This window comes from Bos taurus, chromosome 10 (assembly GCF_002263795.3).
Source record: "Bos taurus isolate L1 Dominette 01449 registration number 42190680 breed Hereford chromosome 10, ARS-UCD2.0, whole genome shotgun sequence".
Classification (NCBI taxonomy): domain Eukaryota; kingdom Metazoa; phylum Chordata; class Mammalia; order Artiodactyla; family Bovidae; genus Bos; species Bos taurus.
The window spans coordinates 102693342-103270057 of NC_037337.1; the positions used below are offsets into that span (position 1 = coordinate 102693342).

The 576716-nt window shown below is 42.0% G+C and overlaps 9 protein-coding genes, 2 long non-coding RNA genes, 2 other non-coding genes and 4 pseudogenes across 25 annotated transcripts; 8 read left to right on the forward strand and 9 right to left on the reverse strand.

Annotated features, from left to right (window-relative positions):
* Positions 1–16460: 16460 nt before the first annotated feature.
* LOC132346435 (uncharacterized) lies at positions 16461–19162 on the forward strand. Its single transcript, XR_009496272.1, has 2 exons — positions 16461–17133; positions 18926–19162. It is a non-coding gene; the product is annotated as an uncharacterized lncRNA (long non-coding RNA).
* Positions 19163–56539: 37377 nt separating this feature from the next.
* On the reverse strand, positions 56540–79087 carry LOC101901960 (uncharacterized). Of its 3 annotated transcripts, XR_009496273.1 has the most exons (4): positions 78674–79087; positions 77284–77390; positions 66291–73646; positions 56540–61189 (listed from the first exon to the last, which is right to left on the reverse strand). It is a non-coding gene; the product is annotated as an uncharacterized lncRNA (long non-coding RNA). The 3 variants fall into 3 exon arrangements; XR_236276.5 differs by having other exon boundaries at positions 56540–73646; XR_809567.4 differs by lacking the exons at positions 56540–61189; positions 66291–73646 and adding an exon at positions 74775–77126.
* LOC112448594 (U6 spliceosomal RNA) lies at positions 75195–75296 on the reverse strand. Its single transcript, XR_003036978.1, has one exon. It is a non-coding gene; the product is annotated as a U6 spliceosomal RNA (small nuclear RNA).
* A 321-nt stretch (positions 79088–79408) lies between the features above and the next one.
* On the forward strand, positions 79409–167913 carry GOLM2 (golgi membrane protein 2). Of its 2 annotated transcripts, XM_005212214.5 has the most exons (10): positions 79409–79878; positions 112847–112901; positions 118115–118217; positions 119690–119780; positions 124354–124498; positions 124793–124873; positions 145852–145950; positions 146890–147060; positions 158754–158921; positions 165820–167913. In XM_005212214.5, the coding sequence occupies exons 1-10, from the start codon at positions 79552–79554 to the stop codon at positions 165888–165890; spliced, it is 1311 nt and encodes a 436-aa protein (XP_005212271.1). In that variant the 5' UTR covers positions 79409–79551; the 3' UTR covers positions 165891–167913. The 2 variants fall into 2 exon arrangements, with proteins under 2 accessions (XP_005212271.1, NP_001075206.1); NM_001081737.2 differs by lacking the exon at positions 158754–158921 and having other exon boundaries at positions 79483–79878.
* Positions 108334–108401, reverse strand: LOC112448642 (uncharacterized; annotated as a pseudogene).
* Positions 167914–176230: 8317 nt separating the features above from the next.
* Positions 176231–252049, forward strand: CTDSPL2 (CTD small phosphatase like 2). 5 transcript variants are annotated; one of them, XR_236236.5, is made up of 14 exons: positions 176231–176404; positions 201067–201276; positions 219170–219308; positions 220880–221029; positions 224944–225159; positions 228425–228503; positions 228790–228901; positions 231007–231093; positions 241263–241325; positions 241428–241507; positions 244715–244841; positions 246503–246598; positions 247194–248123; positions 250491–252049. XR_236236.5 is itself a non-coding variant. In XM_024997759.2 (13 exons), exons 2-13 carry the CDS (start codon positions 201091–201093, stop codon positions 247257–247259), a joined length of 1398 nt encoding a protein of 465 aa, XP_024853527.1. In that variant the 5' UTR covers positions 176231–176404; positions 201067–201090; the 3' UTR covers positions 247260–252049. The 5 variants fall into 5 exon arrangements, 4 of the variants coding, with proteins under 4 accessions (XP_024853527.1, XP_005212268.1, NP_001178334.1 ...); XM_024997759.2 differs by having other exon boundaries at positions 220883–221029; positions 247194–252049; XM_005212211.5 differs by having other exon boundaries at positions 176231–176399; positions 247194–252049.
* LOC112448632 (uncharacterized) lies at positions 210478–210618 on the reverse strand (annotated as a pseudogene).
* A 9518-nt stretch (positions 252050–261567) lies between the features above and the next one.
* Positions 261568–280578, forward strand: EIF3J (eukaryotic translation initiation factor 3 subunit J). 2 transcript variants are annotated; one of them, XM_024997726.2, is made up of 8 exons: positions 261568–261692; positions 261773–261876; positions 272169–272223; positions 272676–272767; positions 275745–275859; positions 277683–277844; positions 279096–279169; positions 279513–280578. In XM_024997726.2, the coding sequence occupies exons 1-8, from the start codon at positions 261656–261658 to the stop codon at positions 279639–279641; spliced, it is 768 nt and encodes a 255-aa protein (XP_024853494.1). In that variant the 5' UTR covers positions 261568–261655; the 3' UTR covers positions 279642–280578.
* A 599-nt stretch (positions 280579–281177) lies between these two features.
* Positions 281178–357947, reverse strand: SPG11 (SPG11 vesicle trafficking associated, spatacsin). Of its 3 annotated transcripts, XM_002691092.6 has the most exons (40): positions 357517–357947; positions 354967–355151; positions 353884–354108; positions 351993–352194; positions 348253–348390; positions 347612–348060; positions 346081–346226; positions 339448–339580; positions 337572–337727; positions 336994–337169; positions 334971–335147; positions 334034–334105; positions 333615–333742; positions 333126–333301; positions 332204–332417; positions 330121–330324; positions 327471–327577; positions 326509–326654; positions 325037–325198; positions 322553–322619; positions 318716–318881; positions 317302–317507; positions 316800–316908; positions 315719–315878; positions 315058–315330; positions 314226–314426; positions 313359–313466; positions 300447–300609; positions 297729–297943; positions 296539–297292; positions 291502–291641; positions 290596–290794; positions 289746–289883; positions 286622–286755; positions 285813–285920; positions 283936–284104; positions 283383–283471; positions 283106–283261; positions 282298–282449; positions 281178–281820 (listed from the first exon to the last, which is right to left on the reverse strand). In XM_002691092.6, the coding sequence occupies exons 1-40, from the start codon at positions 357930–357932 to the stop codon at positions 281640–281642; spliced, it is 7500 nt and encodes a 2499-aa protein (XP_002691138.3). In that variant the 5' UTR covers positions 357933–357947; the 3' UTR covers positions 281178–281639. The 3 variants fall into 3 exon arrangements, with proteins under 3 accessions (XP_002691138.3, XP_059746961.1, XP_059746960.1); XM_059890978.1 differs by lacking the exons at positions 281178–281820; positions 282298–282449; positions 283106–283261; positions 283383–283471 and having other exon boundaries at positions 284003–284104; positions 285895–285920; XM_059890977.1 differs by lacking the exons at positions 281178–281820; positions 282298–282449; positions 283106–283261; ... (1 more) ...; positions 283936–284104; positions 285813–285920 and adding an exon at positions 285945–286464.
* On the reverse strand, positions 284729–284831 carry LOC112448593 (U6 spliceosomal RNA). Its single transcript, XR_003036977.1, has one exon. It is a non-coding gene; the product is annotated as a U6 spliceosomal RNA (small nuclear RNA).
* On the reverse strand, positions 306011–306076 carry LOC112448641 (uncharacterized; annotated as a pseudogene).
* Positions 357948–366114: 8167 nt separating the features above from the next.
* On the reverse strand, positions 366115–374870 carry PATL2 (PAT1 homolog 2). The gene is made up of 13 exons (XM_024998174.2): positions 374326–374870; positions 373631–373717; positions 372810–372952; positions 372239–372319; positions 371877–372015; positions 370322–370442; positions 370127–370224; positions 369863–369916; positions 369629–369762; positions 369347–369506; positions 368715–368855; positions 367944–368041; positions 366115–367077 (listed from the first exon to the last, which is right to left on the reverse strand). The coding sequence occupies exons 1-13, from the start codon at positions 374626–374628 to the stop codon at positions 366900–366902; spliced, it is 1737 nt and encodes a 578-aa protein (XP_024853942.2). The 5' UTR covers positions 374629–374870; the 3' UTR covers positions 366115–366899.
* A 27294-nt stretch (positions 374871–402164) lies between these two features.
* On the forward strand, positions 402165–410450 carry B2M (beta-2-microglobulin). The gene is given in 4 exon segments (NM_173893.3): positions 402165–402267; positions 408003–408278; positions 408804–408831; positions 409798–410450. Coding segments are annotated over 3 exon segments (357 nt in total). The 5' UTR covers positions 402165–402200; the 3' UTR covers positions 408818–408831; positions 409798–410450.
* Positions 410451–423133: 12683 nt separating this feature from the next.
* On the forward strand, positions 423134–429357 carry LOC783680 (beta-2-microglobulin). The gene is made up of 4 exons (XM_002691119.5): positions 423134–423228; positions 427014–427289; positions 427815–427842; positions 428848–429357. The coding sequence occupies exons 1-3, from the start codon at positions 423162–423164 to the stop codon at positions 427826–427828; spliced, it is 357 nt and encodes a 118-aa protein (XP_002691165.1). The 5' UTR covers positions 423134–423161; the 3' UTR covers positions 427829–427842; positions 428848–429357.
* A 29657-nt stretch (positions 429358–459014) lies between these two features.
* LOC508285 (methionine adenosyltransferase 2B pseudogene) lies at positions 459015–460899 on the reverse strand (annotated as a pseudogene).
* Positions 460900–466167: 5268 nt separating this feature from the next.
* On the forward strand, positions 466168–502098 carry TRIM69 (tripartite motif containing 69). Of its 3 annotated transcripts, XM_059890979.1 has the most exons (8): positions 466168–466493; positions 469230–469376; positions 486879–487361; positions 488198–488293; positions 490906–491139; positions 491916–491938; positions 492021–492145; positions 501502–502098. In XM_059890979.1, the coding sequence occupies exons 2-8, from the start codon at positions 469311–469313 to the stop codon at positions 502041–502043; spliced, it is 1569 nt and encodes a 522-aa protein (XP_059746962.1). In that variant the 5' UTR covers positions 466168–466493; positions 469230–469310; the 3' UTR covers positions 502044–502098. The 3 variants fall into 3 exon arrangements, with proteins under 3 accessions (XP_059746962.1, XP_024853944.1, XP_059746963.1); XM_024998176.2 differs by lacking the exon at positions 469230–469376 and having other exon boundaries at positions 466172–466493; XM_059890980.1 differs by lacking the exons at positions 466168–466493; positions 469230–469376 and having other exon boundaries at positions 487007–487119.
* Positions 502099–508200: 6102 nt separating this feature from the next.
* On the forward strand, positions 508201–552180 carry TERB2 (telomere repeat binding bouquet formation protein 2). Its single transcript, NM_001077078.2, has 7 exons — positions 508201–508286; positions 508401–508482; positions 509248–509387; positions 511478–511539; positions 514313–514398; positions 540114–540202; positions 552032–552180. Exons 1-7 carry the CDS (start codon positions 508223–508225, stop codon positions 552172–552174), a joined length of 666 nt encoding a protein of 221 aa, NP_001070546.1. The 5' UTR covers positions 508201–508222; the 3' UTR covers positions 552175–552180.
* Positions 552181–576716: the final 24536 nt, after the last annotated feature.

The window sequence follows — 576716 nt, forward strand, 5'->3', positions numbered from 1 at the left end:
GAGGCAAGGGATGGAGGAGGCATTCCAGGGAAAGGCAGCATTGAGGGAAAAGCAGAGAAGCAACAGAGCAGCCTGAGGCTTTTGCAAACACCCAGAGCCAGCAAGGCTGCAGGCAGGGAGGAAGTCACGCGCTGGGCCACAGGACCAGTGTGACCCCCCCGGAGCTGGGAAATTACAGATGGCAGAGTAAAATAAATTTCTTTTTCGTAACATCCTGCCAAACAGCGCCTGTTTCTAGTGTCTTTCTGGTTACAGTAAACATTGGCGAGCCTTGAAACACTAAGCTATTTTGTTTAAACTAATTTTAAAGGTAATATCAATGTCAATAAAAGCTACTTTAAGGATATGCTAATGAGCAATTAAATTCAGTTCCCCTTGAAAACTGAATTTAATAACGCTGACCTACATTTACTTTCAAGGGACTTGGTTGTCTGCTTTTATCCTGAACATGAAAACAAGCATTTTAGAACCTAATTTTTTATGGTGAGGCCGCAGTGGGGAGAATGAAACAGCTTGCCCTGTCTCCCACCAACCCCCGCCAGCCCTGTGGGTCTCTTCCTCTGAGTCCTTTTCTCTGACAATCCTTTTCATCCATTCATTCCCTGAACTGGTCAGTCTGCCTTTCTGCCAAGAAACAGATGCCTCTTTTTGAAAACACTAGATTGACCTCAACGGCTAGGATTCGAGTAGCAGTTGTTAGGAAAGGAGGTCAGCTACACCCTGGAGGGTGTGACAGCCCCAAATAAGCAAGAACTGGGCCACACTGAAGTTCTGGGGCTTTCAACATTTGGGGGTTTTGGGTTTTGGTCTTCAAAGTAAAGCATGTTCTCTGAAGAACACTGGCTAGTACAGAGAAGTAATAAAGAAATGGGGGGAAATAACCTTGTATCCAGCCATCCAAGGGCAGCCTCTGCTACTATTTTGGAATAATTTCTCCTAGTGTTTTTCTCCTATGTTTTTTATTTCTGACATACTTGGGGGAGCCCAGGGAAGTTCGTGTTCAGTATAGGCTTCTTCGTCCCCAGCACAGGCCTTCAGTGGGTCGGTTAGAGGGACGGGTTGTGCTTATTTGAAAAGATCAGCAGACCTTGCCCGCCCTGTCCCCGCTTTCGACCAAACCTCCGTGTGGGGAGCAGAACAGGGCAGAGGGCCTTCTTCGGGGGCCACCCCGAGCACATTCACACCTTCACCACACGCAGGCTTGTGGTCTGCCTCACACGTACAGAGCGAAAAGAGAAGGACCGGGAAACCGTGAGCGTCCAGGCCCCACCCGATACCCTATGCGGGCAAGCAAGAGTGGAAGGAGCCGTGCTACGTACACACGTTCCTGGACGTTCCTTCCCGAGGAACGGAAATACCTCCTTGCTTTTATGTCGTCAAAAGCACGGGAATGCCAGCCATGTTTGTGTGTGTGTGTTCCGCTTTAATATGTGAGAAATATGTGTTCCTACCTGCGTGTCTCCAGGTCTTCCCCTGGCTTGCTCCCACTCGGGGTGCAGCTCAGCTGTCACTTCTTGGAATCACTGCCACGACCCCGAGCCCTCCTCCACCCGCCCCAGCGCCTCACTCTGCACCTCCTCACCTCTCTGTCGTCTCCCTCGCCTGAGCCACTGTCTGACGTGATCGTGTTCATACACTTGCTTGCTTGCTTGCGGCCCGTCTCCCCCTCTGGAGTGCACACTCCACGAAGCAGGGCGCTCCCCTCCGCTTCCTGCGTGTGTCCCCGCTGCTCAGCGCAGTCTGCGGGCGCACAGGGAGCTGATGCCACATGCTGGACGAGCGCCGAGCCCTGTGCCCCTCACCCCTCAGGGTCGAGCCCACCGCCCTCCGTTTTTCCCCTGGCTGTAACCCCCTCTGCCTCTCTGCCCTCCCTCGCTGCCCCAACGTTCAGCTCCTGAGACAACTGCAGGATCCCCGTGGCTGGCTGCTGCCGAGGGTCCCTCCCGCGCCGCACCCTGCTGCTCCCCAGTTTATAACCCACCTTCATTCCCCTCCCTGCAAATCTACGGGCTGATTTCCGGTGTGGTGGAAGAGAAGGGGCACCCCTGGAGTTACCTTGGAATTGGGGGCGAGAGTGGGGAAGCTCAGACTGAAAGCAAAGCAATGGTTTTCCCACCAGCTTTGCTCTGTTCCATACTTAAAATACTTCATTTTTCCTATCAAGTACTAGGTAGGGAGGGCCTGAGGTTCTGTGTTTATCGAGGAGGTGCGGGTGCAGCCTTTAAAAGTTGAGAGAGGCGTGAGTTGATCTTTCTCCCAGATGGGCCATGGATCGCCCTCCTCTGTGTCTCCCCGGGTGGACGCGCCTTCCTGACCTCCCAGTCCTCTCCACAGGCCAGGTCAAAGGCCACTCCTGTGACCCCTGCCCACCTTTCTCCTCTTCCGCACAGAGCGAACTGCCCACCCCTGAAGCCCCATAGAGCGTGTCCACAGCTCTGATGGGTCATTACTTTGTACTGGTTCAGATTCCCATCAGACTGTGGGGCGCATGAGGGCAAGGCACTCAGAATCCTAGTCAACCCAGGCTGTCGTAACAGAGCGCCACAGTAGATGGCTTAAACAATAGACATTTCTTTTCTGGGGTTCCCCTGGCAGTCCCGGGGGTGGCTCTGAGCCCCCGCTTCCTTCCAGAGCAGGGGCCACTGGCTCAGTCCTCGGTTGGGGAACTGAGAGCCCATCTGCCATGCGGTACGGCCAAAAACCCAGACACTTATTTTCTCGCCTTTCTGAAACTGGAAGTCTGAAACCAGGGTGCCAGCAGGTCTGGGATCGGGTGGGGGCTCCGCTCCTGGCTTGCAGTGGCTGCTTTCTGCTGTGTCCCACATGCTGGAAAGAGAGGCAGAAAGCTCTCTTCTTGTGAGGCCACTGATCACATCAGACCAGGGGCCCAACCTCCTGGTTATTTCCCCGCAGCACAGTCTCCAACTTATGAATCCGGGGATGAGGTAGGGCACAAACATTCAGTTTGTAAAACTCAGTGAGCGTCTTGCAGCATCTACTTGGCTGCGCTGGGTGTCAGCTGCCATGTGCGGGGTCTTCCGTGCGCCGTGTGGACGCCCCAGCGGTGCAGTGCAGGCTCAGGGACTGCAGCACCTGGGCTCAGTTCTCCGTGGCCTGTGAGAGCTTATTTCCCCAACCAGGGACTGAACCCATGTCCCCTGCGTTGCAAAGTGGGTTTTTAACCACTGGGTCACCAGGGAAGTCCCCCTCAGTAAATATGTTTTAAACAAATCATAAACCTAGGCTTCCTTCAATTCCCCATGACCAGGGGCAGGATTGGCCCCAGGGTCCAGGGCAGGGCCATACCAAGAGGGGGCTGCAGTTCCTGGGAGCCACCTTTGAAAGTCAGAGGCGCTGAGGGGCTCCAGCAATTTGCGACAGTGTTAACGCAAGCCGGTCTTGTTACCTGAGTCCTTTTCACGGGTCAAGAAGGTTACGCCCCAAAGAAGTTCAAGGGACTTGGTCGGTGTCTCATTCATCTGATCTGCGCCTAGAACATTGCTTACAAAATCATCTTCATCCATTCAGAAAGTGTTTATTGATCTGCACTGGCCTGCAGATGCCTCCTACCCAGTATGGGGGGACCTGTACCCGCAATGAGGCCTGTGCCTCCTGCCAGCTCAGGCAGAGCCTCTGACCCAGCCTGGTGGTCCAAGGGGGCGACCTGGGTAGAGGGGACTGCTGAGTGGCTTCCAAGGACGAGGAGGAGGTGGCCAAACGAGGGGCCTGGGAGGAGACGGCGAGCGGGAAGCCAGGGAGGCCAGGCCCCGCTGGGAGCTGCTAGTAATGATCCAGAGATGTGCGTGTGTGCCAAGTGCTGCTCCCAGCTCCAGGGTTCCAGCAAAGTAGAAAACAGGGACTCTGCCCACGAGGAATTCACAGCAAAAGATCCGAGAAAAGTGCAGAAACACAATCTGGGCGTTGTGTTCCGACTGACTTGGGTGGGGTTCAGTTCAGTTCAGTTGCTCAGTCATGTCCGACTCTTTGCGACCCCGTGGAGTGGGCAGGCACTTCATAAAACGACAGTCTGGTCTCCTTCTGAGCCTCAGCCCACTGCTTTTAGGGTGCATTTCTTCCCTGTGGGGGGTCTCCTTACACAACAAGCCCACAACCCCAGTGCCTTGCGGGTCCCTGGGAGCTGTGGTGACTCTGCCGCTCCAGAGAAAACCAGGGGAGCTGGAGCCCCAGGGGCTTGTGTCCCCGCTGTGGCCAGTAGGCAGCACCTCGGGCACGTGGGCACTTGGGGCAGGGCCCCTCCGAGGCAGACTGCACCTCCGGCGCACAGGAGAGGGTCGCCAGGGATGGGGGGCAGGCCTACTCCACAGGGTCACCGTGGTCACAGTGGACCTCAGCCCCCAGAGCTCAGCCCCGTGAATACAGACACACGCATGTGGGCGCACACCCAGGCAGGGGCTCCTCATCCAAGGTCACATGCACTCTGTGACCCCCGCCCTCCGAACCCCTCATCTCCAGGGCCGCCCCCACCCCTGGTGAATGACACCCCATCATGGGAACTGAGGGGAATGACAGGTGTATCCCGGGGACTCTGCTCATCCTGCTCATGCCCACCGATCGGTGAAGCCGGAGTCCCCCCAGGGGTGCAGGGGGGCCGTGGAGATGGGGGCCCCCAGAGGCTCTTCCTCCCTCCCCGCTGCAGACAGCGCTCACTCAGCTTGGAGAGGGAAGCTCTAAGTCCAGCGCCTTCTGAAATCACTTGTGGGGGTAGGGAACCTCTCAGATCAGGAACTAGACTGGTTCTGCCCGAGCTGTGGGTCCTGGGAAAGACCACAAACTCCCTCTGGACCCCAGTTCCTGTGACCGCAGATGCTGAGGGGCAGGAGCCGGCGGGAGACCACGCAGTCCTCCCCAAGCCTCGGCCCTCCGTTTCAGAGGCTGCCGTCTCCTGACCCACCACCTGCCTTGCCTTTCTGAAACCTTGCCTCCCAGGTTCCTTGGACCATCAGCTCTGACTTCTCGTCCGAGCTGAGGGTGGCGAGGAGGTCCTGAAGGTCAGGCGGCGGCTCCTGCCTGGGCTCTGGGGGAGGTCTGTCCTAATTAGGAGACAGGGAGCCACTGGCAGGGCTGTTGACTGCAGAGAGTCTGCGGGTACTGGGTGCATGACTCAGCCCTGGGACCACATCTGCTGTCACTGGGGAATTGCCTAGGTCAGCCCTCGGGGACAGAGGGCATGAGGGAGATCCCGGGAGGTGCCCATGCCCTCCTGATGGAGCCAGGCTGTCCTTACCAGAATCCCAGGAAGTGTACGCGCTGGGGCTGTGCACCCATCCTCCAGGGTCACGGAGGGTGAGCTGTCAGGGACTGGTCCAGGTGAGCCCGGGCAGCTGCACCCTCTGGTGTAATTACAACAATGACTCTGGCTTCGCTAAGCAACCCAGCATCTTAGTCTTCTACCCTTTGCCCTCAACAGGCCTGGGAGGAAGGTGGGGCCAGTGTGGACTTTACCACACAAAGGGCTTTTGCTTTAAGGAGTATTGAGCGTGGGAAGACATCTGTTAAACCGGCTTGGTAAATTTCCAGTCCGCTTGTCCATTTCCAGAGGGCAGAGGCCTTTTCCTGAACCTGGAAATCGTGCAAAAAGTTCTGACAACTTGGCAAAGGTCCACAGCCTGCCTGGACAACTCAGATTTGCATTTCCAGGGCAGAAGATAAAGAGCCAGCTTCGTCGTGAGAGGCCACTCTCAGTGTAGACCTCTGGTCCACCCTTGGTGGGGTCCCTGCAGTGACTGCAGTGTGGAATAAATGCCCCTGGGTCCCCGGGCTCCAGGCTCTCCGGCCTCAGCCAGGCTGAGTTTCCTTGGACACAGCTTTCATTCAACGCTCTTCTGCTCTGAAGCTTGAGTGGCTTTTGCCCCATCAGGCATCCTTGCAACTCTAGTGCCCTGTCCTCTGACCGACTACCATGTCTCCCAAGTTAAGGGCTTCCCCTGTGGCTCAGCTGGTAAAGAATCCACCTGCAATGCAGGGGACCTGCACCCTGGCTGCCAGGCAGGTTGATAGCCGTCATCCTGCCCTCCTCATTCATTCCTGCCTCTACCTGCCCGGAGTCCCCTGCCCCTTTCTAACTTGCTATCCTTCAAGACAGACTCTTCCTTGAAGCTTTCCTGAGGACTTCTGTCCACATTGATTTCATTTATTATCCATGCGACTAATTTAATGATCAATTTCATGTGGACACATTTTTTAAAATAATTTTATTTAAGTATTTAGCCAATTTTGGCTTCAGTGGGGTCTTGTTGCTGCCCGAGGGCTTTCTCTGGCTGTGGCCAGTGGGAGCTACCCTGGCTGCAGCGCGAGGCCTTCTCCCTGCGGCGGCTCCTCTTGCTGCGGCGCCCAGGCTCAGGGGTCCTGGCACACATGCTCAGTTGCTCCATTGCGTGTGGGGTCTTCCAGGACCAGGGATTGAACCAATGTCCCCTACACTGCAAAGCAGGCTCCACCACTGGACTGCCAGGGAAGCCCTGGTGTGGACACACTCTTTACGGCTACACTGGCCCACAGGTCTAATCTTCCCAGATCCAGTAGTTTCTCAGCTACAGAAACTGCCTTCTGTGCGTTCATATCCCTACTCCCCCATCGTGGTGCTTAGGATAGTACCAAACTCACTGTATGAATTCAATAAACTCTTGTTAATGGTTTGATTTCCATACTGAGATGAAACGCTTTGGCTTCTGTTAGCTTTGCTGTCAGTGGTTTCTAATCTTCTCCACTATGAACGCTGCCACATGAAGTGAGTGATGTGCCAAGTATTGTTAGGTCAGGAGGACACAGGATGAGGAAAGGCTTTTGCATGACCTACCTTTTGTTCCGCCTCTTGATGAAAGTGAAAGAGGAGACTGAAAAAGTTGGCTTAAAACTCAACATTCAGAAAACTAAGATCAAGGCATCAGTCCCATCACTTCATGGCAAATAGATGAGGAAGCAATGGAAACAGTGACAGACTTTATTTTGGGGGGGCTCCAAAATCACTGCAGATGGTGACTGTAGCCATGAAATTAAAAGATACTTGCTCCTTGGAAGAAAAGCTAAGACCAACCTAGACAGCTTATTAAAAAGCAGAGACATTACTTTCCCAACAAATGTTTGTCTAGTCAAAGCGATGGTTTTTCCAGTGGTCATGTATGGATGTGACAGTTGGACTATAAAGAAAGCTGAGTGCCAAAGAATTGATGCCTTTGAACTGTGGTGTTGGAGAAGACTCTTGAGAATCCCCTGGACTGCAAGGAGATCCAACCAGTCCATCCCAAAGGAAATCAGTCCTGAATATCCATTGGAAAGACTGATGCTGAAGCTCAAACTCTAATACTTTGGCCACCTGATGCGAAGAGCTGACTCATTTGAAAAGACTCTGATGCTGGGAAAGATTGAAGGCGGGAGGAAAAGGGGACGACAGAGGATGAGATGGTTGGATGGCATCACCAACTCAATGGACGTGGGTTTGAGTAAACTCCGGGATCTGGTGATGGACAGGGAAGTCTGGCGTGCTGCGGTCCATGGGGTTGCAAAGAGTCAAACATGACGGAGAACTGAACTGAACTGAACTGAACCTTTTGTTCATTCCAACAACTACACACATTTGAGAAACAGCCATGCCTACCTGTTCGGGAGAGTGAGTGGCCACTGAGTGCTGGAGAATGCTTGCAGCAGATACAGCTCAGGAACTCCTGGCTGTGACTCTGGCCTCATGGCACCCAGGTTGGGAGCCACGGGGGCATGCGTTCTACACAGTCCTTGCAAGTACCCAACCCAGGCATCTTCTCTGTGCTGCCGTGAAGCCCTGATTGCATTTAAGGTATTTTGTAAAACAAATGGCTGGATACAACAGAAAAGAGGTTAGAGGAATTCATATGGTCATGATGATAATATTAATAACATGCTATTGAGCACTAATTGCTGGGTGCCTTTGGTCACTTTATCTACTGTGCATGATTTAACCTTCACAGAATGCTGTGAACCGGCTTTAGTCCCACGAGGAGACTGTGAGTGGGGTTGTTTGGAAATGCGGAAAGAGGCCGAGCTTTGCATTTGGGCAGATGAAATTTAAAGCAGCAACTGCCCATAAACAAAATGTGCTCTCTCTGTGCAGTGAAAGATTACTCAGCCATAAAAAGGAAGGGAGGCCATGCTACAACAGGAGGGACCTCGCGGTAAGACACTAAGTGGAAGAAGCCAGGCACGGAAGGCCGCAGCGTGCGTTTCTACTCACGTGAAACAGCCAGCAGAGGCGCATCTGTGGAGACAGAGCGCAGACCGGCGTTGGCCAGGTGCCACGAGGAGGGGAATGAAGTGCTTTTCTTGCTGCTATTGAAGTACAGCTGATTCACAATGCTGTTAGTTTCAACTGTACAGCAAAGCGATTTGGTTATACATACACATCTATTCTTTCTCAGATTCTTTTCCAGGAGAGGTTACTCAAGACGTTGAGTAGCGTTCCCTACGCTATACATTAGGTCCTTATTGCTCACTTACTTTATATTTAGTAGTGTGTGGAGTGCTTCTTAATAACTAAAGTTTTCATTTGGAGTGATGGCAAGCTCTGCATACACTTAAGGCCACTGAGGTTATAAACTCTAAGAACGGTAAAGTTTATGTTATGAATGTTTCGTTGTTGTTGTTTAGTCACTGAGTCATTTCTGACTCTTTGCGACCCTAGGGACTGTAGCCAGGCTCCTCTGTCCATGGAATTTCCCAGGGATGAACACTGGAGTGGGCTGCCATTTCCTTCTCGAGGGCATCTTCCCAACCCAGGGATTAAACCCATGTCTCCTGCACGGGCAGGTGGATTCTTTACTGCTGAGCCACCTTTACTACAATTTAAAAAAGTAGCAACAACAGCCCACGACCAGGATCCCAGACACGGGAGCGACCATTTGGAAAGAGCCGTTTGGAAGCTTACAGACACAGTTGAGAGTGCTTTGGAATTTCTTCAGGCTGGTAGTGAGAGCTCAAGCCGTGATCTCAGGAGACTGGGCTGTCATCTGGGCGTGATATAAAGGATGTGTAATTTTGTAAAAGCACCCACCACAAGTTGTAGTGAATGAAACCCACTCACTCTGAGCCTCCATCGCTGGTCACGTCTCGTCTCACAAAACTGAAGTCACCTTCTCCCCTCCCCACCCCTCCCTCCCCCACTCTCCCCTCCTCTCCCCGATGGCCCCACGAGATCCCCTCCAGTCCTTTCAGGATGGCCTTGGCCCTGTGGCACCCAGTACATGTGCTCACTGGGCAGCCAAGAGCAGATGTCATTCCTTGGTGGGCCTGCCTTCCTAAGCAATCCATCTACCGCTGCAGGAGGAGCCTCCAAGAAACACGGGTGGGAAATGCTGTTTCTTGCGGGGAGAGGAGGAGGTGGGCTGCTTCTCGGGTCCTGTGGGCTGAGCTCACCAGAGCATGCCTAGCCTCCCCTCCCTGGACAAGGCAAGAGTGGGCTCGCGGCCCCTCTCTCCGCATGAAGGAAACGGACTGTTAGACACACTCCACACTCTTTCTTTCTCCAGGGAGTTATCTTTTTTTTCCTAATGAAATCAAGCCTCTCATCAAAAATACACAGGGTTCAATCAATTTCTTTTGTGGATTTCAAAAGAGAGGCTTTATTCAGTTCAGAAATACGGCAACAGCTGGAGAATAAAGGCAAAGAACAAAGCCTGGCAATTATTCGTAGAGTGGGAAGGGTGGATGTGGAGATGGCAGAAACTGGGGGCTGAAGGGACCAGGGCTGGGTGGGGGAGCAAATGCACCCCGATATTTCCTCACATGCTGGGCCCTTTCCTTTCTGGATCTCATCAGTGGGACCCCCCCATTGATTCACACTGCCCTCCCCAGCTTCTCATCTGGGCCCATGTTTCCCCCAAACATATCCTCTTCTCTTTTTTTCTTAATATTTACTTTTTCATTTTCCATTTGTCTGCACTAGGTCTTCAGTATGTCGTGCAGGACCCAGTTCCCTGACCAGGGATCAAACCTGGGCCCCCTGAGTTGGGGTGCAGACTCTTAGCCAGTGGACCACCAGGCAAGTCCCACGCCCTCTTATCTTCGTAACCTAGAACTGTCACTGCCTCTGCAACCCAAACCTCAGGTCCCAGTGGCCCATGGATGCAGGATCCGGCTCTGCCTCCCAAACTAGAATCTTGCTGGCCTGAGACCCTGACCTTGGCCACTTGACAGGCATGGCTGTCCTGCTCCGCTCAGGCCCTCCCCACAAGAGCCTCACCTGTGCCATCCGGAGACAATGTCATAACTCAGAGAAATGATGGGGATTTCAGATGCTTGATATGCTGGTGCGTGCTAAGGTGCTTCAGTCGTGTCCAACTCTTTGCGACGCTAGAGACTATAGCCGCCAGGCTCCTCTGTCCATGGGATTCTCCAGGCAAGAACACTGGAGTGGGTTGCCTTTTCCTCTTCCAGGGCATCTTCCTGATCCAGGGATCGAACTCACGTCTCTTATGTCTCCTGCATTGGCAGGTGGGTTCTTTACCACTAGTGCTGCCGGGGAGGCCTGTGTTCTTTCTACACACCTATAAATACAATCCATTACAGCTTGGTGATAGGCGGGTGGCGAGCACACTGTGAGACAGTGAGGTCTTCGCCATGCCTTCCAGCTAAACTGCACGAGGAGCTCGCGGAAGCAGTGGAGCAGCGCACTGTTGAAACCTGAAGAGCGAGCCCCTCACTCCCTTCCCCTGGGACCCCCAGTCAGCGTCCAGGCTGTGCTCCCTCGGTGGTCTGGGCTTTCTCAGAAGTGCCTGGGGACCGAGCACAGCCCCGCTAAGAATCCTGTCTGCCCTCGGAAAACTCTGGGTCTCCATCCTGAGGGCTCTGCTGGGGTGGGCACTCCCTCTGGCTCATGTCTCTGAATTCTTCAGCCACCAGGATCACAGCTTACAGCTTCAGCCTGGGGCTGGCTCTGATGACAGCTCCGCTTACGGGGGAATTTGCCTCCTTACTCCTTCCAGGAAACCAGCTGGCCCACTGGGAAGGGAAGGGTTAGCAATGGTCAAGTGACTGTTTTACTGAGCTCATCCTCTGAAAATCGGATACATTTCTGGACTGGCACAGAGCATGCTACCCGGGAAACACTCTGAGATTAACTCACAATTTCTGGTTTCATGAGTTAACCTAAAAAAGAAACAGCCTCAAACCTGTAGATGTTTTCATCATAAAACGATTAGGAAGTGACGAACTTTGACTCTGTACCACCTTTGTCCTTGACGTAATTTGTTTAATCGTAAGTATATGTAATTTTATTTTTTAAAGATTATAACTGTACAATATTTAGACGTATAGAACAAAATACAATTACTGGAGGACAATTGCTCTACCGGAGTGTGTCAGCCTCTGCCGCACATCAACACAAATCAGCCACAGGTATACATACATCCCCTCCCTCCTGAATCCCCCTCCCAGTGTTCACTGCAGCACTCTTTACAATAGCTAGGACATGGAAGCAACCTAGATGTCCACCAACAGATGAATGGATGCAGAAATAGTGGTACATGTATATAATTTAATTTTAATAGTGGCGGTGTTTAACCACTGGCACACAAGATCCCTGAAAACTCATCAATCAGTTCCTGTAAGCTTGAACAAGCCAACTCCAGCTGTCTTACCCTGACTATGCCTGTCCTCTTGCTAAAAAGACATAATTACTTAGAAGGCAGCTTGGACATTCTCCAGGGCAGGGAGAGCACCCAGCTTGTGGTCATTAAACGGCCCATGTGGCCCGGTGGCCCCGGGCACTAGCTGTGCTCAGTACGAGCTCGTTGACGAACAGCAGAGAGCCATGTCTGTAACCACAGCAGCAATTCAAGAATGCTTGGCAAATAACAGGTTTCTGAAAACACTGGCTGTTTGGGATCAGAGAAAATGGAATAAGACAAAATTTAATGCAAACAGGTTTTTGGCTTATCATCTTTATAAGTTCAATAAAAGTAAAAGTCGTCTGTTCTATCGTGGGTCCCAAGCAAGTGCCTTCTGCTTGTGGGGTGTAATGTGAGAGGCGAATGAAGGACAACGGGGAGTAGGGGGCGGCCCTGGTGGTCCAGTGGCTAAGAATCCACCTTCCAATGCAGGGGACACGGGTTCGATCCCTGGTTGGGGAACTAAGAGCCCACATGCCACAGAAAACCACATCTAGAGAGCCCACACACAGCAACAAGGATGAACACAGCCCCAAACACGGAATTAAGGCAAAGGAACCAATCTACCTTCTGACTTAGGAAAGAGAAAAAGTGAACTGAGGAGGGAGGCGATGGGGTGTGGCCTCAGCGTTTCCAAATGTACTTTAACACACATCCTTCCCTGATAAGCGTAAGACTCTCCCGGCGTTTGGGCTGTGTGAGCCGGGGTCTTAATGCTGCTTTCTGCCCTCTTCTCCCGGGGCAAAGGCTGCGGAGACGAGCCCAGGGCGCCGCGCAGCCCACCGGCTTCTTCGGCACCCACGACTTGCACTCCTCTCTGAAGGGGCTCGGGTTCCTCACCTTCACCTGGAAAGGAGACGGTCTGGAAGTCTCTTATCAGCTCTAGCATTCTATCAACCCGAGTTCATTCCCCACCTGACCTAGATTTTAAAGATAATGTACTTAAAATATTACAGAATGTGAAAGTGATCAGTTATCTCCTCCACTTGGAAATGTCATCCCTGGGAGTCATTGGTGGGTGTTTGGGGTTATTTTGGTGCCTGGATTTTCAGAAGAGGAGGAAGAGAGGGTGGAGAGATTACCGAGTCAGTCACCTTCTCCGACTCCTGAGGCCCAGTCTCTGCTTGTCTTGGGTGTCTGATGTGCTGCGGAGGTGTGTCAGAAAGCTGATAAAAAATAGCTGCCGCTTGCTCTTCCCGAGGGCCTCCTTGGAGCCTTGGACTTGACGTGATTTCTCTCCAGTTTTCAAAACAAGCTCTCAGTGTGTACAGCACGGTTCCCATTTTACACGTGAGCAGTGACGTAACCTGCCCAGGCTTCCACAGCCTGATGGGGCCAGGATTTAACTCACAGGTTTAACACCAACGCCTGTCTTCTTCCTCTAGTGCGCGTGCGCAGTCCTGTCCGACTCTGCGACCCTAGGGACTGGAGGCTCCCCGTCCCTGGGATTCTCCAGGCAAGAACACTGGAGTGGGTTGCCATTTCCTTCTCCAGGCGAATCTTCCCAACCCAGGGTTTGAACCCACGTCTCTTGAGTCTCCTGCATTGGCAGGTGGCTTCTTTACCGCTGAGCCACGGGGAAGCCCAGTGGGCACAAAGTGTGCGCTGGCGCCAGCAGTCTCCGCATCCGCTGGACGCTCAGAAATGCAAGCTCCCTGGGCCTAGGAATCGGAAGCTCTGGAGGTGGGCCCAGTAATCTGTGGGTTTTTAAAGTATCTGTTTAACTGTTTATTTGGCTGCCCCAGTCTTAGCTGCAGGACACAGGGTCTTCAATTGCAGCATGTGGGAACTGGTTCTCTGACCAGAGATGGAACCCGGGTCCCCTGCGCAGGGAACGTGGAGTCCTAACCACTGGACCACCAGGGAAGTCCCCAGCCGTCTAATTTAAAGCCCTCGCAGAGATTCTGACGCACCCTCACGTTTGAGAACCTCGTTAGATGTCAGGCTGCTTCTTGGCAGTAGCTTGGTCAGCTGTCACCATGGGATCCCCCGAAAGTCAATGTTTCTGATGTTCATATCACATGTCACAATGATACAACATTTCCACCAGCATGTTGAAAACCACCCACCCTCTGGCAAGGCAGTAACATCCTAAGAACTTAGGGAGGTTCCAAATGCCACGCGAATCGTAAAGTTGGCTCACTGAAGCATTCTTGAGTCAAGTCAAAATAAACCACTTCTCTGCGGCCGGGCAAGAGAAGCTGCTCCGCGCCTGAGCTCTTGGTCTGAAGGTGCACAGACACCCCCAGCCTTCCCTGCAGTGGAGGAAGAACCACCCCGTTCCTGCACCCACCCGCTCCGTGCTGTCCCCCACAGACGACTTCTGCAGAAAATCCTGACACCACGCAGCCTGGCTTCATCTCAGATTTCTGGCCTCAGACTGCAGACGCGCTCACACCGCGCCCAGCACGCTCCCTGCCTCCCTTGAGCTGCTTCCCCTCATCCTCTGCCCACCCAAATGCACACACCTTCCTACGGCTGCTTGGGCAGCAGGCCTCTGTCTGCTCCGAACACTGGAGTGTCTCTACTCCTTTCCAAGGCAAACCCTGCAACTTGTGATCTGGATCCTATTCCTTTTATGCTTGTCCCAGAAAATCACATCTACTATTTCTCTCTGTCTCTCTCCTTCATCCACGAGATTTTCACTATCTTGGATCCATGCCATCAACCTATATATATATATATATATGCATATGTATATACAGAAATACATATATACACACATACATACATAATGAGTTTAAACTTTCTTATATATATATATATATGTGTGTGTGTGTGTGTGTGTGTGTGTGTGTATGAATGTATATTTATACATACGTTAATATGGGACTTCCCAGGTGGCGCTAGTGGTAAGGAATCCACCTGCCAGTGCAGGAGACTAAGAGATGCGAGTTCGATCCCTGGGTCGGGAAGATCCCTGGAGGAGGGCATGGCAGTGCACTCCAGGATTCCTGCCTAGAGAGTTCCGTGGACAGAGAAGACTGGTGGGCTTTGGTCCATAGGGTCACGCAGATTTGGACACGACCGAAGTGACTTAGCGTTCACGAACGCATACATTGATATAGATACAGCTATATCCCATATACATACAGATATGAGTTTTAAAGCAGCAAGCGTCTCCCTGGCCCTGCCCACCACCTGCAGCCCCGACCCCACTCTGGCTCTCTCCCCCCTCCCCTCCCATTATCTCCTCTAATTACTTCAGTGCCTTCTGCCCCCACCATTCTCAAAGGAGGAGTTCCCAACCAGGAGCAGTTTTTTCCCCAGGAGACACGTGTCAGTGTCTGGAAACATTTTTGGTTGTCACTACCCAGGGGAGGGGGCGTCTAGCAGACGGGAGCTGTGGCTGCTACAGAACATTCTGCAGGGCCTGGGACAGCCCCCTGCAACACAGAATTGTGTAGTGTGCAGCAGTTGAGAAACCTGCCTGAGGGCCTCTTCTTGTCAAAGCCACCAGGGGCTCCCGTGATGCCACGTGTGAGAGACTGTCTTACGGGCCGATCGCACGGGGTCCCCTGGGCTCCCAGACTCCTCTCGCTCTTGCTCTGCCCCTGTGCTGTGGGCCACTTGTGCCCCATCCTCGCTATCTGACTCAGTCCTGGCCTTTCTTCACCCAGCAGCTCAGATCGTTGCCAAGCTGACTCTGGAATCTGTCTAACGGGAGTACCAGCTCTCAGCCTTCCAACTAGGGTCCACAGTAACCATTTCTTTTCTATTCCTTGGCAGCCTCAGTTTCTTCTTCAGTCACATGGGGCTGATAAAAATAGCACTTTCCTGCTCAGAGTTGTAATAGCTAAATGAGGAAATCCAAATACATGCACGACAGAGAGTTTAATTCATGTTAGCTATTACTATTTTTACTTATGACTCTAAGTCATAAAAATTGCATTTTCTTTAAACTTTTTATCAGAGAGCTTAAAAACAGATACTGAAGACTTACCAGATCAAATTGAGACTGGTGTTCAGTTCAGTCAAATTAAAGCAAAACAAATAAATAAAAGAACACAATCTGAGGATGAACTGTGTGCCAGGCACCATACTAAGACGTGGGATTTATGGCGCAAGAAAGGATTCCTTTTTAAAAAATTTAGATATAACTGGCATATAAGATTATATTAGTTTCAAGTGTACAGTGTAATGTTTCAATATTCAAATTTCTATTTTGAAGTGTATTTTAAATTATAATTAAAAATTTTAAATGGTAATATCAATATGTAAAGCTTTCATTCAGGTTGATAGATTTTTTTGTCCAGGCTGTGATGAAGCTTCGCCAGATTTTTTGTCCAGGCTGTGATGAAGCTTCGCCTTCCATTTCTTTTAACAAAGGAAAGCTCCGTTTATCTAAATAAGACTTGCAAGAAGAACTATTTTGTTTCAGTTTGTTTAACAGCCTATTGGACATATAATTCACTCATGTAATGGCTGGGTGTCTTTTTTATATAGTTACAGATAGCAACTGCTTATCTTAATGAATCTAGATTCTCTTGAGTTTGTGGAATCACAGAAAATGCAAATATAAAGTGAAATAAAGATACTGCAAGGTGCTATCTGATTCCCACAAGTATCCATAATACCAGTTTTCAAATTTTTATGTTGAAGCCAAACAAATATTTCCTCTGACTGCCTTTCTCAGTAATTATATAAATTTGAATGTATATAATTGTTTCATCCTAAATAAAAAACTTCATTTACCTGCTTTATATAGTGAGGATGTACATAAGAGTTAGACTGAAGTGATTCAATTGTACCAATGTGAGTTGAGTCTGTGCCACATACCAGGCTCTGGAACTCGGCCATGAACAAACAGACATCAGGCCCTGCTCTTATGAAGCTTAGATTCTAGTGCAATAACTGGAGAGAAATAAACTGAATGGAACATCAGATGGTGATGAAAGTGAAAGCGTTAGTCACTTAGTCGTGTCCAACTCTTTGTGACCCCATGGACTGTAGGCCGCCAGGTTCCTCTGTCCATGGGATTCTCTAGGCAAGAATACTCCAGTGGGTTGCCATTTCCTCCTTCAGGGGATCTTCCTGACCCAGGGATCAAACCCAGGTCTTCCGCATTGCAGGCAGAAGCTTTATCATCTGAACCACCTGCTATGAAAAAGCCCAGCAGACTGAGAGAGGAGCTGGAGGAGGGGAGCGGAGGGAGACACGGAGCAGGCCGTGAGGCGTGAGGCGAGCGCGGAAAGTGCAGGTGAAATTTGACATTTTCATCTTTATGTGAAGTTTTGGTATTTTGCTCATCGTGGACTTTTTGCATCATTTTTTTATTTTTGAAAAAATCAGTACTTAGTTCCCCAGTCACCTGGCGCCCTTTAACATCTTGCGTTGGTCCCACCCTGGTTTCAGCCCCGGAAGCGGAGTCCGAGTAAATGGGGTCACGGTCACTGAGGAGGGCTCTGGGTGCTGGCCAGGTCTTCAGAATGTCCTCCGTGGTCTGTGGAGCGGCCACTGCAGGGTCTGGAGCAAACAGGTGATGTGACCCACTACCACCTGGGGACTGTGGGCGCGGAAGCGGGTGCAGAGCGCGGGGAGAGAGCGGGGCCTCGGGACCCGCCGGGGAAGTGCAGTGCGGCTGGGGGCCGCGGTGGAGGCCGCGGGGAGAGGCGGGCGGGCCCTTCCTGGGCCGGCCTGAGAGCGCCCCGGGGCCGGCGTTTCCCGAACAGCTGCGGGCATCGTGGGTGCCCGCCTCTTGCCTCTTTCTGGTTTTAATACGGGTGATTTGTGCAAAACAGGAAGTGCTCCCGTGACAATGGCGTTACTTGTGGCTGAGAAATGTGCTTCTCAACACTCGGAAAGCCACTGGCCCCTCGCGCCGTAGCTCAGCCGAGCTGGCAGAGGCCCCCGGCCGGCCCGTCCCCACAGCGCCGTGATTTCCGCGGCTCCGCCCGCAGTGGGGCCTCAAGAGCCGCTCTGCTTCCCGAGCCTTCCAGGAGCTTCCAGCGGCGCGGCCCGGGCACCGCGGGGGGAGGCTGGCCGAGCCGCGGGAAGGCGGGAGATCGGTGACGGGCCGTCACAGGACAGCCTCCCCTGCCGAGGCTTCGGTCCTAGACGTTTCAGTCTGAGGTCGCGGCTGCAGGACAGGGGAGCTCAGAGGAGAGCTGGTTTCCTGAGACAGGCAGACGGGGCAGCGGCCACGTGCGGTGGACACCGCGCTGGAGTGCGGCGCCCGCCCGCTCAGCAGGAAGTTCTAGCTTTGGTTCCGAGGAATCGGATTTCTCATTTTGATTCACCCTGCTGGCTCAGTCATCTGAACTCCATTTAATCACTTTCCAAAAATCAAATTGTCGTCAAGCCTTGAAGAGAGCGGTCTTTTGGAATCAGAGCCTGATTTGGAGCCTGCCTCTGTGACTTCCTAGCTGTGTCACTTCATGCGGGGTTCTTAACCTCTCTGAGCCTCAGTCCCCCCTGGAGTTTCCATGAGGATGAAATGCAGTTTTAGGTATAAAGCACCCAGCAACAGTCAAATCCCTGCTCCGGCACTTGCTGTCTGTATGGCCACAGGCAAAACACTTAGCCAACCCCTCAGAGTTTCAGTTTCTCCTCCTTGGTATGGGAATAATAATAGTGTCTACATCAGGCGCAGCTGTCTGCATCGAAGGAGACGAACCCCTGAATTACATAAACCGAGTACATGGCACACAGTAGGAACTCAGTAAATGGTTACTGTAATTACTGGTATGGTTGGAAATGGTATCTATTATTAACATAACTGTGGGATAACGTGGAATAAACACTGGAGCAAGTTTAATTCTCAGGAGCTCAATGAAATATTTCAGAAGCCCCTTCCCAACCCCTCTGGTTCCCTCGATTCATTCATTCAACGAGTGTTTCCTGAGCATCTGCGATTCAGTGTGCCAGTCACTTTGTTTGGCACAGGGCGCACGGCAGCAGGCAGAACGGGCATGTCTGCTGCTCTCATGCAGCCTAAGGTCCGGTGGAAGAGTCAGACGATCAAATAATTCTGTGGACTTAGAATTCCCTAAAGTAACGTGTGCTCTGAAGGAAAAGCTTGGCAGCTCTGAGAATTTATAACCAGGGTGCTGGCTTGGTCTGGGGGGTCAGGGGATGTCTGGAGCAAACAAAGCTTGATCTGAGGTCTGAAGATGAGGGAGAGGATGAAGGCTGTCGCTCGGTGCCTCCCAGGACCCTCGGGGGCTCTAAGGCCTGGCTGCCTTCATGTGGCTCGCTCTGGACGCTTCACCCCCAGGTGTCGGGTCAGGTTGTAATGCTCAGTAATCTGCCTCCCTCCTTTCCTTTGGCAGACGGGAGCAGACTGGAGAAGGTCAGCGGTGCAAGCACACTTTGCCGAAAGGGGAAGATGTGTGACCCCTGAAAAGGCGGAGGACTGGATGGACACCCTGTCTGAACAGGAAGCCGGAATCCAGGTCCTTCCCAGCTACCTTTATGGACCCAGCACACAAACCCCTGCATTTTTCCTGCCCTGACTTAAACTTTCTTGTGCTGGTGTGAAAACAAGCAAAATGATGCTGAGGATGAAAGTGAAAGTTGCTCAATCATGTAGGGCTCTTTGTGACCCCATGGACTACACAATCCATGAAATTCTCCAGGCCAGAATACTGGAGTGGGTACCCTATCCCTTCTCCAGGGGATCTTCCCAACCCAGGGATTGAACCCAGGTCTCTCACATTGCAGGCAGATTCTTTACCAGCTGAGCCACCAGGGAAGCTCCTGATGCTGAGGAGGCTGGCTGCTAGTTTCTCCTTCCAGGCAGGGCCTGGAGACTCCAGATCGATGGAACTAAAACAGAAAATGCCTTTGATCTTTCTTCAATGATTTGCAGAAATCTTGATTCCAACCAGAGGCCTAATCCCTCAGCCTTGCCTCTCTCAGAGCCAACCATTTCTGGAAGCTTCACATCACATTCAGGTTGAGGTGTCTCTTTAGGAAAAGCATCTTAGATTCCAATTTTGATCACCCACTGAACCCCTTCAGTTGCCTTCCCTTTTCTTAACTTTTTTTTTTTTTTTGCCATTAACTTTTAAATAGCTACAATTACCTGGCATACAATAGTTACCTAGGTTTAAAAAAAATTTTTTTTTGAGAGGGCCTCATTTTAGCTAAGCAGTTGCAAACAATAGCTGATTATACTTCTAAATTCTTTTGACACAAGCAATTGCTTCTTTTCCAAAGCATGCTCTGAATGCTGTAATATTTCTCTCCTTTAGCAGTTTTGCCTGGATCTCACCCACTGAAAATATCCAGCTGCAAATATCTGGCATTCCTTGCCCCTCTGGTCAGCCACACAGTTTAACCTTCTGGGGCTCTGTATGTCAGCCTAAAGCCTCCAGGAAAATGAAAAGGCCAGCATGTGTTTCTGGCCCTGAATCTCTGCTTCTTTATGAACATCATCCCCTTTGGGGTGTAGGTTGGGGTGTTGCCGTGGATAAAGTCTCCAGTAGTTTGTGTGTGCCTGTGATAAAAAAGACATAATCTAAAATTTACCGTGTCAGCCAATGGCACCCCACTCCAGTGTTCTTGCCTGGAGAATCCCAGGGACGGGGGAGCCTGGTGGGCTGCAGTCCATGGGGTCACACAAAGTCGGACACGACTGAAGCGACTTAGCAGCAGCAGCAGCAGCAGCAGCCATTTCTCAGTGTGAAACGCATCGGCGTCAAGCTTATTCATAATGTTGTTCAACCTCCACCCCTTTTGTTGTTCAGTCGCTAAGTTGTGTCTGACTCTTTGTGACCCCATGGACGTTAGCACTCCAGGCTTCCCTGTCCTTCCCATCTCCCAGAATTTGTCCAGATTCATGTCCACTGAGTCAGTGATGCGGTCTAACCATCTCATCCTCTACCGTCCCCTCCTCCTCCCGCCTTCAGTCTTTCCCAGCATCAGGGTCTTTTCCAAGGAGTCAGCTCTTCGCAAAGTATTGACGCTTCAGCTTCAGCATCAGTCCTTCCAATGAATATTCAGGGTTGATCTTGCAGTCCAAGGGACTCTCAAGAGTCTTCTCCAGCACCACAATCCAAAAGCCTCAATTCTTAGGTGCTCAGCTTTCTTTATAGTCTAACTCTCACGTCCATACATGACCACTGGGAAAACTATTATGGAACTCTGTCACTTCTTCGCCACTATCCCTTTCCAGAACATGTTTGTTACGTGTTTATTTCATTTGTCTGTGCAGGCTCTTTGTTGTTGCATGTGGAGTCTGGTTTCTGCACTGGAAATTCAGAGCCTTAGCCACTGGACCACCAAGAAAGTCCCCATAATGTTTTCTTTTTTGTTGTTGGGGACCATTTTTAAAGTCTATATTGAATTTTTTTCAATATTGCTTGCTTTATTTTTGGATTTTTCACCGTGAGCCATGTGGGATGCTTCGAAAGCAAAGCCTTAACTACTGGTCCATCGGGGACGTCCCCCTAGATGTTCTCATCGTCCTGAACAGAAGCTCCGTATACTGGGCAGTATCTCCCCGTTCTTCTCTGCCGCAGCCCCTGGTATCTGCTATTCTACTGTCTCTACGAATTCGCCAATTCTAGGTGTCTCATACAAGCAGTGGAGAAGGCGATGGCACTCCACTCCAGCACTCTTGCCTGGAAAATCCCATGGCTGGAGGAGCCTGGTGGGCTGCAGTCCATGGGGTCGCTAAGAGTCGGACACGACTGAGCGACTTCATTTTCACTTTTCACTTTCCTACATTGGAGAAGGAAATGGCAGCCCACTCCAGTGTTCTCGCCTGGAGAATCCCAGGGACGGGGGAGCCTGGTGGGCTGCCGTCTGTGGGGTCGCACAGAGTCGGACACGGAAGCAACTTAGCAGCAGCAGCAGCATACAAGCAGCATTAGGCAAGAGCTGTCCTTTTACGATCGGCTTGTTTCGCGTGGCACAGTGCACTCAGGCTTCGTCCACACTGTGGCCCGTGTCAGAATGTCATCTCCTTTTATGGCGGAATAGGATTCTGTTGACGCTGATGCCGCCTGTTCTGTGCCCGTTTGTCTGTTTTTGGACACAGGTTGTTTCCATTGACTTTTGTCTAATAACCTTTAACATCATAGATGGGATCTCCTCTGTGACTTACGACCAATTGAACAACACCTTTGATTTCCTTTATTTTGTTCTCTGGAACTAGGATATCAAACAGGGCAACCTGGACCAGGACTGGGATAAGCTAGGGGCTGGCGCAGGGGAAACGTGGGTAGCTGGTTATGTACGGACCTTTGCAGAGCTGGTCGGAGATCGCACCCTGGATGGATGGGGCTGCACGACACAGGGTTTCTGACTCTATAGTAAAAGAGACTTTTCCTTTAAACTCATTCACTTATTCACTCACTCATTCATACTCATTCCAATATTACTGAACACCGCAGTGAGCTCAGCCCTCCCTGAACTTTCAACCGCTAGAAGTGAGAGACGTGTTTAAATCACCACTGGGACTTCTCTGGTGGTCCAGAAGTTAAGACTTTAGCTTCCAATGTAGGAGATGTGGGCTTGATTCCTGATCCAGGAACTAAGATCCCACATGCCTCATGGCCAAAAAAAAAAAAAAAACATAAAACAGAAATGGTATTGTAACAAATTCAATAATGACTTTAAAAATGGTCCACTTCAAAAAAAAAAAAATATATTTAAAAAACTTTGCTGCTGACAGTACCTAAGGGTTGGGGTTTGGTGAGGAAAAGCATGGTGGTCTGGGGACACAGAGGGGGCCCCCCACCTGTACTCGGGAGCCAGGAAAGTCTGCGGAGTAAGTCACACCTGTGCCAAGGAGAGGGCGGCAGAGGGGCCAGGCTTGCATCTGGAAGAGAAGCACTGCAGTGGGCTTAGCTGGGTGACCTGTGGTTGGAGGTGGGGGTGCTGAAACTCCTGAAAGGCAGGAAAAGTGAAGCCACAGGTGTGGGCCAGGGCCTTTTGGGGAGGGTCCTTGTATGGTGCTTGGGCTTCATCCTGGGGCAAAAGAGAAGTCCTGATGGCTTTGAAGTAGGAAACGAGCAGATCGGAAGAAAGAGATCCTATCCTTCCCTTGCAGAAGGCCTCTACTGGAAAACCACGGGAGCTGACGTCTGCAGGACACTTTCTGAGTGCAAGGTGCAGCTCCGTGCCTCAGGCTTCCTCTCTCATTAGTCCTCACAGCAGCTGACCAAGATAAGTGACAGCGAGACAGAGGCCTGGAGAGAAACTCACCAAGGCCTCCAAGCGGGGGTGGCAGGATGCAGACCCAACCGCCACGCAGGCTATTCCGCGAGGTCCAGGCTATTCTGCGTGGTCCAGGCTGTTCCACGTGGTCCAGGCTATTCCACGTGGTCCAGGCTATTCCGTGTGGTCTAGGCTATTTCGTGTGGTCCAGGCTATTCCGCGTGGTCCAGGCTATTCCATGTGATCCAGGCTATTCCGTGTGGTCTAGGCTATTCCACGAGGTCCAGGCTATTCCGCGAGGTCCAGGCTCTTCCGCGTGGTCCAGGCTATTCCATGTGATCCAGGCTATTCCGTGTGGTCTGGGCTATTCCACAAGGTCCAAGCTTTTCCACGAGGTCCAGGCTATTCCGCGTGGTCCAGGCTATTCCATGTGATCCAGGCTATTCCGTGTGGTCTAGGCTATTCCACAAGGTCCAGGCTATTCCGTGTGGTCTAGGCTATTCCGTGTGATCCAGGCTATTCCGTGTGGTCTAGGCTATTCCACGAGGTCCAGGCTATTCCGTGTGGTCCAGGCTATTCCATGTGATCCAGGCTATTCCGTGTGGTCTAGGCTATTCCACAAGGTCCAGGCTATTCCGCGTGGTCCAGGCTATTCCATGTGATCCAGGCTATTCCGTGTGGTCTAGGCTATTCCACGAGGTCCAGGCTATTCCGTGTGGTCCAGGCTATTCCATGTGATCCAGGCTATTCCGTGTGGTCTAGGCTATTCCATGAGGTCCAGGCTATTCCGCGAGGTCCAGGCTCTTCCGCGTGGTCCAGGCTATTCCATGTGATCCAGGCTATTCCGTGTGGTCTGGGCTATTCCACAAGGTCCAAGCTTTTCCACGAGGTCCAGGCTATTCCGCGTGGTCCAGGCTGTTCCGCATGGTCCAGGCTATTTCGTGTGGTCCAGGCTATTCCACAAGGTCCAGGCTATTCCATGTGATCCAGGCTATTCCGTGTGGTCTGGGCTATTCCACAAGGTCCAAGCTTTTCCACGAGGTCCAGGCTATTCCGCGTGGTCCAGGCTATTCCACAAGGTCCAGGCTATTTCGTGTGGTCCAGGCTATTCCACGAGGTCCATGCTGTTCCATGAGGTCCATGGAGCAGAAGCAACCACATCTCCTGGGAGCTTGATAGAAATGTGGACCCTTAGCCCAAATCCAGACTTCTGGATCAAAGCCTGTAGTTTCACAGGGTCCCCAGGTGATTCTCACTGACATCTCAGAAGCATGGATGGTGATTCCCCAAGCCGGCCGCACGTTAGATTCTCCTGGGCGGTTTTGAAAATCCTTGGTGCCCATCTTGCGCTCCCAGATCAATTACATCAGAATCTCTGGGGCAATCAGCAGACAATTGGTTTAAGAAAATAGGGCACATGTATACAATGGAATATCACTCAGCCATGAAAGGACTGAAATATTACCATTTTCAGCAATGTGGATGGACCTAGAGATTATCAGACTAAGTGAAGTAAGTCAGACAGTGAAGTAAATAAGACCATGAAGTAAGTGAGGAAGACAAATACTATGATATCACTTGTATGTGGAATCCAAAAACATAATACAAATGAATCTATATACAAAAAGAAACAGACTCACAGACATAGAAAGCAAAATTTTGGTTACCAAAGGGGAAAGGAAGAGACAGTGAATGAGGAGCATGGGGTTAACAGACACAAACTCCCATACGTGGAGGAGGTGAGCGCCAAGGGTTTACCGTATGCACGGGGACTATGGTCAATATCTCGTAACAACTGTAATGGGAAATAATCTGAAAAAAAAAAATATATATATGTAACTGAATCACTCTGCAGTATACCTAAAACTAACACAATATGGTAATATCAATTATATTCAATTAAAGAAAAGGATTTCTGGGGCATCAGAATTTGTCGAAGCTCCCTGGAGCTCCTGCACTGTGAGTCCCTGTTTCCAGGGAGGGCAGGCTAACTCCTCCAGGGAAACTGGATCCAAGCCTGCAGCACCCACCCAGCAACTGCGGGCTCTGAGACTTCAAGACCCGGGGCTGGCTGCTGGCCTGGGGGGCCACCGGGGGCGCCCAGCCCCGAGCAGAGGCTGCTCATGGGCGGTCTGTGCTGGGGCTGACCTGGGCTTCTGACCCCAGCCCTGCAGAGCAGCCCGTGGCACGGGCAAGCAGAAGAAAGGGGGCCTTTGTGCCTTTTCTGAGGGAAGCATACAGTTTGCAAGTCGGTGGAAACAAAGAGAGGAACTGTTGGTAGCCCTCGTCCTGCCGTGCCAAGCAAACAGGAGGTCAGGAGGGCGCAGGACATGGCACAGCCCTGCTGCCCCAGGCGATGTCCGCACGCCCACTGCCGCCACCGGGAGCTGAGGGTCTCCAGGGGCTGCCCTGGGCAAAGCCAATCAGCAGGGCGCAGAATTCCCTGAAAGTCCCCCAGGGGGACCCCAATCTGTTCTTCTCTGGAAAGCTGGGCTCTGCCGCCCTCGGCAGGTTGCTCCTGATGCCTGACGGACCTGGGGGTGAGCCTGGGCCCCCGTCCCCCTGGTCAGGTCAGGGCTGAGAGGACCCCCAGTCCCGTGAGAGCACAGACTGAAGCCTGTTGGGGTCACTGCTGGCCTTCGGGCCACAGGCTGGTGATGAGGCGTGAAGTTAACAGTCACAGTCCCAGGTCGGGGCCAGGGGGTGGCAGGGGGTACAGTAGACGGGGCAGTCAGCCTGCCGGTTTCCTGGGCACCCGTGGAACGCGGGTGAGGCCCTTTGGGAAAGCAAGCAGACGGGCGGGAGCCGGGCTGCCCCTCTGCTCGGCTGGAGCCGGAGCCCTATCCCGGCCGCGCCCCTTGGCGGGGTCCCCACGGGGCCAGGAGCACGCGGTGCAGGTGACCCCGTGCTGGGCTTCGGACCGAACACCAGAGACAGAGCCTGCGACTGGAGCGTCCCCCCACAGCACCACCTGTGCCCCGCTTCTCTGGACAATCAAGAGCCTGATGTAGCCCACCTTACATGGCAGGCCAAAACGGTCACGTGTTGGGGGCAGGTAGCAGGTTGAGATAATGTTGGCAGAAAGAAGAATGTCAGCATTGATTGGCAAGCAGAGGAGGGAAGCTATTTTCAAGATAACCGGGTGCAAGGGAAAAAGAAGGGACGGCGCGCTCCAAGAGCAGAGAGCAGAGGGAAGGCGGGCTCCCCGAGGGTGGGGTGAACAAGGGCAGAAGGAGGCGGCAGGGGTCCCAGGCAGGGGGTTGGCTAAGGGCAGACAGAGTGAAACATCTCAACCTGTCAGATGTGACTTCCCGCCGCAGGGCTTGATCCCAGGACATCAGTGGCTGGCCCATGGCGTGTTTTATTGTAAACCTGAGCATCTTTAGAAAATGGAAGAATGTCACACGTGACCCTGAGAGTTCTGAGATGCCAGCTCCGCTGCAGCTGGGCTGCCGGAACTGGAGCTGCCTGCTCACCGCAGTCCCCGCTCACGCTGCCGGCGTTCTGCCTTCCCCACCCCACGCCCCAGCTTCTGCGCCCTCTCCCCATGGACACTGCAGATCGCTGCTGCTCCTGCTCTTGATAATGGTGGTTCTCTTCTATCGAGAGTCTGTGAGTGTGTGTGTGTGTCTGTGTGTACGTGTGTCTGTTCATGCACGCACATGCCAGGCACACGGGTATGCCAGCTTTCTCTTAACTTCAGTTAATCTCCCCGTCTTTCATCTGAGGATGACAGCTGCACAAAACCAAACGTACCTTTCTCCTGAACAGATTTTGCAGACTTTCCAGGCGATGTGCCAAATTGCTAGATGGTATTTGCATTAAATAATTTTTTTCAGTGCATTTTCTTATTTTGGTTTTAAGGATTTCCCAGCCTGCCTTAAGGCGATATTTCCTTTATGCCACGGTTTATAGCTTGCACAGCGTTTCTTGAACCCACGTGAATTCATTTTATTCTTCCAGCAGCTGCGTGAGGTCAGGTAGCTGGGGTCTCCTTCCTGTGCTCCTTTGGAGAAATCAACTAGCCAAGAAGCGAAATGACTTCCCTTGGTCCTGCAGTGATTTTGAAGAAATTTGGGCACAGTTCTCTGGAACCCTAAGCTGAGTTCTTTGTGTGGACTCATGAAAAGCATAGCTATGAGGCTCTGATCTCCATCCAGAGTACGTGTGTGACTGCTGTTTTAGCCGCTCAATAGCCATGAGGCTTTGGACAAAGTGCTCAGTTTACCTGTGCTTTCTTCTCTGTGAGATGATGATGACCCACATCCAGGGAGTGTTGTGTGCATTAAGTGTGGTGATGCATGGGAAGCATTTAGACCAACGCCTGGCATACAGTGAACTTTCAATAAGCGTGTGTGCCGCGTGCTGTTGTGTCTGACTCTGTGACCCCACGGACTGTAGCCCGCCAGGCTCCTCTGTCCACGGGATTCTCCAGGCAAGAATACTGAAGTGGGCTGTATTCCCTTCTCCAGGGGATCTTCCCAGCCCAGGGATTGAACCTGCGTCTCCTGAGGCTCCTATATTGCAGGTAGATTCTTTACCTGCTAAGCCATCAGGGAAACCCCCAATAAATATTACTATCGGTACAAAATGATTGCTATCTGTTCCTTTGGGAAATGCTCCATATTATTTGGGGTACAGGCTAAGTTGTAACAAAAAGACCCCATAAAGGATAGAAATGTATTTCTCCTTCACCTCATAGCTAAGAGGAGCCTAGTCAGTCCAGGACAGGTGAACAGCTCTGCTCCGCAGGGTCATTCAGGAGCCCAGGCTCCCTCCATCGTGTTGTTCCCCATCCCCCACGAAGCCCTCTTCTGCACCCCCAAAGCTGGCTCAGCTTCACGTCCCCCTCGTGCTCCCACCTAGAGAAAGAGGAGGAAAGGGTGATGGACAGCCAACAGCCCCTTCTCTTTTTAATAATTACTTAGGTTATTTATTTAATTTGTTTATTTATTTTGGCCATGCTGCTGGCATGTGGGATCTCAGTTCCCTAACCAGGGGTTGAACCTGCACCCACAGCAGTGAAGTTGGGGAGTCCCACCCACTTGACCACCAGGAAACTCCCAACCCCCTTCTAAAGGCCATTGCTCAGAGGTTGTTTGCGTCCTCCAATTGACCAGAGCTTGGGCCCTGAAGTTGCAGGTGAGTTCTGGGAAACATATCCTGTGACTGGGCCAACTAAATATGCTCAACTAAAACTTATTCTCCTGTTAAAAGGAAGAAAGGGAGAGTGGAAATTGAGACTAGTTCACCATCTCTATGCCGTGTTGCCAGAGATGCATGCTCTGAATTTGAAGTCATTGACATCGTCTCTGCCTGCCGGTTTCTCAGCCTATTGGTGCTCTGTATCTTATCTACTGGATGCCTGCTTTACTCTTGAGTTTCTTTAGCAAAATTCACGGGTGGCTCTTGGCTCCATATTTCAGATAAATATCTCTGTTGACAGTGAGATGCTGTCCAGCAGGCTGGTCAGACTGACTGGGCCCTGAATTGGACAACAACTTGTTCCTTCACTGCCCGAATCTCCCAGCAAGAGTGGCACTGGGCTCTGTTTTACATGTTTTTCCTTCTGGATTTTTTGATAACTTTCTCAATATGCTAAGCAAATTTCACACTCCCTTGTCTCTAGAGAGGCACTATCCCTGGGACCTCGGGTCTCTGGCGGCTGGTTGAGGAAGGGCACCTGTACGCCGTCCAGTCCCCATGAGGAAGGGCGCCTGTACGCCGTCCAGTCCCCAGGACTCTATCTTTGCATGTGCTGAGGAGGGAACCATATTCCCACCACATCAGGAATTATCTGTGAGCCCACAAAGCTGTGATAAAGAAGCCAGGCCACTTGTTGGGTGGACGGATGGGCAGCCACGTGTCCTGAACCTCTGTGATCTTAGAGTTCAACCGTCATGACGCATACGTCCCTGAAGTCAAAGTTAAGGGACAGCGTGGCTTGGTGAAAGGAGTGTGGGTCAACGTCCCTTTCTCATTACCGCAAGTAGCTGAGATGGGACAGGTCAAGGCAGGGACGGCCGCTTGTTTCAGGGGAGCTTACTCCAGGGCCGGAGAAGGTGCAGTGATGAGTTCTGCCTAAGAGATGAAGAAGGAAATTTGTATTTGTTGAGGGCCTACTATGTGCCAGGCACCTAAGAGAAGCAGAAGTTGGAACAGTAAACAACAAGGCAGCTATTGGAGTTCACAACCTAAGAATTACTCAGGGCTTCCCGGTGGCTCAGCTGGTAAAGAATCCACCCGTGATGCCAGAGACCTGGGTGGGGAAGATCCCCTAGAGAAGGGAAAGGCTGCCCACTCCAGTGTTCTGGCCTGGAGAATCCCATGGGGTCACGAAGAGTTGGACACGACTGAGCCACTCTCACTAACCATTGTGTTTAATCCTTCTAATCTCTGCAAAGGATTAATATAAAGGATTTCATGCTTCATAGACAAAAATGTTGAGCTGAGAGAGAGAAATAGTAAAGACCCACATCTGTCTGAGTCTAAACATCCTGCTTTTCCATCATTACTCTGTCTGCCCCCAGGCCCTTTCTTGTTGAAGAGCATCTGGTCTACACGGAAGAGACTGTGATCCCTCTGCCAAACGCCTGAGCCGGTGACTGTTGCTACCTCAGGGGTCAGCTTGTTTGACTGTGGTGGTTATCATCTGTCTCTAGCCGGCATCACTCTCTGACCACTCTTGTGCACTTGTCCTTCCGCCCGGCCGAACTTCACTCCTAGGATGTTTCTGCCGTGCTCCTCCCTGGGGTGCTGACTGAGGTGCTGCCTGCTGCTGCTGGGACGGCTCGACCATGACTTTCTGGGCCGTCGCCTCCCTGGGGCTCAAGGAAACCCTTCCAGGTATCCCTAGGTCCTGCCCTGTCCGTTGCCACTGGCATCTCCTCCTGACTGTTCTCTTTCATTAACCCTCTCCTTTTTAGGACTTGTTTATTCTTTGTTTATCTGGCTGGTGCCAGGCAGGTGTTAGCTGCGGTGCTCAGGACCCTTGTGCTCTGTGGTCGTTGCAGTGTGGTAGCTCGGTTGCCGGATGCAGGCTCTAGTTCCCCAGCCAGGGATCCAACCCAGGCCCCTGCACTGGGAGCTTTGAGTCTTAGCCACTGGACCACCAGGGAAGCCCCCCATCAATGCTGCTTCTTTTTTAAAATAATCTTTTAAATTTACTTATTTATTCGTTTTTGTTGTTCTGAGTCTTTGTTGCTGCTCAGGCTTTTCTCTAGTTTCGCAAGGGGGACTACGCTGCACTTGCGGTGTGAGGGCTTTTCACTGCAGCGGCTGCTCTGATTGTGGGGCACAGGCTCTGGGGCGCTCAGGCTTCAGTAGTCGTGGCTCCCGGCCACAGAGCACAGGCTCAGTAGTCATGACCCGTGGATGGACTCGGCTGCTCCGAGCGCGTGGGCGCCTCCCAACCCAGGGATCAGTCCTGAGTCTCCTGCACTGGTAGGCAGATTCTTCACCACTGAGTCCCAGGGCAGCCCCCAACCCTTCTGAACTTGCATTTCACTGTCATTGCCATTGACGGAGAACCCACCTTGTCCATTGATAAAACTGAACAGGATTAAGGTCTCAGGAACCTCTCTCGAAGTCCTCCTGCTCAACCACCAACGCATCCCCTGCTCTTCCTCTCCTCCCCCATGCCAAGTGAGGGCTGTGCCCCAGCCCACGGCCGCTTCCCCTTGTACCCCTGGAGCCTCCAGTCGTTTCTCTCCCACCCTCAGCCTCTTCTCCACCAAGACTTCTCATAGGTACGTGTTCAGTCTCTCCAGCCTGAAAAATAAATACCCTGTTCTTGATCCCAGACTTCTAACCTCTCTCCTCAGTTTCCCTTTCTCTCGCCCGTCGTGGCGAACCTTCTTGAAAGAATCATCTGCACTGCCTGGCTGGCTGGGCCGCCCTCCATCACCCGTTGCAATCTGCCTTCTGTTCTCAGGATCAGTGCCCAGACTGAAGTCACTAGAGAGAGCCATACTCCAGGTCCGGACAGTGCTTTTCCTCCCTGCTCTGACTCCCTCTTTCTGGGAGCAGAGGTGTGTCGGAGGCGTGACAGCAGCAGCCCGAGTGGCTGGCACCCGGGGAGTGAACGTGGAGAGGAGCTGGGAAGGTAGACAAGAAGTGGATCGGGAAGGGTGCGTGATGCCTGAAGGAGTGCGAACTTCATCCAGGGTCCGAGCAGGGCTCCCTGGGCCGTCCTGCCGGGGCTGTCTGCTCAGAGCCCCCTCCCGCTCCTCAGTGCTCCCCAAACGCTTGGACAGGGAGTTGCTTTGGTGACTCCTCCTCCCTCCCGCCTGGGGCTAACTCCCAGCTGTCAAGTCAGCTCGTGCGGACCTCCAGACCATAACTGCCTGGTCCTGTCATCACAGTGTCACGAACCTCTCTCCACACTGGCAGTTCTGAGGCTTAAGTGTGTTGCCAGCACACAGAAGGTGCTCTATAAATGGCCAAAGAAGCCCATCTTTTTTTTTTTTTAATTCAGTCCAGTTCAGTCACTCAGTCGTGTCCGACTCTCCGCGACCCCATGAATCACAGCACGCCAGGCCTCCCTGTCCATCACCAACTCCCGGAGTTCACTCAGACTCACGTCCATCGAGTTGGTGATGCCATCCAGCCATCTCATCCTCTGTCGTCCCTTTCTCCTCCTGCCCCAAACCCCTCCCAGCATCAGTTTTTTAAATTAATGAATTCGTTTACGGCTGCACCCTGCCCTAGTTGTGGCTCTCTGGGTCTTCTGCGGCAGTGGGTGGGCTTCTCTCTCAGTGAGGCACCTGGACTCAGCCTCTGTGAATTGTTACCCTGTGGCACGTGGACTCACTTCCCCACCCAGGGATCAAACCCACACCCTCTGCCCTGGAGGCAGCTTCCCAACCGCTGGACCCTCAGGGAAGTCCCAACCCACCATTTTTTTCAGAAACCTTTAACTCTTATAAAGCCCAGCACACTAAGTGAAGGTGCCTTGTAACAACTCTTCTGGGTGTCTTTGATTTTTAAATAGAGGCATCATTTGGCTTTAATAACCAGACGTTCAGGAACGGCACATCCAGCTGACCCAGGACGCAACAGCAGCCCTGACTAGCGCACTCCCCGGGGTCAAGCACAGGGACGCGCCCGGGCCCTTCTCACAGCTGCTTCCTCTGGACTCCGGGGTCCTGCACTCGCGCGTGATTGCATTTGACTCAGGGTTCACATACAGCGGGACTTAAGGCCCAAGGTTGGAACTGGGGTCCCGGTGCGGGTAGCTGAGTATTGATTTGAGGCGGATTCGACTTTCTGCCAACAGCCTGGCTTTCCTCAGCCGGGAGTACCCTGAGGCTGGACAAAGTGCTGCCGGAAGGGAACCCGCGGTATCCCAGAAGGGCTGGTTGCAACTCACTCTGATGCTGTGGTCAAGCAGAAGCAAAGCTTTGTGTTTGGCAGAAGACGGCCTTGTGTGTTATTAATACGACGCAGTGTTACTTACTGTACTTGAAATGCGCTTGCTTCCCAATACAGTCTGCAGTGCTGAGTCCTGTCCAATAAGGCAACTGGCTGTCTGTCCAGCTCGGTGGACCGAGGCAGGTCTAGTGGCCCAGACCCCGAGAAGCCTTACCCCATCACCCCCGGGACCTCTGCTTCTCCTCCGAGCCCGGGCTCCGCCGTGGCTGAGAACGTGTGCTGGGACCTGACACCTGACAGTGTGCGCGTCGGGACCCGGGAGCTTTGCAGGTGACAACTCGGCCTCAGACTGACTTCTGCAGAAGAGACGGATGTACTGACTCGGACGTCTAGAGGGAGATCTGTGTTTAAACGTGGTTCTTTGTGGGTCCAGAGCGGACATCCTTGAGGCCCGGCTCTCCCTTACATCCCTGCGTCTGCTTCCTTCTCTGTTGGCTCTTTAACGAGCCAGCTCTCTCCTGGGACTGTCTTAGTCTGTTGGCTCCACTAAAACAAAAATAGCACAGACGAGGTGGCTTAAACAGTAAACATTTACTTCTTACAGCTCTGGAGATGGGCAAGTCCAAGATCAAGGCGCCGGCAGACTTGGTGTCTGATGAAAGCCCAGCTCCCAGCTTGTAAATGGCTGTCTTATTGCTATGTCCTCACATGAGAGAAGGGGAAGGAGAGTTCTCTAGGGTCTTATCAGGGTGCTGATTGATTCATGAGGGCTCCACTCTCATGCCCAAATAAGCTCCCCGAGGCCCTGCCTTCTAACAGCAACATATTAGGGTTAAGATTTCAATACATGAATTTTGGGGACATAGAAGTATTCAGTCCATTGCAGTGACCGTCTCAAACCAAACACTCCAATCATGGTGTTGGGGTATATTGGTTGGTCACCTAGGTCTGAGATGGTGATTGACAGCCCCACCAAGTCGCAGACAGTCTCCAACTGTCTGGGCTCGTGTTAGTCTCTTCCAGCTGCTGCAACAATTCATCACAAAAGGGGCGGCTAAAAACAGCAGAAATGCGTCCTCTCACAGTCCTGAAGGGCAGAAGTTCTAAATAAAGGCATCAGCAGGGCCACACTCCTCCTGAAGCCTAAGGACGTAATTCCTCCTCACCTCTTCCAGCTCCTTTGTTGCTGTTCTTTACTCGCTGCTGCTGCTGCTGCTAAGTCGCTTCAGTCGAGTCCGACTCTGTGCGACCCCATAGACGGCAGCCCACCAGGCTCCCCCATCCCTGGGATTCTCCAGGCAAGAACACTGGAGTGGGTTGCCATTTCCTCCTCCAATGCATGAAAGTGAAAAGTGAAAGTGAAGACGCTCAGTCGAGTCCGACTCTTCAAGACCCCATGGACTGCAGCCCACCAGGGTCCCCCGCCCATAGGATTTTCCAGGCGAGAGTACTGGAGCGGGTTACCATTTCCTTCTCCATCTTTACATGCTAGGTCATGTCTGACTCTTTGTGACCCATGGATTGTACAACCCGCCCCCTGCCCCCAGGCTCCTCTGTCCATAGGATTTCCCAGGAAAGAATGCTGAAGTGGGTTGCCATGCCCTCCTCCAGGGGACCTCCTGACCCAGGGGCGGACTGGCATCTCCTGCCCTGGCAGGAGGATTCTTTACCACTGAGCCGCCTGGGGAGCCCTCCAGCGTCTTTGGCCCCAGGCCATCCTTGGCTTCCAGCTGCACCACTCCAATCCCTGCCTCCATCTCCACACGACCATCCCTTCTGTGATTCTCCTGTTCTGTCTCTTTTGTCTCCTCTTATAAGGACACCTGTCACTGGATTCAGGACCCAGTGGATTAATCCGTAATGATCTCATCTTGAGATCCTTTGCTTAATTACATCTGTAAAGATCCTTTTTCCAAATAGGATCACGTTTGCAAGTACTGGTTGTTAGGACTTGAGCAAATCTTTGGAGAGGAGTCGAGGCATAATTTCCTGGAGGAGGAAGTGCAACCCACTCCAGCATTCTTGCCTGGAGGATTCCATGGACAGAGGAGCCTGGTGGGCTACAGTCCATGGGGCCGCACAGAGTCGGGCATGACTGAGCGACCAGGCACACACACAGAGGCACAGCTCAGCCCTTTACAGGGCAGAAGGGGTAGTAGATGTCCACTCGGCTCCGCTCCTTGACTTGCCAGGATCCATCCACACCCTTTTCCCATACGAACAATTTCAGAAATGCACCCGACCCCCATCCCCATGCTGGAGCAGGTTGCTCACATAAAAGGCAAGCCAGCGGATATACAATCTTCTGGATCAGGTCTGAGTGCTGCTCTTCATAGTCTGTTAACTGACAGCTAAATGATCATTTTAAACACCCCCAGCATTTAATAGCGGAGGAAAGTAAGATACCTGGAATAAAACCACCTGCTTTTAGTAAAGGGGAGAAGGGGACCCGGCACCCTGCAGGCAGTCCCCAGCGTCCTGCAGAAGAGCACCGGCAGGGAGCCACAGCGGATATCCTGAAGCACGTGCGCTCCTCCATCCGCCAGGGCCGCCTGGGGCTCTGTCGCTGGGAGACTCTCCCGCGTCCATGGCCCTCCTAGGTGGATCAGAGAGAACGTCCTTTCTGGAAACTGTAGACTCTAGCAGACCACTCACTGTCTGAGGACGTCAGTCCAGAAGTCTGGGTCTGACCCCACCGATTGAGCAGTCTTGTGCCGTGGTTGCAAGACTGAGATGTCTCTGGCAGTTTGACTCTCTAAGCTCTTAGACAATCGCTGGGAAGTTAGTGTCCTAATGATTTCACGAGCTGCACCCAGAGCCAGAACCCAGACGGGCCACGCTCTAGAATGGGGAGCCTGACCTCACCACGTCTGTCTCCTGACAGACGCCTCTGTGCCCTGCCCTTGCCCAGCTCTCCTTCGGACTTCGTCCGATCGGCCTCTGCCCTGGACACGCTTGGCTGAGCTGGGGGAGGCCCCGTGCCCTAAGGCTGGGCCGCCAGGGCACAAGATGCTTCCCATGGGCAGGGAGTGCCCGCAGGGCAGCTGGAGGGAGAAGCCCCCCAGGGCTCCTCTCCCAGCCCCCTCTGCGTTTTCCTTCTCCAGCCTGTGCTTGCACCAGCGTCAGCCTAGGGCAGGAGCCTGACTGTTGCAATCCTAAAAAAAATTATTTTCTCACCCTCAGCTCAGTTGAATTTCTGGCCCCAAGCAGAAAGAGGCTTTGGTTTTCCCTTTCCCCACTTTCAGAAAGGCCCAGCTGAGACTCAGTGTATCTTTTCCTATAGAACCTCACTAAAGATTGGAGAAATTGCCAACATGCTCCAGAAACCTGACTTTAAGAAAAGAAAGAAAACAGGTCCTCTAAATTTCCAACCTCACCAGATTCAACTGGAGAGTTTACTGACTTGGCTTCACTTTACAGATGCAGCTGACGTCCTGGTCAGAGGGGAGGCTTCACACTGCCCTGCTCTCCACCCCAGTACAGCCAATTTCCAAAATCCTGCTCCTGGTACAAAATTCTGTGCTGCTTAGGACCCGTTTGATTGTGCTTGGATCTGCAACTCTCTACTCAGTGGGAGTCAGGAATGTCTAGTTCCAGACACTCAGTGAGGACTTTGTCTCTCGCTTTGTCCTTCTGTGATTCTCTAGTCCTCTTTTTGGGCTTCCCTGGTATCTCAGATGGTGAAGAATTTGCCTGAAATTTACCTTGCTTCGATTCCTGGGACTGGAAGATCCCCTGGAGAAGGGAATGGCAACCCACTCCAGTATTCTTGTCTGGAGAATCCCACGGACTGAGGAGCCTGGTGGGGCTCAGTCCAGGGGGTCGCAAAGAGTCGGATGGGACTGAGCAACTGAGCACAGTCCTCCTTTCTGCTTTGCTCTCGATTCGGCTCTGTTTTCAAGCTCATTTTCACAGGGCCTAGAAGGACCGGGCGTCCATTCACATGTAGTAGAACCACTTCTTTCTTGGTTGTTCCAACAGAAGGGCAGGAATGGCTCTGACTGGGGCTGGCTTGCGACCTCTGCTAATGCCTGTAATTAGCTGCTGAGGCCAGAGAAGTAGAAATACTCTAATTAGCTGGCCTGAGTCACAGTTAATTGTGTGCGCCTGAGGCCCACAGTTGATGTGACTGGTGATGCCACAGGAATGACAGCCCCTCCAAGATGGGGGAAAGGTAGTTTCTGAAAGGCAGAAAGTTCTGGGGAGACAAAAATCAGTGTTGAGGGGCAGGTCTCTGCACAGGCTCTTGATTTGCATTTCCCTGTTAGTCAGGACCTCGAAGCCTGCCTCGCCTCTGCCTTCAGCCTCAGGGGATTCAGCCCTGTTCTCATTTTGACCCGTTCTCAGCCATCATGGAGAAGCTTTTTATTCTTTCTTTTGCTTTTTTAAAAATTGTGCAATATATCACACATACACATAACCCGTAAGGTCGGCTTAAGAACAGAAAAAGAAACACCTGCGTCCCCACCACGGAAGGTAAGCCGTAGAACGGTGTCAGTTTCTTAGAAACCTCTAAACGCGCCTCCCCGGTCACGTGTCCTTCTATCAGAGGGAAACTACAGAGTTCTGTGTTCATCATCCCAAGCTTTTCTTTAGAGTTTTTCTGCAAACACACACACACACGTGTGCACTTGTGCACACAAACACGCTTAAATCTCTAAGCAGTGTAGTGTTTGATTTGGCAGAATACAGATACCTATTTTTAATGCTATATTTAAGAATATAATATATATTCTTCTGTGACTTCTTCTATTCAACATTGTGCTTTTGAGAGTCACTTCTGTTGATGTGAGCAGCTGCAGTTCTCTCTTCACTGCTGTATAACCGTCCAGTATATCATTAGCCCATGTTGCATGCATTAACTCTCCTCTTCAGAGTACACACCTGACTGGAACCTACGTTCAGACGTGCTCGCGTCTACTCTACTCCAGCAGTATTATACTGGACACTCTAATCACCTTCGAAAGCCACTGTAACCGTCCACACTCCCACCCGCAGCTGATGATAGTGTTTTGGTTGATCTCGTTCTTGTCAGCTTTAATTTTTGTCATTCCAGTAGGTATGGTCTGTGTCTCATTACAGTTATAATTTGCATTTGTTTGATAACTATTGAAGAATCTCCTCATGTTTACAGACCTGTTTTTTTACCTCTACTATGAAATACCTGTGTAGGTCTTTCCCTCTATTTTCTAATGAGCTGTTGGTATTTTCCTGTTGATTCATAAGAACTACTTATATAGTCTGGATTATAACCCTGTATTAGTTTTTTTTTTTAATAAGGATCATCTGCTTTTTCAAAAATTGATTTATTTTTACCTGTGCTAGGTCTTCATTGGTGCACCCAGGCTTTCTCTAGTTGCGGTGAGCAGGCTTCTCGTTGCGGGAGCTTCTCTCATTGCAGAGAACGGGCTCTAGGCGTGCAGGCTTCAGAAGTCGCATCTCACGGGCTCAGTCGGTGTGGCCCACAGGCTTAGTCGCTCCTCGGCAGGTGTGATCTTCCCAAACCAGGGATCAGACCCGTGTCCCCGGCATTGGCTGTGGGATTCTCACCTACTGTACCACCAGGGAAGTCCCATAACGTAGTTTTCATATGTTCAGATATTTATTTGCAATTTGGGATTGTCTTTGCATTTACGGTGACTTTTCAATAGAAGTTCTTAATTCATGTCAAATGTACCTCGTCAAAGAAAATTTTCCCAACTTGAGGTCACAAAAATAATTATTTTTCATGTGTTCTAAAAATTTTCTCATTTTATTCTTTATATATACTATTTAATTTTTCATGTTTAAGCATTTAATCTACCTCGATTGGATTCGTATGAATGATTGACCTCCATTTTTATCCTCCCCTCACTTCCTGCAGCGTCCTCTGTCAGATAGCGAGCTCTAATATGAGTGTTTCCTTGCTGAACTGAACTCGTGTTTCCTCTAATCCATTGCAGATCAGTATTTTTGTAGATATAGTAAAAATTACTTACTTAAAGATAAAATTGAAAATATGCATAAAATGACGGCCTCAGTTATTTATTATTAGATTCAATAGGCATAAACTCACGTTGCAAAATTGTTACGAAAGTTTCTAAATGCTTGCTGTCCACTTCTGTACTGATCGTGGGCCCAAGACAAGGAATTCAGAAATGGTAACCGGTGTACAGATCACATGTGAGTCCTGCTAATCTGAGGGCTTCCCCCGTGGCTCATCGGTAAAGAATTCACCTGCGATTCAGGAGACACAGGAGACGTAGATTCGTTAGGAAGATCCCCTAGAGAAGGAAATGGCAACCCAGTCCAGCATTCTTGCCTGGAGAATCCCATGGATAGAGGAGCCTGGCAGGTACAGTCCACGGGGTTACAAAGAGTCAGACGTGACTGAGCGCGCACGCACATGCACACGCACACGCACACACACATACTGTCTGTACTACCCCACTGATAAGTTTGCTTATTCCTGCTCACTATCACTCAATCTTTTTTATTGTGGGAAAATATACATAAAATTTACCATCTTAACTATGTTTAAGAGTACACTTCAGTGGCATTAAGTACATTCACACTGTTGCATAACCATCGCCACCATCCATCTCCAGAACTTTTTCAGCATCCCAAATTGAAACCCTGTCCTTTAAGATAATAACACCTCATTCTTCTCTCCCTCTAGACCCTGCTGACAACCATTCTACTTTATTTTTTAAGTGTCTATCATGTATTTAGCTATGTCGGGTCTCAGTTGTGCTATGTGGCATCTTTCATCTCCATTGCAGCATGCAGGTTTATTTTTTAGTCGCGGCGTGTGGCTTCTTTTTAGTCAGCATGCAGAATCTGTAGCTGTGGCATGTGGTGTCTAGTTCCCTGACCCAGGGGTTCAACCTGGGCCCTCTTCATTGGGAGCACAGATTCTTAGCCACCTGACCATCAGGGAAATCCCCCCAGCATTCTACTTCTGCCTTTACAGATTGGACTGTGCCAGGTACTTCATTTAAGTGGCATCACATCGTATTTGTCCTTTTGTGTCTGGCTTATTGCACTTAGCATAATGTCTTCAAGGTTCATTTATGTTGCACACCTTTATGTGATCACTGACCTAGAGCCAGACATCCTGGAATGTGAAGTCAAGTGGGCCTTAGAAAGCATCACTACGAACAAAGCTAGTGGAGGTGATGGAATTCCAGTTGAGCTATTCCAAATCCTGAAAGATGATGCTGTGAAAGTGCTGCACTCAATATGCCAGCAAATTTGGAAAACTCAGCAGTGGCCACAGGACTGGAAAAGGTCAGTTTTCATTCCAATCCCAAAGAAAGGCAATGCCAAAGAATGCTCAAACTACCACACAATTGCACTCATCTCACACGCTAGGAAAGTAATGCTCAAAATTCTCCAAGCCAGGCTTCAGCAGTATGTGAACCGTGAACTTCCTGATGTTCAAGCTGGCTTTAGAAAAGGCAGAGGAACCAGAGATCAAATTGCCAACATGCACTGGATCATGGAAAAAGCAAGAGAGTTCCAGAAAAACATCTATTTCTGCTTTATTGACTATGCCAAAGCCTTTGACTGTGTGGATCACAATAAACTGTGGAAAATTCTTCAAGAGATGGGAATACCAGACCACCTGATCTGCCTCTTGAGAAATTTGTATGCAGGTCAGGAAGCAACAGTTAGAACTGGACATGGAACAACAGACTGGTTCCAAATAGGAGAAGGAGTACGTCAAGGCTGTATATTGTCACCCTGTTTATTTAACTTCTATGCAGAGTACATCATGAGAAACGCTGGACTGGAAGAAACTCAAGCTGGAATCAAGATTGCCGGGAGAAATATCAATAACCTCAGATATGCAGATGACACCACCCTTATGGCAGAAAGTGAAGAGGAACTAAAAAGCCTCTTGATGAAAGTGAAAGTGGAGAATGAAAAAGTTGGCTTAAAGCTCAACATTTAGAAAACGAAGATCATGGCATCTGGTCCCATCACTTCATGGGAAATACATGGGGAAATAGTGTCAGACTTTATTTTTCTGGGCTCCAAAATCACTACAGATGGTGACTGCAGCCATGAAATTAAAAGACGCTTACTCCTTGGAAGGAAAGTTATGACCAACCTAGATAGCATATTCAAAAGCAGAGATGTGACTTTGCCAACAAAGGTCCGTCTAGTCAAGGCTATGGTTTTTCCAGTGGTCATGTATGGATGTGAGAGTTGGACTGTGAAGAAGGCTGAGTGCCGAAGAATTGATGCTTTTGAACTGTAGTGTTGGAGAAGACTCTTGAGAGTCCCTTGGACTGCAAGGAGATCGAACCAGTCCATTCTGAAGATCAGTCCTGGGATTTCTTTGGAAGGAGTGATGCTAAAGCTGAAACTCCAGTAGTTTGGCCACCTCATGCGAAGAGTTGACTCATTGGCAAAGACTCTGATGCTGGGAGGGATTGGGGGCAAGAGGAGAAGGGGACGACAGAGGATGAGATGGCTGGGTGGCATCACTGACTCGATGGACGTGAGTCTGAGTGAACTCCAGGAGATGGTGATGGACAGAGAGGCCTGGCGTGCTGCGGTTCATGGGGTCGCAAAGAGTCGGACATGACTGAGCGACTGATCTGATCTGATGGATGTGAGAGGTGGATCATAAAGAAGGCTGAGCACCGAAGAATTGATGCTTTCAAATTGTGCTGGAGAAGACTCTTGGGAGTCCCTTGGACTGCAAGATCAAGTCAATCAATCCTAAAATAAGTCAATCCTGAATATTCTTTGGAAGGACTGATGCTGAAGCTGAAGCTCCAATACTTTGGCCACCTGATGAGACGAGCTGACTCTTAGAAAAAGACCCTGATGCTGGGAAAGATTGAAGGCAGGAGGAGAAGGGGACGACAGAGGATGAGATGGTTGGATGGCATCACTGACTCAGTGGACATGAGTTTGAGTGAGCTGTGGGAGATGGTGAAGGACAGGCAAGCCTGGGGTGCTGCAGACCAAGGGGTTGCAGAGTTGGACACCACTTAGGGACTGAACATCAATATCAATTGACAGACGTTTGGTTTGCTTCCACCTTTTGGCTATTGTGGATAAAGCTGCTGTAAACATGCATCCACAAGTATCTGTTTGAGTTTCTGCTTTTCATTCTTTTGGGGTATATGTTCAGTAGTTCAATGTCTGATTTTTTGAGAAACTTTTATACTATTTTAACAGAAGTTACACCATTTTACATTCCCACCAGCAAGGAACATAGGTTCCAGTTTCTCCATGTCTTTGTCGATGCTTGTTATATGTCTGGTGTTTTATTTTTCCTTTAAAAAAAAAATAGCCATCCTACTAGGTATGAAGTGTTGTCTCACTGTGGTTTTATTTGCATTGCTGTAGTGATCAGTGATATTGGGTATCTTTTCATGTACTTACCGACCATTTGTGTATCTTCTTTGAGGAAATGTCCATTCAAGTCATTTGCCCATTTTCTAATTGGACTTTTTGTTTTTTGTTGTTGTTGGGTTTGGGGAGTTTGTCCAATCTTAGTTACTATGGTAATAGAATATGTTTTGATATCTGGGAAAGGAAATGTCCCCTGACACACACACACACACACACACACACACATGTGCGTGTGTCTGTTGTTCTTCTTTAAATGTGACTTGGCGTTTCTTGGATCTTTGCTCTTCCAAATAATCAGCTTGTTGAGTTCCTTTTAAAAAATCTTGTTAGGAGTCTGATTGGAATTGCCTAGAATATATACTTCAGTTTGGAGAGAAATGATGTATTCACAGGATCAAATCTTCCTGTCATGAACATTTGTTTATCTTTTTTTAAAAACCTGCAGTAAAGTTTTTCTCTAGAAAAGGCTTTCACACGTTTGGTTGGATTACTGCTGGATATCTGATATTTGTTCATGCTATTATGGGCTTCCCTGGTAGCTCAGCTGGTAAAGAATCTGCCTACAATGCAGGGGACCCCAGTTTGATCCCTGGGTAAGAAAGTTCCCTTGGAGAAGGGATGGGCTATCCACTCCAGTATTCTTGGGCTTCCTTGGTGGCTCAGACGGTAAAGAATCTGTCTCCAATGCGGGGAGACCTGGGGTCAATCCCTGGGTAAGGAAGAATCCGCCTGAGATTCAGGAGACACAAGTTCATTAGGAAGATCTTCTGGAGGAGGGGATGGCAACCCACTCCAGTATTCTTGCCTGGAGAATCCCCATAGACAGAGAAGCCTGGCGGGCTACAGTCCATGGGTCACACAGAGGTGGACACGACTGAGCAACTAAGCACAGCACAAGCATGCTATTATAGGGGTTATCTTTTAAAATTATGTTTTTAGCAGTTATTGGTGAATAGAAATACAATTTACTTTTCACAGTGGTTTTTGTATTAATACCTAGAAAATTTCTTGAATTCTCTAATTTTAATAATTTTATTTCCAAATAATGTTGGGTTTTCCATGCTGACAATCACAAGATCTGCAAGTTTTTTCCCTTCCTGTCCAATCCTTACACATTTTCATTTGCTTGCTTTTTCTTGTTTTGCTACACAGGCTGGTATAATGTAGTGTTAATGGGACCTCTAGAGTCTTGTCTCAGCTCTTAAAGGGAGTGCTTTCAACATTTCACCATTAGGTATGATGTAAGTTTTTTGTCCTTCTTGTCTTTTCTTGCTAGATGTTCTTTATCAAGTTCTAGTTTAAAGTAACTGAGTTCTTAAAATTTTTAATGGATGATAAATACTATTTTTTCCTAATTTTATTGAGGTATTAAGTGTTTTGCCTTCAATCTGGTAATATGATGAATTCTATTAACCACTTTTCTAATACTAAACCAGCCTTACGCTCCTGGCATAACCCTAACTCGGTCATGACATATTAACTACTTAGGCACACTGCTGGATTCAGTTTGCTGATGCTCTGTTTGGGGTTCTGGCATCTGTATTCGTAAGTCAGACTAGCCTGTCACTTTCCTGGGCTGTGTTGTCCTTGTTTTGTTTTGGTCCTGAGGGTTTCTTTGACCCTGATAAGCTTAGTCTCCTGACTAAGTAAGTAGTAGATCGGTGACTTCTGCTAACTTGGGAACACGTCAGCAACATGTGAGGACTTGCATTTTGATGGACCATGGTTTTGAATTATGTTCAGACCAGGTGCTGAGGAGCCAGCTCCTGAGTAGGCTGGATGAGGGCTCAGCAGACTTTTATGTACAGGATGACAGTGAATACCGTGGGCTTTGGGCACCACATACGTCTCTGTATTTGTCGTGGTTCTCCAGAGAAACACAGCCAACGGGATATCTGTACACGTGCATGTGGTGGTTTAGTCGCTCAGCAGTGTCCGACTCTTGCGACCCCATGGACTGGAGCCTGCCCGACTTCTCTGTCCATGGGATTCTCCAGGCAAGAACACTGGAGCAGGCTGCCATTTCCTTCTCCACGGGGGAAAAGCACACGCTTTGACACGTGGAATTGCCTTGTGGGATTATGGGGGCCACACGTGGAATTGCCTTGTGGGATTATGGGGGCGACACGTGGAATTGCCTTGTGGGATTATGGGGGCCACACGTGGAATTGCCTTGTGGGATTATGGGGCGGAGCAGCACCAGTCTGCTATCAGTTAGCCGGAGGGCCAGCAAAGCTGGTGGTGTGGTTCCAGCCCGTCTGCAGGCTTGAGAACCAGGAACACTAATGGGTGGGTCCTCGCCAGAGGCCAGGAGAAGGCCGCAGCCCCAGCTCAGGCAGCCGGGCAGAGAGCAGAGCCTGCCTGCCTCTGCCTGTCTGCTCTGTTCAGGCCGTCAAGGGATTGGGCGATGCTCTTTCACACTGGGGAAGGCAGCCTGCTTCACTCTGTCAGTTCAAACACTAATCTCATCTGGAAACGCCCTCACAGGCACACCCAGAAATAATGTCTAACCCACTGTCTCGGTACTGTGCGCCAAGTTGATGCATAAAATTAACTATCACTTTGTTATTATTTCCCCTCCCCCTCCTTCTTTTTAACAACGTTTAAAAATATTAACGTTGGGAGATGTTGGGAAAGACTGAAGGCAACAGGAGAAGGGGGTGACACAGGATGAGATGGTTGGATGGCATCACCGAGTCAAAGGACATGAGTTTGAGTGGACTCCGGGAGTTGGTGATGGACAGGGAGGCCTGGCGAGCTGCAGTCCATGGGGTTGCAAAGAGTCATGGGACATGACTGAGTGACTGAACTGAACTGAACCGAAAACTACGAAAACCGTTCTTAACTCACGGGCTATACCAAAATATTTGCCAGCCCTTGGTTTATACTATCTCCTAATATCTACATTGCAATTAAGTTTGTTGTTTTCTACAATAAAGCCATGCTTGTGTGACTGCCTAAAGTAAATAATCTATGAAAACCAGGAGTCAGATAGACAGCCAGCACCCGCAGGGCTAATATACACTCACTCAGCATGTGATCAATATGCTGATTGCAATTGCTGATGCTATCAGATGCTAGACTGCATCTACCGGACTTAGTATCTTTCGAAATTAGTACCAGCCTGGACATGCCAAGTAAATGCCTCTGACTTGTAAACACCGAGATTCTAATGGCTACAGAGTTCGTCTCTGGCTCTCTTTTGCTGCCCCCTCCTGGCTGTCCCGTTGTCGAGGCTCAGAGGAGAGTCCTGGTGGCAACCTCACGGCTCATAATAAACACCGTCAGGTCTGGTTGCTGATCTGTAGACTTTTCAAAACTTGTATCGATAGAAAACACAAGCAGAGACCCTCACACTGGTTGTGATGTAAGTTTATCATTTTTCACAGGGTCCTAAGACTTTTTGAAGAGTTATCACAGTGAATATTTCCTATCCTATATGCCAATTATTGCTAAATATGTGTTATTTCATTTCACCCTTATAACAACCACATGAGCTCCATGTCCTCTGACTGTCGTGCACTCCCTTTGTACAGGCGAGGGAACTAAGACCCAGCGAGGCTGACGACTCTGCCCAAGGTGCACAGTCAGTAGGCGGTAGAGCTGGAGCTCAGAGTTAGTCCGTATATCTGAGTCCAAAACCCATGTTCTTAACTGCTACCTAAGGTTCTCAGTAGTCACGTATAGATGTGAGAGTTGGACCATAAAGAAGGCTGAGCTCTGAAGAATTGTTTTTGAACTGGGGTGCTGGGGAAGACTCTTGAGCATCCCTTGGGTAGCAAGGAGATTAAACCAGTCAATCCTAAAGGAAAGCAACCCTGAATATTCTTTGGAAGAGCTGATTGACACTAAAGCTCCAATACTTTGGCCACCTGATGCAAGGAACCGACTCACTGGAAAAGACCCTGATTTGGGGGAAAGATTGAAGGTGGGAGGAGAAGGGAGCAACAGAGGAAGAGATGGCTGGATGGCATCACTGACTCGATGGATACGAGTTTGAGTGAACTCCAGGAGTTGGTGATGGGCAGGGAGGCCTGGCGTGCTGCAGCTCATGGGTCACAAAGAGTCAGACACGACCTAGCGACTGAACGACAGCAAGGGTTCTCGGTCTTTCATAGTGAGCCTAATTCAGAGGAAAACTATGGAGCCAGACATTTGCATGCACTCCAGGGTACTGATACTGGTGTCCCAAACATCTGCACTTTGAGAGCACTGCCTCCCATAAATAGGAACTGAACTGCTTCCAGTGGAGGATCTAACTATTCAACACGAGAAGTGGCATTCTTGGGTAAATAGAAATGCTGGCCTACCCGTATTCTTTGGGTAAAAGAGCAGATGAGAAGAGGGGATAAAATGGAAAGGAATCTCTTCCTGTCCCTCAGCTAAGCCCCAGAGAAATGCTGCTCCCTCAGGTTTACCTAGAGAGGTGTAAGTTACCTGTGCTGAGTGGACACTGGCTATGTGGTGACATGCCACATCGAAGGGGAGCTTGGCTGCTCTGAAGAATGACTGCACGTCTTCATTGAAAATGTGTACCGAGCCTCCCAGCAAACCCCCTTTCCTTTCTTTAATGAGGCAGATCTGGAACTGTTTGTGGCTCACTAGGCAGAAACAAAAGGAAAACGCCTTTGTTATCATCTAACCACAATGAATTCGCAGTGGAACCAAGCAGCCTGGGCTACAACCATTCCTGGGCGTGCTCTGGCTTTCTAGCAGCAAATCTATGTTTGGCAAAGAATGGGATGGAAACTTCCCCCCCACACCCCTGGAGGCCAGTGTTCTCTTGAATTTCTTTATCTCTTTGGCTCCTGGGTGGGGTTGGCCACCGTCCTCAGAGCTGGGGTGGGGGTGGGGGTGGGGTGGGGCAGGTGGCTGAAAGTGCTCAGCGGGAAGAAACATAATAGGGAAAAAGCAAAACTATGCCAACCATTGTGCTGGGTGTGTGATGTGATTTAATCTTCCAGCAACTCAGAGAGATGTTGGGGTTATATCTTCATTTGACAAGTGACAAAACAGAACCCAAAAACTCAAAGTAACTTGCCTAACACCACTCAGATCACACGAAGTAGAACCAGGGGTCGACGCCAGAGTCCTTGGCCTTCCCGCCTTGCTCTCTGCCCCAGTCGGGGACCTGCCCTCTGTGTCTGTCCCTCGGAATAGAGACTCTATTCCAATTCTAACAGGCTGCACTCACAGGCCTTGGCCAAAGGCCACTTGCCTGTGAGTCCAAGAATAACGTAAATACAATGAACCATTTTTTTAAAATGCGATTACATATGTCAAGCCCTTAGCTCGGTGCCCGGTGCTTTTTAAAGTACTCAGCAGACCTCCGGGTATTGTCAGGCCCCTGGGCCCAGTGTGTTCCGGGCTGCAGGAGGCTCCCTGACCGTTTGGTAACAAACACGTTGCAAGTGTTACAACGGAAGGAAAAATAGCCTTGGACTTAAGAGATTTTTAATCCAACTGGGGTACTGAAGAATTGACTGTTTAGAAAAAGAACCCAGAACTTATTAATACTTTATAGACCATACAGAGTTGAATCATTTCTGGTCCTGATCTTATTATCCATTACTGAATGTGTTGCCTCGGAGAAAATGATTTCACACCTTTTTGGACCTAAGTGGAAACACTACCAGTCTCAAAGGATTTTATAGTTAGGGGCATAGACATGATCACTACTTCATGAACAGTGCACAGGGGCTGGGGACAAAGGATGAACTAGAATTAGGTGAACTTCCTCCAAGACCTAACTTTGGAATTGAGCTCTAATGAGGTGAAGGGTCTGAAACTAGTAGAGAGGAAGTAATGTTCCAGGAATTTGTTTTTTAATCCTCATGTTATAGGAAATCCAACTGAAACTGGTTTAAACACAAATGAAATCGATTGACTCAGGAAACTAAGACGCTGGGAGGCAGGGCCGACGGGGGAGGCTCCCGGCGCCTCGGCAGCAGAGCGCCTGGCCTGCTTTCCGTAGCTACTCTCGGTGTCAGCTGCACCCACAGGCTGGCTCCCACCCCACTTACTTAAAATGCACAGTTGAATACTTGATCTGCTGTACCTTTTCCTCCTCACTAGGGTATGGCTGACAAATAAAAACTGTTCATCTGTAGGCTGTACCTATGGGCTTCCCTAAGGGCTCAGATGGTAGAGGGAGATTTGGGTTCAATCCCTGTTTGGGAAGATCCCCTGGAGGAGGGCATGGCTACCCACTCCAGTCTTCTTGCCTGGAGAATCCCATGGACAGAAGAGCCTGACGGGCTACAGTCCATGAGATCACAAAGAGTCGGACACGACTGAGTGACTAAGCACGTAGGCTGTCCTCTCAGGCCAGCTTTGCTTATGACAGTCAGGTGACCGGAGGCGCAGTCCGTGTCGCATCCATAGCCCTGAGGACCTTCTCTTCCTCAGGAAGTGCCCCAGGAGCCGTTCTGATTGGACCAAGCTGGGTCACATGAACATGGAAGATGGGATTATGAGACTGGCTTAGCTTAGGTCACATGTGCCCTCCACCTTTGAGGAGGGACCCTTCCTTGGAAGCACATGACTCCCCAGTGGGAGCTCCTGGGTGCTCTTGACGGGAGTTTGTCAGGGAGACGCCACAGTGCTGGGAAACTGCTTTTGGGTGGAGGAAGCTGTGGATGAGAGCGAGGCCCCAGGCCTGTCGGAGGAAACAGGGTTGTCCAGGGGGAGCTGCGAGGACTGGAGCCTTTGGAGGCAAAGCGCCCCGGGGGACTGCGGGGGGCTGTGCCAGCCTGTGGGGCCGGCCTAACTGCAGCGCACACCAGCAAGTTCAGGGAGTGGGCCCTTCCTTCCGTGATAAAGGCTAATCCCTTTCTCATTAACCAGTAGTGACTCCTGAAAACGTTCAGTGTGGAGATTAGACAAGCAGGGAGCCCCCTGTGTGTGACTCTGGGTAGGAGGCCCATTCTCCTTCAGTGCCTCCGAATCCTCGGGGACAGGAGGCTGCACCCCACTGGCAGGCGGGGGCGGGAGCGAAGCGGAGGCCGGACCTGAGTCGCTCCGTTGGGGGTGGCAGTGGGGAGCCTGGAGGGCCCCAGCCCTACAAACAGCGCACCTCACTGGAATTTTCTCCAGCTCCGGAGAAGTCCGCTGTCCGGGGTCAGCAGTCCCCAGGGTGACGACCTTTCCGCGTGGGGACGCCTGTTTCGGAGCAGGAGCCTGCTCTCAGCTACACTGGCTGTGCCCGCGGACACCGCGGGAGTCAGGAGGCTGGGCGGCTGGTGAACGGGGCTCCGCTTGCGCCCCCCTACCCCCCGACCCCGGACCGAGAGCGGGGGCGGGGCTGAGCATCCCTGTCCCGAGGCCGGTGTGGCCCCCCTCGTCACACCCCGCCCTCCGGCAGCTAGGAGGGCTCTGCTCTGCCCTCGGCAATTCCTCGATGGGTCAAGCCAGAGCCAGAGTGAGAGCCGAGGGCAGAGCTTGCCCCCGGCGCCTTCTCACCCCACGCTACAGACGAGGACATTGACCTCTGGGAGGGTGCCCATGGATCTCACCTGGCTGGCAGGTGACTGAGTTGGAATCTAAACTCAGGTTCTGTCTGAATCCAGAGACTGGAATAAATGCTGGGCTGTGAAGGGGCTTCTCAGGTGGCGCTAGTGGTGAAGAGCTGGCCGGCGGATGCAGGAGACATAATAGATATGGTCGATCCCTGGGCGGGGGAGATCCCCTGGAGGAGGGCCCAGCAACACACTCCAGGGTTCTCGCCTGGAGAATCCCATGGACAGAGGAGCCTGGCGGGCTACAGTCCACCGGGTGGTAAAGCGCTGGGCACGACTGAAGCGACTTAGACGAGGGGTAACCTTGAATTAGGGAAGATCTTCCGCGGAGCTCTGCGGCCTTGTGGGTCCCTCCCCAAAGAGAATGCCAGGAGAGTGCCCGACCCCTGTTGTGGGAGTGAACACAGTCCTTTCCTGGCTCACCCGTGTGAACTGGCGCGCCTCCCCGCTCCCCTTCCCCCCCGCCCCCCAAGACCTGAACAAGCCCCAGAGGACTCGTTTCCTGGGTGGGCTCCCTCCTCCCCAGGGATTTCACATCTGCAGCGAGTAGAGAGCAAACTTCCTGGAGCCTCGGGACACATTACCCCCAAGACGATGCAGAAGCCGACAGCAAGCCTTTTATCTTTTAAAGGCCACATCCAGCGCGGAAACTGGGAAGCGAAAGATCCACTTAGGTACCACAGCAGCTGTGGGAGAAGGGGACTGCAGGGAGGTGACTCCCTGCTTTCCTGTATGTTCTGTTTTTAGCCTGTTTTTCAGATCGAGTAGGTGCCATGGTGACAGGTTCCATAGCACACCCCACAGCGTTCCCATGGAAATACCGCCGTCGCCCTCTCTGTGTTCTTGTGGCAGCTCAGGGCAGGACCCTGAAGGACAGCTTCTTCCCGCCACCCTTGTGGCCAGGGGCAGACTCTGCGTTAGGGTGGCCCTGGGAGGCTTCCAGCATTCTCCCCATGATTGTCTGGGCTCTGGCTGCACGCCGCCCTTCAGGGGTGCCCAGGGGCCTCCCTCTGAGTCGACCCAGGGACTTCTAATGGAGCCCTGGCTTTCATCTGGGCCAGCTGCGTGCACTCAGTTACTCAGTTGTGTCCGACTCTTTGCAAACCCATGGATTGTAGCCCACCAGACTCCTCTGTCCAAGGGATTCTCTGGGCAAGAGTACTGGAGTGGGTTGCCATTTCCTGCTCCAGGGGATCTTCCTGACACAGGGATGGAACCCATGCGTCCTGCATTGGCAGGCAGATTCTTTACCAACTCTGCCACCTGGGAAGCACTCTGGGCTGATCAGTCAGTTCGGTCCAGTCCCTCAGTCGTGTGGGGCTCTTTGGGACCCCATGGACTGCAGCACACCAGGCTTCCCTGTCCACCAACTCCTGGAGCCAGTCGTGGCTTCTAAACTATACTCTGGGCCAATAGTGATCTCTAAAGTAACACCGCCAAGGCTCCAGTGCCCACTGACGGGACGGGGAACAGTGCCTGGTTTTATGCAATGGTAATAAAGAGCTTTTACAACTGGGATCGAATCCCAGACATTTGGTGGCCGGGGATACCCAGAAAATGAAACCTCAGAGGATCTCAACAGGAAAGCAGAGCCGGTAGGGAGTACTGCCGTCACAGGTCGTGCCTTCAGCCCGTGAACCCTCCCCCGGGCAGCTCAGACGTAGGCCCAGGCTCGGCTTCTCTGGATGCGCTGAAACGCCCTTTGAAACATCTGGTTGAGCCATCCCATAGCGTCCTCTGACCACCTCGGCATCGCTGTCTGTGAAGCACTTGCCAGTTTGCTTCAGTCATGTCCAACTCTTTGCAACCCCATGGACTGTAACCCACCAGGTTCCTCTGTCCATGGGGTTCTCCAGGCGAGAGTACTGGGGAAGGTTGCATCCCCTTCTTCAGGGGATCTTCCCGATCCAAGGGTCTAACTCCAGTCTCTGGCTTCTGCATTGCAGACGCTTCTTCACCACCGAGCCACAGGGGAAGCCCATCGCTGTCTACAGATGCATGTAAATGATCCTTTGGAACCCAGCTTGTTCTTGTTTGGAGTTAGATCAGTTATGTGTCTTCTGAAATATAGCCCATATGTACACATGCCCTTTAAACCAAACTGTCTTATATTAGACCTGGCATAAGAGGATTGAGTTTAAAGGACAAATGTTGTATTTGTCGCGGCGTGTTTACTTTGCAGTAGGGCTCTTTTATATGTTTGTTCCCATGCATTTACACTGTCAGATGGCATACATCCTTCAGGGCAGCATGAGTATAATTCTGGACTAAAGTATACTTCTGAGACGTGTCATTCTAAGTAATGACCAATTCAAGTTAATTTTACTCTCAATTAAAGAAACACACACATACTCTTAACAAAGGAATTTAGAAAAATTGATAGTCATACCACCATCAACTCACGAATTACTGCCTAGGTAGTTACAGATTATGAAAATCATCACACTGGGGGACTTCCTGGTTGTCCAGCGATTGAGACTCTGTGCTCGCAAAGCAGGGAGCACAGGTTCGATCTCTGGTCAGGGAACTAAGATCCCACATGCCATGTGGGGTGGCCAAACAAAACGAGGAGAAAATCATAGCATCGGAAGGCTCTAAAGCAGTGTCTGTCCTGGCACATCTGGGGCTTGACGTGAAGAGGCTGAGCCCCAGTGAATCAAAAAGCTTGGCTGTTTAGCTCAGCATATCTTCTACGGATGCAGGCAGAGGGTCAGGTCATTATCACTCGGCCAGTCCTTTCCTAAGCAGTGGACATGCATGGAGCCTTCTGCTCTTCCAGCAAGTGGTGACCTTGAAAGAGGCTTGTAGGTCATGCATCGGTGGAGCTGTGAGGTGAAAGTGTAGCCAGACATTAAAGCAACTTCCTGGTTTATCCCTAGGACTCACCTGTGAAATCGTGTGACTCCACACTCGCTGTTCGTAGCATCACGTGTGTGAACTGCCTCTGGACCCCTGTGTCGTGTTTCGTGGCTACAGGAATTTGGTGTGACCGTGCACTGCAGAATCTTTGAACTAAATCAGCAAACATGCTCGTTCTAGTTTTTCAGGCCAAGCAAACTAGGAAACAGACGGGCTTGCCTTTCTCACCCACAGCACTGCCATTCCTTGGAGTTCTGCCCCTGGGTTGGATTGCTGTATTTGGCTTAGTAACTACAAGAAGGTTTGCTTTGGAGAACAAGGCTTCAAATCTTCTAAAAATCTCTAAGGATGGACATTCACAGTCAGGTTTGGCAGAAGAGTTCTCCCAGATTCTCACAGAGTCATAAAGTTAATGTTTGGCCGTGTGAAACGAACACAGAAACCCTCCTTTCCGAGACAAGATTCCTCCTCTGGTGTTGGAGCAGGAAGCCTGAGCTCGAGACTATTTGATATTTAATTCAAGACATGCTAAATGCTCGTGCCACTTTTCCCACCGGCAGTTTGAAACTAAACATTTAAAGTGAATGTAACTTAACAATTGGTTTCCTTTTTTAATTTAGAATTTTTATTGTGGGAAAATATATGTATAACACAAAACTTCCCATCTTATCCGCTGTAAGTGTGCAGTTCAGTGGCAGTGCGCACACATCCACATTGCACAACCATCCCCAGCACCCCCTCCAGGTCTTCTTCTTCATCCCTGTCTTAAAATCCGTCCCCATTAAGCACTAATTCCCCATTCCCCCGTACCCCTACCTCTGTGTTACCAGCCAGAGCTCTTGGCCTTCCTCAGTCAATAGAAATTGGCTATGTGGAAAAAGTGGAAACAATAGCAGATTTTATATTCGAGAGCTGCAGAATCACTGCCGATGGTGACTGAAGTCATGAAATAAAAAGACGCTTCTTGGGAGAAAAGCTATGATAAATCTAGATAGCATGTTAAAAAGCAGAGATATCACTTCGCCAATAAAGCTCTGTCTAGTCAAGGCTATGGTTTTTCCAGTTGTCATGTATGGATGTGAGAGTTGGACTATAAAGAAAGCTGAGCACTGAAGAATTGATGCTTTTGAGCTGTGGTGTTGGAGAAGACTCTTGAGAGTTCCTTGGACTGCAAGGATATCCAACCAGTCCATCCTAAAGGAGATCAGTCCTGGATCTTCATTGGAAGAACTGATGCTGAAGCTGAAACTCCAATCCTTTGGTCACCTGATGCGAAGAGCTGACTCACTGGAAAAGACCCTGATGCTAGGAGAGATTGAAGGCAGAAGAGAAGGGGACAACAGAGGATGAGATGGCTGGATGGCATCACCGACTCAATGGGCATGAGTTTGCATAAACTCCAGGAGTTGGTGATGGACAGGGAGGCCTGGTGTGCGGACAGGACTGAGCGACTGAGCTGACTGAACTGAAAAGGTGAAGGTAACGGAGAAAACGGCAACCTCCTTCTAAAGGCCCCGTTCTGACCTGTGCACATTGCTGTGTTTGTTTATTTTGGCCGTGTCGGGTCTTCATTGCGGCGTGTGGCCTTTCTCTAGTTGTGGAGAGCAGGGGCTCCTCTCTGGCTGTACGGGCTTCTCACTGCAGTGGCTTCTCTGGTTGCAGAGCACAGGCCCTGGGCACATGGGCTTCAGTAACTGCGACTGGTGACTGTAGGGTGTGTGGGTTTCAGCAGTCGTGTGAAGGGGCTTAGTTGCTCCATAGCATGTGTAATCTTCCCAGACAGGGGATAGAACCCGTGTCCCCAGGATTGGCAGGCGGATTCTTAGCTACTGAGCCACAAGGGAAGTCCCACATTTTAATGGAAATTGGTATTTAGAATCCAAGATCTGGACAGTAGATGTGCTCATTCCTATGGAGATGTTCTAACCCTCCGATGCCACGTGCCAGGCTACCATTCCTCAGCCCTCTGAGGAGTCCGCCCCTTATCCTGGTCAGCTGGTGACAGCACGGGTCAGGCCACCCTCCCTGTGTAAGTCCTCCTTGTCCCTGGGGCTCTGACCCCGCTTTGGGCCTCCATGGCCTCCTGCCCTCCAGCCCCACCGTGAACGCCCACCTCTCTGCTCCACCTGATGCCTTTGGCACTGAATCGTTTAGGAGGAAGAAGTAAAAGGGAACACTACAGACTTTGGGTCAAAGTATCGATACTTGTTATTAACAGCCCTTTGCATGTTGGGCGTACTCGCATCTGCCCTATCAGGCAGCACTAATCGCGACTGCGTGTTGGGCGTACTCGCGTCTGCCCTATCAGGCAGCACTAATCGCGACTGCGTGTTGGGCGTACTCGCGTCTGCCCTATCAGGCAGCACTAATCGCGACTGCGTGTTGGGCGTACTCGCGTCTGCCCTATCAGGCAGCACTAATCGCGACTGCGTGTTGGGCGTACTCGCGTCTGCCCTATCAGGCAGCACTAATCGCGACTGCGTGTTGGGCGTACTCGCGTCTGCCCTATCAGGCAGCACTAATCGCGACTGCGTGTTGGGCGTACTCGCGTCCGCCCTATCAGGCAGCACTAATCGCGACTGCCGGCATTTCCCCAATCTTTTGTCTCTGCTATTGTAATGAAAAATTTTATGAAATATTTATACAGCTAGGATGCTTCTTCCTTACGGCAACATCTATTTTGCAAATTTGCAGTTGTATTTAAGCAACTCTCTTGGCAAACACTGAGCAATTCCCACCTCAGGAATTAATGAGTGAAGACAAGGCCTATTTGTCCCATGCCTTCGTTATCAAGATATAGGACTCGAGGGAAGTCCCTCAGGGGAGAGCTCCCGAAACCAGAAATGTAGTTTTGTAATACTGTGAAGTGCCTATGCGGTGAATAACGAGGTCTTCCTGACTAGCCTGTGGACATCAAGGAAATGGGGTGTCTTCCACTGTGTCTGTACCCCTCAAGGTCAGGCCCTAAATACAATCTGTGTGTATGTGATGCTCCCTGAGCTTGTTGGCTGACAGAGCTGTGACAACATCGTCATGGTAGCAGTTACAAAATCTGATGGATGCCTTTTGGGTGTATCCTCCCTGTCTTCTCTTTGGCTGTGCTGGGACTCTGTTATGGCAAGCAGGCCTCTAGTTTCAGCAAGAGCCTTCTCCAGCTGGGGTGCACCGGCTCCAGAGCGCAGGCTCAGTAACTGCAGCGTTTGGGCTTAGGTGCCCCGCGGCATGTGGGATCTTAGTTCCCTGACCAGGGATCGAACTGGTGTCCCCTGCATTGGAAGGCAGATTCTTAACGACTGGACCGCGCAGGAAGGGTTTATCCTCCTTGAACTTCGTGGCCGCAAATCGCTCCTTGAAGTGCTCGCCTGTCCGGCTGCTGAGCTGCGTGGTTTGTCTCCTGCCTCCCTGGCTGCGCTGTCTCGGTGGCCCTGTGTGTCCTGTGCGCTCTGCCGGCGCCGCCTCCACGACAGTGATCCCCTACTGGGTGCAGACGGCGTGCCAGGCCCTGCTGCTGGCACTGGAGACACAGCGAGGAGAGAAGCAGACCCAGAGGCCTGGCCTGGCAGAACTGAAGGGACAGAGAAAGCCTCTCCTGTGTGCGCGATCCCTCGCCCTTCACAGGAGCAGCCTCCTCGGAGCACGGGAGGCACACGGAGTGTTAAGCATTCTCTCTCCTGCAAGGTTCTCTTCTGGGAGGGAGACTTTCTCGATGCTCCTCTCTGACCTGGCGGCCTCTGTCCTCTGCCTGCTTCCAACTTTGCCGCCCTGTAGGTCATGTGCTGCCTGCAGTCAGCACCGTCTTCGTAAAGGGCCTTTGTGGGTTCCTGTTGCTCTGGGGATGAACCCAGATCCCTTCCCGAGCCGGCCTCTGCTTGCCCTCCCCACTCCCAGCTCCCCCTCCCTTGCATCACACACTCTGACCCGGAAGCTCGTTCCCTCCGCAGGCCTGCCTGCCTTTGCTCAGCTGTGCCCTGGCCTGGGGCACCCTTCTCCCCACCTTCTGCTACTGAGACCCGACTCTGCCTTTAGACTCAGCGTTTTTCCTCCTCCACCTGCAGTCCTATGGCCCAGGAGTCCTCAGCACGTGGGGCGATAGTTACCTATTTATTTTTCTGTCTCTCCCTGGGAGACAGACACAATGATAATTATGTGTTTAATATCTGCCTCCAGGGATGGTAAACCCTCTGTGCGCGTGGGCTGGGGCTATCTCATTGCCACCGTATCTGTAGCATGCTGGGCTGGGCAGGGAGTAATAAACACACAGGATGCGGGCACGGTGAGCCCAGCCAGGAATTGTTCTAAGAACCTCACAAGTGTCAGCTAATTTCATCCTCACCACAACTCAGAGAGGAACAAACTGTTATTAGTCCCTGTTTACAGATGAGAAAATAGGCACAGAGGGTTAGTGATCCCCCTTAAGAGTAGAGGCGGGCTCAGCATCCAGACGGTCAACCCCGAACTGTGCTCTGGGCCACAGTGCCTGTTGCTGGGCCCTGGGCTCCCAGCAGGCGCTCAGTGAGTGACAGCTGATGGTGTGCACACTCCCAGGCATACATGCCTTTCACGTAGGAGTAAGATCTCTTTTACTCACCTCTGTGTACTCAGCATACCCCACTGGTTGGGACTAAATCAGTATTTCCTGAATGAATGAAAAAAATAAATGACCCAAACACTCAGAAGTATAAGGAATAACATATTTTATCATAATGACCTCATTCTACCTTCCTAACATATGTTTAAATTTAAATTTCATTTTCTATTACATAATACGTGTTGTGCTAGTCAAGGTTGCAGAGGACCAGGACCACCTCATGGCACAACTCCAGAGGGCGCCATTCACAAACATTTTTGTGGCAGCCACTGATCCTGCTCAGGCCCCCATGCACCCAATTTCCCTCTCTGCAGCCACCGCTGATACCAAAGGTCTCCATCCTTCCAGAGCTGGTCTCCATCCTTCCAGAGCTGGTCTCCGTGCATTTGAACTGACCCATTGTATGGGTGTTATTCAACATGGAATTCTTCATCTTGCCTTGTTCATTTTACAGCTTTGGGAGATTGTTTCATTGTGTATAGAGTTCAGTTCAGTCGCTCAGTTGTGTCCGACTCTTTGCGACCCCATGAACCGCAGTACGCCAGACCTCCCTGTCCATCACCAACTCCCGGAGTCCACCCGGACCCATGTCCATTATATCGGTGATGCCATCCAACCATCTCATCCTCTGTTGTCCCCTTCTCCTCCTGCCCTCAATCTTTCCTAGCATCAGGGTCTTTTCACATGAGTTAGCTCTCCACATCAGGTGGCCAAAGTATTGGAGTTTCAGCTTCAACATCAGTAGGCTCATTCTTTTTCTTGTTGCGTATTATCTATGCTTGGTATGGATGTATCCCTCTGTTTAACCAGTCCTCCATGTATTTAATCATCCTCTCTTGTGTCTAAATTGTTTTATTACAAACAGTGCTGCCACATGCCGTTATTATCCCATCCACTTTTTAAACACATCTGAAGGTTATATTGCAGAATTGGATTGCTTGGGTAAAGCAGAGAAATGATTTTCTAACAGTAGAATTTCAGTCATCTGTGATAGGCATGGATGAGACATATTTGTACTGGGGCTTTGAGTATGTCAGATTCTGCTAGGAATTGATTGTCCATCTTCCTGCCCAATGTATTCCATGCTGGGGAATGATATTTGTGGATTTGATGGTTTGTTATTCATTAAAGAGAAACGAGAGCTCTCACAGAAAGTCACAAAAAGATGGCTTCTTGGAGCCTGACCATGGCTCACTGGTTGGGTCCCATCCTGCCTCATTTCTAGAGTAAGACCTTGCTAGGCAGCAGAGCGCCTGGACCACTCAGCAGTGAGTTCACCGCAGGTCCCAAGAAGCCTGAGTTCAGGGACAAGTCCACAAAGAAACATGCTTAAACTCTGACCCCAGAGTCACCTTGTGGGGAAGAGGGAGAAGGTCATTGCTGTTCCTGAGTCTCTGAGGATGTGACTCCTATAAACACCACGGGATAGATGACGGACAGGTATATGAGTGGATGGATGGGAGGTGGACATAGATGCATAGATACAGATAGCAGATATTGATCAGGTAGGCATGCACTTAGACTTGCTTTTGAATTCGTGCACTGCCGCTTCCTATTTATGGGGCTTTAGGTAACTTCTTTGATTGCTCTGAGCCCGTTTCCTTGTTTGTAGTGGGACTGTCTTCTCTGTGAGGCAGCACCAACGGTCATAAACCCGTGAGGGTGGCTGGCCTGGCACAGAGCCCGGCCCACAGTGGTCTCCTCTGTGCGATTGTAGCTGCTATTATTTATTTTATGACTGGACGGTCTCTGGATGGTATTTGAGGGCATCTCTTTGGCAGCAGTTGATGGGCATGTACTTCATGCTCTGTTTGGCCCCTGCTTCTGAAGGAATGAACCTGCAGGGTGTGGTTCTTGGCCTCCTCTCCCTCCCAGCGTGCTTGGCCCGTGGCATTCACGTGCTCGGCACGCTCCCAGCATGCATTGCACAGGGCAGGATTTCTAACTGCACTCATCTGTCTCCAGGCTAGGAAAGTAATGTTATTATAGGAATTACCCAGATCCACTGAAATCTATGTTAAAACAATAAATTTTAAAAAAAGGAAAGGCAGTGACCCTCAGATTTGGGTCTCCTGGCTACAATTTATTTGCAAAACAATATTGAGCTTGCACCTGCTGCCTTATAGACCAATGATGGGGGTGAAGGCTAACAGACACTTGTGGGGTGTCTCATTCCATTGGGTTTGGGTAAACACCATTCGCTCTCCAGATGTGAAGTGAGGTCGGTTATCACAGGGATCCGGCCACTGTTCCCACATGATTACTGAATGGTTCTCTCTTGTAAGAGGACACTTTGCTGAGTGCCTGGCTGAGGTGCTAACCAACCCCCTGACAGGGACCTCAGGGAACCACAGACGTCAGGGCCTTAGCTGGTACGTTGGCTGCTTGGCTGAGAGGTCAGGCCTGCCAGGTCCAGGCGGGCTCTCTCAGTCCAGCAGGCAAATACAGGCTTGACCTGCCAAAGCAGCTGCATTAAGCCCCTGTGTCTTTAACCAGGGTGTGAAGATCAACCTCACCTGACCCTCCCAGCACCCAACCCCAGCCCACAGGGACCGACTGTTCTCTCCTCTGTGTGCTCACAGCATGTTGTTCCTGCAGCTGTTAAAGCACCTGCTGTAAGCTTAAATACATCTCTACATCACTTTGCCAACAAAGGTCCATCCAGTCAAGGCTATGGTTTTCCCAGTAGTCGTGGACGGATGTGAGAGCTGGACCATGAAGACGGGTGCTGCTGCTGCTGCTGCGGAGTCGCGTCAGTCGTGTGCGACTCTGTGCGACCCCACAGACGGCCGCCACCAGGCTCCCCCGTCCCTGGGATTCTCCAGGCAAGAACACTGGAGTGGGGTGCCATTTCCTTCTCCAGTGCATGAAAGTGGAAAGTGAAAGTGAAAGTCATGCCTGACTCTTAGCGACCCCATGGACTGCAGCCCACCAGGCTCCCCCGTCCCTGGGATTCTCCAGACAAGAGTACTGGAGTGGGGTGCCATTGCCTTCTCCAAAGAAGGGTGAGCACTGAACAATTGATGCTTTTGAACTGTGGTGCTGGAGACTCTTGAGAGTCCCTTGGACTGCAAGGAGATCCAACCAGCCAATTCTAAAGGAAATCAACCCTGAATATTCTTTGGAAGGACTGGTGCTGAAGCTGAAGCTCCAATACTTTGGCCACATGATGCAAAGAGCCAACTCATTTGAAAAGACCTGGATGCTGGGAAAGATTGAAGGCAGGAGGAGAAGGGGATGACAGAGGATGAGATGGTTGGATGGCATCACCGACTCAATGAACATGAGTTTGAGTAAACTCTGGGAGTTAGTGACGGACAGGAAGGCCTGGCATACTGCAGTCCATGGGGTCGCAAAGAGTTGGACACGACTGAGCGACTGAACAGCAACACCTTCCAAGGCAGTGTTTTTTATATTTTGTTTGTTAGAGATTTTATAAAATCTTGAAATCTTCATGAAAATGGCAATGGAGTTTACATGATCTTCTATCTGGGAGGTTAGAGTTGAAAACAACTCTGGTGATTTGGAATTCCATTGGGTTCTTCTTTATACATAAAAAGAATTGTGGGAAATCAAGCTTATACAAAACCTTCACTACGGACACTGCTCTTGAATTCTACTTTCATCCATTCTGCAGTCAGTCATTGAGCAAACACCTATCAACTCACTTTTGTGCCAGATGCTGTGCTAGGCATACGGTATAATTACATGAGGAAGACATGGGCTGTGCCTTGGAGGCCGACACAGTGTAGCTATCTAGCCCTAAACTTTGCTGACACATTGACACCTCTTTCCAGGGTATAAGAAGTCAATTTGTAGAATTACTTTTGGAGCACAATTTCCTGGAGCTTTGAGACTATCTATTTTTAAATTTACAGTATGTATTCATTCACCAAAAAATCTGTGTAAAACACTATGTCTATAGCAGTGGTGAGAAGGGGATATAAAGAAGAAAATGTAAAATCTCTGCTTTCTAGGACCCAGATCTAAATAACAGAAGTCACGTGTAGACAGGAAATCCAGCCTGTTAATTTCAGTTCCTCATAAGTACGTTTGGTGTGTGCTGTGTGCTCAGGCTGTGATAAGCACTTCGGGCCCAGAGGAAGAGTCCTAAAGTGTAGTTTTGTCCTCTCGGCACTTGGGGGTCTCCCTGGGAGAGAAAAGCAGGATTCAGAGGCAAGTAGAACATCTGGCCAATTGCACCTGCAGACCGGAACTGGTGGCTTGCAGAATGCTTCGGCGGCAAGACAGCCCAGCAGGAGGTAGTGAGAGCCTGTGGATGCTTCCTGGAGGCAGGAGATTCCAAACCCATTCTGAGGAACAGAAAGGCCTTCTGGAGAGAGGCAGGGAGGACATTCCAGTTCAGGCCAGGGGCACAAGCAAAGCTCTCGAAGTGTCAGGAGTTTCTCCTGAGATATGAGGGGATAGCGTGGGGGGGACTTGCTGCAGACTCAGGTGTGAAGTCTCGCTCTTGAAGTGTCAGGAGTTCCTCCTGAGATATGAGGGGATAGCGCAGGGGGACTTGCTGCAGACAGCTGCCATCCCAGAGCAGCGCCAGGGGCAGCCCTGGGCGGGCTGCACAGTGCTCCTGATGCTGGCTCTGCCCCTTCCGGGGAGCGGTGGGCTCTCCTCTGTTCCTCTCTGTCCGTGCCTTGGGTCCTCCATGGCCCATTCAGGGACGGCATAACAACCTTCACAGTCCACCTGAAATCCTGCCTTCCCTCTGCCATAGTTTGATTCTACAAAAGAAACTAAACATCAGAAATATGCCCATCATGAGTAGGGGTTAGTGGTGCTAAGTGTTAAAAAAAATTCCCTGGAAACACCAGCCATGTCCGTTCCCAGGAACCGTCAAGACTCCCAGCTTCCAACCGGGAGACAGAAAGTCAAAGCAGAAGGAGATTCTCCTTGGTCACTGCTTAACTTTCTAGAAGGAGCTGATACCTTGGACCAGACTCAGGTGTGAAGTCTCGTACCACCCAGCTCTGCTCGGGGCCCACAGATCCACGGGGAGAAAGAACCCCCATGGCTTCTGATGATAAGGTTTTCCCTCCTGGGAGAAGTTTCCCCAGATTAGGCTACATTTTAGTTTAGTTTTGACTGAGACCACATCTCCCCATGTGGACTGGTCTTCCCTATGCCAGGAGTGACACTTGAGGCTCCAAAAGTTCCAGCAACAGCTGGAAAACAGATGTTTTCTCCAACCTAAGTCCCAGCAAAGTTTCACAATAAGAAAGACGTTTCTGGTTAGGGTGGAACCGCGAGCAATACAGATTAAAATACTAAAGTGGGACAATGTTCATTGTTTATGGACATATCTGTCCTCTGTTGCTATTTTTGGGCCAACAGAACCTATTGTTGCCTATCAAAGCACCCCCAAACCTGGTGGCTTCAGCCGTAATTCTCATAATCTACAGAGGCTGGGCTCAGCAGCGTGGTTCCTCTGCTGCACATGGTGTCTCCTGGGCTAGCCCACCAAGCTGGTATCTCCCGTCTGGAGTGTCCACTGACATGGCTGGGACCAGCCTCACATTCCTCTCTCTAGGAAGCCTCTCCAGCAGTGGAGGCCAGAATTCTTTTAAGAGTAGCTCAGGCCTCCATGGGAGACATTCCAGGAGAACAAACCCTAATGCATAAGCACGTGTCCAGCCTCTGCTTGCATCACACCTCCTAACGTCCCACTAGCAACAGGAGTCACGTGGCCCAGACCCGCCTCACGGTGGAGGGGCTCGGGGTGAGCACTGGGAAGCTTGCTTTAGAGTCGGCACGTAGCAGTGGACCCCAGCCCTCCTCGGACACGACGGACCAACAAACAGCAGCTGCACCAGGTCGACCTCCACCCACTGGAGCCCGGAGGAGGGGGGCCAAGCGAACAGCGTTGCTCCTTACTGGCCGCCTCTGGGGGCAGATCGTCCGACCTCTCTAAGCCTCCCCTGCTAGAAAGTAACCACAGAACCTTGCCCATGGATCTGATGTGGTGCTGGACCCACTTACCGCCACCTAGGCAGATTCTCCATGAGGAAAGTGGCTGTTTCTGTGGGCCAGCGAGAGCTCTCCAGCTTGGGACTATGTCTCCCAAGGGTTTAAATCAAATTAGGAATGTTTAAAGGCTTTTGCTTCTTCCATTTTTCTCTCTCTCATTATTAAATTAAAAAAAAAAGGAAAACATTGCTCTTTGGGTAAAAGGACCCAGAGGACTCATTTCATTCCTCTCTGCAAAGAAAAGGCTGTCATGACCTTAGATGGAGCCCGAGAGGGCAGACCTGAGCACCCCTGCCTCGCGTGTCCACGGCTCCTCCAAAAGGGCATCGCGGAGACCTCTGTTCCATGTCCTGTTACTGACGGGGACGACGCAGGGACTCGCTGTGACTGGCAGTCGAGGTGAACAGAACCAAAACACCAAGCCTTCAGAAATTCACTTAATTAAAAAGGAAACAGAGAAGCTTTGTGTGCATTTATTTACCTCATGATTTATGGTAGTCATCCAGTTTGCTCTGGAAACAGGCTTCAGAGGTAAGAAAGGGGTGGCTAGGGGCTGGGAGGCCTCCAGGCTGGCTGAATTCCCTTCCACTCACTCTAGATTATTTTTGGAACACGCTGGGCTTGCTCGAGCCATGCAGCCAGCTTCCTTGGGCTTTCAGCAGCAGGGGGTGTCCTTGTCCTCCTTTGGAAAGTCTAGCATTGGCAGGCACTGCAGGCTTTGAAGTAATGAGTTCCAGGCAGTCAGTGGGAGCCGGTCCCAGACTCTCCCTGCAGAGGACTGCATCTGCCTCATGACTCCATCCCCGAGGAGGAAGGTGCCCGAGGTGGTGGTGGACCCGTGTGTGTGTGTGTGTGGCGGGGGGGGGGGGGGGGGGTGGGCGGCGCGTGCCCACAGCCCAGCGGTGACCTGCGAGGGACTCAGGGGTCACCTGTCTGAGGCATGACCCTCCACACACCAGCTGTGTGACCCTGGGAGAGTCCCTCCATCTCTCTGAGCCTTACTCGCTTCTTGTATAAAGTACAGATGAGTCCACACATAAATTTCTTAACACAGAGAGTCTGGCATATACTAAGCATTCAGAAAATAGTAACTGATAGATTCTACTGCAAAAAGAAATGTCCACACGTTGATAGAGCAAGTCGGGCATTTAGGAGATTTGTCACCAAGATTATCTCTCCAAGAGTACAATTATGTTTTTCTTTGGGGTGATCTTTTTAAACGAAATAGCCTTTTTTGAGAAACGTAACTTTTCTTGTTTGTTTTTCCTCCAGTTACAGATTGATACTTGTTTATTGCATAATTTTTAGCATATTAAGGAAAGCACAAAAAAGAAAATTAAAATCACCCACAATCTTGTCAGTGGAGATAACCGTGATGAACATGAAGATGTATTTCCTTCCAGTTCTTTCTCTTATCTTTAAAAAGGAGAATATGCTGAGACTACTATTTTCTTAGCTAGTAATATTCCTTTAATGATACATCCCAAACTTCTTTTAATATCATTAAATATTTCTACTGTACCTTGAAAATGTGCGAGTTGCTCAGTCGTGTCTGACTCTGTGCAACCCTATGGGCTGTAGCCTGCCAGGCTTCTCTGTCCATGGGATTCTCCAGGCAAGAATACTGGAGTGGATAGCCATTTTGTTCTTCAGGGGATCTTCCCAACCCAGGGATCAAACCCAGGTCTCCCGCATTGCAGGCGGTTCTTTACCGCCTTAGCCACCAGGGACGCTGCTTCTGTGCCCTATTTTATTGTATTGGCCATGCCATGTGGCAGGTGGGATCTTAGTTCCCTGAGTAGGGATTGAACCTGCACCCCCTGCACTGGACCCACTGGACCCCCAGGGAAATCCCTATATACTAATTTTAAATGTCTTCACAAGATTTGCTGAATGAATCTAACTCCAACCCCTACTTTCTGAAGCCCTGTGTGTTGGGTAATTTATGTATAGGAAAGGACTCACGGAGTTCTCTTTGAGGTAGGTATGATTACTGCCATCTAATCCATGGCAAAACCAAGCCCAGGGTCATTATACTGGTCAGAGGCAGAACTGGGATTCAAACCCAGTTTGTTTGCCTCCAGAACCAAAGGACTTCCCATTCCAGAGATGGGCTGGTTGTCCCCAGAGGAGAATGTGGCCTGCACGTGGTAGGCATGGCGGGGCGATCTTCCCCTAAGACTGTCTCTTTGGAGGGAGTCAAGGCTTCACGAGCCTGCTCAGTTAAGAACCTGCCTAGACAAAAAATGTGAAATATCTCTTTCCCAGAAAGGATACCCAAATGGGCAAAAAAAAAAAAACATACAAAAAGGCACTCATTTGCATTACTCATCAGGGCAATGCAAATTAAAATCACCATTTGATGCCACCGGGAAGGCTGGAATGAAAAAGGCAGGCAATACTAAGTGTTGAAGAGGATACGGAGCAACCAGGAACTCACACGCCCCTGGTGGGAATGTCAATCAGTAAAACCGAGACAGGCTGGGACCTGGGACCCTGTGCTGGAGTGCTGGACTGCTTCAGATCAGATCAGATCAGATCAGTCACTCAGTCGTGTCCGACTCTTTGCGACCCCATGAATCGCAGCACGCCAGGCCTCCCTGTCCATCATCAACTCCTGGAGTTCACTCAGACTCACATCCATAGAGTCAGTGATGCCATCCAGCCATCTCATCCTCTCTCGTCCCCTTCTCCTCTTGCCCCCAATCCCTCCCAGCATCAGTCTTTTCCAATGAGTCAACTGTTCGCATGAGGTGGCCGAAGTACTGGAGTTTCAGCTTTAGCATCATTCCTTCCAAAGAAATCCCAGGGCTGATCTCCTTCAGAATGGACTGGTTGGATCTCCTTGCAGTCCAAGGGACTCTCAAGAGTCTTCTCCAACACCACAGTTCAAAAGCATCAGTTCTTCAGCGCTCAGCCTTCTTCACAGTCCAACTCTCACATCCATACATGACCACAGGAAAAACCATAGCCTTGACTAGACGGACCTTTGTGGGCAAAGTAATGTCTCTGCTTCTGAATATGCTGTCTAGGTTGGTCATAACTTTTCTTCCAAGGAGTAAGCATCTTTTAATTTCATGGCTGCAATCACCATCTGTAGTGATTTTGGAGCCCCGAAAAATAAAGTCTGACACTGTTTCCCCATCTATTTCCCATGAAGTGATGGGACCGGATGCCATGATCTTCGTCTTCCGAATGTTGAGCTTTAAGCCAACCTTTGGACTCTCCAATTTCACTTTCATCAAGAGGCTTTTTAGTTCCTCTTCGCTTTCTGCCATAAGGGTGGTGTCATCTGCATATCCGAGGTTATTGATATTTCTCCTAGCAATCTTGATTCCAGCTTGTGTTTCTTCCAGTCCAGCGCTTCTCATGATGTACTCTGCATATAAGTTAACTAAAGAGGGTGACAATATACAGCCTTGATGTACTCATTTTCCTATTTGGAACCAGTTTGTTGTTCCATGTCCAGTTCTAACTGTTGCTTTCTGACCTGCATAGAAATTTCTCAAGAGGCAGGTCAGGTGGTCTGATATTCCCATATCTTTCAGAATTTTCCACAGTTGATTGTGATCCACACAGTCAAAGGCTTTGGCATAGTCAATAAAGCAGAAATACATGCTTTTCTGGAACTCTCTTGCTTTTTCCATGATCCAGCGGATGTTGGCAATTTGATCTCTGGTTCCTCTGCCTTTTCTAAAACCAGCTTGAACATCAGGAAGTTCACGGTTCACGTATTGCTGAAGCCTGGCTTGGAGAATTTTGAGCATTACTTTACTAGCGTATGAGATGAGTGCAATTGTGTGGTAGTTTGAGCATTCTTTGGCATTGCCTTTCTTTGGGATTGGAATGAAAACTGACCTTTTCCAGTCCTGTGGCCACTGCTGAGTTTTCCAAATTTGCTGGCATATTGAGTGCAGCACTTTCACAGCATCATCTTTCAGGATTTGGAATAGCTCAGCTGGAATTCCATCACCTCCACTAGCTTTGTTCATAGTGCTGCTTTCTAAGGCCCACTGGACTTCACATTCCAGGATGTCTGGCTCTAGGTCAGTGATCACACCATTGTGATTATCTGGGTCGTGAAGATCTTTTTTGTACAGTTCTCCTGTGTATTCTTGCCATCTCTTCTTAATATTTTCTGCTTCTGTTAGGTCCATACCATTTCTGTCCTTTATCGAGCCCATCTTTGCATGAAATGTTCCTTTGGTATCTCTGATTTTCTTGAAGAGATCCCTAGTCTTTCCCATTCTGTTGTTTTCCTCTATTTCTTTGCATTGATCGTTGAGGAAGGCTTTCTTATCTCTTCTTGCTATTCTTTGGAACTCTGCATTCAGATGTTTATATCTTTCCTTTTCTCCTTTGCTTTTCACTTCTCTTCTTTTCACAGCTATTTATAAGGCCTCCCCAGCCATTTTGCTTTTTTGCATTTTCCATGGGGATGTTCCTGATCCCTATCTCCTGTACAGTGTCAGGTCTTGATCCCTGTCTCCTGTACAAAGTGCAGGTGGCTGCGACGGGCGCGCTAAGCACGGCCAAGAGGAGCCACCCCACGTCCGAGTCAGGGGCAGAAGCCGGGAGGACCCCATGCCTGAAGGGCGGCGGCCAAGAGGAGTTACCCCACATCCAAGGTCAGGGGCAGCGGCCGAGAGTACCAGCCTGCGACGGCGCAGAACAGCGGAGAGGAGCTACCCTGCCTCTGAGGTCAGGGGTGGCGACGAGAGGAGTTACCTCACATCTGAGGACAGGGGCAACGGCCGGGAGGCGCTACCCCATGCCCCTACACCCGAGGCCAAGGGCGGCGGGCGGGAGGAGCAACCCCACGTCCAAGGAGCCGTGGCTGTGCGGGTGCAGGAGGGCCTAGAGGAGCTATCCCACATTGAAGGTCAGGAAGGGCGGTGGTGAGGGGATACCCCTCGTCCAAGGTAAGGAGCAATGGCTGCGTTTTGCTGGAGCAGCCATGAAGAGATACCCCACGCCCAAGGTAAGAGAAACCCAAGGAAGACGGTAGGTGTTGCAAGAGGGCATCAGAGGGCAAACACACTGAAACTATACTCACAGAAAACTAGTCAATCTATTCACACTAGGACCACAGCCTTGTCTAACTCAATGAGACTAAGCCATGCCCGTGGGGCAACCCAGGATGGGCGGGTCATGGTGGAGAGATCTGACAGAATGTGGTCCACTGGAGAAGGGAATGGCAAATCACTTCAGTATTCTGGCCTTGAGAACCCCATGAACAGTATGAAAAGGCAAAATGATAGGATACTGAAAGAGGAACTCCCCAGGTCAGTAGGTGCCCAATATGCTACTGGAGATCAGTGGAGAAATAACTCCAGAAAGAATGAAGGGATGGAGCCAAAGCAAAAACAATACCCAGCTGTGGATGTGACTGGTGATAGAAGCAAGGTCCGATGCTGTAAAGAGCAATATTTCATAGGAACCTGGCATGTCAGGTCCATGAATCAAGGCAAATTGGAAGTGGTCAAACAAGAGATGGCAAGAGTGAATGTCGACATTCTAGGAATCAGCGAACTGAAATGGACTGGAATGGGTGAATTTTTAACTCAGATGACCATTATATCTACTACTGCGGGCAGGAATCCCTCAGAAGAAATGGAGTGGCCATCATGGTCAACAAAAGAGTCCGAAATGCAGTACTTGGATGCAATCTCAAAAACGACAGAATGATCTCTGTTCGTTTCCAAGGCAAACCATTCAATATCACAGTAATCCAAGTCTATGCCCCAACCAGTAATGCTGAAGAAGCTGAAGTTGAACGGTTCTATGAAGACCTACAAGACCTTGTAGAACACCCAAAAAAGATGTCCTTTTCATTATAGGGGACTGGAATGCAAAAGTAGGAAGTCAAGAAACACCTGGAGTAACAGGCAAATTTGGCCTTGGAATACGGAATGAAGCAGGGCAAAGGCTAATAGAGTTCTGCCAAGAGAACGCACTGGTCATAGCAAGCACCCTCTTCCAACAACACAAGAGAAGACTCTACACTTGGACATCACCAGATGGTCAACACCGAAATCAAATTGATTATAGTCAGACAAAGATGGAGAAGCTCTCTACAGTCAGCAAAAGCAAGACAGGAGCTGACTGTGGCTCAGACCATATACTCCTTGTCGCCAAATTCAGACTTTAACTGAAGAAAGTAGCAAAAACCACTAGACCATTCAGGTATGACCTAAATCAAACCCCTTATGACGATACAGTGGAAGTGAGAAATAGATTTAAGGGGCTAGATCTAACAGATAGAGTGCCTGATGCTGGACTGCTTGCACCTGGACAAACGTCTCCTCAAGCAGCCAGATGCAAAGAAACTACATGGGACTAAAAATAACTGTGTGCATGCGCAGCTGGGGCAAATTCTGGGCAAAAAATAGAAGACGAAAAACCCAACTGCCACTTCTAAAAAGCTGGGAGCAAAAATTTTGTGTCGGGAGCAAAAGCAGGGTACTTCACATGCCCCCTGCACTCAACACCATAAAGAGGTGGGCAAAACAATGAAGCCACCGTACTGCTGACCCCTGGACACACCCCCACCCTCACCCCATACAAGGAACCAGCTCACCCGGCCTCAGGGAGCAAGCAAAGGGACCTGTTACTTGTCTTTGCTCCCTCCTGCAACCACAGGAACCCCAATACAGCTTTGCCTGAATGTCTTGGCCTGACCTCATCAATTTCTGTTGACTGGGGAAGGCCAAGAACCCTGGTCAGATCACTGCTGCTTAGCAGTATCTACTAAAGCTGAGCAAGTATATTTCCTACAACTGTAGGTGTGTGCCACACAGCACCAGGATGTGTGTGCCCAAAACTCACGTATTAAGTGTTCTCCATGGCACCATTTGTAAAAACCCTATGCTGGAAACGATTCTGACATCCGTCAGCAATAGTTTGAGATAAAAGCAGTGAGATAAGGAGAGTGAAAAGTTGGCTTAAAGCTCAACATTCAGAAAACTAAGATCATGGCATCTGTCCCATCACTTCATGGGAAATAGGGAAGCAGTGGAAATAGTGTCAGACTTAATTTTTTGGGGGCTTCAAAATCACTGTAGATGGTGATTGCAGCCATCTTGTAAGCCAAGATGCTTACTCCTTGGAAGGAAAGTTATGACCAACCTAGATAGCATAATCAAAAGCAGAGACATTACTTTGCCCACAAAGGTCCGTCTAGTCAAGGCTATGGTTTTTCCAGTGGTCATGTATGGATATGAGAGTTGGACTGTGAAGAAAGCTGAGTGCCGAAGAATTGATGCTTTTGAACTGTGGTGTTGGAAAAGACTCGAGAGTCCCTTGGACTGCAAGGAGATCCAACCAGTCCATCCTAAAGTAGACCAGTCCTGGTGTTCATTGGAAGGACTGATACTGAGGCTGAAACTCCAGTACTTTGGCCACCTGATGCGAAGAGTTGACTCATTGGAAAAGACCCTGATGCTGGGAAAGATTGAAGCTAACAAGAGAAGGGGACGACAGAGGATGAGAAGGTTAGATGGCATCATGGACTCGATGGACATGAGTCTGAGTAAACCCCGGGAGTTGGTGATGGACAGGGAGGCCTGGCGTGCTGCAGTCCATGGGGTTACAAACAGTTGAACACAACTGAGCAACTGAACAAGGAGTATACCACATATCAGTGGTGAACAAAGAAACGTAGCCTTAAAAGACACATACTGTATGATTCACAGGATGAAAACGCATGAAGAACAGGCAAATGTAATCTGTGGTTTTAGAAGTTATGGTAGTGGTGACTCTCATGGGGGGTGTGGAGGGTATAACTGGAAGGGACATGGCAGGGGAGGCTCTGGGATGCTGGTAATACTCTGTGTCTTGACCAGGATGCTGCTTCCACGGGTCTGTTCATCTTATGAAAGTTCATTAAGCTGTACACGTAGGTGCATTTTTCTGTGTGTATTATGCTTCAATTAAAAGTTGAATTATAAAGGCTCTACAAAAAGGAATAGACTGCATTCTTCCCTTTTCTCAGCAAACCCAAGGATCCAGCCAGCTAGTGTGGTGCTTCTGCCCAGGTCCCTTGCTCCGGGCTTTGAAAAGTTCTGCCGGGCCTCCCAGATGGCGCTAGTGGTAAAGAACCCACCTGCCATTGGAGGAGACACAGGAGACACGGGTTCAATCCCTGGGTCAGGAAGATTCCCTGGAGGGGAGCATGGTGACCCTCTCCAGTATTCTTTCCTGGAGAATCCCATGGACAGAGGAGCCTAGAGGGCTACAGTCCATGGGGTCGCAAAGAGTCAGACGTGACTTAGCATGTATGCCAGGCCAACAGTGGCCCCCTGCCGCTGCGGGGCCAAAGCTAGCGAGACAAGTGGACACTGCGCACCCTGGCTACTGTTCCAGGCACCAGGTAAATCGTGTCTGATTCTTTGCAACCCCATGGACTGGAGCCCGCCAGGCTCCTCTGTCCATGATATTCTCCAGGCGAGAATACTGGAAGGGGTTTCCATGACCTCTTCCAGGGGATCTTCCAAATCTGGGGATCAAACCCGTGTCTCTTATGTCTCCTGCATCGGCAAGCAAGTTCTTTACTATTAGCGCTACCTGGGAAGCCCCTGGTATGTATATATGTGCATATATACAATGGAATATTACTCAGCATAAAAAATGAAATATTGCCATTTGCAGAAACATGGATGGACTTAGGGAATATTATAGTGAAGTAAGTCAGACACCACCCTTATGGCATAAAGTGAAGAGGAACTAAAAATCCTCTTGATGAAAGTGAAAGTGGAGAGTGAAAAAGTTGGCTTAAAGCTTAGCATTCAGAAAACGAAGATCATGGCATCTGGTCCCATCACTTCATGGGAAATACATGGGGAAACAGTGGAAACAGTGTCAGACTTTATTTTTCTGGGCTCCAAAATCACTGCAGATGGTGATTGCAGCCATGAAATTAAAAGACGCTTACTCCTTGGAAGGAAAGTTATGACCAACCTAGACAGCATATTCAAAAGCAGAGACATTACTTTGCCCACAAAGGTCCATCTAGTCAAGGCTATGGTTTTTCCAGTGGTCATGTATGGATGTGAGAGTTGGACTGTGAAGAAAGCTGAACACTGAAGAATTGATGCTTTTGAACTGTAGTGTTGGAGAAGACTCTTGAGAGTCCCTTGGACTGCAAGGAGATCCAACCAGTCCATTCTGAAGGAGATCAGCCCTGGGATTTCTTTGGAAGGAATGATGCTAAAGCTGAAGCTCCAGTATTTTGGCCACCTCATGCGAAGAGTTGACTCATTGGCAAAGACTCTGATGCTGGGAGGGATTGGGGGCAGGAGGAGAAGGGGACGCCAGAGGATGAGATGGCTGGATGGCATCACTGACTCTATGGACGTGAGTCTGAGTGAACTCCAGGAGTTGGTGATGGACAGGGAGGCCTGGCGTGCTGCGATTCATGGGGTCAAAAAGAGTCAGACACGACTGAGTGACTGAACTGAACTGAAGTCAGACAAAGACAAATACTATGTGATATCATTTATACATGGAATCTAAAAAATAATACAAATGAATCTATATACAAAACAGACAGACTCATAGACACAGAAAGCAAACTTAGGGTTACCAAAGGGAAAGGGAAGGAGAAACAAATTAGGAGCATGGGATTAATAGATACAAACTTCTATACATCAAATAGATAAGCAACAAGGATTTACTGTATAACACAGGGAATTACATTCAATATCTTGTAATAACCTGTAACATAATATAATCTGAAAAATACATATAACTGAATCACGTTGCTGTATACCTTCAGTTCAATTCAGTTCAGTGGCTCAGTCATGTCCGACTCTTTGTGACCCCATGAATTGCAGCACGCCAGGCCTCCCTGTCCATCACCAACTCCCGGAGTTCACTCAAACTCATGTCCATTGAGTCAGTGATGCCATCCAGCCATCTCATCTCTGTTGTCCCCTTCTCTTCCTGCCCCAATCCCTCCCAGCATCAGGGTCTTTTCCAGTGAGTCAACTCTTCGCATGAGTTGGCCAAAGTATTAGAGTTTCAGTTTCAGTATCAGTCCTCCCAATGAATATCCAGGACTGATCTCCTTTAGAATGGACTGGTTGGATCTCCTTGCAGTCCAAGGGACTCTCAAGAGCCTTCTCCAACACCACAGTTCAAAAGCATCAATCCTTCGGCACTCAGCTTTCTTCACAGTCCAACTCTCACATCCATACATGACCACTGGAAAAACCATAGCCTTGACTAGACAGACCTTTGTGGGCAAAGTAATGTCTCCGCTTTCGAATATGCTGTCTAGGTTGGTCATAACTTTCCTTCCAAGGAGTACGCGTCTTTTAATTTCATGGCGGCAGTCACCATCTGCAGTGATTTTGGAGCCCAAAGAAATAAAGTCTGACACTATTTCTACTGTTTCCCCATCTATTTTCCATGAAGTGATGGGACTGATGCCATGATCTTAGCTTTCTGAATGTTGAGCTTTAAGCCAACTTTTTCACTCTCCTATTTCACTTTCATCAAGAGGCTTTTTAGTTCCTCTTTCCTTTCTGCCATAAGGGTAGTGTCATCTGCATATCTGAGGTTAGTGATATTTCTCCCAGCAATCTTGATTCCAGCTTGTGCTTCTTCCAGCCCAGCATGTCTCATGATGTACTCTGCATATAAGTTAAATAAGCAGGGTGACAATATACAGCCTTGATGTACTCCTTTTCCTATTTGGAACCAGTCTGTTGTTCCATGTCCAGTTCTAACTGTTGCTTCCTGACCTGCATACAGGTTTCTTAAGAGGCAGGTCAGGTGGTCTGGTATTCCTATCTCTTTCAGAATTTTCCACAGTTTATTGTGATCCACACAGTCAAAGGCTTTAGCATAGTCAATAAAGCAGAAATAGATATTTTTCTGGAACTCTCTTGCTTTTTCGATGATCCAGCGGATGTTGGCAATTTGATCTCTAGTTTCTCTACCTTTTCTAAAACCAGCTTGAACATGTGGAATTTCACAGTTCATGTACTGCTGAAGCCTGGCTTGCAGAATTTTAAGCATTAGTTTACTAGTATGTGAGATGAGTGCAATTGTGCGGTAGTTTGAGCATTCTTTGGCATTACCTTTCTTTGGGATTGAAATGAACACTGACCTTTTCCAGTCCTGTGGCCACTGCTGAGTTTTCCAAATTTGCTGGCATATTGAGTGCAGCACTTTCACAGCATCATCTTTCAGGATTTGGAATACCTTAAACTAATGCAATGTTACGAATCAACTACACTTCAGTAAAAAAATTATTTTCATTTAGATTACTCACTTCCTATTAAAATTTTCAAATGAGCATTTTCTCATCAACAATTATAGTAATAATATAATTGTGATCATATGGGTGTCTGAGAGATTTGTATTACTATTATTAATAATGGAGAAATTTATTAATAAATGTTAATGAAAAAAGAAAGTAAGATGGGGAAGCGTTCCAATATGTAATAGTCAAACAAAGGGTTAGAGACATGATATAGCTTGAAAAACAGGATATCCTTAGAGCTAGGGCATATGATCAGAGAAGGCAATGGCACCCCACTCCAGTACTCTTGCCTGGAAAATCCTATGGATGGAGGAGCCTGGTGGGCTGAAGTCCATGGGGTCGCTAAGAGTCGGACACGACTGAGCGACTTCACTTTCACTTTTCACTTTCACTCATTGAAGAAGGAAATGGCAACCCACTCCAGTGTTCTTGCCTGGAGAATCCCAGGGACAGGGGAGCCTGCTGGGCTGCCGTCTATGGGGTTGCATAGAGTCGGACACGACTGAAGTGACTTATCAACAAGGGCATAGGATACAGGGAAAAAATGAGGATGGAAAGGGTGGTAGATGCTGGGTTGCAGTCTTACTAAAACCAGTGCCCTTTAGGTTTAAATTTACCAATATTTTGACTCTAAGAACATCTTTTATGATGTCAGAATCTGTACAGATAGTTTATACTCATGTGATAGTAATTGTATGTTTAGTGTTCACTGATTAAGAAAATATATAATGGAAAAGGTTATGCTGCTAAGTCACTTCAGTCGTGTCCGACTCTCACCAGTAATTTTAAATAAGTTTTTTTAAAATTCTAATTGGAAGCTAAGTACTTTACAATATTGTGATGGTTTTTGCCATACATTCACATGAATCAGCCATGGGTGTACATGTGTTCCCCATCCTGACCATAAATAAGTTTTTATTTTATTCAGCACCATAGCACCTCAGAAGTGGTGAGATTATACAGAAATTATTTATTCAATATATAGACAAACATTAGCGAACAAATAGATTCATTCCTGCCCCCACCACAAACTGAAAACCACTGCTACAGTAATAGCAACAGTAGTGGCAACATTATTTTTATTAATTTTTATTGGGTTATAGTTGCTTTACAAGGTTGTTAGTTTCTACTGTACAGCAGTTAACTAGCTATACATATGCATATATCCCCTTTTTTGACTTCCCTTGCATTTAAGTCACCAGAGTATCAAGTAGAGTTCCCTGTGCTCTACTGTACATTCTCATTAGTTATCTATTTTATACATACTGTCAATAATGTATGTATGTCAATCCCAATCTCCTGATTGCTCCCACCCCTCCTTTCCCTTGTGATATCCATACATTTGTTCTCTACATCTGTGTTTCTACTTCTGCTTTGCAAATAAGATCATCTATATCATTTTTCTAGATTCCTCATATATGCATTAATGTATGGTATTTGTTTTTCTCTTTCTTACTTCACTCTGTCTCTAGGTCCATCCATGTCTCTACAAAAAAATTATGGAACGGTTCACGAATTTACGTGTCATTCTTGCAGAGGCCAGGCTAATCTCTGCATTGTTCCAATTTTAGTATGTGTGTTGCCAAAGTGGGCACAGTAGTGGCTACATTTACTGAATATGTGCTAAGTGCCTGTTCTAAGCACTGCTGTATTAACTCATTTAATTCACACAATGACCATATGAGATAAACCTTATGATTACCCTATTTATAAGCTTGTTTTTGCTTCCTTATACTTTTTCTTCTTTTCTTTTACTAAAAGAGTCAGAACTACTAACCTAAACTGTCAGATCATAGACTTTCAAGAGACTTGTGATCTGTGCTGTTACTGTGTACTGTTACTTAGGTCCCAAACTTGGATTGATAGTCAGGAAGTGCAGAGCCTTGCTAGGAGTCGGAAGCTAGATGGAGCTCTAGCTCCAAGAGAATCTCTCAGGTTAAAGCTTACTCAGGAAGTACAGCAGGCTTCTTCCTTTGGTAACGCTAGCTCTCAGTGGACCAGAGAAGGCTCTCCAATGGCTTTTGTCCCAACTCCTTAGATAGTCTTTCTGTGGAATCTGTGGGAGTGAACTGGAAGAACTGGCCCTAATAACTTCAGGACAAAATCGCTGTTTTCCTCACTGGCCAGCCCCTCACCATCTCTTTTGCTATCGCTTATACTGGCGTGGTGACACTCAGAAGGGACATCTTAGTTGCTGCTCATCCCTTTATGACTCACCACTTCTCCTGTGTTCAGGACTGTACTCAGGAATGTGCACAGGCACATGTAAGATGGACACTTCCCCTAGAAGTCCTAGCTTGGGACGGGAAAGCTACTCTGCTCCGCCCCGGGTGGCATCAGAGAAAAGGACAAATCAAACAAAGTTCTCTGTGCTAAGAAACTAGAAATCAACCTGGGATGCCATCAGGTCTACCCCGGTGCATCTCCACCCCGCCTCGGTGGTAGAACCGGGAGGGACGATTACAGTACCTGCGCCGGTAAGGTACAGACTAAGTCCGACCAGGGAAGGAAAGCTTCAGTGGAGAGTCTATCTACATCCCCATTTAGAGCAGGGAGGGATGCCTGCAGTGGACAAAAGCCATGGCTGTGGATGCCACTTTTTTCTTCTTACAGATGGGAGCTAACAGTTCTAGAACCACTCCTTTAAAATGCATTTTAAAACACTGGGACAACTCTGATCTGCAGAATTTAAAAAGACACGCCTGATCTTCTTCTGTGACACTGAATGGCCACAGTATCCTTTGGAAGATGGGGGACACTGGCCGGTTGAAGGGTCTTAATTATGACACTGTTTTACAACTAGAGTTGTTCTACAACTACAGTTTTGTAGAAAACAAGAGAAATGGGCAGAAGTGCCCTATGTGGTGCTCTGTGAGACATGCCAGACTTGTGTCCTAAGGGTGCAGATTTGGATGTAAAAACTTCAGCTGCCTCCTGTGCTCTTACTTTGCCCCTGTATCTGGGGCTCCCAACTGAACAGGCTGAAAATCAGGGCACCCTTCTAGGAGTGGTTGCCTCAGTCTCGGTAGAATTTCAAATAGTCCCAATTGTGGTCAAGACTATCTAGAGGATCCAAAAAGTACATAGAAGCCTTTACAGGACTAACTTTATGAGTTTATTTGGAGAAATGTAATGACTCCTGACTTGAGAGCTCTAGTTTTAGGGAAGCTCCTACTTTTGAAGATGAATGGCTTGACCGTGAGACAAGGGAAAAGAGAGGACATGAAATAGCCTTCCTTCCTCCTGGGAGCCAATCGATTCCCATAACAAGAGCCACTTTGTCAGATGTATTCTTTTGCAACCCCCATGGACTGTAGCCTGCCAGGCTCCTCTGTCCATGTAATTCTCCAGGCAAGAATATTAGCCTGGGTGGCCATTTTCTTCTTCAGGGCATCTGCTTGACCCAGGGATCCAACCTTCATCTCCTGCAATGCACAAGGATTTCTATCACTGAGCCACCTGGAAAGCACTCAATACAGCACTTATACACTGTCTTGATGACATCTGGTTTGGGCTCTTTAATAGGGAGAAGAGCTTGAAGAGGTAACCATCAAAGCAGATTATTAAAAAAGTTTTTTTTACCTGAAGGATGGGTGGAAAGAGGATTGGTTTTCCAGCTTCAGCCCTGCCACTTACTAGATGTATGACTCTGGGCAAGTTACTTCCACATCTAGCAAAGAGTTAAGCACCTGATGAAAAAAGGTATGTGAATGTGAAAGTAATAACATACTTTTACATGCCAGAATCTCATATAAAAATGAAAACACTTTCTATAAAGAAAGAGTAACATCTTAAGCAGTTAACACCACTTTACAGATTAATTTTCAATTGCTAGGCTAAGGAAAGCAAGGCCAATATGCAATTGAGGAAAGGATAGGTGAATCCATTATAATCAAGGATTTCCCATTTTTGTCTTGTTTTTTTTTTTGCCAAAGTACGGTTGTCCTTAGAGGTTGTCCTTTCTTGGATCTTATGAAACCAGAGCAAAGGACTCAAGCTTGATGTGAAGTAAATATTAATAATTTTGGTGTTTTTAGTTTTTGTATCTGTGGGAGAGAAATCATCACTCTTTGACGGTTCAATAGTTTTTCCAGTCTACTCTAGAACTATTAGGCAGGTAACTTTATTTTTTAAATGGATAGGAAGCACAGAATAATTATTCTATGACACGTCTTCCTGCATCAGAATCATACCACTCTGATCTCAATGAAAATACCAAAGTTTTTGCATTTGGGCGGTTTTATGCTCATGTATGTTCTTGATCCTGAGGTCTGAAAAAAATAAATCAGCACCACCTTCTCCTTAAACAGGATAGAGCCAATAACTTTCATGCAAGGGCAAAGTAAATATGCAGAAAAAAACAAAAAATAGGGGCTTGTTCTGCATCCCTTTAATTAAAGCTGAACATATAGCAACAGTTAGCCTGGAAGCCTATTATAACGTAAAAAACAATGATATTAGACACCAATGATCCGAATTCAAGCCTAATTCTGGCTCAAGATACAGGACTTTGAGAAAGTTTCTAGGACACCTTTGTGTTTTCTATTCCTCATCCCTAAAACTGTGCTGCTGAGAGAATAACACGGAAAAGGGTTTCCCTTGGGACTCAAAAGATAAAGCATCTGTCTGCCAATGCAGGGGATACTGGTTCAGTCCCTGGGTCAGGAAGGTTCCCTGCAGAAGGAGATGGCAACCCACTCCCAATATTCTTGCCTGGAAAATTCCATGGACAGAGGAGCCTGGAGGGCTACAGTCCATGGGGTCCCAAAGAATGGGACATGAATTGGCGACTAAACAACAAAGCATGCAGAACCAACCTGTAAGAGAGCTATTATTTCTCTCCTAGAATGTGCTTGCTATCAGTAACAGCAAGAGTTATTATTCATTGCGACCAGCTTCTGGACTTTCTACTTGGAAGCCTAGCTCGAGGCAAAAGCAGCGGCGAGTTTAGGGACAGTTTCTAAAAGCTCACCCTTTCTGAAGTTCTTTCCCTCAGTGTGAAAGCAGTAACCTTGGAAACCAGGCTGGCAGCACCTCTTTCAGTCAAAAAGCTTAGTTCTAGTTCTTCTTGCTTATCTCCGTAATACTTGGGACACTGCTATTTCATGGTCGTTTTCTTTTGGTGGTGGTTTTCTCTTCACAATGTCGGCACAAGAGAGAAAATCTACTGAAGCAGTACAAGAGCCTTCTTGTCGCCCCTTCTGCCCGCAGCTCACCTAAGTTTTCCCTACACAGCGGTCGCAGCCTCAAACGTCCTCAAAACCGAAAACTCAGAGGGCCTTGACCATGGGTCAAGGGTACTGACCAGGTAAAAGCCGAAGGGATTCCGGTTCAACTACAAGAGCTCACCCAGACAGCCAAAACAACCACACACTTCCACAGAGATAACCCTCGCGAGACAAGACTGCGGGCAGCGAGAGAAGTCCAGTTTCTCGCGAGAAGAGGAGGCGTCGACGGAAACTAGGAAATGGCTCCCTTGGCGACCCGGACAAGCCGATGGGCGGGACCAGAATTAAGCCCACCCTCTTCCGGCTTCTTTCCCCGCCTCCTAACCCTGAGGTGTCCGGCCTGCGGTGCGGGCGCCGGGTTCTCCGGGTTCCGCCCCGCTGGTGCAGGGTCTGGAGGAAAGCCTAGGGAACGCGCCTCGGCCGGCTTTGAAGGGGGGGGCGGGGAGGGGCCTGCGGCTGGCGGCCCCGCCCCCTTCTCCGGCTCGCGGGCGGGCGCGTCGGCCGGCCTCCCGCGTCCGCCGGCCCTGGGGCCGCGTCCCCCGGGCGACTCCTCAGCTGCGGCCTGAGCTTCTGCCCGCAGGTGTCGGCGCCGAGGCTCCCGGGCGCGGCCTGCTTCGGCCCCATGGTGGGCTTTGGGGCGAACCGGCGGGCCGGCCGCCTGCCCTCCCTGGTTCTGGCGGTCCTGCTGGTGGTGATCGCGGTGCTCGCCTTCAATTACTGGAGCATCTCCTCACGCCACGTCCTGCTGCAGGAGGAGGTGGCGGAGCTGCAGGGCCAGGTCCAGCGCACCGAGGTGGCCCGCGGGCGCCTGGAGAAGCGCAATTCGGACCTCCTGCTCTTGGTGGACTCGCACAAGAAACAGATTGACCAGAAGGAGGCCGATTACGGCCGCCTTAGCAGCCGGCTGCAGGCCCGGGAGGGCCTGGGGAAGAGATGCGAAGATGACAAGGTAAGCACGAAGCCGCCTCCGCCAGCCCCCATAGTTTCCTTCAGCTCCGTGGCGGGGGTGTTTGCGCGGCCGTGGCTGCCTCTGCCTTCCAGAGTCGCAGCCTTGGAGGCTCCCTTTGCCGCTAACAACCCTGTTTCTGTCAGACTTTAACTGGTTCGCCACGGCCACGTTTTCTGGTCCCTGCCAGACGAAACTGTAAGTGTTTGGTTCTCAAGGGTGGCCTCTCCGTGGATGCCGCCTTTTCCCCAAGCCGGGCTGCTGAGCTGGCAGTCGTGATGATCTGGCCGGTCTATGTGGCCGGCCGCCTTACGTCTACGGATACACAGGGCTGGAGACTGCCGGATTTGGTGTGAGCATTGTTGCCCTATCCTTTATTCCATGCTCACTGATCATTATTAATTTCTTTATTTAAACAATGTGGCCTCCTCTAACCCATCTACTTACGGCGATCACTATATATTTTTTAAGCAGTCTAACTTCTCTTAAATCTCTATAGGGCTGTGTATTAAGCAGTTAAAGAATCCGAATTACTGCCTTTTTTTGTGATCAAAATATTTTTATAGGTGGGCTGTGGAGCCATATATGAACCACACTTGTGACTTGGACATAGGTAATCCAAAATTATGTACTCAGTTTGAATTGTTAGTGAAATTAACCCAAAAGATAGACTCTAAAAATAACATTCTAAGCAACAGAATCTCATGTCATTGTCCTAATTGATCTTGAAAGGAAATAAAAGTACAATTTTGTATGCTTAACTTTTAGGGTTAGTTGTTGGAAAGCCATACTAAGTTTAAATTGTGAAAGTTTAAAGCTAGACTGTAACTAGACTGGTGCTGAGTAGTCTTTGTTCTCACCAGTATACTGGGAACTATATTATTAATTTATACCTATGCAGTTTTTGTTGATATACCAGACCTATGGAAATTTCTGGATGGGATAAGCATAATAGATACCTTTCTTTTGGACCCTCTTTTGGTAATCTTCACAGTGTTTTTGTGTGTCAGTGTGTGTTCCCATTATAAGTTTTTATTTTGTATGTCAATTATTTATAGATAATCATTATAAATTAAAATCTCCTGAGCTCCCAATTTCCTTATTGTCACCAGCCACTACTTTGTTTCTTATTTCATGAGGATTGAGGCCCACAGAAGCACTTGAGGTGAGTGCTTCTCAGTAGCCTACCCTTCACCACAGCATAGCTTCTGAGAGGAGCAACAGATCAGCAAACTTACACTACATACTCAACTCTATAGACTGAAAAGTTCTCTGGGGTGGAATAAACAGATATCCATGAAATTTTGGAGTGTTAAAAGGAGATTGTCAGACTTGAATGGTGAGGCATTACTATTCAAGTTCTCTACCATCTGGAAAGAAAGATAAGTCTTTTCTAGTGATTTATACTCTGGATTCCATTTCTTACGTCTACTGGACTGTGATTATCAGTTTCTTTCCGTAGGTTTTCGCTTTTACTTTCAACCACATGTAGGTGTTCGCTGTTCTAAAATTTTTGGTATTCTTCCATATACTCCATTCTCCCAGTCAACCAATGTCTTTGTTTTTACTTTCACTGCTAAACTCTAGTTATTGGTGGTCTGTAAATGTTTCATGCATTTCTTTTTTCATCCCCATTCTAATTTTTTTTCATTCTGTATACCATCCTTCTTTCCTCCTCTTTTCTGAAGCTATTGTCTTGAAGGTCACAAATGGCAGTCTTCCTGGTCAAATCAAAAAGCATTTTTATTCTTATTCTGTTCAATTTCTCAATAATTGATGGTCTCTAACATTTTGGGAACTGTATCCTTTCTCACTTCTTTATCATTGAATTCTCTGGATTTGCTTCCTACCTTCTTCAGCATACTTATTTTTCGCTGATTCCCCCCCCCCAAATGTCTAATAATAATAAACTATATTCTTGAGTCTTTGCTTTCCTCTTACAGCAGTATTTCTCAAGGTGGTGGTAAACAGAATACTGTCTTAGAAATTGCTCATAGATGGTCAGGACAAAAAAGGAAAACCTTCTTTTTTGGAGGAAAATGTTAAACAGTGTAAGTAGTATATCCTCCTCTTCAAATATATAATCTTGCTAGCATATAAAGGCTCTGAGAGATGTGTTAGTAAAGAAGCCTGTTTAATTTTGTTTAACTTAGTCTCTATCAGTTAATTTGATCACAGATTACTATTTTCATGGCCTACTTGTTACCATGGTACAGAAGAATGTAGGAAAGCACACTAGTTTGGAAAATGTTGCCGTAGGTATCTAGATGAGCTGAAGATGAAATTTGTCTTTTAGAGGTGTTTCCTTTATTCCTGCTACTCCCTCAAGAGCTGAGAAGAGAGATTTATCATGTGTAAATGATCTAAAATCCTTCTGGATGGTGATAATGTTGGAGAAACAAATAAATTGACAATTAAAAGTGTCTTCCTTTTAAAACTAGACCTGTTTTGATGTTTATTCATGTTAGTGCAGTCTCTTTAAGGGCACTCTGCCTTTCAGGACTTTTGCCCATAGTGCACACTGGTGCTGACCCTGCAGCAGTCATTTGTACCCCTTGGTTTGGTATACATCCTTCCTGATGACTCAGGGCTGTGTCCTGATTGGTCTGAACTGATTCCGGTAATTTCATTATTTTCAGTGCTTAGTTTAGGAAGGGGCTGGCTAGTGAATTGCGAGGGGAAGCTTCCTTGCTCCTTAAAAGAGTAGTACTTGCACCTCAGTGATATTCTTCCCCCAAATCAAAAATCTCCAGTCTAATCATAAAAAAGCATCGGACGAGCTCACATTCAGGGACATTCTACAAAGTACCTGAGCAGTACTCTTCAGAGGGTCACACTTGAAGAAGCGGTCGGTCTCTTCTGCCAGCTGTCATTGCTTCACTACGTGATACCTGAAATCAGGGTAACCAGAGTGCCAGAAAAGTTAGCTAAGAAATGGCTGAGGCACTGAAGTTGGTAGAATGGAGTGTTACAATAGTTTATTGGACTTGTTATGTGAAATAAAGAAACATTCCTGGGGCTTCCCTGCTTCCCTGGTGCCTCAGTGGTAGACAGTCTGCCTGCCAATGCAGGAGACAGGGGTTCTGTCTCCTGGGAAGACATGACCTGGGAACATCCCACATGCTTCGGGGAAACTCAGCCCGTGCAACCACAACCACTGAGCCTGTCTTCTGGAGCCCAGGAGGGGCGACTACCGAGACCACGTACTGCAGCTGCTGAGACCTCTAGGTGCGCCCAGAGCCTGCGCTCTGCAGCGGGAGAAGCCGGCACAGTGAGAGGCCCGAGCACTGCAACGGGAAGGTGGCCCCGCCACTGGGGAAAAGCCAGAGCAGCACTGAAGACCCAGCACAGCCAAAAATAAATAGACAAAGTTTTAAAAATTCCTATTGTGTAAGCCAGTCACGTTGAGAGTTCCTTAGTTACAGCCTGTCTAAGGTATCCTGACTATTAAGATTCTCATTGTCACAGTCATGTCTGAGATGTAAGTTAAATCTTCTATGTCCCCAGGGCAATGTGGACAGTCACCCCACTCCAGAACTCTTGCCTGGAAAATCGCCTGGAAAATCCCATGGACGGAGGAGCCTGGTAGGCTACAGTCCATGGGGTCACTAAGAGTTGCACACGACTGAGCGACTTCACTTTCACTTTTCATTTTCACGCATTGGAGAAGGAAATGGCAATCCACTCCGGTGTTCTTGCTTTGAGAATCCCAGGGACGGGGGAGCCTGCTGGGCTGCCGTCTATGGGGTCACACACAGTCGGACATGACTGAAGTGACTTAGCAGCAGCAGCAAGGACTTTGTCTTAAGATCAATAGTGGTGTTTGGATGCCTGACTCAGTCGGTACTTGCTTCACAGTCTTTTGGAGATCAGGATCCTTAGGTGGCATCACCTCCCTATATACATTTGCCCACTCTATGGATGTTCCCAGCCAAAACTCCCTTTGCCCTGATGAAATAGCTGCCTTAGGTATGATGTGTGTGAAGGGAATTTTGGTAAGGCAGCCTTTTTTCAAGTTCAGTTCATTTCAGTCGCTCGGTCGTGTTTGACTCCCTGCGACCCCATGCACTGCAGCACACCAGGCCTCCCTGTCCATCACCAACTCCTGGAGCCTACTCAAACTCATGTCCATTGAGTCAGTGATGCCATCCAACCATCTTACCCTCTGTCGTCCCCTTCTCCTCCTGCCTTCAATCTTTCCTAGCATCAAGGTCTTTTCCAAATGAGTTGGTTCTTCAAATCAGGTGTTGGGATGGGACTGGATGCCATGATCTTAGTTTTGTGAATGTTGAGCTTTAAGCCAACTTCTTCACTCTCCTCTTTCACTTTCATCAAGAAGCTCTTTAGTTCTTCTTTGCTTTCTGCCATAAGGGTGGTGTCATCTGCGTATCTGAGGTTATTGATTGTTCAAGTTACCCTTTTTTTAAAAAAAAAGTTATTTTAGAACATTTAAGATCTATGGGATTATTGCAAAGATAGTACGGACAGTTTCTTCATATGCCACACCTAGTTTTTCCTGTTATTAAATGGCACATTTGTCATAATTAATCAACCCCTACTGATGCATTAAAAAATCATGGCATCGGGTCCCATCACTTCATGGCAAATAGATGGAGAAACAATGGAAACAGTGACAGATTTTATTTTCTTGGGCTCCAAAATCACTGCAGACAGAGACTGCAGCCATGAAATTAAAAGACGCTTGTTCCTTGGAAGAAAAGCTATGAGAAACCTAAACAGCATATTAAAAAGCAGAGGCATCACTTTGCTGACAAAGGTCCATCTAGTCAAAGCTATGGTTTTTCCAGTAGTCATGTATGGATGTGAGAGTTGGACCATAAAGAAGGCTGACCGCCGAAGAATTGATGCTTTTGAACTGTGGTGCTAAAGAAGACTCTTGAGAGTCCCTTGGACTGCAAGGAGATCCAACCAGTCCATTCTGAAGGAGATCAGTCCTGAATATTTATTTGAGGGACTGATGCTGAGGCTGAAGCTCTAATACTTTGACCACCTGATTTGAAGAGCTGACTCACTGCAGAAGACCCTGGTGCTGGGAAGTACTGAAGGCAGGAGGAGAAGGGGACGACAGAGGATGAGATGGTTGGATGGCATCGCCTATTCAATGGACATGGGTTTGAGTAAACTCTAGGAGATGGTGAAGGACAGGGGAGCCTGGTGTGCTGCAGTCCATGGGGCGGCAAAGAGTTGGACACAACCGAGTGACTGAGCAACCACAATTGATGCATTAATAATAACTGAAGTCCATAGTTTATATTTTCTCAGTTTTTCCCTAATGCCCTTTTTCTGTTCCAGGATCCCCTCTAAGATTCCACATTACATTTAGTTGTCATGTCTCTATAGGCTTCTTGTAGTCGTGACAGTTTTTTCAGACTTTGTTTTTTATGATCTCGACAGTTTTTGCTTTTTTCCATAATTTTTATTACTTTTGGCTGTGCTGGGTCTTCGTTGTTCCATGAGCTTTTCTCCAGTCGCAGCGAATGGGGGCTTCTCTCTAACTGCAGCGCTCAGACTTCTCGTTGCAGTGGCTTCTCTTATTGTGGAGCCTGGGCTCCAGGGTGTGTGGGCTCAGCAGGTGTGGCTCCCAGGCTCTAGAGCTCAGGCTTAGTTGCTCCGTGGCATGTGGGATCTTCCCGGATCAGGGATCAGACCTATGTCTCCTGCATGGGCAGGCGGCTTCTTTACCACTGAGCCACTAGGGAAGCCCTGATCTTGGCAGTTTTGAGGATTACTGGTCAGGGTTTTGTAGAATGCCACTCTGTTGGCATTTGTTTGATGCGTTTCTCAGGATTAGACTCAGGTTATGGTTTGTGGGAGGAAGGCTGCCGAGGAAAGCGCCTTTCTCATCATATCAGGGCGTCTCTCAAAGTGACTTCCCGCTCAGTGCTGACCTTGATCGCCTGGCTTGAGGTAGTGTTTGTCAGGTCTGTTCACTGTAAAGTTACCGTAAAGGAAAAGAATGCATTTTTTTCTTCCTTTTCTGTGCTGTACTCTTTTGAAAGGAGGTTGCTATGTACAGCCAATGCTTAATGACTTGGGAGTTGTGTTCTGTCTCTTTAAGGGCAGAGTGTCTATGTAAATTACTTGCAGTTTTTCTGCATGGACCTTAGTCTTTTCTCCCTTATTTATCATTCAGTTATTTATTTATATCATATGAACTCATGGATATTTATTTTATACGTTAATTTATAATCCACTGCCACTCTATTTATGTTGCTGCTCAGATTGTTTCAGCTTTGGCTGTTGGGAGCTGTTTCATTTACCTCGGGGCATAATACCCCATCATTGTCACAGACCCCTTCCTTAGCTTCTGTCACTACAAGATGCTCTGACTTTACTGTGTACTTCCTGCCCCAGGCCTAGAATCCTTCTCCACAGAGCCGTAGGTCCTTTTATTGGAAAATGGTGTTGGAGACCAAAGTCTAGGTGAGAGGTATACTCATTGCTACGTCAGACTAACTTTGGAAATCTTGAAATCCCTGCTCTACAGGTATCAGGAGGCTGACGTTGGATATCTTCCAATTTATCATTCTGTCCTCCCATTTTCAGTTTGTTACCGGGGCTGTTAGAACACAGAAATTCTTTTTTTTTTCCTACACTTCGAACTTTTCATTTTGTATCGAGGTATAGCCGATTAGCCGTGTTGTGACAGTTTCGGGTGAGCCGTGAAGGGACTCAGCCCTACGTACGTGTGTATCCATTCTTCCTCAAACCTCTCCTGTCCAGGCTGCCACAGAACACTGAGCAGAGTTTCCTGTACTCTACAGCAGGTCCTTGTTGGTTATCCGTTTCAAATATGGCAGTGTGTACATGTCCTTCCCAAACTCCCTCACTGTCCCTTCCCTCCAGCAAGCATAAGAACACAGAAATTCTTTAAGGGAGCCTGAAATTGTCTTTGGAAGTGAGAAACAGGCTCCACTTCTCTGGGATTCCCCCCACATTTACCTTGTTTTTTTTTTTTTTAAACCTTCCTCCCTAACGGGTTTCAGTCTAGAGGGGTGCGTTAGTTGTCTACAGCTGCCGTACAAAATCCCACACACTGGCTGGGTAAAAACAGCAGAAATTTGTGTCCCGATGGTCCTGGAGTCTAGAAGTCCAAGGCTGACGTACCGGCAGGCTATTTCTTTGGAGCCTCTCTCCTTGGCTGGCGGAGGGCCACCTTCTTGCTGCCTTGTCGTCACATGCTTTCCTTCTGTGTTCCTGCCTCTCTGGGTTCTTTCTCTTATAAGGGCACCAGTAGTGTTGGGTTAGGGTGCCACCCCAATGGCCTCATTTTAACTTACTTACCTCTTTAAAGACCTTGGTTCCAAATGGGTCACATTCTGAGGTACTGGGTGTTGAGACTTCAGTGTGTGGGTTTGTGGGAACACAGTTCAGCCCATGCCAAGAGGGAATCTGACACACACGCTGCCTTTTCTTTCCCCTTTCTGTGAGAAAGACCCTTTCCCCCATTTCCTGGGTGGGGTTATTTCTCCTATCCTAACTTGAATTCTTCCTGCCTGTACCTTGTACCAGTTATGGTGGGCCAAGGCAAGCGCTTGATAAATCAGAGCTGTTTGAATATAGAAAAAGCCCTTCCCAAAACCGTTGTTTTGTTACAAATGGATTAAAAAAAAGAATCAGTTTTGAGGTTTGAAGCTGAAAATGACTGCCCTCTTTTCCCTTTACCATCCTCCTTGAGGCGGTACGTACGTCTGCTTGAACAGAGAAAAGGTCATGTACCAGAAAGGAGGGTGGGAAACATCCTGCTTTTTTCCCCAAAAATAACCTCATTGTGTGTGTATGTACACAGCGCTCATACACATACCAAATGCATATATGTAAAACCGTGGCACGGAATAAGGGTTCACTACCATGATCTCAGAGCTTCCCTGCTGGCTCAGTTGGTAAAGAATCCGCCTGCAATGCTGAGACCCTGGTTCGATTCCTGGGTGGAGAAGATCCCCTGGAGAAGGGAAAGGCTGCCCACGCCAGTATTCTGGCCTGGAGAATTCTACGGACTGTATAGTCCCTGGGGTTGAAAGAGTCGGACACGGCTGAGCGACTTGCACTCACCGTGATCTCAAGTCCTGGCTCTGCCATTTAATGTGTGTGGAACCTTGGGCAAGCCTTCGTTCCACATCTGTAAAATGAGGACAGTAATGGTCACCTCTCTCATTCTTGTGAAGTTTCAATGGATAAAGTCATTTATATGCTTTGAACATACCATATTGTTAAAAAAAAAACGTTTAGTGTTACGTTAGCTATTATTCCACAACTGCTTCCTTATTTCTGACCGGCCTTCTTTCCAGGATGGGATTCCGTCCGTGTTCCTGCTTAAGGCCCGGTCCCAGCTCCAGCCGGCCTGCCTTGCCCTTTGCCCCGCTGTCTGACTCCACCCTTGCCACCTTTCCTGGTCCTTTTCTGAACAGGCCTAGTTGACTCCTCTCATGCCTGTCTCAGCTGACTCGCCAACACCTGCCTTTTTTTTGGTGTTTAGTCACAAAGGGTCCGACTCTTTGTGACCCCATGGACTGTGGTCCACCAGGCTCCTCCATCCATAGGATTTCCCAGACAAGAATACTGGAGTGGGTTGCCATTTCCTCCTCCACTGATGCCTGCCTCTGGAATTTGAAGAGCAGCCTTGTGCAGTTTTTCTAACACTCTACACATGAATATTCCTGCCTTTGCCTTCCCCATCATAACCTGGCCAAATTCTAGCTGTCGTTTAATTGCTACCTCAAATTATTCATAAACCATACAGAGCTAATGCCTCCTTTCCAGACTGCATCCCTTTCCTGCCTTCCTGGTCCCTGTAACGCTCATGCAGCCATTATTGAGACTGGGGTTAGACATTTTGGTATCATCTTTGATTCCTTGAGCATCTCAGACTCAGTGATTCAACATGCAGAGGAGATACTTGGTCAAATTGAATTTTTAAAAAAAATCACCCTGGTTGCAGAATAGAGAACTGATTGGAAAGGAAGCAGGAGCTCCCTCACCAGCCTCCTTGCTCCGAGCTCTGTTTTTTCAGTGCGTCCTGCCCTCTTGAGCAAACCAGCTCTGCCTCCTGCCTGACTTCTGGGGTAGTGGTGTCCCTCCCTGTGGCAAATCAGACCTCTGCTGTCCAGCCTTCACGGCCTCCATGGAGGCCTCTGTCGACTTTGTCCCGCTGTCTCCTGACCTGGACTGTTGCAGATGTGCTGCTTTGCTCACCTTTTTATGTCAGTCCCTGCTTCTGCACTTCTGTTCCTGTTTCCAAACTCTTAGCCTCTTGCCTCTTTTCTGTTACACCAGCCTTTCGGTACGTCGACCATGAAGCCCTCTGACTTCTGACCTGGCGCGTGCTTTTTTTATACACAGTTAACATTTATTGTTTGAAGCACTCTAAGTTATAATTTTGTTTTTCATTTTTCACTGATAGCTTCCTAAATGTTAACTTTGTCTTCTCAACAAAATTTTTAAGTTACTTGAGGAAGGACCATATTTAAAATTTTTTTCCAATGAGTTCTTGATAGTCATTAGTGCTGATACAAAGTGTTACGGGTTATAGGATTAGAGTGGACTCTAATCCAGTTTCTTATGTCCTTATAAGAAGAGGAAATTTGGATACATAGAGAGACACAGGGAAGAAGGCCCCATGTAGATGGAGGCCTTGACTAGAGTGATGCATTTATAAGCCAAGGAATGCCGAGGATTGTCAGCAGCCACGAGAAGCTAAGAAAAGGGCAAAGAAGAATCCTCCTTTAGGGCCTTCAAATAGAGAACACGGTCCTATAGACAACTCAGTTTTGGACTTCTAGACTGCAGAACTGCGAGAATATTTTTGGTTGTTTCAGTCATTGGGCCTGTGGTTTATTTTGTTGGTGTTTAGTTGCTAAGGCGTGTCCAACTCTTTTTCGACCCCAGGACTATGGACTATAGGACTGTAGTCCCCCAGGCTCCTCTGACCTTTGGTTTTCCCAGGCAAGAATACTGGTACTTTGCTATAATGGCTCTAGGAAACTGATATTGGATTCACTAAAAACTCTGGCAGACTTTTGAAGGTTATTTTATTTTTTTTTTTGTAGAAACTGACAAGCTGATACCGAAATGTATGGAAATACAAATAACCTAGAATAGCCAAAACAATTTTTCAAAGAACAAAGTAGGAGAGTTTATACTCCCTGATTTCAAGGCTTGTATATAGTAATGTAATACTATATAGATACAGTAATCAAGACTGTGGAGTTATTGAAAAGAATGGGCATATAAATCACTGGGATGGAGCAGAGTCACAAATGGACCCACAGATATATGGTCGATTAATTTTTGGCAAAAGTGCCAAGGCAGTTTAATGAGGAAAGGGAAGTCTTCTCAACAAAAGATATTAAAGCAACTGGATATCTTTATGGTGGTGGGGTGGGTGGTGGTGTTATATAACTTGTGCTACTTCAGAACATAAACAAATAAAATTAACTTGGCTCATGGACCTAAACGTAAAAGGTAAAGCTATAAATTTTTTAGACGACAACACAGGAGAAAATATTTGTGACTTTGGATTTGTGTGGGTTTTTGAGGACATAAAAAGCATGAACCATAAAGAGAAAAATAGATAAATTTGACTATCGAAATTAAAAGCTTTGTTCTTCAAAAGGCACTATTTTTTTTAAAAAATGAAAGAAAAAGCAAGTCATGGGTTGGAAGACATATTTAGAAGAGATGTATCAGATAGAGAATTGTATCAGTGCAGCCCCCTGTACCAGGACCCAGCCCACCTACCAACAGGCCAGCACCAGTCCCGGAGCCCCAGCCCTGCCGAGCATCAGGCCACCACCAGCCCTAAGACCCCCAGGGCCCTACAGTCAGAGCCCCGGGAACCCTGCTCAGCCTACCAGCAGGTTATCACTAGCCCCAGGGACCTCTTGGGCCCCAGACTTACCTCCCAGCAGGCCAGCACCACCTTCAGCCCCTTAGCTAGCTACCCCGGTGTCCAGCCCCACCCAGTAGCGGGCCAGCACCAGCCCTTGGGTCCCAGGGCCCTCAGCCTCACCAACCAGGGGCCAGCAGCCTCCACACAAGGAACAGCCTGGCAACCGATGGAACTGGGGCCAGCCGCACCTGTCAGACGGCCCCCGGTAGACCACCGCCACGACCCGCATGGCCCGGACAGGGGGCTCCCCTCGAGCACATGGCTCTGATGACCAGAGGGCAGTGTCCTGCTGGGATGCAGAGGACATCTCCAGAAGCCCACTTTTCCAAGGTTGGGAAATGAAACCAACCTACCAGATACTTAGAAATAAAAACAGTAAATTAGGCAAAATGAGGCAACAGACGAGTATCTTCCAAATGAAGGAGCAAGATAAAACCCGAAAAGAGCTCAGTGAAGTGGAGATGGGCAACCTGCCCAGTACAGGGTTCAAGGTAACGAGCATAAAGACATTCAGAGAACTCGGGAGAAGATTGAACGAGCATAGTGAGAAGCTAGAAGTTCTTAACAAAGAGTGAGAAAATATAAAAAAAGAACCAGATGAAGAATACAATAACTGAAATGAAAAACACACTAGAAGGAATCAGCAGTAGATTCGATGATACAGAGGAACGGATCTGTGAGCGGAAGGCAGAGTAGTGGGAATCACTGAAGTTGAACAGAAAAAGGGAAACACTTTAGAGAAACTTAAAGCATCATGAGAAACTAAAATTACTGCCTGCCTTGCCTGTGCCAAGAGGAGCACAAACTTCAGTCAAACGGAACGTTAATTCTCTTTCAAGGAAGCCAAAATGCGGAAACCTGTGGTCTTCATTCACAAACATCGTTCCTTGCGTAATGAAGTTACAGTTCAAGTATTTCCTGTTGTATTAGAGGACATATACCGCATCACCACATATTATGAATTGTTTCTTTCCTCTCTGGGGTGGGTGGAAGGAATCTCCTTGAATGTTCTTTTAGGTTTTTCTCTGTTTAAATTGTAACCAACATTCTTCAAGAATCAGTTTTATGATCTTCATGGAACCTCCTGAGATTACTCTGACCCTTATCGTGTGAGCAAGAAGCAGCAGAGAAATAAGGAAATAAGAAAGGAAGATGAAAGAAATGCGGGGACATGTGTCTAAGATCTTTGTAGTACAAAGTACATTGTGTGATCAATATATTTTTGTCAATTAAAATGTTCCGGTTTTACTGTAAGATCAGAGACTTCCCCGTTGTTAGGACTCCACGCTTCCGCTGAAGGGAACACAGATTCCATCCCTGGATGGGGAGCTAAGACCCCACAAGCCACGTGGCACGGCAAAAGAAAAAAAAAACTCTTCAAGGTTAACTCTTCCAGTACAGGAAATAAAGGAACTAACATTATTAAATGTCAGTCTGTAGTAGACAGGCTTTTATGTATTTCCATTAATTCTTCTCATTTTATGGTTGAAGAAACAGGGTTAGGTGAGAAAATGGCAGAATCCTAAACTCAGATCTGCTTGATTCCATAAATCCTTTCCACTAAACTGCATTGCCACACATTGTGTACCTATATATAGTTTTAAAAGATATAAAATTATATAGAGAGAGCAAAATTATGTATGATTATATAAGAACAGTTATCTTGCCAACAAATCAAATAACTTTTGAGTAGTCACTGTGTGTATTAGTTTCTTAGGGCTACTGTAACAAAGAACCACAAACCGGATAGCTTAAAAACAGAACTTGATTGTCTTGCGGTTTTGGAGAGTAGACGTCCAGAATTAAGGTTTTGGCAAGACTGCTTCCACTGGAGCCTCTAGGGGAAGATTCTTCTAGCTTCTGATAACCTCACTGTTCTTTGGCTTAAGGCAGCGTAACTTCAGTCTCTGTCACCGTCATGCATGGTTGTCTTCCCAACATGCCTGTGTGTCTCCGTCTCTTCATGTGGAGTTCTCTTCCTAGCTCTGTTTTATTTTCTTACAAGGACTAGTAATTTCGCATTGATCGAGGATTGCACGTGTGTGCTCTGTGCTGAGCCACGTTGGTTGTTTGTGTTCGACTCTGAGACTCCATGGACTGTGGCCGCCAGGCTCCTCTGTCCATGGGATTCTCCAGGCAAGAGTACTGGAGTGGGCTGCCATGCCCTCCTCTGGGGATCTTCATGACCCAGGAAATGAACCCATGTTTCTTATGTCTGCCGCATTAGCAGGCAGATTCTTTATCATTAGCACCACCTGGGAAGCCCACGTTGGATTAAGGCCTACCCTGATTCAGTATGACTGCATCTTGATTACATCTGCAATGACACGATCTCCAAGTAAGGTCACAGTCACAGTACTGGGGGCGGCGGCTGTTAGGACTTCAACATAACCTTTTAGGGAATACAACTCAACCCATAATCAGTCTCTGTAAATCAATTTGGAGTGAACTGAATCTTCACCGTATTGATTATTGCAGTCCACGAACACGGAGTATCTCTGTGTTGTAGATCTTCTCTGTGTTCCTGCAGCACATTTGACACTTTTCACGTGTTCAAGACTCACATATTTTATTACATTTATTTCATGTATTTGATGCTATAAAAATGGAATTGTGATTATTCCATTTTCCACTTCTTCTTTGCAGGTGTATAAATAGTGCTATTAATTTTTGTATATTGATCGTTTCCCTGCTCTAGGACTTAGTTCTAGCACTAATGGCATCTCGGGAATTCTAAGGATTCTACAAAAAGCCATTAGAACTCAGTAGTAGTGGTTTTTCCAGTAGATTCTTTAAAATTATTTCGGGACAAGGTCATGTCATCTGCAAATAAAAACAGTTTTCCCCCCTTTCCAGTTGGTTGCTTTTTATTTTTCTTCCCCATACTGTTCTGGCTAGGACCTCCAGTATAATGTTAAATAGAAGTAGTGAGATTGAATATCCTTGGAGAGAGAGTATTTAACAAAGTTGAACACGCATTCATGGTAAAAACTCTCAGCAAAGTAGCAATAGAAGGAAACTTCCTCATATTCATCAGAGGTCTCTATCAAAACCCCACAGCTAACATTGTATTTAATGGCAAGAGACTAAATGCTTTCTCCTACAATTGGAAACATGGAAGGACTTTAAATAGAGGAGTTACTTTAGCAGATTGAGCTTAAAACCTCTGGCTGCAGAATAGAGAAGTGATTAGAGAGGCGAAAATGTAGATATAGGAAAAATAAATATAGGTTTTTATTTAAAAACTTTTTTTTCAGTAGTACAGTTGGAGGATAATGGAGTCTTCAACTAAGCACATTGTGTAATTCTGTGCTTACCAGCCTCAGGAGGCATTTTTGTTAGTATTGATGGCTGGGGAGTGGTAATGGGTTTAGGTGTAGAGCCAGGAATGGTAGGAGCTCTGTATTGCAGAGCAGAGTCCCGACAATGAAGGGCTGCTGCTAAGTCGCTTCAGTCGTGTCCGACTCTGTGCGACCCCACAGACGGAAGCCCACGAGGCTCCCCCGTCCCTGGGATTCTCCAGGCAAGAACACTGGAGTGGGTTGCCATTTCCTTCTCCAATGCATGAAACTGAGAAGTGCAAGTGAAGTCACCCAGTCGAGCCCGACTCTCGTTGACCCCATGGACTGCAGCCTACCAGGCTCCTCCGTCCATGGGATTCTCCAGGCAAGAGTGCTGGAGTGGGGTGCCATCGCCTACTCCCAATGAAGGGCTGCTCTACTGCAAATGCTAGCGGCACCGTGATGGAGAAGCACTGGGCCGTTAAGACAGAGAAGCGGAGAGAAGTAGAATTAACAAGAGTTTGTAATGCGTTTGGTGTGTGATTGGGGAGGCAAAGATGAATCCCATGACACTGGTGATACTGATGGTGGCGCTGTGACCTGAGGTAGGAACTTGAGATTAGAAGTTAGTTTGAGAAGAGTGCAAGTTTAAGTCGAGTTTGAGGAATCTGAAATATTTAGTAGGTAGTTGAAAATGCCCTTTTGGAATTCAGTAGAAAGGACAACCTAGGAAAAGATTTTGGTTGTTGAAATCATAGGAATGGCCTAGGTTATAGAGTGAGATGAATGTGTAAGATGGAGCTTTGCAGCGTGGCAGGGCACAGCAGAGGAGAAGCAGGTTTGAATGACCGACAGCAGGAAGAGAGGAAAAGAAAAGGCTGCCTGGTGTGGTGGTGTGTCGGCCAAGGGGAAAGTTTGGAGGAAGAGTCATCAGTGTTAATTGCTGTAATTACCTACTTAGGATTACCTCTCCATAACTTGATTGTGGTCCAGATAGGGCTTATGTGTTTTGTTCATCTTTGTATTCCCACAGTTCCTGGCATGACGTTACTTAATTCTTGAGCAGAGTCCATGTTTCTTAATCCGTGTATGTTTTAAGTACCTGGTTTATGCCTGGTTAATGAATGTTGAGTGTATAACCATATCTGTACATTTATGCTGGATCTATTTTTTCATGTCTTCCAATTTTATATTGTGAATTTCTTGACTCTGAAAATAATCTAGTCTAAATTTTGTAAGCACCTAACATATTTGGTAGTATGCCCTACGTGTGGACTCAGTAAATATTTGGTGATTGATTCAGCAATTTGCAGTGGCTCTTAAAGCATGTCTTTATATGTGCTGGGCTACCAGCGGTATATCCACATATCTGATTATACTACTTTTCTGGAAGACATAATTGAAATATTCTTATGTAAAGGCAGTCATTATCAACTCATTATCTTTTTGGCTTTATTGAATGTATCTCTTCCTTGAAACATGTAATAGTACATCTAGATTAGTATTTTGTTTAGTTAGAAACTCAAAAATATTTTCCTGGTTCAATAGCATTTATATGAAGAGAAGAAAACCTTAGAATTAGTTAATGGGAACATAATGAAAAAATTAATTTGTCTTATGTACTGCATATCATCAGGGACTTGTTTCATAAACTGAAAACTATTAATAACTTAAGTTCATAAAGGGTAGAACTAAATAAGTTCTTTTCCTGATACAGTGCTTTATGATTTATCAAAGTACACGGTATACATAAGTCACTTGTTTGGGAAAGTTGAGTGTTTACCATGTACTAGGTGCTAGGAATAGAAAGATAAGATTCAACGCTAATCCTCAAGGAACTTGATCTAATGGTGGAGACACACAGAGAAATGATCCACAATGCGTGATTAAATGCCACGTTAGAACTGTCTACAAAGGGATTTGAGAGTATAGAGGAACAATTGATTTAACTGCTTCAGGAGGTCAGGAAAGAAAGGACTCGCTAAAGATGAGTCCTCATGGATGAAGAGTAGCTCACCAACCAAACTTAGAAAGCAGTGAGCACAGTGAAGCCAGGAAGCTTGAAAGGGAGTTGTCCCTCCAAGGGCAGTTCAATAGGAGAGTGGAATGCCGGGTACATGCGGTGAGAAAGGAAGGGAATTTGTGGCTGCAGATAAAGCTGTTTAGGACCGGACTCTTCATTATTAATTTTTTTATTGTGGTAAAATTTACATAACATAAAATTTACTGTTTTAACCATGTTTAAGTTTACAATTTTTTGGTATTGAGTACATTCACAGTGTTGTATGACCATCACCACTATTTCCAGAACTTTTCACCATCCTAAGCAAAAATTCCTTACTCATTCAGCAATAACTGTCCACCTCTCCCAGACCCTGGTACCCTGTATTCTCGTCTTTTGTCTCCATGAATCTGTCTATTCTCAATTCTTCATGTGAGTGGAATAATACTGCATTTGTCCTTTGTGTATGGCTTATCTCACTGACATAATGCTTTCAAGGTTTATCTGCGTTGTAGCATATATCTGAACTTCATTCCTCTTTAGGACTTAATACATTCCGTTGTATGTGTATACTACATTCTCTTTATCCATTCTTCTGGCTTGAGTTGTTTCTACCTTTTAACTGCTGTGATTAATACTCCTTTTAACACTGGTATATAATTCTGTCTTTGAGTCTCTATTTTCTGTTCTTTTGGGTACATACCTAGAAGTGGAATTGCTGGCTCATATGGTAATCTTACGTTTACTTTTTTGAGGAAGCACCAAACTGTTTTCCACAGTGGCTGTACCATTTTAGACTCCTACCAGCAATGTACAGGGGTTCCAGTTTCCCTATATCCTTGTCAACACATGTTATTCAACGCCCTGTTTTGAAATGATAGCCCATCCTCATGGTATCCCATTTGTGGTTTTGATTTGCTTTTCTCTAAGAACTAATGAAGTTTAATCTGTTTTCATGTGTTTCTTGACCATTTTTATCTTCTTCCGAGAAATCTCTGTCCAAGTCCTTTGCTCATTTTTGAAGCGTTTTCTGTTGAGTTGTAGGAATTCTTTATGTAGTCTAGATAGTAAATCCTTGTCAGATAAATGACTTGAAAATATTTCCTCCCTCTGTGGGCTGTTTTCTCACTGTTGATAGTGTCCTGTGATGTACAAAAGTTTAATAAATAAAATTTAATTTATTAAATTAAACTTTAATAAAGTGTAATTTTATTTATTTATTTCTTTTGTTGCCTGTGCTTTTTGTGTCATATTTAAAAAACTGTTACCAAATCAAAGGTCATAAAGGTTTTCCCTTATGTTTTCTTCTAAGAGTTTTATAGTTTTAGCTCTTAAATTTAGGTTTTGATCTATTTGAGTTAATCTTCCTGTATTGTGCAGGGGAAGGGTCCACCTTCATTCTTTTGCTCTGTGAACGTTTTCTAGATCATTCATTAAAAAGGTTAACTATGACCAGTTGCAAAACTAATCTCTTGTTCTCTGCTGTTTATTATCCTCCACCTGAGAAGTAACTGTGGTATAGTGGAAAAAATACTGGATTGGAAATCAGAAGACCTAGGTTTTAGTTTTAACATTTGGTATGAGATCAGAGGAAAATCACTTTTAAAAAGTTTAGCTTTCCCTATAAAATGGGAAGTGCAGGCCCCGTCTGCCTTACAGTTTCATGATAAATATCAAACTAATCAGCCTTTCAGATCTATTATTCTCTATTCTTGCTGCTGTTATTTTAAGTTTTAAGAAAGATCCAGAGAAGAGCAGCTAAAATCAAGGGATGAAAGAGAGTTACTAGAGAATCAAGTAAAAAGACCTGGGGAAAACCTTGAAAGACTATATGACTAAAGAATATAAAGTAAACTTTCATACCAAGTTCTGCAAGGTAGTTTGTGCTTGCACATAATCTGCTTATAAATGACCCCTTCCTGTAGCGTGTGCTGCGCTGATGCTGTCCAGCATCTCTTACCTTAACTGCAGGGAAATAGGAAACTATTTTACAGCTTAGTGAGAAAAGTTTCGTAACGTTTTACTTCCTTAAATGGTGCCCCTCCCACAAACAAAGCACATTTTACTCCGCAAATATTGTTATGGTATCTGCCGTGCCTCCAGTTATTTATTATTTTAGATTTATTTTTCAGCAGGATGTGATGTCTGTAAAAGAATTTTTTACTTGTGATTTAAAAACCCCACATAATGTAAAATTTACATCTTAATCATTTTTAATCAAGTTTAATTAAATTTACATCATAATCATTTTAAATAGTAATGTTAGCTGGTGGCTCAGATGGTAAAGAATCCCCTGGCAATGCGTGAGACCTGGGTTCAATCCCTGGGTTGGGAAGATCCCCTGGAGAAGGGAATGGCTGCCCAGTATTCTTGCCTGGGGAATCCCATGAACAAAGACCTGGCAGGTTACAGTCCTGGGGGTTGCAAAGAGCTGGACACGACTGAGCGGCTTTCACTTTCAGTGTTAGCTGCGTGTTGTGCAACAGATCCCTAGAACTTTTTCATCTCGTAGACCTGAAATGCTATACCTACTCAACAACGTTCTCCACTTCCTTTCTTCCCAGCCCATAGAGGAAAATGAGTTGGTTTTTTTCAATATGAGAAAAACTTTAATGTAAAAGTTCCTGTAGTGGCATAAAATTAAACCACATTTAATTGCACGTAGAAAAAATTCCCTTCATTAACAGAACAAAATTCTGTTAAATTGGAACCTTAGAAAATTGAGGATGTACTCACTCTAGGTGCTAAGAACTGAAGTGAGCTTTCTAATACAGTTATTTCTGGAAAAATCCATGTCAGAGGACCAAGGACTAATTCTGTGATCAGTTTTTTTACTTGAAAATAATGAGTGTAGCTGAGATAACTTTCACAGAGAGTGAGCTCAAACCCTATTGGCCTCCTGCTAAGTAGAAGGATTACTGTTGAAAGTAAATTCTTCTGGTAGCCTATGCTGGAGACAGCCTAGATATATTCCCCTTAAATCCTCTCTTACCAGGTTTTTGCCCCTGCCCATAGCACCAGTGTCCTCTTCAAGGTACCAATGATTTCAGTGTTGTTTAATCCACTTGTTAATTCATAGTCATCACCTTACTTACCTATAAACAGCATTTGATAAGTTGGCCACTCCCTCCTCCTCTTCCTTGAATTAGGCTTTCAGGAAATCAAGCTTTTCTTCTGCATTTTATCCATTCCTTCTTTTCCATTTTTTTTATTCCTTTTTCTCCTCAAAGGAAATGCCCCAAGACTTAGTCCTGTGACATCTTCCTTATCTATACTCAGTCTCTTGGAGAGCTCCTATTGACATTTACTTAAATACTACCTATATACTATCTATTTAAAGAAGTCTGAGCACCGAAGAATTGAGGCTTTCGAACTGTGGTGCTGGAGAAGACTCTTGAGAGTCCCTTGAACTGCAAGGAGATCTAACCAGTCCATCCTAAAGGAAATCAGTCCTGAATATTCATTGGAAAGACTGATGCTGAAGCTCCAGTAGTTTGGCCCCCTGATACCATGAGCTGATTGATTGGAAAAGACCCTGATGCTGGGAGAGATTGCAGGCAGGAAGAGAAGGGGGTGACAGAGAATGAGGGTTGAATGACATCACCAAATGAGTCATGAGTTTGAGCAAACTCCAGGAGCTAGTGAGGGACAGGGAAGCCTGGCGTGCTGCAGTCCATGGGGTTACAAGGAGTTGAACACTGCTTAGCAACTAAACAACAAACTGTTCTCTTGAATTCTGGGCTTGATATCTCTAGATATCCCTTGATTTCATCTTGAACTCCCTACTCATTTTCTGTTGAGTGCAGCTGGGGTTTTGGACTTACCTGTCCAAAGCCAAAGCCCTGGTATTTCCCCAATCCCAGAACGTCTACTCATAGCCATTCCCAAAGAAGTTAGTGGTGACCCCTTCGTTTATCAGACCAGAAACTTGGGTGTTGTTCTTGACTCCTCCTTTCTCACCCCTGCTTCCAGCTTATCAGCAAATTCTGTTGGCTTAGCTTCACAATCCATATATCCAGAACCCAGACAGTTCTCCTGACCCCCGTTACTACTATCTGCTGATATAAACAGACATAGGAAAGAGGAATCTAGTCATTATAGATGGTTAAAACTAACTTGACTATGTCAAAGAGACCATTTCTGATAACTGGATAGAGAAAGTGGTACCCACTTTGTGGAAGGCATTAAATCTTCAGTAGCAGAATTTTATATTCTACACACTAGGAATAATAGTATTCTGTTGTTGGATCTTGACTAGTGGAAAGACTTGATGGAAAACAAAGTTTTTCCAAAGATGTTTCTTGCTTCTGTTAGGAAATAAATAAAATTGGGAAGAGACAGATGATAGATTAGATATCTTCATTTATTTATGCAGTAATAATGCTGAGCTTATGTTCTAGTGCAGCTATATGAAAATGGTCCCTGTAGGTAGTTGGCATGAACATAGAATAAGTTAAGGGTCAGATCTGAGAGACAGGGCAGAAGAACTGGCAGACCTTGGTGATAATTTGTATTTATTTAATTGTGTTTGGCCATACCACACAGCTTATGGAATCTTAGTTCCCCATCAAGGGATCGAACATGGGCCCATGGCCGTGAAAACACTGAATCTTAACCAGGGGACCACCAGGGAATTCCCCGAACTTGGTGCTAGCTGTACCATATAGTTACAGGCACTAATGACTGGTGGACAGGATGAGAAGAGGTAAGAGGCAGGAGAGCCAAAGGACGAAGAAGCCCCTGAAAGTAATGGGAAAGTTGAGAAAGGGTGCTAACTTGTCGAGAAACTTCTGATTTTTTTTTTTTTACATTTCAAGTTTCAGAGATTAGTGAAATGTGCAAATGGAAATGCCTTATGGGCTTGATGTTAAGAAGGAGACTTGCTCTCATACTTTCCAGTGTGGTCTGCCTTGCATTCCTTACCCACCTGTCATTCTCACCTACCCTTTCTTAGTCCTTCATCTGCACTCTCTTGTGCTCAGTCGTGTCCCACTCTTTGCGACACCATGGACTGCACCCGCCAGGCTCCTCTGTCCGTGGGATTCTCCAGGAAAGAACACTGGAGGGGGTTGCCACGCCCTCCTCCAGGGGATCTTCCTGATCCAAGGATCGAACTGAACTAGTGTCTCTTACGTCTCCTGCTTTCACAGGCGGGTTCTTTACCGCTGGTGCTCCCTGGGAAGCCCTTGGCACCCTCTGATGTGGCTTAAAATTGATATTCAGCATGCCCTTTGGGGGTCGACTGGAGGCATTGCCCCGTGTCTTTGTCATTTTAGGACCCTAGAGGATCGAGCAGCCACCATCTGAAACGTTGGTGGCTTTGGTAAAATGAGAGAGTGGTGAATTGTGCTCCCTGTAACTACTATGCCTGGAAGCGATTCCTGTCACTTTGCTCACATTTCATTACACGCTTGCAGGTTCAGTTGTGTCCGACTCTCTGTGACCCCGTGGACTTGTAGCCCGCCAGGCTCCTCTGTCCGTGGCATTCTCCAGTCAAGAATACTGGAGTGGGTTGACATCCACTGCTTCAGGGGATCTTCCGACCCAGGGATCACACCCGGATCTCTGCCTTGTGGCAGGTTCTTTACAGTCTGAGCCTCCAGGAAGGCCCTCATTGTCCCCCCTTAACCCAGTTTTGGAAGAATCGGGGAGGAGCAGTCCTACAAAGTACCTGGGATGAGAGTTAGAAATATTACCCTACATTAGTGAGACAAACAGCCTATTATTTCATTCTAACATGAACCTGACATAAGATTTCAAATCCTTGAAAGTTTATAAACTTCAAACATGTGTATTCTTGGGAGAATATATTAAAAAAAAAAAAGATTAGAACTGCCAAACTATCCTTGTTTTTCAGTTTCACCTAGAGTGCTGATCCTTTTTTCTTCCTTTCCAGAATCCTTGTTTATTCTTTCCTTTCCTCTCTATGCAGCTAAGATTCCATGGTCTATTGTTTTAGTGTCTTGCCATTTTTTTTTTACATGTCTACTTCAAGTGCAGCTGGAGAAATTCTTACAACCAGACTGGTACTTATAGAAATTTATGATCCGCTACCTCAGGTGGGTTTTCAGCAGCGCCTTACAAATACGTATCTCTAGTCAACACACTCATTCCAACAACTTTCAAACTTCTGCCCTCCTCAGACCCTGCTGCTGCTGCTGTTGCTGCTAAGTCGCTTCAGTCGTGTCCGACTCTGTGTGACCCCAGAGACGGCAGCCCACCAGGCTCCCCCGTCCCTGGGATTCTCCAGGCAAGAACACTGGAGTGGGTTGCCATTTCCTTCTCCAGTGCATGAAAGTGAAAAGTGAAAGTGAAGTCGCTCAGTCGTGTCCGACTCTCAGCGACCCCATGGACTGCAGCCCACCAGGCTCCTCCATCCATGGGATTTTCTAGGCAAGAGTGCTGGAGTGGGGTGCCACTGCCTTCTCGGCCTCAGACCCTGAGTCTCTTTAAATTCCTCTTCTCCTTGACCTCAACAGATAATCTTGTTTCCTGCTTGACCAAGAATTGAACAGGAGCTACCACACTAACAAATCTGCAGGCATACCTACATCTCCACCCATATCTCTTTCCTCCTTGTTAGAATAAAAAAGGGTTCATTCTTCCTCCAAGACCAGCCTCTCCACCTGTTCTATGGACCCAGTCTCCTTTACATTTTTCAAAGACTCTTTTCTGTTACTAATCCAATCCGGTCTCCCTGTTACATTCAATCCTTTTATCTATACTTGTTCCTCAGCACTTAAAATATACTTGAGTCTTTCTTGCCCTCCCCAGTCACATTTCTTGAACAGAAAATTGCCTTTGCTCACATCTGCATTTTTCTCCTCCTGCTCCTAATATCTCGACGTCTTTGCCCAGCGCTGCGCTCTTGTCCCGCATGGCACAGACGCTCCTGTTTTCCTCTTCTCGGCTCTCAGTCTCCTTTGCTGGCTTCTCTCCTATTAAGTATTAAAGTTCATAGTTTTATATTTGAGATCCTCTTCTCTTATTCTGTCCTTTTCTGAAGTAATCATATCTGTGCAGAACACTTCAGTTATGCTGATGACTCCAAAATGTTTATCCTTTATCCAGACCTCTGTCCTGTTTCTTATATATTGCTGTATCTCTAGGCCTTCTACGGTGTTGTTCACTTATTAGGTGTTCAGTTAATGCTTTCCTTAAGGCTGCCTGACAGAATGAATGAATAAACAAAATTTAATGATTCTTTGTGACCAAAACCAAATCCTGCATATCCTCAGGCCTAGCACATAGTGGATGCTCAGGAAATGCTTTATAAATGACTTATCAAAAAAAGAATGAGTAAATAAAAACCTTTGTAATGATTCATTATAGCCAACCAAGACCAAAGACCTTATCTTATTCTCTTTAAAAATGTAACTTAGTATAGCTTAAACTAAAACTTGCTTCATGAGAGATTAATTCTTTAACAGATCAAGTATCAATAAAAGTTGCAGATGTGTTTGGAATGTTGACTGAATTATATGTGTGCAATGTATGAGGAATAAGAAATCAAAAGGTTATAGATACCTACTAACTATTGATCTAGTGTATATGTGGTGGTCACGAACACAGACTTTGGTTTGGGACTACTAGGAAGAGTACTCAGAACCTACTGTAGTTGTGTGACGCATCTGCGAAATGCAGAACCCACCTCAGAGGACTAACCACAATAATATTTGTATTATTGCATTTAGCTTAGCACAAGGCCTGGCACTGAATAAGTATTAAGTACTTATTATTAATAATTTTCCATTTTGATCCAGTTCATATAGGTGCCAGTCAAAGACATACTGTAGATGAGTAATTGCTGAATATGGTTATTTATCAGAATCACTTCAGCTTAAAAAAAAAAAAAGATTCTGAGGCCCATCCCCAGGCTGCTGAGTCAGACTGGAGTTGGGGAGGGGAGAGAGCAGTAGGGGAGGGGAGTCACTGTATGTATTTCTTAAAGCTCCCAGGAGGTTGTTAGCGTCAGGTTTGGCAGTTATAATACTAAAGATAGAATTGTTTCTAGAAATCATCTGAGTGTGAGATATGATCAGGAAAAATGGTTCTAGTGTGAAGGAAAAGGAGCCAGAAATGACATCTCTAAAAAGCCTTTGGGATCAGTGGTCATATAGTTGAGCTGATTTGCCTAAGAACAGGTCATAATGAAAGTGAAGCAGGCACATTCATTATGCCTGTGAAACAGCTGAGCCATTTTCAAGGTCCCAGAATGAAAAGGAAAGCAGAGCAAGTGAGCTGTTAACAGCTGCCAAAATTAATTCAGAGTAGCCATGTGGGATGGGGAGGCATTAAGAGAGCTTCAGCAGGAGATGGTAGAAATATAAAGATTAAGTTTTAGGTATTGGAGGAAGAAAGGTTAGAGGGAAATAGATGAAGTAGCTGGGGTGAGCAAGAAAGACTATGAGAAAATAGGAGGAGATAATTCTTACTGGAAAAAGACATAGAGAACACATGCCTCAGAAGAAGAAGAAGAGGAAAAAGCCTTAAGAAGAATCGGGAACACATTTTGAGAGATTAACATGGAAAAGGCCAAAGGGAGCACGGATAAACGACCGTTATAAATGCACCAATGCCCGACACGCCAGTACTACGGCAGGAGAGGGGTGCCATGACCTAACCAAGGGAGATGCATGAGGGGGTTCAGAAGCGTTGAAGGAAGGAGAGAGGTGCCATGACCTAACCAAGGGAGATGCATGAGGGGGTTCAGAAGCATTGAAGGATAATTGGAATCACACAAGTAGGGATAAAGTCCAACGCGGGGTAGGAAAGCATGTAGTGCAAAGAAACGGAACATTGAAGTCTAAGGAGGCTTTCAGCGGACACTTCCCGTTTTCACCGGGGTCGGGCCGTGCGCCAGACCTGGGCAGGGAATGCACTGCGGGACAGCTTCTGTTCTCATGGATGCTCATTTCTGATAAACCTTGAGGGCAGAAAGAGACAAAGTGACACTCTGGTTAGAGATACGACTGCCTGTGAACTGAGGGAATGCTTTGTTTTTTAAAAGACCCAATAGACCCTGAAGCCGGGCAAGGCATTTTGAGCACTGAGGGAGTTTGGAGGGTATGTTCAAATCTGGGTTGGAGTCTATCTGACCATAGGTGTAAATTAAACAAAGAGATGGGGCTGGGTTTGTCAATATATGTGTGCATGTGTGTCTATCTACACACATCTGTCTCTCATCCCCAAAGAAATTTGAAAAAAGAAAATTATTATTTGGTGTCTTTCTTTCATATTGTAAATAACGACGTTGTGGGAAAAGTCTGAAAGTAACCAAAAAGAACCCAAGAAGCCAGACAATGAGAATCCATTTATAAAATAAGAATTAAATAATCCTTCTTAAGGTTTATACACTGTTACTGGTCTAAAATATATTTAGAAAGAAAAGTCGTCCGCTAGTACCGAAGGGATTGGTTCCAGAAGCCCCTGTGCAGAGATGGATGCTCAAATTCTTTATATAAAATGGTGGGTGCAGAGGACCATCTGTATTTTATAGCATTGCCAGGTCAACAGAATATATGGCAAAGTGAAATACCTTTTTTCCAATCATGCAGTAGTAAGAACTCAAATTAATTTCTCAACAGCTGAGAGGTTTTGATAGAATCATTTCAAAGATAAACAAATTCCTGTTGGAACGCAAGAAAATTAAAAATATGAGGAGAAATAATCAACTTCCTATTGAAGGTGAGGAGGTGGTGGAAGTATTAAGGGAAGGCTCCCCGAGGGTTAAAAACCAAAGAAGTTAAAGGACTAAAGAGACCTATCTGTAGGCAGAAATGATTAATGAAAAGCATAAAAGTAAAGAAAAACAGATTGAAGACACTGAAGGAAACATTAAAAATCAGAAACCAAGTGGGAGAAGCCTTTGTGCAGACCCAGGATAGTAGAAAACATAAGATTAAAACTAAAATTAAGTCACTGCTTTACATGCTTGGATTTTGCAAAAACACAAAGGAGTGCACAGTAGGTAAAAAACACATTCAGATTGCCTTAAAAGGATAAGATTGGAAGTTAGAAGAATTCTTTGTCAAACTGTTTTAGGAGCTGCGTAAGGATTTGGGGGGTTGCGGGGTGTATGTGGAGCAAGAGGCATCAGATGCCCATAGTAGCGCAGTGTCTAAAAATGAACAGATGGTTTAGCAGCAGACATCTAGATTCTGAAACTAAACAACATAATGAAATACTGTAGAAGGAAGAGAACTTCTGGGTTTAATGATCTACCAGAGACCTCTGAGTAGATCTTTGGCAGCTCTGTTCAAAGGCACATGGACGGCGAGACAAGCAGCCCTGTGGAACTGGTGTTAACGGGAAGTGAGACAAATTGGGAACTGGGACCTGCTGCTAATACTAAATACTGAATATAAGATTTTTGTGAGAATCCTGCTGGAAAGACTGAGAGGAAAAATAGAGAACATGAGATGTGCCGTAAAGGGGGTCTGAGAAGCTAACTGGAAAATCTTTACCCGGCCAAAGAATGAGGTGGGAAATAAGTTCATTCTGTTTGAATTAAGAAAGGCTTTTGTTTAGACAAGCTGTGGTTTTCTCTTTAATTGTTCCAGAGCAGCTTTTGAAATATGAGGACTGTATATATGAGCTGTTGGGATCAGCGTCTCCATCCTCAATTAAAGATTGAAGGGAAAATTAAACAGATTAGAATAAAGTAGCACTGCTCATAATATCCTTTAGTACTTTCGTAGTCTATAGATTGAACTTCCTCTTCTCTATTAAAATTTTTTTAAGAGTTTTAGGATATAAAAGAGACAGTCCAGGAAGCTGAGGCCACTCATAGGCTAGTATTCAAAAATAGCATCTCTCTAGCTGTTTCAAGAGTAGAATTTAAAAGAGAGTACAGAGAAGCTGGAATAGCATCATAAAAATGAATAAAAAAAACAAAGTAATGAAAACTTATAAAGAAAAATAAAGGATAGCTATGTTCTTTGGAGGGGTAAAGAATGCAAAAGGAAAGTGCATCATGAAAATACAGTAATCCCCCCTTATCCACAGGAGATGTATACCTAGAACCCCCACTGTATACCTGAAACCACAGGTAGTCTAAACCCTAGACTTACTTAGGTTTTTACATACATACATACCTATGATAAATTTTAATTTCTAAATTAGGCCCAGTAAGAAATTAGCAACAGTAATAATAAAATAGAACAGTTACAACAATATCCTGAAATCAGAGTTATATGAATGTGTTCTCTCTCTCCCAGAATGTCTCTTACTTGACTCACCTTGTGATGATGTGAGATGATGAAATGCCTGTGTGATCAGATGAGATGAGATGAATGACCTAGCGTTAGGCTGCTCTTGACCTTCTGGCGATAGGTTAGGAGGAGAAGCACTTGCTTTGGGTGATCTTGGGTCGTTGAGCCGTGATGCTGTGAGTTGGCTGTTAGCAGCAGGTGATGACGATGGTTAGGGATCCCAGGCAGAACAGAGCATGTCAGCCCAAATTCCACCACGTTACTCATTCAGTTCAGTTCAGTCGCTCAGTCGTGTCCGACTCTTTGCGACCCCATGAACCACAGCACACCAGGCCTCCCTGTCCATCACCAACTCCCGGAGTTCACTCAGACTCATGTCCATCGAGTCAGTGATGCCATCCAGCCATCTCATCCTCTGTCATCCCCTTCTCCTCCTGCCCCCAATCCCTCCCAGCATCAGAGTCTTTGCCAATGAGTCAACTCTTCGCATGAGGTGGCCAAAGTACTGGAGTTTCAGCTTTAGCATCATTCTTTCCAAAGAAATCCCAGGGCTGATCTCCTTCAGAATGAACTGGTTGGATCTCCTTGCAGTCCAAGGGACTCTCAAGAGTCTTCTCCAACACCACAGTTCAGAAGCATCAATTCTTCGGCGCTCAGCGTTCTTCATAGTCCAACTCTCACATCCATACATGACCACAGGAAAAACCATAGCCTTGACTAGATGGACCTTTGTTGGCAAAGTAAAGTCTCTGCTTTTGAATATGCTATCTAGGTTGGTCATAACTTTCCTTCCAAGGAGTAAGCGTCTTTTAATTTCATGGCTGCAGTCACCATCTGCAGTGATTTTGGAGCCCAAAAAATAAAGTCTGACATTGTTTCCACTGTTTCCCCATCTATTTGCCATGAAGTGATGGGACCAGATGCCATGATCTTCGTTTTCTGAATGTTGAGTTTTAAGCCAACTTTTTCACTCTCCTCTTTCACCTTCATCAAGAGGCTTTTTAGTTCCTCTTCACTTTCTGCCATAAGGGTAGTGTCATCTGCATATCTGAGGTTATTGATATTTCTCCCGGCAATCTTTAGTAAAAGGCGAAAGATTTATACGCTTTGAGGAGAAACCAGAGTATCTCTCCCGGCAGTCTTGATTCCAGCTTGTGCTTCTTCCAGTCCAGCGTTTCTCATGATGTACTCTGCATAGAAGTTAAAGAAGCAGGGTGACAATATACAGCCTTGACGTACTCCTTTTCCTCTTTGGAACCAGTCTGTTGTTCCATGTCCAGTTCTAACTGTTGCTTCCTGACCTGCATACAAATTTCTCAAGAGGCAGGTCAGGTGGTCTGGTATTCCCATCTCTCTCAGAATTTTCCACAGTTTATTGTGATCCACATAGTCAAAGGCTTTGGCATAGTCAATAAAGCAGAAATAGATGCTTTTCTGGAACTCTTTTGCTTTTTCCATGATCCAACGGATGTTGGCAATTTGGTCTCTGGTTCCTCTGCCTTTTCTAAAACCAGCTTGAACATCAGGAAGTTCACGGTTCACGTATTGCTGAAGGCTGGCTTGGAGAATTTTGAGCATCACTTTACTAGCGTGTGAGATGAGTGCAATTGTGCGGTAGTTTGAGCATTCTTTGGCATTGCCTTTCTTTGGGATTGGAGTGAAAACTGACCTTTTCCAGTCCTGTGGCCACTGCTGAATTTTCCAAATTTGCTGGCACATTGAGTGGAGTCCTTTCACAGCATCATCTTTCAGGATTTGAAATAGCTCCACTGGAATTCCATCACCTCCACTAGCTTTGTTTATAGAGATGCTTTCTAAGGCCCACTTGACTTCACATTCCAGGATATCTGGCTCTAGGTGAGTGATCATACCATCGTGATTATCTGGGTCGTGAAGATCTTTTTTGTACAGTTCTGTACAGTTCTTCTGTGTATTCTTGCCACCTCTTAATATCTTCTGCTTCTGTTAGGTCCATACCATTTCTGTCCTTTATCGAGCCCATCTTTGCATGAAATGTTCCCTTGGTATCTCTAATTTTCTTAAAGAGATCTCTAGTCTTTCCCATTCTGTTGTTTTCCTCTATTTCTTTGCATTGATCACTGAGGAAGGCTTTCTTATCTCTTCTTGCTATTCTTTGGAACTCTACACTCAGATGCTTATATCTTTCCTTTTCTCCTTTGCTTTTTGCTTCTCTTCTTTTCACAGCTATTTGTAAGGCCTCCCCAGACAGCCATTTTGCTTTTTTGCATTTCTTTTCCATGGAGATGGTCTTGATCCCTGTCTCCTGTACAGTGTCACAAACCTCATTCCATAGTTCATCAGGCACTCTATCAGATCTAGTCCCTTAAATCTATTTCTCACTTCCACTGTATAATCATAAGGGATTTGATTTAGGTCATACCTGAATGGTCTAGTGGTTTTCCCTACTTTCTTCAATTTAAGAATTTGGCAATAAGGAGTTCATGATCTGAGCCACAGTCAGCTCCCGGTCTTGTTTTTGTTGACTGAATAGAGCTTCTCCATCTTTGGCTGCAAAGAATATAATCAATCTGATTTTGGTGTTGACCATCTGGTGATGTCCATGTGTAGAGTCTTCTTTTGTGTTGTTGGAAGAGGGTGTTTGCTACGACCAATGCATTTTCTTGGCAAAACTCTATTAGTCTTTGCCCTGCTTCATTCTGTATTCCAAAGCCAAATTTTCCTGTTACTCCAGGTGTTTCTTGACTTTGTACTTTTGCATTCCAGTCCCCTATAATGAAAAGGACATCTTCATAACAGCACACAACTTAAAACTTAAGAATTGTTTCTTTCTGGAATTTTCAGACCACAGTTGACTGCTGGTAACTGGAACCACAGAAAGCAAAATCACAGATTGGAGAGGGGCTACTGAAAAAGAAGTGGGAAAGAAAATAGAGGCTAATTAGAAGTTATTAGAGAGCAGTCCTTCGATCTCAGACCACACTGCTGTTGATGTCAGCTTTTCCTGCTGCCTCTTGCAGCTTTTCATCAGTGAGCTCATTCCCATGGTTTTAATTGCGATTTGTATGCTATTAACTCTCACATCAGTTCAGTTCAGTCATTCAGCCTAGTCCAACTCTTTGCGACCCCATGGACTGCAGCATGCCAGGCCTCCCTGTCCAGTCCATCACCAACTCCCGGAGTTTACTCAAACTCAGTCCATCGAGTTGGTGATGCCATCCAGCCATCTCATCCTCTGTCGTCCCCTTCTCCTCCTCCCTTCAATCTTTCCCAGCATCGGCGTCTTTTCAAATGAGTCAGCTCTTCGCATTAGGTGGCCAAAGTATTAGAGCTTCAGCTTCAGCATCAGTCCTTCCAGTGAATATTCAGGACTGATTTCCTTTAGGATGGACTGGTTGGATCTCCTTGCAGTCCTAGGAACTCTCAAGAGTCTTCTCCAACACCACAGTTCAAAAGCATCAGTTCTTCGGTGCTCAGCTTTCTTCACAGTCCAACTTTCACATCCATACATGACCATTGGAAGAACCATAGCCTTGCTAGGCGGACCTTTGTTGACAAATTAATGTCTCTGCTTTTTAATATGGTGTCTAGGTTGGTCATAGCTCTCAGATCAACTCCAAACTAGTATATCCCACTTCCTATTAAAGATCTCTTCTTAGATGTGTCACAAGTGCTTCAAATTCAGTGGGTTCGGATCTGAACAATGTCATCTCCCCATGTCTTCCTCCCATCCCAGCCTGCTTCCCCTGTGTCTCCCTGTGGTGGAGCACTGCAGTCTCACTCACCTTAGTCCCCTCACTCTAGAAACTGAAACATCACCCTAAGGCTTCCTCTTTTACTCCTCAGTCTAATCAACTGGTCAGACTATTCGTTGTTCCCCTTTAGTCTCTCTCACATGCATTTATCTCTTGTCCTCATTCTGTTAGTTCAGACTAGGGATTGGCAAACTTTCTCTATAAAGGGCCAGCTGGTAAATACTTGGACCTCCCAGGTGGCTCAGTAGTAAAGAATCTACCTGCAACATAGGAGCTGCAGGAGACGTGGGTTTGATCTCTGGGTTGGGAAGATCCCCTGGAGAAGGGAATGGCTACCCACTCCAGTATTCTGGCCTGGAGAATTCCATGGACTGTATAGTCCATGGGGTTGCAAAGAGTCGGACGTGAATGAGTGACCAAGCATGGAATATTATTCAGCAATAAAAAGGAATGAACTATTGATGTACGCTAAGTTGCTTCAGTTGTGTCCGACTCTTTGCAACCCCATCGACTGTAGCCCACCAGGCTTCTCTGTCCATGGGGTTCTCCAGGCAAGAATACTCAAGTGAGTGGCCATCTCCTCCTCCAGGGGATCTTCCCCACCCGGGGATCGACCCCAGTCTCTTATGTCTCCTGTATTGGCAGGTAGGTCCTTTACCACTAGTGCCGCCTGGGACACCCAGGTACATTATGCTGATTGGAAAGAGTCTCAAAAGGTCACATACCATATGATTACACTTAACATTCTTGAAATGATAAAATTACAGAGATGGAGAACAAATTAGTGGTTACCTGGGATCAGGAACAGTGTGGAAGGAGGATGGGTTTGACTGCAAAGGATAGCATGAGGGAGATATTTGTGATGATAGCATAGTTCTGTATCTTGTGTTGATGGTGTTTACATGAATCTATACGTGTGATAAGACAGCATAGAACTGTACATGTTGTATCAATGTCAATTTCCTGGTTTTGAAGTTGTGTAGTTATATAAGATGTACCCACTGGGGGAAATTGTGGGAAGGGTATATGGGACTTCTCTGTACTATCTTTGCAATTTCCTATGAACCTAAAATTATTTCAAGATGAAAAATTAAAAATTTTTTTCTTTAGAGATTTAAGTGGTATTTAGTGTAATCATTTGCCACTCATGGTACTGCATTTGATCAACTTAAATCAATCTGTGCCTTTCAAAATAATATTACTATTGAGATTGACAAGAGAACTGTTTGTAGTGATAACTTTAGTTGGATTTACAATTAGCTGAAACCTATTTAAACAAGAACTGAGACACTGTAGTTCTTTGCTTGTTATCCTAAGACATTCCTTGTCTTAGTTTTTAACTTAAGTGGTAAGGCTTAGTCTGAGTCTTTGGGTACACTTTCAGTTCCCAGAGCTCCTGTATACTGGCTTCTAGAGGACAATGACTGCAGCAGTGAGTCCTGTATAAAAATAATATCTGTCCTCTTGGGGGAGCTTGATGAACAATAAGTACTTCCGACTTGGCATTAATTCTTTTCTTAATATAGAGTTGAAAATCTTCTGGTAAGATTTTGGAAAACATCTGATTTTTTTTTTTTTCAAAAAAGCAATATTCACCTCAAACTTTCAAACAATGTCGTACTATATATTAAATTAAATTAATATTCTTATGCAACTTTAAAATGAATATTACAAAATCAGAACTTACAATTCTCTTTGGAAAATGTGGCATACGTAACTTAAATATTTTTCTTTTGTACTTATTATCAAGCTCAAAGTGAATATGAGGGGGAAAAGGTAAATATAAGCAAAACTACATATTCTTTAGTAAAATTAAGACAATTTTTTTTCAGGTTAAACTGCAGAACAACATATCATATCAGATGGCAGACATACATCATTTAAAGGGTAAGAAACTTACTTACAAATTAAAGTTCACTAAATGTCTAAAATCCTGAAGAGTTAAGAAATCCTCAAGTCAGATAGCTAAATGAAATAGAGTTTTGAACAAAGCTCCTCTGATGGCAAAACATGTTTCCTTTTGTCTTAAGAGATAATAAAAATTTTAATGTTGTTTTATATATAATAAGTACAAGTTAAAATTTGAGATCTGCATTTTACTCTTGTGCTGTGGACAGATGTCATACAATGAAACGTTAAAAGAATCTTTAAAGAAAACTGAGGTGTTGCTTCGGAGACTGTCAGATTACCAGGGAAAGGGTTAGGAGTGACCCCTCTGTACTGTGTCCAGCCTGCTGAAATAATCCATTCAGTTCTGGGAATGCTTTGGGCAGGTCCCCCAAGCTCAATATTTTAGATACCCGGGGAACAAAGAAGCTTGGAACAGAAGCCAGGGAGCCTGGAGGTAGATTAGATAGATGAAGAGTTTTTTTTGTTTCATTTTGATGAAGTGATTGTTGTTATTCAGTTGCTGAGTCATGTGTGACTCCTTACGACCCCATGGACTGCGGCACACCAGGCTCCTCTCTCTTCCACTGTCTCCTGGAGTTTGCTCAAAGTCATGTCCGTTGAGTCAGTGATGCTAACCATCTGCCGCCCTCTTCTCCTTTTGCCTTCAGTATTTCCCAGCATCAGGGTCTTTTCCCACTGAGTCGGCTCTTCACATCAGGTGGCCAAAGTAAGAGCTTCAGCTTCAGCATCAGTCCTTCCAGTGAATATTTGGGGTTGGTGAAGTGATAGGAGATGTCTAAAGCTCTTATGAAAAATAATAGTTAAAGAGAACAAGCTCTATACTCTGCTTGCGTTACTTCACGCTATCCCTGGCCTTTGGAATTTGAGGTCTAAGGACCATCCCTCTTTTCCCTCATACCCTTTGATTACAACACTACGTATTTTAAAACTTTGCATGAAGTTTCTCTGAATTTATCTATGTGGGTAGTACTTGCTCTCTGATTTCATAAATTTTTCTTTATAACCATTTTGAACCTCTGTAGGATTAGGTAATATATTGTTAACACTCTCTTTTAGAAGCCAACCTACGCTGGCTAATTTATGCAAGCTTTGTCCCTCACCAAGCAAAACCATTAGGGGGCAGCCTTGGTGGATTACAGCCCAAACACAGGGGCTACTCGCGTTGTGCTGTGTACGATTTTGAACAGCTCCGGTTTTCTGTGAGGAGTTCGCTTTCCGGGCGGCCACAGTTGTCGCTGTGGCGTTTGTGCCGTGCTGTCCTCTTTTTGGCTCACAGGCGTGCACGGGATGGCGCAGAAGGCGGCGCCCTGCCAGTGCTGATTCTGCTTGTCGTCAGAGTGATTTCTTACTAAATAGTAATAGACTGGGGCTTTTCCTTGTATATGTCAGAGAAAATGACAGCCCATGTTCCTGAGTAAAAATCTTTATTATACTGTGTGCATCCACAGTTGAAGTAGATCCTGAGATGTTTTGAAATTTAGGTGATAGACTTCAGCAAAGAAAAAAGATTTGATTTGAGCTCATAACTGTGCAACTCTTGGCTTTAGTGCAGTTACTGAAGCTGGGACTCTTGAAATTGAGTTTCATTAATGTGACTTTTGCACCTTAGGAACTGTTTCTACTGAAACTAACTTCTTGACAAGTTGACAGTACAATGCACATTTGCCTGTTTTCATTGACATTAATGTCAGATATATTGGAGTTAATATACATCAGATTCTTAAAAAAAAAAAAACCCTTATGGTAATTAATATTTTCTTGGAAATAAAAAGATTGGAGTTGTTTTTAGTGCCTGAGAAAGTAAATTAACATCCTAGTATACATTGACTTATTTAGACTAACTTCCCTTTTTTTTATGCCTGTTACTGAAAGAAAATTTGAAATAAAAATGTTTGAAAAGTAAGAGTTTTTTTTTTTTGGCTGTAAAAGCTCATCCTAGGCAACCCCTTTCTCAACCATATCCCTAATCTTTTGAAGTTAAATTGAGGGATTATGGCCATGCCCTCTATAGCATGCCCTGCTGTTGCTGTTATTGCTCGGCTGCACAGTTGGCCTTGGGTCTGACGCCCTCTAAGTTACGCGGAGCATTCTGCTGTGCTGACCTTGAGCAGCCTACTAGACAGAGTATCTTTGGGTTCAAATCAGCTGAAAGTAAAACTGTGATACAGAAAACTTTTATCTTTACTTTTGCTTTTTGATCTGTTTTCTACCCCACCCCACCCCCGCTCTTTTTGGCCTTGCCGTGTGGCTTGTGGGATATCAGTTTCCTGACCAGGGACTGAACCCGGCCGCAGCAGTGAAAATGTAGAACCCTAAGCACCAGCCCCGCAGGCAGCTCTACTTTTACCCCTTTCAAGTCTTTAACTATTCAAAGCACCAATCAGCTCCATGCTTTATATTCCTTGCCCTGTATTCAAATAGGTTCAGTTCAGTTCAGTTCAGTCGCTCAGTCGTGTCCGACTCTTTGCGACCCCATGAAACGCAGCACGCCAGGCCTCCCTGTCCATCACCAACTCCCGGAGTCCACCCAAACCCATGTCCATTGAGTCGTTGATGCCATCCAACCATCTCATCCACTGTTGTCTCCTTCTCTTCCTGCCTTCAATCTTTCCCAGCATCAGGGTCTTTTCAAATGAGTCAGCTCTCTGCATCAGGTGGCCAAAGTATTGGAGTTTCAGCTTCAACATCAGTCCTTCCAGTGAACACCCAGGACTGATGCCCTTCAGGATGGACTGGTTGGATCTGCTTGCAGTCCAAGGGACTCTGAAGAGTCTTATCCAACACCACAGTTCAAAAGCATCAGTTCTTCGGTGCTCAGCTTTCTTCACAGTCCAACTTTCACATGCATACATGATCACTGGAAAAACCATACCCTTAGAACCTGGTATTTTACATGCACTGAAATTCATACTGTTTTATTTTTTTGTCAATTGAATTTTAAACCTTTTATCTCCATTTAAAAATGGAAGACTTTATTTCCTGATAAAGATATTTCAAATACTGTTAGTGAGAAGCATTTTGGGGAAGCAGAGAAGCAATTTCAAATCTTGAAATCATACATGCCTTACGTTCATTCTGAAGGTAAACTTAGCTGTTTAGTGAGTTTACTGTATAGGAAAAAGAAGCCTGAAGGGGTCCTGTAGATCAGCAGTTGAGATCCATTACCCTAGTAACTGTGAGGTTATACTGGTTTGACTTTTTTTTTTAATTGCAGTAACTTTTCAGTTCTGGAATCTTTGCTGGCTAAGTCTATCTATAAGCTACGAGACTTCTTTGTTCTTTAGAATCAACATCCATAGCTGAGGCTAGAGCTCTGCTCCCTCTTGCCCTCTGCTTCTTAGTAGGTGGGGCCAGGGAGCGGGTAACAAGCTGAATATTGTTTCATGGATACCTGGCCTCAGATTTGTTACTTTTATCTGAGGTAGGGGAAATGACTGAAAAACTACAGAGATCAGCCATGTTTGCATATTGTAGAGTTAATAGAGCAAGTAGAGAAAAGTAAAATGTGACTTGACTAAACTCATAGAAACAGGGAGTAGAATGGTGGTTACCAGGGTTTGGGAGATGTGTGGGGAAAATGAGACGTTGGCTAAAGGGTACAAACTGTTAGTTACAGGACGAGTACGGTTTGGTGATCTATGATGATTATAGTTAACAATATTGTGTTATAACAATACTGTACTATATACTTGGAAGTTGCTGAAAGAGTAGATCTTAAATGTTCTCACCACACACAAAAAAGTAGTAATTATGTGAGATAGTGGAGGTGTTGGCTAATGTGATGGTAATCATTTTACAATATGTTAGTGAATCAAATCAACATGTATGCCTTGAACTCACATAGTGTTAATATCTCAATTAAAATTTTAAAAATAATAAAAAAATGTAGCTTGAATAGGCAAGCATAATTATCAACTACAAGCATTTTATGTAAATCATTTACATTTCATATTTGATTATTAATCTTATATAATAGCTATTACATGCATATTGTTAAACTTTATATACCTCATCAAGCGTTCATGTGAATTGAACATTTTTATTTGTTGTTGTTACTGTAGTTATGATTCCACAATACAAGTTATAGAGAAAAAAAATGTGCTCAGAATCCCACCAGTAAGCTTAATCACTGATAGCATTTTGATGTAATTTTATTCTTGTCTATTTTTTTACATGCATAAATTTATACTATAAATTTATGTTTATACCTGCTTTTTAAAAACTTACATCACACACAAAAAAACTTACATCACAAGGATTTCTGGGTGCCTTTAAAGTAACAAGACTAATTTGTTAAGCCTTCTGTGAAAAGCAGATGTTATAATATTGGCATATTATAGTTAGAAATTATATTTTAGTCTTAATAAGTAGATGTTGCTTATATAGAATAGACCTCTGTTCCCATTTATGAAAATTAAGACTTTCTTAATTACTGCTTTTGCGTAACTGATAAGGCTGTTGGCAAATTTTTTTATCCTCTGTCCAAGAAACTGACATTTCTCTTCCTTGGCTGAATTTTTTTTTGTAGGATTAGATGGAGTGACTCTAGAAAATGTGGGGCCAGTGATTATAGATTAAATGTTCACAAAAGAGCATCTGGCTCAGCTTTTAATTTACTATCCAGTTTGAAATTTCATATTATTCATTACAACTAAAACTTTTAGCTCTGGTCCAGAGATTATAAGCTTTGGAAATGGAATTTTGGTGTATGTGGATGTAATTCAGTAGTGGAACTAGAAGTCAGATCTAAAGAGATTGGTACCTAAGTTGAGAATCAAATGTGATTTTAAAATGAATTCTGCATCCATAGCCAACACATCTAAAAAATATGATTTCCCCCCTACTTTTTGTAAAGCAGTTAGGTTTAGAGAGATAGGCAGCTCTTCATGTTCTGTTTCCACAACTTAGCATATGGTCTATATAATGTGTAAAGATGTATAATTTTTAAATATTTCTGGTCGATGTGAAAGCCACTGAGGCTGTCTTGTTTTAAAAATAAATTTTATTGTGCATACATGTGTATGAAAAGCAGTTAAATATGGTACTAGTCATGTAATTTAACTTCTTGAGAGTATGAATAAATAGAGAACTGTATATAATTTTAGAAATCCCATGCCTTCTTAACAGGAAGTAGCAGAGTACGTAAACTTCGTTCCTTTGCTTTTGTTTTGCTTCCGTTTTGTGGATAGAGCAACTTGCTGAGCTTCGTCAGGAGTTCCTTCGACAGGAAGACCAACTTCAAGACTATAGGAAGAACAATACTTACCTTGTGAAGAGGTTAGAATATGAGAGGTAAGACTGCACGCAGTAAGTATTTACGAATCTTGAATATTTGTCCAACATTCAGTCAAGTCATTTCTTCCTTTCTGGAGTCTGTTTTTCTTCTCTTCTTTCATTTTACTAAGTCTTTTAAATTCCTTTTCCAAAAAAAAAAAAAGGAAAATAAATTCCTTTTCTATTGTCTTTGTATGTGTCTGTGAAATCTATTTTATTTTGATAGCTTGAAGAACATGGAAATATCTCATACAAGGCACGTTGAATCTACCCCTGTAGACATTGTAAGACATTGTAGACATTGTAAGACAGAAAATCATGTAAGAAATCAGTTTTAAAGTAAAAGGTATTTTTTAGGTCTGCATACCAAAAATTAGAAAGAGTCAACATATTTTAAACTGTTTATCCATTTCTGACATCTTACTCTTGTAGGTTGTCAATATGCATCTACTACATATATGTTTTTTAATCTAATAGTGTTCAGTAATTTTCTGTGTATCTTTAGGATTAAAGATTGACATACTTAGAGGTAATAAATTATTCCAGTGTATTAGTATGCTAGAGCTTGTTTAATCTCTCCCAATTGCTGGACCACTGTAGGAGTTTTCCTTTTCTCACTGTTACGATTATCAACTATAAAAATCTTTGTGCAAAAAGGATTTTTTTTCCTCTTATGTTATTTCACTGATTATATTCTCAAATACAGAACTTCTGAGATAGAATGTTTATTGATCTTATCACATATATGAAAATTGCTTTGTAAAATGACTATACTAATTTATACTGTAAATGTTTCCCTGTGGCCCCACCAACATTGACTTTTATAATTCTGACTTAATTTCACTAGTATAGGAATAAGGAAAGCACTATATATACATATAGGAAGCTTAATTTGCATTTTAAATGGTAGAAGGCAACACTTTTCTATGTATTTATTATTTGTTTCTTTTTACATGAATGATCTTTTTGTATGCTTTGCCTGCTTGTCCAGTTGAAATTCATAATTTTGTCTGTTTGTGCCTTTACATTTTGTCTTGCTGGTTGCATTCTGTCTTTTTTATTAGTTTCTTCTGTTCTTGCTCTTTTTATGGTTTAGGCTTTTATTATTGTGTTGAAAGTATTGGGTTGGCTAAGAAATTAGTTCGAGTTTTTCATAACATCTTACAGAAAAACCCAAACGAACTTTTTGGATAACTCAATACTGTTTGATGACTCATCTGCTGCAACTGCTTAAAATTTCTTTTTAAAAATTCATCTTTCTAATTTCTGTTTTTTTAATTAGCTTTATCAATATTTTTATCCTCTATTAAAGATTCAGGTATTTTAAGGATTTTGACTGTGAGCTATTTTCATGTCTGCTCTTTGTCCTCTCCTATCCAATCTCCTGCTGACTGAATGCTTTATCCATATAGATGTATGTTTTCAGCTTCTAAACATCTTTGAGATCAACTCAAGATATTATAGTCTAAAAGAATGACTTTCTAATTTAGTTTTCAGTGTGGACAACAGATCAAGGAGTTAAGAGCTCAGCATGAAGAAAATATTAAAAAGTTAGCAGACCAGTTTTTGCAGGAACAAAAGGTAAATTTTAAAAATACTTAAAATATGTTCTTGTTATAAATCTTATAATTTAGAAGTTAAATTTTGTATTTTTGTCATAAAACATTATATTTTTAAGTATTTTAGCCTATGTAATTCTAAAAATGACTTCAGTGGCTTTAGTACTGAGTAAATTAAACATTTGCAAAAATATAACCTCAGCTCTTAAAACTAATTTTGAGCTATATAACTTTTGCCTGACTTTTAAAAGTAATTTTTGCTGTTTATTTCTCAGTTTGTAAGTGGATAATCATGTTACTGAAAAATCAGTTACTTCGTATTTTTTTTTCTAATTTTATTTTATTTTTAAACTTTACATAATTGCATTAGTTTTGCCAAATATCAAAATGAATCCGCCACACTTTTGAGAAATAGGAAAAAAAATTGAGAAACTTTTACTTATCAATCTTTGTTGTTTCTAATTCCTTTCTTAAAATACAGAAATGAAATGCTAGCGACTATTTTCATATTTTGGGGGTGGCAAATTCTTTTATTAAGTCATACAGTTCCAGTAGATAAATATTATGGAAGTCCTGCTAGAAATAGAAGGAATTTGAAATTTACAAGTCATGAAGACATTCATTTTTCACACCCTGTAGTCTAGTCTGACTAGCTATAGTTTGTATACAGTCTTGTGATTTAGAGTAAAGAGAGATTGAATAGTGAAAAGTATTTTTCTTGGTCTCTGGTAGTCTCTCACCTAAAGGACTAGAAGCTCAGGAAACCAGGTTTTCGTGCTCTGTTTTTTCACCATTTTGCAACATGATATTGAGGGCATCTTTTTTTTACCCATAAAGTGAAACAGCTGCTGTCTGTCTTCAGCCTTACTTGCAGACATGGGGTAGGTTACGGGGAGATGGCAGGCACAAGTGAGCTGCCTTAGTGGGGCTGAGGCCCCGGGGCAGCCAGCAGACACTGCCGGGACCCTGCGTGCGCAGAGGGGCATAGCAGTGGTTTGGCCAAAAGTTTGTTCGCTTTTTCTGTAAGATCTTAACAGAAAAACCTGAACGAGCCTTTTGACCAACCCTATAGAACACAAATGGAGAAGGCAATGGCACCCCACTCCAGTACTCTTGCCCGGAAAATCCCATGGACAGAGGAGCCTGGTAGGCTGCAGTCCATGGGGTCGCTAAGAATCGGACATGACTGAGCGACTTCACTTTGACTTTTCACTTTCATGCATTGGAGAAGGAAATGGCAACCCACTCCAGTGTTCTTGCCTAGAGAATTCCAGGGATGGGGGAGCCTGGTGGGCTGCCATCTATGGGGTCTCACAGAGTCGGACACAACTGAAGCGACTTAGCAGCAGGAGCAGCATAGAACACAAAAGGAAGAGGACCAGAGGCTTGCTGATGGAACTGTGGTATTATGAGCCCATCATATAAATGGGATAAGTTTGTTCTCTTCTCCCAAGAAGTGTATATATCAGCTTTTTCCTTTCTCTTGGCAAGTGTAGTTCTCTCTTTCTGCTCTTCTATTTTAGCCTATTTTTATATTGTTAATTAACTAATATCCTGTCCCATTCTTTGCCCTTATGCTGCCCTAAATGGAACAAGGTGGAGAGAAATGGAGGTGCTTAACCTTAAGTTCTCTTAAGAGAACGTCTTTCTAGGATGACACACCAGCGCCTCGTTCTGCTCCTCACCCTCAGTTCCTACCCTTCAGCTACCACGACTTGATTCTGTGAAATCTGAGTTGTTTTTCATAGGAACAAATCCATTATAAGCTATAAGAAACAAGCATAATGTGTGTTCAGGGATTTTTTTTTAACCAAGTACATGCCTGTCTTAGAAATTACTCTAAGGAGGGGGTCAGCAAACTAACTGCAACCTCCTGCCTTTTTTTCCCATACTGCCCATCGGCCAAAAAAAGTGGTTATTGCATTTTTTAAATGGTTAAAAAAATCAAAAGAATATTCTATGACATGGGAAAGCTGTAAGAAACTGAAATCTTAATGTCTAGAGATACAGTTTATTAGAACACAGCCACAGTCATTTGTTTACTGCTTTCATGCTATCACAAAGGAAGATAAGTTGTCACAGACCAGAGGAGACTTGGGTTTCCCAGGTGGCTCAGTGGTAGAGAATCCTCCTGCCAACACAGGACGCGTGGAAGACACAGGTTCTGTCCCTGGTTTGGGAAGATCCCCTGGAGAAGGAAATGGCAGTCCACTCCAGTATACTTGCTTGGGAAATCCCCTGGACAGAGGTGCCTGGCAGGTTACAGTCCCTGGGGTCGCAAAAAGTTGGACACGACTGAGCACAGAGAAGACTTAAGAAGACCTGAGTATTTAAATGTAATGTAGTAAAAATGTAAGTAAATAAATTAATTAAATAAATGCAGTATAATATCCTGGATTGGATGCTGGAACGGAAAAAGGCCTTAATGGAAAAAGTAGTGAAATCTAAATAAAGGCTGGAGTTTAGTTAATAATGTACTAATGTTGTTTTCTTAGTTTTGCAAATGTATCATGCTAATGTGATGTTAACACTAAGGGAAATTGAGTGATTGGTAATTACTTTTCTATAAATTTAAATTATTTCAGAGTAAAAACTATATTTAAAAAAGAACTAGGTGGCCCCTTTACCAAATCAACAATATTGAATTTAGAAAGCCATCCTATTTTATTAATTGTATTTATTATTGTCCATTCACAGAAAACTATTGCATTAATAATGAATCAAAGGACAATATCTTTGCTAATTGTTTTAAACGGAGAAGTATTTTGGACGAGTGGTTTGTTGACTTTTAAGTTTTGTTTCTTTGCTTTATCCATATCATAAAGCTGTGGAGTACTTACTATGGAAGTTGCCTTATAATGTGGCATTATAGCGAAAATGCACAGAGATGCAGGATGGCTTAGGTTGTGTACCTCACAGATTTTCTCACCTTTGGCCTTTATACCGATATGTTCAGAAATTTCAGTTTATCATTTCACACATCAGCAGTTAAGCTCTGAAAATTGGCTATAGCTTATCAAGTTCCCAAATCCTGTGGGAGTAAGAAAGATGGTTTGAATCCCTTTCCATACTTCTCCAGCTTTGTAATCTTGAACAAACTATATAACTTCTTTAAGCCTCAGTTTTATTTTGTTTTCCTTAAAACTATTCATTTATCTGTACTAGAGGACAGGCTTGAAAACAAGTTGCAAACTAGGAGACATGGCAGAAGTATTGCCTGGTACACTGGAATACCTACACTTGATGGTCAAAGTGCCCATTCTTCTTTATTATGACAAATTCTTACCGTTTGGCTCCTATGTTTCTAGAGTTCCTGTAGATCTTGTAGTACTGTTGTTTTTTTATAATGTTACCAGTGATTACATTGCATAGCGTTTTAGAGTTGGCAAAGCATTTAACGCTAATATTATTATGCATTAAATATTAATATGGCAACCCAAGCGTGTGTACTTGATTCCGTCCCTCTCCCAGTTTTCCGTGAGACAGCTCAACCAGTTAAGAGAAAACTGGGACCCACAGGATTGAATCAGGCTTAATCATAACCTGCACCCAACTCCAGTACTGTTGCCTGGAAAATCCCATGGACGGAGGAGCCTGATAGGCTGCAGTCCATGGGGTCGCGAAGAGTCGAACATGACCGACCACTTCACTTCAACTTTTCACTTTCATGCATTGGAGAAGGAAATGGCAACCCACTCCAGTGTTCTTGCCTGGAACACCCCAGGGACGGGGGAGCCTGGTGGGCTGCCGTCTATGGGGTCACACAGAGTCGGACACAACTGAAGCGACTTAGCAGCAGCAGCAGCAGCAGCAGCAATCATAAACTGAAGATTCAGGTTTCCCAGAAGGCGATATGGTCAGGTGAGGTAGGTTACAGGGAGCACTGGCTTGTGTACTGTTCTGCCATCCTTCTGTGCTTGAGTGGCCGGTGCACCTGGCAAGACTTTGCCTGTTTTCCACCTTGCTGTTTCTGCTGGGAGAAGAACCTGCCAGTGTCGACAGCCATCGATCGCACTTGAGGGGTCCCTGGGTGCCGGCCTCCTGCTGTCTGCCCTCCTGCTTGGTTAAAACATGCCGTACAGAACCCATGCTCCCCCAGGCCTCTGCAGCCAGCGCTCAGCAAGACTCTTCTGACTGAGTCACTCCCTCAGCATAGCCAAAGGGCATTACCTCTGCCTAACATTCTAGGCCATTTGTTGTAATTAGAGACTTAAAAAAAAAAAAACTTATTCTTTGACTTCATGTTAGGTATAAAAACTGAACAAAAAAATAATATTACATCCCATATCTCTTAAGTGTTTGGAATTTGGACCCATGGTATGTATTTCAGAATATTTAGTTTATTTCAAAATATTTAGTCAAAAAAATGAACTGTTTCAGAATATTTAGTTAATATTAACTAAATATTAACATTTAGTTAATAAAATGAACTGTTTCAAAATATTAAGTATTTGGAATTTGGACCCATGGTATGTATTTCAAAAAAAATGAACTGTTTCAGAATATTTAATTAACACAACTAATATTTAGTTGTGTCAATAGTTTAACATTTTGAGCTGAAAAATACTTACTGTTAGCAAATCTTAATCTCACAGCAAGAGGCCCACAAGTTTGAATCAAAAGGTGGAAATGAATTGGATACGGACAATCATGCAGTGCCTAAAAACATTCCAGAAGTTGCTGAGAACGGTGCAGGCAAGAATGAAGAACCCTCAAGCCATCATATTCCACATGGGAAAGGTATTACTATTATTTTGTGTTAAGAGGGGATTGACTTCTTCTCACTTTGAAGTGAACATTTTCATTCATAAAGAATATTGTTTGATTTTTCTTCCATTATGTTTAGGTATCTGTTTCAAATTTGAATCCTTTAACAGAGAAGAAAAAAATAATAAGTCTATAGAGTTATAGCTGTATCATAGAAAGATTTATAGATACTCATTCGATGTGGCCCGTTGCTTTACAAACTGATTGTTACATTCCTTCATTGTATGTAAGGAAAAATACAGAATTATGTTTTTATTACTTGAGCAGAACAAATCAAACGAGGTGGTGATGCAGGCATGCCTGGAATAGAAGAGAATGACCTTGCAAAAGCTGAAGATGTTCCTGTTGGTAAGTAAAAGTTACTAGATTTTAACTGAAGCAATCATCTTATTTTTCATGTGACTGTTGTTTTTTTGAGTAACATCTGAGAAAAGTCATATGTATCTTGGGGACCACTATTTTTAGTTAACTAACTACCTATTAATTCCCAGAATATAATTGTTTTAGATATAATTTTTATGGAAAATTTTGCTAAAGTGTATAAAATACTTGTTTTTGCCTGAAGAGTCAAACATATTTGAACTTTTTCTTGATGACTCAAGAGTTATTGCTCATGACAGTTATGCTATGTGTTCAAGCTGCTTATGTTTACTAAAAGTATATGTGGTTTCTTTCCTTCAGGCTAAATGTTCCCAGGTTGTGGTGGTGTTGGTATTCTTTAATATGGCAGAATAAAACCCTTATATAGGTTTTTAGGACTTGGCATGTCTTTTCAGTTAATCACCCTACAATTTAAGTAGCTTATTCACTTTTTTCCTTCTCTTACGGCCACTTCTGCTCAGTGTATGTCTCTTCATTAGTATGTCTGCTGCTTTCTTTCTGTTTGGTCTGTGTCACTGCTGCTGCCCTAATCCCATGCAGTTTTTTCATGTCTCTCTGTTTCCTTACCATTCCTATGTTTGTTTCTTAGCTATCGTAGATACCCTTCCATGCTGACTCCAGTTTATTATGAAAAATAGGAAGTAACAGCATATCTTTGGTTCTTCTTTGCTGTTTTCATTCCTTTGCAATCTCCGTGATTATTTCTGTAGTTTTAGCTCATTGTTTGTGGCTGAAATTGCTGAGTGTCTAAGGTCCAAATGAATGAATGAATATCAACAGCACTGCAATCTAGGAACATTTAGCTTGAAAGAAATAAACTACTTATACTTTTAATAAACATAAGTAGCTTGAACACAGCATGACTATCATGAACAATAACTCTGAGCCATCAAGAAAAAGTTCAAATATGTTTGACTCTTAAGGCAAAAGCAGTTAGTCCTTTCCTTTGCATAGTTTCACCGTCTTCTCAAATTCTTTCATATCTGTATTCTTTTGAGTTGCCAGTTCACAGTGTATTCCCTCCAAGTAAAGTTCAGGGCAAGAGCAAGAACATGAGTTGATAAATAAGGAGTAAGGATGAGCATGTTTTTTTTGTAAGGCCATGAAGTAATCCAGTGATTCTTAAAGTTGGTTCTTGAACCAGCAGTGTCAGCCTTACCCAGGAACTTATTTAATAGAAACACATATTCTTAGGTCCCATTCCAGACGGACAGCATAAGAAATTCTTGGAATGTAGCCGAACAGTCTGCATTTTAACAAGCTCTCCAGGTGGTTTTGGTCTTTGCCAATGTTTTAGAACCACTGGCTTAGATGTTAAAGAAATATTGAGGGCAAGGACCATGTATTCTTCTGAATTTTTGCAGTACTTACCCTAGTCCTAGATTCACTGAGGTTTAGGTTGATTAATCTCTTTATATTGTGCTTACTTTTTAAAAATTAAATGAAAGGTTCTTTAAATTCTATAGTGCTTTATAATTTTCATAAGTTTCACCCACATGATTGCATATAATTCCATAAAATAGCTATCTTGTCCCACCTACCCTGGTATGCCCCCTTTCTTCCCTGTCCCCACTGGTGACCACTAGAGTGTTCTCTGTATCTCTGAGTCTGCTTCTCTGCTTCTTTTTTGTTTTCGTCACTGGTTTGTTGTAATTTTTATATCCCACATGTAAGTGACATCACCCAGTATTTCTCTTTCTCTGGCTTCATTTGGTGCCCTCCAAGTCCATCCACGTTGCTGCGGATGCAAAACGTTCACTCTTTTTCACGCTGAGTAGTGTTCCTGCGTGTGTGTGTGTGTGTGTGTGTGTGTGTGCACGCGCGCTCCACATCTTCTCTGTCTGTCATCTGGTTTTGGACGCTTAGGCTGCTTCCGTATCTTGGCACTTGTGAATAATGCTGCTGTGAACGTTAGGGTGCATGTCTCTCTTCAGTCCGTGGTTCTGCTGTTTGTGTGTCTGCCCTGGAGTGCGCTGCTGGGTCACCTGCGAGCTCTGCTCTTGGTGTTGAGAAGCCGCCACTGTTTCCCACGTGGCTGCGCCAGTTTATGTTCCCACCAAAGTGCACCAGTGGGTTAGTTTTTCTTTATCTTTGATTTTCTGTAATTTGAAAATGATATGCTGTGAAGTAGTCTTTTTGTTTGTGTGTTTGGGCATTTATCTTGCTCTGTGTTCTCTGAGCTTCCTGGATCTGTAGTTTCGTGTTTGACATTAATTTGGCAGAAATTCTGTCATTATATGTCAGATATTTCTTCTGTTCTTTTCTCTCTTCTCCTTCTGGTATTCTCGTTACACTTTTTATAGTTGTCTTAGGTATTTGGTTCTGTTTTTTTCCAGTCTTTGTCCTGTTTGCTTTTCTGTTTTTGAGGATGCTATCAATAAATCCTTTAACTCAGAGCTTCTTTCCTCAGTTTTGTCCAGTCTACTAATAATCCCATCAGAGGCATTCTTCATCTCTGTTACAGTGTTTTTGATCTCTAGTATTTCTTTTTTATTCTTTCTAGGATTTCTATCTCTGTACTTTGATTGCCCATCTATTCTTGCTTGCTGTCTACTTTATCTGATGGAGTTCTTAGCGTCGTACTTGCAGTTCTTTTGCGTTCCCGGGCTGATAGCCCCGCCATTCCTGCCATGTCTGTTCTGAAGCTCGCAGAGCGTTCCGTGCCTTTCAGTGTGCCTTGTGGGTTTTCTTGATGCCTCAGCGTGGCACACACGCCAGGGGCGCAGCCCTGCTGGTGAGCTGTGGGGAGGGGACGCTCTCTCTTGTTCTGCGGTTGGCTCTCAGCCTTTCAGTGAGCCTGTGCCTCTGGATTCTGAACTTCACAAGGGCTTCTCAGTTTTTTCCTTCCCCTCTCAGGTGGGACAGGGTGGCTCGAGGGAGCTAGAGTTGGGTATTTTCCTTCGGTAGGTCACTTAGACTCTGATAATGCCCTAGCAAGTTAGGTGCTGTTTAATTGGTTTCTGCAAAGAGCAGACTTTATTAGGAACAGAATGCTTTGTTTCCTTTTGCCCTCCCCCAACCCTCAGGGGGTTTTCTCCACTATTTACCTGGGAATCTACTTGAACTCCTGGAGTAAATTCCCTAACTTTGTGGGAGCCCCCTATGTGACTGGGCCCCCTAGAGTTTTAACTCTGAGCTATCCATACTGAACCTCTGGCAATTAACCAGGTACAGTTCAGATTTCCCTGCCCTGACACTGGCTTCTGTGGCGGTTTCTGTTCACTAGTCTCTCCTGTAAGCCAAGACTCCCTGTATTTGCCTGTCTCTCTTATATGATGGTTGCAATTTGCCCTGTGTCTTCCTCTTTCTTATGGACCCAGAAGAGCTGTTGATTTTTCCGCCTGTTTTAGCTGTTTCCTTGTTGTTAGGCTAGAGTGGCAACTTCTAAGCTCCGTATATGCAGACCCAGGAACCAGAAGTCTTCTGGATTAATTTTGAATCTCTGGACTGTTGGTGCTTTTACAGAAGTATTTTGAGTATAAAGACTATTTTAATACAGTCACTGGTGAAAAGAAACTCTGAGCCGTACAGTCCGTCAGAGCAAACACAAAGGAAAGCTGTGCTGTGTCTTTGTGCCTTGAGCGTGCAGTATGCTCATGCCTTGCACATCCAAGGTCCCAATGAATGTGTATGGTTGAATTTCCAGAATATGCTTAGCGGCGGGGCAGTGGTCTCTAGAGTCAAACTGCTGGCTTCAAACCCTTGGCTCTGTATTTTCAAAGGCATGTGACCATTTATTTGCCCTTATCCTTATCAGTGAGATAGGATGGTAACAGTTTCAACCTCACAGGGTGGATGTGAGGTTTAAATGCAAAGCACCACAAGAGGCTTGGTGGTAAAGAATCCCCCTGCCAAGCAGGAGACAAAGGTTCGATCCCTTGATTGGGAAGATCCCCTGCATAAGGAAATGGCAATCCACTCCAGTACTTTTGCCTGGGAAATCCCATAGACAGAGGAGGCTGGCGGCTACAGTCCATGGGGTTGCAGGGAGTCAGACACAACTGAGCAACTAAACCACCGCCACCAAGAGTAGTGCCTGGTGTGCAGCCTGTGCTGCATTTATCAGTCCCAACCGCCACTGTTATGGCCCCGAGTGTTTATATCATTAGAAACATATTTTTATCTCCTTGTCACTCCTTTTATTGAGTATTGTCTTTTCTCCCTGAAGTAATCTATGTAATAATTCTTTATACCAGTACAAGTTCTGGTGTGTATGTGGAGTCCCTAAAGACTACAGAGCAGTAACCCCACAGAGGGAAGTGGAGAAAAGAGCATATCCTTGTAAATTAAAAGCCGACTCTTAGGTGTGGGTGGCGGTTTTGTTCACGACAGCCAGGGCTGCACTAGAGACCACAGCAGAGCACTGCTGAGCCGCCCTAAGATGCAGCTCTGCAGCGGCCCCGGGGGTGTCGCACACGCCTGTGCTCAGCGTGATGCCTGCTGCTCCAGCCTCTCAGCTTCCAGAGGCAGGGAGCCAGATCTTAATGGGCTTGGTTTGTTTTTCATGTTGGTTTGGAGCTAGTCACAAGATTTTACAGGAGTCTTGTAGTTTAGATTTAGAAACGTTTCAAACATACAGAAAAGCATAGAGAATAATATAATGAATAGTCAAGGATCTACTGCCTCTAAAAATTAAAAAACAAAAAAATGATGTAACATCTTGCCACATTTGTTTCAGATATTTCTGTTATTGGTATTATTGTTAAAGGAAAAAGACATAACCGATAAATTGAAGCCTCCCTTTGTCCCCTCCAGATCCCAATCCTGTCTCTTTTCCCCAGATACACTATGATATCCATTTCCCAGATATCTATTCTCCAGACACACTATATACATAGAAGATATACTATGCTGAGATTTGTCAGTTCAGTTCAGTTCAGTCGCTCAGTCGTGTCCGACTCTTTGCGACCCCATGAATTGCAGCACGCTAGGCCTCCCTGTCCATCACCAACTCCCGGAGTTCACTGAGACTCACGTCCATCAAGTCAGTGATGCCATCCAGCCATCTCATCCTCTGTCATCCCCTTCTCCTCCTACCCCCAATCCCTCCCAGCATCAGAGTCTTTTCCAATGAGTCAACTCTTCGCATGAGGTGGCCAAAGTCCTGGAGTTTCAGCTTTAGCATCGTTCCTTCCAAAGAAATCCCAGGGCTGATCTCCTTCAGAATGAACTGGTTGGATCTCCTTGCAGTCAAAGGGACTCTCAAAGAGTCTTCTCCAACACCACAGTTCAGAAGCATCAATTCTTTGGCGCTCAACTTTCTTCATAGTCCAGCTCTCACATCCATACGTGACCACTGGAAAAACCATAACCTTGACTAGACTTTAGGTAGAGCTACTCTATTTAAAAAATAAGTGATTTTCTAGAACAGAAGACTTCTACCTTGGCCATATACTGGAATCATGGTAAGGTAAAAAAAAAGTAATGACCCATGTCTGAGTCCCACTCCAGAGACATTTATTGTGATCTGATGTGAGATGCAGCTTCATAAGTGACTGTATTGTGTAGCCAACCTAGAAGACTGCTGGTCTCAGAGGATTCTCTAGATGTGCACTGCCCAATACACTAGCCGCTGATCACATGTACCTGTTTAAATTCAGTAAACTGAGTAACGGGCTTCCCTGGTGGCTCAGGGGTTAAAGTGTCTGCCCACAATGCGGGAGACCCGGGTTCGATCCCTGGGTTGGGAAGAGCTGCTGGAGAAGATAGCAGAAATGGCAACCCACTCCAAGATTCTTGCCTGGAGAATCCCATGGACAGAGAAGCCTGGTGGGCTACAGTCCATGGGGTCGCAAAGAGTCAGACACGACTGAATGTGTTTTAGTTTACTTACACTGAGTGAAACTACACTTCCACTTCCTCGGTCATACTAGCCACGCGTCAAGTAGTTAGCAGTCGCCGTGGCTCCTGGCTATTGTATCAGCGTGGGTATGGGACATTTCCATCACTGCAGAAAATCCTGTTGGTTAGTGCTGATCGAAACTGGTAATTGGGTTTGTTTCTGTGGAAGAAGACTGAGGGCAGCGATAGAAAGGTGTCTTTCCCTTACATAACCTTTTGAAAACGTTTTGAATGTTGGTTTCAAAATTTCATAAGGTAATTTTATAAAATATCTATTTAAAAAATAAATATTTTTAGAATATTAAAAAGAGAGCATGAAAAAAAAAGAGATCATTACAGTGATGTTTGAGAGGAGAAGAAGGGCAGGTAAGTGTTGAATTTGTTATTTGAGGACACGGCCTTTGACTCTGAGCTGTGATCTCTACTTTGTTTTTTTTTTTTTCCTTTTTTTCTCTGTGCTATTCTTTGGAACTCGGCCTTCCCCTTCTTTGTTTTTCTCTTCTCAGCTATTTGCAAGGCTGGGAGATACCCTTGGTCTATGTTCCACACGACTAAGGGAGCCTAAGAGAAGTTTCAGTGCCCTTGTTGTAAAGTTAGTAATAATATTGATAGTTGTACATTTTTCTATTATGTTACAGAGAATACATATTCTCGTGTTCTGTTTTGTGAGTGGGAAACTGTGGTCATGGAATTTGTGAGGAAAAGCTTACATTCGTGGTAGTACATGAGGGGCAGTATACATACATATTCATATTCATCCTGGGTTTTATATATATACACACACACACATACACATATATACGGATATGTTTATATAGACATGCATTTAAATAGTTGAGACCAAAACAGGGCTAAATTAGGGATTTTTGCAAATACTTTCTTGATCCTCACAACTGCCCTGGGAGAGAGTATTGCTTCTTTATTGTAACTGCAATATACTTGATTTATAGTGTTAATTTCTGCAATACAGCAAAGTGATTCAGTTATACACATATGTATTATTTTCCATTATGTTTTATCAGAGGATATTTTTTTTTTTTAATTTTTTATTCCTTTATTTCTCATGTGTTCCCCATCCTGAACCCTCCTCCCTCCTCCCTCTCCATACCATCCCTCTGGGTTGTCCCAGTGCACCAGCCCCAAGCATCCAGCATCATGCATTGAACCTGGACTGGCATCTCGTTTCATACATGACATTTCACATGTTTCAATGCCATTCTCCCAAATCTTCCCACCCTCTCCCTCTCCCACAGAGTCCATAAGCCTGTTCTATACATCAGTGTCTCTTTTGCTGTCTCGTATACAGGGTTATCGTTACCATCTTTCTAAATTCCATATATATGCGTTAGTATACTGTATTGGTGTTTTTCCTTCTGGCTTACTTCACTCTGTATAATAGGCTCCAGTTTCATCCACCTCATTAGAACTGATTCAAATGTATTCTTTTTAATGGCTGAGTAATACTCCATTGTGTATATGTACCACAGCTTTCTTATCCATTCATCTGCTGATGGACATCTAGGTTGCTTCCATGTCCTGGCTATTATAAACAGTGCTGCGATGAACATTGGGGTACACGTGTCTCTTTCCCTTCTGGTTTCCTCAGTGTGTATGCCCAGCAGTGGGATTGCTGGATCATAAGGCAGTTCTATTTCCAGTTTTTTAAGGAATCTCCACACTGTTCTCCATAGTGGCTGTACTAGTTTGCATTCCCACCAACAGTGTAAGAGGGTTCCCTTTTCTCCACACCCTCTCCAGCATTTATTATTTGTAGACTTTTGGATCGCAGCCATTCTGACTGGTGTGAAATGGTATCTCATAGTGGTTTTGATTTGCATTTCTCTGATAATGAGTGATGTTGAGCATCTTTTCATGTGTTTGTTAGCCATCTGTATGTCTTCTTTGGAGAAATGTCTATTTAGATCTTTGGCCCATTTTTTGATTGGGTCATTTATTTTTCTGGAGTTGAGCTGTAGGAGTTGCTTGTATATTTTTGAGATTAGTTGTTTGTCAGTTGCTTCATTTGCTATTATTTTCTCCCATTCTGAAGGCTGTCTTTTCACCTTGCTAATAGTTTCCTTTGATGTGCAGAAGCTTTTAAGTTTAATTAGGTCCCATTTGTTTATTTTTGCTTTTATTTCCAATATTCTTGGAGGTGGGTCATAGAGGATCCTGCTGTGATGTATGTCAGAGAGTGTTTTGCCTATGTTCTCCTCTAGGAGTTTTATAGTTTCTGGTCTTACGTTGAGATCTTTAATCCATTTTGAGTTTATTTTTGTATATGGTGTTAGAAAGTGTTCTAGTTTCATTCTTTTACAAGTGGTTGACCAGATTTCCCAGCACCACTTGTTAAAGAGATTGTCTTTAATCCATTGTATATTCTTGCCTCCTTTGTCAAAGATAAGGTGTCCATATGTGCGTGGATTTATCTCTGGGCTTTCTATTTTGTTCCATTGATCTATATTTCTGTCTTTGTGCCAATACCATACTGTCTTGATAACTGTGGCTTTGTAGTAGAGCCTGAAGTCAGGTAGGTTGATTCCTCCAGTTCCATTTTTCTTTCTCAAGATCGCTTTGGCTATTCGAGGTTTTTTGTATTTCCATACAAATTGTGAAATTATTTGTTCTAGCTCTGTGAAGAATACTGTTGGTAGCTTGATAGGGATTGCATTGAATCTATAAATTGCTTTGGGTAGTATACTCATTTTCACTATATTGATTCTTCCAATCCATGAACATGGTATATTTCTCCATCTATTAGTGTCCTCTTTGATTTCTTTCACCAGTGTTTTATAGTTTTCTATATATAGGTCTTTAGTTTCTTTAGGTAGATATATTCCTAAGTATTTTATTCTTTCCGTTGCAATGGTGAATGGAATTGTTTCCTTAATTTCTCTTTCTGTTTTCTCATTATTAGTGTATAGGAATGCAAGGGATTTCTGTGTGTTGATTTTATATCCTGCAACTTTACTGTAATCATTGATTAGTTCTAGTAATTTTCTGGTGGAGTCTTTAGGGTTTTCTATGTAGAGGATCATGTCATCTGCAAATAGTGAGAGTTTTACTTCTTCTTTGATCTCTACTTTGAAAGTAGGACTTGTAGCATCTCATTTGAATGTGTCTGATGCTCAGTGAAGACCCTGCACTGTGGCTGGCTCAGAGATCCGGTTGGCTCCAAGCACTCCTTGACCTCTGTTAGTTTTTGTTCAGCTCTCAACCATGCAGCAGGCACTGTATGTTAGGTCTGATAGAGTTTCACACTGTGTAGTCACGGCCCAGGCCTTGGTCAGAGACCCAAGGGGAGTATCCCTGCAGATTTCTGTCCCTGTCTCACCGCTCACCACTCCTTTCTCTATAGTGTTTTGTCCTACAAATTCCAGCCACCTCAGCAACCCAGTTTGCCTCCTCTACTTACTGAGACTGTTCACCTCATGTATACCCCTTCTTTCAAGGATTGGTTTTATGCTGCTGGTTGTCCAGTGCCTGAAAACAGTAGGCTTATCTATTTTGTCTATATTAAGAATTGTTCAGGATGTGAGAGAGGATAAGTCCAATACTAGTTATTATGTCATGGGTAGCAGTAGAAATTCATATTCAGTTCAGTTCAGTCGCTCAGTCGTGTCCGACTCTTTGCGACCCCATGAACCGCAGCACACCAGGCCTCCCTGTCCATCACCAACTTCCAGAGTCCACCCAAACCCACGTCCATTGAGTCAGTGATGGCATCCAACCATCTCATCCTCTGTCGTCCCCTTCTCCTCCTGCCCTCAATCTTTCCCAGCATCAGGGTCTTTTCCAATGAGTCAGCTCTTCCCATCAGGTAGCCAAAGTATTGGAGTTTCAGCTTCAACATCAGTCCTTCCAATGAACACCCAGGACTGATCTCCTTTAGGATGGACTGGTTGGCTCTCCTTGCAGTCCAAGGGACTCTCAAGAGTCTTCTCCAACACTACAGTTCAAAAGCATCAATTCTTCTGCACTCAGCTGTCTTTATAGTCCAACTCTCACATCCATACATGACCATAGCCTTGACTAGATGGACCTTTGTTGACAACATGATGTCTCTGCTTTTTAATATGCTGTCTAGGTTGGTCATAACTTTCCTTCCAAGGAGTAAGCATCTTTTAATTTCATGGCCACAGTCACCATCTGCAGTGATTTTGGAGTCCAAAAAAATAAAGTCTGACACTGTTTCCACTGTTTCCCCATCTATTTGCCATGAATTGATGGGACTGGATGCCATGATCTTCGTTTTCTGAATGTTGAGCTTTAAGCCAACTTTTTCACTGTCCTTTTTCACTTTCATCAAGAGGCTATTTAGTTCCTCTTCACTTCCTGCCATAAGGGTGGTGTCATCTGCATATCTGAGGTTATTGATATTTCTCCCAGCAGTCTTGATTCCAGCTTGTGCTTCTTCCAGCCCAGCATTCCTCATGATGTACTCTGTATAGAAGTTAAATAAGCAGGGTGACAATTTACAGCCTTGACGTACTCCTTTTCCTATTTGGAACCAGTTTGTTGTTCTATGTCCAGTTCTAACTGTTGCTTCCTGACCTGCATACAGGTTTCTCAAGAGGCAGGTCAGGTGGTCTGGTATTCCCATCTCTTTCAGAATTTTCCATAGTTTATGGTGATCCACACAGTCTAAGGCTTTAGCATAGTCAATAAAGCAGAAATAGATGTTTTTCTGGAACTGTCTTCCTTTTTCCATGATCCAGTGGATGTTGGCAATTTGATCTCTGGTTCCTCTGCTTTTCTAAAACCAGCTTGAACATCTGGAAGTTCACAGTTCATGTATTGCTGAAGCCTGGCTTGGAGAATTTTAAGCATTACCTTACTAGTGTGTAAGATGAGTGCAATTGTGTGGTAGTTTGAGCACTCTTTGGCATTGCCTTTCTTTGGGATTGGAATGAAAACTGACCTTTTCCAGTCCTGTGGCCACTGCTGAGTTTTCCAAATTTGCTGGCATATTGAGTGTAGCACTTTCACAGCATCATTTTTCAGGATTTGAAATGGCTCTACTGGAATTCCGTCACCTCCACTAGCTTTGTTCGTAGTGATGGTTCCTAAGGCTCACTTGACTTCACATTCCAGGATGTCTGGCTCTAGGTCAGTGATCACACCATCGTGATTATCTGGGTCATGAAGATCTTTTTTGTACAATTCTTCTGTGTATTCTTGCCACCTCTTCTTAATATCGTCTGCTTCTGTTAGGTCCATACCATTTCTGTCCTTTACTGTGCTCATCTTTGCATGAAATGTTCCCTTGGTATATCTAATTTTCCTGAAGAGATCTCTAGTCTTTCCCATTCTGTTGTTTTCCTCTATTTCTTTGCATTGATTGCTGAGGAAGGCTTTCTTATCTCTCCTTGCTATTCTTTGGAACTCTGCATTCAAATGGGTATATCTTTCCTTTTCTCTTTTGCTTTTTGCTTTTCTTTTCACAGCTATTTGTAAGGCTTCCTCAGACAGCCATTTTGCTTTTTTGCATCTATTTTTTCTTGGGACTGGTCTTGATCCTTGTCTCCTGTACAATGTCATGAACCTCCATCCATAGTTCATCAGACACTCTGTCTGTTAGATCTAGCCCCTTAAATCTATTTCTCCCTTCCACTGTATCGTCATAAGGGGTTTGATTTAGGTCATACCTGAATGGTCTAGTGGTTTTTGCTACTTTCTTCAGTTAAAGTCTGAATTTGGCGATAAGGAGTTCATGATCTGAGCCACAGTCAGCTCCTGGTCTTGTTTTTGCTGACTGTAGAGAGCTTCTCCATCTTTGTCTGACTATAATCAATTTGATTTCGGTGTTGACCATCTGGTGATGTCCAAGTGTAGAGTCTTCTCTTGTGTTGTTGGAAGAGGGTGCTTGCTATGACCAGTGCGTTCTCTTGGCAGAACTCTATTAGCCTTTGCCCTGCTTCATTCTGTAGTCCAAGGCCAAATTTGCCTGTTACTCCAGGTGTTTCTTGACTTCCTACTTTTGCATTCCAGTCCCCTATAATGAAAAGGACATATTTTTTGGGTGTTAGTTCTAAAAAGTCTTGTAGGTCTTCGTAGAGCTGTTCAACTTCAGCTTCTTCAGCGTTACTGGTCGGGGCATAGACTTGGATTACTGTGATATTGAATGATTTGCCTTGGAAACGAACAGAGATCATTCTGTCGTTTTTGAGATTGAAATTCATATTACTTTTTAAAATTGTATAAATGGATTTTTCAATGTGAAAGAATTTCAGTTCATAGGCCAGGTCTGCAGAGCCATATGAGAACATCATTTTATTAGTCTCTGTAGACATGTACGTATGTTTCTTAGAGGGCTGAGATGGCCTCACTGGCCAATATTTCAGCAGTTATAGGCATGTTATATCTGTTCATGTACAGAGAACAAGATAAGGATGTTACATCAGTGTTTTGTATTTAATGTTCATGCTTCAGAATTACTATTTTAATGGGTAATTATTGATCAGAGTTTCTTGAAGTTCCAAAAACATTACTATAAGTAAACATTCATCAAGATTCCTAAGTGTATGCAAGCTATGTAATCAGCAGGTCAATAATTTGGTTAGGGATGATAGTTTTACATTTAAATGTTTTTGTTTCCTTCAACTTGAATCTCGAATTCTTTTTTTCATTTTAATGATAAAGCTTAACTTTGACAACTCTAAATACTTAGCATATGTTGAACACCTATTTTCTAGGCATCTGTCATAATATACTAGCAAATACTCTGACTTATCCTTCACTTTAATCATGTAGGGCAAATAGCATTATTCCTTTTTTTCAGATGAAACCTCAAGCTTTAAGAAACTAGGCACTTGAGTCTTACAGTTAATAAATTATAGAGCCATGATTTGAACCCTGGTCTAACTCCAGAGCCCATGCTTTTTATGCTTCTTTTATTCTCTTAGTTGTGCAACAGAACCACCTTTGGAACCATTAATAGATACGACTTCCTGGGTCCCATCCCTGTATTCAGTATATTCAGGGTTGTTGTATTAGTTACTCAGTCGTGTCCAACTCTTTTGCGACTCCATGGACTGTAGCCCACCAGGCTCCTCTGTCCATGGGATTTCCCAGGCAAGAATCCTGGAGGGGGTTGCCATTTCCTTCTCCAGGGGATCTTCCCAACCCAGGGATCCAACTCGCGTCTTCTGCACTGGTAGGCAGATTCTCTGCCCCTGAGCCGCGGGGACGCCCGTGTCAGGGTGATCGCTGTAACACTGTGGTGTTGCTAGAGCTGAGCTCCACTGCCTCCTAGCGCCCTTCCTCCTGCGGAGTCACAGGCACTGGCCTGTGAAGCCTGTCAGTCAGGAGACGAGAAAGATTGTTGCTCTGCCATTGAAATAAGAAAATGAGAGTGAAAAGCAAAGCCAGTTTCTTTTTGACTCTCCCAGTAGAGGCTGCAGCTGAGAGCTAGCAGAGAAGTCGAGGAGGATTAACCCTAAACTTCCTGTTAATTTTTTTTTCCTATTCCTATTTGGGCTTCCCTGGTGGCTCAGAGGTTAAAGTGTCTGCCTGCAATGTGGGAGACCTGGGTTCGATCCCTGGGTTGGGAAGATCCCCTGGAGAAGGAAATGGCAACTCACTCCAGGATTCTTGCCTGGAGAACCCCATGGACAGAGAAGCCTGGTGGGCTACAGTCCATGGGGTTGCAAAGAGTCAGACACGACTGAGCGACTTCACTTACTTACTTGGTAAGCTTATCAGCCAGGTTCTCCAGAAATGACTGCTTTGAATTTTTAAGTCAAGTAGGAGGTGTGTCTCATCTCTGCTGTCCTGAGTTTCCGTCCCTCATCTGTGAAAGGCACTACCTGCCTCACGTGGCTCTGAGAGCGACATGAGATTAGAGCCTGATTCACACTAAGCTTTCAGAAAATGGGAGCTACTCTTGTCATAAGTAGTAGTGCTGTTGCTTCCCTTGAAATTGCCATTTCATCCCAGCCCTCAGTCCCTGCTCCCCTATCTGACGTTTGTTTACTGTTCTGGGCTCTGATGCGGGCCCTGCTCTCCTCTCTGCCTTCGTTGCTGTGCTTTCCTCTCAGGGCTTTCCCTGCGTTTCCTCAGAGCTGCTGCACATGCTTCTGTCTCAGGACCTCTGTACTTGCTGATCTCTGCTTGAGATAGTCTTCACATTTCACTCCCACCTCTGCCCAAAGAGGTCTTCAGAAATGCCTCCCCTGACCAAGCATCTAAAATAGAACATCCACTACTCTTTTTTAAAAAATTAATGAATTTATTTTAATTGGAGGCTAATTACTTTACCGTATTGTGGTGGTTTTTGCCGTACGTTGATGTGAATCACCCACAGGTGCATGTGTCCCCCGTCCTGAACGCCCCTCCTCCCCCCCGCACCCCGTCTTGCGGTTGTCCAGAGCGCCGGTTTTGAGCGTCCTGCTTCAGGCATAGAACTTGCACTGGTCATCGATTTTGCACATGGTAATATACATGTTTCGGTGCTTTCTCTCAGATCATCGCACCGTCGCTGTCTCCCACAGAGTCCAGAAGTCTGTTCTTTGCATCTGTGTGTCTTTTGCTGCCTTGCATATAGGGTCGTCATTACATATCCCTTTATCACATGTCCCTATTTTACTTCATGCATAACATTTTTACTCTGACATTTGCATTATCTATTGCTATAGATACTTATTAATTCATTTGTTGTTTTATAACTTGGTCTGTTTTGTCTACCACTAAGTCATTCCAGCTCTTCTACAACCCCATGGACTGTAGCCAGCCAGGGTCCTCTGTCCATGGGATTTCCCAGGCAAGAATACTGAAGTGGGTTGCCATTTCCTTCTCCAGGGGATCTTCCTAACCCAGGGATTGAACCTGCATCTTCTGCATTGGTAGGGGGATTCTTTACCACTGAGCCACCAGGGAGACCCTGCATATAGTAGACACTTAATAACTATTGTTGAATGATTGAATTTCCAAATCAATAGCTCTCCTTTATTAAAAAAAATACAAAACCCAGTATCATAGTGGTAGGATAAAAGCTATCTGCTCTAGGGGCTTTGTATCCTGTCTTTATGGTTAAACAAGTTTTATCATTTTTATGTTGTTCAGTCACTCAGTCATGTCTGACTCTTTGTGACCCCATGGACTGCAGCATGCCAGGCTCCCCTCCCTTCACCATCTCCTGGAGTTTGCTTAAACTCATCTCCACTGAGTCGGTGATGCCATCCAACCATCTCATCCTCTGTTGTCCCCTTCTCGTCCTGCCTTCAGTCTTTCCCAGCATCAGGGTCTTTTGCAGTGAGTCAGCTCTTCAAATCAGGTGGTCAAAATATTAGAACTTCAGCCTCAGCATCAGTCCCTCCAATAAATATTCAGGACTGATTTCCTTTAGGATGGACTGGTTTGATCTCCCTTCAGTCCAAGGGACTCTCAAGAGTCTTTTCCAACACCACAGTTCAAAAGCATCAGTTCTTTGGTGCTCAGTCTTCTTTATAGTCCAACTTTCACATCCATACGTGACTACTGGAAAAACCATAGCTTTGACTAGACGGACCTTTGTGGGCAGAGTAATGCCTCTGCTTTTGAATACGCTATGTAGGTTGGTCATAGCTTTCCTTCCAAGGAGTAAGTGTCCTAGTCCATGGCTGCGTCACCGTCTGCAGTGACTTTGGAGCCCAGAAGTAGTTTGTCACCATTTCCACTGTTTCCTCCTCTCTTTGCCATGCAGTGAAGGGACTGGATGCCATGATCTTAGTTCTTTGAATGTTGAGTATTAAGCCAACTGTTTCCACTCTCCTCTTTCACTTTCATCAAGAGGCTGTTTAGTTCCTCTTTGCTTCTGTTTATCTTTGGTAATCTTCCTTGATAATGGTCTTCTCAGTGATGTATATTTAGCAGTGTAGTAATGGCATTACCTGGTGGCAGCAGTGCTCTCTTGCCTTCTGTATTTTCCCCTGGCTCTTTGTGGTCCCCTGTGGAGAGGTCCTGGGTAAAATACATCGTAATATATGAAGTGAAGTAAAAGTCGCTCAGTCGTGTCTGACTCTGCCACCCCATACCATACAGTCCGTGGAATTCTCCAGGCCAGAATACTGGAGTGGGTAGCCGTTCCCTTCTCCAAGGATCGTAATGTACAAATAACTTTAATATTATATGTAATTCTTTTCAGTCTTTCAATGTCTGATTTTTTCCCCATACTTTAGCTCACATTTATTTCAAGCTCACATTTATTTAGTTTTTCTTAATTTTTTAAAGAAGTGCACATAGTCATCAACCTAGTGCTTAGTGGGAGTGAACTCGCTCAGTCGTGTCTGACTCTTTGTGACCCCATGGACCATAGCCTACCAGGCTTCTCCATCCATGGGATTTTCCAAGCAAGAATACCAGAGTGGGTTGCCATTTCCTTCTCCAGGGGATCTTCCCAATCCAGGGATTGAACCTGGGTCTCCTGTATTGCAGGCAGACGCTTTATCCTCTGAGCCACCAGGGAAGCTAAGAATTTACTCTATCTAGTTACAAGAATGCTCACCATAAAATTATTCATCATGATAAATTTAAAACCATATAAATGTTACAGATAAGCTTATTAGGTCAGTAAATGTGTTCTGTCCATAAACTGTGGTGTATAGTCCTGGACAAATGCTGCTGACTGGTCTAACTAGCGTCTGACCATGCTTGCTTTTGGCCGCACTGTGTAGCTTGTGCGGTCTTAGTTCCCCAACCAGGGACTGACCCTGGGCCCTCGGCAGTGGAAGTGTGGAGTCCTGGCTACTGGGCTGCCAGGGAATTCCCAATATATCTATGATTTTTTTTTTTCATGAAAAAAAGCAGGTTACAAGGGAGCAAGTACAATAGAATCTCATTTTTGTGATTACAATTAGATACTTGTATATGTGTAGAAAAAATATCTGAAACTCTATACAAAACTGCAGAGCAAGATTAGTAGTCCAGGTCCACTAGTAATTTTTTGGATCTTCACTTTTTTTTGGTACCACTAACTGTAGCTATTAGTTCTGGCTCCTGGGAAAGCCTCTATCTTGTCTTGGGTGTAAATAAATCACCTTTCCCCTAAAAAAAGCAAGACTAGAGTGTTTTTTTGAAGGAACTTTTCTAGGAGAGCAAAAAAAGTCAAAGCAAAAGCATAGAACCCAAAGTATTTACAGAACGCACATTACTTTTTCCTCAGTAGTAAAAAGTCTGTCCACCAATTAGCTTACTGATGCAGATGGCCCTGTGAAGTACTGTGGCAATCCTTGACCCAGATCTTTCAAGTCAAACCTGTGAAGTTGGAAGTTTTGATTCAGTACTATGATACCATTTAGGAATGCTATAGAAGAAATTGAGATGGCACAGAAAAATATGTATAAAATATTAAACAACCCAATTATAAAATAGTATATTTAATAGTATCATAATTTTAAGGTATATTGTGTAATGTACAGGAAAAAACTAAACAGATAATCTTGAAAGGGTAGCAGTGCTTATCTTTAAGTGGGGGAATTGCAGCTCATTTTACATCTCTTCCTGCTTCTCTACTTTTCTGAACTTTTATGGAAATGTAGTATTCGCATCACACTCACAAGGCTCCATAGGACCACAGTTGTGTCCTTGGACTCCTCGTCGATGGAGCCACCCTGCCCGGGATTGTGTGCTGCCTACACTCTGGTCGTGTGAACCCTCCGATAGAGGGCCGTGGATAAAGAGAACTCAGGGACTTGAGCGTGGGGTAGGGGTGTCCTGAGCTAGTCCCCCGCGGATACCGAGGGATGACTGTGTGGTTTCTAGTACAGACAAGCCATGTTTTAGTGTGCTTAGCTTTACTGCACTTCACAGATTGTGTTTTTTACAAATTGAATGTTTGTGGCAACCCTGTGTCAAGCAAATCTGTGAGTGCCATTTTCCCGACAGCATTTGCTCACTTCATGTCTCTGTGTCGCATTTTGGTAACTCTTGCAATATTTCAAACCCTGTACCAGCAAAAAGATTACAACTTGCTCAAGGCTCAGGTAACGGTTAATGTTTTTTAGCAATGAAGTGTTTTAAAATTAAGGTGTGTAAATAAATAAATTAAAAAAAAAATGCCAACAAAAATAAATAAAATTAAGGTGTGTACATTGATTTTTTTAGACATAACACAACTGAACATTTAATAGACTACTGTATCATGTAAACATAGCTTTTATACGTCCTAGGAAACCAAAAAACTGCATGTGACTCGCTTTATTGCTGTAATCGCTTTATTGCAGTGGTGTGGAGGTGAACAGGCAGTACCCGCAGATACGCCTGTCTATCGGTTCTGAACACTGGCGGATGGGGATGGTGTATAAAGGCTGGGTTTTGTTTTTGGGCTGCGCTGCACCGCAGAGTTGCCCAACCAGGTATCAAATCCATATGTAAAGGCTCTTTTGAATCCAGCTCTTTCTACCTATGTAAATTTGCATAGTTTCTCCTCCAAATAGTCAGCTTGCTCTTGAGCAGGAGGGATTATTGCATAACCTAAGAACATGTAACATGTATGATCACTTCTTGTTTAATCTTGAAAGTACCTCTTTTGTCTTTGTTTTATATAGTACTGAGGCCAGCTGGGGTCCAGCACTGATCGACAGATTTGCAGATTGTGACTGACTCCTCCTCCCAGTATATCTACTAGATGCTTAGTGTCCTCAGAGGCAGTTAGCAAGTCAAAATTGTGTTGTTAGGCCTTCAAAGTACTGCTCTTTAAAGGTGTCAGCTGCTCAGTTGCCTTATGTACAGATGTGGGTGTTGAGCATTGCAGCTGGGAATACAAACAAGGAAAGGGCAGCCAGTGAGATACAGAAAACCTCAGCTTTCTGTAACTTTGAATGGGTTGCTGTATTAGGGTGCATTTTAAGCTTCTTGGGCCCTTAAATTTGGAAATCTATATAATAATAAATACACAATAAATAATGAAAAAAATGATGAAATACAGTCACTGAAACAAACTTTGAGGATTATAAAAATAACCCAAGCATACTAGATGGGATTGACAAGGCAGTGGTGTATTAACAAATAATGTCCAAATTGCAGTTGCTTAAAGCAATAAAGTTTTGTTTATGTAAATGTTCACTTTGCAGTCTGATGCAGGTTGGATGACTCTCGTTGCAGCTCTCCTCCAAGCTATGTCTCCTTACATTATTTGATGCCACCATTTTCGTAGGTAGCCTCCTAATTTGTGGCAGAAGGGAAGAGAGATTGTAGTTGATTTGCACAGGAGATTTTATTGGCACACTTAGAAGAGGCACATTCAATTTCACTTACGTTCTCATGACTGGAACCCAGTTTCATGGCCCGTAACCATAAGGAAGGCTAATCTTCCTCTATGCCTAGGAAAAATATAATGAAATAGGGTCATGAAGCATCGTATCTGCCACACCAAAGTTTTAGAAGAATAAAATGGGCCATAACTGTATCTTATAGATCAGTTCAGTTCAGTCTCTCAGTCGTGTCCGACTCTTTGCGATCCCATGGACTACAGCACGCCAGAACTCCCTGTCCATCACCAGCTCCCGGAGTTTACCCAAACTAATGTCCATTGAGTCGGTGATGCCATCCAACCATCTCATCCTCTGTCATCCCCTTCTCTTCCCACCTTCAGTCTTTCCCAGCATTGGTGTCTTTTCCAATGAGTCAGTTCTTCGCATCAGGTGGCCAAAGTATTGGAGTTTTGGCTTCAACATCAGTTCCTCCAATAAACATTTTGGACTGATTTCCTTTAGGATTGACTGGTTTGATCTCCTTGCAGTCCAAGGGACTCTCAAGAGTCTTCTCTAGCACCACAGTTCAAAAGCATCAATTCTTCGGCGCACAGCCTTCTTTATGGTCTAACTCTCACATCCATACATGACTACTGGAAAAACCATAGCTTTGACTAGACAGAGCTTTGTCGGCAAAGTAATGTCTCTGCTTTTTAATATGCTGTCTAGGTTGGTCATAACTTTCCTTCCAAGGAGTAAGCATCTTTTAATTTCATGGCTGCAGTCACCATCTGCAGTGATTTTGGAGCCCAAGAAAATAAAGTCTGTCACTGTTTCCCCATCTGTTTTCCATCAAGTGATGGGACCAGATGCCATGATCTTAGTTTTCTGAATGTTGAGTTTTAAGCCAACTTTTTCACTCTCCTCTTTCACTTTAATCAAGAGGCTCTATTTCTTCGCTTTCTGCTATAAGGGTGGTGTCATCTGCATATCTGAGGTTATTGATATTTCTCCCAACAGTCTCGATTCCAGCTTGTGCTTCATCCAGCCCAGCATTTCACATGATGTACTCAGCATATAAGTTAAATAAGCAGGCTGACAATATACAGCCTTGACGTACTCCTTTCCCAATTTGGAACCAGTCTGTTGTTCCATGTCCAGTTCTAATTGTTGCTTCTTGAACTGCATACAGCTTTCTCAGGAGGCAGGTCAGGTGGTCTGGTACTCCCATCTCTTTCAGAATTTTCCACAGTTTATTGTGATCCACACAGTCAAAGGCTTTGGTGTAGTCAATAAGCAGAAGTAGATGGTTTTTTGGAACTCTCTTGCTTTCTCAATGATCCAACAGATGTTGGCAATTTGGTCTCTTGTTCCTCTGCCTTTCCTAAGTCCAGCTTGAACGTCTGGGTGTTCATAGATGACTTTCAGTTCTCCCCTCTTTATCTGTTTCCCTTCTCTGTAGTTTTCATCTTGTTCTCTGCCTTTCTGTCACATTAAGCTGCCCAAGGTTGTGGTGCAATGAGTGAAAATTAACCTGTTTGCCTGTTGCCTTCATTTCTTACAGGAGAAGAGAATCCCAACAAGTTTTCACTATATCTGAAGAGACTCATTTATTTATTCATTCATCAAATTTTAATTGAGCTCCTGTTATATGCCAGGCACTATTCTAGGTATTGAGAAGGTAGTGGTGAACAAGACAGATTTCCTGTCTTGTATTCTGGTCAGATTTATTGATCACCAAAATCTGTTATGGATGGTACAATATTCCAATTAGTAACCATAAATTGTTAATATACCAACTATAAGGATTACAAAATTAGAATAAGCATCATAGGATTAATGCAGTGTAAATACATTCATGGTGGTTGGTTTTATAAACCATAATATTACTGGGAATAATATGGATCTCTCTCTTTTTTTTTTTTTTTCTTTTAGCTTTAAAGAAACCCCCTGTTTCCTTTTCTCAATATGAAAGTCATCAAGTAATCTCCCATCTTCCAACTGGACAACCTCTCTCCCCAAATATGGTTCCAGGTATGAAGTCTTATTCTTAAAATTCCATTTGAAAATCAGTGTACTGGTTACATATTGTTATATAGGGAATAAAACATGTCATTCAGGAGCACAGTGAAGTATCATTCATTCTTCTAGTTAACATTATGTATTGTCAAATGACTGATAAAAGCTCAGGGAGAAATCATTATAAAATTAACTTTGTCTAATGGACTATTAAGAGCAGAAGAGTTGTCTGTCCTGCCGCTCTGGACTGCCTTCCCTTTCAACACTCCTGGTGTGCGTGCATGTACCTTCTTCAGAATGTGTTCAAGCGTGTCTCCCAGAGGCCTTCTAAAGTTAAGAGATCCATCTATATTCAGCTCCCTACTCTCTACTTTTCTATTTGTTTTCTACTGAATACTTAGTTTTACAGGAATGTTCCCCTAAAATGAGAATTGATATGAATAAAATTCATTGTAATAAAGATCTAAATCAATTATTTGATGAGTTAAAAAGAGAAGTGAAGGAAAGAAAAGATATATCCAGGAGATACTAATAAGAATCAGGAGTGTGTCACTGTGTAGATGAAAATGGCTTTGAGAATAGAAGTTCTAAAAGCCTTATGGATTTTGGAGATTTCTGACAGCTATTTGGAATTTGGAGGGAAGATACAGATATCGCTGCCTTTCCGTTGGTCCCTGAGGTCTCAGAGAGTGAGTGACTGAGAAACAATGTATACAGTTGGCGAATGAGTTTATAATCAGCACTAAAGATTTCTACCTGGGAATGGTCAGTAAACATCACACAACTAAAATCACATTGGTTATAAGCTTTGATTAAAGAAATAAAATAAAGCTTAAAAAAAAAAAACCTACCTGCTAACCCAGTATCAGATAACAGTGTGTCTTACTTTTCTCAAGTAGGTCTTATGAAATTTTTATGCAAAATATGACCTTAATTTGATTATTTTTGCCTTAGATTCTCATATAAACCACAATGGAAACTCTAGAACTTCAAAACAGAATCCTTCCAATCCTCTTCAGCGTTTAATTCCAGGCCCTAACTTGGAGAATGAACCCAGAATTCAAGCAGAAGTTCTAAAGCAGGCTACTAAGGATCGAGCTGGTGATTTCCATAAATTGAAGCAAAGTAAGAATCAGTTGATAAGTATTATGCTGAAAAGATTTCTTTAAATATATTTATTTACAAGGCTCAATTTGCATCTTCATTATTATAATCTCTAACAAATGAATATATAGTAAAGTTTTACACATATAAAGAGAAAGTATAATGGTGGTAAAATTTTAAAGAAAAGTAGATTTTACATATTCTAAAGAACACATTCAAAAGCTTCTTTTGTTCTCCATTAAAAATAAATTTAGGTGAGTTGATTTTTTAAAATGCTATCAGTTCTTACGAATGTGAAAATTTTTTGAGAAGTGAGAAAAGATAATATTTTGTTAAACTAGTAAATGAAACTTTGATTAGAAGAGAGGGAAGATCAAGATTTGAAAAATGGGTTCTGGAAGTAATAAAGACTGCGTGGTAGAAGGCTCAGTGCTGCTTGCTTTTCCGTTCCTTCCAGTTGCAATTTGCTTCATTTAGGTTTTAGGAGGGAATTGAAAAAAAATGGAACAGATTCATAGTACTGGGTAATAAGGTTTGACTGCTTAATTGTTTCAGAGATATTGATTATGATAAGTGGAAATATCTGTTTATTTGCATAACCCTCTAATTGGTAGATTTTCAAGTTGTAGAAGAAAACATTTTGGTAGTTGACAGAATTAGGAACCGGCCGGCTCTCCTAAACTGTACTTTGCACTGCCTCTGCTGTTTAAACCTCCCTGCCTCAACTCCTGAACACACAGAATGTCTGGGAGCTCCACTTTGCTTTTGTTTACTTGTAAGGACGGCTTCCATGGCAGCAGCTCTTCAGAGCAGCGTTTAGGCGTTTACTCGTGCACGGGTTGTTTGTATGGTGAGATCTGCACAGAGTTATATTTTAAAATCGGTCTTATGACAATTATTCGTATTTCTGCATCTATATGAACATATAGTTTATTTACATTTAATTGATTTTCCTTCCTTGATGTTTTAAAGCCTATCCATGTACCTTGACTGAAATACTATGTAAAACTGTTTGTGTTTACAAGGATATGGCTAATACTTTAAATACAGTGAAAAAATATTTCCTCCAAATCTTGTTGGAGGATTGGCTTCAAAACTTTTTAGCTCAACAAAAAGATGTGTATGGTAAGGTCAGAATCTTACTAAGATAAAATATCTTAATTTGATCACTTAAGATTTTCTTCTACTTACAGTTTATTCTGTAAAAATTGTTATCACTCTCTTACCTCCCAACCAGTCTTTGGGTAGATGTGACTGGAAAATTACTACTTTCTACAAGTTTTTTTCTTGGCCATGTTATGTGGCATGCAGGTTCCTAGTTCGCCGAACAGGGATCAAACCCATGCCCATCCCATGCCCCCTGCAGTGGAAGCACAGAGTCCTAACCTCTGGACTGCCAGGGAATTCCCTACAATTCCTTTTTAAAAGAGTTTTAAAATCTTATTCTGAATTCTTTTCAATATATACACAGAGAGTTGAAATCAGTGTGAGCACTGTTTTGTGATTTACTTTGACATTATTTCTTACATGTGTTTTAACTTACTAAATGGTTATGTAGTTGTCATTAAAATATATATATACACATACATATACACATAAAGATATATACATATATTCCATTGTATTTAGGTAATAATAATAGTTCATCTTGCTCTGCTCTTTAATTGATTTTTAAATTAGTTCATAGTGTCTGACGTTAGCAGTCATGACTATGATTATCTTTTATTTCAAATTATTTCCTGCTTCTACTCTGAGTGTTCTTTTATAAGTATAATCTCCTGACTGAATTTGCAAAGTACTTGACTAACTTTATAGCTCCTGTTACAAATTGCCAGATTGTTCTCTAGAACAGTTTCACAGTGTCACTAGAGATGTTTACCCAGGTAATCACGATGGTGTGATCACTGACCTAGAGCCAGACATCCTGGAATGTGAAGTCAAGTGGGCCTTAGAAAGCATCACTACGAACAAAGCTAGTGGAGGTGATGGAATTCCAGTTGAGCTATTCCAAATCCTGAAAGATGATGCTGTGAAAGTGCTGCACTCAATATGCCAGCAAATCTGGAAAACTCAGCAATGGCCACAGGACTGGAAAAGGTCAGTTTTCATTCCAATCCCAAAGAAAGGCAATGCCAAAGAATGCTCAAACTACCACACAATTGCACTCATCTCACACGCTAGTAAAGTAAAGCTCAAAATTCTCCAAGCCAGGCTTCAGCAATACGTGAACCGTGAACTTCCTGATGTTCAAGCTGGTTTTAGAAAAGGCAGAGGAACCAGAGATCAAATTGCCAACATCCACTGGATCATGGAAAAAGCAAGAGTTCCAGAAAAACATCTATTTCTGCTTTATTGACTATGTCAAAGCCTTTGACTGTGTGGATCACAATAAACTGGGAAATTCTGAAAGAGATGGGAATACCAGACCACCTGACCTGCCTCTTGAGAAATTTGTATGCAGGTCAGGAAGCAACAGTTAGAACTGGACATGGAACAACAGACTGGTTCCAAATAGGAAAAGAAGTACGTCAAGGCTGTATATTGTCACCCTGTTTATTTAACTTATATGCAGAGTACATCATGAGAAGCGCTGGACTGGAAGAAACACAAGCTGGAATCAAGATTTCCGGGAGAAATATCAATAACCTTAGATATGCAGATGACACCACCCTTATGGCAGAAAGTGAAGAGGAACTAAAAAGCCTCTTGATGAAAGTGAGAGCAGAGAGTGAAAAAGTTGGCTTTCATTCAGAAAACGAAGATCATGGCATCCAGTCCCACCACTTCATGGGAAATAGATGGGGAAACAGTGGAAACAGTGTCAGACTTTATTTTTCTGGGCTCCAAAACCACTGCAGATGGTGACTGCAGCCATGAAATTAACAGGCGCTTACTCCTTGGAAGGAAAGTTATGACCAACCTAGATAGCACATTCAAAAGCAGAGACATTACTTTGCCAACAAAGGTCCGTCTAGTCAAGGCTATGGTTTTTCCTGTGGTCATGTATGGATGTGAGAGTTGGACTGTGAAGAAGGCTGAGCGCCGAAGAATTGATGCTTTTGAACTGTGGTGTTGGAGAAGACTCTTGAGAGTCCCTTGGACTGCAAGGAGATCCAACCAGTCCATTCTGAAGGAGATCAGCCCTGGGATTTCTTTGGAAGGAACGATGCTAAAGCTGAAACTCCATTACTTTGGCCACCTCATGCGAAGAGTTGACTCATTGGAAAAGACTCTGATGCTGGAGGGATTGGGGGCAGGAGGAGAAGGGGACGCCAGAGGATGAGATGGCTGGATGGCATCACTGACTCGATGGACACGAGTCTGAGTGAACTCCGGGAGTTGGTGATGGACAGGGAGGCCTGGTGTGCTGTGGTTCATGGGGTCACAAAGAGTCGGACACGACTGAGCAACTGATCTGATTTGAAAATTCACCAGAGTGCACAATTCAGTGGTATTTAGTACAGTCGTAAAGTTGTACAGTCATCATGACTGCTTTCTAGTTCCAGAAAGTGCCCATTGATACAGAAGAGAGCCTGCGCCCATTACACAGTCACTCCCCTTTTGCTGACACCCACTGTCCTTGGCAACAACTGACCTTATTTCTGACTATGGATTCACCTATCCTGGATATTTCATGTAAATGCAGTCATGCAGTATGTAGCCTTTTTTGTCTGGCTTCTTTTTCTTAGCATAATGTTTTCCAGGCTCAGTCACGTGATCCTTTGTCCCTCTGACGGCTGGCTGTCGTCAGTTGTATGAATGCAGTCTGTTTGTCCCTCAGCCATAGATGGCATTTGGATCGTTCCCACGTTTTGGCTGTTGTGACTAGTGTTGCTCTGAACATTTATTTACAAGTTTTTGTTGAACACTCGTTTTCCATTTCTTAAAGTGTTGTTACATACATAGGTGTAGAATCGCTCCGTTATCAGTAATTCTATGCTGAGCTTTATGAGGAACTGCCAGACTGTTTTCCACGGCAGCTGCACCATTTTACAGTTCCTCAGCAATGCTCGAGAGGTCCAGTTTCTCGACATCCTTGTCAGCTCTTAATATTTTCCATTATCGTTGTTTTCACGTTGCCATCCTAGCACGTGTGAAGTCGTATCTCACTGTGACTTTCCTTTGCGTTTCCCTAGTGACTGATGACAGTGATCATTGTTTCATATATTTGTTGGCCATTTGTATATCCTATTTGGAGAAATGTCTATTCAAGTCCTTTTTAAAATTGGGTTGTTTTCTTTGCTGTTGAGTTTTAAGCATTATTTATATGTTCTGGATACTAGATCCTTTATCAGATATATGATTTGCAAATGCTTTTGCCCATTCTAGTGTTTGCCTTTTCACACTTTGATAGTCCTGCAATGCACGAAGTGTTAATTTTGATGGAGTCCAATACATCTATTTTTCTTTTGTGGTTCATGCTTTTGGTGTCGTGTCTAAGAAATCTTTGCCAAATCACAGGTCATGTTTTCTTCTAAGGACTGTATAGTTTTTGGTCTTTTTTTTGACTTGAGGTACAGTTGACTTACCATGTTCTGTTAGTTTCAGGTGTACAACGTGATGACTCAGCGTTTGTACACATTGCAAAACGGTCACCACAGCACTGGTTTCCGCTTTCATATGTAGGTTTTTTGGTGTATTTTAAGTTAATGTTTATATATGGCGTGAGGTAAGGATCCAGTTATACTCTGTATACGGGTATCCCAGCACTATTTGTTGAAGAGACCGTCTTTCTCCATTGAGCAGTCTTGGCATTCTTGTCAAAACTCAGCTGATGACACATGTTTGGGTTTGTTCTGGACTTGCAGTTCCGTCCCACTGATCCCGGCTGCCAGCACACTGTTGTGATCACTGTCACTTTGTAGCAAGTTTTGCAATTGGGAAGTGTGAGTTTTCCAACTTTGCCCTTCATTATAAGATTATTCTGACTTTTGGAATCTCTGACAATCCCATCTGAATTTTAGGATCTGCTTGTTTATTTCTACTAAAGAGACAGTTAGGATTTTAATAGGAATTGTATGAAATCTGTAGATTGCTTTGGGGAGGATTGTCTTCTGAACAATATTAGGTCTATTAATCCATGAAGATACGATGTCTTTCCATTAATTTAGGGTATCTTAATTTTTTTCAGCAATTTTTGTAGTTTTCAGTGACAAATCTTGTGCCTCCTTGGTTAAATTTATTCCTAAGCATTGTATTCTTTTTTATGTTACTGTAAATCAAGTTCTCTTAATTTCCTTTTCAGATTGTTTATTGTTAATGCATAGAAATATGACTGATTTTTTTTTTCCTTTGGCTTTTGGTTTTAAAATTTTTAATGCAAATTTCTAAGAATATGCTAATATTTGGGTTCATTTCAAAGATTTAGAATGTATTTTATTTTCACTCTTTTAGAATAATAGGTATGAATTATTGTTTTTAAATATACTATTAAAAATTTTTTTAATTAAATATACTATAAAATATACCTATGTCATATATATTAATGTATATAAACATACTTATTAGCATATATAAAGATCCTTAAGTCAATATTTTGAATATGATTCAAAAATTTTATGAGTATTTTACATCAAATACACTTTTTCTTTTTGCTTTTGTCCTGCCTTCAGCCATTTCTCCTATGTCCCCACCGCAGCCTCTGCCAACTATCAATCTGTTCTTTGTATTATGATTTTTATTTTTGTTTGTTTTACTTTTTTTTTTAGATTCTATGTAGAAGAAAGATTATATGGTACTTAGTGATTATATATGGTGCTTACTGAGATTATATGGTACTTACTCTCGCCTGGAAAATCCCATGGATGGAGGAGCCTGGTGGGCTGCAGTCCATGGGGTCGCTGAGGGTTGGACATGACTGAGCGACTTCACTTTGACTTTTCACTTTCACGCATTGGAGAAGGAAATGGCAACCCATTCCAGTGCTCTTGCCTGGAGAATCCCAGGGACGGGGAGCCTGGCGGCTGCCGTCTATGGGATCACACAGAGTCGGACTCGACTGAGCAACTCAGCAGCAGCAGCAGCAGCGCTGATTGACTTGGCATAATGCCATCAAGCTTCAATCATGTTGCAGATGACAAGATTTCATTCTTTCTTATGGTTGAATAATATTTCATCACACATGTATACCACACTCTCTTTATCCATTCATTCACCCATGGACGCTTGGGTTGTCCCCGTGTCTTGGCTCTTGTAAATAATGCTAATGCAGCATGGAGGTACTTGTATCTTTTCAAGTTTGTGTTTTCATTTTCTTCAGATAAATACCCAAAATGGAATTGCTGGATCATAGAATATTTTTTTAATTTTTGGGAACCTCCGTAATGTTTTCTATGAAGCCACAGGGGTAGCACTAGTTCACTTTCCCACCAGGAGTGCTTAGGGTTCCCTTTCCTCCACATTTCTCCAATTATGACTGATTTTTGTTTGTTGATCTTGTATCCTACAACTTAGCTGAATTTAACACAGCAGGTTTTTATTTGTGTATATTCAAGCATATCCATCTTGACTTATGAGAATCATTTCTTTTATAGAAAATCATCTATCTTATTTGGCCATATGTATACTACTAAATTTTCGCTTTTTTTTTTTTTTAACCACTAGTGGATTATTTGATCTCTTTGGAATATGCTGTGCTGTGGTAAGTCGCTTCGGTGTCTTGACTGTTTGTGACCCCCCCAGGCTCTTCTGTCCAGGCAAGAACACTGGAGTGGGTTGCCGTGCCCTCCTCCAGGGGATCTGCCCCGCCCAGAAATCACACCCGCGTCTCTAATGTCTCCCGCTTTGGCAGGGAGCAGCTTTACCACTGGCGCCACCTGGGAAGCCTGAGCTTGTGTCTAGCACTCGGAAACAGATGGTCTGAGAAGATGCAGGCACTGACAAGCAAAAGACTTTATTGGAAAGAGGAGCTCAAGCAGAGAGCAGCAGGGTAAGGGAGCCCAGGAGAAGTGCTCTGCCACGTGGTTCTTAGTCTCAGGTTTTAGGTGGTACTGTTAGCTTTCTAGTTATTTCTGGCTGATGATCTTGCCCATGCCCATATTTGGTCTGATCCAGGGCCTTTCCTGATGGCGCGTGCATCTTTCAGTCAAGCTGGTTTCTAGCAGGAGGGTTTCTGGAAGGTTGGCAGGACATAGTATAAACTGGTTGTCACCTCCCTTCTCTTGGCCGCTCCCCAAATCTTCCGGTTAGTCTTCGGTTATTGGACCTTCTGGTGGTGAGACTGCTCGTGCCAGCTGTTATCACCATGCCTGGCCACGGTGGGTGGTTTTGGTGAACGGTTTCCTAACAGATCATTCAGTTCAGTTCAGTGGCTCAGTCATGTCTGATTCTTTGCGACCCCATGAATCGAAGCACGCCAGGCCTCCCTGTCCATCACCAACTCCCAGAGTTCACTCAGACTCATGTCCATCAGGTCAGTGATGCCATTCAACCATCTCATCCTCTGTCGTCCCCTTCTCCTCCTGCCCTCAATCTTTCCCAGCATCAGGGTCTTTTCAGATGAGTCAGCTCTTCACATCAGGTGGCCAAAGTATTAAGGAAATTCAGCATGTATTTGTTAAAAACAGCAAGCTCTAAGCAAACTAGGATTAGAAGGTAATTTCCTTAATCTGATAGAGTATCTGCCAAGATCCTGTCACAAACATCATACTTCAGGGTGAATTGTCAGAAACTTTCCTCTGAAATCCAGAAGACTAGGATAACCACTGTCGTCACTTGTGTCCAGCTTTTCACAGTAGGTCCTGCTCAACAAAACAAAGTACAAGAAAGGAAAATAAACAGTACAGAGATGAGAAAGGAAGAAATAAAACTGATAAGCCAATATTAAGATGATTTTATATGTAGAAAATTCAAAAACAGTATGTAAATTATTAAATATATTTAGCAAAGTTATTAGATATGGGATTAAAAGTTAATTGCATTTTTATATGTCAGCAGTAAACATATAAAATGAAAATTTTACAAAGAAACTTTTTAAGATTTTTGTAAGTTATTTTTTAAAAAAATTCCCACCTAACAAAAACAAACGTTCACCATAAATCACTTTGTTGGGATAAATGTGTCCAATCACACTGGAATAGCATGGCTCGAGGGCTCAGAAGCTATCTCCCAGAGTCAAGGCGAGAGCCGGTGCTGAAGACAGGACTTTCTCTGGAATGCACCGTGAGGTAGGTGTAGGAAGCCCCTGAAAATCTCTGACTTCACAGGTCTTCCATAATTATTCCCAATTTGCTTATCCAAACTTCCTCTACTTTCTAATTTAAATCCAGTCAAATTAGTCTCTTTACTGTCTCTTGAATACTCTGTCTTCATTCTTCCTTATTTGAATGCTCCTTTCTTTCTTTCTGTCACAGTATAATATATTTGCCTCTTTCGAGGTGAACATGATAACCATTACACTACAGAAACCTGATTGCCTCTTTTTTTGAAACCTTCCTTTCTAGCTCTTAACTCACATTGATTTCTTCTTGTATAACTTTTTGTAAGTATATTGCCCGATAATTATATAATTTATACATTTATACAAATTAATACATTTATATGGAGAAGGCAGTGGCATCCCACTCCAGTATTCTTGCCTGGAGAATCCCACGGACAGAGGAGCCTGGTAGGCTATAGTCCATGGGGCGGCTAAAAGTCGGACACGACTGAGCGACTTCACTTTCACTTGACTGGCAAGTAGCGAGTTTATGCCCTTAACTCTGTTTTTTTTCCCTCTCTTGTTGTTTATCATACTGTATATATGATAAGATGAATTACTATTGTGGTCATACATTCTTGTTATTAATTTTCTTATTATCTCTTGAGTGTTACTGTAGTTGTATGAAAATTTTATGAGTGAATTCAAGCTAGTCAGAACATCAAACACCTTTAAAATAAAAAGAGAGAAGAGACTTTGTGAATTGTCCTGTTGGAATATTATAATAGGAGCAGGTTGACCAATTCTTTGATTAATATGCCATGTTTGATAATATTACTTAAATTAATCTTATTTTGCAATAACCTTTTAGACTAATTTTTGGTCTCTATTTCATAATTCTGATTAAAAAATGAAAATATTTTCTTGGAGGAAACCTTGAGAAACTCACTTGGTAACTACCAGGTTAAAATGTTTATGTATTTAAAACAGCAATTTCACATTACATAAAGATGATTTAAGTGCTCCAGGCATTTTGTCCATAATATTACATATTAAGAAAAACAAAATATAGTTTTCTGTAAATCTCTCTTTTTTCCTTCTTAGGTTGGCATCTTTTATTTTATCATTAGAGAAAGAGATAATAATAGATACCAGATTTTTCTTTTTTGCATCACTTCCATTAGAAGACAGGTTGTCTTTCTCACAAAGAGCATCGTTTCTCACGGTACTCTTTTTTCCTTCTTAACTCTTGTATATCCATCTATTTTCTCTCCCTCTCTTTTGATCAGTGTACGTGTTTTTTGTATATGCCCAGCTCTATTCTGGAATAGATTTAAGATGATCGTCTGTGCCCTCCTGGTAGCCCCCTTTACTTCAGTTTCCTGCTGTAAACTGCTCCCCTCAAAAACCTATGAGTATGATTTGTTCTTTAACTGTGTTTAGTTAAAAGAAAAATTGATTGACTCTTTTTATTTGCTGTATAGCTGTTACAGTATTATATTATTTTCACATGTACAACATGCTAATCCAAAATTTTTATAGATTATACTCCATTTGAAATTCTCATAAAACGTTGGCTGTATCCCCTGTGGCGGACAGCATGCCCTCGTGGCGTATTCACTGCACTCGTGACAGTCCGTACTTCTTAGCCCCTGTCTTGTACTCCCCTCTGCGCTGCCCCCCTGGCGGCCACTCATTTGCTCTCTGTGTCTGTGCGTCTGTTTCTGTTCTCTCATATTCTTTAGTTTGTTCTGATTCCTAGATTCCACATATAAGTGATAACACAGAGTATGTATCTTTCTCTGACTTATTTCACGAAGCACAATGTCCTCCAGGGCCATCCATGTTGTCGCAAATGGCAAAAATCCCTTCCTTTTTATAGTTAAGTATATATCTTATATATACACCACATCTGCTTTATCCATTTATCCTTTGACGGACACTTAGTTGCTTCCATATCATGACTACTGTAAATAATACTGCTATGAACATTAGGCTCCATATATCTTTTTGACTCAGTGTTTGCGTTTTCCTCAGATACACACCCAAGAGTGAAACTGCTGGATCATGTGGCCATTCTGTTTTTAGTTGTTTATGGAACTTCCATGGTGGCTGCACCAATCTACAGTCCCATCAGCAGTGTGCAAGGATCCCTTTTTCTCCACACCCTTTCCAGCCTTTATTATTTATAGGCTTCTTATGATAGCCATTCTGATCAGTGTGAGATGACACCTCATTGTGGTTTTGATTTGCATTTCCCTAATTAGCATTGTTGAGCATCTCTTCATGTGCCTGTTGGCCATCTGTATGTGTTCGGAAAAATGTTTATTCAGTTCATTTTTTAATCAGGTTGTTTGTGGTTTTGATATTGAGTTATAGAAGCTGTTTACGTATTTTGGATATTTTCTGATTGACTCTCTATTCAGCAGTTAGAAATATATTGGCCTGATGACATGGTGAGCCATCTGTGGAATTGACCAATACCTCCATAATTCTTTCTGTTTGAACTTAACCTTACTTTCCAAGCAGAGGAAGTTTGTCTCATTGCAATGTGAATTTTAAAAATATAATTCCCCAAATTTTAAACCTATCACAGAGTTTTTATAATTTCTAAAAATCTTAAATCATCAGTAAGTTAATGATATCCATATTTTGGGGATCGGAATAAAATTTACTTTTATGCTACTTAAATTTAATGTCAGAGTTTAACTTGTGTTTGGGAGTCAGATCTTAGTTTGCATAACATTTTTATTTTTGATGTCCATTTATTGAATAGCTTTTTACAGTACATGTTATATCTATTGCTCTTCTTGATTCTAGTTACTATGAATGTGTGCAATATAATAGCCTTGTGTAGGTCAACTTTTCTAAGTTTCCTCTGTCACTGACTTTTAGAAGTCTGGTTTGGGAGATGAGAAAGAATAAATCAGAATTACTTGGGATGTTTTTCAAAACACACACTACTAGGGATTCTGATAATTTACTCTTTGCTGTACCTCCTTGGAAACCCATGGCTATGGTGAATCACGGTCACTGAAGAAACTTAAGATAGCCCACCAGTATGTTAGTTTGTCTTATTTTCCAAAAAGAAACTGCATGGTTTCTACAAGCCTACATGGTACTCATTTATTCTGATAAGAAAAGTTATCAAAATTATTCCTGGAAAGTAATATTTTATAAAACAATAAATGACTACAGGTTTCATATATGTATATCTACTCATAAAATTTTTGATTCTCCTCCTAAAGTGTTAAGTTAGACAAATACTTCTATCAGAAAAGTTGTTGGTTATTAGGAAAATAGTTTTGAAAATTGTGCCCTTTTCTTTAAGAAAACATTCAAACCTTAAGTAGCAAGTACTGAAATTAATACACAGGAGAAATTCTCAAAATTATTTTCGGTCTTCATTCTTATTTCCTTTTATCTTAAATAACCTTCAGAAAATGTATCTTTTTTTTATAACCAGTATCCTGAAAGTTGCCAGGTTTCACTTGTCTGCTTTCTGATCTACCTCCAATATAGGTCCCTTCTTTTCTTCTCTCTTCACTCTTGATTTAATCCTCTGCCTACTTCACAGGCCGATTCTTTGATGAGAATGAATCCCCTGTTGATCCGCAGCATGGCTCTAAACTGGCGGATTATAATGGGGATGATGGTAACGTAGGTGAGTATGAGGCAGACAAGCAGGCCGAGCTGGCTTACAATGAGGAAGAAGATGGTGATGGCGGAGAGGAAGACGTGCAAGGTGAGCGTGGGCCTGGCCTCCGTGCCGTGACCGTGACACCCACCTCCTCAAGTTTTTGGTTGAATTTGTGTAGAATTTTCCCCACTTATTAGCAGTACGATCTTCATACAGAGAGGTATTCTGTGCAGTTTTTCAATTCTGTTTTGAAAACCATTTTGTGATAGTTGTATTTACAGATCTTTAAACAGATCATTTTAATTGTTTTCATTTTTAGTTATTATGTTACATGTTTTAGTGACTACAGTTAATTTGAAACTCAAACACTTCAGAAATTTTAGCACTAAATTAATTGTTTAAACTGTCTCTAGACTTTACCTAAGGCAAATACTCCCAGAAGATAATTCTATTCCCATTTCTCATCTGAAAACATTTCATCATTCTAGGTACAGATTTTGACCAGACAGCCACAAAGGGAATGGTCTCTTCCACACTGAAGATAAGATTATTTCACTAATGATTCAGCAGAGGAAGTCTGTTTTTAAAATTTTTCTGAGAGGTTTAAGGTTTATCCTTAACAGTTTTGTGAAGATTTGTCTGTTTTATGTTTAATACACAGATTCAACATATTTTCCCTGTTAACTGTGTTCCTTCTGAGTTTTTAACTTAGTGAAAGTTCAGAACCCACGTGTGTGCATGCACCCTACCCGTGCATGCGTATCAGAGTATGTTGCTTTATTGCAAGTTCTTAGGCCTGCTTTCTGCCTGCTTATCATTTAGTAGTATTTCTGGAGCTTTTTCTCTTTATAAAAATTATGAACTTAATGTGTGATGTATTCAATTTTATAATACATTGCATGAAGTATTTTTCAATGTAACCTGTCTTGATTTCTTTCATAACTCTTTTTAAAGTAATTAAATTTTATTTCGGTTCCTGACAAGAATTATCTCTGTAAAACTCAAGAAAATATAGTTGTCCTAGAATGTTACATTTTTGATAGAAAAAGGGGAACTAGTGACTCTGACTTCCACCTAGGCATTATTTTGATAGTACATTCTAGTGTTAGAAGAATGGTTATTGGGAATAGAAAGAGATTTATAGTTGTATAAGGATATATTAATGAGAACTTCTCAAACACTTTTTGGTATCATTGAGAAAATTGTACTCATCCATTTTTCTAGTCTCATCCATTTTTCATGAATCTTACCATTTCTTTCTCATTGCTTTTGTAATTTGTTTGGATTATATTTATTTGCAATTATTGTAATGTTGTTTTACGGCTTTCTCATGCATGTATATCGTAATCACCAATTAGACTGTAAGCTCTTGGAGGGCAGGAATTTTGATTTATTTTTCCTTCTATTTTGTTTGCATCATTTTCTACCTTCATTTTCACACCACCCCTGCCCCCCCCAATAGCCCTTAGCATCCACAGGACCCTTGGTAAATATTGTTAACTGATCATTTTGTGCCTGTCCCATTGAGCTTTTATTCTTACAACTGTGACTAGGTTAATAACCCATTAACTTCTGGTCTTATAATCTTGCTTGGTTTAAGCTTTAAACATTCTCTATTTTTCTTTCATAGAAGCTTCTGTCATCTCATTGGGTAATTCTGACGTTTTTATTAGTGCAATTTATTTCAATGATAATTGGAAATCATCTCTTACATTTTGGCTGCCTAAGGTTGAGGGCTTTTTGCTGCTGACGGCCGCAGGACTCTCGTTTGCCGCTTTCCTGCCTTCTGTGCGCGCTGCGCTTGTCCCCAGTGCCTCCCTGCTCTCCTGCCTCCCACCGCTGCTCCTCACGGCCGCTTCCACGTTAGCTGCCGGCCCTCGTGCCACCCCTGCCTTTCCCTTCACCACAAAACCAGTCCACTGATTCTAGTGCACACGAGGAGACGACCTGAGGTGACACCGCAGTTACGTAGGGAGGCGATGGTGGTTTCAGGGGCTTGCTCGTCTGCACGTGAATGTTACTTGAGCAGGGGGTTGCCATTTGGCTTTTTTTACCCCGTTTTGAGGTTCACTAGATGAGAGCCGCAGCAGCATAGGGCAGCTTCCCAGGGACCCTTTACCACAGGGACAGAGATTTGCAGGACATCTGCTCCAGCAAACAGAGGGAGAAGTTTGTGTGAACTGACTAAAAAGGAATATACTGGAAACCCAGATCATTTAAAATGTTTCAGAGATTCTTGAGATACAGTATTAACTGTCTAAAACGTGGGGAGGGAAAATTATGGTTCTTCTCTGGCTTATCAACAGTATGTACTTCAAATGATTATTATTACAGTAGTTAAAAGAATTATTCATAGATTCTATGTAGAAATAATAGTTGGGTTCCCAGGTCAGGCTGCACGTGAAGCCAAAGCAGGCAGTAGACGGAAAAAACGATTAGCCGCAGGGCCAGGAGTCAGGCCGCTGCTCCTTCCGGTATTTTGTACCCTCTCGGCCACCGTTTCTTCATCCGCAGTGTAAGGGTGTTGAACTAAAATAAACAGATGGTCCTTCTCAGTTCTAAAATGTTGTGGTCACATTCACGGTGGAATCACTATATACAAGTGTTAGGGACAAACGTGTTTCATATTTCAGCATACCTAAAACAACATCTTTCCCCAAACCCTGGAAAGAAAGTGGAAACTATGCCACCACCAAAACTCTGCAGGCAGAGATGTCACAAATTGAAGCTTGCACTTTATTTTTTTGACTTCATGGAAGTTTATTTCTAGAAGTAGGTGTTCCAGAGCAGATGTGGTGCTCCTCAGTGTTAAAGTTCCTGATTCCTTCCATCTGCCACTTCTTCTTTTTTTTTTTTTGATTAGCTTTATTTATTTATTTTTACTTTATAATATTGTATTGGTTTTGCCATACATCAACATGAATCCGCCATGGATGTACACATGTTCCCCATCCTGAACCCCCCTCCCACCTCCCTCCCGGTACCATCCCTCTGGGTCATCCCAGTGCACCAGCCCAGAGCATCCTGTATCATGCATCAAACCTGGACTGGCGATTCATTTCATATATTATACATGTTTCAATGCCATTCTCCCAAATCATCCCACCCTCTCCCTCTCCCACAGAGTCCATAGGGGTCTGCTCTATTCTCCATAGGATTAGGAGCAGGGGTTCTTTGTTTTGTTTTTCCTCAAGCTGTTGTTGGGTCCCTTGTATTTGAGATTCTACCTGTGGGACTAAGGTTCTAGCTTCAGCTAAGGACACCGACTTTGGTCTCTGAAATTCTTAATTATGAAATGCAGGCTTTGACAGCATCTCTAGCTCAGCTGGTAAAGAATCATCCTGCAGTGCAGGAGACCTGGGTTTGATCCCTGGATTGGGAAGATTCCCTGGAGAAGGGTTAGGCTACCCACGCCAGTATTCTTGGGCTTCCCTTGTGGCTCAACTGGTAAAGAATCCGCCTGCAGTGCAGGAGACCTGGGTTCGATCCCTTGGTTGGGAAGACCCCTGGAGAAGGGAATGGCTACCCACTCCAGTATTCTGGCCTGGAGAATTCCATGGACTGTATAGTCCATGGGGGTCGCAAAGAGTCAGACACGACTGAGCGGCCTTCACTTTCAGTAAGTCCAGATTTCTCACTGATGCCTGTTTATGCACGTTGGTCATTTGGGTCAGTCCTGCCTGCAGTGTTTCCTGCAGAATTAAGTGCAGCCTGTTTTTCCTGTATTTACAGTCCTGGTTTGATTTTTAATTCCTGGTTTTCTGAAACATCCTGACTGAGAGAAATATTTTTTAATTTACATTGCTATAAACATTTTTTCCCAATGAAACAACAATGAAAAAGTTAACTACAAGATGAAATCTGGAAACACTACACATCTGATGGATGTATCTTTTTTTAAGTCATTTTTGATTATAATAAGGATATGGATGTTTACAAATTCCGTGTACTCTTATCTTTAACCCTATAGAAGCTCCATGTTTGCCAAATAGAAGATGGAGCGCATATCACTGAGTATAATCCATGGAGGGGAGTCTAGCATAGGGCCCAAATCCCTGGATTCTGGAGCCAGACTGCTTCTGAACCGCAGCTCCGCCACTTACTAGCTGTGTGACCTTGTGAATTACCTATACTTTCGTGCCTCAGAATCCTCAACTGTAAGACAGGGATAAATATAGTTACCTAACTCAACAATTGTTATGTGGATTATATGATTTAAATATTTATTCAGCACTTAGAATAGGATCTTTCATACTGTAAGTACTATATAAGTGTTTGTTGAATAAAATAATTAAAAAAAAAAATAAAGCAATTACAGAATTTTTTCCCCTGGTTTGCATGCTTTACAGGATAATTGCACTTTGGCCTGTGCATTAACCTGTACATTTTAATGGAGACTCACTGCCTATTTCCCCAAGGCATTCTTGCTTGGTAGAGCTTGCTTTTTGGAGGTGGTCCTTTCTTGACTCAAGAGCGAGTTTAGAAATTATTTGATAAATTATAAATATCTTTATATTTAATAGTCATTTTATGTTGCTGAGTTATTTACAGATTTTGCTGCTTTATAAAATGAAATAAAATATTAGACCATATAATTATATATAGTGGCTGTTCTCCTATATCAGATTTGGCTAGGTAATTTCATTGTGTTTATAGATAAATGCAAAGAAGTTGTTGGTAGAACTTGAATTCTGGTTAGAACAGCTACACTGGGAGTGGGCTCTAGCTCATGCAGATGATACACAGTGTAAGAAAAAGGCAAGCAGAAGTACTATGAAAAGCAGTGTGAAGACCCCGTATTAAAATTTGCTGTAAAGCATAAATTGGTAAAACCAACAGATTCCTCCTTGAGTTTACACAGGACTTGCAGAAGTAAAGGCTGCCTTCCTATCCATTAATATACTTTGAAGTAGGAAAAATAGTTGTTATCCCTATTCTACCAAGAAGGTAATTAGAAGTCTAAAGAGGTTTAGGAACAAGATCAAGTTTGTTAAATGCCTCAGCCAGGACTAGAATTCAGTTTTTCTATTCCCATAACTTTGCTCTTGTTTTCTCTTTACAATTATTTATTTTAAAGTCTCAAAGGTAATCTCATTTTTCCTTTTCACAATTTTCCTGTTAATTTGCTAGAAATTCTCCTTTATATAGTAGCTTTTCCCACTGCTCTGTGGTGATTGTCTTCGTCTAGTTACTAAAGTCCTGAAAGATGTGTTTATAGCCACGTAGCGAGTTCCCATAACATGGGTCCTAAGGAGAGCTTTCCATAAAGGTGCCTGTGATTATTTCCCTTTCAAAACCAAGATAATTTCTGAAAGTACAAAGAGTTCTTTAATAAGAGAGTGATTAGTATATTTTTAAAATACAAATGTGATTATGGATATAATTTCAGCCTTTGCAAATAACAGATTTGGGGTTATCATTCCTATTGAATTACAGTATTAAAAATATGAGATCAATTTGCACTTCTAAAAGAGAATTTCTATAAATTTAACAGGAAAGTTATTGAAGGGTAAGAGAAAGCTGGTTTGTTTGGCATTGTTAATGACTAACTGTAAAGAAGAAATAAGAACATGTCATTATGGGAAGTTAATACATAGCACATGCACTACTTGGGGAGCAGGAAATGGCACCCACTCCAGTGTTCTTGCCTGGAGAGTCCCATGGACAGAGGCGCCTGGGGGCTGCAGTGCATGAGGTCGCAGAGTCGGACCCGACCGAGCAGTCACTGCTTGGCACACTACTTGGCACATTACATGCATAGCTCCTACACCTCATGGCATCTTTCCGGAGCAAAGCGTTGCCACAGATGATGCTGGAGAAGCTGAGAGGAGAGGACCTGTCAAACCGCAAAGAACAGAGTGGAGACAGCTACAGTGTACACATGAATTTGGAATCCAACATATAACCTTCTTTAAATTTTTATTTCCCAGTTATGATAGTAATACTTTCAGTCTGTCAAAAACTAACCTATTGGGTAATTGTAACTGAACCAAAAGGTAATGAAAGTTATTTTTAAGGCTGTGGAGGAGCCAAAAGATGTCATTAAAAACCATGTACTAAAAAATATAGAGCCTCTTAAGCTCTAATTAAAATACTAATTTTAATACTCTGAGCAGTCTTATTTCAAAACCTGAAGATAGAAATAACTGTAAAACTAGAAGGAAGAATTGTTATTGCTAGTTAAGCTGAGAGTAGTGACGTGATAGGTGATAGCCAAGGACCCAGAAAAACCTGACAATAGCCAAATAAGTCAAACTCTGAAGCACTATATGAAGTCGTTTAATATAGCTACTAAAAGTGACTTTGAGGATGTTAGTGTCTAGTGATATTGTATAATAGTTTTTTCTCTCTTTTTTGGTCAAGAAAAGTTTTTTTTTTAGTTAATATACTCCATTTTGCAAGTTGCTGGTAAGCTATTTGCAGAAGAGCAAAGGAATTCACTAAAATATTAAATACGGGGGTTATGAGTAACTTTAATTTTCCTCTTATTTTCTAATTTTTACATGATGGTTATGGATTAATTGTATTATTAGAAAAAATGTTTGTTTTTTAAAGGTATGAAAGTGTATAAAGAACAATTTCCATCAAAGCGTTAAAGGACCGGCTTCCATCTAATGCGAATAATACCTCCATATAGAAGGATCAGTGCTTACGGGACCCTACAGCTTTGCTCACTGTCCAGCTCTGCTTCTTTCTTTCATCCTCTTTCTTCTTTCCCCATCTTTCTTTCTTCCTTTCTCTCTGTCCCCTTCCCCTCTTTTCCCTTCCTTTCTTCCCTTCCTTTGCTTTTTTCTTCTCTATCATCAAAAGATTTGTTAAAATTAAGTGATCTTCTAAAACAGTTACAGACTTTTCACTCATTAACCAAGCATCTTAAGAAACAGAACACTATTTCCAGGTGTAAGATAAGGAGTAGACTGAAGGGAAAAAAAAGATATTTGATTGGATTTTTGCAAGTGATTTTAAAAATAATATTCTTGATACCTGATTGTTTTCCTTATAGACGATGAAGAACGAGAACTTCAAATGGATCCTGCAGACTATGGAAAGCAACGTTTCAACGATGCCCTTTAAGCCGTGAAGGAAAACTTCAGATAACCTAAAGTGCTGTAAAATGGAACCATTTCTACTTTGTTGATTTTGACTTTTGTTGTAAAGATCAGTTGTATCAGTTGTAAAGATACATTGAGATAGATTTAAGGAAAAATTTAATGACAGAATGTACCCATGTACATATGTGAACTTTTCATATTGTATTATTAAAGCAGAGACTTCTGGGGTTATGTTACAGTTGAGCCAAAAACAAAGTAAGAAAAACTTTAATCTTTGCATTTAAAGCAAACTAATGTATATTTTACATTTTATTGAGCCTAATTCTTTCCACAAAGAGACAAACAGGAAAAATGGTTGTACAGTTTATATGTTGCACATAGCAGAACCACAGTGAGAACAATTATTCAGCTGAAAACCTTTTTATACACGAGTACATTCTTGTTAGCCCAACAGGTGTTCTGTTCTGTCCACTCTTTACTCACGCTGTTCAAGGAGTTATACCTAGAATAGTTTCATGAAAGAGAGGGGCACCTGCAGCCAAACTCTGGGCAGCGACGTGCAAAATCACCCCTCCTGTTCTTACTCCACGTGAGTGCCGGTGCGTGTGGTAGACAAGCTTTCAGCTGAGGCCTGATGTGAGCAGAGAAAACCTGCAAAGACGTAACAGTATTTATGAGTTATACTTACCTTACTTCATGAAATTGTGAAATGCATGATTGATGACCTATTTTCTATTTTTATTTTTTCACATAATATCAATACTGTTTAACTGTAACTGTTACTGGCTAAAATTTTTATATTTTCAGAGTTAAAGTTGATGAAGATATTAATGATTTAAATGCCAGATTCCGAAAGAGGCTAAATCAACCTTGAAATGAATTTTCAGTCAGTATTTCAAAGCTTCTCTGGTAGTTTTAGTGACCTTATTTGACTAGACTTTTTCAGAAGTATTAAATAAGCGGTTTTAACAGGTTTTTATTAATGCACAGATAAACAGAAGTACAGTGAGGTCTACAGCCATTTTATTAAAATAGCTGAAAAGTTTGTAATGAAGATGAAGAATCTTTCTATCTACTTAATATGTTAGTTAAGAGCCCATAAACCTCATATTTGCTAGACTTAAAAATTATTTTAAATGCATTTGTCTTTTTTGACACCCTTCAGTAGAATATGTAAGCTAGCTAATCCTTATTTTCTGATTGAAAGCACTTTTAAATCTTATCCCCCACCCCCTAAATAAAAGGTTTTGATCATGAGAATTTAAACTTGTTAACTGTTTTTCAGAAGGGCTACTGTTAATTGCAGGTGAACGTGAGATGCTTTTCTTTTACCCCCTGTAACTCAGGTTCTAGTCAAAATTCAAACTTACAGAGGTTAAATAAAAAGGTTGTTCACTTATTGGAGGTGTAAAAATTATTAGATCTCTGTTTAAAATTATTTAGCAACCAAGAAAAGATGTAGTGATTTACTAAAATTGTTTTTTCTACCCTATCAAAGTAAGTAATTCATGCTTTTGCTGTGAGTAGTCAGGCCTATAATGATAGTTTACAGCATTTTTTAAAATGGAATTAAAGGGAAGTGATGTGTACCTTTTGGAAGTTAGGGTGGGAAGACGAATCTGAAACATATTCCTAGTAACACTTTATATTTAAACACTGTAAAACCTTCACAAATGAAAACCGTGAACTTCCTGCCTTAGCTCCTTTGTCATAGAAATAGTCACTTGGTCGTATGGTGGCTGTTACTCACACAGCAAAACGCCTTCAATCAGCAGTCTAGACATTTTATAAACGGAGAAATCTTGGATCAATTGATATTTCTGACTGTATTAACATTTTAGTGCTATAAAATACTATGTGAATCTCTTAAAATTCTGACATTCTACAGTCTGTATTAGACATCCTGGTTTTATAATGTTTTACTTCTGCCTTACAGTTTATGTTTTTTAAATGTATTTTTGCCCTGAATTCAGTGTTAATTTGATGGAAACTCTGCTTTTAAAATCATCACTTACTGGGTTCTAATAAATTAAAAATTAAACTTGTTTTTCTATTTTTCTGATTCTTATTCATATACAACACATTAATTCCATTATAAATTAAACAAAAAGTTCCAAGGCCTGTAAAGTTCCAGATAATCAGATTCTCATGTAACTGAAACAGTGCAGTTGTGAGGCTAGAGTCTCATGAGCGAGGATAATAGAAATGAGGCTAAAAGTAGTATGGAAGGGGTAAGATAGGGAGAACCGCATAAGTTCGGGTTATTTGCTGCTGCTGCTGCTGCTGCTAAGTCACTTCAGTCGTGTCCGGCTCTGTGCGACCCCAGAGACGGCAGCCCACCAGGCTCCCCCGTCCCTGGGATTCTCCAGGCAAGAACACTGGAGTGGGTTGCCATTTCCTTCTCCAGTGCATGAAAGGGAGAAGTGAAAGTGAAGTCGCTCAGTCGTGTCTGACTCTTCGTGACCCCATGGACTGCAGCCTACCAGACTCCTCCATCCATGGGATTTTCCAGCCAAGAGTACTGGAGTGGGGTGCCATTGCCTTCTCCGGGGTTATTTGCTACTGTCCCAATAAAGAGAAAATGCAGATATAAAATATACATGAAAAAAATGGTTCCAGAGAAAATGTGAATATGACTTGCAAAGTCATTTCTCAAACATATCCCTTTATTTAAAAGTCTTAAGATTATATGCTTTTTTGACTTCTCATTTGTATCATCTTAGAACGAAATTTGCTAGAATATGAGGGTAGAGAATTAAAAAAAAAAACAACCCAACATATTTATGAGGCAGACAGTCACTTCCCACAATGGCTGACCTTGGAAACGTCTCTCACATATTTTACCATACGCTCCAATAAGACAATGTGACATGAATTCATTTTCAAAGTTTAGGTTATTGAGTCTTAACATCACATGTGGGCCATTAACATTCAATTCTAATTGGACTACATCTAATTGCTTTTAAAAGGTACCCCTCGCTAAGGGTTCTAGATGAAAATTAGACCAACTATCCCAGAAAAAAAGATGGGGCTGGAGGGGGAAATGCATACAGGGTAAACTCCTCCTGGCTTGAGGACAGCTGAAACGGGGCCTTGAATGCTGGCAGCTCTCCACTCTGATTGCTGCTGCTCTCCACTTGTTCGTCATTCTCTCAGGCCAGCTCCACCCCAAAGCTCCAACCAAGATTTCCAGTAGGCCAGGGTTTCTGTTTTGCCCCCTGAGAGACGCTGCTCCTCCTTCCTTAGATCCACATCAAAAACTCTGAGGGAAGGCCGACTTCTGCTTCTGGCTATGATTTAGTAACTTACCTAGCCCTCCTGGATTAGTAGCAACTATAAAATTGGACAAGATATTGATACATTAAGCACCTGTTTTCAGGTAGCACAAAACTGAAACTTCTCAGAGAGGGGAAACTTGAGCACTTGAGCCACACAGTCAGCCTGCTCCCTGAGGTGTAAAGAGGCTGAGTGCAAGCCAAGATGGAGATCACGTGGGGAGCAGCTGAGATGCTGGAATCTGTGGGGTGGGGCGTCAGAGAAGGAAGCTATTTAGAGAGGTGGCCTCAGAAATCCATAAAGGGGTCCCCACAAGTCCATGCCTGAGGACAGGGTATATAACCACAGCAAGACCACCGGATACTTAACCGAACAGCAGTTGCGACACCGATGAGAACGGAACAGAGATACCCAGGTCAAGCAGTGCTGGCAGAAAAAGTGCTGAGGGACCCTGGGTGTCTGGGCCTCCGAAGGTGGAACACTCCTTAACAACAGTGTAGCCAGCTAAAACACTAGAAAGACTGTACTTCAGGAGTATGAAGACCATACCCCGGAGTGACACCTACTGTAGACAGCCCTAACATGCTCTGACTCGAATGGCAGGGGAGTCAGAGTGTGGAGACCCGAGTCCTCCTTGCTTTCCACAGATATGAGCTAATGGAGCACAAAGCCAAGCCTACACTAGTGTAAGGTGACCGCCCAGGAACTGACGTGCTGGCTAGAGTAAGAATCATCAATTTTCAGGAGGTGACAGAATTCAGAATCTCTACAAGAGATACACAGTACTCAGTATTCAATTTAAAAAATTACTGGATATACAAAGACAAAAGAAATTGTGGTCCATAGTTGGAAAAATTGAGATGGTCTCTTTTACTGTTGTTATATTGTTATTTGCTAATGCAGGTGTTAAAAATATGTTCAAAGATTAAATGAAAATATGAGTAAACAGGGAATCTTAGCACAGAAACAAAAGCTATAAAAACCTAATGATAGAGCCTATTAGAGTGAAGTCGGAAAGGGAAAAACTATCGTATATTAACGCATATATATGGACTCTAGAAAGACGGCACTGATGAACCTATCTGCAGGGCAGCGCTGGAGACGGCAGACAGAGACCAGACTTGTGGACACAGGGCGAGAAGGAGAGGGTGGGATGAACGCAGTGAGCAACATGGAAACATGCACATTACCATATGTAATATTAGAGAGCCAGTGGAGACTTGCTCTGTGACAGAGTTCAGCCCGGTACTCCGTGACAACCTAGAAGGGTGGGGTGGGCTGGGAGGTGGGACAGAGGCTCAGGAAGGAGGCAACACAATGTATTATACCTGTGGCTGATTCATGTGGGCAGAAAGCAACACAATAATGTAAAGCAATTATCCTCAAATTAAAAATAAATACGTTTAAATAAACACCTAATGAGAATTCTAGAATTGCAAAGTGCAATAACTGAAATGAAAAATCACTGGATGGGTTAAATAGCAGATCGGAGGTGGCAGCAGAATGAACTTGAAGACATACACATGTAGTTTTCTGTATTTGGAAATGGAGGGCTGAAATGCTGAGACCCTGAAATGTGAATTTGGAATTCATTCTTCAAATGTTTATTAAGTCCTCAAGATGCTGTCCACCCCACTCCTTAACACATAAGCCTAAAGAATCCATCATGAAAGAACACGGATCGTTCTTTCAACTCCTTCCTGAGTAGAGAACTGTTTTGAGTACTAGGGATACAACAGCAACAGCTGCTGCCTTCATGGAACTTGCGCGGCAGAGGAAGCAATAACTATTTTCTATACTCAGTGATAAATGCTATGAGAAAAATTAGATCTGAATAAATAAATGTTGATGGAAGATGGAATAGGATACAATAAATGTTGTATCCTATTTCAAATAGGATAACCATGGAGGGCCTTTCTGAAGATGCAGTGTGAGAACAAGCCCTGTGAATATCCTGTGCAACACTATTTAATAGAAATATAATGCAAGCTACCTGTGTAACTTAAAGATTTTCTAGTAGCCTCCTTTAAAAAATAGGTGAGAGAATTCCCTGGCAGTGGTTAGGACTCCATGCCTTCACTGCCAAGGGCCCAGGTTTGATCCCTGGTCAGGAAACTTAAGATCCCACAAGCTGCATGAAACTGTCAAAAAAAAAAAAAAGAAAGTGAAATTCTGATATTTAACCAATATGTCAAAAATATTACCATTTCAACATGTAATCAGTAGAGAATGTTGAGATGTTTTATATTCTTTTGTACTAAATCTGAAATCTAGCATATATTTTATATTTACAGTACATCTCGTTTTGGACACTAAATTGTCACTGGAAATATTTGATTGGTATTTAGAGTTTATAAAACTTATAGTTGAATGAGTGTATCTATGTATTCATGCCCAAGCATACTTACAGTAGACTTTACTTTTTAGGGAACTTTCAGGTCAATAGCAAAATTGAATACAACATAGCAGAGACCCAATATACCCTATTCCCACACACATACACAGACACACACACACAGTTTTCCTCACCATCAACACCCTGCACCAGTGCAGAATTGTTGCAGTTGATAAACCAACACTGATGCATAATTATTAACTAAAGTCCTGAGTTTATGTTAGGATTCGCACTTTGTATTGTAAATTCTGAGTTTGGACAAATGTATAATGATATGTAGTCACAACTACAGTATCATATAGAATAAACTCACAGCTCTAAAAATCCCTATGTTGCACTTATTCTTCCCTTACCCCTAAACTCCTGGAAATCACATATCTTTTTTACTGTCTCCAAAGTTTCGAGTTTTCCGTAATGTCATATAATTGGAATCATACAGTATATAGCCTTTTCAGATTGGTTTCTTTAACTTAGTAATATGCATTAAGATTCCCCCAAACCTTTCCAGGTATATCCAGTGGATCATTGAAAAAGCAAGAAAGTTCCAGAAAAACATCTATTTCTGTTTTATTGACTACACCAAAGCCTTTGACTGTGTGGATCACAATGAACTGTGGAAAATTCTGAAAGAGATGGGAATACCAGACCACCTGACCTGCCTCTTGAGAAATCTGTATGCAGGTCAGGAAGCAACAGTTAGAACTGGACATGGAACAACAGACTGGTTCCAAATAGAAAAAGGAGTACGTTAAGGCTGTATATTGTCACCGTGCTTCTTTAACTTCTATGCAGAGTACATCATGAGAAACGCTGGGCTGGAAGAAGCACAAGCTGGAATCAAGATTGCCGGCAGAAATATTAATAACCTCATATATGCAGATGACACCACCATTATGGCAGAAAGTGAAGAACTAAACAGCCTCTTGATGAAAGTGAAAGAGAAGAGTGAAAAAGTTGGCTTAAAGCTCAACATTCAGAAAACAAAGGTCATGGCATCTGGTCCCATAACTTCGTGGCAAATAGATGGGGAAACAGTGGCAGACTTTATTTTCTTGGGCTCCAAAATCACTGCAGAAGGTGACTGCAGCCATGAAATTAAGACACTTACTCCTTGGAAGGAAAGTTATGACCAACCTAGATAGCATACTAAAAAGCTGAGACATTACTTTGCCAACAAAGGTCTGTCTAGTCAAGGCTATGGTTTTTCCAGTAGTCACGAATGGATGTGAGAGTTGGACCATAAAACTGAGCGCCGAAGAATTGATGCTTTTGAACTGTGGTGTTGGAGAAGACTCTTGAGAGTCCCTTGGACTGCAAGGAGATCCAATCAGTCCATCCTAAAGGAGATCAGTCCTGAATGTTCATTGGAAGGACTGATGTTGAAGCTGAAACTTCAATACTTTGGCCTGATGTGAAGGGCTGACTCATTTGAAAAGACTGTGATGCTGGGAAAGATTGAAGGCAGGAGGAGAAGGGGATGACAGAGGATGAGATGGTTGGATGGCATCACTGACTCGATGGACATGAGTTTGAGTAAACTCCGGGAGTTGGTGATGGACAGGGAGGCCTGGCGTGCTGCAGTCCATGGGGTCGCAAAGAGTCGGACACGACTTAACTGAACTGAAACCTTTTCAGGGATTCCCCGGTGGCTCAAACGGTAAGAATTCACCTATAGTGCAGTAGACCTGGGTTTGATTGCTGGGTTGGGAAGATCCCCTGGACGAGGGCATGGCAAACCACTCCAGTATTGTAGCCTGGAGAATCCTCATGGCCAGAGGAGCCTGGTGGGCTACAGTGCATGGTGTCACAAAGAGTCAGACAAGACTGAGCAACTAAGCATATATCTTTTCATGGCTTGATTCCATTTTATGGATGTACCACAGTTTTTTTTATACATTTACCTACTGAAGGACATCTAGGTTGCCCCAAGTTTTGGCAATTAAGAATAAAGCTAGTATAAACATTTGTGAGCAGGTATTTGTGTGGACACATGTTTTTAGCTCCTTGTAGTAAAAATCATAAAATTCACTGTTATACGCTCACACTTAAGGGGGCTTAAAATGTGTAACTCAGGACTTCCTTGGTGGTCCAAGGAAGTCTTAACCTTGGTGGTTAAGAATCCGCTTATCGATGCAGGGGACATGGGTTCAATTCCTGGTCAAGGAACAAAGATCCTGCATGCACGTTGATCAACTAAACCCAAGCGCCTCAACTACTGAACCTGCGTGCCACAACGCAGGCTAGAGAGTCTGTCGCAGCAGTGAAAGATCCCGCGTGATGCAACAAAGATTCCATGTGCTGCAACTAAGATGCAATGCAGCCAAACAAATATATTTTAAAAAGGTAAATATATATTCCATATACTCTGGAATAAGGGATCTACTGAAAGACTGTTGAAGATTCAAGATACTTGTATTACATAACTTAGTGAACATGTCAGTTTATTGTTTTCATATAACATAGTTTTGAAGAGTTTAAACAGTATACACGCCACTGGCTTTCTCCATTTTTTCCCCTGTGGCTAATGCTGTGCATCTAAATATACTTCACATTTTTTAAAAGTCCAAAATTTTAAACTTTTATTCTAAAATCTTCACCAGTATTGGTATTGAAGCTTAATCACATTGACAACTACCACTTAAGGAGAAAGAAAAACACCATAATCTCATTTGATCTTTAAATATTCCAGAAAAATGACCAGTAGAAAGAGACCACTGTATGTAAATGATGTTGAAATGTTAACATAAGTTAACAAATAAATTATAAAACTGATCGTTAAATAAATTGCAAAAGTATTTAGGTTTACTACCATCAACCTTTCTAACCTTAACATCTAAACAATAGTAATACTGCCACAGAACACAGTAGGATATGGTATAGTGAGTAGGAGGAGGACATGGATCCTCATGGTATTTCTTATTAGCTGACTGCACTCATCTTTGGATATGGTGTCTGTTTTTCCCTTTCTCTTCCTGGCTTTAAAAAAAAATTTCAGTGTTTTCAACTAAAGAATGGAGGGACTAATATCACCTGCCTATCTCTGCTGGGAGAATCAAAATGCATATACAAAACTTTGTAAATACCATATAGTATCAATATTTAAGTTTTAAGAGTGAAGATATGAAATAATTACTACTTGAAATTGTTTCAGAAATATTTCCAATTCTAACTCGGTGTAATAGTTATTTTATTAATCAATTGGGGTAATTGCTTATATTCTGTTGCTTTTCATGTACACACTAGATAATCAACAACTATTTGTTGATTTTCAATTCGTTTTTCAGGAATCTGTTATATTGCGGAGTATTACCAGTTCTGCACGCTGTATACCACGGCTCTCAATAAACGTCGCATTCAGAGCATTCTGGTACCGGGAAGATTTAGGATCCAAATGAATCCTGAGTTCTAACAGACATGATCTGTAGAATCTAAGGCTTTCAGAAGACAACCCACCTGCTCCACACTTTGAAACAGCACCAACCAGATTCACAAAGTTCTCTGCCTACCTCTCACCATCTTCCCGGCAACTCCTGTATCCCTGTGGCATAGAACAACCTCCCCAAGTGCTCAATGCGACCGCGTCTTTCGACTTTTCCATCTCGTTTCCTTTACTTAGGTATTCTTCCTTCGTTACATCGGCTCTTCACGTGTCACTCAGACGTCGTCTTAAAGCCTTTCCAGACCTCCTACCCCGTGTCTCCCCCGTGCTCTTACGGCACCCGTCAAGAACTCATTGTGGTCATTTTTTCACAACGCATCTCAATTCTGTTTCCTTGTCGGTCTTCTTCAACAGACTGTGAACTCTCGAAGTGCCTGCCTTGTTCTCTGTCGCATCCCTTGCGTCTGGTACGGTGCTAACAAATGAAGAGTTTACAGGACATATTTCTTGACGGAATAACGACAGCGACCCGGAGTTTTACGCACAGACCATGCTCCTCCCGTCAGCACGCTTGGTTTCCTGCCTCTCCACTGGAACTGGACGCCCCGGACGGGTCCATGCTCAGCCGCGAGTCTGTCAGCCCTCTGACTCGGGCCCGCGGTAGGAGGAGGCCCTTTATCAGAACGGCCCGACACGCGAGGCGTGGGTTCACGTGACCCCCGAACGACGGCTGCGCCCTCGAGGCGGCGCGCGGGAAAAGAAGACCTTCCGGGACCGGCCGGACGCGGCCCCGCAGCGGTCCGCGCCCCGCCTCCCCGCGCGCCGGGCCGGCCCCGCCCGCCGCGGCCCGGGACTGCGCCTCAGCCGCCAGGGGGCGCAGCCCGAGCCCCGCCCCCGAGCCGAGCGCCCCCCCGCTGCGCTGAGGCAGTTCCGTTAGCCGCGGGGGGGAACCGTCCTCGGGTCCCCGCCTCTCCACTCCCTACTCCCCCTGCGACCGCCGCTACGGAGGCCCCTCACGCTCAAACATCCCGCGCTCCGGCGGAGCCCGGCGGATTTTGTCCTTGTGGCTGCATCCGGCCCCAAGGCCCTGCCGTCTGTTTTCGTCAGGAACTCGGGCTCCTGAGTTTCTTCCGGCCGCAGGAACTCTAGCGCTCTTTACGGAAGTAAAGTTGTTTCTTGGTTTTTTTTTTTTTTTTCCGGCTGTTTTTTTTTTTTTTTTTGCCGCCGGAGCCGCCCGCATTCCTTCCCTCCCTCCGCGCGGGGTCGCGGCGGGAGGGGGAGCGGGGAGGCAGGGCGCCTGCGCGGGGCAGCCGCGTTCCATCCGGGTCCCCGTCCGTGCGGTGCCGCAGGTCGGTAGGCGGGAAATGGCGACTGGCTGAAGGAGCTGGTTCTGTTGCTGCTGCGGGCGAAGCGGGAAAGACACCACACGCTGCGCAGCCGGGGCCGGCGCCGGAGCCCGGGGACACTTCTCTGTCGTCACAGTTAGGTAATCCCCCTCGCCCAGACGCTGCCGCTGCGCCCTGCCGTAGTCCGCCGCCTCTTCGGGGCCGTCTGCCGGGCTCTCCTCCCCTTCGCGCCCGGGCTCGCCAGCGGCTCCGGCGCCTGGGTAGGCATGCCCCGTGGGCGCGCGTCCGACCGCGGTGTGGAGCCGCTCGCCTCTGCACTCCCCCGGGAACGGAGCGGAGCTCACTTCCCGCCAGCTTCAGCTCTCAGGCTGCGGCCTGTGTTGTGATTTCTGGGGTTGGATTTCACTTTGCTCCCCCCCGCACACACATCCCGATCTCACGTCTCTAGTCCCCAGACCTGCGGTCCCTCCCGGGTATCGGCTTGGATCTGCTTATCTAACCTGGACCCGTCTGATGTTCTCGTTATTTCATTCTTTACGGTAGGGTGCCTTTAGAGGGGGCGTTGCTCTCTCTCTCAGTTTTTAGATTCACCTTGTGAGGACCTGGAAGAAGTGATTTCACGAAGCACTGTTTGTCTGCTGTTAAAATGGGGAGTTGACATTGTTACTTTTTGAAATCCAGAGTGAAGGCCTCTGGTTTCTATAGTGGTCAGTTAAGGGTGAATCTTAGTGTACGGAGCATTCTATGCTTTCTTTGGGTAGTAAATGCCTGTGTAGATACTTACTTTTGCACTCTTGACTAGAATTCCGTGATGAATAATTGCATAAGTCGGTCGTGTTTATTTACTTCTCACTCTTGTCGTGGCTGGATGTATGAAGGATGTTAAGTACTTTAGAGTACCTTAGGGAAACCTACCAAGATACTGCTCGTAAACTGCACTAAGATCTTGAGATGTACTTAGTAGATGTTCCTCCAAGGCAGGGATTTACCTTTCCAATGCTAATAAGACAATACCAAGATTACTGCCCAACGTATGTATACAATTAGTGACTTCAAAGATAGGTTATCTTCGTAATTTTCAGGTTGTAGGTTTCTTTATATACCGTCTTCCCGTTCTTTGCCAAGTTTTCGTTTGCTGTCCAGCTGTTAACGCTTACAAAGCAAGGAAATGGCTAGTTAAAGCTACTTTTATTCCTTCTTGTTATTTTCCACATTGCAAATCAGTTGTCCCTAAAGAGAAATAATAGGAGGCTGTTGGTGTTTCTCAGAATTGTTTTTCAATCTTGTTTAATTTGGGGCCTTTGTAATTTTTTTAACTAGTCAAATTAAGTTTTAAAAATGTGGTTTACATTACACATCATTTGATATTTGTAACTCAAAGGCTTTCAGCTCTCTAGGTTCAAAGATTCACTATTGTTTGCATATTAGAATTGAATTTCATTAATAAGCAGGAACACACAAATGGTATTATAATTGTCATTTGGTAGATTTCCTCCCAAGGTCATAAAGAAAGTCAAGGTAAAATGTAGCTCCTAGGTGAAGCAGTCTTTTAGGATTGAGTTGAACTTCATGCTTACCTTCAAAGCAAAAAGAATAGGGGGTGGGAAGTGGAGGTGAGGGCAATTGGATGGTTGCTTAGTCGGTTTGTTTAAACAGTAGGGCCAGATATGTCACTTAAAAGGATATAAAATAAATTATTGGTTTAGTGTAGATTTTATCTGGTCACTTTAGTGACCTTTATTGTAGTTTATAAAGCATTAATGTTTTCAATAAAGTTTGTTTTACAGATAGGTGAGTGTGAGTTGTGTGTACACTTTGTCTTCAAGAACTCTTCCAAATTGTTCTAGCTCTTCATTCATTCAATTCTTTTAATAATCTTTTCAGTATAGGTTGAAAGGCTGTGAAAGTTCTTAAGCGGTGTAGTCCTTAACCTTTGTGGGCTTGAAACTGTACAGAAATTCTAAATAGGATTGCATAGAAAAACCAAATAGGATCGGTTTTAATATTTGTTTATAATACAATGTTCATAGTATTCTACATAGTGTCTCTTGGACATTCCACCTGAGCTAGTAATGCTACTCTTTTTTTCGTGGTTAAGAAATTCAGAATTAGGGGTGTTTTATCTTTCCTCAATTCATCTAGCTGATCCAATGTTTGAGATTTTAGGTCAAGAGGATTCTTCATGAGATTATTATACAGCAGAATCCATCCAAGGCCGGTTTTTAAAAAAAACCTTCGATCTGTTGTTCAGAAAGGATGTTCTAGACTCTAGACTTGTAACTGTAGGATTAATTGCAGATTGAATGAACTGGTATAAGATTACCTCATTCATAGAGTTTTGGATTAATGTGATAGAGAAAAAAGTGGTTTGTCAGAATTGGGAATAAACCGTATCTAATTATATTTGTAATTTACCAAATTGTTGTGAATGCATAAACTAGAAAAGACACTTTAGTCATAAATACCAGGTGTGCTGAGAAGACCTCGTATATGATATGCTCTAAGTAATTCTTTTGGGTGCTTATCTGACAATTTTAACTGGATTGACTGCAGGGGTCATTTGCTCTTTGAAGATGAGAAGATTTAACAGAGGTGGGACTTAAGATGAATCCATCTAGCTTTTAGTTTCCACTTTACATTTGCTATGACATATCTATGCCAGACATACATTCACTACTGGTGTATGCCCACATTCGTTTTTACTTGCACAGCTAGACTCTGTGGTTGACTGTGAGGTTTAACTTGAGAATAGCCAATGCCAAACTCTGTGTCTCTCCTTTGTGGTACGGAATTCTTTCTACAGTGTTTTGTTTAAAATTACAAATTCTCTGGAAGAGATGCTTTATAAACTATTGCCTTTTATTGACAGTATTAGCACAGATTAGTTATCAAAGAAATTTGCTGATACCACAAACAGTCGAGGATTCAGAGGCAATGGAACATAGAAGTAAGCTGTGATCAGGAAAGGTGTAGTGTGTAGGAACATTAAGGAAGAAGGCCGTGGTGGAAGTAGGGTGATAGTGAGAAACTTGGGCTTCTTGGGGTCTTTTGAAAATCTTGTGAGTCTGATAGTAATGAGTGAGACTAAGTGTGGTCCCAGGAAGAATTGTGAGACCTTAAGGACAAGCATGGATTATAGATTTGGCTGGCCCTTTTATTTACATCTGCAGGTCCCCCATTTATTATGGTATTTTTAGAAAAGGATGGAGGAAAACACTAAAATACCATTGGAAAAAAATTAGTGTTGTAAAACATTTACATTAAAAAGTCTTTAATGTAACTTTAAAATAAGGTCACAGTAGACCATTTAACTCTATTAGTGACCCCATGTTTTGTGGTAATTGTAGGCTCTCCTGTTTTCATTTCGAGAAATTATAGAAAAGGAAGTTTATCTAGGTAAAACATGAATCATCAACTGTGCTTTGACTTTAGGTTCTAGCAGTCAGGTTTTCATAATAGCATAATAATCATAGAACAAGGAAATGTGTTTATTACTTTGATTAAAGAAACATAAAATTGTACTAGTAGAAGGCATTTGAATACTTCAGAAATAATTGGGATTATATTTAGTAATAGTGGCTTATATATGGTTTAGGAAGAATATTTTCTTTGGAATAAATACTTCTATATGGAGAAATTGAAAACTAAAAAAGCAGAGCCATTGCTAAAAATAAATAAGAAAGGGAGATTAAGAATCTGTTAGTATCATAACATGACATTTTAAGTTTCTCATGTTGACCAGTTACTGTTTAAGTAGAAATTTAAAATACATTTTGTTAAAAGAGTGTAATATTTGTTAAAAATATACAGAACCAGTAAGTATCTTTTCAGTTGAGAAAAACTATGATTATATGTTTCAGTAATAATTGCTTTCTTCCTGATGTTCCCCAAATATGTATGATTATTCTATTGAGTTGAAAATGATTAACTTCTTACTGACCTTACAAGTACCTGCTTTAGTGTATTTTGTTAAATAAGGTAATTATAAAATATAATCCTTTAGTTTTCTGATGTACTGATAAAAATTGTTTGAAAAATATAATCACACTGCAAACTCTCATGCTTTTCCCCCTCATTTGTAATATTTGTTGTTCAGTTGCCAGGTTGTGTCCCGCTCTTTGCGACCCCATGGGTCACAGCACGCCGTGTTCACCTGCCCTTTACTGTCTCCTGGAGTTTGCTCAGATTCATGTTCATTTGAGTCAGTGATGCTGTCTAACCATCTCATCCTCTGCCACCCTCTTCTCCTTCTGCCTTTAATCTTTCCCGTTTTGTTTTATCCTGTTTTTTAGTAGTAGCAAACAAGAGGATATTTTCCTTAGAGAATTATGATCATACCTCATCTTTGACTAGTAATTTTTATAAAAATTCACTCTTCTTAAAACTTTAAAATTACGTATATTATTTTTGACTGTGCTGGGCCCTTGTTGAAGATGCAGGCGTTTTCTAGTTGGGGTGAGCGGGGCTACTCTCTAGCTGCGGTCCACGGGCTTCTCATCGTGGTGGCTTCTCTCGTTGTGGAGCCTGGGCTCTTGGGTGACGGGCTCAGTAGTGGGGCCCATGGGCTTAGCTGCCCCACAGCATGTGGGGTCTTCCCAGGCCAGGAATTGAACCTGGATCTCCTGCATTGGCAGGTGAGCCACCAGGGAAGTTTTAACTTTTTGTCTTCAGTTTATCTCAGTCATAAAGATTAATTTTTCTTTGGTAGGTAGTAATATGAATAGTAGGAAATTATTTCAGGTACTCAAAGATTTTTAGTTAAAAACTAATTTTCGTATTTGCTAACGTCTCATTGATTCTTTTCTTACTATCAAATTACTGTGGTCTGAGAGTTTCATATTTCTACTGACCTGAGTGTAAGTTGAATATAAGTTTAAAACTTTCTTTAAATAGAAGTTTTTATTAAAAAAGTATAAATAGTTGTATCCCTCTCCTTGCACAGTTTTGGTGAGAACTACTTAAAAAGTACTTGTAGGAAAATTTTGCCAAAATTGACTTTACTTTGTAACTCTCCAAAATTTTCTTTGTTAATGTATCCAGTAAGTGCATTGTAACTTGCATGCATACAGGTAACTCTAGTAAATTTAAAACATTATATATGTTGGAATATATGTATATTCCATAGAAAGGATAGAAATATGATGAAAAGTAATAGACTGGAGTGACAGATTTCCCATGTGCTTTTCTCATGAGTATTGTAGTACTCAGTTCTTAGGAATTCATAATTTTGTATCTTTCCTAGAATAGCACATCTTGTTGTAAAGTTTCACTGGTATGAATTCTTTTCATGCTGTGTAGCAGAACGCTCTGTTTACAACATGTGTAAGTTATGTTGCAGGTAGTTAAAATGACAACAGTCTTCAAATTGCTATTCCTTAAAGCTTAGGTGAAAGAAGTACCAGTCTGTCCTCAGCAGAAGTACATGCTGTCTCATTTTGTACATAACAAATACTGATTTTTGCCCTAATGGTATTTCTGTGGAGTATATACAAAGTTTTAAGTTGGGGTCCTGAAATAGTGTTACTTTAAAAATCATTTTCCCTTTTCATCACCTTGTCCTCTCTCCCCAGCTTTGTAAAAAGTTATTGATTTCAGTTGCGCTGGGCCTTCGTGGCTGTGCCGGGGCTTTCTGCAGTTGCTGTTGAGGTGCCTGGGCTTCCTACTGTGATGGCTTCTCTGGCTGCAGAACGTGGCTCTAGACGCATGGGCTTCAGTCATTGGGACACACGGGTCCCCAGTTGTGGCCCATGGGCTTAGTTGCTCTGTAGCATGTGGAACCTTCCCGGACCAGGGATCGAACCTGTATCCCCTGCATTGGCAGGCAGATTCTTACCCACTGTACCACCAGGGAAGCCCCAGTCGTATTTTAAAACACATATGTCAGTGGCTGTGCCTTAGTGATCAACAAACTGAATAATGCCATCTAAAAAAGTCAGGTCAGGGACTTCCCTGGTGGTCCAGTGGTTAGGCATCTGCCTTCCAGTGCAGGAGGCTCAGGCTCCATCCCTGGTTGGGCAGCTAAGATCCCACTTGCCGCCAGTAACTAAGCCTGTATCCAGTGGCGAAAGGTCCCATGTGCCACCATGAACACCCAACACAGCCCAAAATAAATAAATGTTTTAAAAAATAGTTTATATTTTCATTGAGCATTTACTCATCAATAATCGAACAACCCATATGTTTTGTTTCTGTAGAAAAATTGATCATGGTTTTAGAGAAAGCATTTTTAAAAAATTTTGGTTGTTCATTGAAGAAAACTTTAAAGAGTCTTAATTTCATCAACCTAACTCAGCAGCTCCTTTATTTTTTGTACATTTCCCCGAGTTTTTCAGCTTTTTATTATGTTTTTTATTTAGTAGTTTTTGAAGAATTCTATAATGTTATATAGTTTTAAAACAGAAAATTACATATCAAGTAATAATAACCTAAAAAGACCACTTTATCACACACTTTGTTGGGAAGGGCTCAATGAAAAGAATCTCCCTGTTGAAGTTGATGATTCATATAATACTTCTTAATCTTCCTGCTCTGGTTGACTTTTGACTTTTGTTGGATGATAAGTGGGAGAGACTAAGAAATCTCTTCCTTCTGTAAAATCTTTTAAGGAAGGGCTTGGGAAGGTAGTGGAGAATAAAAGTGGACAGTTGTAGTATCTGAACCTGTTAATTTAAGATTATACAACTGGAAGAGACAGTGAAAACAGATGCTGATATTTTTGTCATGGGGTGTAACTAAGGCAGTGATTTTTTTTTTAGCATTTTCTTTCTCAAGTGTAAATTGAGTAGTGCTACTGTTTGTAATAGAGTAGCTAGAGGAGACCAAAGGGGTCATCTAGTCTTTGTTTCCTTAATGATGAACCATCTGAAGACTTTTTAACGTGTAGTAAATGTTTGTCTTAATTAGGGTGCTTCTAGATGAGTTGTATGTGATAGAAGAATAAAAACAGCTCAGATTAATGACTCATCTCTTGTTTTGATAGATGTTTTTTAAGGTAAAATTTACATGTAGTAAATGCCATAGATATGATGTTCAATAACTTCTTTTGCTGTTGAGGAGATGAAATGATTGCTAGAATGATTACATGTCTTAATCAATGTCTAATCAGTGTTACAGCTAACATGGTAGATTCAGGACTGATGCCTACCAGTCCAGGGGCTATTCCTCTAGTAACTCACTCAGGAGCCTACTTCAGAACTTTGCAATTATATAAGTAATTTTAAGTATATGTAAGCAGTTTATAGGTTACATATACCTATATTTTATGGGGAAACCCAAAACTGTTGCCTTTAACATTTGATTTATGGTCTTTTTAATAGTTTTCTTTTTTATATCTTTTGGCCCACTTTTGTTTCCCTTTTCTTTTATTCAGCAAAAATTTGTTTGAAAGAACACACATTAGGTTAGCGTTAGATAATTTGTTAAGAATCCTTCGAATACAATATACTATTTTGTTGTTGATAGAAATTTGTGTAGTTAAGACCTCTGTAGCAAATTATCAACTGAGATTATGCTCATATCATTATTGTAATCTTGTTCACACAAGACTATTTGCAACCATAATTGTTGGCATCCAGTATTGCTTGGGGTCAGGGATATTGTTGGCATCCAGTATTGCTTGGGGTCAGGGATTTTAAGAGGAAGGAAATCTTATGAGGAAGGGATATTTTTAGTTTTATTTGTAGACCTTTTTGTGAGCAAGAATTGATTACTGCAGTGAGGATTTTGTGTTTCGGTGATACAGTTTTTTCTCCAATCTGTAGTCTGTTTGAGGGAAATGAAAAAAAATTACAATTCAAGTCAACAGAGATTGCGCTGTTATGTTTGCCAGGTGGTTGGAGTTTTAAGATCTCTGCCTTCAGCTCTCTTACAATCGAGTGCAGTCAAAGATGCATAAACAGATTATTTTAATACGATGTTTTAAGAGCTACGGATAGATAGTCGCAGGTTTATACAGGCATGCGCGTGTGGGGGTGGTTACTTATTGGGGTGTATGATACTTGGGCTGAGCTGTAAATGATGAGGATAAGAATCAGCTGAAAGGAGGGAATGTGAAGTAAGAGAAGGAGAAGTAGGATGCAGCAGCCTGTGCAGGACACTTATCACTGGATCAAAGGGGGAGGCGGCGGACGGCAGTGAAGGAAGGTGTGGAGAGGTAGCTCTCGGAGGGCTTTACATATATTGCTAGGGTTCAGTCTTTATTTTGAAGGGAATTGGTGGGCAGGAACAGGCAGATTTGTGGAGTGCAGAGGATGGATTTAAAGCGGACAGACAGAAATATTTTAGAGGTAGAATCCTCAGGATTTGGTGACTGACTGTAGGGGACAAGGGAGAGAAGAATGATGAAGTGTTTAGGATGACTTCTGGCTTGATTGATTAGGCAGATAACTTGTGATCAAGAATAGAGTAGGGGCTTCCCTGGTGGACCAGTGGTAAAGACTGTGTTTCCAATGCAGGGGGTGTGGGTTTGATCCCACGTGTCACACAGTGCGGCAGAAAAAAACCAAGAATAGAGTAGCAAAAATACAAAAGGAATAGGGCTGAGATAGGAAAGGGGAATTAAGCTTTCGGTAAGTTGAATTTGAGGTGCAGAGTGGAAGTGTTGAGAAGGCTGTTAGATGAGAGTCTGAAATTTTAAAGATGATGGAGAAGCTAGAAGAAGAATTAATGATGCAATTTGGAAGAGCCCCCACCCCCACCCCCAAAGACTGCAAATACTTAGAAAGCAGACTTAATTGCCTTGTTTTAGATTGCCGAACAATCAACTTTTTCTATTCCTGAAATGAGATCTGGTTCAAATGTTGAAAAGTGGGAATGTTTTCTATTCTATACTTTTCCCTCCAGTGTCATGAATCCTTAAGCTTGAAATGTTGTTCCACTCCGTGCTATATTTGTTTTGTGATATAATCTACTTAAATTTTATCTGTTTCAGTGGTAGATTTATTTTCCCGATCTACTCATTTAAAAATCCTAAAAAGTAAGTGCTGCATTCAGTATGTAAGCAAATTTGGAAAACTGAGCAGTGACCACGGGATTGGAAAAGGTCAAGTTCTCGTTTCAATCCCGAAGAAAGGCAATGCCAAAGAATGCTCAGATTACTGTATACTTGCATTCATTTCATATACTAGCGAGGTAGTGCTCAACATCCTTCAAGCTAGGCTTCAGCACTTTGTGAACCAAGAACTTCCAGATGTACAAGCTGGATTTAGAAAAGGCAGAGCAACCAGAAATCAAATTGCCAACATTTGTTGGATCATAGAGAAAGCAAGAGAATTCTAGAAAAACATCTACTTCTGCTTCATTGACTGAGCTAAAACTTGACTGCGTGGATCACAACAGACTGAAATACTCTTAAAAGAGATGGGATACCAGACCACCTTGTCTGTCTTCTGAGAAACCTATGTGCAGGTCAAGAGTAACACCTAGAATCAGACAGAACAACAGCCAAGTTCAAAATTGGGAAAGGAGTGTGACAAGACTGTATATTGTCACCCTGTTTATTTAACTTATATGTAGAGTACATCATACGAAATTCCGGGCTGGATGAAGCACAAGCTGGAATCAAGATTACTGGGAGAAATAATCTAAAACCTCAGATATGCAGATGATACTACTGTAATGGCAGAAAGTGAAATAGAACTAAAGAGCCTCTTGATGAGGCTGAAAGAGGAGAGTGAAAAAGCTGGCTTGAAACTCAACACTCAAAAAAATAAGATCATGGTATCTAGTCCCATCACTTCATGGCAAATAGATGGAGAAAAAATGCAAACAGTGACAGACTTTATTTTCTTGGGCTCCGGAATCACTGTGGATGGTGACTGCAGCCATGAAATTCAAAGACACTTGCTCTTTGGAAGGAAAGCTATGACAAACCTAGACAGCGTATCACTTTGCCAAAAAAGGTCCATATAGTCAAAGCTATGGTTTTTCCAGTAGTCATTTACAGATTTGAGAGTTGGACCATAAAGAAAGCTGAGTGCTGAAGAATTGATGCTTTCGAATTGTGATGCTGGCGAAGACTTTTGAGAGTCCCCTGGACAGCAAGGAGATCAACCAGTCAATCCTAAAGGAACTCAACCTGGAATATTCGTTGAAAGGACTGATGCTGAAACTGCAGTACTTTGGCCAGCTGATGCTAAGAGCTGGATCGTTGGAAAAGACCCTGATGCTGAGAAGGGTTGAGGGCAGGAGGAGAAGGGGACGACAGAGGATGAGATGGTTGGATGGCATCATCGACACAATGGACATGAGTTTGAGCAAACTCTGGCATGTGGTGAAGGACAGGGAAGCCTGGTGTGTTGCAGTCCATGGGGTCGCAAAGAGTTGGGCACAACTTACCCTTGAACAACAGCTTATTTTCCAGTCTTGTATTATTTCATAATTGCTGAGAATGGAGAATTTAACTTCGTGACGGAACTCTAAAGTGCTTAGAAGACAGTTAATTTGTAATGTAAATGGTAGAATTACCAACATCAGGCTGTATATGTATGTGTAGAACTTTTTTAAGTGAAGGTAATGAAGTTGGATTATTGCAGATACTATGTAGGTAATTTCTGGCAGTACTTGGCGCAATTAATATGTATGGTCTTTGGTTATGATGAGGAAATGTCGGCCTCTTAAAATAAGTTGGAAACTTCCCTTCTCTTTTCTGGAGGAGTTTTGTTTATTAGATTTGGGTTTTGCTGGGGTTAGTGTGGGGGAATTGGTTTGTTTGGGTTTTTGTTTGTGTTTTTTTTTTTAATTTTTTGGTAGAATTCTTCAGTGAAGTTGAAGTCAACCAGAGTTCTTAACCTTTCCCAATTGATAGAAATTGGCCAGAGGCCAAGTAAGAAACTCAGGCAAGGCTTTATTGGGGCCCTGCTGCAACAGATGGGAGTGAGACCAGGGAACAGGTTCCCTTGTTGGCTTGCTCCCTGTGGGGAAGCGGGCTTGTTCCTTGTACGGGGTGAGTGCGGGGTGTGTCCAGGGCCAGAGGGGTGGCTTAGGAGGTTTGCCCACCCCTCAGGCGGTGTTGAGTGCAGAGGGCATGTTTAGTGCCTTGCCTTTCCTCCCGACTCCCTGCTTTTGTTCCAGGCTCTTCAAAAGTGGCTTTTGGGGTTTTTTGGTCTCTTTGTATCTTTTGTCCAGAATTCGCCCCAACTGCTCAGGCAGGTAGTTATTTTCAGTCCCATAGAGTTTCTTTGTGATTTTGTTGCTAGAAGAGAGGTTTGTCCAGGTGCAAGCTTTGCAGTACTACAGCAAAAGGGTCCTGGGTCCCAGCCTGTCAGAGCCGTCTGGGTCTGGAACTTTTTTTTGTTTTGAGACTTTCTCTGCAATTTCAGTTTTTTAAAATATGGGCTGATCAGGTTACCTTTGAGCTTTGGTGGTACTTTTTTTTTTTTTAGAGGTTTGAGCATTCCATCTGAATTGCTGAATGTGTGGCATAAAATTGTAGTAGTCGTGGTGCTCACTAAACTACTCTCAGTATTGGTAATTTGTGTGTTCTCTCTTTTTTTCCCCATTCTTGCTAGAGGTTTATCAATTTATTGATTAAAAAAAAACAACAACCAACTTTTGGTTTTACTGAGTTTTCTGTTTTTAACTTCATTGATTTTCTATTGCTTTTTGACGGTGGTATTTTCTTCTTTTTGAGTGTGTGTTCTGCAGTATTTTATTGAATTCTGAATATTATAAATAGGACAGTAAAGACTGACTAGTGTTTATACCTGGAAAGTTGCATATCCTGTGGCATAGTCTAGGGGGTTTCATTAGGCTGAGTTTTGGTTTTGTTGTTTCATAGGATACCTCAAGTGCACCGTTGGCTTCAGATTTCTCCAGTGTTACTTTGTGCTTGAGCTAGAAGTGGAGGTATGAGAAAGTGTTCCTCAGTTTTCCCAATTGACTCTCGGATTTTGGCTTTCCCTGTGTGCCTGTAGCTCTGTGGAATCGAAGCGCCCCTAACCCTTTCCCAGAGGTAAGTGCAGTTGGTGCTTGTTACACGGTGCTGGAGTCCGGAAGTCCTTTGTCCTCATCCAGTCTCAGTCCTGGATAGGCTCTGTATGTCTGGGCGTCAGAGCTGGTGGGCTTTCAGTGATGTTGCCCTGGTATGCCAAACTGGGCCTTGTATCTTTACACATCTTGTTTGGAAAAACCTGCCTTAGGTGGTCTGAGATCCGGGCCCGAGACCTGCCCCTGCAGTCGTGCAGAAGGATCAGTAGAGGGCTTTGCTTACACTCTGCCCCATCCTAGTGGGGCACTGCCCCTGCTGCTCCTCCTCCTGCCTTCCAATGTTTGTTCCTTAGAGAAGGAGGGTCTGGTAGGGCGCCCCCGGCTGCTCCAGGCTTCAGCTCTCTCCAGCCTCGTGCGCCCCCATGGGGAGCACTGCTGGTGGTCTCTGGCGGAGGGCCTGAAGACGGGCCTGGGTTCCCATCGCGTCTGCTGCTCCCAGGAGCGCCATAGGCCTGTGCTGGCCTGCACTTCGCGTTTAGTAGTTTGTGTTAACAATCGAGATGAATTCTTTTTACCTGCTTTTATAGCACCACTGTCTCTCTGCTTGCCCTGCCACAGGTAAGCCAGTGCTTATATCCTGTCTCCTGGAAAGGGCTTGTCTTGTCTTGTATCTTTGTTTGGTTGGCCTGGGTCCTCAGCTCTCTCTCTTCAAGAAAAGTTTAATTCTGTAGTTTTTGTTATGCTGGTAGTGGCATTTTCCCCAGCTTTTTCCTTTCCATAGGCAGAACCCTATTAATGCATAAAAATGAATCTTTAGGTGAAACTCCAATTACTAGTCAGGGGAGCTCTCTTTTCTGGAAGCTGTAGTTTGTAACTCCATGACTTCTTAGGTCTCAAGTTGCTTGGGATAACTCCCTTGCTTTCTCTTTGGTTTGGACCAAAGGAAAGGGTTCAAACTGGGTAAACTGGCACTAGAGAAAGAGATCAATTTCTTAACTGGCCCTAGGTTACTTTTTTTCTAGACACTGATTCCCCCAAAACTGTCTTGTGGTCAGCACCTCCTCTGTAGTTTCCCTTATCTTTTCCCAGAACCCCTCTTTCTCTTAACCTGCTTAACCCTTTGTTTGCGGTAAAATCACCCATTGTGAATAACTGTTAGAAAAAGAGCAGAAGTAAAAAATAAAACAGGATATAGCAAATTGAAAAATTTGATAATTTTTTAATTAATTAAAATTTTTGTTAATGATAGACTGTTTTTACATTGCTGGTTATTTTTATTGAAATTATCTGAAGAGTAACACACTTTTGCCATTGTCTCCATCTTATTTTCTTTCTGTCATAAAATGGAAATAATGAAAAAAATGAAATGGAAATAATGAGTACTACTTTTTAAAGGACAGCTATTCATTATATATCACTTTAACCTTTTCTGTAGCTGAAGCAGTTACTTTATGTTTGGAAAGAATAGGTTGATGGTTGGGTCTTCCGAAGTCAGCCTACCAGAAAACTAACACAGTAGTTTTTACACAGTGCTTTGGTTGTGTGTAATATTTGGTTGGATTATGTTTCTGTATTCAGATAAGCATTGACATTTAAACCTTTATTTTAAAGTATTAAATACAGTTCTGTTATTTTGGGGAGTTGGGGGAAAATATTGCAAATATCTAAACTCAAAATTAGGCCTTAATTGGCAAACTAAAAACGATAATATAATTTTTAAACTTTGTGTTTAAAACAGGGAAAATTATGGCTAACCAAATTGCTAGAGTTAAATTCTTAGACATTTATTAAATGAGGAGAGTGACAGTACATATTTGCAGGATTTACTCAGTTTAAAAATGGTTTTTTGTTTAGAGTTCATTTAATATTCTTAGTATTTGCATTATTATGCAGTAAACTCTGTCTCTTTCAGCATTCTAGCAGATTCTAGATTACCTTTAGACAGGAATCTGCTTTGGTTTCTGCTTTGGTTGGGACGGTTGAACCAAAGGTTTTTTCAACCTTAGTATTTTAGATTCTTAGGAAAAAAATGAGAAAAGAGCATCCATAGGCATTTTAAAAAATGTGAAATGTTGGTAACCTATAAATAGAATTAAAATGTTTAGTTTTATTAGTTATGATTATTTAAAATATTTTTACTTTTAATAAGCCAACATTTTGAAAATTAAAAATAAATTCTGATGTTTATTTAGTCAGATTCTTTGTATCCTGCTGGTTGAAACCATCTTTCCAAAAAATACTTTGTTAGATTTTCCAGGCAAGAGTACTAGAGTGGGTTGCCATTCCCTTCTCCAGGGGATCTTCCCGACCCAGGGATTGAACCCGGGTCTCCCACATTGTAGGCAGATGCTTTACCATCTGCACCACCAGGGAAGTCTAGTATTTCTAGAAGTGCTACCAAATGTTAACAATTTTTGACCTAATGAATTCCCTTCTAAGAAATTAAGAATCAGATATTTGGACTGAAATTTATATATAAGGTTATTACATTTGAAGTGATATTAGTGAGTAATTATGAACAGTTTAATTTTCTGACAGGTCAGTGGCCATATAAATTGTAGAACATTTATCTGAATGTTGGAATATTATGTGGCCATTAAAAATTATGTTCTCAGATTTTTCAGAGAATATTAGTAGGGAGTTAACAGAATAAAATGGAGGAGGAAATGGCAACCCACCCCAGTATTCTTGTCTGGAAAATTCCATGGGGTTGCAAAGAGTTGTACACTACTGAGCTACTGAGCAATAGTATAAAAGGGGAAGAAATAGGTCAGGTCATAACTGTAGTATAACTCTATTGATTAAAATATTTATATGTGTTTAAACAGTCAGTAATGCATATCCACATTTCAGTCATCTCTGGACTGAGGAATTATGTGAGTTCTTTTCGTATTTTTGTGCTTTTAAAGACTTCTAACAACATATGTTTTAGATAAAAAATATGTCCAGTTGAAATAGAGAATATTTTAAACTTGTAAGGGATCAAGAGTGAATTTTGTCTTTCATACACTAAATACTTATCCATTCCTTGGATTGTTGTAAGCCTGGCATATAATACATATTCACAGCTTCCCCCTCCCCCCCAAGTTTGGGTTATTTTTTTCCTGTTGCTTTGCATGTCTCATACTTTTTTGTTGAAAACCAGTCCCTTAGATAACAGATAGCCACTCTGGATTCAGAATTTTTTCCCTGAAGGTTGGTTGTTTTGTAATTCCCATAGGCAAAATCTGTGGAATATGCCTTCCTGCAGGATATAGCTACTGATGACTTTGCTTAGTTTGTTGGTTGGTGTTGTTTTGTTTTGTTTTGTTTTAATTTTTGTTTTAATTTTGAAGCTTTACTAAGGCACACCCTGGTGTCTGCATTGCCTTATGGTAAGCTAATGATTGAACAAATATCATGCCTAAACATCTTGCGCAGTAATGCTTCTGTCTCTTACCTGTGGACTCGTGTGCAGTGCACATTCAAAGTTCAGGCCTTTTGCAGGCCTTTTCAAGCTCTTATTCTCACCGGTTCACTTTGTATCTCCTGTGTTCTTCCATGCAGCTGCAGAGTTGGCCAGGAGAGAGTGGGAGCTTGTGCCTCTGTAGTTGCTGCTGTGTGTGTATGCTGCCTCTGCCAGGAATATTGTCCCAGCAGCCCCAGAGCTCAAGGATGGGGAAGTCTCGGTCCTCCTAGCTCTGCCACAGAAGTTATCACTTAGACCAGGATTGTCACTTACACTGATGCTACCACCAGAATGTGGTCATTGTCCAACTGCTCTCAATCATGTGAGCCTTTTTTTATGGTAACCTCAAAGCTACCAGTCATTTCAGCCTGCCAGACTTTGGGTGCTTGCGGATGGGTGTAGAATGGAGCAGCCCCGAACAAGAATGACACAGGCTCTCAATGTTTTGTTTTGTTTTCAGACACTTCAGTGTTTTTACTAATAGTTGAATGTTTTTTAAAGTACTCTCAGATTGTTGTTTGCTTTTGGTTGATTTCCATAGTGCTGATATGGTATGAACAGTATGATATGCTATGAACAGTATGAAAAGGCAAAAAGATAGGACGCTGAAAGATGAACTCCCCAGGTCTACTACTGTGGGAAAGAATCCCTTAGAAGAAATGGAGTAGCCATCGTAATCAACAGAAGAGTCCGAAATGCAGTACTTGGATGCAATCTCAAAAATGACAGAATGATCTCTGTTCGTTTCCAAGGCAAACCATATCATGATAATCCAAGTCTGTGCCCTGACAGTAATGCTGAAGAAGCTGAAGTTGAACGGTTTTATGAAGACTTACAAGACCTTCTAGAACTAACACCCAAAAAAGATGTCCATTTCATTATGGGGGACTGGAATGCAAAGGTAGGAAATCAAGAAACACCTGGAGTAACAGGCAAATTTGGCCTTGGAGTACAGAATGAAGCAGGGCAAAGGCTAACAGAGTTTTGCCAAGAGAAGGCACTGGTCATAGCGAACACCTTCTTCCAACAAAACAAGACTCTACACATGGACATCACCAGATGGTCAACACTGAAATCAGATTGATTATATTCTTTGAAGCCAAAGATGGAGAAGCTCTATACAGTCAGGAAAATCAAGACTGGGAGCTGACTGTGGCTCAGATCGTGAACTCCTTATTGCCAAATTCAGACTTTAATTGAAGGAAGTAGGGAAAACCACGAGACCATTCAGGTATGATCTGAATCAGATCCCTTGTGATTATACAGTGGAAGTGAGAAATAGATTTAAGGGACTAGATCTGATAGAGTGCCTGATGAACTATGGACTGAGGTTGGTGACACTTTACAGGAGACAGGGATCAAGACCATCCCCAAGAAAAAGAAATGCAAAACCCAAATGGCTGTCTGAGGAGGCCTTACAAATAACTGTGAAAAGGAGAGAAGTGAAAAGCAAAAGAGAAAAGGAAGGATACGGTCATTTGAATGCAGAGTTTTGAAGAATAGCAAGGAGAGATAAGAAAGCCTTCCTCAGCGATCAATCGAAAGAAATAGAGGACAACAAAATGGGAAAGAATAGAGATCTCTTCAAGAAAATTAGGGATACCAAGGGAACATTTCATGCAAAGATGGGCTCAGTAAAGGGCAGAAATCGTACGGACCTAACAGAAGCAGAAGGTACTAAGAAGTGGCAAGAATACACAGAAGAACTATACAAAAAAGATCTTCACGACCAAGATAATCACGATGGTGTGATCACTCACCTAGAGCCAGACAACCTGGAATGTGAAGTCAAGTGGGCCTTAGAAAGCACCAGTATGAACTAAGCTAGTGGAGATGATGGAATTCCAGCTGAGCTATTTCAAATCCTGAAAGATGATGCTGTGAAAGTGCTGCACTCAATATGCCAGCAAATCTGGAAAAGAGCAATGGCCACAGGACTGGAAAAGGTCAGTTTTCATTCCAATCCCAAAGAAAGGCAATGCCAAAGAATGCTCAAACTATTGCATAATTGCACTCATCTCACACGCTAGTAAAGTAATGCTCAAAATTCTCCAAGCCAGGCTTCAATAATATGTGAACTGTGGACTTCCAGATGTTCAAGCTGGTTTTAGAAAAGCAGAGGAACCAGAGATCAAATTGCAAACATCCGCTGGATCATGGAAAAAGGAAGAGAGTTCCAGAAAAACATCTATTTCTGCTTTGTTGACTATGCTAAAGCCTTTGACTGTGTGGATCACAATAAACTGTGGAAAACAATGAAAGAGATGAGACTACCAGACCACCTGACCTGCCTCTTGAGAAACCTATATGCAGATCAGGAAGCAACAGTTAGAACTGGACATGGAACAACAGACTGGTTCCAAATAGGAAAAGGAGTATGTCAAGGCTGTATATTGCCACCCTACTTATTTAACTTAAATGCAGAGTACATCATGAGAAACACTGGGCTGGAAGAAACACAAGCTGGAATCAAGATTGCTGGAAGAGATATCAGTAACGTCAGATATGCAGATGACACCATCCTTATGGCAGAAAATGAAGAAGAACTAAAGAGCCTCTTGATGAAAGTGAAAGAAGAGAGTGAAAAAGTTGGCTTAAAGCTCAACATTTAGAAAACTAAGATCATGGCATCTGGTCCCATCATTTCATGGCAAATAGATGAGGAAAATAGTGGAAACAGCGACAGACTTTTTTTTTTTTTTGGCTCCAGAATCACTGCAGATGGTGATTGCAGCCATGAAATTAAAAGACGGTTACTCCTTGGAAGGAAAATTATGACCTATCTGGACAGCATATTAAAAAGCAGAGACATTACTTTGCCAACAAAGGTCCATATAGTCAGGGCTATGGTTTTTCCAAGTAGTCATGTATGGATGTGAGAGTTGGACTGTGAAGAAAGCTGACCGCCGAAGAATTGATGCTTTTGAACTGTGGTGTTGGAGAAGACTCTTGAGAGTCCCTTGGACTGCAAGGAGATCCAACCAGTCCATCCTAAAGGAGATCAGTCCTGGGTGTTCATTGGAAGGACTAATATTGAAGCTGAAACTCCCAATACTGTGGCCACCTGATGCGAAGAGCTGACTCATCCGAAAAGACCCTAATTCTGGGAAGGATTAAAGGCAGGCAGAGAAGGGGACGACAGAGGATGAGATTGTTGGATGGCATCACCGACTCAATGGACATGAGTTTGGGTGAACTGCGGGAGTTGGTGATGGACAGGGAGGCCTGGTGTGCTGCGGTCCATGTGGTCGCAAAGGGTCGGACACGACTGCGCGACTGAAGTGAACTGCTAACGGTGGTTTTTGTCGTTTGTCGAGTTGTACTGTTGCTTTTTGAGGACAGGGTTTGTTGGCGTCCTCACTGGTCGTGGTCAGGCTCTGATGGGGCTGTATTCTGGCTCTCCATCCTGCTTCCCTGTTGTTTTGCTCAATGCCGTGTCTTGGCTCTCAGGAACCTGGTAGATGACAGATGTGGGCTTAGAAACGGAAATATTAATAAATTACTCTCACAGCAGTTTCAGAGGAGCAGTACCAGTATTGGAAGATTTGAAGATAATATGTATGACTACCGAAGCACTATATACCTTTTTCTTGGCAGTGCTCTCCCCACTCTTGCCTACTTTCTTTCTGTTTTGGCCGTGCTGGGTGGCACGTGGGATCCTGGTTTCCCTACCATGGATCAAATCGGTGCCCCTTGCAGTGGAAGTGTGGAGTCCTAACTACCGGGGAAGTCTCTCCCTCACTTGTAAAAGGTTGAGTGAATCTACATTTATATAGAATATAGCTATTACATGATAACTGTTTGTAGCTATATGTTTTATGTTTGACAATCACCATTGGTTCTAAAGGAATACCTGTAGTCAATTTGGTTTTCTGAAATGCTCATTTAAGTTTTTCAGGAAGGATTCCCTGAGCACAGTATTCACCGAATTCTTACACATTGGTAATAGTTTGTCCATAGCTGTTATTTTTGCAAGTTATTTCTGTTGGATATAAAATCTTTGGTTTGTATGTTCTTCCCTTGATTATTTTATTTTAAATATATTACTCCATTTTTCATCTGGCGTGAACCATTGCTATTGAAAAATTTAGAATAGTCTAATTGGGTTATAAAGTCACTTAGTGCATGTCTGCAGACTACTGCCCGTGGACTGACTGCTTCTAAACACTTGTTTGTTTGCTTTGTACACAACTGTGTCCATTCATTTGCATGTTGTCTTAGGCTGCTTTTGCTATACTGTGCCATAGACGGTACAGAAACCAGTGAGCATGGTGGCCGACAGTGATGTCAGAATTTCATTTTCTTTGAATGATTCTGGACTTAAGATAGGTTTATTCATAGATATTTTTGAAAATATTTTTAAAAATTTAAATCAAATACAAACAGCTTTCTTTGTGAAAAATTCCCCTATGCATTTGCTATATGGGAATTTTCCTTTTCTAAGGAGTGCTGTGCTGAAGAACAAAAAATTAAAATTTTTACACTGTAGAGTTTTTAGTAATACATGCCTTGAGTAAATCCCTTAGAAGTTCATATTGACTCTTTAGGAAAAAAGGCAGTATTTATTTTATTTGGGGATGACAACTTAAAAACTGAGCACCATTTGGTGATGAAAAACAATGGAAAGATATTTTAGTACTCTTCTGGTGAAGCCTTTGAGTTTGGGTTTTTGGTTGAAATAGATTTTGTGTGTGTGCGTGTGTGCACTTTCTGTATTTTAAAAAAGGGAGGCATCCTAACTCTTCTTCTGTGGACATTGTGTTGGGTTATTAAAGACATCACTTCAGCTTCCTCATTTGTCTGTAAGACCCTGCTCTTTGCCAAGAATTCCTGTACCTTTAAGAGTTTAGCGTGCCTAACAGGTCAGACCTTTCTGGGACTGTGCTCACTGCTGTGAGTAGTTGTATGTCCTCTGCACTTTACAGCCTTTTCTAAATCCATTTCCATTTTGAGCGTCAAGATGAATGTATTCAATATACAGGGGAAAAGATAGTTAAGGGGCTATAGTTTAGTGATGATTGAAGTAGGATTAGAAGTAACATCTCTTGATTCTTAGTATAGTAGTTTTCACTCTTTTCTCAGTTGTCTCTTTAACAGATTCTAATTCGGGGAATATTCTCAACTACTGAGTCTTGGGACAACTTTGCCAGTCATTACTTTTCTCACCAGTAAAATGAGAGTTCAGACTGATGCCCTCGTCTTTTCTTTGTGGTGCTAGCTTTTTCCTTTGTACGTGTCACTGGCGCAGTAGGTTCACAGTGTTCCCGGTGCGCAGCTGGTGATTCAGGTACACATGTATATTATTTTCCATTATAAGTTGTTACAAGATTCGTCCCTTAGACATGCACTCTCTAATATGATAGCCACTAGGCACAGGTGGCTATTTAAAATTAAATTAATAAAAACTAAGTGAAATTAAAAATTCAATTCCTCAGTCACACTAATTACATGTTAAGCACTTGGTTTCCACCCACGTCTAGTGGCTGCCGTATGGGACAGTGCAGACACAAAGTATTTCCATTGTTGCAGAAAGTTCTATTGGATAATGCTGTGCCTGGATGTTTTCCGTTCGGATTTGCCGCTGAAGCAGTGATAGCCATCTGAAAAACACTGAAAGGGGCTAGGAATTGCAAGTGCAAATGGAGATAACCTGAGATTTTGAAAGGTTGGCTTCCTGATAAGTTGGTAAAGAATCTGCCTGCAATGCAGGAGACCCCAGTTCAATTCCTGGGTCAGGAAGATCTGCTGGAGAAGGGATAGGCTACGCACTCCAGTATTCTTGGGCTTCCGTTGTGGATCAGCTGGTAAAGAATCAGTCTGCAGTGCAGGAGACCTGGGTTCGATCTCTGGGTTGGGAAGATCCCCTGGAGAAGGGAAAGGCTACCCAAGCCAGTATTCTGGCCTGGAGAATTCCATGGACTGTATAGTCCATTGGGTCACAAAGAGTCAGACACGACTGAGCGACTTTTACTTCACTTCACAAGATACTGACTGTAGTTCCCTGTGGTGTACAATAAACCTTTGTTGCTTGATGCATATCTGTTTTTTTTTTAAATTAGAAGTTTAGCATTCTATTCATACTAAATCAAACAAGTGGAATCAAAATGTCATAAAGTTTTAGTTAGGCAAAAATTCGTAAGTTTCTAAAATACATGTGTTGTATATACTATTTATATATATCTGTGCAAAGCTTTTCTACTATGCTTGATAAAGGTTGAGAAGGAACATCAAAAAAAAAAAAAGAGATGGAAAAATTGGAAAACATAAACTAAGTGAAATGGGAACTGCTGCTGCTGCTAAGTCGCTTCAGTCGTGTCTGACTCTGTGCAGCCCCATAGACGGCAGCCCACCAGGCTCCCCCGTCCCTGGGATTCTCCCGGCAAGAGCACTGGAGTGGGTTGCCATTTCCTTCTCCAGTGCATGAAAGTGAAAAGTGAAAGTGAAGTCACTTAGTCGTGTCCGACTCTTAGCGACCCCATAGACTGCAGCCTACCAGGCTCCTCCGTCCATGGGATTTTCCAGGCAAGAGTACTGGAGTGGGGTGCCATTGCCTTCTCCGAAATGGGAACACTGAGTATGAAATAGGGAAAGGGAAACAGGCCAGATCAAAGATCATCATATAGTCCAGGTGCTTTAAACACGGCTGCTCGTTAGAAGCATGTCCGGAGCTCTGGAGGAAAAAATCAATACTTGGGCATTTGTATTTTTCAAAAAATGTCAAGATAATTCTGATATGCATCTGGATTTTAAAAAGTGATTACAGGTGTTTCTATTAAATAGTAGTTCTGGATGATACAGAGTTCTATCATTGTTCTGTTGACCAATCATGATGCAGTAGTATTAAGTGAGTAATAGTTACATAATCACGATAGTAAAAGATATTTGTCAGTTTTCACAATCAACAGCCTGACAAAAAATAAAAATTACAATTGCAAGCCATAATGGGAACATGATTAACAGTATAAAATAATTACAAACAATGGGGGGAGGGGTCAAGCAGAGTGACGTGGTGAGTGGAAGTGCATGCATGCACATGTTTTCATCTCCCAGCCAGCCTCTGTCTTTTGGTTGGTTTATTTGATCCTATTACAGTTTTCTTAATTGTTTTGGGTTTATTTTCTGTAGGTAGGTCTTTTCCTTCGCTTGTTTCCTGTCTAGAGACGTTCCTTTAGCGTTTGCTATAAAGGTGGTTTGATGGTGCTGAATTCTCTTAGCTTTTGCTTGACTGGAAAGCTTTTGATTTCTCCATCAAATCTGAGTCTTGCTGGGTAGAGTATTCTTGGCTATAGGTTCTTCCCTTTCATCACTTTAAATATATCATGCCATTCCCTTCTGGCTTGTAGAGTTACTGTTGAAAAATCAGCTAATAGCCTCATGGGAGTTCCCTTGTATGTTATTTGTCGTTTTTCCATTGTTATTTTTAGTATTTTATCTCTGTCTCTAACTTTTGTCAGTTTGGTTATTATGCATCTTGTTGTGTTTCTTCTTGGGTTTATCCTGCCTGGGACTCTGTGCTTCCTGAACTTGGTTGACTATTTCCTTTCCCATGTTAGGGAAGTTTTTAGCTATTATCTCTTTAGGTGTTTTCTCAGGTCCTTTCTCTCTCTCTCCTCCTTCTGGGACCCTGTGATGTGAATGTTGTTGTGTTGAACGTTGTTCTAGAGGTCTGTTAGGCTGTCTTCTTTTTTTGCCGCCTTCTTCCTATATTATGTTGTGTGGCGGTGGTTTCCACTTTTCTGTCCTGCAGTCATTTACCTGTTCTTCTGCCTCAGTTATCCTGTTCCTTCTAGGGTACTGTTCACTTCTGTTCTTTGGTTCTTGCTGGTCTTTGGTAAATATTTCTTGCATCTTCTCCATTGTTTTCCCAAGATCCTGGATCATCTTCACTATGATTATTCTGAATTCTTTTTCTGGAAAGTTGCATATCTCCACTTCATTTAGATTTTCTGGGGTTTTATCTTGTCCTTTCATCTGGGACATAACTTTCTGCTTTTTCTTCCTAATTAAATTTCGATAATGTGGTTTCTGTTTAAGCCACTGTGGGACTGTGGTTCTTACTTCTTCTAATGGAGAAGATGCAGAGGCAGGAACTGGTGGTGGGAAAAACTGGGTCTTGCTCTGGTGGGCAGGGCCTTGCTCAGTAAAACTTTAACCCAGTTATCTGCCGATGGGTGGGGTTTCACTCCCTCCCTGGTAGTCGTTTGGCCCTGGGTTCTACAGGCTCTGTGGTAGGGTTAATGGGGACTTCCAAGAGGGACTTCCAAGAGGGTTTATGCCGAGGGGGCCTGCCCCACCTGCTGCCGCCAGCACCCCATCTCTGTGCTGAGCCCCTGCCGACCTCCACACCCACAGGAGACTCTTCAATGCCAGTTGGTGTCTCTGCTCTGTCTCCTGTGGGGTCCTGCTCCTTTCCTCTGGGTCTTGGTGTGTGCAGGAGTGTTTGTGCCCTCCAAGACTGCAGCTTCTGTTTCCCCCAGTCCTGTGGAAGTCCTGTAAACAAATCCTGCTGGCCTTCAAGGCCAGATTCCCTGGGGATTCTCAGTCCCTTTGTCAGATCCCCAGGCTGGGAAGCCTGACATGGGGTTCAGAACCTTTACAACAGTGGGAGAACTTCTTTGGTATTACTGTTCTCCAGTTTGTGGGTCACCCAGCCGGTGGGCATGGGATTTGATTTTATTGTGATTGTGCCCCTCCCGTCATCTCACTGAGGCTGCTTCTTTGTCTTTGGACGTGGGGTGTCTTTTTCTGGTGGGTTCCAGTGTCCTCCTGTCCTTGGTTGTTCAGCGGCTAGTTGGAGTTTTGTGCTCTCGCAGAAGATGAGCACCATCCTTCTACTCCGGCAGCTTGAGCCAGATGAGTTTGGTTTTTAAAGGATCGACGCATGTGGTAAGATCAAATCCTGTAAAATGATTGACTCAATCTTGCCGCACTTTTGTACTTGTTGATTATTAGAATTGTGTTCTTGGAACTAATTCATTCAATGACTTAAGGGTTTTTTCCACTACATTGTGATCTCCTGAGGGTAAAAACCTTCTCTCTCTTGTTTTACCAGGTACTTACTTACCCAGTAAATACTTGTTGAACGAATGAGTGATTAAATGAATGATAGTGTCAGCAAGGATGGAGGCACTACAGTATTCTGAAAGGGACGTGCACACTCTATTAGATCACAGGGTGTAATATTTCAGAAGTTGTGGGAAGGTTATTTGGGAGAATGTAATAAAATTCAAAGCACTATGCCTTTCAGTTAAAAAGTTAGTTTCTTGGGAATTCTCTGGTGCTCTAGAGGTTAGGACTCTGCACTGTCTGTGCTGAGGGCCTGGTTTTGATCCCCATCAGGGAAACTAAGATTCTACAAACCTAGGTAAACTGGGCACACGTGGGTACACTAGGCTTAATTTTAATAACCTGATTATTTTTCTTTTATAGTTTTACATGTGGCACCCATAAAAGATGAGGCTGAGAACACGGAAGGCTTCTCAGCAATCAAATCAAATCCAAACACAACGCACTGCCAGAGCAAAGAGGAAATACTCAGAAGTTGATGACAGCCTGCCTTCAGGAGGAGAAAAACCACCGAAGAATGAAACCGGCTTGTTGTCTTCAATTAAAAAATTCATTAAAGGAAGCACACCCAAGGTAATGGTTTTACCTGATAATTATATCATTAAAAAGGAAACTTAGATTGTGTTCTTTAAGCTTATGAAGATGAGAAATCTAATATTGCTAGAGCCCCATTTAACGAAGTGTGTCTCCATTTTGGTGTTGAGTATTTACATGTAAAATATTTAATGGTTGGTCAAGAAAACAGTATTCTACTTAACTGATCCTGTTAGCCTTCTGTTTTTTCAGCTTAGTATTTTGGGAAGTAAAAGAAATTTTTTCTTAGTCATTTATTTGAGTTATTTCTTTTTTATTCATTTCAAACATAAGTTAAAGTTTCTTGTTAATATTGATACGTTGTCTAATTAGGAAGATGATTTATCTGAATTCTAACCGTTGTACAATGAAAATGTCGTATTCATTGAAGGGAGAACAAAGTTATTAAAGAAAGAATGGGGAATTCCCTGGGGGTCCATGGTCAAGACTTGGCACTCCCACTGCCGTGGGCCTGGATTCAGTTTCTGGTCAGGGAACTAAGACCCCACTGGCCATGTGGCAAAAGAAAGAAAGAAGGGGCACTAACCAGGAGGCATGAGCTCTAGATTCATACTTCCTCCTGTGGACCAACTTGAATTCTGAGGAAAGTCATTTTCCCCTCTTAGCCTCAAGAAGACAGTAAAATGGGACTCATACTAACTGCCTTGTCTGCCTCAGAGTTGTTTTCAGATTAGATGGCAAACAGGTGGAAAAGCAGTTTGAGAAGTTCTAATGTACTCTGTAAATAATAGTGTTATCATTCATTTTTCGTTGATTTTATTATCAACGAAATTGACTACTGTTGTGTTCTTACTTCGGATTATTATATATAATAAGTTGCTTATAGTGTAAATTTGTCACTTTGGTAGAAAAGTAAAGTGTTATTTTTTTGTAATGATGGATTTCTTTTGCTAATTTTAAGTATAATTTTTAAAAGTTTCTATGAGTTAATTTACATAGGCCTATAAATATTGTAGTATTATTGTATAAAAAAGATGAAATTCCTTCCAGAAACAAGAATTCTTGAATCTTTAAGTTTCTGTTGGGTTGTCCTTAGCCCTGTTGATGAGAACATCACTGTGTCAAGTTCATTCTCTGAACAGCTCTGAATATTGTGAAGTTCTTCCTCATCTTGAAGAAAGTATACCTACCCTTTCCTTGCCTCACATGTTCTTTTTCTCCTTGTGCAAGTGCAAACACTCAGTCACCGTCCTGGCTAAATAGTTCTAGTTTTCATTATATGGCATTATATGATAATAGGTTAGCATCTTGGTCAGCTTTTTCTTGGTTACCTTGTTCCTGAAAGGTAACAACCAGAAATGAAAATAGGTTTTTGGGTTTTTTTTCTTCCCTGTGTCTTCTGACTTCTGTTCATGTTAGTCATGCTTTCTTTTTTTTTTTTTTTTTCATTTAGTAGTTTTCGTTCTTTGTTGGTCAGCAGATTTTTGCCCATGTCAGTTAATGTTTATTCAGGGTTGTCGGTTATTTTTTTTTAAGCAAAAAACTAAAATTTTGTTATTAATGCCTATCCATTAGTGGATTAGGCCAATAAAAACCTGTTTGCAAGCTAATATCTTATTCATTAATTAATATTTTTGAGCAAGGTTTTCACCACAGCTATAAATTCATTTAATTCATCCCAGATTTCATTCTTATATTCAGTAAGATTATTGTGATAATTAGGATTTGAATGCCTTACTGAAATCAGAGTATACTGTTTCTTTTCCTATCTACTGTCCTTTTGTTAGAAGTAAATTAAAAGATGATTTTGTCATTTATTATCCTAATGATGTTATGCTGTTGTGTTGCTTATTTGCTAAGTTGTGTTGACTCTTTGCAACCCCATGGACTGTAGCCCGCCAGACTTTGTGTCCCTGGGATTTCCCGGCAGGAATACTGGAGCAGGTTGCCATTTCCTTTTACGTGGGATCATCCCAACCTTGGGATTGAACCTGCACCTCTTGCATTGGCAGGGAGACTTTTTACCAGTGAGCCACCTGGGAAGCTTATACTGGCTTCTAATTGTTAATTCTTTCTTATCTAAATTGTTATTAAACCATCTTCTTAATAATGCATTATTCTTAATAATAGGTTTTACTATGTATTTATGTTAATAGTACACTAATACACACCTCTTAAATGAACAATATATGTTTATTAAATTATCTAAGTATTCTAATGACCTTTATATCAAGTTAGAGCTAGAATACAGATTAAAACTTATTAGCAAAATGTTAATAAAAATGGATCAGTGATACTAAACTGGAAAGAATACCAGCAGCCGTTGAAACTAGAAGTTGAGTTCAGTTCAGTCGCTCAGTTGTGTCCGACTCTTTACGACGCCATGGACTGCAGCACGCCAGGCCTCCCTGTCCATCACCAACTCCCGGAATTTACCCAGACTCATGTCCATTGAGTCGGTGATGCCATCCAACCATCTCATCCTTTGCCGTGCCCTTCTCCTCCTGCCTTCAGTCTTTCCAAGCATCAGGGTCTTTTCAAATGAGTCAGCTCCTTGCATCAGGTGGCCAAAGTATTGGAGTTTCAACTTCAACATCAGTCCTTCAATGAACACCCAGGACTGATCTCCTTTAGAATGGACTGGTTAGATCTCTTGCAGTCCAAGGGACTCCCAAGAGTCTTCTCCAACACCACAGTTCAAAAGCATCAATTCTTTGGCACTCAGCTTTCTTTATAGTCCAACTCTCACATCCATACACGACTACTGGAAAAACCATAAGCTTGACTAGACGGACCTTTGTTGGCAAAGTAATGTCTCTGCTTTTTAATATGCTGTCTAGGTTGGTCATAACTTTCCTTCCAAGGAGTAAGCATCTTTTAATTTCACAGCTGCAGTCACCATCTGCAGTGATTTTGGAGCCCCCAGAAATAAAGTCAGCCACTGTTTCCACTGTTTCCCCATCTGTTTGCCATGAAGTGATGGGACTGGATGCCATGATCTTAGTTTTCTGAATGTTGAGCTTTAAGCCAACTTTTTCACTCTCCTCTTTCACTTTCATCAAGAGGCTTTTTAGTTCCTCTTCACTTTCTGCCATAGAGTGGTGTCATCTGCATATCTGAGGTTATTGATATTTCTCCTGGCAACCTTGATTCCAGCTTGTGCTTCTTCCAGCCCAGTGTTTCTCATGATGTGCTCTGCATATAAGTTAAATAAGCAGGGTAACAATCTACAGCCTTGATGTACTCCTTTTCCTATTTGGAACCAATGTGTTGTTCCATGTCCAGTTTCAACTGTTACTTCAAACTAGAAATCATAACAGTAAAGAAGAGCAGAAAGCCTAGTTGATATTCAGAGACCAAGTTTCAAAAAGCCAGAGTCATAAGACAAGCATGAGAGCAATATCAGACACCTGAGAAAGAAGACAGCTCAAAAGAGAAAGCAAGACCTGTCTATAAAGTTCCATTTTAACCATATACTTTTAAAAGTTCAAAAGAAGAGAAAGAAAAGGAACCAAAGAAGCCAGTGGCTGCATAAGAAATTTTCTAACTAACTTGGATTTAAAAAAGACCCTTGTAGAAATAAGAGTAGTCTGTCACCCAGTCAGAAAAACTGAAGACAGAGGATGATGATTCATGAAAAAATACGAGGGTAAAGGTTTTTCCTAGACAAAATAAGCTTCAACTTTGATAGAATATAAATAAAAGACCAAGTCAGTAGCATAGAAAGACTCAATTCTTTGTTTCTTTCATCAAGAAAATTTTCAGTCCTTACATAAGGTAGGTGATGCTATGAAGATACCATGTGACTGCTTTGAGACAGTCGAATTGTACCTGGGTTAGATCCCAGCTTGTCCCTTGTTGGAGAGGCAGTCGTGCACAGCAGTCACGGGCTCAGGGTCTGAAACCAGGCGCATCAGTTTCAGTGCCAGTGTTGCTGGTGAAAGCTGTGTAACCCTGGCCGAGTTATTTAACTCTCCTTTGCTTATTTAACTGAGTTATTTAACTCTCAGTTTCCTCTCCTGTAATACAGAGATGCTAGTAACAACGTCATGTGGTTTGAAAGCTTAAGTGTTTGTAAGAGCGTGTTAACTGGAAGCGCTGAGAATGACACGGGGCACACAGCAGTGCCCAGCGACGGGTGATTGACTGTGATACTTGCTTTTAATTTTTCTAATCTTGGACAAGCTATTTATTATAGTCATTATTGTTATAATTAACATTGTAAGTTGTCTAAATTCATTGAGCCTAAGTTTTTTTTTAATCTGTAAAATACCAAATGATGGTTGTAAAGTACCTGATACTCAATAAACACTAGCTGCCAACCCCTACCCAAATTTTGAAAAAGACAACACCACTGTATTTAAGATACTGAGATAAAAGATAGCATTTTAAATACTACTTTAGATCCCTTATACTTACATGTCAGTTTTAGAATTAGCTTGTCTATTTCTCCAAAGAAAACCTACTGGGATTATAATACTGTATCACATGTATATATCATTTGGTGAGACTGTACGTCTTAGCTGTATTGAGTCTGCCAGTTCGTGATCATGATAAATCTCAGTGTTAATATAAGTGTTTTTAATTTTTTTGTGCTAATGTGAGGGTGTTACACATACTAATTAGTTCTGTTCTCAGGTATTTGATGTTTTATGGTGCTGTTTTAAATGATATAATACATTTAAAGTTTTTACTTTGTTTGTTGTAATATATATAAATATAATTAATTTTTCTGTGTTGACTGGGATACTGTGTAAAATTGCTAGGTTTACTTAATCATTCTAGTCTTTAAGATTTCATAGGGTTTTATACATATATAATCATATTATATACCAGATATGATTTCCTTTTCTGATTTCTAGACCTTGTATTTCTTTTTCTTCATTATTGCATTGGTTAGGACCTCTAGGACATTTAGTCGAAGTGGTAAAAGCAAACATTTGTCTTGTTACTGGTCTTAGGGGAAGAGAGTTTGTTTACATTAGGTATGTATGTCTGTCATAGTTATCTTCTGTCTGTTTGAGGAAGTTCCCTTCTGTTCCTAGTTTGCTGTAAGATTTTATTATATTGGATTGAGATGTTCTCCAGATTTTGCTCTTTTAATGTGGAGTAGGACATGAATTTTTTTAACTGAAAATTAAACTTGTATGGCTGGATACAGTTTGCTGCCGTGTTTTGTTGTTGTTCTTAAAGATGTTTTGTGTCTGTGCTCATGAGGGTTTGGTCTGTAGTTTTGATTTGTAATACTTTTGAGATTCTGAGGGTCAGAGTTATGCATCGGATCATGACCCAGGAACTGTCCGTCTGCTTCTCTGTTTCTGAAAGAGCTTGTAGTGACGGAGTATTATCTCAACCTTAAATTATTAGTAGAATTCAGTGGTGAATTCTGGAGAGGGATTTTTGGAATGTGACTTGGATTTCTTTGTGTGATAACTTTTTACTATAAATTTGATTTCTTTAATACATATGAACTTCTTTAGCTTCTCTATTTCTGTTTGAATTTTGGTCATACGTGTTTTCCAGGGAATTTGTCTATTCGTTGAAGTTGTCAAGTTATTAGATATAAAGTCTTTGCAGTATTTCTCTATTAACCTAATAGTCTCTGTAGGATCTATAATGATGTTCTTCTTTTCACTCCTGATGTGAACAATTTATTTTTGTTTTGATCCCTTTGCAACTGGAGCTTTATCAGTTTTATTACTTTTTCAAAGAACCAACATCTGCCTTTGTACATTTTCTCTTTTCTTTCCACTGTCTATTTGATTTCTACTTGTTATTTTTAATATTTCTTTCTACTTTATGTTTGGTTTACTCTTACTTTTCCAGCTTATACAAGCGAGAACTTAGATTAGGAATTAGTAAACTTTTTCTGTAAATATTTCAGATAAGTAATATTTAAGTCTTTGCAGACTGTCTTGTCTGAAATTGCAGTTACTACTCGACTCTCCCATTGTAGATAATGCATAAATGAATGAGTATGACTTTGGTTGTTGATATTTGATTTTCATGCAATTTTCATGAGTCATAAAATAGTGTCATTTGTTTGATTCCCACCTCCCCCTACCACCATATTAAAATATAAAAACTACTTTTGGTTTGCTGGTCATACAAAAACAATGTGTTAGGCTTGGCGTTTGTACTGTAGTTTCCCAGCCCCTTGCTTAGATCAGTAATACTACACTTCAGTTTTTTTCTAATTCAAATACTTACAGCTATGCAGTTTCAAAATACTGCTTTCCCATACATTCTGACTGTATTTTTATTACCTTTTGGTCCATGGATTATTTAGAAATACGTTATTTAATTGTCAGATCAGATATTTGGGCATTTATTAGATGTCTTTTAATTGTTTATATCTAATTTAATATTATTGTGACCTAAGAACATATACTGTATGACTTCACTTCTTTGGTGTCTTTTGATATTTTTTAACATATGGACTGTTTTGGTAAATGTCCCATGTGTTTGAAAAAAATATGCACATTCTGGAATTGATTAGTACAGTTCTGTAAATATCAGTTAATCAGATAGTTTGATAGTATTCAAATACTCTGTGTCTTCTTTTAAGTCTCCGTCTCTTAATTATGAACTCTCCACCTTCCGTTCTGTCAGCTCTCACTGCGTGTGTTGTGAAGCTCTCTTGTTAGGGGCGTACACGTTTGTGAGTGTTGGGTGTAAGTTTCCACCACTGTGAAATGTCTCTCATCTCTGATGCTACTGTTTGCCTTGAGATTTACTTGGCCTGATATTGATAAAACCACACAGCTTTCTTTCTTATCATTTGCCTGATACACCTTTCCCCACCCTATGTGTTTGTATTTAAATTGGCTTGTTTAGTCTGTTTACATTTAATGTAGTTATTAATAGTGAGTGATAGTGAAGTCGCTCAGTCGTGTCCGACTCTTTGTGACCCCATGGACAGTAGCCAACCAATCTCCTCCGTCCATGGGATTTTCCAGGCACGAATACTGGAGTGGGGTGCCATTTCCTTCTCCAGGGGATCTTCCTGACCCAGGGATCGAACCCGGGTCTCCCGCACTGTAGGCAGACGCTTTAGTTTCCCATCCTGTAATTTATTCTGTATTTATCCCATTTGTTATTTTTTACTCTGTTTCATCTTGCCTTCTTTTTGATGAACTAGTTATCTTTAGGATTCTACCTTAAAAAAAAAAAAAGAATTGTACTTTATCTCCGTTGACTTTTTAACAATTAATTTTATGGGGTATAATGAAACATAGTAAGACACACTGATTTAAATTATATGTTTTCATGAATTTTAACAGAATTATACACCCATGACTAAAAAGTATCCTTGGAGTATTGCAGACCATCTCAGCATCATCCTAGACAACCATTGATCTTCTGTTATTATAGATTGTATAAGTCTTCCCTAAAGTTACTGTGCATATAACATGTCTTGCTTCCTTCATTCATCGTAAAGTTTTTAGATTCATTTGTGTTCCTGCATGTATCTGTAATTTACCCCTTCTCTCTCCTGTGCCCCAAACACTATTCTATTGTGTGAGTATACCACATACCACAGGACTTCCCAGGTGGTGCTAGTGGTAAAGAGCCTTCCTGCTAATGCAGTAGACATTCTGCAAGTTCAGTCCCTGGGTCGGGAAGATCCCCTGGAGGAGGGCATGGCAACCCACTCCGGTGTTCTTGCCTGGAGAATCCCGTGGACAGGGGACCCTGGCCGGCTGCCGTCCATAGGATCGCAAAGCGACGGACACGACTGAAGTGACTTGGCACGCACGCACCACATACCGTGACTTGTTAGCCACTTGAGATATTTCTGGGTTTTGGCTGTTGTGAACGAAGTTGCTGTGAATGTTTCTGTTTTGAATCCTTGTGTGGACATTTGTTTATGTTAAACCTGGGTGAATAACTAAGATTGATATTGTTGGATTATATGATAGATACATATAGTATAACATTATGGAGATATGATTTACATGGCGTAAAACTCGCCCAATTCAGTAGGCTTTAATATATGCACAGAGTTATGCAGTCATTACCACAGTTAATTTTAAACCACTTATATCCTCCCCTAAAGAAACTCTGTACCCTTTGACTGCCACTTGGCAGCTTTCCCTTCCAGGTCAAATTTTCTCCCCATTTATTGGGAGTGAATTTTTACATTTTGTCTTGTGAATTCATTAGTGGTCTCTCTTAAGCAAGTGGTTCTTAAACTTTTTGAACCTAGAATCCTTTACCATCTTATAAATTATTAGAAACCCTAAAGAACTTTTTGTTTATGGGGATAATATCTATCTATATCTCATTAGATACTAACTGAGGAATTTTGAAAATATCAAAATTTTAATTCTAAACCCATTACATGTTGATGTTGGTACAATTAATATTTTAACTATTTGCTAAAGAAAAAGGGAATTAGTGGGAAACAGGACAATATTTACAGTTTTATAAACCCCTTTTTCCTTTAACATTTTCTCTCTTTTAAAGTTTATTTTTGGCTGTGCTGGCTCGTTATGGCCATGCAGGGGCCTCCTCCGGCTGCGACGGGTGGGCCACCCTCCAGTTGTGTGGGCTTCTCACTGCAGGGCTTTCTCTGTTGAGGAGCACAGACTCCAGGCTCAGGCGCGAGGGCTTCAGTAGTCGCCCTTTGTGGGCTGTAGGGCTCGGGCTCATCAGCTGTGGTGCTTTGCACCCAGGGATCGAACCGGTGTCCCTCGCATTGCAAGGCAGGTTTCTTAACCGCTGGACCACCAAGGGAGCCCCGTAGACCTCTTTAACGGTCGCTTCACAGAGCGTAGTTTGTGGTTATCATTGACACACAAAAAGAAAATTACACATGTATTTAGAAAACGAAAGAGTCTTTTAATATACTTTTTAGATAATTGCAGATTTTATACCAAAACTTGACAAGTGGTGTGGTATCTTAAGTTCTTGTTCCAATATTGACTTTGAAAGAAAGCTCGACAGTGATCTTTTTATTGGTCTGTCTTGTACTTGCAATGAATCTTTTTACCTACATCTGATTTTGTAACATCATGTACTGTTTTTTTGGTTGGGAAAATAATGGTTTGCTTTATTATGTAAATCTTCCACATATGTATCCATATTGACATATTTCATTATTTATTTAATGTTTAGAAATCACATTTCTGAACAACCCCACTGATCTCAATAGAACAATATTGGGAAACTCTTGAGTCTTACAATGCGTTGTCCAGGTTTCCTAAAATCCCAGTTTTTAGCTGAATGCTCAAATTTTATTGTTCGCAACAAAATGTATTAGTTTTTTCTTGAGTTGCTTTGTTCATTTTTCAGAAAATAAACTGCTTCAAGTGAAGATAGTTTTCTATCAGAAAAAGTGATCTACACTTGATCTTAGCCAAAAGGCCGAGAAGTGATCAAAAAAAGTGATCTAATTCAGCTTACAACTCAACAGTCAGTCAGATGCTTTTCCTCAAGATGACTGTGGAAGCACAGTGTGCAGCAGAAGCGTTTGTGTGCTTCCCATCTTGTCATGTAGGATTTAACACGTATTTAAGGGTTGAGATTTAATTAATTTTACAGCTTCATCAGGGACATTCTTAAGTATAGCTGACTTTTTCCCCCCATGCAAGTGCATGGCTGTGAAAAATACAATAACTTTGGATGTCCACGTTTTGATTTGTGCTAAGGTGGCAGTAATCATAAACCTTTTTTTTTTATTTTGCATCACAAAATAGTCATCACAGACATTGACACAGTTGTTCCAGGATAAACTGAGATGCAAAAAATTAATTCACTTGTGTTTGTTACCGTGCATTCATGGTAAAGAAGATCTTTGATGATTAGTTGATACTAGTATCAGATATGGAGAAGGCAATGGCACCCCACTCCAGCACTCTTGCCTGGAAAATCCCATGGATTGAGGAGCCTGGTGCGCTGCAGTCCATGGGGTCGCGAAGGGTCGGACAAGACTGAGCGACTTCCCTTTCACTTTTCTTTTTTTAAAAAAAAAATTTTTTTTCCCTTTCACTTTTCACTTTCATGCATTGGAGAAGGAAATGGCAACCCACTCCAGTGTTCTTGCCTGGAGAATCCCAGGGACCGGGGAGCCTCGTGGGCTGCCGTCTGTGGGGTCGCACAGAGTCGGACACGACTGAAGCAGCAGACAAGTACAAGTCACATACCAGTGTTAGCTCATTTTCTGTGTTCACAGTTAAGTCTCCCAGTGATTTACTTTATCACTAGAAAGTGGAAACGTCTGTTTCTTTCTTTCTTTCTTGCCTGCTAGTCTGTCTGTCTATGTTTGATGGTGCTGCGCGCAGGCTTTCTCTGGTTGTGGCAGGAGGGGCCAGTCTCTGTTGCGGCTCTTGGGCTTCTCATTGCGGTGGCTTCTCCTCTTGTAGAGCACAGGCTGTAGAGCTCAGTTGTTGTGGCCGAGGAGATTAGTTGCTCCACGGCACATGGGATCTTCCCGGATCAGTATCGAACCAGTTTCCTGCATTGGCAGATGGACTCTTAATCACTGGACCACCAGGAAAGCCTCTGCTTGTTTCTTTTACTGACTTAGTAGGTTTTCAGCACTAACTACTGTGTAAGAGTTTGTAAGTCTCTCATAAGTATATACCTTTTTTCAGCCAAAGCAATATAACCAACTTTGTTTCTGAGACACCTCATTGGGTTTTGCAATTTAAGTTTGAAAGGCTATAACTATTTTGGCTTTTAAAGATTTCATCCTGTACATCTAAAATAGTTTCTTTTTTAAAAACTGAATGATTGTTCTCAAACGACAGTGCAACTGAATTGGCACTATAATTCTATTTGAATATGTTCTGTTGCATAAGACAATTTTGAAGCCAAAGGGACACTAACTTTATCTTATTTTCATTTGTGATTTACAGTTGTATTTAGTTCCCTTGGAGTGCATTTCCTCCTTTCATGGGCTATAGAAGTTTATGTCAGTTTCATCACTAAGAGTGGTGGATTGAAATCACAGATCGCCCAGCTCCCTTTTTCAACCCAGTAATCCATTCTTAATTATAAATTATAAATTTTATTTAAAGAATTACTAAATTCTAAAATAACTTTAGAGTAAATTTTGAAGACCAAATTTAATAATATTGCAAAGCAATGAGAGTACCTTTATTGTGTTTCCATATATATATGTAGAGAGAGAGAGAGAGAGAGAAGCAGCTCGGAGACTTGAGAATACTTTATTGGATTATAATGAGGCTGCAGAGATTGTAGCAGGTATCAGTGTTGAAGACAGCTAGAAAGACCATATTAGAACTATTGAACACAAAGATCTTTTGAATTTACTCATGTTTGCCTTAGTGGTATCCATTCCTTATTGCAGATTTAGAATCCCATCTGGTATTATTTCTTTTATGCCTAGATAACTTCATTTGTTATTTCTTACCAGCTAAAAATGAATTCTGTCAGCTTTACTCAGAATGTCTTTAAAGTGAACAATTTTTAAAATTTATATCTCTTACCAGTTTTTACTGTCGTGTATATGTTCTGAGCCTGTAGCCATTACACGTGATCTCTAACCCTCGTTCATCTTGCACAGGTCCTGTGTGCGTTCAGCGTGTTTAATGCTTTCCCCAGTCCTCTGGTTGTTGTCTGTAGTCATTTTTTGGTAGATGCCACATGAAGCAGACAAAGAAACAATATTCTGAGTTCTGTGCTTTAAAACCACTTTTACTGCATATGATATCCTTGTCTCACAGTTTCTCTTCTTGATTTTTAAAAGTGTTATTCCATTTTCTTCCAGCATTAAATGCACTGCTTTCAAAGTTTGATGACAGTCTAATTTTCTCTTTTTAAACGAACACTTTTCCTTGTTCTCCAAAGGATTTTTTTCTTTAACTTGTGGTAAGTTTAGGGCCTGTCTTGTCGATTTTCTGGGTTTATGGCCGTGGTCCAACGGTGCACTCTCAGAGCCCCGCAGCCCAGTGCTTAGGTGAGAACTGAGCCCTCCCTGCCGTGAGCCCGATTCAGTCCCTGGTGGGGACTTCGAGGACTGTGAAGCTGAGTCACACAGACCAAAAAAAAAAAGGCCCGTGTACTCTTTGAGTATGTAATTTCAGATGTTTCATTTGAGGAAAACTTCATGATGCTCATTCTTCCGCCTTGTTCTTGGCTCTGGCTTCCTGCTCAGGGACCACTTACTGTTTTCTGTCTGTCGGATCTTCCTCAGTATTTGTTACATTTTGATGTCTTAACCTCCCCTCCCCTCTATTTTACCGTCTAATTCTCATAAAGGCACATAGTCTATCCTATTTACTAACTTTTATGTCTATCCTAGTCTTTATTTCTAAAATATTTTTCTCTTTTATTTCTATTTTGTTCTGTCTTTTCATTAGTGAGTTTTTTCTAACTCTGATGTATGTGTCATATCCCTTTCTTAATGTTATTTGTCTTTTTTGAAATAAAGATCTAATTTTAATCTGTTCTCTTAATGCATTTTGGGGGGAGTTTGCACCACAGGGCTCTTAGTTTCTTGACCAGGGATCAGCCCCCCACCCCTTACAGTGGAAACATGCAATCTTAACCACTGGACAGCCAGGGAAGGCTCTCTCACGCATATTTTTCCGAGATGCTTTCTTTTACTTCTCCTGTGTTTTATTATGGGCTTCCCAGGTACCTCAGTGGTAAAGAATCTGCCTGCAAATGCAGGAGACACAGGTTGGATCCCTGGGTTGGGAAGGTCCCTGGAGAAGGAAATGGCAACCCACTCCAGTATTCTTGCCTGGGAAATCCCATGGACAGAGGAGTCTGGCAGCTACAGTCCATGGAGTTGCAAAAGAGAAGGACAGACTTAGCTACTAAGCAACATTTTATTACAATGATTTTGTGTGGAATTTGAGATCTATGCTTTCTTTTCTCTCATTCTTACATGAGTTTTTCTAAATTTTTAGAAGATTGTATGGTTCGGGGTATCTTTTCTAATCAATTTTGTTGTTTTTGAATAGTGTTAAAAATACAATGATTGCGTTTCGAGTTTTGCTATATGTTTATTCCTGTTTATTTTTGTTTAGTTGATAAGTTGTGTCTGACTCTTTTGCAACCCCATGGACTGTAGCCTGCCAGGCTCCTCTGTCCATGGAATGCTCCAGGCAAGAATACTGGAGTGGGTTGCCATTTCCTTTTCCAGGGGATCTTCCTGACCCAGGGATTGAACCTGAGTCTCTTGCTTGGCAGGTGGATTCTTTACCACTGAGCCACCTAGGAAGCCTTCTTTATCCCTATTCATTGTTTATCTGGAACTTTTCTTTGCTTGTCTGTTGTGCCTTTTTTTGCAATGAAATTTCGATTCCATTCCTAGCAGTTTCCCTTCATATGCAGCTCTGTTCTGAAGAGAGCTGTAGTTGGTCGGTGTCAAGAGTTCCTAGGAGCTACGCTGCTCCCATTTCAGTTGTGGATCCCTTTGCTATTGGATTGAGCAGCAGTGTCCTCTACCCCGTTTCATCTGCTGTCGTCAGACTGGCCTGCCGTGCTCTCCACTGAATACCTACCGTGTTGGCAGTTTGGGGTGGCTTCTCCTGGCCTCAGATGGGTCCCGTTCTGTGTTGCATTGCTTTGCTTTCTCCAGCACTGATAAAGATGATTCCTTCAGTATTACAGCTGTTGGTTTGTCCTCATCTGCTTGGAGTTGGGGGAGAAACCTTGTTTCCTGGTTTTGTTATAAATGTGCTCTTGGGTTTTTGTTGCTTCTTTAGTTCTCTGTATTTCCTTTGGGATTCAGAGATTTAAGAATGCTACCTTCCCAAGCTTTCCCCTTAAAAGCATGTCTTAGAGGCAGCTTTGAAAAATGAAGATTCCAGAAAAGACATCATAGGGTTATTAAAAAATTTTTAAATAACCTGTACAGTAATGTAGAAATGTTATTTTTCCTAGTTCCTCTTCTAAAACGCATCCTATATCCAAAAATGCCCCCAAATTATATACATGAGTGTTTAAAAAAGATGAGGATTTGGTGACAAATTTCAGAATTGAAGCTTCATCAGACATTTAAATGCTTTATTCTGAAGAATAGAATATTATTGTCAGTGACTGCAGAAGTTTAACCCTGATCTTAATAGTTTTCTATTTCTCTTTAGAGATGTAAACTGAAGTATTTGAATGTATTCTCAACTGACCACAGTATAGCTGTTTCTCCTGTGTGTGTGGTACCTCCACACTAACAGTTAGCTTATGTACTGTTGTTTAGTCACTCAGTCGTGTCCGGCTCTTTTGCAACCCCATGGACTGTAGCCCACCAGGCTCCTCTGTCCGTGGGATTTCCCAGGCAAGAATCCTGGAGTGAGTTGCCATTTCCTTCTCCAGGGGATCTTCCCGACCCAGGGATCGAACTCTCATCTCCTTCGTTGCAGGTGGATTCTTTACCACTGAGCTGCCGGGGATGTCTGTTAGCTCTTATACGTTAATGTTGATTTATATTGTTAAATAGGGAGATAGTTTCAATATAACATGAGTGGGTTTTGGTTTATGTATGATTTTTTTCTAAACTGGACAAGGGAATCCTGTATAATGGTGGTGGAATTTTATCCTACACACAGTTTTTAATTAAAACTAGTGACCTGTATCAGGGACTCTCTCCTGGAGATGTAGCCCCCTGGTCTGTCATGGACTCCTGTCCTCATCTGGCAGTTTGCATTTCCTTTCGTGTCCGTGTTTGCAGTCTTCCTGCCTTAAAGCTCCACTTTTCAGCTCCCATAAACCTTTGTTTTTACTTCTGTTTTAAATCCCTTTTATTAAACTCTGAGGTAGCATTTTAGCTGCTCTTAGCTGCTCACCTGGGGCGTGCAGGTCATTTCTGGAAGTCCCCATCATTGGTTTTCTTAGTGCTGTGGTTACAGATTTACAGGGGCTTTGGCTGATCTGCCTCCCATGTACCCTTCTCTACCCTCGTGGACCCATTTTTCCCCATAAACCTTGTTATTTTCAGGGTTGCAGAGTGAAAATTTTCCAGGAATGCATGTATGTATTTACATTATAGCAGATGTACTAAGAGACTTCTTCAAGAAAATGCTGGAGCTTAGAGTAGTAAGTGTAATAAGGCTTTGCAGCATTATTTCTGTTCTTGAGGACTTTATGATAAGAGCCCCTCTGTAATGAAGACCCAGTGTTTCGGATTCGAGGCTTCCTGGTCGTCATTTTTAAGTGCAAGGGAATAGTAAACAGTAGAGGAATTACATTGTGGGTCACTGACACAGTATTTTGTGCTAAGGAGATTGTCTTGGTGAACTTACCTAAAATTAGAGAAACTGGTGAGAAAAGTAAAATTCTATATTGAGTGATATTTGCAGTATTATCTTTTTTCATTTTGATCCAGATAGGGAATTGTGGAATTGTAATTTTGGCTATTTGCAATACCAAAGTTTGTTTCGGAGACAGTAAAATAATATTCAACTTTTAGAAAATGCACAATAGTATATTATTATTTGCTGTGGAAAAATCTAATCCTTAACAGAAGATTTCAGGTACTTTCATTGAAACAGCAAGAAATTATAGGCCAGTATTACAGTAATGTAAGAAAATTGCTCATGTAGGAGATGACTGGAAGAATTGTACTAATGACAAAAAAATGGAGGTACAGATGGAAAAAATTCAGGTTATTGCATGGAGTATACTATTTTAGTCGGTAATACAGATCTTCCTTAATTTATGGTGGGGTTATGTCCTGATAAACCCATTGTAAATTGAAAATGTAAGCTGAAAACGCACTTAGTACACTTAACCTACCTGACATCCGGAGAAGGCGATGGCACCCACTCCAGTGTTCTTGCCTGGAAAATCCACGGACGGAGGAGCCAGGTAGGCTGCAGTCCATGGGGTTGCTAAGAGTCGGACACGACTGAGTGACTTCACTTTCACTTTTCACCTTCATGCATTGGAGAAGGAAATGGCAACCCACTCCAGTGTTCTTGCCTGGAGAATCCCAGGGACAGGGGAGCCTGGTGGGCTGATGTCTGTGGGGTTGCACAGAGTCGGACACGACTGAAGCGACTTAGCAGCAGCTGCCTGACATCATAGCTTATCCTAGCCTACCTTTAACATGCTTGTAACACTTTTTAAGTGTTGAATATCTTATTTGACTTACTGAATACTGTACTGAAAGTGAAAATGGCTGTATGGATACAGAATGTTGTGAGTGATCGTGATCAAGTGGCTGGCTATAGCCCAGCATCACATGAGAGCGGAGTGCCTGCATGTTGCTGGTCAGGGGGAAAAACAGACTCCAAAACAGACTCCGGGGGAAAAAACAGACTCCAAAGCACAGTTGCTTTCACATTCTGACTTGTAAAAGTCAGAAAATCTTTAAGTCAAACTATCATAACTCTGTGGAGAAGACTCTTGAGAGTCCCTTGGACTGCAAGGAGATCCAACCAGTCCATTCTGAAGGAGATCAGCCCTTGGATTTCTTTGGAAGGACTGATGCTAAAGCTGAAACTCCAGTACTTTGGCCACCTCATGCGAAGAGTTGACTCATTGGAAAAGACTCTGATGCTGGGGGGGATTGGGGGCAGGAGGAGAAGGGGACGACAGAGGGTGAGATATGGCTGGATGGCATCACTGACTCGATGGACGTGAGTCTGAGTGAACTCTGGGAGGCCTGGCGTGCTGCGATTCATGGGGTCCCAAAGAGTCGGACACGACTGAGCGACTGATCTGATCGTAACTCTGTATTACAAAATAGTGTAAACTGGTAATGTAGATTTGCCCCCCACATAAGGAAACTAATAGAGAACTTTGTTAAAGAATAGACTCCTTAGTGTTGATTGGGACCTTTTGAAGATTGAGGTTGGCATTAGATGGATAGCGGTGGACAAGCCCTGTTATTTTTATGTCATTTTTGGTTATATGTAATATGCCAGCAGATTCCCGTGGGGTTCACTCGAGGAAATGACCCCTGTTCTTGTGAGTAATTGTGAGGTGTTTATGTAGTATAATGACATTAATGAATACTTTCATGACTCTTGTCAGATTTTTTTCTGTTTTCTTCTGTTGTTAGATATTTCTGTTTGTTTCTCCTTGATACGAAGAAAAGAGAATAAAGCTTTTACAACATATTTTATCTTCTTAAAAATCTGAGAGAAGTGACATATATTAGTTTCAGGCATATAGCCTGACTCAGTATTTTTATATATTGCAAAATGATCACCACAATAAGTCGAATTAATATCTGTCACCATTCTTGGTTACAGAATTTTTCTTGTGATCAAAACTTTGAAGCTTTACTCTTTTTTTTTTAATTTATTTTATCTTATTTTTTAACTTTACACCATGGTGTTGTAACGGCAGCTTTCACGTGTGCAGTGCAGTGTGCACGCGTGGTCGCCATGCTGTGTGCTGTGTCACGGTGACTCGCAGTATTTTATCACCCTCTGTACCCTTTGATGATACTTGTCATCCACTTCTTCATCCCCATCCCCCTGCCTCTGGCAACCACCAGTCTGCCCTCTGTGAGCTTGGTGTTTTTCATTTGTTCTTGGTTTTTAATTCCACATGTAAGTGAGATCATATGGTATAAGTCTTTCTCTGTCTGACTTTTTTTACTTAATGAAATGCCTGTTAGGTTCATCCATGTTGTCACTAGTGACAGGAGTTCAGTTTTTTATGGCTGAATAATCCGTTGTTTGTGTACATGCATCTATATTCACTGCATTATCTCTAATAGCCAAGATATGGACACAACCTAAGTGTCCATCAGTTGATAACAGATAACATTGGCTGTTGTAAATAATGTAGTGAACACATTTTATCATTTTAAAAGTGTGTGACATGTAGAGAATTCCCTGGTGGCCCAGTGGTTAGGACTTGGCGCTTGCATCACTGTGGCCTAGGTTCAGTTCCTGATTGGGGAACTAAGATCCAGTAAGTTGCATAGAGTGGCCCCCAAAAATGTGACTTATCCAGCAGAATGACTCTGTTCAATGCATGTTTTTTCCTCTTATATCTTAAGGAAGAGAGAGAAAATCCTTCAAAACGGAGTAGAATTGAACGTGATATAGATAATAATTTGATCACATCAACACCAAGAGCAGGAGAAAAGCCTAACAAACAGATATCTCGAGTAAGACGGAAAAGTCAAGTAAATGGAGGTTTGTTAATGTTTACCTGTTGCTTTTAAGCAGAGATCACTTGATATGTTTTTTCTCTGTTTTAAAAAAATCTACTTTGAGCCATTTCTGCCTTTTTATAATCTTTGTATTAAGTATGAATAGCATGAAGTAAATAGAAATTTACCTTCCTAATGTATACATCTGCTTTGATGAGCTAAAGTGACAGTTAAAGGCAGAGCAACTAGCTTTATACTGTTTGGCAGGAAAATATATATGAAATTTCTTAAAGCAGTAATAATTTTTATTATGAATAATAATATATATGAATAATATATGTTATATATAATATGTTATGAATGATATAATAAATTTTTTGAAATGTGTATAAAGAATTTGTTTCTGGATTATGAAATTTTAAAGCTCAGAGGCGGCTTGGAGCTCTCAGGTCAGTGTTTCTCAAGTAGGGGTGTCTCTGTTCGCCAATGGACATTTTTCAGTGTCTGGAGGCCTTTTGGTTTGCCGCAGCCTGTGGAGAGGTTGCTTCTTGCATCTAGCAGGTAAAGGTCAGGATACTGTTAAACATCATGCAGTGCACAGGACATCCCATAACACAGAATTACCCAGCCCAGAGCCAGTAGTGTTACTGTTTATAAACCCTCTTCTAGGTCAGTACCTTTGAGGAGCTGACAAGCTCCTCAGCATCAAAAAGGAGTGGAACAAGATGGACAAGCAGAGAAAGCGTGAATAGCACTTTAGAGCATGGAGTGCTGCCTTTTAACCAATGCAATTTTAAACACAACAGTAGTAATAATTCCTCAGTCTCTTTCCTCGTTTTTTTATGATTTTTTTTTCTCAACTTCTTTCCTCTTAATGCAGTGATTTATCTCTAGAATTGACCATCAGGGAGAAAAGGGATACACAAGTTAACAGTTCTCTAGCAAAGAAAGAAGAAAAGAAATGTGGTAAAGTTGTGGAGGGTTGAGGATGATTTATTTAAACATTTCCAACTTACGTTTTCCCAAAACCCATTAAATTTTTTATTTATAAGAAACTTAGGGAAAACACTGGCTGTTCTTCCTAAGTACTCTGAAATGGTGCTGCAGTATCCATAAGTAACATTTGACACTGCTGTATGTGTAGTCTTTTTCAGTAAAACTGGTTGCCTCTATTTTTTAGCTGTTATTTGTTAGACATAGAGGGTAAATTTTGTGAAGTAGACAGCATCCCAAAATGTAAATAAGCCAAGGCAGAATCTTACATTTATGTTTTTCATAGTGTAACTTGCTTGCTTTACTTACAAAGAGTTTATTTCATTTTCTTTTAAACAATGTTGAATTTAAGACTTCCAGACTATATAATTCCAGATATAAATCTGCTTTGTAAAAACTCAGTAAATTTAGCATTTACAAAGCATTATAAATAAACTTATTATAAAGATCATTTGATTTGCAAGTGACTTAACTCAAGATTTCTTTAAACAATAAGGTTTTAAAAATTAATGTTAATCAATTTTCATTATTTTGAGGGAAAAAGTTTCTTAATGGTTTAGAACACATTTGTGAAAGTTATGTTTTCTAGATTGCAACTTTTTTCTTTTGTTTCTTTCTTAGAAGCTGGTAGTTATGAAATGACAAACCAACATGTAAAACAAAATGGAAAATTGGAAGATAACCCTTCCTCTGGCAGTCCTCCAAGGACTACATTGTTGGGGACCATATTTTCTCCTGTCTTCAACTTTTTTTCACCAGCAAATAAAAATGGTAAATATAAATCATTAACCATAATTTGGGCTTAAAAATTGTTTTCCTGGTTTTTTAAAAGGTCTATTTTTTTTTTTTTTGGCATATTTTTGTTAGCATCTTATGTTTGTTTTCAGCTTCATTAAAAATACAGAGTTTCTAAAATGTACTTTATTTTTTGTAGTGACTGAAATAAATGTAGGTTATGTTTAATTTTGTGTAAGTTAATGAGCTCTGCTTTAACTAGCTGAAAAGCTAGATGATAAACTTAGGGCTGAATGGAAAGTATTATTTTTTATGTGTTGGAATGACTTTTACATCTTTAGAGTGTGTACAGGAGAGAACTGAGAAGCATTTTCTGTATTCTAGAGATCAGTAAAGTAGAATTTGTTGAATATTTTAAGTGCATTGAGACCAGGTTATTTTTTGTAATACAATTTATTTTTATTATCCTTTGCTTGGTTTTTTTCCCACCTCTAAGAATCCTCAGTTTAGACAAACAGTAAAACTACCCTAATTCAAATGAATTTAAGATTTCCATTGTATAATGCCTTGGCAAAAAAATGGCCTTCTCAACATATTTTTCAAATATTTTCTGATGTCATATCTTTTCTAATATTAGTATTTAATTTCATACATGAAATTATTTGAGGGTAAGAGGTAGTGTCTTTATTTTTGCATCTACCATGTTGTTTGATGTATTATTCGGCTCATGGGAAATAGCCATTAAATACTTGTTGCCTGATTATTTAAATTCTAATTTGAATTATGTTTCTGGATGATAAAGCAGTTTTTAAAAGGCACAGTGTACACTATAAAATCAAGATACTGTACGGGCATAAAAATGTATTAGCACGTTAAAGGACTGTGAAGTCTTAGACTAGAAACAAAACAAAAAACTACATTTAGGGACTTCCCTGGCAGTCCAGTGGTATGATTCTATGCTTCTGAAGCAGAGGACATGGGTTTGATCTCTGGTTGGGAAACTAAAATTCCACATACCTCACGGTGCAGCCAAAAGAAAAAAACCACCCCCCAAAAAACCCTACCTTTAAATTTAACCCAATATACCCTAGACATTTCTTTTCAAAATTTATTTATAATTGTATTGTTGCCTATCCCAGGCTGGGTCTAGTGCCTGAGAAATCTGTCAGATTGATTGAAGAGGGATTTCTATGGTGAATGACAGTGGAAAGACAAGGAAGCAAGGACAGAGGCTGCTGGCATGAGAGTGGTTTAAATGATGCAGCATGAAGGCTAACTAGGTGAGGCAGGTGGGGAGGAAGCCACTGAGAGGTGCGTTTGGATAAAGAGACTGGTTTTTATCAGACATGAAGATCACATGTAATAGAAATACATGAGAGAGACGCTAATTAGAAGATTAGGAGGTTGTTGTAGGAGATTAATTATTTGAATTTTAGGTTTCAGAGGGGAATGGTTTCTCAGTGATAGTGTCCAGGCTGTGGCCATGGTAGTAACTACTAAAGAGCATCACAAGGGTAGATAGAGCCGAAGAGGGCAAGACCTTTGAGGTTGGTTATTGGATGAGTCGCTGACATCTCCTATAACAACAACTCTATAGGTATTTAATAGAGCAGTAAACTTGTAGCTAGGTGTTAGATTGCTCTGTGATTAAGAGGATGCTGGCAGTAGGTGGTAGGTGACAGCACCGGGGATAAGAGAAGAATTGGGTAGTCAGGTGACATCAGTCTCAGAGGAGCAAACATTTTTACACATTAGGGAAAAACCAGTGATCTGGCAGCAGCAATGGAGGTAGATGAATTCTGATTGAGTAACAAGTATGAGACAGCACACAGCTTTCAGGGAAGGGTAATAGGAAGAGAGACTTTTTTTTTGAAAGAGGTTAAAATTAAGGCAGTGGAGGGAGAAAGAATATTCTTTGAGAAAGTTGAGAGTTACTGGAGGTTCATTTTGTTGTTGAAAATGATATTTGGAGGATTCCAGAAAGAAATGGAGAGTTGGGGTCGGTCAGTCCATAGTGGGAGAAAGACTGGGCAGCAGGTTCATCTCAGTGATGGATGAATGTAACGAGGAAATTGACTTCTTTGTTAACGAGGTGGAATCTTGTTGAGAAATTGTTCCTGTACCTTGGAATAAAAAGCTTCTTATGGTTACGGAAACAGTTGACTCATTTTTAGAGAACTATCTCTAGTTTTAAAAAATCAGAAGCTGTTTGAGGATAGTGGAAAAGTGTGTATGTGTGTATTGCCCAACATGTAGTAGGCCCTTAATAAACAACACTTACTTTAATGAAAAGAAGTTCTGTGGTCAGCAATACTGTATTACACTTGACCCTTGAACAACATGGGTTTGAACTGTATAGGTCCACTTATACAAGGATTGTTTTCAATATAAATACTACAGTAGTACACAGTCTGGTTGGTTGAACCTGAGGATTTGGAACTGTGGATGCACAGGGCTCACTGTAAAATTATTCTCAGGTTTCTGACTGCATGGGGTTCAGTGCCTCCAGCCCCCGTGTTGTTCAGAAGTCAACAGTATATATTGATACTTCAAAGTTGCTAAGAGACTAGATCGTAAATGTTCTCACCACAAAAAAGAAATAATTATGTGGCAGGATAGAGGTTTTAGCTAATGCTCAGTTGGTAATCACATTTCATTATATAAAGTTAATTATATCAATAAAATATTTTAAAGTTCTGAATTGACTCATTTAACTATACATGGGTATTTCTAAGCTATTTGAAATAGCTTAAGCTACTCTTAAGAAAAACCGTTCACAAATACCACTCTAGCTTATAATAGTCTTTATTCCTTATTGTTTGAAATGTCCAGTGAAGACTCACTGAATAATGGTGTCCTTGGCTTTGTTTCTGTTCCAGTTAGTTTTTCTAAATATTGATGAATTTTTATTTTTATTAAATATATCTGACATAAAACATTGTGAAAATTTCAAGTTGTACAATGTGTTGATCTTACAATTTATATATTGTCCTGTGATCATCAGCTGATTACACAATCAGCTAGCTTAAAACTCAACATTCAGAAAACTAAGATCATGGCATCCAGTCCCATCACTTCATGGCAAATAGATGGGGAAACAATGGAAACAGTGAGAGACTTTATTTTGGGGGGCTCCCAAATCACTGCAGATGGTGACTGTAGCCATAAAATTAAAAGACGCTTGCTCCTTGGAAGAAAAGCTATGACTAACCTTAGATAGCATATTAAAAGGCAGAGATATTACTTTGCTGATAAAGATCCATCTAGTCAAGGCTATGGTTTTTCCAGTAGTCATGTATGGATGTGAGAGTTGGACCATAAAGCTGAGCGCCGAAGAATTGATGCTTTTGAACTGTGGTGTTGGAGACTTGAGAGTCCCTTGGACTGCAAGGAGATCCAACCAGTCCATCCTAAAGGAGACCAGTCCTGGCTGTTCATTGGAAGGACTGATGTTGAAGCTGAAACTCCAGTACTTTGGCCACCTGATGTGAAGAGTTGACTCATTGGGAAAGACCCTGATGCTGAGAAAGATTGAGGGCAGGAGGAGAAGGGGACGACAGAGAATGAGATGGTTGGATGGCATCACCGACACGATGGACATGAGTTTGGGTAAACTCCAGGAGCTGGTGATGGACAGGGAGGCCTGGCGTGCTGCGGTTCATGGGGTCACAAAGAGTCGGACACGACTGAGCAACTGAACTGAACTGTGATCATCATAGTGATGATTAGCATGTGCTATTATATTATATAATTATTTTTTTTAGTGGTTGGATTAATTGACTTCTAATCTCTTAGCAGGTTTGATGATTTCAGTAGTGTTGTCTATATTCACTATACTGTGCATTTGTCTCTAAAGCTTATTTATTACTCATTTTAAATTTGTCTCTGTCTTTCCTCTCCCACTATGAGCTGTTAAGTAATGATTAATGTACACTGAATCATAATTTCAGGAACATCAGGATCCGATTCCCCAGGACAGGCTGTGGAAGCTGAGGAGATAGTAAAGCAGCTTGATATGGAACAGGTGGATGAGATCACTACCAGTACTACTACATCAGCTAATGGAGCAGCTTACTCAAATCAAGCGGTTCAAGTGAGGCCATCAATAAATAATGGTTTAGAAGAAGCAGAGGAAACAGTTAATCGTGATATACCACCCCTTACAGGTGAAAAATATTTTTTTTCTTATACATTTTCATAAATAGTTTGTAAAAATGCAGTACTTCATATTTTTCTTAAATAGGCAGATTAAATGCATAAATTTTTCTTCCTTGAAATTAATAAAATTAAAATTGGAAATAAAGCGTTTCCTCCCAAATCTAGTCATTTTGAAATTGAATTTTTTAAAGGTTATTTTACCATTTTAGTCACTTACAGTTTAATTATTTGTACCAATCTAAATCTAACACAGCTAACAAAATAATATGCTTACATTTATGAACATATTTATTAGAAATGCATGAGTTTTACTTAAGATCTGAAGTTCCTGTGTAGAGGTAATCTCATACCTTCAGATTTGTTTCATATATGGATAACATCCCCAAAGAAGAAACTTCTGTTCTCGGGTCTTTCTGTATACAGACTTTGCAGCCCAGTCTGGATCCCTTGAAAGGCCTACCATAACTGGTAGGTCCCTGAGCCAGTTGGAAATATAGAACCATGTGGGGTCAGCATATATTACCTAACTTAAGAGTAATACTGAACTTAACAAGCAAATCAGCATGAATTATGCACATAATTTATTCCTGGGTGGATAAGACTTGTAGATGACCTTAATGTTGACCCGTCATTTAATGCTGATTGCTTTCCCCCGTGTTACAGGCTTGTGAATGATAAGATACAGACTGAAGCCAAGGCTCTTGACTTTTTGTTTGACATTTTTCTGTTTTTGTGGTTCTTTATTAACCTTTGTACTTATTTTTTCTGACAACTATGGCGACAAAAGGGATTTCTAAAACTTTAGTTTCTAGTGGAGAATAGTAAGATTTACTCCATTTCCCATTCATTATTTGTTCCTTTAACACTTGTATAATTGAACACCTGCTTTTTGTGATGGACACTGTTTATAAAGATGAATAAGATATGCTCATTGACCCTGAAGAGTATATGATTTAATAGATGAGCCAGGTATACACAAAAATTACTACACAGTGTGATGAGTGCTGTTACAAATAAATGAGCAAAATGTGGAGGTGGCATGTTGCAGTTCCTTTGGGAGGATTAGGAGAGGAAAACAAGTGAAAGTCCTGCTGACCTTAAAAGATGAGCATGAGTGGCAGAAGCGTGGCTTTCCCTCAGCTTCAGGAAGGTCGCCAAAGAGAGCAAGAAGGAAGGAGGCTGGCTGCACCGTTTACGTAGCTGTGTGACTTTAGATAACCTGAGCTCTCTGAGGTGGTTTTATTAGCTTTAAAATGGCAATAATAATTTAGAGCTTTGGAGACTGAGATGAAATGTGAAAAATGCTTTAGCATGAGGTGTTTGAATACTGTGAATCCTCCCTCTCCCCCTTTTTCTGCGGGTAATAAGGACGTGAAGCAGTGAAGTGGCAGAAGGTGTGTTCTCCTTTTTGTCCCTTTGTGCTCATGAACCATTAACTGGCATAAAGTTGTTGGAGGTGAACAAAATTCTGCCTTACATCTGTTGTCATTTATTGAGCATACAAACTGTATTGACTCTGAGAAGGTATTAATACATGAAAATAGTTTAAAAAAAAAAAAAAGTTTTTGTCCTGAAAGGCTATTATCCACCAGTATTCCATTCCTGGGGCTTCCCTCATAGCTCAGTCGGTTAAGAATCTGCCTGTGATGCAGGCGACCCAGGTTAATTCCTAGGTCGGTAAGATCCCCTGGAGAAGGAAATGACAACCACTCCACTATTCTTGCCTGGAGAATCCCATGGACAGAGGAGCCTAGCAGGCTACATGCAGTCTATGGGGTCGCAAGAGTCGGACACAACTTAGTGACTCAACCACCACCACTCCATCCCTGTAGGTAGCTCACAGCAATTTCTGTTGCGGCCCATTAGTTCTTTCAGGCTATTGTAATAACAGACTACCATTAGACTAGGTGACATATAAACAACAAATATATCTCATAGTTCAGGAGTTTAGGAAATCTAAGACCAAAACCCCAACAGATTCAGTGTCTGGTAAAGATCTGCTTTCTGGTTCATAGACAGCCGTCTTCTTGCTGTGTCCTCATCTGCCAGAAGCTGTGTGAGCTCTTTGGGGTGTCTCTTTTTAAGGTCATTGATCTCGTCCATGAGGGCTCCACTCTCATGACCTAATGACTTCCCAAAGACTCCATCTCCAGACACCATCACTTTGAGGATTAGATTTCAGTACATGAATTTTGGGGAAACAAAAACACTCAGTCTCTAGCCCACCTTAAACTTTCATCTTTGAGACATTACCTGTTTAGCTTGTAGGTCATCTTTGTCCTCTCATTGAATTTAAGTTATAAATATTAGAAAATTCTCAACGTAATTTCTGAAGCTCTATCAATTGGTTGCATTTTATAGAATTTTTCCTTGATTATTTTTAAATTACTTGTAAGTGAGAAGTAAAATAATGGGTCATCTAAAGCTCTGATTTCTATGTAGAGCATTGTTTCCTAACCCTTGAGATCCTGTATAAATCTTTAGGAGTTTGTGGACCTCTTTAAAGACTGTTCATGGATCTTAAGTTGAAACTACCTTCGAGTCTTTTTTCAGCACACACATACACATATTAATGTTTAATTTTTGGCTGTGTCAGTTCTTAGCTGCGGCACACAGGCTTAATAGTTGCAAGATGTTAGTTCCCTGACCAGGGATTGAACCTGTATTTCCTGCATTGAAAAGCAGATTCTTAACCCCTGCACCACCAGGGAAATCCCAGCATATATACTGACTGCCTGTATGTACAGTGTACTTTGTGAAGTATTACTGCTATAAGAGCACCATGAAATTCTTCTTATACATACAAACATCATTCAGTTAGAAATGGAAATTTTGTGGCATGTAGTTTCCTAATAATAAGTAGTAAATTTTCTCTTAGTTGTTAGGGATTTAAATTTTGTTAGCCATGATACAGCTTGCCACTTTGTCTGTAATGGTATTTTTTTCCTTTGGATCCAGAGTTAGATCTCTGTGTTAATCAAGTTACTTTTAAATTATTAATAATAATTTGTTATAATTTGTAATAATGATTACATAATAATAATTATAATTTATTAGATATTATTTGTATATTATATTTATATAATATATATTATTGTATATTGCATAATAATAATAATGTATGTTTGTAATAATAATTACAAATTATTTCTGTCTTATCTTTAACCTAAAATGCACAGGGCTTCAGGACAATCTTAATAAAAGCAGTAAATATGTATACTTCATGGAATCATTGAGTAAAAGCATCATTTTGTTTTTCTCTTTATTAAATAGCACCAGTAACACCAGATAGTGGATATTCATCCGCCCACGCAGAGGCCACCTATGAAGAAGACTGGGAAGTATTTGACCCGTGAGTTTTTTTTTTTTCCTTTTCCTCTTGGGACGGAAAGAAAGTACATGTGTACAGGGGTGGCTGAATGGTATAGTGCAAGGAGCATCTTACCTGTAGGTATTAATACTTCTACTGAGTTACTGAAATACTAATTTTCAGTTTTACTTACATGTTTTATAATTTTGGTTTACTAGGTTAAATATGTATTATTTAATTAAAACTTAAAGATGGGCTGAGTTTAATAAGATGTTTTATATTTACAAAAAATAGAAATGTTGACATTTTCTTAAAATTTGATTTATAGCTATTATTTCATCAAACATGTTCCACCACTGACAGAAGAACAACTAAATAGGAAGCCCGCTCTTCCATTGAAGACAAGAAGCACACCAGAATTCTCCCTAGTTTTAGACTTGGTAAGTATATTGTTTCTAGAGTTAGGAAAAATAAAGGAGTTAAATTCTTATTAAAAAATATTAGCCAAAATATCTAAAAGAATCCAAGAGAGTGAGCCACCTCACACACACATTGACTGTAGTAGCTTGTCTTAGGTGCTCTGAAATGGTTTTCCTTTAAGCGCCATCTAATGCCAGGGCCTCCTCCCATTGCACTGGTATCCAGTACCTTTTGAAAATAAATTAGGCTTCTTTTTTTCTCTCCCCACACTGTTGCTACTTTGCTATTTAAATTCAATTATTTTTCCAACACTCCTATACCTTTTGTTTTGTTTTTTAATCTTCCAGTTAATTATAATTTCATGCCTAGATTTCAGTTTAGGGAGACCACAGTCATGTCCCTCTGAGGACCTGGGTCTTGATGAGTTAACCTTATGCAAGACCATACTCCTTTTCCTGTTTTGTTTTTTTTTTTTTTTTTTGCATATTATCTCATACCAATAACTTTATTAATAGACTCTCAAAAGCATGACTTCTTAATGTTGACTAATAAGACTTTTAGTATGCTTTCTTGGTGTGATTTTAAATTTATATTTTAGGGTACCAAGAGAGCTTTGAAAACTGAATATCTCTTACCTTTTCCTAACCAAATTTAATATATAGTCACCATTATTTACATCTGCCAGCAATTTCTTGATATTAGCAATTCATTAAGTAGTGTTGGAAAACATTTTACTATTTAGTCTTTGTTACTAGTAACCTATAATTGGAGATGTAGTTTAGTTCTCATTAATTTGTTTCTTATCTTATGAAAAGGTTATTCTTTTAAATCTTGACTAACATGGACAGTTCTGAGAGTTCAGCACCTTAGCCTTTGCCTAGCCAAAGAGAGAAGCTAGGTATCCAGAAGTCCTAAGTATTTAATGTGTATTAGAGGATTAAGTAGGAAAAAAGAAAGAAAAGTATTGAAACTGAGTGTGAGTAATTAAGATTTGATATGCAAGTTAGTGGAGAAACTGAAAAAGATTTTGCTAGATTTTTATGTTAGTAGTTGATATCATGATAGCAAGCTTGGCCGTAATATTTTTAAACCAATATGAAGGGTAAAAAGAGAAGGAAAGATAAGAATTGGTGAGCATAAATGAGTAATTTTACAGAAGTATATAAAGAAGAATGATCAAAATTTAGATAGGCTATAGATGAAGAAGTAGAATTAGTTATGATTCAATTATAGGAAAGAGAATACCTTTTTAAAAGATACTAAGAATATCTTAATTTGTGTATTCTAATATGCTATTAAAAGAAAATGAGGCATATCTAGAGTATTTTTTGCTCTTTGCCTCCACCGAGTTTAACTTTAGGTTCAAAGAAACACTGCAGCTAATAAAACATGGAATTCATAAGGTGTGAACATTTGTATTTCATTTTAATTCATTTTAAGCATAAAGTGTTGTCAGTTTCTGCAAGTGGAAGCCCTCTTGTTTTTCCTTCAGGATTTGAGAAATACAGATATTTACACATACCTTAGATGAATGATCCTCACTTTCCTTTCCTCACAATGAGAAAAGAGGGTTTGGTAATCAAAGATGAGAAGTCTTGATTAACCGCTAATTTAGTTTACAGATAAGGAGCTATAGATATATATTTTTAAATAATTAGATGCTAAACTTCTATTGCTGAGTTGTAAAAATAATAATAAGAAGAAAGTACATATGTGGTTTAACAGAAAGTGGGCAATTGCAGGACTGAGAACAGTGATGCTCAGACTCGCCCTATCACCCTAACCCCTGAAAGATTTACTGGAGCACAGACTGCTGAGCTCCGCTCTCTGCTCCTTGCTGAATTTGAGTTATCAGAAGAGCTGGGGATCTTTCATTTCTCATTGGCGGTCCCCAGATAACGCCGATGCCACATGTTGTCCTAGTGGCCACCACCGGAGAACCAGTGGCTTAGAAAACCCAGCCCCTGACTACTGTGCCATGCACGCACAGGAAGGTGTTATAAACATGAAAGTCATGTATTAAAGGATGCTTTAATAAATGTTTTTGGTGATCATGAATACATACAATTATCATTTGAAATATCTCAGTATCTTAGTTCATTCAATATGTGCTTTTTATTTTAAGGATGAAACACTAGTACACTGTAGTTTAAATGAGCTAGAAGATGCAGCACTTACTTTTCCAGTCCTTTTCCAAGATGTCATTTATCAGGTAATTAAAACTTTTTAACTTGAATTTTGGCCTGTTAGATATTCTGAATCAAGAAATCCTTTGTAAATATATATATATATATATATATATTTTTTTTTTTTTTTTGCTAAAGTTTAAAGTGTTTATTCCCAATGGATTTCATCTCTATTTTAATGATTTAGTAACACAAGGTAGCATGGTGCTAAAGGACTACATTTAAACATTGTTACCAGAAAAATGTGAACTTTTTCTACCCCATTGATTTCTACTAGTTTCATAACCTGTTTGCCAGCAGGTGGAGGCAGGAACACTGACACCTTAGGGCTCCAGGAACTGTGCAAGGTTAACATCTGACATTATTGTTGTTTTTCCAAAACGCAGTTCATATGAAGAAAGCTTCCTTGTTGGTCATTTTTATTGCCTTTTGTAGTAATGTGGTCTGTAGGTTGCAGTGTAGTAAATCTAGTTTATTTTAATTTGGAATTCCAGGACACTCTTCCAGTTACTCCTAGTTACTCTGCTTTTACTTTAAAAAATTAGAGTGTATCTCCCTCATTTGTGTCGATGGACAGGAAACAGTGCAGAGTACAAATATCAGTTACAAATATCACTGCGAATTACCTGTTGACCATAGTTCTTACTTTGTTAGAGATTTTCCTATCATAAAATTTGACTTAAGATGTGTGAATACATTTTGAAAACTACAAAGCACCTTTCTGTCCTGGGCGTTGTTACCAGCATTGCCTTGTATCCCAGTTTTTGAAAGGTTGGCAGAGGGTCCAGAACCTTGTTGTCTGTCAGATAGAAGCCCACCCAAGGGCTAACTGAGTGAAGTCACAGCACGTTTACAAGGAGCGGTGAGGAGGTGCTTACGGTTGCTTATGTGCTCTTAATAGGCGGGATATTGTTGTAGAGTTCTTGGCACGTGATAGTTATTAGATCTTAGGAATCATAAGATTTTAGAGTTAGTTTGTGGTTCAGGATCTACTTTACAGTTAGTCATAAGAGGATTTATTTAAGCGGTTATTGTCAGTTCTAGTTTAACCTAGAGAGGAATTGTAGGTATGGTAATACCTGGATTGTATTTATTTCCCTTTTATGTAAACTGATTTTAGTTCTGATATATGATCAGAGGATGAACAAAGTATACATAAAAATAAGGAATTTTAAGATTTTTAATAACTGGATGTTATTTAAGGTAAATCTTTTTCTTAAGACATTTTCTGCCAAATAGGTTGTTCTTGTTTAGTGTACTTCAAAGACAGGAATCTTGTGGCAAATATAAATAGTATAGCATTATGTTCTCTGTTTTTAGCTTGATAACCTTGTTTTTATGTTCAAAATTGCCCTTAAAAACAATGGCTTTCAATCTTTGAGTTTGGAAAAGAAAGCTATTACTGAAAAATACAAATTATTTTGATGTGATTTCTTAAGCTTTCCAGATTTGAAATTTATTTCTTACAGTTGGTTTGTCTGTTTGCATAATTTTTAGTAGTGAAATAAAAAACTTGAAGAGTGGATAAGTTTGATTTTTCTTTCACGAGGATTTCTTTTCAGTGTGACCATAAAGTTGAATTTTTTTCTTACTGCTTTCACCATTTCTTCTTTAGTTCTCTTCTATGTAAAATCCTTATTATTTCATGTGGATCCGGATAGTTGTCTTATTTTGAATAAAAGGCTTTTAGCAGTGCATATAATACTTTAAAAATAATCTTCATATGTACTGCATCTACCTCTGTGGAATTCAAAGAACTCCTTCTTATATACCCGAGTTCTGCTTTCTGAAACAGGAAAACTAAATGGTCTAGCCTAAGTCAGGAAAAATGAGCAGGAAGTTTGAATCTAAGTTACAGAGATGACTGCATTTTAATATGATTTAGTTACTACATCATGTACAGAATTTAGTTCCCTTTCAGTAAGTTGTTGAGGATGTCCATAGTTATATTAGGTTTCTGGTGTTGGCATAGCCATTCTGTCTACTTTTTAAAAATAACTTTGTGGAAATCTTGGGTTAGGGTTCCCCCAGTTTTCAGACCAGCAAGCTCCCTTTAAACAGGGAATGATGTCTTTTAAACTTTCAGTGGTGTTGTCTCCATCTACTGGCAAAGAAGACATATACACAAGGGTCTGGGATGATCTAAGAGATTTTGGAGAAACCACAGTATTAGGTAAGATGGAACTTACATGTTTAACAACTGCAGTGTAATGTGGCCCGCTTAAAGGGAGACATCTGTAAAAGACTGTATATACTCTTAAAAAATAATTGGTTGAGATTTAAATTCACAACATAAAATTAACCATTTTTAAGGGAACAGTTTAATGGCATTTATCTGTATACTCTTGGATATGTCAGTTCCATAGCATTTACATATATATGCTTTAAAATAAAATGGTAATGTTAAGATAGGATCAGAATTCTTCATCTGAATCAAAGCCAGATAAAGTGTCCTCTTGGGACTTCTGTTACTTTTGCTTTCTTTTTATGGTAAGTTTGTTGAGGTAGAACTGTATCTAATTTTAATTCTGTTTGCTGTTCTCTTTCAGAACAATTTAAAATGTAATTTGTCTTCTGTATGTTTTAATAATTGTCTGTATCAGGAGTTGGCAAACTTTTTCCTATAAAGGGCCAGTTGTTGTTATTTTGGGTTTTGCAGTCTGTGTCACAACTGCTTTTTCTGCCATTGTAGCATGAAGGTGGTCATAGATGGCGCATAATGAATAAGCCTGACTGCATTCCAGTAAAACTTTACTTAACAAAAATAAGTGATGATCTGGATTTGGCTCAAAGGCCATAGTTTGCTGACCCTTGGTCTAATAATTATGAGAGTATATGCAGTAAATTTATATATTCAAATTCTAAATGGAAGTAAGTAATCAGATGTTCATCAAAATTCTTGTTAATATATAGAGAGATTTAGAATTAGATCCACTATACCCTGATGACAGGCTTTCTAAGGTTTTTGCAGATGAAAGTTTGAGGGAAATTTTAAGGTGGTCACTACTCAATGTTTAAAGATTGCCTTGCTTCTTTTGATTGATAAGTAGGGATCAGCTTAGTTAATGCAAGACTTAGAACAATGAAGACTTAGATTATTCAAGCCTCAATTTAGTACCTGGAGTGTATTTGAATTTCCATTTCTCTAGGGGATAAACCTAAAAGATCCAACTCAAATGAAAATTTTGATATATGTTACCACTGACACTATATAGATTAGACAGATTATAGTTTGTGAAAAAGTCATTTGAAAGAGTAACTGAGTGTTTAAAATGAGGGTGTGGCATTCACTAAGGCAAAGTTGATAGATTTTTTTGTTTGAATGTATTTTTTCTTTTCCCTTAATTGATAGTTTTTCCATGAATTGTTTTACAGTTAGATACTGGAAAACATATTTATTCGTAGAATGGTACAAATGCATTTGCTATCTGGAAAACCAAGTGCATGATCAGTTCCAATGCACATGTTTTCATTTTTATATTTAGCTTATATTGACACATTGTCAGGAAATCCGTCTCGTGGTGTTACTCAGTTAAGAGGTCTCCACTGTATTTAGTTTCTGTTCCTGCAGATCCACCAATTCAAGACTCTAGGTCATCTCACTCCCTCTTCCATCCAGAAGATGACTTCTATCCACAAGCAGGACTGAATCAAAAGACAGATTTTTCACTTAGCTCTTGAGCTGAACCACCTCCTCAATGACCTTCCTCTGTCTCCATCAAGAACTGGAGCTCAGTTTTTTGAAGATGTAATAGAGCTACCCAGCCCAAACGTGGCTAATTGAAGACAAAAAGAAGATGCCTCATATGTTTCACCACAGTGCCACCAAACGTAACTGTGTTGTCCAACTCCTCATTCTGTAAAGTATGGCAGGGGCATCTGATTTTTGACTCTGTTCACCAATAAGACTTTAGCCAGTCAGTGGCTTTCTGAAGATCAGTAAAATCAACAAACTTTGGGTCAGCTGTCCAGAAATCAGATTGTGGTAAGCACTCAAGGAGAGATAGGATCCTATAGGGAGCTACTTGTTCAAGTATGCTTTGTTTTAATAGTAGAGGTTGCTTTTATGGGAAGCGTTGGGGGGAAAGGTGGGTGGGAAACCCCATGTTTAGCAAAGCTCAGCCTCTTCCTCTTTATTGTAGTTTGTTTTCTGGGAGGCTTACAGCCTAGGATAATTTTTGTAAGGATTTCAAATATTTTATACTACAGAAAAATAGAAGTAGAAGGTCGGTGGCATCTATCTCTTTTCTGCAATCTTTCCTAGAAAAGTCAGCATTTTTGCTTGATGAAGAAAAAAAGCAATTATTTAAATGAAGAGTTCTGTTAGTAGATACTTAATCAAACTTTTCCTCCCCTCATGCTCTGACTTAAATTGATACTAAACAGGAGGCATTTTGTTTTGACATTCATAAAGCATAATTTTATTATCTAAAAGTAGTATGTATACTTGTTCCTTAAAACATCCGGGACCATGGACACAGTATTGAGGATGAAAGTAATATTTTATATCTGATAGGGAATAATATTTTTGATAATGAGTTGTAAGTCAGCATTTAAAATAATTTTTCCATCCTTATTAGTAAGTATAGTCAGTCATTGGTACTAATTTTTTCATCATGGCTTTTGTATTCTTTATAAATGTATCTTAAAATTAGAAGTAGTTCATTTAAAAATACACAGAAAATTCTTGTTCAGTAGCTGAAAATATTTTGCAGCTTTAGGAGAGGTGACAGTTGACTATTAAACATATTAAATTGGAGACTTAAGAATTTAGAATTTGGTTTTGAAGGCTATGTGGGCTTTTGGGTTTTTTTTTTTTTTGCTTTTAAAGTCAGTAAACTTGATTTTAAGAAACACATTAAACCTTATATATATATATACATACACACATATGTGTACATACATACTCAAATTGAAAAATTGTGTGTGTGTGTGTGTGTGTGTGTGTGTGTGTATGTAAATGGCCATGACTTGTGTGTGTGTGTGTGTGTAAATGGCCATGACTTGAAAAGTATGCTTCATTGCTAATTTTTAATATACCTTCTGTATGAATACATGAAACATTTTATCCCGTTTGGACTCCATAAGAAAATATCTTTTCAAATTTATTTCTATTTAATACAGTGTAAGATTTTACAGAAGGTTTTAGTTTGAGAGTTTCATTTGTGTTGGTTATGATGTTTCAGTATTTACCTATTCATTCTCAGATTGATCCACCTGCAGATACTATCCCCAGCAGCAGTCTGCCTTTTATTGAAACTGTGTGAAGCAAAAGATGACTTTTAAATCACCTATGGATTATGAAGTTGAGGCCTCCTGCACAGGGTGTATCTGAGCAACCCTCTTTCTATGGGAAAGATTTGGGTTTTGTCTCTATGATCTGGTATTGATGCAAAGACAATGTTAACCAAGTTAAATAATTAGTAATCCGTTGACTTACTTTACTTCTTCTACAAGTGAAGATAGAGCTTTCTCTTTGAGTGTGGTTGCCCGGTCCTACCCCCATAAAATCCTGCTCTTTCCAGGTGTTCTCCTTATGGCTGATAACTTAAATAATCACATGGATAGTAATAATTCCTATTGAGGGTCTTGATGTGCTGGTAGTGTTCTAGGTGCTTTATATGTATTAACTTATTTACTACAGTAACCTTATGTAGGTACTGTTATTATACCGATTTTATAGATGAAGAAACTGAGGTGTACAGAAGGTTTTAAAAAATTGGCAGAGCCTCTTATATCCCTGTGGTATATATTGGTGTATGTGTGCTGAACTCTACCTTCTTCAGTGTTCTTGGTTTTCTGTTGTTTAAATAAGTAGCATCCACCAATCATCTTTTTATTTAAAGGTGCCATACTCTTAAGTGGGTGAATACCACCGAATTTGATCTTTTCTTTTCCTTCCTGCAACAGTGTAGCAATAAGTTCAAAGGATTTCATGGAAAAAATATTAAAAGATACTTTTTTTCAAAATATATTAGGGTCATATTATCTGTGCTTAAAACTAGAAGTATTTTTCCTAAAAAGATCTACATGTAAGAATTTTTTTTCCAGTTTTGCCTGCAAATTGAGATTGTTGGGTGTCCCCTTGCTTTTTTTGGTCATGCTCATAAAGTCACCTAGATAACTAAGATAATAGTTTAGTTACAGAAATCAGTATATATAACTGACATTGCACACGTAGACATAAATTTGAGTTTAGATAGACTTTCACAAAATATAGTCAATTTGTGACTGGATAGCTATTTTAATGACTTTTTATTAAATCTATTTCTGTTAACCATTTATAACCTATTAGCATCGTCTTCAGAGAAGGCAGTGGCACCCCACTCCAGTACTCTTGCCTGGAAAATCCCATGGACGGAGGAGCCTGGTGGGCTGCAGTCCATGGGGTCGCGAGAGTCTGAGCGACTTCACTTTTCACTTTCCTGCATTGGAGAAGGAAATGGCAACCCTCTCCAGTGTTCTTGCCTGGAGAATCCCAGGGACGGGGGAGCCTGGTGGGCTGCCGTCTATGGGGTCGCACAGTCAGACACGACTGAAGCGACATAGCAGCAACAGCAGCAGCAGCATCTTGTATGCACAGTTACAGAACATTCTCTTGTCTTAGTACTAAAGAAAGTATAGGCTGACTGTCAGATATCATCTAAGTTTTGGTAAAATCAGTTCACAATATATCACACAAGATTAGTTATCATTATTTTTACAGATATTATTCTAGTAGATTTTGTTGTAAAAGTTTACAGCGTGAACATATAATGAAATAAGTGAGGGGAATTAAGAGGTACAAACTTCCAGTTCCAAAATAAATTGAGTCATGAGTAAGAAATGTACAAAAGTTCTGTATAATAAACATTTCATAGCATGAACATCTCTGGGTAGTGGGCAGTCTTATTTCAGACATCTTTGTGTGTGCTGTTCTTATATCATAATTGTTCATTATTATAGCATTATGCATTAAGACTTTGACTTTTTCAAAATATATTTGGTTTAGTGATTAAAACTATTTGTTCTGTACCTAGAATAATTGCTGTATAGTTAAAGGAGCATATATACACCAGCCTGAAATGAAACTTACGGCCTAGTCTTACATTTGGGTGACTAAATGACTTTGAAGAGTTGCAAGTGTAAAGGAGGATGATTTCTGAAATACTAAGTAGTGGAAGAATGTAGAAAATAGGAAGTAAGTAACTCGGGACGGGAATCTTTGTTAGGAGACGGTTAGGAGAAGAAAAGGGCATCTGTGGAATCGATTCTGAAGCCTTCAGAGGCGTGTCCGTGTATCTGTATGGTTGTGTCTCTGACCTAACACAGTAGAGGGTGTAGTCTGTTGATTGTGCATCCCGTACAGCTCTTCTGCTCTCCTGCTGGACAGTGCTTAGTGCTTCTTGACTTCTGTATATTTCTGCTTCAGTATATCCATCCGAATGACTTAGGTCCTGCTGGCCTTGTGACTCTGTTTCTATTTTTCTCCCTGAGATGTTTGCCTTTTCACAAGTGACAGAGCCTCGCGTGGTCCCATCCCATTCCTGCTCGCTGCTGCTGTGTTCCTTTCAGCACCTTTTCCCTAACTGTCTGTTTCTGCTTATGTCTTTTAATCCGGAAACACCTTCCTGTGTTTCAAATAGTGAGTCTGCTCTGAGAGTAGGAACATCTACAGTGAACAGTTTCTATTCTTGTGCTAAGAAAACACTCTTGTGCTCTGTTCCCCCATCTCAGCGCTGCCTTCATCCCCAGTAAACAGGCACATTTTGAAAGTAATGTCAGATTCTAAGATGTGTGTTACATTTCTCAGTATAGTCAGCGTCGTAGAATCATAGTGAAGCCACAGTTTTGCCTAATCCCCAAGTGCAAGCAGTGGGACACGTCCCCTTTGAACCGTGGCCACTGACTGTGCTTAGATAATGCTGTTTAAATGGAAGTGTTCCTCTACAGTGGAAGTATTTTAGGTTTCAGAGGAGACAAACCCCAAATTGTAGAGGCCCTGCTTATTTTAATTTATAGTATGAGCAAGTGATAGGGATATTGAAAGCAAATGGAAGCATTTATACACATGCAGAAATGAAGTATTTTTGGTTGTTAAGTGCATTTAACTGCTTCTTAGCAGCAAACAGAGGTCTCTGATGGTTCATGGTTTATCATCTTCCATGAGATAAGGTTGACTGAAAAAAAGTATCGACTGAATTGATAGTTTTTCCCTTAACCATTACAAATATATTTTGAAGTGTTCCATAATGAATAAAAATTGATTTTGTCAGTTAAGGTAGTAATATATCTGAATCTGTCAGTTACTTGGATTATCAAATAAAGTGTGTTGAAAACTACCCAACTATACCAAATATTTTAGGATGCAAATGTTAAAATTTATTAGAAGTGCAAATCTAGTTAAAATTTTTGTATCTCATCCTAAAGGATAGGGATTGGATACTAATGATTTTTTTATTTGCTAGTGGTGGGAGTGTGTGACTGACTTCATTTTTGATTAGTCAAAGCTACTGAGATCAGCTGCCTTGTAACAGGATTAGAAATGAGTAAATCTTGATTATGCTGGGCTCCCCTGGTAACTCAGACTGCAGAAGAATATAAAGAATATAAGAATCTGCCTGCAGTGCAGTAGACATGAGTTCAGTCTCTGGGTCAGGAAGATCCCCTGGAGAAGGGAATGGCAACCCACTCCAGTATTCTTGCCTGGAGAATCCCACGGACAGAGGAGGCTGGTGGGCTACAGTCCATGGGTCACAAGGGTCAGACACGACTGAGTGACTGACACACACTTTGACTTACTATTCTAGCCTGTAAGTGGGAATAGGGTGATATTATTAACATTAATAGTTGTTTGGGATTTGTCTTCCACAGTGATCAGTTCTTAAGGAGATTCAATGGTTGGCCTTCGAGTCTGTAGTTGTGTAGTTGTCCTGTAGTGTGTGGTCTTGCCTTTCCTTCTCAGTTTTGTTTATATTGCTTAAGGCAGTTTTATTTGCCTAAGTCTGTTTATTATTAAATTTATTTGACAGATTTTTTGTCACATATTTACTATATATTTGGCTTTCTGTTACACTGTTTGGGCTTTAGAAATTACAAAGACTGTTAGTACATAGTCCCTTCCCTCTAAAGTCCTTTGCCTGATTTCCCTGTTCTGCTCTGAAACATTCCCAGAACTAGATTTTTATCATAAGGTCATTTTTGTTGAGATGTGTACTGATGACACAGTTAAATGCAGTGAAGCCTAAGTTTTGACCGTGTTGCCACCACAGCCACTGCGCCCAGGGAATCTGGCGCGAGGGTGTGTTTGTCTTTCGTGCTTTTTTTACTTTAACAATCACCTTTGAGTGAAGTACAAACTTTTCTTTGTAAAAACTTTTTGTCACAAAATAAATATAATTTAAAGGAGTTAAAGTCTTTTGTAAATCAGTTTTTAGTGCTTGTTCATGACATATTTCTGTGCTTCTTGAGTATATTACAAGAGCTGCGTTAAATATAGGCAGAAAGACAGACAGAAGTAAGACAATAATATGTTTAGAGTCAGTTCTTTGGTTACTGTAGTCTGTCCTGATATTGTCAGTTGGTTTTGATAACTGGTGTGTTTGATTATTATATTTTCAATCTCAAGTAGCCCAGTAGTGCTAATTTAGATACCACATCTGAATCAGTAAGTGTAGAACAAGCTTGATTTCTGAAACATTCTTGTTAGTTAAACCCACCAATCCAGACATCTCCTTCTTAAACATTATTTACCTTAATAGAAATTGAAAATAAAGGTATTCTTAAGCAAGTGAGAAGAAATTCTGAGTGATCATTGAGGAAGGTCATTGAGACAGGTCAGCTAGAGGTGGACACACAGCCTGCCTCATAATTGGATGGATGCTCCCTGGCTGGAAGATGGAGCTGATTGGTGGATCAGAGTCTCAGAGGGCAAACTGCCATTCTTAGTTTAACTGTTCATTAAAATTACATTCCATGAAGGTCTATTATATGCTGCTATTTGAGTATGAAAAAGTGAAATGATCACCAGCAATTACTATTATCCTACCAAAAGATTGTTTTGGTATGCGAAATATATTTGGTCAAGTGGTACTTAGTAAATTTTTTTATTCATATGAACTTTTAAATTGTATTCAAAGTTAGAGCATACCTTATAAATAAGTTTTTTCTGTTTCATATTTTTATTTTCTGAAGCCCATCTTTGTGTTTTTTTCAGGTTTACGTGAGATTAAGACCATTCTTCAGGGAGTTCCTGGAACGAATGTCTCAGATGTATGAGGTAAACATACTTAAGTTAATTATTTAAGTATTTTTATTTTATTCAATACAGTACCCATTTAGATCATGTATAATGATTACTTCTTTTCCCCTGAATTTGTAGATCATTCTTTTTACTGCTTCTAAGAAGGTGTATGCAGACAAGTTACTGAACATACTAGACCCTAAAAAGCAACTGGTCAGGTAAATTTAATTAAGAAATAGTGGAAATGTCTGTCACACTGAACTATGAAATTACTATGATTCTATTTAATTTTGATGGCCATTTTTAGTTGGCTGCATTTATAGAGATTTGTTGTGTTAAATGGTGAAAATAAGTGATTTTTTTTCTTTTAAGCCCCCAAACTCTTTAAGAGTTCCTAATTAAACTCCAGACAGACGTTCTTTAATGGATACAAAGATCAAATGTGTTTATTCACTTGTACATATGTATCCTCACTTTGGGATTGGGGGGAAACTGAGGGTATGTGGAATTTTTCACTGTGCATGATGTTTTCACTTAATGCCTCTGAGATAATGCATGTTATGTCATCTTTTTAATGACATAGAAATGAAAGTTAATTTTAACAAAAAAGATCAAATTAAACTCTTGGTTTTTTTTCAAGAGCAAATTTATCTTCCATGGAAAGAAAATGTTACTTGAGTCTAATTGGAAATTGCAGTTGGTTTAGTCACTCAGGTGATTCTGATCTGGACTCAGTTCCTTGTGTGTGTGTCCTAAGCCAGCAGATGCAGTGTATTACTGGTTAGGTGGGCGTGTTTTCAGTAATTTAACACAATTTGAAAATTAGTTTCATTACTTCTGTCAACTGAAGTGAGATACCAAGACTCCTCAGTCTTGCTGCATCCTCTGAAGTATAGGAGTTAATCTTTGAGTTTTGATCAAGAGCTGAATGAGAGATGCAGGAAAAGCCTCCTGAAAGCTTTGGTAGCTGGGTGTTCATTTTCTTAAATATTTCCTCACATATTGTCTTAGAGTGGAAAATCCTAAACTTAATTTCTACTGTCAGTAGTACCTTTATTATTGAGTGGTTTCAACTATAGTGAAAGGCTTTTCCTAATGCCCACATTTAGGAGACTTTTCCCTCTTTTTTTTTAAAAAAATTTAAAGTATCAAAATTTGTCGTTTAGTCAGTTTCCATTTTATCTTCCATATAAACAAGCTTCAGACACACAAAAGAAAATGGTATTTTATTTTCATAAAAGTATATTATAATTTATGCTCATTTTACCTGATAATAAAAGCATACAAGTGATTTTGCTCTGATGACCTCACTCCTGAAGATTTCCATTTAGCTCCTCCAGTGCTCCAGGAACAGTGAGCAGCATAGCCCTTCTCTTGTGGAGCTTTCATTTTACTAGGGGACAAATCACAGTCATGCAGTTGTGATGTTACAAGTTAAAAGCCTTCTTTTAAACTAGTTTTATAGAACCTACGCCTTTGGGAGTTTAAATTTGTTTCATCGAGTTGTATTTTGAAAAACTTAAAACAGGAAAAGCTTCTTGAACTGTGTATTGAACGCACTAAGAGTGCTATAGGGCGCCACCTGTGTTGGTGACAAAGTCGATTCAGAAAGTCCCAGGAGTCTGAATGCTAATTCGATGACTAGCAAAAGTAATTTCTTTTTAAAATGGCAAATACTAGCTACTAACCCTCAGATTGGAGAAGGCAATGGCAACCCACTCCAGTACCCTTGCCTGGAAAATCCATGGACGGAGGAGCCTGGTGGGCTGCAGTCCGTGGGGTCGCTAAGAGTTGGACACGACTGGGCGACTTCACTTTCACTTTTCACTTTCATGCACTGGAGAAGGAAATGGCAACCCACTCCAATGTTCTTGCCTGGGGAATCCCAGGGACGGGGGAGCCTGGTGGGCTGCCGTCTGTGAGGTCGCCCAGAGTCGGACACGACTGAGGCAACTTAGCAGCAGCAACCCTCAGATTCCTGCTAACTGGGAGGAGTTTATAATTAAAATAACCATTAGTCTCCATATATATACTCAGCTAGCTGTCCCCTGTGTCTGGTGAATTGCTGCTATTGGAGAAGTTATCAGTGTGACTTGGAGGTACCCACTGTACCTGCCTCCAATTTCCTCTTATCTGGATGTTTATACAGATAAAATGTAGGATCTTATTTAGGTCCAACCAGGACTTAAATTCTTTTGTCTAGCCTTATATTTTCAAAGTAGGACTGTCTTTAAACCTTTCAGACGTAGATAATCATTAGAAAAAACTGTTTATAGTATTATGTTTTGTCTGGTTTTAAGATTCTTCCTCTTTTCCATTACCATTGGCACCGATTAAAATACCAGTTACTGGTTGTTCTTAGACCTATGACAGATTTTGTTGGTAGAAAATGCTGCTTTCTTAAAATCTGAGAATTAAAAATATTATGAATGCGTAAGTCCTAGCTCCTTAAAAATTGTATAGTGGGATTAAGACACAAGGAAGCCAAACTACCAAATTATTAATGTATGCAAGTAGTGTGTTTCAGGATAATCTGTACCAGTTATTAGTAATATTCAGAAACTAATATATTTTGAGTGCTAGAGATTATATAAATATTACAAGTATATAAATATTACAAAACTTAATAGCTTTCGTTTTAAAATGATATAACTTTTTCAGTTTTCACTGGTGAAAGATCAATTTTGTTACACTTAAATCTGGATTCATCCTTTCATTCAATCCTTGTTTTTCCAAATCACGCACACAGTTAAAGCACGGGTGTTTGGGAAAAGTTGAAATGATGGAATGTTTTGGCCTCTGCACCTTTCCTCAAAATCTATAAGAGAAACTGAAAACTTTTTTTTTAATGCCAACACAGAAGCATCCCTTCTCATGTTTTCTATTCTGGCATGTGCAGGGCTAGGGAGGCGGTGTGGTCTTCTGGTTAGAGCAAAGGACTGGGAGCCAGGAGGACCCTGGGTCCCATTGCGGGGCTAACCGCTGACTTACTGTGTGACCTTGGGCAAGTCACTTGACCTCCTTGTGCCTCAGTCAACCATCTGGAAAATTGGTTAAAAAGCAGGACCTCGATGACAACCAGATGCTGCATCTGAACTGAGCTCTCCTGGGTAAATAAATTACAAAAACAATTTACAGAGTTTTTCATCCCTCTTTATCATTTAATATAAAATTTTGGGATAAACCAAAGTTCTTTAAGACATGGTAATACTTGGTTGTAAGGTTTCAATAATTGCTAAGAGTTTTTTATAAGACCGTAGCCCAAAGCCTAGGCCCACACTTGTAATTGAATTTCCTTTGTGAGAGAAAATGACAAGGCTTAATTGTAAAGCCTGTGGTGTGTGCATTGTATATGTTTCAGTATGTGTTGTGCTTTTTACAGATACTTTATCTTTTAGTTAACTTGTTTTTACTTTTATGTTTAGGCACCGGCTTTTCCGTGAACATTGTGTTTGTGTACAAGGAAACTATATAAAGGACTTAAATATCCTTGGAAGAGATCTTTCAAAAACTATAATAATTGACAACTCACCGCAAGCCTTTGCATATCAGGTAGGAAGAAGGCTGCTAAACAAACTCAGACGAACGCTGCCAGACAGTGTGATGGGGCAGCAGGGTTTTCACTGGCGGGATTTCCCTGTTTAGTGTCATCTTAGAATTAGAAGTGCCAAATTAGTATATTCCTTGTGGAAATTTTTCTTTTAAATGAAGTACAACATACATGTAGATTTGAAATAGTAAAACCCTAAGAAGGGGCTGTAAGATACATACCATTTGATAGCATCCTTCTTGTTGTTGTTTAGTTGCTAAATCGTGTCTCTTTTGCAACCCTATGGACTGTAGCCCACCAGGCTCCTCTGTCCATGGGATTTTCTAGGCAGGAATAATGGAGCGGGTTGCCATTTCCTCCTCCAGGGGATGTTCCCAGCCCAGGGTTTGAACCCATGTCTCCTGCGTTGCAGGCAGACTCTTCACCACTGGGCCACTGGGGAAGCCCCAGTAGCATTCTTAGCCGTTGTTAAATCAGTAATTTTAATTGTAAATAATTTGAGAATTACACCGTGTTCTTCTGGTCTGTGTAATTTGACCTTTTGAAATCTTAGACTATTTTGTCAATATATTTGTACCCTTTGTCAGTGTTTCTTAAACATATAAATTCAACTCTAGTTGAGTCTGTGGCATCCAGTGTTGAGGATTTGGCACTTTCACTGCTGAGGGCCTGGGTTCCACCCCTGGTCAGGGAGCTAGGCTCTCATAGGCCATGCAGCGCGGCATAAACAGATAGATACATACGTAGAGAGAGAGACGGGCCATCTTTGCCAGATGGATTTTACATTGAGTATTATGTTCATGAGATACGACTGAGATTTTCGTCAGAATAAATCAGTGCAGAATTGGGATGTGGAAAGGGGGTTGGGTATAGATGAAACAAGACTTGCCCTCAACTTCTGTGTTTCAAAGTGTCCATAATAAAACATAAAAGAGAATAAATACAAGGGGGGAAGATGGCATATGGTATTGAAATACGTTCAGTTTAAGTCACTACTTTTCATTTCCTTGCATTTTAAATGTTTTTAAGAATTGGTTTGTAAATAAAATAATTTCAGTTACCCTCCATCTTAAACACAGTGTTCTGTGTAAATATTAAAAGATATGATATCCTAGAGAATATTTACTATAAAACAAATATGGTTTGTAGTTTTGTTTTTAGATTTCAACGGAATACCATTGAGTTGGTTTGTTGTGTCCCTGCTGCGTTTCAGGTTGTCTTGTGTGGGAGTAAAACAGTGATCAGGACACAGTCGCGCATATGCCTCTCTCTGTTTAAAATGGCAGTATTCCAAAAATAAATAAATAAAATGGCAGTATTTCTTTATTCAAAATGCCTAGCATCGACTAATATTTCTCTAATGAGTAATGTTTTTAGTTATGTTAACGCAAAACTTATTTTAATGAATATTTCTTGTTAAATTTTATATACACTAAGAATTACTCTGAAAAACCAGTTAGGTTTCAGTTTATTCCTTCACATCTATGTCTGGCACTATTAAGATGCCAAAGACTGTGACAGGCATAAACTCTGATGGCATTCCTTTTTTAAAGGAACTTAATGGATTAATATTTACTAAAATCTGTTATTTCTTTTTATAGCTTTTCCAACTTAGGCAAACTGTAAATGAAAAGAAGAGTTAATTCCTTATTTATCATTTTAGCTATCTAATGGAATCCCTATAGAAAGCTGGTTTATGGATAAAAATGACAATGAACTGCTAAAATTGATCCCATTTCTGGAGAAGCTAGTAGAACTGGTAAGTATATCTTTTCATTTATCTTTTTGTTAGGTTTTTTTGTTGCTTTAACTCTATTGAAATACTGATGTTTTAAGTAAATATGGTGAGAGATTAGGGCAGAAGTTGAAAAAGATTATACCTTATAAATTATGTTTATCAGTATTTAAAATTGTACGCATCGTTTAATCTCACCGACCTTCCTGCGGCAAGTCACTAGCTGGCTGTGTTCAATCCGTTTTGAGTTCAGGTCTAGAGCTGATGCTTATGGTACCGAAATTTTATTCTGGGAATTTTTTCTGCTATATCCATGGATTAAATTTAAAACTACTGTGTAAAGTAGACTTCAGTGGCTAAATGCTTTGTCTGTCTTTTGGTTTGATCTTTTCCTGCATCACTGTTCTTTCAAAATTGATGCGTTAATGATGAGCTTTTCTTTTGCGTCTAAATTTAAGTTTACTTCTATGTAGTGTCTTTGCATTTGGCAAAAATAATAATAATGATGTAAATTATGAAATAAATAGCCATAGTTTCCCTGCAAAGTCAGAATGTTCATAATGCTCTGAGCATCGTGTCTTTTAAGTTTCGTGGCTTTTAAAATGTCTGTCTCCAACAGAATGAAGACGTTCGACCGCACATCAGAGACCGGTTTCGCTTGCATGACTTGCTGCCCCCCGATTAAGTACAAAGACTTGTCAGATCACTGAAGGGGGAGAGGATGCAGGACCCTTTTGGACTAAGACAAAAACATTGCCATTACTGTTGAAATTTTGCATTTTTGTACCCCGTCTTGCTTTTCTTATCTTGGTGCCCAATAATAATCAAGGGTTACAGAAAGAGACTTTCTCTCAGATTGAACACACACAGTAGGTAGGCGAAAACAGAGGCGTCTTCAGAACTAGTGCAACTCCAGTGAGATTTTTTATGTACAGGACATCTGCAGTTTATAAAGAATTCTGTTTCTGCCACCAGCAGTTTGACCTGTAGTCACACAGGATTTTATGATAATAACAGAGATGAAAATGGACTTTTATTTTCTCTCTGTTTGGTGCTCTAAGTGGGTTTGTAGCCACTTTTCTGTTACTTTAAAATTCTCATTTCAACAGGAATGGCCAGTAAAAGTTGTTTTATTTTTCCTGTTAAGGTTTATAACCTTTTTACATTTTTGACCTGTATTATTAATAGATTAGAATTTCATTATGCATTCCTTTTAGTTGAGGCGCTTCATAGTTTTCTGGAAATAGTAAATTTTTAGTTTTTTATTATACATTTGAATGGCCGTTTTCCTGCTTTGTCTGCCTGCATATTGTATATTTGTTTAAAAATACCCTCTACTTTTAGTCCATGTAAGTTTCATTTAGAGAGAACATGCATTTATATTTTGTTTCTGTAATATTCTACTGTAGGTGAAATCTTTTCAAAATTCAAGAGACTGGGTAGATAAGAATATATGAATGACTTAATATTCAAAAGATGTAGACCATTGTGATGGCATGTGTTCCGAGTGGTACTATCTCGCAGTGGCACACAGACGTGATGGATAAAGGTATACCTCAGACCTCACTGTGCTCACCAGTCTTTGAGGAGGATGGATTGGGCCACCTGTCGGGCTTGATTTGGTTACTGATGCCTTTGGTTTTCTCCAGGAATGAAGTGTTCAGCACAGTGATTCAGTATTTTTAGTTACTTTGCATGGGCTGGTAGTACCTCTGTTATGCTCTCGGTCACAATCAGTTTAAGCTCCGTGTAACAGTCTTGGTACCTCGCAGCAGCTGTGCATAACCCTGTGTGCAGTAGACTCCCGGGCCACCAGTGCAGTCAGTACGCTCTCATAGTGGTTTTCTATGCTATATGGAAATAGTCTTCAAGCCTTGGTTCTCTGATGCAGCTACCACAAGAGGTTGATATTTTTATAGTGGCGTGTAATCTCTTTTTCGGGAGGCTTTTTATGGAGGTAGAATTTGTAAAAGTTAGTATGCTTTGCCTCTCAACTGCATTAACATGCCACAGGCTCAGACTGTTTTTGTGTAAAGGATGTCAAAGAACGGCACTTTTTCTAAAGAGAAGTTTGATATTTTGTATGCTTGTTAAGAAAGTACAGTATTGGAAATTAAAGGTGGACAACTGATAATTGAGGAGTATGTCACTTAATTTTTTATGTATATTACCTGTTTACTTGTACAACTTATTGTACAAATTACATGCAGCTTCATTTTCAAATGAATCCTTAAAATAAGGAAATCTTTTTAGGAAAACATTTAATTTTTGTATTTTTGATTTTAAAGGCATGAGTTATGTCAATTTTCAGTGTATTAATGAAGATTTTAACTTTTCATCAGGTTGAGTGTTTTCTTACTATATTATCTGTTGTGTATGTAGTTAGCATATTGTGTCACTGAACTGTTTAAAAATCTAGCATGTAGAGCAAGCCTGTTTTGTGGAAAATCCTTATTCATTAAAAAAAATAATCATGGCAGATTTTCTGCAAAAAAAAAAAAAAAATTTGCAATTCAGAATATTGGGGGTTTTTTTGTTTGTTTTTAATTTAAAGAAAGGTATTTTGCTTGCAGGAAAAAACAATACAGATTCATTTTAATGAGAATCTTTGAAATGTATTTATCTTTAGGGCATCTGGGCATCTTTATGCTGTTTGTCTCCTGTCTTTCTTGAAATAAAATGTACATACGTTACCTTTACATATGCTCTTGCTCAAAATTGTGAACCTGGTTACATTTCTCCTTGCTCCCTTTTTATGTTCAAACAGCAAAACCTATATAAGATCTAAACTTTCAGCTTACATTATAATTGCTGAAAGCTTGACCAATTAAGTACATATACTCTGTGGGCTTTCCCAGAACTAGAGGGGAAATGGAAGCACCTGTATAAAGCATTGTGCTGACAGGCACTTTAAAAACTACTTCAACCACCTTTTATTGGTAAAGCTGCTTTTGATCCCCTGCTGGAGAGTTCCTTTAAGTCAACTGACAAATGAATCAAGCCTAACAAGATTCTGTAAAGAAATAAGCTAAGGGAAAATTTCCTATGGCCTGAGAAAATTTCTTGATAGCAATTTAATATATTTTTTTCATTATTTGATTTGAGTAATTTTAAATTTGTTATTAATACAAAATTTAGAATAAGTTAGAGACTGTTATCCAGCTTCCTTCCTCTTTAACATGTTTTATTAGTCCTTCTTTCCTTTATCTGTTGGTAGATGTTATCTTAAACATTTCCGTTTAGTTAAATGGAGGTGTTTATGAATTGATGTGCCCAGCCCCTTCAGTTCACACAGGAAACGTGAACTCTTAGAAACTGACCATAGTAAATGCAGGAGAGATGGGTACCTGATAATGACACAGAAAAAGTGACCTATATACACATTACAACTCTGAAGTACATACTATAATTGTGATATTTCCAGTGGTAAATGTCTGACTTTTAAAGACATTCTTTTAAATATTTGTATTATTGTTAGGATGTTTTAATCAGTTGTGTTTTTTAACGCCATGTAATATATGTAGCCCTGATCAGATTTATAGCACCGTATTTCTCCTTGGGTCTTAAAGTTGACAACAATTTAAAAGCATAAATTGTTTTATATTAGCTAGTATGTATATTTATTTACCCAATGGCTTTATCTTATTTCCCAGAATTTGGAGGGGGATTTGTTGAAAGCATTGTAACTTCTATAAATGGCTATTTTCTTGTAACTGTTAGTGAAAATGGATGTGTATATTGTTTTTTTATATTTCTCTGGTTTTCCTGGTTTGTTTGTTTTGGGGGTTTTGGGGGGGATGGTTAAACATAGAATCATTTTTTTTAAAAAAGGTTATCTTTGGCCAATGACTTTTTCAATTAGATATTTCTTTCATTTAACCATCTAAAGAAGTTTGTTTTTCATTGTTTTGTTCAGTCAGCTTCCCTGAAAAACAGAGACTTCATCTCATCAATGAAGAACGCATTTCATTATTCCTACAAATCTTTACAGCAAGCACAGACTTCTTCATAAGGACCAGATCTTTTGCACGTCTTCTGTCAGTCACACAAAGCTGAGATGTACAGGACACTGGCGCCTCCTTTACCTGCACTGACACAGTGGTGTTACGTACTGCATCGTTAGCTAGTTAGGGCTTTCTGACCCGGATTCTCTCTGTCTTCCTAGGTATTTATTTGTTGTCTCTTTTAATCTCTTGTGTATCTAAATTAACTTAGTGTTAATAGTCACCCACCGAATAACTATGCCAAGCAACTAGGAAAGAATGTTTATTTTATTTCCCCTTATAGGGGAAGAGTGGACTGGGAACAAAAGTGTATGGGCCAAAAGGCCTTAGGTTGTCATTCATCCACTTTCTTATTCCTCTCATGAAGCTGTTTTTGAGTATAATATTTTTTTCAGTGCTTATGTGCTTGATTATGTCATTATTTTTCATGTCTTCCCCTGAGTTAAAAGCCTACTAGGAACCTGTATAAAATAGAATTTGAAATTTCAGAATAAGAACCACAGAACTCGGTACGTTATATCTAAATGCTACGTAAATTATAATTGGAATCCACGTCTCAACTCACTAGGATACATTTTTATAAAATGTTTCTCTGTATCTTGAATTAAAATTACTTGACCAGAGGCAGAATTCGAGGGTTGTAATGCATTTTGAGGAATTTTTAAAAAGGAGAGTTGAGAGCAAGAGGGTTATACTCACTTGATGGTTTTGATATCGGTGTTTAAAATACATCAGTGGCTCCCGAACCTGATTGCTCCTTTGTGTCACTCTGTGGAGCTTTTGAAATACAGCTTCCTGAGGCCTTCACCTCTGCAGAATTGTCTGAGTCTAGAGTGGGGCCTGAGAAGTCCGTGCTTTTTAAAAGCTCTCCAAATGACTCTAATAGATTTGGGCAATCACTGCTCACTGTGACAGTGGTTTGAGAGTAGGCAACAAAATAAAGTTTACCAGATATTTCTTTGTGGTGGAGTTTACCAGATTTCACGGAACTTATTCAGGATACTTGGAGGAATAAAGAAGATTGAGGCTACTGCTCATTATCATTGTCTTTCATACTTTTTAAGAGTTTGCGTTTCTAGCACTTGAAGTAGTTGATCATATACACAGCTGAAGGACATATCCCTGAATGAGACCATTATATATATTAACTGTAAAATATTTCACTATTTTTTTATTTTATAAATCTTTGTAGAAATGAGCAATGAAATATACTTTCATCTTTTGAAATGGGATTTTCAAGGCGGTGTCCTTTTGGCATTAAGGTCGGGGGGAGTTAGTATTCTCTCTGCCTTTTTCCACATGAATTGATATAAATCATGGACATTTAAAACACTCGATTTAATTTCTACATATTTACTATGCAGTATAGCCGTGAACAAGTAATGTAGATTTAGTTTTCTCATCTTCAAATGCCCTGATCACCCTACCTCACAGGGTTGTTGTGGGGATAAATAAAACTTTTATGGAAGCACTTTTCTTTGGTGATATTTTATCAGCCACTAGAAACTATAATCTCTAACAACTTACATTTGTATAGTGCTTTGTTTACACAGCTTTTTCACATTGCTTTCCCTTCGGGTGGGTGGCCTCTAAGGAACAGAGTGGGTTGGATACATGTATATATGTGGCTTGGTCCCTTTGCTGTTCACCTGAAACTCAACAACACTGCTAGTCAGCTGTACCCCAGTACAAAATAAAAAGTTTGTGGGGGTGGGGTCACATGAGCAGTAAACAGTCTGGAAAGAGCTGGAGCAGTGCTGATGGGGAGGCCAGCCATGAGTGTTACGGATACGTTTGATGGAAGTGACGCTGAGTGTGAAGGAAGAAACGGATGCTGAGGAAATTAAAGAACGATTATTAAATGGTTTGAGAAATCTGGTAAGTAATTGGGGTAGCAGGCTCATATAAATGACTTGCAAAGTTAGCATTCTCTTAGTGAACCAAATGAACTAGAGCTTTTTTTAGTAGCTCATATAATGAGCTTTAATATATTTGATGTATGACAACCCTTGAAGGTACCTTTGACTAGACTTGCCGATGCCGGTAAAGGTAATGTAAAAACTGCCTTACTGTGCCAGGCTCTGGATGGCAGAAGAAAGCAAGCCTGACACTGCTCTCAAGCTGGAACAGTCCAGCAGTGGAGACTGACATTGTTGAGAATAGGGATGTGAAGGAAAAGACACTTGGAGAGCACCAACAGCACAATCTGAAGTCAGGCTTCGATTGGCTGAAGTATCTGTGCAACATTTATGGAATGTTAAGCCAAGCTTGGTTGGGGTCAGGGTAAGTTAAGCAAGGGAGTGTATCAGGGTTGTTTTAGAAAGACCACTGGTGATTGAATAGGGAATAGATTGAATGGGTGACCAGTTAGAAGAAGAAATACAGGTGCTGACCAAATTCTCCATGCAACCAATTTCCTTTCTCCTTGATAAATGGTTAATGTATTGGGTGCTAGCACCATAAATGGATAATCTGAGCCCAGAGATTGGTAAAGTTCTAGAAGGAGTATGCATTGTACAGGTTAATGATGAAAGGCACTCTGATTTTATATCACTGTATAAGAAGTACAGAAAAGGTGTAGGAGCTGAAAGGAGACATGCTGTCGTTGATTTCGTGTTATGGGAAGGCTCTTTAGGGAAGGAGGGTAAAAATGGAGGAAGTCATTAGTTTCTACCTCGAATCAGTGATTTTGGTATTTTATAAATTTTTTTAAGGCGGGGCACACAGCGTGTGTTGTCTTAGTTCCCTGACCAGGGGTTGAGCCCAAGCCTCCTGCATTAGAAGTGTGGAGTCTTAACCACTGGGACTACCAGGGAAGTCCCTATAAATGAGTTTTAACTTGGTGCAGTAATTTCTAGTCTCAATTTCATTCATTTACCTTCTTATGAAACTAAATCACAATCAGATGGCTGCTTGGTAAGGGTAGAACTAAGGAGAATCCTAATGGCTAATACCAAGGTGACTGGACGCTCTCATCTTCATCTCTACTGGGCATCTGCCAGAAGTCTGCAGGGCAGCTTAGCCTTATTTCTGGGGACTGTGAAAATCGTAGTTTTTGGTCTCCCATCCCCTATATCTCACCTTAATTCTGTTAACATTGAAGATACATTGTCTTAGAACATCTTCAAGCAAGTTAATACAGATGACTACATTACCACTTCAGAAATGATGGTGCTTTCCTGAGTCTTCACCTTGGTGTATTTGATTGAATCTGCCACCGTTTTAGCCAATTATTTACTATTTTCTAGTTCAGGTCATGCTACACTGTGTGGGCTGACTAGTAATACAATATAAAAGCAGCTTTCTTTGGGACCCAGCTCTATTAATTTTCTTTTGAGGCTACCTTTCGTGAGGAAAAGCAATGGCCTGATGGGTGCATTTTTGAGAAAAATGCCTAGAAGTTTATTCATGCTGTCGTTCCGAGGCCTGGCGTGCTGTGATTCATGGGGTCGCAAAGAGTCAGACACGACTGAGTGACTGAACTAAACTGAACTGATGTGCCAAACAGACTTTTAAGTATGGCAGACCTGAGCTTCTCAAGATCTCTCACCTGCAGATAGACTGCTAGGATGTACCTGGTAAAAATGTTAGCTGAGGCCAATAATGGAATTGACCGGAAAGATACTGGAATATGTCATGGCATTTAAGGAAGAGCTGGACAACTGGACCTCCAGGGGAGGCGAGGAATTGAGGTGGCGTGGGCAATCACCACTTCAGCAGGAGGTCTTTCCCTCAGGCTGTTGTCATCTGCCACCAACTCCCAGGCCTGAGAGTCTTGAGTTCCAAATTCTAAAGTTCTAGGAAACTATATTTACCTCAAGACTTAAGCTTAAGATCTCTCTCACAGGTCTGTGGGCTGACTGGGCTCAACTGACAGCTCCTGCCTGGGGTCTTCTGCAGCAGCTTGTGCTCAGTCGTATCTCTTGTGACCCCATGGGCTATAGCCCGCCAGGCTCCTCTGTCTATGAGATTCTCCAGGCAAGAATACTGGAGTAGGTTGCCATTTCCTCCTCCAGGGGACCTGCTCGCCCCAGGGATTGAACCCTTGTCTCCTGCATCTCAGACAGATTCTTTACTGTTGAGCCACCAGGGAGGCCCAGGGGTCTTCTGTGATTGCATTCAAATGATAGTGGTGGATTGGGAATTCCCTGGTGATCCCCTGGTTAGGATTCTGAGCTTCCACTGGAGGGGTATCAAGTTCAGTTTCTCATCAGGGACCTAACATCCTACAAGCTGCACGGCCAAAACAAACGGTGCTTGTGGATGGGATCACTTGACAGCTCAGCTAGGCTGGACATCCAGTATGGCTTCTCTGCTCCCATGTTTGACATCTCTGTTGAGACAATCTGAAACAGCCAGGCGCTGGCTGAGTATTTCTCTCTCCTTAAAACAGGTTCAGACCACTCCAGTTCCAAATGTACACTACACATTTCTACTTGGATGCCTCAAAGGATTGTCAAGATCTGTGTGGCCCAAAACTATCCTCATTCTTTAATGTTGAGAACCACACCATTCAGGCATTTTCAGAAATATTTATGGAGCATTTCCTACATGCCAGGCACTGTGAATACAGTAGCAAAGAACACAGACAAGATGCCTGTGCTCCAAACAGATATTAAATAGGGAAACAAGATCATTAGAAATTGTGATAAATGCTATGACAAAAACAGAGTGACGAGATGAGTAACTGGGGAGGCCCCTTGCTGGAGAGAGATCAGGGAAGAACTTTCTGCAAAGGTAACAGAGCTTCAAAGGAGGAAGGAAAGCCAACTGTATAAAGGTGTAGAAAAAGCATTGTAGGCAGAATATAGCAAGTACAAAGTCCAAAAACAGGACAAGGCTTAGTAGCCTTAGAAGGCCAGTAGCAATGATGTTAGTGAGAGAGAATGGCATAGGGGGCTTGGTGGGAGGCAGGAGTCAGACTATGCAGAGCCTTGTAGGCCTTCATAAGGAGGTGAATTCAAACCCCAAGCAAACACCAAGAAGCCACTAAAGGGATTTCAACGGGGAGGAAGGGGTACGATGTTTGATTTTTAAAATAAACTACCCGGTATGTAGTGAATGGGCTGTGGAGAGGGAAGAGCAGAAGACGGAAAACCCACTGGAAGCAGATTATAGGAGAAGAGTCTAGAGAAAGCTTGGACTATGGTGGTAGCAAGAGACATGGGGGTAATTAAATGGGTTCAAGATTAATAGTGGAAGCAAATCGCAGACCTTGGTGATGGACTGAATTTAAGAGGTAAGTGGAAAAAAAAAAAAAAGGTAAGGGGGAGGAGGAATGCAAGGATAGCTCCCAGGTTTTTGACTTGAGTACCTCTAGGTGGGTGTCACTTCCACTCCTCCAGTCTCCAAAAGCATCATCCTCTACTGATTCCTTCCCCTCCTCCTCCATATCCAGTTTGTCACTGTATTAATCGGGTTCATTCAGAGAAACAGAACCAACAGGATGTGTCTCTATGGAGAGAACATTTTAAGAAACTGGCTCACAGGGAATTCCTGGCGGTGCAGTGGTTAGCATGCCCAGCTTTCACTGCTGAGGGCTCAGATCAATCCCTGGTTGGGGGCATTAAGATGGTGCAAATTGTGGGGTGTGGCAAAAAAAAAAAAATCAGAGAAATTAGCTCACGTAATTGTGGGAGCTGGCAAGTCTCAATTCTGCACAGAAGGTCCACAGGCTGGAGCCCCCAGGAAGAGCTGATGCTGCAGAGTCCAAACGCAGTCTGCAGGCAGAATTCCTTTTTCCTCAGTGTTTCCTCAATGCCTTCAATTGATTGGATAAAACCCATCCACCTTATGGAGGGTAACCTGTTTTACTCAAAGTTTGTTGATTTAAAGGTTCAGTCAGCCCAGTCAGTCATGTCCGACTCTGCAACCCCGTGGACCGCAGCACGCCAGGCTTCCCTGTCCAGCACCAACTCCTGGAGCCCACTCAAACTCATGTCCATTGAGTCAGTGATGCCATCCAACCATCTTATTCTCTGATTTAAAGGTAATTACAAACAAAAAATACATTCACAGCAATAATTAGACTAGTGTTTGACCAAAAACTGAGTACCCAGCCAAAGTGACACATAAAATTAATCATCACAGCCACTAAATCCTGTTGGTTCTGACAGTTAACTACCTTCCAGATTGCTTCCTGCCTCTCAGTTGCCATTGTCTTACTTTAGGGTTGTATTCTCAATTCATAAAATATTTACTTATATGGTAGATACTGTGCTGAATGCTGGAGATATAACTGTGAATGAAAGATTGTGTCTTAGGGACCTTACATTCTAGTCTTTGCCCTCTGTCTTGCCTCCTTTAGTCCCTCTTTATAAACGGAAGGCTGCAGAGCATTGCCTCTCACACCTTAACATAGTCATCTGGGACCGGGTCAGAGAGCTCTCAGGTGTTGCTGATCAAGAACAAACTTTGAGTAAGTGGACTGTGGAATATTTTTTGGAAGACTATTAAATGAAAAGATACAGAGGAAATGGGGAACAATGGTTGCCACTAGAAAAAGACACAACGGCTGATGACTGTATATACCTTTCTACAACTTGAATGTTGTACCAAGGAGGTGTTACATATTCAAAAACAAACTAGGAAACAGCAGAAACAAAACAAAAAATATCTGAAACTGCACGCCTCTGAAAATCCTGCAGTGGAGCCCAAAGGCCAAAAGGACAGAGTGCAGCTTAGCCCATCTTCAGTCCCTCAGTCGTGTCCGACTCTTTGCAAATCCAAGAACAGCAGCACGCCAGGCCTCCCTGTCCATCACCAACTCCCAGTGTTTACTCAAACTCACGTCCATTGAGTCGGTGATGCTATCCAACCATCTCATTCTCTGTCGTCCCCTTCTCCTCTCGCCTTCAATCTTTCCCAGCATCAGGGTCTTTTTCAATGAGTCAGTTCATTCCATCAGGTGGTCAAAGTATTGGAGGAGCTTGAGCTTCAGTCCTTCAATGAATATTCAGGACTGACTTCCTTTAGGATGCACTGGTTGGATCTCCTTGCTGTCCAAAGGACTCTCAGGAGTCTTCTCCAACACCACAGTTCAAAAGCATCATTTCTTTGGCCTTCACATTTCCTTATAGTCCCAACTTTCACATCCATACATGACTACTGGAAAAACCATAGCCTTGACTAGATGGGCCTTTGTTGGCAAAGTAACGCACATGCTTTTTAATATGCTGCCTAGGTTGGTCATAACTTTCCTTCCAAGGAGTAAGCGTCTTTTAATTTAATGGCTGCAGTCACCACCCACAATGATTTTGGAGCCAAAAAAATCACTGCTGCTGTTTCCACTGTTTCCCCATCTATTTGCCATGAAGCGATGGGACCGGATGCCATGATCTTAACTTTTCTGAATGCTGGGCTTTAAGCCAACTTTTTAACTCTCCTCTTTCACTTTCATCAAGAGGCTCTTTAGTTCATCTTCGCTTTCTGCCATAAGGCAGGTATCATCTGTATATCTGATGTTACTGCTATTTCTCCCAGCAATCTTGATTCCAGCTTGTGCTTCATCCAGCACAGCATTTCTCATGATGTACTCTGCATATAAGTTAAATAAGTTAACTTACTTAAATAATAGTCATTTATTTAATATATTTATATTTAAATACATTGAGTTAAATATAGTCTTGACGTACTCCTTTTCCTATTTGGAACCAGTCTGTTGTTCCATGTCCGGTTCTAACTGTTGCTTGCTGACCTGCATACAGGTTTCTCAAGAGGCAGGTCAGGTGGTCTAGTATTCCCATCTCTTGAAGAATTTTCCAGTTTGTGTTGATCCATACAGTCAAAGCCTTTGTCATAAGTCAATAAAGCAGAAATAGATATTTTACTGGAACTCTCGCTTTTTTGATGATATGGCAGATGTTGGCAATTTGATCTCTGGTTCCTCTGCCTTTTCTAAAACCAGCTTGAACATCTGGAAGTTCATGGTTCATGTACTGTTGAGCCTGGCTTGGAGAATTTTGAGCATTACTTGCATGTGAGATGAATGCAATTGTGCAGCAGTTTGAGCATTCTTTGGCATTGCCTTTCTTTGGGATTGGAATGAAAACTGACTTCTTCCAGTCCTGTGGCCACTGCTGGGTTTTCCAAATTTGCTGGCGTATTGAGTGCAGCACTTTCACAGCATCATCTTTCAGGATTTGAAATAGCTCAATTGGAATTCCATCACCTCCACTAGCTTTGTTCATAGTGGTGCTTCCTAAGGCTCACTTGACTTCACATTCCAGGATGTCTGGCTCTAGGTGAGTGATCACACCATGGTGATTATCTGGGTCATGAAGATCTTTTTTGTACAGTTCCTCTGTGTATCCTTGCCACCTCTTAATATCTTCTGCTTCTTTTAAGTCCGTACCATTTCTGTCCTTTATTGAGCCCATCTTTGCATGAAATGTTCCCTTGGTATGTCTAATTTTCTTGAAGAGATTTCTAGTCTTTCCCATTCTGTTGTTTTCCTCTATTTCTTTGCATTGATCACTAAGGAAGGCTTTTTTATATCTCCTTGCTATTCTTTGGAACTCTGCATTCAAATTTCTTTTCTCCTTTGCTTTTTGCTTCTTTTCTTTTCACAGCTATTTGTAAGGCCTGCTCAGCCAGCGATTTTGCTTTTTTGCATTTATTTTTCTTGGGGATGGCCTTGATCCCTGTCTCCTCTACAATGTCACGAACCTCTGCCCATAGTTCATCAGGCACTGTATCAGATTTAGTTCCTTAAATCTATTTCTCACTTCCACTGTATAATTGTAAGGGATTTGATTTAGGTCATACCTGAATGGTCTAGTGGTTTTCCCTACTTTCTTCGATTTAAGTCTGAATTTGGCAATAGGGAGCTCATGATTTGAGCCACAGTCAGCTCCTGGTCTTGTTTTTGCTGACTGTATAGAGCTTCTCCATCTTTGGCTGCAGAGAATATAATCAATCTGATTTTGGTGTTGACCATCTGGTGATGTCCATGTGTAGAGTCTTCTCTTGTGTTGTTGGAAGAGAGTGTTTGCTACAACCAGTGTGTTCTCTTGGGAAAACTCTGTTAGCCTTTGCCCTGCTTCCTCCTGTACTCCAAGGCCAAATTTGCCTGTTACTCCAGGTGTTTCTTGACTTCGTACTTTTGCATTCCAGTCCCCTATAATGAAAAGCACATGTATTTTGGGTGTTAGTTCTAGGTCTTGTAGGTCTTCATCAGTTCAGTTCAGTTGCTCAGTCGTGTCTGACTCTTTGTGACCCCATGAATTGCAGCATGCCAGGCCTCCCTGTCCATCATCAACTCCTGGAGTTCACGCAAACTCATGTCCATCAAGTCAGTGATGGCATCCAGCCATCTCACCCTCTGTCGTCCCCTTCTTCTCCTTCCCCCAAATCCCTCCCAGCATCAGAGTGTTTTCCAATGAGTCAATTCTTCGCGTGAGGTGGCCAAAGTATTGGAGTTTCAGCTTCAGCATCAGTTCTTCCAAAGAACACCCAGGACTGGTCTCTTTTAGAATGGACTGGTTGGATCTCCTTGCAGTCCAAGGGACTCTTAAGAGTCTTCTCCAACACCACAGTTCAAAAGCATCAATTCTTCGGCGCTCAGCTTTCTTCACAGTCCAACTCTCACATCCATACATGACCACTGGAAAAACCATAGCTTTGACTAGACGGACCTTTGTTGGCAAAGTAACGTCTCTGCTTTTTAATATGCTATCTGGGTTGGTCATAACTTCCCTTCCAAGGAGTAAGCGCCTTTTAATATCATGGCTGCAATCACCATCTGCAGTGATTTTGGAGCCCCCCAAAATAAAGTCTGACACTGTTTCCCCATGTATTTGCCATGAAGTGATGGGACCAGATGCCATGATCTTAGTTTTCTGAATGTTGAGCTTTAAGCCAACTTTTTCCACTCTCGTCTTTCACTTTCATCAAGATGCTTAGTTCCTCTTCACTTTCTGCCATAAAGGTGGTGTTATCTGCATAGAACCGTTCAACTTCAGCTTCTTCAGCATTACTGTGCTTCCCTGATAGCCCGTCTTAAGCCCTTTATTAGAATCACTTTACCTGTTCAGGTTATCTCCAGTAGCCAGTCATATCAGGGACTACCTGCGTACTTTCTACCGGAAACGCTCTAGAGCAAATTTCACTGGGTCTTTAAAACTCCTTACTGCAGCGCTCACTTTCTGGAAACCTTTCAAATACCCTACCGCTCCCCTCCGCGGTTAACGTTAACCTTTTGCATTTAACCTCACAACGCTTCTTTTTGTTGCAGTCATTGCACTGTATCGAAATCATTTACATGTCTGTTTTTACTGCTTGATTGTGCGCTTAAGGGTAAGGCTAGAGCAGGTAAGTTTAGCTGAGTTCCTAAATCATTCTGCGAAAGAATGAATCGTGTACTGGGTTCAGGGGGCTCACAGAAGGGAAGGTCCTCGGGCCCCGGGGTTCCCTTCGATCCCTTCGTGACGCACTGCCGGCAGACGTGCCGGGAGCTCAATCTGAGCTGTTCGGCTGGGAGACTGCCAGGAACTCGGTGCTCTCCTCTCGCTTCTCCTGGCGCCCTGCGCCCTTCGGGTTCCAGAGGCCCATCTCGCCCAGCACGCCATAGCGCGCCCCGGGGACGTGGAGGCCAGTCCGCCGCCCACAGCCGGGCGCGGCGTGCGGACTGTCTGCCGCTGTCACCCGCGCCTGGGGACGGGGTCCACGCGAGCAGAGGGCGCGCCGCGCCGCTTGGGGCGGGCGCAGGGTGGCCTGGGAGGACGGGAGAGGGCAGGCGACAGCTAAGCGCCAGACAGGGCGCCGCCACGGTCCCCGCCCTCCCTGTTCCTTCCCGGGGCGCGCGACGTGGGCCAGCCCTCCCCTCCCTCTGCCACTGGCCCACTGGGCCCCTCAGGCGCCGAGTGGAGCGCGGAAGAACCCGCGCGCCCGTCGCGCCCCACGCCCCTTCCGGCCGCGCCCCACGCCCCTTCCGGCCGCCAGGGGGCGGGGCCTCAGCGTTGAGTCAGCCGCGGTCCCAGCGTTCCCCGCGCGGGCGACGAGCGCGGATCCGGTGACTCACCTCCGCCGCGCTAACTCTCCCCGGTCTTCCCTCACACACGCTCACGCCCGGCTCGATATGGCGGCGGCGGCGGCTGGGGACTCCGACTCCTGGGGTGAGGAGAAGCTCGGGGGTCGGGCCGGGACCGCCCGGCGCTGGCCCCAGACTGTCATTAACGCGACTCTCTTCCCGCAGACGCGGACACGTTCTCAGTGGAAGACCCGGTGCGGAAGGTGGGGGGCGGCGGCACTGCCGGCGGGGACCGCTGGGAGGGCGAGGACGAGGACGAGGACGTCAAGGTGGGTCCGCGCGGGGTGGGCCGGGGTGCCCGCCTTGGGGCGGAAGGTCCGACGCGGGGCCCGGGGCGCCGCCCGGGCCTGCGTGGGGACGCGAGCGCAGGGCCCGGCGGTGCCCTGTTCCCCCGGTCCGCCGGCCACAGGGCCGGAGGCGGGCTGCGTGGTCTGCCGAGCCTGCCTGGCGAGTGGCGGGCCCCAGCCCGTCTTAGAGGGTCCGCGCCTGCCCGGACCCCCCGCCAGCCGGCGACAGGCGGTGACAGCCGCGGCTGGGCCGGCCCACGTGCGCACTGCGCGGGGCTGAGACCGGGAGGCGAGAGCGCGGCCCCTGGCTCTTCCCAGATGGGGCGTCTCGTAACGCGTCCCTCGTGCTGGTAGCTCGTCTGCAGCCCTAAAGGGAGGGTAAGGTGGGGCCCTTGCTCATCCCACATGGGGCGTTTCCTAACACTCAAGCCTTTTTGAGCTTAGGCGTCCCTCGGGCTGGTAGCTCGTCTCCAGCCCCAAAGGCCCGCTGGTAGAGTCTGTTAGAGCTTTTAAATGTGTGAAATATTGTGGTGTAGTTTCAGCCACCTTTTTTCCCCACACGCAAGTGAAATAATTTTTAGACCCCATTTTTAGACCCTCTTCTCCCTACGTGTGGTAAAAAGATGAATTGAGGACTGAGATAGCTACCTTAGTGGTCAGAAACCTGGCTAGTCTACACAGCGACTTGAAAAATGGGGCGCTGATAGAGTGGGTTATTCATCTACACGGGAACCCGTAAGGAAATACTGATGTCGTGGTTGGAGAAGGCGAGCGAGCCCGCTGTGTTGTGTTTTTCCTGTGCCTTCTATACTTCGCTTGTTTGTGAGACCTCCTGGGGACTCGTGGCTGCGGATGACAGTATGTGCGTTTGTTTTCGTTTTTCTAGTAGTTACAAATCTCTCAAGTGCAGAGTGTTAGGATTCTCATTAACGAAGTTCTCAAAATCTTTATTTCCGTGAAGATAAAATTTAATATGAGTTGGAAAATGGTTTTCTGTGGTTTTGATTCATTTAGTGAATGGTTTATTCTACTGACTTCTACACCCAGCTCATGATAACAAACCTACAAATCTTTCCGCTTGAGATAAAAAAAATTTAAGCTAGATAATCGTTAGGAACTTCGTGTCCATACTGCTTTTGTTTAGATTTTACTTTTGTCTGATGAGGTGGATGTCCAATTCATTGAACAGCCTGAGGTTCAGGGATGATGTGAGCTTTTCAGACCTTGGGGTTAATTAATAAGCAACACCATTGTGAAGATATTTACGTTTTTGTTTCATTTAAATGTTGTGTAGACATGGGAATGGATTGTGTTATCACCCTCATTGCAGAATATTAGTCACCTCCCTGCACTGTGGCAGGTTTTGTGTTTTGAGCCTTTAGTTCAGATTTGTCCTTTGACTGCTATGCATAGTAGATTCAGGAGTTAAGACATCTGTTAGGAAAATTGGAAATAAGGGAGAAGAGACTAGGGAATCAGGAATTACCAGAAAATGAAGTTTGAATGAAGTAGTCTAGACTGATATGAAGAAGCCCGACTGAAATTATTGTATAAGTGGTGTCTATCCTGATAAATAGAATTCTAACCACTTGTAACTAATTTTGGAGGTTTAGGAGTTGTAAATCTTACTTAAAGGTAAATGTTACATAAAGGTTATCTTGTCTCTCCAGTGCATAATTTGTTTGTATTTATACAAATAGCCTATTTCTTTTACTTAAACTTTGAAGTTGATCTTTGAGTAGTAGGAAGCTGAACTTACCCATTTTATTTCCATGTTGAAATGTTGCTTTATTTCTGTTGAGTTTCTCAGAGATTTCCAAGATAAGGTGTTCCTAGAGTAGTTTGGTTCCTAGCAGTTTAGAATCAGCAGACCTGGATCTATGTTGTTGTCTTGACCATTCCTATTTGTGAACATAAACCAGTTTTGTAATCACCCCCCTCCCCCATTTCCCAATCTTGGCATTACAGAAGCTATCTCAGGCATTATTTTGCACTTTAAACAAGTTAATATATTAAGCATTAAGCAGAGTTGTCTGACACTTGGTAGGCACTGGGTAAATGTTAATTCTCTCTTGCTTCTAGATGTAGTCTTAATTTTTCTGGCTAGTGGAAAATACGCTTAGGCTATTTAGATCGTGTATCTGGGGTCATTTTTGTGCCACATTTTGTGCTTTCTTTAGCTCAGTAGGAGTAAGTTCTCTCCACAATGGGTGTTTATTGTGTATTTTTTGGTTTGAATGGAATGACCATGGTTGTCAGGCAAGTTTTTGCTTGCTCAGAATCTAGAGTTGAAATTTGTCACCTTGAATGGTAATGAGCAGGTTTTCCCTGCTTTCTGAAACTAGAGCATTCCTGTCAAACTTTTCCTAAGCTGAAAGAAGCAGTTACTTCAGGACGCGTCTTGCTAACGAATGCACAGCGTCAGTCAAGGTAACGCACAGATGCTCACAGACACAGGTCAGAGCTCCGGCAGCTTGGTGCTTAGACTCTGAGCAGCTTGGTGGAGAATGAACTTGGCCTTGATGGTGCCACTCTTGCTGCTTAGGGTACTCACTGCCACTGTAACAGCTCAGTGCAAAAACAGATGCTATTTTCACTTGTCATAACATTGTAAATTGGTTTTGGATTTCACTTAGCGAACACAGGTACTAAGGTACTTTGTTAGAAAAAGTGAAGTGTCATAAAGTGAACTTTCAGAAAGTAAGGAGTACATTAATACCAAATTTCTGAATTCTCACATTCTAATGCTGAGCCTTTGTAGCAGTTGTTAGCAGGGTTTAGTTTTCATGAGACTGAATAATCACAGTCCTTAAAGAATACAGTATGTGAATTTTTGAAAAGTCCTTCAAAAGTAAGGTAGGTGGAAGCAGTAAGTTCTTAAGTCTGTGTCAGCATGTAGTGTTTAACCTTTGAGAGTGTAGGCTTGATGTCATTTGTAACATCCTGAGAAATGAAAGGAACACCAAGGTCTTTTATTACAGGGACTTGCTCCACTAGGTGAATGTCTTTCAGTAGACATAGCATTTTGCTGCCCTTGACTTTTCAAATAGCAGTCTGATAGTGGCAGAAGTGGATTTAGGTGAAATTAGAATTGTTCCTATTCACTGGGCAGGGAGGGGAAGGCTGTGCTTCTTCCCAGTTTAAAAGGTGAGAACCAGGGAGCATGCTTTCCTCTCACATGAGCTTTATTTCCCCTTTCTACCCTATCCTGCTATCAGCGCAGAGGCAGGGAGGAATTGTCTGCTTGGCATATATCTAGACTCCTCCTCCATTTCTGGAATGATGTGTAGGCTGTGTTGATCATTTTTTCTGCTTGCTGTGAATACCTACCCACTGCAAGCAGGAACAATACAACTTTTACTCCATTTTACTAGACTCCCATCATTTCACTAAAACAGATAGAAGCTAGATTTATTCAAAAGGTGTAGAGTTTGTTTTGAGAAAACTTCTGGCTGTAATTAAGCGTCTCACACATTTGCTTCTATAATGTTATTACAAAATGTCTTTAAAAGACCCTAGAGAACTGGATTAGTTGAAAACTGCATGCCTTATTATGCCCATTCAGCTGTCTGTTAGGATCGTATCCCAGTTAATAGTTTAAATATACCAGAGTAAGGACATTTTTGAAGTATTGGAAACAGCACTTCTGAAGTAGAGGATTATATTTCAAAGACATGGGAGATTGTTGGGAAGTTTTCAGAAGGTAGGCATTTTGCTAGGAAATGGATATCTGGAAGGTGTGTGTGTGTGCATGTGTGTGTCTTATGAAAAACTCTAAACATATACAGAAGTGGGAAGAAAAGTTTAATAATTATTAACCCATGTCCAACCTTCTATTTTCTATATTCTGTCTTCCTGCTCTCCTTACCCAGCCAGATTATTTTGAAGAAAATATCAGTTGTATCATTTTAATACCCTGACAATTTTTTATAAACTAGTAAGTTTTAAGTTGGGAAGTGTGTTTGTTGCTGAAAAATATTTACCTAATATATTTGCTGTCCTGGACCATTGAGAATAAACAGGCCATTTGTTCATGTTCAGTGTCTTGTTCTTGATCTAGCTTAGCCAGGAATTTGAAGTAGAATTGATTGATAACACTTCCAAATATGAGACAGGTCGGTATTGAGATGGAATTCAGCAGAGTGCTGAGCCATAGTAGTGTGTTAAAAGCTTAATGAATTAAGTGAAGTAGAATTTATTGAGAGAGATACCCTGGCTTTCAGAGACAAGCAAGTAGTGAGGTGATGGAAGAACATTTGAGCTTATTTTAAAAACTAAGCTTTGCTGTCAGGTCTAGCCATGGCAGGAGCTCACTACAGAGTTCTGAGGTTTCTCAGAACAGAATTGGTACAGCTTACAGAATACCCAGTAAAAGACTCTTTTGCTTCAAGAGATTATGCTTTATCTAAACCAAACTATTGTGCTTAAGAAGAAACGGAGGGGGTATATATATTAGTTAATGGGCTTCTGCTGTGGGGCAGAAGAGTTTTCCTGCTCATTGAAGCTGCTTCTGTTGGATGATCTATAAATACACTTGCTCAAGTTGGAAGCAGTTTCAGCCCTAAACATGTTCTCCTATTGCACGTGACAGTCTGTAGTTGTACATTATAAGATGACAGACTAGCCAACTACTGGCTGCATCATTAGAAATAAAAAGAAGCCAGGGTTTAAGTTCTTTCTGTTATGTTTTCAATTCTTAGTTGTATTTAGTTGGGAAGCAGGTTTTAAACTTGAAAAACACCCTTTTTTTAGAGAAATGGCTCAAATGATGCTGGGTGTTTATCTGAAGAACGTAAGTATAGATAAGCAGGTAGTTAATAAACAGCTTCTCTTCTGAGGAAGTTGGCCATTTTAGAAGAGCCTGGTTAATATTGGAGATATTAATACTTTAAATACTTGGAAATACTTTTGGAGGTAAAAGAAATACTTTTGGATATTGTAGTTGAAAGATTTATTGACTACCAGTGATAATTGGCTAAAGAATTTAATTGGATATTGATAGGTAACTCTTGAACCAAAAACAACCATTAATTTTAGCTGTTTCTCTAGGAACCCTTCTTGTATTTTATCTGAATTTTTTGTCAGCATTTACAAAGTCTTGATGTTTAGGGAAAATTGGGAAGTTTTAAACATTCTACTTTTACGCATTTACTTTTATAACTAAGGATGCAAAAACTGTCGTAAGTTCATGGGGAAAGCTTTGGGGATTACATTTGTTCAGAAGTGTGACCAGTCTGTTTTTTCTGACGTCACTGTGCTCCCCTCTGGAGGAGCTTATCCTCAGTATAGGAGTGACTGCCCCTATAAGAAAGGAGCAGGCTCATCCTCAGTACAGGAGTGACTGCCCCTGTAAGAAAGGAGCAGGCTCATCCTCAGTACAGGAGTGACTGCCCCTATAAGAAAGGAGCAGGCTCATCCTCAGTACAGGAGTGACTGCCCCTATAAGAAAGGAGCAGGCTCATCCTCAGTACAGGAGTGACTGCCCCTGTAAGAAAGGAGCAGGCTCATCCTCAGTACAGGAGTGACTGCCCCTATAAGAAAGGAGCAGGCTCATCCTCAGTACAGGAGTGACTGCCCCTATAAGAAAGGAGCAGGCTCATCCTCAGTACAGGAGTGACTGCCCCTGTAAGAAAGGAGCATCTTCTTCCCAGCGCTGTGGGGTGAGGCGCCTTCATGGTCCGTTTATGAGCTGAGGAGCGGATGTCGTAGTTGTTTCCAGGACTTGGAGACGGGAGCCACTGTTTTTGAAACCGTTTCTGTGCTGAAAATCCGGGTGGCCTCATTACACTTGCACTGAAGGGACAGTGTGACAGCCGTCTGGAGTAAGGTTATTCTTCGATAGCGAAACCAGGGGCGGGGTAGAGGCGGGATGCAAAGTCAGGGTGGATGCGACCCTGGACAGGCGGTGACCTGGGGGGTGAGGTGTTACTGGTACAGGGGACTGAGGAACGTCAGCACTGAACAAAAACCCTGCTGCGTTGTGCTGTTTCTCTGTGGGGGTTACTGGGATGGGGCTGCTCATTTTCAGCTATGCCTCTCTCCTCTTGAGCTCCTGCTCCCAGAGGCTGCTAGACTCATTTGTTAAAATTAGTAGAATCCATCACAGGCAATTTGAGATGAATATCTGACATAGTTGCAGCTGGGCGTATCTTAGTACGTACCATAACCCTTCTCTTTGATATGGGATTCCCTGCAATTCCAGGGGACTCCATTCCAGGACTAATTGAAAGAACACATTTTGATGTGGAGGGACCTAGTTCCCAGACATTTATACTTAAGATTCAGGTAAGAAATGATGTTTAGTATGACACTGTAAAGAAATGTCCTGTTCAAAACAGGTTCCTTCGTTAGTTTTCCAGATTGTGTGATAGTTATCTCTGGGCCTTTGTGTCCGTGTATTACAGTGGGGATAACACTACTTGACTTGCAGGACTTTTGTGAGGGTTAACTGTGTTACCATATGTAAAGTCCTTTGGGGACCTTCCTGGCAGTCCAGTGGTTGGGACTCACTGCCACGGGCCCAGGTTCAATCCCTGGTCAGGGAACTAAAATTCCACAAACTGTGCAGCGTGGCCAAAGAATTAAAAACAAAATTAAACATAAAGTCTTTAGCACAGAGCTTAGTGTAGAGCAAGCACTTAGTAAATGCAGTCTATTGTCGTCGCTGCTGTTATCGTCACTGTTATTAGTAGGGAGTTACAAACATCCCCTAGAAGTCAGCAGGTAGCTCTTTTATCTAAGAACCATATAAGTAGCATACCACTCACAAACCCAGCTTTCTTACGTTCTCTGAAGATTAAAATGACAAAAACTTCTAGTAGTAGTCAACTTTTAGTGTTAGCTCTCTGGTTCCTTTTGTGCAATGCTGTATTGATGCAAGCACTTAAGCAAACCGGGAGGGTGATACGAACATTTACCGTCTAATTTCTAACTCTTAGATGTTCAAAAAGTGACTAGCTGGTTTGCTTTCGTTGTGTTTGTTAACTATGAACTATGGGTTAAATTGCAAAGGTAAAGTGATTATAAAAATACTTCTCGTCAAAGTTCTTCCCACTCCATGGCAGCCTTGATCAGGATGTTTTATTTCTTTGGATTTAGATTTTTATTAAGAATCAACGCTTGGTTAATTTACAGACACCTAGCCTGATTCAGATTTATGGCCTCTTGGTTTATAAGCCAGAAGCTTGCTGTCGCAGCTGTGGCATATTCGTCAGCCCTGCCCCTCCGGCCTCGCCAGGGCCTCCTGCCTTGCCCGTCATCCTCTGGCTAAGCTTCAGGTGGCGTGTCCTAGGGCGCCTGGTGGTGGTTGAGACAGGGGTCAGGTTACCTGTAGGTTAAAGCCCTATTTAAACACAGGACTGTGTCTTTCTCTGTTGAACTTAACCCTTCTAAATTCTGTGGACCCTTTAAAAATTGTTTGATAATTGTTTAATGTTTAGCTCAGGGACTGTGTGCTAGGCATAGAGAAGAGAGGCTGCAGAGCCACCTTGAAGTGCCCGCCCAAGTTAGGGAGTTGGTTCCATGAAGCTGTGGATCAGCTCTTGACTCCTCTGTTGTACTGAGCTTAACTCTTTTTTCTTTTTTTTAAATTTAATTTTAAAAAATTGGGCTTAAATCTTTATAAAGATTTAATTCATTAGCCAGGGTTATGTTGTGTGAAATGTTGCTTGAAATAATTAAAACCATTAGCCAGAATGTTGGCTGCTTTTACATTTGGGAAAGTAAGTGTAAAGACAGCTCAAATTTTCTTTTAAAACTACTGTGAATTATTTAAGAGAGGCCATTAGTTTTGGCTTGGTGGTCTTGTGTTTTAATTGTTAATGGAGAAGCTTTTTTGTGCAGTTAGACAAGTTGATATAAAAGTTCATATGGAGAAACAAGTGTGCAAGAATGGCCAGGAAAACACTAAAAAACCTGAAAAGGGGGAATTAGCCCCAGCTTACATTAAAAACATACTATAAAGCCTCTAATTAAAACAGTACATACTAGTACATGAAGAGACAACAAACCAGTGGGATAGAATAGAAAGCAGAAATAGAGCAAGTGTCTAGGAAAACAGTATATGGTAAATCACGGGGCAAAGATGGGCTTTTTAAAAAATTGAAGTATAGTTGATTTGCAGTATTATAGGTTTCAGGTGTACAGTGTCAGTCACTTCTGTTGTGTCCGACTCTTTACGACCCCATGGACTGCAGCATGCCAGGCCTCCCTGTCCATCAACAACTCCTGAAGCTTACTCAAACTCATGTCCATCTAGTTGGTGATGCCATCCAACCACCTCATCCTCTGTCATCCCCTTGTCCTCCCGCCTTCAATCTTTCCCAGCATCAGGGTCTTTTCTAATGAGTCAGTTCTTTGGGTCAGGTGGACAAAGTATTAGAGGAGCTTCAGATTCAATCCTTCCAGTGAATATTCAGGACTGATTTCCTTTAAGATTAACTGGTTGGATCTCCTTGCAGTCCAAGGGACTCTCAAGAGTCTTCTCCAACACCACAGTTCAAAAGCATCAGTTCTTCGGTGCTCAGCTTTCTTTGTGGTCCAACTCTCACATCCATACATGACTACTGGAAAAACCATAGCTTTGACTAGACGGACCTTTGTTGGCAAAATAATATCTCTGCTTTTTAATATGCTGTCTAGGTTGGTCATAGCTTTTCTTCCAAGGAGCAAGTGTCTTTTAATTTCATGGCTGCAATCACCATCTGCTGTGATTTTGGAGCCCAAGAAAATAAAGTCTGTCACTGTTTCCATTGTTTCCTCATATGTTTTCCATGAAGTGATGGGACTGGATGCCGTGGTCTTAGTTTTTTGAATGTTGAGTTTTAAGCCAGCTTTTTCACTCTCCTCTTTGACTTTCATCAAGAGGCTCACTTTCTGCCATAAGTGTGGTGTCATCTGCATATCTGAGGTTATTGATATTTCTCCCGGCAATCTTGATTCCAGCTTGTGCTTCATCAAGTCCGGCATTTCTCGTGATGTACTCTGCATATAAGTTAAATAAACAGGGTGACAATATACAACGTTGACGTATTGCTTTCCCAATTTGGAACCAACATAGTGGTTCACAGTTTTTAAAGATAATACTCCATTTATAGTTATTATAGGATATTAGAAAGGTGGACTTTTCAACAGATGGTGCTTTGACAACTGGGTAACTATTTGGGAAAATATAAAATTAGATCCGCACTCAGATCCATCGTAGAGAAGAAAACATTCCAAAGGATCAGAGATCTAAATGAAAAAACAATGGGGGCATACATCTTCTAGAGAAAACTCCTTGCTTTAAGAAAAGACTTTCTAATTGACTTGGAATTCAGAGCAGTAAAAGAAAAGTTAAAATTTTACTCCGTAAATGTGGTGGGGTACATAACACTTCGTGGGGAAACACTGTAGGCATTTCCGTTAAGAGAAGAACAAGGACTTGATCCCCATTTTCTCTGCCACTGTTCTTTCATACTGTACTAGAGGTTTTGCCAGTGCGATTAGATAAGATAAATCAGTTGTGGAGCCACACAGATTGGTGAAGGAGGAGTAAAGCTGTCTCACCTGCAGATGATGTGGTAGTATACCTGGAAGACCACAGAGACTCAGTGATGGAACTAACTTAAGTGATAAACGTAATTGGTAAGGTACCTGGGTTTCAAAGTGGTGCAGTGGTAAAGCATCTATCTGCCTGCTGATGCAGGAGACACAAGAGACGTGAGTTTCATCCCTGGGTTGGGAAAATCTCCTGGAGTAGGAAATGGCAACCTGCTCCAGTATTCTTGATGGAAAATTCCATGGACAGAGGAGCCTGGTGGGCTGCAGTCCGTGGGGTCACAGAGAGTCGGACACGGCTGAGCACAACATATATGTATTTACGTTTATACAGTAGCAGGATATAAAGTTTACATGCAAACCCTGTAGCTTTCGTATGATACAACCACCAGTCAGAGGACAGAAAATGGAAAAAAAAAGTTTACAGTGGCAACAGGGAAGACAAAATACTTAGGAACAAACCTAATGAGAAATATGCAAAACCTTTTAAGAGAAACTTTAAAAAATTCTTTGAAAGATACAGAGGTAGGCTTGAACAAATGAAAAGATAGCCCTTTTTCTTGGCTAGGGCAGTTCAACATTGTGTCAGTTCTCCCAAAATTATAAATTTAATGTAACACCAAAAAAGAAAAAGAAAAAAAAAACCCAGCGAACTTTTTTCTCTGGTGTTAGAATAATAAAGATCACAGGGAAGAGTAAGCATGTAAGAAGTATTAATGGAGTTTTCTTTTGTTTAGGATAACTGGGATGATGATGATGATGAGAAAAAAGAAGAAGCAGAAGTAAAACCAGGTGATCCATTGGGTTTCCTCAGTTTTGGGGTTTAGATCTTACTCTGATGCTTATGTTAAGACAACTAACAAAATGCTGCAAACTTGGAAATTTTGGTTATTTTTAGAAACCAAACATCCTTCTGTTTCATTCTCTTCTCCCTGCATCTGTTTTCTCTTTCTCTCTTTAAAATGTAAACAGATTAGAGGATGAGGCATCACAGTTGAATGGTCTAAGTCCCACCTAAAGGACTGTGGGGAAACATGAAAGGAAGTGTTTGGATCTTAGGGGTGAGATTAGAGAGGAGAAAGAAGTCCCAGAACTTTTCTATTCTTATTTGCCAGAAAATCACCATCTAAATTGGAGCTGGGAGAGGTTTGATCTCTTGAAGTATATAAGTGTCATGTCTGTCTCATTCATAAACTAGAAAATATTTAAGATTAACTATGATTAAAACATTTCTTTACTTTCAGAAGTAAAAATTTCAGAAAAGAAAAAAATAGCAGAGAAAATAAAAGAGAAAGAACGGCAGCAGAAGAAAAGGCAAGAAGAAATTAAAAAGAGAGTAAGTCCTGTTTATTTTCCAAAGTACAGAATCCTCGCGTCAGCAGTGGTGCAGAACCTTAGCAAGCAGCAGATGCTACCTGGGTGTGTAAAGGGCTTTGTAAAGGCTATGCATGGATATCATCAGATAAGGTGATCCCAAACACATGGAATTTGTGGTTTTTGCAAAAAACAAACCGAGAAGCATTATGTGTTAGATGCCTTTCAGGTTTTCACAGACACTTTAAGGCGGCAGGACTGTCTTGTGCCCACAGTCAGGGCTTTTGTCAGTGTCTTGCAGCTCTCTCTAGCTTAGTCTTTTTTTTTTTTTGCAGTGTATATTTTGAGTAAATATAAAAAGCATCCATTTCTCTGCCATGTACTATATAAATGTTGTTTTTGATTATTTGGAGCAAGATCAGGAATTTTGTGTTCATTTACTTTTTGAATAGAAAACACATTTACATGATTCAGAAATCAAAATGGTATTAAGAGGGGCTCCCAACTCTTCACAGATTTGTTCTCTTTCCCTTTATAAGTAAATACTAGTGTATTTACTTATACACTGGTGTATTAAATACTGTATTTACTTAAATATTTACTTAAGTATTTACTTAAATACTGGTGTATTACGATGTCTCCAAGGTGACTTTATATATTTGTATACAACTATATGGTCATATTCCACCCATTTTTTATTTTCACCTTGGCTTTAGTTAATAATCATGGAAATCTTACCATAGATCATACATAGCAAGCTTTCTTATTTTATTTTTAACCTGGTGAAACAACTCCACAGTGAAAGTGCCTAACCACTGGACCACCAGGGAATTCCCTTGACTTTTTATTAAGAGAAATTTCAAGAAAATAGCATAATGGGTCATATACAAATCACCTAAATTTACCAGTTGTTAATATTTTGCCAACTTGCTTCATCTGTTTTTTTTTTTTGCTAAAATATAATCCAATAAATAACAAACATTCTGCATTTTTCCTTTAAATACTTCAGTATGCATTTCTGAAAAAGCAAAGCTATGTCTCATATAATTACGCTCCTAATGTAAGTCATTTTTAAACATCGTCTACATTCAGTTTATGTGCATCTAATTGTCCCAGAATATCCCAGCATATGCTTTGTTCAGGCAAGCACCTTGCATCACATCAGGTCATATAATGTCTGTACTATTATTAGTGATGCTAAAATTGATTACTGAGTCAAGTTGATGACAACCTGGCCCTTCTCCTGTAACATTACAGATTCCTTTTTACTGCTGGCCCAGTTTTAGGAGTGTCACTGGTGATCATTGCCTAATTATTTCTTTAGGTGTCAGAAAGGTGATACTTCATTCTATGACTTCCATTTTCTTATTGGCTGACTTTTTCCCCTTTTTTTTCTGTTTGGTTACTTTGGATATGGTTTGTACTAGAAAGCATAAAAGCTTAATTCATTTAATTACTAATTTTCAGAGTAAGGGAGTGTGGTAACTTTAAGTGGTGAAAAATGAAGGATTTTGTAGGTTTCAGTTTTTTCTTTTTGAGTAAATTTATGGACTTACAGGTCTTTATGAATTTCATTTAGATATAGCGATTATTTTTTTTAATGCTTAATTTGTCCCAGCGTTGGACAGTGGGGTCCCTCTAAGTTGTTCTGTCTTCCTCTGTTTCACAGAGCCCTGCTAGTCTGTGAAAGGTCCCTGGTTCTGTGGCACAATAAGCTCCTCTAGTGAACTCTCTTAGGCCTGGAATCAGCTGCTGTGATTCCTTCTTAGTAGCAAATTATCATGGCCAACAGTATGTGAGAATGTTTGTTTCCCCCCAGTCAGGAACGTTTTAGATGCTTTTTAGTAACTTGTGTTTGTATATCTGAGATCACTTACATGCATGTTTATCTGTTCAGAACAAGGAATGGATTCTTACAGCTCAAAGAAGTTGGTCATTGAAGTTTAGCATTATACTTACTTTATTGTATCTTGATATTAGTCTCCAAAGTAAAGAAACCTTACACTCAGTGCATTAATTTTATCTCAGGTGAAGTGTTGTTAAAACATACTCAGTTTTGATGCAGGAAACAAGGGTGTTCAGGTCAGTCAGTACAGTGGAGATGGTCCCCTTTTTCTGAAAAATCTTCTCCATGAGAAACAAAATGTGACCTGTCTCAGAAGTGGCCTTTTGAATTAAAATCTTCAAACTGCACAGGTACGGAGATTTATGAATGGCACAAATTCCCTTCACCTTTCCCCCACTATTATCAAAGGTATCTCCTGTTAGTAACATATTCGTTATAGAAACTTATGATGGCATATAGAAGGGATATAAATTAGACTATTAATTGTCCTGTCAAAGAAGTGGAATAAAAAGATAAGGGGGAAATGTTTTTCTAATTCTATGAAAAAAATTTTTTTGTATGTCTGTATAATATTTATTATGGATGTGCCATATACTTGAACCATTCTGTTGTGGAACATTTAGATCATCTCTACATTTATTTGATATTATTATGAATAATACCCCATTTGACCTCCTTTTGGTTAAATATTTGTGTGCATCTTTGGTTTCTTAAGAGGAATATCTAAAAGTGGAATTATTTTATTAAAGCATATAATAATGTTTTTAAAACTTGATAAATATTACCACAGTTACTCTAGAAAAGATTTTTCAGTATACAGTTTTAGTCAGAATCTAAGAAAGCTATTTTCAACTTGTCTGCAGTCTCAATTCCTTAATTAAAAAAAAAATCACCATGAAATAAACCCAGTCGTCAAATCTTAACTCTGTGACATTACCACCTGTGTTAACCTTCTGTTACCATGGGCAGGCTGCTTAATCTGTGACTCGGGTTTTTTTCCTATAACATTAGGATATCTAAAAGAATTTACTGTAGAAATACAGTAAACACTATGAATGTTTGTTATTATTTATATATGTCTAGAAAAAAATTATATACAGGATAGATATGTACTGCGTTCATTATAACCAGCTATTTTCAAACTTCATTTTAGTTAGAAGAACCTGAAGAACCTAAAGTGCTAACACCAGAAGAACAATTAGCAGATAAACTGCGGCTTAAGAAATTACAGGAAGAGTCTGACCTTGAATTAGCAAAAGAAACTTTTGGTAAGTGGGGGTGTGGTAACAGTGTAGTATTGAAGTTGTAAGTGAATACTGTGGAGGTCTTAGTAGTTTGAAAATTCAGAAAACATCTTTCTTGAAGAAACATGATAATTTAGGTATTAGAACTTAATCTCTTTTGTTTGTATTTGAGGTTTCATTACTTAATGTAGAGTGAGATACATGCTCAGATTTTTGAATAATTTGAGTATTGTATAAAAGATGATTAAGTTATTGAACCCAAATAAAGTATACTGCTGATTTAAGTATATGTATCCGCTGGATGAAATTTGGGTGAAATGTGAGTCTGTAACTTTCTGAGATTTAAGCGTTTGACTGTAGGCGTGTCACTGTCTTAAAGTCTCATAGGGTTTAGGCAAGAGCGTGCTGGCCTTGGTGAGGCTGAGGCTCTGCCCCTTCTTGGCCTTCACCGTGCCCTACCCTCGGAGGACTTCCACTCCCAAGTCCCGTGCCTGCCGCTGTGGTTAGGGTAGTGTAAAAGGTATGTTCAGGATTCTGTAAATTTAAGTTTAGAGAGTTCCAGGGGGAGTTACATGGCACAGAGGATGAAGATTCAAAGTCAGAGAAAATAGTTAAAAGTTCTCATTTTATTTACTTGCTGTCTCTGCTTATTGAGTACTTTTTCAGAGTAGAATATCCTGTTGAAACAGTTAAATAACCTTGAAATGAAACCTAGAAGGATCTAGTTATTTTGATCTCTCCCCCGGTCCCTTCTTTAAAATGGACCAAGCAGGCTGACTGTAGTGATCACTCTCCTTTTCACTGGAAGTGTGAGCTAACTTCTTAGTGAGTCTTCAGCAATCTCAAGAGTTGCCGTGGATGCTTCTGTGTACTGGCAAGCGCTTGACATGTCTCCACCACTCTCATCGCATTACAGAGGGCACGTGCCCATTATCCTGTCTTCATAGGATGGTAAAAGCCACCCCTGTGTTTATTAAAGAGAAGGGTTTATGTGGTAATAAATTCTAAGATGGGACACACAGTTACAGATTAAAAGCAAAAACATGTATTCATGCGGTGATCATTTGGTTAATAGGGTTTCAATGTTGTGTTTCTAATACTAAAGTACTGGATCGGTGTGAACAAGTAATGACTTGATTATAGAGGAATAGGTGACGCTGGTGTTAAAAAGAACTGGCCTGCCAGTGCAGTAGACGGAAGAGATGCAGGTTTGACCCCTGGTGGGGAGGATCCCCTGGGGTAGGAAATATCAACCCACTCCAGTCTTTCTTAGAAAATGCGCCATGTTCATGAGGCTGCAAAGAGCTGGACGCGACTGAGCACATACAGCGCACACACAGAAGCGTCTGTCTCGCAGCCTAGAACCCTTGAAAGCTAGATTAAAGTTTCTGTTGGGATTTAGCACATGGTTTACTCCTACGTAGCTTCTGTGGTTAGCTGGATACTTGGACAGGAACCATCTTTGTTGGCTTTTTTCCCTTTGTCTTCAGTCTTTGCTGTAGGCTGTTCTTGGACAAGTGCTTTTAGAGCTTCCCTTTTGTGCCAGGGACTCCTTTGGGCCAAGTGAAGGCTATGGTCCCCTTCTTAACATACTGTTTTTAAATGCATAAAGTACAGAGGATTTTACTTACAAAGGAAACCTGTTTATTTTGGAATAGGTATCAAAATACTGAATAACCTGTGACACAGTAATTATGTACAGACCACTTGGATTCTGTCCGAAGAGTTCAGTCGACTCAGGTTGGGAACCTCTGTTTTAGAATGAAATAATAGGGTTATTAGGTATGATAGGCTTCTTTCTAAATTTTAAAAAATCTAATAGTTTGCGTGTCCCCTTTCTCCTACAGGTGTTAATAATACAGTTTATGGAATAGACGCTATGAACCCATCCTCAAGAGATGACTTCACAGAGTTTGGAAAGTTACTAAAAGATAAAATTACACAATATGAAAAGTCACTATATTATGCCAATTTTTTGGAAGCCTTAGTTCGAGATGTTTGTATTTCATGTAAGTAATTCTCATCTCTGACCCCTGTGGATGGATTTAAGTAGGGGATGTTCTAATACACTGAAGATTTGCTTTTTAGCAGGTAGCTTAGGAATGTTGTTCTGCAAATACACATTAAGTGGTCTTTTGAGGACGCTTTCTGAGTGTTTTTACAGTGGCTTCCCAGAGAGACATCTGTGCTTGTTGGCACAACAGCTAATAAAAGACTAGCTTCTTGTTTTATATTGAAGGGAGGTAAGGAAGTATCTTTTGGGGAAAAGCATACAGAATTTTACAACTGAGACCACAGATGAGTGTCTTTTCACTTTATAAATGAGGAAGCCAGCTGCAAGAGCTGCCACGCAGTCTCTGGGTCCGTGGGTTTCGTTTCATGCTCCCAGAAGAGTCATGCGTTTCAGGGGCATGGGGTATGGGGTATGGGGACGGCAGCCAGTGGTGGTACAGCACCAAGGTGGGAGGGCCTAGTTTTGCTAGTCTTTGCTATTTTTAAGACCGAGAACGAAATTCTTCACAGAAATTTTAAAGTGGATTTTCTTTGGGAAATGATTACTAAGTGGAAGGTTCTAAACTTGGTCAGTGATATGCCCATAGTTGTCATTTTATTTTGTACACACTATTTGTTCTGTTTCAGAGGTGCTAACCAAAATTGAACACTTTTTTTGGTAGCTAAAAACTCGTGTCTGTTTCCAGCTTTATATTTTAATGGGGTGGAAGGATGCGTTGGCCAAGTTTATTTCCTGGTAGGGCAGGCACTTGGGACTCCTGAGATACCTACTGTTTTCATTTTCATTCTTGTGCTAGAAAATGGAGACCTCAGGGGTCGGGGAGTTGTCGTCTGTGGCTTTGAGGATTGGCCTTCCATACTGATTCAGATTCTGCCCTCTGAAAACTAAGGATATGTAATTTCCATAAGGCATGGTTATTCTGTGTGTTTAGACTGGATACGGAAGAATGGTAGGGAGCACTGTGAGCTGTAGATGTTTCCAGTTTCTGGTTAAACAAACAGTGGTGTCTTGGCGACTATAGATCATTATAAAGTTTTGTTGCTGGGTTTGCAGTTTTAAACAGTTCTGGTTTGTGAGCCTAGCCATAGACTTAAGATTCTCTATCATGTTAGGAGAAATTAACAGCCTTTTACAAAGTTACTGAAGTTAATGATGGACAAATTAGATTTCTCATGACACCGTGAAGAATGTGTATTTTGCTTTTTTACTTATTCTCTAAAATTCTTAAAAATTATTTTTTTTTTAGTGGAAATTGATGACTTGAAAAAGATTACCAATTCATTGACTGTACTCTGCAGTGAAAAACAGAAGCAAGAAAAGGTAAAAGAGCGAGTTGGGTGGGAAATGTGTGTTACACGCATACTGGGGTGTAGACATGGTATTTTCACCAAGGCTGGTTAGGAGAAGTCAAGAGCTCACTAATACCATTTATACTGGAATAGGACAGGGGTGTAAGTGCCATTGTCATCCTTCTGTTTGTAGACATGTTCATGTTTTTCTAAAGTAATAATAGAAATTACCCTGGCTTAGTTCTGGAATCTCAGAGAACTCGGTTTTTCTGGAACCAGAGGTTTTTTTTTTGACTCTGAGGGTTGCTGTACCTAATACAGATGCCCATAGTAGATAAAGTCTTTAAGATCTAACTCTCTCTTATCTTCAGCAGAGCAAAGCCAAAAAGAAGAAGAAAGGTGTGGTTCCCGGAGGGGGACTAAAGGCCACCATGAAAGACGACCTGGCGGACTACGGGGGTTACGACGGCGGATACGCACAGGACTACGAGGACTTCATGTGACGCTTATCTTCTCCTGGCGTCTTCTTTCTGTTGCCCACAATCCCTTCAACATGTAGCACAACTTCCTTTCTTTTCAGTTCTGCCAAATGCTACAATCAGAAGTGCAGTATCTTTTGTGCTGGTTATTTAATCCCTTGACACTTAGGTGCTAATGTGCAAATGAGGGAACTTGGATCTTGTTGCCAAGGGGTTAAAATTGGGAATCTCTGTTGCTACTAAATCATAGTTTTAAAAAACAAACCTAATAATGTTGTCATTGTTGCTATCTGATTCCATAGCAGCAGTCACTAAATTGGAAACAAAGGTTGCAACATGACAAAAAAAATTGTGTAGTATTTACCAGCACCGTTCAGTAATACAGCCTTAACCATACCTCCTTGAACTACTTCATAACTTGTCGAGAAAAGCGGTCTGCTGCAAGGGCATGTGGTGTGCACCTAGTATTAAAATTGCTTTGTCTTAAGATTGAGCGTGAGGATATTAAAAATACAGTGTGGAGAAGACTGCTGATCTCAGCGAAGATACGGCGGCTGCAGAGCACTAGTTTGATAATTAAATGACCAAAACCCTCCAACTTTGAAGCTGAAGAAGGTAAACCTCTCCATCGTTGCAGTACGAGTTGTGGAATCTCTATAGACTGTATAGTCTCTATTTATCGGGCTGTTCTACTGACGGAGCTTCAGATGGGGGAGGGAAACTCCTCACCTGTTTTATTTGCCTGATGTAAGTGTCTGAGAAACAAATCTTCCTTTGTTCTCCAAGACTGCAGTGGAACAACTTTTAACAGGGTTTTGGCATTTCCTTTCCTTTATAAAACATGCTCAGCAAATTGCACCAGTTAACTACAGTTTGGTAAATTGTTATGTTAACAATTATGACATCTGCAATGTTTTATAAAGCAACTAATTTAATAAAGTCACTATTGTGAGGACTTAAATTTTGTGTTACCTCCCAAGAGATATTTTTGGAGAGTATAGAACAAAGCTCTTGGGACGAGAGTTCTATATACTGAGAAAGCTTTGTAGGTGCTTGATGAGTAGGTGCAGTTCTAGAAGAAAAGTGATTTGCAAAGTCCTTAACAGTGTCACTCTAGAGCAACAAAGGGACGGAGCTGCAGTCCTCTTATTTATTTGGAGAAATTATTTGGTTGCTTAGATACTAAGGCCTAATTAAATACCTAGAAGTATTTATTTTGGAGTAACTGAGCTTGTAACTCAGGTGATGGCTGTATGCAGAGACTGGGTGATCTTCTCTATTATATATATTCTGGTTATCAGTTTAACCAAATCTGTGCTTAGAGACTTTGTTGGAAACTGCCATGGAATCAAAAATAGGGACAGAGCAAGTATTTTAAATTTCTCTTACATAGGAGTAGGAGTCTCAATCAGAGCTCTGTAGACCACCAAGTGGAGACAGGGCCATCCAGTGACTTGAGGAATTTACAGAATGGACTCTACAGCAATAACTACAGCCAATAAAGACTGCTTCAAGGCAGCCAAGGGCTAAGGTTTCCTTAGCAGTAGTAATGACATACACTGAATTTAAAATCTATTTTATTATAGAGATCAGTTTCTAACAAATGGAAATGTATCATCTGTTCCTCAACTGTGTAAATAATATTAAATTCCTTTGAAACTGGAATCTACAGGCACAGCTATTCTTTACTAAATACTGTATCAGCTCCTAAAGTAAAACTATCCTGAGGAAGATGGAACTTTTTTCCTTAATACCAATATATATATATTGGTATGTACAGAAAATGATAATATAGATGCATGATCATTTTCGAAAAGGAATTTCCTTGTCAAAATTTCTCCTTCTTTTACCCACTATTCACAAAGGACTGGTGTGGTCAGTCCTGGTGTTGACATCAAAGATCCCCAGTGCATCTCTCTCTATACTGACCACAAACATCTGTCAGTACCTTGTTTCAGCACAAGACGACAGGCACTTAGGAATCCCTGGCAGCAGCCGTCCTCACGTGTCACCTGAATCCACCTAACCGGCCAGCATGTCCTTTAGACAGCAGCCGGTCTGAGGGTCCTTCAGAAGCACATTTACAACATCGTAAAGTTTGTGTTCGTATGCCAGCTTGTAATACAAGTAGATGTCTTCACAATATGTGAGTAACTTCTTCAGGTTTTTCAGAACAAATTCTGTAGGCTGATGATGTTTACATCTAAAGAGGGAAGCAAGAATGTACAGGTTTAAGATACTGTATCTTGAGCGAGGGCTATCAGCTCTGATGCTTAACCACTATCTATAGAAAAGAACCTGCTTGACTCTAGGAAATCAGACTAGTAATTAGGGTACTAGTATAGCCCTCGCTGTCAGTGCTTGATAACAATGAAATTTCATTAAAAACAAGTATCTTAATGCTGGCCTTAATTTCCTGTTCCAAAGGGATCTTCTGATATTTAGTGTTTTTGGCACCTCAGGCCAGCTGAGTAGTTCTCCCATTTTGGGTACAGAGCATCATAAGCAAGCTGTTCTCATTCGTCTGCATAAATGTGTTAAAAGATCTTATCCCTCTGGATATTCTTGACATCTCTTTGCCATCTTGAGCCAAGGGGTTAGTTAGACATATTATACCTATACTTAGGTATAAAATTCTTACCCATGCCTGACATCAAAGCAGAGGCATTTTAGTACTTACTTTATTGAAATCTCTTCAAATACACTGGGTCTTAATAACCTTTGCTGCTTAAATTCTTCCAAGTAATTAAAGTCTCCTTTAAGAATCACTTGTTGATAGAGAATTTCAGCCCAGTCAGGAACAAAGTCATAGGCCTCTGCCACAATGGAAGCCTGAAAAGGGTGGAGGGGAAGAAGGGAGGGGAGGACACCACTGGAGGCAAACGATCCCAGAGAGCAGCGCGACACTGCACTCGGAGCAGGTGTGGCCGCCAGCGACGACGACAAAGGCTGTCTACCAGGGTTGGTGGGAAGGTTGATAATACCCTTCCCCTGACACCCCAGATATGTTTTTTCAGTGTTTCTAATCTTCACAATGACTTAAAAGAACTGCTGATAAAGAGTATTTTTCTCACTCAGCTCTGTTCAGTGAAAGGGCTGATTCCCTGATAACTATCCCTCCTTGTTAAAGGGCTGGAACCAGCCTCCCCGTAGCCCTGGCTTTTTATGCTAACCCAGAAGTGCATGCATTCTGGAAAACGTTGGGCTCAGAGGTGCTCATGGGACCACGAGCAGGGATGTTCCCCTGAACCTCAACTGTCAACGTGCAAAGGCTTAACGGTGTGGAGAAAGGGGACAGCATGCTGTCTCGCTGGTCTCCAGCCTCTGCCCAGATAGCATGCTGGTGAGAAGCACCATTGTGCAAAGGCAGCTGGGTGGGTCAGACAGCGGAGACAGGGCTGGCCGACCTGAGCCCTTCAGGGAAGGGCCCTGTGACAGGGACACCAGCAGAGACGAGGCCGGCAGTACTGGTGGGGCTTCGCGCTCACCTGGTAGAACCGAGGCAGCGCCATGATACAGTCCATCAGCCTGTGGCGGCTCAGGTTGATGAGCATCGTGTTTTGGCCAGTGTTCAGAAAGTGAATCTGCAGCGTTATCAACTTGGTGAGCCGGTGACAGTGCAGGGCCTGGCGCACGCAGGAGTCCTGAGTGGTAAGGGTGGAGGTAGGCACAGATAACGACTTTGTGACGTCTCCCCTACGACCCCTCCAGCAGCGGAACAAATTTACTCCTCCTGCAACACCAAGCCCCAAGGCTCCCAATTACCTTGGCATAACTCTCTGCCGCGTCCAGCATCAGAGTCAGGGCCTTCAGCAGCAGCTGCTTCAGTCGCTGCCCATCCTTGACACAGTCCTCTGCAGGGAGTGGAGCAAATGTGCTTGTGTCTGGCTCCCAGAGCAGGCTACTCTCTCCCCACTCAGCAGCAGCGTGGGCTAGAGACAGCCCAGCTCGCACCCACAGGGAGGGAGGTATGTCTCACTCAGGTGAAGTGAGACTCGCGCACTCCCTCCCTCTACACGCCAGACTGGGATTCACTGCCCGGTCTAGTTCACTCCTCTCTGAAACATCCTGGCAGGCGTCCACAGCCTCAGCATACAATGGTTCCTGACAGATGACACCTCTGGACGCACGGGCTATAAGAGGGGTAAATGCCTTCCAACCCTCCTTCCACCTCCTTTCTGCCCCGCTGGGACCCACTGGATGAATGTCAAGAGGCTGAGGTGGGTGTTAGTCTGCTGGTTTCTTGGCGTTCTTAGCCCTGAGACCCTTCCCTGGCCAGCAGCACTGCCCTGGGGGTGCTGCTGTGACCTCTGCTTACCCCAGGGCTGAGACTCGATCAGTTTCAGTTGGATGCAGGCAGCTGCCTCGTGGTTTTCGCCGATCTCGCGGCACATGCTGAAGCACAGCGCGATCATGTTGTGCTTCTCGCTGTCCCCAGGGCGGCAGCGCTTGATGTAGTCCAGCAGGGCCGTCTTCAGGGTGCCACTCTGCCCAGAAAAAAAGGGATACCAAGGTCTCAACCAGGCACTGCAGAGCAGGGAGGACTGACCTAGTCCTTTGCTTCTGAAAGTTCCTCAAAAAACTCCCAAGGAAAGGGAAAAGAAAGCCACAAATGAAGACAGATGTTTATGCTATCCTGAACATAAGCAAACGGGCAGATCCTCTCTGCCGGCTGGGAGTGTGAACCGTAAGCCCCGTCAGAGGAAAAGCCTTAACAACATGTATACATGCATGAGCCTTCACAATTCCACTCTAAATTCTGTCCCTCAAGAAGTAAGCAGAGGAAAGTGCTAAGATGGATATAACAAGGATATATGATACCAAACAATTAGAAATGATCCAGGTGGCCAAAAAAGGCTAATGTAGCCATTAAAACCAACGTTGACTTGAAAACTGAGAAATGCAGGCTATCCCCTATCTGCACAGCATGACACAAGTCTAGTAAAAAATGTAGACATGTACACATGTATACACGCATGTAAACACACGTGTATACATGCTTGTGGGTACATGTGCAAAGGGCCTGTACCAGACTGTCAGCGGTGACTGTCTACAGCAGCTAGACACACAAGGCTTTCTCCGTGTTCTGTTTCCCAAGTGTTTTTTTTCTTTTTAATACGGAATACTTCACAAATTTCTGTGTCATCCTTGTGCAGGGGCCATGCTAATCTCTATCATTCTAGTTTTTAGTATATGTGCTGCTGAAGTAAGCAAATGTCTTAAATATGCATTACTTTCATAATTGGAAACAAAAAGAGTGCTTCAATGCAGAAACAAAAATGCCTCAAAAACAATTTTTAAAGTCCTGAAAGGTATCCCTTGCTCCTTTCCTTATTAACTGGACTGGTTTGTCCCGAAACCAGCCCAACACTGAGGAGAGTTTTTCTGCTTCTCTTAATGCTTCTTGTTAACTGAGAAAAGCAGGCTACTTCCTACCCGCACAACACATAGAAAAATATGTCTCTCAATCCTGCTCGGCCGGCCCAAGTTCTCAGATAACAAAAGTGCACCTAGGTTTTAAATTTTTTGGCCCTGCTACACAGCATGCGGGATCTTAGTTCCCTAATCTGGGATCAAACCCGTGCCCCCCTGTATGGGAAGCAGTGTCCTAAACCACTGCACTCCCCGGGAAGTGAAATGGGTGGAAACAATAATCAGCCAATGAGAGACTTGGAAACAGGTTCTCAGAGTGTATGCCTGGTGACATGCCTCAGACACACAGCTTGTCTAAGGACAGACAAGAACCCAGAGGCCCAAGGTCTGGTGAGTCAGGGCTTTGCTTCCCAGCCTCCTTCCTGGTCATCGTTAGCAGCTCTACAGCTTTCTAGGCCCAGAGCTTGGCACCCATGTCTGAACAGCTCTGAGGAACACTTTTTCATGGTCCCTTGAAAACTCTTCACTCTAAGGGCCCAAGCAGGTCAATCCAGGGAGGGAGGGGTTTTGCCCCTGCCAAAGCAGGCCTTGGGACAGTAAGTGAGGAGACTTGTTCTTCATTATTCTGCATCTATCAGCTGCATCTGTGACCTGGCTGGAGCTCTGGAACCTTAAGCTACTGGTTTTGGTGTATGTCTGAGGGAGGTCCTTAGTTCTCGTCTTCCATATCCCAGAAGTCCACCCTGATTGGGATTACTTCTGAGAAAACCTGAGACTCCCGAGTGTCAGTAGAACAGCAGCTCAAAAACACTGTACACCTACAGGGTCCAGCTTCTTCCTCATGAGCACTTCAAAGTAGTGCTTTTTATGCAGCAAATCAAATATGTATGTCATCTCATTGTACCTTCCGATGCCAGTGAGGAGGCGCACCTGCAGAGAGAGAAGGCAGCTTGCATCAGCACTGCTTGGAGTTCTCTGAGCCAGACCCCCTCCTCAACAGCTTGGCTGCTTTCACATACCAGGCTCCGGCAGGAAGCAGGGTTAATGGCCAGGCTGCCAGGCTTCCCTCCTCTCCTCCTGCCTGTCTCCCCGCCCCTCCGGGTCCCACGTTGGCTGTCCTCTCCTCTGCTGTCTAAACATGACTATCGTACGGTAAAGGACCATCCTCCTGGGCAGGCACCCTTCTGTCCCCATACTCCTAATTACAGCACCCAACGGCTTGCTCAGACACTTGGATCAGTTTCAAGCCTACAGAATTTGCGGAAGTATGGGAAGCTTGACTTGTCAGCTCCTTTCAGTTCACATACAAGAGGCGGGTCTGAACCTTGTTTTGCAGGGAAAATGATTGCTGTCTTAGCCCTCTGGAAAAGGGAACAACCTGGGGTGAATGGGTGCGACAGCCTGGAGCATGGCAGCGATCCTCTCTGATTTCTGTTCCTTTGGCGCTGTCTCGGATTCTGACAGAAACCAAAACCTGAAGCAGAAGGTTGAGCTGCCCAGCCAGCTACCAAGTAGGTAGCGGTATCGGGACGGGCAGATTCCCTAAGAGACATCAGCTCAGAGACGGCCTCCAGCCCACCTGCCTGTCAAAGGTGGTTTCAGGATGGGGGCAAGGGTCAGGGGTGACTTACCACCAGCCCGTACTCCTCACTGGGGGCCAAGTGGTTGTCGGTGAGCAGCCGGGCGGCCTGCAGGACACGCATGATGCCCTCCATGTGGCATGTCAGTGTGAAGCAGTGATGAGCCAGGATCAGCAGCTCTGTGGCTGGGTAGGGTGGGCACATGTTAAGACAGGACTGTCCACTCCGGCTACCCGGTGTCTTGCTCTGCGCCTGGCCGGAGGGTGATGGGGCCTTCTGGAGAAGGCGCTCTCAGCAGTCCTGAGATCCCTGGCCGCACCAGTTCTAGCTCTGGGACAGCCCCTTGACGAAGTCCGTCTTTCTCTCAGTGATAGCACAGGGTTAACTCTCCTCAAAGACGGCGCACATACAGTGACAGCGCTTCTAAAAGGCTAAAACAGTGACGACAAAGACGCCTAGCTTTCTAAAGATGGAGAGACTTCCTGCACACACACTGATGGAGTGCCTGCCAACGTGAGTCTGAGGGCACGCTCTGCAGCCCAGTGGGGCATCAGGGCCTCATCAAGTGCTATCTGATGCTTGGTCCTTCTATGGATTTTCCGATTAAGATTTGATGACACAAATTTAAAACGACTACACACAATCACTATGAACACAATTAAAAGGGAAAGAGGAAAGTATCTGTGGTGCTGGAAGCCAGAAGAGGGGTTCCCAGCCTTACACACACTGTGCCAAGTGTGCACAGGGCCCACGCCCCCGGGGCGCTCCCCAGACCTGCTCACTCCTAGTCCTTCAGGCCCTGGTCTGCACATTTCCTCTCCAAACCCTTCTTGACGCCATTGGTCTGCTTACTGTGTACAACACCCCTAGTCTGCGAGCTCCGGGACTGCTGTTTAACTTGTCCACCATAGTCCTGGTTTTTAGAGTAACTGGCACACAGTCAGTACTCAGTAGATATTCCTGAACTGGACTGACAGGAGCTGCATAATTTGTACTTGTTTTCTGGTTGTCCGTACGGCTTGCAGGATCTTAGCTCCCTGACTGAACCTGGGCCTACGGCAGTGAAAGCAAATTCCCTGGTCTGCCAGGGAATTCCCAGGTTATTTTAAAAATAAAACTGTTCAACCTCTTAAAATCTCACTTGTTCACTAAACATCAGTAAGATGCCTTTTTTTGTGCGTCTATCAGATTTGCAGAGTATAACGTTTCCTGGTGGCTCAGACGTAAAGAATCTGCCTAAGATACAGGAGACCCAGGTTCCGTCCCTGGGTTGGGAAGATCTCCTGGAGAAGCGGTGGCAACCCACTCCAGTGTTCTTGCCTGGAGAATCCCGTGGACAGAGGAGCCTGGAGGGCTACAGTCCATGGGCTCATCAATTGTCGAACATGACTGAGTGACTAACACTTTCCCTTTCAATGCATCCCAGAAAATGATACTCTCAAACACTGCTTAAGAGGGAGAAGTGAATTTTTCTTTTCTGAAGTAAATTTGGCAATATATATATTTTATGTGTATATATACACATACATTATATATTATATATATGTGTATAGACATTACTTTGCCACCAAAGGTCTGTCTAGTCAAAGCTATGGTTTATCCAGTGGTCGTGTATGGGTGTGAGGGTTGGACTATAAAGAAAGCTACTGCTGCCGAGTCGCTCCAGTCGTGTCCGACTCTGAGAGACACCATAGTTGGCAGCCCACCAGGCTCCTCTGTCCCTGGGATTCTCCAAGCAAGAGCACTGGAATGGGTTGCCATTTCCTTCTCCAATGCATGAAAGTGAAAAGTGAAAGTGAAGTCGCTCAGTCGTGCCCAACTCTTAGCGACCCCATGGACTGCAGCCTACCAGGCTTCTCCGTCCATGGGATTTTCCAGGCAAGAGTACTGGAGTGGGTTGCCATTGAAGAATTGATGCTTTTGAACTGTGGTGTTGAAGACTCTTGAGAGTCCCTTGGACTGCAAGGAGATCCAACCAGTCCGTCCTAAAGGAGATCAGTCCTGGGTGTTCACTGGAAGGACTGATGCTGAAGCTGAAACTCCAATACTTTGGCCACCTGATGCGAAGAGCTGACTTAATGGAAAAGATCCTGAAGCTGGGAGGGATTGGGGCAGGAGGAGAAGGGGGTGACAGAGGATGAGATGGCTGGATGGCATCACTGACATGAGTTTCAGTAAACTCCGGGAGTTGGTGACGGACAGGGAGGCCTGGCGTGCTGCAGTCCATGGGGTCACAAAGAGCCGGACATGATTGAGCAAGTGAACTGAAAGCGTTAAAAACGGCATACTCCTGAATCAGGAATTTTTCTTACAGAAGTAATCATGGATGTGCACACAGACTGCCTGTGAGCAGGTCTGTCACAGTGTTTAAACCAGCAGAAGCTATTATAAGCAATCTGCAGGTCCTGTAATAGGGTATACCTTTTAAAATTACATGTAAGAGAAATACTGTGTAACCATTAAAAATTACGTAGAATAGTCAGTGTCATGGAAAGATATTAATGATAGCATATTCATAATTATAAGTAGTATCCACAGTATAATGCCATAAAAAAAAAAGAAAACCTATGGACTTGCACAGAAAAAGATGAGAGGGACACACACTACTGAATGAGCCCAACGACACTGAGAGTGAGCAGGCTGTGAGATCACGCAGCAGTGTTCAAACCTCAGGGATCGAACCTGAGTCTCTTGCACCTCCTGCATTGGCAAGTGGATTCTTTACCATCTGAGTCACCAGAGAAGCCCCCAGATGACAATTCAGGTGCTACAAAATGAGATCCGTGTGTGGATGCCAGGCTGTGAGATCACACAGCAGTGTCCAAGTGGCAGCTGTGTCACATAATAGGTTAGAAATTAATCAACTTCTCTAAAGCTTCAGTTTCCTTCTTCTAAAATGGCGACACTAGCAGCCATTTTGCAGGGTAATGTAAGAATAAAATAAGCTAAATATACCAAATGGGAAAAGGTTACTTTTTGGTGTGATTTTAAATTTTGAGCTGCATTTCCATATGTATTTTCTAACTTTTCTTCACTGAACTTATGGCTTTCTACTAAGAACTTATAAACAATAGTGGAGGAGGAGGGATCCAGACAAGGAACAAGGATCCAAACAGAAGACTTCTCAGTGACCTGCTCGGGCCCAAAACATTTAAGAAGATGGCCAAAAACTCACTGCAAGACAGCTCCCCGTGCGGAACAGAGGAAATCTTCTCCAACAGCTTCATGCCCACCAAGGTGCGGTCTTGACACAAAGCAGTCAGCTGAAGAAACGTCTGGCTCTCCTCTGCTGGGGCGAACACCTGCCTGTGTCCTGTATCGGAAGATGTGGAGAAAGGTGCTAGTTTGACCGTGTGAGAGATCAGAGGAAGACAGGAGCCCCAGGGCAGGAGGCCACGCCGAGGGAGCTCCCCGGGCAGCTGCCCTCCAGTGCTGCAGGCGAGACGCCCTCGTGCAGGACAGCAAGGGCTCATCAGCTCAGACAAGGGCACTGTCACTCTAAATATAACCCTAAAGCAATGAACAAAAAGCAACAGCAGGGAAATTAATGCAGGGCCTCCCTGGCGTCCAGCAGTTAAGAAGCCACCTCGCATTGCAGCAGACGCTGGTCTGACCCCTGGTCCTGGGAGACCCCATGTGCCACGGGGCAGCTAAGCCTGTGCACGCATCACAGCTGCCAAGTCATGAGCTCCAACTACGGAGCCCACGTGCAGCGATACTGAAGCCCATGCGCCCAGAGCCCATGTTCCGCAACAAGAGAAAAGCCACCACGAAGAGAAGCCCGTGCCGTCCAACTAGAGGAGACCTCGCGCTCTGAAGCCCGCACGCAGCAATGAAGACCCAAGACGGCCAAAAATAAACAAGTAAATAAATAGTTTTAAAGGAGAAAATAAATGTAGTGTGTTTCAAGTGCAACCTGGCATACAGGACAGCATACAAGATATACATGAACATAAATCAATTCCTGAATGTGGGGAGCTGGAGAGTGTGGTCTGAAAGGCCAGGGAGGCCTGGGAGTAGGGCACCTGTTCCCTCCGACGGTGTCAGCAGCTCCCGGGTCACCTCTTCAGCCACAAGTTCAGCCACTGTGTCTGGCCTGAGGCCCTGGGTGCTGATGAAGGCTTGAGCTCGCTTGCATCGATTAGGCTGCTGAGAAGCCAAGATGGCCCGGAGCACGGCCTCACCATCCTGGGCAGCGACGTCTGCGTAGGAACAGCCCAGCTCCTGAGAGGGAGGCAGAGCCAATCCACGCCATCATGAGGAGCCAGGCAAAAGGCAGCAGAACACCACCCTTCCCAAAATCTGATGTGGACCGATACCGTGGTTTTCTGAGCTTCAAGATCCCTCACCCTGAGCAGGAAGCTTACGAGAAGGAAACCTGTTTTTCGAGTCCCTTCTATCACTTTGCCAATGAGCTGAATCCAAGCAAGAGAAAGGTTTGTCTTCAGAAATCATCAGGTGACTTACTCTCTCTCACTGAATATTGAGCTTTTCAAATGTCATGAAGCCTAAATAAAAGGCAGAGCCCTTCTTCACTGTTCCCATGGCAGCAGGAAATCTTAATTTCCAAAGACGTCTCTGCGCTTTGTCCAAGGCAGGGCTTTCAGCACTCGGCTAGCTTCTCTCGCGGTCTTCCACTCCATTTCGAATCAAATCTTTTTCTCCCCCAATCAGCACAAAGCCAAAACAATTGCTGGCTGCTTTGGCTCCTGTCTTTACATTCAAGTTTATTTTAAAAACTTGAAATTTTGGGCTCTGTCCCATGTGGCGAGCTCCCCTCTGTGGTTCAGGGGGTGGACTTACAGGGGCCAGCACTCTGACAAGAGCTCTCCCTCCAGGTCAGGGTCAGCACTGACAAGCTGACTGGGCAACGTCCCAACTGCCCCCCACCCCCCGAGGCAGCTCCCCGTGGAGGCCCCGCTGGCGCGCACCTTGGCGAGCTCATAGAGACAGAGGACCTGCCGGCAGTAGTTCTTCCCGCGGAGGCACTTGCTTGTCAGAGTTTCCAGGTTCGTCACCACTTCGTCCGCGGGGGGCAGCATCACTAACGACCAACTGTCCAGACTGGAAGCTGGAAGCAAACACAGGTCTGTGGGGGGCTTTCAAGGCCTCTCCTTGGCCCCCACGACTCTGCCTCTCTGCTCACAGCTTCCTTCACTGCGCCCCACTGACTCCCCCGGGTCTGGGACCACTTCTAACAGGGCTCACGCCCCACTTACCTTCTGTCATTGCCTTCTTCCAGGAAACCCCAGCCCAGGATACTTTGAAGGTCTCATAGGCTAAAAAAGACTCAAAGCCACCTAACACACATACTAAAGACCATCAAAGATGCCTGCCAAACTCTCCCCCACACACATTCCCTCCCACTTTCCCCTTCTATCAGCTCAGTCACAGGTCTACCTGACTGTATCTCAGAACATCTCTGTGGTCACTGCCTGGCGTCCAGCCTTCACCCCATGCATCTAAGAGCTGCTCCCGTCTCCTGCTGCCAGTCTCCCCGCTCCCAGTTCAGCCTCGCAAACTTGGTGTCCTTTGTGTTATAAAATGCAGATCAAAAAAATCAAGGATCATCTGATAGATCTCTTAAAGGCACAGTAACAGTAAAAGCCATTCCTGGTTTCTCTTTAAAATAAAAATAATTTAAAAAAAGCTCTCAGCCTACAATAAAACTTCAGTTTAATAAAGGGTTTCCAATTAGGGGAAAAAAGAAGGAAAGAATATTTACATGACACTGTTCCTAATAGCAAAAACAAAACTGAAAAATTTCAAGTGTGTATCAGTGAACCATTGTTAAAAAATCATATACATTCATACAGTACTCTGCGGCCACTAGAAGAACGAGGCTCCGCTCTCTGTACTGACAGCACGCACGTCCGCACGCGTGCAAGCCCACACACAGAGAACAACGCACACCGCGCAGGGACAAGATGCTGCTCTGGGGAAGTCGGTGGGGGCGGTGCTGAATGGGTAAATAACTTTCACTTCTCTACTTTATGACTTCTGTATTGTGTGATTTGTTACATTAAGAATACAATACTTTTGCATTTAAGATATTTTGTTTAAAAAAATATACTTTAAACACAAAAAAATAAAAAGCAACTCAGACCATGTTATTTCCCGACTTAAAATCCTTCATTAGGGTGTCCATTTCTAGGTCTCTCCCACTGAACTCAACATACAGCCTAGATCCAGGGCACGGAGCCTCTATGAAGACTCTGGCGAGTCGACAGGAGCAGGAGGGCTGACTATAACCTGTGCTTCCACTGTCTCCCTGCTAGTAACCTCCAGACTGAATGCAGTGCTGCCGAAAACCCAGAACCCATCACTGCGGCTCACAGAGAGAAAGAGCACTTCAGGAGACGTCCTCTAGAACAGGCTCAAGGAGTGGGAACTCCCAGGAGCACCCATCATCTCTGGGCTCTAAGCAACCCCTTAGCTGTGGTGGGCAGGCTGCAGCGGCAGCTGGCAAGAGCCAAAATTCAGAAAGGGACCTTCTTTTCACAACAGAAGTGCTCGGTCCTAAGCAGGCAGAGTGAATCCCTGCTCTTTTTTCGCATTAGCCTGTTGGCTGGCCCAAGACGCAGGCAGTTAGGTAAGTGTATGACAGAATGGGGCAACTGGGAACTCCAGCTTTGGCCAGAAGACTGAAGAGGGGAGCCGCAGGCAACCAGCAAGTGCCCGGGAGAAAGACTGAGGAACGCAACACAATAAAGCTGTTCATAAACATCAGGGGTCACCCATTCCTGGCTCTGCATTATGCATCTGGTCCTGACCAACAAAGACTCGGAGGAGTGAATCAACAGACAGATCACTACTCAGGCTGCAGACCGAGCACAGGATGGCACGCACAGGATGGATCTGAATAGCACCACAAAGAAACTGAAAATGGATGTTAGAACCACAGCCCACAAAAAGTGGGTTGGCACTTGTAGTTTGAACCTAGCCAGGTCAATTGCCTGCTATAAATATATCAACATTCTTCATAGGATTTAAACAAGATCCAATATCTCATAACATACTACTCAAAATGTCCAAGATACAACACAAAATTATTCAGCATACAAAAATACAGGACAAGCACAACTCATGTAAGAAAAGAAATGCTGAAACTCAGTACTAAAATGACGTAACTGCTGAAATTACCTGAAAGACTTTAAAACCGCTACTACAAATGTTCCAACAAGCAGTTACGAATGCTCACAACTTAAACAGAAAAACAAAGTCTTAGCAAAGAAATAAAAGGTATAAGGAATAAAAAGGAAATTTTAGAACTGAAATTTAAAAATCACAGAAATAAAAACTAACAGAATAGAAATGCCAGAGTCAGTGAAAATGAAGACAGACGAATAGAGAAAGAAAAATTGAAAAAGCTGAACAAAGCCTTGGGGACTTTTGAGACAGTAACATTCTGAGAGTCATGTCACTGGAGTCCCAGGAGGAGAGCAGTATGAGTATGGTGCTGAATAAAAACTTTTTAAAAACGATGTCCGAAAACTACCTAAATTTGATAAACCTACATGCTTAAGAAGCTCAAACAGCATAACCCACACCACCTCCTGGCCAAAAATCAAACTGCTGAAAAGACAGAAAAAAAAAAAGTCTTGAGAGCCACAAGAGAAAAATATATCGTCTATAGGGGAACAACAATTCAGATGACTGCAGATTATTTATCAAATACCACACGGGTCAAAAAGAAGTGGCAGAACACTTAAGTGTGGAAAGAAAAGAGTAAATGTTCTATATCCAGCAAAAAACCAGCCTTCAGGAATTGAAGGTGTAACAGAGACATTCTCAGATGAACAAAAAACTGATGAAGTAAAAAAACTGAAACAATCTGCTTCTAACAGACAACTCTCAAAAAGTTACTACAGGCAGTCCTTCAAACAGATGGGAAAAGGAGCCAGAAGGAAACGAGGCACATTGGAAATGAAGGAAGAGCAACAAAAACTGTAAATATCTGAACTCCCCTGGCAGTCCAGCAGGGACTCTGTACTTCCAATGCAGAAGGGCACAAGTTCAATCCCTGGTCAGGAAACTAAGCTCCCATATGCCATGCAGTATGGCCAAAAGATTAAGAAATTAAAAAAAAAAAAAAAGAAAAAAAAAGACTAAATATCTGAGTAAATATACTAATAATAAACTCTCAAGTCTGTTAAAACATTTTTCAGTTGAAAACAAAAAAATTAGCACTGTTTGATGATATTTTCAATGTACATACGAGTTACATAATAAGGCAACCTGGACATAAAGGGAGAGAAGTAAAGTGACCCACAAGGTTTCTAACCTGCAGTTGAGGTGAGAAAACATGATTTTAAGTAGACTGTGAAAAGTTACAAATGTTTAATGCAACCCTTAAAGCAACCAATTAAAAAAAAACAACTATGCAAAGCTATATAGTCAAAATCCCAAATTAAAATGGAAGACTAAAAACTGTTAAAATAACCCAAAGGCAAGAAAAGAAGGTTTCCTCAAAAAACACAAACTACCAAAACCCACCCAAGATAAAAAAAAAATAATAATAACCTGATTAGTCATATAACTGTGAAATAAATTAAATTTGTAGTTAAAAATCTTCCAAAACAAAAATCTCCAGGTTTAGATGGTTTTACTGCTAAATTCTATTGAACATTTGAAGAAGAAATAACACCAATTCCATACAAAGTTTTCTAGAAAACAGAAGAGGAGGGAAACTTTCCAACTCATGAAACTGGCATTCAGTTCAGTCACTCAGTCGTGTCCGACTCTTTGCGACCCCATGAATCGCGGCACGCCAGGCCTCCCTGTCCATCACCAACTCCTGGAGCTCACTCAGACTCACGTCCATCGAGTCGGTGATGCCATCCAGCCATTACTCTGATGCAAAAACCAAAGAGAGTATGAAAAAGGAGAGTACAGATCAATATTCTTCTTGCACATAAATGTAAACATTCTCAACAAAGTAAGCTGATTCCAGTAATATATCAAAAAGAATAATGTACCCTAACCAAGTGAGCTTTTCCCTAGGAATACAAAAAGCTGGTTCAGTATTTTAAAAAATCAATTAATGTAATCTACTGTATTACTGGGGCCTCCCAGGTGCTGCCAGTGATGAAGAATCTGCCTGCCAAGGCAGGAGATGTGAGACATGGATGGTTTCAATCCCTGGGTCAGGAAGATCCCCTGGAGGAGGACACGGCAACCCACTCCAGTATTCTTGGCTGAAGAATCCCCATGAACAGAAGAGCCTGGTAAGCTACAGTCCCTAGGGCTGCAAAGAGTCGGACAGGACTGAAGTGACTTATCACACACACGCACTGTACTACTAGTCTAGAGAAGAAGAAATCACAATCATACCAATGGATGAAGGAAAAAAAGACAAAATTCAACAATGATTCATGATAAAAACTCTCAGCAAATTAGGAATAGAACTCCCTCAACACGACAAAGGTATCTTCAAAAATCTTAATCTAATACTTAATGATGAAAGGCTAAACGCCTCCTCCTTAAGACCAGTAACAAGGCAAGGATGGAAGTCCTTGCTAGTACAATAAATCAAGAATAATTAATAAGGTAGAGAGATTGGAAAGAAGGAAATAGAACCGCCTCTGTTTGCAGATATGACTGTCTCCATAGAAAATCCCAAGGAATCTACAAGAAAACTCTTAGGATAAGTGACTTTAGCAAGATCACAGAATTTAAGCTTAATGTAAAAAATCACCCATAATTCTAAATGTGATCATGTACAATTGGAAACATGATTATTTACATAGAGTAAATTTCAGTGAATTAATTGTAAATCAGATAGATTCCCTCTAATCTTGCTACATAGCTAATTAAAGATACAGGTGTTTCTACTTCATTGAGTAGTTAATTACCTAGTTTATGGATTACCCTTAACTTTGTGTAACTGGTGTGTCAAAAGTCTCTTTCTACCTGGAGAGAATGCCAAATGGCACCTCACAGGAGGCAGCAGCATGACCTTCACTTACTGCTCTGGACTTTCCTTAGGGGGATACCAGCTTCCTCTTCTTCCTCAGGAAGCTCAGTACTTCGTAAGAGCGCGAGGATCTCCGGGTGCAGGTCGTCCACACTAGCCTCCCCTGAAGCCAGAGCTCTGCAGTGCAACACCAAGGCGACGTCTTGGTGATAGAAACGAAAATACCGGCACGCTCGGCTTGCTTCGTGCACACAGCCGTCATCCAGCAGGCGCCCGATCAAACAGTTAAGGGATGCCTGCTCCTTCCAGTTCAGTTCATTGTCACAAATATCTCTGGATGGAAAGCCAGTAAGTTCTAAGTATTTTGATGTGTTCAGAACAGCCAAGTTAGAGAATGAAAACTCACTGGCTAAGCCATCAAAGGAAAGTTCACCTCCAGCTGAGGCCTGCTGAGGCGCTCTGGGCCCTCCTTCCTCCTGGCTCCCCCTGAGGGTGTGCTGGGCGACACGGCAGAGCCAGATCTGCTTCTCCAGGCCCTCCAGGTCCTCCAAAGGCACAGGGTCCTCCCGGGCGAGCCAGTGCCCTGCCAGCGTGAGCAGCAGGTGGCGCTCCTCGGCGCTGCTGGGACCCCCTGCAGCGGGGCACTCACCTGCCCACAGGGCCTGGGCTGAGAAAAAAGAAGAAGCTGCTCTGCTGGAAACGGAATTTTTCTTAAAATTCTCATGACATTTTTTCCAGAAGTCAATTCGTGCTTGTTTCAGGGACCACTGGTCAATGTGCTTTAAGGTCTGCATTTCCTGTGTTATCTGTGAAGTTGAGCAAAGCAATTCTTAGCTTTTCCTAGATAAAGAAGTATCATAAATGTTAATGCTCCCTACTTGTAAGAATCCAAATCAAACTAGAGAACATGGGACTTGGCTACAGATGATCCTGGAAGTTTTACATGGAAAGTTAAAATATGAAAAACAATTCTAAACTTATCTAATTGAATGAAGTTCAAGAGGAAGCCACACTATATTTAATTCTATTCAATATAGTTGAAGCATGTCCTGTAAGCTAACTTTATATTAAAGCAAACATTCCTCAAAAATGGGCACTGCAGGCTCATCCATTTCTGAAAGTAATCTGTGTGTCAAAAGTGAAAAACTATAATCTCTGATAAGTCACATATTTCACTGAATTCTCCAAATAATGCTGGTTCAAAAAGCTCAGTTTTTAAAAAACTTAAAAGACTAATGATACCTCTTCAATTACCAAGTCGTCCACAGGTAACTCAGCTAGTTCTGCTACCCTCCTGGCCAAAGCAAAGTGTCCGTCTGTCTCCAGTTTTTCCAAAACTGACCTACATTCACGCTGAAAATTCTCAAGGCTGTAGCTAGTAATGATTGCACGATTAATGGCTATGGGTGTATCCTTCAAAATCTGACTAAGGACACACAGCTTCTTCACATCTGGACCTGTGCCAAACAGAAGCAGATATAAGCATTAAAATAAAATGAAATATTAAAAAATAGAAGCAAAATACCGATATGGCCATTTCAAGAGCAACTAAATATGAGGGGAGAATGTGTATATTTAACCTAATACTGTGCTTAAAGGGAAAACAACAACCTATTTCTCCACTCTGCTTGGCTGGCAGAGGAAGCCAAAGGCAGCTCCTATGTAGTAAGAACTATTAGAGATTAGCACATGCACTCTACCTTTACACACCAGGCAGAAGCTGGTGGCCTACTTTGTAGTAGCAACTCAGTTAACCTTGGGAAGATTTGGCCTTTCAGGTTAGTTCCATCTTTTCCCAGATTTTTCTACCTTAAATCTCTTTTTATGATTGTTCACTCATTCATTTACGTTAAGCATCACGTGGATCAACATACATAACCTGCAGGACAGCTTGACAATAGCCAGAACTCTAATGTGGTTCCCTGGCATTCAGAACGGAGCACCGTGTGCTCTCCCAGACATCTGCCTAATGCAGTCCACCAAGGAGACCCAGCTAAGCAATTCGTGACGTCCCCAGGAAATGTTAATCCAACGATAATTGACTTACAACATTACGTCAGTTTCAGGTGTACAACACAGTGATTCGTTATTTTTTTTAACCTTTATTATTTAAATTCTTTTATTTAGTTAGTTATTTTTGGCTGTGCTGTATCTCTGTTGCCACATGGGTTCTTCTCTAATTGTGGCAAGCAGGGTCTTCTCTTGGTTGCGGGGTGCAGGCTTCCCCTGAGGTGGCTTCTCTGTTACATGAGTGGATGCTTTAGGGTATGCGGGCTTCAGAAGCTGTGGCACGTGGGCTCTGGAGCACAGGCTCAACAGTCGTGGCACACGGGCTTAGCTGCTCTCCAGCATGTGGGATCTTCCTGGATCAGGGATCGAACCCATGTCTCCTGCATTGGCAGGTGGATTCTTAACCAGTGAGTCACCAGGGAAGCCCCTGACATTTCTGAACATTACAAAATAATTACCATGATACATCCAGTAACTATCTGCCACCACACAAAGTTATTACACGTTTAGTGACTATATTCCCTAGGCTGTCCAGTGCCTCCTGTGGCTCATTTCCTTTATAACTGGAGTGTGTGCCTCTCAGTCCTCTTCTTACTCTGCCCATCCCCTCACCCTCCTCCCTCCGGCAACTACCAGTCTGTTCTTGGCACCTGTGAGTCTGCTTCTGTTTTGTTCTGCTTGTCCATTCACTCTTTAGACTCCACATGTAAGTGAAATGATACAATATTTATCTGCCCTAGAAATTCTTATCCTGAGTAACACTAGGAATTCTCTGCCAATAATTTATGTGGTTCGGTTTGTGCCTACTCTCAGATAGAGTAACACAGAGCCTCCGTCTGCCCTGTGATAAAGAAGGGGCATGTAAACCATTCCACAGGGCCTGCTCCCCCTGTCACCTGCTGGGCTGTGCTGGGATGTAGCTAATTCCAGGGACGGAGACACCTTGTGTAATAACCACCAGTATGGGTGTGCTGGCTTTCTATGCTGGCATGATATATAATGTAAGTTAAAAAAAAAAAAAACATATTTCTTTTCTCTAAGCACATACATGGTATACACATAAAAATATTATATAAAAACAATGTAATTATGTGAATAAGACATTATGGTAATGGTTAACAACACAGACAATCTTTGTAATCTTTTAAGATATGGTACTTTGGCAAGAAAACAGGAAATTCATTTCTGAAAAAATTAAAGTTACTATAGACCAATGACAATATACTAAAAGGATCTACACAGTAACTGACAAGTAGCTCGTATATAATACATGTTGGAAACACCCCCTCTTTCCTTCAAGCTCGCACAGCCTACAAGACTGGCACGAAGCCCAGGTATTCTAGCACTGTTCTGTGCAAATGCGAGCTTCCGGTTGAACATCTGTGAGTTTAAATGTGATAAAATAACCAACCCTGGGAGTGGAAAAATACTAGGATCTAGTGTAAAAGAGTAACATTACCGCTCAACAAAAACTTGAAATTCTCAAAAAGTAGAAAAGAAAATAAGGGAATACTAGTTTCATTCAATCAGCAATAAGCTTAGAGACTGCCAATGTCTAGAGGAATCTGCAAAAAATCAGCACAATTTGTCTCTTAAAACCTTCAAAATGATTTAGGCATCCCTGAAACAAGTTGGTGACCTTGAGCAACGACGACACATTAAGGTCACTCGTCAGAGAAAAGAGAAGCAGTGACAGGGCAGGCCGGCGGCGGGGAAGCCTGGCTGTTGGCCCAGAATCCGGAGAGTCGCGTTAGCTGCGTCCCGCCCTGTTGTGCTGTTTTAAATGCTTTAACCTTGGGTGAAGTTTCCTGTCACCTCTTCTTCACACCACGTTCTTGCCTACAATGTTTTAGATCACATGCGTTTTAACTTCCTGAATCTCTTCTAAACTATGTTCAAGATTAAGTATGCTAACTTCTAGCAGCAAGTTAAATGCAAGGACTGGCTTACCATCAGAGAAGAGATGCTCTATTCCAACAAACAGCTGTAAGAGCCTCCCCAGCTCATACTGGGTGCTACACTGCTGCAGCATGAGCTTCAAAAGAAAACACACGTGTTCCTTCAGCCATGGCGCAGGGATGGCAGCGGGGACCCTTGTGGCTGCTGTCTCAAGCTATGAAAAAGAAGAGAGGGGTAGGGAAAGTGGTTTCACAGGAACAGCAAATCAAAATCTCCCAAACTTGGGAATGTCTAAAAAAGCCAAGGTCCCATCAAAGGCATCTCCCATCACAAAGGAGGATGCTTCCTTCAGGTCCTTTTCAGACAGCAGTAACTGGTGTAGCAAATATAAACCCTCTTTGCCAGCTTTGCAGTTTGTCTTTTTTGTGGGAAATTCTGGTGTAGAGAGCTATGTGTGTGAAAGTTTAAAAAGGGAGAGAGAACTAAAGATTGAATAGAGTGAAGCAATGCAAACACCCCCAAGATAGAGACTGCCAAACTTATAGCCCTGCGCGTGACTGAAATTAACCAGACATGCTTCACTTGGCAGCTTCTTCCTTCAGAGAGGGTCTAAGCCTGCCTTGGAGTCCAGAAGATTTGAAATTCACATGTGAAGACCTCTTAAAGAGACTTGCTTAACATTTCTGAGCTGGCTGTACTGGTGTGCTTATAGTTTATACTTTCATTACAGAAGAATCTCAATTACTAATTGAGATTACTAAGCCTGAGTTTTTGTCATTTCAATCAAATGCTACAAGTGTTAACAGGAAGATGACCCCAAGCAGCAGCTACACTAGGCCTGAATCAGAGTATTACTTCTTCGTCTTTATTTCCTTGATTCCCTACCTCTATTGCTCTAAGAAGAGGGTCTACAGCAGACAGATGATGGAACTGGTTAAACGAAGAAACATATGGAAGTAAAGAGCTGAGGCAAAGACGGAACAGCTGCACTCAGCCTTAGTAGCAGCTGAGGCAGGAGCAGACAGGCAAGAGGAAGAGTATACCCTGGAGGAGCAAAGGGTAAAACGCAAAACTAGGAAACTCCTAGGAGTTAACATGGGAGGAAACATAGATGACCTTGCGTGTGGTGATGCCTTTTCAAGATAAAATATCGAAGAAATAATCCATGAAAGGAATAACTGATAAGCTGGACTTCAATAAAATTACAAACCTCTGCCCTACAAAAGACAGTGTCAAGAGAATCAGATGACAAGCCGCAGCCTGGAAAACACATGTGCAACATACACATTTGATTTTAAGGTACTGTTACCCAAAATACACAAAGAGCTCTTCAAACTAAACAAGGAGAAAATAAACAACACTATTTAAAACAAATAGGCTAAAGACCTTAATAGACACCTGACCAAAAACATACACAAATGGCTAATAAGCATATGAGAAAAAGATCCATACCATACATCATCAGGGAAATGCAAAATGAGACGACAATGAGATACCACAACATACCTATTAGCATGGCCAAGGTCTGGACTCTGACAAGACCAGAGGTTAGCAAGGACATGGAGACTCAGGAGCTCGCTTGCATTGCTGGTGGGAACGCTCAACAGCACAGCTGTTTTGGAAGACAGTTTGGTGGCCTCTCCCCAAACTAAACACACTCTGACCACATGACCCGAGTATTCCTTAGTATTCTCCCAAATGAGCTGAAAACTTAACATCCACACAAAAACCTGCAGGTGCATGTTTAGAGCAGTTTTTGGCTTCGTAACTGCTAAAACTTGGAAGCAACCAAGATGTCCTGCAGTGGGTGAATGGACTGGCATATCCAGACAACGTGGTATTATTCTACACTAAAAAGAAATGATCTATCAAGCCATAAAAAAGACATAAAAGAAACTTAAATGTGTGTTACACATTTAGAAGGCAATCTAAAAAGTCTACATTCTGTATTACAATTTACCATATTCTGGAAAAGGCCAAACTGTGCAGACAGTAAAAGCAACAGTGGTTATCAATGACTGGGGCGGGGAGGGACGGACAGGCCGCACAGAGGACTTTCAGGGCAGTGAAAACACGCTGTCCACACTGCAATCATGGGCTGAAGTCATACACACTTGTGGAAATACATACCCAAAGAAGGTACAGCAAGAGTGAACCCTAAGGTAAACTGTGGGCTGGGGTGACTAGGATGTGTCATCGTAGGTTTATCCCTGGTAACACATCATTCTGGCGAGTGGTCCAGATAACAGGGGAGGCCACGCCTGTGTGGGCGCAGGAGGTACATGGGAAATCTCTGTACATTCCTCTCAATTCTGTTGTGGACCAAAACTGCTCTAAAAAATAAATTCCTTTTTAAAAAACTGTACACGTCTGTGTGTAGAACAGCAGATTTAAAACACCAGAATTCTGTCTCGTCACCTAGACGACAATTACTTCGCAGAATCTGTGCAACATGGAACTCTTTTGGAACGCTGGGGTCTGCTAAAGCCTTACAACTTCCAGAGGAAAACTAGCAACATAAACTGTGGATAATTTTGGTCCATTTCAGGCCCCAGCGCAGTGGCAGCTATCTCCTTCTCCCTCCTAGCCACCTGGAAGGCAGCCTGCACGTGTTCCTGGAGCAGTTTACACGCCCCTGGTGTCGAGGAGACAGCAGGGGTGGCATAAAGAACCTTGGGTCTTTCAAAGATACGAGCTCTGTTTGCTGCTTCTGACCACAGTGCAAATAGAGAGGCAGGCAGACACTGATATTTCACCTCCCCTACTGTTGCAAGCAGACTGGTTCCAAATAGGAAAAGGAGTACATCAAGGCTATATATTGTCACCCTGCTTATTTACCTTCTATGCAGAGTACATCATGAGAAACGCTGGACTGGAGAAAGCACAAGCTGGAATCAAGATTGCTGGGAGAAATATCAATAACCTCAGATATGCAGACGACACCACCCTAATGGCAGAAACCAAAGAACTAAAGAGCCTCTTGATGAGTGAAAAAGTTGGTTTGAAGCTCAACATTCAGAAAACTAAGATCATCTGGTCCCATCACTTCATGGCAAATACATGGGGAAACGGTGGAAGACTATTTTTTTGGGCTCCAAAATCACGGCAGATGATGACTGCAGCCATGAAATTAAAAGACACTTACTCCTTGGAAGGAAAGTTATGACCAACCTACAGACAACGTATTGAAAAGCAGAGACATTACTCTGTCAACAAAGGTCCATATAGTCAAGGTTATGGTTTTTCCAGTGGTCACGTATGGATGTGAGAGTTGGACTATAAAGAAAGCTGAGTGCCGAAGAATTGATGCTTTTGAACTGTGGTGTTGGAGAAGACTCTTGAGAGTCCCTTGGACTGCAAGGAGATCCAACCAGTCCATCCTAAAGGAGATCAGTCCTGGGCCTTCATTGGAAGGACTGATGCTGAAGCTGAAACTCCAATACTTTGGCCACCTGATGCGAAGAGTTGACTCATTTGAAAAGACCCTGATGCTGGGAAAGATTGAGGGCAGGAGGAGAAGGGGACGACAGAAGATGAGATGGTTAGATGGCATCACCAACTCAATGGACGTGGATTTGGGCAGACTCCCGGAGTTGGTGATGGACAGGGAGGTCTGGCATGCTGTGGTACATGGGGTCGCAAAGAGTTGGACACGACTGAGTGACTGAACTGAACTGATTGCTGTTGCAAGCTCTACTCCCTTCAACTGAAGTGACTTCCAGGGGATTTAAAAGGCTGGTGCCCTTTTCAACCCCCTCTTCTTTTTTGCTTTTTCCGTTGGGAGCCAGACATTAAAGATTAGGACATTAAAGGGACAGTCCAGTGGTTAAGATTTTATACTTCCACTGCAGGGGTCAGGGGTTCAATCCCTGGTTGGGGAATTAAACCTGTGGCTGATTGATGTAGATGTATGGCAGAAATCAACACAACAATAAATTAATAAATCAATTTTAAAAATACATTAGATGTCTTACTTAAAAAAAAAGAAAAAAGAATATGGTATCTGGCAAAACTCCCCTTCAGAAGTGACGGAGAAATCAGGATATTCCCAGATTAAAAAAGCTGGGAAATCTGGGCCTACTAGGCCTGCATTGCAGAAAGTGTTCAAGGGAGTCCTGCAAGGTAAAATAAAAGGACACTAGACACTACCTCGAAGCCATGTGGAGAAACTAAGAGCTCAGTAAAAGCAAATAAATGGCCAGTTATAAAAGCCAGTATTGTGGCAGCAATAGCTTTTTGTTTTCTATATAGTTTAAGAGACCAATACATTTAAAGCAAAAAGAACAATTATTAGTTTACCCTAATATTACTGTAACTTTGACCTGTAATTCCAAATCTTGTTTTCTTTATAATTTAAGAGACTAATGCTTTGAAAAGAAATATTAGTTTATGTTTCCAGGCACATAATGTTTAAGATGTAGTTTTGTGACATCAACAACCAACAGGAGTGGGGTCAGTGCTGTAAAGTAGCAGTTTGTCCGCTACTAAAGTTAAACCTCTATAAAATTCAAGTTAAAGTGTTGTAACTTTGGGATGTTAAGTGTAACTTCCATGGTAACAACTAAGAAAACAGCTATAGAATAGACACAAACTGAAATGAGAAAGAAATGTAAACATTTTACTACACAAAGAAATCAACTAAACACAAAAAAGGACACTAATGCAAGAGATGAGGGACACAAAAGCTGTAAGTTATACAGAAAACAAATCGCACAACAATAGAAGTCCTTCCTTATCAGTAATTACTTCATATGTAAACAGATTAAACTCTCCAACTAAAAGACAGAGATTGGCAGATGGATGAAAACATGCAATCCAACTTATGTTGTCTCAGTTCAGTTTAGTTTAGTGGCTCAGTCGTGTCCGACTCTTTGTGACTCCATGAATCGCAGCACGCCAGGCCTCCCTGTCCATCACCAACTCCTGGAGTTCACCCAAACTCATGTGCATCGAGTTGGTGATGCCATCCAGCCGTCTCATCCTCTGTCGTCCCCTTCTTCTCCTGCCCCCAATCCTTCCCAGCATCAGGGTCTTTTCCAATGAGTCAACTCTTCGCATCACGTGGCCAAAGTATTGGAGTTTCAGCCTCAGCATCAGTTCTTTCTATGAATACCCAGGACTAATCTCCTTTAGGATGGACAGGTTGGATCTCCTTGCAGTCCAAGGGACTCTCAAGAGTCTTCTCCAACACCACAGTTCAAAAGCATCAATGCTTTGGTGCTCAGCCTTCTTCACAGTCCAACTCTCACATCCATACATGACCACTGGAAAAACCATAGCCTTGACTAGAGAGACCTTTGTTGTTAAAGTAATATCTCTGCTTTTGAATATGCTATCTAGGTTGGTCATAACTTTCCTTCCAAGGAGTCAAGCGTCTTTTAATTTCATGGCTGCAGTCACCATCTGCAGTGATTTTGGAGCCTAAAAAAATAAAGTCTGACACTGTTTCCCCATCTATTTGCCATGAAGTGGTGGGACCAGATGCCATGATCTTAGTTTTCTGAATGTTGAGCTTCAAGCCAACTTTTTCACTCTCCTCTTTCACTTTCATCAAGAGGCTTTTTAGTTCCTCTTCACTTTCTGCCATAAGGGTGGTGTCATCTGCATATCTGAGGTTATTGGTATTTCTCCCGGCAATCTTTAGTAAAAGGCGAAAGATTTATACGCTTTGAGGAGAAACCAGAGTATCTCTCCCGGCAGTCCTGATTCCAGCTTGTGCTTCTTCCAGTCCAGCATTTCTCATGATGTACTCTGCACAGAAGTTAAATAAGCAGGGTGACAATATACAGCCTTGATGTACTCCTTTTCCTATTTGGAACTGGTCTGTTGTTCCACGTCCAGGTCCAGTGCTGTAAAGAGCAATACTGCATGGGAACCTGGCATGTCAGGTCCATGAATCAAGGCAAATTTCAAGTGGTCAAACAGGAGACGGCAAGAGTGAATGTCGACATTCTAGTAATCAGTGAACTAAAATGGACTGGAATGGGTGAATTTAATTCAGATGACCATTATTCTACTACTGTGGGCAAGAATCCCTTAGAAGAAGTGGAGTAGCCATCATGGTCAACAAAAGAGTCTGATATGCAGTACTTAAATGCAATCTCAAAAACGACAGAATGATCTCTGTTCGTTTCCAAGGCAAACCATTCACGGTAATCCAAGCCTATGCTCTAAGCAGTAACGCTGAAGAAGCTAAAGTAGAATGGTTCTATGAAGACCTACAAGACCTTTTGGAAAGAACACCCCAAAAAGATGTCCTTTTCATTATAGGGGACTGGAATGCAAAAGCAGGAAGTCAAGAAACACCTGGAGTAACAGGCAAATTTGGCCTTGGAATATGGAATGAGGCAGGGCAAAGACTAATAGAGTTTTGCCAAGAGAACGCACTGGTCATAGCAAACACCCTCTTCCAACAAGACAAGAGAAGACACATGGACATCACCAGATGGTCAACACCAAAATCAGACTTATTATTTTCTCTGCAGCCAAAGATGGAGAAGCTCTATACAGTCAGCAAAAACAAGACCCGGAGCTGACTGTGGCTCAGATCATGAACTCCTTATTGCCAAATTCAGACTTAAATTGAAGAAAGTAGGGAAAACCACTCGGAGCAGGCAATGGCACCCCACTCCAGTACTCTTGCCTGGCAAATCCCATGGATGGAGGAGCCTGGAAGGCTGCAGTCCATGGGGTCGCTGAGGGTCAGACACGTCTGAGCGACTTCACTTTTACTTTTCACTTTCATGCATTGAAGAAAGAAATGGCAACCCACTCCAGTGTTCTTGCCTGGAGAATCCCAGGGACGGGGAGCCTGGTGGGCTGCCATCCATGGGGTCGCACAGAGTCGGACATGACTGAAGTGACTTAGCAGCAGCAGCAGCAGCAGCAGGAAAAACCACTAGACCATTCAGGTATGACCTAAATCAAATCCCTAATGATTATACAGTGGAAGTGAGAAATAGATTTAAGGGACTAGAACTGACAGATTGCCTGATGAACTATGGATGGAGGTTCGTGACATTGTACAGGAGACAGGGATCAAGACCATCCCCAAGAAAAGAAATGCAAAGGAGAAAAGGAAAGATATTCCCATTTGAATGCAGAGTTCCAAAATATACCAAGGAGAGATAAGAAAGCCTTCTTCAGCAATAAATGCAAAGAAATAGAGGAAAACAACAGAATGGGAAAGACTAGAGATCTCTTCAAGATGGGCTCGATAAAGGACAGAAATGGTATATTGTCTACAAGAGTTTAATTTGAGATCCAAAGACACAGGCTGAAAGTGAAAAGATGGAAAAAGGTATTCTGTGTAAATAGTAAACAACCAAGAGAAAGCAGAGGTGGCTGTACTAATATCAGACCAAACAGACCTTAGGTTAAAAAGGTCAAAAGAACCAGAAAAGGACAATGTGCACTTGCAAGCCATTCAGTACAGCAAGAAAACATAACAATTATAAACATTTACACATCCAATAACAGAGCATCAAAATACACGAAGCAAAAACTGATAGAACTGAAGGAAAAACAGACGGTTCCACAATAATCGTGGGAGACCTCAATACTGGCATACTTCATTTACTGTGCTGTGCTTTACAGGGCTGTGCAGATACTGCATTTTTACAAATTGAAGGGTTATGGCGACTCTAAGCTGAGCGAGTCTGTTAGCGTCATTTTCCCAAAAGCACTAGTTTACTTTTTAATCTCAGTGATGTCTTGGTAATTCTCACAGTATTTCAAACTTTTTAATTATTATAATATTTGCTATAGTGATCTTTGATATTACTATTACAAAAGGGTTATTACTCAGTGAAAGCTCAGATAATGGTTAGAATTTTTTAGCAATAAACTTTTAAAATTAAGGTCTGTAAATATATATGAAACTGTAGTGAAAGTGTTAGTCACTCAGTCATGTCCAACTCTTTGTGACCCCATGGACTACAGCCCAGCAGGCTCCTCTGTCCATGGAATTCTCCAGGCAAGAGTAGTGGAGTGGGTGAACTCCCACTCCCTCCTCCAGGGGATCTTCCCAATGCAGACATGACTCCACTGCAGACTCAGCAAGCGACACTGCGGTGTAAACGTAACTGCACAAGAAAAGAAAAGCACCTGCGACGCACTTTGCTACGTGCACGTCACTGCTGTTGTCTGGAACTTAACCCGCAGCATCTCCACGGCGCCTGTGCTCTGCTGACAGTAATGAACAGAACAAGCTGGCAGGAGACAAGGAAGGAAACAGAGGACTCCACATAAAACCAACTAGATCTAACAGACATCCACAGAATACTCTATCCAACAACAATAAAAAACACATTCTTCTCAAGTCCACATGGCATATCTTTCAGGAGAGAACTTATGTTAAACTGTAATTAAGTCTCAATAGATTTTAAAATTGGAGAAGGAAATGGCAACCCACTCCAGTGTTCTTGCCTGGAGAATCCCAGGGACGGGGGAGCCTGGTGGGCTGCCGTCTACAGGGTCGCACAGAGTTGGACACGACTGAAGCGACTTAGCAGCAGCAGCAGCAGATTTTAAAAGACAGATATCATATGAAGTATCTTCTCTGACAACAATGGGATGATTTATAAGTCAGTAACAGAAGGAAAACTGGAACACTCACAAAATTATGAAAATTAAACAACTTTTAAAGAAAGAAGACTCAAATTACCAAATCAGCAATAAAAGTGGGGACATTACTACCTATTCTACAGAAAGAGTTATAAGAGAGTACTATGAACAATTGTACGGCAATAAATTGGATAACCGAGATGAAATGGACAAATTCCTAGAAACACAAAACCTACCAAGAATAAATCACAAAGAATTAGATAATCTGACCAAATCTCCTAGTAAGGAGATTTAATCAGTAGTCAAAATCTCCCAACCAAAACCAATTTCTAACAAAGCAAAGTCATGGACCTAATGGGTTTACTGGTGAATTCTACCAAACATTTAAAGAAGAATTGATACCAGTCCTCCTCAAACTTTTTCAAAAAACTAGAGAAAACACTTCTCAACTTAGTCTATGAAACCAGTATAAACTTGATACCAAAGACAGATAAAGACACTAAAAGAAAACTACAGACTAATCTCCCTTATAAACACCGATGCAAAAATCCTTAATACAAGGCTGGCAAAATGAATTCAGCAGCATATTAAAAGGACTGTATACCACAGCCAAATAGAATTTATTTCTGGAATGCAAGAATGGTTCAACATACAAAATTCAATGTACATATCACAGTTTTCAACAGAATGAAGGAAAAAAAAACACATGATCATCTCAATTGATGCAGAAAAGGCATCTGACAAAATTAAAACACCACTGCATGATAAGAAAACACTCAACAAACGAGGCACAGAAGGAAACGACCTCCACATAATAAAAACCTCACGTGAGGGCTTCCCTGGTGGTCCAGTGGTTGAGAATCTGCTTGCCAAAGCAAGAGACACAGGTCCCATCCCTGGTCCAGGAAGATCCCACATGCCAGGGAATAACTAAGCCCGGGCACCACAGCCACCAATCCACATGCTGCAACTATGGACGCCCACGGCCCCTACAGCCTGTCCTCCGCAAGGAGAAGCCCACACCCCACAGACAGACAGCAGGCCCTGCTGTCCGCAACTAGAGAAAGCTCACGTGCAGCACCAAAGACCTAGCACAGCCAAAAACACATAAGTAAAACTTAAAAAAACCCAAAAAACCCTCACGTGAAAAAGCCACAACAAACGTCATCCTCCGTGGTGCAAGACTGAAAGCATTCCTCTAAGATGAAGAACAAGACAAGGATGCCTGCTTCCACCCTTTCTAGTCAACACATTTCGGTAAGTTCTAGCCAGAGGGTTTAGGCAAGAAAAGGAAATCAAAGGCATACAAGAAGAAATAAAACTATCTCTGTTTGCAGGTATGATCTTACATAGAAAATCCTCAAGATTCTACCATAAAACTTAACAGTAAATGAGCAAAGTTGCAGGATACAAAGTCAACACCAAAAAATCAGCTACATTTCTATATACAAATAGTGAGCAATCTGAAAAGGAAATTATAAAATCTTTCCATTTCCAATAGCATCAAAAATAGGACTTTCCTTCTGGTCCAGTGGTTAAGATTTCCACTGTAGAGGGTGTGGGTCCAATCCCTTGTCAGGGAACTAAGATTCCACATGCCACATGGCACAGCCAAAAATAAAGAATAAAAGTACTCAGGAATTAAACTTAACCAATGAGGTAAAAGATCTGTACAATGAAAACCACAAAACACCACTGAAAGTAATTAAAGACATAAATAAATGGAAATACATTCTATGGTTATAAATTGTAGGTCTACCATAGTTAAAATATTATTACTATCCCCAAAATCTACAAATTCAATGCAATTCCTATCAAGATCCCCAAGACATTTTTTTAACAGAAAATTCTAAAATCATATGGAATCTCAAGGGACCCTGAATAGCCAAAACAATCATGAAAAAAAACTTTAAACACACAATGGAGAAGGCAATGGCAACCCACTCCAGTGTTCTTGCCTGGAGAATCCCAGGGACGGCAGAGCCTGGTGGGCTGCCGTCTACGGGGTTCTGCACAGAGTCAGACACGACTGAAGCGACTTAGCAGCAGCAGCAGCAGCAGAGCACTCTTCCTGATTTCAAAACGTACTACAAAACTACTATACTAACCAAAATAGCCAAACCAAGACATATAAGCCAATGGTTTAAAATGGAAAGTCCAGAAATAAGCCCTCACATACACGGTCCAATTATTTTTGACAAGGATGCCAAGACCATTTAAGAAGAAAGAACAGTCTTTTCAACAAAAGGTGTTGGGAAAGCTGGGTATCCACAAGCAAAATAAGGAAGTTGGACCCTAACCCATACACAAAAATTCACTTGAAACAGACCAAGGACCTAAATATGTAACATCTAAAAAATTATAACTCTTGGAAGAAAACATAAGAGCTTCACAACACTGGATTTGGCAGTAATTTCTTGGCTAGGATACCACATGCACAGGTAACAACAACAAAAAACCATGCAAACTGGACTTCATGAAAATTTAAGCAATTTTGTGTATCAAAAGACATGGTCAACAGAGTAAAAAGGCTACCCACAAAAAGGGAGAAAATATTTGCAAATCATATGTATGCTATGGGATCAGTATCAGAATATGTAGAGAATTCCTAAAACTCAACAACCAAAACACAATTGAAATAAAAAAATGGGCAAAGGACTTGAACAGATGTTTCTTCCAAGAAGATATATAAGTGGCCAATAAGCACATGAAAAGATGTTCAGCATCACTAATCATTAGGGGAATGCTAGTCAAAAATACAACGAGACAGCATTCTCACACCAGTTAGGATGACAGCTATCAAAAAAATAGAAAGCAACAAGTGTTTAAGAGTATGTGGAAAACCGGAAGCCTGTGTACTGTTGGTGGCAATGGTACAGCTGCTATTGAAAATAGTAGGGCAGTTTCTCAAAATACCAAAAATAGAATTCCCATTATCATCCAGCAATTACACTTCTAGGTAGATACCCAAACAAATTGAAAGCAAAGTCTCAAGACATTTGTACAACATGTTCGTGGCAGTATTAGTTGCAATAGCTAAAACATAAGACGTTACCCAAATGTCTACTGATAGATGAATAGATTGGTATATAAATACAATGGAATTGTATTTAGCACCAAAAAGGAAGGACATTCTGACACATGCTACAACATAGATGAATCTTGAGGATATTATGTTTAGTGAAATAAGCAAGTCACAAGAAGAAAAGTACTATATGATTCCACTGCCATGAGGGACGCAGTCAAAATCATAAACACAGAAAGTAGAATGGTGATTGACAGGGGCTAGTGGTAGGGGAGACTGAGGAATTATTGTTTAATGGCTATAAAATTTCAGTTTTGCAAGATGAAAAAAGCTATAGGATGGATGGTTGTGGTGATGGTTGTACAATAATGTGAATGTAGTTAATGCCACTGAACTATACACTTAAAATCAGTTAAAATGAAAAATGTTATATGCATTTTATCACAATTTAAAAAAATAATTAAAAAAAAAAAGAAGTTACCTGGTATGGCTCCAGTCGTGGAGAGTGACAGACCAAGGAAATGAATGTCTCTATTTTCTATAATTTAGGAACCTCAGGGGTATTTGAATAACCGATTCAATATTTTCAAATAATAAAACTTTAAAGAAGTTTCACTATAGTTAAGATGAACATGATTGGGAGGAAAATCTTATACTAAGATTCCATTGTGATGTATTTGTTGGGTAAAATCAGTATATGGTTTTGTCTCATTTATCATAGAGCTCTTTTAGGATAGAGGGCAAAAGTGCTAAAACTCCAAGCAGGACCAAGGCATATTTCCTTTCCTTTTTTCTACGTTCCTCTTTTTTCCATAGGGTTACTCAGTTCCACATGCTAAACAGGCCCGAAACAAGCACCAAAATAGGTAAAGCCTGAAATTAACCATAAGGTTCAGCATCATTTGGACAGAAACCACAAGTATTGATGGAAAAAGCCATTATTTTCTGTCATAGTGAACAAAAGCAGTATCAAAGCCCCTTCACACTCAAAGTTGTTTTTGGATTGGCAAAACACAGCCCATGTAACCACCACACTCCTCTGTAGCATCCACAGCAGACACCATTAATTCCTTTTCCACTGAGGTTGGCTACAGCGTCAGTGGTCAGAGGTCACTGATCAGAGGTCACTGATCAGAGGTCATTAGCACACTGGATGAAACCTCCCTGTCATCCATGGCAACTGATCTGCTATAAGCAAGGTCACTGCGACTCCTGTCCTGCCTCTCCATCTCTGGAGTGGTATAAATGATTCAGTATGAATCATGCCATGTTAACAGCTATTCACCTGTTGTCATATCCTGACTCTGAGTAGACAAGAGGCCACTTTAGTCAATTTCAGATCAGCGAGAAACATTACTATAATTCCAACTTACAGTTTCAAGGCTCTGCTGGAACTCCACAAGTTTAGCTTCAGCCTCCTTATAATTCTTGAAGAACATACAGAGTTCATACATCTCCATCATCAACAGGAGTGGGGAATCCTTTGAGGAAGAGTTTGAATGAAGTTACAAAATCCTGAAATTTAATACTATTTTCTCAATGAATAATGCCAACACAAGAGAGGTTACAGTAAAACAAAACTATTAATAAAGCTTCATAGTAAAGTGAAATCATCTATGTTAAAAAGAACAGAAATTAAATTTATATTTCCTTCTGGAAAAAAGACCTCAGGCCAGGCACACCTACTCAACAGCCCATTTTCTGTCTGTCCTGTGCCTGGTCCACTACACACGAGCAGCGGACGCTCCACTGGACGCAGCTGAGACACCGTGGCCAGCGCACACTCCTGGGTGATGGGCTCCACTGACCTGCTGAACTACTGCTCGTCTGTGGCACCAGTCAACACAATTCCATCACTTCAATGGGAGCTTTCTGTTCAGAGGATAGGAGTTTTTGAATTGGAGAGTATGGATCTGAACCGTAAGTAAACAACTTACTAAAGCATTTTGAGACCCCGGGCATGTTTCTTAAGCTCTGTGAGCCTTGGTATATCATTGTGTAAAATGAGGATAATATTACTTCATAACATCCTTATAAAATACTACTTTACACAGGATTATTGTAAGAATCAACTAAAATGATATATATAAAGCACTTTGCTAAATAAGTGACAGTTCTAGTATCACTATCTATTGTTGGCTTGGAAAAAAAATCCCAGTGACAGGAATAATTGAAAAAGCCAATGGTGGATATTCTGAAGTAAGGCCTTTAGACTGAGGAAAGAAATGAACTAACACTACCTTAAAGAAAAGCTGGAAACCTCTGATGAGAGTCCTGATCTTCTGCCTTGTTAGCAATGTCCTCCAGATGACGGAGAGGTCCTCCAGGCCCCAGACGTGGCCCTCCGCTGAGTCCTGAAGGGGTCCCACTGCTTCAGCTGCAACGTGGGGCTCCACAGAGGCGATGATCCAGACACAGAGACAAGAGAGAGCACTGGCATCCTGCCAGCGGAAAAAACTCTTCAAAGTAAGGAACGACTACACATGGCCTGCCTGACTGAGGAAGCTTCCAGCAATGCTACAACTACAGATGGGTATTTCCTGTTGAGAACAAGTCACCTCACTAAATTGGTTAAGATGACTTGAAAAGCCTTCAGACATGAAACAAACTCTAATGAACAACCAAGGGACTATTATAAGCTGTCCTGCAGAGTACAGTAGACCAAAAGGCCAAAAGCCTGAGGGGATCTATGTGGAGGTCAGGGAAGTACTGAGTGTAAGAAAACAAGCCTGTTCTCCATAGAACTGCTGACCAAGGGACTGTTCCGAGCATCCCCCGTCCTGCTCAAGAGGAGAGCAGAGGAGGTCGGCCCACCAAAGCACCCTTCTCTGTGACTGCCAGCCCGGAGCCAGGGCTCTGACCACTTCAGTTACTGAACGTTAAGGCACAAAGAAGCGCATGAGACGGCCCAGGGCCTAAGCGGGAGAAGCACAGGTGTCAGGGACCTGCAAACCCACGCTGGAGCCTCACTGCCCTCGCCTCACAGCCTCCCTGACGTCAGCCTTCTCTGTCTTCTTTCAGCTTTTTCTACTGCCCTCTGAGTCCTTAATTTAGGCTTTCTGAGATCCTCACCTGGAGACATGAGGCCAGGACACTGAGGATTGGGGCCTTTTGTCTCACTGCTTCTCCCAGGAGCCAGCACCAGGAGTCTGGCACCTCTGAACACTGAAGCAGAATCTGAAAGAAATCTGTCATCTCTTCTTTGTGTCTCTGGAGTTCCTGTGAGGACCTGTTGCAGACTTGGTCACTGTCCATTCTGGAGTTGGACACTGAGGGCAAGTTCTCAAAAGCCAGTCTTAAGTGGTCCTGAAGAACAGGGCTGAAATACTGGAGAAGATATTTCACCTAAAAACATATTAGACGATGATCAAAAAAGACAACCAAATTCCAATTTCAGCTGGAGCTAAAAACGTTGGACAAAGAGGCAAACTTGTTCTTTCTCACCCTGAACTGTCAGAAGTGACCACTGTATGTCAGAAGTGACCATACAATTTTAAAGTCATTTGTTATGTCTGAGTGAGTTTCCAGATTCAATCTAGAGTCACACAAACTCTTCTTTCAGCTCTTTGGTAGTAATGACTAGTCCTTTGTCTGAAGCCAACCCACAGAAATCTCAGTAAAAATAGTCACCATAGCAAACAAAAGCTTATGATATACAACAGAAAGAACACTGTCTTCTGAGAAGTGGTCCAATTTCGTCTTCTTTAATAACCAGGAACAATCGGTGGCTTACCTCCTCTGGATGGTGATTATGGAGCTGGCTATGAATAATAAACTGTAACCAGTCATTTGCTCTGGCACATTCTCTAAGGTAAGATGTGCTCGGTTTTATATTGTGGAGCCTGCAGAACTGTACCACTAATGCCCACTGGCTGCTGGATTCACTGGATAACCTGTAATTGGGAGTGGATATGGGGGTAAGAGGGAAAGAACTTGTTAAAATACAGCTTTGAGCTAGAAACTTAGCAAAAAATAAATTTAACTACAGTATATTCTCTAAAATGCCTTTCAACAAACACCAAATATTTATTAGAAGGCTTTGAAAAAAGAACTTTCATCCGTAATGCTCAACAGCTTTCTCAGCATACTGGCAAAATTCCTTTCCCACCCCCCACCGCCCCACACCAGTACCAACCAAGTGTCTGTCAAACCAGCTATGTAATGTAGCATCTTTAGGAGAACTGAGAAAACAGTCCCTCGAGAAACTGAGTGCCTGATTCTCTTGCATGATTCTCTTTAAGTGTCAGAGGGAGGCCGGACAGGCACCTGGGCTTCCTCGCTAAGGGGAGGGTACCTGCTGAGCACACAGTCTGTGAAGGGAGGGACAGGAGAATGGTGCACCCCCAGGGCTGGGGTGGCAGGGTCAACCCCAGTGGACAGCAGAGAGGAAAGATGACGTCAATGTGTAAAGAGAGGGGTTTCTGTGGAAAGACAGTCACCTCACCTTCCATTATCAGTTGACATATATTAGCAAGAAAAAAAAAATCAAGGACATCACTTAGAGTCAACTTTTGTGAGACCCATCCTGCACCCGATTCCGACATGTTAACAGTGGAGATGTCTCAGACCAGCAGGGCCCTGGCAGAGGCAAAGCTCCTCTCCACCTCTTGGGAACCCTCTCTAAAGAAGGAATCATTATCTTCATTCTCCTTTTACTGATGGCAAGATGCATTAAAGTACGCTAAGTACTCCATGAGGACGAAGATAAGGTCTAGGGGGACTGGCAGAAACATCTGAGAGAAGAAACACTAGGCAAACACAGACTGGAATGGTCAGGTTTCCTGAAAAAGAGGTGAGGGTTGCAGCTCACAAACCTCTGTATTTGCTGCTGCTGAATGTTGCTCCATATGCCTTCTTCTAAGAGAACAAGTAACTCTTCGATGGTTGCCCTTTCACCCAGAGCAAGTTTAGACAGTTTTTCAGCTATAAGAAATTTAAACAACAAAATATGGTCAAGAGAAAAGTACGGTCAGGAAGTGGGCATTTCCTCTTTTTTTGGCCACAATGCATGGCTTGGAGAATCTTAGTTCCTCATAGAGGGATCAAACCTGGGCCACTGCAGTGAAATCAGTGTCCCAACCACTGGACTGTCAGGGAATTCCCAGGAACTGGGCATTTCTACTTGAAGAGTGTGGCCCAGAGACATTTCAGAAACCCATTAAAGGGCCCAAAGAAATGAGATAAAGTACAAACATTCTGCAGAAAAAGGATGAAGCAGAAGATAATTGTTTCTTCCCCAACCACTCACAATTCAATGCTTTACACCTATTTGTCTCTTGTCCTTTAAACAAAACAAACGACATAAAGGTGCTATACTTAGAGACTCTCTGATAGAGTTGTACGGAGCATCTTCATTTCCACACTTGTAGTTCAAAATTATATTGGCCACTTTCATATCAACTCTGAGCTTGAGGCTGTCGAGACCAAGCAATTCTAAGAAGCATACACAGGCGGCTCCTATCGAAGATATGTGGAAGCAGGAGAGCCCTAAAACATAGGCTTCATGGCCGACTTGCTGGATCCTGAGAAAGAAAGGGATCAAAAATCACATCAACACGTGAAACGTTTTTCTCACCAGAAAAAGCAGATGGAATTACATCAGTGATACTTGTGGACTTTGTGATTTCCTCCCCCGTCCCCCCACTGCTGTTTTTCACCCCCTGTACTCATCCACTTAGGTTCTTGGTAGCTTTTAGTTGTCTTCTGGCTCCATAGCCCCCTATTCCTTTATATTTCACCTTTGCCTAAAACACCTATTCATAGTTCAAGTAATTTTTGCTTCCAACTTCATTCAGGGGAACATGGAATAGAATTTATGAGAAACTGTCAACCTGTGATCTTATTAATTTTAAGTATGTACACAAACTACCCTTCCCTGGTGGCTCAGACAGTAAAGCGTCTGCCTGCAATGCGGGAGACCTGGGTTCTATTCCTGGGTCGGGAAGATCCCCTGGAGAAGGAAACAGCAATCCACTCCAGCACTCTTGCTTGGAAAATTCCATGGATGGAGGAGCCTGATAGGCTACAGTCCATGGGGTCGCAAAGAGTCGGACACGACTGAGCGACTTCACTTTCACACAAAATACCAAGAAAATTAATGGCACCTAAAGTGTGACATCATAAAGCTCAAGCATTTTAAAGGACTCATATATGTTCTTTTATATGAATAGAAAAATTCAGAGGAAAGATACACAAGAAGTTAACCATGCTTATTTTTACTATGTACAATAGAATTGAAGCTGAGAGACAAAACATTTTTTTTCACTTTTCATCCTCTGATTTACTTGAATATTTTACCATAAAGTTGCATTAGTTACCTATAAAATAAACTAAGATATTAAGTCTGAATTTAGCTGCTGATTATATCAAGTACTCCTCCCAATTCTGTGCTTTACAAAAGTGAATTATAAAAGACCAAGATTTTAAATACAGAATTCACATCTAATTATAGAATTCCCTCTTTGAAACTGCTAACATTTGGCAAGCTCCTGGTTCAATTTTTAAAGACATGATTCTAAGATATATTTATGATATTTAAAAATATATTTTAATCTTTTTCCTATTCACAAAGTAAGATTAAGTGCCAGACTCCTAGGGTATACAGAAAAGTACAAATGAAAAATAAAACGACCAACTGTGGTATGTTTCCAGTAGGTTTTTATAAATGCATGTATAAAAATACACAAATATGCTTTTTATTAAGAGTATAAATTATATTTTAAATACTCACAGCTGCTTGGGGGTCTTGCTCTTGGTTAATTCCTGAACCAGAAAAGTACCAAATGCAAATGATGGCCGCCCATGATGTAAATAATAAGCAAAATTCAGACGTTCTACTACAGCGTATTTATTAACCAGGTCAGGGCTAGAGAAATGTGGGAGCTGACTCGCTGCATCTGGGGGAAAGTGAAGCAATATTAATCCTCTGCACCTCACCATGATTAACTTCAGATCGGCATGTGGAAAACTTAACTTGGCAACGGTGAAAGAAAACTGGTCGCGATCATCACTTTGTACCACTGTGTATCACTGTGAACCACCAAAATGTAATAATTTTATTTTAATGTGGAGCAGTAGCCCTCATTTTACACAAAAATGTGTACCTCAGAAGCCACATAAAAACGTATGTTTTAAACCTACTGAACTTGTTATTTTAGATGCTATAATTCTGTATTTGATGATTCTTTAAGTTCACATTGGCAATAACCCTTTAACTACAAAATCTGTTAATAATCGGCACACAGAGCTTTTTAATTCATTCACACAGCTCATTACACGGTGAATGCCTTTGTATCATATTTATACGAATCCTCTATTCAACAAGACCAATGCATTGTACCTTTTCCAAAATACTGAGAATATTCTTTTCTCCACATTAATACCCTAATAATCTTTTATTATAGCTACTTTTGCTTCTCATGTTGCATTCATGAGCACCTTATTATCTACATCAAACCATCTTTCTAAGACCAGCAGAGTGTTTCAAAGTTCCTCTGTGCCCATAGAAAAAGCAGAAAAAAACACTTTTTCTCTTTTTAGAGAAATATGAAGTCAAAAGATATAATTGTTCCTATCAAGCCCTAACCTTTAATTGCTTCTTAACCACTAAAGACCTATTTTAAAAAGGAGATAAAACATTTTGAACTGTAAGGAACCATTTCTGGAAAACAGTGCATCTGCTCTTATTTTCATAGTTCAAAGCTGAAGTAAAATTATATCCTCCCATGCAATTCCAAAGGAATTTTTACATTCTGACTAGGTTCTTAATTAAAAAAAGATTTGAAGACTTTAGAGGAGCCCGTCATCTTACAAAGCTATTCCTTAAAATTACACCTCCCTCGAGATTAAAAAACTGTCACGTCTTATCTGTATTCTTTGTAAGAGCAGATTGATTTTGATAACTTAAAATTGCATGTAGAACCATTCATTCATCCATTATTTACAGAGTTCACATAAAGCCAAATGAACAAATCTGAGTCTTTGTTTTTTTTTTGGTCACATAGCACAGCATGTGGGATCTTAGTTCCCTGACTAGGGATTGAACCCGTGCCTCTTGCAGTGGAAGTGTGGAGTCTTAACCACTGAACCACAAGCAAGTCCCCAAACTTGAGTTTTTATTCAAATAAGACCCTAATTTTTTTAGTGGTTTGGGGGGCCAGTATAGAGGTTTTGTATAAGGGAAAATTTTCTCTAACCTGCTGCAAAAGCCAAATTACCATGCAGTTGCCTTATGGTCATTTTCCGTGGTAAAACCGTATGAAAAAAGAAGCACCCATTCTAGTTAAATACAACCCTCCAATTTAAAACATCTGTATTACATCTTCATAATAATGATTTCATTTAATTTGTGTTTTATTTCTTCAAATATGTTTTAAATTTCTAAAAACAAGGCAGGGAACAGGTCTTCGCTTCCTTTCAGTTCCCCTAGTATACCTGGTCGAGTGCTCCATATTCACCAGGACTTCAGGACTCCGGCTAACGAGTGGAGTTGGAGCCATCAGAACCGCACAGGGGATTCTGCCTACTCTCCAGTAACCTCACAGAGATTAGAATGAGTATTTTCACTTGAAAATGCAGTAAGCACTACCTCATCCTGCACTGAACAAACACCAACTGAATATCTCCTACAGGCCCAGCACTGTGCTAGACACCAGGTAAATGCAATATACCGAAATTTGAACTTATAGAACTGACATGTTAGAAAATGCACTTTTATGTACATCAGTAAATATTTATAGGGTATGTATTATGTGAAAAGTATGGATTTGAATCCTACTTTACAGTAATACAGGCAGAGGCACCACAGGTAATATGATATTAAAAGCTAACTCAAAATGAGTAAGTAAAAAAGAAACAGAAAAAGCAGAGTTTAGGAATGGCACACAAAAAAATGAGGGAAATGTTTACGGTCTAGAGAGGATGGCAGTGTGTGCACACCTGGTGCTCACCATCTAAGGCTTTTTAAATGAGTCTCGTGACGAGTGAGGAAGGCACTGTCACTCACCTTATTTCATGGAAAACTGACGAGAGGTTAAATCAGTTGCCCAAGGTCATACAGCTATTACATGGCAGAGCCAAGACCTGTCTAATGTTAAAAACACCTACGCTTTTAACCTTTATAATATTAATACTATACTGCAAGTGAACATGGATTTTTGGAAAGGGAAAAATTTAAGCAGAAGGTCTATATTACATTTTCCAGCAAGTACAGCACTAGTGACCTCATGACTTTTAACTCAAAGTATGTTTTCAATTCAGTATCTATAAAAAACTAAAATGAGGTATCAACTCACTCTGGTCAGAAAGGCCATCATCAAATAATAAATGCTGGAGAGGGTGTAGAGAAAAAGGAATCCTCCTACCCAGTTGGTGAGAAAGTAAACTGGAACAGCCACTATGCAGAACGATATGGAGGCTACTTAAGAAAACTAAAAACAGACTTCCCACAAGATCAGTAACCCTACTCCTGGGCATGTATCTGGAGAAAACTAATTCAAAACGATCATGCACCCTGATGTCCACTGCAGCAGCACTATGTACAACATGGAGGCAACCTTCATGTCCATCAACAAGTGGCTGGATAAAGAAGATGTGATATACACACACACATATATACACAAACACTCTCACACAGCAGAAAATATATATGTGTATGTATACATACACATAATGGAAGATGTGAGATATATATATGTATATATACACACACACACACACACACACACACATACATACAATGGAATACTACTCAGCCATAAAAATAATGAAATAATGCCATCTGCAGCAGGAACATGGATGGACCTAGAGGTTATCATACTAAGTGATATAAGCCAGACAAAGACAAATATCATATCACTTAGATGTGGAATCTAAAAAAATGATACAAATGAACTTATTTACAAAACAGAAAGAGACTGACAGACATAGAAAACAAACTTACAGTTACCAAAGGGGAAAAGGGTAGGGAGGGATAAATTAGGTTGGGATTAACATATACTGCTGCTGCTGCTAAGTCGCTTCAATCGTGTCCGACTCAGTGCGACCCCATAGATGGCAGCCCACCAGGCTTCCCCATCCCTGGGATTCTCCAGGCAAGAACACTGGAGTGGGTTGCCATTTCCTTCTCCAGTGCATGAAAGTGAAAAGTGAAAGTGAAGTCGCTCTGTCGTGTCCGACTCTAGCGACCTGTGGACTGCAGCCTACCAGGCTCCTTCCATGGGATTTTCCAGGCAAAAGTACTGGAGTGGGGTGCCATAAAACAGATAACCAATAATGACCTACTGTATAGCACAGGGCACTGCACTTAATATTTTGTAATAACCTATAAGGGAAAAGAATCTGAAAAAGAATATATAACTGAATCACAGTGCTGTACAGCTGAAACTAAAACGATACTGTAAATCAACTATACTTCAATTAAAAAAAAGCACACCAGTTTTTTTTTTAAGTTTCTATTTTTAAGATAGAAAGTATGAGGGAGAAAACTAGATTGGCTTTACATAAATGATCTTCTACTGTCAACACTGCTGAAATGCTTCTAAAGCAAGAAGAATCCATAATGACTTACCTCCTATAGCCAATGTGTTGGCAGACTGCCAGCCAAACAATCTGCTAGGATCAAAGGGCAACAATGACTGAAAAAGGGGAGAGGTCAAATCAGAGTTAAAAGGTAACTGATTCTAAAGTAAACTAAATCATATGCAAGAGCTTCACTTTCTGTCTGCTTCCCCTTCCACAGCAATTAAAAACTTCTCATCTTTCTAGATATAAATTCTTTGAAAACAGCTACAAACAAAAAAGAGGGTATGAGACATTTTTCTACTTTAATAAAAACAGAACTGGCTATGTTTCTTTTAAAGACTCTCTTCATTTCAAACTATGTCTGCAAAGTTTACTGTCTTTTGGTAGAACCAGCAACAATTACAACGTAAAAATGGGCTTTGTAAATGCTTTGGAATCAAAGGCAAGAGGACTAAGCGGCTAGAAAACGCTACCATAAATACAACAAGGTGTGCTGCAGCAGGTCGGGAAACAGACAGCTGGGTCACGGGCTACAGCAATGTGAGGACCAAAGCAGCAATACCACCACCAAAGAAAAACAGCAGACTAAGGCCAGGTCAGTCGGAGATCTGAGAGCAGGGAGCACTGGCTGTTTGAAATGTGCAGGCCAAAGGTTTAGCAGACAGTAAACAGACTGTGGGAAGGAGACAGAGAACCATACAGGAGACAACAGAACTATCAGGTCCAGATTTGGGTGGCGGGGAAAAGAGCAGCTTTAATTTTATTTACGTATGTGTGTGTGTATTAGATTATTTATTTAAGTATACTTTAATTCATTCATTCATTTATTCTAGGGCTCCCAATGAGGGATTAAACCTGGGCCATGGCAGTGAACGTGCCAAGTCCTAACCACTGGACCACCAGGGAATTCCAAAGCAGCTTTAACTTTAAATGAAGGGAGAGTCTTACGGTCTAGTGAAGAGGGAATACTTTCCCTAAAACAACAGGACTAACAAACTGCTTCAACCTAAAAACAGAACAAACAACAACTGGAAACCACTTCCGTTTTAGGCTGATGGGATCCACTTTATGTAGTAAAACATGTATTTTTTATGTTTTATGTAATCCACTTATATCTATGTAATCCATTTATCTCATTTCTGCAATGAGATGGGGAACACATGTATAATTTTTTTTAAATTAAAATTGAATAAAAATAAATAAATAAATAAAAGAAAAAAAAGAAGCTTGTGATAAATATAAATCTAGCTGACTGCTTCCTTCTTCAAGAAAGTTTTGCTACATTAAAAACACACCAAAAAACACCTCTGACACATATCAGCAACAAGTAGGTCACAGACTCATGTATGCCTGGGGACCACCACATTTTTAGTAGCACAGGTCTGTAAAATTTTCACATTAGAGTAAGAGGTTTTATATTTTTATAGGATTATAGGGTTTACGTTTAACTGAAGACACTATGAGAATATCTGTACTCAGGAAAAAAAGCAAAAGCCTTCTAAAGTGAGAAATGATCAAAAGAAAGTGTTCTTTTTTTAAAAAAAAAGTATTTAATTTTTAATTAAAGGATAACTGCTTTTCAAAATTTTGTTGTTTTCTGTCAAGAAAGTGTTCTTAATTGAGGATCCCTCAATAGGTTTCAGGGAACATAAGCAAAATTATATGCAATTTTTCTGGGTACAGGGTTTGTAGTTCTCTCACATTCTTCAAGAAGTCTTTGTCCTGAAAAAGGTGACTTAAATGAACAGCCCTATTCACTGAGAAGAAATAGAAGTTTATCAGTGGTAGCATGAAGCAGCTTTCAATGAGAGTAGCAGACCAGTACGCTGGCCAACTGCCTGTCTGCCCTCCCACCCAATTCCACCTTTCCTGTGCTCTGCCCTTAACCGGACAACTGCATTTCCCAAACTCACCTGAGCTTTGGCTACCAGACACATTTAGCCATGAGAGAGAAAAGGTGGGAAGAGAGGAGAAACTGAGATGCTTTCCCCTTCTGTGTTTTCTGGAGGATCTCCTACAAGGTTCCAGCCTACACTCTCTTCCAAGCCCCCAGTAGGCAGCCTGGTTCTGAGCGTGTCTCTCAGAGAGGCTCCATTGCTGGGTTCAGTAACACCCCTTTCTGGCAGCCTTAGGGGTGTTGATGACATCCATCTTTGTCAGTTTTGAGGTTGCCTCATCATTACACACTTGGCTTCTCTCTTCTGCTATCATTCAGTATAAGTAATTTCCTACATTAAATGGCCTACACGTGGAAGACTCCGGCTTCCCAGGTAGTACAGTAGTCAAGAACCTGCCTGCCAATGCAGGAGACACAGGTTTGATCCCTGGGTTGGGAAGATCCTCTGGAGAAGGGAATGGCAACCCACTCCAGTATTCTTGCCTGGAGAATCCCATGGACAAAGGAGCCTGGTGGGCTATAGTTCACGGCGGTCACAGTCGAAAATGACTGAGCGTGCACACGTTACCTTACTTGGAAGACCCAGAATGGTCTCTCTTTTCCACTCTGGCTGATAATGTCTCGGTACTATACCTGAATGAGGTGGTAGAGTGTAATGTCGGGAGGCAGGACACTAGGGGCGGTGTACTGTGGGAACAGAGCAGCTTTAAGCTTTGGGTAAGGAGTTAATGCCATCTTCAGTAGCTGGGGATCTACTTTCTTCAGAGAGTTCTCATTTTCTCCATTCTGAACAACCTAAATAAAAAGACAGATAATGTGATACAGAATAATGTTTTTCTCTTTTCCAAATTTAAGTCCTTTTTTCATAAGATGCAAGGAGTAACAGGCCAACAGCTCTAGCTCTGACTTAAGACAAACTAGCTGTTTGGCCCTGGGCTGGATACTTAGTATCAGGCAGGCTTCAGTTTCTTCAACTAAAAAATTAGAAGGTTCAGCTAGGCCAGTGGCTTTCAAACTGCATAAGGAAAATCTGTTTGAAAACAGGCTCTGTTACAATATTTAAAATTTTAAAACATTAAATATTTAATTGTATATTAAATAGTAAATATTTTAAAAGAAAAAAACCTACTAGACTAGATGACTCTTAGGTTCTTTCTCTCAGGTCTCAAGTTATTCTATGGCTAACTTCTAACAGTGATTAAAAACAGAGGAGTAAGTAACCATGAAGTTAAGATATACTGCAACATCTAAAACAGGTGGAATTAAATTAAGCTAGCATCCCAGGGACGGGGGAGCCTGGAGGGCTGCCGTCTCTGGGGTCGCAGAGTCGGACACGACTGAAGCGACTCAGCAGCAGCAGCAGCATCCTTAAGTTCCCTCTAACCAGCCATGCTACACTTTCAAAACTGCAGAGATGGGCAAATTTTCACTGGGTTCCTCAAAAAAGTTTCTAAGGGTAGCTAAAAATTATGATTTCCTTTTTAGCTCTCAAAGAGGTCAAATAATAGAGAATAATTCCCAAGCCACAGATTCAAAGTATACTTACTCCAAGGAGCAATTAGATCTTGATTCCATCCTAAAAACAAACCTGGGCTATCAGAGAGCAAATAAAGGGGGAAAAAAATCTCTACACAACATTCAGTTGCCCCTTGTATCCACAGGGGATTTGTTTCAAGACCCTTACAGATAACCAAAATGTGAGGACCTCAGGAAATGGCGAACCACTCCAGTGTTCCTGCCTGGAGAATCCCAGGGACGGGGGAGCCTGGTGGGCCGCCATCTATGGGGCCGCACAGAGTCGGACACGACTGAAGTGACTTAGCAGCAGCAGCAAGTCCTTCAAATAAAATGCTGTAGTACAGTCGCCCCCTCCATACCTGTGGATGCAAAACCCCTGGATGTGGAGGGCTGACTGTATTGATCTCCTTTCAACTTAAGAGGATATGACATAAAGCTTAAAAATTCACTGTTGTTTTATACTCTTTAATGAAATACTGGTACGTGGTTACATTTTAAATCAACTGAGATCTAGAAGATCCACAGTATTTCTGCTAAACTTATAATCAGTCCTATATTGCTATAACATGTAAAAGTGCTGTCCATACCTGGCTGACGCCCCCAGGGGCATACATTGTGGTAGCAAGGGCTAGGAGGGTATGTCCTTCCAATAGCATACTGCTGACACTGGCCTGGTTGCTGGGAATCAGTATCTGAGCATTTGCAAGGCTAGCCTGGAAGATCAGTCTGGGATCTGAAAAATAAGAAAGTACATTTTTCTCCTTGAGAGAGAAATACTAAACTAAGAATTATATGGGCTTCCCTGGTGGCTCAGATGATAGAGAATCCGCCTGCAATGTGTGAGACCTGGGTTCAATCCCTGAGTTAGGAAGATCCTTTGGAAAAGGAAATGGTAACCCACTCCAGTATTCTTGCCTGGAGAATTCCATAAACAGAGGAGCCTGGAGGGCTACAATCCATGGGGATGCAAAGAGTAGGACATGACTCAGTGACTCAAACACACATAAGAATTATATAATTCTAAGAAAGAAAATGAATTTTTAGCTCTACCCACAGTAAGGACTTTCCAAACGTAAAAGCAATAGGAAATCAGATTACAAAGGGAAAGAAAAATAGATGTCTACATAAAAATAAAAACTTCTATTCGGGGAATGGAAACAAGGAAAACTGAAAGGTAGTAATGAACAAGGGGAAAAATAAACAAAAACAACAACCTAACAATTAATGTCTTCAACAAAGAGCTCATACGAAAGCCCAAAATACTGATTCTAACAGATAAATGGACAGAATAACTATTTTACAAAGCAGAAAATATAAATGCTTGACACATAAAAATATATAATTCATTAGCAATAAAAATGCAAATTAAAACAGGAGTCAGATACCACATATCACCTATCTACTTCTTAAATAAAGCCTGAGTCTAGATTATGGTCAAATATTTGTCTACAGTTATATGACTTATTTAAAGAGTTTACAACTTAAATTCCATTTAAAAGACTGGTTATTTATCTAAAGCAATTTCTGTTTTAACATAGGACACCCATACCTGTTAAATTACTGGAAACTTGTCGACACTGAACTAAAAATTCAAACCAAGGGTGAGCTTCATGTAATTCTTTTTTTCCCAAAAAAGGACAATTTGGAGGACTAAGTCTGTATATAAAACAAACACACAAAATATCTGATTAACATAAAGGGTAAGACAGACAATTACAACCATGTTTGCTCAGGTAATATCTAGCATTAAAAAAAAAAAAAGAACTTTGCACTTAAAAAAGTAAACACTGAATACTCCCAGTCTTATAGTATGTTTTTCATATGCCTTACATATGATCTGGGAATAAAGAAAATTTTAGAGACAGAGATAATATCACTTAAAGTGTTTCCTACAATGACGAAATTTTACCAACTCTGTGTAAGATTATCAGAATACCTTTGTGCTTTAAGATCTTTCTCAAGCTTAAGAGATTTTTTGGAAATTTTTATATAACTACAAGAGAAGATGAGACTAAGCAGTTAAGGGTCATAACAGGGCCTCTGAAAATATGGCTTTTAAACCCTCACTTGCCAGTAGTTTTGGGGGAAATATTTCTGTGTTCAAGTAAGCCTTAATGATATGAACAAGAAATACATCCTTTGCTTGAATTCCTAGCCTATACTACATAAAATAAATAAAAATGTTCTCATTCGCAGATGAATGTGGGTTCTGGAATCAAATATAACTAAATCTAACTTTACCATTTACTAGCTGTGCACCTTAAACAAGGCACTGGGTCCCTCTCAAAGCCCGTTTCGTCATCTGTGAAATGGAGGTGTGAATAACCACCTCAGGGAGTTTCTGAAGATTAAACGAGATGATGCACATAAAGCATTAAGAACAGTACCAGATACACTGTCTAAGTGCTCACTCACGGTCACAAGTCGTAAGTTGCTCAGTCGTGTCCGACTCTGCGACCCCATGGGCTGTAACCTACTAGGCTCCTCCTTCCATGGGATTTTCCAGGCAAGAATACTGGAGTGGTTTGCCATTTCCTTCTCCAGGACATGTTCCCAACTCAGGGACTGAACCTGGGTCTCCTGCATTGTAGCCAGATGCTTTACCATCTGAGCTACCACTATTATTATTACTGACCCAACAGCAAATAACACTGGCCACAGATACAATTCCACCAGTTGATCTTAGGTAAGTATATATACTGATGTCTGACTATCTAAATATAAACTTTAGAGCATGTCTAAGATGTGGAGCACAATAAACTGTGGAAAATTCTGAAAGAGATGGGAATACCAGACCACCTGACCTGCCTGCCTCTTGAGAAATCTGTATGCAGGTCAGGAAGCAATAGTTAGAACTGGACATGGAACAGCAGACTGGCTCCAAATAGGAGGAGTATACCAAGGCTGTATATTGTCACCCTGCTTATTTAACTTATATGCAGAGTACATCATGAGAAACGCTGGGCTGGAGGAAGCACAAGCTGGAATCAAGATTGCCGGGAGAAATATCAATAACCTCAGATATGCAGATGACACCACCCTTATGGCAGAAAGTGAAGAGGAACTAAAAAGCCTCTTGATGAAAGTCAAAGAGGAGAGTGAAAAAGTTGGCTTAAAGCTCAACATTCAGAAAACGAAGATCATGGCATCCGGTCCCAACACTTCATGGGAAATAGATGTGGAAACAGTGGAAACAGTGTCAGACTTTATTTTTCGGGGCTCCAAAATGACTGCAGATGGTGACTGCAGCCATGAAATTAAAAGACGCTTACTCCTTGGAAGGAAAGTTATGACCAAGATAGCATATTGAAAAGCAGAGACATTACTTTGCCAACAAAGGTCCGTCTAGTCAAGGCTATGGTTTTTCCAGTAGTCATGTATGGATGTGAGAGTTGGACTGTGAAGAAGGCTGAGCACCGAAGAACTGACGCTTTTGAACTGTGGTGTTGCAGAAGACTCTTGAGAGTCCCTTGGACTGCAAGGAGATCCAGCCAGTCCATTCTGAAGGAGATCAACCCTGGGATTTCTTTGGAGGGAATGATGCTGAAGCTGAAACTCCAGTACTTTGGCCACCTCATGCGAAGAGTTGACTCCCTGGAAAAAGACTCTGATGCTGGGAGGGATTGGGGGCAGGAGGAGAAGGGGACGACAGAGGATGAGATGGCTGGATGGCATCACTGACTCAATGGACGTGAGTCTGAGTGAACTCTGGGAGTTGGTGATGGACAGGGAGGCCTGGCGTGCTGTGATTCATGGGGTCGCGAAGAGTCGGAGACGAATGAGAGACTGAACTGAACTGAACTGAAGATACCTTGCAGTGGCTATAAAGTCAAAGTTCTTAGCATTTGTTTGGTATGAAAGTCCAAGTTAACCTTTAGAATCTTCCCTCCTTTAAACTCTTAAAGCATTAAATATTAATAAATTAATAAATATTAATAAATTAGTAAATGTTAATAAATAATATATATCTAATTATTTAAAAGGTTAATATTGAATTACATAATTAACATCTAAAAAACACACGATAAGCATTTAGTTGAATGGAGTATAAACTAAAAGATGTTACCAAATGTTAGAGTGGGGGGAACTACTTCAAAAAGATCAGTATTGCTCACATGAATGCTTAGTATTTTCCTAAAAGTCATATTCAGACGTAATATGGAAAGAGGGAACATGAAGGCTTCGTTCTTAGTACTCACTTGTAATGGTCAAGATAGACATAAAGAAGATACTGTAGACTGTGTTCCAAACAATAGAGAATGAAGTGCGAGTGGAAACCCCATCCTTCTGTGGACCTATAGTTCTGAACAGCGAGGGCATCCTGCATGACACCCCCAACACGGTTTAGTCTGACAAGGAAGAGTTCAAAGTCTTCTAACTCAGATGTAAGAAAAATTCCATTCCTATTGGGAAGGTTTAAATAAAACATGGCAAGTTAAAAAGTTGCTACATTCAGAGCAGACCAGACCACCTCCATTGCTAAGTAATCTCAACTAGTTAAAAACTAGTATTTACAAATAAGACTGCCAATTCTTACCCCATAAATATGTTCTGAAACATGTCTTTTGCTAGTTTCCAATAAAGGTTTCTGCACCACTATAGTATTTTAAGGTAGTAATGACAGTCTCCAATTATCTTAAATATTTCAGAAACCTAAACTAAATTACTCCCGTTTGTTTTTGACTAGAACTGTACAACCCACTGTGGCTCTTGAAGCTAGATGCTTTATACACTGAGGAATTCACCAAAATATACAGACAAAATCATTAAGAGATTAAAAGCATAATAAAGAGTAACTTAAACAGACCAACTATTAAAGAACAGAAATTTGCATTTAAATATCTCTGTAAGTTTACTGTTAATACATCATGAAAGGCAAAGTTTTAGTCGCTCAGTCGTGTCTGACTCTTTGTGACCCCATGGACTGTAGCCTGCCAGGCTCCTCTGTCCATGGAATTCTCCAGGCAAGAATACTGGAATGGGTAGTCATTCCCTTCTCCAGGGGATCTTCCTGACCCAGGGAGCGAACCTGGATCTCTTGCATTCAGGCAGATTCTTTACCATCTGAGACACCAGAGAAGTCCATACGTACCATTAAAAGAGTACAAAAAGGAAGTATTATGTGCAGTTTAGAGAAACACCACATAGCCACCACCTACATTATAGGACGCTGTACCTGGAAGTCCTTGGAGTGCTCCTCCCCTTTCACACGAGCTTTTCTGCCGCAGAGGTAACCACTATCCGGATTATCATGATAACTGTTTCCCTACTTTCATTCACCAACATGGTTTTACTACCCACGTGTGTAGCCTGAAATATTAATAATATTTGGTTCTGGCTATTTCAAACGTGACATATATGAATGGAACATCCTGGACACGCTGTTGCCTTGTTTCTCCCACTTAACATTGTGTGATTTATCATGTTGATACTACAGCTGTAGCATGTTTTCATTATTAAGTTTCACTTGTATAGTTCTCACTGTTCCACTGTATGATTATCCCACATTTTATTTTTCTATTCTACCTTTGATAGTCATTGTCCCTAGATTTTTTGTAAAATAAATTTCCCTTTCTGTGACTATAAATAAGAAGGAGCATCTTCTCAAATGTTTACTGGTCATGCATGCTTCCTCTTTTGTGAACTATCTGTGTGCTGGCATCTTTCCCCTCCAGATCCAAGCTCTACTCTCCTGCTGTGTGTCCCCAGAGGCTCGCTCACCTGTGTGGGACGGTCTACAAGAGTCCTGTGCCCTCAGGCTTCTGCTTTGCTTTGTCTTGACCTACGAAGATCCCCGTTAGGAGACAAGAATCGAGAAAAAGGGAGGATGGGGATGCCTTGGCGCACTCTGTGCCGTGTGGCAGCAGGCTGGCTAACGCTGTCCACTGAGGGACACAAGTCCCACCAGGCAGCTCCCCTGGTTTCAGGGAGTGTCGTCTCCCTTTGCCCCACACCAAGCCTCTTAGAAAGCACCCCCTAATTCCATGGTCATGAAGACAGCCTTCTCTATCTTCTAAAAGCATTATGATTTTACATTTAAGTTTTAAAAACTACCTGGAGGGCTCCCTAGTGGTCTAGTGGTTACGAATCTCCATGCCAGTGCGGGCGATGTGAGTTCGATCCCTGGGTCAGGAAGATCCCTTGGAGAAGGAAATGGCAACCCACTCCAGTGTTCTTGCCTGGGAAATCCCACGGACAGAGGAGCCTGGTGGCCTACAGTCCATGGGGTCGCAAAGAATTGGCTACGACTTAGCAACTAAACATCAACAACAGTTACAATACCTGGCCAGCTTATCTAAAATTTCATTTCTCATGTAGTTGTTGCAACAAGTATTCTGATCAACAACATCAACAGTCAGAGGTGGCCATTTATTCTGCTCAAGTGAAGCATAACTACTCTGGGTCTGAAATTCTCCAATCCACAGGATAATGCTGGGCCAATCATGGCGTGCTGTGAGGTATCTCCAGAGGCCTTCAGGAGAATACGAGTTATATCCTAAGTAAGAACAAAATTCATTTTAAAATAGCAATGAATGATGATTACTGACATAAAACTCAACACTAATTGAGCAAACATGATGATCTGGGCAAATACTTAACATAAAAGAAGAATCACTCAGGCCCTCTGCTCCTTTCCTAGTTCCCTCTTTTGTGCTGTTCGTTTGCTAACGGATAGGTCAGCAGGAGGAAGAGCTAAATGTTGCCTCCTGTTACTACAGTGGTTAAATGAAGCTTGGGAATTACCTGTGTGTTTCATTTATCTTGTCAGCCTTCTTTTTCCCTTTTCTTTTCCTTAGTATAAACAAAAACTTCAGCTGTAATAATAAACGTGAATTTGACACCCTATGAACTACCTCTGTTTACCATTGTTAAGTTATTCCCCAGAGCCCCGGTATGATACAGATTCTCAGTTTACACAAAGAGAAACCAAAGACTATTTTGAAAAACAAAGAACGTCATGGAACCTAGGAAGAGAACTCTTAGCCTTGAAATTTCATATTCATGAACCAGATGATTTTTCTCTTTCACAATCACATTACAAAAACCTCAAGACAAGAAAAAGCTCTCAATATAAAGACTTGCATTCTAAAGCAACTGAGTATTTTTCCCCAAAATGAATTTGAAAATGAAGACACACCAAAATATTCAAATACCAATGCCTAATTTAATCTTCATTCATTCTTTTAGGCTCTTTCACACTTGCCTTCTGGATTTATCCAGGGGAGAAGGATGGATTCTTGTGTTGGCTGATTCCACCACTGAGCCCAATTTAACACAATCCTATGATCTTGCTTGTTAAGTTTATCTTTATGATCATATTTTAGGAATGAGTCCAAAACAGACTTGTGCTTGGAAAAATCTTGTTCCTTTATCCAATACCTAAAAGTGTGATAGGAAATTTTTAAATTTTGGAGGGAAAGGCATCATTCCTTTTTCTCTGCTCAAGAAGTTCTACTCTTTAGGGGAACACAGAATTCAATACTCTTAACTTTGTATTTATTATCTTAGAATATTCTGATATGTACATATTGATCTGACAGGGGATTCCTCAGGCCCTTCTGGATGATACAAGTTTAATTTTCATAGGGAATATGAGCTCAATTCCACATAAGAAGTCCAAGATAACAATTAAAAACTAAGCCTTGTCTATGGTGTTCTTCCTATGTAATAAAAACGGGGCTAATGAGACTACCTGGGTAAAGACTGGATCTGTATATTTTCTTGTAAATGTCCTGAATAAAACTTCTCAACTTGATGCACAAAGTCTACAGTCCTTTTCTCTTTTTCAGAAAAATAATTTTTTTCTTTAAAAATTTCAACCTTGAACAAAAAGCAATTAAAGAAAAAAATCACAAAGAATCAAGAACATTTGCAAAACAAATTCCATGAGATTAAATGCCACTTAAGAATTATATTTTGAATTTCTGAGGCAATGTATGTATTCACACAAATTTTCCGTTAACACAAACGCAAAATGTTCATTTAAATAAAGACAAGGAGTTGTCATACTTTTATTTTACTAGGTATTAGCTGAATGTTAAAGTAATTTGTTTTGAAGTTTCACCAACATTTACTAGAAAACATAAACTACTTGGTCTCACCTTTACCTACCAGAAAGTCCCGTACGCTTTTATCAGCTGTATAGAAGCATATCTTGAGCAACTGGTCTTTTACATTAAAGCCCTGAAATAAACAGAAAATCAAGAAAACTTACATTTTGTAATGGAGCTATTTGAACCTAAATATATGTTCAATACAGAAGTACTCTATTACAGAAATGTGCCCTGTTAGAATTCCACCACTTTCCTGCTCTTGTAAATGTTCATTTTCTACATTTATCAAAATATTTGCAGACTATCTCTAAATCCTTAAGGTGATTTGATTTGCCAGAATGCCAAAGGCAGCACACAGAACAATTTAAGGTAAGGCCCGGCTACCACAGGACCAGAACTACAGGTCTCTGCTATTACGATCCACTTGAAGACAACCGTCAACGCACGTAACAAACCTGACACAGTTTCACCCCTCTGAACTTCCAGAGAATTACCACAGGCAAGACCTCAACCATGCAGATGAGGACCATATCTGCATGGTCCAGGAACCCCATCTCCAGGACATTCCTTTCTCAAGTGAAGTAAAACCATGGAGCACTGAGCAAAGGTATACGCCACTTGAAAGCGCCAATGGCGACATAAGAGAGAACATAGAGAATGTCCCCCAACAAATAATGAGGTCCTCTGCACACTATGAAATGTGTGAAACCTTTTATGAGAAACACCGTTTCCCCTTCTAACCAAAGTACCAAATCTAATAGAGAACAAATGGTGGAAATTCTAACCAAGAATCTCTTCCAGAAAGGTCTTGGCACTAAAGGTTTCTCAGTACTGTTGTCATGATTTCCCAGGAAAAGCCACACACACTTCTCAGTCCTGTGACATGACTACGAATACAAAGCAGTTTTCCTAACAGCCAGACACTGTACTAAACACAGAAGAGAATTTCTTTCATTAGCAACTTTATGATCGGACAAACAAATTTTGCCACTTACCATATTCTTCAAAAGCTCAGAGGCTTCCTCCATGTTGTTCTTTTTCAAACTGTCAAAGACCAAATCTAGGCCTATTCTAATCAACTCCTCAAGTCTTTGAGCAGAATGACTGTTAATCCTGAAGAAAGTTTGTGCCTCTGGTATTTTGTTGTTTAAAATGGCATTGGCAATAACTTCCTAGGAAAAGGAAGAAAAACATCTGCCTTTTGAGTTCCTTTTTATTACCTTAATATGTTTATCAACAAGGGACTTATGTATTTACTGACTACCTCAATAAGAGAATTTTACTGAAAATCTACTACTAGATTTGGGGCTTGGAAGGGGATATGAAGTGACCAAAATACAGGCTCTGCTCTCCAGGAGCTTTTAGACTAGTGGAAGAAATGCAAATAAAGCACAGATTATAGTACTGCATGATAAGGGGGATGATACAGGTATTTCCAGGGTTCTAGAGAGGAGAGTTCAGAAGAGGAATATCTAAATAAGAGAAATGAATAAAAAAGAAAAGGGTTCCTAGTAGAGCTGACCGATGAAGTAAAAGTTTTAAAGACAAGTAAGTGTGATATATGTTTAATGAGAAAAGAACATGACTTCCAAAAACAGAGAATATTTAATATGCAGAGGCATAAGGGCAAGAAACAGTATCAAGCCTTCAGAGAACTCGAAAGTACTTAATGTAACTAGAGAAAAGGCTGAAGAGAGTAGCAAATGCAACATGAAAGAAAAGTAGAATCTCCATCATAATGGCATGGTGTGTGTGACATGGGTTTTATCCTGAAACTTATGCAGAGCCACTGAAGGATCTTAAAAGCTAGGATGATAAAATCATACAGATGTATTTGGAAGATACATATATTTTAGAAAGGACACACACACATTGGCACACACACACTGGCATGCATGTTTTTGGAGACAGAGTCCACAGCTTTCATCGAAGTGGACTGTAACCTCCCCCCAAATTAAAAATCAGTGATTATGAGTAAAAAGAGCAGAAGGCCATAGATGAAACCTTGGAACACATTGAAAATGGGAAAAACAAGAAATGAAACCAGTGAAGGAGACTGGAAGAGAGAACCCTAAGAGAGTGGAAGGAAAATTAAGTAATTTTTGGTTAGAGAATGATTGAGAGACAGCAAGCGCAGTCACACCAGGTGCTTCCCCGCCCTTGTACCCTGAGAGGCACAACCTCAACCGCAGTGCTTTCACACCCTATCAGTGTGGACCATCGGGGTTAGGCTACTCTGGCCTTGGTCTTTTCAATGCCAACATCCTCCAAGAGATTAGAAGAATTCTTCCACTCCCTAGTCAAAAAGAGGGCATCACAGTTTGGTTGTATAAACTTCTACTATAAAAAGAAAGCCAAGTTGATGAGTATAGAAAATCTAACTGGCAAAATATCTTAACTAGAATCTGAGATAGGAATTGAACTGAATATACTTCCAACTATATAATGTCATAACTTTCCTAAGATCGAATCACCAGCAGCAATGTGATTCATTCAAACGTCAGGCAGAACGGACAAGTCCAAAGTACCATGTCCTAGATATTGAAGGAGTGCTAGTTCACGATGGGTTTGGGGTTGGGTGTTTCTCACTGGATCCAAATGGGCAGATCTGGCATAAAGAAAGTGCCTATCTGTATTCTGAATTAAATAAATGAAACTTGTAAACATGTATTTGAAGTTGTACTCAGAGATCCAAAAATCTATAAAACCTAAAAGCCTTTCCAAAGACTCTGAATCACAAATATACAGATTCTAGGGATTTCCCTGGTGGTTCAGTGGTCAAGACTCTGAGCTTTTACTGTCGGGAGTGGGAAGGGGGCAGGATTGATCCTGGGGTGAGGAACTAAGATCCTGCATGCTACAAGTGTGGCCAAAAAAAAAGAAGGAAAATTAATACTATCACATGTTACAATATGGATGAACCAACAAGTATACAGATTTTAAATTCTATTTCTTCTATCATTTTCTCAGATTCTCTGAATCTGAAAAATAGAAGAAGTGATTATTACTCATATTTACCTCAACACTGAGTTTCTCCCATATATTGCTCTCCTTTACTTTGGGGACATTTTCATTTACATCATATTCATCTATAGCATCTGTTAGCTTCCAGGGAAACTTTATCATGAAGGTTCGAAGTTCATCAATGTAGCTGGTCAAAATGTCCACTCCTTTCTGTAGATGTTCATCTAGCTCTATGGAAAACACCAATGTGCCAATTTCATACATAAAGAGTATGAGTGTGTGTGTGTGTGTGTGTGAGAGCAGAGAGAGAGAAATAATTCACCATGAGCTATATAACCATAATGAAGTTTACAAAATGGCAAAATTCAAACAGTGTTTTCAGATCAAACAAAAAAATCTGATCTTTTTTCCTATTTACAAGTATCCCCATGTTTTAATATAACCCCCTTCAAAATGATTAGTTCTTCCTGCCAAATTTCCCAGGATTAGAACCCATTTCACTCACTCAATTACACACTGAACTTAGCAAATGGCACTCCGCTGGCTTACGCCCTTTCGTGCAATAGGATCACTTACATCTCTGTCCTGACGTAAGGGTAGGATAATTGTCCCTTTATTTCCTGCTTTCTTACCTTCAATGTGAATAAAAAGCTCCTTTATTTGTTTGTTAAGAAAAGACAGTGTAAGGTTAAGTAACTGTTCTGAAAAGTGTTTGCTTTGGGTCTCAGAATCATTTTCTCTAATTGCTGAGCAAAGTAAATCCAATGCTGGTGTCAGCTCTTCCACATCTGAGGAAAAACCAAAGAAAGGACTATGAAGACCACCAGGACACTCCCAATAAAATTAACCTATCCAAAAATACTATGCTCCAATACCTTAAAACATAAGACAAAGACCAATGTCTTACTCTCAAAAAGCTCACAAAACTTTCATGAAGTCTTATTTCCTGCAAACTTCAGGGACTCTATTTATCACTAGTCATTATTTACTGGTATTACTAGTAACTAGGATTTTGATGACCACCTACTCTATTTTAAATACTGTACTTGGTGTTTTATAAATGCTATCTCACTTATTCCATTTAATGACCAGAGAGGTAGGTATTACATCCCTCTTTCCACAGATGAAGACACTGAGGTTTCAAGAGGATAAGTAACTTGTCCAAGCTAATCTGAGCATGAGTGGCACAGAACAAATTTGAATGTAAATCTGCTGATTCCCAAACCATTCTCTTAAACATACAGGTGAAGGCAAGGATGGAGGCCCCTGAATCTTCTGTTTGCCAGCTGCAAATAAAATGTTGCCTGCTCATTCCAGCATCGGCCCCACCTCTAGAACTGCGTCTGTGTGAGAATGATGGGAAACATGGGTTTTACCAAAAGAGCAGGAAAAGCTAATCCTATGCTTATTTCCAGATCTATCCCCACCTTTTAGGGCAGAGCAGTGCAGGTGTGAGTGGAGGGAAGAGTAATCACTGACCACCAAACAGCAGAAGGGAGTAATGACCATACAGTTGCTACTGGAGTTCCCCTGAACACCACAAACCAGGCTTTTCTCTATAAATTTAAGCAGACTTTAAAAAAAAAAAAAAAAAAAAAAGTGCGGCATAAAAAAAAGTTAGCAGTTCAAGAGGGAGGAGGGCAAACTCTGCACTCAAAACAAGAGAACGTCAATTCACACTGCAAGTGAGAACCAATATTACCCTGACTGAAAGGGTAGGCTGCTCTTTTCTCCACTAAAAAAGAGTATAAACTGGTAGAAATTAATCCCAATAATTGTACATATGTGAAATTATACAAACACATAGCATTTATAGCACATTGCCAACAACAGCAAAAATTAGAATCAACCTAAATGTGCAACAGGAGTTTGGTTGGGGAAACTATGGCACAGCCCATATAATGAAATTCTGTGCCACCATAAATAGTACACCTATTGTTATCAAGGAAGATGTCTGTAATACATTATCAAGTGGAAAAAAAGCAAATTATAAAACTTTATGTACATGGGAAAATACATTTTTTACCCTATCCCTCCAAAGAGAGGACTTGCAACGACTATCTGGCTGAAGAATAAAAGCAGAGCTCCTGTTTATTAACAATGAAAGCCAAAGTCTTAAAAAGAGTTGGTAACGTAGCAAAAGCAAAGTCAGGATGAAAACTAAGCCAGCTGCACTGTCACTATATACCTCAGACAGCTGCAGGAGTGGGGAATTTCACAAATGAATTTTATTTTCTTTTGAATAAAATGCTCTTAAATTTCAAGGATCATCTCTTCCTTGCATACTAAAAATACAAAGCACAGTACAGCATATGAATAATTAATATTCAAAGTATAATGAGAGCATTTACAGATTCTTACAATGCTCTCAAGAGTCCAGAAAGGAGACAAAACATTATGACTGAGTCCTGGCTAGTAAATAAGTCATCAGAAAACATAACAATAATTTGAAAGTGATTAAAAAGGAAAAATGATAAATACAAATGTAGAAGCCTTCATTCCACTTACGTTTTAAATATAAATGGGATGCAAAGTGATCAAACTGATCAGGTACAGAAGATTTTGAGGATGGAGTCAAAAGATTTTCTTTGCTCTTTAAAAAGAAATCTACTGTGTCCAGCTGACGATTTTCTATTCCTGCCTGAAATGGGAGGAGATTGGGAAAAAATTACAATACGAAAAAAAAGTTGGGATACAAGTTTTTTAAAACTTTACAATTTAATGCACTAACAGAGATACAAGGCTATCTTTATCTTGTAGGAGTACCTGAGTTCTAGTGCAGATTCTGACGACGACTGTGTAATCTAGGGCAAGTCTCTGTAACTTTTTGGAGCAACAGTCTCTGCTTCAGCAGAAACAGGAGGTTAGAAAAGAAAACACTTCTAGCTCTGTGCGTGCTGAATGCTAAGCCGCTTCAGTCACGTCCAACTCTTTGCAACCCAATGGGCTATAGCCTACCAGGAGAATCCATGGGATTCTCCAGAAAAGAATATTGGAGTAAATCGCCCGCCGCTCCTCCAGGGTATCTTCCCACCCATTTTGTAATTCTAAAACCATTCAAAGCTAGGTACCTGGGGATCACCCTCACAGTTAAGTTACAATCTATTTGAGTTAAAATATTATAGCAGATTAATACAAAGTTAAACTGAAAAAGCAGGCTAAATACAGACTTCTGTTTCTAACTAGGAATCTGAGGAAACTGTTCTATAAAGAACACTTAAAAATCATAGATTTAAAATTATATATACAGTTGACCCTTGAACAACTAGGGGGTTAGGGACGCTGACCCTCCTACACAGTGGAAAACCCATGTATGACTCTACAGCCCTCCCCCTGAATAAGAGGTTTCACACCCATGTATTCAACCTGCCTTGGACTGCGTAGTACTGTGGTACTCACTACTGAAAAAAATCCCGGTACAGGTGGACCTGTGCAGCTCAAATCCATGCTGTTCAAGGGTCAATGATGGTGCGTGTGTGTGTGTGTGTGTGTGTGTGTGTGTGTGTGTGTGTGTGTGTTTATATCTTTAAATGCTCAGTTGAACTGAAAAGAAAGTGAGAAAAATCCTCAGAATTAAAAATAAATTTCTGATGGCCTGAAGCAGGGGTTGAAAAATAGGATGAACCAACCAAATTCAGTTCCTGCCTGTCTTTGTTTTATAGGAACACAGCCACATCCATCCACTTACACACTGTCAATGGCTACAATGGCACATCTGAGTAGTTATAACAGAAACCTGCCTGGGGTCTCTGGCCCTGGACAGAAGTTTGCCACGCTGAGGCTAAAGCACTGCACTGAAGAAATCACCTGGAGAGCCTGTTCAAACGTGGGCCGCTGAGTCCAGTCCCCAGAGATTCTGATTTCCTAAGTCTGGGGTGGAGCCTGAAAATCTGCATCTCTAATAAATCTCCAGAAGATGTGATGCTGCTGGTCTGGGGGCAACACTGAGAATCCAAGGGGTGAGTTCTGGGTACGAGGCCAGGCAGGCTGGGTGGGAAGTACTGGTCAAAGTTATGTGCGGAGGAAAAGAAAAGAAGAAAGAGACTTCCCTGAGGGAGACAAGAAACAGACCCTGACTTCACACTACACAGTGAAAGGAAGAACTAAACTGTGTGTGCTTAAGGAAGAATACGGCTGCCAACAGTTACCAAGTTTGCAACTTTCAAATAGTTCAGCAAAAGTAAGTAACATACAGTCAGAACAACCGTGGCAAACTGTTTTGTCAGTCACTCAGTGTCCCGACTGTGTGACCCCATGGACTGCAGCCTGGCAAGCCCCTCTGTCCACGGGACTCTCCAGGCAAGGACACTAGAGTGCACTGCCATTTCCTTCTCCAGTGGCAAAGGGTAACAGTTGGTAAACAGAAAAGGGATAAATGGATTTTCATTTTATAACTTTTACAATTGTTCTATACATTTGAAAAGTTTCAAAATAACATATGTAAAAATAATGACCAAATAGTAATTCTAGAAATAATAAATAAATAAAAATTGAAACTAGATACTCAGTGGATATATTGAATACCAGATTAGACCTACCTGAAAAGAGAAATAGTGAGCTGAATTACCCAAAGACTCAAAGAGATTAAGATAAACTGAGCCAAGTATGAAAATTCTAACTACTTCTGATGAAAGAACACTGTGACAACTGGAAAATGCACATTCAACTTTCACAAGGAACATTTATGAAAACTGAGTGTTTAGTAGGCTATACCTGAGTCTCAACAAAGTAACTCCTTTGTATGCTGTGGGAGATTAAGGCCAAAACAATGCTGTAATACCACCTAATCCTAATTAAACTTACTACATGGACACACAACGTCTAAGGGCAGAGGCTCTGCAGTCACACTGCTTGGGTTCAAACCCTGGCACTACGGAGTTACAATCCAAGTACATCTGAATTAGGATTCCTAACCTCTATGTTCCCTCAACTGTAAAATGGAAATAATAATAGTTTTTATCTATAGGTAAGAAAATGAGCTAGCACCTGATTATTAACATTAATATTTAGAAAAAATAACTATAGGAAATAACCCAAGAGTAAACATGATTACTTTGGGATAACAGATTTATAAGAGACTAATTTTTTTTTTCCCATTCTTAAATTCTCTATAATAAATATTTTGTAGTACATGAAGATAAGTCTTTCAATAAACGGTAGTGGTCACTGAAAATCTACATCCAAAAGAATGAGGTTGGGTCCTTTCCACTTACCATATATAAAAATTAATCAAAATACATCAAAGAATCAGATGAAAAAACTAAAACAATAAAACTCATAACTTTATAAAAGTAAATTTTCATGACCTCACAGAATAGGCATTGGTTACTTAAGATATGACACCAAAAGCACAAGTAACTGAAAAACAAAACTCCCTAAAACAGGTAAACTAACTTCATCAAAATTACATACTTATGTTTCAAAGGACACCATCAAAAACGCTGGAAGTAAAACCCATAGAATAGGATAAAATATCTGTAGGTCAGACATCTCATAAGGGTCTAGTATCTAGAATATGTAAAGAACCCTTAGAACACAACAATAAAGACAAATCACTCAATTACAAAATGAACAAAGGATTTAAGTAGACATTCCTCCAAAGAGACATATAATACAAACGGCCAAAAAGCACATGAAAACTGATCAACACACTAGTCATTAGGAAAACGCAAGTATAAACTACAATGAGATAACACGTCATGTTGCCTTCACAGTCACTAGGATGGTTATGATACAACAAAACTGGACAAAACAAGTGGATCTGGAGCTATCGGAACTCCTTTACCTTACTTTGGGAATGTTCAATAGTGCAGCCACGGGGAAAACAGTTTGGTGGTTCTTCAAAAAGTTAAGTAACTTGCTAACTCTACTACCAGGAGAAACGAAAAAATAACAGTGATAACAAAAACTAGTACACCACTTTTCATAGTAGAAGAATTCTTAATAGCAAAAAAGGAAAAACCACCTGAATGTCTATTGATGATGAGTAGATTAAAAATATGTGCTATATCCACATAATGCAAAGCTACTCAGAGTCCTGACATATGCTACAGGGATGGACTCTGAAGACAAGCGAAGTGAAAGAAGCCATCCCCAAAGGCCAACAGACAGAGCAGATCAGTGTGTGGAAATGAGGGTGTGTGCAGAGTCGGGAGTGACTGCTACTGGGGTGAAAAAAGTGAGACAGTGAAAACACTAGACAGAGCGGATGGTTGTACAAGTCTGAACATACTAAAAACCCCTCGTAAGTGAATGATACTCCTACCCATAGACAGGTGAATGTTATGGTATGTGAATTATATCTCAATAAACCTGCCACTAAAAGATGAGTCTGGTATGTAACTTTATTAACTTCTAGTTTTCAACCTTTCCATGTGGTATAGTAGAAAGTGCCCCGAGTTTGATTCTGGCTCCTGCCATATTAGTACAGCTATGGACCACGCAATGGTTTTGAGTTTTTCATCAGTAAAATGACATGAATACAAACTTACCAACTGTCACCTGTGGTTATTTTAGCACAATTTAGAGGATGCACAGAGAGTGTGAACTACATTGTTGCTGCTTAGTCCCTAAAGTCGTGTCTGACTCTTGCAACTCCATGGACTGTAGCCCACCAGGCTCCTCTATCCATAGGCTTTCCCAGACAATACTGGAGTGGGTGAACTAAAAAATGCTGTATAAATTCAGGTATGTCACTACAACAGCAGGATAAGAGTGGTGGGGAAGATAAAGCAGGAATGAGTGCTCACTCCTGCTTGAGCTTCCCATGGCTTGATTCCACTGCATTTATTCTCATTAGCTTATTGTTGCCTCCATCTTTTGTAACTTTTTCTTTCTTTAGTTCAGTTCAATTCAGTTGCTCAGTCATGTCCCACTCTTCGTGACCCCATGGACTGCAGCACGCCAGGTCTTCCTGTCTATCACCAACTCCTGGAGTTTCCCCAAATTCATGTCCATTGAGTTGGTGATGCCATCCAACCATCCCATCCTCTGTCGTCCCCTTCTCCTCACGCCTTCAATCTTTCCCAGCATCAGGGTCTTTTCAAATGAGTCAGTTCTTTGCATCAGGTGGCCAAAGTATCGGAGTTTCAGCTTCAGCTTCAGTCCTTCCAATGAATATTCAGGACTGATCTCCTTTAGGATGGACTGGTTGGATATCCTTGCAGTCCAAGGGACTCTCAAGAGTCTTCTCCAACACCACAGTTCAAAAGAATCAATTCTTCAGTGCTCAGCTGTCTTTACAGTCCAACTCTCACATCCATACATGACCACTGGAAAAACCATAGCCTTGACTAGACAGACCATTGTTGGCAAAGTAACGTCTCTGCTTTTTCATATACCATCTAGGTTGGTCATTCCTTTCCCTCCAAGGAGCAAGAGTCTTTTAATTTCATGGCTGCAGTCACCATCTGCAGTGATTTTGGAGCCCCCAAAAAATAAAGTCTGACACTGTTCCCTATGAAGTGATGGGACCAGATGCCATGATCTTTGTTTTCTTAATGTTGAGTTTTAAGCCACCTTTTTCACTCTCCTCTTTCATCAAGAGGCTCTTTAGTTCTTCTTCACTTTCTGCCATAAGGGTGGTGTCATCTGCGTATCTGAGGTTATTGATATTTCTCCCGGCAATCTAGATTCCAGCTTGTGCTTCTTCCAGCCCAGCGTTTCTCATGATGTACTCTGCATATAAATTAAATAAGCAGGATGACAATGTACAGCCTTGATGTACTCCGTTCTCTATCTGGAACCAGTCTACTGTTCCATGTCCAGTTCTAACTGTTGCTTCCTGACCTGCATACAAGTTTCTCAAGAGGCAGGTCAGGTGGTCTGGTATTCCCATCTCTTTCAGAATTTTCCACAGTTTATTGTGATCCACACAGTCAAAGGTTTTGGCATAGTCAATAAAGCAGAAATAGATGTTTTTCTGGAACTCTCTTGCTTTTTCCATGATCCAGTGGATGTTGGCAATTTGATCTCTGGTTCCTCTGCCTTTTCTAAAACCAGTTTGAACATCTGCAAGTTCACGGTTCATTACTGAAGCCTAGCTTGGAGAATTTTGAGCATTACTTTACTAGCGTGTGAGATGAGTGCAATTGTGCGGTAGTTGGAGCACTCTTTGGCATTGCCTTTCTTTGGGATTGGAATGAAAACTGACCTTTTCCAGTCCTGTGACCACTGCTGAGTTTTCCAAATTTGCTGGCATATTGAGTGCAGTGCTTTCACAGCATCATCTTTTAGGATTTGAAATAGCTCAACTGGAATTCCATCACTTCCACTAGCTTTATTTGTAGAGATGCTTCCTAAGGCCCACTTGACTTCACATTCCAGGATGTCTGGCTCTAGATGAGTGATCATACCATCTTGATTATCTAGGTAGTGAATATGTTTTTGTACAGTTCTTCTGTGTATTCTTGCCATCTCTTCTTAATATCTTCGGCTTCTGTCAGGTCCATACCATTTCTGTCCTTTATTGTGCCCATCTTTGCATGAAATGTTCCTTTGGTATCTCCCATTCTGCTGTTTTCCTTTTTCTTTGCACTGATCACTAAGGAAGGCTTTCTTATCTCTCTCCTTGCTATTCTTTGGAAATGTCTTTCCTTTTCTCCTTTGCTTTTCACTTCTCTTCTTTTCACAGGTATTTGTAAGGTGTCCTCAGACAGCCATTTTGCTTTTTTGCATTTCTTTTTCTTGGGGATGGTCTTGATCCCTGACTCCTATACAACACCATGAGCCTCTGTCCACAGTTCATCAGGCACTCTGTCTTCAGATCTATTCCCTTGAATCTATTTGTCACTTCCACTATATAATTGTAGGGGTTTGATTTAGGTCATACCTGAATGGTCTAATGGTTTTCCCTACTTTCTTCTATTTAAGTCTGAATTTGGCAATAAGGGGTTCATGATCTGAGCCACAGTCAGATTTCTTTCTTAAATAGTGTTCATTATGTTACTTCAAAGCCAAAAAGGGTAAATTGCTAAGCAGAATTAGGGTAATGAAACAGCCAAAACTAGGCAAATGGATGGGTAAAGGCAATGCATCTTTTGTTGCTAGGTTGCATATTATCTCCCAACTCTTTGGCCATATAAGAGTAAACAACAGAAAATAATCGAACATCATCATACTACAGACACTAAATTCTGTTACCTCTAGTGCATGTATGGGGATGGAACACCGCCCCCAACCATTGAGATGACAAAGGGAGTCCACAGTACTGGCACTTCCGTGGATCATCAGCCTATTTAAAAATTCCTCTTGAGTCAAACCAAACAAAATCAGAGAGAGTCCACTTTCTACAAGACAAAAAGTCAGCTTTAATAAATTATTAGGACTTAGGTTTTAGTGTTATGACAGGAATTAATTTCTAACTACTCAATACTTCAGTACTGTAATTACTAATGTTTATTGGGTACTGGTAACTAATGACCTCAATTAATACATTCATCATAATTTTTCAAAGAATAATTTCAATTTTCAAAACAGTAAACACGAGACAAATTCTCATAAGAACAATGAATCCTATGAAATAGCACTAAACCTACTTTGTACAATCTTGCACAATCAATACTGTCTTAACTCTACCCTGTATAATCTTGTATAATTGCATTTTGTATAATGTAAAAAATTGTATCTTGCACAATCAATACCTGGAACCTTTACCAAAATAAAGCAATTAATAGCACACTCTGATACACAGAAATACGTGATTACCAAAATTGAGATACTGAAGAAGAAACACACAGTTCAATCAGAACACTCAGTAGCTTTACAGGAAATTATGGGATAAATGCTGAATCAACATATATCTGACACACCAAACCCAAATACCTATGGGAGCCAAGCAGGTGGGGAGAGAAGTACAAGAAAACGTAACCTAAAAAAAAAAAAAAAAAATTGAAAACCAAAACCAAAACCAAACAACCTGAAAGGAACTGGCCCATCTAAGGCCACTGAAATTTGGCTTCAATCCATAAATTGGAGGAGGGATGAAGGCCAGTAGGCCAAATCTTTTAATTTTTCAGTAACAACTAAACTGCCAGATTGTGTGAAATCCTCTAATTTTACATGCTTATAATAAATAAAATGTCTTTTAAAAGCCTGGACTTTCCTGGTGGCTCAGATGGTAAAACATCGGCCTACAATGTGGAATATCCATGTTCGATTCCTGGGTTGGGAAGATCCTCTGGAGAAGGAAATGGCAACCCACTCCAGTACTCTTGCTTAAAAAATCATGTGGAGAGAGGAGCCTGGTAGGCTACAGTCCATGGAGTCACAAAGAGTCGGACATGACTGCACAACTAAACTTTCAAAAACTTTTTAGAAGTTTAGGTAGTGCAGGCCAAACAAAATAAATCTGAGTTCATACACAGTCCATGAGCTACAAGCTTGCAACCTCTGCCTACACAGACTGAAGTCCTGTGAAAGACTTGCTAGGTTAAAAACCAACCTTCCTTAAACTCTTTCTGACTTAGTATCCTAAGCATTTAGCTGAGCAGAATTAATCTTAACTAAAAATCAAACACATAGACAACAGTACTAAGAGTAACACCGAATTTTCTCCATCAAAGCCTAGGCTTAGAGGTGCGAGCAGGCACCACCACCACTCAGGCAGCAGAAGTAAAACTGGCATTAGGACAGCCCTCCGCGTGGATTTCAACCTGTTACAAGATGTCCTTACCTGTCAAGACGAGGCACAGCTGCTGGACTCCACCACTGTCTACAGGAATACATTTTTTGCCCAGTGAAAAACACTGCGTGCTCTGGGTTTCCAAGTCCCACAGGACAATGGTCCAGCCTGTGCTTTCCCCTGCCCAAGTAAACAGTGCAGTGAAGCCTGTCACAGACACACAAGTAAGCTCAAGGGGCTCCTCCTGTTCCCTGATGTGCATCCTTTTCCACACTCTTCCTGGATCACTGGTCCTGGCAGGGCCTTTCTGTGGAAAATTACATGGGCTACATGTCACATCCTGTGGAATGAAGGCCCAGTCTGACACACTGGTACTGCGGTTACCAGATTCAGGGGACTCCAGATGCGAAATATCCTGGAACCACGGAGCACAGCAGGAACCTCCCAGCTTGGAGCTCTTTATTGTTTCATTCAATGATGACAGCTGGGCTTTCCAAGACCTGGGAGATAGGACAGAACTCATGTCTGTGACAGTGGAAGGCAGTAAGTGAGGCACTAAACCAAGCAAAGATGCACTTAGGGAAGTAAAAGTATCTGCTCTGTAAAGACTTAAGTGAAAAGGTACAGTGTCAGCCTCACACACACACAAAAATGAAAATAATAAAGTAAATCTAAAAAGGAGGTTTCGGTACCTATCAATTCGGAAGGAAAACTTGGTCAGTTTCATGTTGTAGTCAGAATTAACAGGATCATCTTCATCTATCCCCTTGGGACCTTCAATAGGGCTGTCTTGTAGAGTTTTTTCACATAACAGATGTCCTGGATATTGCCTATGTTTTGAAAACAATAGTCATGGTAAAAAATGATGGTCAAACCCAAATCCATGTTATTGCCTCTCTTGTTAAAAATGGAAAGGAAAACAGGGTGGAGGTGTTACAGAGCAGAAAGAGTACAGACAGTAAGTTTCCCTGACCTAGACGCCTCACCTCCATTGCTTTAGACACACTAATAAAGCTATGTTGTGTATATGAAGCTAATAATGTAACATTATATGTCAATTACATGAATTAAAAAAATTTTTACCCTTAAGGGAAGTTAGTTTTATGAAGAGACAAGAGCATGTATTATCTACTGCACTGTAGATGTGAAACTAAAAACTTTTACCTGAACTAATGTATTTGAATTTTTCAACAACCTTATGAGGTAAATATACGCCAGTTTTGTAGCTATAGAAACTGAGGCTCAGAGAAACAGTGCAGCTGGATTTGAACCAGGTGAATGTGACATAACCCCAGGTGTTTAATCACCCACCACCACAAAGTGAGATTTAGGCTGAGACCAGGGAAATACTTAATAGCTAGGAAAGCAAAGTATGAATGCAGGTGTAGATGCAGAGTGTATGTAACATGAGGCTGGAGAGCTTTGCAAGAGACAAATGGGGTCAGGCTTTATGGGCTACTAAGGATTGTTAGCTTTCATCTTGGGGAAGGAGGAAAGAAGCTAGACAAGGGGTTTAAGCAGAGAAGCCATATGATAAGACACAGAGGAGTGGCTGTGTGAGACCGGGATGTATGTAACCCCCTGAGCACTTAGTTAAGTTATTAACCATTTCAACAATTTGAAGGTAACAGCGTGACTTGAATTTGTCAAGGACATGATGTTAGAGAAAGCAGGGTGACAAGTGAAGAAATATGGTCTGTGGAGAAAGCAGTTCCCCCGCCAACAAAAGATATGTACTCTGTCCCCACATGTTCATACCTGCCTACACTCTGAAAAGATATGCATTTAAACAACATCACTTTGGCTACTCCGTAGAGGGTGAATTTGAGCGGGGAAGAACAGAGACCAATTACGAGGCTGGTAAGCTAATTCAGATAAGTGATGACAGCAGCATGGATCAAAGTGATGACAAAGAAGTTAAGAAAAGTGGAAAAGATTCAGGAAGCCCTCAGGACCTAGAATGACTAGGACCTGGTGATTAGATGGACATGGATCTAATACTTAAGAGGCTGGAGATCTAGAAAAGACAGGAAACAGAAAATGGTCCCCAAGGAGGAGGAAGAATGGGATTCAGAGCACACGCAGAGGGATGGGCCTGCATGGGAACAGGAAACCCCTTTCCTGTAACAGGGCAGAATATGGAGAAGACGCGTGCAGGGAAGTGAGGAATTTCATGTGAGAAACAGAAGGAGCTCCCGTGAGACAGGGTCTACTTCCTTTATAAAGTAGGAGGTAAAGTCATCCAAGAACAGTTGAGGGTAAAGAGATGAATACAGGTTTGAGAAAAAAGGATGTTTAAAACATTGCTGCCAAAAAAAAGGACTCATGAAAAATATCACTGTAAAGTTTCCAGGCAACATAAGAGACCACATAAGGCATGAGTGTGAACTTTTAGTGGTATCAATTTTTATTTGTGGTGTTCTCACAAGTGCTCAGTTGTGTGGATGCAGGGAATAAGACAGAATTAAAAAATGTGTTAGACCAAGTGCTATCACACAGCAGGATCAAGAGTTTAGGGCGCATTCAAAAAAGTGAACACAATGACAGGTCACAGAATCTACACTATAAAGAGGGACGTGAAGACAGAGGGAGATGCAGTCGTCACTCGTGATGTCAGTGTGTGGAAATTCCAGTGAAGCCAGACGAGAGAAGTGGGGGTACCTCAGTAAGCAAGATGTAGTTCAGGAAGTTGTGGTCAGAGTGGGATGTGTGGAAAAGTGATTTAGGGGAGGAATAGTTTCATATACTGACAAAGGCCAGGGTATGACTACGAGAATGGACAGCTAAGGTAAACTGGAAGAAAAAGTTACTGACAGCAAATTGAACGAACAAATCATGTGGAGCTTACATGAGCTTACAAACTCTATAGGAAACACAAAAAATTAGGGAAGTAATGAAAGACTATACAATTAAGTGCTAAACTGTAGTTCAAAGCAAAAAGTGCCAAAGAAGTTCAAAGAGAAGAAAAAGTATAAAATGAGCAGAAATTTACAAGTGGAAGGGATTTTAGTAAGGAATGACTTCATAAAAGAGGTGGATCTCAGAGCGGGAACAGGACTTGATAAAATGAAAAGGGGTGGCTGATATTCCTTACGGTGGGAAAGAACTAGAGCTGGAGGCAGGAATGGAAAAAATACTTTTAGATTTCATAGTGTACTTACAAAATACAGGGTCAAGTTCCTCGAGAAGTTATATTAATTAAAGAGCACTCACGTAGATAATTAACAAATAGAGAGAGACTGTTCATTTAGATGGACAGGACAGATCCCCAAACTGACTATACGGAAGGGAGCAGGAGTTCTTCACTGGCTGATGTTACAGTGGCTGAGTTCAAAGGAATCTGTCCCAAGGAATGTGCCTGGTGCCCCCTTCAGGGTTCTCTTGGGGTGCTGCCAAAACATCCCGAGGAGCAGAACCCTGCACTCAAGGATCAGGGGAGGCAAGTGGGTTTTCCTTCCTCTTCACCTGTTAAACTGTTTACCAAGGAATCTGATTAGGAGGTAACTCTACATATACAAGATATATTTCAGTCAGTGAAAATGGCCTACTGATACACAAGCATACAACCTGAAAATGTGATAATCATCCCGGCTTAAAAATTCTAAAAAATACGTTAAAAAGCCACTAAAAACAAAAAACCACAGTAGTAAGAAGTTCTGGCTGATATGTGAGGATGAAATTAACTCATCGAAGTACATTCCCAATTACTCAAGGATATGTTTATTTCATTCACATTAAACTAGGACCAAAAATCCTAATGGCTTGAAATGTCCCTTAATTCTGAAAGTCATAAATGTTGATTAGCCTACTTGCAAGTTGCAATAAACAGGTGCTGTGTACATGGGTATGCACAATCAGATACAAACATGTTCCCTTCCAACATAAGATGAGAAGCAACTAGAATTTCTAAATCAAAAAGCTACACACAGAAGTACTCAATTTTCACTAATATATTCAGAAAGTTGCCGGTGTGGGCCCTCCACAGGAAACACCTGAGAACATCCTAAGATTGGAAAAAGGTGGATCCCATAGGCGGCCAGGACCATAAGCCACATAAGATAAAATTCTAACAGGGTAAATCCCATTTTTCTTCTGCTCTGGCATTGGAAAGAAGTGAGGAGATTACTATAATAGCTAAGAGTTTTTAAAATTGTGCTCGGTTACTTTTTACATATGATGACATAAACTATCTATAATATAAATATAAATCAAAATAAAAACTTCAATATGCATCCAGAAATAAAAAATAGCCAGTGGTCATCTGTACATATTTTTATATAGTAACAAGCTCACTATGTAGTACCTAGAATGTAGATAAAGGAAGAAAACTGGTTAAAAGAAAGGGAAAAAAAAAGGCTAACAAGTACATTTTTTAACCTCTTTTTGGCTCTAATTATTTACCTCAAATTAGAGAAGGAAGTAATCTACATACCTGAAGTACAAAGTCAAGTTAAGAGCAACTGCAGTATTGGAGAAGCCCACGACCACTACAACATCCAGGTCCTGAGACACTTTCAGTGAAGTAAATGAAGAACTCTTGGCTGACTCCTGTTGCTGCTCATTACACATATCTTCTTGAGCAAGTGCTAAATCCACATGAGCTACTTGTTTACCATCCACAATGTCAAAAATGTCTTTGAGTTAAGAGTTAAGAGAAAATGTCAGTCTTAAGTATGCCCACACTTAAAACACAGAACAGGACAGAGTTACAGACTTCATCGTTCCAACCTTGTAGGTATAGTAACAGGAGAATGGACATTAAAGAACCCATCATGTTAACCAGGTGACTGTGACTTTAGTGACCCAATAAACAACCTGGCAGAGTTTATTCAACAGTGTCGCTCAATCTCCACTCTGTGCCAGCCCTCAAGACATCACGAACATTTTCCACTAGAGTTCTGCAACTGTGCTGTTCAAAAGAAACAGCGCGAGGCACATTTGTCATTGTAAATTTTCTAGCAGCCTTATTAAAAAAGTAAAAAGAAACCAGTGAACCTAATTTTAATACATTATTTAACCCAGTATATCCAAAATATTATCTCTACATGTAATTAATATAAACATTGATACATTTTACATATTTTTTCGAAATTGTTCAAACTGAGTTATTTTATACTTATAGCACATTTCAATTGGGACAATTTTCATTGCAATTATTTGATCTGTATTTAGACTACAAAAATTTATATTTAATAACTTGGAACAGCCAAGTCGTTCCAAACATACTCTAAAGTTCTCCAATAACTGAATCAAGTATCGGACGTTAAAGTAATTAAATACAACTAAGAATTCAGTTTCTCAGTCACACTAGCCAGTTTCAAGTGTCCAACAGCCACACATGACTACTGCCTACCGTGTTAGACAGTGCATTTCTGTAACCTGGCAACAAAAACAAAGTTAATCCAATATTCTGTAACATTTTTTATAATACAATAACCTGTATTTTTTACAAAAGAAATTTTAATACAGACTATGATACATATAAAATACTACTATTTGGTCACTACCATGGTGGCTCAGTGGTAAAGAATCAGCCTACAATGCAGGAGACACGTGTTTGATCTCTGGGTTGGGAAGATCCCCTGGAGGAGGAAATGGCAAACCATTTCAGTATTCTTGCCTGGAGAATCCCATGGACAGAGGAACCTAGCAGGCTACAGTCCATGTGGTCACAAAGAGTCAGACATGACTGAGTATGCATGCACACAAACAATATATGTAAAATAGAAAAAAAATGAAATAAAAGTTCCAAAAACACTACTATAAGGGTCGTTCTTCAAATAATCTTCAAATAATTTTTAATATAATTCTGCTGGTGACCTATGTATCTAAGGACAAAAAAAATCTGTGACAGTTTCCAAAAATAAACTTAAAAAAACGGTTATGCAAACAATATGATTTCCTAATACGACAGAAGCATTAGAGGCAGTAGGAGATAAGATTATACTCATACACGAAAATGAGTGTATTACATCATAAGCAGTCATCTAAATCCCTCCTGGAACAAGCACAAAACTGATATTTAATAAATAATATTTTAAATAAATGGGTAATACAGAATATACCCAATTTAAAAACATAGATAAGCTCGATGGTTATGACTATGAAAAAATGTATATTTATAAACTGAAAAATATCTGAATGGAATATAAAGCAATGCAGCTGAGTATCTGAAGTTCATGAAGAGCTTTTTCTCCGAAAGGTTTACTGAGAAATTAACCATTCCACCTATAAGCCAGTCCCTAAACTTAAAAGCCTAAAAAGGCTCATTTTCCTAGGTATTCTCCTCCCACCGACATCAACATCTTTACCAAAAAGGATACAGATCCAGCCTAAACTACTCAAAATAAAGAGAATTCCTCTGCAGAGCTGCGTGTCAATAATCCTGTCCACTGCCTGCGCAGGTAAGGGTAATGTGCAACAGCTGAGTACCCTAATCTCAGCATCTCTTTCAGGAAACATAACATGTAGGACAACACATTTGTTGATGAACAATAATGATGTGTTGTTGTGAAATGACAGAATCCTCAAAGATAATAAGGAAATACCTATAAAACAAAAGGATATTACATCAAACTCACTGGTCACAATTTTACAACTGGTAAATTTGGTGCTGTTAACACAAACAGATGAAACAAAAAAGAATCAGCATTTATCTTAGTCCAACTCTAGACAATTACTGATCAAACTCAGCTAAGCAAGTGGTCACTGGAAGGTAGGTGAGGGAATGAATGAAGATGACCTACGATCTCTCTGTGCCTTCTGTTTCTGGCCAGAGTGTAATTTAAAAACCCACATGATTAAAAAAGGTTCTTACCCACGAGACCCCAGAAGAACCATCACAGACTCTTTTTTTTAAAAGGAAAAGAAGAAACATAAGCAGGGTGGCAAGAATGCTACTGCCTTAAAAATAAATGCCTGAGTGCTTTGATTTCTGCTCCCTGAAGCCCTCAGGATAGGATGTAGCAAACAGCTCTGTGACCAGTCCAGATCAGCAGATTAACCAAGAGAAATATAACATCAGCCACAAAAGTGAGCCACATGTATAATTTTAAATTTTCCAGTAACTGCACTGAAAAAAAAAAAAAAACACAGGTAAAACTAATTTTATTATATTATTTACCTCATCTTCAAAACATCAACATGTAATTAATACAAAAACTATTAATGAGATATTTTACTTTTTTAGTACCAAGTTTTCAAATCTGGAATGTGTACTTGACATTTGAAGGACACATTAATTCATATTAACTACATTAACAGCCTCGTGTAACTAGTGCCTACTGTACTAGACAGGGCAAATATCCCTCCCTGATTTTACCTCTGTAAGAACTGTTCCTGAAATATATAAAATTACATAGTAATACAGATTCAAACATGCTGCAAGACTACCTGCAAATACTTACTGATATTTTGATCTTCAACAAGCTTCTGCAATGTCTCTTCACTATAGCTATATAAAATGGTTGCATCACATCTTCCATGTTCCAAATTAAATTCACAGATGAGCAGTTCATAATTTTCAGTAAGAGCAAGCAGTCTGGGCTTGTTGTTTGGTGTCCCGCTGTGATGAGAATCCTCCCACACAAACCTACGGAAAAAGTTTAGACTATGATTATATTCTACATCCACAATAATACTTACCCCCAATGGTGAGGGTAAAATGGCAGAAAGAGGAGAGAACTTTTTGGTTCACCTAAGAGCATTCATTCTATACACAACCTAAGGGAATGTAAACTGCTCTAGATTTCAGCCCCTTTTCCCTTTCTCCTTCCCTTCTCACTTCTTTCCTCTCAACATCCTTCAGGGCAACACAAGAATACAGGAGTGGGTGGTGAGGAGGGGGCAAAGAGTAAGAAATGGTGGCTGCTCTTATTCCATTTCATCCTAAATCCAGACTGATGATATGCTTAAAGAAACTGTCATGATCAAGGATAAGTTTCAATAACCGAATGTCTATTATTTATAAGAAATGGTCTTCACAATAAACAAAAAATGTTCTGCTAACATAAATGCTTTCAATCACTTTTTAAAAAAGTGATTATTGCATTTATAGACTTTGAAGACTTTAAAGAGGCGTATCACAGAATAGCTCTATCCAACAGAACTTTCCATGAGATGGAAGTGTTCTACGAATCTCCAAGGTCCAATACAGCAGCCAACTGCCACATGGGGCTACTGAGCACTTGAAACATGCTCAGTGAGTGCAACCGAGGAACTAAATTTTCAATTTTAAGTCACATGTGGCTAATGGCTAGCATATGGGGCAGTGCAGTTATAAAATATATAACGCAGTACAAAGTCAACATACCAACACGACTAACAAGGATGGAAAAAGACTATTAATGCTACAGCTTCAAATTAAATTGTTACATTTAAAAATAAAAAAGCCCAGATTTTGAAAACAATGCAGATGAAGCTACCATGCTGATAGTTTCTTTTTTAAAAAAAAGCTTTTTTCCACAAAAGAAATGTTTTACATCTAAAAACAGTGAACTTGGTGCTATGTCAGAGAAAAAATATTGACATTTTGTATTTTTGTCTTTATACCTAGAATGATGTTTCATAAACAGCCAATACCTGACTGTTTACACTGAAGTCTGAAAATGTTAAATATGGAAATGGATAAACAAATTAAAATATATTTAAAAGCAAAATACTGTGAAACGAGTAACATCATTAGCACATGGGACCATATTGCCACGTGGAAAGACAGATTTTTCACGTAACAGATTACAGAATGCACAATGATTCAACAATATACACAAAAGACCCTGTATATCGGTATAGTCTACCAACATGCGATTATGGCAGAAAAGTGAAAGTCGTGTCCGACTCTCCTGGCATTGCAGGCGGCTTCTTTACAAACTGAGCTATCAGGGAAGCCCCACTGGCAGAAAAGTAGGAAGCAAACTCTGTACCCTATAAATGTGTCCTTATTTTTACCCTATGAATTACTCGAATTAAAACTTAATTCAGTTAAAAAAAAAAAAAAAAAGCTAAAACCTTGTCTTCCATGCTCTTCCTCTCACTAATCTGCATTAGTTTACATAAGCCCCCAATTATTTCATGTCAGTTCTGCTTATCTTCTATTAGGATCTCTGACTCATTCCTCTCTTTACAGGACTGTGTTCATCGGTACTTAATAATGCTGAATCAACTAACTTAACGAGAGAGAATCCTTTTCCTAGCAGCTAGAGACTAGGAGTAAAGAAAACATGAAACCCACTGAAGCATTCAGGGATTTACCAAACGACTCTCTACTGTGAGGCACTGTTGTACGACCTGGAGATTCCAAGACTATTTGGCTACTAAAGCCGTAAAGAAACATTTCTAAAACGTTTTATTAAAGAGTCCAAAGCCTCGGATGGCACTCTCAAACTTAACGATATAAAACGTAAGAGTTACAGATGACTGAAATTGTTTTTCTGTCTTACCGACCACACAGCACCACGTGTATTAAGAACTGTCTGACTACACCTTTCAGGCACTACTCCTAGGTAACGAGCAGCGCGCATAATAAGCACTTGTTAGGAAAATACATTAATGAGTAGAAAATGCAGGCTCTATCTATCCTTCAAAGGGGAGCGGGGAGAGTAAGCTCAAAAGTGAAGGAAACAGCTATCTGTATCCCGCATTAGAATAACAACACGACAATGGAAATGAGACGATGCCCCCCAAATGGGCGTGGGGTAGAGCACGGTGACGAGAAATCAAACTCTGTAGAACGAATAAAAAAGCTCAGAGCCCAAACAAGGACTCCTACAACTCCCCGCGTGCGGAGAATCTGGGTGCGGTCTCCGCCCACCGGGAACGGAAAAGGGGAACACGACCGCCGTGCGGCTCTGAGGGGGCCGGGCCCGCCTCAGGCGGGCGCCCCGCCGTCACTCCGCTCCCGCCGCCCCCAGGCCAAGAGGCGCGCTCCCTTCACCGCCCGGCCCGGCCGCAGCTCTTACTGCCGAAAACAGCCTTCCAGGCGGCAGTCGCCCCCGCCTCGGCCGCCCGGCGCCAAGGGAAGTACGTGAAGGCTGCCTGCGGCCGTCAGACTCCCCAGGGCCGCCTGCTCTCTGTGCAGCTGCGCCCGAGACCCCAGTCGCCCTACGGCCTCGGCGGGGACCGGCACCAACAAAACGGGCAGCGCGCCCTGCTCCGCAGCCATCGTGGCCCACCGCCCCTTCCGGCCCGCGTGCCGCGTCCCGCGCCCCGCGCCTGCGCGCTGCTCCCGACCCGGTCTCCGCCTCGTGACACCCCCCGCCCCCAATCCCCCGCCGCGTCGTACGCCTGCGCAGTGCGCCGACCCGCTCCCCGCCTCCTGACCCCCACCTCCCGTCGCGTCGTGCGCCTGCGCGGTGCGCCGACCTGCTCCTCGCATCGTGACCCCCGGCGCCGCCCACCCCAGCGAAAGCAAGTCTTAGTTTGTTTCAGGGAGAGAAAGTTGGAGGTCTTCGTTAGCGGTTGAAGAGGGACGTGGCAACTATTTTCAATGTTATGTCACCCTCTGCTCTCTCACCCTTGCTGCCGCCCATCTACTGAGGCCAGCCCCTGCCTCTGTATCCACTTCTTCAGTTCAGCTCAGTCGTGTCCGACTCTTTGCGACCCCATGGACTGCAGCACACCAGGCCTCGCTGTCTATCACCAACTCCCGGAGTTTACCCAAATTCTTGTCCATTGAGTCAGTGATGTCATCCAACCATCTCATCCTCTGTCGTCCCCTTCTCCTCCAGACCTCAATCTTCCCAGCATTAGGGTCTTTTCAAATGACTCAGCTCTTTGCATCAGGTAGCCAAAGTATTGGCGTTTCAGCTTCAACATCAGTCCTTCCAATGAACACCCAGGACTGATCTCCTTTAGGCTGAACTGGTTGGATATCCTTGCAGTTTCAGGGACTCTCAAGATTGTCTTCTCCAACACCACAGTTCAAAAGCATCAATTCTTCGGTGCTCAGCTTTCTTTATATAGTCCAAAGGCGATAGCACTCTTGCCTGGAAAATCCCATGGACGGAGGAGCCTGGTAGGCTGCAGTGCATGGGGTCGTGAAGAGTCCGACAGGACTGAGCGACTTCACTTACATTTTCATGCATTGGAGAAGGAAATGGCACCCCACTCCAGTGTTCTTGCCTGGAGAATCCCAGGGACGGGGGAGCCTGGTGGGCTGCCGTCTGTGTGGTCGCACAGAGTCGGACACGACTGAAGCGACTTAGCAGCAGCACATCCATACATGACTACTGGAAAAACCATAGCTTTGACTATTTGGACCTTTGTCAGCAAGGTAATGTCTATGTTTTTTAATATGCTGTCTAGGTTGGTCATAACTTTTCTTCCAAGGAGCAAGCGTGTTTTAATTTTATGGCTGCACTCACCATCCGCAGTGATTTTGGAGCCCCCCCAAAATAAAGTATGCCACTGTTTCCACCATTTCCCCATCTGTTTGCCATGAAGTGATGGGGCCAAGTGCCATCTTAGTTTTCTGAATGTATAGTTTTAAGCCAACTTTTTCACTCTCCTACTTCACTTTCATCAAGAGGCTTTTTAGTTCCTCTTCACTTTCTGCCATAAGGGTAGTGTCATCGGCACATCTGAGGTTATTGATATTTCTCCCGGCAATTTAGATTCCAGCTTGTGCTTCTTCCAGCCCAGCTTTTCTCTTGATGTACTCTACATGTAAGTTAAATAAGCAGGGTAACAATATACAGGCTTGGAGTACTCCTTTCCTGATTTGGAACCACTCTGTTGTTCCCATATCCAGTTCTAACTGTTGCTTCCTGACCTGCATACAAGTTTCTCAAGAGGCAGGTCAGGTGGTCTGGTATCCCCATCTCTTTCAGAATTTTCCACAGTTTATTGTCATCCACACAGTCAAAGGCTTTGGCATAGTCAATAAAGCAGATGTGTTTCTGGAACTCTCTTGCTTTTTCTGTGATCCAGCAGATGTTGGCGATTTGATCTCTGGTTCCTCTGCCTTTTCTAAAGCCAGCTTGAACATCTGGAAGTTTACGGGGCACATAATGTTGAAGCCTGGCTTGGAGAATTTTGAGCATTACTTTACTAGCGTGTGAGATGAGTGCAATTCTGTGGTAGTTTGAGCATTCTTTGGCATTGTCTTTCTTTGGGATTGGAATGAAAACTGACCTTTTCCAGTCCTGTGGCCATTACTGAGTTTTCCAAATTTTCTGGCGTATTGAGTGCAGCACTTTCACAGCATCATCTTTTAGGATTTGAAATAGCTCAACTGGAATTCCATCACCTCCACTAGCTTTGTTTGTAGTGATGCTTCCTAAGGCTCACTTGCCTTCCAAATCCAAGATGTCTGGCTCTGGGTTGGTGATCACATCATTGTGATTATCTGGGTCATGAATATCTCTTTTTGTATAGTTCTGTGTATTCTTGCCACCTCTTCTTAATATCCTCTGCTTCTGTTAGGTCCATGCCATTTATGTCCTTTATTGTGCCCATCTTTGCCTGAAATGTTCCTTTGGTATTTCTGATTTTCTTGAAGAGATCTCTAGACTTTCCCATTCTATTGTTTTCCTCTTTTTCTTTGCATTGCTTTCTGAGGAAGGCTTTCTTAGCTCTACTTGCTCTTCTTTGGAACTCTGCATTCAAATGGGCATATCTTTCCTTTTCTCCTTTGCCTTTCACTTCTCTTCTATTCACAGTTATTTCTAAGGCCTCCTCAGACAACAATTTTACCTTTTTGCATTTCTTTTCTTTGGGAATGGTCTTGATCTCTGCCTCCTGTATATGTCACGAACTTCCCTCTGTAGTTCATCAGGCACTCTATCAGATCTAATCCCTTGAATCTATTTGTCACTTCCACTATATAATCATAAGGGGTTTGATTTAGGTCATACCTGAATGGTCTGACCTTCAACGTGGGATAGATCCTCTAGGCCCGGGCGTCAGTGAGGAGATACCCCTCGTCCAAGGTAAGGAGCAATGGCTGCGCTTTGCTGGAGCAGCAGTGAAGAGATACCCCATGCCCAAGGTAAGAGAAACCCAAGTAAGACGGTAGGTGTTGCAAGAGGGCATCAGAGGGCAAACACACTGAAACCGTATTCATAGAAAACTAGTCAATCTAATCACACTAGGACCACAGCCTTGTCTAACTCAATGAAACTAAGCCATGCCTGTGGGGTAACCCAAGATGGGCGGGTCATGGTGGAGAGATCTGACAGAATGTGGTCCACTGGAGAAGGGAATGGAAAACCACTTCAGTATTCTTGCCTTGGGAACCCCATGAACAGTATGAAAAGGCAAAATGATAGGATACTGAAAGAGAAACTCCCCAGGTCAGTAGGTGCCCAATATACTGCTGGAAATCAGTGGAGAAATAACTCCAGAAAGAATGAAGGGATGGAGCCAAAGCAAAAACAATACCCAGCTGTGGATGTGACTGGTGACAGAAGCAAGGTCCGATGCTGTAAAGAGCAATATTGCATAGGAACCTGGCATGTCAGGTCCATGAATCAAGGCAAATTGAAAGTGGTCAAACAGGAGATGGCAAGAGTGAATGTCGACATTCTAGGAATCAGCGAACTAAAATGGACTGGAATGGGTGAATTTAACTCAGATGACCATTATATCTACTACTGTGGGCAGGAATCCCTCAGAAGAAATGGAGTAGCCATCATGGTCAACAAGAGAGTCCAAAATGCAGTACTTGGATGCAATCTCAAAAACGACAGAATGATCTCTGTTCGTTTCCAAGGCAAACCATTCAATATCACAGTAATCCAAGTCTATGCCCCAACCAGTAATGCTGAAGAAGCTGAAGTTGAACGGTTCTATGAAGACCTACAAGACCTTGTAGACCTAACACCCAAAAAAGATGTCCTTTTCATTATAGGGGACTGGAATGCAAAAGTAGGAAGTCAAGAAACATCTGGAGTAACAGGCAAATTTGGCCTTGGAATATGGAATGAAGCAGGGAAAAGACTAATAGAGTTTTGCCAAGAAAATGCACTGGTCATAACAAACACCCTCTTCCAACAACACAAGAGAAGACTCTATACATGGACATCACCAGATGGTCGACACCGAAGTCAGATTGATTATATTCTTTGCAGCCAAAGATGGAGAAGCTCTATACAGTCAGCAAAAACAAGACCAGGCACTGACTGTGGCTCAGACCATGAACTCCTTATTGCCAAATTCAGACTTAAATTGAAGAAAGTAGGGAAAACCACTAGACCATTCAGGTATGACCTAAATCAAATCCCTTATGATTATACAGTGGAAGTGAGAAATAGATTTAAGGGACTAGATCTGATAGATAGAGTGCCTGATGAACTATGGAATGAGGTTCGTGACATTGTACAGGAGACAGGGATCAAGACCATCCCCATGGAAAAGAAATGCAAAAAAGCAAAATGGCTGTGTGGGGAGGCCTTACAAATAGCTGTGAAAAGAAGAGAAGCGAAAAGCAAAGGAGAAAAGGAAAGATACAAGTAGCTGAATGCAGAGTTCCAAAGAATAGCAAGAAGAGATAAGAAAGCCTTCTTCAGCGGTCAATGCAAAGAAATAGAGGAAAACAACAGAATGGGAAAGACTAGAGATCTCTTCAAGAAAATCAGAGATACCAAAGGAACATTTCATGCAAAGATGGGCTCGATAAAAGACAGAAATGGTATGGACCTAACAGAAGCAGAAGATATTAAAAAGGGATGGTAAGAATACACAGAAGAACTGTACAAAAAAGATCTTCACAACCCAGATAATCACGATGGTGTGATCACTGACCTAGAGCCAGATATCCTGGAATGTGAAGTCAAGTGGGCCTTAGAAAGCATCACTATGAACAAAGCTAGTGGAGGTGATGGAATTCCAGTGAGCCATTCCAAATCCTGAAAGATGATGCTGTGAAAGTGCTGCACTCAATATGCCAGCAAATTTGGAAAACTCAGTAATGGCCACAGGACTGGAAAAGGTCAGTTTTCATTCCAATCCCAAAGAAAGGCAATGCCAAAGAGTGCTCAAACTACGCACAATTGCACTCATCTCACAAGCTAGTAAAGTAATGCTGAAAATTCTCCAAGCCAGACTTCAGCAATATGTGAACCGTGAACTTCCAGACGTTCAAGCTGGTTTTAGAAAAGGCAGAGGAACCAGAGATCAAATTGCCAACATCTGCTGGATCATGGAAAAAGCAAGAGAGTTCCAGAAAAGCGTCTATTTCTGCTTTATTGACTATGCCAAAGCCTTTGACTGTGTGGATCACAATAAACTGTGGAAAATTCTGAAAGAGATGGGAATACCAGACCACCTGACCTGCCTCTTGAGAAATTTGTATGCAGGTGTATGAGATGGCTGGATGGCAGCACTGACTCGATGGATATGAGTCTGAGTGAACTCCGGGAGTTGGTGATGGACAGGGAGGCCTGGCGTGCTGCGATTCATGGGGTCGCAAAGAGTCGGATATGACTGAGTGACTGATCTAATCTGATCTGAATGGTCTAGTGGCTTTCCCCACTTTCTTCAATTTAAGTCTGAATTTGGCAATAAGGAGTTCATGATCTGAGCCACAGTCAGATCCCAGTATTGTTTTTGCTTACTGTTTAGAGCTTCTCCATCTTTGGCTGCAAAGAATATAATCAATCTGATTTCAGTGTCGACCATCTGGCGATGTCCATGTGTAGAGTCTTCTTTTGTGTTGTTGGAAGAGGGTGTTTGCTACGACCAGTGCATTCTCTTGGCAGAACTCTTTTAGTCTTTGCCCTGCTTCATTCCATATTCCAAGGCCAAATTTGCCTGTTACTCCAGGTATTTCTTGACTTCCTACTTTTGCATTCCAGTCCCCTATAATGAAAAGGACATCTTTTTTGGGTGTTAGTTCTACAAGGTCTTGTAGGTCTTCACAGAACCGTCCAGCTTCAGCTTCTTCAGCGTACTTGTCAGGGCATAGACTTGGATTACTGTGACAGTGAATGGTTTGCCTCTGAAACAAACATTCTGTCATTTTTGATATTGCATCCAAATACTGCATTTCGGACTCCTTTGTTGACCATGACGGCTATTCCATTTCTTCTAAGGGATTCTTGCCTACAGTAGTAGATATAATGGTCATCCGATTTAAATCCAACCATTCCAGTCCATTTTAATTCACTGGTTCCTAAAATGTCGATGGTCACTCTTGTCATCTCCTGTTTGACCACTTCCAATTTGTCTTGATTCATGGACCTAACATTCCAGGTTCCTATGCGATATTTCTCTTTACAGCATTGGACTTTACTTCCATCATTAGTCACATCCACAACTGGGTGTTGTTTTTCTTTGTCTCTGTCTCTTCATTCTTTTCTGGAGTTACTTCTCCACTGATCTCCAGTAGCATATTGGGCACCTACCAACCTGGGGAGTTCATCTTTAAGTGTCTTATATTTTTGCCTTTTCATACTGTTCGTGGGGTTCTCAAGTCAGGAATACTGAAGTGGTTTGCCATTCCCTTCTCCACTGCTTATTGGGCTGCTGTTTCTGCTTACAGGCCCTGGGTGGGGCAGTGTCCTTGGGACTGGACCAATCCATCATAGTAGAGCTGACTTGATATGACGTCAAATAATACCATTATATTAATAACAGGATGGGAAAAGGGTGGAAGTGGTAGAGTTCCTGTTTCCTACTTCTCTTTCCTTTAAGAACTATATGACTCAGGATCACAGCAGAGGGGGCAAGAAGAGATGGGGAGTAGGCATTTGGAAAAGTCTCCTTAAGGATACCAGTGCCTTTCTTAACACCTTCTTTTCCACAATCTATGAGGTCACACAACTGTCAAAGGCCAACTCCTATTTGTGCTTTGATTCCCATCCTCCTCCTGTTGTTGTAATTTGTAAACTCTCTCTCTCCACCATGCCTACCCTTCCCCCACGCCTTTATAGGAGTGCTTTCATGATTTTATATATCACTTTAAAAATAGTCTTTTAACCTACACCGAGTACTGCTGCTGCTGCTGCTAAGTCGCTTCAGTTGTGTCTGACTGTGCGACCCCATAGACGGCAGCCCACCAGGCTCCCCCATCCCTGGGATTCTCCAGGCAAGAACACTGGAGTGAGTTGCCATTTCCTTCTCCAATGCATGAAAGTGAAAAGTGAAAGTAAAGTCGCTCAATCGTGTCTGACTCTTCGCGACCCCATGGACTGCAGCCTTCCAGGCTCCTCCATCCATGGGATTTTCCAGGCAAGAGTACTGGAGTGGGGTGCCATTGCCTTCTCTGACACTGAGTACTACCTACTGTCAAAATTTCTCTGCTTCCCTTTCAGAAGATTCCAAATTGACTCTTTCTGTAGTCAACCCTCCTCTCCTTCCCTCAACCTTTCTATTCAGGCCAACATCTCCACCTCAACTGTCCCTTAAGTTCAATGAGCATAAATGCCGAAACCAACCGTTACTGCTCTCTCTCTTCATTCCACACTCGTCCCTTGAAATACTTTTTTCCAGCTTTGGTAACCCCCTAGTTTTCTCCCGATCCTTTCCCACAGATAATACTTCCTCAGTCCCCTAGGTTGGCTTTTCTTCCTATATCATCTTTCCCTCTCTCCTAACTTGTAATACCTCTGTGTGATGATAACTCCCACTTCAGTGTCTTTATCCCTGACCTTTTCCTTCAACTCCAGACTGCTCTTTACCTACTTGATATATCTACTTGGATTTCTAACAGGACTCATATTAAATGTCTAAAATGATGATGATTACTCCCCAAATGCACTTCTCTGCTTTCCCCACATTATTCTGGGGCACCCACCATTCACTCTGCCAGAGAGGCATCCTGGATACTTCACAACCACCCTATGCGGCCCGTCAGCAATGTCTGTCAACTCTTATTTCCAAAACCTCTTTCAAACCTCTTCTCTTTCTGTCTCCACAGCTCTTTAATTCTTGCTCCAACTTTGAGGGGGAAAAAACCCTAAAACTTTTGAACATTTTTTCCCTCTGCTTTCTATCCTGTTCCCCTAGCAATCAGCAGTCAAGAATGATCGTCTCAAAACAAAAGTGACAGATCAAAGTCACTTCCCTGTTCAAAATTCTCACACCCAAGCACAGTTGGAAAATCCAGATTTTTAAAAAAGGGTCACAGATGTGTACCCTGCCTCCTGCTCTCACACATCACCCCCACCCCTTATCTGTATACTTCAGCCACATTTTCCTTCTTTCTTTTCTTCAAACACACCGAGTTCATTCTCACTTTAGGGGCTTTGTGCTCACTAGTGCCTCTGCATGGAACACTCGTCTTTGATTCCAGCCTGACTTTAACCTCTAATTGACAGACCTTCCATTTCACTCCAATTGTGTTTCCCCCACAGTATTTATTACTACTTGGTATCTTCCGTCAGTCCCTGTCCAACCAGAATGTAAACTTCAGAAGAGCAAGGACTTTTCTTTGGTCATCAGTGTTTCTCAACCACCTGAAATGGTACCTGGTTCAAAAAAGGGGCTCCAGTGTTTGTTGATGAGTGAATGACCCCGTTTGTCAAAGTAAACCAAACATTTCATATCTCAAGGGAGATGTTTATATCCAACCCTCTTAGCTCAGCTAGGGCTACTTATAAAAAATGGCAACACCAGAACAGTTTTCAAAGTCAGTCTATTGTTCAACACGACAAGGACTTGTCCCTTACATTAAGGACACTTGTGAAGCTTCACACAAAAGAAAGTGACTTTGATTATACCTCTTAACTTACAAACAAGCTGAAGCACTACATTCTGTTATCTTTTAAATTATACCTCATTTTGCTCTGCCTTTTTAGGCACATAGTTCAGTTTTTTGAGCATGAGAAAAGGTTTTGGGCAAGGTCTGCTGATATATCAAGGCGTACAATTGTCTTCAGACTCTCTGGATCCCTGTGGGCAAAACCTATACACAGCTAGTGTCTGATCACTAAACTTTCCCCATATATAGGCATTCTGGAACAACCTGATCAGTAGATCAAAACAAACCTACTAAAAGAGGGATCAACTCCAAATAACTTCCCTTTAAAGTACTGTATGATGTGATTAGTAGCTCTGTCCAGCAGATGCAAAGTTCTGAGGAAAGATGACTTACTTGTTCTTTGTGCGTTTACATCTTGTTTACATTTGAGTTGTCCCTCAAATACTTGTTGAATGAATAGTTCATCTTCTCAAACTAATTCTTACTCTCAAATATCTTAGTGTGATAAATAATCAAAATTCCTAGGGAAAAAATGGAAAGGTTTGGCTGAAGAAACAGGCCATACAACCCTAACTTGGAGCAGACTGGTTACTCAGTAAGTACCCACGTCTAGAAATACTTCGAAAAGCAAATTATCCTCCATAATCTTGGTTTAAACGTAGTAGAGAAGTGGTAGAGCCTAGTCTGGGCTTCAGCCTGGGGCTATGATCTTATTTCCACGGTCACATACTCCATCCTAGCCTCCAGCTTCTGTACCAATTGTTTGTCCACGTGGTGGCAGAACAGGGGAAGAAGGTTGCTGGGGAAGGCCAGGGGTTCTGCCAGTGAGGCTGTGGGCATCTGAGCAATCTCCCAGGCAGTGAGAACCACCATGTCTGTCCTGGAGGGCAGAGAAGAAACACATCAGCATCTTAGTGTTTATGCGGGAAATAGACTCAGGGCCCAGGTTTCTTGTTATTTTTGACCACCACTTACCACCCTCTGCACCTACAGCAATTAAGATAGAGCGTTTGCCTGTTTGGTATGTGCCAGGCAATGCTTAGTGCTTTACGCATCTTCTGTCTTGCTTAATCTTCAGGTCTCTAACTGGTTAGTACCATCATCCTTCGATCCCTAGTTTATAGGGGAGGAACGGGCTAAAGAAAGTGAAATAATGTGCCCCCATGTTATGCTGCTGGTAAGTGACAGAAGCAGAATTCACACCTAGGTCTGCTAAACTCTAAGGCTTGTCTCTATTCTTGCCTGGAGAATCCCATGGATGGAGGAGCCTGGTGGGCTACAGTCCACAGGGTCGCAAAGAGTCAGACACGACTGAGTGACTTCACTATATATTGCCTCCCATGGGGGACAGCTCTCTAGGCACTACAGAAAAAAAAAAGGGGGCAAAACAGCTACAACTCTGCTAGTTGCCTCTTCTCTAACTTCCTCCCTGGTGCTTGATTAAACCACTCAGGAAACAGCTAATCTGGTTTAGCCTACATATCCCAGGGGGGTTCCCAGGTGGCACTAGCAATAAAGAACCTGCCTGCCAATGCAGGAGATGCAGGTTTGATCCCTGGGTTGGGAAGATCCCCTGGAGGAGGGCACAGCAACCCACTCCAGCAGTCTTGCCTAAACAATCTCATGGATAGAGGAATCTGGCAGGATACAGTCTATAGGGTCACAAAGAGTTGGACACGACTGAAGCAACTTAGCACACATCCCAGTGGTACTGAAATAGTATTTACAAGGTTTTTATGATCTTACCAAGCTGAATGGTCACTGCTGGGCTCCTTGAGGGAAGAATTCAGTGATACCAGCTGCTCCCCATGACTTAGCAGTGCATAGAGCAAAGATATGCCAAACTGCAAGTGATAAAGTGTCAAAGTGTCCAGGGTAAAAATGAGTTTACCATAGGCACCCAGTGCTTCCCTGGCTCTGTTGTTTCCCAACTAAAAGGGTAAGTTCATAGGTACAGATGGAGTCCAACACCCACAACCCATCAAGTTTTACCCAGGCTGGCCAAGAAACTCTGAGCTCTTTCCAAGGAAATCACTGCTCTGAACTGTCCAAAAGATTCCTCTGGGAAGCTGATGATGAAATACACAGTTGTGGTCTCTACCCTGAGGAGTCAGAGACTGTAGGTTGGGAATGGACCCAGGAATTTGATATGGGTAGGATGTGGAGCCCATTTTAAGAGGCACTGCATGAGGCAAAGATCTTCAGAAGGGGTTCACAGGATAATCCACTAGAATATTAGAAGATATGAGATCTTTCACATATAGATCTCACCTTGTATTTATTATGCACCTAATTTAAGTATAGTGTTCCATTTATATGATTTATAAACACACAGGTGGTATAGTTCAGAATATTTTTTGTAGTAAAAGGATTCACTATCAAAAATGTTTGGTGACTTCTGATCCAGAGGCACCATCATCATCTGGAGCTTGTTAAAAAAGCAACCCCACCCTGGGTCCATTCCAGTTAGCACCTGGAGCCCCCTGTGGAGAGACCGAAGCCTCCCACACGTGTTACCTGATTCTGAAGCACCATGGTGATTGGCCGCTCAGAGGAGCCAGGTGGTAGCCGCATGAGTCCCTGAAGTCCTTGGAGGAGTTCACGGAACGTCAAGTGCCTGATACATTTGCTCAGAGGTTGAAATAACATTTGCAGGGCCTGCAGAAAGATCATAAAGGGCCTCTCCGACTCCTTGACAACTTCACCTCCAGGCTCTTTCTTGCCAACCTGCTTCTAGGCCCTTCTGGTCAGCTCAGACCTACCAGGCCTATCACCACTTAAGTGCCTTCATCCCTAGCGGCAACCCCTCAACACCACTTGTCCTACATGCCTTCCCTAAGCGAAGGAGCCTGGGGCTCGGCACTTATCAGGTGGTCCTCATCTTCTCTAACCGCCAGAGCACACGCACACCTGTGTTACATATGCCCACGGGTTTTCCTTTCTTCACTGTGCCTGAAGATCAAAGATCATCAGCTGTTCCTGTGGCAGTCTTCTATAACCCCCTCCCCTGAGGGTGGCAGGGTGAGTCTCCCTCACCACCCAAAACCTTCTCTGGCTTCTCTGAGGGTGGGGAGTGGAAGGAGGAGAAGGGATAAGCATTGCTAACCCATCCACAAAACCATCCTCTCCTCCACTTCGTGCCACACTACCTGATCGGCCACGTCCCTCTTGACCAGGAAGGGCAGGTGGCGGGTGATGGCCAGCAGCAAGCTGACAGCTCGATCCCGGGGCAGGATGGGGAGGAGCCGGGCCACCAGGGCTTTCCCCTTCCCCACGGACAGCGCCTGAAGGAAGCCGTCATCCGCCGCCCTGCAGGGACACAGGCGAACATCGCAGGGCTCCGCTAGAGTAGAGGGCCGGTGTTAGAAGGGAGGGGCCGAAGCTAAACTACTGTCTGCTCCTGGGAAGGGGTGTGACCGTCCCACACTCACTCCAGATTATTCTGCCCCTGGGCCTTTAAGGCCTGGAAGAGCTTCTCAACCCGGCTGCTCCGCTGCTCAGAGTCACGGGGCTGCGCAGGCGCATCCTGCTGGCCATCCTCTATCTCCAGCAACTGAAGGAACATCTGGGAGCGTGAGAGTGCGGAGAGAGGGCGAAGGGGCCAGTGTGAGCATATCCTGTTCTCAGCGGAGGCAAGGAACTCACTGCTAAGGCTGAGGTCTCACCTTCTCAATCCGGTACAGCACCCACAGCCTCTGACTGCTTGCAGCTGCTGTCTCCTAGAGAAAGAGTCCCTGGCTGTCAGCCACAACTCCAACAGCAGCAGCCCACGCCTAGCCAGGCCAGGACGTGAGCTGTAAAGACTAAATCGCAAAGCCTGATCACTCCCCTTTCTCTTAGCTCACAATCTGAACTCAAGTATGACAGTGCTCCAGACCTTTCTCCAAAACACAGGGAGAGAAAAAGGCTGTAGGAAGATAAATTCCTACCTGCTCTTGAGTTCCGTGGGGCACAGCATCGATAGCTCGGCGAGGGGTAAAACACGTCGATACAGCTACCTGGCCCAGGGAACCCTCGATTCGAACCACTGTGTGGAAGGAGTCAGAAAGGCACGTGCCCCTCTGCTTTCCACCTGGGTCCAGCCAGATGTCCGTCCCAACCCAGCAGGTCAGCCGCGGTCCTACCTGATTCATAAGCCTCCGCCTTCTGAATGTAAGGTGTGACCAGCTTGAGAGACTCAAATCTGCTTCTTTGCCCAAGCAGCTCTTCATCTGCCTGCTTCTTCTCTAGTTTCTGATAATATTCCTGAGAGTTCACGAATTAGTCAAATGTATACTCGTTGGTTAAACGTAAGAGTTAGGGTTCTCCAGTGCAAGCTCTTAGTACACCCTGGTCTACAGCATTCATTCCAGAAATGCTCCTGGGATGTAAGGCTCTTCTAGAGCCACAATAAAACATCTTCAGCACCCTAAGCCCCATGCCACCTGATCTGGGGCCCCCATCCTAAGGACTTGAAGAGCTAGGATGGAAAGGCAGAGAAGCAAAGCAGAGAGCCCAGAAGTAAAATGTGTCCCAGGGTCTGCAGGCTTCCTTCACTCCTTATTCTAAGTTATATGCAGTCGCCCCATCCTCCCCTCTCCCCATTTTAATTTGATGGTCCTACCTGTTCTGTCCCAAATCAGCATTCTCTGATGGCATGACAAACCACCTCTCTCCACTGAAGGACAGAGAGAACACTGCTGTCAACTGGCCTCTCAGCCAGTTCTACTCTTGTGTGGGCTGGCATAGCAGCTCTACTATCTGTGAAATCCAGAACTAAAATAAAGCCACTGACTGAGTTAAACAAAGGTTTGAAAAAGCTCCTTCATTGAGAAACAATGTCTAAAAGTCAAGAGTGTAAGATGATCACATTCAAATGATCCTGGCAGAAGGTAGAGGGGTTTTTAAGCATGGTGGGAAGAAAGGAGGAATCTAACGTCAATAGGAAGGAGATAAAGGTGGGAACCTTGCTAGTGGTCTCAGGTGGTTGAAGAGAAAGTGATATAAAACTTAGACAAATCCAGAAAGTGAAAGTACTCAGTCATATCCGACTTTTTGTGACCCCATGGACTGTAGCCCACCAGGCTCCTCTGTCCATGAAATTCTCCAGGCAAGAATACTGGAGTGGGTAGCCATTTACTTCTCCATGGGATCTTCCCAACACTGGTATCGAACCCAGGTCTCCTGCACTGCAGGCAGATTCTTTACTGTCCGAGCCAAAGGGAAGCCCAGACAACCCAGAACTCATGGACAAAGGGTAGACAGGAAGAAGACAGAAAGGAGTCAAAAAACCTGCCACATTTGTTCAAGAAATTGAATTCCATTACCTATAAAAGTTTCTTGATTTAGATCTTAAAAAAAAGTAAAAGGTAAGTAGACGAATGTTTATAACAAGTCATTTCTAAGAGAAACCAATGCGTATGAAAGATGAGAATGTTATTTTCAGACTGATTAGGAGAAATTCTTGTCAAAGGATGGAGACAAAAATCTCAGAGTGTTTAAGGAATCACAAATAATCCCCTGCAGCTGAAATTTAGGAGAAAGGGAAGGAATTTGGATGTCAAGTATAGAAATATGACCCCATCCTTTCACAGTCGTCCCTCCCACGAGAAGGGACGTGGCGACTGTGAGCTGAAGGAAGGCTCTCAGGGCTATGGAGTCAGGCCATTTGGCTCCAAGGTCAGAGGCGCTGGGACTCACCTGGTAGTAATAGTCATCGAGGCGGGGGTTCTCACTCTGCAGCTGAACCATCTGCACTCTTACCACCCAGTCCTTCTCCTTCTGTGTCATGAGGTTAGCATAGGAGTCTGGCTGCTGGGGCCACTTCTTGGCTGGGGGACTTCAAGCCAGGAGGAGGGCTCTTTAGACCTACACCTCCCTGACCCCTCCTACCTCAACCCCACCTGCCTACCCCATCCCCAGAGAACTCCCCAAGGAGTAGAAAGCCTGGAGCTGGATATCAGGGGGAGGGTGGGGGGGGCTTTGGGGGAGGTGCCTTGCCGCAAGGGAAAACCCAGCATGCAGGGTGTTCCACTCAATCCTGCTCCTCCTCTAGGCTTTACCTTCGTGGTCGACCCTGCTGTTGCTGCTGCTTCAAGATCCGCTGGTGCTGAGGGTGGAGCTGGGTCAGATGACTGGGGAGACTTAGAAAGAAACGTGGGCTGGGTGGGAGCAAGCTCTTAGCATCCTCCCCCTTTCTTTTAGCCTCTGGGAACCTCAGCTGGACAGCTATGGGACCTGACCTGCTCAGGACCCTACCCAACGTCGGCCACATGAAGCATCACTATCCTAGCTCAGCAGGGTTCACATCCCCTCCAAGATGTATATCCCCGAGATGGGGCTGCAGGAAATCCTGACACGATAGAAAACCATTTGGCCTGGCTATCAGGACTTCTGAGTCCTAGGCTCAGTACTCCTGGGCCAGCTGACCTCAGATAGTGCTGGGCTTCCATCTCCTCATCTGTGAGGGAAGGGACTGCATGTCACCTCATACGTCTCTTAGTGAGTTTCTCTAAGTATTTTTCTGTGGCAGCTGGTAGACGGGCAGCCATGCCTCCTCAGCTACTACCTCCCATCTTCTGGAGGTAACCCAGCCTGTCTGGACCCCAGGGGAGGGGCGCCCTGATCTAGCACCTGAGCCTCAGGGGCCACGAGGTGGGCGGGCTGCAGAGGAGCGATGGGTCTGGCGCAGGCAGTTGAGGTCCAAAGTGGCGGGCTGCAGAGCCGGCGCTGGGGAGGGAGGGTCGGAACGGAAGGGGAGCCAGGTGGTCCAGGGTCTGCGAGAGGAATTTCAGGGTCTGAGAGAAGCACGTCTCCACCAACAGATCCTGCCTTTGCTGCTGATTGCCTTTCTGCCCTAGGGTCTCACCTGCCTTGGCCTTGAAGAACCTCACCCGACATCTGCCACATAGGGGCCCCTCCAGCCAGTCATGAGGACACCGGACTGTGGGCTCCCTTGTTTCCAGCAGGTTTGTCACCCGCTAGGGAGTAACTCTTGGCCCCTGACAATGTGGGAGCCTGTGCTTTTTCCTCTGCATGTGGGTCAACTCCCCTTCTTTTCCCCCTCTGAGTGTCGTCAGACCTTGTCTTCAGCCCTTCTCAGACCCCTCTGAAGCCCTGCTCAGCCTACAGTTCCCTTCTCTTCTCCCTGCTGGATTTCTGGCAGCCCCTCCAGTCCGGGTCATGTGCTCTTTCTAGCATGAGGCTCAGTGCTACTTATGTTCTGTAAGCTGGAATTGTTTGCCCTTTTTCTAGGAAGGCCAGCTGTCGCAGGACCCGCTCTGTCCTTTACCAAGCTTCTCTGAACAACAGGCGTCCCCCTGTCCATACCCTTACCTCACTTTGCTGCATCCCCAGAGCAAGGTCAAGAGCAGAGTGTAATGTTAAGAAAGGGGACCCTCCAAACACTGCTTCTCTGTACCCTGTCTTTTTCTCACAGCATGGAGACTGGAGACACTCATCTGCCACGGAAAGTGCAAGGAGGCAGGGGGCATCCCCGGAACACCAGGGGCCGTGATTCCAGGGGAGCTGAGAAGACCTTTCTGGAATGGGAGGGAGAAAAACTCAGGTAGAAATGAGCCCCTGTGATAACATCTACATTCACCAGTGTTAATGGGGGAGGTGAGCAGCAGGACCAACAATTTCCAGTACCCAGGATACAGGCAGCCTGGCCCTCCCTCAATTTCAGTCAGTAGGGTCAGGGCCCCCTCTCCTTCCACCAAAGGGAAGCCAGTGGGCATCTGAGGAGTTAAGCTGAAGCAGGGTCTGAGTAACTTCATTTCTGCACGGGAACCCCTTGTGCCTCCCCACGTGCTGATGGAATCCAAGGGACTGCAAAGACCCGGGGCCCAAGGTCAAAGATGACTCATTTCATCAGCTGGAATGAAAATGACTCATTTCAGGAGCAGAGCCAGCATCCCTGGGCGGCTGACACAGCCCTGCTGAACCTGCATTCAAGGTGAGGGCAGCATCAGAAACTAAGCGGGAGACAGACAGGAGGAGGGAAGGAAGGCGAGAGTCTACTGGGGTTCAAGCCTGAAATAGAAAGTGTTCACCCACCTAGAGAGGGGTGAAGAGAAGAGAGATGTGGCGCAACAGCCTGTGCGACGCAGACGGCTCGGGACAACCCCACACCCTCCTGCCGCGGCACCTGGCTGTTGTGGACAGCGCTCTGGACAGCTGGGTCCCCCAGATCATTCTCCTCCTCCTCCTCCGCTTCCTCCTCCTCCATGTCTGGTGCTAAATCTGGATCCAGTTCCTCTTCCTCCAATTGAGAGGCAGACACCAGCTCTTCCTCCAGAGCCAAGGGGACATGGGACTTGCCTGAGCCTTGGTCTAAGCAGGAGCCTGTGGAGGAAGTAGAAACAGGCTCAGCTGCGAAGCGCCCGGCCGAGAGAGGATGCTTCTCTTGGCACTTCTGCTCACGCGCCATCTCCAGCACATCTTCAAACATTGCCTCTTGCTGTATGAGTTCAACCCAGCCTCACTATCCCAGGACGCCCCTAGCCACCCCTGACTGCAGCAAATAGGACCTGGCAGGTACCAATCGCCTTCACCTTCCTCAGCCCCTCTTGCATGGCCTCATTAATACCACCACAGGCTTTTCCACCTGCTCATCCCCCGACAGCCTTTTCTGTGCCTCTTTAATCAACCAAGTTCCAGCTGCCCTGACTCATGGCAATTTAACCCTCACGTGCCAGAGACTTCACATGTATATTCATGTATCGCTCACAACAATACAAGGCTGGTGTTGATCATTTCTCTCTGAAGGTGAGGAAAATAGACCCATAAACGTGATTTCAGTCACCCTCATGATGTGGCAGTAGGTCAGAGAACTTGGGGATTACTCACAGCAGTTTGACTCAAACCCATGTCTATCCACTGAACCACATCCCCAAGCCGCTGAACTCCTGGGACTTTTATCAGATACCACAGACCACTTGGTGATATTACCCTGGAGGCATTTTATCTTTTCGGGCTGGCAGACTTGCTCCAAGGCTGTTTCCTCTGGCGAGAGAGCATTGTTAGCCTCTGGAAGGTAAACCTGGAGCAGGGAAGAGACCCAGAAACCCCTGTCCTTAGTAAAGGATGGTCTAGCATCGAAACAACCAAGGTCTCCCCCCAGCAAAGCTGTCAGAAAAGTTTTGATCCAGATCTCCAAGGAGCAGAATCCCATGCTCTCAGACAGCCCTAAACCCCCCACTCTCTGACCTCAGCTCTAGGGAGCTATCCTGCAGAGGGACAGAAAGGAGAGGCAGGGCTAGGAGTTGGAGGAGAAGCACTCCCACACAGTCACTACCAGACTCAGTCTGTGCACAGGGAGGGGCGCCCAGCCGCCTGGGTGCCAGCACCCACCCCAGCACCGTGGCTGTCCTTTCTGCTCGGCGTGGCCATGGCAGCCTGGGCCAGTCAGGCTCGCTGCCCGGGCTTTAAGATTCCCAGCCCCTGCCTTGCTCCCCTGTTAAAGGGCCAGCATCTCCAACCACTGCATCTTGGTAGAAATGTCAGAACACAAACTCATGAGAAAGAAAACCCTTGAAAGGGGGCAAGAGAATTAGAGTGCATTTTGAACCATCCGCGGTTGTGAGTACAGTTTACTGGGATGGGTTATTTGGGAGCAAGTATTTAAGAAGAGGATCCCTGTTTTCCACAGTCTTAATAAGAACTTTGTCAGGTTATGTTCTCTTCAATCCCTAACCTTGCTCCATTAAATTGGATAGGAAATCCCTGGTGGATCGTGAGGCTACTACAGAGTAGCCAAGTTCTCAGTGCTTCAGGGCAGGATGCTTGTGGAACCTGAAGGGCCACCTGCAGATACTTGCCCTTCCTGGTGAACTTGTGTCTGCTTGAGCTTGAGTCTGTTACCCACTCTTAGTGAATGCAGAAGTCAGATTCTCCAGATGAAAACACTTCTGCAAGAGTTATATAGATAACCCCCTATCTTCTTGGCTGCTGTAAATGGAAACCTGGTTCTGATGCTCAGGAGTAAAGATAAAAGGAAATAACAATAAAAATCAGCACTTCAGGACTGCTGGTAGCAAATGCTGAGACCCATCTGGGCCTCATCCAGCTCCTCAGTGATTCTGGGGTCTGTGCCCACATCCTATGTTCAGCTGAAGTACACAGGCTTTACACAAGCTCTGAATAAAACTAAAGAGATGAAGATAACTCTCTGCATTAAAAATGCAAGTGAGAGGCCTATTGTCATGGTTATAGAGCCATGATTCTGGTGCCTCCAAAGAAAAATACTCTTTTCAAAAGTTTCTCTGTAGGTTAGAACTATATGAGTGAGGGGACAAATTTAAGTAGCTTGAAAGTTACTGATGCAATCTCAAAAACGACAGAATGATCTCTGTTTGTTTCCAAGGCAAATCACTTAATATCACGGTAATCCAAGCCTATGCCCCAACCAATAACACTGAAGAAGCTGAAGTTGAACGGTTCTATGAAGACCTACAAGACCTTCTAGAACTAACACCAAAAAAAGATGTCCTTTTCATTATAGGGGACTGGAATGCAAAAGTAGGAAGTCAAGAAACACCTGGAGTAACAGGCAAATTTGGCCTAGGATTATGGAATGAAGCAGGGCAAAAGCTAATAAATTTTTGCCAAGAGAATGCATTGGTCATAGCAAACACCCTCTTCCAACAACACAAGAGAAGACTATACACATGGACATCACCAGATGGTCAACACCAAAATCATACTGATTATATTCTTTGCAGCCAAAGATGGAGAAGCTCTATACAGCCAGCAAAGAGAAGACTGGGAACTGACTGTGGCTCAGATCATGAACTCCTTATTGCCAAATTCAGATTTAAATTGAAGAAAGTAGGGAAAACCACTAAACCATTCAGGTATGACCTAAATCAAATCCCTTATGACTATACGGTGGAAGTGAGAGATAGATTTAGGGGACTAGATCTGATAGAGTGCCTGATGAACTATGGAATGAGGTTCGTGACATTGTACAGGAGACAGGGATCAAGACCATCCCCATGGAAAAGAAATGCAAAAAAGCAAAATGGCTGTGTGGGGAGGCCTTACAAATAGCTGTGAAAAGAAGAGAAGCGAAAAGCAAAGGAGAAAAGGAAAGATACAAGTAGCTGAATGCAGAGTTCCAAAGAATAGCAAGAAGAGATAAGAAAGCCTTCTTCAGCGGTCAATGCAAAGAAATAGAGGAAAACAACAGAATGGGAAAGACTAGAGATCTCTTCAAGAAAATTAGAGATACCAAGGGAACATTTCATGCAAAGATGGGCTTGATAAAGGACAGAAATTGTATGGACCTAACAGAAGCAGAAGATATTAAGAAGAGGTGGCAAGAATACACAGAAGAACTGTACAAAAAAGATCTTCGTGACCCAGATAATCACGATGGTGTGATCACTCACCTAGAGCCAGACGTCCTGGAATGTGAAATGAAGTGGACCTTAGAAAGCATCACTACGAACAAAGCTAGTGGAGGTGATGGAATTCCAGTTGAGGTATTTCAAATCCTGAAAGATGATGCTGTGAAAGTGCTGCACTCAATATGCCAGCAAATTTGGAAAACGCAACAGTGGCCACAGGACTGGAAAAGGTCAGTTTGCATTCCAATCCCAAAGAAAAGCAATGCCAAAGAATGCTCAAAGCACCACACAATTGCACTCATCTCACATGCTAGTAAAGTAATGCTCAAAATTCTCCAAGCCAGGCTTCAATAATATGTGAACATTAGGACTGTACAGCACAGTATTCAGTATCCTGTGATAAAACATAGTGGAAAAATATAAAAAAGAATATGTATTTTTACATATATGCATAACAATCACTTTGCTATTCAAAAAAAGTAACAGTATTGTAAGTCAGTTACTTCAACATTTTTTTAAATTTTATTTTATTTTTAAACTTTACAATATTGTATTGGTTTTGCCAAATATCGAAATGAATCTGCCACAGGTATACATGTGTTCCCCATCCTGAACCCTCCTCCCTCCTCCCTCTCCATACCATCCCTTTGGGTCGTTCCAGTGCACCAGCCCCAAGCGTCCAGTATCGTGCATTGAACCTGGACTGGCGACTCGTTTCATACATGATATTATACATATTTCAACGCCATTCTCCCAAATCTTCCTACCCTCTCCCTCTCCCACAGAGTCCATAAGACTGTTCTATACATCAGTGTCTCTTTTGCTGTCTCGTATACAGGGTTATTGTTACCATCTTTCTAAATTCCATATATATGCGTTAGTATACTGTATTGGTGTTTTTCTTTCTGGCTTATTTCACTCTGTATAATAGGCTCCAGTTTCATCCACCTCATTAGAACTGACTCAAATGTATTCTTTTTAATGGCTGAGTAATACTCCATTGTGTATATGTACCACAGCTTTCTTATCCATTCATCTGCTGATGGACATCTAGGTTGCTTCCATGTCCTGGCTATTACAAACAGTGCCGCGATGAACATTGGGGTACACGTGTCTCTTTCCCTTCTGGTTTCCTCAGTGTGTATGCCCAGCAGTGGGATTGCTGGATCATAAGGCAGTTCTATTTCCAGTTTTTTAAGGAATCTCCACACTGTTCTCCATAGTGGCTGTACTAGTTTGCATTCCCACCAACAGTGTAAGAGGGTTCCCTTTTCTCTGCACCCCCTCCAGCATTTATTGCTTGTAGACTTATGGATTGCAGCCATTCTGGCTGGCGTGAAATGATACCTCATAGTGGTTTTGATTTGCATTTCTCTGATAATGAGTGATGTTGAGCATCTTTTCATGTGTTTTTTAGCCATCTGTATGTCTTCTTTGGAGAAATGTCTGTTTAGTTCTTTGGCCCATTTTTTTGATTGGGTCATTTACTTTTCTGGAATTGGGGTGCAGGAACTGCTTGTATATTTTTGAGATTAATTCTTTGTCAGTTGCTTTGTTTGTTATTATTTTCTCCCATTCTGAAGGCTGTCTTTTCACCTTGCTTATAGTTTCCTTTGTTGTGCAAAAGTTTTTAAGTTTAATTAGGTCCCATTTGTTTATTTTTGCTTTTATTTCCATTACTCTGGGAGATGGGTCATAGAGGATCCTGCTGTGATTTATGTCAGAGACTGTATTGCCTATATTTTCCTCTAGTTTTATAGTTTCTGGTCTTACATTTAGATCTTTAATCCATTTTGAGTTTACTTTTGTGTATGGTGTTAGAAAGTGTTCTAGTTTCATTCTTTTGCAAGTGGTTGACCAGTTTTCCCAGCACCACTTGTTAAAGAGATTGCCTTTTCTCCATTGTATATTCTTACCTTCTTTGTCAAAGATAAGGTGTCCATAGGTGTGTGGATTTATCTCTGGGCTTTCTATTTTGTTCCATTGATCTATTTTTCTGTCTTTGTGTCAGTAGCATACTGTCTTGATGACTGTAGCTTTGTAGTATAGTCTGAAGTCAGGCAGGTTGATTCCTCCAGTTCCATTCTTCTTTCTCAAGATTGCTTTGGCTATTCAAGTTTTTTTTGTATTCCCATACAAATTGTGAAATTATTTGTTCTAGTTCTCTGAAAAATACCATTGGTAGCTTGATAGGAATTGCATTGAATCTATAGATTGCTTTGGGTAGCATACTCTTTTTCACTATATTGATTGTTCTGATCTATGAACATGGTGTATTTCTCCATCTATTTGTGTCATCTTTGATTTCTTTCACCAGTGTTTTATACTTTTCTATATATAGGTCTTTTGTTTCTTTAGGTAGATTTATTCCTAAGTATTTTATTCTTTTCATTGCAATGGTGAATGGAATTGTTTCCTTAATTTCTCTTTGTGTTCTCATTGTTAGTGTATAGGAATGCAAGGGATTTCTCTGTGTTAATTTTGTATCCTGCAACTTTACTGTGTTCATTGATTCAGTTCAGTTCAGTCGCTCAGTTGTGTCTGACTCTTTGTGACCCCATGAATCACAGCACTCCAGGTCTCCCTGTCCATCACCAACTCCTGGAGTTCACTCAAACTCATTTCCATTGAGTCCGTGATGCCATCCAGCCATCTCATCCTCTGTCATCCCCTTCTCCTCCTGCCCCCAATCCCTCCCAGCATCAGGGTCTTTTCCAATGAGTCAACTCTTTGCATGAGGTGGCCAAAGTATTGGAGTTTCAGCTTCAGCATCAGTCCCTCCGATGAACAATCAGGACTGATCTCCTTTAGGATGGACTGGGGTGGATCTCCTTGCAGTCCAAGGGACTCTCAAGAGTCTTCTCCAACACCACAGTTCAAAAGCATCAATTCTTCGGCACTCAGCTTTCTTCACAGTCCAACTCTCACATTCATTGATTAGCTCTAGTAATTTTCTGGTGGAGTCTTTAGGGTTTTCTATGTAGAGGATTCCAACAACAGACTGGTTCCAAATAGGAAAAGGAGTTCGTCAAGGCTGTATATTGTCACCCTGTTTATTTAACTTATATGCGGAGTACATCATGAGAAACGCTGGACTGGAAGAAACACAAGCTGGAATCAAGATTGCCGGGAGAAATATCAATAACCTCAGATATGCAGATGACACCACCCTTATGGCAGAAAGTGAAGAGGAACTAAAAAGCCTCTTGATGAAAGTGAAAGTGGAGAGTGAAAAAGTTGGCTTAAAGCTCAACATTCAGAAAATGAAGATCATGGCATCCGGTCCTATCACTTCATGGGAAATAGATGGGGAAACAGTGTCAGACTTTATTTTTCTGGGCTCCAAACACACTACAGATGGTGACTACAGCCATGAAATTAAAAGACGCTTACTCCTTGGAAGGAAATTATGACCAACCTAGATAGCATATTCAAAAGCACAGACATTACTTTGCCAACAAAGGTCTGTCTAGTCAAGGCTATGGTTTTTCCAGTGGTCATGTATGGATGTGAGAGTTGGACTGTGAAGAAGGCTGAGTACCGAAGAATTGATGGTTTTGAACTGTGGTGTTGGAGAAGGCTCTTGAGAGTCCCTTGGACTGCAAGGAGATCCAACCAGTCTATTCTGAAGGAGATCAGCCCTGGGTGTTCTTTGGAAGGAATGATGCTAAAGCTGAAACTCCAGTACTTTGGCCACCTCATGCGAAGAGTTGACTCATTGGAAAAGACTCTGATGCTGGGAGGGATTGGGGGCAGGAGGAGAAGGGGACGACAGAGGATGAGATGGCTGGATGGCATCACTGACTCGATGGACGTGAGTCTGAGTGAACTCCAGGAGTTGGTGATGTACAGGGAGGCCTGGCGTGCTGCGATTCATGGGGTCGCAAAGAGTGGACACGACTGAGTGACTGATCTGATCTGATCTGATCTGATGTAGAGGATTATGTCATCTGCAAACAGTGAAAGTTTTACTTCTTCTTTCCCAATTTGGATTCCCTTTATTTCTTTTTCTTCTCTGATTGCTGACCTAAAACTTCCAAAACTATGTTGAATAGTAGTGGTAAGAGTGGCCAGCCTTGTCTTGTTCCTGACTTTAGGGGAAATGCTTTCAATTTTTTCGCCATTGAGGATAGTGTTTGCTGTGGGTTTATCATATATGGCTTTTATTATGTTGAGAAATGTTCTTTCTATGCCTGCTTTCTGGAGGGTTTTTTTTTTTAATCATAAATGGATGTTGAATTTTGTCAAAGGCTTTTTCTGCATCTATTGAGATAATCATATGGTTTTTATCTTTCAAGTTGTTAATGTGGTGTATCATATTGATTTATTTGTAAATGTTGAAGAATCCTTGCATCCCTGGGATAAAGCCCACTTGGTCATGATGTATGATCTTTTAAATATGTTGTTGGATTCTGTTTGCCACAATTTTAAGGATTTTTGCCTCTATGTTCATCAGTGATATTGACCTGTAGTTTTCTTTTTTTGTGGCATCTTTGTCTGGTTTTGGTATTAGGGTGATGGTGGTCTCATAGAATGAGTTTGGCAATTTACCTTCCTCTGGAATTTTCTGGAAGAGTTTGAGTAGGATAGGTGTTAGCTTTTCTCTAAATTTTTGGTAGAATTCAGCTGTGAAACCATTTGGTCCTGGGCTTTTGTTTGTTGGAAGATTTCTGATTACAGTTTTGATTTCTGTCTTTGTGATGGGTCTGTTAAGATTTTCTATTTCTTCCTGGTTCAGTTTTGGAAAGTTGTACTTTTCTAAGAATTTGTCCATTTCTTCCAAGTTGTCCATTTTGTTGGCATATAGTTTCTGATAGTAGTCTCTTATGATCCTTTGTATTTCTGTGTTGTCTGTTGTGATTTCTCCATTTTCTTTTCTAATTTTGTTGATTTGATTCTTCTTCCTTTTTTTCTTGATGAGTCTGGCTAATGGTTTGTCTATTTTATTTATCTTCTTAAAGAACCAGCTTTCAGCTTTGTTGATTTTTGCTATGGTCCCCTTTGTTTCTTTCTCATTTACTTCTGCCCTAATTTTTATGATTTCTTTCTTTCTACTAACCCTGGGGTTCTTCATTTCTTCTTTTTCAAGTTGCTTTAGGTATAGAGTTAGGTTACTTATTTGAATTTTCTCTTGTTTCTTGAGGTAAGCTTGTATTGCTATGAACCTTCCCCTTAGCACTGCTTTTACTGAATCCCATCGGTTTTGGGTTGTTGTGTTTTCATTTTCATTCGTTTCTAGGCAAATTTTGATTTCTTTTTTGATTTCTTCTGTGATTTGTTGGTTATTCAGAAGTGTGTTGTTTAGCCTCCATATGTTTATATTTTTAATAGTTTTTTAAAAGATGCTTGGAATGATTTCAATTTTCTTGAATTTACCAAGACTATATTTATGGCCTGGGATGTGATCTATCCTGGAGAAGGTTCCGTGTGCACTTGAGAAAAAGGTGAATTTCATTGTTTTGGAGTGAAATGTCCTATAGATATCAATTAGGTCTAACTGGTCCATTGTATCATTTAAAGTTTGTCTTTTCTTGCTAATTTGCTATTTAGTTGATCTATCCATAGGTGTGAGTGGGGTATTAAAGTCTCCCACTATTATTGTATTACTGTTAATTTCCCCTTTCATACTTGTTAGCATTTGCCTTACATATTGCAGTGCTCCTATGTTGGGTGCATATATATTTATAATTGTTATATCTTCTTCTTGGATTGATCCTTTGATCATTATGTAGTGTCCTTCTTTGTCTCTTTTCATGGCCTTTACTTCAAAGTCCATTTTATCTGATATAAGTATCGCTACTCCTGCTTTCTTTTGGTCTCCATTTGTGTGAAATATTTTTTTCCAGCCCTTTACTTTCAGTCGGTATGTGTCCCTTGTTTTGAGGTGGGTCTCTTGTAGACAGCATATACAGGGGTCTTGTTTTTGTATCCATTCAGCCAGTCTTTGTCTTTTGGTTGGGGCATTCAACCCATTTAAGTTTAAGGTAATTATTGATAAATATGATTCCATTGCCATTTACTTTGTTGTTTTAGGTTCAAGTTTATAAACATTTTCTATGTTTCCTGTCTAGAGAAGATCCTTTAGCATTTGTTGAAGAGCTGGTTTGGTGGTGCTGAATTCTCTCAGCTTTTGCTTGTCTATAAAGCTTTTGATTTCTCCTTCATATTTGAATGAGATCCTTGCTGGGTACAGTAATCTGGGTTGTAGGTTTTTCTCTTTCATCACTCTAAGTATGTCCTGCCATTCCCTTCTGGCCTGAAGAGTTTCTTTTGAAAGATCAGCTGTTATCCTTATGGGAATCCCCTTGTGTATTATTTGTTGTTTTTCCCTTGCTGCTTTTAATATTTGTTCTTTGTGTTTGATCTTCATTAATTTGATTAATATGTATCTTGGGGTGTTTCACCTTGGTTTATGCTATTTGGGACTCTCTGGGTTTCTTGGACTTGGGTGGCTATTTCCTTCCCCATTTTAGGGAAGTTTTCAACTATTATCCCCTCAAGTATTTTCTCTTGGCCTTTCTTTTTGTCTTCTTCTGGAACTCCTATGATTCGAATGTTGGGGCATTTGACATTGTCCCAGAGGTCTCTGAGGTTGTCCTCATTTCTTTTAATTCTTTTTTCTTTTTTCCCTCTTTGCTTCATTTATTTCCACCATTCTATCTTCCACCTCAGTTATCCTATCTTCTCCCTCAGTTATAACTACCTCAGTTATTCAAGTGTCAGTTCCCTCCAGAGTGTTTTTGATCTCAGTTAGTGCATTATTCATTATTGACTGACTCTCTTTTATTTCTTCTAGGTCTTGTTAAACTTTTCTTGCATCTTCTCAATCCTTGTCTCTAGACTATTTATCTGGAACTCCATGTTGTTTTCAAGATTTTGGATCATTTTTACTATCATTATTCTGAATTCTTTTTCAGGTAGACTCCCTGTCTCCTCCTCTTTTGTTTGGTTTGGTGGGCATTTATCATGTTCCTTTACCTGCTGAATATTTCTCTGCCTTTTCATCTTGTTTAGATTGCTGTGTTTGGGGTGGCCTTTCTGTATGCTGGTAGTTTGTGGTTCCTCTTTATTGTGGAGGTTCCTCCTTGTGGGTGGGGTTGGATGAGTGGCTTGTCAAGGTTTCCTGGTTAGGGAAGCTTGTGTCAGTGTTCTGGTGGGTGGAGCTGGATCTCCTCTCTCTGGAGTGCAATTAAGTGTGCAGTAGTGAGTTTTGAGGTGTCTATGGGTTTGGTGTGATTTTTGGGCACCCCTATTTTAATGCTCAGGGTTATGTTCCTGCATTGTTGGAGAATTAGCTTGGTATGTCTTTCTCTGAAACTTGTTGGCTCTTGGGTAGAGCTTGGTTTCAGTGTAGGTATGGAGGCTTTTGGATGAGCTCTTGTCAACTGATGTTCCCTGGAGTCAGGAGTTTTCTGGAGTTCTCAAGTTTTGGATTTAAGCCTCCTGCCTCTGGCTTTCAGTCTTATTCTTACAGTAGTCTCAAGACTTCTCTATCCATACAGCACTGATGATAAAACATCTAGGTTAATGGTGAAAAGATTCTCCACAGTGAGGGACACCCAGAGAGGTTCACAGAGTTACATGGAGAAGAGAAGAGGGAGGAGGGAGATAGAGGTGACCAGGAGGAGAAGAGGGGGAGTCAAAAGGAGAGAGACAGATCTAGCCAGTAATCAGTTCCCTAAATGTTCTCCACAGCCCAGAACACCCAAAAAGATTCACAGAGTTGGGTAGAGAAGAGAAGGGGGAGGGAGGAGATAAAGGTGACCTTGGGGAGAAAAAGGAGAGTCAAAAAGGGGGACAGAGCAATCAAGCCAGTAATCACACTCCTAAGTAAAAATGGGTACTGAAGATTGGATTCTTAAAGGTACAAAATTGATAACAAAAACCAAAAGGCAAAGATTAAAAATCTAGAGTAGAGGTTAGACTCTCAAAAATACAATATTAAAAAAAAACAAAACAAAGTCACAGAAATTATAATATATATATATATATATGAAATTTGCTTTAAAAATAGGGTCTTTTTTCCCCCAAGGTAATAATAGTAGGTTATAAAAATGAAAATTAAAGGAGTAATAAAGAACTTAAAAAATTTTTTAAATTAAAAAATGATAATAGTAAAGTATAGGCATTTTTCTGGAGCTGTTGAGGGCAGTGTAGGGGTCAGTTCAGTTTCAGATAGTTCCTTATTCCAGCTTATATTTCTTCTCGAGGTCTGTAGGCCCCTTCCAATGCAGTCAGTGCTAATTCCAGGGTTTTACTCTGTTGCACCTGTCACTTCCAGAGCACTTCTCTCTTTGTTTATTTTGGCTTTCTCGTTTACAAGTCTCTTCAGTGTCTAATTTCCACCCTGACACAAGGGGGCAAAAGTGGTCACTTATTTAGGCTCACTTGTTCAGTTGCGTTGTAGGGAGGGAGGAACGCTGCAAACACATATCACTGACATGTGTGGGGAGTGCTCGCAGTGTCTGGGCCACACTGGGTTTGCCCCCGCTCACGGCGCGTGTGCTTTTCTGGTCTACGCTGATCAGGCTCCAGGTTGTGCAAGGGAAGTCTAAAGCAGGCCCTGGGTTGTGTGCACTCCCCAGGTCTAAGCTGCTCAGCTTCAGGTTCTCGGGTACTCCACAAAGGCACAGACTCTGTTGGGCCTGCGTTTTGTGCCCTTCCTAGGTCCGAGCAGCTCAGGCGACCGTGCCTGGCGAGCACACTCTGCCAGCTGGGTGGTGAGCCTTATCACCTCCCGGGTCCCAGCCCCTCAGTTTCCTGGGTGTGCAGCGGGAGCGCCGTCTCAGGTGTGCCGTGTGTCTCCTCTGGGGGAGCTGATCTCTGACTGTGGCCCTCCTGGCAGATGTCAACCGTCCAGGATCCCAGGAAGACTTGGTTAGTAACTGGGAGCCTGCTCACAGTTTGGTGGAGGATGCCATCTCTGGGGCTGAGATTTTCCCTTGCCTTCCAGCTCTGGCTGTCGCCCGCCTGTCTCTCTGCCTCTGGTGGGGGGAGTGGGGAAGGGCCAGTCTGCAGCCGGCTAGCTCTCCTCTGGTGATTGCTCAATCCTTTATTCTGTGAGAGCGCCAGGCTGTATCTTAGAGCTTTTCGCGGAAAAGTTCTCTCGTTTTTTTTTCTCTCTGGCTGTCCCACAGTTTGGGTTGCTACCTCACATTAGCCCCTTCGGATTGTCCTCAGGGCTTTCAAGCCGGGTCCCTACCCTGTGCATGCATGCGCCTCCCTGTTCAGCCCCGCTCACTGCTGGTGGACTCAAGTGTCCGGGATACCAGAGTCGTGGCGAGGCATGTGATCTGTCTCCCCACAGGCCTACTGGTGAGAGGGTTTCCTGGTGTTTGGAAACTTCTCCTTCACGACTCCCTCCCCGGGAAGGGTCTCCATCCCTAACTCTTCTATTTTGCCCTACCTCCTTTCGAAGAGAACGGGCTGCCTTTCTGGGTGCCTGGTGTCCTCCACCAGCGTTCAGAAGTTGTTTTGTGGAATTTGCTCAGCATTCAAATGATCTTTCAATGAATTTGTGGGGGAGAAAGTGGTCTCCCTGTCCTATTCCTCTGCCATCTTAGGACTGCCCCCACCTCCTAATAATATCACCTTGGAGGAAAGGATTTCAACATGAATTTGGGGAGAACACAGATATTTATTCCAAAGCCATGACCTTTGAGGAATATAGGCTAACGGTATAAAACTACTATTTTTTAACTGATATTTTATGTTAAATTATAATATTTGGTTATGAAAATCTCAAAAATGATACTGTTCCCTAAAACTATGCTTGTGCTTGCATTGTAGGATAGGTGCATATGTAGACAGAGAAAGTTGAAACTTTTGAAAAGTTTGAAAACTTTTCCAAAAGTTTTTCAAAAGTTTGAAACTTTTCCAAATCTATATTCGATCTGTAGTCAGGTAATTCAACTTTCTGTGATTAATCTGAAATTGCCATATTTACAAAGAAAACTCCTAGTTAAGAGAAACATAAATAAATGTTGAGCAACTAACACTTCATTTCAAATTTTTTTACTTTTTCACTTCAGTGTTCATCTATTTAAATCATCTGTGACATTTAGAAAATTTTTTCACCTTAGGATAATACAGTTATTAATAGGGCTTCATTGAATTATACCTAAACTCTGCAAAATATTTGTTATACACAATTGAATGAATTACAACTCAATAAATTAGATTGCATAAACAGACAAAAATGAAGGCTTTCACACTGAAATTATATTTGTTTTATTTTTCAGACTGCTTGAAAACAAGTTGGAGGAGACTGTTAATGATAGGCACAGTGATAGTTTATTACATTTTTCAGCCTCTTTTTTTTTTCATGTTAAATAGCTTGGAGTTTTAAGTTCAACTTTTCTGCTTACTTTCATATAGATGAATTAACATAAAACTGAATGGCTGACACAACACCAGGACCATTAAATGGCTCATAGACCAGAACTTAACTCTATTAAAAGTTGCTTCTTTGTACAGTTTGATCATGAACTTCAAGTGTTCTAAGTAGAATGTGGATAGGACTACTGCTGCTAAGTCACTTCAGTCGCGACCCCATAGATGGCAGCCCACCAGGCTCCGTCATCCCTGGGATTCTCCAGGCAAGAACACTGGAGTGGGTTGCCATTTCCTTCTCCAATGCATGAAACTGAAAAGTGAAAGTGAAGTCGCTCAGTCGTGTCTGGCTCTTAGCGACCCCATGGACTGCAGCCCACCAGGCTCCTCCATCCATGGGATTTTCCAGGCAAGAGTACTGGAGTGTGGTGCCATTGCCTTCTCTGGTGGATAGGACTACGTTTGCTTAACCCTGATTTGATGGTGATGATTGTTCCAGGATGTCTTTTGGTTTCATATCCAACTCTTCTGTGCCTAGAATATACCACCTCCTGTCCTCGGTCCACTTCCCCAACACTGGGCTTTCCTGGTAGCTCAGGTGGCAATGAATCCACCTGCAATTCAGGAGACCAGGGTTCAATCCCCATAGTATCCAGGATGAATTCAAATAGTCACCTTTCAGAAATGGTGCTGAATGTATAGTCACCAGCCTCAGTGTCTACACTGTGTACTCCACCTGATTTTCTCTGTTCAAAAACTGAGGTTTTCCTTCCTGGAGAGGCAAGATGAAAGTCAATATCCTTTCCTGCTTTACCTGAAATGTGGTAATTGCTCTCCACTGAGGTCAATGTCTCTCTAAATTAGGGCTGAGGCTGGCTCTTGTCATCCATCCTATTGAGCTGGAAGAGGTGGACTCAACCAATTTGGCTGAGAATCTTCAGATAGTGGTATCAGTCATCCTCAGATCTGGAAGGATGGTCTGAGACAGGTGAGAACCAGGATGGGCTGTGGTCACTTTCTGAACCCTTGTGAGAGTCTGCCTCCTCACATTTCATTTTGAAAATTTTTAATCTTACAAAAAGTAGAAAGAATGATAAATTTAACTTCTGTGTATCCTTCACTTAGTATTTGATAACATTTTGTCTATCAGTATTCTTTAAATAAACTTCTCTGCTGTATCAGGCGGTATCTGTCTCCAGTGATCAGGGACTTCAGCTAAGAGACTATAAACAGAAAATTCGCAGAAGGAAAACAAATAATATGTAAACATGTGAAATACGTTAAACACTTCCTCTTGAGAATATAAATTCTTTGGACCAGCCCAGCACCCAGCACCTAGCAAGGCGACAGTAGAGGCGGGCAGCACCTGACTGACTGCTGTGAACACCGAGGCCTGATGGACAGGCTGGGGCCGGACCAAGAAGAAAGAAGCAAAAGCTTTGGGCACCGTTGTCCTGGGAACTAGAGGGCTCCCGCTCTTACTCTCGTTCCCTGTTCAGCATGGCAACCACTGGTAGAACAGGAATGGTTTGGCCCACTGGGTGCATGGTGGAGGAGTTAAATAGGCCAGAAATTGCAGGGCCCAGACTCCTGACCAAGCCAGGCTACAGCAAAGCTCCTCCACGCTCATCTGTAGAGCTGATGAGAGCTCTCCCTCACACAGGAGAGTATCCTGAGTGTGCTGTGTGGCCAGATTTGGTTAACCAACAGGAAAAGACAACATGGAAAAGGCAAATATTTATACTGACCTGGATATCTGGCAACAAAGGCCCAAAACTGATTCTGGAGCCGTATTTTTTTTTTTTTTTTTTCCCTTGCTGCTGTTATAAAGTACAACAAACCTGATAGCTTAAACCAACACGATCTATCATCCTCCAGTTCTGTAGGTCAGAAGTTCAACACACCTCTCCTGGGCTTAAAATTAAGCAGCGTTGCTTTTCTTGCTGGAGACTCTGGGACATTCCATGAGCTTACCTTTGCCAGCTTCTAGAAGTTGCCTGCATTCTTTGACGCATGGCCTCTTCTTCACCTGCAAAGCCAGCATGCTGCAGCTCTCTGATTACGCTTCTGTAGTCACATCTCCCTCTGACCACAGTCAGGGAAAATTTTCTGCTTTTAATGACCTCTGTGTTTATACTAAAGACAGTGAAAGTAAAAGTGAATTCACTCAGTCGTGTCTGACTCTTTGTGACCGCATGGACTGTAGCCTGCTAGGCTGCTCCGTCCATGGGATTCTCCGGGCAAGAATACTGAAGTGGGTTGCCATTTCCTTCTCCAGGGGATCTTCCCGACACAGGGTTTGAACCTGGGTCTCCTGAGCTGCAGGCAGACACTTTACCTTTACACTAGGCTGACCCCAGTCATCTCTGATAATCTCCCCATCTCAGGGTTCCTAACCTTAATCACACCTGCAAAGTCCCTTATGCTATGTAAGGAAACATATTGAGAGGTTCCAGGAATTAGGCTATAAACATCTTTTGGGGGGATGAAGGAGACATTATTCTCCCTACCACAAGGTGTGTTATGGAGAAAAGTCTAGCATTGTTAATGGTAAGTAGGCAGTTCTGTATATAATGACATGGAAAATATCTATGATATATTGTGAACTAGAAATAAACATGTTCAGTAAGTATTTATAGTATGTCCCAATTTTGTAGAATTTCCATTGTTCCCAATAAATGCTGAATGAATTCTCTCTAAGCCACCCCCACTGCCAAAGCCTGGCTTCTGGGGGCAGATGGTGGAGCCTACCTCACCCCTCAGCTCTCAGGGTATTGGGTGGCAGCCGGGGTGGTTTTGCTGTCGTTGGTCATTAGATTTTTGGCTAATTTGACAAATGATTAGTTGTCTTTTAGCAAACCCATTTGTGGCAAATTGACCTAACAATGATAGTAACAATGATGACAATAAATAATGAAATAAAAAATGATCACAGATTCACCAACCGTCTATTTACTGGCTCCCTCCTTTGCACCTAGACTGCTCCTACTCTGTGTTTGATGGCTCTTGTGTTTGATGTGTATACATCCCTCGCATTTTTGTCCTGTTAATTTTGTTTTAAATTTCTGATTCTTCACTGAACAATTCTTTCTTCACAGTCCTGTTTAAGGAGAAGTGTTTAGAAAAGTTCAAGAAACCAGAAAGTAGAGAGGAAAGAATCTGATGCAGGTATAGGAGGGGGTGGCCAGAAAGGGCCACACAGTCTGATTGGTCAGAGGCAGGTGTCAGTCAAGCAAGCTGGAAAGTGGGAAGGTGGGGTTTAGAGGAATTTGCCGAGAGGGAAAAAGGACATTTGCAGGAGATTCTTAATTTTTGAGAGTGCTGCATGGAATCCCAGGCAAGATAGAAAATCCAAGTTGGGATTCTACAGTTTGGGGTAGGTTCTGAGATGCAGACCCAACAGCCTATGAGGGGAAGAGACCCAAGAAAGGAGGCTGTGCCAGTAACTCAGTCACTGGTGCAGTAGTCCCCAGGCATGGTGCCTAAGCCTTGGATCCTGGGGTTGTCCTGTGCCCCTACACTGTTAGGGGGTCTTGGCTTTAGCGTTTAGCCAATGCTGCTCTTGATCCAAGCTGAGGACTGAGGCTAACTCTAACTCCATTTATGCTTCTAGTGGACACTGAGTTCTGAACATCTAATAAGAGCAGGCTCTGTAGTTATAATTTAAAAATTTATCACCTTCCAAACTATATACAATATTCCAATATATCCACGAAGGGATGGGCAGCAGAGCTTAACTGCTTCCTGAGGGGAGGAGAGTGAGCGGCAAGAGGCACAGGAGGGTGCTCTCACCTTCACTCGGTGGGCCTCTTCTCCATTTTGGCAGCAGACCCACATTCACATACAGGAACTGTAATTAAAAATAAAAAGAAGTCAATACTTGATACATTGTTGTTACTACTGTTTATAGCTCTGCACTGCTTGATTTATTTAATACCCAGTTGGTATGATTTTCCAATGAGATCACATTGGCAGTTGGAAGAGTGTTGTGGTTACAAACAAGCTTGTGGGCAGAGATTCCTCAGCAACCAGATCCTTCATCTATCTCAAGTTTAGTCTGCCCAGGTAACTCTCCCTCAATTAGTGATAATAGTACTTGGTTTCCCAGGATCCTGCCAGGTTTTTGCCCTCTTTTCTATGGCTTCTGACTTAGTAACTCTCAGCACACAAAACAACTGCCCTCTGTGTCCCACTTCCTTTGGATCTGTTGCCTGTTCTATAACAGCACAAACCTGAGAATTCAGTCAGAATGAACACCTTAGGTGGCTGCTAATAAGTTAATTTATTAGCAGGAGCAGCGGCTCAGAGGAGTTACCCCACGTCCAAGGTCAGGAGCGATGGCAAGAGAAGATACCCCATGTCCAAGGTCAGGAGCGGCGGCGTGAGGAGATATCCGACATCCAAGGTAAGGAGCAGTGGCTGCACTTTGCTGGAGCAGCCATGAAGAGATACCCAACATCCAAGGTAAGAGAAACCCAAGTAAGATGGTAGGCTCTAAGAGAGGGCATCAGAGGGCAGACAGACTGAAACCACAATCACAGAAAACTAACCAATCTGATCACATGGACCACAGCCTTGTCTAACTCAATGAAACTAAGCCATGCCATGTGGGGCCACCCAAGATGGTCATGGTGGAGAGGTCTGACAGAATGTGGTCCACTGGAGAAGGGAATGGAAAACCACTTCAGTATTCTTGCCTTGAGAACCCCATGAACAGTATGAAAAGGCAAAAAGATAGGTCACTTAAACATGAACTCCCCGGGTTGGTAGGTGCCCAATATGCTACTGGAGATCAGTGGAGAAATAACTCCAGAAAGAATGAAGGGATGGAGCTAAAGCAAAAACAACACCCAGTTGCGGATGTGACTGGTGATAGAAGCAAGGGCTGATGCTGTAAAGAGCAATATTACATAGGAACCTGGAATGTTAGGTCCATGAACCAAGGCAAATTGTAAGTGCTCAAAAAGGAGGTGGCAAGAGTGAACGCTGACATTCTAGGAATCAACGAACTAAAAAGGACTGGAATGGGTGAATTTAACTCAGATGACCATTATATCTACTACTGTGCACAGGAATCCCTTAGAGGAAATGGAGTAGCCATCATAGTCAACAAAAGAGTCCGAAAAGCAGTACTTGGATGCAATCTCAAAAACAACAGAACAATCTGTTTGTTTCCAAGGCAAACCATTCAATATCACGGTAATTCAAGTCTATGCCGTGACCAGTAATGCTGAAGGAGCTGAAGTTGAATGGCTCTATGAAGACCTACAAGACCTTGTACAACTAACACCCAAAAAAGATGTCCTTTACACTATAGGGGACTGGAATGCAAAAGTAGGAAGTCAAGAAACACCTGGAGTAACAGGCAAATTTGGCCTTGGAGTACAGAATGAAGCAGGGCAAAGGCTAATAGAGTGTTGTCAAGGGTAAGCACTGGTCATAGCAAACACCTTCTTCCAATAACACAAGAGAAGACTCTACACATGGACATCACCAGATGGTCAACACTGAAATCAGATTGATTATATTCTTTGCAGCCAAAGATGGAGAAGCTCTATACAGTCAGCAAAAACAAGACCGGGAGCTGACTGTGGCTCAGATCATGAACTCCTTATTGCCAAATTCAGACTTAAATTGAAGAAAGTAGGGAAAACCACTAGACCATTCAGGTATGACCTAAATCAAATCCCTTATGATTATACAGTGGAAGTGAGAAATAATTTAAGGGACTAGATCTGATAGAGTGTCTGAAGAACTATAGCCAGAGGTTCGTGACATTGTACAGGAGACAGGGATCAAGACCATTCCCATGGAAAAGAAATGCAAAAAGGCAAAATGGCTGTCTGAGGGCGCCCTACAAATAGCTGTGAAAAGAAGAGAAGAGAAAAGCAAAGGAGAAAAGGAAAGATATAAGTAGCTGAATGCAGAGTTCCAAAGAATAGTAAGGAGAGATAAGAAGGCCTTCCTCAGCAATCAATGCAAAGAAATAGAGGAAAACAATAGAATGGGAAAGACTAGAGATCTCTTCAAGAAAATTAGAGATACCAAGGGAACATTTCATGCAAAGATGGGCTCGATAAAGGACAGAAAGGGTATGGACCTAACAGAAGCAGAAGAATTAAGAAGAGGTGGCAAGAATACACAGAACTGTACAAAAAAGATCTTTGTGACCCAGATAATAACGATGGTGTGATCACTCACCTATAGCCAAACATCCTGGAATGTAAAGTCAAGTGGGCCTTAGGAAGCATCTCCACAAACAAATCTAGTGGAGGTGATGGAATTCCAGTTGAGGTATTTCAAATCCTGGAAGATGATGCTGTGAAAGTGCTGCACTCAATATGTTAGCAAATTTGGAAAACTCAGCAGTGGCCACAGGACTGGAAAAGTTCAGTTTTCATTCCAATTCCAAAGAAAGGAAATGCCAAAGAATGCTCAAAGTACCACACAATTGCACTCATCTCACATGCTAGTAAAGTTATGCTCAAAATTCTCCAAGCCAGGCTTCAGCAATACGTGAACCGTGAACTTCCAGACGTTCAAGCTGGTTTTAGAAAAGGCAGAGGAACCAGAGATCAAATTGCCAACATCTGCTGGATCATGGAAAAAGCAAGAGTTCCAGAAAAGCATCTATTTCTGCTTTATTGACTATGCCAAAGCCTTTGACTGTGTGGATCACAATAAACTGTGGAAAATTCTTCAACAGATGGGAATACCAGACCACCTGACCTGCCTCCTGAGAAACCTGTATGCAGATTAGGAAGCAACAGTTAGAACTGTATATGGAGAAACAGACTGGATCCAAATAGGAAAAGGAGCACGTCAAGGCTGTATATTGACACCCTGCTTATTTAACTAATATGCAGAGTACATCATGAGAAATGCTGGGCTGGAGGAAGCACAAGCTGGAATCTAGATGCTGGGAGAAATATCAATAACCTCAGATATGTAGATGACACCACCTTTATGGCAGAAAGTGAAGAATAAAGAGCCTCTTGATGAAAGTGAAAGAGGAGAGTGAAAAAGTTGGCTTAAAGTTCAACATTAAGAAAACTAAGACCATGGCATTTGGTCCCCTCACTTCATGGCAAATAGAAGGGGAAACAGTGGAAACTGGCTGACTTTATTTTTCTGGGCTCCAAAATCACTGCAGATGGTGATTACAGCCATGAAATTAAAAGACGCTTACTCCTTGGAAGGAAAGTTATGATCAACCTAGACAGCATATTAAAAAGCAGAGACATTACTTTGTCAACAAAGGTCTGCCTAGCAAGGCTATGTTTTTTCCAGTAGTCAAGTATGGATGTGAGAGTTGGACTATAAAGAAAGCTGAGTGCCGAAGATGTGATGCTTTTAAATGGTGGTGTTGGAGAAGACTCTTGAGAGTCTCTTGGACTGCAATGAGATCCAACCAGTCCAGCTTAAAAGAGGTCAGTCCTCAGTGTTCATTGGAAGGACTGATGCTGAAGCTGAAACTCCAATACTCTGGCCACCTGATGCGAAGAGCTGATTCATTTGAAAAGACTCCGATGCTGGGAAAGATTGAGGGCAGGAGGAGAAGGGGACGACAGAGGATGAGATGGTTGGATGGCATCACCAACTCAATGGACATGGGTTTGGGTGGACTCTGGGGGTTGGTGATTGCTGGGAGCCGGCATATTGCATATTGAGTGCATATTGCATATTGAGTGCAGCACTTTCCACAGCATCATCTTTCAGGATCTGGAATAGCTCAACTAGAATTCTATCACTCCATGGCAAAGGTCATGAGGAAGGAGGCTCGGCACATGCAAAGGCGGGATCAAACCTCAGGATTCCCCCTGGAAATTCTCGAGCATCTACCCCCAAACCAGAGTCTGCCTACTTTCTGCTTTGTGCTTTCACCTACACCTCTGACTTTACGGGGGTCTGTCCCCCACTACCTCTCTCTGAAAAAAGAGTTAGCTTACAGCTCCAGTTAATAATTTCTGGGTGTGACAGTGTTTCAACCTACAAACTCCTTTGGAAATCCTCTAGCCTGCCTGAATAGGTTTTTCTGGCCACATGTGATTGTTCAGAGCCTCCCAACTGTGAGAGGCAGGAGATGTTCTAAACTGTCTAAACACAGATTCCTTTGAGTAGTTAAAAGATTGATTAGAAATTGTATTGGTGAAGGGTTTTTCACTTATTGGGCCAATGTTTGCTGCTAAGTCTCCATACTCCTTACCTACTGTGTCCTTGGCAGTGTACTGATTGATATAATGGATGTATAGAAATGTAAGTAGTAGCCTCAATGTTTGTAACCTTGGACCCTTGAGTTAATTCTTTTCTTGATTGAGCCCACCTCACCTTTGCCCTATAGGAATGCAGCTTTGTCCAATGCTTTTTTGGAGGCTGGTGCCTGACTTTGGAATAATCACCTTTAGAGAAAAGTAAGTTTCTTAAAATGTTAACAGGCCTCCTGGCCAGAAGATGATGTAAATCACCTGAACTTTTGCATATGATAAGTTTGAAAGCCTGGCTTCGATTAGAACCAGGAACTGCTGTCCTTGCATGACTCCACCTCTTCCCCCATTATCCTCTATGCATAACTTAAGGTATAAAAACTACTTTGGAAAATAAAGTGCAGGCCTTGTTCACCGAAACTTGGTCTCCCCATGTCGCGCTCTCTCTCAAATTCTGGCTGAGTCTCCATCTGGAGCGCGGAACCCGCCATGCTTGCTAATTATGCCTGGGCTTCTAAGATCCGACCGGGGAGGCCTCAGTGTCTCCTCTCCTTCGGGAGAACAGAAGGACGCCTGCGGCCTATGTAAGTGGTGCAAACTTCTTGTCTTGAAGTTTTATTGGTCTCCCGCGTAAACCAAGCTACTCAGCCTCTTTTCTCCACTGAATTTTCCTATCCTCATTCTATTACTCTTTATATCTTTGATAAATATCTAAATAAATAGGTCACCTATGCTGTCTTTCCTTCGAATACCCTGGATCAGCTGGGGCTGGACCCCGGCAGGTGATGTACAGGGAGGCCTGGCGTGCTGTGGTTCATGGAGTCATAAAGAGTCGGACATGACTGAGCGACTGAACTCTCCTGAATAAATTAGTTATTGTGCTGATTTCAACTCTAGGTTGGTATCTCCTGGTTGGTAACCTGGGGTCTTCTTATGCTTTATTTTTCCTTACAGTATTTACATTTGCCACAAAGCTTGCACTCAACTGATATTGCCTGCATTTAATAGAATTTAACATAAATGATTGAGGATTACCATCCCCCAAACAGACCTAATCAGGATGAATTTGTAAGAAGGCAGCCATCTTCAAACTCAGCAAGTAAAAACGTTTAATGATAATTCTCTCTGCATTGCAGAATCCCTGGGGTTTTAATTTTCTTCTTTATAGTTTTTAGATTGTTCCAATTTTCTATCATATGTGTATAATACTTTTTATCTATGGCAGAAAAAAATAAATGTGGGTTTAAAACAATACCCCAAACTACTACACATTGTGTTAATAGTTCCTGCTTCTCTGCATCATTCGTATGCTTTTAATTCTTGCCCTGAGCCAAGCCACCCAGTGAAACATTTCCTGTGAACCTTCTCAGAAGTGGTTTTCAAGTGGATATATGAAGCCTTTCAAATCACATGGGCTAGCACTTGAATCATAGCTCAGAGTGAACATGGACCAGCGTCTTAATTCTCTGAAACTGTCTCTTCATCTGTAAAAGGAAGACCTACCTTCTGGATTGTCATGTAGTTGGATCAGCAGCCTCCCAAACTTTAATGTGTTGACGAATCACCTGGGGGGTTGTTAAAATGCAGGCTCTGACTTAGCAGGTCTAGGATGGCCCCAAGGGTCTGCATTTCTAAGAGCTCCTAGAAGCGGAGCTGAGGTTGTGCTGCATGAACCACACTCTGATGAGTGACACAACATCTGCCAGAGCCCGGGCACGGAAGTCCTAGCTGTGCTCGTTCCTCTCCTTTCAGGGCGCCTGGGTTTTCTGGCTGCTTGATGAGCCCGCCTCAGAGAAGTGCTGACTGAGATCTCTTAAGGTGAACCCAACTCACCTGAGCTTCAACCTGTTCCTATTTTCTCCCCACTTCAATATCCTTACTTTGTTTTTTTCCGTTCAAGGACTTCATTCTTCTTTGGCCTAACAAAGATACTGGCACCTATGCTTTCAGGTTATGATTTTTAATTAATTACTTTATTTTTGGCTCTGCTGGGTCTTAGCTGCTGCGTGCAGGCTCTCTCTAGTTGCGTGAGGAGGGTCACGCTGCGGTTCTGAGGCGTGGGCTTCTCGTTGCGGTGACTTCTCCTGTTGTGGAGCATGGTCTCTAGGGCACGCCCGCTTCAGTAGTTGTGACCCAAAGCTTGCGCAATCTTCCCGGGCCAGGGATTGAACCTGTGTCCCCTGCGTTGGCAGGCGGATTCTTAAAACGCTGGACCACCAGGCAAGTCCAGATTATTTTTAAAAGGTTATTGAGGTATAATTGATATATGATAAATTGCACTTAGAGTATATGATTTAATAAGTTCTACAGTATGTATACACTTGAGAAACCATCATCATACTCAAGATAATGACATATCCATCACCTGCCCTAAGTGTTCTTAAGCTCCTTGATGCACCCTCCGACCCCTGGATACCAACCATCTGCTTCTGTTACATAGACTAGTCTGCCTTTCCTAGAATTCTAAATACAATGAATCATGCACATTTACTCTTTTACTATCTGACTGTTTATCTTTCAGCCTAATTATTTCGACCCTATGGATCATAGCTCGCCAGGCTCCTCTGTCCATGGGATTCTCCAGGCAAGAATACTGGAGTGGGTTGCCATTCCCTTCTCCAGGGGACCTTCCTGACCCAGTGATCAAACCCGCGTCTCTTATGTCTCCTGCACTGGCAGGCGTGTTCTCTACCACTAATGAAACCTGGGAAGCCTCATTTATTATCTCACTTTTTTCTTTCAGCCTAATTATTTCATCCATGGTATTGTGTGTACCAGTAACTCATGCCTTATTTATTGCTGATAGTGTTTCACCGTATGGATAGCTGCCATAATTTGTTTATCCATTTGCCTGTTGATGGAACTTTGGCTTTTTTCCAATTTCTGATTGTTACCAATATAGCTGCTTTTAGTAGTTTTGTACAAGTCCTTGTATCGACATACACTTTCATTTTCTCTTGGGTAAGCACCTAGAGTGGAGTGGTTGGGTCATATGGCCAGTGTATGATTAAGTTTACAAAACTTAATCTATTTTCCAAAATAGATGTACCATTTTACATTATCAACAGAAGAGTATGAAGTTCCATTTCTTCCACATTCTGGACAATATTTACTGTGAATAAACACAGTAAAAATTTTTTTAGGAAAGTCATTAGGGCCAAAAAAACCATTTCCATCATTCATCCTACTCATGGGAGATAACACTATTGAGAGAGTCATTGCCTAGGCAGGGTGATAAGAAGTCTAAGGGGTCTGGAATTCTCAAGGAGGAAGAAAGGACAAACTTTTCCTTCTCTACATTCCTTAGGATTATATAACAATAATGTATCCTGCCTGAGGACAGTCTCTGGATTAAACCTTCTGCCTAATTCTGTTATCTTAAAATGTAAATTATGGGAGTAGTCTGGTGAGGTCTTTACAACCTCCAGACATTCTTTGGATTCATTGGAGAGTATATAACTTCGTTGCTAAACTAGCAAGGGGGTACTCTTTCTGCCCCCTTCTGATGCCTATGTCAGAAGCTTTCTCTATCTCCTTTATACTTTAATAAAACTTTATTACACAAAAGCTGTGAGCCATCAAGCCTTGTCTCTGGCCCTGGATTGAATTCTTCTCCTCCGGGGGCCAAGAATCCCGGTGTCTTCCCGTGATTCAACAACAATCTTTCACTATCGAAAGGCCATCTTCGTAGATTTCCAGAAGTTTGCTCTCATAAGAGAATATAAAAAATTGAAAAAAGCACTTTTCTGTGTCTTCACTGCTTTTTAAAAAAGTGTTTTTAAAATAGATTTTCTTAGGGAATAGATCAGATTCTATCTTGTAAGAATTTTAAGTATTACAGTATTTGTCTGTGATGTGGTAACAAAGACTATAGAAGTTTCCACTAGCTCTCCTTCTTCCTGTACCCCCAGGGCAGTAGAAAATAATTCAACACTAACATTACAGGCCTTCAGTGCAGTTCAGTTGCTCAGTCCTGTCCGACTCTTTGCCCCCATGGACTCCAGCACACCAGGACTCCCTGTCCAACTCCCAGAGTTTACTCAAACTCATGCCCATTGAGTCGGTGATACCATCCAACCATCTCATCCTCTGTCGTCACCTTCTCCTCCCACCTTCAATCTTTCCCAGCATCAGGGTCTTTTCAAATGAGTCAGTTCTTTGCATCTGGTGGCCAAGGTATTGGAGTTTCAGCTTCAGCATCAGTTCTTCCAATGAATATTCAGGACTGATTTCCTTTAGGATGGACTGGTTGGATCTCTTTGCTGTCCAAGGGACTCTCAAGAGTCTTCTCCAACACCACAGTTCAAAAGCATCAATTCTTTGGTGCTCAGCTTTCTTTATAGTCCAACTTTCACATCCATACATGACTACTGGAAAGACCATAGCTTTGACTAGACGGACCTTTGTTGGCAAAGTAATGTCTGCTTTCTAATATTCTGTCTAGATTGGTCATAACTTTACAGGCCTTAAGAGCCTTAAATGAGTTAACAACAAACAAACAAAAGGGAGGGGAAGGAGTGTCATTCCTCATGACATTATATCTGACAATTATTCTTTTATTTCAAGAGAGCTATAGAGAGAGCTGGTAGAAAAAGTAGGTAAAGAGCATCAATAATCGTAGTAGACTCTTAGGATCACAGAACACCCAGTATGTGCTCCCTGGGGCTCTCTCTGTGCACATTCCCCTTCATTAGGTCTGTGGAGAGTAACCTGCTTTCTTCAGTGTAGACACAAGCCCACAACAGGGATTACTGAAAGGTCTGAAACTAGGGGAAAGGAATCCAGATGACATTTCTTGGGCTCTCTGGGGAAGCACCACCCAACTCCCTTCAGCTGCACACCAGGGTGATTTCCAAGACCTCTGTCACTCTCCGCCCCCAGGTTCACTTCCTCTTCCCGGTATTCCACTCCAGAAATGATCCTTGGACTCAGCCACCAGGTAACGTCAGCTCCTTTTTATGCTATCTACGGAGAGTGGGTTTTCTTAACGAGTCTTTGTAACACTGACACCCTCTTAGAATCTATAGGTCTAACTTCTTTGTGTGAGCCCACAGAAGATGCAACCCAAATTCATACTAAAATTGTCCAGTCCTCTATCTTCCAAGTGTCTCAAGCGCAAATGACATTAGCATCAGGCCAGTCTGTAACCTCAGCCTTTGTCTTCCTATCCCTGAAAATGTAACGGGGTAATTCCTACATCCTAGGGTTTATTCACGTATTCCCTCATATGTTCAGCCGTCCCTTCCTTCGTGAGTTTCACCAGCCACTCATCTGTACACTCATTCATTCAGTTCATCAAGTACCTAGTCCGTGCCAACCACCATTCTAGTGTGCTAATTCGCAGGGAGTAACGTCCCTCGAGGCGGTAGATACTCTGATGCTCTAAGCAGTTACTGCTTTTATACGAGTTTTTACCCTCAGTGGTCATTTCTCCACAAACCATCAATTACTTAAATTACAACGGCAAGACACGGACCAGTTTCTTGGCACAGACGTTCCGAAAGGCCTTTCCTTTTTGGAACATATTCAGGAAGCAAGAAAGTCCTCCTTCATGCCAGATGGTTCTCTGAGCTGGCTCCATGAGGCCTCGAGGTTCCTGGAAACGTTTCCTGCCCAGAGAATCCAGAAGACTTGCAACGTATTTCTGGGCTGGAATTGCGAACCGAGTTCTGATTCTGCCCAGTATCGTTCAGTCTCTGTCCTTACCCTTAACAGTTCTAGGCTTCAGTTTTCCCAACTGAAAACCAGGTGCTAGGCTCCTAACTGGCTGTGGCATGCATGGTAAGCAAGTCCCTTAGCCTTTCCGGTGCTGTTCCGAAAAGCGAGGGTTCGTCCACACTGAAGTTCTAGGGTGAGCGGTGTGCGCCGCAAGCTTGGGCGCGCACCCCAGATAAGAGGGCGCTGAAGTACAGGCAGCGAATGCACCGAGCCCAACCCTGCCTTCCTAAGCATCATGAGACTTACTAGAAAATGAAACTGAAAACGGGGAAGCCTGTTTCTAACCTGCCCGGGCCTAGTTCGCTCGGAGACTTGTGACGGCCCGGCGGGCAGGCTTCCGATTGGCTGCCTGAGTGCGGACTATAAAGGCGAGCGCCGAACCCAGCCGCTCACTCCGCCACCGCGCAGCTGCTGCAAGGATGGCTCGCTTCGTGGCCTTGGTCCTTCTCGGGCTGCTGTCGCTGTCTGGACTGGACGCCATCCAGCGTGAGTGTCCTCTCCTCTCTCCCCTCTTCCGCCAGCCCGTCCTGTCCCGATCACACCCACTTGGCACCCTGGGCACTAACTCTGTCTACCCCGGTCCCGCTCCCAAGTTTTCCTTCCCAGCTCGGTGGAGGAGCACCCGGCTTCGTCTCGGGCGGTGGAAGCGGCGGGGTGCGCGGGGAGTGGGGAGGGGGTGCGACCCCAGGTCGCCAGCTTCCCCGGGATGTGGGGAGGGAGCCCCTGGCTCGCCCGGACGGTACCGCGTGGGTCGGGACGGAGTTCCTGGGTGCGGATGTGGTTCAGGGCGGGCGAGGTGGGGGAGGGATTCTCTTGCGCTGGTTCGCGGGGCTCTGGCTGCCCCCGCGCATCTCTGGAGTGGGGGGCGGGCTGGCGGGTCCCAGAGGGCAGGGTTGCGGGCTGCGAACGGGTGGAGACAACGCGTGGGCTTTGGGGGAGTCGCCGCCAGCGTATGTCGGCCAGCTGGCATCCTGAGGGCCTGGAGCTTCCAGCAGGAGCCGGGCAGGTTCACCTGCCCCTCTGTACTTTTCCCCAAATAAGGGACCAAACCAGAATGAGGAATTTTCTGGCGACTTTCGTGGAATGCCTTGATTCTCGTCGTTAATTCTCTTGTTCTCCTTACACTTCGCTTTTAATAATAATCATAGAGGTCCCCGTTGACAGCTGTCTGTCCCGCACTCTGTGCCGCGTCATTTAATTGTGAAAGGGGTCTGCGATGTAAATACGGTGCCTATCATCAGAATGTCACAAATGCGGAAAGGGAGGCTAAAAAGTTGAAGTAAGTTAACCCCGCAGGGGATCAGTCGCAGACAGTAGAACCTGACCAGAGCCTTGGCCGGGTGGTGCGCCCCTTGGGCAGTCACTGGTGCGTTTTTCACAATCTTCTGGGGTGAGATTCTAGGGAGCAAGCTGGGTGGGTATGGGCTGTGACCTTTGTTCACAAAGGGCTTCCTCCTTTGGCTCCTTGCCTGGTTCTTTCCAATATGAAGTGTGTCTCTACTTTCAGTTTTGAGTAAGTGAAGGTTTATCAGTCAGAAAGGTTGTAAAACTAGGGCTGAATAATCAACACACTTACCCAGGTTGTCAGGGACACTGTGTTTAGATACCTTCTAAGTACACTGAAGCTCGGATTTCTCTTTCATGTGAAAATGGAATTTAAAATTTATTTGCCAAAAAAACACATGATATCTGTATTATCACTATTATTGATATTTTGTTGTGGCTATAGAATTCTTTAAAAAAATAACAAGCAGACACTAAAAAGTATGTTCATTAGAAAATTTCCAAGATAATACATGCCTGGAAAATACACGGGGGATTTCTAGAAGACATACAAAAAACATGTAAGTGTGATTCACTTTGGGAGGAAGAGGTCTATTTTCTGCTCTTTCCCTGTGTAGGTTTTATTTCAGCCTGGGTATAAATTAAGTTTTCAATTAAACTACAGAAGCTAAAATAACTCCCCCCAGTAAGTTAGGCCAGATTCAAAGTAGGCCTGTCTGATACACCTCCTCCTCTTCAGTTCAGTTCAGTTCAGTCGCTCAGTCGTGTACAACTCTTTGCGATCCCATGAACCAAAGCACGCCAGGCCTCCCTGTCCATCACCAACTGCTGGAGTCCACCCAGACCGATGTCCATTGAGTCTGTGATGCCATCCAACCATCTCATCCTCTGTCATCCCCTTCTCCTCCTGCTCTCAATCTTTCCCAGCATCCGGGTCTTTTCAAATGAGTCAGCTCTTTGTATAAGGTGACCAAAGTATTGGAGTTTCAGCTTCAAAATCAGTCCTTCCAGTGAACACCCAGGACTGATCTCCTTTAGGCAGAACTGGTTGGATCTCCTTGCAACCCAAGGGACTCTCAAGAGTCTTCTCCAACACCACCATTCAAAAGAATCAATTCTTCTGTGCTCAGCTCTCTTTACAGTCCAACTCTCACATCCATACATGATCATGGAAAAACCATAGCCTTGACTAGACGGACCTGTGTTGACAAAGTAATGTCTCTGCTTTTTAATAAGCTGTCTAGGTTGGTCATAACTTTCCTTCCAAGGAGTAAGCGACTTTTAATTTCATGGGTGCAATCACCATCTGTATATGTCAGCCACTGTTTCTACTGTTTTCCCTTCTATTTGCCATGAAGTGATGGGACTGATGCCATGATCTTAATTTTCTAAATGCTGAGCTTTAAGCCAACTTTTTCACTCTCCTCTTTCACCTTCATCAAGAGGCTCTTTAGTTCTTCTTCACTTTCTGCCATAAAGGTGATGTCATCTGCATATCTGAGGTTATTGATATTTCTCCTGGCAATCTTGACTCCAGCTTGTGCTTTTTCCAGCCCAGCGTTTCTCATGATGTACTCTGCATATAAGTTAAATAAGCAGGGTGACAATATACAGCCTTGACAAACTCCTTTTCCTATTTGGAACCAGTCTGTTGTTCCATGTCCAGTTCTAACTGTTGCTTCCTGACCTGCATACAGATTTCTCAAGAGGCAGGTCAGGTGGTCTGGTATTCCCATCTCTTTCAGAATTTTCCACAGTTTATTGTGATCCACACAGTCAAAGGCTTTGGCATAGTCAATAAAGCAGAAATAGATGTTTTTCTGGAACTCTCTTGCTTTTTCCATGATCCAGCAGATGTTTGCAATTTGATCTCTGGTTCCTCTGCCTTTTCTAAAACCAGCTTGAACATCAGGAAGTTCACGGTTCACGTATTGCTGAAGCCTGGCTTGGAGAATTTTGAGCATTACTTTACTAGCGCGTGAGACGAGTGCAATTGTGCGGTACTTTGAGCATTCTTTGGCATTTCCTTTCTTTGGAATTGGAATGAAAACTGACCTTTTCCAGTCCTGTGGCCACTACTGAGTTTTCCAAATTCGCTGACATATTGAGTGCAGCACTTTCACAGCATCATCTTTCAGGATTTGAAATACCTCAACTAGAATTCCATCACCTCCACTAGCTTTGTTTGAGACGCTTCCTAAGGCCCACTTGACTTCACATTCCAGGATGTCTGGCTCTAGGTGAGTGATCATACCACTGTGATTATCTGGGTCATGAAGATTTTTTTTGTCAGTTCTGTGTATTCTTACCATCCCTTTTTAATATCTTCTGCTTCTGTTAGGTCCATACCATTTCTGTTTTTTATTGAGCCCATCTTTGCATGAAATGTTCCCTTGGTATCCCTAATTTTCTTGAAGAGATCTCCAGTTTTTCCCATTCTATTGTTTTCCTCTATTTCTTTGCATTGATTGCTAAGGAAGGCCTTCTTATCTCTCCTTACTATTCTTTGGAACTCTGCATTCAGCTACTTATATCTTTCCTTTTCTCCTTTGCTTTTCTCTTCCCTTCTTTTCACAGCTATTTGTAGGGCGCCCTCAGACAGCCATTTTGCCTTTTTGCATTTCTTTTTCTTGGGGATGGTCTTGATCCCTGTCTCCTGTACAATGTCATGAACCTCCATCCATAGTTCATCAGGCACTCTATCAGATCTAGGCCCTTAAATCTGTTTCTTACTTCCACTGTATAGTCATAAGGAATTTGATTTAGGTCATACCTGAATGGTGTAGTGGTTTTCTCCACTTTCTTCAATTTCAGTCTGAATTTGGCAGTAAGGAGTTCATGATGTGAGCCACAGTCAGCTCCCAGTCTTGTTTTTCCTGACTGTATAGAGCTTCTCCATCTTTGGCTGCAAAGAAAATAATCAATCTGATTTCAGTGTTGACCATCTGGTGATGTCCATGTGTAGAGTCTTCTCTTGTGTTGTTGGAAGAGGGTGCTTGCTATGACCAGTGCATTCTCTTGGCAGAACTCTATTATACTTTGCCCTGCTTCATTCTGTACTCCAAGGCCAAATTTGCCTGTTACTCCAGGAGTTTTTTGACTTCCTACTTTTGCATTCCAATCCTCTGTAATGAAAAGGATATCTTTTTTGGGTGTTAGTTCCAGAAGGTCTTGTAGGTCTTCATAGAGCTGTTCAACTTCAGCTTCTTCAGCATTACTGGTTGGGGCATAGACTTGGATTACTGTGATATTGAATGGTTTGCCTTGGAAACGAACAGAGATCATTCTGTCATTTTTGAGATTGCATCCAAGTACTGCATTTCACACTCTTTTGTTGACCATGATGGCTACTTCCTTTCTTCTAAGGGATTCCTATGCAAAGTAGTAGATATAATGGTCATCTGAGCTAAATTCACCCATTCCGGTCCATCTTAGTTTGCTGATTCTTAGCCTGTTGATGTTCACTCTTGCCATCTCCTGTTTGACCACTTCCAATTTGCCTTGATTTATGGACCTGACATTCCAGGTTCCATTTGTGATATTCTTAGGAAAAAACCCAGTGAAACAAACACCCCACCCCCTACCCACCCCCCACCCCCCCCCCCCCCCCCGCACGCACACAAACCTGCCCATCTCCCTCAAAGGGGAAATGCCAGGGGGGTGAAAATGTGCTTTCACTACTGTAGTAGTATGTACAGTACAATAACAAGTTATTAGAAATTCAAATGCACAGAGGTTTCTGATTTATCTTCACTTTCAACTGTGGAAAAATATCAGGGCTTCATTGTATTTCCAACCTAACTCTTGGTACAACTGGGGACATTTTCTTTGATAATAGGATGTTTCTAGAGAGATACATCTGATCACAGTGGCCTGGCTAATAGAGAAATGGAGTTTATAATATTTTCTTTCTACATTCCCATGAAGTGTCTAGACATGCATTCCATTAGCAAACCCCCTGTTCTGTAGCAACATATAATATCGTCAACCTGGCAGAGTATGGAAGTCACTTGACCATGCTCATTAAAAATGCAGATTCCACTGTCACATGCATGACTCCACTTGGTCCTAATGGAGAGTATGATGTTTCCCATTTGCCACAGTCCTCACTCTTCCCTGTTGTTCTTACCCAGCCCAACCCACTCGTCTGAGGTGTTTTCCAGCCCCTGTAGGCGCTTCACTTTTGTTTCTTTGTTGTCTGGCTCCTGAAATCAGGTGCACATTCAGATAGAGATTTGTCATATACACTCTAGACATGATGAACAGGTTGTGTTCTGTAGAAATATACTTTGGGTTGACTCTGTTAGGAACCTGAGCAAGCAGGTAACAGTAGTTACACCTGCCATTTACCAAGCAGCTGCGCTGTGCAGGGCTCTGTGCTAGGCACCTATTGAGAAGTCTGGTGGGTGTGCATCTAGACAAGAGACCAGGAAGAAAGAAGTCAATGTGAGGCAAATAGTTGACGGGGCTGAAACGGTATAATCAGGGAGTGTTTTGATGTGGCCACTCTGGAGGGTGTGTGACGTGAGAAATGAAGCTCGATCAGTAGACTGGGGCCAAATCATGTAGACTCTTGAGTGATATAGATTCTGTGTGCTGAGGAGCCATGAAGCCTTCTTGAGAGCCTCCACACACAATTCTTAAAAGATACAGCACAATGTCCATTGACAGAAAAAGATGTTACTAGAAATCTGCTAGAAAAAGCCTGGAAGACATGTGCAGGGGAATTATGTTGGAAAGATACTAAGTCGTGGTGTATCCCACAAACTGGAGGTGGCCTTTTGCAAAAATGGAAGGTCATTTGGCCCGAGGGAAAGTGGAATTGGGAGAAATGGGGGATCCAACATAAACATTTGGTGCCTGATGTAGCTTTAGACCAAGGTAGCCCCAAGTGGAATACTCTGCAATTTCATCTGTCTTTCCCTGCCGCTCCTCAGGTCCTCCAAAGATTCAAGTGTACTCAAGACACCCACCAGAAGATGGAAAGCCAAATTACCTGAACTGCTATGTGTATGGGTTCCATCCACCCCAGATTGAAATCGATTTGCTGAAGAATGGGGAGAAGATTAAATCGGAGCAGTCAGACCTGTCTTTCAGCAAGGACTGGTCTTTCTACCTGCTGTCCCACGCTGAGTTCACTCCCAACAGCAAGGATCAGTACAGCTGCCGAGTGAAACACGTTACTTTGGAACAACCCCGGATAGTTAAGTGGGGTAAGTTTTCAAGTTCTTTGGTTAACCACTGACAGTTGTATCTGAGCACAGCTGCGGCATATAGCTGCTTTGATATAAAAACGTCTGCATACTGGGATTATCAGGGAATGTTATTAAACCTCTGCGTAGTGGCACCCTCTGAGAGAGCTGGGCACAGTGTGGTCGCTGAGAACACTGGCTTCCCTGCAGTGAGAGCGGGGAGCAGTAGCACGTGCACAGGCACTCCCAAGGCTTCTTCCCTGTGGCCTCCTTGGCTCTCCTGACAGCCTCGGGCACACCCAGGACCAAGGAGGGTCTCCGGAAGGCACGGGCCTTGTGTGCAAGCCCTGCTATGGTAGGGCCCTCCAACCCTGGCATCCTCCAGTTCTCTGGATGGCTTGGGATCTCAGGCTGGTAGGAAAGGTCTAGGTATTTCTTCACAGGCTCTTCTGCCATCTTTGTTTATAACAATTTTAGACTTCTGTAGTACGCAGTATTTCTGAAGTCAAACTTAACTGTTTCCTTTCTCCGTTTTCTTTTCCATAGATCGAGACCTGTAAGCAGCACCATCGAGGTGGGTTTTTAACCTTATTGTAATATCAGTATCCTGGGGACCATTACAGACAGCTCTAATATGATAAGCCTCACAGTCTGGAAGACATTAATCAGAGTAACAATTCAGTAGGCAGAGAAGAATCCCATGGGGTCGCATTCCCTGCCCCTGGGAGCAGGGGAGATGAGGAAGGCTGTAGTCCTGGGTGTGGCTTTCCCAGCATCACTAACCCTCTAAAGGGAGGACAGAGGAGCTGCAGGTGTGGGGTTACAGGCAGAGGCAGCTGTTACCCACAGCACCTGCAAGTGTTTGCTCTCCTGCCATTTCCATGTTGGGCATCTCTGGGCCTTCAAAGGTGAACTGTCCCTCCCTTTGCGTGGCAGCTCTTTGCTAGGTAGCCTGAAGAGAAGAGTGACATGGTTCTGCAGAGACACCATTCCTAAGTGTCTGGGCACTGTAGTTGGGTCTTGAAGCTCCCAGTCCAATAGAGGAGAGAGGTGGAAACAAGATTGTTGTAACTCAATGTAAAGACACTGTAACAGATGTATTGCAGCTCTAGCACCTAACTCTAGCAGCATGAAACAGGGAGGGATTGGACTTCTCTGCCACTTCAGGTGGAGGCCAGAGGCAGATAATCCAGCTTTTCTGGGAAATTTTATTACTCAGTGTATCTTGGCATGGAAAACCTATTCAAATTTCCTATTGCACTGTAGGACAGGGAGGTTAATTTGCAAGAGCATCAGAGAGTTTGGCTGACCTGCCTAGCGTCACACAGTTACTAAATGTTAGAGCGAGGATCTGAACTGTAATACCAGCACTCTCTTGTCTAAGGTTGTAGGAGAACCAATGGGATAAACTAAATGGTTTGCAAAATCACCTGCAGTTTTATCAACAGAGATTTATACAGTGAAAGTTAGATAAGTTTGGTGGTGCTGTGATCTAAAATAAATGTATTTATTATTATTCCTTTTCTCTTTTTTTTTTCAGATTTGAACATTCTTCATTTGGTATAATATCTGGAAAATTCTGTTTCCCTGCTCTTTAATACTGATATGCTTTTATGCTTTATGCACATAATCAGAAGTCATATTCATGTTACCACAAATACCTTCTTTATAATTTTACCTTGGGTGCTACATGTCCATGTTTGACCTTCCTAGGCAGGTGTCTGCAGTGGAGGTGCTGGCATCTTAGAGGTGGGGAAGACAATTTCAGATTTAACATCAACATCTGGGTGTCTTCTGCATACAAAACTGGGTAATAAGATACTTAGGCACGTTAAAGTAAGCCTCCAATTTTGTAACTTTGGTTACAATTTTGGGAAAATTTTGGAAAGATAATTTTTAGAGTTATGGAAATTTGTTAATTTTTAGAATTATGGAGATTGTAGATGAAGCATCTTGCCATATAAAATTTATGTTATCTCCTATATCTGTTAGAAACTTGGTTGTGCCTGGTTTTACTATATATTTTGTTTCACTAAAACAATGGTAAAACATTGTGTGCAGCTTCTCAAAGGAAGAACAGCTGACTTCTCAATGTCAGTGGGATCCAGAACATAGCATAGAAGGTCATCATGAATGTGATGAAACAACTTCCTACCGAAAATTCTCTATTCAATAAAAATCTTTTAAAAAAAATGACTGCATGATAAACATTATTAGATAACTAAGATTGCTGCACCTGTCAGATCCTCACTAAGCATCTAAATGATACATTTGAGGCAGAGGGAAGGCCTAGTGAGAGAAAAGGGAGAGTAATAGAAATGTATCAATTTTGTAATCTAAATATAAAATAGTAATGGTAAAGTGGTTAGAAAAATAAAACACAATAACCTAAGTGTAGAAAGAGTAAACAATGTTAAAGTATTTGATGGACTTTTTACCCTGAAGGGTAAAGTTACAGACTTTTTGGTAATTTAAATATGTACAATATATTTTTGGGCTGTCCTCAAAAAGAACATAGGCTGAATGTTTAATATCCAACTAGAAGATGGCATAGGAGCTTATGGAGTGGTAGTAATGTTTTTTTCCAATACTCAGTGAATTTATCATAAAAAACTCATAGCTGGGGAAAAAGGCAAATTTACTTAGACTTATAAAGGTTTTCTTAATATACATAAGCAGACACATGCACTCATTAATAGAAGTCTATTATAGGTATTTTACAGGTAAAATCAGAAATAAGGATCTTTCCTGAAGTTACACCATAGAACTTCCCTGGTGGCCCAGTGGCCAAGACTCTGTGCTCTCAGTGCCACAGTGAGAATTTGTACGCCTCAACCGAAGTCCCACATGCTGCAACTAAACACCAGAGCAGCTAAATAAGTAAATACTTTAAAAAAATAAAAAAAGATGCCCACTGCCCCCTTTGAGTGATGTTATACTAGAGGTCCCAGCAGCAAATCAAGACAATGAAAAAAAGTAAAAAGAATAAATATTTGAAGAGAAGAAACAAAATTGTATTACTTTGATGCTATATATAGATTATATAGAAATGTCAATAAGATATAAAAGATAAATTCTCTTATTAATCCTAATAATAAATTTGCTGGACAAAAACATAAAAAGGCATTTCTTTGTACTGGTAACAAAGTAAATTAAAAATATGTAATTTATAATAGCAATAGACATAGTACTTAGATATATATAAATGGGCTTCCCAGGTGGCGCTAGTGGTAAAGAACCTGCCTGCCAATGCGAGAGACTTAAGAGACATGTGTTTGATCCCTGAGTCAGGAAGATCCCCTGGAGAAGGGCACGGGAACCCACTCCAGTATTGTCTGGAGAATCCCATGGACAGAAGAGCAATTTATGATAGCAACAGACATAGCACTTAAATATATATAAAATAGATACGCTATATATGTTCAAATAGTGTTTAAATGCACATGCCGATATAAAGCTAACAAAAGATGTCAAGCTTTTAATGGAAAAAGTATAATGTTTTATTGAAATAATGACAAAAAATGAGAGAGTAAGGTTATGGATAGGGAGATTAAGTATCCTAAAGACATAATTTTTTCCCAACCTGATATATAGACCTACTGTAATTATTTTAAAACATTTTAATAGGTTTTCATGATACTTGACAAGTTGATCCTAAAATATGGAAGAGGGTTAATGGAGGGAGAAAGATAAAGATGCTCCTGAAGAATAATAAGGTGAGAGATTTATAATTAAAACAGAATGGAAATGACTCAGGATGGATCAAGACCAACGAACAGAATAGAGCCCAGAACCAAACTTGTGAATACACGGAAACTTGATACACAAGGCATTTCAGATCAATCGTAAAAGGAAGGGCTTTTGAAAAAACATGGTGCTGAGACAAATGGCTATCAATATGTGGTGGAAAAATAAGTGCCTACCTCACACTATGGGCTTCTCTGATGGCTCAGTGGTAAAGAGCCCGCCTGCCAATGCAGGAGACATGGGTTGGATTCCTGGGTTGGGAAGATCCCTTGGAGAAGGAAATGGCAACCCACTCCAGTATTCGTTCCTGAAGAATTCCGTGGAAAGAGGAGCCTGGCGGGCTACAGCCCAATGGCATCGAAGAGTCAGACACGACTTAATGACTCAACAACAACCACCTCACACTATGCACAACTGTAAGTTCCATCAGAAGAAGAGCTAAATACCAAACAAAAATTTTAAACACAGGAAAAAAAACCCCCATTTTTATGACCTCAACATAGAAGTCACAAATTATATGCATATAGCTAAAGACTGATTGATTAATCTCATGCTTTAGAACTACAATACAATTAGACTCCATAAAAAAAGTAAAAAGTCAAGTCACAGATTTGAATATATTTGCCATACCTAAAACAAAGGATTTGTATCTAGAATATATCACACTACAAACCAATACAGTATTATATATAATAAATTAATGGAGTATGTATATACATAATGCAAATTAAAACCCATCATACCATCAGAATGACACAAGCTTTAAAAATCTGGATATGCCAAGTGTTGGGAAAAACATACCCTAAGGAGAACTCATTACATTGCTGGTGAGAGCATAAACTGATAAAACAACTTTGGAAAACTAGAGTATTATGTAGTAAAGTTAAATATGCACATGCCCTATGACCCAGCATTTCTACTACCAACATAGAGAAAGTCTTGCACAGGCACTGAAATAGGTGTAAAAAACAGTTTATTCTGCAACACTCTTTCTAATGGCAAACAACTGGAAACAAAGCTGGATAAAAAAGATATATTTAGACAATGGAATGCTATACAGGTTGAAAATGAAAGAATTGTCCAAATGTTCTTATAAAAATGAACATGGATGAATCACAAAAAAAATGTTAGTGAAGAAAATCCAGCAAGTTCCCCCAAAATATCTACAGTGATTCCATTGTATACAAAATTAAGCACTGCCCCAAAGTAAATAACATTATTTATATATATGTTTATATGGAGCAAGTAAGATAAATAATTGTTGTAGTGTTATTTACAAGAACTAAGACAAGGAAGCAACCTAAATGTCCATCGGCAGATGAATGGATAAAGAAGAGACAGTACATATGTGGGCTTCCCTGGTGGCTCAGATGGTAAAGAATCCATCCGCCTGCAATGTGGGAGACCTGGGTTCGATCCTGGGGTTGGGAGGATCCCCTGCAGGAGGGCATGGCAACCCACTCCAGTATTCTTGCCTGGAGAACCCCTATGGACAATGCAGCCTGTCCACGGGCTTCAAAGAGTTGAGCATGATTGAACTACTAAGTACACACTACACACACACAATGGAATATTACTCGCCATTAAAAAGAATGAGATACAGGGTAGGAAATGGCACCCGCTCCAGAGTTCTTGCCTGAGAAATCCCATGGACAGAGGAGCCTGGTGGGCTACAGACCATGGGGTTGAAAAGAGTTGGATATAACTTAGCAACTAAACCATCATCATATTTCTATCAGTTCAGTTCAGTTCAGTCACTCAGTCGTGTCTGACTCTTTGCGACCCCATGAACCACAGCACGCCAGGCCTCCCTGTCCATCACCAACTCCCGGAGTTCACTCAGACTCACGTCCATCGAGTCAGTGATGCCATCCAGCCATCTCATCCTCTGTCATCCCCTTCTAATGTAAGTCTGGGAATATACATTCCAGTTCATTAGAAGCGGGTATTTTTTGATGGTAGTTTTAACAGGTGATTTACATTTTTATCTTTATTTTTACCTATGTTGTGTGAACTTTTCATAAGGGATACGAACTTTATAATTTGAAAAAATAAGCTAAGTGGAAAAGTTACTTAAAATACCAAACAGAAATTGCTGTAAAGAAACCAAAAGGAAAAAACAAAAACAAAGCCCCAGTTCTGCTGGCACCAGCATCATGGTCCAAAGGTTAAGTCCACATTCTTTTTCTTGGCACCAAAGTCCTTCACAGGCTCTTTGAACCCTCTATGTGAAATAGGTTGCTTTTCTGTAATCATAATCTATCCAAGGTATATGAACCAGAATGTCTGAACTCTTTGAGAAAAGAATTTTCCCCAGACCAGCCCAGCACCCAGCACCTAGCAAGGCGACAGTAGATGCGGGCAGCACCTGACTGACTGCTGTGAACATGGAGGCCTGATGGACAGGCTGGGGCTGGACCAAGAAGAAAGAAGCCGGAGCTTCGGGCACTGTTGTCCTGGAGACTAGAGGGCTCCTGCTCTCTGCATGGCAACCACTGGTAGAGCAGGAGTGGTTTGCCTCAGTGGGTGCGCGCTGGAGGAGTTGAACAGAAATGGCAGTGCCAGCTGGGCCTACATCCCCGGGGCTGCCTCAGCTCAGCCGGGGCCATGGCAGGAGGGGAGCACCAAGGCTCCTGACCAAGCTGGGGCCCAGCAAAGCTCCTCCCCTCAGCTGCTGGGCTGCTGAGAGCCCTCCCTCATAAGGAAAGTACCCCAAATGCGCCGTGTGGCTAGATCTAGTTAACTAACAGGTAAAGACAACACAGAAAAGGCAAATGTTTACACTGAGATAGGCTCCTGGCAACAAATGCCCGAAACTGTATGATTCTGGAGCCGTATGAATGTTTTTGTTTTTTTCCTTGCTGCTGTTATAAACTACCACAAACCTGATGGCTTAAAAAATACAATCTATCATCCTACAGTTCTTTAAGTCAGAAGTCCAACACAAATCTCCTGGGCTTAAAATTAAGCAGGGCTGCTTTTCTTGCTCGGAGAAGGCAATGGCACCCCACTCCAGTACTCTTCCCTGGAAAGTCCCATGGATTGAGGAGCCTGGTGGGCTGCAGTCCATGGGGTCGCTAAGAGTTGGACACAACTGAGTGACTTCACTTTCACTTTTCACTTTCCTGCATTGGAGAAGGAAATGGCAACCCACTCCAGTGTTCTTGCCTGGAGAATCCCAGGGACGGGGGAGCCTGGTGGGCTTCCGTCTATGGGGTCGCACAGAGTCGGACATGACTGAAGTGACTTACCAGCAGAAGCTTTTCTTGCTGGAGAGTATAGGATATTCCATGTGCTTACCTTTCCCTGATTCTAGAAGTTGCTCACATTCCTTGATCCATGACCCCTTCTTCACCTGCAAAGCCAGCATGCTACAGCTCTCTGATCATGCTTCTGTAGTCACAACTCCCTCTGACCACAGTCAGGGAAATAAATTTCTCTGCTTTAACGACCTCTGTGGTTATACTGAGCCTATCCAAATCATCTCTGATAATCTCCTCATCTCAACGTCCCTAACCTTAATCACACCTGCAGAGTCCCTTATGCTATGTAAGGTAACATATTGAGAGGTTCCAGGAATTAAGCTATAAATATCTTTTTTAGGGTATGGGGGGAGGCATTATTCTCCCAACCACAGAAACGTCTATTATTGTTCATGATAAGTAGGCAGTTCTCTATATAAAGATCTGGAAAATATCTGATATATTATGAACTAGAAATCAGCAAGTTCATTAAATATTTATAGAATGTCCTAATTTTGTAGAATCTCCATTGTTCCCAATAAATGCTGAATGAATTCTCTCTGACCCACCCCCCACCCATCATATCCTGGCTTTTGTGGGGTGATGGTGGGGGCTACTTCATCCACTCAGCTCTCAGGGTATTGAACAGCAGAGGGGAACGTCCCACCTCAGTTTTGTAGTCATTGGTCATTAGATAGATTTTTGGCTAATTTGATAAATAAAAAGTTGTCTTTTAGCAAACCCATTTGTGGCAAATTGATCTACAGTTAAAACCATAATAGACAACAATGATAATAAATAATGAAATAAGGGAAAATGATTACAGACTCATCACACTTCTACTTACTGGCCCCTCCTTTGTACCTACACTGGTCCTACTGTGTGTTTGATGCCTCTTGTATATACATCTCTGGCATTTTTTTCCCTGCTTGTTTTAAATTTCTGATTGGTTACTAAACAATTCTTCCTGGTTTCTTCACAGTCCTGTTTAAGGAGAAGTGTTTAGAAAAGTCCAAGAAACCAGAAAGTAGAGAGGAAAGAATCTGATGCAGGTTCAACATAGGAGGGGGTGGCCAGAAAAGACCACACACTCTGACTGGTCAGAGGCAGGTGTCAGTCAAGCAAGCTGGGAAGTGGGAAGGTGGGGCTTAGAGGAATTTGCCGAAAGGGAAAAAGGACATTTGCAGGCGATTCTTAGTTTTTGAGAGTGCTACATGGAATCCCAGGCAGGATCAAAAAATCCAAGTTTGAATTCTGCAGTTTGGCGTAGGTTCTGAGATGCAGACCCAAGGGCCTATGAAGGGAAAACACCCAAGACAGGAGGCTGTGCCAGTAGCTTAGTTACTGGTGCAGTGGTCCCCAGGCATGGTGCCTAAGCCTTGGCTCCTGGGGTTGTCCCGTGCCCCACAGTGACAGGGAGCCTTGGCTTCAGCATTTACCTAACCTCACTCCACATCCAAGCTGAGGACTGAGGCTAACTCGAACTCCATTTATGCTTCTAGTGGACACTGAGTTCTGAACACCTAATAAGAGCAGGCTCTGTAGTTATAACTTAAAAACTCATCACCTCCTAAATTGTATACAATATTTCAATACATCTATGAGGGGATGGGCTTCCTAGCTGGCACTAGTGGTAAAGCACCTGCCTGCCAGTGCAGGAGATGTAAGACACACAGGTTAGATCCCTGGGTCAGGAAGATCCCCTGGAGAAGGAAATGGCAACGCACACCAGTATTCTCGCCTGGAGAATCCCATGGACAGAGGAGCCTGGTGGGCTACAGTCCACAGGGTTACAAAGAGTCAGACACAACTTAGCATGCAGGCAAATGAAGGGATAGGCACCACAGCTGAACTGTTTCCTGTGGGGAGGCGAGAGGGAGGAGCAGACACAGGAGGGCAACTCTCACTTTCACTCAGTAGACTTCTGAGTTATTGCATTTTGGCAGCAGACATCCATCATGTATTGGAATTGTAATTAAAAATAAGAAGTATTCAGTACTTGCAACACTGTTGTTACTACTCTTTAGTTTTGTACTGCTTAATTTATTTTATACCCAGTCAGTATGATTTTCCAATGAGATCACATTGGCAGTTGGAAGAGTGTGGTGGTTACACACAAGCCTGTGGGCAGAGATTCCTCAGCAACCAGATCCTTCACCTGTCTCAACTTTAGTCTGCCCAGATAACTCTGTCTCAATTCGTGATAACAGTACTAGGCTTCCCGGGATTTTGCCAGGTTTTTCTAGTCCTTGGTATGGCTTCTAACTCTCAGTAAACAACACTCCCCTCTGTGTCCCATTTCCTTTGGATCTGTTGTCTGTTATATAACAGCACAAACCTGAGAATTCAGTGAGAATGAACATCTTAGGTGGCTGCTAATAAGTTAATTACTGTGCTGACTTGAACTCTAGGTTGGTATTTTCTGGTTGGCAGTCTAGAGTCTTCTTCTGCTTTATCCTTACAGTATTTACATTTGCCACAAGCGTGTACTCAACTGACATAGCCTGTATTTAATGGCTCAGACAAGTAAAGATTCTACCTGCAATGTGGGAGACCCAGGTCAATCCCTGGGTTGGGAAGATCCCCTGCAGGAGGACATAGCAACTCACTCCAGTATTCTTGCCTGGAGAATTCCATGAACAGAGGACCTTGGTGAGCTACAGTCCATGGGGTCGGACACAGCAACACTCACTCATTCAATGGAATTATCAGGCGAGTGTATCCTCCTCGGTTCTGTCTTGTCACAACAAAGATTTGGAGTGATGGACATTAAAGCCCTCAGCGCGTCACAGCTCTCAGGTCTTGGACAGACTGTGTTATAGCTCTTAGACAAATTAGTGTTATAGCTCCATTTTATTTAGAAAATAGCAAGGGACTCCATCCTCGAGGTGTGAGGGCATGCCGACCCAAAGACGTGAAGGGAAGAGAGTGGGGGAAGGTGCCAGCGTGCGGGAGAGAGAGAGAGAGCACACTTTCGCTCCTCTTTTTATGTTTTCCTCCCCATGGGCCTGCCCTATGTAAATTGGGCTAGCCGGGAGTGCTGTTTGTTCTACCTGAGGTCCTCATTCCGGTCCTCGGAGCTTCTTTTGACCTTCCTTTGTTCTATTTTCAAGGGCTTTCCCCTTCCTTGTCTTTTAGCCACCACCATTTTGGACTCCTGTTTCCTAGTCTAACTACCTAACAGAATTTAACACAAAAGACTGAGGATTTCCAGCCGCCAAACAGATCTAACCAGGATGGAATTTTATTTTTTTATATGAAGTAGAGTTTATTTACAATGTTGCGCCAACCTTTGCTGTACAGCAAAGGGATTCAGTTATACACGTATAGACATTCTTTTGAGCAGGCAGCCATCTTTAAGCTCATTAAGCCGATTAACGATAGTCCTCTGATGTGCAGAATCACTGTGGTTTTAAGTTTCTTTATAGTTTTTAGATTGTTCCAATTTTCTATCATATGTGTATAATACTTTTTATCTATGGCAGAAAAAAGTAAATGGGGGTTTAAAACAATACCCCAAACTACTACACGTTGTGTTAATAGTTCCTGCTTCTCTGCATCATTCGTATGCTTTTAATTCTTGCCCTGAGCCAAGCCACCCAGTGAAACATTTCCTGTGAACCTTCTCAGAAGTGGTTTTCAAGTGGATATATGAAGCCTTTCAAATCACATGGGCTAGCACTTGAATCATAGCTCAGAGTGAACATGGACCAGCGTCTTAATTCTCTGAAACTGTCTCTTCATCTGTAAAAGGAAGACCTACCTTCTGGATTGTCATGTAGTTGGATCAGCAGCCTCCCAAACTTTAATGTGTTGACGAATCACCTGGGGGGTTGTTAAAATGCAGGCTCTGACTTAGCAGGTCTAGGATGGCCCCAAGGGTCTGCATTTCTAAGAGCTCCTAGAAGCGGAGCTGAGGTTGTGCTGCATGAACCACACTCTGATGAGTGACACAACATCTGCCAGAGCCCGGGCACGGAAGTCCTAGCTGTGCTCGTTCCTCTCCTTCCAGGGCGCCTGGGTTTTCTGGCTGCTTGATGAGCCCACCTCAGAGAAGTGCTGACTGAGATCTCTTAAGGTGAACCCAACTCACCTGAGCTTCAACCTGTTCCTATTTTCTCCCCACTTCAATATCCTTACTTTGTTTTTTTCCGTTCAAGGACTTCATTCTTCTTTGGCCTAACAAAGATACTGGCACCTATGCTTTCAGGTTATGATTTTTAATTAATTACTTTATTTTTGGCTCTGCTGGGTCTTAGCTGCTGCGTGCAGGCTCTCTCTAGTTGCGTGAGGAGGGTCACGCTGCGGTTCTGAGGCGTGGGCTTCTCGTTGCGGTGACTTCTCCTGTTGTGGAGCATGGTCTCTAGGGCATGCCCGCTTCAGTAGTTGTGACCCAAAGCTTGCGCAATCTTCCCGGGCCAGGGATTGAACCTGTGTCCCCTGCGTTGGCAGGAGGATTCTTAAAACGCTGGACCACCAGGCAAGTCCAGATTATTTTTAAAAGATTATTGAGGTATAATTGACATATGATAAATTGCACTTAGAGTATATGATTTAATAAGTTCTACACTATATGCTGCAAGGAGAGCCAACCAGTCCATTCTAAAGGACATTAGTGTCTTTAAGCTCCTGATGCACCTTCTGACCCCTGGATACCAACCATCTGCTTCTGTTACATAGACTAGTCTGCCTTTCCTAGAATTCTAAATACAAAAAATCATGCACATTTACTCTTTTACTATCTCACTTTTCCTCTTTCAGCCTAATTATTTCAGCCCTAAGGATCATAGCCCACCAGGCTCTTCTGTCCATGGGATTCTCCAGGCAAGAATACTGGAGTGGGTTGCCATGCCCTCCTCCAGGGGAATCTTCCCAACCCAGTGATCAAACCCGCGTCTCTTATGTCACCTTCACTGGCAGGAGTGTTCTTTACCACTAATGAAACCTAGGAAGCCTCATTTATTGTCTCTCTTTTCTTTCAGCCTAATTATTTCATCCATGGTATTGTGTGTACCAGTAACTCATGCCTTGTTTATTGCTGATAGTGTTTCACTGTATGGATAGCTGCCATAATTTGTTTATCCATTTGCCTGTTGATGGAACTTTGGCTTTTTTCCAACTTCTGATTGTTACCAATATAGCTGCTTTTAACAGTTTTGTACAAGTCCTTGTATCGACATACACTTTCATTTTCTCTTGGGTAAACACCTAGAGTGGAGTGGTTGGGTCATATGGCCAGTGTATGATTAAGTTTACAAAACTTAATCTATTTTCCAAAATAGATGTACCATTTTACATTATCAACAGAAGAGTATGAAGTTCCATTTCTTCCACATTCTGAAAAATATTTACTGTGAATAAACACAGTAAAAATTTTTTTAGGAAAGTCATTAGGGCCAAAAAAACCATTTCCATCATTCGTACTACTCATGAGAGATAACACTATCAAAAGGCCATGTTTGTAGATTTCCAGAAGTTTGCTCTCGTAAGAAAATATAAAAAAGAAGTAATTGAAAAATGCACTTTTCTGTGTCTTCACTGCTTTTTAAAAAAGTGTTTTTAAAATAGATTTTCTTAGGGAATAGATCAGATTCTATCTTGTAAGAATTTTAAGTATTACAGTATTTGTCTGTGATGTGGTAACAAAGACTATAGAAGTTTCCACTAGCTCTCCTTCTTCCTGTACCCCCAGGGCAGTAGAAAATAATTCAACACTAACATTACAGGCCTTCAGTGCAGTTCAGTTGCTCAGTCCTGTCCGACTCTTTGCCCCCATGGACTCCAGCACACCAGGACTCCCTGTCCAACTCCCAGAGTTTACTCAAACTCATGCCCATTGAGTCGGTGATACCATCCAACCATCTCATCCTCTGTCGTCACCTTCTCCTCCCACCTTCAATCTTTCCCAGCATCAGGGTCTTTTCAAATGAGTCAGTTCTTTGCATCTGGTGGCCAAGGTATTGGAGTTTCAGCTTCAGCATCAGTTCTTCCAATGAATATTCAGGACTGATTTCCTTTAGGATGGACTGGTTGGATCTCTTTGCTGTCCAAGGGACTCTCAAGAGTCTTCTCCAACACCACAGTTCAAAAGCATCAATTCTTTGGCGCTCAGCTTTCTTTATAGTCCAACTTTCACATCCATACATGACTACTGGAAAGACCATAGCTTTGACTAGACGGACCTTTGTTGGCAAAGTAATGTCTGCTTTCTAATATTCTGTCTAGATTGGTCATAACTTTACAGGCCTTAAGAGCCTTAAATGAGTTAACAACAAACAAACAAAAGGGAGGGGAAGGAGTGTCATTCCTCATGACATTATATCTGACAATTATTCTTTTATTTCAAGAGAGCTATAGAGAGAGCTGGTAGAAAAAGTAGGTAAAGAGCATCAATAATCGTAGTAGACTCTTAGGATCACAGAACACCCAGTATGTGCTCCCTGGGGCTCTCTCTGTGCACATTCCCCTTCATTAGGTCTGTGGAGAGTAACCTGCTTTCTTCAGTGTAGACACAAGCCCACAACAGGGATTACTGAAAGGTCTGAAACTAGGGGAAAGGAATCCAGATGACATTTCTTGGGCTCTCTGGGGAAGCACCACCCAACTCCCTTCAGCTGCACACCAGGGTGATTTCCAAGACCTCTGTCACTCTCCGCCCCCAGGTTCACTTCCTCTTCCCGGTATTCCACTCCAGAAATGATCCTTGGACTCAGCCACCAGGTAACGTCAGCTCCTTTTTATGCTATCTACGGAGAGTGGGTTTTCTTAACGAGTCTTTGTAACACTGACACCCTCTTAGAATCTATAGGTCTAACTTTGTGTGAGCCCACAGAAGATGCAACCCAAATTCATACTAAAATTGTCCAGTCCTCTATCTTCCAAGTGTCTCAAGCGCAAATGACATTAGCATCAGGCCAGTCTGTAACCTCAGCCTTTGTCTTCCTATCCCTGAAAATGTAACGGGGTAATTCCTACATCCTAGGGTTTATTCACGTATTCCCTCATATGTTCAGCCGTCCCTTCCTTCGTGAGTTTCACCAGCCACTCATCTGTACACTCATTCATTCAGTTCATCAAGTACCTAGTCCGTGCCAACCACCATTCTAGTGTGCTAATTCGCAGGGAGTAACGTCCCTCGAGGCGGTAGATACTCTGATGCTCTAAGCAGTTACTGCTTTTATACGAGTTTTTACCCTCAGTGGTCATTTCTCCACAAACCATCAATTACTTAAATTACAACGGCAAGACACGGACCAGTTTCTTGGCACAGACGTTCCGAAAGGCCTTTCCTTTTTGGAACATATTCAGGAAGCAAGAAAGTCCTCCTTCATGCCAGATGGTTCTCTGAGCTGGCTCCATGAGGCCTCGAGGTTCCTGGAAACGTTTCTTGCCCAGAGAATCCAGAAGACTTGCAACGTATTTCTGGGCTGGAATTGCGAACCGAGTTCTGATTCTGCCCAGTACCGTTCAGTCTCTGTCCTTACCCTTAACAGTTCTAGGCTTCAGTTTTCCCAACTGAAAACCAGGTGCTAGGCTCCTAACTGGCTGTGGCATGCATGGTAAGCAAGTCCCTTAGCCTTTCCGGTGCTGTTCCGAAAAGCGAGGGTTCGTCCACACTGAAGTTCTAGGGTGAGCGGTGTGCGCCGCAAGCTTGGGCGCGCACCCCAGATAAGAGGGCGCTGAAGTACAGGCAGCGAATGCACCGAGCCCAACCCTGCCTTCCTAAGCATCATGAGACTTACTAGAAAATGAAACTGAAAACGGGGAAGCCTGTTTCTAACCTGCCCGGGCCTAGTTCGCTCGGAGACTTGTGACGGCCCGGCGGGCAGGCTTCCGATTGGCTGCCTGAGTGCGGACTATAAAGGCGAGCGCCGAACCCAGCCGCTCACTCCGCCACCGCGCAGCTGCTGCAAGGATGGCTCGCTTCGTGGCCTTGGTCCTTCTCGGGCTGCTGTCGCTGTCTGGACTGGACGCCATCCAGCGTGAGTGTCCTCTCCTCTCTCCCCTCTTCCGCCAGCCCGTCCTGTCCCGATCACACCCACTTGGCACCCTGGGCACTAACTCTGTCTACCCCGGTCCCGCTCCCAAGTTTTCCTTCCCAGCTCGGTGGAGGAGCACCCGGCTTCGTCTCGGGCGGTGGAAGCGGCGGGGTGCGCGGGGAGTGGGGAGGGGGTGCGACCCCAGGTCGCCAGCTTCCCCGGGATGTGGGGAGGGAGCCCCTGGCTCGCCCGGACGGTACCGCGTGGGTCGGGACGGAGTTCCTGGGTGCGGATGTGGTTCAGGGCGGGCGAGGTGGGGGAGGGATTCTCTTGCGCTGGTTCGCGGGGCTCTGGCTGCCCCCGCGCATCTCTGGAGTGGGGGGCGGGCTGGCGGGTCCCAGAGGGCAGGGTTGGGGGCTGCGAACGGGTGGAGACAACGCGTGGGCTTTGGGGGAGTCGCCGCCAGCGTATGTCGGCCAGCTGGCATCCTGAGGGCCTGGAGCTTCCAGCAGGAGCCGGGCAGGTTCACCTGCCCCTCTGTACTTTTCCCCAAATAAGGGACCAAACCAGAATGAGGAATTTTCTGGCGACTTTCGTGGAATGCCTTGATTCTCGTCGTTAATTCTCTTGTTCTCCTTACACTTCGCTTTTAATAATAATCATAGAGGTCCCCGTTGACAGCTGTCTGTCCCGCACTCTGTGCCGCGTCATTTAATTGTGAAAGGGGTCTGCGATGTAAATAGGGTGCCTATCATCAGTTCAGTTAAGTTCAGTCACTCAGTTCGTGTCCCACTTTTTGCGATCACATGAACCGCAGCACGCCAGGCCTCCCTGTCCATCACCAACTCACCAACTCCCGGAGTCTACGCTAACCCTAACCCTTGAGTCTGTGATGCCATCAAAGCATCTCATCCTCTGTCGTCCCCTTCTCCTCTCGCGCTCTATCTTTCCCAGCAGCATGGTCTTTTCAAATGAGTCAGCTCTTCCCATCAGGTGGCCAAAGTATTGGAGTTTAGCTTCAACATCAGTCCTACCAATGAACACCCAGGACTGATCTCCTTTAGAATGGACTGGTTGGATGTCCTTGCAGTCCAAGGGACTCTCAAGGGCCTTCTCCAACACTACAAGTCAAAACCATCAATTCTTTGGCGCTCAGCTTTCTTTATGGTCCAACTCTCACATCCATACATGACTACTGAAAAAACCATGGCCTTGACTTAGACGGACCTTTGTTGACAAAGTAATGTCTCTGTTTTTTAATATGCTGTCTACGTTGGTCATAAAGGAAGGAAAGTAGGACCAGCCTGGAGAGCCTATCATCAGGATGTCACAAATGAGGAAATGGAGGCTGAAAAGTTGAAATAAGTTAACCCCGCAGGGGATCAGTGGCAGACAGTAGAACCTGACCAGAGCCTTGGCCGGGTGGTGCGCCCCTAGGGTAGTCACAGGTGCTTTTTTCACAATCTTCTGGGGTGAGATTCTAGGGAGCAAGCTGGGTGGGTATGGGCTGTGGCCTTTGTTCACAAAGGGCTTCCTCCTTTGGCTCCTTGCCTGGTTCTTTCCAATATGAAGTGTGTCTGTACTTTCAGTTTTGAGTAAGTGAAGGTTTATCAGTCAGAAAGGTTGTAAAACTAGGGCTGAATAATCAACACACTTACCCAGGTTGTCAGGGACACTGTGTTTAGACACCTAAGTACACTGAAGCTCGGATTTCTCTTTCATGTGAAAATGGAATTTAAAATTTATTTGCCAAAAAAACACATGATCTCTGTATTATCACTATTACTGCTATTTTGTTGTGGCTATAGAATTCTTTCAAAAAATAACAAGCAGACACTAAAAAGTATGTTCATTAGAAAATTTCCAAGAGAATATATGCTTGGAAAATACACGGGGGATTTCTAGAAGACATACAAAAAACATGTAAGTGTGATTCGCTTTGCGGGGGGTGGGGGGTGGTGGTGTCTATTTTCAGCTCTTTCCCTGTGTAGGTTTTATTTCAGTCTGGGTGTAAATTAAGTTTTCAGTTAAACTACAGAAGCTAAAATAACTCTCCCCAAAATGCAGAAGCAGTAAGTGGCTGAAGCCAGATTCAAACCCAGACCTGTTGGATATACCTCCTACTTTGGGAAATTACTATTGTGATACCCTTGCAAACCCGCCCCCTGCACAAACCTGCCTAGCTCCCTCTAAGGGAGGATTCCAGGTGGGATGAACCTGTGCTCTCAATACTGTAGTATGTATTATGGTCTAGTTATTAGATCCGCCTGCAATGCGGGAGACCTGGGTTCGATCCCTGGGTTGGAAAGATCCCCTGGAAAAGAGAAAGGCTACCCACTCCAGTATTCTGGCCTGGAGAATTCCATGGACTCTATAATCCATGGGGTTGCAAGGAGTCGGACATGACTGAGCAACTTAACTGTTACTTATTAGAAGCTCAAATGTAAAGAGGTTCTGATTTATCTTCACTTTGAACGATGGGAAAATACCAGGGGTTCATAGTATTTCCAGTCCAGCTCTTAGTGGGACTAGGGATCTTTTCTTTGATGATTGGATGATTCTACAGAGATATATCCAGTCACAGTGGCCTGGACTCCTCCTTCTCTGTACCTCCTGGACATAGAGGATGAACTGACCTTTGTAATCATGTCCCCTGAGTGTATTTGTATTTGGATTATATACATATATTTATATCAGTCTGTAAATTTAGTAGCATTAACAGTTCACTTAGAAAAATATATATAGCTTATAATATTTTCTTCCACATTCTCATGGAGGGTCTAAACATGCATCTCATTTTGGAATCCACCTGTCCTGTAGCAATATGTAATATTCTCAACCTGGCAGAGTATGGAAGTCAGTTGACCATGCTCATTAAAAATGCAGATTCCACTGTCACATGCATGACTCCACTTGGTCCTAATGGAGAGTATGATGTTTCCCGTTTGCCACAGTCCTCACTCTTCCCTGTTGTTCTTACCCAGCCCAACCCACTCGTCTGAGGTGTTTTCCAGCCCCTGTAGGTGCTTCACTTTTGTTTCTTTGTTGTCTGGCTCCTGAAATCAGGTGCACATTCAGATAGAGATTTGTCATATACACTCTAGACATGATGAACAGGTTGTGTTCTGTAGAAATATACTTTGGGTTGACTCTGTTAGGAACCTGAGCAAGCAGGTAACAGTAGTTACACCTGCCATTTACCAAGCAGCTGCGCTGTGCAGGGCTCTGTGCTAGGCACCTATTGAGAAGTCTGGTGGGTGTGCATCTAGACAAGAGACCAGGAAGAAAGAAGTCAATGTGAGGCAAATAGTTGACGGGGCTGAAACGGTATAATCAGGGAGTGTTTTGATGTGGCCACTCTGGAGGGTGTGTGACGTGAGAAATGAAGCTCGATCAGTAGACTGGGGCCAAATCATGTAGACTCTTGAGTGATATAGATTCTGTGTGCTGAGGAGCCATGAAGCCTTCTTGAGAGCCTCCACACACAATTCTTAAAAGATACAGCACAATGTCCATTGACAGAAAAAGATGTTACTAGAAATCTGCTAGAAAAAGCCTGGAAGACATGTGCAGGGGAATTATGTTGGAAAGATACTAAGTCGTGGTGTATCCCACAAACTGGAGGTGGCCTTTTGCAAAAATGGAAGGTCATTTGGCCCGAGGGAAAGTGGAATTGGGAGAAATGGGGGATCCAATATAAACATTTGGTGCCTGATGTAGCTTTAGACCAAGGTAGCCCCAAGTGGAATACTCTGCAATTTCATCTGTCTTTCCCTGCCGCTCCTCAGGTCCTCCAAAGATTCAAGTGTACTCAAGACACCCACCAGAAGATGGAAAGCCAAATTACCTGAACTGCTATGTGTATGGGTTCCATCCACCCCAGATTGAAATCGATTTGCTGAAGAATGGGGAGAAGATTAAATCGGAGCAGTCAGACCTGTCTTTCAGCAAGGACTGGTCTTTCTACCTGCTGTCCCACGCTGAGTTCACTCCCAACAGCAAGGATCAGTACAGCTGCCGAGTGAAACACGTTACTTTGGAACAACCCCGGATAGTTAAGTGGGGTAAGTTTTCAAGTTCTTTGGTTAACCACTGACAGTTGTATCTGAGCACAGCTGCGGCATATAGCTGCTTTGATATAAAAACGTCTGCATACTGGGATTATCAGGGAATGTTATTAAACCTCTGCGTAGTGGCACCCTCTGAGAGAGCTGGGCACAGTGTGGTCGCTGAGAACACTGGCTTCCCTGCAGTGAGAGCGGGGAGCAGTAGCACGTGCACAGGCACTCCCAAGGCTTCTTCCCTGTGGCCTCCTTGGCTCTCCTGACAGCCTCGGGCACACCCAGGACCAAGGAGGGTCTCCGGAAGGCACGGGCCTTGTGTGCAAGCCCTGCTATGGTAGGGCCCTCCAACCCTGGCATCCTCCAGTTCTCTGGATGGCTTGGGATCTCAGGCTGGTAGGAAAGGTCTAGGTATTTCTTCACAGGCTCTTCTGCCATCTTTGTTTATAACAATTTTAGACTTCTGTAGTACGCAGTATTTCTGAAGTCAAACTTAACTGTTTCCTTTCTCCGTTTTCTTTTCCATAGATCGAGACCTGTAAGCAGCACCATCGAGGTGGGTTTTTAACCTTATTGTAATATCAGTATCCTGGGGACCATTACAGACAGCTCTAATATGATAAGCCTCACAGTCTGGAAGACATTAATCAGGGTAACAATTCAGTAGGCAGAGAAGAATCCCATGGGGTCGCATTCCCTGCCCCTGGGAGCAGGGGAGATGAGGAAGGCTGTAGTCCTGGGTGTGGCTTTCCCAGCATCACTAACCCTCTAAAGGGAGGACAGAGGAGCTGCAGGTGTGGGGTTACAGGCAGAGGCAGCTGTTACCCACAGCACCTGCAAGTGTTTGCTCTCCTGCCATTTCCATGTTGGGCATCTCTGGGCCTTCAAAGGTGAACTGTCCCTCCCTTTGCGTGGCAGCTCTTTGCTAGGTAGCCTGAAGAGAAGAGTGACATGGTTCTGCAGAGACACCATTCCTAAGTGTCTGGGCACTGTAGTTGGGTCTTGAAGCTCCCAGTCCAATAGAGGAGAGAGGTGGAAACAAGATTGTTGTAACTCAATGTAAAGACACTGTAACAGATGTATTGCAGCTCTAGCACCTAACTCTAGCAGCATGAAACAGGGAGGGATTGGACTTCTCTGCCACTTCAGGTGGAGGCCAGAGGCAGATAATCCAGCTTTTCTGGGAAATTTTATTACTCAGTGTATCTTGGCATGGAAAACCTATTCAAATTTCCTATTGCACTGTAGGACAGGGAGGTTAATTTGCAAGAGCATCAGAGAGTTTGGCTGACCTGCCCAGTGTCACACAGTTACTAAGTGGTGTGGTTAGGATGTGAATCTAACACCAGTATCCTTTTCTTTAATGTTGTTAGTGAACCAGTGGGATAAACTAGTAGGTTATGCTCTTTTAATTTATTTGGAAAATCACCTGCAGCTACTACTGTTACCAAGAATGATTTATATACAGCACAAGTTAGATAAGTTTGGTGGTGCCATCTGTTATCTAAATAAAATAAATGTATTTGATAATAACCCTTTTTTTTTTCTTTTTTTCCCCCAGGTTTGAAGATGCCTCATTTGGGTTGGACTAATTCCAAATTCTGTTTTCTTGCTTTTTAACACTGATAGACTTTGATGCTTTGTGCACATAAATAAGAAACTGTATTGATGTTACCACAAACATCTTCTTTTGATTCTCTTTGTGCCTGGTTTCTCTGTAGTGTGGTCTGTGTTGGCAGTAAGCCGCAGTGGAGGTGCTATGCTGGCATCTTAGAGGTGTGGAGGGAAGAACTCTGACGTCCAACATCAACATCTTGGTCAAGTAAAGTCTTCAGGGTGTTTTGCGCACAAATTATAGTCAGATAGCTATGCATGTTTAGAGTAAATCTCCAATTTGTAATTTTCCTTAGAATTTTGCAAAATGTTGTGACAGATATTTGTCAGAATTATTGGAAATATGTTATGGTGGATGGCATTTTTTCATATAAAATTATATTTAGTTCTGTTGAGACATGGCTAAGCCTATTTTCATTTTATTTTGTTTTACTAATTAAAATGTGGTAAAACTTGATGTGTATAGTACTTATTTTTAACTCCTCTTCTAATGCCTTCGTTCAAACAGGGAAGTGGTCTTCAGATATCATTTGGAGAAGAATGTAAACTCTTGATGTGTAGGGTTTTGCTCACAGTGAAAGGAGCATCAACAATTTGCATTTTACAAATGAGGAACAGCCTCCCTAAGAAGTTAAATAAGTAAAGGGTCTGTGGTCTGCTGGGAGATCTCGCTTCTGTCTTTTAACCAGAATCCTGTTCCCTGGGCCAAGGAATGAGGAATGTGCAGACTCTCAGAGGGAGCAGAAGTATCTGGAGGATTTTTTAGTAAGCGATATATCCCAGTGAAAAATACTAGACTTAAAAACCTCATAAGGCATAAATGAGGCATAGTTTATACTTGATGATCAGGTTTGTACATTTTTAAAAACTTGATGGTGAATTTGAGTTAGTGCTAGGTTCTGACAAGGTGAATAAAACTCAATACTGCTCTCAAATTGCCTTAGTGGAGGTGGAAACATGCACTTAAATAGTTAAAATACTTCCTGATAAGCAGTATAGCATAGTTATGTCCAAAGAACTAGGTGATAGGAGAATGTGTTCAGGGAATAAAAAACTTCTGGTAGATTGTACAGTAGTTCTGATTTATTTCTTAAGGAACTCCTATATTGTTTTCCATAGTGATTGCTAATTTACATTCTCATCAACTATGTACTAGGGTTCCCTTTCTCTAATATTTATCTATCTTTCTGACTGACTAACTTTCAATATGCAAAAACACAAACTTTAGGTAAGTGTTAGGGAGCCATTTGCTTGTGCTGAGTTTTCCTGGGTGGTGGTTCTTCCAGTTAAATGGGGCCTGAGTTAAGGAGGTAAAGTGGTGAGATGTATAGAGGTGTGACAGGTGTGGATAACGCCAAACGGTGGTGCAAGGATGAAACGTGCACCCTGGATGCACGTTAGAATTGTAGGGTAAGGGAGTTAGAGAAGGCAGGGTTTGGAAAAAGAATGAGACCGGCACTTTACAGGAACAGATCACCTTTAAGGAGGCAAGAAGGGGCAGCAGTCAGATTAGTGAGCTGCTGCCCTAACCCAAGAAAAAAGTAAGTATATATAGGCATATATGTGGAAAGCTCCTGTCCCTTAAGGGGCCTGTTCTCCAAGGTTGTTCAGAGTAGTTTTCTCTTAAGTGGCTGGGGCAAGGAATTTTGGAGATCGGCCAGAGGCTGGACCAGCTGGGAGCTGGGTGTAATCAGCCTTAAAGTCCATTTTTTTCTTCAGGTGAGAGGGTTGTTTGTTTTGCATAGAATGGTGGGGAGGACCTGGAGGGGAGTTTTAATTCCTGGCTATTTTGAGCTATGTAACTTTCCTTCAAGAATTACCTATGAAACTTAAATAAAAAATACCGGCTCTAAAAATTAAAGCCTATTAAAAAAACCCACCACCTTCCCAAGCACCAATCCAGACCAACTAAATCACAATCTGTAAGTATGGAGCCCACATATCAGTAGTAGTATTTGTTTTTTTGCAGTTAAAGCCTTATTTTTTTTACAGCAGTTTCGGGATCTCAGCAGCACTGAGGGGAAAGTGCAGATATTTCCCATACACCTCGCACCCACACATGCATAGCCGCTATCAACATCCCCCACCAGAGTGGTGCATTTATTAAAACTGATGAACCTACAGTAACACCTCATAATCAACAAGGTTCATAATTCAAGTTGTTCTTGGTGTTTGGTTCCATAGGCATAACCCAGATGAACTTTTTGGCCAACCCAATATCATAGCATGTACCCATCATTATACTGCCCTAAACTATGTGCTCTACCTATTAATTTCTGCCATCCCTGGAAATCATTGATCTTTTTTTCACTGTCTCCATAGTTTATCCTTATCCAAAATGTTATATCCAGAATCATGCAGTATACAGCTTTTTCATATTGACTTTTTAGTTATATGCATTTAAAGTTCCTCCATGTCTTTTTTTAATGACTTTATAACTCATCTTTAAGTTTTGAGTAATATTACATTATCTGGATGTACCACAGTCTATCCACTCGTCTACTGAAGTACATTTTGGTTTGCTCCAAATTTGGGTAATTATGGATGAAGCTGCTATAAACAGCATGTGCAGGTTATTGTGGATGTACGTTTTCACAGGATTTGCTTAAATTTTTACATAGTTCTTATGTACAGCCAAGGTTGAGACTCATTGAATTACATCATAAAAGGCTTTTTTGTTCCATGTCACTCAACAACTATTTTGTGAAAAGCTGCTTTGCTGGCTGATGTTTCAATGTAATGATACTTTGGAGCATGCTTTAGTCTCCCATTTCAGAAGAAGAGATTGATCAAAGAGGAGAAATACTGAAGCTTAATTATGCTTATTAACTATAACTGCAGTTGCAAATTAAAAAGTAATAAAGAATTAGATCTTATATTCTGACTTGGAAGAATACCCATGTTCTATGGCTGAAGCAGAAAAGCAGTTTCTAGAAAATATATATTGTAAGCCTTTATATATAAGTACATGCATTTTATATTTGTATCATACACCAAAGCCAGTCTGATAAGTAATGCCCTGCTCTGAATTATTATTCAAGGCAAGGATGAGGGTAAATAAAGAGAAAGCAAGTCATTTTCCTTAGTGTCAGCTGGTGTTTTTCAGAAACCATATGTACTGGGGGGAGTGGGGAGGGACTTGGGGGAGGGATGGGAGTTGGGATTAGAAGGGGAAACCCCAGGCTCAGACTCTGAGCAGTGGTGTTCCCCTCCTGCTGTTTACCGTGGCCAACAGTGAGGCCTGTGCCTTGCTCTTCTCAACACAGAGATGTGGCAGCTGAGCCAACCACCACCTACCATGGCCTGGCCAGATGGAAGGAGGGTAGGACCTATCAATACTGCCCACATTCTTCCAGGCAGAGAACTGGTCTCACTCCAGGCTAGGCTGGTGAAAGGGCCCAAGGAAGCTGTCGCTCAGTTTGGAGCAAACTGATTATTTGAAGAATTGTTTTGCTAATTGATATATAATTTTTTTTCTTTCAAGAAATTGATTTTATAATTGTTTTAAAATTGCCCCCCTTATCAGGTGGCGCTAGTGGTAAAGAACCTGCCTGCATTGGCAGGCAGGAGACATAAGACTCGAGTTTGATCCCTGGGTTAGGAAGATCCCCTGGAGGAGGGCATGGCAACCCATTCCAGTATTCTTGCCTGAAGAATCCCATGGACAGAGGAGTCTGACGGGCTACAGTCCACAGGGCCACAAAGAGTTGAGCACAACTGAAGCGAGAGCACACATAACACACACATCATCAAGTAATGAAAATAAAAAGAAAATATTACAAACCTTTGTAATCTCTCATAACAGGATTACCACCTTTTGGATCCCACTGGATTCTCTCAACCCATCATTCTCCATTTTATGTTACAGAGATCTTTGTTAAATAGATTCTCCTTGCATTTCCTTGTAATTTCCCACTTAGGAGAATTTAGAAAGATCCAAGAAACTAGAGAAAGACAGCACAGAATTGGATGCGAGTTTTAGAACTGCAGGACAGCCTGAGAGAACCCCATAACTTCACTGACCAAAGCAAGTGATACTGAGAAAAAGCTGTAAGGTGGGAGCTGTGACTTAAGGCAATAAACCATAGTAAAGGGAGAAAAAGCACCTGGAAGAGTCTAAAGAAACACAGAAACGCAGGTTAGAATTCAACCATTTTAACAGAACTGCTCTGCTGACCCAAGGAAACATCAAGAGATGAGACTGGGACTGTAACTTCGTGGTTTGTGGATAATATTCCTCAAGAATGGTGCTCAGATCTTGGCAACGTGGCAGTCATCCTGCTCATTCATTTCAGAGCATCGGTATTTGCAATCTCAGGTATTCCATGCTGAGGTGCTACCTCTGATCCCATTTTTATATAGGCTTAAAACAAACCATATTAACCTTTTAACTTTTTTTCTCAATCTCTCTAACCAGATTAACACCAACAAGAAAAGGTCCACAAATGTATACAACAATCTCTTAACGATATTTATCTAGGGGCAAGGGCCAAGACGTCAGGAGAACATGAAGACAGAGTTTTAAAATATAATTCTACATACTTCTTTTATTATTTGAATGTATGTTCATAATTTTTGAAAAACAGAAAGTCTGTATAGGCAAAAAAAACCCAAAACCAACTTGTGAATTCCACCACCCAGAGATGATGTTCATTTTGGTATGATTAGTTTAAAAAAATATTTTTACTTCTTTTGCTGCACCAACTCTTGGTTGTGGCACACAGGATCTTTGATCTTCACTGAGGTATGTGGGATGTAGTTCCCCAACCAGGGGTTGAGCCTTGGTCCCCTGCACTGGGAGTGTGGAGTCTAGCCACTGGACTACCAGGAAGTCCCTAGTGTGGTTAGCTTTTCAGAAGATTTTAACTTTTGTTCTATTTTTTAAAAATTGGTCATTGTTATTATTTTTAAATTTTTTGGAATAATTGTTATATCTCACTTTGTTTCCACTGTCCCCAGTGAAAACATGGCATAAAGGGAAGCAGTACAGAGGGCTGGCAAATGTTCATTTCTAGTTTTTGTCAACAACTACTGTCCCAATATGTTTGGGCTGTCGCTTTTACTTATATTTCTTACATTTTAAACCAGGTAAAACTCAAAACCTTTAATAAAATCAGCATTTTGTCTGTGATGTAGCCATCAAGATTTTGCCTCACTTTTTCCTTGAATTCTGGGCTTTTACCAAAACAAAACAAAACAAAACAAAACCCTGAAGACTAAAATTGGGGTCCCAGATATCTTAAAAGAAATAAAGTTATCTGTGAGTACCTTAATTGGAAATGTTATGCATTAAAAAATATTCTGATACTTCAGAGAGCACAAGAAGAGTTTAATAGAAAAAAAAAAACCCAAGTAGTAAATGTAATTATAAATCACACTTTGATCACATATCAATTACTTAAGTGAAAGTCACTCAGTCATGTCCAATTCTTTGGGACCCCATGGACTATACAGCCCATGGAATTCTCCAGGCCGGAATACTGGAGTGGGTAACCTTTTCCTTCTCCAGGGGATCTTCCCAACCCAGGGACTGAACCCAGGTCTCCCACACTACAGGCAGGTTCTTTACCAGATGAGCCACAGGGGAAGCTCAAGAACACTGGAGTGGGTAGCCTATCCCTTCTTCAGTGAATCTTGCCAACCCAGGAATCGAACCTGGGTCTCCTGCACTGCAGGCAGATTCTTTACCAACTGAGCTATGAGGGGAGCCCAAGTACTTACTATGCACTAAATTCCATATATCTCCTCTCATTAATTGGATACAGTTATTTATCTTCCTTAGTCCTCCACAACACAGATGATCACAAATTCTACAAAACTACAGCATATTAAGAAGCAGAGACATTACTTTGTCCACAAAGGTCCGTCTAGTCAAGGGTATGGTTTTTTCAATGGTCATGTATGGATGTGAAAGTTGGACTATAAAGAAAGCTGAGTGCAGAAGAACTGATGCTTTTGAATTGTGTTGGAGAAGACTCTTGAGAGTCCCTTGGACTGCAAGGAGATCCAACCAGTCCATCCTAAAGGAGATCAGTCCTGGGTCTTCATTGGAAGGACTGATGTTGAAGCTGAAACTCCAATACTTTGGCTACCTGATGGGAAGAGCTGACTCTTTGGAAAAGACCCTGATGCTGGGAAAGATTGAGGGAAGGAGGAGAAGGGGATGACAGACGATGAGATGGTTTGATGGCATTACCTACTCAATGGACATGGGTTTGGGTGGACTCTGGGAGTTGGTGATGGACAGGGAGGCCCGCAGTTCATGGGGTTGCAAAGAGTCGGACATGACTGAGTGACTGAACTGAACTGAAGGAGATGTTATATTTCTATAGCACACAGGCCCAGCTGAAGACGGCAGTGATGTGCAATCTTCCCCTCCTCCATGGGCCACTTCCTCTTTTTACTGTTTTTCATTTAGAAAACAGAGAGGACTCTTGATGCCACATGATGCCATACTGTTACTTGAAGTGGTTTTCTAGGTATATTAAGCTGTCTGCAACTGTGTATACTATTTTCCTCATCTGAAGAGTCAGTGAATGTTTTACATATTGTTCTTGCAGAAGCAGGCCCTGAGTCAAGGATCTGGATGTATTAATCGTGGTGATTTAGGGCTTCCAGGAGAAATCAAAAAGGGCCTGGGGATGAAGGATAGGAAATGAGAAGAAGCCAAATAAGGGTGTGATTTCAAAAATCCTACACTCAACCTATGCCCATGGGAGCTCAGAACACAGGAGTGCACGTCAGAGATTGTCCTGCCTTGTAGCAAAGGAGCTGGGCTTTGGTATTCCACATCAGCCTGGCTTTGCTTGGACGATGCCAGGAGTGTGAAGGGTGAAACAGAATGCCCAGGTACTTTCAGCCCACTCCAGTGCCTGAGGGTAATTTGCAGCCTAGGGGTAATGCGCATGTGCTAACTGATAGCAGCAAAATATGAAAAAGCTGGGGATGGACTCACAGACCGTGGGTGGGGCATCAGTTTGCTACTGTGGGTTTCCTGTAAACTTCCTCTGGGGGTACACAGCACATGTAATCACAAACTTCCATTGTAGATTATAAGTTTCTGACCATAAAGAAGGCAGAGTGCCAAAGAATTGATGCTTCTGAATTGTGGTGCTGGAGAAGACTCTTGAGAGTCTCTTGGACTGCAAGGAGATCAAACCAGTCAATCATAAAGGAAATGAACCCTGAACACTCATTGGAAGGACTGATGCAGAAGCTGAAGTTTCATTGCTTTGGCCACCTGATGCGAAGAGCCGACTCACTGGAAAAGATCCTGATACTGGGAAAGATTGAAAGAAGAAGAAGGGGACGATAGAGGATGAGGTGGTTGGGTGGCATCACCGATTCAATGGACAAGAACTTGAGCAAATTCCAGGAGATGGTGAGGGACAGGGAAGTCTGGTGTACTGCAGTCTATGGGGTCACAAAGAGTTGGACACAACTTGGTGACTGAACACCAAAAACAAAGCATTAAAGTGTGAATGAATGCCATTGAACTCAGACTTGAGTTTAAATCCTAATTCCACAAATGGAATGGGAAAAGTCTTGTTTCTATTTAAGTTTGAATTCCAACTCCACAAAAGAAATTGGAAAAGTCATTATTGCTGTCTTGATTCTTTGTCACCAAATCCATAAATAGGAGAATCATCTTTACATCAAATGTTTACTCATTTATTTGGTCAATCATTCATTCAGTGAATATGGAGTGTCTACTCTGAGTCAGGTTCTGTTCCAGGGTTATTCTGAGAAGGGGATAGTGGTAAGAAGAGCTCCATAAAATGTAAAGCTCTAGGCAACTGCTTTATTTCCAGTGGTTATTTATTTTCACAGCTCACTAGAACACATAAAATTGCCTAAAACCACAGCAGGAGATACAAGGAAAAACTTCATACACAGCTGGTTGGGGGAAAAAACCAACTAGAGCTGTTTCCGGAGTGTCTAGACCTGCCTCTGTCACAGTTCATCCTTTTCCAAATCTCTTAACATTTCCTATCATTGGTTTCCTTATCTGTAAAATGAACAGTTCTCAGCTACTAACCAGTGATTACCTGTTAGAGAGGCTTCAACTCCAATCATATCTAGCACCTCCTGTTTATAACAACTGTTTAATGGTAATCTTTTTACTAATTTGATTATGAAAGCTAAGCAACTTAGTATGTGAATGCTCTAGCCTGGCTGCACTGGCTACTGTAAAGAACTGTCAGATGCTCGCAACTGGCCTAGGATCTCTGTCACCCATGACATTGATGACTGAGAATTGCATTATATGCATGGCTCCAGTTCAGATATGGTATTGCTTGCTGTGGTATGATTCTCTGAAATGGTGAAAAATCTCTAGGTAAAAAACCAAAAGCAAACAAACAAACAAAACCAAATACATATCTTCCTTTGAGTTCCCTGGTAGTTGCCTTCTTGGAAAATTCAGTGTATATGGGTCTGGCATAGTAAATGATCAGTAAATAATCAAGGAAAAAAATTAAAATAATTGAAAAACAAAACTCACTTCATCATGCGATTGTAAAGCCCAGATTACAAGCAGGGTTTTTAAAGATAGAGAGGAAGAAAGAAACAGAGTGCGTGTATAGGCTGGGGTCCCTGGCTCAGCCCTTAAATATCCAGAGGGACCCCATCACCTGAACAAGCAAAGGCAGCCCTATTAATTTTCAAAACTTCTCCCAGAGAGACATACTGCCATTAGGAACCAGTTTTCCAGAAAGTGAGAGTTGCTAATCTAATGACTAGGGGGAAAAAGGAGAAGGCAATGGCACCCCACTCCAGTACTCCTGCCTAGAAAATCCCATGGAGGGAGGAGCCTGGTAGGCTGCAGTCCATGGGGTCGCTGAGGGTCGGACACGACTGAGCAACTTCACTTTCACTTTTCACTTTCATGCACTGGAGAAGGAAATGGCAACACACTCCAGTGTTCTTGCCTGGAGAATCCCAGGGACGGGGGAGCCTGGTGGGCTGCCGTCTCTGGGGTTGCACAGAGTCGGACACGACTGAAGCGACTTAGCAGCAGTAGCAGCAGGGGAAGAAAAACAAACAAACAAACAGGGCAACCAACTTGGCCCCTCCCCTTTCTCGGAAAACAGACTTCAGAGAAGACTCGGGACTGCGAAGTCCCCTTTCTAACCTGAAACAGCGCTTTCTGCCCGGAGACTTGTGACAAGCTACCACGGGCTTGGATTTTAATTGGGCAGTTGAGAAACTAAAACAGCGGGTTAAAAGGAGAGAAAGCCTGTGATTTCTGCCAACGGGTTGGTGGGGATGGGGGCCCTGACTCTCGCTCCGTGACCTTGGCTCTGTTCTCTGGGCACTGCCGCCAGCCTGACACGCTCACCTGAGACCCCGCGCGCTCCCGCCCGCCCCGCGCTCTGCTTCTTCCGTGCAGCCCGGACCTCTGGCTCCTTGGTACTCTTTCCCCGCCCAGTGTAGCTAGGCACCTGGGCTCGGCTTGTTCAAGCTCAGCCTTGAGCAGACCAACAAGCCGCGGAGAGGCCAGAAACTGGCAGCTGCAGGAGCGCCGGCTTCCTGTTCTGTTCTCACAGGACAGCTACCAAGACGGGACAGGGAGAAACAGCAGACAACATCACGGTCCTTGATAAGCTGCTGGGTGCGTGGGTGGGGGTTGAGGACGCTGGGCACTGCTTTGCAGGGCCGCCTGGTGTCACCCCAAGGGTTCTCTTTTCCTGGGCAGAGCGGAGGAGGGGCAGGCTGGTCACGAGGTCAGTGGTCTGTTGGGAGACAGGCGTTTGTGGGTCCAAGATAAGGACCGCCTGAGTCAGCAGGTTAGCGCTTAAAGTGGAGCGTTAAGCACTGGGCACTGTCCCCTTCTGGGCCCCCACCATTCTCCTCTGGGGCGCCACTCTTCCTCACTAGCTTCAAGGACTTGTATCGGAATATCTCACACTGTTGTGCGTATCACTTCTGTGGCATCCTAGGTGTTTTTTTTCGTTAAAGCTTTATTGAGGACTAATTCACAAATCGTAAAATTCACCTATTTACAATGTTCTTCAGCGGGTTACAGTATATTCATGGAATTGTGAAACTATCTTCTCAATGTTAAAACATTTTCATCACCTCCAAAAAGAAACATTGTATCGATTAGCCATCACTACCCATTTCTCCCCAACCACTCCCAGGCTAAGGAAACACTAATGTTTCTGTCTGGATGGATTTGCCTATTCTTTATAAATCATATAAATGGAATCATACAGTATGTGGTCTTCTGTGACTGGCTACTGTCACTTGCTATAGTATTTTCAAAGATTATCCATTTTAGCAACTATTGGCACTTTATTTCTTTTTATTGCTGAATAATATTCCATTGTATATCACACTACATATTGTTTAGTCATTCATTAGTTAATGAGCATTTTGGTTATTTCGACTTTTTGGCTATTAAAAAATAATACTATTATCGACTTTTATATGCATGCATGAATTGAACTGATGTATGCTAAGTCATTTCGGTCGTGTCCAACTCTGTGTGGCCCTATGGACCGCAGCCTGCCAGGCTCCTCTGTCCATGGAGTTCTCCAGGCAAGAATACTGGAGTGAGTTGCCATGCCTTCCGCCAGGGGATTTTCCTGACCCAGGGATCGAACCTGCATCTCTCATGTCCCTTGCACTGGCAGGCAGTTTCTCACCACCAGCACCACCTGGGAAGCCCACCAACACGCATGTACAAGTGTTCAGTCCTCTTGGCTGGAGTGGAATTCCATCTAGAAGCGGAATTGCTGGGTCTTATAGTAACTATGTCTTTAACATTTTCAGGAACTGCCAGGCTGTTTTCCAAAGATGCCACACCATTTTACCTTCCCACCAGAAGCATATGAGAGTCCCAATTTTCCTACATCCTTGCCAACACCTTTTTCTCTTCCCATCTTATTGTGATATAATTGACACACAGCACATAAGTTTAAGGTATTATATCACAATATGATTATCACAATAAGTTTAGTGAACATCCATAATTTCATATAGATACTAAATTAAAGAAATAGAAAAAATGTTTGTCTTGTGATGAGAACTCAGGATTTTCTCTCTTAACTTTTATATATAACACCCTACTGTTCATTATATTTATCATGTACATTTAATCCCCATACATATAACTGGAAATCTGTACCTTTTGACTGCCTTCACTGAATTCTCCCTTCCACAACCCCCTGCCTCTGAGTAACCACACATATGATCTTTTCCTATGAGTTTATTATTGAAGTATAACTGAAAATGCTATATTAGTTCCTGTTACACAATGTAGAGATTCAATGTTTCTATTCACTTCAAGATAGTAACCGTGATTATAGTCAGCATACAAAGATGTCACATGGCTACACTATGCATTTTATGCCCGTGACCTATTTTTCAACTGGAAGTTTGTACCTCTTAATCTCCCCCACTGGTTTCTTTCCTTCCTCACTCCCTCCTCTCTGGCGACCACCAGTTTTTCTCTGTAATTAGAATTGTTTCTATTTTGTTATGTCTGTTCATTTGTTCTGAAGTTGAGATTCCACATCACATGTAAGTGAAATCAGACAGTATTTGTCTGTCTGACTTATTTCATTTAGCTCAACACCGTCTAGGTCCATCCGTGTTGTCACAAAAAGTAAGATGTCATTCTTTTTTACGGCTGAGTAATATTCATTATATAAATGTATATGCCACAACTTCTTTATCCATTCATCTACTGATGGGCATTTAGGTTGCTTCCATATCTTGGCTGCTGTAAATAATGCTGCAATGACAGAGAGGTACATATATCTTTTCTAATTAGTTTTCTTTGAATAAGTTTGTTTTCTTTGGATAAATACCCAGGAGAGGAAATGCAGGATTATGAGGTAGTTCTAGTTCTATTTTTCATTTTTTGAGTAATTTCTATACTATTTTCCACAGTGGCTGTACCAATTTACATTCCCAGTTCACAAGGGTTCCCCTTTTTCTACACCCTTGACAATACATCTTATTGGTTATCTTTTTGATACTGGCCATTCTGAAGTGTGAGGTGATATCTCATTGCAGTTTTGATTTGCATTTCTCTGATGATTACTAATGTTGAGCATCTTTTCTTATGTCTGTAGCCATCTGTATGTCTTTGTTGGAAAAATGTCTATTCAGATTCTCTGATCATTTCTTTTTTATCTTTTGTTATGTAAGTCCTTTGTATACTATGGATATTAACCCCTTATTGGATATAAATTTGCAAATACCTTCTATTCAGTAGGTTGCCCTTTCATTTTGTTAATAGTTTCCTTTGCTATGCAAAAGCATAGATGAAGTCCCACTTGGATATTTTTGCTTTTATTTCCTTCCTTTGCCTGAGGAAACATATCCAAAGAAATATTACTAAGAGTGATGTCAGACAGCTTACTGCCTTTATTTTCTTCTAGAAGGTTTGTGGTTTTAGGTCTTCTATATAAGTCTTTAATCCATTTTGAATTTATTTTTGTGTATACTGTGAGAAAGTAATCCAATTGTTTTTTTGCATATAGCTGTCAAATTTTCCCAACATCATTTACTGAAAAGGCTATCTTTCCCCTACTGTACTATTCTTGCTTCCTTTGTCCTAGATTAATTGCCTATAAAATGTGGGTTCATTTCTGGCCACTGTGTTCTGTTCTTTGGTCTATTTGTCTGTTTCTAAGATGGGCGGGTCATGGTGGAGAGGTCTGACAGAATGTAGTCCACTGGAGAAGGGAATGGCAAACCACTTCAGTATTCTTGCCTTGAGAACCCCATGAACAGTATGAAAAGGCAAAATGATAGGATACTGAAAGACAAAGTCCCCAGGTCAGTAGGTGCCCAATATGCTACTGGAGGTCAGTGGAGAAATAACTCCAGAAAGAATGAAGGGATGGAGCCAAAGCAAAAACAATACACAGTTGTGGATGTGACTGGCGATAGAAGCAAGGTCCGATGCTGTAAAGAGCAATATTGCATAGGAACCTGGAATGTTAGGTCCATGAATCAAGGCAAGTTGGAAGTGGTCAAACAGGAGATGGCAAGAGTGAATGTCGACATTCTAGGAATCAGCGAACTAAAATGGACTGGAATGGGTGAATTTTACTCAGATGACCATTATATCTACTACTGCGGGCAGTGAAAGGTTGTTGAATCACACGAAGACACTGGGATTCTTGGCCCCCGGAGAAGAATTCAATCCGGGGCCAGAGACGAGGCTTGATCGCTCAGAGCCTTTGTGTAATAAAGTTTTATTAAAGCATAGAGGAGATAGAGAAAGCTTCTGACATAGGCATCAGAAGGGGGTAGAAAGAGTACCCGCTTGCTAGTGTTAACAATGAAGTTATATAATCCAAAGAATGTCTGGAGGTTGTAAGGACCTCATCAGACCTACTCCCATAATTTACATTTTAAGATAACACTGTCCTCAGGCAGGATACATCCTTGTAAAGACCAGGTCTACTCCCATAATTTACATTTTAAGATAACAGAAGGTTTAATCCAGAGACTGTCCTTAGGCAGGATACATTATTGTTATATAATCCTAAGGAATGCGGAGAAAGAAAAAAAGTTTGTCCTTTCTTCCTTCTTGAGAATTCCAGACCCCTCTCTCCTTGGGGACCCCTAGACTCCTTATCAACCCGCCTAGGAAATGACTCTCTCATTCCCCTCTTTTCTTTTAGGAGAATTATGTTGCCTAGGGAAAAGGGGCATCGTTCTCATTCCATAACTGCTTCCAAACTGACAAGGGGCATTGTCCCTAAATTGGTGAGGCAACATATTCTCCTAATCCTCATATTGAGGATATCTGATCCAGGGGCCCCAAATAGTAGCTGAAGGAAGCTGCAGCAGTAGCAGGAGTTTGAGTAATCATTTGTAACTTAAAAGTTTTCATGCGGCTAGAAACAAATCCAGTTATACCATTACAGATGCAGGGAGCAAAGAGCAAAAACAAAACAATCAGAATCAAAATTAAAAGTCACATTATGTCCATAGTTAAAGTGCAACGTGTTGCACCAGTCCATTTTAGGGTTGGTAGATGTCATCAGATGAAGAAGAGGCATCGCATGTGATTGTTGTCGAAGGTATTCACAGACTTGGAGAAAGTCTTTTCCTTGAAGTGGAGATGTCCACCTCCGGAAGCCTTCCACTGATGAAGAGGGGAGTGCTCTGCAGACCCAGCAGTTAGACCCATTGTGGAATGCAGCATAGGAGTGAGCCCAGGACAGGAAGGCATTGTCTTGAGGCTCAAACAGCAGACTCAGGATTTTTGGAGTCAGCAGAAGTAGACTCACATAGATGATCAGGCCCATCTGCTGCCCTTTGCTTAACTCTAGAGCTCAGGTCAGAGCCACAAGCTCTGCTAACTGAGCATTGGTTCCCTGGGGGAGAGATTTTGCTTCCAAAACCTGTTCAGCAGTCACCACGGTGTAACCTGCTTTACGCTTTCCATCCCGAACAAAAGAATTGCCATCTGTAACTATTTCCATGTCAGGATTGTCTAATGGGGTATCCTTTAGATCCTCCTGAGCTGCACAGTTTAAAGTTAGGAATTGAGAACAATCCTGATCAGGTGTTTCATTTTCCTTCTCAGGAAGGAAAGTGGCAGGATTTAGATTTCCACAAACTTTAAGCTTAGTTACTGGTCCTTCTAACAACAATGACTGATATTTAAGAAGCCTACTGTCTGTCATCCAAATATTAACCTTAGAATTTATGATTCCACTCACATTATGAGAAGTCAGTAAGGTAAGGTTTCATCCATTAATTATTTTTAAGGCTTCAGGTGCTAATAAAGCCGCTGCCCCAATTACTCTTAGGCAGTGGGGCCACCCACGTGAAACTATATCTAATTCTCTGCTTAGATAAGCAATACGTTGCTGGTGAGGCCCTCGGGGTTGTGTCAAAACTCCCAATGCCACACCTTTTCTTTCAGTGACAAACAAATTAAATTCTGACCCTGTGGGCAAGCTAAGAGCTGGAGCTTGCATGAGAGCAGTCTGAAGAACCTTAAGTCTTTTGAGTTTCTGGAGACCAAACCAGTTTGTCAGTTTGGGCCTGCTGAGTTTCAGCTATAAGTTTATACAAAGGCCGGGCAAGTTCCCCATAACCCGGAATCCAAATGCGACAGTAACCTGTGATTCCCCAAAATCCTCTCAATTGTCTTAAAGTCATAGGTAGGGGATGATTTAGTATAGGTTTAATTCTCTCAGGGCCTATGGCCCTAGTTCCTTCTGATATGATTAGGCCCAGATATCTAACCCGATTGTTGACAAAGCTGAGACTTTTCTCTTGATGCCTTGTAACCACAGCCTGCCAGAAAGTTTAAGAAATCTTCTGAGGCTCACAAACAAACTTCCTCTGTCTCAGCACAGAGCAAAATATCATCTACATACTGTAACACCACCGCTTCAGAGATATTAAAGTTTTGTAGATCCCGTGACAAACTTTGTCCAAATAAGTGAGGACTGTCACGGAATCCCTGGGGCAAAACTGTCCAGGTTAACTGAGAAGCTGGCTGAGTAGGGTCTTCAAAGGCAAATAGGAATTGACTTTCTTCCACCAAAGGCACTGAATAGAAGGCATCCTTTAAATCAATTACTGAGAAATATTTGGCCCATTCAGGAATTTCAAACAATAGAGTATAAGGATTAGGCACCATGGGGTGTAAAGGAACTACAGCCTCATTTATTATTCATAAATCTTGAACTAGTCTCCATTTACCATTCAATTTCTTTATACCCAAAATAGGAGTGTTGCAAGGACTGTTAAAGGGAATTAATAGTTCCTGCTTCTTTAAATATTTGATGGTAGGTTTTAACTCTTCCTCAACTTCAAGTTTCAGTGGATACTGCTTCTTATGTGGGAATACGTGCGGGTCTTTGAGCTTAACAACTACAGGAATAGCATTTTGTGCTCGACCCACAGATTTTCCATCAGCCCATACTCTAGGATTTACATTTTGTTCAACTAAAGGGAGAGAAAGGAAGGGCTCCATATTCATGAAAACAGAGGCATGGACCTTGCTCAGTATGCTGCTGCTGCTGCTAAGTCGCTTCAGTCGTGTCCGACTCTGTGCAACCCCAGAGACGGCAGCCCACCAGGCTCCCCCGTCCCTGGGATTCTCCAGGCAAGAACACTGGAGTGGGTTGCCATTTCCTTCTCCAATGCATGAAAGTGAAAAGTGAAAGTGAAGTTGCTCAGTCGTGTCTGACCCTCAGCGACCCCATGGACTGCAGTCTACCAGTCCGTCCTCCTCCTCCGTCCATGGGATTTTCCAGGCAAAAGTACTGGAGTGGGGTGCCATAGCCTTCTCCGTTGCTCAGTATATCCCTTCCCAAAAGGGGTGAGGGAAATTCTGGCACGATCAGAAACTCGTTTGAAAACAGCACAGAATCCCAGTTGCAAGATAAAGAATAACTGAAATAATACCTTTTGGCTCATCCAGACAGTCCCATTACAGAAGCGGATCGGGAAGAAAGTGGGCCAGGGGCTTCAATAAGCACAGAGTAAGTTGCCCCAGTATCTAAAAGGAAACCTACGGATTGGCCCCCCATAATTATTAATACCCGGGATTCCTCAGGTGTAATTAGGACAGGAGCTTGTGTGGGGACCCCCCGGGCACCTTCAGTCCTGATTGTCTTGAGAGTCCGACTCCTGAGACCTACGCCTCTGGGGGCAGTCTCTCTTCCAGTGTGGTCCTTTACATGGAGCCGGGGGCGGCTTAGATGCCTGAGGGCAATCCCTCTTGAGGTGCCCCTCCTTTCTACAGTAGTAGCAAGCCCATCCCTTTTCACCTGGGTCCCTCTGGGCATTTTTCTCAGGCTGTTTAAGAACGTTTTTCATAGCCATGGTGAAGGCTTCCGCCTTTTCCTTTGTCTTTTTTTGCCTTTCTTTCTTTTCCTCATATTCCCTAGCATAATAGACTGTCTGAGCCAGTTGTAACAGAGTATCTAAAGACTGATTTGGTCCATACACCCGTTAATAGCTTACCGCGGATATCTGGAGCCGACTGAGTGAGAAATCTATCCTTTAAGAACACTTTTCCCTCTTCACTTTCAGGATCAATCTCAGTGAATCTGCGAAGGGCTTCTCTCAGTCTATCTAGGAATTTACCAGGAGCTTCCTTCTCCTGTTCTATGTCGCCAATTTGCCATAGTTTAAAGGCTTAGAACGCGCCTGCCTAAGTCCCTCAAGAATACATCTAACAAAATGACTCTGATCCCATCTTCCTTTAGCTGTGTTGTAGTCCCAGTCTGGTTCTATAGTTGGGACCGCCTGATTCCCAGTGGGGAGGGCCGCTATCTCGTTCTCCCTCTTCCCTACTGATTCATTACCAAGCCATTCATCTCCATAAGCAACCGCTTTTCCCAAAACTCGAGTCTTTGACTTGGGAGTCAGCGTTTGTCCCAAGATATACATCACATCCTTCCAAGTGAGGTCATAAAGCAGAGTAACACCTTTAAAAGCTCTAATATATTTTTCTGGGTCCTCTAGATAGTTTACCAGATCCTCCTTGATTCTTTGTATTTCTTGATAAGAGAAAGGCTTATTAACTCTCACAGACTGATTATTTCTCCCGGTGGGTGTTTCATAAAGAGGCAACAGCTTGTGTGGCTGTTCCTCAGTCTCTCTGGCTGTTCTGCGCATATGATCCCAGGGATAGATTGGAGAAACCTGTTTTTCCTCTTCTCTTTGTCTCCTATCCTCCATCTCATCTCTTACTTCGATGCTCTGAGTTTCTACTGAAAGCAGAGTAGTCTGAGGTCGTACTGGGACAGGAGTTGTTTGGACCTCCATGTGGGCAGTTTGAATCTCAGTTTGGATTTCCATTGAGACCAAGGCAACCCTTCTGAGGGGGGTTCTCTGGCTTTCAGTTTGCTCAGCTTGGAGCCCCGGGTACGGGGGCAAAGTGGGAGGACAGGAGGGAGCTGAAGGTTTCACGCCCAAATCTATACCCTTAGGACATAAGTCTGGCATATTTCGCAGAGAGAAAAAGGGCAACACATATGCCATTTCTACCCATTTCCCTTGTTCCTTACAGAACCGGTCTAATTATAGAACAGTATTAAGTATCCCTCCAACGGGCCACCGTTTGCCGTCCTCCAATGGATACCGTGGCCATGCAGTATCACATAGGAAGACCAGGTATGTCCTCTTTAAGCCCTGGGGATCAAATCTATCCCAGTTTTTCAGGATACAGTTCAAAGGAGTGAGGCTGGAATTGTTAGCTCCCATCTGTAAGAGAGAAAAAAGGGACCAAGGCCATTTTTCTACCGGAGGCGTCCCTCCCTGCTCTAGATGGGGGTGTAGACAGACGTTACACCAAAAGCTTTTCCTTCCTGGTCGGACTTAGTCTGTCCCTTACCGACGCAGGCGCCGTACTCGTCCCTCCCGGTTCTACCACCGAGATGGGTGGGGATGTACCGCGGGTAGACTTGATAGCATCCCTACTTGACGTCCAGCTCTTCACCTTTAACCTTGCTTGCCTCTGATGTCACCCGGGGGGACACTACTGGGGGAAACATTCGTCACCTGAGTGCCTGTGCACGACCCTGAGTATTTCCTGACCACAATAAGACCGACACGAACATAAAACTGAGATGTTCTTTCCAAGCGTCACCACACCAGTTTAAGAGCCTCCTCTGATCCACTAAGAGCCAGCGTTACCAAAGAAAAAAAACCCATTGCAGTCCCAATCTGAGTAACCTTTAACCTCAGAGATGTTCTTGGAGCTAGAGCTCCATCTAGCTTCCGAACTTTTGATTTCTACCGAGGCTAGGTGCTTTCTTGGCTACCAATCCAAGTTTGGGACCTAAGCCACAGTACACTGTAACAGTATAGATCACAAGTCCCTTGAAAGTCTATGATCCGACAGATTACATTAGTACTTCTAATTCCCAAGGAGTTATGAAATGGTCAAAGAGACAGAAAAGTTTGACCGAGAAAGGAGAGTTCAGTCCACAAGCTTTGCCCATTTCTGGTCGGTTCCCGAAGGAGACATTGGGTGCCTCTTGACATTGGCAGGTCGGTATAACCCCCTGACAGGTTTCTGCCATAAGCCGTATGAGATCACCGTGGAACCGCAGAGCAGGGCTCCTTACTTGCTTCACGCAGGGCATGTCATTCATTCACACAAGCACGCCGTAGACTTAGTAAAGCATGGCAGACAACATGTTTGCTAAGAGAACAAAGAACTAAAGCTCCAAGCATCCTTACCTTGTCCTGAAGGATCCCGGATGAGCCTCCAAGATGAAAGGTTGTTGTTGAATCACACGAAGACACTGGGATTCTTGGCCCCCGGAGAAGAATTCAATCCGGGGCCAGAGACGAGGCTTGATCGCTCAGAGCCTTTGTGTAATAAAGTTTTATTAAAGTATAGAGGAGATAGAGAAAGCTTCTGACATAGGCATCAGAAGGGGGTAGAAAGAGTACTAGTGTTAACAATGAAGTTATATAATCCAAAGAATGTCTGGAGGTTGTAAGGACCTCATCAGACCTACTCCCATAATTTACATTTTAAGATAACACTGTCCTCAGGCAGGATACATCCTTGTAAAGACCAGGTCTACTCCCATAATTTACATTTTAAGATAACAGAAGGTTTAATCCAGAGACTGTCCTTAGGCAGGATACATTATTGTTATATAATCCTAAGGAATGTGGAGAAAGGAAAAAGGTTTGTCCTTTCTTCCTCCTTGAGAATTCCAGACCCCTCTCTCCTTGGGGACCCCTAGACTCCTTATCAACCTGCCTAGGAAATGACTCTCTCAGCAGGAATCCCTTAGAAGAAATGGAGTAGCCATCATGGTCATCAAAAGAGTCCGAAATGCAGTACTTGGATGCAATCTAAAAAACGACAGAATGATCTCTGTTCGTTTCCAAGGCAAACCATTCAATATCACAGTAATCCAAGTCTATGCCCCAACCAGTAACGCTGAAGAAGCTGAAGTTGAACGGTTCTATGAAGACCTACAAGACCTTGTAGAACTAACACCCAAAAAAGATGTCCTTTTCATTACAGGGGACTGGAATGCAAAAGTAGGAAGTCAAGAAACACCTGGAGTAACAGGCAAATTTGGCCTAGGAGTACGGAATGAAGCAAGGCAAAGGCTAATAGAGTTTTGCCAAGAGAACGCACTGGTCATAGCAAACACCCTCTTCCAACAACACAAGAGAAGACTCTACACATGGACATCACCAGATGGTCAATACCGAAATCAGATTGATTATATTCTTTGCAGCCAAAGATGGAGAAGCTCTATATAGTCAGCAAAAACAAGACAGGAGCTGACTGTGGCTCAGATCATGAACTCCTTATTGCCAAATTCAGACTTAAATTGAAGAAAGTAGGGAAAACCACTAAACCATTCAGGTATGACCTAAATCAAATCCCTTATGATTATACAGTGGAAGTGAGAAATAGATTTAAGGGACTAGATCTGATAGACAAGAGTGCCTGATGAACTATGGACTGAGGTTCGTGACATTGTACAGGAGACAGGGATCAGGACCATCCCCATGGAAAAGAAATGCAAAAAAGCAAAATGGCTGTGTGGGGAGGCTTTATAAATAGCTGTGAAAAGAAGAGAAGCGAAAAGCAAAGGAGAAAAGGAAAGATATAAGCATCTGAATTCAGAGTTCCAAAGAATAGCAAGGAGAGATAAGAAAGCCTTCTTCAGCGATCAATGCAAAGAAATAGAGGAAAATAACAGAATGGGAAAAACCAGAGATCTCTTCAAGAAAATTAGAGATACCAAGGGAACATTTCATGCAAAGATGGGCTTGATAAAGGACAGAAATGGTATGGACCTAACAGAAGCAGAAGATATTAAGAAGATGTGACAAGAATACACAGAAGAACTGTACAAAAAAGATCTTCAAGACCAAGATAATCATGATGGTGTGATCACTCACGTAGAGCCAGACATCCTGGAGTGTGAAGTCAAGTGGGCCTTAGAAAGCATCACTACGAAAAAAGCTAGTGGAGGTGGTGGAATTCCAGTTGAGCTATTTCAAATCCTGAAAAATGATGTTGTGAAAGTGCTGCACTCAATATGTCAGCAAATTTGGAAAACTCAGCAGTGGCCACAGGACTGGAAAAGGTCAGTTTCACTCCAATCCCAAAGAAAGGCAATGCCAAAGAATGCTCAAGCCACCTCACAATTGCACTCATCTCACACGCTAGTAAAGTAATGCTCACAATTCTTCAAGCCAGGCTTCAGCAATATGTGAACCGTGAACTTCCAGATGTTCAAGCTGGTTTTAGAAAAGGCAGAGGAACCAGAGATCAAATTGCCAACATCTGCTGGATCATTGAAAAAGAAAGAGAGTCCCAGAAAAAACATCTATTTCTGCTTTATTGACTATGCCAAAGCCTTTGACTGTGTGGATCACAATAAACTGTGGAAAATTCTTCAAGAGATGGGAATACCAGACAACCTGACCTGCCCCTTGAGAAACCTGTATGCAAGTCAGGAAACAACAGTTAGAACTGGACATGGAACAACAGACTGGTTCCAAATAGGAAAAGGAGTACGTCAAGGCTGTATATTGTCACCCGGCTTATTTAACTTGTATGCAGAGTTCGTCATGAGAAACGCTAGGCTGGAAGAAGCACAAGCTGGAACCAAGATTGCCGGGAGAAATATCAATAACCTCAGATATGCAGATGACACCACCCTTATGAAAGAAAGTGAAGAGGAACTAAAAAGCCTCTTGATGAAAGAGAAAGAGGAGAGTGAAAAAGTTGGCTTAAAGCTCAACATTCAGAAAACTAAGATCATGGCATCTGGTCCCATAACTACATGGGTAATAGATGGGGAAACAGTGGAGACAGTGTCAGACTTTATTTTTTTGGGGCTCCAAAATCACTGCAGATGGTGATTGCAGCCATGAAATTAAAAGACGCTTACTCCTTTCAAGGAACGTTACCACCAACCTAGATAGCATATTGAAAAGCAGAGACATTACTTTGCCAACAAAAATCTGTCTAGTCAAGGCTATGGTTTTTCCAGTGGTTATGTATGGATATGAGAGTTGGACTGTGAAGAAAGCTGAGAGCTGAAGAATTGATGCTTTTGAACTATGGTGTTGGATAAGACTTTGGAGAGTCCTCTGGAGTGCAAGGAGATCCAACCAGTCCATTCTAAAGGAGATCAGCCCTGGGTGTTCTTTGGAAGGAATGATGCTAAAGCTGAAACTCCAGTACTTTGGCACCTCATGCGAAGAGTTGATTCATTGGAAAAGACTCTGATGCTGCGAGGGATTGGGGGCAGGAGGAGAAGGGGACGACAGAGGATGAGATGGCTGGATGGCATCACCGACTCGATGGACGTGAGTTTGAGTGAACTCCGTGAGATGGTGATGGACAGGGAGGCCTGGCGTGCTGCGATTCATGGGGTCGCAAAGAGTCGGACATGACTGAGTGACTGAACTGAACTGAACTGATGCCAGTAGCATACTGTTTTGATGACTGTAGCTTTGTAGTAGAGTTTGAAATCAGAGCATATGAGACTGTCAGCTTTGTTCTTCTTTGTCAAGATTATTTTGGCTAGTCAGGATCTATTACATTTCTTTGCAAATTTTAGAATTATATGAGGAGTGCCACTGGTATTTTGATAGGGATTGGACTGAATCTGTAGATTATTTTGGGAAGTATGGTCACTTTAGCAATATTAACTCTTCAAATCCATGGACACAGTGTATCTTTCCATCTGCTTATTTCATCTTTGATTTCTTTTATTGCTGTTTATAGTTTTCTGAGTACAGGTCTTTTATGTCCTTAGATTTATTCTTAGGTATTTTATTCTTTTTGATAGGACTGTTAATGGGGCTGTTTTCTTTCTTTTTTTACACAGCATTACAGCAGGATTTATTGTTTCTTTGGTACCATTTTCTTAATTTTTCTGACAGTTCATTGTTACTGTATAGAAATGCAACAGATTTCTGTATATTAATTTCATATCCTGCTACTTTACCAAATTCATTGATGAGTTCTAGTAGATTTACGGTGGTGTCTTTAGGATTTTCTACATATAATATAATGTCATCTGCAAACAGTGAAAGTTTTACTTCTTCCTTTCCAACTTGGATTCCTTTTTTTTTTCTTGTCTTACTGCTATAGTTAGGACTTCCAATACTACACTGAATAAAAGTGGTGAGAGTAGTGGGGAGAGTAGGTATCTTTGTCCTATTTCTGATCTTTCAGCTTTTCATTATTGAGTATAACATTAGTTGTGGGCTTGTCATGTATGGCCTTTATTATGCTGAGGTATATATTCCCTCTATACCCACTTCATTGAGTTTTTAATCATAAGTAAATGTTTAATTTTGTCAAAATCTTTTTCTGCATCAATTGAGATGATCATGTAACTTTTATTCAGTTCAGTTCAGTCACTCATTCATGTCTGACTCCTTGCGACCCCATGAACTGCAGCACGCCAGGCCTCCCTGTCCATCACCAACTCCTGGAGTTCACCCAAACCCATGTCCATCGAGTCGGTGATGCCGTCCAACCATCTCATCCTCTGTTGTCCCCTTCTCCTGCTGCCCCCAATCCCTCCCAGCATTAGGGTCTTTTTAAATGAGTCAGCTCTTTGCATCAGGTGGCCAAAGTATTAGAGTTTTAGCTTCAACATCAGTCCTACCAATGAACACTGATCTCCTTTAGGATGACTGGTTGGATCTCTTTGCAGTCCAAGGGACTCTCAAGAGTCTTCTCCAACATCACAGTTCAAAAGCATCAATTCTAAAAAAAAAAAAAAAAAAAAAAGCATCAATTCTGCGCTCAGCTTTCTTTATAGTCCAACTCTCACATCCATACATGACTACTGGAAAAACCATAGCCTTGACTAGATAGACCTTTGTTGACAAAGTAACATCTCTGCTTTTCAATATGCTGTCTAGGTTGGTCATAACTTTCTATCCAAGGAGTAAGTGTCTTTTAATTTCATGGCTTCAATCACCATCTGCAGTGATTTTGGAGCCCAGAAAAATAAAGTCTGTTCTTGTTTCCACTATTTCCCCATCTATTTGCCATGAAGTGATGGGACCGGATGCCATGATCTCCGTTTTCTGAATGTTGAGCTTTAAGCCAAGTTTTTCACTCTCCTCTTTCACTTTCATCAAGAGGTTCTTTAGTTCTTCTTCACTTTCTGCCCTAAGGGTGGTGTCATCTGCATATCTGAGGTTATTGATATTTCTCCTGGCAATCTTGATTCCAGCTTGTGCTTCCTCCAGCCCAGTTTCTCATGATGTACTCTGCATAGAAGTTAAATAAGCATGGTGACAATATACAATTAATGTGATGTCCTGTGAATGCTGACCCATCCGTGCGTCTCTGGGATTACTTGATCATGATATATGATCCTTTTAAGGTATTGTTGAATTTGACTTGCTAATATTGTATTTTGTAAGGATTTTTACATCTATGTTTGTCAAGGATTTTGGCATATAATTTTCTTTTTTTGTGATACTTGTTTGGTTTTGGTACCAGGATGATACTGGTCTTATACAGTGAGTTCAGAAGCATTCCTTCCTCTTCAGTTTTTTGGAAGAGTTTGAGAAGGATAGGTGTTAACTGTTCTCTAAATGGTAAGTCACCTGGTCATGGGCTTTTTTTTTTTGATTGGGAGTTTTGGAATTACTGATTCAATTTCATACTAGTAATTGGTCAGTTAATATTTTCTCTTTCTTCCTGATTCAGTCTTGGGAGGCTGTACATTTCTAGGAATTTTTCCATTTCTTCTAGGTTGTCCATTTTATTGGCATATAATTGTACCCAGTAATCTCTCTTTCACTTTGGTTTTCATTTATTTGGGCTCTCTCTTTTTCCTGATGGGTCTGGTTAATGCTTGATCAATTTTGTTTATCTTAAAAAACTCTGACGTTTCATAGATCTTTTCTATTTTTCAAGTACCAATTTCATTTATTTCCACTCTGACACCTTTATGATTTCTTTCCTTACACTAACTTTTGAGTTTTGTTTATTCTTCTTTTTCTAGTTCCTATATATGTAGAGTTAGGTTGTTTATTTGAGAGTTTTCTTATTCTTGGGGTAGGTTTGTATCACTATAAACTTCCCTCTTAGAACTGCTTTCATTGTGTCCCATAGATTTTTGGATCACTGCATTTTCATTTTTGTTTGTCTTCAGGTATTTCTTTTAAGATGTGATAATTTTATTTATTTATTTTTGGCCATGTTGCAAGGCATGTGGGATCTTAGTTTCCGGACCAAGGACTGAACCTGCATCCTCTGCATTGGAAGCAGAGTCTTAACCACTGAACCGCCAGGAAGTCTTGTCTCCAGGTATGTTTTTAATTTCTTTTTTGATTTCTTCAGTGATCCATTGATTGTTTAGTAGCATATTGTTTAGTCTCCATGTGTTTTTTCCCCTTGTAGTTATTTCTAGTCTCATGGCATTGAGGTTGGAAAGATGCCTGATATGATTTCAGTTTTCTTAAGTTCGTTGAGACTTCCTTTGTGGCCTAGTACATTATCTATTCTGGAGAATGTTCCACGTGCACTTGAAAAAATGTGTATTCTACTGCTTTTGCATGGAATGTTCTCTATATATCTGTTCAGCTGTTCTAATATAGTGTTTAAGGCAGTGTTTCCTTATTGATTTTCTGTCTAGATGATCTACTGATGTATGTGGGGGTATTAAAGTCCCCTACTATTATGTTACTGTTGACTTCTTCCTGTATGTCTGCTCATATTTGCTTTATGTATTTAGGTGCTCTGTGTTGGGTGAACAATTGTTACTATCTATTTTTTTTTTTTGGCCATGCCATGTGGCTTGTGGGATCTTCGTTCCCTGACTAGGGATCAAACCCTGGGCCCATGGCAGTGAAAGCACTGAGTTGTAACCACTGGAGTACCAGAGAATCCCCATATCTATCTTTTTAATTATAGTCATCCTAATTGGTGTAAAATGGTATCTAATTATGGCTTTGATTTGCATTTCCCTAATGATGATTAATGATGCATTATTTTAAAATTACAAAATAATTTTAAAGAAGTATTTTCATGCTGAGGTTTTGAGAACTTTAACTATCTAGGTCACATGTACCAATATCACAGAGACTAGACTCAAACCAAATCTCTCTATGGCTAATGCTTGGACTCCATACCCTCTTTTATAGAATAGAATCTAGGATAAAACTTCACTAGCTGCCTCTGTTAGAAAGGGAATCCTGGCCAAGATGAACCTCTGCATGGACTAATTGGTTCATTCATCTCTTATTTACTATGAGAAACTCAAATATACACAGAGCTTTTTAGTCTCTCCATTTTCACTCTGAAAAAAAAAAAAAAGTGTTTTCTTGAGATTCTCATAATGGATCTTGGATGAAGTAGTGACCCTTTCTCCTTGGTTAATGATTTTGTGCTTCTCTTTATGTTAGTGCCCACTGGGCTTCTCCTTCTCCTCCTCACCATCATCAGGACATGGAATGAGGAGGGACACAAAGTTTAAACTTAGTTTAAATGCACAGTTATCAAAAATTTTGAATATACTTTCCTCTATTTATCTATATATTTTATACTGCTGTCAATTTTATTTTAAGTGTTACTAATGCTTAATTTTTCCTTTTTCTTCAGTTAAAAATTCAGATTGAGCTTTCTCGTAAGTGGCTCCCAGAAGATTCACCCCACCCCACTGTGGGAACACAGCAGTTGTGGAGGTGGAAACAGGAATGGAACCAGAATCAGAGTTCAAATATACTGGAAAATCTGAGCTCAACCAAGAGCTGTGGCACATTGAGGAGTTTCAGTTCAGTTCAGTTGCTCTGTCTGTCTGACTCTTTGCGACCCCATGAATCGCAGCACGCCAGGCCTCCCTGTCCATCACCAACTCCCGGAGTTTACTCAAACTCATGTCCATCGAGGCGGTGATGCCATCCAGCCATCTCATCCTCTGTTGTCTCCTTCTCCTCCTGCCCTCAATCCCTCCCAGCATCAGGGTCTTTTCCAATGAGTCAACTCTTCACATGAAGTGGCCAAAGTATTGGAGTTTCAGCTTTAGTATCAGTCCTTCCAATGAATATCCAGGACTGATCTCCTTTAGAATGGACTGGTTAGATCTCCTTGCAGTCCAAGGGACTCTCAAGAGTCTTCTCCAACACCACAGTTCAAAAGCATCAATTCTTCGGCACTCAGCTTTCTTCACAGTCCAACTCTCATATCCATACATGACAACTGGAGAAACCATAGCCTTGACTAGATAGACCTTTGTTGGCAAAGTAATGTCTCTGCTTTTGAATATGCTATCTAGGTTGGTCATAACTTTCCTTCCAAGGAGTAAGCATCTTTTAATTTCATGGCTGCAATCACCATCTGCAGTGATTTTGGAGCCCAGAAAAATAAAGTCTGACACTTTTCCCACTGTTGTTTAGCATTCACTATAAACTTTGGCACAGGTTACTTATTTGAACACTGAATCTAAAAAGCACAAAGAACACAAGAATGTACTATGGTATCAAGGTGAGTTCCAGACAAGCAAGAGAATTCCACACATCTGTGGAAGGGGGCACAACTCTGGACATGATCTTGGGAGTGGAACTGATAGGACTTGGGGAAAGTTATGAAACAGCTGAACTCACTTGTGAATCTCTAGACCCTGCAGTGATTAACCTAACTCACCATGACTCTGTTGTGATTACTGAAGAAAGGAAGAGGTCAGGTGGAAATACAAGGTCACTGCATGGCCAAACTGGCAGCTGTGTGGTGAGCAGTGATAAGAAGGGGTTGATAAGGGACAGAGATGCATCTGTGACCAACAGTACCTACCATAACGCCCTGGAAGAAGAAACTTTAAGTTGCACATTACTTGGTTATAACCACTGTTGAAATTGTATGGATGGACACTCAAGAGATTGAACTGAGTAAATGACATGTCTACTTTACAGAATGTGGCCACATCTGTAGGCAGTGCCTCTGCACTTCCCTTAAATATACTAAAAATCATCCAGTTTGTTTGAAAAAATTCAGCTGCCATCAGTACCACTGCATCTATATATGAAGTGTGCTGTGTTGCTCAGGACAGATGGATAACCTAGTTAGGATTTTCCCATGACCTTATGCAGAAACTATAGATTGTTGCCATTCAGTACACTGAATTAAAAAAGCCTGGTTTTAAAAACTGCTCTCTGGAGTATATAGAAAACTCTTTCGTCGTACACGCTATGAGACTACCTTTTGATTTGTTTCATGCTGCAGGGCTCGACTTGGTTGTCATAGTATACTAGAGGCTGGTGGTTGTCCTCAAAGCAAATTTTCCTTTCTTCCTCATAACAGTCAATTTTAAATTGGCCACATATGGGCATTTTTGGTCATGTAAATAAGGGCAACATCCTAGAGATCACGGAGCAAATAAATGGAAGGAACCTGAGAGACTGACAACTTTGCAAACCAGAGCCACCTACAAGTTTGGGCTTTTACTTGAGAGGTGAATAAACTTCATTCTTATTTAAATAAACATTATATGGGGTCTTGTTTAAAGAAATGGAAACTTTATTTTAATTAATGGACTAAGGAGGGTGATATCTCCCTGGTTTCTTTGAATTTCATGACTCCACTAGAGTAGAAGGAAGTCAGTCTTTATAACCACCTCGCCAACCAGCACGGTGGAGGTAGGTATAAAAGCAGGCCCCATGTCCTGCTGGGACTCCTAGTGGCTGTTAAAATCAGCCTGAGGAGATGTCTAGACACTGGAATCTAGAGTTGGGCTTCCGTGCTCTTTGACCTGCCACACCAGAGAGAGGCTGCCTTAACCCTAGGTTTACAAGTGTGCCTGCCTTCCACCATACTGGTCAGCTAATCTACAAGCTGGTGTGCGTCTATGTGAACAAATACATCACTGCATCCACATCCCAGGTGCTCCTGCAGTCTGACTGAGTCACAGGCCTTGAGAAAGCCTCCTTCTCGCCATCCTCCAGCACACATTAGCTCTTTTTTGTTTTGAAGAAAATCATATAGGACTCATAATTTCATGTGCACTTTACAGTTATAGAGGACATGATTTCTCCTATGTTCTCTCCTTTTCCCTCAGAATGAAATGTGAAGTAAAGTGTATTCTTTACTTACAATTGTTGTAGCAGTGTTGCTTTTCTCCATGGAGGCTCAGTTGTGCCAATGGAGCAGTGCCCATCCCAGCACCGTGTCTGTTCTACACACTGTATTCTCTGCAATGTCTCATACTTCAGACCTCAGTTGCTTGACTTGGCACAGTATATGCAAGATCAATGTGGTATACACCTTTTGTGTGGGTTTCTTTGTATGTTCTAAAATGAAACGAGGAAGAAAAATAACATGAAAATTAAAAAAAGTTATAAATATTAGATGTAGAACTTCCTACATTTCAATAATCCATCTTTTGTGTTTCACTTTGGAGACCATAAATTGCTCTATGACATAGCACAATATATCACAAACTTGGCTAATGATTGAAACACCTGAGGTGCCTATTAAATACAGATTCTGCTTTTGCATGTATTGTCCATGCAATTACTAGTGGTAAAGAACCCGCCTGCCAATGCAGGAGACATAAGAGACACGAGTTTGATCCCTGGGTCAGGAAGATCCCTTGAAGGATGGCATGGCAACCCACTCCGGTATTCTTGCCTGGAGAATCCCATGGACAGGGGAGCCTGGAGGGCTACAGTCGATAGGGTCACAAAGAGTTGAACACTACTGAAGTGACTTACCATGCATGCACATGTCCATGTGATTAGGGAAAAGGGCATATTTTCTCCAGCTTGCCAGCAGCCCTTGACTCTCCCTAATGTGCTCTACCCAGCCATATTTACCTTATGTAGACATTTGAGTTTTTGATCTTTGCTTTATGGGAAAAAATGCCTTTGGGGGAAAGTTGGGCAGCCTTGGAGGCAGGGCCCTACTGCTGAGTCACACGCAGCAGTAGTCACTACAGTCACCATGACTGTAGCCTCTCTCTTCCCATACAGTCAGCGCCTGCAGCTGACCAATAGAGAAAGACCCCAGCAAGTGTTGCCCTTTGAGCTCCTGCTGCACTGAACAACTGAGAAGGACCCCAATCAGGGGTGCCCTCTGAGTGCTGCCTGTGCTGAGCAATAGGGAAGAACCTGCCAGGGCAGCCTTCTGAGTGTCAGCTGCCAGTGGCTAGAAAAGAATTCTTTTTTTTTTTTTTTAAGCATTACCATGCTAGCAGTACATATTTATTATTATTCATGAATGTCAAAAGACTTACAAGGCCCATTACTATTAGTATAACTGCACATATGAAATATCACTTAGTGACATGGAGTGAAAAGGACAGTTTCATATATATTTAAAAAATACATTCACATACACACATTCTCTCTCTCTCAAACATTCACTGTTCACTGCTACAAAAGCAGGAGGTATCAAGCTGCAGGAGTTTCAATATACATAACATGTTGAAATATCTCAAGCATAAAAACTACACTTAGGTTGCAAAAATAAAGTTTCTTTCTTCAAACATTTTGATCTGAACTCAAGCAAAGCAAACAATGAACACCAATGATTTGTATGCCATTTAACACAATTTAAAACATTAAAGGATCAACAGTTGTAAAAGTCCTGAAAATGTAGAGGTTATTTATAGGAATGAACAATGCATTTCTTCCCCCTGCCCCCCCAAAAAAAGTCTACAGCAGATGTGTTTCATCCTGGCTCTCAAATACTTGAAAATCATAATTTACTATATTCACACAGCAAATTGAGGCAGAACAAAATGAGAAAATCATTACTTCAAACGAGGCATTATTGCCCTTAAATTTCCCTAGACAATTTCACTTGTGCAAGAGCATCATTTACCTGAAAGATCATGAGTCACAATCGAAGAGCACTCATACAAAACTATTTCCTTTTTTCTTTAAAAAGTGCCATGACTTCTTGACTTCTCGTTTTAAAAAACACTACCACCACCCCCACCACCACACATACACTAATGAAAGACCGTCTGTCTCCATCTCTTGTCAATCAGGAAAGGCCAGAGTGACTCTTTGATTCCAATTCGAAATGGTGTTCGCTGGCCAATGCCCAAGGTCTCCAATCTAGAGCAATCAAGCTGAGCATTTCTCGGACGGTGTGCTCCTACGACAGGACTGTCAGTTATCGGTCTTAAGTGGCTGCTGGGGAGGTTGAAGGCATCTGCAATTGCACACGCCATTTCATACTTAGTCATCTGTTCGTTGCCAGACCAGTGAAAGGTTCCCTTAATTGATGGATCCAGCATCCTCTTCTCTGCTAACTGACGACACACGGTGGCCACATCTTTGACGTGCGTGGGGAACCGTTGCTGCCAGTGGTCCATGTTTGCGGACTTGTTGCTGAACTGCACTTTATCAAACATAATAGTCACAGCACTTTCCTCAAGCCTTTCAACTTCTCCATACAGAACAGGAATTCTCAAAACAGCAGCTCCTAAATTGTTCTCCAGGTCGGCCTTTTCTCCTTCTAATTTTGTTTTGCCATATAGATTTAGGGGATTTGGTATGTCTTCCTCTCTATAAGGTGGGTTTGTTCCATCAAAAACATAATCAGAGCTAATGTAGATTAGAAATGCTCCAATTGCAGCTGCTTCCTTTGCTAAATTCCCAGAAGCATCCACATTAAGTTGAGAAGCAGTATCTGGGTGATTTTCTACAACATCTGGCCTTCTCTCTGCTGCACAGTGTACGATGACATGGGGCTGAAAATCATAAATGATGTGATGAACTGCATTAGAATCCAAGAGATTGACCTGCTCAAATTTTGGTCTTGCTCTTCTAAAACCACAGCCAACGGCATGCCAATTATTCTGCTGAAATTCTTTGTACACAGCTCTGCCAAAAAGCCCAGTGGCACCAGTAATGAGAACGCGCCTGTTGGGGATGTTAACTTCCTCCTCCACCAACCGGCAGTCCCCGGGAACAAAGTGGATAGAGAGCTCTTTCTCCCGGCCCACCATGCCCGCCGTCTTTGCGCTGTCGTCGCCGCCGCCGCCGCCGCAGCGACCGCCACTTCCTTCAGCCCGGGATCGCGGCGGGCCGCTAGAAAAGAATTCTAATAGTATTATATCTCCTGCTCCAGTAGCCGCTGGAAGACAAGAATATACAATGGGGAAAAACAGTCTCTTCAATAAGTGGTGCTGGCAAAACTGGAGAGCTAGTGTAAAAGAAAGAAATTAGAACACTTTCTAACACCAAACACAAAAATAAACTCAAAATGGATTAAAGACCTAAATGTAAGACCAGAAACTATAAAACTCTTAGAGGAAAACATAGGCAGAAGACTCTTTGACATAAATTGAAGCAAGATCCTCTATGACCCACCTCCTAGAATAATGGTACTAAAAACAAACAAATGGGACCTGAAAAGTGAAAGTGTTAGTCTCTCTCTTTGCGACCTTATGTAGCCTTCCAGGTTCCTCTGTCCGTGGGATTCTCCAGGCAAGAATACTGGAGTGGGTTGCCATTTCCTTCTCCAGGGGATCTTCCCGATCCAGAGATTGAACCTTGGTCTCCTCCATTGCAGGCAGATTCTTCACCGTCTGAGCCACCAGGGAAATTAAACTTAAAAGCTTTTGTACAGCAAAGGAAACCATAAACAAGATGAAAAGACAATCCTCAGAATGGGAGAAAATAATTGCAAATGAAGCAACTGACAAAGGATTAATCTCCAAAATATACAAGCAGCTCATGCAGCTCAATATCAGATAAACAAACAATCCAATCAAAAAATGGGTAGAAGACCTAAAAAGACATTTCTCCAAAGAAGACATACAGATGGCCAATAAACACATGAAAAAATGCTCAACATTGCTCATTGTTAGATAAAATGAAAAGTGAAAGTGAAAGTCGCTCAGTTGTGTCCGATTCTTTGTGACCCCATGGACTATACAGTCTATGGAATTCTCCAGGCCAGAATACTGGAGTGGGTAGCCTTTCCCTTCTCCAGGTGATCTTCCCAACCCAGAGATCGAACCCAGATCTCCTGCACTGCAGGCGGATTCTTTGCAAATTAAAAACTAAAATGAGGTATCACCTCACATGGTCAGAGTGACCATCATCAAAAAATGTACAAACAATAAATGGGGGCCAGGATATGGAGAAAAGAGAACCCTCTTGCACCGTTGGTGGGAATGTTAATTGACATAACCATATGCAGAACAGTATGGGAATTTCTTTAAAAACTAGGATTAGAACTACCATATGACCCAGCAATCCCACTACTGGGCATATATCCTGGGAAAACCATAATTCAAAAAGACACATGTACCCCAATGTTCACTGCAGCACTATTTACAATAGCTAGGACATGGAAGCAACCTGGATGTCCATTGACAGGTGAATGGGCAAAGCAGACGTGGTACATATACACAATGAAATATTATTCAGCCATAAAAAGGAACAAATTTGAGTCAATTCTAGGGAGGTAGATGAACCTAGAGCCTGTTATAGAGTGAAGCAAGTCAGAAAGAAAAAACAAATACTGTACATTAATGCATGTATATGGAATGTAGAAAAATGGTACTGATGACCCTATCTGCAGGACAGGAATAAAGATGCAGACATAGAGAACAGACTTATGAACACAGCCAGGGAAGGAGAGCATGGACCTAACTGAGAGAGCAGCATAGAAACATATACATTACCATGTGAGAAACAGCTAGCTAGTGGGAAGCTGCTGTATAACACAGGAAGCTCAACCCAGTGCTGTGTGACAACCTAGAGGAGTGGGGTGGAGTAGGGTGGAGGGTAGGAGGTAGGTTCAAGAGGGAAGGGACATATATATACTTATGGCTGATTCATGTTCTTGTGTGGTAGAAACCAACACAACATTGTAAAGCAATTATCCTCCAATGTAAAATAATTTTTTTTTATAGTATGATAGACCTATGTTGTTAAAAAGATGAATAAGATCATATCAAAGATGGTAAAGAATCTGCGTGCAATGCAGGAGACCCCGGCTTGATTCCTGGGTCAGGAAGATCTGCTGGAGAAATGGACAGCGACCCACTCCAGTATTCTTGGGCTTCCCTGGTGGCTCAGCTGGTAAAGAATCCGCCTGCAATGCAGGAGACCTGGGTTTGATCCCTGGGTTGGGAAGATACCCTGGAGAAGAGAAAGGCAACCCACTCCAGTATTCTGGCCTGGAGAATTCTGGGTCGCAAAGAGTGGGACACGACTGAGCGACTTTCACTTTCACTTGCAAGAAGCTCACAACTAGGGGTCAAGAGATGTGAAAACAGTTATAATACAAAGAAAGAAAGAAAGAATGTAGTGAAGGGCCTCCCTGCTGGTCCAGTAGTTAAGAGTCCACCCTGCAATGCAAGGGACAGAAGATTCCAGGTGCCAAGGGGCAACTAAGCCGGTGCTCCACAATGCTGAAGCTGTGCCCTGGAGCTCAAGAACTGCAACTACCGAGCCCACGTGTCACAATGACTGAAGCCCGCACACCTAGAGCCCCTGCTCTGCAACAAGAGAAGCCACCATAATGAGAAGCCTGAGCACCGCAACGAAGAGTGGCCCCTGCTTGCCACAACTAGAGAAAACCATGCAGCAACGAAGACACAGCACAGTCAGTAAATAAATAGATCTTTAAAAAATAAATAATAATGCAGTGAAATAAAATCTATGATGGAAATTTCTGCTAGTTGCTACTGGGGCATAAAAGAGGAAATAACTGACTTCTCAGTAGCTTTCTTGGAGTCTTGAAGATGGAAAATTGAACTTCCAATTTATATTAAGTTCCACTGGAGTTCTTGAAGATTAATACTTCTTGTTAAGATTAATTCCTCTTATAGATACTAATATCTCTTGTTATATTTCAAGACAAAGTTAATTCGAAGGGGCATTAGTTTTGTAAACTATTTTCTGTATCAATGTTAGTGCAATAACAATAACAATAGCTATGACTATTTATTGGGTGCTTACTATATGCCAGATGCTGCTCAGTACTTTACATAAATTATCTCATTTAATCCTCGAAACAATCCTCTGAGGTATGTATTACTATCTCTATTTTACTTTTTATTTATTTAAAAATTTTTTGGCCTTGCCACGTGGCTTGTGGGATCTTAGTTCCTCAACCAGGGATGGCACTTGTGTCCTCTGCAGCAGAAGGGCAGAGTCCTAACCACTGGACCACCAGGGAACTCCCCATCATCTCCATTTTACATATGATAAAATTAAGGCTTGGAAAAGAAAAGCAACTTTGGCTTATGACTATATTTTCATTTTCCACTACCCCCGATTACCAATTATATGGTAAAACCTGGTATGTAGTTTATATTTTTTTATTAGTGTATAATTGCTTTACAATGTTGTGTTAGTTTCTGCTGTAGGACAACATGAATCAGCCATATGTATACGTATATCCCCTCCCTCTGGGACCTCCCTCCCTCCCCACTCCCCCCATCCCACCCTTCTAGGTCATCATAGAGCTGGTATGTAGTTTATTAAACACCACTGTCTACTGCCCCCTTGCCCAAAACTTTATTTTTGAATAGTGAAATAAAATCTTGAAATGCCTTTTTGTGAGATTTTGGACCTTTTGCTAAATAGGTTTTGGAATAACAAATTTTGAAGGTAGAAGGGAAGCCTCAGGAATTCATACTTTACAGATGGAAGAACTGATTCCAGAGGAGTTAAGACATCTTAGCCAAGGTTACTCATCATTCTGGAGGGAGACAAGGCTTGTCTCTCCTAACCCACTATTCTTGCCCCAGGGTCAAAGACTCAAGAATGTGCTGACTTCAATGTTCAATACAATCATCTTTACTAAACATTGTTAAACATTTTAACCAACAATAAAACATTCAAGATGAAACATTTTTTTTTTTTAACTTGGGGACATGATTTCTAGGTGATCATCAACATTTCATAGCCATTTATTTGACAAAGAACTTGATCCAATGAATGCTGTGTACCATCAAGGTAAGCATGACACAGCATAACCCAGCGGCTGTTCATAACTTAGGGAGGGGGCAGACATGCATTCAAACTGTTAAAATAATTATGTACAAACATGTACAAAGGAGAAGAAGAAGAAGGCAATGGCACCCCACTCCAGTATTCTTGCCTGGAAAATTCCATGGACGGAGGAGCCTGGTAGGCTGCAGTCCATGGGGTCGCAAAGAGTCGGAAACGACTGAGCGACTTCACTTTCACTTCATGTACAATGGTCTATTGTGCTATACAAATGTGTGAAGCAGTGGTTCTCAGCTGGAGGATGGGTCCCACTCCCATATCCCCAGCAGACATTTGGCAATGTCAGGAGATAATTTTGATTCTCACAACTTGGGAGTGGGGGTGATACTGGCATCTAGTGAGCAGAGGCCAGAGATGCGGCTAAACATCCTCAAATTCATAGGTCAGCTCCCCAACAACAAAGACTTAGGCAGCCCAAAATGTCAACAGGGCTGAGGCTGAGGTGGTATACAAGCAGCAAAGTATTTTCTACAAGGGACTGGTTATGGAAGAGTTTACTGAAGAGATGAAGATTGGAGTGAGGGAGGGTGGGCCCCCAGAAGAAGAATCAGCATGTGCACAGCCACAGAAGCAGCATATGTAAGCAATCACACACTTGTGGGAGGGTCATGGGCATAAGACTGAACAGCTAGGTAGGAGCTGACATAGGAGAAAACAGACTGAGTTGGAGGAGCCACTGTGAGAACCATGGGTCCTGTTCTGGCGCTTAACAGGTCACTCAGGAGCACAGGCTAGGTACTGATCACTGCCAGTGAAAACTGTCAAAGTGTTTAAAATGAGACTTCTCTCATCTTGCGTCCTTATGGTCTGGGGTTCTCCAGGCATATTACTTTCTCAGAGACACAGTGCATAGGCTGTTTCAATGGAATGTAAGTTCTCAGGTGGAATGGGAGAAGGCAATGGTACCCCACTCCAGCACTCTTGCCTGGAAAATCCCATGGACGGAGGAGCCTGGTGGGCTGCAGTCCATGGGGTCACTAAGTGTCGGACACGACTGAGCGACTTCACTTTCAATTTTCACTTTCATGCATTGGAGAAGGAAATGGCAACCCACTCCAGTGTTCTTGCCTGGAGAATCCCAGGGACAGGGGAGCCTGGTGGGCTGCTGTCTCTGGGGTAGCACAGAGTCGGACATGACTGAAGCGACTTAGAAGCAGCAGCAGCAACAGCAACGCCACTCAGCTGGGTCTCAACGCTGTGATGAAATCAGGAGCAGGGATGAAGTGGTTATTCCTCATGCATTAGTCTTACAGGCAAATGATGACGTTCCACTTTCGGGTAGCAGTGTAGGCCAGCAATGGGGATATGTGACCCTTAAGATTAGACTGCCACCTTGAATCTAAATGAGTTGTTTTCCATTCCCTGCCAAAAAACGGTGGGCAGGGAGGCTGTTCCAATCAGGGTTTCTCTTTCTCTTAAGCTAACGATGACCAAAGCAACTGACAAACTGTCACGGAATCTGCCAGACCTCACTCTGGCCTTCCTGTCTCCCCAGCTCCTGAACTTTCCCTCCTTCTCTCATGCTCTGGGCCCATTCTTAGCAAACTAACAAGTCTCAGACTCCTGATCTGCAACCATCCTAGAGGCCTGTTGAGCTCTGGTCCAAGTGTCTATCTCTGCCCCCCGGTGGCCTGCTGATAGAGCTTCATGGAGGTGAGCAACCTTTTTCTAAGTTAGCTGGTTTCCTGAATATAATGTGGAAAACTGGATCACAGAAGAGGGCATGGATTTTACAGCATGAAAGAAAATTCAGGGAAAGAGTTAACTTGTGGCAGTTTATAGCTTCTATATTCTTTCCAGGCCTTGGAATAATTGAGAATTTAGAGAAGAGAGTATGGTAGGAAGTATTGAAATCCACCACAAACTTTTGAGAAAAATTAACTATACAAAAATATACTTTCCTTCTTTCTGTAATCATGTTATTATAGTTTTATATTGAAAAAATTTTATTTCCTCATTATACTATCACACTTGGTATTTAACACTTGAAGTTGAATTGATTAAACACGGTAAATTGAATTCCTTCAAGATCTCTTCAGAGCTAAAATAATGCAGTTATACTCTGAAGTTAGTGTTTTCTTGATTGTCATATAGCTATAAGATGTTTATTTACTACAACTTCAGGAAAGTAAAAAAAAAAAAACTCACTAAGATTCATCAACAAGAAACTGTGACATGAATTATCATTTCCGTTAGTTACCACTTCTTATATAGTTTAAATTATATGTATATTAGTCATTAAGATCAGGTTCTAATTTCCTCTATCACAGGACCTTTAGATTTGCTCTTACCCTTCTCTGTCCTTAGCTGTTGAAACAAGGTGTAAGTATTCTGTTTATAATTTCTAGAGAAAAAAGTTTTCATTACTGCCTATTCCTACTACATTCTTATTCCTTTACAGTGAGGTCAGTAAAAATAGATACTTTTTTCTAATAATAAAAAAATAGTGTAATTGTGAACCTCCCCTTATTTCAAAATTTCAAGCAGAAGCTGGAAAGGAGTGAATTAAATGACTTAAGATCTCTTTCAATTCTGAGCTCTGATAAGTCAAAAAATTCATAATTCTCCCTTCTGTGAAAATGGCAGGATCTGTGAAGCATGTCTTGCTAGTCTGGTGACTCTGCCATGTGATTTGTCCTGTAAAGATGAATCATATTTCTCTGATCTTTTGGTTATTTCTTCAGAAAATCTGCCCATCAAAGTTTTAAAAAATTACTTTGAAGTAATAAAAACTGAGAAAAAATGCTCTTAAATAATGCAACAAAGGTCATTACCAAACAACAAATTCCCTTAAATATTTTATTAATCATGATTTCAAAAATCACAATTTAAAAGTCAGGAAAAAAAATCTCAGGGAAAAACTAAGTATTTCTTCTGCAAGTTTCCAAGGACTTCATTACTCCTTGCCTTTTCTCTGTTCTAGAAGAATGTGCTTGGTGAGTGGAGAAGGATGGCTTTCTTAGACAGGCTTAGAAGGATGAAATCAATCCCTGACTTGAATTTCCCTCCCTCTGCCTTAAGGTTAGACTTTCCAAAAGGGTCTGTCAGTGGGTGTGATTTCCTAAGATTTCCAGGTAGAGCAATGTCAGAAACTTCTTTGATTTCCGATTGCACTCCTCCCTCTAGAGCAGTAGGAAGTTTTTATAGGTTTTTTCCCTCACAAATTTGATCCATTTGATAAATTCAACTGCATAAAACACTGGTTGGCTTTCTGGTGACTAAATGATTATTAGGATAATGGGTTCTTGGTCATACAAACAGTTCAAACCCAAGCTTCATCACTTAATTACTATGTAACCTTGGCAAGTTCTTTAACCTCTCTAAGCTTCAATGTCAGTTGGCACTAGTGGTAAAGAACACTCCTGCCAATGCAGGAGATGTAAAAGACGTGGGTTCAATCCCTGAGTCGGGAAGATCCCCTGGAGGATGGAATGGCAATCACCTCCAGTATTCATGCCTGGAGAATCCCATGGACAGAGGAGCCTGGTGGGCTACAGTCCATAGGGTTGCAAAGAGTCAGATACGACTGAAGTGATTTAACACACAATCTTCAATCTCCTTAAAAATGGAAAAGTATCTATCTCATAAACTTGTTGTTGTACAGTCACTAAGTCATGTCTAACTCTTTGCGAACTCTATATAATGTTATATGAGGGTTCATTTATACACAGTATTTTGCACAATGAAAGATCAATAAATATTAGCTAATAAGATTAAGAGAATCCCTTGATTTATAGCAGCGGCTATACTCTTGAAAGTCAGGATAACTGGCAAAACCTCAACTGGCAAGATGAATTCACATGAAATACATATATTTCATATCACAAAATTCACCCTTCTATAGTGTGCAATTCAGTGACTTTTTGCATATTCACAAAGTTGTACAACCATCACCATTATCTAACTTTAGAACATGTTTATCACTCCGAAAGAAATTCCATACCATTAGCAATCACTCTTCATTTCCCTCTTGCTCCAGCCCTAGCAACAACTAGTCTACTTAAGTTTTAAAATTTTAATGTTATTGGTGTATAGTTGATTTACAATGTAGTATTAGTTTCAGTTGTATGGCAAAGTGATTCACTTATACATACACATATATTCATTCTTTTTTAGATTATTTCTCTGACAGATTCTCACAAAATATTGAGTAGAGTTCCCTGTATTATACAATTGCTTGTCCTTGTTGGTTATCTATCTTATATATATAGTAGTGTGTGCATGAATATGCCAAGCTCTGGATTTGCCCTCCCCCTGACATTTCCCCTTTGGTAACCAGAAGTTTGTTTCTGTTTTGTAAATAAGTTCATTTGTATCATTTAAAAAATTAGACTCCTCACACCAGTGATATCCGCTGAAATCTGTCTTTCTCTGGCTCACTTCGTTTAGGGTGATCTCTAGGTCCACCCATGTTGCTGCCAATGGCATCATGTCCTTCTCTTCACGGCTGAGTAATATTCCACTGTGTGTATGTACATCTTCTTTATCCATTCCTCTCTTGATGGACATTCAGGGTGCTGCTGTGTCGTGGCTGTTGTAAGTAGTGGGGGTGCATGTTATCTTTTTGGATTATGGTTTTCTCCTAATGTATGTCCAGGAGTGGGACTGCTAGATCACATGGTAGATCTACTTTTAGTTTCTTAGGGAACATCCATACTGTTCTCCATAGTGGTTATACCAAGTTACAGTCCCATCAAAAATGTAGGAGGCTTTCCTTTTCTCCACACACTCTTCAGCATTTATTATTTGTATTTATCAGTTCAGTTCAGTTTAATTGCTCAGTTGTGTCCGACTCTTTGCGACCCCATGGACTGCAGCACGCCAGGCCTCCTTGTCCCTCACCAACTCCCAGAGTGTACTCAGACTCATGTCCATTGAGTTGGTGATGCCATCCATCTCATCCTCTGTCATCCCCTTCTCCTCCCGCCTTCAATCTTTCCCAGCATCAGGGTCTTTTCAAATGATTCAGCTCTTTGCATCTGGTGGCCAAAGTATTGGAGTTTCAGCTTCAGTATCAGTCCTTTCAATTAATAATCAGGGTTGATTTCCTTTAGGATGGACTAGTTGGAACTCCATGCAGTCCAAGCGACTCTCAAAGAGTCTTCTCCAGCACCACAGTTCAAAAGCATCAATTCTTTGGCATTCAGCTTTCCTTACAGTCCCACTCTTATATCCATACTGGAAAAATCATAGCTTTGACTAGATGGACTTTTGCTGACAAAGTAATGTCTCTGCTTTCTAATATGCTGTCTAGGTTGGTCACAATTTTCTTCCAAGGAGTAAGTGTCTTTTAATTTCATGGCTACAGTCACCATCTATGAGGATTTTGGAGCCCTCCAAAATAAAGTGTGTCACTGTTTCCACTGTTTCCCCATCTATTTGCCATGAATGATGGGACCAGATGTCATGATCTTCGTTTTCTGAATGTTGAGCTTTAAGCCAACTTTTTCACTCTCCTCTTTCACTTTCATCAAGAGGCTCTTTAGGTCTTCGCTTTCTGCCCTAAGGGTGGTGTCATCTGCATATCTGAGGTTAATGATCCTTCTCCCGGCAATCTTGATTCCAGCTTGTGCTTCTTCCAGCCCAGTATTTCTCAAGATACTCTGCATATCAGTTAAATGAGCATGGTGACAATATACAGCCTTGACGTATTCCTTTTCCTATTTGGAACCAGTTTGTCGCTCCATGTCCAGTTCTACCTGTTGCTTCCTGACCTGCATACAGATTTCTCAAGAGGCAGGTCAGGTGGTCCATCTCTTAAAGAATTTTCCAGAGTTTGTTGTGATCCACACAGTCAAAGGCTTTGGCACAGTCAATAAACCGGAAATAGATGTTTTTCTGGAATTCTCTTGCTTTTTTGATGATCCAGTGGATGTTGGAAATTTGATCTCTGGTTCCTCTGCCTTTTCTAAAACCAGCTTGAATATATGGAAGTTCACGGTTCACATATTGCTGAAGCTTGGCTTGGAGAATTTTGAGCATGACTTTACTAGCATGTGAGATGAGTTCAATTGTGCAATAGTTTGAGCATTCTTTGGTGTTGCCTTTCTTTGGAATTGGAATGAAAACTGACCTTTTCCAGTCCTGTGGCCACTGCTGAGTTTTCAAAAATTTGCTGGCATATTGAGTGCAGCGCTTTCACAGCATCATCTTTTAGGATTTGAAATTGCTCACCTGGAATTCCTACAAGACTTTTTAGAACTAACACCCAAAAAAGATGTCCTTTTCATTATAGGGGACTGGAATGCAAAAGTCCCCTCAAGAAACACCTGCAGTAACAGGCAAATTTGGCCTTGGAATATGGAATGAAGTAGGGCAAAGACTAATAGAGTTTTGCCAATAAAATGCACTGGTCATAACAAACACCCTTTTCCAACAACACAAGAGAAGACTCTATACATGGACATCACCAGATGGAGAAGCTCTATACAGTCAGCAAAAACAAGACAGGAGCTGACTGTGGCTCAGACCATGAACTCCTTATTGCCAAATTCAGACTTAAATTGAAGAAAGTAGGGAAAACCACTAGACCAGGTATGACCTAAACCAAATCCCTTATGATTATACAGTGGAAGTGAGAAATAGATTTAAGGGCCTAGATCTGATAGATAGAGTGCCTGAAGAACTATGGACTGAGGTTCGTGACATTGTACAGGAGACAGGGATCAAGACCATTCCCATGGAAAAGAAATGCAAAAAAGTGAAATGGCTGTCTGGGGAGGCCTTACAAATAGCTGTGAAAAGAAGAGAAGTGAAAAGCAAAGGAGAAAAGGAAAGATATAAACATCTGAATGCAGAGTTCCAAAGAATAGCAAGAAGAGATAAGAAAGCCTTCTTCAGCGATCAGTGCAAAGAACTAGAGGAAAACAACAGAATGGGAAAGACTAGAGATCTCTTCAAGAAAATCAGAGATACCAAACGAACACTTCATGCAAAGATGGGCTCGATAAAGGACAGAAATGGTATGGACCTAAGAGAAGCAGAAGATATTAAGAAGGGATGGCAAGAATACACAGAAGAACTGTACAAAAAAGATCTTCAAGACCAAGATAATCATGATGGTGTGATCACTCACCTAGAGCCAGACATCCTGGAATGTGAAGTCAAGTGGGCCTTAGGAAGCATCTCCACAAACAAATAGGAGGTGATAGAATTCCAGTTGAGCTATTCCAAATCCTGAAAGATGATGCTGTGAAAGTGCTGCACTCAATATGCCAGCAAATTTGGAAAACTCAGCAGTGGCCACAGGACTTTGGAAAAGGTCAGTTTTCATTCCAATCCCAAAGAAAGGCAATGCCAAAGAATGCTCAAACGACCACACAATTGCACTCATCTCACACGCTAGTAAAGTAATGCTTAAAATTCTCCAAGCCAGGCTTCAGCAATACGTGAACCGTGAACTTCCAGATGTTCAAGCTGGTTTTAGAAAAGGCAGAGGAACCAGAGATCAAATTGCCAACATCCGCTGGATCATCAGAAAAGCAAGAGAGTTCCAGAAAAACATCTATTTCTGCTTTAATGACTATGCCAAAGCCTTTGACTGTGTGGATCACAATAAACTGTGGAAAATTCTGAAAGAGATGGGAATACCAGACCACCTGACCTGCCTCTTGAGAAACCTGTATGCAGGTCAGGAAGCAACAGTTAGAACTGGACATGGAACAACAGACTGGTTCCAAATAGGAAAAGGAGTTCGTCAAGGCTGTATATTGTCACCCTGTTTATTTAACTTATATGCAGAGTACATCATGAGAAACGCTGGACTGGAAGAAACACAAGCTGGAATCAAGATCGCCAGGAGAAATATCAATAACCTCAGATATGCAGATGACACCACCCTTACGGCAGAAAGTGAAGAGGAACTAAAAAGCCTCTTGATGAAGGTGAAAGTGGAGAGTGAAAAAGTTGGCTTAAAGCTCAACATTCAGAAAACGAAGATCATGGCATCTGGTCCCATCATTTCATGGGAAATAAATGGGGAAACAGTGTCAGACTTTGTTTTTCTGGGCTCCAAAATCACTGCAGATGGTGATTGCAGCCATGAAATTAAAAGAAGCTTACTCCTTGGAAGAAAAGTTATGACCAACCTAGATAGCATCTTCAAAAGCAGAGACATTACTTTGCCAACAAAGGTTTGTCTAGTCAAGGCTATGGTTTTTCCTGTGGTCATGTATGGATGTGAGAGTTGGACTGTGAAGAAGGCTGAGTGCCGAAGAATTGATGCTTTTGAACTGTGGTGTTGGATAAGACTCTCGAGAGTCCTTTGGACTGCAAGGAGATCCAACCAGTCCATTCTGAAGGAGATCAGCCCTGGGATTTCTTTGGAAGGAATGCTGCTAAAGCTGAAACTCCAGTACTTTGGCCACCTCATGTGAAGAGTTGACTCATTGGAAAAGACTCTGATGCTGGGAGGGATTGGGGGCAAGGGGAGAAGGGGATGACAGAGGATGAGATGGCTGGATGGCATTACTGACTTGATGGACATGAGTCTGAGTGAACTCCAGGAGTTGGTGATGGACAGGGAGGCCTGGCGTGCTGCGATTCATGGGGTCGCAAAGAGTCGGACATGACTGAGCGACTGATCTGATCTCATCTGATCTGAACTGGAATTCCATCACCTCCACTAGCTTTGTTCGTAGTGATGCTTCCTAAGGCCCTCTTGACTTCACATTCCAGGATGTCTGGCTCTAGGTGAGTGATCACAGGATCGTGATTATCTGGGTCATAAAGATCTTTTTTGTATAGTTCTTCTGTGTATTCTTGCCACATCTTCTTAGTATCTTCTGCTTCTGTTAGATCCATACCATTTCTGTCCTTTATTGTGCCCATCCTTGCATGAAATGTTCCCTTGGTATCTTTAATTTACTTGAAGAGATCTCTAGTATTTCCCATTCTATTGTTTTCCTCTATTTTCATTAATATGTAAAAGAATGATAAATTTAAAATTCCTTCTATACAACAGAACTGTAGGAAATAAGACTAGAAATAAAAGTTTGCAACATGTTGTAGAGAATTCTGAATTCTGGGGCCCTTAAACAAACACAAAACTTATTTTGGTAGGCTATGGAGAGGAAAAAAGGATTTTTGAGCCAGATGAGGGTTAGCAATTATCATTTCTATCAGTATTATTAACTAGATCTTGCAGCTGATTAGATGATAGAGAATGAAGAAGAAAATAGCCAAAGATAATTCAGATTTCAAAAGTGAGATGCTGAAGTTCAATAAATAGAAACAGAGAAGTCAAGTTGGATAGAGTAACATGGAAACTTACATTACCATATGTAAAATAGATAACCAATGGGAATTTGCTGTATGTCTCAGGAAACTCAAACAGGTGCTCTGCACCAACCTAGAGGGGTGGGATGGGGAGGGAGATGGGAAGGAGGTTCAAAAGGGAGGGGACATATGAAAACCTATGGCTGATTCATGTTGAGGTTTGACAGAAAACAAAAAAATTCTGTAAAGCAATTATCCTTCAATTCCAAAATAAATAAATTTAAAAAAGAGAGAAGAAACTGGTTTAGAAAGAGAGACAAGTTCTATTTAAGTTATGTTGAATTTAAAGGACATAGTTTTGGGTTCAGAAATTCAGATTTGGGAGTCATGTTTGTAGAAGCTGTATATGAAGTTATGGGAATGAACAGCTCACTTGGCAAGATGAGAGTACAGAACCAGAAGAGCGCTGAAGACAGTTCTGGTGATTATTTACTCAGAGATAAGGAAGAGAAACCAGCTAAGGCAGGGGAGTGGTCAGAGACAAGAGAACTAGGGCGGCATTGGACCACAAGAGACAAAGGAGACACTCAATACATCAAGGAGAATGAAAATTAATGTATTAAATGAGTGTTTAGTAAATTACACAGCAAGCTTTAAGAAAACACTTTCTACAGGGTGCTGGGGTAAAGGGTCTATTACAAGAGCAGAGATTCAGAAAGGTTACCTTAAGTGAAGAGGCATTCTGAGGATAAACATCCATCCATCTAACGCATTTGTTGAGCCCCTAGGAAGGCAAGGTGTTGTGTTAGGGGCAGGAATCCAGGAAAAGTCAAGGGACAGTGCTGTGGTTAATGTAACACAGTCACTCCCCACATCTGTTTCTATAATGTACTTCTTGTCTCGATCATCTAACTGATTCTTTCCACCCTCCAGTTCCAGTTCCAGTTCAGTTGCTCAGTCGTGTCCGACTCTTTGCGACCCCATGAATTGTAGCATGCCAGGCCTCTCTTGTCCATCACCAACCCCCGGGGTTCACTCAAACTCATGTCCATCGAGTCGATGATGCCATCCAGCCATCTCATCCTCTGTCGTCCCCTTCTACTCCTGCCCCCAATCCCTCCCAGCATCAGGGTCTTTTCCAATAAGTCAACTCTTTGCATGAGGTGGCCAAAGTACTGGAGTTTCAGCTTTAGCATCACTCCTTCCAATGAACACCCAGGACTGATCTCCTTTAGAATGGACTGGTTGGATCTCCTTGCAGTCCAAGGGACTCTCAAGAGTCTTATCCAACACCATAATTCAAAAGCATCAATTCTTCGGCACTCAGCTTTCTTCACTGTCCAACTCTCACATCCATACATGACCGCTGGAAAAACCATAGCCTTGACTAGACAGACCTTTGTTGGCAAAGTAATGTCTCTGCTTTTGAATATGCTATCTAGGTTGGTCATAACTTGAGTAAGCGTCTTTTAATTTCATGGCTGCAATCACCATCTGCAGTGATTTTCGAGCCCAGAAAAATAAAGTCTGATACTGTTTCCCCATCTATTTGCCATGAAGTGATTGGACCAGATGCCATGATCTTAGTTTTCTGAATGTTGAACTTTAAGCCAACTTTTTCACTCTCCTCTTTCACCTTCATCAAGAGGCTCTTTTTGCCATAAAGGTGGTGTCATCTGCATATCTGAGGTTATTGATATTTCTCCTGGCGATCTTGATTCCAGCTTGTGCTTCATCCAGCCCAGCGTTTCTCATGATGTACTCTGCATATAAGTTAAATAAGCAGGGTGACAATATACAGCCTTGACGTACTCCTTTTCCTATTTGGAACCAGTCTGTTGTTCCATGTCCAGTTCTAACTGTTGCTTCCTGACCTGCATACAAATTTCTCAAGAGGCAGGTCAGGTGGTCTGGTATTCCCATCTCTTTCAGAATTTTCCACAGTTTATTGTGATCCACACAGTCAAAGGCTTTGGCATAGTCAATAAAGCAGAAATAGATGTTTTTCTGGAACTCTCTTTCTTTTTCCATGATCCAGCGGATGTTGGCAATTTGATCTCTGGTTCCTCTGCCTTTTCTAAAACCAGCTTGAACATCTGGAAGGTCGCGGTTCACGTATTGCTGAAGCCTGGCTTGGAGAATTTTAAGCATGACTTTACTAGCGTGTGAGACGAGTGCAATTGTGCGGTGGTTTGAGCATTCTTTGGCATTTCCTTTTTTTGGGGATTGGAATGAAAACTGACCTTTTCCAAAGTCCTGTGGCCACTGCTGAGTTTTCCAAATTTGCTGACATATTGAGTGCAGCATTTTTACAGCATCATCTTTTAGGATTTGAAATAGCTCAACTGGAATTCCATCACCTCCATTAGCTTTGTTTGTAGTGATGCTTTCTAAGGCCCACTTTACTTCACATTCCACCCTACATATCTGCATTGGTTTTTTATTTTTGGCCTTACGTTTAAAATTCGTCTTCTAGATTATATTTATTTATGATTCTCCATGGTGTGATCTTTTTGTTCCAAACTCTACCTCATGGAAACCTTTAAGCTTTTGCTTTGATTGTCAATTTCCTGATTCTCTCTCTTGTTTCCAGAGCTAAATTCGCAAGAGGTTCTGTTTTTCCCATACCATCTTTTTTCACTGAGTCACATCTTGGGTTGTTGAACACCCTATGGAATGGGTCAGAAGCCCACCTGTATTTTAATTACCTGGCAGATGGTCAGTGGAGGTCACAAGCTATATGCAGGCTTGACCTTTAGCATGGACTACGGGAATGACAGCAACTGTGATCAATATATGTAGTAGGTCCTGGGGGTGAATCTTAGTTTAAAAATACTGTGGGAAGTATTGTGAAGCTGTGGGAAGAATAGAGCATAGCCTTTTCTATAACACTGCTTAACATTGACTTTGAGTTCCTATACCTGTTGCTGGAAGGAAATTTAACTTGAAATCTTTGAAGAGAGGCATCCACATTGATGACTGCTGAAAGTCCATTACTTAATCTGATTAAGATGGTGTATGAAAGACATATTGAAATATCCTCCCCTACCCTCTCCCCAGCCCTTCTCTACAAACACAAAAGGATTGGATAAATGGTCAAAAACAATTTAAGCAGTGGTTTTCAAGTGTTAGAATAAAAACTGATTTTTTTTCTTCTCTCAGAAATTCATCCAACTCAAAACTATAAAGAGGATGAAAAACAAACAAAATAGACAAATGAAAACAGATAAAAATAGTCTGTAAGCCTGGACTACAGCCTATGACTACAGCCCAGTATAGTGAAAGTCAAACAGGAATGTGATAATGGATGCCCTAGGGATGCAGATTTTATACAATGTGAGAGTAATATTGCTCTCCAAAGAAGGTGACCCAAGACCAAAAAGCTCTTGTACTGAACAACAAGAACAGGCAAGCAGACTGAAGTTGGAGTTTTTTGTTTTTAATTTCCATTTGTCACAAAGATTTGAGGTATAGGGAAGGTGAAGTTGAACGAGGACAAATAGTCATGCCTGTAAAAAGCAGTCTGTTGGTACGGAATAGTGAAGGACATAGACCCTGCACTGTAAGAAACCCTGAAATGCTAATCATGGGGAAAAGCAAGCACTAGCACATACTTGTTCATACAGCAAATGACTTTAAATATGGTCCTGCCTCCATCCTCTTGGAAGTCTCTTGCAAACAGCCGAGGAAGAACTCAGCTCATTCAATGTTTAAAAAAAAAAAAAAAGTAGCATCCATAAAAAAAGAATGGGGAAAAATGTCCAGAGCAAAGCACTGAGAACTTTGGAATTAGAGAATATGAGAAGGAAATTAAGAGAAATGTGGGCTAAAGGGAGAGGCGCTTATATTTGTCTGATAGACGTTGCAGAAAGACAGAAGAATGGTGGAGGGGTAATATTCCAAGAGAGATGGCTCTATTAGGTCCAGGCAGGCAAGACCCAGGTTTGAGGAGATTGAGTGTCAGGGGTAAAGAACACAGGCAACACAGGGAAACTAGGGAGCAAAGGTCTAGGAATTCAAGCCAAAGCATTTGGATAGAAAGAGGTGAAAATATAAGTGTGGAAAGAGAGCAAGAGAGGTATCAATGAGTATGGAATCTGATGAATGGTGAGGCAAAGCATTTTTAGCCATATTCTCTTGGCTAGAACAGATCTGAATATGAGTGAAACTAAGTTTACAAGGAGAGGCAAGCACACAGTTATAACTGGTAATGGAGGGTTAGAAATGAAGAGTTAAGAGTTCTGGATACTTAGATTCTTGAGGGGATGTACAGCAGATAGAGACAACTGAGGTCTTAGGGTCAGAATCCTTTGGACTCCCTTGATTAGACTGACTTGAGTGTCAGAGCAAATTCTGAATTCTAGTTTTCCTTTCAAGAGCATGAGAGAAACCTATGGACTAATCATCAGGGATTTTGCCTCAGAATAAATTTTCCATCTATATTTAAGCTTTTCATCCTGTGGAGGACCCAATATGCAAATTGAAAAATAGTATTTGCACATTTAACATTTCTTTTTTCTCCCATAATAATGTTCCTCACTTCTGTCTGCCTAAGATCTGATCTTTTGAGTCCTATCTTATATAGCCTATATATTTCCATTGACCACACCCCCTAGTCATACATCAAGGACCCATCTATTATGCTCTCCTAAAACAAACTAGGGAGAAGGCGATGGCACCCCACTCCAGTACTCTTGCCTGGAAAATCCCATGGATGGAGGAGTTTGGTAGGCTGCAGTCCATGGGGTTGCAAAGAGTCGGACACGACTGAGTGACTTCACTTTCACTTTTCACTTTCATGCACTGGAGAAGGAAATGGCAACCCACTCCAGTGTTCTTGCCTGGAGAATCCCAGGGATGGGGGGAGCCTGGTGGGATGCCGTCTATGGGGTCACACAGAGTTGGACACCACTGAAGCAACTTAGCAGCAGCAGAAAACATACTAGAGATATTACCTTGCAAACAAAGGTCCATCTAGTCAAGGCTATGGTTTTTCCAGTGGTCATGTATGAATGTGAGTTGGACTGTGAAGAAAACTGAGTGCCGAAGAATTGATGCTTTTGAACTGTGGTATTGGAGAAGACTCTTGAGTCCCTTGGACTGCAAGGAGATCCAACAGTCCATCCTAAAGGAGATCAGTCCTGGGTGTTCATTGGAAGGAGTGATGCTAAAGCTGAAACTCCAATACTTTGGCCACCTCATGCGAAGAGTTGACTCATTGGAAAAGACCCTGATGCTGGGAGGGATTGGGGGCAGGAGGAGAAGGGGACGACAGAGGATGAGATGGCTGGATGGCATCACCGCCTCGATGGACATGGGTTTGAGTGAACTCCGGGAGTTGGTGATGGACAGGGAGGCCTGGCGTGCTGCAATTCATGGGGTTGCAAAGAGTCGGACACAACTGAGCAACTGAACTGAACTGAAAACATACTTAGCTCTACTATACAAATTATCCTCCTGCTCTGAGGAGGTTTCATCTCAGTCTCCATTTCTATACTCCTGAATCACAGCGTTTCAGCTTTAGCATTTAGGAAAGGGTAAGAATACACAGAGCTGGTAATGGTATATGCTGGGAACAGTGGATCCTGGCATTTGAAAAGTCTAAGCTGGGGGCAAAGTCATTTCAGGAATCCTGGCAGAATACTCTGGAAGAAGGAGAGCCCTGGGCTGTCAATGGTGACAAGGTCCTCCACACAGCTAAATCAGACAGATCCCACAGGGCCCTGAGACTCCAGAAGTTCAGTTCTGGTAAAGATATGGCCTGTGAGATGGAACTCCAGACTTGGTTTCAGGCCACCCTCTCGTTGCTGATTCCAGAATAGAGACAGGCTCAACCCATGGCTAGTGCTCAGATGAGGTAGAATAAAGGTGAGTGGAGTGGGCAGGGAAAGCCACTGCTGGACCTGGGAAGGCTCCCACTCGACCCTCCTCCAGCTATGTTCTTCTTTATAAGGTAGAGAGTCCATGGCTGGAAAATGCTCTCTCCCATAAATATTTTAAACTACATGCCATGCATCCAGGACTCTTAAAATTCTCTATTCAAGAGATTCTGTGTCCACTGTTAGGACCTCCATAGCTCCCATAGGCAACTGTGTGCCCGAAGGGTAGCTGTGTATAGGGATGTGTGTGTATGCGTGTATGGAGCTTTGTTGTGTGGGCTAGGTTTTCCACATACATGCTTATGAGGTATGGGATAGGGTAAAGGAGTTGGGAGGTTAAGAAGAATGGGCCAGGGACTTCAAGTAGTACTTTGCCATGACCTACAAATGCTAGTGAAAACCTAGATGTGAGCAGTTCAAGGGCAGAGCCTCTATCTTACCCACTTCTATGCCCTAACAAGTTTGGGAATTAGAACAGAGATGAAATTATTGAATGTTTACTTCATCAGACTCTTAGGTACTGATATCAAATCCACTTCTACTGGTTACTATTTAATAATAGCAGCTATAATACTGTGAATCATTTATTCTGGGAAACGTCTGGCAATACTGTGAACCATTTATCCTGGAAAACCTGCCACTATAAAACATCTTGAAATGCCAGTTAAAATGTAACAAACATCCTTTGTAATGCATACCTGAGTGTACAAGAAAGTAAAGAGAAATTCCAAAGAATACAGACTGGAAAGCAGTGAGATGGGCTGGAGTCATTGAGAGCTGTATCAGCACTGAGAGTTTTTGTGTATCTCAGGAAAACCCAGATTTAACAATTAAAAAAAAATTTTATTTAACTTATGTAAAATTGATTTAACAATCTTTAGACCCACATCAAGTAGGGAGTTGGACCTCAGACCCTTAAATAATGGTAACACATTTGAAGGGTTACATCCTCAGTGAAGGAGTGGCAAAGAAAAATAATAAAGGACCTTTACTATCATGATCTGGGGTCTGAGTGATAAGAGTGTCTGTGGAGAATTTTTAACCACAAGCTTGCCCTCCTACAGGGTTAGGCTTAAAATTTACAGTCCCCTCTATGAGCTAGCTAGTGGTAAAGAACCCTCCTGCTAATGCAGGAGATGTAAGAGAAGCAGGTTCTATCCCTGGGTCAGGAAGATCCCCTGGAGGAGGGTATGGCAACCCACTTCAGTATGCTTGTCTGGAGAATCCCATGGACAGAGGAGCCTGGCAGGCTACAGTCCATAGGGTCACAAAGAGTCAGACATGACTGAAGCAACTTATTTAGCATGCATGCTTTGAGCTACAGATTTGAAACCAATAATATTAACATAAAATGGTGGAAGGTTGGTGTAATTTGGATCTCCAAGCAGAAATAAACACAGATATTCCCTGTACGGACTTGCCTTTAATCTAGACAAAATATAAAATAGAAGAGATTTATAAAGTAAATTATACTAAGTTACACTGCTGCTGCTGCTGCTGCTAAATCGCTTCAGTCATGTCTGACTATGCGACCCCATAGATGGCAGCCCACCAGGCTCCCCCGTCCATGGGATTTTCCAAGCAAGGGTACTGGAGTGGGTTGCCATTGCCTTCTCCGAAATTACACTGAATTACACTAAAATTAAGGACTTCTTTTCATGGGAAGACACTATAATGGGGATGAAAAGACAAGCCATAAGCCAAAGGTGGGAGAAGATATTTACAAAACAACCAAAATAGAACTAGTATCTGGAATATATAGAGAACTACTCTGAATCAATAAGACAAACAACTCATTAAAAAAATGAACAAAAGACTTAAGACACTTCTTCTCTTAACAAAAGATGATCCACAAATATGTGAAAAATGTTAAACTGTATTGCTGCTGCTGCTAAGTCACTTCAGTCATGTCTGACTCTGTCTGATCCCATAGATGGCAGCCCACCAGGCTCCCCCGTCCCTGGGATTCTCCAGGCAAGAACACTGGAGTGGGTTGCCGTTTCCTTCTCCAATGCATGAAAAGTGAAAAGTGAAAGTGAAGTCACTCAATCGTGTCTGACTCTTAGTGACCCCATGGACTGCAGCCTACCAGGCTCCTCCATCCATGGGATTTTCCAGGCAAGAGTACTGGAGTGGGGTGCCATTGCCTTCTCTGGTTAAACTGCATTAGGTAATCACAAAAATGAAAACTAAAGCTATACTGAGGTACCATTACACATCAGTTGGTTTGTTATAAGACAGAAAATGTGACAAAAATAGACGTTGGTGAGGAAGTGGAGCAACCAAAATTTTCATGTCCTGCTAGTAGAGTGTAAATTCCTACCATTGTTTTGGCAAACAGTTTGGTATTATGTGGTAAAGGTAAAGGTGTTCATATCCCATGATCTATCAGTGTTATTCCCACATGTATAATGTTTACACATGTCCACAAAAAAATACAGAAAAGACATATAGTAACACATGTAAGAATGTTAATAGCATTGTGCATCTTTTACAAATTGAAGGTCTGTGGCAACCCTGCTCTGTGCAAGTATATTGGTCCCATTTTCCCAAAAGTATTTGCTCACTTTGTGTCTCTGTGCCACATTTTGAAAATTCTTGTAATATTTCAAGCTTTTAAATTAGTATATTAATATCTGATATATTACATATTATTATATAATAAAAATATAATTATATGTATTATTACATTTCTATCACAGATATTATATTACTTGTGATTAGTGATCTTTGATGTTATTGTTGTAATTGTTCTGAGGCCCCACAGATCACACTTGCATAAGACAAGGATACTTAATAAATGCTGTGTGTGTTCTGACTGCTGCAGATGGGCCATTCCTTTGTCTCTCTCCTTTTCCCTGGGCCTGCCTATTCCCTGAGACATAGCAAGATTGATATTTGGCTGACTAATAACCCTACAATTACCCCTAAGTGTTCAAAGGGAAGGAAGAGTCACATGTCTTAAATCAAAAACTACAAAAGATTAAGCCTTGGTGAGGAAGGCATGTCAAAAGCCAAGACAGGCTGAAAGCTAGGTTTCCTGTGCCACGTGGCCAACTTGTGAATGCAAAGAAAAATTTCTTGAAGGAAACTAAAAGTGTGAGTCCAATAAGCTGTGAAGAGTGAAAAAGCAAGACAGCCTTACTGCTGATAATGGAGGAAGCTTTGGGGGTCTGGGTAAGAGATCAAACCAGCCACAACAACCCTTAAATCAAAGCCTCATCCAAGCAAGGCCCTAACTCTCTTCGATTTCAGGAAGGCTGGGAGGGGTGAGGGGGCTGCAGAAGAAGAGTGTGAATCTAGCCGAGGGGGACACACGGCTCCAGGAGCCATCTTCAAGACATGAAAGTTCCAGGTGAAGCAGCCAGTGCTGAGGTAGAAGCTACAGCAAACTGTTCACAAGCTCTCGCTGAGGTCATTAGTGAGGTGGCCACACTGAACAGCAGATTTTCAGTGTAGATGAAGCAGCCTTATATTGGAAGAAGATGCTACCGAGGACTCTCACAGCTAGAGGGGTAGTCAGTGGCTGGCTCCCTAGTTTCAAAGGCCAGGACGTGTCTCCTGCTAAGGGCGAATGCAGCTGGTAAGTTTAAGTTGAAGCCAGTGCTCATTTACCATTCTGAAAATCCTAGGGCCCTTAGGATTTACATTAAATCTACTCTGCCGGTGTTCTATAAACAAAGCCTAGATGACAACACATCTGCTGACAACATGGTTTACTGAATATTTTAAGCCCACTGTTAAGATCTACTGCTCAGAAAAAAATTCTTTTCAAAATATCATTGATAATTTGTCTGATTACTCAAGAACTCTGATTGAGATGTACAATGAGATTCATGCTGTTTTCATGCCTGCCAACAGGACATGGGACAAGGATAATTTCAACTTTTAAGTCTTTCCATTTGAGAAATACATTTCATAAGGCTATAACTGCATTAGATAGTGATTCCTCTGATAGATCTGGGCAAAGTAGATTGATAGCCTTCTGCAAAGGATTCACCACTATAGATGCCATTAAGAACACTTACGATTTGTGGGGAGAGGTCAAACTATCAGCATACACAGGAATTTGGCAGAAGTTGATTAAAATCCACAAGGAAGACTTTGAGGGGTTCAAAACTTCAGTGGAGGAAGTACCTGCAGATGTGGTGGAATATCAAGAGAACCAGAACTGGAAGTGGAGCCTAAAGATATGACTCAATTAACTGCAATTTCACAGAACTAAAGAGCTTCTTGATCAAGGTGAAAGAAGAGAGAGAAAAAGGTGGCTTAAAACTCAATATTCAGAAAACTAAGATCATGCATCCAGTCCCATCACTTGGGCACATAGATGGGGAAAAAATGGAAACAGTGACAGACTTTCTTTGCTTGGGCTCCAAAATCACTGTGGATGGTGACTGTAGTGATGAAATTAAAAGACACCTGCTCCTTGGAAGAAAAGCTATGACAAACCTAGAGAGAGTATTAAAAAGCAAAGACGTTACTTTGCCGACAAAGGTCTGTATTATAGTCAAAGCTATGGGTTTTCCAGTAGTCATGTATGGATGTGAGAGTTGGACCATAAAGAACGCTGAGCACTGAAGAATTGATGCTTTCAAACTGTGGTGCTGGAGAAGACTCTTGAGAGTCTCTTGGACAGCAAGGAAATCAAACCAGTCAATCCTAAAGGAAATCAACTCTGAATATTCATTGGAAGGACTGATGCTGAAGCTGAAGCTTCAATACTTTGGCCACCTGGTGCAAAATGTCGACTCATTTGAAAAGACCCTGAAGCTGGGAAAGACTGAGGGCAGGATGAGAAGGGGATGACAGAGGGTGAGATGGCTGGATGGCATCACTGACTCAATGGACAAGAGTTTGAGCAAACTCTGGGAGAGACTGAAGGACAGGGAAGCCTGGTGTGCTGCAGCCCATGGAGTTGCAAAGAGTGGGACACAACTGAGCCACTGAACAACAAAAACAACTGGAGGTCTAGTGGCAGTCACCTTCCAACGTGGGGGGTGTGTGGCTTTGATTCCTGGTCAGGGAGCTGAGATCCCACATGCCTGGCAGCCAAAAAACCAAAAAATAAAACAGAAGCAACATTATAACAAATTCAACAAAGACTTCAAAAATGGTCCACATTAAAAAAAAAAAAAAACTTTAATAGAGGAGAAGTTGCTTGTTATGGATGAGGGAAAAACGTGGTTTCTCGAGATAAAATCTACTCCAGGTGAAGATACCATGAAGAGTGTTGAAATTACAACAAAGGATTTAGACTATGACATAAAATTAGTGATAGAGTAGAGGCAAGGTTTGAGAGGACTGACTCCAATTTTGAAAGAAGCTGTAGTGTGGGTATAATGCTATCAAACAGTGCCACACGCTAAAGAGAAATCATTCGTGAAAGGAAGAGTCAATCAATGCACCAAACTTCACTACTTATTCCAAGAAACCTCCACAGCCACCCCAGCCTTCAGCAACCATCACCCTGAGAAGTCAGCAGCCATCAACACAGAGGCAAGACTCTCCACTAGCAAAAAGACTCCACTTGTTGAAGGCTCAAATGATGGTTAGCATATTTTAACAAAAAAGTATTTTTAATTAAGATACGTACTTTTTAGTCATCATGCTATTGCACATGTAATAGATTACAGTAATAACTTCCATATGCACTGGGAAACCAAAAATTTCATGTGATTCACTTTACTCTGATATTCATTTTATTGTGGTCGCCTGGAAGCCAACCCACAATATCTCCTACATATGTCTGTATATAATATATATTCACCAAAGAACATGAGCAGGAATGTTCCTAGCAACACTATTTATAATAGCTCCACACTGGTAACTACTCAAAAAGTCTATCAACAGTAGAACAGAGAAATAAATTATGGCATATTTACACACTGGATATTATACAGCAATGAGGATGAATGGACCAAAATTATATAGAATATGAATAAATCTCACAAATGTAATGTTGACAAAGGAGGTCAGCAACAAAAGAGTATATATTTGCATTTATATAAAATTAAAAACAGGTAAAACTAATATATTGTGTTGGAAGTCAGGATGGGGGTCAGTCTTAATGAGGGATAGTGACTTGAAGCAGGCATATGGGGGGGGAACTTCTGGGATGCTGAAAATGTTTTTCTTTTTTTAATGCTGTTTTCAACTGTATTCTTTTTTCAAATAAACTTTTAATTTTATATTGAAGTATAGCCAATTAGCATTGTGACAGCTTCAGGTGGACAGTGAAGGGACTCTCAGTCATATACATGTATCCATTCTCCCCCAATCTCCCCACTTCCATCCAGACTGCCACATAACTTTGAGCAGAGTTCCCTGGGCTATACAGTAGGACCTTGTTGGTTATCCTGAAAATGTTTTGTTTCTTGATCAGGGTTATGATTACACAGATATGTTCATTTTGTGAAAAGTCATTGATCTGTACATTTATGATTCTACATTTTCTGTATAAATGTTATTTCTGGAACATGTTTTTTAAAAAGGAAGGGTGAAGGGCCTGGATGATATTATAATTGATGATATTATGCCATTGACTGAGGAATCTGACTGATCTTCCAATTCTTTGCACATGACTTCTAGAAAACAAAATGAAAGGTAATAACTAATAGAACAAATGTTTAAAGTAAAACTTTCAACTGATACAAGGAGAAAGTGAGTGGAAGAAGTGATATACAATGAAATACATTTCTTTGATTGGGTACTCTTTCATCTTCTGCCTTGGTTCTCTATTAAAGTTTAATAATGTTGGGAGTAGAATAAACTCTGATGTTAGAGAACACTGAATTTACTGATCACTTTCAAAGAAGCGATGATAGTGCTTTTACTCTGGCTGTACCAATTCTCAGCTCCTTTAGGAACAGAGCCCACTACTCTGAAATGCTGAAATGGGCAGCAAGAAAGAGAAACTCATTTTAGCTGTTCTTTTTCAAAGGTATCTTCCAACCTCTCCTCCAAAACTGATACTGATTCAGACAGCTACGCTGAAGTGAATGATGTGATCACCCAAATATCCTCCAAAGTGCAGATACAAGATATTACTACGGAATTACACTGCCCATTGTGTAATGACTGGTTTCGTGATGCATTAATGCTAAGCTGTGGCCACAACTTCTGCCAATCTTGTATCCAAAACTTTTGGAAGCAGCAAGCAAATGAAACATTCTGTCCTGAGTGTAAGATGTTATGTCAATACAGTAACTGTACATTTAATCTTGTACTGGAGAAACTGGTAGAGAAGATTAAGAAGCTACCCCTGCTCAAGGGCCATCCACGGTGCCCAGAGCATGGAGAGAACCTGAAACTGTTCAGTAAGCCAGATGGGAGACTAATATGCTTTCAATGCAAAGACGCTCGATTGTCTGTGGGGCAGTCTAAAGAATTCCTGCAGATCTCTGATGCTGTCCATTTCTTCACGGTGGGTGAGCCCTGGGTCTTGAACAGTCTTGAGCAATTCTTTAGGAAGGCTGGGAAAAATCGTTTGTTGTACTTCTTTCAATACCACACCTTCATTCAGGTGATTATTAGAAAGCTCAGAGGGCTCAAAAAATACAATGTATCTTGCAAAGTTCTTTCTCTGTAGTTGTCAATTATAGGGAAGCAGTAAGGGAGCTCTGGCCTACTTCCTCAATAAATCAAACATTTACCTAAACCTTGCCTTGACAGCATTCTACTAGACACTGTACAGAACATGGACTTGTAAAATATTGCTTTTGTTATAAAAGTCTTGAAATTTAGTCAAGTTTAAAGTGAACAAAACAACAGAAGGAATATAAGACAGTCTACTGTTGAGAGCTAAATTTTTGTCACATTTGTAATTCACAAATGTTTAGAATTTCAGAGATTAGAGAAAACTGAAATAGTCAGGGGAGGCATGGTGAAAGAAAGCTTGAAAGGGGGGCAATTATTTGAATTTGGATGGACAGAAGGAAGAAACGAGTGTTGTGAGAACAATGTAAGTAAAAGTAGAGATAGCAAGAACAGTGTAAATATATTAGAAAATGTACAGAGTTCTGTTATCTTCCTCAAAGCCCTGTAGCTAGCTAATAAGAAGATAAAACTTAGTTTCTCTGCAGTTTGTAATTTTATTCACAATTTTTGGAAGAGACAGGAATTATGATACAAGGGAAAAGGAGACTTTTGTAGCAGGAGCTTGCTTTCTTTCCCCCTGACACCCTGGGGCTTTGGGGTAGATGTTCTTCATGGCCCTTTATCTCCCAGTTAGCATGGGTTAATTCTTTATGGTATCCCCAGGAGGAGCTTACCATTCATCAGGGTCAACTGGAGGCAACCCTGAAGGAGCTTCAGTCCCTGAAGAATATGCAGAAGGATGCTATTGCTGCTCACAAGGTGAGGAGCAGGGCAGAGGGACCATGAGACAGAACTGGAATTGTACCCTCCCTGTAACTTCAGCTATGTGGGTGGAAAGGTACCTTTACATATACAACAAAATGCTAAATGGCACCAGGCTATAGAAGTAGAAAACAGACACTGTAGAGTGGAAAGAAATACGGCAGTGGAGTAGGTTCCCAATAGCTGATCAACAGAGAGAGCAGACTGACCTTTCCCCTAGATAAGCTGATCCTTTTCATGGTGCAGTCACTAGGTGATTGCTATGGGGCTGTGATCTGTCTGATCTTTCCTATTATCTATGGCAAAATAAGGAATTTATTTTTAAAAAATCCACTATAGATTGCTATGTTCAAAGAAATACCTTTCTTTCCTTTGGGCTTAAAACCAGGCCTCTCTGAACCAAGGTCTCTTAGATTGCTGGCTTTTCTCTCTGATCTAATCCTTCTTAGCTTTTCCCAAACTAAATAAAACTACTGCTTATACTTTCAACTTCACAGGACCTCTAGGACAACATTAATGGTTAGGGACTTGGCAAATCAGTTCCTAGGCTAGGGGAATAATTTGGGAGTTCTGTTTCTTCATTAATTACCCTATAGAGGAGAGTCTTCTCTGGCATTTGACATCTGGAAGAAGAAATAAATATAATGAGGGAAAGAAGAAGGATAGATGGAAATAAAGATGTCTTAAGAGAATCGTGTTCCTGTTGTAAGAGTTCTTAGTTCAGCTATTACAGTCAACACTCATTCATTCAACAAATATTTGAGAGGTGCAGCATTATGCTAGATATTGTATTCCAACTATGGTGGGAGACAGATGTTAATTAAATAATCCCACCAATAATAAAACATCACTGTGATAATTACTATAAATGATTATAAATATACAGTATATTAGAGTATATAAACGGAAAGCCTAATCTAGATGGAAGAAGTCACTTACTAAAAATTGAAATTAAAAATTTCTTATTAAAAATTGAGAATTGAAAGGATAAGTGTTATCTTTAGCCAAGTGAACTGGGTGAGGGGAATATGAAGGAAATGGCCTGGAGAATGTTCTATGAAGAGGAAAGAGCATTATAGAAAAGTTCTTGAGACAGGAAGCTAGTTACTATGTTAAACAGAAAGAAGGCCAATTAAGATGGATCTTGGTAGGCAAGATGAGACCGAAAAGGCAGATAAGGCCCAATCATGTAGGCCCTTGTAGATAATGTTATGAATTTTGAATTTTATTCTGTGCATAATTGAGAAGTCATTAAAAGGTTTAAACAGGACATGGTCTCATCTCATTTTGAAAGCATCAGTCTGGTGGCTGTGTGGAATGTGGACTGGAGAAAGGCAATGACAAGGATAATGGTTAGAAGAAGACTACTGTGGTGATCCCAGAGAACGATGATGGCTTGGACTAAAATGGCAGTAGAGACTGAAAGAAATAAATAGCTTTAGCATATGCTTTGTAAATAAAAACTACCTGCATGTGGTGACTGATTAGATGTGAGAGGTGAGTGGTGATAGCAAATAGACAGTTGGATATATGAATCTGGAGTTGAGAAGTTGGTCTAGGCTGAAAATAAGAAGTCAGTGTATAGACTACACTTCAAAGTTGTGAGAGCAGAGGCTTTTACCGAGAACGAGAGTGTAGAATGAGAAAGGGAAAGAGCCCAGGACAGAATATCAAGTAATTTAATATTCAAAGCTTGGTTAGAGACACAACTAACAAATGAGACTGAGAAATATGGTGAAATAGGTAAAAGGAAAAATGCAAACGTCTGACCTAGAGGACAGTGAGAGTTAAGACTATTTTAAAGAGTACAATTACAGTGATTGACCATAGACTATAAGCTGGATAAGAGGGGACATGAAGGCAGAGAAGTTGATGAACAGAAATGGAGGGGTCAATGAATAGGAGGATTCTATGAAATCCAATAACAGTTGCAACAGTGGAACCTGGGTAAGTGAACATAAAAAGTAATTCTGGGGATGGTACAATTGCTGGGGAAGATAAAACCCTCAATGTGACTAAAAGAATGAGTAGATATAGGTAAAAATCACTAGAAATGATGATAAGGAACTGAGAAGCCAGGATGTCAGATGGCTTACCCACGAGGAAGAGAGCTCCCAGTGTAACAGTTACCAATTTCAAGTGCTTCAGACATTGCCCATCTCTGGCTCTTTTTGTACTGTGGTGCCTCCTCCAGTTCTGATTTCTTAAAAAAGGGCAGTTCTTCCAGCCTCCTATGGACCCAGTCTAACAGCATCACTTGGTAGATACTGGTTTGTACTTCTGGATAAAAGGGTATTATTGTTCATTTTACAAAGTTTGATTAACCCCACAGTCTTATTTAAGATGGCATTGGTTACCACCTCAGTTTTGCAACAGCAACCTAGAGATGACTTTTGACTATTTCAACCCTGACTATTAAACTAGCTGGGAAAGACAGAACACGTTTTCCAAAAGCCTCCTTTTAGTACAGTTGAATGTTGATATGCAGTATTTGTATGCGTTTTCCTGTTATGGTATTTCCCAAGTTGTGTGAGTGGTGGTGGTGTGGGCCCCCATCCCTAAATGCTAGTCTCAGTAATTACCATGGTGATGATCATGGAGGTTTCCAGGAAAACAAGCTACATCTGCAGCAACACATCTCCCTGGAGTTTCTAAAGCTGCATCAGTTCCTGCACAGCAAAGAAAAGGACCTTTTAAGTGAGCTCCGAGAAGAGGGGAAAGCCTTGAATGAGGAGATGGAGCTGAATCTGAGCCACATTCAGGAACAGTGTCTCCTAGCCAAGGAGATGTTGGTGAGCATCCAGGCACGGATGGAGCAGCAGAACCCCTTCGACTTTCTCAAAGTGAGACTCCATACCAACATGACAATGGGTACAACAGAGGGGGGAAGAGAGGGTTGGAAAGAATGTACAAGCAGATTTTCCCTTCCAGGAGGGGAAAAAAATCTGCTGTAGTGATTTTAAGATTCCCTGGGAGAAAAGCAGAAGGTTCCTTTTGCCTTATACTCAATTCAAAGTTTTCACACGCCTAGTAAAGAAGATAGTAAGATGCCATTAAAAGAAATCTGTTTTAATATTTCCCCATAAAGAACTCTGAAGCTTTATTTCTCAAAAATAAGAATGTTGCCACCTAAACTGTATCTTTTACTGGCTCTCAGTAATCATAAATTGACCTGTTTGAAAAGCTGTTTGCCAATCTTTGCTACCTGACACTTCACCTCTAAAGTGGCATTGGTTACTACCTTAGGACTCAGAAGCTTAATTTAGCCATAGTAAAGAAAGTGGCCTTGGGGTGGGAATATCTATTGTGTTGTTCTACTGAGACTACGTGGCAGTATAGGTAAAAACAGCTTAACCTTAATTTTTTTCTTGTTTCCTGTAAAAAGAAACTCTAGAAAATCAGAGGAAAGTAAGACAGTTTATCGTGGGATAGACGAAGGATGAAGATCAGAAAAAAGGCATTTGGAGGATGAGAGGAGTTGGTGGCAATGGGATGGGGGCCATCTGCATAGGACTGCAGTTTTGACCATCAAATTTTGGTGGTGGCCAGTAACACCAAACAAATTTCTGGAGCTGATGAACACGCATCTAACCTTTCCATTTCTCCTTTCCTCTTCTAGGACATCACACCTCTCTTGGACAGGTAAATGTCTCCTTGTGGTATTAATAGCCTGCCTTCAGTCCCTGGAGGATGTCTAAGAATAAACAATTTACGTCCCCTGCAGCTTGGAGCAAGGAATGAGAATGCTGACGCCCAAGGAGCTTGTCTCCAGAAAGCTGAGCCCAGGCGTGTTCAAAGGGCCCATCCAGTACACGATATGGAGAGACATGCAGTCCACCCTCTCTCCAGGTAACAGTGGGTAGGAGCCATTGGTTCCTGGGGGTCCCAATTTAATGTTTCATTCTCAGGACCTCTTCTGTGGCCCTAACAGTACGTTTGAGTCTAGAAGGAGGGAGGCATGAAGTTTAGCCAAAAGGCTAGTTGGTATGACTGAATTTCTTCTCTTACTGTTATCTAAGAATGCAGGATCTTATACTTGTGAATAGAGTCTGGTGTCAGAACTAACTTCTCAGCCTATGATTTTGCTTGACTGTTCTATCAAATGTAACAACCAATATTTTTCTAAAACAGTTATATAAGTGTCTGAGGCATCTCTGCTCTGAAGGTAGAAGTTACTATACATATTCATCATATGTATGAGTACAGTTCCTCTTGTGGTTAATGTTCATAACATAGAGTATATCATCTTAGGAGATTATTTACAGATCTTAAGTGCTTCAAAAGAAAACCAATTGTTTCAATAGCTGTGACTAAGTTTTTGTCATCCTGCAGATACTAAAAAAAAAAAAACAAAAAAACAAAACAAAACAAAACTGGACAGGACAGGACAAAAGAACACAGACAACATTTCAAGAACATAAAATAAAGTTTCAAATAAAAAGTTACAGAAATAGAGCTCTAAATAAAGTTTTTTATAGACTCATTATTATTTGTAATTACTGATTTAATGAAAATCACACATCTACCCCTTCTAATGTTTCCAGGTAGCTGACAATGAAAAAAATCAGCTTTACTGAGGTATAATTAACATAGAAGAAAATTTGTTAATTTTAATGTACAATTTGATGAGTCTGACAAATGTACACATTTATGTAAACATCCCCAAAATCAAGATATAGAAAATTTCTGTCATCCCCAAAAGTTCCTGCATAACCCTTTGTGGTCAATCTTTTTCTTCTATCCTCAGTTGCTCATAATCACAGATCTACTTTATTTCACTTTGTCTTTTCTAAAATCTCATACATATATTATGTAGTTTTTTCTGTTTGGCTTTTTTCATTTAGCAAAATGCTTTTTGAGATTCACCTATGTTGTTGCATGTATCAATCACTGTATTTTATGGATACATCACAATTTGTATATTCATTCACCGATTGATGGACATTTGGATAGTTTCTAGTTTATGGCTAGTATGAAGAAACCTGACTGAATATTTGTTTATAAATCTTTTTGCTTTCTTTTTTAAACATTTATTTTTATTTAACTGATTTATTGGCTGCGCTGGGTCTTAGTTGCTGCACCTGGGCTTCCTCTAGCTTTGGTGAGCAGGGGCTACTCTTCGTTGCAGAGCTTGGGCTTCTCTTGTCGCAGAGCATGGGCTCTAGGGCACATGGGCTTCAGCAGTTGCAGCACCTGGGCTCAGCAGTTGCAGTGCACAGGCTTAGTTGTTCCACAGCATGTGGAATCTTCCTGGACCAGGGATTGAACCCGTGTCCCCTGAATCACCAGGGAAGTCCACGCTTTAATTTCTTCAGGGTAAATATCTAATGATGGGATTGCTGGGTTGTATGTTAAGTATATGCTTAACTATAAGAAACTATCACATTTTTTCCCCTTAAATGGTGGATTCATTTTAATTCCCACCTCCAATGGATGAGAGTCCCAGTTTCTCCAAATCCTTGCCAAAGTTTGATAATGTCTATCTTTCTGATTGTTTTAAATCCATCAAAGAAAATATTTTGTTCAAGCTCCCAAAACAAATTTGAGAAGTTATGCTGGATTTAAATTGAAAAAAAGCCAAGTTAAAACATGGAAATAAAGTTTTCATTTGATGGACGCTGAAACCAGTGGATACATTGGATCTATCCCATGTGGTATTTTTCGAGTTTTTTTAAGGGTCTACCAGGCTAAACCCTTCGTTGCCTTTACCGCTTTTGCTTTGCTTTCCCACTTTCCTTTCTTGCACTTTGCCTTCAGCTTTTTTTTTTTTTTTTCCTGCCTCTGGTTCATCCAGCATGGAGTAATATCCATGCTGGTCTAGAAGACTCCTTTTGTTTCTCTTAATATCAGTCTCCATTTTTATGTCATCTTTTAAATCTTTTACTACATGTTGAGTTTTACCATGACAATGTTTGGATACCACCACAGTTTTATTTTACCTTATTTAAAAAAAATACTTTTCCTCATATAGAATTGTGGTTTGATAGACTCTACTACTTTAGAAAAGCCACTCCATTGTTTTCTCACCTGCATAGTTTCTGATGAGATGTCTGTTATCACTTTTATATCATTTCTCTGTATGCACTATCTTTTTTTCTCATCGGTTACTTGTAAGATTTAGTTTTTTGTCACTTTTTTTCCACCAAGTTGACTATGCGGGTCTTGGTGTGTTTTCTCGGATCCATGGGTTTATAATTTTCATCAAGTTTGGAAAAATGTTGGCTATTATTTTTTTTAGGTTTTGTACCTCCATCTTTTCTTCTCTACTTCTGGAACTCTAATTTTACACATGTTGTTGTTCAGTCACCAAGTTGTGTCCGACTCTTTGCAACCCCATGGGCTGCAGCACACCAGGCTTCCCTGCCCCTCACTTATCTCCTGGAGTTTGCCCAAGTCCACTGCCTCGGTGATGCCATCCACCCATCTCATCTTCCGTCACCCTCTTCTCCTGCCTTCAATCACATTAGACCACCTAAAATTGTCTCACTTCTCATTGATGCTCAGCACTTTTTAAGCCTTTTTTCTGTGTTTCATTTTGAATAGTTGCTATTGCTATTCAAGTTCTCTCATCTTTTCATCTGCACTGTCTAATCTTCTGTTAATCCTGTTTAGAATGTTTTTCATTTCTTCAAAAAGTTGCATCTTTTTATATCATCAGTTTCTCTCTTTACCATGTTTATTGTTCATCTACATTCTCAGGCTAATGAGAGATATTTATAATATCTGTTTTAATGTCTTTGTCTGCTAATACCACCACTGTTGTAATTTCTAACATGTTTTTATTGTGTGAGTTTTCTCCTGACTGTGGGTTATATTTTCCTGCTGCTTTGCATGGCTGATGTATTTTTTTCTCCTTAATAAACTTTATTTTTTAGAATACTTTTAGATTTATAGAAGAATTGAAAATATAGTAGAGAGTTTTCATATACCTCATCCCTAGTTTATATTATCTTATATTTAGTGTGATACATTATTTACAATTAATGAACCATTAAAAATACATTACTAGTAGCTAAAATCAATAGTTCATTTGAATTTCCTTCAGTTCAGTTCAGTCGCTCAGTTGTGTCCGACTCTTTGCGACCCACGCCAGGCCCCCCATCCATCACCAACTCCCGGAGTGAATTTCCTTAGTTTTTACTTAATGTCATTTTCCCATTCCATGATCCCATTGAAGGTGCAACATTACATTGAGTTTTAAGCTCTTCTTGGCTGTGACAATTTCTCAGGCTTTCCTTGTTTTTTGATGATTTTGACAGTTTTGAGGACTGCTGGTTCTGTATGTTGTAGGATGCCACGTTAGTGCAATTTGTCTGATGTTTTTCTCACAATAATGCTAGGGTTGTGAGTTACTGTGAGGGAGACCATGGAGTTAAAGTGTCGTTTTCATCATATCAAGCATACATTCTGTCAGCATAGTCTATGACTGTTGATGTTGGCTTTAATCACCTGGCTGAGGTAGTGTAAGTTATTTCCCTTCTCTTTTCCATACTTTGGAAAGCAATTTACTTTGTGCAGCTCACACTTAAGGAATGGATAGTTATGTAATTTGTCTCTTCTGGCTGTCAAACACGATCAGTTTTACATTGCTATTTGCTAACTTTGTTGTAATCCTTTAAGCTCTATTGATTTAACTTTGGCATTTAGTGAAGTTATTTGAAATAACTTTGCTCCTTTTGACACTTTAAGCTTTGTTGAGCCTTTAAGCTTTGTTAGTGTGTTTCAATAGAAGCCTTTAATTTTGGGCTAACTCTGCCAATTTTCTAAGATATTACCCTTCTGAGTACTCTGTCTGATGTTCCACATATTATAACATTTTTCCTGACTGGCAGGATTGAAAACTATTCCCAGTCTTGTGTGAGCTCTGCTTTCTGGAGATTCACTATCTAGATTTAATGAATTTCACTGTAGTCATGTGGCAATACTCAGTCACATCCTTGAGGGAATCCCTTTGTAGATGTTTTGATGTCTCTGTGCAGCTTCCTCCTCTGTTACTCCACCCTGAAAATTTTAGCTCTTTCAGGATCACAGTATTTTTCTTCTTGTACTCTTTGCCCCCAAACTTCACTTCTAGCATCATTTAAAGCACAAACTGACTTTTTCCTTACTTTTGGTATAATTTTACATTTAAGAAAATCAAATGGGATTTTTTTAATATATGGCTATTTTAATAATAATGTAACTATGGTCAAACCTTGGTAAAATATACTTTATACTTCTTATTTCTAGGCCTTTGCTTATTCTTATCCTGCAGATTCTTATTTTCTTCTTTCCTGCCTTATAAATGAGGCTGTTGCTTTAAGACAGGGGCTCATACTTTTTCTGTAAAGAGTTAGACAGTAAATATTTTAGGTTTTGGGGGTTGTTTGGTCTTGTCAAAACTACTTAACTATACCACTGTAGTGAAAAAGCAACCATGGACAATATGGCCATTCATGTATTTCAGTGCAGGGAACTGTTTTTATCTTAAAATATTTTAATATATTTTCTTTAGTTTTGTGTGTATCAATAAAATATCACCAAAATTCACTCCTTCATTTGACATACTCAGAGAGGGCATACTACATGCCGAGCATTAAGTTGGGCTCCAAGGATACAGAAATAAAAGACATAGTTTCCGCTCCCCAGGAGAGTCTCGAAGACCAAGTTAGAGTCTGCCGCAACCTTCTAGGTGAAAAATTATTAAGATGTAAGCCAGAGGCATGGTAATGGAACATAAAGAATAGATTCCAGAGACAGAATTCTGAGAGCTGAAATATACAGGACAGTAATTAGCGGTAAGGCATAGAGAAAGGTGATGTCAAGGATGGAAATACAGGGGATGCAGATTTTGGAGGGGGCTGATGAGTTCAATTTTGGCCATGTTGTGTTGACCTACAGAACAATTAAATGTATATATTCAAATGGATAATTATTCTAACTGGAGCTTAGGAAAGAGGCCAGAGCTGGAACAAATAATATTGAGTGAGGGTAGCTGAGCTATTGATATAAATGAGATTGCCTAAGGAGAATGAGAACATACAGTCAAGGAGAGAGCGTGTTATAGAGAATAACAACAGATGAAGGTCAATTAAGCCTCAGAAGGGACTGAGGAATTATCTGGCCAGAGAAATAAGAGAAAAAACAGGAAATAAAGTCCCCACGGAATCTAAAGCAAAGAGAGTGTCAAGGAGAAGGGAATGGTCACTCATACCAAATGCAAAGATAAATTTAGAAAATAACTGGAAGAGAGATGCTTTTAAAAATTGGTGGCTTTGATAGGGGTGATTTCAAAAGAGTGGAATGAGTATAAATTATTATATATTGTATAGGGTTCAGGAACAATTTGGAATGAGGCAGTAATGAAGTGAATAGATCACTCATTTGAGAAGTTTCAATAAGAAGGGAAGATGTATATGTAGAAGCAAAGACAAAAGAGGACTTCTAAAAACATACTGAAGGGAAGCAGCCTGTAGAAGGGCAGAAATCAATAGTATAAGAAAGGGAATAATTGGTGAATGTTGGGAAGACTGAGAGCTACAGAAAAGAGAGGTACTGACTTTACTTAGCTTTCTCCAAAACTGGAGAGGAGATAAAGACGGTAGAAGCAAATAATTTTGTAAGACAGGGTTTGCAGTGGGAGTAGGAAGAATTGAGGGATTCATCTCTTCATTCATCTATTCATTTATAAAATGTACTGTAGTTTCTCTGTGAAAGAGGAGATGAAACCTTCTGCCTGGAAGTAAGGACGAAGTGGTGGAACAGGGATTTGAGGAGGAGTTGAAGGTTTGAAATTGCTGTTGTGAGGAAGTGGAGAGGCTTTGATTTGGGAAATATAAGAGTTTGGGGCAGTGCTGATGGCCAAGCATAGAGTAGAAATAATGAATTTGTAGAAGTATCTGTATGCATGATTTTGTGATTTTCATCCTGCAATGGTGAGGAATTAGGATGTGAATTTGAATAGCTGAATAGATCCAAGGTTGGAGAGTTGCATGGCAGATGCTGCAGAAACAGAAACATAAGAGGACAAAAGTGTTGAGGTTATTGGCAACGAAGCTATCAATGCTAAACTGTTTAGGGAAGAATTTTAAGCCAGGAAGCAAAGAGATTAGGATAATGAAGAGAAATAGGAGACTAGAGATGTTAATGAAGTCAAGTCATGGTTGTAGGAAGAGATGGGAGTGAGAAAGCTCAAAAAATAAAAGAGTATGGCATACCTAAATTGAAGATTTTAGAGAATGAACAGTTCCTGATGACTACAAGTTCCAGAATATAGTCATTGATATGGACACCTTAAATGTAAAGGAGTCAAAAGTCATTAGCAGTAAAGTCAAACACATGCAAGAAGAGAAGGGCAGCTATATCCAAAAGACAGTAAAATCCCTTGAAATGATGGGCTAGATTTGATGTAGGAAGGTAAGGCCAACCCAAAATGCAGGGGGTATAACCAGGAAAAGTTTGTAGATGATAGCATTAAATACAGCCAGAGGGAAATGTGAAAAGGAATGACAGGAGCCTCAAATGAAGAATGATTTTTTAACATGAGATTGAGGAATAGAGCACAGGTCTGGAAGTGGTGGTGGTGGCTACCTGATCTCTAGCATCTGAATTTAGAAAATGAACAGTCTCTTGAACTTCTGGAAGCTGTTATTCAGTTAGCTTCTTTTTTTTTTGGAAGAATCAGTCTGGATTATGTTAAATTAAGGAGGTGATAAGGGAATTTTGTAAACTGAAGATGTATGAGAGTTAAATGGGAAGGTAGATCCAAAGGGCAGAGTGGAAATGGTTGGGTGGGAACAGATGGAGGATGGGTGAAGGCAGAGGAAGTAAAGAACAGAATAATGAGGATAAAAGCACAGTAGACATTAAATCATTAGAGAGATCTACAATCTGGGTATTTATGTGAAGGATAACAGGAATACAAAGCGTGGTGAAATTAGTTGGTGTCAAAGATTCATATGGAACTCTAATTGCAGTTCATTTAATTGTTTAACAAATAGTTACTTGAATACCTAGGAACAGTTTCAAATTTTGAAGATAGATGAGGAAACAAAACAAAGTCCCTGCCTTTCCAGAGATTACACTCTAGTGAAAGAGACAATCAAGTAATTTCACATACTGATAACTACTGTGAAGAAAACAAAGCATGATATACTCAACAAATAATTATTTATGAGAGAAAAGAAAGCAGGATAAGAGTATAAACCATGATAGATGGATGAACATGCTACTTTAGATAGAATGCCCAGAGAAAATCTCTTTGAGCAGGGTCTCCCTGTGTTTTATTGTAGACATTTCTAAACATACTGAAAAGTTTAAAGAATTTTACAGTAAATACTTCTATACCTAGCTAGATTCTATCAATAACATTCTATTGCACTTGCACGAATAAAGGTCTGAATGATGTTAAGGAGTAAACAATGTGGTGAAATAGTGTCCAGGGACAGAAATAGAAAGTGTGAAGTCCCTGTAGTAGGAATGAACTTAGTATGTTCAAAGAAGAGCCAAAAGGCGAGGGTGGTTGGACCAAACTCAATGGGGGGAGGGAGGTGGTAAGCGGCTGGAGATGAGGTCAGAGAAGTGGGTAAATCATGCAGGCCTTGTCTCTTCGGTAAGGACTCTGGATTTTACCTTGGATGACAGGAAGCATAAGAGTATTTTGAGTAGGAGAACTAGATGATCTCATTCTTCTTCTTGGCAGAATAGGCTGCAGACAGGCAAGAGTGGAAACAGAGCAATTAAAAAGCTACTGCAGTAGTTTCAGGACACTGGTATTTGTGGAAGTTATGTCTATACATTCTGAGTAGGCTCAGAATATATTCTGAAGGTGGAGCTGACAGAACTTACTGTTGGACTGACTATGGCATAAGAAGAAAAGCTGGGATGCAAAGCTGACTCCTAGGAATCCTCAAAGCAAGGGCAGGCTGAGCTAGCTGGAGATGTCAGAGGCTTGGTTGATGAGAGCAGACGGGGGTTCTAAAAAGGTTAGCAGGAATTCTTTATGATACCTTCAAAGAAATTATAGTCCTCACATCCTAAAAAATAACAACCCTACATGAATGAGGATCGATCTGTGAGAGTGAGAAGATTTGGCCTACATGGAAAATCTTCAGGATTCTTCAAAGTCTCTTTGTTAGAAAGAAAAAGTCTCTGGGATGATGGAAAAGACTCAAGCTTTTCTGAGAAGAGAGAGATAGGCTGGATTGTTCTTGCTTCGGAGGATAAATAAATCCACTAACAATAAATGTGTTACAAATACAAATGCATATTTGTATCTTTGTCCATGATTTGAATAGTTTTTGTGTTTCCTTTATCAAATTTTGTGCCAAGGCTCAATTATCTCACATTTAGAATTTGTGTCACCTTCTTGCTAATATGCTTCCAACCTCTCTTCATTTAGAAATTCCTTTTTTATACTGCTGTCCATTGATCTGTCTAAACCACTTGTCAAATTACCTGTGATGAAGGACCAGTTTTAAAAACTAATGTTTGTAGAATATAAACGTTATTTGAAAAAATGGAGTTAAAAAATTACAAAGTGCAAGCCCAGTTTTTTAACTAAATTGATTGAGATAAAATTACTTTCAGATTTCTATGACAGTTTCTAAGAGCTTACTCTTAATTTCTCTACCATCCTGTCCCAGACTGGCAATTACACAGTTTGTGAGTCACAGTCAGATCATCAGTGGCATTAACCATTCCAGACCTCAAAAGTTCCAGTGTCTATTAAACCAAATGCAAACTTACTACCACTGTCCTCTAAATTCTGTATCAGTTAGTTCAGTCTCATCTGCTCCTAACAGGCAAGCCCTTATCTTCTCTATCATGCAAGCTACTGTTTTTAACCCATTCTGTTTTTGCCATTGTTTACCCAAACACCTCATACATGTTACATCAAACTAAAATACTTATTGCCTTAGAGATCTTTTTTGGGCACACTTACTAAATCTTTATCCTTTCAGCATTTCTTATTAGAGTATAAATTGCTTCAGAGTAAAGTCTGATTTTTTACCACAAATATAAAAAATGTCTAGAATGTAGCCACATGGATATCAAAACAATATATATATATATATATATATATATATATATATATAGTATATAAGTTATTACCTGCCCATCTAAGCATATATGGCATGGGGAGATAAAGCACATAAATACTGTCCATGGGAACTTGCATTCATCCCTTTTTCCCCATGCCCTGCTTTCTCTTATTTTCTTACTAGGCCTATCTCCATTAACTCTGGACCCTAAAACTGCTCACCCAAATCTAGTGCTCTCCAAAAACCGAACCAGTGTGTGGCATGGTGACATTAAGCAGCTAATGCCTGATGATCCAGAGAGGTTTGACTCAAGTGTGGCTGTGCTGGGCTCAAAAGGCTTCACATCTGGAAAGTGGTACTGGGAAGTGGAAGTAGCAAAGAAGACAAAATGGACAGTTGGAGTTGTCAGAGAATCCATCCTTCGAAAGGGCAGCTGTCCTCTGACTCCTGAGCAAGGATTCTGGCTTTTAAGACTAAGGAACCAAACCGATCTAAAGGCTCTGGATTTTCCTTCTTGCAGTCTGAAACTGACTAACAACCTCAACAAGGTGGGCATATATCTAGATTACGAGGGCGGACAAGTGTCCTTCTACAATGCTAAAACTATGACCCACATTTACACCTTCAGCAGCGTGTTCATGGAGAAACTTTACCCCTACTTCTGCCCTTGCCTTAATGATGGCGGAGAGAATAAAGAACCATTGCATATCTTACATCCACAGTAATCTGTCATACTATTGTGTAAATTCATAAAGTTATTAAAGAGGTACTGAAACAGTTTACCAGTCTCACTGGTTTCTCTTCCCAATGTATGGGGAACTCTGGAAAATGTAAAGAGGATTCACAAATTGAATTCCATTCTCAGTATTCTAAATGGATTTCACTGGAGCTTTTTGAGATGTTATTCTAATTCTCTGGGGTCTACTATGACACAGGAGCCACTTTCATGAGCATGCTCATCCATCCTTTTTTACCAGAGCAAAATGCAACTGGAGTTTGTGATGTTCAGGAACCCTTTTCAAACATGATCAGAAATTCTATCATGCAGTCCTTATTCTCCAACACAATGACTCTTAACAGATTATTTTTAGACATGCACTCTTCTTCCTATTTAATTATGCTCTTATGTAAATTTTACAAAACATTTATTTCCTGGAACCTGTTACTTTAATTAAAAGAAAACTGTTCCTGAGATTTAGAAAATAAGATGGACTGGGCTAGTTTATAATCTGGTCTTGAATTCTCTCAAGATACTTTTTTAGTCCAGCTAATCTCTGACTCTTTCTCGGTCTCTTTTTCTTGCTTTACCTATCTGTGGAGCATTTGTTTTTCTGTATTCAAATATATTTAAGTATATCCATTTACTTTTGACTATGTCCTTGCAGACATTCCTGCCTATAATTTAAACAGCAGTGTATTTCATCTTGTACTCCCCAATATATTCATTCTCTAGCTTGTTGCTTCTTTCTAAGCATTACTAACCTCAGCAGTACCCTTGGGGAACCATCCCTGTCTCCTTTCCACGGAACTCCCATCTAACTGGGCTTCATTCTCTATATCTGACAGTTTTTTTGGGAGGGATGGAGGGCAAGGAAGCAGTGCTTAGGATCTGCAGCATGGCCCTCTCAAATTACAATCAGCACAGCTCTTTTGGCAAGGTAAAAGCCCCCTATCCTATCTGTCATAGTGGAAGGATACCTACACTACAGGTAATATTTATGTAGTGCTGGAATACACAATATACATACATTTGTAACTGCTGATTTGGGCAAACAGCCATGACATGTTATGGCTACATTTAAGAAATGTTTTTTTAAAAAAAATGAATTCATTTAAACCAGAATGTAATAAAGACCTATTCTGTACCTGGAACCTTGCTAGATGTTTTGAAGGATATAAAAGTATAAAAAGAAAAAAAAAAAAAAAGGTTCACCTAGGAGGACTTAAAAGAAATTCAGGTACCTGGACCCCATTTAAGACCAATTAAATAAGAATCTCTAGCAGTTGGGGCCCAGGCATGTGTAGTTTCTAAAAGCTTACTAATGTGTCCAGGGCAGAGAACCACTGAACTAAAGGAACATGATTTCTCTCTTTTTTAAATCATAAAAAAACCCCAAAAACTTTAAACATAGAGAAAAATTACATACTTGTATGATAAACTCCCATATACTCTCCACCTACATTACCAATCATTAACATTTTGCCATATTTTCTTAGTCTCTCTTCCTGACATCCACCCCATATGATTTTGTGTGTGTCTATAATTATAACTAATGTAATTTTTGCTGAGCTACTTTAGAAGAACCTGAGGCATTAGGATTCTTATTCCTAAATACATCAGCAAGTATCTTCTAAGAACCAAGATATTCTCTTACGTAATCACAGTACTAAATTATCAAATTCAGAAAACTTAACATCAACACAATACTACTTATTAGCTAATATACAGTCCATATAAATAAGTAAATATTTCTAATGGTGGGATTTTAGGCACTGTGGTTAAAAAAAACCCTCAAGTAATATGACAAAGAATTTGGGGGAAAGATGAGGGTCTAATTAAGTCATATACAGGCAAAGTTTTAGATAATTGACATGTAAAGTCTGTCCTTTGGGACAGACAAGTGCTACAGAGTTCAGAGAAAGGGGAGGTCAATATTCACCAGTAGAGGAGGAGAAAATTTAAAGGAAAAGATGTGATTAAGTTGGACAAAATGAAAGATAAGTAGGAATGAATGTAAATTCTAATCTAGACTTGGAAAATGTATTTCTTAAAAATCAATGTTTTGTGGTAATGGTTGCATAGCCACACAAACATACTACAAATAGTGTTAGTTGCTCAGTCATGTCTGACTCTTTACAACCCCATGGACTGTAGTCCGCTGGGCTCCTCTGAATTCTCCAGGCAAGAATATTGAAGTGGGTAGTCATTTCCTTCTCCAGGGAATCTTCCTGACCCCGGGAGCAAACCCACATCTCCCGTACTGCAGGCAGATTCTTTACCTGCTGAGCCATCAGGGAAGCCCATACTATAAATAAGCTAACTGTAAACATAATGGGGAATTTTTATGAGAAGTATATTATACCACAGTAAAGTGTTTTTTAAAAAGGGAAAGAAAATAGTGAATGTTTTATTCAGATCACCAGGGGAATTACAACAGGCCACAGGTGTATACATATTTTCCACTATCTATAGGAATCAACCTTTAATACTTTTTCAGATATGCTACTTCAGCTTTCCAGTATTTGTCTTAACATAGATGACACAAATTTTCCCCCAGTTTCCCTAGATAATTGGTTATTCTATATTGAATAATTTGAAGAACCCAGTTACTGAGAACTCAGATTACAATTAAAAGTAGGAATTTTTTTTAAGGAGTATGAATTATAAAACACCAATATAGGACTGCCCTGTTAGACTCTGAATGCATGCATGCTAAATCATTTCAGTTGTGTCCAACTCTTTTGTGACCCCATGGACTAAAACCTGCCAGGATGCTCTGTCCATGGGATTACCCAGGCAAGAATACTGGAGTGGTTGTCATTTCCTCCTCCAGGGGATATTCCTGGCCCAAGGATCAAACCTGCGTATCTTATGTCTCCTGCATTGGCAGGTGGGTTTTACCACTAGTGCCACCTGGGAAGCCCAGACTCAGAATAGTTTTCACTAAGAAGCATGACTGGGGCCATCTTATATACTGTTTTCTCTCATGCCACAGGAGATGAGGCCAATAATAACCAAAAAATGAAGTAGAGGATAAAGAGTCTCCAGTCAGTGTGTTGGGATTCACTGAGGTGAGAACCTCAAAAGGAAAATGCCTTGTAAAATACATTCTGAAGAGTACATGTAATGCAATGTACAGTCTGGAGAATAATACAAAAAATCCCACTCATTAATTCACTATCTAGCTTTGGAAATACAACAGTATTGAAAACTTTTGAGGGCCCCTGTGTATCTCTCCCGGCCCTGAGTTAATCACTATTCTATGTTTTGTGTCTGTTTTTTCATTTGTAAATAATTCATAAATACATTTTTCCAACAAACGTATTGTTTAGTTTTCCCATTCTACATGTATGTTTAGTTTTCCCATGTATGTATTCCTAGAAAGTATAGTTTCATTATGCCTGTTCTTTGAACTTTAAATAAATGGAATCATGCTGCATGTCTTCCTTAGCTTTTTTAAATTCAAACTTTTGTTGTATTCCAGTGTATGAAAATTAAACAATTTAAATAATCCAAACTACTGTTAATAAGTAAGTAGTTGTTTTTAGTTGTTTTATTTTTTAAATGATCTCTGTTGCTATCCTTATTAGCAACAATGCTGCCATACACATTATTGGATATGTGTACCAGTAAGTGGGGGCAAGAATTTGTCTAGGTTTATACCTAATAAGCAGTGGCACATAGGGCATGCACATCTTCAAGTAAGTAATGCTCAACAGTTGGTCAAATTGTGCCAATTTACACCATCACTAGCAGTGGGAGTCCCCATTAATCTAGGGCTTCCCTTGTGGCTCAGCCGGTAAAGAATCCGCCTGTAAAGCGGCAGACCTGGGTTCCATCACTTGGTTGGGAAGATCCCCTGGAAAAGGGAAAGGCTACCTACTCCAGTATTCTGGCCTGGAGAACTCCGGGTCGAAAAGAGTTGGACACGACTGAGCAACTTTCACTTTCACTTGTCATTTTTATTAGTAGGAGGGTACATATGTAAGGTGGATACATAATGGTATCTCACGGTTTTAGCTTGTATTTCCCTAATTACCACTATGGTTGAGCATCTTTTGAAAAGTTTATTATCCATTTAAGTTTCCTCTTCTGTGAAATGCCTATACAAATGTTTGTCCAATTTTTGCATAAGATTGTCTCTCATTGATTCACAAGATTACTTACATGTTCTGGATACCAATCCTGTTGGTTGTTTGCACTGCAAATACTTTCTCCGACAGCTTAATACTTTTGTCTCATTTTTAAAAATTTCTTCTCACAGGTCAGAGATAGTCTCCTGTGTTTTATTCTACATATTATAAAGTTTTGCCTTTTATATTTAAGTGCTTAATTAGTCAATCAGCTAGAAAGTAACAAGTATACATGTGCATGCACCTGAAAACATAATTTCAACATATAAAACAAAAATTAACAATATATTAATAAATCTGCAAATAATGGGAGACTTTAACATGTCTCTCTCAGTAACTGATAGAAGAATCAGACAATATGATTAACAAATTTGACTCAATGAACATAGGTTAGATAGAACACTGTACCCAACATCTGAGAACATCCAACAGCTGCAGGACATTCTTTGTAAATACACACAGGAGTCTGAACATATATTTCAGTCAGAAGGAAAGTTTCAAGAAATTTAAAATGATTATAATCACACCAGTTATATTCTTTGATCTTAAGTCATGTAAACTAGGTATCAATAACAAGATAACTAAACAGTCACATGAACTTGGAAGTTTTTAGTATTTTAAATAACCCATGGATCACAAAAATCCTATTGAAAATCTGAAAATATTTTTAATTGAATGATAATAAAAATAACATCTGAAAAACTGGCAAACTGTTTAAAGGAAATCAATAATCTTATATATGCATACTAGCAAAACAAAGTATGAAAAAAAGTCATCTCTTTCAAGAAATTAGAAAAAGAATAGCAATGTAAAGCCAAGAAAAGTAAGAAGGAAATTATAAGTGCAGGAATTAATGATATACAAATGAAACATATGAAAGTATCAAAAATGTCACAAGTTTGTTCTTTGAAAAGGCTAATAAGAACTGCAAACTTCTGGTAAGACTAAGAAATGAAAAGAAGGCACAAGTAACTAGTATCACAAATGAAAATGGAACCACTGCTACAGAGCCTGACATTACAAAACATCATTTAAGTTTTTATTGCATGCTGAGTCACTCAGTCATGTGTGAGTCTCTGTGAACCTATGAACTGTAATCCGCCTGGCTTCTTTGTTCATTGGATTTCGCAGGCAATGCTCAACTTTATATCAATATTTAAATTTTAGAATAAATTGACCCCATGCAGGAACAATGTGCTTATCAAAACTGATGTGGGGGAGCGCTAAAGAATAACATAATTTAAACGTCGGTGATACATTAGTATATTAGGTTTTTTAAAAAAGGTTTTTGGGTTTTAGTTTTTTACTTTTTTTAGTCTTGCAATGGCAGCTTTTGAATCCTAACCACTGGACTACCAGGTAAGTCCCTTTTAAAATGGGATACTGATATTTTTGTTTAAGAATTCTTCTCTTTTAGAGACTCCAACTGAAACATTTATTTAAAAGAGATAAAATGGGTTTTGTTTCAAAATAATGACACAGCACAAAACCTTTGTTAATACTTAGGGCTTAAAACTCACAAGCAGGACACCTTCCTCCTCTGCCGAATCAGGGAAAGCTTAAACTGCTACTGCTAAGTCACTTCAGTCGTGTGCGACTCTGTGCGACCCCATAGACGGAAGCCCACCAGGCTCCCCCGTCTCTGGGATTCTCCAGGCAAGAACACTGGAGTGGGTTGCCATTTCCTTCTCCAATGCATGAAAGTGAAAAGTGAAAATGAAGTCGCTCAGTCGTGTCCGACTCCTAGTGACCCCATGGACTGCAGCCCACCAGGCTCCTCGGTCCATGGGATTTTCCAGGCAAGAGTACTGGAGTTGGGTGCCATTGCCTTCTCGGAAAGCTTAGACAACTCTTCACAATTTCACAAGCAGCTGCGCACAGCTGGTAGAGACCAGAACCTTCTCCGTCGTGCCTCAGGCTTTTCGGAGGCATTACTCTGACAACCAATCATGGAGCTTGGCTTCGGACCCAGGACCAATCAGTGGCCTCACCTCCCGCCCCGCCCTGCCCCGCCCTCCGAGTCCTGGCGTGAGGAGCGTGAGGCCTCGCCATGTTTCAAGGGCAGCGGGGTTGGTTCTGTGGCAGCGTCAGCCACGACCTGAGGCAGTTTTGGGGTAGGAGGTTGGGCAGCAGGGGTGGGTGAAGTGGTGAGGAGAGCACCGCCCCTCCCTCTGGTACCTTGGCCCCAGGGCACTTGCTGGGCTCACCCTGTGCTCTTGCCTCCACAGTGGCTGAAGGGGGGACTATCAGTGACCCGAGGGCCGCCGACTTCTTGTTCAGCTGCGATGCCTCACACCCAGACACGCTGAGGTACCTGAAGGTCACCTGGGGGTACCTTTGGGGACATGAGGAACTAGGAGTTGTCGCTGGCAGTTGCTGTCGGCTAGTAAATATTGATTATAGGAAGAGACTGGAAACGAACAAATTCAGTCCGGTGTGGATGTGTGGGGAGGGGGAGGGGCAGGCTCAGAAATAGCTCACAGTCCCTTTTTTCTGCCGCTAAGGCCTGGCCTCCTACCCACTCCTCAAGTCTTTTCCCGACTTCAGGTTGTGTTTTTCCAGCAGACTTTCCCACATCCGTGTGATGCCTTGTAGAACTCTCCTGTTCAGTATATTTAAGCCAGATCTGATTGCCTGTTACCTTAAACGTTGTGTTCTGAAAATGTTGGTAATTTTTTGAGTAATAACTCCTACTCCCATTAGTCTATTAATTAATCCAGTTAATCCAAGGTCAAACACCGTGTTCCGTGCTCCTGTAAATGTTCTTTGTTCTTGCTGCCACTATTTTAGTACACACCGTAAACTGCCTCTTGCCCTGATATCACAGGAACTTTATGGGAGGTTGCTCTGACTCTGTCCACCAGTGAGCCCCCTTAACCTTGCAGTGGGATTATGTTTACGGAACAGAGGTCTGATCACGGTTCTGGCTCCCTCCCTTTCTCACCCCTTCACCCCCCACCTTCCAGTCTCCTGATCACCTACAGATAATTCTGTTTCCATTCATTTATTCTTTCTTTTGAAATGTTGAATACATTCTTGTTTATTTCATAACCTAAATTATTTCCTTTCTCCTAGAATATATCAGAGTCTTGATTACATAGAAGATAATGCTACAGTTTTTCACGCCTACTATCTCTCTGCTGTAGCCAATGCTGAAATAAAAAACTCGGTGGCTTTAGGTCATTTCATTCTTCCTCCTGCAAGCCTGCAAAAAGGTTAGCAAAGATCTTTAATCGCTCCGAAACTCCGAAATCCAGCTATGTCATTCAGCTTTACTGATATTTGTTCTTCATCAGAGCTTTTTGTTTTATATCATTTAATATAAATAGAAAAGCATGTACTTTGGATCAGATTGCCTTGGGTGTGTATTCTCGATTTGTTTATCATTCAGTCTTATATTAACCGAGCTCCTACTGTGCCACGTTTCAACCAAGGCGCTGGGGATTCAGTGGTAAATAAGACTGATGCAAATATTGTCCTCACATTGTTCACTGGTGAGAATCCAGCACTTAACTAGTTTTTGTGGCCTCCAGCAATTTCTCCCCAGTTGTTTTGAGGATAATATATTAAGTAATCTGACCTGTGAGTATATAATAAACGCTCATTGCTAGTTTTGACTCTCACCGTTATTTTTTCTGTTTTTTTTCCTCCACTGATATTTCAAGATTCATCGTGATAATAAATCCATGTGTTTGTATTGTTTTTATATTATTTAAAGTACTTGCACATTATTTCAGCAACTGTATGAAGTAAAGAGCAAATGAATAAATTGCTTCTGAGATTTGTTCTTTCAGTTTTCCCTGCTAGGAACACACATTCTTAGCCTGTTCTGTCCAAATCCTACTATCCCATTTTTTAGATCTTCTTATTACCCAGTTCTTGATGTATTTCTTGATGTGTAGGTGTCCATCCCTAGAAAGACAGACTGAAAATAGTACAAATTCCCAGCGAGCAGTATTTAAAAAAAGAAACAACTTGAAAAATATTTCTGTAGAAGAGCTTTGGGAACTTCAAGGATTGGCTTTCTTCCATAGTTGATGTCCTGGCAAAACCTAGTTGTAACTTAAAAAAGAAATTGTTCTAAGTGGTTACGCAAATATATTAATAACTGGATAGGAGAATTGATTTACTTAAAATCAGTGAATACCTACCTTCAGGGAGCTTATATTATGGAATGACTATCTGATCTAAGTTATCACTCCTATTAAATCTTTGAGTTTGACAACTGACATTAAAATGTATTCGACTTAAAAAAAATCCATTTTAAATGAAAACATGCTCCTTTTAAAAAATTTAAAGTATGCATTATCATTCACCTAGACTGGGATTGTCTAGTAAAAGCAAGAAAGGCAAATGTAAGCAACATACTAATTTTAGGTTTCCTAACACCCACAAGTTAATAAAAAAAGATGAAATTCATATTAAGAATATGTTTTATTTAACATAGCTAGAATATTATTTCAACATATAATCAGTATAAAATTATTGATAAATTTTTGTGTTCTTTTTTTTTTGATTCCAGGGTTTATTTTAAACTTTCAGCACATCTCAAGTTGGACTAACTACACATTTCAAATATGTACCTACATTTATCTAGGTAGCTTAGGTCTAGAGGAATCTAGACAGCTTAGGTCTAGAGGAATGTTAACATTTTTATCCTTGAGTGGGCTACTGTGGAAACCTGAGATCATTGATTTAAGATGTCAGTCCTTTGACATGCTGAACATTGTAGAATTCCTGCACTATCATGCCCAATAGACATGTTGCTCACCCTACCTTCTTTTAACAAACTAAACTATTGAATTATTTAAAGTGAAAGTGAAGTCGCTCAGTCGTGTCTGACTCTTTGCGACCCGTGGACTGTAGCCCACAAAGCTCCTCCGTCCATGGGGTTCTCCAGGCAAGAATACTGGAGTGGGTTGCCATTTCCTTCTCCAAATTTGAATTATTTAAGCACTCCACAAATTCAGGAATTTTATGCCTTTTATTTTGACTGGACAGTTATCTTTATTAATGCTTGGCCTAAACACACTGACACCTTATGAAAATACCATAGCAGAAAAAGTTTAGAACAATGATTTACATAATGCATTGGAATCATCTGGAATTTGTTAGAAATGCAAGTTTCCAGCTTCTCCTCAACAATCTGGTTCAATAGGAGTCCTCATTTTAAACAAATATCTCAGGTACTTTTGATACAAGTGGAATAATGCCGACCTAAAAATTTGAAACCTAAACAAAATTCAGTGAATTCTACAAAGTTACTATTTGAAAAATAATATTGGATTTATTTTTATTACTACAGAAATAAGGAGAAAAATTGGTAGTTTTATTTGGGAACAAGACCAACATTTTCTGATAGAAAAGGTAAGAGTAAATTAAGGTATACAGTTTATACAGAATATACAGTTTAAACAAAAAATTTGAAAGTGTAATCTTTAAAATATGTACTAGTGATGTGTTTGGAGAAGGCAACGGCACCCCATTCCAGTACTCGTGCCTGGAAAATCCCATGGATGGAGGAGCCTGGTAGGCTGCAGTCCATGGGGTCGCTAGGAGTCGGACACGACTGAGCGACTTCCCTTTCAATTTTCACTTTTGTGCATTGGAGAAGGAAATGGCAACCCACTCCAGTGTTCTTGCCTGGAGAATCCCAGGGACGGGGGAGCCTGGTGGGCTGCGGTCTCTGAGGTCGCACAGAGTCGGACACAACTGAAGCGACTTAGCAGCAGCAGTGATGTGTTAGTTCCAGTGACCCAGAGTAAGAAATTTAGACGGCATGTTTTTATTGAACATTGTCTCATTTGGCATTGTTTTTACACTAGTAACATTAGTGAAATTGAGATTTTTGTATGAATAAAATAAAAAGCTTGAAAGTTTGCCTCAGTAATATTAAGGGAATAATAGGTACACAGTATTTACCAGTTCTTTGCTGCCAGTGTAGATGCTATCTGATTAATTTCTTGTTGTAGTATTTGTTAAATGTTATGAGTAATACCTCAATAAATGTATGCAATACTGTAAATTTTTTAACTTTTGTCATCCTGCCTCACATTTGCCATGTTTTTTATTCACTTCAGAATCTTTATGCAAAGGCAAAATTGGTATAAGAATTTATCCAAAAAGAATAATGATGGTGATGGATTATAATACTTAAATTTTTTTTTAAAATCCATGATTCCACAGTTATACTCCAAAGCATAAAGAAAGAAAAAAAAAAGAACAGAGGAACAAAAGGAGGAAAAAAGGCAGAAAGTAAAGAGGGAAGGAGGGAAGTAAAAGATGGGGTAGGAAAAATTTCCTTTTAGAATAAAAGGTGATAAATGTAGAAAGGATGATAGGGTAGAAAATTTGCACTTTACCACTCCCAATAAAATAGTTGATTTAGGCAAGGGCCATAAATGGATGCTAAAATCATTATCTAAAATGATCACCTCACATATTACTTATTAATTACACAGGCAAGCATTGCTTATACTTTTACAATGGAGGGATCTGGCAGACAGCGTCTTAACCAACTGATCAAATTTAGCATCACCAATTTGAAACAACCTCTTGTTATGTTCAGCTCAATGTGATATAATAAAAAGGACACAGTGTAGGGAATTCCAGAGAAGGCAATGGCACCCCACTCCAGTACTCTTGCCTGGAAAATCCCATGGACGGAGGAGCCTGGTAGGCTCTAGTCCATGGGATCGCTAAGAGTTGGGCATGACTGAGCGACTTCACTTTCACTTTTCGCTTTCATGCATTGGAGAAGGAAATGGCAACCCACTCCGGTGTTCTTGCCTGGAGAATCCCAGGGACAGAGGAGCCTGGTCGGCTGACGTCTATGGGGTTGCACAGAGTCAGACACAACTGAAGTGACTTAGCATAGCATAGCATAGGGAATTCCCTGGCAGTCCAGTAGGACGCAGCACTCTTATTGCTGAGGGCCCAGATTCAATCCTTGGTCGTAGAAATAAGATTCCAGGAGCTGCCAAAGCAACATTAAGAAAACACAGTATTATCTTGTGTTCTTGTTCAAGGTTCTGAATTTAATTATGAGCAAATACTCAAATCCTTGACTTGTTAGAGTGTTCCTGGGACATAAATGGTGGTAGAATGGTTATTATTTGATAATAATTATTGAGTATACCAAAAGACCCTTGAAGACCATTACTCTGTTTTAGAAATGAGAAGACTGAGATAAGAAGGTAAGACCTCTGACTTAGTTCACATAGCCAGATATTAGTAAAGTGGAACCAAATTTTCTCAGCTCCAGCCCAATCCAGTGTTTCTTTAATGTATTAGTAGCATATGCCTGTATTGACTGTTGACTCTAGAAATTGTATGATTATATGATAAGGGATTTTGTTCTTTCAAATATTGATTGATATTGAATATTAACTAATTATAATAACACAACCATGGAATTTGTAAGTAGAAGTTACCTCTTTTAATGGCAATAGCAAGGGTAAATCTGGAAAGTAATTTGGGAAACATTATTATTGTTTAGAGTGGGCTTGCAACCTATATATAGAAATTTCCTAATGGAATATTATGTAAATATGTTATAGATACCAGAATCTGAGGTCTGTCAACTTTAACATAATCTTTTGGAAAAGCTTTATATATGTTTATTTTGTAACTCTTTTGTAACTCCATAGCTAAACGTTTCACTTTAATTTTGAAGGGATAACAATTTGTTCAACTTACTTCATATTTTTGATTTGTAACTTGCAGGATGCCTAGGAATTTTCATGTTGAGGATTTTAAGAAAGTTTAAATCAATAACACTTTTTTTGGCTTCTTTTTTTTTTTTTAAACCAAAGAGTTATATGACCACATTAGGGAAAATTTCAAAAATCAATAAGAATAAAATCAGTCAGTTTTACTATCTAATACAAGTATAGCTTATATTTTTAAAATCCAGGTCTCCTTTCTTTATGTATCTCTAAAAATAGATAATTCTGTGTGTGTATATACAAAATTTTGTGAGTTTTTCCTATGAAACGAAATGGAATGGGTCTGAATTTGTAGATACTTTTGTGACTGTTGGTATATATATATTGCCAATTTACTTTTTAAAAAAATGATAATGATTGCATGATTGGTATGGCTGATTTTTTTAAATGTGATTTTTTTTTGCTATCCACAGCATGATGAAGTAACATCAAATGAACTAAAGGTCTTTAGGGAAAGCAGTGTACTAGCAACAGATCACAAGAAAGACTTATCCAAAAGGTACTGAATTTGTATACTTCACTGATTTGTATACTTCATTCAGTATACACACCTTTGAACACTGTGTCTTAATCTCATTTAATCTTCAGTCTTCTTATGACATTGGTATCATTATCACCATTTTACAGAAATTGCCATTTTACAGAAAAAGAGATCAAGTATAGGTCAGTTCAGTTCAGTTGCTCAGTCGTGTCCAATTCTTTGCGACCTCATGGACTGCAGCACGCCAGGCTTCCCTGTCCATCACCAACTCCCGGAGTTTACTCAAACTCATGTCCATAGAATCGGTGATGCCATCCAACCATCTCATCCTCTGTCGTCCCCTTCTCCTCCTGCCTTCAATCTTTCCCAGCATCAAGGTTCTTTTCTAGTGAGTCAGTTCTTTGCATCAGGTGGCCAAAGTATTGGAGGTTCAGCGTCAGCATCAGTCCTTCCAATGAATATTCAGGACTGATTTCCTTTAGGATTGACTGTTGGATCTCCTTGTAGCCTAAGGGACTCTCAAGAGTCTTCTCCAACACCACAGTTCAAAAGCATAAGTTCTTCGGCACTCAGCCTTCTTTATAGTCCAGCTCTCACATCCATACATGGCTGCTGGAAAACCATAGCTTTGACTAGACAAACATTTGTCGGCAAAGTAATGTCTCTGCTTTTTAATATGGTGTCTAGGTTGGTCATAGTTTTTTTTCCAAGGAGCAAGAATCTTTTAATTTCATGGCCGCAGTCACCATCTGCAGTGATTTTGGAGCCCCCCAAAATAATGTCTGTCACTGTTTCCATTGTTTCCCCATCTATTTGCCATGAAGGATGGGCCTGGATGCCATGATCTTAGTTTTCTGAATGTTGAGTTTTAAGCCAACATTTTCACTCTCCTCTTTCACTTTCATCAAGAGACTCTTTAGTTCTTCACTTTTCTGCCATAAGGGTGGTGTCAACTGCGTATCTGAGGTTATTGGTATTTCTCCCAGTAATCTTGATTCCAGCTTGTGCTTCATCCAGCCCATCATTTCTCATGATGTACTCTGTATATAAGTTAACTAAACAGGGTGACAATATTCAGCCTTAACGTACTTTCCCAATTTGGAACCAGTCTGTTGTTCCATGTCCGGTTCTAGCTGTACTTCTGGACCTGCAGATACATTTTTCAGGAGGCAGGTCAGGTGGTCTGGTATTCCCATCTCTTGAAGAATTTTCCACAGATTTTTGTGATCCACACAGTCAAAGGCTTTGGTGTAGTCAGTAAAGCAAATGTTTTTCTGGAACTCTCCTGCTTTTTTGATCCAGTGGATGTTGGCAATTTGATCTCTGGTTCGTCTGCCTTTTCTAAATCCAGCTTGAACATCTGGAAGTTCATGGTTCATGTACTGTTGAAGCCTGACTTGGAGAATTTTGAGCATTACTTTGCTAGCATGTGAGATGAGTGCAATTGTGTGATAGTTTGAACATCCTTTGGCATTGCCTTTCTTTGGGACTGGAATGAAAACTGACCTTTTCCAGTCCTGTGGCCACTGCTGAGTTTTCCAGATTTGCTGGCATATTGAGCCCTCATAGATCAGTTTTTAAAGAATCTGCCTGCAATGCAGGAGACCCTGGTTCGATTCCTGGGTCTGGAAGATCCTCTGGAGAAGGGATAGGCTACCCATTCCAGTGTTCTTGGGCTTCCCTCGTGGCTCAGCTGGTAAAGAACTTGCCTGCAGTGTGGGAGACCTGGGTTCGATCCCTGGTTGGGAAGATCCCCTGGAGAAGGGAAAGGCTACCCACTCCAGTATTCTGGCCTGGAGAATTCGAGGGACAGTCCATGGAATCTCAAAGAGTTGGACATGACTGAGTGACTTTCACTCACACAGTCACTGAGTGCAGCACTTTCACTGCATCATCTTTTAGGATTTAAAATAGCACAACTGTAATTTCATCACCTCCACTGGCTTTGCTTGTAGTGATGTTTCCTAAGGCTCACTTGACTTCACGTTCCAGGATGTCTGGCTCTAGGTGAGTGATCACACCATCATGGTTATCTGGGTCACTAGATCTTTTTTATATACTTTTTTTGTGTATTGGTGCCACCTCTTCTTAATATCTTCTGCTTCTGTTAGGTCCATACCATTTCTGTCCTTTATTGTGCCCTTCTTTGCATGAAATGTTCCCTTGGGATCTCTAATTTTCTTGAAGAAATCTCTAGTCTTTTCCATTCTGTTGTTTTCCTCTAATTTATCATTGATCACTAAGGAAGGCTTTCTTATCTCTCCTTGCTATTCTTTGGAACTCTGCATTCAAATGGGTATATCTTTCCTTTTCTCCTTTGCCTTTTACTTCCTCAGACAACCATTTTGCCTTTTTTGCATTTCTTTTTATTGGGGATGATCTTGATCGCTGCCTCCTGTACAATGTCATGAACCTCTGTTCATCATTCTTCAGGCAGTCTGTCTATCAGATCTAATCCCTTAAATCTGTTGGTCACTTCCACTGTATAAGATTTAGGTCATACCTGAATGGTCTAGTGGTTTTCCCTGCTTTCTTCCATTTAGGTCTGAATTTTGCAATAAGGAGTTCATGATCTGAGCCACATTCAGCTCCTAGTCTTATTTTTGCTGACTATATAGAGCTTCTCCATTTTCACCTGCAAAGAATATAATCAGTCTGATTTTGGTGTTGACCATCTGGTGATGTCCATGTGTAGAGTCTTCTCTTGTGTTGTTGGAAGAGGGTGTTTGCTATGACAAGTATGTTGTCTTGGCACAACTGTTTTAGCCTTTGCCCTGCTTCATTTTGTACTCCAAGACCAAACTTGCCTGTTACTCCAGGTATCTCTTGATTTTCTACTTTTGCATTCCTGAAATGAAAAGGACATCTTTTTTGGGTGTTCATTCCAGAAGGTCTTGTAGGTTTCATAGAACCGTTCAACTTCAGCTTCTTCAGCATTAGTGGTTGGGGCATAGACTTGGATTACTGTGATATTGAATGGTTTGCCTTGGAAATGAAGAGAGATCATTCTGTTGTTTTTTGGATTGCATCCAAGTACTGCATTTTGGACTCTTTTATTGACTTTGATGGCTACTCCATTTCTTCTAAGGGATTCTTGCCCATAATAGTAGATATAATGGTCATCTGAGTTTAATTCACCCATTCCAGTCCATTTTAGTTCACTGATTCCTAAAATGTCAATATTCACTCGTATCATGTTTGACTACTTCCAATTTACCTTGAATCATGGACCTAACATTCCAGGTTCCTATGCAATATTGTTCTTTACAGCATCGGACTTTACTTTCATCACTAGTCACATTCACAACTGGGTGTTGTTTTTGGTTTGGCTCTGTCTCTTCATTCTTTCTGGAGTTATTTCTCCACTGTTCTCCAATAACATATTGGGCACCTACTGACCTGGGGAGTTCATCTTTCAGTGTCCTATCTTTTTGCCTTTTCATACTGTTCCTGGGTTCATGAGGCAAGAGTACTGAAGTGGTTTGCCATTCCCTTCTCCAGTGGACCACATTTTGTCAGAACTCTCCACCATGACCCATCTGTATAGGGTGGCCCTACACAGCATGGCTCATAGTTTTATTGAGTTAGACAGGGCTTTGGTCCATGTGGTCAGTTTGATTAGTTTTCTGTGATTATGGTTTTCATTCTATCTGCCCTCTGATGGATAAGGATAAGGGGCTTATGGGAGCTTCCTGATGGAAGAGACTGACTGAGGGGGAAACTGGGTCCTGTTCTGATGGGCACGGCTGTGTTCCCTCCTTGGGTATGGCTAAGCCCTCTTGGAGGAGGTCGCCATTAACCCTACCACAGAGTGGCCAGAACTTACACAGGACTGGGGAACTGACTCTTGGAGGGCACAAACAAAACTTTGAGCACACCAGGACCCAGGAGAAAGGAGCAGTGACCCCACAAGAGACTGACCCAGACTTGCCTGTGAGTGTCGTGGCATCTCTGGCGGAGGTGTGGGTCAGTGGTGGTGTGCAGCAGGGTCAGGGGCACTGAGTGCGGCAGTGTGTGCATGACCCTTCTGAAGGAGGTCACTGTTATCCTCATCACCTCCACCATAGACTGGCCTCAGGTCAAACAACAGGGGGGGAACACAAGTGTAGGTAGATGAAGTAATTTCCCCAAAGTCACACAAACTTTTAATAAGTGAGGAGAAGCAGGATTTTAACTGGGTCAGTCTAATTCCAGAACCCATGCATTTAACCATATTATGCTAGACTATCCTTACAGAAAAGAAACAGGATTTTTTTGATTACTGTGATATTATTTTAAAATGTATATAATATAATAAGGAAATAAACTAAATATTAGTAATTTTATTAGGATTGGAGGATTAGGAAGAGGATTTCCCTCTTTTCCAAATTGTGTATAATGTGGCTACTTTGGCTTAAGAAATAAAAGTTATATTTTAAAAGACAAACAAACATGGACTTGGCATTGTGTTAGGGCTAATCTGTGAGATGCACCTTTCTTTCAGGCTTATTCACTATCTAGTCCCAATACTATATTTTCCACTTCAGTGGTTTCTAGATGTTCATAGGGAGCATTAACTATTGAAAGTATGGGATTTAGCTGCTGAAATAAAATGATCTTTCTTCAATATAAAAATTAATGAGTTTAATTTATATAGTGTAGTTTTTTTACCTTCAAGTTTTTTCCCATAATATTTTCTTGTTCCTTTTGTACCTCCTATATAGTTTTCCTTAATTTGATATACATTGTTATCTGATGTAGCACAAAGTTGTGTATTTAATTTTAGTGAACTATTGCTTCATGGTCCCGTGACTTATAGATAATCCACCACTTAAGTTTGAATATCCATATTCTAGGTCTTTGTATTAAAAAGCAGAGACATGACTTTGCCAACAGAGGTCCGTCTAGTCAAGGCTATGATTTTTCCAGTAGTCATGTATGGATGTGAGAATTGGACTATAAAGAAAGCTGAGCACCGAAGAACTGATGCTTTTGAACTGTGATGTTGGAGAAGACTCTTGAGAGTCCTTGGACTGCAAGGAGATCCAACCAGTGCATCCTAAAGGAAATCGGTCCTGAATACTCATTGGAAGGACTGATGCTGAAGCTGAATCTCCAATACTTTGGCCACCTGATGCAAAGAGCTGACTCATTTGAAAAGACCCTGATGCTGGGAAAGATTGAGGGCAGGAGGAGAAGGGGATGACAGAGGATGAAGTGGTTGGATGGCATTACCGACTCGATGGACATGGGTTTGGGTAGACTCCGGGAGTTGGTGATGGACAGGGAGGCCTGGCATGCTGTGGTTCATGGGATCGCAAAGAGTTGAACATGACTGAGCGACTGAACTGAACTGAACTGAATCTCTATTCATAGAACTCCTTTGAACTTGTTATCCTTTTTGAGATAAGAAACTGGTAAGGTTAGGAAGAAAAATGAAATTGAAAAGTTGAGACCATGAAGATATTAAGGAATTAGTAAAGGAGAGAAGAGTTATCCTAAGTGACCTTGTAAGAGAAGAATGGGAAAAGGAAATTTTTTCTTACTTTATTTTTTTCAGTTTTATATATTTATTTTCTTTACAATATTGTATTGGTTTTGCCGAGTCTGCCATGGGTGTACATGTGTTCCCCATCCTGAACCCTCCTCCCACCTCCCTCCCCATCCCATCCCTCTGGTTCATCCCCTGCACCATCCGCGAGCACCCTGTATCATGCATCGAACCTTGACTGGCGATTCATTTCACATATGATAATTTACATGTTTCAATGCCATTCTCCCATATCATCCTGCCCTCGCCCTCTCCCACAGAGTCCAAAAGACTGTTCTATACATCTGTGTCTCTTTTGCTGTCTCGCATACAAGGTTATTGTTACCATCTTTCTAAATTCCATATATATGCGTTAGTATACTGTATTGGTGTTTTTCTTTCTGGCTTACTTCAGTCTGTATAATAGGCTCCAGTTTCATCCACCTCATTAGAACTGATTCAAATGTATTCTTTTTAATGGCTGAGTAATATTCCATCGTGTATATGTACCACAGCTTTCTTATCCATCTGCTGATGGACATCTAGGTTGCTTCCATGTCCTGGCTATTATAAACAGTGCTACGATGAACATTGGGGTACACGTGTCTCTTTAAATTCTGGTTTCCTCAGTGTGTATGCCCACAGTGGGATTTCTGGGTCATAAGGCAGTTCTGTTTCTAGTTTTTTAAGGAATCTCCACACTGTTCTCCATAGTGGCTGCACTAGTTTGCATTCCCACCAACAGTGTAAGAGGGTTCCCTTTTCTTCACACCCTCTCCAGCATTTATTGCTTGTTGACTTGATTCGCAGCCATTGTGACTGGCATGAAATGGTACCTCATTGTGGTTTTGATTTGCATTTCTCTGATAATGAGTGATGTTGAGCATCTTTTCATGTGTTTGTTAGCCATCTGTATGTCTTTGGAGAAATGTGTGTTTAGTTCTTTGGCCCACTTTTTGATTGGGTCATTTATTTTTTCTGGAATTGAGCTGCAGGAGTTGCTTATGTATTTTTTAGATTAATTTGTCTGTTGCTTAATTTGCTATTATTTTCTCCCATTCTGAAGGCTGTCTTTTCACCTTGCTTATAGTTTCCTTTGTTGTGCAGAAGCTTTTAAGTTTAATTAGGTCCCATTTGTTTATTTTTGCTTTTATTTCCAATATTCTGGGAGGTGGGTCATAGAGGATCCTGCTGTGATTTATGTCGGAGAGTGTTTTGCCTATGTTCTCCTCTAGGAGTTTTATAGTTTCTGGTCTTACATTGAGATCTTTAATCCATTTTGAGTTTATTTTTGTGTATGGTGTTAGAAAGTGTTCTAGTTTCATTCTTTTACAAGTTGTTGACCAGTTTTCCCAGCACCACTTGTTAAAGAGATTGTCTTTTCTCCATTATATATTCTTGCCTCCTTTGTTGAAGATACGGTGTCCATAGGTGCATGGATTTATCTCTGGGCTTTCTATTTTGTTCCATTGATCTATATTTCTGTCTTTGTGCCAGTACCATACTGTCTTGATGACTGTGGCTTTGTAGTAGAGACTGAAGTCAGGCAGGTTGATTCCTCCAGTTCCATTCTTCTTTCTCAAGACTGCTTTGGCTATTTGTGGTTTTTTGTATTTCCATACAAATTTTGAAATTATTTGTTCTAGTTCTTTGAAAAATACTGTTGGTAGCTTGATAGGGATTGCATTGAATCTATGGATTGCTTTGGGTAGTACACTCATTTTCACTATATTGATTCTTCTGAACAAGGTATATTTCTCCCTCTATGTGTGTCATCTTTGGTTTCTTGCACCAGTGTTTTATAGTTTTCTATATATAGGTCTTTTGTTTCTTTAGGTAGATATATTCCTAAGTATTTTATTCTTTTTGTTGCAATGGTGAATGGAATTGTTTCCTTAATTTCTCTTTCTGTTTTCTCATTGTTAGTGTATAGGAATGCAAGGGATTTCTGTGTGTTGATTTTATATCCTGACTTTACTATATTCATTGATTAGCTCTAGTAATTTTCTGGTGGAGTCTTTCGGGTTTTCTATGTAGAGGATCATGTCATCTGCAAACAGTGAGAGTTTTACTTCTTCTTTTCCAATCTGGATTCCTTTTATTTCTTTCTCTGCTCTGATTGCTGTGGGCAAAACTTCCAAAACTATGTTGAATAGTAGTGATGAGAGTGGGCACCCTTGTCTTTTTCTTAACTTTAGGAGAAATGCTTTCAATTTTTCACCATTGAGGATAATGTTTGCTGTGGGTTTATCATATATAGCTTTTATTATGTTGAGGTATGTTCCTTCTATTCCTGCTTTCTGAGGGGTCTTTTATCATAAATAGATGTTGAATTTTATCAAAGGCTTTCTCTGCATCTATTGAGATAATCATATAGTTTTTATTTTTCAATTTGTTAATGTAGTGTATTACATTGATTGATTTGTGGATATTGAAGAATCCTTGCATCCCTGGGATAAAGCCCATTTGGTCATGATGTATGATCTTTTTAATATGTTGTTGGATTCTGTTTGCTAGAATTTTGTTAAGGATTTTTGCATCTATGTTCATCAGTGATATTGGCCTGTAGTTTTCTTTTTTGTGTCATCTTTGTCAGGTTTTGGTATTAGGGTGATGGTGGCCTCATAGAATGAGTTTGGCAATTTACCTTCCTCTGGAATTTTCTGGAAGAGTTTGAGTAGGATAGGTGATGGCTCTTTAAATTTTTGGTAGACTTCAGCTGTGAAGCTGTCTGGACCTGGGCTTTTTTTTGTTGGAAGATTTCTGATTACAGTTTCAATTTCCGTGGTTGTGATGAGTCTGTTAAGATTTTCTGTTTATTCCTGGTTCAGTTTTGGAAAGTTGTACTTTTCTAAGAATTTGTCCATTTCTTCCAAGTTGTCCATTTTATTGGCAAATAGTTGCTGATAATAGTCTCTTATGATCCTTTGTATTTCTGTGTTGTCTATTGTGAGCCCTTCATTTTCATTTCTAATTTTGTTGATTTGATTTTTCTCCCTTTTTTTCTTGATGAGTCTGGCTAATGGTTTGTCAATTTTATTTATCTTCTCAAAGAACCAGCTTTTGGCTCTGTTGATTTTTGCTACGGTCCCCTTTGTTTCTTTTCATTTACTTCTGCCCTAATTTTTAAGATTTCTTTCCTTCTACTAACCCTGGGGTTCTTCATTTCTTCCTTTTCTAGTTGCTTTAGGTGTAGAGTTAGGTTATTTATTTGACTTTTTTCTTGTTTCTTGAGGTAAGCCTGTATTGCTCTGAATCTTCCCTTTGCTGCTGCTACTGCTAAGTCACTTCAGTCGTGTCTGACTCTGTGCGACCCCACAGATGGCAGCCCACCAGGCTCCCCCGTCCCTGGCATTCTCCAGGCAAGAGCACTGGAGTGGGTTGCCATTTCCTTCTCCAATGAATGAAAGTGAAAAAATAAAGTGAAGTTGCTCAGTCGTGTCCGACTCCTAGTGACCCCATGGACTGCAGCCCACCAGGACCCTCGGTCCATGGGATTTTCCAGGCAAGAGTACTGGAGTGGGTTGCCATTGCCTTCTCCGGAATCTTCCCCTTAGCACTGCTTTTACAGTGTCCCATAGGTTTTGGGTTGTTGTGTTTTCATTTCTATGCATATTTTGATTTCTTTTTTGACTTCTTCTATGATTTGTTGGTTATTCAGCAGCGTGTTGTTCAGCCTCCATATGTTGGAATTTTTAATAGTTTTTCTTTTGTAATTGACATCTAATCTTACTGCATTGTTGTCAGAAAAGATGATTGGAATGATTTCATTTTTTTGAATTCACCAAGGCTAGATTTATGGCCTAGGATGTGATCTATCCTGGAGAAGGTTCTGGTATGCTTGAGAAAAAGGTGAAATTCATTGTTTTGGGGTGAAATGTCCTATAGATATCAATTAGGTCTAACTGGTCTATTGTATCATTTAAAGTTTGTGTTTCCTTGTTAATTTTCTGCTTAGTTGATCTATCCATAGGTGTGAGTGGGGTATTAAAGTCTCCCACTATTATTGTGTTATTGTTAATTTCCCCTTTCATACTTGTTAGCATTTGTCTTAGATATTGCGGTGCTCCTATGTTGGGTGCATATATATTTATAATTGTTATATATTCTTCTTGGATTGATCCTTTGATCATTATGCAGTGTCCATCTTTGTCTGTTTTTACAGCCTTTGTTTTAAAGTCTATTTTGTCTGATATGAGTATTGCTACTCCTGTTTTCTTTTGGTCTCTATTTGCATGGAATATCTTTTTCCAGCCCTTTACTTTCAGTCTGTATGTGTCCTTGTTTTGAGGTGGGTCTCTTGTACACAACATATATAGGGGTCTTGTTTTTGTATCCATTCAGCCAGTCTTTGTCTTTTGGTTGGGGCATTCAACCCATTTACATTTAAGGTAATTATTGATAAGTATGATCCCATTGCCATTTACTTTATTGTTTTGGGTTCAAGTTTATACACATTTTCTGTGTTTCCTGTGTAGAGAAAATCCTTTAGCATTTGTTGGAGAGCTGGTTTGATGCTGCTGAATTCTCTCAGCTTTTGCTTGTCTATAAAGCTTTTGATTTCTTTTTCATATTTGGATGGAATCCTTGCTGGGTACAGTAATATGGGCTTTAGGTTATTTTCTTTCATCACTTTAAGTATGTCTTGCCATTCCCTTCTGGCCTGAAGAGTTTCTATAGAAAAATCAGCTGTTATCCTTATGGGAATCCCCTTGTGTGTTATTTGTTGTTTTTCCCTTGCTGCTTTTAATATTTGTTCTTGTGTTTGATCTTTGTTAATTTGATTAATATGTGTCTTTGGGTGTTTTGCCTTGGATTTATCCTGTTTGGAACTCTCTGGCTTTCTTGGACTTGGGTGATTATTTCCTTCCCCATTTTAGGGAAATTTTCAACTATTATCTCCTCAAGTATTTTCTCATGGTCTTTCTTTTTGTCTTCTTCTTCTAGGACTCCTATGATTCAAATGTTGGGGCATTTAACATTGTCCCAGAGGTCTCTGAGACTGTCCTCATTTCTTTTAATGCTTTTTTCTTTTTTCCTCTCTGTTTCATTTATTTCTACCCTTCTATCTTCTACCTCTTATTTTCACAGCTATTTGTAAGGCCTCCCCAGACAGCCATTTTGCTTTTTTGCATTTCTTTTCCATGGGGATGGTCTTGATCCCTGTCTCCTGTACAATGTCACAAACCTCTGTCCATAGTTCATCAGGCACTCTATCTATCAGATCAAGTCCCTGAAATCTATTTCTCACTTCCACTGTATAATCATAAGGAATTTGATTTAGGTCATACCTGAATGGTCTAGTAGTTTTCCCTATTTTCTTCAATTTAAGTCTGAATTTGGCAATAAGGAGTTCATGATCTGAGCCACAGTCAGCTCCCAGTCTTGTTTCTGCTGACTATATAGAGCTTCTCCATCTTTGGCTGCAAAGAATATAATCAATCTGATTTTGGTGTTGACCATCTGGTGATGTCCATGTGTAGAGTTTTCTCCTGCGTTGTTGGAAGAGGGTGCTTGCTATGACCAGTGCATTTTCTTGGCAGAACGCTATTAGTCTTTGCCCTGCTTCATTCTGTATTCGAAGGCAAAATTTGCCTGGTACCCCAGGTGTTTCTTGACTGCCTACTTTTGCATTCCAGTCCCCTATAATGAAAAGGACATCTTTTTTGGGTGTTAGTTCTAAAAGGTCTTGTAGGTCTTCATAGAACCGTTCAACTTCAGCTTCTTCAGTGTTACTGGTTGCGGCATAAACTTGGATTACTGTGATATTGAATGGTTTGCCTTAGAAATGAAAGAGATCATTCTATCATTTTTGAGATTGCATCCAAGTACTGCATTTTGGACTCTCTTGTTTACTATGATGGCTACTCCATTTCTTCTAAGGGATTCCTGCCCACAGTAGTGGATATAATGGTCATCTGAGTTGAATTTACCCTTTCCAGTCCATTTTAGTTCACTGATTCCTAGAATGTCGAGGTTCACTCTTGCCATCTCCTGTTTGACCACTTCCAATTTGCCTTGATTCATGGACCTAACATTCCAGGTTCCTATGCAATATTGCCCTTCACTGCATCGGACCTTGCTTCTATTACCAGTCACACCCACAACTGGGTATTGTTTTTGCTTTGACTCCATCCCTTCATTCTTTCAGGAGTTATTTCTCCACTGATCTCCAGTAGCATATTGGGCACCTTTGACCTGGGAAGTTCATCTTTCAGTGTCCTATCATTTTGCCTTTTCATACTGTTCATGGGGTTCTCAAGGCAAGAATACTGAAGTGGTTTGCCATTCCCTTCACCAGTAGACCACATTCTGTCAGGAAAAGAAATGCAAAAAAGCAAAATGGCTTCTGGGGAGGCCTTACAAATAGCTGTGAAAACAGGAGAATCAAAAAGCAAAGGAGAAAAGGAAAGATATAAGCATGTGAATGCAGAGTTCCAAAGAATAGCAAGGAGAGATAAGAAAGCCTTCCTCAGCCATCAATGCAAAGAAACAGAGGAAAACAACAGAATGGGAAAGACTAGAGATCTCTTCAACAAAATTAGAGATACCAAGGGAACATTTCATGCAAAGATGGGCTCGATAAAGGACAGAAATGGTATGGACCTAACAGAAGCAGAAGATATTAAGAAGAGATGGCAAGAATACACAGAAGAACTGTACAAAAAAAATCTTCACGACCCAGATAGTCACGATGGTGTGATCACTGACCTAGAGCCAGACATCCTGGAATGTGAAGTCAAGTGGGCCTTAGAAAGCATCACTATGAACAAAGCTAGTGGAGGTGATGGAATTCCAGTTGAGCTATTTCAAATCCTGAAAGATGATGCTGTGAAAGTGCTGCACTCAATATGTCAGCAAATGTGGAAAACTCAGCAGAGGCCACAAGACTGGAAAAAGTCAGTTTTCATTCCAATCCCAAAGAAAGGCAATGCCAAAGAATGCTCAAACTACCGCACAGTTGCACTCATCTCACACGCTAGTAAAGTAATGCTCAAAATTCTCCAAGCCAGGCTTCAGCAATATGTGAATCGTGAACTTCCGGATGTTCAAGCTGGTTTTAGAAAAAGCAGAGGAACCAGAGATCAAGTTGCCAACATCTGCTGGATCATGGAAAAAGCAAGAGAATTCCAGGAAAACATCTATGTCTGCTTTATTGACTATGCCAAAGCCTTTGACTGTGTGGATCACAATAAACTGTGGAAAAGTCTGAAAGAGATGGGAGTACCAGACCACCTGACCTGCCTCTTGAGAAACCTATATGCAGGTCAGGAAGCAACGGTTAGAAGTGGACATGGAACAACAGACTGTTTCGAAATAGGAAAAAGAGTACGTCAAGACTGTATATTGTCACCCTGATTATTTAACTTCTCAGCAGAGTACATCATGAGAAACGCTGGGCTTGGAATAAGCACAAGCTGGAATCAAGATTACCGGGAGAAATATCATTAACCTCAGATATGCAGATGACACCACCCTTAGGGCAGAAAGTGAAGAGGAACTCAAAAGCCTCTAGATTAAAGTGAAAGAGGAGACTGAAAAAGTTGGCTTAAAACTCAATATTCAGAAAACGAAGATCATGGCATCTGGTCCCATCATCACTTCATGGGAAATAGATGGGGAAACAGTGGAAACAGTGTCAGACTTTATTTTTTGGGGCTCCAAAATCAGCGCAGATTGTGATAGTAGCCATGAAATTAAAAGACGCTTACTCCTTGGAAGAAAAGCTATGACCACCCTAGATAGCATATTGAAAAGCAGAGACATTACTTTGCCAACAAGGGTCCATCTAGTCAAGGCTATGGTTTTCCAGTGGTCATGTATGGATGTGAAAGTTGAACTGTGAAGAAAGCTAAGTGCCGAAGAATTGATGTTTTTGAACTGTGGTGTTGGAGAAGACTCTTGAGAGTCCCTTGGACTACAAGGATATCCAAACCAGTCCATTTAAAGATCAGTCCTGGGTGTTCATTGGAAGGACTGATGCTAAAGCTGAAACTCCATTACTTTGGACACCTCATGCGCAGAGTGACTCATTGGAAAAGACTCTGATGCTTGGAGGGATTGGGGGCAGTAGGAGAAGGGGACAACAGAGGGTGAGATGGTTGGATGGCATCACTGACTCGATGGACATGAGTTTGTGTGAACTCTGGGAGTTGGTGACGGACAGGGAGGCCTGGCATGCTGCAGTTCATGAGGTTGCAGAGTCAGACACGACTGAGCGACTGAACTGAACTGATCTTCCACCTCATTTATCCTATCTTCTGCCTCTGTTATTCTACCGTTGCTTCCCTGCAGAGTACTTTTGATCTCATTTATTGAATTATTCATTATATATTGACTCTTTTTTTTTTCTTCTAGGTCCTTGTTAAACCTTTCTTGCATCTTCTCTATCCTTGTCTCCAGGTTATTTATCTGTAACTCCATTTGTTTTCAAGATTTTTGGATCATTTTCACTATAATTAATCAGAATTCTTTATCAGGTAGATTCCCTATCTCTTCCTCTTTTGTTTGGTTTGGTGGGCATTTATCCTGTTCCTTTACCTGCTGGGTATTTCTCTGCCTTTTCATCTTGTGTATATTGCTGTGTTTGTGGGTGGCCTTTCTGTATTCTGGCAGTTTGTGGTTCCTCTTTATTGTGGAGGTTCCTTGCTGTGGGTTGGGCTGGATGGGTGGGTTGTCAAGGTTTCCTGGTCAGGGAAGCTTGTGTTGGTGTTCTGGTGGGTGGAGCTGGATTTCTTCTCTCTGAAGTGCAATTAAGTGTCCAGTAATGAGTTTTGAGATATCAACGGCTTTGGTGTGACTTTGGGCAGCCTGTATATTGAAGCTCAGGGCTATGTTCCTGTGTTGCTGGAGAATTTGAGTGGTATGTCTTGCTCTGGAACTTTTTGGCTCTTGGGTGGTGCTTGGTTTCAGTGTAGGTATGGAGGCATTTGATGAGCTCCTATCGATTAATGTTCCCTGGATTCAGGAGTTCTCTGGTGTTCTCAAGATTTGGACTTAAGCCTCCTGCCTCTGGTTTTCAGTCTTATTCTTACAGTAGCCTCAAGACTTCTCCATCTATACAGCACCAGTGATAAAACATCTAGGTTAATGATGAAAAGTTTCTCCACAGTGAGGGACACCTGGAGAGGTACACAGAGTTACACAGAGAAGAGAAGAGGGAGGAAGGAGATAGAGGTGACCAGGAGGAGAAGAGGGGGAATCAAAAGAGGCGAGAGCGAGCTAGCCAGTAATCACTTCCCTATGTGCTCTCCTGATGTTCAAACTGGTTTTAGAAAAGGCAGAGGAACCAGAGATCAAATTGCCAACATCTGCTGGATCATAGAAAAGGCAAGAGAGTCCCAGAAAAACATCTATTTCTGCTTTATCGACTATGCCAAAGCCTTTGACTGTGTGGATCACAATAAACTGTGGAAAATTCTGAAAGAGATGGGACTACCAGACCACCTGACCTGCCTCTTGAGAAATCTGTATGCAGGTCAGGAAGCAACAGTTAGAACTGGACATGGAACAACAGACTGGTTCCAAGTAGGAAAAGGTGTTTGTCAAGGCTGTATATTGTCACTCTGTTTATTTAACTTATATGCAGAGTACATCATGAGAAACGCTGGACTGGAAGAAACACAAACTGGAATCAAGATTGCTGGGAGAAATATCAATAACCTCAGATATGCAGATGACACCACCCTTAGGGCAGGAAGTGAAGAGGAACTCAAAAGCCTCTTGATGAAAGTGAAAGTGGAGAGTGAAAAAGTTGGCTTAAAGCTCAACGTTCAGAAAACGAAGATCATGGCATCCGGTCCCATCACTTCATGGGAAATAGATGGGGAAACAGTGGAAACAGTGTCAGACTTTATTTTTCTGGGCTCCAAAATCACTGCAGATGGTGACTGCAGCCATGAATTAAAAGACGCTTACTCCTTGGAAGGAAAGTTATGACCAACCTAGATAGCATATTCAAAAGCAGAGACATTACTTTGCCAACAAAGGTTCATCTAGTCAAGGCTATGGTTTTTCCTGTGGTCATGTATGGATGTGAGAGTTGGACTGTGAAGGAGGCTGAGCGCCAAAGAATTGATGCTTTTGAACTGTGGTGTTGGAGAAGACTCTTGAGAGTCCCTTGGACTGCAAGGAGATCCAATCAGTCCATTCTGAAGGAGATCAGCCCTGGGATTTCTTTGGAAGGAATGATGCTAAAGCTGAAACTCCAGTACTTTGGCCACCTCATGTGAAGAGTTGACTCATTGGAAAAGACTCTGATGCTGGGAGGGATTGGGGGCAGGAGGAGAAGGGGACGACAGAGGATGAGATGGCTGGATGGCATCACGGACTCGATGGACATGAGTCTGAGTGAACTCCGGGAGTTGGTGATGGGACAGGGAAGCCTGGCGTGCTGCAATTCATGGGATCGCAAAGAGTCGGACACGACTGAGCGACTGATCTGATCTGATCTGATCTGATGTGCTCTCCACAGTCTGGACCGCTTAGAGATGTTCACGGAGTTACACAAAGAAGAGAAGAGGGAGGAAGGAGACAGGGGTGATCAGGAGGATAAAAGGGGGAATCAAAAGGAAAGAGACAGATCCAGCCAGTAATCTGTTCCCTAAGTGTTCTCCACAGCCTGGAACACACAAAGAGATTCACTGAGTTGGGTAGAGAAGAAAAGGGGGAGGGGGGAGATAGAGGCAACCTTGTGGAGAAAAAGGAGTTTAAAGCGGGAGAGAACAGTCAGGCCAGTGATCTCACTCTCACGTAAAAATGGGTACCGAAGATCGTGTTCTTAAAGGTAGAAAGTTGATAACAAATACCAAAAAGCAAAGATTAAAAATCTAGAGTAGAGATTAGATTCTCAAAAATACAGTATTAACAGAAAACAAAACAACAAAGTCACAAAAGTTATGAAATATATATGTGAAGTTTGCTTTAAAAATATGGTCTTTTTTTTTGCAAGGTAATAGGTTATAAAAGTGAAAATTAAAGAAGTAATAGGGGACTTAAAAGAAAAATTTTTAATTTAAAAATTGATAATAAAAATATATCTAGGACTTTCTCTGGAGCTGTTCCAGACAGTGTGGGGTCACTTCATTTTCTGATAGTTCCATGGTCCAGCTTGTACTTCTCAAGGTCTATAGGCCCCTTCCTATGTGGTCAGTGCTAACCTACAGGGTTTTAATCTATTGCACCTGTCACTTCCAAAGCGGTTCCCTCTGTTTATTTTAGCTTCTTCTGTTTGCTGGTCTCCTCAGTGTCTAATTTCTGTCTTGACACAAGGTGGGGCAGTGGTGGTCACTTTTTTTAGGCTCACTTGTTCAGTCGTGCTGTGGGGAGGTAGGAACACTGCAAACAAATATCACTGGCATGTGCTCACAGTGATTCAGTCACGCTGGGTTTGACCCTGCTCACAGCGTGTGTGCTTTCCCAGTCTACACTGCTCAGGCTCTAGGTTGCTCTGCTGGGAACTGTCTGATGCTGGCCCTGGGTTGCATGGCACAACCCAGGTCTAAGCTGCTCAGGTTCAGGTTCTCGGGTACTCCACAAAGGTGCAGACTCGGTTGGGCCTGCGTTATGTGCCCGTCCCAGTTCCGAGTGGCTTAAGTGACCAGGTGCTTGGCGAGCACAGTTGCCCCCAGTTGAAGGCTATGACTTATCCCCTCCCCCGTCCCAGCCGCTTGGTTTTCTGGGTGTACAATGGGCGTGCCTTCTCAGGTGTGCCCTGTGTCTCTTCTGGGGAGCTGATCTCTGGCTGTGACCCTCCTGGCGAATGTTGACCATCCAGAATCCCAAGAAGTCTTGGTTAGCAACAAAGTCTGCTTGCAGTTTGGTATGGGATGCCTCTCTGGGGCTGCGATTGCCCCCTTCCGGCTCTGGCTGCCCTCACCTGTCTGTCTCCGGTGGGGGATGGGCCGGTCCACAGCCGGCTAGCTCTGCTCAGTCCTTTGTTCTGTGAGTGGGCCTTTGTTCTGGCGGTGTCTTAGATTAAGGCTTTTATAGTTATCCCGCAGTCTGGGTTACTATCTCAAGCTAGTTCCCTCAGATTGCTCTCGGGGCATTCAGGCCCAGTCCTTGCCCAAAGCAATGCAGCCTGCGCCTCTCTGTGCAGCCCCCGCTTGCTAGTGGGGTTGCCAACATCTGGGCTGCTGCTCTGTTGGGAGTTGCTGTTAGGCACCGTAATCTGTGGGTTTTAATTATTTATTTTTCCTCCCGGTTATTTTGACTTCTGAGATTCCAAGGCTCACCACAGACCCGCCGGAGAGAGTGTTTCCTGGTGTTTGGAAACTTTTTTTTTTTTTTTTAAGTATACATTTATTTATTTTAATTGGAGGTTAATTACTTTACAATATTGTATTGGTTTTGCCATACATCAACATGAATCCGCCACAGGTATACACGTGTTCCCCATCCTGAAGCCCCCTCCCTTCTCCCTCCCCGTACCATCCCTCTGGGTGGGATGATTTGGGAGAATGGCATTGGAACTTCTCTCTTTTTTAAGACTCCCTTCCCGGGAGGGATCTCCTTCCCTACCTCTTTTGTCTCTCTTTTTATCTTTTGTCCTACCTCCTTTTGAAGACAATGGGCTGCCTTTCTGGGTGCCTGATGTCCTCTGCCAGCATTCAGAAGTTGTTTTGTGGAATTTACTCAGCATTCAAATGTTCTTTCGATGAATTTGTGGGAGAGAAAGTGGGCTCCCTGTCCTATTCCTCCACCATCTTAGGACCGCCTCCAGGAAATAGAGATTAAAAAGTAACTCCCAGTGATTCACTTGACTAGAGAAGATAACAGATGTGTGTTTTTTTTTTTTTTTCCTTCAAGAAATGGTTGTCCTGCAAAATGCAGAACCATAAGGAAAAGATTGATAATATGACTACCAAAACTATTTTAAACTTGTACCTGGAAATAGAAATATAAACCAAGTTAAAAGAAAAATATATACTTGAAAAAACATTTGACAAAAGCTGTTTTCCTTAATATACAAAGAGAGCTTACAAATCTGGGGGAAATATGTCTAATATTTTCCAGTAACAACAAAATAACAACAAAAATAAAGGTAGATGTCTTTCTTTGTGGAACCACCAGAGCGTGTAATATTGAACACTGAATGGTGAATTAGTTATTGAACACGTGCCAAATGAAAGACATTTATGAGCTAAGCCATTCACAGTATTTCATTTGATTCTCACAACTCTATAAGATAGATAAATAGTATTAGCCTTGTTTTACAATTGAGGAAACAGGTTCAGAGAGTTAAATAATTCGCCCGGTATTATGTAAGTAGTGAAGGTAATTTGAAACCAATTCTAGAGTCCAAACTCTTAATCATTGTGCTGTTTTTCTTTCCCAGTATGTTCCCAAATCTTCTGAAAATGGCATGAATTTTTGCTTATTTTTCTTGTTCTTGTTTTATAATAAATGTAATGCATCTAGTTTGACAAAATGGAAAATACTAACAACAACAACAACAAGAATAAAGAAAATTTAAATTGTAAGCAAACCCACCACTCAGATAACCACCATCAACATTAGTACATTTCTTGCTAGTTTTATACAGATACACACATTAAATGGGCTTACCAGGTGGCACTAGTGGTAAAGAATCCACCTGGCAATGCAGGAGATGTAAGAGACATGGGTTCCATCCCTAGGTCAGGAAGATCCCCTGGAGGAGGGCATGGCAACCCACTCTAGTATTCTTGCCTGGAGAATCTCATGGACAGAGGAGGCTGGTGGTTGAGAAACCAGACACATGAGCATAGACGTCCATAGGATTGCAAAGAGTTGGACATGACTGAAGCGAGTTCCATGTACACATTAAGTAGAGTTGAGGTCGGACAGCAGAGAGTCTGTCTCTTGATTTTCTGTTTATTATTGTATGGGCAGTTCCCCATTTTGAAAAACCTTATTTGATATTATGTCTGTAATGGCTGTATTGGCATTTAATCTTATTGTCTGTTTAACCACCTCCCTTTAAATTAAAAAAAATTTATAGTTTGCTATTCTCATAGCACCTTCATAAATATCTTTTTAAAAATAAATCTTTCTCCACTTTTTAGATAATTTTCTTTTTGTTTTTTTTGGCTGCACCATGTTGCTTCCAGGATCTTCGTTTCTTGACCAGCTACTTGGCAGTGAAAGTACAGAGTCCTAACCACTGGACAGCCATGAAATTCCCTAGATAATTTTCTTAATGTAAATTCTCAGATGTGGATTTTATGATATTAATGAAACATGAATGTTTTTAAAGGCCATGATGCCTATTGTTAGTTGCTTCCCATAAAAGTAAAAATTTAAAAATCCCACCAGTGTTTGTCTCACTGCATCCTCATCAGTATATTAATAAGTCTTGTGCTAACTTAATAGATGAAAAATAGGTTCTTGGTTTAATTTGCATTTTTTATTAGATTACTAGTAGGTTTGAATCTTTTTTATTAGCATTTTACATGTCCTTTTCTATGACTTATTTTTACCCTTTCCTCATTTTCTACTGGGAGTCTTACTGTTTTTCTTATCAACTTGTCTGATACCTTTATATAATAGCTATATTATACTTTTTGTCACATTGCCACATATCCAGTTTGTCACATTGTTTCCTCAGATGTTTATCTGTCTTATATTTTTTGGAGACATAAGTTTTGAATTTTTACATTGTTAAACTAATCACTTTTCTTTTTCTTTTACTGCTTTTATGTCCAGAAAAGTCCTTTCCCATTTAGATATCAAATAGGTTTTTTATTCTGCAGATATTCATTTTGTATATGGTATATGTTAACAGTTGAAGATCAAAATTTATTTCTGTCTTACAAATAAGTTTCCACCAGTTTTTTTAAAGTCATAAACACCTCTGTTTATTGAACACAAACTTGGTGAGCAATGGTGCCAATAGTTTTTATCCATACCTCAAATAACTGTCACAGAAAATGTAAAATTCACTGTTCTTTCCCCATTTTTAGACTTCTACCAGTTTTTTAGAATAAATCTATCTCCAGCTGATGTGTGATTTTCTTTGTCGTATGTTGTTTTTAATATGTCTGGAGATCTGTTTTTAGGCTATGCTCTATTTCATAAATCTGTGGATTTGTTTTGATATTCTTCTAAGTTATATAACTTAAATACAATATTCTTTTAAGTTATTTAACTTTATGTATTTTAATACCTGACAAGGCATGTAAATACTAAACTCATTGCTGTCCTTTTAAAAATCTTTTCCTTAGTTCTTCATGCCTACTTATTATTTTCTATTGTCAAATTTTATTTTTAATAGATAATATATTCATATGGTTCAAAATTCAAGATACACAAAAGGGGAAACTATGAAATATACTCTTACCTCTGATGCAGGGTAGCTCCTCTCGGCCACTGCCCCTGCCCTTGGGCACGGGGTAGCTTGTCTCGGCCACTGCCTCTGCCAACCTAGATAGCATATTAAAAAGCAGAGACATTACTTTGCCAACAAAGGTCCGTCTAGTCAAGGCTATGGTTTTTCCAGTGGTCATGTATGGATGTGAGAGTTGGACTATAAAGAAAGCTGAGTGCAGAAGAATTGATGCTTTTTAACTGTGGAGAAGTTCACAGTTGATGCTTTTGTTGGAGAAGGCTCTTGAGAGTCCCTTGGACTGCAAGGAGATCCAACCAGTCCATCCTAAAGGAGATCAGTCCTGGGTGTTCATTGGAAGGACTGATGTTGAAGCTGAAACTCCAATACTTAGGCCACCTGATGCGAAAAGCTGACTCATTTGAAAAGATCTTGATGCTGGGAAAGATTGAGGGCAGGAGGAGAAGGGGACAACAGAGGATGAGATGGTTGATTGGTGTCACCGACTCGATGGATGTGGGTTTGGGTAGACTCCAGGAGTTGGTGATGGACAGGGAGGCCTGGTGTGCTGCGGTTCATGGGGTCGCAAAGAGTCGGACATGACTGAGCAACTGAACTGAACTGAACTGATGAAATATAGTGGCTTCTAGATAGCCCGTTTCCCTCCCAGAGCAACCAGTATTATCAGGTTCTTGTATATATGTATACTGGCAAATTCAAGTAAATATTCTTCCTTTTCTTCATAGATAGTAATATTCTATAAACGTTGTTCAGCACCTTTCCTCTTTTCGCTTAATAATTTACCTTTTAGATCATTCCATGTTAACTACATAAAGAATGCTTTCATTTTTATGCTATGTAGTATTTTATTATATGGATTTATCATAATTTATTTAACTTTTCCTCTTTTACTGGACTTGAGGTAATTTCTCATTTGCTGTTAAAATCAGTGCTTCAGTGATTGATCAAGTAATGTCATTTTGTATGTGTGCAAGTGTCTGTAGAGTAATTCTTAGAAGGGGGATTGCTGAGTCAGGAGTGTATACATTTTGTATCCTTGATAGGCCTTGTCAAATTGCCCTCTAAGAGGTTAAACCAACTTACATTCCAATTGATTTTGTATTTACATGGCTAGGGTAACCAGACATCCAGATTTGCTTGGGACGGTCTTGGTTTTAGCACTGAAAAGCCCATGTCTGAGAAATCCCTCAATCCAGGGTAAACTGGGATAGTCACCATTCTTCTATACTTTCTCTGACACAGTGTGATAACATATTTCTACCTTCACATTAGCCTTTTGCTAATATATGTTACCCCTTCCCTCTTCTTTACCTCAGCAGATTCTGGCTTTTCTTTATTTTCCTCTACAGTGCCTGGTAGACCCATGCTACTTTGGAAATATAGACCTTGTTAAGACTTATCCTGTAGTGTGGCATTCCAGATGTGCTATGGGTAAAATAAGGTGAAGACTGTTTGCCAAAGAAATACATAATTTATATAAAAAATAAATTTCATAAATAAAAAATGGGTTTTGCATGCAGAAATTTTGTACTATATGTATTCATTCTTTTTTTAAAAGAAATTATTTATTTTTGTCTGCACTGGGTCTTTGCTGCTGTGCACAGGCTTTCTCTAGTTGCAGCGAGTGGACTTCTCATTGCAGTGGCTTCTCTTGTTGTGGGGCATGGGCTTGGCATGAGGGCTCAGTATTTTCAGCACAAGGGGCTTAGTTGCCCCATGGCATGTGAAATCTTCCCAGACCAGGGATCGAACCCGTGTCCCCTGCTTTGGCAGGTGGATTCCTAACCACTGGACAAAGTCCTGTATTCATTCTTTCTTACTAATATTTTCTTTAACGGCTCCTTGCGTTTTGTGTCATTTTTAAAGAAAGCCTTCTATGAGATTATTATTATTTTGCTATGGTTTTTCTTAATGATATTTTTAAATTGAAATCTTTGACACATTTCAAATATATCTTGGTGTAAGATGTGAGGTATGGATCTCACCTTCTTTTTTTTCTTCAGATAATTACTTACTTTTGTCTGTTGGTTTGAATGAATAATTTATCTCCCCCCTGCCACTGTATTGAAATGCCACCTTTATCCTAGGTTAAATCCCTTTAAGTATTTGGGTCTATTTCTGGACTTTATTATTAATATATTCTATTACATTCATTTGTCGTACAACAGTACCAGTGTTTTAATTATTTATAATATTATTTAATATCTAGAGCTAGTTCCTCCTCCTTACTCTTTTCCAAATTTTCTTAGTTAACTATTCTTCCTGGTTTATTTTTCCATCTGAATTTTGATAGAATTTGAACCAGCCTGTTCATACTAAAAATTCCTGTTGTTATTTTTAGTAACATTACAAAAATTATAGGTTAATTTAGGGAAACTTTGACGCTGAACCTTCCTATCTGATAAAATGGTATATTTTTCCTCACTTGTTCAAGTTTTCTTTTGTGGACCTTAAAATTTTTTTTTCAGGGGACTTCCCTGGTGGTCTAGTGACTAAAAATCCGTGCTCCCAATGCAGGGGGCCCTAGTTAGATCCCTGGTCAGGGAGCTAGATCCTACATGCTGCAACTAAAGATCCCACATGCTGCAACTAAGATCTGGTGTAGCCAAATAACTAGATAAATATTAATTTTTTTCATATTTTCTTCATATAAATCTTATATTTCTTTTAAGATTATTCCTAGGTATTTTTTCATGTTATTATAAATTTAATCTTACCTCCTGTTAGATCTTCTAACGTGATTGTTCCTCTGAATTTTAGAATTATTTCTTCTTGAGCACTAAAATCCCTTTGAAAATAATTGATAATTTTCAGTATTCCTATCCAAGACAATGCCTTTTTTGTTTTTATTTTTTGATATCTCAGTAAGGTTTCCTAATTTTTCTACACATAGAATCAGAAACTGCTTATTATGTTATTCCTAGATTTTTATGAACTTTGTTGCTATAGTGGATTGGATCATTTTTTCCATTTTATTTTCATTAGTCATTGCTGATACATAGAAAATTTATTTATTTTTGAGTATTTGTCTTACATTTACCCAATTGGAATCTTTAAGACCCTAAAAATATTTCAGTTTTTCCTCTTGGCTTTTCAGGGTACACATTTATATCATTTGTTAATAATGAAAGTATTTTTTCTTCCTTTTCTCTATATAGCTCTTCTATTTTAGTAGCTATCTCTTCCATTTCTTGCTTTTCCCTCCCATATCTCTTTCTGCTTGGCCAGAAATTTTAGAGCCATGGTAAATAATAACAATGATAATGGGTATCCTTGTTTAGTCCCTGACTTTTCTGGGAACATTGTTTTGCTTTATTTGTGGGACTCTTCCTAAATGAGCTATGGTTTCTCTATTTTCATTTCTTTTCTTTTAATTTATTGGCCATGCCTCATGGCATGCACGATCTTAGTTGCCCAACCAGAAATCAAATCCATGACCCCTGCAGTGGAAGCACAGAGTCCTAACCATTGGACCACCAGGGAAGTCTCCAAGCTATAGTTTCTTTTAGATGGACTTTTAAACAAATTGAAAATAAAGTCTTTGTTATAACTCAATATAATTTTAGATATTTTTTAGGAAAATAAATTTAAGGATGACCTCAATGTTTTATTATTGAAGTTTTTATTCTCATACAGTTGTATTATCTATGGATTATATATAGTCTAAATATAGTAAACATTGCTATTGGGAGTTAGAAAACAAGATAGTTCAGTTGAAAACTGCTTAGCTCTGTAAAAATTAGAATATAATTAATTATACTATATAACCACACTCAGAATAATTTAACTTTTTCTCTTTTTAACTCAGAGTCACTTAGTTTACCTCATGTTTTTTCCCAGACATCATTTTTTGCTTAAAATGTGCAAATACTAATTAATAGAGTTCCAGTTATTTGAACACAATAGAAGTAAATGTTACGATTATTTAAAATGGAGCCTTTTCTTTTAGAGTATTTAAAATTATATGTGTATTTATGTTTTTTGTCTAATTATAAGGTATTATTGAATTATTATGCTTTAAAGAATATTGGGGAAAAGACCAGGTCTCTATTACTCAATAAATACTTGTTTTGTGAAGCAGTCAAGAAAACCAAAAATATCTGTTCAGTTCAGTCAGTCAGTCATGTCTGACTCTTTGCGACCCCATGAATCACAGCATGCCAGGCCTCTCTGTCCATCACCAGCTCCCAGAGTTTACTCAAACTCTTGTCCATTGAGTCAGTGATGCCATCCAACCATCTCATCCTCTGTTGTCCCCTTCTCCTCCCTCCTTCAGTCTTTCCCAGCATCAGGGTTTTTTTTTTTTCACATCAGTCAGTTCTTTGCATCAGGTGGCCAGAGTATTGGAGTTTCAGCTTCAGCATCAGTCCTTCCAGTGAACATTCAGGATTTATTTCCTTTAGGATGGACTGATTGGATCTCCTTGTTGTCCAAGGGACTCAAAAGAATGTTGTCCAACACCACAGTTCAAAGGTATCAATTCTTTGGTGCTCAGCTTTCTTTACAGTCCAACTCTCACATCCATACATGACTACTGGATAAACCATAGCTTTGACTAGCTGGACCTTTGCTGGCAAAGTAATGTCTCTGCTTTTTAATATGCTGTCTGGGTTTGTCATAACTTCCAAGGAGCAAGCATCTTTTAATTTTATGGCTGCAGTCACCATCTGCAGTGATTTTGAAGCCCCCCAAAATATAGTCTGTCACTGTTTCCACTGTTTCCCCGTCTGTTTGGAAGCACAAAAGAAGTTCATAGTTAATGTTTCACCTAATAAGACTGAAGTCTTATCACAGAGCAATACATTGCTATACATATTGCCTGGAATAATTTCTAATTTGTATAACAAGTCCAAAAAACAAATATAAATATGACTTTCTATATGTTTCATTTTATAGCACAGAAAAGCATTTTATAAGGACTCCAGTTGTAGAAAAGCAGATGTACTTTCCTCTTCAGCACTATCCAGTGAACAACATGGTAACAGGTAATTTAAAATATAATTTAGAGTCAACTCAAGTAGGAAAGAAACAAGGGAATATCTTGTACAAAGTCTAACTTCCCTGTCATACACACTAATAGGAGAACCTCATCACACATTAAATAAATTAATCTGCAGAACTGACCCAAAATAGGCCCTGTATTTCCTGTGTTAAAATGCTGGTCTATTGGTAAGGTGGAAACACATCTGTGTTTACATAAGACAGTTCCAGTTTATGCCTGTTGTCCTGGCATCAACTTTTGCTCTTAAGTGTCCCAATTTGGAAAATTAATTGTATAAAATGTTAGTGTTAGTTGCTCAGTCATGCCCAACTCTTTGCGGCCCCCTGGACTGTAGGCCCCCAGTTTCCTTTGTCCATGGAATTCTCCAGTCAAGAATACTGGAGTGGGTAGCCATTCCTTTCTCCAGGGGATCTTCCCGACTCATGGATCAGGTCTCCTGCACAGTAGGCAGATTCTTACCATCTGAGCCACCAGGGAAGCCATATTAATTGCTTGAACAATCCTAATTATATAGTTTCCTTTGAGAATCTGATGAAACATAGGTCCCTTCCCCTAAGCATACATACATACAAACATAACACATAAACATTACATATAATTTAAAGAGGCTCACATGTGCCCAGAAGCCCTTTCATGGGTCACCCAGATGTTGAAAGACTTCATATTTATAGGTTTTCTAGTGCCCAGCATAAAAAGAAGACAGTTAATTGAGCCTGACATTGAGAGGGTGCAAACAAAAGAGCTAGTTGAAAAGTGGCCTTTGAAATTTGAATAGTATTAAGTGAGGCAAAGTAGGAAGTATTATTTGGATAATTTGATGTGGGTAGTATTTAGTAGGGTCATTGTTAATTTTAAAAATAGAGGATTTAAAAAATTTGTTTTTAAAACACTACAATTAAAATGTGTGGACTTTTGGATGTTTCATTATAAAATCATTTGTATATTTATCATTTTATCTTTTTTAGCAGTGTCATAATTACCTCTTGCAACTAGTTTACAAATTCCTAATGTCTTCTATCATATTACTATTCATCTAACTAAGTTTATCTATCCAATTGTTTATTAGTTTTTTCCTTCTGTTCATTTGAGTAATATAAATGGCCTTCAGAAAAGCAATTAAGAACTTTGAATGTATAGTTTGGGGCTGAGTGTTGGAGATATCAAAGAAAACTTCTATTCCAACTATGATAGTAGAAAAGTCAGTTCTGGAACTCTTAGGAGCATTTTTTTTTTTTTTAACAGATTCAACAGGTTTTATTGCTTCATATGGTACATTCTTTTTTTTTAAAATATAAATTTATTTATTTTAATTGGAGGTTAATTACTTTACAATATTGTATTGGTTTTGCCGTACATCAACATGAATTCACCACAGGTATACACGTGTTCCCCATCCTGAACCCCCCTCTTTCCTCCTTCCCCATACAATCCCTCTGGGTCATCCCAGTGCACCACCCCCAAGCATCCAGTATCATGCATCAAACCTGGACTGGCGATTCGTTTCATATATGATATTAAAAATGTTTCAATGCCATTCTCCCTAATCATCCCATCCTCGCCCTCTCCCACAGAGTCCAAAAGACTATTGTATACATCTGTGTCTCTTTTGCTGTCTCGCTTACAGGGTTATCATTACCATCTTTCTAAATTCCATATATATGTGTTAGTATACTGTATTGGTGTTTTTCTTTCTGGCTTACTTCACTCTGTATAATAGGCTCCAGTTTTATCCACCTCATTAGAACTGATTCAAATGTATTCTTTTTAATGGCTGAGTAATACTCCATTGTGTATATGTACCACAGCTTTCTTATCCATTCATCTGCTGATGGACATCTAGGTTGCTTCCATGTCCTGGCTATTATAAACAGTGCTGCGATGAACATTGGGGTACATGTGTCTCTTTAAATTCTGGTTTCCTCAGTGTATATGCCCACAGTGGGATTTCTGGGTCATAAGGCAGTTCTATTTCCAGTTTTTTAAGGAATCTCCACACTGTTCTCCATAGTGGCTGCACTAGTTTGCATTCCCACCAACAGTGTAAGAGGGTTCCCTTTTCTCCACACCCTCTCCAGAATTTATTGCTTGTAGACTTTTGGATCACAGCCATTGTGACTGGCGTGAAATGGTACCTCATTGTGGTTTTGATTTGCATTTCTCTGATAATGAGTGATGTTGAGCATCTTTTCATGTGTTTGTTAGCCATCTGTAATGTATGTCTTCTTTGGAGAAATGTCTATTTAGTTCTCTGGCCCATTTTTTGATTGGGTCGTTTATTTTTCTGGAATTGAGCTGCAGGAGTTGCTTGTATATTTTTGAGATTAGTTGTTTGTCAGTTGCTTCATTTGCTATTATTTTCTCCCATTCTGAAGACTGTCTTTTCACCTTGCTTATAGTTTCCTTTGTTGTGCAGAAGCTTTTAAGTTTAATTAGATCCCATTTGTTTATTTTTGCTTTTATTTCCAATATTCTGGGAGGTGGGTCATAGAGGATCCTGCTGTGATGTATGTCAGAGAGTGTTTTGCCTATGTTCTCCTCTAGGGTTTTTATAGTTTCTGGTCTTACGTTTAGATCTTTAATCCATTTTGAGTTTATTTTTGTGTATGGTGTTAGAAAGTGTTCTAGTTTCATTCTTTTACAAGTGGTTGACCAGTTTTCCCAGCACCACTTGTTAAAGAGATTGTCTTTAATCCATTGTATATTCTTGCCTCCTTTGTCAAAGATAAGGTGTCCATAGGAGCAATTGTTGACTGCAAAGGACAGTGAACTAAGAAGAAGTACAGTTGCCCTTTGGATAGCAAGCGTTTGAACTTCCACGGTCCACGTATATGAGGGTTTTTAAAATAAATGCTACACTTCTACATAATCTGCAGCTGGTTGAGTTTGCAGATGTAGAACCACAGATAAAGAGGAACATTGAATCTCCAGGGCCATACATTGTAAGTGGATTTTTGACTGCTGGAAGAGTTGGCACCCTTAACCCCCCCATTATTTGGAAGGTCAACTGTACTTAAGTACTACGATTGGGAGTAGCTGATTGCTGCCTAGATTTTTCCCTAGATCTAAATATTCAGATAAGATGTAGGTACCTTAAACCATGGATGGTTATGGTATAGTATTGGTATTGATTTTGCTTCAGGCAGCTCCATCACCACTAAATGTCTTTTGCTCATTTGGATTTACTGACTGCTTGATAACATAAAGACCAATAATATTAAAATCAGCCATGCAATAAAGACAAACGCTTAGATTTGGACAAGTAACAGTGCTGTTCTATATCTCATTGCCATCTTACTGTTTAAAAAGACATGGAAGTGTTATATAAAACAAACTAAAAAAGAACTATAGGGATGTCTCTGGTGGACCAGTGGTTAAGACTCAGGGCTTCCAATACAAGGGGCCTGGGTTTGATCCCTGGCTTCCCAGGTGGCACTAGTGATAAAGAACCCACCTGCCAGTGCAGGAGATGTAAGAGACATGGGTTTGATCCCTCAGTCAGGAAGATCTCCTGGAGGAGGAAATGGCACCCCACTCTAGCACTCTTGCCTAGAGAATCCCATGGACAGAGGAGCCTGGAAGTTACAGTCCATAGGGTCACAAAGAGTCCGATGCAATTTAGCACACAGGCAGAGAGCTAGATCCCATGCGCCACCACTAAGATCCAGTGCAGCCAAATAAAATTATTAAAAACTGTAGAAATAATCCTTAGTCATCTTTAAAGTATAATTTTAACCTGTGATAAGCTGGTATTGATTTTATTGGTAGAACTAAAGTAAAATCTTCTAATTTTTTAATTTGTGAAGTTGAATAATTATTTTTTTCTTTCTAATACTGCATTAAATTTAAAAATAGTACTTTCTTGGAAGAAAGCTTTATTTAAAAAATAATTTAATTGTTTTTAATTTTGACATAAAGTGACAGTCTTTCCTTTTTTATCATGCCCATTTACCTGTACAGGAAGAAATAACTTCCTGTTGAGAAAATCAGCATGTGTTAATTGAAAATGTAGGGAAGTGGTAATCTGATTGAAAATGTAAGGCTGCAGTATTCTAATTTAGCTGTGTTATCAACATTTGTGACTATAACTTTACTGTCTCTTCCTCAAAATGGGTTGAGTTCAACTCAGTGAATGTTAAATCTCTTAAAATAAATCTAATTATATGTCTGGTTTTAGAAAATACAAGTTGGAGCTATACCCTAGAACAGGGTTTCTCAGTCCTGGAACTGTCATATATGGCATTTTCAGTTCAGTTCAGTCACTCAGTCGTGTCCGACTCTTTGCAACCCCATGGACTGCAGCACGCCAGGCTTCCTTGTCCATCACCAAGTCCTGGGGCCTACTCAAACTTGTGTCCATTGAGTCGGTGATGCCATCCAACCATCTCATCCTCTGTCATCCCCTTCTCCTCCTGCCTTCAATCTTTCCCAGCATCAGGGTCTTTTCAAATCAGTCAGTTCTTTGCATCATGTGGCCAAAATATTGGAGTTTCAGCTTTAGCATCAGTCTTTCCAGTGAATATTCATGATTGATTTCCTTTAGGATGGACTGGTTGGATCTTCTTGCTGTCCAAGGGACTCTCAAGAGTCTTCTCTAACACCACAGTTCAAAAGCATCAGTTCTTTGGTGCTCAGCTTTCTTTATAGTCCAACTCTCACATCCATACATGACTACTGGAAAAACCATAGCTTTGAAATTGACGGACCTTTGTTGGCATTTTAGGCCAGATGATTCTTTGTTGTAGAGAGCAACCCTGGCCAGTGCCCATTAGATGCCAGTAGCACCCCATCCAGAAACATGCCCCTCTCCACCACATGACCCGCATGTTGTGACAACCAGACATATATCCAGGTGTTACCAGTGTCCCATAAAATATCAAAGTTTTTTTGGTCTGTTTTTTGTTTATTTTTTGCTTATGATGGGAATTAAGTTCTCTCAGTCTGCTGTCACTGGTTATAACCATAATAAAAAATTCTGATTAATAGCTCCATATGTGGCTTCCCAGTGGCTCAGTGGTAAAGAATCTGCATGCAATGCAGGAGATGCAGGAGACACCAGTTTGATCTCTGGGTCAGGAAGATCCCCTGGAGGAGGGCATGGCAACCCACTCCAGTATTCATGGTGGGAAAAGCCTATGGACAAAGGAGCCTGGAGGGCTATGGTCCACAGGGTTGTAGAATCAGACATGACTGAAGCAACTGAGCACATATAGTTAATAAAAAGGAAAAGAATAACTAATAGTGATAAATTTCTTGCAGGCAAAAAATTTCAATCCTAGACCCCCATGCATTAAAGTGTGAAGTCTTACTCCTGTCTACCAGGGAAGTCCCCAAACCAAAAAGTTCTGATAATTAAAAGTTTGGGAACTTATAAGAGATACTTTATTAGTTACATATTCAGTTCAATTCAGTTCAGTTGCTCAGTCGTGTCTGACTCTTTGTGATCCCATGGACTGCAGCATGCCAGGCCTCCCTGTCCATCGCCAACTCCCGGAGTTTACTCAAACTCATGTCCATTGAGTTGATGATGCCATCCAACCATCTCATCCTCTGTTGTCCCCTTCTCCTCCTGCCTTCAACCTTTCCCAGCATCAGGGTCTTTTCAAATGAGTCAACTCTTCTCATCAGGTGACCAAAGTATTGGAGTTTCAGCTTCAACATTAGTCCTTCCAATGAACATTCAGGACTGATCTCCTTTAGGATGGACTGGTTGGATCTCCTTGCAGTCCAAGGGACTCTCAAGAGTCTTCTCCAACACCACAGTTCAAAAGCATCAATTCTTCGGTGCTCAGCTTTCTTTATAGTCCAACTCTCACATCTATACGTGACTACTGGAAAAACCATAGCCTTGACTAGACAGAACTTTGTTGGCAAAGTAATGTCTCTGCTTTTGAATATGTTGTCTATGTTGGTCATAACTTTTCTTCCAAGGAGTAAGCATCTTTTTATTTCATGGCTGCAGTCACTGTCTGCAGTGATTTTGGAGCCCCCCAAAATAAAGTCTGCCACTGTTTCCTCTGTTTCCCCATCTATTTGCCATGAAGTGATGGGACTGAATGCCATGATCTTTGTTTTCTGAATGTTGAGTTTTAAGCCAACTTTTTCATTCTCCTCTTTCACTTTCATCAAGAGGATCTTTAGTTCTTCTTTGCTTTCTGCCATAAGGATGGTGTCATCTGAATATCTGAGATTATTGATATTTCTTCCAGCAATCTTAATTCCAGCTTGTGCTTCATCCAGCCCAGCATTTCTCATGATATACTCTGCATTTAAATTAAATAAGCACGGTGCCAATATGTAGCCTTGATGTACTCCTTTTCCTATTTGGAACCAGTCTGTTGTTCCATGTCCACTTCTAAATGTTGCTTCCTGACCTGCATAAAAGTTTTTCAAGAGGCAGGTCAGGTGGTCTGGTACTCCCATCTCTTTCAGACTTTTCCACAGTTTATTGTGATCCACACAATCAAAGGCTTTGGCATAGTCAACAAAGCAGAAATAGGTGTTTTTCTGGAACTCTCTTGCTTTTTCGATGATCCAGCGGATGTTTTCAATTTGGTCTCTGGTTCCTCTGCCTTTTCTAAAACCAGCTTGAACATCTGGATGTTTATGGGTCACGTACTGCTGAAGCCTGGCTTGGAGAATTGTGAGCATTACTTTATTAGCGTGTGAGATGAGTGCAATTGTGCAGTAGTTTGAGCATTCTTTGGCATTGCCTTTCTTTGGGATTGGAATGAAAACTGACCTTTTCCAGTCCTGTGGCCACTGCTGAGTTATTGAGTGCAGCACTTTCACAGCATCATCTTTCAGGATTTGAAATAGCTCAACGGGAATTCCATCACCTCCACTAGCTTTTTTCGTAGTGATGCTTTCTAAGGCCCACTTGACTTCACATTCCAGGATGTCTGGCTCTAGGCCAGTGATCACACCATCGCGATTATCTTGGTTGTGAAGATCTTTTTTGTACAGTTCTTCTGTGTATTCTTGCCATCTCTTCTTAATATCTTCTGCTTCTGTTAGGTCCGTACCATTTCTGTCCTTTATCGAGTCCATCTTTGCATGAAATGTTCCCTTGGTATCTCTAATTTTGTTGAAGAGATCTCTAGTCTTTCCCATTCTATTGTTTTCCTCTATTTCTTTGCATTCATCACTGAGGAAGGCTTTCTTATCTCTTCTTGCTATTCTTTTGAACTCTGAATTCAGATGCTTATATCTTCCCTTTTTTCCTTTGCTTTTTGATTCTCTTCTTTTCACAGATATTTGTAAGGCCTCCCTGACAGCCATTTTGCTTTTTTGCATTTCTTTTCCATGGGGATGGTCCTGATCCCTGTCTCCTGTACAATGTCACGAACCTCTGTCCGTAGTTCATCAGGCACTCTATCTATCAGATCTAGTCCCTTAAATCTATTTCTCACTTCCACTGTATAATCATAAGAGATTTGATTTAGGTCATACCTGAATGGTCTATTGGTTTTCCCCACTTTCTTCAATTTAAGTCTGAATTTGGCAATAAGGAGTTCATGATCAGAGCCAGTCAGTTCCCGGTCTTGTCTTTGCTGGCTGTGTAGAGCTTCTCCATCTTTGGCTGCAAAGAATATAATCAATCTGATTTCGGTGTTGACCATCTGGTGATGTCCATGTGTAGGGTCTTCACTTGTGTTGTTGGAAAAGGGTGTTTGCTATGACCAGTGCATTCTCTTGGGAGAACTCTATTACCCTTTGCTCTGCTTCATTCTGTACTCCAAGGCCAAATTTGCCTGTTACTCCAGGTGTTTCTTGACTCCCTACTTTTGCATTCCAGTAGCCTGTAATGAAAAGAACATCTTTTTTGGGTGTTCATTCTACAAGGTCTTGTAGGTCTTCATAGAACTGTTTAACTTCAGCTTCTTCAGCATTACTGGTCGGGGCATAGACTTGGATTACTGTGATATTCCAAGGTTTGCCTTGGAAATGAACAGAGATCATTCTGTCCTTTTTGAGATTGCATCCAAGTACTGCTTTTCGGACTCTTGTTTACTCTGATGGCTACTCCATTTCTTCTAAGGGATTCTTGCCCACAGTAGTAGATATAATGGTCACCTGACCTAAATTCACCCATTGCAGTCCATTTTATATCGCTGATTCCTAAAATATCGACATTCACTCTTGCCATCTCCTGTTTGATCACTTCCGATTTGCCTTGATTCATGGACCTAACATCCCAGGTTCCTATGCAATATTGCTCTTTACAGCATTGGAGTTTGCTTCCATCATCAGTCACATCTATAACTGGGTGTTGTTTTTGCTTTGGGTCCATCTCTTCATTTTTTTCTGGAGTTATTTCTCCACTGATCTCCAGTAGCATATTGGGCACCTACAGACCTGAGGAGTGCATCTTTCAATGTCCTATCTTTTTGCCTTTTCATACTGTTCATGGAGTTCTCAAGGCAAGAATACTGAAATGGTTTGCCATTCCCTTCTCCATTTATATATTGCTTTGTAACAAATTGCTTCAAAACTTAGCAGCTTAAGACAGTGAATACTTATTATTTTATAGTTTCTGAGGACTAGGAATCCAGGAGCATCTTAGTTGGATGGTGGTAGTTTAGTTGCTAAGTTGTGTCCAACTCTTGTGACCCCATGGACTATAGCCTGCTATGGTCCTCTGTCCATGGGATTTCCCAGGCAAACATACTGGAGTGGGTTGCTGTTTCCTCCTCTAGGGGATCTTCCCGACCCAGGAATAGAACCCAGGTGTCTTGCACTGCAGGCAGATTCTTTACTGAGTGAGCTACGAGAGAAGCCTTAGTTGGATACTTATGTCTAATAATCTCTAGTAAGGTTGTAGTCGGAGAAGGCAATGGCACCCCACTCCAGTACTCTTGTCTGGAAAATCCCATGGACGGAGGAGCCTGGTAGGCTGCAGTCCATGGGGTCACTAAAAGTTGAACATGACTGAGCGACTTCCCTTTCACTTTTCACTTTCATGCATTGGAGAAAGAAATGGCAACCCACTCCAGTATTCTTGCCTGGAGAATCCCAGGGACGGCGAAGCCTGGTGGTCTGCCGTCTATGGGGTCGCACAGAGTCGGACATGACTGAAGTGACTTAGCAGTAGCAGTAGCAAGGTTGTAGTCAGTTTGTCAGCTAGTTTGCAGTCATTTTCAGTTCAGTTCAGTTGCTCAGTCGTGTCTGACTCTTTGTGACCCCATGAATCGCAGCATGCCAGGCCTTCCTGTCCATCACCAACTCCCGGAGTTCACTCAGACTCACATCCATCGAGTCAGTGATGCCATCCAGCCATCTCATCCTCTGTCGTCCCCTTCTCCTCCTGCCCCCAATCCCTCCCAGCATCAGAGTCTTTTCCAATGAGTCAACTCTTCGCATGAGGTGGCCAAAGTACTGGAGTTTCAGCTTTAGCAGCATTCCTTCCAAAGAAATCCCAGCGCTGATTTCCTTCAGAATGGACTGGTTGGATCTCCTTGCAGTCCAGAGGACTCTCAAGAGTCTTCTCCAACACCACAGTTCAAAAGCATCAATTCTTCAGCGCTCAGCTTTCTTCACAGTCCAACTGTCACATCCATACCTGACCACTGGAAAAACCATAGACATTTTAGGGACAGGAAAATCCATTTCAAAGCTTATGCATATTGTTGTTGGCAGGCTTTGGGTTCTTGTTGGGTTTTGGCAAAAGGCTTAGCTCTCACCAAGTGGACTTCCATAAGGGCTGTTCACAACGTGGTAGCTTGCTTTCCTCAGAATGAGAAATGCAAGTGTGAGAAAGAGTGTGTCGAAGACAGAAGCCAGTGTCTTTTCTATATCCTATTCTCAGAAGGGACATATCATTACTTCTGCCAAGTGCTGTCAGTCATACAGAACAACCCAATTACAAAGTGGGAGGAGCCTATACAAATTTATGAATACCAGGAGATAGGGATCCTTCAGGGCCATCTGAGGGGCTGGCTACCACAGACTCATATAGAATTGTCCACCAAGAATGTCTTTCCTAGGAACTCTCTTTTCTTCTCAATTATTTTGGGTTACATTTTCTAAAACATGAGCTAGTTCCTACCCCAAACAGTTGCTTTGGGAATGAATACCTGACTTGAGCTGGACCAATCACAGTTCTTTGGATTTCTAGACATGGAGTGCAGCAAGTAATGTCCTTCTTATTCAAGTGACCATAGCTCTAAGATATAAAACTTGAGAGCTATTGGTGGCCATATTTTCTACCCTGTAAAGAAAGTCAGCTTGTGTTGAGAAGAAAATTAATTTAAATTAATATGTATAGGAAAAAACTGGAGATCAGTGAGACAGCCATGAGAGCTAGTTATTTCTGAGGCTTAGCAATATGTATGCCTTCCTCATAGTTTGGTTGATATTGCAGTGTCTCTCCAGTAAACTCACCTTCATCTAGTTTATTTATTTTTTTAATTTTTTAAAATAGGTTTTTTTTGGAGTATAGTCATTTTACAATGTTGTTTTCATTTCTGCTGTATAGCAAAGTGAATAAACTGTGTATATGTATATCCCCACTTCTTTGGATTTCCTTCCAGTTAGGTCACCACAGAACACTGAGTAGTTTTCTATGCTATGCATGCAGTAGGTTCTTATTAGTTTCTGTTTAAGCTAGTTTAAATTGGGTGTCTGTCAATTTCAGCCTGAAGTCCTAACTACTTCAAAACTGCTACAGTAATCCAGTTTTAAATTGTAAATGTCCTATCCTTATTTAAGTTGCAGGAATAATTTTATTAATATAGTAAATATTTAAAAAATTTTTATCCTCCCACATATCTTTAGAAACTTCACACAGTATGTATGTGCAGTTAATTAAATGTTACTATTTTAATGCACTAGTTTATTTTACACATAAATCTAGCCATTAGACAAGGACCATGAACAATATGGAGTATAGTAATAGTGCTTTAAGAGATGTTCTAAAGTAAATGGTTATGTTTAAAATATCTTTAAAGATGCTAATGAATTTTATGTTATTGGCCTCATAGTTAATTTATTAACTGAATTTATTACCTGTTATTATAAACAATCAAACCGTATAGATATACTGTTGATGGTGGTGGTCTAAATTCAGTCATCTCTGAGCTTTAGCAGAATTTTTTTTCATATGGTATTTACTTTTAAATTAGATTTCAATATTAGTATAAGCCACAGACATTTATATTACACATAAAACATTATCACTCAGATAAGCAACTGCTATCAAGGTAATATTACTCAAAATCATTGAGTCTGTAAGCTCTTTCCATTCAGGTTTTCTTTTTGATTCTTGTATCTATTTCAGATTATTAATGACATTGGAATTACTCACACCTACAACCTTTGTTGACTAAGTTGTGATATCAGTTTTCCTCTTAATTTTTTATTAAAGACTGTTATCTCAGTGTTAGCAATGCAGGAAGGTGTCGCTTGCCCTACTAGGGAAGATGAGCTAGCTGTTTGTGTTGTTAGTAACAACACAACCCTAGCTGGATAGGGAGTTCTAAGTGATTATATTTTAAGCCAGAAACACGTCCCAGTTATTTTGGTCTAGGTACTTTTAAGTTCCAGCCCTAACTGGTACATCACACTCTCTGTAGTCAAAGTGGCTAATGAAGTATCTCGTGTTTTAAAAAAAGTATAAGGCTAGGGGTAGTGGTGAAGAGGGGAGGAAGGTGTTCCCTGATAGTTACCACATTTTATGGAGAATATTCTCACTGGTATTTCTTCTTTTTACTTCTTTTCTAAAAACATTCTTTGGAAATCTTAGCTCTAATAAATCAAAGACCTTGAAAAGGAGATAGTATGATAGAATTTCCAATATATATATTCTATTCTGTAGGTTATATATCAATTGATGCCATGAAGAAATTTCTTGGGGAGCTACACGACTTCATTCCTGGAAGTTCAGGTTATTTGGCATACCATGTTCAAAATGAAATTAACATGTCTGCTATAAAAAACAAATTAAAGAATAAGTATTAAGTTAAATATTGTCCTTCTATCTGGGCATTTATTTTCTGTAAGCTATTACCAACGATGTGCATATTTTAAAATTCTTCTCTTTGGGACAGGAGGTTGGGGGAATGGGGAAGAATTCTTTCTTCCTCAAAATGTACCTTTAGGAAATTCAGAATCATTTTGGCTCTCTGTTTTGACCTTTGGGATGGCCTTTCCCCCCAGCTTGTAAGGTTATGTCCACAAATTCTGAGTGCACAATTGTTATGGAGTAATTGTCAATGAAACATACTTCATGAATTCTCAATCTCTCTCCCTCTGTCAGATATTCTTTTGACTTTTAATGTTCTATTAACTATATATATATATATATATAGATATATATAGATATATATTTTAAGTTTAATGCTGTAAATGCTAAGTTGTATGATTCTGGTCATCTTATTTTGATTAAAATCTCAGAATGTGATAGTTGAATTACTGTTTCTGGCTTGAAAAAATATGTTAAGAAATAATTCACAGTTCATTATATGGACAGTTTCTGATAATCAATGTATCAGAAGTGATTTAATGTAAACAAATGTTAAGTCTTCTGAAATGAATCCACAAGATACCATACAATCACAGTGCTAGAAAGGATCTTAGAGAATATTGGGTCCAACTTGTTTGTTTTTAATGAGGAAATGAAGGCCTTGACAAAGTGTCTTGCTTAGAGTGACTAACTGGAGGCTAAACGGGGACTGGAACATGGTCCTCTTTTAGCTACTGTTTGAACCATAAAACCATACTCAAACTGGCAAAGCAGTAGACTAAAAGGAGCCTGGGGTCCTGAGGACATTGTGGAGATACCTGCCACCCCAGCCCTGGGTTGCCTACCTCTAGACTTTCATGTGACCGAGAAAATGTCTTCTTTGTTTAAGGCACTTTATTTTTGTGTTTCTTTCTGCCAGACTAACCATAAATGAGGCATAAGAACTGGCTACTGACCTTGTTTTATGGGAGATAATTGTATGGAAGATAACTAGTTCTTTACATCTGTAAAGTATTAATCTTGAAGTTATAAAGGTGACCTTAATAACATAGCATGTCTTTTACATTTATAGCAGCTTTAGTTAAAAAAAAAAATAGTTCTTTCAAATGGAATGTTTACACTATTACTCAGCAGTGTGGGAAACTGAAAATAAACTCAGTGTTTAATAATTAAGTAATAGAATGTACCTTAAAATCATATTTCACTGATTTAATGGAATAGCCATTTTTTCTCTTTAACATCTTTATTAAGATACAATCACATACCACATAATTCACCCATTTAATGGGTACAACTTAGTGGTTTTAGTATAGTGACCGAGTTGTGCAACCATTACCACAGTCTATTTAGAACTTTTTCATCACCCTAGAAAGAAACCCCTTGCCTATTAGGTCAACAGCCATGCTGCTCTCCCATACCCAAACCCTTGACTGAAGGCAGCCACTAGGTCTACTTTCCATCTTTATAGATTTGCCCATTCTGGACATTTTTTGTAAGTGGAGTCAAGGAACACATGCTCTTCTGTGACAGACGTCTTTCACTTAGCATGATGTGGAGTTTATTCATGTTACACTTTGAGGTACCAGTACTTTATTTTTTTTTTTTTATCATGAAGTAGTATTCTATTGTATGGACATTTAAGTAGAAAGAGATAGCTATTTTGCTTTGCCAGGCAAAGGGAGACACATTGGGCTTCTGCCTCAAAAAACTGTGTCTTCAGGAAGTTGTATAGTCTTAAATACATACTTTAGACTAGAACAAGGGCTAAAAATCAATGATCTAATAAGCATCCATATCAGGAAACTAGAAAAAAATCACCAGCAACTCCCAAGGAAAATAGAAGGAAGAAATAATATAGATAAGAGGGGAAATTAATGAAATAAGAAACAAATCTATAATAGAAAGGGACAACAAACCAAGAAAGTTTTTGCTTTGAAAAGACTAATTAAATTGATACATTTCTAGCAAGACTAGGTAAGAAAAAGAGAAAGAAGCACATAAAACCAGTATCAGAAATGAAGCTGAATTTTGAAAATTTTGAGAGAAATTTGACCAAATTTATGCCAGTAAGTTCAAATATTTAAATGAGCTATCTAAATTCCTAGGAAATCTGCTTTACTAAATCTGACATGCAAAAAATAGGAAATATAATTAGTCCTATAACTATAAAAATTATGAATTTACAAGATAAAAAGCTTCCTATAGCCCCATGAGTTACTAGTGTTGTGGTGTTGGCAAGCTATGTACCTATTTCCCCATCTCAGAAATGAAGATAATAACATAATGTCAGGGCTTCCTTGGTGGCTCAGTGGTAAAAGAACCCACCTGTCAATGCAGAAGACATAGATTCCATCTCTGATCCAGAAAGACCCCACATGCCTTGGAGCAGTGAAGCTTGTGTGCCACGACTATGGAGCCTGTGCCCTACAGCCTGGGAACCACAGCTACTGAGCCCACGTACTAGAGCCTAGAGCCTAGAGCCTGTGCTCCGCAACAAGAGAAACCAGCACAATGAGCAACTACAGAACAGCTCCTGCTTGCTCCAACTAGAGGAAAGCCCTCACAGCAATGAAGATCCAGCACAGCCAAAAGTTAAATAATTAAAATTTAAAAGGTAGTGTAATGTCATAGGTAGTACTTTGAGGATTAAATTCTGTTAGGAGTACTTTGCATATGGCCTGGTAGTTGACACATACTCTGTATGCTGGCCATTGAGTCTCCTTTACGGTCTGGGTGTGTACCACTAAATGCAAAAACACGTTCTGTGGGCACCCTGCTGTGCCTGTTCTGAAAGGTAAAAGGGCCTGGTTTCTCTTTTTCTGAAGTAAAAGTGCTCAGGGGCAATAGATGAATCTTAAATTTTAAAATAAGTTAGATGGTAAATCAGTCTTGTCCTTAAACCAGATTCTCTCTGCTCTCCTTTTGTACACCTGCCTTAGAGCCACTCTTCGACTATTTTCTGTTGCTCTGTGTGCAGTTGCCTACACACCTCCAGGCATGAATCTCAACTCTAGTGGCTTGGAGAAGGCTATCACAAGTTGTAATTTATACGTCAACTCAGTGAATCACTGTTTCTATTCTTCTGTTTCCCAGGCTATTATTGTCTGATTCCTGTTCTGACTGCTCCTGTAATCTCAGGGCATGAAGTACTTTCTGGCCAGAATATCACCTATGTCTCCTGTGCTACATAAAGTTCTTTTTGGCTTATCTGATCTCTTCTCATACTTTGTCACTCTGGGGCTTTGCTCAGATATGGTTGTTTAACATTCTTTAGGAGATTTGCTCTTCCTTGGTTGGAGGGCTCTTCATTCCTCTAGTCCCTGCCTCTGCCGCTTTGAGCTTGTGACACGGACTTACCCACCTCCCAGAATTCCCAGGTTTGTTTTTCCTCCAGTCGAGTTGTTCTTTGCAGCATTGCCTTCTTAAATAAGAGCTTAAGAAGGAATGGTGGGATGAATTGGGAGATTGAGATTGACATATATACTCTGTGCATGCTCAGTCACTAAGTTGTGTCCGATTCTTTGCAACTACATGGACTATAGCCTGCCAGGCTCCTCTGTCCATGGGATTTTCCAGGCAAGAATACTGGCCATTTCCTCCTCCAGGGTATCTTCCCAACCCAAGGATCGAACCCTCCTCTCTCGCATTTCCTACACTGGCAGGCAGATTCTTTACCACTGCCCTACCTGGGAAGCCCATATATACAGTACTATATATAAAATAGATGATTAATGAGAACCTACTGTGTATCACAGGGAACTCTACTCAATGCTCTGTGGTCACAAAGAGAGGGTATATGTATCTGCATAGCTGATTCACTTTGCTGTACAGCAGAAACTAACAGCACTGGAATGCAACTGAACTCTTGATTTTTATTTTTTTTAAAGAAAGAAATGCAAAAAGAAGGAGCTTTGGGGCCCTTGCCCCTCTGGTGGGTTTTTTTTTCCTCTGCCACACTGTAATTTCTTCCACGCTGCTCTTTGGAGTCCATTTAATTTCTTTGTCCTAATTGGTCTCTTCACTGTACCTCCTCTGTATTGTGTTTCTTCCTCATCTGTTAGATTTTTAAAGCTGTTTCTTTCCTTTCCTCCATTCCAATTGTTCAAATCCTGTCTTACCTTGAAGTATCATCTCAAAGGATAAGTCTGAATAAAGCCTCTTTCGCAAGTGCCCTCTCCCTACAGGACTTAAAGTGCTTTGTTTACTCAATCTAAAATTATAAATACTTGTGTATGATTAATGTGTAATTCTTTGTGCCCTCTACTAAATACTTAGGGTCTGGAGGACAGGGATATTTCTTACTTCTCTTTGCAGCTCCCAGAGCACCCAGCATGGTGCCTGGAATATGGAGGTTGTTCAGGAACTATTTGTTATATTGAATTCATGAACATGAGACCCCAGAGGATAAAGCAAGTGCTTCCCTTGCTTTCCAGCCTGAGACCAGCAGTGCTCTGAGTGGCTTCATTGCTTAATCAGGAAATGGGTTATAGGAACCTGGATATCCCAGATGAAACAAAGTCTTTCATAAAGCATGTTCATCAGTCTTGTAAGAATTGTCTCATTCATTTATCAAGAAACATCTATTGAAACTAAGTGCTAAACCTAGTGAAGAGAGAAGATGGGGAATAGGACAAATGCCATTAAGGCACTAGTAATCTTGTTTAGGAATTTGAAACATAAACGTCTGACTGTAAGACAAAGTGAAATGGGTACTCTAATAAAGTATAAACCAGATTCTCTGAGAACACTAGTCCTTGATTTCAGGAGGGAGAAGGAAGAGGGACACTGGCATAGATGATGATGGCTCAGAAGAAGAGCAACTTTGTTTTTACCAGTGGACTCATAACATTGGCAAGTAGCCACCAGCCAGATGTAGCTCTTGAAATGTGGCTGGTCTAAACTGAGATGTACATAAGTATAAAATATGTAGTGGATTGTTGAAAATGTAGTACAAAAAATTAATTAATATTGATTACATGTTGAAAATAATATTTTGAATATTTCACTTGTTTCTTTCTACTTTTAATGTGAGTTCTTGATGATTTATAATTAGATACAAAGTTTTAAGCCCACGTGGTTTTGGTTTTCCCCATGATTAGAAACTATGCATCCCCAAGATACATTCCTGTCACTATCTGAAGGCTGAGAAAAATGAAAGACAGGGTAAATCTCAGTCAGTCAGTTCAGTCACTCAGTCATGTCCGACTTTTTGTGACCCCATGGAGTGCAGCACGCCAAGTTTCCCTGTCCATCACCAAGTCCCAGAGCTTACTCAAACTCATGTCCATAGAGTTGGTGATGCCATTCAACCATCTCATCCTCTGTAATCCCCTTGTCCTCCTGCCTTCAATCTTTTCCAGCATCAGAGTCTTTTCCAATGAGTCAGTTCTTCGCATCAGGTGGCCAAAGTATTGGAGGTTCAGCTTCAGCATCAGTTCACCTTCCAATGAACATTCAGGACTGATTTCCTTTAGGATGGACTGGTTGGATCTCCTTGCAGTCCACAGGACTCTCAAGAGTCTTCTCCAGTGTCACAGTTCAAAAGCATCAATTCTTTAGCACTCAGCTTTCTTTATAGTCCAACTCTCACATCCATACATGACTACTGGAAAAACCATAGCTTTGACTAGATGGACCTTTGTTAGCAAAGTAATGTCTCTGCTTTTGAATAGTTTTGTCATAGCTTTTCTTCCAAGGAGCAAGCATCTTTTAATTTCATGGCTGCAGCCACCACCTGCAGTGATTTTGGAGCCTCCCAAAAATAAAGTCTGCCACTGTTTCCACTGTTTGCCCATCTGTTTGCCATGAAGTGATGGGACCGAATGCCATGATCTTAGTTTTCTGAATGTTGAGTTTTAAGCCAACTAGTTTTTCACTTTCTGCCATAATGGTGGTATCATTTGCATATCTGAGGTTATTGATATTTCTCCCAGCAATCTTGATTCCAGCTTGTGTTTCATCCAGCCTGGCATTTCTCATGATGTACTCTGCATATAAGTTAAATAAACAGGGTGACAATATACAGGCTCAACGTACTCCTTTTCCTATTGGAACCAGTCTGTTTTTCCATGTCCAGTTCTAACTGTTGCTTCTTGACCTGCATACACATTTCTTAGGAGGCAGGTCAGGTGGTCTGGTATTCCCATCTTTTAAAGAATTTTCCAGTTTGTTGTGATCCACACAGGCAAAGGCTTTGGCATAGTCAATAAAGCAAAAGTAGATATTTTTCTATAACTTTCTTGGTTTTTTGATGATCCAGTGGATATTGGCAATTTGATCTCTGGTTCCTCTGCCTTTTCTAAATCCAGCTTGAACATCTGGAAGTTCATGGTTCACATACTGTTGAAGCCTCTCTGGGAGAATTTGGAGCATTATTTTGCTAATGTGTGGGATGAGTGCAATTGTGAACATTCTTTGGCACCGCCTTTCTTTGGGATTGGAATGAAAACTGACCTTTTCCAGTTCTGTGGCCACTGCTGAGTTTTCCAAATTTACTGGCATATTGACTACAGCACTTTAGCAGCATCATCTTTTAGGATGATGCCTACCCCTAATCCTAGAAGGGTAAGTCTGGCTCTGGGAGATACTTAGCCCTGAATATCAACTGTAAATCAGCAAAAACACCTGAATTATCAAGACTTGGCTCAGAACTTGGTCTTGTATGTGCCTGCGTATAAAGCTATTGTATCTCACAGGCTGCCGGATCCCAAGGAGTTCCCGACCTCACAAGACTCGTCTGAGAATCTGTCACCCAACCAGGGTGTTTTCCTTTCTTATTCAGCAAATCCAGTGAAGTAAGCCTTGTCTGCTCAGTGGGGTTTTTGACGGTGTTTTGCTAAAGCCTAAAGTTGACAGAAGCTATAAACACAAAAATCAATAATTTATCTGTAGGATAGCAAGGCATGCCTAGAAATAGAATTGGGAAACAATCCTTCCACGGTACGTCAAGTAATAATAAAATGCTTAGAAACAATGTCCACAAGAAAGGCACAGGATCTGTATAAATAAAGCAGTAGAGTCATTCTGAAAGAAGTAATGACAAATGCCAACAAAATGGAAAACTGCGAGAAGAATTAACGTATCAATTTCTCCCAATTTATCATGGAATTCATACAATCTTTAAGGACCACAATACTTTACAAGCATTTTACCATGTTAAACAATTAGCACCATTCTCAAATTGGTAGCTTTAGATGAAATATGAGTGGAGTGTTATGTCCATAATTTATTTTGGCAGGTAAATAATATTAAACTATATAAGCATTAGTCTTATCTCTTATAAAAATAAATAAGACTTAATTGCATCTTCAAAAGCATTTACATTCAGCTTGATTTAAGTCATTCTGATTTCTTTATATTTTTCATTCTAATGTATCTTTTAATTTTAAAGATAATGTTGAAGTAATTTAATTTTCATTGAACAAATCGAGGTGATCTGTTGAAGGGAAAGTAATGTTTAGATGGAAAAAAATTGAGTCATATTTTGTAAGCTTTTATTACCTTCATTTTAGCAAAATCACTGTTTTCAATTATTTATATAAATACCCTTCCGTTCAACAGAACATGAAAGCTGTGCAGTGATAGCATTCTTGGATATTTTGTCAAATTTCAGTCTCATGGCACTCATAATTTCACACATTTTAAAGTCTTGTCTTGAAGATTTACATATTATTTGATAGTTTATTGGCATTTATAATTTTATCTTTAAAAAAGTAAATGCATCACATACTCACCTCACTTGCACTGTTGCCATGACTGTTAGGAGGAGCTGCAGGAGGGTTCCTGAATTCATCTGAAAAGCTGGTGTCGGGGGGTGAGGACCGGGGGTGTCCCTAGGAGCTGGAGTGGGGGCCGGGCACCTGTAGGAGTTCCAGGTCCAGAGAAACTATGGAGGGACTTTGACCATGGTTTCTTGACCATAGTACTTAATTTTACTGTGGTATCTTTATGCTTTTATTTGTACTTTTTACTACTGTAATACAGACAAAATGGAAGACCAGTATTGGACTGTGGTATATTCAGCAATGTCATATCACTTCAGATTTATCTGGTCTTTGGTGAGGATTATTCTCAATGTCATGCTCTATGAAGCTATAGCATTGATTATTGTAAAACCTGTTTTATATACATACGAAAATGCAGTGTCATGGGTCTGAAACGTTTCTGAAACAATCTCATAAGAAATAGAAACTGTTATTTATTTTTTAAATATTTATTTTTCTGCACCTGGTCTTGTTTGTGACATGTGGGATCTAGTTCCATGACCAGGGATTGAACCTGGGCCCCATGCATTGGGAGAAAAAATATTTTTTTCCCTAGTTTTTATTTAGTTGTTAGCTCTAAATATGGCAGCTAAAGTTCTATATAAGAAGACTAGGTCTGGATATGATGAAGAATTTAAGAATAGAAGTCTTAGGAGTTTTGTTGTGGTAAATAAAGCAAAACAGGGAAAAGCACAAGTAACACTTTGCTTTAAATGTGAGATAAGTGCAAGTTCAAAAATAAGAAACGTGGTGAAAAAGGCCACTCCAGTATTTATTGAGGAAATATTGTGTGATGGGCCAGGTAGGTTCCCATCCCATGAACTGTATCTTCTAGTGGGCAGATGAGACATCTCATTTTCTGAACTCCAAGCATGCCCTTGATGTGTTTTTACTAGAGAGTGTGGTTGGACCTATTTGAATTGTTGTGTGTAGCAGCATAATCTGGTGAGTCAAAAATGCTCTAGTTCTGATGTTCTGCAGGTTATGAGGAAGGCCTTACAAACAGGTTTTGGTGAACAGATTTCACTCGTGTTGCTTCCATTGAAATTCCAGTACTTTGGTCACCTGATGTAAAGAACTGACTCATTGGAAAAGACCCTGATGCTGGGAAAGATGGAAGGTAGGTGGAGAAGGGGACGACAGAGGATGAGATGGTTGGATGGTATCACCGACTCAATGGACATGAATGAGTCTGAGCAAGCTCTGGGAGTTGGTAACGGACAGGGAAGCCTGGCAAGCTGCAGTCCATGGGGTCACAAAGAGTCAGACATGACTGAGTGACTGAATTGAACTGAACTATTGATTCCATTAAATATTAACAGTTCTGTGATGAGGCAGAACCAAACAGGGTCAAAATCATACATGGATCATTGGAGTTAGACTTTTAAAAAATGTTTATTTATATATTTATTTATTTATGGCTGTGCTGCGTCTTTGTTGCTGTGTGGGCTTTTCTCTAGTTACAGAGAAGGGGGGCTACTCTCCAGTTGCAGTGCAGGGGCTTCTCATTGCAGTGGCTTCTCTTGTTGTGGTGCGCAGGTTTCTGTACTTGCCGCATGTGGGCTCAGAAGTTGCGGCTCCCGGGCTCTGTGGTGTGCGCGCTCAGTAGTTGTAGCCCAGGGGCTTAGTTGCCCAACAGCATGTGGGATCTTCCTGGACTAGGGATGGAACGTGTGTTTCCTGCACTGGCAGGTGGATTCTTTACCCCTGAGCCACCAGGGAAGCCTTGGAGTTAGTCTTTTAATAAGTGAGCCACAAAAAGGAATAACAGCCTCATGGATGACAATGGGCATCTTACTTGCATTCATCTCTTTAATAATAATCATTGGTATTTGTTGAGTGCTTGCTGTATACCATGCACTTTAAATGCGTTTTCCAATTTGTTATGTAATTGTACCAAAGATATGTTGGATATTGATATTTAATGTCTCATTGTCAAGTAAAGGGCACTCACCACCATCTATTAATACTCTCTCTGTTTCCATGAGCTCAGCTTCTATGGCTTAATCCTGCTATGGAAGGCTTGCAAGACACACATCTCAGCAGATTATAGTTGAGGATTTACATTCCTTACCTAAAAATAATAGAAAGTATTTTACATGCCACCTGGATGATGTGATTTTTTTTAACAAATCAAGTTAAGTTGTAAGAAACAGATAAAAAGCACAGACAGCTAGGAAAGGATAAAGTGATGATCAGAAGAAAACTTTGCATAAAAAATAACATGATTACAAAATTAAAAAAAAATTAATTCATGCCAAATTATCATCTATAATTTAAGCTACAATTATGGAATTTACAAATAATATGTTGACATCATGAGATGTACTTAAGTAGAAATTGACTAATTTTAGTAAGAAACAACACCAGTAGACATAACACAAAAATAATAAAAAATGATAAAAAATCACATCATCCAGGTGGCATGTATTCTTTTATCATTCACTTTTATTATGCCACCAGGCAACTAAGCCCACGAGCCACAACCCGAGAAGAGCCATGTGCTGCAAGGAAGACCCAGCATAGGGAAAATGAAAAATAAAAATGTTTCCCCCCTCCTGCACCCCACCACATCCCATCTCTCTAGGCTGATACATATGTGTACTCATGGCTGATTCACATTGTTGTCCGGCAGAAACTAACAAAACACTGTAAAGCAATTATTCTCCAAATGAAAAAAAAATTTTTAAAGTAATATCAGGCCCCCCCAAAAATATCACTGGAATATATAATGAAGGTATATGGTTCAAAATTCAATTATCTGAAAAAAAATACATAAATTTAAATGAGAAAGAAATTGAAAAGTCATGAACTTTGCTTATCTTTCTGGCTTATACGTTAGCCCTTTCCCTTCTCAATTGTTGGGGGTGGAAATCTCATGCACTAAAACAGAATATATTTGAGAAAGACAAATATTTGAGAAGAATTGGATCACATTTACAAATATTTATTGGCTTGTGCAGATTCAATAGCGAAATCACTTTATAAATTTTTGCTTTTTCTCTCATGAACACTTTCTAAATGACTCAAGATGCTGTCATTGGTAACTCACATGGAGCCTGGCTATTTTTTTAAGTATTGTATCAAACTTCAGAAAGGCAAGTAAATACATATACAAGTGTTTGTATATTCATTAAAGCTTTCATTTAAAGTCAATAGCAAATGAATACATTAATTCTTTTGCTCTAGGGAGTATTCAATATTGGTGGTGGTTAATTAGTTGCTAAGTCATGTCCAACTCTTGTGACTCCATGGATTGTAGACCACCAGGCTTCTCTGTCCATGGGATTCTCCAGGCAAGAATATTGGACTGGGTTGCCATGCCCTCCACCAGGGGATCTTCCCGACCCAGGGATTGAACCTGTATCTCCTGCATTGGCAGGCAGATTCTTTACCATTAAGCTACCAGGAAAGTCCATTTTCAATAATAAATGACTGCAATTAGTGTCAATTTTGAGCTGAACAAGGTAACACAATCAAATTTTGTTATTTTTCTATTAATGAAACAGTAGTTAATGTGATGAACTAAGGGTAAAATCATCTCTGAAACCGTGTATCAGAGAAGAAATATCTGATTAAATTAACTTTCAACACAAGAAGTTCCTGAAGTGGTGATCTGACATTTATTAAAGTATTAAAACCACAAAGTGTTTGCACAAACTGTTTCAGAAGAGAGAAAAAGTTGTAACTGTGCATCTAGGTATATCTTCCCTTCCTGAATTGCAGTGCCTTTCAGAAATGCATGTCTTTACCCCTGTCCAGAATTGATTTTCAAGTGTGCACAGTTTTAATCATTAATCAGTATGGAATCATGGGAAATAAATCCTTTCTTATATGACTTTAGTACATCCAAACATGAACCTTTCACCTCATTGTCATCTACCTTTGGATCCACATACATTTCTGGTATTTTTTGAAGCCAAAAAAGCCTAAGGAAAAAGAAAGCCTAGCAAATCAGTAAATACGTTGTTTTCTTGGTGTGTACTTGTGAATTGGCAGAGATTTCTCATTTTTCCCATGACCTGAGTTTAGTTTTCCCTTAGTGACTTTTTCTTTACACCTTTAATATGTGCTGAGTTTTATCACAGAATATATCGTCACCCTGTTTATTTAACTTATATGCAGAGTACATCACGAGAAACGCTGGACTGGAATAAACACAAGCTGGAACCAAGATTGCCGGGAGAAATATCAATAACCTCAGATATGCAGATGATACCACCCTTATGGCAGAAAGCGAAGAAGAACTAAAAAGCCTCTTGATGAAGGTGAAAGTGGAGAGTGAAAAAGTTGGCTTAAAGCTCAACATTCAGAAAACAAAGATCATGGCATCTGGTCCCATCACTTCATGGGAAATAGATGGGGAAATAGTGGAAACAGTGTCAGACTTTATTTTTCTGGGCTCCAAAATCACTGCATATGGTGACTGCAGCCATGAAATTAAAAGACGCTTACTCCTTGGAAGGAAAGTTATGACCAACCTAGATAGCATATTCAAAAGCAGAGACATTACTTTGCCAATAAAGGTCCGTCTAGTCAAGGCTATGGTTTTTCCTGTGGTCATGTATGGATGTGAGAGTTGGACTGTGAAGAAAGCTGAGCACCGAAGAATTGATGCTTTTGAACTGTGGTGTCGGAGAAGACTCTTGAGAGTCCTCTGGACTGCAAGGAGATCCAACCATTCCATTCTAAAGGAGATCAGCCCTGGGATTTCTTTGGAAGGAATGATGCTAAAGCTGAAACTCCAGTACTTTGGCCACCTCATGCGAAGAGTTGACTCATTGGAAAAGACTGATGCTGGGAGGGATTGGGGGCAGGAGGAGAAGGGTTAAGATCAGCCCTGGGATTTCTTTGGAAGGAATGATGCTAAAGCTGAAACTCCAGTACTTTGGCCACCTCATGCGAAGAGTTGACTCATTGGAAAAGACTCTGATGCTGGGAGGGATTGGGGGCAGGAGGAGAAGGGGACGACAGAGGATGAGATGGCTGGATGGCATCACTGACTCAATGGATGTGAGTTTGAGTGAACTCCGGGAGTTGGTGATGGACAGGGAGGCCTGGCGTGCTGCTAATCATGGGGTCGAAAAGAGTTGGACACGACTGAGCAACTGAACTGAACTGAACGAAACAATATCATGTTTATTCATGCAAACCAAATGCCATAGTCAAACAATTTAAACTGATTTTTATTTTAAAACAGTTTGTGCTCTGTTCTTCAGCTGATTCACCTGACTTTGCTTCTTACGCATCAATACCACTGACATTTTGGACAAATTTAGTTGTCATTTTGGGTTTCCAGTGAAACTTTTTATGTAAATATACAAACCCAGATTTATTCAAACTATGGAGATGATATCATTATAGTGCATACATAATGTGACTTTCAGATATCTTCCACTGCTATTTGGCATCAAAATGTCTCTCTAGATAAAAAGAAGTATCTTTAAACAAAACAATCTGTATTTCACCCTTAAAGTGCACTAATTAATTTATTTGAGCACAGACATTGGATTATCTACAACTTATGTTTACTTTCAGTAGCTAAATAGTATCTTCTAACTTCATTGTTTGATTCCTCTGTGACTCCCAATCTTATTTTTATTATATTACCATTTTCTTGTTCTACAACACTTGTTTATTTCTTTGTGGAGAACAGCATTCAGGTGTTACAGTTTCAGATTTGTTCTAGGTGCTTTCTGTTCTTTTGTTCACACAAGGCCAAACATTTCTGAGAGTTTTCAGAGAATGGAGTTCATTGAAAAGCAGCATCAGATCAGATCAGTCGCTCAGTCGTGTCCGACTCTTTTCGACCCCATGAATCGCAGCACGCCAGGCCTCCCTGTCCATCACCAACTCCCAGAGTTCACTCGGACTCACGTCCATCGAGTCAGTGATGCCATCCAGCCATCTCATCCTCTGTCGTCCCCTTCTCCTCCTGCCCCCAATCCCTCCCAGCATCAGAGTCTTTTCCAATGAGTCAACTCTTCGCATGAGGTGGCCAAAGTACTAGAGTTTCAGCTTTAGCATCATTCCTTCCAAAGAAATCCCAGGGCTGATCTCCTTAACCCTTCTCCTCCTGCCCCCAATCCCTCCCAGCATCAGTCTTTTCCAATGAGTCAACTCTTCGCATGAGGTGGCCAAAGTACTGGAGTTTCAGCTTTAGCATCATTCCTTCCAAAGAAATCCCAGGGCTGATCTCCTTTAGAATGGAATGGTTGGATCTCCTTGCAGTCCAAGGGACTCTCAAGAGTCTTCTCCGACACCACAGTTCAAAAGCATCAATTCTTCAGCACTCAGCTTTCTTCACAGTCCAACTCTCACATCCATACATGACCACAAGAAAAACCATAGCCTTGACTAGATGGACCTTCGTTGGCAAAGTAATGTCTCTGCTTTTGAATATGCTATCTAGGTTGGTCATAACTTTCCTTCCAAGGAGTAAGCTTCTTTTAATTTCATGGCTGCAATCATCATCTGCAGTGATTTTGGAGCCCAAAAAAGTCTGACACTGTTTCCCCATCTATTTCCCATGAAGTGATGGGACCAGATACCATGATCTTCGTTTTCTGAACGTTGAGCTTTTAGCCAACTTTTCACTCTCCTCTTTCACTTTCATCAAGAAGCTTTTAGTTCCTCTTCACTTTCTGCCATAAGGGTGGTGTCATCTGCATATCTGAGGTTTTTGATATTTCTCCTGGCAATCTTGATTCCAGCTTGTGCTTCTTCCAGCCCAGCGTTTCTCATGATGTACTCTGCATATAAGTTAAATAAGCAGGGTGACAATATACAGCCTTGAGGTACTCCTTTTCCTATTTGGAACCAGCCTGTTGTTCCATGTCTAGTTCTAACTGTTGCTTCCTGACTTGCATATAGGTTTTTCAAGAGGCAGGTCAGGTGGTCTGGTATTCCCATCTCTTTCAGAATTTTCCACAGTTTATTGTGATCCACACAGTCAAAGGCTTTGGCATAGTCAATAAAGCAGACATAGATGTTTTTCTGGAACTCTCTTGCTTTTTTGATGATCCAGCAGATGTTTGCAATTTGATCTCTGGTTCCTCTGCCTTTTGTAAAATCAGCTTGAACATCTGGATGTTTATGGGTCACATACTGTTGAAGCAAATGGCAGCCCACTCCATTACTCTTGCCTGGAGAATCCCATGGAGGAATGAGACTGGTAGGCTACAGTCCATGGGGTCGCAAAGAGTTGGTCACGACTGAGCAACTTCACTCACTCATTCACTCACTGTTGAAGCCTGGCTTGGAGAAATTTGAGCATTACTTTACTAGTTTGTGAGATGAGTGCAATCGTGTGGTAGTTTGAGCATTCTTTGGCATTGGAATGAAAACTGACGTTTTCCAGTCCTGTGGCCACTGCTGAGTTTTCCTAATTTGCTGACATATTGAGTGCAGCACTTTCACAGCATCATCTTTCAGGATTTGAAATAGCTCAACGGGAGTTCCATCACCTCCACTAGCTTTGTTCATAGTGATGCTTTCTAAGGCCCACTTGACTTTACATTCCAGGATGTCTGGCTCTAGGTCAGTGATCACACCATCGTGATTATCTGGGTCATGAAGATCTTTTTTGTATAGTTCTTCTGTGTATTCTTGCCACCTCTTAATCTCTTCTGCTTCTGTTAGGTCCATACCATTTCTGTCCTTTATTGAGCACATCTTTGCATGAAATGTTCCCTTGGTATCTCTAATTTTCTTGAAAAGATCTCTAGTCTTTCCCATTCTGTTGTTTTCCTCTATTTCTTTGCATTGATTGCTGAGGAAGGCTTTCCTATCTCTTCTTACTATTCTTTGGAACTGTGCATTCAGATGCTTATATCTTTCCTTTTCTCCTTTGCTTTTCACTTCTCTTCTTCTCACAGCTGTTTATAAGGCCTCCCCAGACAGCCATTTTCCTTTTTTGCATTTCTTTTCCATTGGGATGGTCCTGATCCCTGTCTCCTGTACAATGTCATGAACCTCCATCCATAGTTCATTAGGCACTCTATCAGATCTAGTCTCTTAAATCTATTTCTCACATCCACTGTATAATCATAAGGGATTTGATTTAGGTCATACCTGAATGGTCTAGTGGTTTTCCCTACTTTCTTCAATTTAAGTCTGAATTTGGCAATAAGGAGTTCATGATCTGAGCCAGTCAGCTCTCAGTCTTGTTTTTGCTGACTGTATAGAGCTTCTCCATCTTTGGCTGCAAAGAATATAATCAATCTGATTTCGGTGTTGACCATCTGGTGATGTCCATGTATAGAGTCTTCTCTTGTGTTGTTGAAAGAGGGTGTTTGCTATAACCAGTGTGTTCTCTTGGAAAAACTCTATTCGCCTTTGCCCTGCTTCATTCCATATTTGAAGGCCAAATTTGCCTGGTACCCCAGGTGTTTCTTGACTTCCTACTTTTGCATTCCAGTCCCCTATAATGAAAAGGACATCTTTTTTGGGTGTTAGTTCTAAAAGGTCTTGTAGGTCTTCATAGAACCGTTCAACTTCAGCTTCTTCAGTGTTACTGGTTGGGGCATAGACTTGGATTACTGTGATATTGAGTGGTTTCCCTTGGAAACAGAGATCATTCTATTGTTTTTGAGATTGCATCCAAGTATTGCATTTTGGACTCTTTTGTTGTCCATGATGGCTACTCCATTTCTTCTAACAGATTCCTGCCCACAGTAGTAGATATATAATGGTCATCTGAGTTAAATTCACCTATTCCAGTCCATTTTAGTTCGCTGATTCCTAGAATGTCGAGGTTCACTCTTGCCATCTCCTGTTTGACCGCTTCTAATTTGCCTTGATTCATGGACCTAACATTCCAGGTTCCTAAGCAATACTGCTCTTTACAGCATCGGAATTTGCTTCTATCACCAGTCACATCCACAACTGTGTATTGTTTTTGCTTTGTCTCCATCCCTCCATTCTTTTTGGAGTTATTTCTCCACTGATTTCCTGTAGCATATTGGGCACCTACCGACCTGGGGAGTTCCTATTTCAGTATCCTATCATTTTGCCTTTTCATACTGTTCATGGGGTTCTCAAGGCAAAAATACTGAAGTGGTTTGCCATTCCCTTCCCCAGTGGACCACATTCTGTCAGACCTCTCCACCATGACCCGCCTGTCTTGGGTGGCCTCAAGACAATTTAAAAATGACATGAAAAGGAAAACAGCCTTCCAAATAAGTGGTGTAATGTCCATTTGTAGTACTGAAATAAAAAGAAAAAAATGTAAAAAAGAGAATTAATAAAAACATTTTTGTGAGGAGATGAGAGTACCCTTTTTTGTTTAAATAGTGTATTGACTGAATATTGGCTCTGATTACTGCATTCAGCCAGTTCCATCAGTTCCAAGCAGCCAGTTGCAAACAGTTCCATCCATAACACTGGTGCTGACTTTCAGTGTAATGTCAGGGCTGAGTCACCAGAATTGGGTGGTGAAATTTTACTAGTAAGGCTTTTTGCCATCCCTTTTCAGTGTGGACCACAGGAGAATGTGGTAGACAGTCAGGGCCTCAGGCAGAATGGGGTTAGGATGAGCATGGATGCTCTTAGAGGATGTGCTGGTGATAACTCACATTCTAAGATGCGACTTCAGAGGCAGATATTATTGAATGGTAAAAAGAAAAAAATTTAGCCGTGATATGAAATTAGCCCTTAGTCCTCATTACTATGTATAAAATAGATAACTAATGAGAACCTACTGTATAGCACAGGGAGCTACTCAGTGCTCTGTGGTGATTTAGATGAGAAGGAAACCCAGAAATGAGTGGATTTATGCATATGTATAGCTGATTCACTTTGCTGTATGGTAAAAATGAACACAACATTGTAAAGTGTCTATACCCCATTAAGAAAAAACCTGATTGCATCCAAGGCATTTGTGTAGGCTCTAGGGTTGCAAGCATTGGATAAGCAATTAAAACCTATCCTCATGGAGCTCAAAGTCTGGTTGGGAGAAAGAGAAGAGAAGATGGGGGATTAATATATCCATAAACAAAGGAAACTGCAGAGATATATGTTGTTAAGTGCTGTGAAAAAAACAAGCAGGGAAGTGATTTAGGGAATTTCTGGTGATGATAACAGTGTTTGTAAAGATGGCTAAGGGTATATCTCTAAGAAGGTAACATTTGAACAACAGCCTGAGAGTGCAGGAGCTCCGTGTGTGCCAGAGACGAGGGGATACTTGTGGAAGTGTGTTCTCAGGAGAGGGAACAGAACCTGCAAAGACCCCGAGGCAGGGGCACAGCGAGGAGGCCTGTCTATCTGGGGCCAGGGAGAGGGAGCAGGACCGAAGATATGCAGGGCTCACGGGGTCTTTATTGTGATGACTGTGGCTCCTGCTCCAAGTGACAGGACGGCTTTGGAGGGGTGGTAAAGAGAGGCTTTGTGGACTTAGTGTGAACAGCTGTTAGATTTACATTTAGCCTCCAATTCTATCACACAGGGGATTTGTTTTTAAGTTTCTAACATAATATTAGGGCTTCTTAGATGGTGCAGTGGTAAAGAATCCACTTACCAGTGCAGAAGATGCAAGAGACACGGGTTTGATTCCTGGGTTGGGAAGATCCCCTGGAGAAGGGCGTGGCAACCCACTCTAGTATTCTTGCCTAGAGAATCACACGGACAGAGGAGCCTGGCGGACTACAGTCCATGGGGTGGCAAAGAGTCAGACATGACTGAGTGACTGAGAATATTGTCAAATGAAGAAAAGTATTAGAAATGCCCGGGAGTTCAGTGGCAGCCAGAGAATGAGATATTGACTGTCTCATGAATGTGAAACCATCTTAGGAGATGATACACACTTTCTGTAGTATACAGATCCTTCTATAACCATCAGTTCAGTTCTCTTCAGTTCAGTTGATCAGTTGTGTCCAACCCTTTGCAATCCCCAGGGACTGCAGCATGCCAGGCCTACCTGTCCATCACCAACTCCCAGAGTCACCCAAACCCATGTCCATTGAGTCAGTGATGCCATCCAACCATCTCATCCTCCATCATCCCCTTCTCCTCCTGTCCTCAATCTTTCCAAGCATCAAGATATTTTCAGTTGAGTTAGTTCTTCACATCAGGTGGCAAAGTATTGGAGTTTCAGCTTCAACATCAGTCCTTCCAATGAACACCCAGGACTGATCTCCTTTAGGATGGACTGGTTGGATCTCCTTGCAGTCCAAGGGACTCTCAAGAGTCTTCTCCAACACCACAGTTCAAAAGCATCAATTCTTCTGCACTCAGCTTTCTTTATAGTCCAACTCTCACATCCATGCATGACTACTGGAAAAACCATAGCCTTGACTAGACGGACCTTTGTTGGCAAAGTAATGTCTCTGCTTTTTAATATGCTGTCTAGGTTGGTCATCATTTTCCTTCCAAGGAGTAAGTGTCTTTTAATTTCATGGCTGCAATCACCATCTGCAGTGATTTTGGAGCCCCCCCCCCCCAATAAAGTCAGCTACTGTTTCCACTGTTTCCCCATCTATTTGCCATGAAGTGATGGGACTGGATGCCATGATCTTCGTTTTCTGAATGTTGAGCTTTAAGCCAACTTTTTCACTCTCCTCTTTCGCTTTCATCAAGAGGCTCTTTAGTTCTTCTTTGCTTTCTACCGTAAGGGTGGTGTCAACTGCATAGGTTATTTTATTTCTTCCAGCAATCTTAATTCCAGCTTGTACTTCTTCCAGCCCAGTGTTTCTCGTGATGTACTCTGCATATAAGTTAAACAAGCAGGGTGGCAATGTACAGCCTTAACATACTCCTTTTCCTATTTGGAATCAGTCTGTTGCTCCATGTCCAGTTCTAACTGTTGCTTCCTGACCTGCATACAGGTTTCTTAAGAGGCAAGTCAGGTTGTCTGGTATTCCCATCTCTTTCAGAATTTTCCACAGTTTATTGTGATCCACACAGTCAAAGGCTTTGGCATAGTCAATAAAGCAGGAGTAAATGTTTTTCTGAAACTCTCTTGCTTTTTCATCCTAAAAAAGAACTTTCTAAAAAAAAAAAAAACAAAACATAGCACTTTCCCATTTTCAAATACTTCATGTGTATGTATTCTTTCTGTTGTAAAGAATGTTAGTACTAGCGTGCTTTATTGATCATTAGAAAATATTTGTTTAACAGAAAATTGTTTTTAAAAAGCAGATAAACACTCAGAAAAGATCATTAAAATGGTTTATTTTAAAACTCCCTTCTTAGAGTAGGTCACTGCAGTCAGTAAACATGTTATTCATACTTTTCAGCACAATTATAGTTTTGCTATTTAAGACTTACAGCATAGACCACTTTTTAATCTTTTTTTTTTTGGATTTATTTTTATTTTATTTTTGGCTGTGCTGGGTCTTTGTTGCTGCACTCAGGCTTTGTCTAGTTGCTGTGACAGGGGGCTGCTCTCTAGTTCCCATGAGTGTGAGGGCTTCTCATTGCAGTGGCTTCTTTTTTGTTGTTGTGGAGCATATTGTGGGCTCTTGGTGCACGGGCTTCAATAGTTGTAGCACTTGGGCTTAGTTGCCCTGCAGCATGTGGGATCTTCCCAGACCAGGGATTGCACCCATGTTCCCTGCACTGACAGGTGAAGGCTTACCCAGTGGACCACTGGGAAAGTCCCACTTGTTAGTCTTGATACTTGACACTGTGCCCCTGGATCTTGGCATGTTGGTTTTAGGCTCACAAACACTTTATGCCCCTGACTCCACGCAGGTGTGACGGAGGGCTTGTCATCGTAGAGGGGTGGTCTCCACCCCTAGAGAGGTGGAGATGCCCGTGATGCGTGGAGAACTCTGATGTTCCACGTGGTTTGTGAAAGAGTGCATCCATGCAGGGGTGGGAGCCGGCCCGGGGCAGGCTAATCCAGGCTCACCTAACCATCGCTGGGGACCGGACTGCAGCAGAAACTCCGAATGTTGAATGTTGTTTTGTAAAAAGGACACAGGCGTACGTACCTGAGGGCAGATGACACAGGACACAGGCACTCGTTGCCCCTCCTCTTTGTCTCATGCCTCTGGTCCAGGGCTGGGTGACCTCACAGCCCAAGTCTCGCTGGTGGTCGGTGGACGTGATTGAATGCCTCCCTTTGCCCTATGGTTGCTCATTCAAAGTGAAAGTGTTAGTTGCTCAATTGTGTCTGACTCTTTGGGGCCCCGTGGACTGTAACCCGCCAGCCTCCTCTGTTCATGGTATTTCCCAGGCCAGAATAGTGGAATGGGTAGTCATTCTCTTCTCCAGGGGATCTTCCTGTCCCAGGGCTCAGACACATGTCTCATGCTTGGCAGGCAGATCCTTTACCACTGAGTCCCTGGGAAGTCTGAACTGCTCTTTAGGTGAGAGCAAAGCCAGGGAGTGGAGGTCAGCCCCACAGTCGTCCGAGCAGACAGTGTGCTTCCTCCTTCATCAGAGAAGGCACCTCCGGTTCATCTCCAAGTGTGTCTCACTGGAAATAAAGTTGATGATTATCCATCTACTTACTCCTGAGAAACAGTTATCAGAAACATTAGTCTAGTTTTTATTGATGTAAATGTACTATTTTTCACAGTGAACCACAGTAGGCACTGGAATGTTTCTGTCATCCTTGATGCTTGAGGAGAACAAGTTTTCCTTTGTTTTGTATTAGATTACTAGTCCTGAGTAAACAAGTGTAATCTTTTTTTTTTTTTTTCTTTTGACTTACCTGGGAAAATAATTCAAATATAATCCTTTTGAGAGGGTAATAGGCAAGAAGGCTAGGGGTCTCCAAACGGAGGAAATAGGCTGCAAGTGTCAGACGTTTTTTATCTCTCTGTGAAGCAGCAGGAGAAAACAAACTACAAGTGTCAGATTTTTTTCCCCTTCTCTATATAAAATTAAAAGGTTTCTCTTAAAATTCTGTGTTGCCATAACGACACATGGTTCCACCTAAACATAACTTTTCTCAAACCTTGAGATAACCAATGTGTTTTTCTTATGGAAATGTTTTTCTTAAGCTGTGTTAATGAACTATGTATTTACCCTAGGCTCTGTCTTTCTTTAGGTCGGTTCTGCTTAAGACTCAGAACCGATAAAGGCTCAACAAACCAGTATGTTTTACTCATACATTGTTCTCCTAATCTATGTTAATGAAACTATATATTTACTTGGAAACCTGCCTTTCTTCAAGATTCATGTCAATGTTTTATGGCCCAGGATGACTCACCTTGTGCCAATGTTATCTCAAAATGCATGTTGTTGGTGAGGGGCCTGGTGCCACTCTGAGTTTTGAGACATTTCCTTTCTCTAATTATCAGCCTGCTGATAGGTATATAAGATACTGCTAAAGACTAGCATGGGGGCACTCTTTCCTGCCCCTTCTGATGTCTATGTCAGAAGCTTTGTCTATCTGCTTTATACTTTAATAAAACTTTATCACACAAAAGCTCTGAGTGATCAAGCCTCGTCACTGGCCCTGGATTGAGTTCCTCTCCTCCAGAGGTCAAGAATACCGATGTCTTTCATGGATCAGCAACAACTTTTCATCTTGGGGTCTCATCTGGGATTCTTCAGGACAAGGTAAGAATGCTACTTGGAGCTCTAGTTCTTTGTTCTCCTAGCAAACGTGTTTTCTGCTGTACTTTACTAACTCTGCAGTGTGCTTGTGTGTGTGATTGATTGAAAGAGACACATGTGTATGAAGCAAGAGCTGTTTCCTAATCTGCGGTTCTGTGGTGACCTCATACAGCTTATGGCAGAAACGGTGTCGGGGATTATACCGACCTGCTGATGTCAAACAGAGAAGGTGATGGCACCCCACTCCAGTACTCTTGCCTGGAAAATCCCACGGACAGAGGAGCCTGGTAGGCTGCAGTCCATGGGGTCTCTAGGAGTCAGACACGACTGGGCAACTTCACTTTCACTTTTCACTTTCATGCGTTGGAGAAGGAAATGGCAACCCACTCCAGTGTTCTTGCCTGGAGAATCCCAGGGACAGGGGAGCCTGATGGCCTGCCGTCTGTGGGGTCACACAGAGTCAGACACAACTGAAGCGACTTAGCAGCAGCAGCAGCAGCAGCAGCAGCTGATGTCAAGAGGCACCCAGTGTCTCCTTTGGGGAATGGCCAGAGATGGATGAAGAATGTGGACCAAACTCTCCTTTCTTGGTCAAACTTTCCAGTCTCTTTGACCATTTCCTGACTTCCTGGGAATCAGAACTACTAACCTAAACTGTCGGATCATAGACTTTCAAGGGACTTGTGATCTGTGCTGTTACTGTGGACTCTTACTTAGGTAGGTCCCAAACTTGGATTGATAGTCAGGAAGTACCTAGCCTCTCTAGGGGTTGGAAGTTGGGAAGCTAGATGGAGCTCTAGCTCTAAGAGCATTTCTCAGGTTAAAGGTTATTCAGATAGGGAGTACAGCAGGCTTCTTCCTTTGGTAACTCTAGCTCTCAGTGGACCAGAGGAGGCTCTCTGGTGGCTTTTGTCCCAGCTCCCTAGATATTCTTTCTATGGAATCTGTGGGAATGAACTGGAAGGACTGAGCCTAATAACTCGAGAACAAAATCACTTTTCCCTCACTGGCCAGCCCTTCACCATCTCTTTTGTATCAGTTATACTGGTGTGGTGAACTGGGAGAGACAGTAGTGTCATACCTGTGTTGGTAAGAGACAGGTTAACTCCAGCCAGGGAAGGAAGCTTAGCTGGAAGACCTGTCTCCACCCCCATCTAGAGCAGGGAGGGAAGTCTCTGGTTAAAAGGTAGCACTGGCTGCTTTTTTTCTCTCTTACAGATGGGAGCTAACAACTCCAGCCTCACTCCTTTGAAAAACTGCGATAGATTTGATCCCCAGAGCTTAAACAAGACATGCCTGATCTTCCTGTGTGATACTACATGGCCATGGTATCCATTGGAGGATGGTGAACAGTGGCCGGTTGGAAGGTCTATAATGCTGTTTTACAGTTAGACAGGTTCTGTAGAAAACAAGGGACATGACTGGAAGTAACATATGTGTTGCCCTTTTTCTCTCTATAAGATGTGCCAGATTGTGTCCTAAGGGTATAGATTTGGGTATGAAACTTTCAGCTCCTTACTCTGCTTTATGACCTTACTTGGAAGGATGTGATGTATAACCTGGGCAAATGCTAATTCCCGACTCAAAAACTCAAGTTTTGGGGAAAGCTGTTGCTTATGGAGATGAATGGCTTGGTAATGAATCAGTGTGTAAGAGGGAGGATGAGATAGCCACCCTCCCCACTGGGAATCAGGTGGTCCCGACTATAGACCCAGGTTAGAACTATAACACTGCTAAAGGAAGATGGGGTCAGAGTCATTGTCAGATGTGTTCTTGAAGGACCCAGGCAAGTGCATGCTAAGACTGTAAACTAGGCCAAATTGGCAAACATAGAACAGGAAGAGAAGGAAGCTCCTGGTAAATTCCTAGATAGACTGAGGGAAGCCCTTTGCAGATTTACTGTTTGTTCCCAAAAGCGAAGAGGGAAGAATGATGTTAAAAGATAGATTTCTCACTCAGTTGGCTCCAGATATCCACTGTAAACTACTTAAACAGGCGTATGGACCAAATCAGTCTTTAGATAATCTGTTGCAACTGGCTCAGACAGTCTATTACAGCAGGGACTATGAGAAAAAGAAAGGCAGAGAAAGACCAAGGAACAAGCGGAAGCTCTTGTGATGGCTGTCAGAACTGTTCTTAAACAGCCTGAGAAAAATGCCCAGAGGGACCCAGGTGAAAAGGGATGGGCTTGCTATTACTGTGGAAAGGAGGGGCACCTCAAGCGGGATTGCCCTCAGGCATCTAAGCTGCCCCCGGCTCCATGTCTG

Bases quoted from the DNA above. Each gene is read 5' to 3' on its own strand.
- GOLM2 (XM_005212214.5), top strand. From the start codon at position 79,552: ATGGTGGGCTTTGGGGCGAACCGGCGGGCCGGCCGCCTGCCCTCCCTG. The intron at 112,902-118,114 runs GTAAGAAACTTA...TTTTGTGGATAG, and splicing joins AGACATACATCATTTAAAGG to AGCAACTTGCTGAGCTTCGT. The intron at 147,061-158,753 runs GTAAGAATCAGT...CCTACTTCACAG, and splicing joins TTTCCATAAATTGAAGCAAA to GCCGATTCTTTGATGAGAAT.
- CTDSPL2 (XM_005212211.5), top strand. From the start codon at position 201,091: ATGAGGCTGAGAACACGGAAGGCTTCTCAGCAATCAAATCAAATCCAA. The intron at 221,030-224,943 runs GTAAATATAAAT...TCATAATTTCAG, and splicing joins TTCACCAGCAAATAAAAATG to GAACATCAGGATCCGATTCC. The intron at 241,326-241,427 runs GTAAACATACTT...CTGAATTTGTAG, and splicing joins GAATGTCTCAGATGTATGAG to ATCATTCTTTTTACTGCTTC.
- EIF3J (XM_024997726.2), top strand. From the start codon at position 261,656: ATGGCGGCGGCGGCGGCTGGGGACTCCGACTCCTGGG. The intron at 261,693-261,772 runs GTGAGGAGAAGC...CTCTTCCCGCAG, and splicing joins TGGGGACTCCGACTCCTGGG to ACGCGGACACGTTCTCAGTG. The intron at 279,170-279,512 runs GTAAAAGAGCGA...TATCTTCAGCAG, and splicing joins AAAAACAGAAGCAAGAAAAG to AGCAAAGCCAAAAAGAAGAA.
- SPG11 (XM_002691092.6), bottom strand. From the start codon at position 357,932: ATGCGAGGAGCAGGTCGGCGCACCGCGCAGGCGCACGACGCGACGGGA. The intron at 354,109-354,966 runs GTAAGTATTTGC...TTTGTTTTATAG, and splicing joins TGTTGAAGATCAAAATATCA to GTATTTCCTTATTATCTTTG. The intron at 346,227-347,611 runs GTAAGGACATCT...TTTGTCTTGTAG, and splicing joins GCTGTGCCTCGTCTTGACAG to AAAGTGGACTCTCTCTGATT.
- PATL2 (XM_024998174.2), bottom strand. From the start codon at position 374,628: ATGTTTGAAGATGTGCTGGAGATGGCGCGTGAGCAGAAGTGCCAAGAG. The intron at 369,917-370,126 runs GTAGGAATTTAT...CTCTTTCTCTAG, and splicing joins CCCACGGAACTCAAGAGCAG to GAGACAGCAGCTGCAAGCAG. The intron at 367,078-367,943 runs GTAAGATCATAA...TCTGCCCTCCAG, and splicing joins AGCAGTGACCATTCAGCTTG to GACAGACATGGTGGTTCTCA.
- LOC783680 (XM_002691119.5), top strand. From the start codon at position 423,162: ATGGCTCGCTTCGTGGCCTTGGTCCTTCTCGGGCTGCTGTCGCTGTCT. The intron at 423,229-427,013 runs GTGAGTGTCCTC...GCCGCTCCTCAG, and splicing joins TGGACTGGACGCCATCCAGC to GTCCTCCAAAGATTCAAGTG.
- TRIM69 (XM_059890979.1), top strand. From the start codon at position 469,311: ATGTACATCTTCTTTATCCATTCCTCTCTTGATGGACATTCAGGGTGC. The intron at 469,377-486,878 runs GTAAGTAGTGGG...TCTTTTTCAAAG, and splicing joins GCTGCTGTGTCGTGGCTGTT to GTATCTTCCAACCTCTCCTC. The intron at 488,294-490,905 runs GTGAGGAGCAGG...GGAGGTTTCCAG, and splicing joins ATGCTATTGCTGCTCACAAG to GAAAACAAGCTACATCTGCA.
- TERB2 (NM_001077078.2), top strand. From the start codon at position 508,223: ATGTTTCAAGGGCAGCGGGGTTGGTTCTGTGGCAGCGTCAGCCACGAC. The intron at 511,540-514,312 runs GTAAGAGTAAAT...TGCTATCCACAG, and splicing joins AACATTTTCTGATAGAAAAG to CATGATGAAGTAACATCAAA. The intron at 540,203-552,031 runs GTAATTTAAAAT...TCTATTCTGTAG, and splicing joins AGTGAACAACATGGTAACAG to GTTATATATCAATTGATGCC.